This window comes from Gavia stellata, chromosome 5 (assembly GCF_030936135.1).
Source record: "Gavia stellata isolate bGavSte3 chromosome 5, bGavSte3.hap2, whole genome shotgun sequence".
Classification (NCBI taxonomy): Eukaryota; Metazoa; Chordata; class Aves; order Gaviiformes; family Gaviidae; genus Gavia; species Gavia stellata.
The window spans coordinates 18,602,152-19,089,738 of NC_082598.1; the positions used below are offsets into that span (position 1 = coordinate 18,602,152).

Below are 487,587 nucleotides of genomic sequence, written 5' to 3' on the forward strand. Positions count from 1 at the left end.
ATTGGCGATTGCCTTTAGATGGAAAACTGAATGGGAAAACTGGTCAAGCTAGCACCAATAAATCTACGTCTAGCCATCTAAGTCATGTGGTCAGAATCAAACTGATCACCAGTTCGAGCCACGTCCTTAACTATGTTTGTCAGGAATCCATAACGAGTATTTTTTTACCTTCTAGTGTAACAGGGATCACGATCCATTAAGTAGGATCATCCCAGAATAAGATGAATCAATTTCCAGGGGCAGCGGTAGCGACTGTCTCTATGCACACAACAACTTTATTCTACTAAAGACATGAATATTTTCTGCTTACTAGCGTTGCTGGGATTAGTATATTAGTAGCTGAGTGAATGGCCTGTGATTTAGACAACATTCAGATATTTTAGATGTCCCTCTGATCTTAAACATTGCGAAACTATTAATCCAGTTCCTGTCTATATTTTTAGAGATAGATATATTTTGGTTTTCAAGTCTAGGATAACTCTTTTGAATGTGTAAAAAGTATGAGATTTCAAAATTACCTGTTTTCAGAGATGTAAATCTTTCTTAGGCAATCTGCATTTACTTTTTTGTTTAGCACCCTGGGTCGTATTTGTTATTTAATCTGCCTAAAGTCAGAAGGAGGCACAGTTCTATAAAGCCATGTGGTGATGAGTAACACTCCTAATGGAGTTATAAATTGAGACTAATTGGTTTATGTGATTGTTATTAAGTCCCATTTCAGCTGGTTAATGGAATTTTGTTTGGCAGGGGAACAGAGCTAATGTTATCAGATAACTTTCTTCCGAAAATAGCTTAAATTTCCGTCTTCCAGATCCACAGGTTCTAAATAAGTCAGGGCCATTCCCTCTAAAAAAATCCTTACAATGTACCAACACAAGAAAATTACAAAGTTATCAATAAAGTGGCTTTAATATTTCAGTGCATTTTCACACCCTACCACCACATCTTATGTTGCCTCCAAAAGCGGCCAAAACATTCCAATCAGTGAAACATTTCAGCAGAGACTTTAATCCCATCTCACAATTGCTTGAATGGTTTCAAATGTCACATAATGAACAAATAAATTGACTTTCATGAAAACCAGATTTGGCAGGAATGCATGAGTGCCTAGTTAAATAAGCAAACTGGGACTTAGGGGTACTTCTACCCAATTTGTTGTTTTTCAAGTGTAATAGTTGCTAAATTAGTCTCAAAACATGGACTCATTTGAAACTTGAAATCAATATCCACATGTGATTTGGAAGTTGATGGCTTGCTTCATCATATTAAGGTTCTGAGGACTTTTTTTTTAATTATCAGTATAATCCAATGATGCAAAAACATGTTGCTAAGTAGAATATCCATACAGCAATTTGTCTGCATCAGTTACTGCTGCTTCCTTTGACCCTTGTTGGTAAGACTAAGAACACTATGTTTAGGATAATGTAGAGTGCAAAGTTCATGAAGATTAACAGCACTAAGATGGGTTTCCCTATTTAAAAGCCTTAACAAGTTTATACTTCAGCACATTATAATGCCAACACCGGTAGGGCATAGTTTAGCAATCACAGATATTTAAAAAAAGAAAAAAAAAGAAAAAAAGAAAAAAAAAAGAAAAAAAGATGAATTTATTCCTATGAGCAAAAGCAAGAATTAGAACTGGCACTAATAAAATTTGAAATTCTAGAAATAAAGCTTTCCTAAATCAGCTGGGTAGGTAGCATTTAGGGAACATATATGGTTGTACCTCTATAAAAGGAAAGTGTTCAAAGATTTGTGTGGTCCCTGCTAAAGGAGAGCTGCATGAAACTGTGTCCCCAAACGTAGGCAGCTATCCTTAACTGTGACGGCAGTGCAAAGGGAGCGTGAAGGTTCTCAGACACTACATACTCAAACCAAGAAGCTATTTATAGACCACAGCAACATCTTGAAAACAAATCTGGAGCAAATGAAGTTTAATATTCTCTGTATAGCTATCATCACCAAGCAACCTGGCCTCTGCATAGCACACCAGCTGTAGATTCTGAACGTCCTTCAAGTGTAATCCCACATTGAATGAATTATAGTAACAGAATCTGGAGGTTACAAAGACAAGGATAACTTTGGAATGGTGCACACCAGAGAGCTAATTATAACCATCACAACAAATGCAAATGTAGAGTGGTGATTTTACCCATGCCTGCAACTGGGGACACCAGCGTCAAGGAGGGATGGGGGGAAGAAGGGCATGAAGGGAAGTACTAGAATGGTGACAGGTACTGCCAAGCTGTTGACAAATGCCACTGACCTTGGAAGAAGCTACAATTTCTCCCACATTAATACGTTATGCAAATTTCAGCATCAACTCAAAATAACTCAGGGTTAAGCCTTAACCAACATATTACCAACACAACCAAACACTTGTTTCATTATATTTCTACCAGTTTCTTTTTAAAGCCCGTTTGTCAGTCAGTGGGCTTTTATCCATATCCCAGTATCATCTAGACCCTACAGATCAGATTCCCACAGCCTAAAGGCTCCAAAATCCTACTATTAGTATTTGAATGGTAGGTTTTAGGCCTTAAGAGGCTCCTAGCTTTAGAGAACACTACCCCCAGGGATTTATATGTAAGTTAGGGTGCCTGAGTTCAGGCCCCAGACAATCTTTTGATGAAGCTGGAGCTGTTAAGACGCACAAGTCTGAGAATCAGTATTTTAAACATACCTTCATGCACCTTGCTTCAGAATAACTTTACATGACAATTCATCCTGAAAACTAGGGAACCACCTGAGCAGTCATTTTCATACTGGACATAATAATTCCTAATTATTTTATTAGATTCTGCATATTTCTTTCTAAACTTCTCTGAATGTTCTTTGAGAAACACTTGTCAGACAGGTAGAAATTAAAATACAACCTAATACATTAGAAACTAGTTGCATTACCTGGTATTATTTTAGAAAGGAAACAATGCGCTCTCACACAAGAAGTGATTTCAGTTGCTTTCCCCATTCAAGACACAATAAAATACCAGTTTCAAAACACAGTAGTAAAAAAAAAATAAATCAAAGATATACTTTAGGTACATTGAAAAGTTGCCTTTTAATTTTTTGCTACTTTCAAAGGGGAATCATAGTAAATTTTGAGGTTTTTAAATGAAATAATCAAAATTTCTTGAAATTACAATTTTCAGAAATTATTTTTAAAGCAAATTGGATAAAAAGTAGGAATTATATAAAAAAGCTAATTTAATCAATAATGTGATTTCAAATGGGCACTTTTTTCAACAGAAACAGCTCTTTTTTGAGCAGGCTACAAAACTTTCACTTATGTAATACATGTGCTTTTCTCAGGCATTTATAAAATTAATTTTTAATTTGCATTTTATAGTCCTTTAGTTTAAATCTCTGAACATTAAGAATTAATAATTCAAGAAATCTCATCACATTACCATACTTTATCACAAAATTGGAAAGTAATCCATTTAAAAATTACTTGCATATTGTATGTTTTTACTCCATTTTCTCAATTTGAAATTGTAATTTTGATCCCTATTATTTGATCAGTTGGTATAGTTTAAAAAATAGACAGGTTTTTTTGGATTTAGTATACCTAATCAAAAAAACATAAGTCCAAGAGTTTATGTATACACCTGTTTGTCCCATAAAAGGTTATCTCTACATGCACTTGGTACTTTGCAATATTTTTAGACCACCACAGCTATGACCAATGTCCAAGAATGATCAATGCTAGAATTTTGATTCTTTTTAAAACAGATAGTTTCATGTAAGAAAGAAGAAAGAGATTTTTTTTTGCCAATTTCTATAGTAGTTTTTTCAGCCTACTACTTTTGAATGTCAGTAATTCCCAGTAAATGTAAAGGTTTGTTCAGTGTTTGACTAGCTCTTCCAAGTCAGAAGGCTGTGGTTCACAGAATAGGGATTCCTCTAGCCAGACTTCTGATTTTCCAAGGTATCAAGTGCCTTTTGTAACCCACTGAAGGGTCTAAATCATTGGCCTTTAGAAGCAGCGTCCATATGATCCCCAAATTCTTAGTTTGCTTGTTCTCCTTCCCCCAAAGTGACAATTCTACTACTAAAATTTTAGGCAAAAATATGTTGATTTTCATGTGGTCACTTTCCATCACCACTTAGTTTGACTATTTATTTTCTAATCCACATTGGAAAAGTTTATTCATTGTAATTATCCAGAAAACAGAACTTTCGGAACCAGTCTCAGTTAAGAATTGCAGTCAGAAAAGAAAGTTTCAAAGAAGTTTAATTCAAAAGCTCCATAGTTCAGTGAATAACCTTGGCTATCAAATACTTTGAAAAATAATCGTGATCCTTTCACCAGTATTTGTAGAAAAGGGAGATGAATTCATAGCACAATGTAGTCAAACTGAATATCCGTTATCCGTTCGATCCATTATAGATTGTGTTTTTGTTGCATAGAATGATCTAAATTGTTTAATCATCTCAAAACTCTTAGTGAAAGACTACATGTGACTTGGAATACTCTTATCACTCCTGACTTTTTTATGTCATTGCAAATGAAGATAAACATGTGAACTTAATATTTGAAACATTTTGTTTGAGATCAAGCATGGTAAGTATCATTTGACAGTCCATTGCCCTCTCACACTATACCTTGTATTGTGACTTTTCAGATAATAACGTGAGTTTATACAAATAAAGACACATTAGCAAGAAATAACAAACATTCATCTCCTGAGCTAATTTATTCTTAAAGACAGGCATCTTTTACAAAATACTGATTTCAAACAAATTCAGAGGAAACCAGTATCAAATCTTAATTAAAAAGTCTGTTCTGCTCTCTGCCTGGTTGTCACCTCCGCATCTGCCAGAGACCAAACAGCAAGGAGGCAGGCATAGTTTATAAAAGAAGGAATTGAAAAAATTATAACTAGAACTGGATTTTTTTCTCTGTATGTGTTATTGATTTGCACAACAAGCTGCAATGGGGGAGGAAGAAGAAGAGAGAGAGGTTCGTGTTGGTTTATGTTGAAACTAGACAGAAAGGTTATAGATTTTGGCAAAAAATATTTTTTGCAGTTACTCAACTTTTATGTTTAACCTTTTTTTTTCTTTTTTTTTTTTTTAGGTTTCTTTCACTTCTTTTATTTTAAGTAATTTCTGGATTTTGTTACAATATCTGCTGTAACTCAGATCATCCACATCCTTCATAACTGCCTTAGGACCCAGTACAACTTCACAGTCCTCAGGGTGGGATCAAAACTCATATTGGGAAAAACAACAAAGGATATGCATGAGGCAAAGAGAAAAAGAGATGAGTCAGAAAAGAAACACAGCTCACACAGGAAGGGAGATTATTAAAAAAGGTTGACCATTTGTTTGGAGGAGGGAGGAGACAGGAAAGGAAAGGAAAACCAGTAATTTCCACTGGATCTTTAGGAAGTCTTTTTCAGATTTTCTCCCTAAGGTCTCTTTTTAAAACAAATCGAACAAAAACAAGCAAAAAAACCAAACCCAAAACCTAAAGAGGGGTTAGAGAGCACTGTGACAGTTTTTATAGTATCTCTTGGCTTTCATGGATATACTTTTTACTAACAAGTCCCAGGTAACTTTAGGGTTCCTGTTAAGACCCAAATTGTTCCTGGAAGTTCAGCTACTGTAGCTCTTTCAGACAGAAGCTTGTTCATTTGTGTTGCGTGAGATGACTGCACCTCATTCTTTGAGATACAAACTACCCATGTCTTGGTCACCACGTAACTAGCTTGTTGTAATGTGTCTTACATGCAATTATCTCTTGCTGTCATTTGGAAGATGTAGGCTGTATTTTCCACCATGTCTATTTAACAAATTTACCTGCTCTGAACTCTAAGCCACTCATTTTTCTAGTTGCAGTTTAGAATGCTGTTTTTAAATTTCACAGACACAGTAATTCTGTAATCTGCTTATGTGGGAAACCATGTCTCTTTGTGTGTGATTCTGCACTCCTGTTGGAGGAGGACACAAGAGGAAATTCCATTTGGTGTCCTCAACTCTGGAACTTGCTTCTGGTCCAAATCTTTTGATTTGTTGAACCTGGCAAATGTGCTGCACAGTTCAGCTTTAATTTTTTGTGGGGACTTGTGTAATGGATAAGTTTGTAAAATGCAGGGATTTTTGTATTGCAGTAATGACTATCCTTGAGCACAACACAAGTCTTTGTTTAATGAGTCAATAGTAATTTAAAATTTGATTTTATTTTTAATATTTTGCACCTAATTTTTTGAAGCACTCTATGTAATTGTTGAATTGTTTTCATAAAATGAAATAAACAGAAAAAAAATTTCAAATATTATGTTTGTTTCTTCCTTTCATAATGAACAGAGACTTCTTATTTATTAGTATTTTTCCTCCATTTCTTGACTCCTGTGCTGAAGGATATTTTGTATTTCATCTTTGTGCTTCTGGATTTTTACTTTTTTTCTAGTAAGGATGTCATCACAAAATCATTTGCCATTTATCTACATTAAAACTATTATACTCAGATGAGAAAAAGCCGTGTTGGATTACTACATAAAAAATGGTTTATATGCCCTGCATGTTTTTCTGTTTATAAGCAGACACAGATCAAGACAAAAGCAAAGTAAGCATGCATTAGCAAAGCGGGAATGCATTGCTCTTAGGTTTTCTTTTCATTTCCATTTATTGTTCATAATGTTTTGGAAGGACAACCTCCCGTTGCTAGGAAATCAGCCACCATCCATTGCCATTTCCTCCTGCCTCAGTCACCTCTCAGCCAGCTCTGATTCCCTCCTGGCCTCCTCCCTCTGCTCCTCCCAGAGGTGAGTGCTCAGGTTTCAGCTGTGATGGGAGGAGGTTGGCGGTGGAAAAGCCAGACCTCTCCAAGAGCCTGCAAATCTCCAACTGCTCCCATTTGACCTGCCTTGCTCTGCTCCGTGGGGCAGCGCTGTGACTCTAGGAGACATCAAAACTTGCGTGTCCCACAAGTGGAAAGCAGAGGTTATTGAATTGTATCATACAACCTATAAAGGTTAAGTTCCGGAGGAGCGAACAACAGGTTCTCCTAAGCCTACATAAACTCACCCTCCTGCTGCTTCTCCCCCAGCTGCCTCCAGAATGGCTGGCTGACCCATGAAGCATGTCCTTCATATGTGCTCAGGGCGGCCACGTGGCTGCTGCGGGACTGGGGACACCTGTCAAGCGCATGCCAGCGCCAAGCCTGGGCTGCAGCGTGGCGGGGGCACCCAGGGCCCACGGCAGCCCCTGCTGTCCCCAGCACACACTTCTCCCCATGTGCGGGGCCACTGGCTGCCGGAGGGTTTCTCGGTGGATTCTCTGGTCATTAGGGAGGTGGCTGAACTGTCACCAAACAGCCAGCTATGAAGTTGCATCAATAGATTTCAGTTGTGGTGCAGAAATTCGAACAAACGGGCGAACGTGGAGCTTAGGGAGGAATGAAAGTCAATGCTACCCGGCCATGAAAATGTGCTTGGCTGAATCTGTGCTATCTATGCGGTTATTTCCAATAAGTGCATCACCACAGGACATGGGAGCTGTCTAAAACATTAGTTAAAGGCATAAATAACTCATAAACATTGCAGCACTGCTTGGATTGCCCTATTTTAATTGTTTATCCTACTGTTCCTTCAGAGAAATTTTATATTTAAATAAAATTAGTGAAACAGAATGTTTCACAATACTCATGTGTCTACTCTTCCTCTACATTTTTCTGCCAAATTACTGGGAGTGCCTGAGTTCTGGCTAGGAAGTGCTCTGATCTCCCTGGTAAGAAACCATGCTTCTACAGAAGATGTACGTAAATAGTTTACATCTTTCATCTGCCTTGCATGGACAGCTTGCTGTTACCAATGCTATTGTTAGTCATGCATCCCCACAAATGGAACCAACTAGTGACACTTTGACCCTAAGTAGATTGATATTACTGTCTCTTGCTAACATACCAGAATGGTATTTAATGCAGCAAGGAGTCAAACAGATTAGGACTGCATATTTAGGCAAAACTGGGCCAGGCTGACTCAGTACTGAAAAGTGCAGGATCAGTTTGGGTATTTAAGAATGTGTGGGAAATAGGGTGATTTTTGGAACAAGGCAGAAAACTTCATGGACTGACTGACATGTCAGCAGCAGCAACATTGCCAGTGATCCACACCCACTTCTCTTTTAAGGAATTTAAAATACACTGAAACTTCTCTTTTCTTTAACCCTCAAAAAGAGTAACCAAAAGAGGGTTTCCTGCAGTCTTCATAACCCTGAAGGGCAAGAATGTCCTCCAGCAAATTCACTGCACTGCACCAATGCCATTAGCCTCTAGAAAGTGAAAGGGTTGGGGGTAGTTAATGGATCAGACAGTCTATGATCCCAACTGACAAGTGCAACTTAAACTTTAAAATATGATGAACGAACAATCCCAGATTAAGCACAGTGGTGACTTGCCTGTTCCCACATTTCCCTGCTGTCGTGATTTTACATGTTACACCATGGCAGCCATGCAAATCAATTAAAACTGGAAACGACAACTCTTCCAGTAATGCATATCACCATTGTTTAAAAGATGCAAAAAGCATTCCACAAGTCACACAAAATCTCTTGCTTCATCACTGCAGTCTCCATAAAGAAAGTAAAAAAAGCATTTCTACTATACATACAATTAAACCCATGAGAACCAAACATGAGTACTCACGATACAGCATTTAAAAATCTTAACTATACTGTGTGAGTTACATGGTTGTTTACATGGTACATACAGAAATAATGTTGAAGAACAAAACAGCATGACACAAAACTAATATACTAATGTACTAATATAAGACAAGAAATACTCATTTTAATGTGGAATAGAATAATCTTCAGGTAACTGGGGAGGGAATAATAGCAGTTGCAAATATAAATCTCACTCTGATCATAAGTAAGGGTGCACACAAGCCTCAGATGTACAGTAATTTGAATGAGGGTCTTTGTAAAGAATCAACAGGTGATCACCTGCCTTGTTGGATTTTTAAATGTATAAAATGAAACACCAGGCATAGCCTACTTCTTGTACAGTGTACCAGACATGTTCTACTTCATGTCTGGTTTTCAGATCTCTTATACATGAAGTAATGAATAAAGCTGTATGATATTTTCTTTATGAAGTTTGTCTTGCAAAATGCACCATAAGATGTTCTATGATTTGCAAACTTTCTGAGTTTTATTACAATTTTATTACTATAGGATTAGGTAAATTGGCAAATTTTCAGTTGCCAAGATATTTTGCCCCCAAAACGGGAATTATTTTTACTCAAAATTCAATGCATTTTTATTTGAAAATGAATCTGCATTCTCAGGAAATTAGGGGGCTATTTTTGCTTCAAACTGTTACAACACTTAGGGAAAACATCAGGATAAAAAAAAGGGTGCACTTCCAAACCACACAAAAGGAAAAAAAATTCTCAAATTGAACAATTTTGTATTTAATTTCTATATTTTGTATACTCCCAGTAGTCAGTGCTCATACAAATTTGTCTGATAGGCAACCTTCCCGTGACATTACATAACATGACACACTGTCATCTTCAAAGGAGGCCTGGTCTGCGTTGTTTCCCTATTCTAAAGCCAGAGAGCTAAAAGAGTGTTACAATTTTACAGAGTGACAGGGTTAGAATATATAATTTACAATTTGCTTTTCCACTCCCACAGAAGAATCTCATGCCTGCAGTGAACCCCTGGCATATATAAATATTTTAAATAAATATACTTCTCTCCTTTTGGCATTTCTTCAAGCTATGGTTTCCAGCCCAGATATCCAATATAAGCCATGACGATTAAATAAATATATTGTGTCTCACCAGTGGTTTTCACCATGTGCTCTCAGAGGCACTTTCTGCTTATGATGACTGTTTATCAAACTCTCAGATCCAGAATCCAAAAGGTCAAGTAGTCAAAACTATACTCCTCCATCTGCACAATAAACAGAAGGATTTCATCTGCTGACACTTCAGGTGCCCCATAGCTCTGTTCCTTTTTTACCTAACCCAAAATAATAACTTTTGCTTTTTCTTGTGTAAAGTGTCTGTGCCTGAGAATAAACAAACAAAAGGCTTGCTCTGACTCTTCCCCAAAACATAGTTGCAAAAGGGTTGAGGGCCACAAATCTGAGTTCCTATGTTTCACAGGCTGTTACATTTCCCTTACTTACCTCTATTTGGAGTCAGATTTTGGGTAGAGAAAAGCTATTTTCAGTCCTTGAAAGATTAGGGAAGTGTATTTCTCAGGCAAAACCAGGGTAGACCAATGTGCCATTAATTGCCATGGCTGCTCTAGTGCTAGGGGATTGATGAGGTGAGAGATGCCTGCTAGGATCATCTGGGCAAGCTACTTTCAAGGCTGTAGAAGAAGGTAAAAAATTCCAGCCTTGGAAAAAACTTTTTGTGAAAGTCAGCTGCACAGAAACAATCTCGCAATCCTCAGTAAATAGGCAAATGTAGAATGCTCACTGCTGCTGCGTCTAAGGAAAGACCTGCCTTTAAGGCATTGCTTCTGCTATAGCGTCTTTGGTGTAGCTCCAACTTCTCTTTTTTCTGATGTCCTACATGTTATTTTATAATACCTCGTAATTAATTGTTTTCTGTGGTTGCTCTGCAATAAATAAAGACTAGATTTGAAAAGTGAACGGTCTAAAAGGTTTTTCCAAGCAAATATCTGTACAGAAGCTAGTTAGAATTACAGCTCACTTTTTCTCCTAAACAGAGGGTTGAAATTCCAGGTTGCATCTCTAAATACATATGGACAAACTGTAACCAGGGAGAGAAAAAAGGCTGAGCCTGCTGCAGTGCACAGGAGAGATTATATAACTGCAGAGGTAAGTTTAAATTACAAGTTGTCACAAAGACTGAAACATTGCCCAGAATCTTCCCCGTATTGCATCTTCTATCCCACACCAACATCTTGGTTATTCCATTCTTTCCAAGTTCTGCTGCAGAACAAACTCAGGGATTGTGCTTCATTTGGCAAAGAGCTTCCCCTCGTTTGGACAGATTGATTCAGAACCAATGAATCCTATTAGGGTTTACCTGGTGGTATCATTTTGCATACTTAGAAACCTTTATCTCCTTTTCTTGTTGTGGGTTAGAATCCAGAGCTGGGATTGGATAATGGCAAAATATATCAAAATAATTTGAAAATCCTCCTTGAGTTAATAACCTTTTTCCCTGCTACTCATTCTGCTCTTCTGGGGAAGTATGGTTTTCCCACCACCTCAAAACAAGCAGCGTATATTGCCTTGAATATATGAATACATTGTGGTACATGTGACTTGAACGATATCTGCAGACACATTCACAAACAAACAAGAAATCAATACTAGCTTAACTAGGAAGCTCCCTGATTTGAGGGTAAAAAGCTACAGACAGCATAAAACCTATCATAGTAGGTCACATCAAAGATCCATATAACCTAGTATCCTTTCTCTTATAGTGACCAGGAGCAAATGATTAGGGAAAATTTATTAGAAACAGGAAATAAAACCATTCCCCATGACTGTTGCTAGTCCTCCAGGTAATCACCCATTTAAGAACTTCCTGAGTTGGAGTCTGCATCCAGACCGTGGTATTTAATATCCCCACTATGCTTTTCTACCATTGTTTTCTCTACTGTCTTTTGAGTTAATTTGTATTTCGCCCTTCGTAGCATCTCAGAGCAACAGATTCCTCAATCTAATGACTGTTCCTTCCCAGTCCTTCATGATCCCCTACATCAGTTGTGCCCAGATTAGTTCCTGAAGAATGTACCGAATAAGGCACCGTGCTAGCTTTAAAAAATCTACCTTAGTTTCCAGAAGCAGTCTCTGTGGCAGCAAAAAGCTATAAGCTAGCTTTGCCACTCTCCTGTTCTTCCTATTTTTCATTCCTTCTGAGTTTTTCCTTGTTATTCATCTTCTAATAAAATAATTATTGAAAAAAAGTCCTGATTTTATAATAGTATTCCACACAACATGATTTCAGGTTGGAAATATGTCCCATTCACCCTGTTTTTACATAGTGGGAACAAAAAGCCCTTACATTTTTATTCAAAGTCTGTTTCTTGGGTTTAATGAGTAAAATCCCTTTATTCAACTGGTATTTTGTGAACAACCTAAATCTCAAAGCATGAGATTAGTGAATATTTCTTGTAAATCCATTAATATCCAGAGATCCTTTTTCTTTTCAAAATATTTATGAGAACTGAGTAATTTCCACAGCAAATTATGCAAATGTGCTGTACAAGCTCTCCAGCACAGCTCAGCCAGTGCAAATCCTGACCTTCCAACACTCCTGCTGTTCCTGCTCTGGGCTTCTCTTCGTCAGGCTGCCAATCATATATTGCAATGCCAAGTTTTGCAGTTTGGATAAGTGTCCAGTGGAAGCCAAGATAATATCAATGAGCTTATTTACACAAGAGGACTAAACCCAGATCCGAAGACTCATATGCAGAAAGAAAAAGCTTCTGGACTGAATTCATCCAAAAGTAGCTAAGCTTGATGCAAGGATTGCTAAATAAAATCTGCAGTCATGTTATGCAAATGTTAGACTGGGCAGATTGTTGGGTCAGAGGAGACCATTAGAATGATGAAACATATCAACTTCTTCAGCTCCTTACCACCTGCAAGGAAATACCCCAATTAAAATGAAATTTTAATTTCAGCTACCAATAAGGCATGTCTGGATAGGTTGTACTCCACATAAGGTTCATACTGTAGTACTTGAGATCAAGTTGGCCATTAAATGCCAAATATGCATCTTCAGAATTGTTGCATTTAAAAAAAAAAAATATATATATATATATTTTGCATGTATGGATGCATTTGTGCTCTCCTAGGTGGATACTCAGAGGTATTGTAATAGTCCAATGAAAATAATGACAGCTGCACAGAGAAAAATGCTACACTGTGATAGCCAGTATTAAGGTAATTTGCCCTGGAAATCTTGATCAGATCTACCATCCTGACTGGAAAAATGGGAATTTATGTTGATTTCATCTGGCTAGATAACAGGAAGACATCAACTTATTACAGTGCTGAGTTTAAATTTTCTAAAGAGCAATGTGTAAAAAGATCTACAAGGACCCGCAAAGTTTAGATTTTATGCTGTTGCTTTCTTTCCGTAAGAGGCCAAAGAGGTAATCAGTGAAAACTCTGACAAGGTGTTTTCCATTCTTTGTAAGGGAATTCTCTTCCCTTTTCAAGAGATTGTGCAGAGAAATGCTTTGTCTCTATTTACTTACTGCCTGCTTTGCTTTAATAGATCTTAATTTGATGATTTTCTTTTTCTGGCTTCACAGATATTTTAGGAGTAGGATTCTTTTGCAACGATGAAAAGTAAGTTCTGCTGTCAATATGTGTAGATCACTGAGGGTGATGGAATTCATGTTCTTCAACATCTTCTTAGTTACTTCATAGGAACCTGGACAAAGAAACCCCTGTACACCATAAAGCTGTTTTAATTTAGAATTCTGTAGCATATAAAGTAAAAGACATACTGAAAGGATATCTGGGCCTCAGGGCAGTAATAGAGTCTAGTGTAAGGTTCTCTCCACAGTGCATGTGGAAAGTTAATCAGTTCAGAAAAAGGATCTAAAATAGCAAGAAAGCAGGAGGGCAACCTGCTGTTAAGAAAGAGAGAAGTGCTGAGGAGTCAGGTGTGTCTTAAATCCACTGCTCTGTGGGATTTAGTTGATGTGCTCAGGCTTGTAGGGAAATACTTTTGTGCTTTAACCCCACATTCACTAATACTCCCTGCTCCACTGCACGGGTATGATATCCCTAATGAAGGTGTCCACCAAACGGGCTCAAACTGACTACAGAAGAGCAATGTAGCTGAGAAAGAGAGATTCACTGCCCCCTAAAATGTCCCTGATCTAGCTTTCCTACCTCTACTTGTTGTGGAAATTCCCAACTTCCACCCAACTTCCACCACACCACAGCTTAAAAATCTGTATAAATTCATTAGCATTCTGTTGCTGATACAATACTGGATGTTGCTGCAAAGCAATGAAGCTTAAATAAGTTACCATCCTTGGGATGGCACAATACTTTTTGCCTGCTTTCCAGAGCAGCTTGCTCTGGCTGACTCTCATTGCAATTTACTTCCCTTTCTTCTTGAAGGACTAAGATTAATCTCTGTTATGTCCTTGAAGGTATTGCTTTAGTCGCATCTATAGGTAAACATGAATGCAAAATACTTTCACGCTGCAGCTCTCCTGTTCTGATAAAACTTATACAAACCCATTGCACCAGAAACAACACAAGAACTAGCAGGACTCCTTCCAGGTAACCTAGTAGATGGAGAAAGACCCTGGAACTGAGGGAAGTCCATAGCTAGTCCTTCAGTAAAATTCCTTACTTCCATTCTAGCCACATACACTAAGCTGAAGGCTACATAAAGGAGTATTCTCATCCTTTCCTCTCAACCCACAAACTTTGAATTCCTTTCTGCACTGAACCCAAACTTAAAAAAAAAACCAACATGAGAACTGCATGTGTAGAATGGATCTTTGCATGATGAGTACCATTTTCCTCAGGAAAGTGTTGAACAGAGGTTTAAATCCCTTAAGACAACAAAAGGAGACGTGACCTGAAACTCCCACACCTGTATAAGTGCTGAATCTAACAGCAGGTGAAAGCTGTAGGCTCAGACTAAAACCAGAAAACAGTAGTTTAAGCAGCTTACCTGCTGCATGAACCTCTCAAAAGAAGCAGCTGGATGAGGGATCAGGATCAGAATCAGGGCAACTGGGGTATAAGATAAACACGGAGCTGCTTGCCTTTGACAGGACTGGGGTGCTTGGGAACCATAAAACTGTAAAAGAAAGGCATGTAAAGCTACACTTCAGACCATGGTTCTTGACTAAGATACTGAACTTCAGTGCAAGTCCAAATTTAGCAACCTGCCTTCTTTTTAGACCTTTAAAAGCCCTAGATCTCATCAGAAAATCTGTTGTAATGTGGTTTGATCATTACATGCTCCTTAGAAGCAAAGCATTTATGTTAATAGGAAGAAAATCGTCCATTTCATCACACCTTCTTTGCAGCTTTCAGCTGACATGTTACAACAAGCCAAGGACCCATTTCATTACTAAAAAAAACCCTGCAGATAATAATCTCATTCTTCTCTCACCCACGCTTGTGAACTGGCTACAGGAAGAGGCAGAATTCTGCAAAGCACAGCACAGTATTGAGAACAGCTATTGCCAGCTCAGTCTGTACCTTTGGCTGAATTATCAGCTATGTGTTGTGTTTGTCTGCTTTGTGGCAAAGTGCTTGCAAATGGGAAGCAGGTTGCCTTCACATCACTTTAGTAAACAGCAATTTCATATAAAGTGAATTAGTATTTTGCTTTTCAGTAGATTCTGTTCTGAGTAATTGTTAGCTTGAAGAGGAGGAAACTAAAAAACAAGTGCAAGAGGGTTCCATTACTGCTATGTAAAACAAATAAATGATTTTAATTGCAACATGGGAAGGATTTTTCTTCTGTTTAAGTAAAGGGAAAATACAGATGGTGATTACTTCTAGCGAGTTCACTTTCAGATTGTGCTTCCAAAATACTGCATTTAGCAACTAACTGGAAGAATACTTCTTATGATATGCTCCAGCTAGACAGATAAACACCTCCACAGTTCAAAACCATCAAGAATATTCACAAACCAGCACACTTTGTGACTGAGCAGCTGTTCTGTACTTTAATGCTGCTGAAATTTAAAAAGGCAATAGCTCTCCTTAAAAATGCCATGCAGTTTTCAAGAATGATAACTGTTCTGCTTGGGTTTTCTTTACTTATGTTTGACATTTTGAAACAGTTATAATTGACATTATAACTGACTACCTGTCAGAATCAAATTGCATTTAGCTGCTAAACATTATCCCTATTGATAGTGTTGTCCATCACTGACTAGCATTACCTTAAGTGTTTGTACTGCCTTACAAACTGTTGTAATTAACAATGGCCAAATCACCAGAGTTTGAAATTTGTTCAAATTTAGAAAAGAACCTAAAACGTCATCACTTGAGAAACTTTCCTAAGATGGTTACGCTTTTCAGTCATTCAAAAAAGTGTCAGGTGTTGCAGATAAGACCATCCATAGTACAATCCAGGATATCGGAAGAAGTATGGCTACAGCTATACTGCTCTGTGACTTTGTTTCTGAGACAACTTCCAGTACAGGAATCCCAGCTTGCATCCGTATCCACACTGCAGACCTTCAGCCTCTTTTGGCAGCACACAGTGCTCCCACTCCTTGGGGGATTCGTTGGGCCCTTCCAATTCAGCAACATTGTTCCTGGTCAGACAGAGAACCCAGGCTGTGACACAGGAAAGGCCCGTGACACATTCTCAAAATTAGCAGCCTGAGAGAGACCAAACTCAAACCTTTTGGTCATCAGCCTCTCCAACTACTCCTCAGGTGTCTCTGAGGATAGACAACAGGCAGGACATAATAAGAGAGTTCGTTCTTCCAGGAAAGTCCACAGCCACAATACACTCACGTAACACCCTGTACTCGTTTGTTGACCTCTCCTTACCATTCTTCCCAGGTCTCAGAGGCCTTTTCCATGTCCCAAAATTACCACAAGGATGGTGGAGAACAATCCTTCTTGCATCTGAGTATGATGGACAATGTTCCTTCCCCAGGGGATCAAATCAGGAGAAAAACATAAGCTACCTACTGCTTTATTTCTGGCAAGAGCATTCACAGTCATCAAGAAAGGGTGCTCCAGTAGGATCTATGCCTGCTGGTCCTGTAGAAGCAAATCCAGATGTTTGATAGAAAGGAAACCATCTCTTTCATTGCTCTGGAATATTTTATAAATGGCCTTCTGAAATGAAGTCAGGGATAGACCATCTGTGCCAATGAAAGATAGGCAATGTTAAGAGGAATTTCTGCACCAAATTAAGTCTTTTGAACTGCCAACAGCTTCTGACACTAACCAACAGAAATGTCAGAAAATCCACAAGCTTCTTCAATTGGCCATCTTAACTTTCAAATTACTATTGAGCATATATGTGCAGCAGTCCAGCAAACAGTCCTCAAGGAATACTGGCCTTGGCCTTTGCCCCCTTTCAATCTTCTTTTCCAGTCTCAAGCTCCTGAGTCATCCCAGCCCTATTCCCATACTTGCTGACAATATTTCAAAGCAGCTCTGGAAATGTTCATCCCGATCATTGCTAAATGGTTTAAGGAATTTCTTTGGGCTTTTTTCAGAGGCAAAGGAACTTTGCCCTTCTTTTGGGAAGAGCAAGACTGTAAGGTGTGACTGAATACCTCTCTCTCTCCTGCCTCTTCTTGTTCTCCAACAAGGCAGCTTGATTATGAGGCCCTGGGACAGAGAAACTGGGGAGAGAATAGGGGAGAAATCACTAGCTTGGAAGTGGCCTGATTATATCCATAAAAAGAACAGGAGAATCAGGAAAGAGAATAGGTTCTTTGGACAAAGAAATGGCACTGCCAGAATTTCTGCCTGCAGAGTAATTGTCACTGTTCTCTATGTGTTTAGCCCCTGAGGTCATCAGACTTAAAAATGTTAAATTTCAGAATGCTGAGAAAATAAGAACTATGTGAGTAGCTGTGATAACCTTTGAGTGAAATGTGCATGTCCACCCTTCCTTTAGAAGGAATAGATGTTTCTTGCACTCTGTTCTTCTCCAGAACTCACTCATTTTCTAGCTGCTAGTTTGCTATTGCTGCTCTCTTTGCAGATATCTTTTCAGAGTGAGAAACACTGGGTAGGCAGTAGACCTGGTGCCCCTATCAAGCTGTTAGGCGTATTTCTGAAAGAGCTGGAACCAAAGGTTCAGTTGCTCCTGCTATTGCAGCATAGAAAGTGAGATATACTTAGCACAAGACGTGTGCTGTGCCTCCTCTTCCTGCCTCAGAGCAGGTCAACATCACTGCTCCATCTCTTTCTTAAAAGTTTACTTTCAATAGGCTAATACACATGTAAAAGCTGGACCAGCCTATGAGTGGACATGTTCACGGTAGAGATCAAGGATGTAATGGCATCATGAAGTTAGCAAAGCATTCTTACAAGTAAGAAAGTATTGGGGGATTGTCCATAAGGTTGTCCATGTCTATCCTAAAACTATGCATTACTGGGACAACTCAGGCTGCACTGAGTTGTGTTTCTTCCGTGCAAGAACAAAGGCTGAACAGTGGTCCAGCTTGCAGGAGTTATCTTGCTTCTCTTGTACCTTGCTGAAACTAACCAAGGTCAGGAGTGTGTGCTCAATGTTAGAGAAGAACAGCCTGAGGTATGTTTTGTATTCAGGGGAGACATAATGGGAAGCTTGTGTAAGCTTTACAGACTTTTCCTTCTCTTTTTTTTTTTTGTTTGGTTTGGTTTGGTTTTTTGGTTTTCCCATTCATTCTTTTCTACTAGCATGTTCTTCTAACCCTAGTAGCTCGGAAGCATTGCTGCTGTCTGAAGCAGCCTGTTTTCACTGTGGCAAGAGAGGAAGGGCAGGAATTGCTTGGATGAGCAAGCACAGCCACATTGGGTAGTTTTCCAAGCGGTCTGATGGCGAAGGAGCATTCATGTGTGCGGAGCAGCCAGCTGGAGCACTGTGCCTGGCAGGACCATTCCAGGCTCTGCCTGTGGCTTATAGCTGGGAGATTTGGATCTGCTGGCAGCTTTCATCTTGAGGCTTTGCCAGTAGTGTCAGAGGAAAGTCTTCAAGTGAAAGAAGGAGCTATGACTGAAAAGCCAAAGGGCTACACTTTGTGAGAGGTGTAGCTGTGCTGTTCATCATTTGGGCAGTTCTCTAGTAATCCTTGTGAAGATGAGGCAGGCTCTGACTCTGGTCGTGGCTGAATATCTGAGAGTTTCATAGACAGTTTTGTGTAGGACTCCTCTGTGGTGGATGGACAAACGTCCTGTTGCTGTAAGGCAGTGTACTTAGCTCTACTGAGCCTGGGCTCTGCTGTGCCACCATGATTTCACAGGTAGCGTCACACAAGGTTTTGGGAGCCATGCACCATATTCCAGTTTATCAGGTAATAAAAGATATAGATTACAGTACTGTCTGCATGAGAACAAGGTAGAGTAAAATATACAATGTCTTGATACATTAAAACCTTTCCTATGAACTATCTCTAGGTTGTTATTTTTTTCTCTTCTGGGGCATAGAAATAACTGGCCAGGTCATTAAGTTCAGCTTGACTGAAGGTTATAAAATAATAGCAGAGGCAGATTTATTCCCTGAAGATGTAACATTTAAGGATTGCTAGACCATAGCAGAATTCATCCGTTCATAAAAAACATTTGCTAACAGTCCCAGCATGCTTCCAGTGTTTTAGAGAACATGTTGAGGGAAGCAAGAGCAAATCAGAGAAATGCTCAGATTGCCACTTCAGTCATATTCTAGCCAACCTATATACACATGGTGCAAAAACAGCAACACAAACAAATCTAGCCCAGGTTTTTGGAAAATATTTTCTTTATCTGTTTTCCTTAGCCGAGTTAAAGAATGTCATTCAACAGAATCTTTTAAAAGGTGGCTAACCTACTGAAATAATTGATCAATTTTTCTACATCTGGAGCAGAAGGAGTGACAGTAGACCCAGAAAGAGAGCAAAGGCTTACAGGCAAAAATAAATTAGTTAATGATACAGAAAGATCTATCTGAGGGAACCTAAGAAAAAGTCTAAGACAGAAGAAACAGAATTCTAAAACATTGTTTGCAATTTCTTTTTGGTGTCTTTCTTCTTTGAAAAGATTACCTCAAGATTACTTTGGTGATATCCCAGAAGTATGATTTCTCCTTCTGGATTCACTGGTGCAAACACTTAAATCCCTGACAGTGCAAATGGTTTGCCCAACTGTAAAGTTACTTGGAAACATAAATAAAGTGGTACATCTAGATAAGAGAATGCTAACCAAAGCGATGGATTAAGCTTTTTACTTCCTAACCTAATTTTCATGACATAGTTTTGTGGCAGTTCATCCAGAGGAAACACATTGGGGTGGGTAGGGCTAAACAATATCCCTAGAACTTGGTAGTTAGTGTCTTTAAGCTTCGAAGCACATATGAATGAATGGTCTCACGTATGTGTGTTGTCCCATCGCACTGACTTGAGTAAGACTTTGTGGCTTAAAGGACAGAATTTTCTCTTCTCCAATTGATCTTGGCAAGTATGTTTGGACATGAAGCGTGAAAGTCTTTTTAAATAATCTTCTAACTTGTGACTCCTGAAACTTTTATGCCACCTGAAATCTCATAAGACTTTCCGGCAGGAGGAATTTTGTACTGTTTTCTCATTAAGATGATCAGCAAGGGGTTAGTGAATCCATTGGAAGTTAATGAAGACTTGGAGGACAAAATAGATGAGTTTCTATATTTTAAAAAAATAAATTAATTTAGTCATTTACTCCTTCAAAGTTACAAAAATAAAATCCTCAATATGCCAGCCTTCGAGCTGTTTTCTTGGTTATTCAAAATGAAATTATTTGCTGCATGTATGATGGAAATTGCCTGGAAAATTCTCCAGTTTTTTCTCTGTCCAGAATATGCACTGATCCTGGAGTACCAATGAGATTTATCAACAGTTCAGAAACTATTACAAACACGTTCCCAGCTGCCCACACTGATTATCAGGACTTCACAGAAGTCCTGACTTCACTAGCAATATGACTGAACTTCCAGAGCTTCAGAGGAAGAATACTTCAGAAACAATACCCCTAAGCCTACAGGATGCAGCTAAATCATTCGAATTCATGAACTGCCTTTGAGAAACTTAAACCATTTTGAATTATAAAACTGAAAGTAGCAAAAAGTGTTTGAAATGCCAAAAGGGCAGCCCTCCAATGGAAAGTTTTGCTAGAGGGAGACGGATAAAGTCTCCAGAAGAAGCTGTCACTACATTATTAGTGTCATCAACTTACTTCTCCATGGACAAGAGTGACCCAATCACCGCAGAAACAATGAGGGGGAGGGAGAAACAAAGACTATAGTAGTTGGTGAAAAGATGTATGATATTCCCCTTTCTCCTTCCCACCCATTTGTTTTTCATCGTACTTCCCCATAAAACCTGTTTTGCAAAACTTTTTTAGTCTTCTTCCACTGTAGAGAGCCCAGAGTCTTTTATGGCGCCAGGGCTCAGCTCTCTCTTGGCCCAAATTCTCCCACATTCAGATTCTTCTTTTCCCAAGAGTTCTTTTCTCCTCAAACATTGACTTGTTGTAGCTATTAAAACTCTCCTCACCAGAGTATATCTTCCTGATTTATCATCCGCAGAAAAATACAGTTAAGATTATATTAAAAGCATGAATTAAATGCTACATTACTAGGCAGTTAGCATCCATGTAGATAATCTCACATGCTGTTACTATTCTCATTCCAGAACCTTTGTTATTTTCAGTATCTCTCCATCATAGTACAGTCTGCCAGCGTAGACATGCCCTGAGATTGATTAGAAACGGCTGCCTCCGTACTTAATTTTCACAGATGTTCCATTCTTTAGCTGCCTCTCTGCTTCTGCTGCAGCTGAGATATCTGGTTGTAGCTTGAAGACAAACCTGAGTTAGTTTTAAAAGTGCTTGAGTATCAATAGCAGTATAGAGAGCAACATCAGCTGAGTGTCCTAACAATTATGAATATTTGATACAACTCTTGAAGTCAACAGTTCAGACATATCTATAGGGGCTACAAACGCTACCCTGGCTTGGGTGATCATCAGGGTAGATATGCTCTTAGACAGAGTGAAATTCTTTTAGTCTGATTTGATTTTTAATCCAGGTGACTTTCTCACAGAATCCTGAAGATTTTCACTGTCTTCCCATTCCTCATTGCATTGTCTGTGGGAAGGAATAGGCTATCTGTCAGATCGTTATCCTCATGCCTTTCTTGGATTATCTCCTTTTTGCAATGGAAGCTTGTCCAATTAAATGTTGAAGAAAATAGTAAGGGCCTGTTGGTTTTTAATGTGTTGTTTTCTGAGCTCTTGCAGTGATGTAAGAGTGGCAGGGGATGCGTCTCAACGGTACTTGGTAAATCTGGCTGAGTGACTGAGAGGTTTGCACTAGAGTGGCAGGACATATTTTGTTTCTTTTTCTTAAGATTCTGTATCTGTTAGAATTAAAATCCAATTTACTTGAACTGTAGGGTTGTAGTGAAATCCGTTACACTAAGAATCAAGGCATTTAGCTGCTAAGAATAGGTCTTTATGAGGAAGATATTTATTCACAAAGGTATGCTTTGTGATAACATTGTACCAGACAGCAAATAAAATAATGTGCTATGGATAAACTTGTTTCAAAATATATTGCAAATTATTGATTTCTTTCAGGTACCAGCAAAGCAAATACGAAAAGAAAGATGGTAATCATATACAACATGGCGAGCATGTACTTTCACTGACAGTAAATATTTTATTTTAACATTTTCTATTAAAGGTGCACATTGTAGTGTGCAGGGTGAGATCCGTACTGATTTATGTCCTTAATAAGCTACTGGCTTTTCCTGACAAGGAAATGGATAGTTGCAAAAATGATTTACTTTATTGATCAGTGTTGATTAACAGATTTAGAGCACTTTACTTGGTGAAGGTATTCTTTTTTCTGCATAGTGAGTTTCATATGTGTTAATTAAAACTGTTTACTAAATCAGTTGTGTAAACATATTGCAGATATATTGTTGGCACCTGCTAGTTAAGTCACATAGGTAATGATTTAAATTAATTTTTTTTTAATGCTAGGTGGTTGATGTACAACCATTCTTTTTTTTCATTGCTGTTCTTTAACTGAGAAAACACTGAAACATGGTCTGAAATGTATGCATGTACCTTGGCTGCTACGTCTGTTGCAACTATTATCACCAGGTATCTTATGGGAGACCATTAGCAGAACCAGATTCCCCATCCTGTTAGGCAGTCTTAATGTACTTGTGCTTCAAGTGGACCAAGAACACACATTTAGCCTTTGAGTTCAAAGGAAAATGTCATTGTCCCGAGCTTAGAAATTCTTCCGTATACATTGATTATATTATCATAGGAGACACAAAGACAGTTGCTATTAGAGTTTCCTGGGCTTGTAGAGTAATCAGCTCAGCTAGACTGTTGTATCTGAATACCCTTCGTTTGTACAGATGTCAAGTAACTACCATAGAACGTCTTTGATCTGGGAAATCCTTAGCATCTTAAGGAAATAATTTCATGAGGAGTGACTCTTTGACTGCTTTATTTTCCACAAGAATATATCTAGAAGAGAAAACAATTAATCTTAGTGGCAGTCTGAAACTTTAGGCAGTGAGATACCATTGAAAATCTGGCCCTGAGTCATGAAAGCAGAGGCAGGCTGTGAGGCTGCTTTTATCTTCATAATGTAGGCAGAGAAAATAATCTCTAAAGTATTATGTTTTCCATGATACAAATTGGGTTTTTACTTTTTTTTATGACATTAATACTTAAATCAGCGACAGTATGAATCAGTCCTTTGCCCTGTCCCAAAGATATGAGATAACCCTTAAAAACACTTAGATATAAAACCTCAAGCCAAACCTTTGAATACCCTATGTTCTAATCAGTTGGTTATTAATTGTAATCATCCTGCCCAAGACAAATAGTATTCTGATTTAGCTAGTATCTGATTGGTTTTCAGTCAAGCTTTCTCAGTGCTCAAATTGTCATTTGAGACAAAATGAGCCTTCCCACTTCAGAGAAATTAAAAAACCAAAAAAAAACCCCAAACCTTATATATGAAACAGACAAATTCTTGGTTTATTTTGGAGTTTTCTTTCTTACTGTGTGTGTATGTTTGTTTGTTTGTTTGTCTTTGTTTTGAGCTAGACCTTCAGTTGGTATAAATCAGGATAGTTTTTCTGTTTTTAGTGAAGCTATGTACTTTTACCTGATTGCCACACATAAATCATCTCTTGGTTAGAAGAGTCATCATTCTGTGTAAGAATGTTGCTGAGGTTATTCTGACAATATTAAAGAAAGTTTCAGGTGACCAGGAAGAAGCATTAAAATATATTGCAGTTACCTACTATTTCAAGGGTTGTTTCTGTGTTATTGATAGAAAATCGCACAGAAATGACTCCACAAAATTGAGCCAAAATACAGTTTTGGTTAGTTATTACTAGCATGAGACCTTTTACACTGTTAAGCAACTATAATTCCGTACAACTGTGAATAGAAGTGCTAAGAATCATCATCAAAACAAAGTCAAGAGAGAAAGAGAATGCAACCAAAAAATTGGCTCACATATATGCTGCCTCCCCTAGAGCAGCAACCAAAATTCATGAATAAATTTCATGTATTTCTTTTTGTCAGATTACTTGTTAACACTAGCATCTAAGCCTTGCAGTTTTGATTCAAGATTCTCATTACAGTCTTGAGGCCAGGAAATCACACACAATTAATTTCATTCTTGTAAAAAGAACTGAAAAAAGAAGAATAAATGGTAAACATCAAATACACTCTCATGATAATTCTAACGCTATTCTGATTACTGTCATATGGTCTTTCTCAGGTGTCATACAGTTACGAAAAAAGAAGATGAATTGTTGATGGGATCCCTGATAAAATTCTTTTCACAGCATCAACATTAACCAACAATTTAAATGCATTACATCAAGAAAAAGTTAAAAGGTATCTATGAGATTATGTGCTACCTGGGATACAATGGTAATAATGGAAGATTATTTTCTGAACTCCTAATTTTCAACCATCTGCTGAAGGACAGGTTCCTGAACTTCATACTTGTTACATTTAGGACTTTTTTATGTATTTAAGACTTTTCACTTTCTGTCATAAGAAAGGGAGGAAGATCCTGAAATTTGACATCCATTGTGCAGCGAAAGAACACTAAAATGTTCGCTGGCTGCATGAAGCTCTGTCAGCACAAAAGGAAGGTTGAACTCCTGAGTTTTTCCAGTTGTGTTTAAAAACATTTCAACAAGTAATACAGAAAAAGTAAATTCTGAGTTGCCAAATACCAGTTAAGGAAAAATATATAATTAATATTTATTTAATGTATATATAAAATTCCTCCAGTAAAATTTCAGCATTTGCCACACTATCTGCCCAAATCTTGAAAATGCTAAAAAACTTCTAACACTATTTGTGTAGAGTGAAAAAATTACTCTTAGGTTTAGTTCAGCTGTGAAACTGTAAATCTACTCTTTTAGCTCAATAGTAGGCCATGTTTCATAAAATGTTAAAATCATGATTAGAAGTAGTGACCTTCACTGGATTCCATCCACTGATTTTTTTTTCCTCCCATTGGGAATTATGTCTCTATCTGTTTCATAGACCGAAAAGGCAGTTGTATACAGTGAAATACTGTAACAAATTTACATACCTGAACATATGAAGGTCTTTAAAAGGACTGTTTCATGTATTTGCTCTTCTGAAAACACAGGCATCACTAAGTAGCTATGTGAATAAGAGGAATGTCTCCAGCCTGCATTTTAAGGAACTTGTCCTAGAACTACTATTACACTTGGAACATAATCATGGTTCAGGCACTTGAGTGCTAGTGAAAAAGTGCTAGTGAGGAAGAATCACATTAAAGTTCTGTTTCATATGTCTAGCTGTCATTTTTCACTATGCTCATTTAAGTAAGTGGTGCTAAATAAGGTTGAATTTCACTTCATATCTTCAAAATCACCTATATATCCTTATAGCTGATCATTATAATTGACTGAAAACTCACTAGTTAATATACACAATAGAGACACAGGCAAATACAAAAGAGTTTTGTTAAGTAAATTGCCGCAGGTAGTAGAATGATCATAATGTACAGTGTAACACTACACTACGAATGCTGAGGCAGAAGGCCAGGGCAGAGAGAGATCTAAAGAACTGTAATTCATAAGTCCTTATCAGTAGACACACAATATGTGCTATAAGGCAATGTACCTGACTACTTGATGAAAATAATGGGCCTCAACTGAAATGTAAAGTTCTTAGTGTTATGAGAAAGCTGTAGCATTCAAAGGATCTCATGCAAAAAATGAATCTGTGGCGGCAGAAAATTATAGCTATCTCAGATCCCATTTCACAGTAGAGAGATGTGTGAAAAGTTATGGCATTTAGCACCGAGGTATGTGAGCTCTGAAAACAATTTTACTGGAAAATGAGTATGCATAAAGTTCCTCAGTTTTTTTGTAAGATCTTTTAACATTGAATGATAATTCCAACTTAACTCCTTCCAAAATAGAATAAATAAAAAATTAGACCCTCAGGCTACCAGTAAGTGAAACTTCAAAGGAATCTATCTGAATCTCCTGGGGAGCGTAACGTTTTTTTTACAGTCCTCTCTCCTACATGCACAGAACCTGACCTCTGAGTTTTCCGAGTTCAGCACCCATTTATTTTGCATACTACCATACATATGAAATATACTGAGATGTATTCTGTTAAAACATTTGTACTTGCAAACACACACACACACTTTTCCTTGTTAGGAAACCATCACTATATTTACTACAGTCCAAATTTGGCTGTGCAAATATGGAGCCTTGTTCGATCTGCACAAAGAACTCCCTGGCAATGACTAGGCAAATGTCAGCAACTTCCGTGGATGTTACAAAGGGCAGACAGCATCCTTTGTTGTACCTACGTGGCATGCTCAGCAATGCTAAGGGCAGAAGCTCCTAAGAACTATGCCAGCCCTTCTATGGCTGTCTTATACAGAACTGTGATAGCAAAAGACTTTTTTAGTAGGCTGTGTAGGAGATTAAGCTACACCTGATTGCCCTTGCTTCCCTTCAGGTGTTTGCACTGTAGATAAATGGACTAAAAGTAGAAAATAATAAAAACAACTGACTGTAAACATTTCCAAATCAAACTCATGTCAATGCATGGGGCCAAAAACAGTATTTGTGGCAGGATATATAGTATACCAAATCCTATGATGTCTTTCAGAATATGTATGTATTACCACATGGACTGAGCGGTACTTGAGAAGATAAGACCATTTCACTAGTCTGTATCTTAGTATGTAATCATGGATTGTAAATGAAAAAGGTTATCCTTTGGAAGCAATATTATTCATGAGGTAATAATGGCCATCTCATTTACTTTTAACCTCTTCTTTGTGCTCTTTGTCTTTTTACTGTTTTCAGTTACAAACAATCTCCTTGGTAATGCCAGTGGTGCTGTTTGCACTGACGTCATTGGACTTACACTGCTGTACATGACACCAGAATCAGGTCTGTGACAGACCAACAGCACTGCAGAGCCTTCCAGATGAATGATGATATGGTTTGCACTACGTATGCTTTTCCTACAATCATTTGATGTGGAAGACAGTTTCAAACTGTGGCTTTTGCTGATAATGTTATCAGCATTTTTTCCTTCCCAAAATACGGGATTTGGAAGAATGAATTCATTCCTATAACTTTTGATGCTATGAACTTTCGAGGAAGCATTTAGGTCAGCTATGTTTTTAAAGATGGAACTTCAAGGCAATAAAAATCATTATCTGAATAAATAGTACAGCTAATCACATTTTAACAAAAAAATTGCTAGCAAGCTTTTATAAAGAAAAAATCTTGAGTTTTAACAACATCTATCAAGCACACAACAGAATGCTGCGTATCCAGAATTTTTGCAATGAGACCACTCAGGGGCTTAAAATTAAGCAAGTGCTAAGAGCTTTACTGGACCATAGCCAAAATGCTCAGAAACCATGCAGTTTCTCTTAAGGCTTAAATAGTTTTGAGATATTTTCTATTATACTGTTCACCATCTTCCCCGATGACTGCTCAATATGACAAAAAACATTGTACTTAATACAGGAGCATGAGTTTTCCACTGTTGACCATTTTCCATGCTGGAAATTAATAATATATTCTTAGTCTGTGAACTTGATTCTCCTCTTCATTTATCAGTTTCATGCCAATGGAATTATACTGAATAGCTTTTTATTCCAAAAGATTTTGCAAAAGTCTTTCTGAAAATCAAAATAAATTACATTGACCTTAGCTTATACCCTCTGATTGCTACTTTTAAATATGGTTTTACTCCCTATAGCAAATATATTTTCAGTCTTTTACATGGTTGGTAAACAATTCTTGCCATAATCTCTGTAATACTGACATGCTCTATGAGACGTGAAAATTATCTAAATATAAGAAATAAAGTTAGAAAAAACCCACACCAAAACCCCAACTCCCAGCTCTCCCCGAAATCCATAGTTACAGAGGTAGCAGAGTAGGAACAGGTTAAAGCAAAATCAACATGTTTGTTCATTAAAACAATCTGAATAACTAGAAGTAACCATGGCATCAAATTAGTATTTTAATGCCAATTTGTCTTATCTTCAACAGAAAAACAAAAAAAAACACGCCTACAATTTTTCATTTCTAGTTTATAGTGGATCCATGTGCTAGTGCCATAGCAATTATTCAGGCACTGTCAAGAATAAAAAAAAAATAATTTTTTTCTTCCTTGGTAACCTTTAGCTTAGCACTTCAGAATAATATGCTCACTCTAGCACAATTAGACACAATAAATATGACAATGACTATTCTGATACTTTTTGCAAAATGAAAAAAGATATTTTCAGAAGGAAAATGCAATATGATGTGGAATTGTCATTTCTACCTCGCAGATGAAAAGAATTTCAAAAGCTTTGAGATGTAAACTATCATAGGAATATCACTCAGAATGCAGCCAGACTTAATGGATCTGCATATTTGAACATGAAATCTCATGAGGATGGGCTGTCTTGGGCAATTCCCTGCATAGTACTTGCCATAAAAAATTTGAGCTGCCCACAGTTACTATTCAGGAACATTGGGCATATTCTACATTTTGTTCCCATGTTTGGAAGCAGGAGGTTGTCACCACAAAAAATTCCATGACCAACACTTTGGTATAACCTATTCCAGGTGCAGAAGAATACTGTCAACTCTCTGATGTCTTAGTTACCTTGAGTTCAGGGAAACAATGTTAAAAGCAAGAGTAGAGAGGTTGGAAGAGATGTGGGAATGTGCATGGAAAGACTGCAATCCTTGACAAAAAGATTAATATTGCCCAAGCTTGGCTGGGTGCAACTTAGGGATAGTTGCTGACAATTTGCCTGGAGAAGTGGTGTTGATAAGGCCCCAAATGCATAGAAAATTAATTGATCTGAACATTTTAAATTAACTTAAAGGTATAAAAATTTGGCCAATCCTGTAGCCAAAGAGGAAATAATGGAAAAGAGTATGACTGGAGAGCAGAAAGATTGTTAACTGGGGATTGTCCAGCAAGAGAAAATAGCTGGGTAACAGTTTCAGTGCCTGATCTATAGCCCCTCGAAGTCAGTGTGAATGCTTTAAAGAGATTTAAGGTCTGGGAGAACAAATTAAAAGCACAAGCCTGGAGGCAGACATGTACTGCCAGTACGAGGGTCAAAGGGTGGCCCTTTGAGAGAGAATGGTGGACCTTCAAGTGGCCCCCAAAAGGAGTGGATGTAGAATATGCAGATACATTTTCTCCAAGTTCTCCCGTGCAGATTCATGCAAGGGGACACAGGACACCTCAGAAACCAGTGCCTCTGGTATTTCGTCAGAAGTGCTAGCCAGTCTGTGGAGATCTGCTGGTACTACACGCCGACTGTGACATCTGCTATCCCAGTTGTCATACGAGGGACTGGAACAGGAGCTCCAGCACTCAGAGCAAAACCTGCTGAAGCTTGTAATGAAGCTTTCTGGTACGGATTAGTACAATCACATCCTGTGGAGAGTAAGCACAGGCGGAGACCTGTAATACATGTTCACCAGTGAGTTACGCAGACATGGACAGGATATAGCTGACCTTATGCTCTTGAATTTGTCAAGAGCCACTAAAATTATCAGTGAGTTTGTGCATCTGACTTGTACCCTGAGAAAGAGAAAAGGTCTTCTCTTCAATCACTAATTCACCATCATAAAGCATATTCTTTAATCCCAGGAGAAATAATAGCCTGTGGGTTTAACTCTGTGCCTTACTTAGAAGTTTGTGGGAATTGAATATTCATAAATTTATCATCAGAGCAAAGTAACATGTTCTGGCAAAAAAAAATGCCATCCCAAGCCACTTAAACACACAAAAGCACGACCAAAATTCAGTGCAGATAGCAGGGCTTGTTTTTTACCATAGAAATGTCAACAAGCCTTATTGGTAGTAAAACTTGATTTCCTGAGTAGTAAGAGATATAAACTTACAGATAAAAGGTTGGAAAGAAGAGCTGGCAGATAGGTGGTACGCCTTCCATCAGAGGAAAACCTTGCACAAATTTGTTTTGTCTGAGAGAAGGAAGCTCTGTCTTGCTTGCTAATTTCCAGAGGAAGCATTTATTGTACTACAGTCTCTTTTCCTTCTGCTTAGTCTTTAAGTGGAAGTGTGTGGGAGGACAGTTTAATACAATGCTCTGCTATGTATATGTGTATATTTTTAATTGCAATATATTTCAATGGAATATATTTTCATATATTAAATATCAGTAAGGTAGTACTTATTTCATCCCAGAAATAAGGGTGCACTAAAAATCTAGCAATATTTTCATTCTGATGTGTTAATATGAATGAGAAGAAAGACAATATCTTGTTTTAAACTGGTGTCATACATACATAGGAAAATTGTTCAGCTGATTTATACAGAAATATCTAAACACACATAAAACCACCCAAACATTGATGTGAACAGGCTTGTAATTTTCCTGGGCAGTTCTGACTAGTGACATGGTTCAGTTTAATGTTGACCTCATGTATGCTGATGAGAGAAGAATTGGCCTCCTGGAAATAGATCACCATATATTTACACTGCAGCAAGGCAGAAGAGCAAGGGTGAGCAGGGAAGAATAACTTTTTGAATGGTTTTGTCTGTTTGTGGCATCTGAGATACTCCCGTGTATCCCACCTAGCATCCAGCTGCTGGTGCAGAGCTCACTCAGGTCTTGGGTAGGTGCTGTGTTGTACCTGCCAGCTCAAATGGCACTAGGTGCCCCTGTTTAAGCAACTGCATTGCCCTCTTTGCATTTCAAACACAGCTGGAGATCTAGATCTCACACCTTGGAGAGGTCACAGCTGGGTGTTGGCTCAAGGCTTATTTTCCTTCTGAGGATGGTGGAAGGCACCGGCCCCGGGGCTGTAGAGACTGCAGGTTTTCAGTCCAGTGGGAATAAGGTAACTTTCAGAAAAGTCTGCCCAGACTTTCCAAGTTAATGCTCACTGGACACAGATATATATCACTATTTTGTTTCCATTTTTTTCTTCTACATCTAAATCAAAACTTTTACGTAGTTTAAGTGCAGTTGTAGCAGTATATAATTTTTTTTTCATCCTTTCCTCTCCAAATTCAAAGAAATTTTCCTGTTAAGGGAATAATGACAGGACATTTCTTAGTGAGATATTACTTCAAAAATGCGGTGTATTTCCTCTTTTTGATGGTTCTGAAGGATAGGGTGTTGAGAGAAACTATGTCTATTTGACCAGATGGAGTTTTGCCTAACTGGTCACAGGGAAGAATTGCACGAGCTTATGTGTCCAGTACACAGGAAAACATAAATGTCTCAGCGTCCCAAAACTCTGCTAGAAATCATGAGACATTTTAAACTTTTAACTGATGGAGACATTTCTTACTTAAGACACACATTTTTAGTTCAGATTTATTAACAAAATTTGAACAGCTTAATCGTGTTCAAAGTAAAAATATTGCCTCTGGGAGTCAAATGCTTTCTGTTCTGAGCCAAACCTGACCTGTGTGTGTGTGTTCCAGATACCGTAGGCTCACTGCTTTCTGGTGGGAATTCTTTGCAACATGCAGCTTTTATTAAGGTTAGGAGTTATTGGATCAAATGTTGATGTAAATTCTCATCCTAAAAAAATAATTAAGAATGCCTATTTCTTAAAAAAACCCACATTTATTTTGGAAGTTCCATTTATTATGGAAACATTTGTTTCTCATTTTAGATGTTTTTTGGCTTCACATTATTCTGCCTTGTGAAGTTTGTTTTCTTAGTATTGATCATTGCAGCTTCCATTTTGAGTTTTGTCACTGGATTATGTTGAGAAAAACCTGTATGTCTTTGTTTTAACCAAAATCACAGAATGTGAGTGAACTTGTTAAAATCCCTCAACAGCAACCTGCATGGTTGTAGGACACTGCATATTAATATGCTAATCCCATCTGTGTTGAAAACCCTCAAAGTTTCTACCAGCATACCTTGGAAAGAAAATTGTCTCTCAGCCATGGATTTGCTTCTAAGTTTGATTCTGAGCAGAAAGCACAACTGTTATGGATCTCGCTTAAATTACATCAAAATACGTTTGGTGTTAATACTTATGTTCAGGAATCTTTGCGAATAATGGTGCTGACATGAAGAGAAAATAAGAATTCTGTCCCAAAGACATTTTACAAGGATGCTTTGCTGCATTATTTCATTTTTACACACTTCCTTCAAGTGATAGTAACAGAATTGGTGATGTAATCTGTGTAAGACTCATGCAGTTACCAGGATAGAGATATTGTAGTCTTGTTCAGTCTTTATGAAAACTGAATGGCTCTTGATCTAACTCTCATGCAGTCAGTGGAATTCTTCCAAATGGCAAGGGTGAGATATCTGTACTTACCCAGTCAAAGGAGGACTCTTTGTTTGAAGCTGACAAGACGCAAAGATCACAGAAAAATAGACGGCTGTAGCAGAGGCTTCCCTGGAGGCTTCGTACTCCAAGGAAACACCAGTCTCTTCCAAGGTCTCTGCTGCCAGCTAATTGGTGGAATAATGTTTTTTTATTTGCAATTGGAGAGATTTTATCTAATTTGCATCTCTACAGACAAAATGAAACATTATAGTGAAGGAAGTAGGTTTAGATTGTTTTATTTAAATAAATTGTCAGATAAATGTCATAAGCCTGACATTAAATTTTATATTGTGTATAATAATGGAGGAAAGATTAATTTTTTATTAGTTGGGTAACATCAATTATTTCAAAGTCTAAAAATTACCAGATATAGGAGTACATTCCAATAGGGTTAGGCACATGAAGTTCCCATTCCAGCACCATAAGTAGAAAGTCAGATGTTCTAGAGGGTTTATCTGTTTCTGACTACTATATGAAGTGGTCAAATTTAGTGCATAATACCACTGAGAATAATGAAACGGTTTCATTAGCATGCTCTCCTGAAAATGCAACTAATAAATTTTTTAAAAAAAGTATAGTAAGGAAGTGTGTCCTTTCTCCATGCATTTCTGCATACATTTATGGATGAGAGCATGGTATTCACATTGAATTAATCAAATATAATTTACACCGAGGATCTTGTGTCTTTCCTGTGTCACAGAATCTATTTATAAACTACTGAGGGAGTGTAAAACCAGTGGGATTACATAGCATAGAACTACTGTGGAGAAAGCTAGCGTCTGAACAGTAATCAGGCTTAATTTGTGTTTGCATTTGTTCAATAAAGATGCATCAAAGGACCAAAATTAGTAGACTGATATTCAGCTCTGATTCATATTCATCATATATAATATCATGAGTCTGTTGTATCGGTAACATGAATCACTAAAATACAGTTTGCTCAAAACATGGGGATACGATATAGTTACAGAGCTGGTTTGGCACAAGATGAACTATAATGTTTTCATTGTTGCTCAGTTTTTATTATAATAAACATTCCTTCTTTTGATTTAAATCCTATATATCATAAATTATAATTACCCTTTTCTTACATTAATTTGTCCATCCGCCCTTCATATCTCCTTTCATATAAGAACTTCACAGGTCACAAAAGCATCATGAAGCACAGCAGAGGTCATCTGAAATGTATTAGCGTTAACTGGTGGGTGGTTCCAACTAATGCGAAGAAATAGATATAAATACTTTGCCTGGTTTTGTCCCATTCCTCAGGGAGATAAGTGCTGATAAGATCAGTAGCAAAACACTACAATATGTGAATCTGAACATATGTTGTTTGTTTCTGATTAAGGCAGAAAGTACAGGAAAGAGAGCAAATATCATTCATCAATAGACTATATTTATTTGTATATGCAAAAACCTATCTCTGTATGGATGTATGTAAAATATATGTGAATCCTGTACTGTGATTAAGATGAAATCTGGGGAGTACCATATCTAAATATGACATTCCCTGCACACACAAAGTCATTGTGCAGGAAAATACTCACATGCATATAAGAAAGCATACTAAAGAAATAATATGCAACACCAGCTATGCTTCTTATGGTGCTTCTTAGCAAGCAACTCTGTCCAAACCACCTTTAAATTGAGTCTCTGATGTGCAAGGTGATTGAGTCCCAGGTGGATTTATAGTTCTAGAGCTTGACTGAACCAACCCCTCGTTTGTTCTGCACTATACAACAGCTTACAAAGTGCAGGTTTTTGGAGGCGCTTAGTAAAAGCCCATTATTATCTCTCACATATGAGCAATAAAAAATATAAGAAGGGAAAGGCCCCATTTTTTTGTTCAGTTCCTTGGCAACTAACTGGAATGCTGTCATCTATATCCAGTCTTGAGGCAAAATTTGCAGATGAATAATGGTAGTTTTGCCTGTTTGAGGACTTCAGGCCAGGTCTGACTTATCAAAAAGCACAGTGCAACTCACGCTGAGGAAGATAAACAAACAAGGTAAAGGGTAATTCCTACCGCATACTTCTGAATCTGAGCATTCAGATTAGAGTTGAACCTGGGGGGTAACTCTTCCTACAACAGAAGTAAAAATCAGACCTGAATTTGTTCAAAGCATTTGGCTCTGGTAATTTGGGTCAAACTCATCTCTATCTAATACTAAAATGCATTGGATTTCCTATGACCTTCTTTTTTTCTTTCAAGCCTGCCAAAGTCCATGGAATCAAAATCACTATAAATAAACGAACTGAAACTAAAGACTATGAAAATTAGTTACTCTGCAGATCCCACACAAGAAGTTTCCAAAAGGCCAGGTAGGTGAGGACTATTTCTCAAGAAGCAGAATATGGGGGTAGGTGAATTCCAGAAAAAATCAGTTATACCAAGATCATGAAAACTTCTAAAATAAACATAAATAGCACTGGAGTGACCACTGGAAACAACAGGCTGAAAGATAGTTTGGCAGAAGAAAATGCTCAGGCAGTTTATAAAAGTCATACAAAACCATTTCTTAATACTTTCTAGGTCCTCTGTCAAACTACAGGATCCCTGCTCTTATCAGCACAGATCTTGTAGTGTATCATGCAAAGAGCAAGAAGTGGAATGTGGTTCTTATCTCAACTTGTGATAGAAAACCCAATAAATCTCAGAGAAATGGCTACAAGTGAATTATGAGGGCATTACTGTCTTATTTATACAACATATTTTTCTTCTTGTAAGAATGATGGTGTTGATTTAAAAGTGTGGAGAGAAAGAGAAACGGAAAATAGGAAAAGGGAGGTGGAGGATTTTTAGCTTCTACCAAAAAAAGTATGCTTACCGTTTTCTTTTCACCTTTCAGGAAAAATTACAAAAGCACAATTTTATCATTTGTGGAAATGATGACTGTGGTACAGCAGGCAATGTTTTCAGTTTTTCATAGCCTTTAGCTATGTAACCATCAAGATATGCTATCCTATGAGTATGCTGGGAGCTTTCTGAGCTCCCTGTCCTTGTCACTGTCATAGACATGCTGTAGCTTAGGCACGAGAATCCCTAAACTCTAGTTGTCCACAAGTGACTGGATTACAAACCACTTTGATTCACATATCTTCCCAGTCTAGCCAGGCAGTTTAATTGTCCTGCAATGAGATACTACCCCCCTCAGAGAGTGGCTGAACTTGGGGTAAGGCAGTTTTTGAAATAAACCCAAAGTTTACTTACTGAATAATGGGTGAGCGTGTTCATGAGACAAAGCCTGAGCCTGCCTGTGTAGCTAAAATCTTGGACATCCAAAGGAAGCATGCCTCTCCAGGGAAGCATCTGAGTAACAGTTTTAAAACAAGCTACACATAATTGCTTTGCATTGTGGGGAAAATACAGTAGCCGTGCTGGGTTTACCTGGCTTCTCTTTCATAGACCATTGGAATGAAGGCCGTGAGAATTTCAGCTGCTTCAAAGCAGGTGCCTCCTCAGTTCAACATTTTATTCTCCACTAACTGGAATTATTAAGCATATACTTCAGCTTCGTGATGCTGAGGCCATAGAAACCCCAAGAACGCTTTTAGCCAAGACCAATAAAAAAAGATTAAGGAGAAAGAGGTAGGCAAACCTTCCTAAAAAAGGAAAGCTGTAAAGGTGTAATATTATTTTATAGACACTGTATTTTTATAATTGCTACATATAGACTTACTTTCCTTTAAAAAAAACCCAATGTATTAGCAATTAAAATATGGGGAATAATCACAGCTGATATAGTATAATATATTGCCACCTGCACCTACTAAAGTTCTGAGCAATGTAAGTACCTACTGAATTCCAGAGACACCTATGCAGTATTGGAGATACCTACAGCCTCACTGCCATAAAGTTGGGTCTCTGCACAGTTATATAATCTCCTCTGCCAAATTTCTTCCTTAACAAGTTACATTATTAATTTCTGAGCAAGCACAACTGCTCTGCTTGAATGCATAGGTGGACATTCAACATGTCTCATTTACAAAACTTTTACATTTAACATATATGCGAGACTGTGGCTAATTTTATTTTAAGAAAAAGCCTGACAAATATTTTTCTAAAGGATTCCACTCTCTTATCAACAAAAAAGTGCTCTAGAGATGTCCCACGAAAACTTGCTATGTTACTAAAATTGCATTCTGTAACTGGTTCATTTTAGCCTGTGGACTGCAGCTCTAGGATGGGTAAAAGGATTCTGAGATCCTATTTCCACTTTTCTCTGTCCAAGCTCTTGGGAAATATGCTTAGTTTGCAACTTTCAACCAACCTTTCATAGATGCCAGGAACCACAGCGGGATGTTTTCAGGGAGCATGTGAGGAAGGGCTGGTTGAATGTGAGGTCATGATATGAAATATGTAATCAACTCCTTTCCAACTAGAACTCTATCCATTTAAAACATAAAACCTGTGGTTCTTACTATTGCTTTATTTTTTCTTTTTCTTTAAATGCATCCTTTGCAGCAAAGCCAAGCTGGCTCTGTCTCCTACTAAAACTCTCCCCCAGAACAAATGAACATTTTTGTTAAAGCATGGGGATAGTGGAAGAATTATGATTCTGTTGGATAAAATCTTTTTGTTTTAAATAGTTACCGTTTTTCCATGGAGAAATCAGACACCTTATTGGTGTTTTCTTATAGTAAACATAAGGTCACTGAAAGGAAACAGGCTAGATGGAAGATCACCATGGTATTAAATTATTTCCATCTGCAAACACTGTAAATCGTGTAGACATAAAAAGAGAAGTTATGATAAGAACTCTGAAGTGTCATGTATCTGGACTTTAAAATGTTCTTCTGCTAAGGACTTTATTCTACTGCCAAGATTAAGAAACATGAAGTCATGACTCAGGAGCTGGGCCCTGTCAAAGGCATTCTGCTCTAGAAGTGTACTCCTTCCTCTTGAATTTTCTTTTTCATTCTCTATAGGAAAGATGATCTTGGAATATTGGCTGTCCATTGTGATTTCTTATATATGCATTTTCTTTGTCCCTGGCTTGACACTAGTTCTAAGAAAGACTGAAGCTGGAGAAATTTTTAGAAAAGTACAAGCTTATTTTCTTTTTCTATATGTTAATTGTCCCTAAATAGACACCACATTTTCTTATTTTTAGTTCAAATATATCTCAGGCTATGAATCCAAACAGGCTGTTTTCTATATACACAGTTCTGCAAGTGCTGAGTACTCATATGTGCAGCTTTAAGCACCTAAATTACTTTCCATTTATAGTACTTACATTAAAAACTTGGTTTTCCAATTTCATCATAGGTGTTTTGGTCACTCACTTCACAGGGCATTCTCTTGCTTGATGGTTATATGACTTCTAAAACTAGAAAAACTTTCAGAATTGCTCTGTAAAGACTTTTACTGTATCATCTCATGAAAATATGTGTTAATTATGCCTCTTTCAAAAAATGCATGACATACAAATGCAAGATGAAATGAATGCAGTTCAAAAATTTTGTAATTCCTTTAAGTATTTCTGGGAACAATGATGTACAGATCAATAAACACATTTTATCGCCTTTCTTTGAGCATTGAGTACTTTCACTGTTATAAAGAAAAATTCTTACCTCAGTTGTGGTTTTGTTTTTTTTTCTTTGCTTCCTTTAAGGGAATTTACTTACAATTCTTCAAAGGTGCATTTTTATACAAAAAGATGGATGTGTTCTGTGGATTTCTACCAGTTTAGGACAGCATGTTCGTTGCAGTTCATTGCATGCACTAAGAAAAGTCGACATGTGAATTGAAGTTTTTTCTCAAGGAGGTCCTGCATACTTGCCTAACAAAATACATTACAAATATAACAAAAACATATATGCACAGACCACAGATATAAACATTTTACAAGGGTAACTCCCATTCCTGTCTGTCTTCTCCTTGTGTATCAAAGAAATTACTGTAATGTAACAAAGGAAAGGCTGTTCCTTAAGTTGCTTTTTCAATTGGAGCCTTGTCTTTATCTATGCACAGAGAGAACAAAAATGTTTATTTATACATGTGGCTCTTTATAGTTGCTACTCAAAAAGTGCTGTGTACAAACATCCAGGATTTCTCCAGCAGAAGGAACACAAATGCACACATTGAAGATAATGACTATAGGTGAAAGTTCTATTTGGCAATTGTCCACACAGCCTGAAGATATTAACAAGGGGACTTTAGGAAGAGATGCCAGATTTCTCTTCATCATGACCCAAAGCATTGTTACAGAGATGTCTGGCTCCAGGTTCAAGAATTCCTTTCCAGCTAAAAAGAACTCCAGGAGTTTTCTTTGATTCTGCCTTTGATGGGCCTCCAGTAGCCCTCCCAAGAAGATGATGATGAAAGACAGTGATGAAGAAGGTTAGAATTTTTTTTAGGAAAATCACCCTCTCCAAAGACCTTCAGTCTTGTGGACCAAGCTAAGAAAAGAGGAAGAAAATCTGTAGACCTATGGGTCCCTGAAACTGATGCCTCTGACTGTGTTGGAAGAGTGTCAGAATTACACAGTAGGAAGAGAACCATTCTTTTTACTCAAACTGTTTTTCATTCAAATTCTGGCTTCTTCCTGGAATATTTTAGCAATATAGAAAATAACTTCTCTCTTCAGTTCGAATTGTTTGATTCTGGCAAACTTTTCCCTACTTCGGTCTTCTCCACAGTTGATCGGTTAATAACACTTGAAAAAAATTTATAGGGGAGGGTCATTGAATCTTCCATGTCATTTGAAATAGTTGGAAACAAAGAAATTTTCCTTCATTTATTTACCTGAAAGGCCCATCTACCTTCTCAGTCAATACAAGAGTGGTTTTTAGTCAGCTAAAACCGTGCAGTGAAAGCTGATGAAAGTTATTTCATTTAGTTGCTGGCAGAAAATAAGCTGTCTTTTAGCTCTTGCAGGAGACATATTTGAATATTTACATGCCAAAATAGCAGTTGAGATATTCATATAAAATATTGTAACTATTTTAAGTAGAGTGGCTCATGAAGGAGAAAGGTGAAGTATTTTAGAAGTGGCCAGTCAGTGATCTGTTCTTTTATTTATAACTTCTGAAATTTGTTCCAGCTATTGAACAGTTGAAATATTTATTGCAACTGTTAAACCAACTATTACAATATCTCTGTTTCTTTCCAACCTGTTGATTAAAACAGGTGAAAAAAAAAGGTTTTTCTTAGGATGGGAAGAGTCAGTAACCTACTGACAAATCCTGAATTTTCAGCTAAACATGTCTATGGAAAACTATGGGGAAAATAACTCACGAGAGAAATATGGCCAATGATCCTCCTGTAATTTTTTTACCTCTTTTAAATCAGTGGCAGATATATTTACCTTACCAAAATATAGATATCCATAGCACAAATATTTAACCTGACCTTGCAACCCTCAAACCCCTTTATGGTCATGGAAGAGGAACAGCAATTTTTTGTAAAATTAATCTCAGCCTACTGTTAATGCCAAAAAGAAGTGAGAAGGGTTTCACTCTTAATGGACTATTTCTCCTTTTATAATGTTCTATTTTGAGTCTATTTTCTAATGAAAAACTGTTGACACCACAAAATTATGAGCTTGTCCGGATTGTTGCACTTGTAGTGCTATGTTAATATAAATGTAAACTGAACGGAACTGGAAGGTAAGCTACAGTAAGTGTGTTATATCGCTTGTGTTTTCCTGTGTGTTTGTTGTACCCAGTGTTGTCATTTGCCTTCCAGTATGTTACAGCTCTAGATGACAGAGACTGACTCTTCTGAATTGTATATCTACCATAGAATGATACCTACGTCTAGCTGTGACTTGACAAAGTCAAAGTAATATGGCCCTATCTGTTGGTGGTAATGAATTGTTAGTCAACAGTTTGAAAAAGGCAATTGAAAGATATGTGTTTTCATACCTATTAATAGCTAAGTATTTACAGAAAACATTTTAAGGTAGACCTTAAAATGCAGAGCACTGGGAACAAGAACAAAATGTAGAGTAGGCATGAGAATGCATGTATTTAGAAAATTCAAGTAATGATTTTTGTGATAAGAAAAATATTGTAGATAGACTAAAACTGGTTTGAATTGGAAAAGATTATCAGTAATAGCAGATAGAAAATGAATATCTAAAGATAGGAGGTGGATTTTAGGAAAGACTATGTCAAAGCTAAGCAAAAACTTCATTTGTTTAAGGATGATTTCACTCCAAGAGGGCAAATAGTGACTGCTGTGGTTTTCATGTATATCTATATATGTACACATATGCTTATATATGCATATATATGTATACATATGTATGTATGTATGTATCTATTACTTGACACATTTTTGAAGGAAAAAGTGAGTCAATTTTCTGGTGTTTTTTCTTTTAGAATACGTATTATTTTTCTCAGTGATGAACCTTATTTCAACAGCATTCCTCTAAACCATAGTGCTTCCTCTAACTCAATATCTTAGGATCCAAAATTAGAAGATACAAAATCTCAAGTTCTCCTCTCTGCTTGCCATTCAGACTATAATGCCCTCTGCTCTGAGTTACTTCCCTGATTCCCTAGTCCCTTAATTCCCTGTAATTCCTTGTTCTCTGAGTTTCTTCCCTGCTTCTTCGTTCATGTCAACCCCCTCCCCAAATTTGACTTTTCCTTTAAAGCCCCTCAAAGCGTAATTCCATTAATTATAAGTATGAAGCTAATACTTTTATTATCAACTTTACACACATAATTAACAACTCTTAGAACAATGATCTTGGTCTTTCATCTTTATTTCCAGTATTTAATTAGTTAGTCCAGCTTTTAACATTATACAACTTCATATTTTCTCTCACACACACAGAAGATATGGAAAAGTATCCCACTCTCTTATACTTCCTTTCAAATATTTCCTAGACTTTTCCTTAAGACTAACCTAATTATTTATTGTTACTCAACAACTGGTAAGTATCAACTATTAATCTCCCTTTACTGAGTTGTTCTCCCTTACTCTTCTCACTCTCACAATTATTAACTCTCTTGAATCTTCTTCAAATTAAAGAGAAATTTATATAAACAATAACTAAAATGTACAAGCAAAATGCTAAATATACATAGAACTGTTCCTGGTTTTCCTCATTTCTGTTCTCCCTTACTGTCTTAGGCCTATGAATTCCATACAGAAGGCGTATATAGGCAATAAAAGTTTATTAATAATATACATGGGTTAAAGGAGATTAGAAAGAAAACGAATCAAAGACAAAGCAACTTTTGCTTCTTGGTATCAGAGAAATGTTGTAATAAAGAGGATTGTTATTATATTTCTCTCATTTTTTTCATAGATTCTTAGAAATTAACACTAGTAGGAATCAAAAGATCATCTTGTCTGACCTGTTTTATATCATAAGCTATTATTTTTCATACACTTACCATATTTTGAACCCTGCTACTTCTATTTAACTAAAGTTTAAGTGTGTTTTCATAAAGCATGTCATCCAGAAACACATCCTGCCTTGGTCTGAAGACAATAAAGAAGGTCAGTACAAAATCTACTGGTTTCTTTTGACAATTTGGTTTTTTTTCTAGATTTTACTCAAAAGTTTGGGTGGAAGTTTTATATTCCAATGTAAGACCTGTGCACATGTTAGTGTAAAAGTCCTAGGCTGGTTACTGCTCATTTTTCCTAATTCATTCTTCCCAGACTTCTATTATCCCTTATTGTCACAATCATCCCAAGACCTCCCAGCCTGCTGTGACTCCAAGTGTTTTCAAAATTAATACTCCTTATGTCTGCAGGTAGGTCTGCATTCCTCATTCTTAGCTAATTTTGTTTGTATAACCAAAGTTGTCCTTTTTCTTTATTATAACTTTTCATTCACCTAGTAAACTCATCTTGAAAAACTACTGCTTCTTCTCCATGCTTTGCTGTTTAGGTGTTCCTCTGTATCAGTTATATTCCTAATTTTCATCAGATGTGACAAACCTTTGAATCATGGCCTGTTTCTGTTATTTCTGCTGATTTTCTTTTATTTGCTGACATTGCATAGAAGTTATGATCACTAGGCAACCATCATTTTCTAGCCCAGTGATTATTACATTGTCTTTATCTCTTGTGATGAAATTCAAAATAGTGTGATCCATGCAAATACCTTACATTACAATACCTTTTATGTTGGAAAATTATCCTGTATGATTCCTTAAATACTTTAATGTTGTTTTACTACTGCCTGCCTAAAACCTTCAACATTTCTCCAAATGTGAGTCCTCCATTGTACAGTTTTTTAGTTTTTTCTTTCTGCGCAGTATGGACAGACAGTGAACACAACATGGTTTTGGTGTGAGTCTGTGGTCTATTGAAATCTTACAAATCTCCCTTTCTGGACAATGTTCATGAGCATGCTTATCTGCAGCTATTCCAGGATCCAGCCATCAAAACTATTAATAGTTTTACAATAGGTAATACCTGTCAAAGAATGCCACCTGTTATTCCCTCTGTCATCTGCTCCGTTTTTTCTATAAAACGTACAGCCCGTGATTTTAGGATAACAATCATATGAGTCACCCCCACTGGCTTCACTCATTCCATCCACATAACATTTTTCTCACCACCAATTTCCAGTTTGTCTCACTTGTTACCCAGATTCCTAGTATCTGGTGGCTGTAAAACACCTTTTTTTTTTTATGTTCTTCATTGTTCATGATGCTCCAAGTCTTAGTTTGTAGGTTGCTTGCCTTCTTCATTATTTTGTAGTGTGTAGTTAGGTCTTTGTAGAGATTAAAGGGAGTTTACAGCAAAATGCTGCTTGAATGTCACAGTAACCACAACAAAAGCTGTGAGATTAATGAGGATGTCCTGAAAATATTCTTTCTCTATGCTCTGGTAGCAATGCTGGACTTTAGGATATGAAGACTACCAGCTGGCCTCTGCTAGGCAGGAGAATGAGGCTCTTTTACTTAAGTCAAAAATCTTGCAGAGCATCTGAAATGAGTAAAGCCATTTGACAGCTCAAGACACAAGAAGAAAGAATTTACCTCAGACACAAAAAGAAAGAACTTTTAAAGTTCTCCTGATGTGGAGGGATAAAACTAGTACTCTGAAAACCAATCAGACATCAGGACTAACGTATACCGTTTTCCACCTTCAGCACTCTAATGAAGAACAAATGCTGCTGAGTGGGGTTCAGTGCCTGAGGGCCCCTACCAGATTGCTGTATGGTCTAGTGCATTACTATGTAAAGCATTACTTGCATTCTGCATTAGAAGATTTCTTGTTCTGCTATACACTTCGTGTGCTTTTGCCTGTTGCTTACAGGGGGCCAGGGTTGTGGGGAGGTCAAGAAGGTGGAAGTGAAAAGGGAGAGAGGATGTTTGCTCATGAACTGCTTACCAGAGAACTTGTCTTTCAGTAGCCACTGTCAGAACTTGGTAAAAACATGCCTTTGATTTTTCTTTTCTATCATGAAACATGAAATATTGCCAGCATATATTTTTCTCTGCCAAATATCCAACATATTTTGCCTTTTATGGAATGACTGAAACTGAAATCATCTCCCTGTAAGACTAGGGTGATGTTCCCTACATTTTCAAATCATATTTGGACTTCTTCCATAAAGATGTTATCTGATTTATGGCAGTACCTACTGTGATGCCTGTTAGGCACTGACTTCCCACCTGACCATTGCCAACAGCTGCAGAGGAGTAACAAAACTGGCAACCTAATTCCAGTGAGTGGGAGGTCAATGCAACATCTGTCTTTCTTATCTCCTGCTTACTTGCACATGACTGCACTTTTTTTTTCCTCGTTTGCTGGTCAAAGAGTCTCTCAAGCATTTCAGTAACGCTTGCTTCACTGCATGTTTTATTAGGTTGTCAGATTTCTGTAACTCATTTAGAACTTGACTTATTTCAAATGGAGTGGGTAAAGTGGATGCAGATTTTTCAGCTTATATATTTCTAGTATATCTCCTAGAGTTTAGACTATGATAATCAAATCAGAGGGAAGCAGGTTTATGCAATTTATGTGTATGAAAAAATAAGTAAATGTAGTTGCTACTTCTACAGAGATAAACAGTTGAAAGCATGTCTAATACAGCAATAGCAGCACTAAGAGAAGAGTACATCAGTGTTAGGCTTCATTGACACTTGTCTGGTATATCTTTTTCCCTAAAGCCTTATACTCTGTCAGTGCTATGAACTGATAAGTAACATTTTGGAAATAGCATTAAATCAGAAGAATGTGGGTATAATTGCTCACATCTCACCATTGAATACAAAGGGAAGCCTAAGTACTCAGCGTTAGAGCAAACAAATACCTTCAAAGACAATTTCTGAATTCTCCATGTTAATTCAAAAAAAATTTGAAATTACTGAAGCTTACATAGTAACAAGTTTAATTACCATTGTTGGTGCTTTAAGCTGTGAAAAAAGATCTACCATTCTCTGCCTCTATATCATCTACAAAGCACAACTGCAAGGATGTGGTAAGTGCCAGACTTACCTCGCTATCTGTGAAGCACTCAGTGTCACTGCTCCTAGGCTGCTCCTGAGAGCAGGCTGAGATGTGGGTACTTGGGTGCATCACTCATCACATTCACAAGGCAGCTCACAAGGCAGCAATGTGAGCAGAAGCATGGGGTGAGGACATGCCGAGGACCTGCTTCTTCCAGGGTAGACATTTCCATTGCAGTACGAAAGTACATGGTGATACTGATCATTCAATGAATTATTGTTACATCTTGATCTTAAACTCATGTGTTTGTGGGGGATAGGGAGTTGTGAGATAAAGTTGTAAAGAAAAGTTGGAATAACATGTTATTTATTTTTTTAAATGTCAACCTCATATGATATTTTGCATTACATTATCAAATCAACACCAATTAAATTTTTTAAAATAGTTATTATATTAAACTTAATGTTACATAACTAAAACATTTTACATATGCCAGTTTCTTCAGTGTGCTTCAATTGACAGACATTACCTAAAACAGGTGAAAGAAGACATACTAAGGCAAAGAATATAGGTGAAAGTAAATGGGATTGGAAATGAAAAGGATTGTAGAAAATACAAAGTTCTTAGAAAAAAATAAAGAAGTCTGAACAGAGCAATGAAACAGTAAGGAATGAATGGAATTTACCAAAACTAAAAGAGTATTTGAAATTATTTTGACTGAAAAGTAAAAAGAAAGAGAGGTATTCTACTGAGGCTGCTTAAAGAAAGAAACCAAAGCAGCTTTGAATTAAAAGCCAGAGTAGATAGCTGAATAAAGTTTAGTAGAGAAATTCCTATTTCTGCATGTAGTTTTGGAAAACAGGTCAATACTGGCAGTCAAGGGAATCCACGAGCTGCACAGTACAAGACATGTTAGAAATCTCTTCCTGGTGGTAGTTGATGGTGTCCAGAACCTATTTTTCCAATAAAAAAAAAGATGGCAAATGCAGAAACCAATAATTTATTCTCAATGCCTGGGAAATATACAAGTATGATATGTTTTATTAGTTGTGGAAAACAGTCCACCTAAGTAAGGATTTCAAAATTCAGTTGAAAATAAGAACAGAGTAGTTTTGAGCAAGCATAGATGAATACAAATAAAGAGGAATAAGGAAGAAAGAAAAGTGGAAAGTAATGACGCACCTATAGACGAGTGCAGAAAGTACATAGACCTATACAGGAAGCCGTAGCCTAACAAAGTCAAGCAGAAACAAGGCGAAGAGCATAGAATGAAGTAGGATAGGCATGTACTTAGATATGAATGAAATTTGTTTGTAATAACACAGGAATTGTTAAAACTAACAAAATTATAGCGTTGGTGAAATATTTGCTAAAATATGTAGTTTAATAAGGCTGGTTGAAGGATAGCAGAAAATTTTTGGAGAGCATATGGAAAGAAACCAAAAGATGGTACTACTCGAGATGAGAACTAATTTTGGCTGGCATGAGTTATTTATGATTAAAAAACTAAGATTGACCCATACCTGGCTGAAATAATCAGGAAGTTTTTGATTAATTCTAATGAGTTTTGGATATGTTTTAATAAGCAGGTAAAAATTTGCATGACACAAAACCAGAAAAGATATCCAACACAAAATAAGAAAGAGACTAAATCCAAAGAAACTTAGGGAGTACAGGAATAGAAAAATGTCTTGTGCAACTGTCTGCATGAGAGGGGAAATGAAGGAAGAAACAATTCTTTCAATAGTCATCTAAGCTGTAGAGCACAGACCAAGCACGCTTTAGTCATTGCACTTTTTTTTAAATTTGCAGATTTCCAAGGTTGTGTATAAGACTGATAGAAGTGAATGATGTGAATTTCTCTATAACCTGCTCCACAGAAACATCAATGTTAAATTTTGTTTAAACCACATCCAATAAAGACTTGTGGAAACTAATCGACTGTGAGGAGAAGGTTGTAAGATTTTACTGAGGTGCCAGGATATAGCTTTGATTAATAGGATATTAAATAACACTCAGTAATTTGACTGGTCATGAATTAATCTCTTCCTGTTGATAGATCTCATACCTCACTTATCATTATGTCAGATGTTTGATATAAGGTATTAAATCATTTTAAACATTTTTTAGATTACTCAATTATAAACCTTGTGACTGTTTTATCTCATATCATTTGTTTGATGACAGCCCATTACATTAAAAAGTCTAGAGGAATCTAATGACTCAGTTACGAAAGTTCTGCAGTTAGCAGTAATTAGCATGAACACCTGGCTGTAAGTAAGGGCATCTCTCTAAGAAACTGTTTTTCTCATTACAGAATAGAAGAAACACCAGGTTTTGCTGTTGGTAAAAAAAAAAAGTGCAAATCCAGAGAGACCACTGATAAAGGTGGAAAGACACATTGGAAGACAGATCATATTTTATCCTGTAGTGCTTTGTTATGACAAACCATCAACAGAAATAATAAAATGACAAAAATATGTGTCCATGGAAATGTCCAGAGTGTGCCAGAGTGGATACATTCCCATTCAAGGACAAGTCCGAAATAAAGATATTTAATGGAGGAGTAAAAAGTGCAGTGAATGTGTTATTTTTCAGATAAAGCATGCATTCATATTAGACAGGTTATGTAAGTGAGTGGATATACTAATTTTTCAAGTGAGTAGGAAATTTTCAGCTGTGTTAAGGTCCACAGAATTTGCTTCAGTTTGGGGATAGTTTTCTTAAGCATGGATTAAAAATGTAGCCTCAAATCTTGCATTTTAATTAATTTACACTGACTAGCTTTATCCTGATAGATCACCACTGAAAGCAGTTAGGCCTGCAAATATTTTTGTAGAATTAATTGAAGGACCATGGCTTTTCTACTCCCAGATGAAAGGCAGGTGAGGGGAAAGAGAGGAGAAGCATGATAGGTCCTCATTATTTATATTGCACTGCATTGTTTCTGCAAGGGGATCCACAAGGGATCTAGTACTGCTCCCAGAAAGAGAAATGAGAAACCAGAAGACCCACACTCATCTGTTTTCCCTGCACACTCATCTGCTTTCCCTGTAGGCCCAGGATCAAGATGTCATGGTAATAATTGCCAGTAAAGAGAACGAAAACATGTAAGAACATAATTAAATAGGAAAAGTAAAATACTATTAGAAGATCGGTAGTAATAATGACTAACACAATTGACATCTGGCACCACTTTACATTTGTATAGAGTAATTGAGCTGACTAATTGATCTTGTGTTTCTTAATTTTCATGACAAGGCTTAGTATCTAAAATTTAAGCAAAGGAGATTTTCTGAAAATACAAAATTACCCAGAATTTATAGTATTATTTCCAAGAAGTGCTGGAATAACTCATGACCTTGTGAGCTTAGTAGTCCCAAAACATATAATTCAACTATATAGACAGTAAAATTACAGGCCAAAATTGTCTTTGATTTTATCTCATTTCACCATGCAAACTCACAAACTTTATTTCCTTTTTTTTTTCTCCTTTTTGCTGACATGGGGCTGATTTTACTTTGTGCAAGTAAAGCCAAAGAGAGGATCTAGGCCTGAGGAAAAAAATTATCTTTGAGCATAGTGTCCAAATTTAATTTCCTTAGGTAATATCAACATAGAACTATGTTGTACTATTTTAGAGGAAGACTCTGGTCTTGAGCTTTCAATGTCCAGCTGTTTTCCATTTCCTGTAGAGAAAAGGTGGTAATCCACCTTGGTGTGTGTCATTTTGAAATAATTTGAGTCACACACCACTGTTATGATAAACAGAATCTGGAGTTAAATGGTTAAGATGTTAGGCTAGAAAAGGAGAAAGTAGTTTAATAGTGTATTACATAAATGATATTAAGCCAAGCTAAAAAGGAAATCTACTACAAACACCACCATTAAATTCCAGCAAATAGTGGCTGACCCCATTCTGATAAACGCATAACTAGTAAATACACAGATATCTTCCTGGAGTATCTTTCATATATACAGCTACCTCTCTGTTAAGATAACTAGGCCAGCCTAGTAACTTTTACGATAAAACATTTATCTCCATATAAATAATGCTAAAAATACTTCTACACAAGACCTCAGGCTCTTTAGCATACAGCCAGTGGTATAAAAAAACACCCAGTAGCACTTAAACAATGACTCCAAGAGAAACTCTGTTCACCAACCACCTGCAAACAGACAAATACAACTCACTGCCCCGCTCAGACTTAATGGAAAACTTACTCTCAACTATTTCCAAACTCCAAGACAACACCCATGTTTTGCACTATCCCCAGAAGAGCCCTTTAGTAGTATGTGGGAAAAATAAGAGCCCAAATATGTTGACCTTCAAGAGAGGTGATACAGCTTGATTTTTGGGGCTCTATACAGCTATAGTAGTACAGCAACAGGAGAAAGACTACCCCTTAGTCAGGGCATATGCTTTATGGGTCATAATGAAAACAGCAGTTGACAGAAAGATACCCAGCTTGGGTACCAAAATGTTGTGTTACACACTCACATAGGAACATTTAATTCAAGCTCAAGACACTGCATTGTGGAACAGCATAAAGGTGGGAATGCTTTAAAACTATATTTCCATGTTGATTTTTTCTAATCTTGCAATAACGAAGTCATAGATAACATGGCAAAGTGACCTGACAGACTATAATTTCCAGTTAGAAATTCCAAAAGCTAGTTAGGTGTATTGTAATATACCTTCACTGAAAGTAGCAAAGGCAAAGAGCTATCCTGAGGAATTCTTTAAACTGATAAAGAAGATGCATTTGGTAAAATGATTGATATTCTGCCTGTCATTCTCCATGTGCTTCCCCAAACCATCCTGATCACATCAGTCTTATAAAGGTCAAGCTGAACTCATTTTTCTCCCACCTCTTGAACCACCAATGAGATATTATATTGATCTTTATGCCAGCAATCCCTGATATGAGGACATGACAAGGTAAGCCAGTACAGCTTCGTGGAACAGTAAACAAAAGGCTACTACTGCCCCACGTTTTTCACCTAGTGTGCACTTACAGGGTGTAAAATTACAGAGACAAATTTCTTATGCATGATACCTATGGTAGTATTTAACACACAGAATGCGGCTGGAAATAAAAGAAGATAATGGACTGGCAGACCATATCCCAAAGAATACAAGGTCTTAACAAGGTCACAAGAAGGAATAGCTTTTGATGTAAGGTTGTGATATATACCCCTCATACCTATGTATAAATGAATGTAGCGTTGCTCTGTAGCAACACAATTTAATAAAGAATACAAGATCTCCCCTTTGAGGCTTGTGGCAAATCCTCAACTGAAGTTTATATAGTCTGTTTCAAATTAGTTATTCTATGTATTGATATATAACTCCATGCTTAAAAGACAATTTACATTAAAGTATCATTACATTAAGAAGAAAAGCAATTAATTTAAAAATAGTTGTACAGAATGCATAATTACCACTCCAGCTACTCAGGGATGGGATTCAACAGAATCAACATCAGCCTAGTGGAGTCCTCAAACCCCATTTAAACCCTCTCGGCTATAGTATCCACTGTGAAAGCACTTATGGGCTCCCTGTCCCTGCCCAGCCTCACCTGGGTCTTCCCCCACCCTGCCCATGGCTGAGGGCCCCATTTCAGCCCAGCTGGGGCCATCAGTCCCTGACCCAGTGATGCTAGAGGAGTGCTGGTATCTTGTTCTTGTCTTCTGCTCCTGCTGAACAGACCCTGGGCCTGGTTTCTCCCCTTGCTGTGTCTGCTGTGGGACCTTGTCACTGGCACCCTTCTCCACCCATCATGGTCAGTTGTTTCTTGGAGAGGGCACCACTTGTGCTGGTTGACCCTTGGCTCCTGGCTCATCTTCTCTCATGGAGCAGCCTGGCACTTATTGCTCCCTGGCACACTAGTCCAGGTCCTTTGAAGTTACCAGGAGCATAGAAGTTCATCCACTTGAATCCAAGTTGCCTTTGTGGGGACTTAGAAAAATATGTTGAGTCCAGGACTGGGTATACACTCATCAAATTTCAGACAGCATTTCAGTGTCCTGTAGGATTTTGATTTTCATTTTGATCATCTGGGGTCATTTTAACTCCCAATTCTTTGGTTAAAAAGGAAAGTAGGAAAATTTGGTACTTTGAATACTTTTCTTATGATTCATCAATGAATTTATGCTTTAGAAAACTGTTTTATTTACAATGTGCTCCCTCCTCTGCCCAAGGCGCATGTTCTCTGCACAACAATTCACAATAAAAACATTGTAAACTGCAAAAAAACCGATCTGACAAGGTAGCTTATTGCCATTGGTATGTGATTGTTGAAGTAACAGGAAATACTTGTCGCAAGTGTTTCTGCTATAGTTGTGAGAAGCCTTGTGGGACACTTTTCTTAAATGGGGTTAAACTACAACATGACTAAGATGAACTGTTACTTCATAAATAGTCTTAGATGTAAAAAGTGTTGCTTGATAAAAGGTCCAAATGCATGCCAGAGAAATGATGAGAGAAAAAGGAATGACATTCCTTCAAACAGCTTCCAGCAGCTGCTGAACAATGGCACCCTGAAGCCCCGTTCTTCAGCAAACCCACAGACTGCATATCTTTTAGGGTTAGAAAGAGGAGAGGCCTGGAAAAGAAGATGGAATGAGACTTCCCTTCACCCAAGAATAACACAGAGAATGTACGGCAGCATTGTTGGATTCTGGCTACTTAAGCACCAAGAGACTTCTTTCCACTGCGCTGAATGAATGGAAGAAAGAAGGAACTTCTGCTCACTTTGAAGTGCTAGAATGAGAGCTCACAAAAAAGAGCCAAATCATATCCTCACCTGCCCTCTATACCATTACACTCACTGAGGTGAACAGAAGACATTCCTACTTCAAGGACAGAACATTTCTTCACTCTTTTGTCACCTTTGGGTCAGCAGTAGGGCTCACTGAGAAAGGTAAAGGCAAGTGTCCAAGCACTGTTAGCGAGGATTCTGTGTTTCAGGGGTTGGTGCATCTTTTTACAAGGGCCAAAGAGCTTCCCACTCTTTCTCCCTATACCTTCTCTTCTTAATGACTAGAATATAGGACATGCAGATAAAAACTCACATATTTTAACAAAAAATATTTTACTTCAGCAATCCCATTTTTGTTTTGTGTTTGTCTAGCTGACTCCTTTTACTCCAAACTCTCTCCATTAGTTCTTGAAAAAATTCAGTTTAGCTGCAAATTTAACGTCAAATGGTTAAAATAGAGAGCAATAGAATGATGTGTTTGGCAGGGTGATAATAGTGGAGGGGAGATCATCCAAATGTCCCGTACATGTTTCCTTTCCTCTCTTAGTGCTAAGATTCAGGAACACAAACCTTGGCTTTATTAATCAGGAATGAGAACAAGTAAACACGATAAAAGGGGAAAAGGAAAGTGGAGAACTGTGAAAAAGCTTGTTGGCACTACAGTGAATGATACTACAGTTTTGTGACCCAGTCATGTTTGTTATTAATGAAGTATAGTTTTAAAGAAGTATTTTAGATATAAACACATCTGTTGCATTAACAATTGATACCAGCTTTGACTTCTAGTTCACTCCACAAGACACTTTCTTAAACTTAAAGGAAAATATATTATGCCTACTCTTTCCTATACAAAGATGAAGTATACAATAAGCAAATTAATGCCATCTGTTTATAGTCCATTGTACTTTGTATTGCTAGCAGTTGGTTTATACTCACAACAGAATATTAAATATTGATAGAACTGTGGACTTAACAGATGTGCCTATTAGTGGTTATACATTTTAATATACTTGGCTTTGCTATAGATTATTAGGAAGTGTTCTGTTGCCTGTAAGGCATGGAACATGAGATAGTTACTTTCTGAATCTTTGTGGTCTATTAATATAATACAATAGACTGAATGTGGCTACTATGAGATTGCCTCCAGCTGTGAAGGAACCAGGTTTGATATTCCTACATTCCCTTCCATTCTTATGTTCCTCTGTTCACTATTTTGGTACACTAATATAGATGAGACAGGTTTACTGAAGTGTAATGTCAAGAGAACAAAATAATTCATTTGTTGATGCATCTCAGAAGAAAAACACTATATTTCCTGTTCAAGCCAAAGTAGATTAAAAATTAATTCCATTCATAAGGTAACTAAATATTTGGGGGGGAGTATGATTGTGTAATTTGGTTGATATTAGTCTTTCTGCTTCCTTAGTGGGAACTGACAGAGAGATTTTAAAAGTTCCTCTGACAGAAATCAACTATGAATTTATTGTCAAGACCAAAATCAATCTCATTCTTTACCAGAGCCAAAATATCCACACAGTGGAGAGAACTTCTTCCTTCTGCATAACAGCTACAGCTACACCCAAGGTAATTTTTACTACTAAATTCACTAGGAGACACATTGATAGTCTTTTCTTAGTTCAGAGAGGGATTTTCATCATTAGAAAATGCAATAGCATAAATGACTGCCTTGTCCTACTCCCACTGAACTCTATGGTTACAATAAGAGTGGGAGCAGATTTATATTTGAAAATCATTCTACTGGTTATGGCTTTGACACTATTATCTTTTGATCTCTATCAGGTTGGGGCTTTTTTGTTGAACTGCTGTATTTATTTAAAAACAGTATTATTATTAATATTGCTACTCCCTAGTTGGGTAAAGTGGCTTCTTTCAGAACTGTACTGCTGAAGATACTAAAACTTAACAAACCTTTGGTTATTAGTTGTTCAGCTTAAGCAGGGACCCCAGATTCTTCCTGTACCCTGGAATTCAACTTTGAGGTTCTTGGTCTTCTTGATGTTATGATTTTACAACAACTCTATGATGAAAGAGTCTTCTGAGCCTAATGGCTTAGAAAAGAGGCAAGCTTTTTCTAAAGAGCAAAGAAAACATGCCTACTCAAAACAACAAAGAAATCATCAGGTTTATGTTTTTCTTTACTAATAAACTTGCATATATTTGAAGGGCTACATGTTGAATAAATAGGAATAGACATCATTCTAGACCTCCCAGAAACATGCCCAACCTTGGTAAAAATTATTAGGCTAGGTTCTGTTGACAATTATTATTTATTGTTAAAATAGTTATTACTTTATTTATTATTTTTAAGTTGCATGGATGTAAAAATTTAAAATCTGCATCTCTGAATTTATCAGATTATTTTTAAAGTAACTTGAAATACATTTTTTAAATGTTATAGATTTTGTCCTTCTTTGGTAACAATTTCAAGTGTTTGTTTTGGAAGTTAATGGTGTAACATATGCTTCTGTCAGTGATATATCAACAAACTGTATTTATACTGCATTGTATGTTCTCCTAGCCCACCACAGCCGAGGTCTGATTGAGACTATAGCCTCAAGTGACTGTAAACCAAACAATTATTTTTGAGACTAATGTGTATGCTTCCTAATGATTCACAACATTAAACTCTCACTTGGCAAGACAGCAAAAACTCTCTTTTTTTGCTCTAGGCATAAAAATTCTGTGGAACATTTTTTTAAATGGTCGTGGGTGACCAAAATGCAATTTAAAACTTCAATGGTATTTGCTCAGGGTTGCTTGCTTACTTGTAATTGTTTCCAGAATGTTTGTTTGGAAATTTGTTAGATTATGTATCACACGCAGTAACTCCATATGCCAAATTCACTGCTGTAATACTTGGCACTGCAATTGGTTATGCTTATTTCAGCACCACTTAAAATAGCTAGTTCTTTATGTAAGCCAGAATAAAGGTGATTTCAGCCCATGGTTCATTTTTCCACATGCAATAGCATTAAATGAGTTGCACCAGGAGTTAATTTTGACTATATGTTTTGCAATTTATTATGGTCACTTTTACTTCTTGATAACAAAAGTAAACCTCTTTCTTTTTTTTTTTCTGCCTTCCTGTCTTTCTTTTTTCTTTTTTTTTTTCTTCATTTTTATTTGAAGTAATTTTTATTTTCATATCTGGAATAGACTTCGGATTACTGTAACAGAGAAATCATTTACACATAGAATAGATCTCAAACCTAAAGCAAGTTTCCTAACACCTTAAGCTATTATACCTCAGACATGATTTTAGAGCACTTGATTTTAGAGAACAGCAGGAATAAGAGCAACATAAACATTAAATTTGAATATTAATTTATGAAAAACTATATTTTAATGTTCTCTATTGATGTTCTGAGCAATAATTACATGTCTATTGGAATGTATAGAATCAGAGAATCATTTAGATTGGTAGGTACCTTTGGAGATCGTCTAATCCAATCCCCCTGCTCAGGCAAGCTCAGCTAAAGCAGGCTGTCCAGGACTGTGTCCAGATGGATTATGAATATCTCCATGGATGGAGACTCCACAGTATCTCTGGGCAACTTGTGCCAGTGTTTGACAGCTCTCACAATAAAAAATTTCTTCCTTGTGTTCAGATGGAATTTCATCCATTTCAATTTGTACTTCTTGCTTCTTGTCCCATCAGTGGACACTACTGAAAAGAGTCCAGGCTGAACAGACCCAGTTCTCTCAACTTCTCATATGACAGATGCTACAGTTCCTTAAACTTAACCAGGGGCCCTGCCCTGGACTCCAGTAAGTTCAAATCTTTCTTGTACTGGGGAGCCCAGAAATGGGCACAGCACTCCAGATGTTTCTCAGCAACGCTGAGCAGAGAGGCAGGATCACCTCCCTCAACCTGGTGACAACTTTCTTCCTCATGCAGCCCAGGATACTGTTGGCCTTTTTTGCTATGACGGTGCACTGCTGGCTCATGACCAGCTTGTTGTCCACCTGGTCTTAGACAGGTAGATATCTATGGATGAGCTAGTTTTCCTTGGGAGAGATTTTTCATCTCAGCCTGAGACAGAGATCTAAAGAGGTATAGATGTATCATGTTTACGTGGTTTTATTTCTCTCTGAAGTCAGGTAAGTCAGGTTGTAAGGATGTTGTACTGGGTCTGGCTGGGATGGAGTTAATTTTTTTTCATAAAGGCCCATAGGGTGCTATGTTTTGGATACGTGACTAAAACAGTGTTAATGAAACATCAGTGTTTTGATTATTGCTGAGCATTACTTGTACAGCAACAAGGCTTTCCCTTTTTCCCACTCTGCCCCCCGAGCAAGTAGGCTGAGGGTGGACAAGAAGCTGGGAGGAGACACAACCTGGACACCTGACCTAAACTGGTCAAAATTTTCTATGCCATATAATGTCATGCTCAGCAATAAAAACTGAGGGGAGGGGGTTTTGGAGGATGTAGCCATTGCTTGGAAACTGGGCATCAGTCTGCTTGTGGGAGGGGATGAGTGACTACCTTTGCACCATTTTTTTTTCCCTTCCTCTTACCTTCACTTATTAAACTATCTTTATTTTGCCTCATGCTTTTGCTCTTCCTGTTCCCTCCCCTGTCCCACTGAGCAAGCAGCTGTGTGGGGCTTAGCTGCTGGCCTTAGTCAACACACACAGATGTCCACACTGTAAATCCACATTTCCCATCCCTGCTACCATTCTGATTTCCAGGTAACAGAAGGTTTACATAGTTTGGCTCGCTAATTTTCTGATACTCTGTTAACATACTGCTAAGAGCCTGGATTTTCTGACTGTATAAACATTTTATATGAACAATAGCTTTTAATAAGGAAAATCCAGATCTTTTAATTAAAAATAATCACAAAGGTTTACTGTGGGTAACTTGCATCTCACCTTTCTGTGGTGTCAGCTAAGACAGTTTACCTTCTCTGTCAAAACAACTAAAATTGTAGGCAATTTACTAATGTGATTTCCATAGCTTTTCAGATTATGCTAAATAAGTTAAAAATGTATTATTCATGATAATCTACTGCAGAAACATTATTGTCAAATAGACACTCTGTTGATCTGCCACTGTCATATTCACTCCCAGTCTAATATTTCTAATACAAACCTCAGAAATTGTTGGGTTCAGGAAGAATAGTTATAAAAGGAGCCAGAATGGGGTACCCGCCTTAAGAAATCTAGAACTTCAGTAACCTAGAGACAGAAAATTAATTAAATAGATAATGCATTAGGTGTTCACTACTCCCAAAGCTGTGTGATAAAAGTTATGAAGAACATAAATAAAATTCATGTGTTTGAATGCAACACAAACCTGAAATACATTTCATCACTTTATTGGTGCTATACTGTTGAAGAAGATTAAGTTTTTAGCTGAAGGAAAGTAAAGCCTATTAAATCCAGAATTCTGTATCTGTAGCCTATCAGGTTAGGAAATTTTACAAGCAAAGAAGGACAAAGCTTAAAGGGCTCTTCTTGCAAGGTTTAGTCAGGGCTCCTCACCTGAGAATGTCCCTCTCTGAATGATAGATAATCAAGACATGAATGCAGTTTTCTTTTTCTGTATTTTTAGATAATTTTAGACCTATCTACACCTTAAACTAAGGTAATTGAAGGTAAGCATTAACACTTTTTTCCATGAACACAGGTGAAACATAAAAAAATTAGAAGCCAAGCAAAAGTTAGTAACAAGTAGTACAAATTCCTAATTGTGAAATATGGTTTGATTTAAGAGGAGTCAGTCAAATGCGGAGTAGAAAAGATATTATTAAGTGTTCCTCTGAATGACAAAGGTGAAAGTAACAGTTCTTTTATCTATTTTATCTCATGAGGTATTCACTATAAACAAGTTCTCATCCTTTATTACAAGTTACATTTGTGCAAATGATTTGTTTTTCCAAAATGGTCTACAAATGAGGCTGCATTTATTCATATATTGTATTTATATATCAAATGGTACATTTCTGTGAGAACATTCATAGTAGAATGTACTCACTTCTATATCTTGTATAAAATCGAAAATGCAAAATATACAAATTGAATATAAATTCTTACTTTCTCTTCGCCTTAATCGAGAATGCAGCCAAATATTTTTAAATGTGATGCACGAATACAATTGTAATATATTTCTGCCTGAGCAAAGGAAGATAGGAACACATTTTAAATATTCTGATAGTTCCAGGTGCTGCTTATCACTTGCTATGTTGCGTTTTCTAATGAACTTACACTTGTATTTCTCTTTATAATGATTACATCCCTCTCTCAGTGAATATATGACCAAGCTTACAATTTTTGCTGCTGACCATAAGCTTTGAATTTGAATTCCAGGTACTCAAAGGTGAATTACCTATCAGGCAAAGAATATTTTTCTTAAGAATAATGAACAAATACATTTATATAATCCACCATTAGTCTATAGTTAACTGCATATTCTGCAGTTAGTTCAAACGCTCAGTTTCTAAGGGTGTTGACACAAATCACAGCCCTCTTCTTAGGGCTGTGCTTGCTGGAGAATTTACTCTGTGCAACTTGCGTGGCTGGGATTGAGTAAAATTCCTTCGTAGCAGGCTGTATGGTGCTGTACTTTTCATTTGTGGCTAAAGTAGTGCTGATAACACAAATATTCTGATATTTGCTTTCCCTATTAAATTGTCTATATCACAATCCACAAACCTTCTCCCCTGCCTTCTATTTTCTTCCAGTCCCTCAGGAGAGGTGCACAGTGAGGCTGCGTGGGTCTTGGCCAGGATCAAACTTCCAGAGTTACATGATTTTTAACTAATCTGTAAATATCCTGTCACTGGAGAAGAGCAATACCTCTATTCACAAATAGAAAAAAAAAAAAAAATAAAAAAATAAATGTGTTCCAAGCCACTATTAGTCTGTTAGCTTGACTTCAATACTATTTTAAGTTATACAATGAATTTTGAAGGAAAGAATAATTTAGAATATGATGGAAAATAGAGCATGACACATTTTCAGCATGATTTTATGAAGGCTATATTGTATCAAATAGTATCATTTTGTCTGGTAAGATTTGTTAGATGGCTTAATGCTGTGGAGTTAATCTATTTAAATTTAGGTACAGAAATTAGATAGTGCCCCACAGGAGGTTCTTATTTCAAGTAGAAATGTCAGCATTTATATGAGTGCTACAAAACAGAGAAGGTACCCAGAGAGGAAAATAAGTGGGAGTTTTTGTAATTTGTGGACTACACTAGTTGGGACTTTCCACTTCCAATACAGAAGATGACAGGATCATTGTGTAGGAGGAATTAAATGACAGTGTTGACCAGTGCAAAATAGAATGAAATTTTATAGTACCAAGTGAAAAGTCATGCATTTTCTCTATTTTGTGGAGAGATTTACAGGCTTCCATGGCTTTTCTTCTTAAAGAAGCTTCTTAAGAAAAGAGTATGATGGCATTTCAAACACTTTTGGAGTATAAACATCAAGATACTTAGGTTACAAAATGACACCAGCACAAGATCAAAAAAGTTATAAATTAGTCATGAATATATTTTGATGGCAAATTAGGAGACAGTTTCTAACCATGTGAAGAGTGATATTCTGGAAGTGTTCCAATTAGATAAAAGAAATCTGAAAGATTTCAAGATGGAGTTGATATGCTTATGAAAATGGTGAAAAGAGGTAAGAAATTAAGTGTGCAGTGTGAATCTTCAGATAGTAAATCTAAGTCAAAAGGTTTGATTTAGAGACCAGGACACTGGTGTTACAGTCAGGAAATATTGGAAGACGGTATTAATCTCATTTGAGTGTAGAGCGATGTCTACTTCCTCAGTTAGTCTGGCAGATTTGTTAGCAAATTCTTCACCTTTTTGGGGATCTAGGACATTAATGATAACTGTCATCTCCTCTGTCTTCCTATGATACATTAGAGCCATGACTTTGGTCTTTTACTGCAGATTTAAATTCATTATAGGATGTTGGGACGTGCTTCGTGGCCACTCTTGTGAGATGCTAAATAAAATAGATGTTTTGTGGTTCTTTCTAAACGACATATATTATATTGCATGGTTGCTGGCCTATGCCTGATAAGCTCGTTGATGCAGGTTCCCTCCTTCAGTCTTGCATTCTTTTACCACCAAAGTTCATCAACTCTATCAGTCTCTATCAAGTTCATCATCTGTCAAAAATAGTGTCATGTGATGGTATTGTTTCCCAGCTACAAGGAAATTACAAGTGAAAACAAAAATATCATCTCTTTATCCAAGATGAGATTTTATGAAATATTCATCAATGTAACACTTTATTGATATTATTTATTATTTGTACTATGGTACTAAGGAGATGAGAGCAAGGATCAGGAGTTCTTTTTACTACATATGGTCTAAGACCTTAATCTAAAACCAGTACCTTTTCAGAAGAATTTCCATTTTTGGAAATCTTTACCCAAGTGTTTCCTGAGGGACAAGTAGATTTTGGAGTCTAAGAATAACACATGAATTTACTCATAGTCTAAACAATTTTGAAAATGCTATAATCACTCAGAATTTTTACATATTAAAAGGTAAATAATCTCTGAGATACAGAAACTATTAATTTTTTTGAGCACTTCTTGCCAACATTTACATGCAGTTAAGGAAATACGTTTGTCTTACTTGAACTTAACATTGAAGTCAGAATCTCTGCTGAAGAGAGAGAACAAAAAGAAAATGTGCATCCTTATGGCTAGAGAGGCATTCACAAAAGTAAATATCTCCTGTAAGGCTATGCAGAAAAGGAAAAAAGCTTTACTTACCCTTTCTGGATTTCTTTGTTATTCCTAGTATTCCACTTTGCACAAGTACAAAGGGTAAATAAAATGTATACTCCTTTAAATGTTACCAGCCTCCAAAAAAACCCCAAACAAAAACAAAACAAAAAACACCAAAAAAACCCACAAAAAAATCTGTTATGAATTAAGCACATTTTTTAAATTTTTTCACAAAGATTTGCTGTTTATAAGCACAAAGATATGATGGAAAATATTTGGGGCTCACAGAAAAGCTGCCTCAGATATCTACTATCCAGCAGGAATACTTGAACAGCTACACAGTAATTACTAAATTTGTAAGCATATGCATCACTGCTCTCAGAACTGCTCGAGTGTATGTCTTAGACTTGTTAATAGTTTAAAATTCTCTGAGACCAGTGCTATAGATCTGTGCTTTAGAAGGCAGATTATCTGCCTTCTGGTCTAGCTTATGACATGAAATTCCCACCTTGCCTGGTGTCTGGCATGAGTAAGATCCATTTCTGTAGTAAAAGCTAGCAGAGCACAAAGTCAATGCAGGACAGAATTAGTACCCTATTTAGAGCTGGACAGCAAATGTTCAGCACTGTGTAATAGCTAATATAATAATTTAACTGGAATATTCTTAACATAATATGGGTTCATCAATGACCACAAATGTTGAAGGTCTCTGATCTCACAGCTTGGCTAATGTGAAAACACCTTCTTGGGACATTGGACTTACACTGGCTACATAGGGTGATGTAACCTACTGAGTCAACAGCACCAATCTTTTTAGGTTTCTCATGTTTCTTGGAGAACTTTGCACTGGATTTACATGGCAAGGTGTTGGCAGCAGGGGGGTTGCTGGTGCGGCCTCTGTGAGGAGAGACCAAGGGCTGCCCCGTGCTAGACACGGCTGGTTCTGGCTGACTCCAGTGGATCCACCGCAGGACACAGCTGAGCCCCTCAGCCAAGTGGGTGGCAGCTCTGGGAAAACTTATTTAAGAAAGGGCAAAACACTACACAGCAATGTGAAGAGCAAGGAAAAAAAATGTGTGAGAATTATAAGGGGAGCACGAAGGTCAGTGAAGAAGGAAGGGGAGGAGGTGCTCCAGGTGCCAGAGCAGTCACTCCCCTGCAGCCTGTGGAGATGGCCACACTGCAGCAGATATCCACTCTTTAGTCCATGCAGGACCCTACACCAGAGCAGATGGATGTTCCCTGCAGAAGGCTGCAGCTGGTGGAGAGCCCATGCAGGAGTAGGTTCTCCTGACAGGAACCGTGACACATGGAGGACCCATGCTAGAGCAGATTTTTTCCTGAAGGACTGTGGATCGTGAAGGACCGATGCTGCAGCAGGGGAAAGATGTGAGGAAGAACCAGCAGCAGAGAGGAACTGTTGTGGGCTGACTGCAACCCCTATTCCCCGTCCCCCTGCACTGCTCAGGGTGGGGGGAAGTAGGGGAGATAGGAATGACGGAGTGAAGTTGAGCCTGAGAAAAAGGCGAGGGATAGGGGAAGGTGTTTTAAGTTTTGTCTTTGTTTCTCACCATCCAGCTCTATCTTAATTGGCAATAAATTAAACTGATTTTCCCCAAGGCAAGTTTGTTTTGCCCATGACAATAATTGGTAAGTGATCTCCCTGTCTTTATCCTGACCAACAAGCTTTTCCATCTCATTTTGTCCCTGTGGTGGGTTGACCTTGGCTGGATGCCGGGTGCCCACCAAAGCTGCTCTATCACTCCCCTCCTCAGCTGGACAGGGGAGAGAAAACTATAATGAAAAGCTCGTGGGTCGAGATAAGGACAAGGAGAGAGCATTTACCAATTACTGTCATGGGCAAACCAGACTCGACTTGGGGAAAAAGAAAATTAAATTAATTTATTACCAATCAAATCAGAGTAGGATAATGAGAAATAAACCCAAATCTTAAAAACACCTTCCCCCCACCCCTCCCTTCTTCCCAGGCTCAACTTCACTCAAGAGTTTCTCTACCTCGTCCTCCCGTAGCAGTGCAGGGGGAGGGGAAATAGGGGCTGTGGTCAGTTCATCACACATTGTTTCTGCTACTCCTTCCTCCTCAGCGGGAGGACTCCTCACACTCTTCCCCTGCTCCAGCGTGGGGTGCCTCCCACAGGAGACACTCCTCCATGAACTTCACCAACGTGAGTCCTTCCCACGGGCTGCAGTTCTTCATGAACTGCTCCAGCATGGATCCCTTCCACAGGGTGCAGTCCTTCAAGAACAGACTGCTCCAGGGTGGGTTCCTCGCAGGGTCACAAGTCCTGCCAGCAAACCTGTCCAGCATGGGCTCCTCTCTCCACAGGTCCTGCCAGGAGCCTGCTCCAGCGTGGGCTTCCCATGGGGTCACAGCCTCCTTTGGGCATCCACCTGCTCTGGCGTGGGGTCCTCCACGGGCTGCAGGTGGATATCTGCTCCACCATGGACCTCCATGGGCTGCAGGGCACAGCCTGCCTCACCATGGTCTTCACCACGGGCTGCAGGGGAATCTCTGCTCCGGCGCCTGGAGCACCTCCTCCCCCTCCTTCTTTACTGACCTTGGGGTCTGCAGAGCTGTTTCTCTCACATATTCTCACTTCTCTCTCCCTCTGCAATTGTGCAGGGTTTTGGGGTTTTTTTTTTGCTTCTTAAATGTGTTATCCCAGAGGCCCTACCACTGTCACTGATGGGCTTGGCCTTGGCCAGTGGTGGGTCTGTCTTGGAGCCGGCTGGCATCGGCTCTGTTGGACATAGGGGAAGCTTCTAGCAGCTTCTCACAGAAGCCACCCCTGTAGCCCCCCCCGCCCCCCAACTACTAAAACCTTGCCATGCAAACCCAATACCCTCCCCTGGTCCTGTTGAGGAGGGGGAGTGACAGAGAGGCTAGGTGAGCATCTGGCAGCCAGCCAGGGTCAACCCACCACAAACTTAAACTCATATATTAATGATTTGTGAAACTCTTAAGTATTCTGGGTTTTTTTTTCCCGAAAGCTGGACAGATCAGATGTTGTAAAACTGTTACACACTATAGATCTAACAAACCTTACACAAGATTCACATGCCGGTGTTTACCAACAGTATTCAATAGCCTGTTGTTGTAATGTGGAACAGTAAACATGCTGATATTGATTGTCCTAACTATGCTTTTCCTAAAATAAGAAATTCATGCTCACAATATAGTAAAAAGAACCTGCAAATGCATACTTTTACTACAAAAAGCTCTGATTTAACCTAAAGCAACACAAATCTGTATTTAAATAGAAATATAGAAATTTTAAGTGCTCTTGGAAAAAAACTATGGCAATCAAAGATAACTTTTAGTAGCAGGCAGATCCTTTGCTTATTGAAGTAAATAGGAGAACTGTTATTTACTTAGGTGAATCACCACTTAGGCCCAAATCTGCAACAGTATATGATAGTAAGTTCAATATATTTTGTTTAGTACCCAGTAGACCCTGAAACATTGTGCTTGTCCATGAGACATAAAGTTAAAAATATACATATTTAATTAAAACGTAGACATCTCCATTAGAAAAGATGTCTTCACAGACCCACAGCTTATTACCTAAAAAAGATGATAACAACTCTCCTTAGCCATAATGTCACGATAGGTGTGGCAAGAGGCTAAGCGAAAAAGAAGGGGGGAGGTAAAAAGCAAAAACGCTCAGTCAGCAAAGCCTTTGTCTCTCTAAGAAAAACTTGAGAAATTCAAGTGTTACTTTAATACTTTTATTTCTTTAGATAAATTGATTTTTGTTTTCCACAGCTTTCAGTATAACAAAATACACTTTTCCAAAATATATAATTTCTTAGTTGTGTCATCATAGTAAGTCCAAAGGAAAAATTTTGAAAACATAGCGGTTTGGATATTCTTTACCTAGACACGCAGGAAACAGGTTTTGGTTGAATACAGTTTCCTCTGAAGTAACACCCTCAGTGACTCCCACGTGGTGGCTTGCCTCTCCTCATTTGAGCTTTTGTTTCCATGTCTCAATTTTCTTCTTTCCTAGCACAATATTAATAACTGGGAAGGGAGCCAGGAGGTATGTCCTTGGTTTAACGAAGTAAAGTAATTAGAATATTAAAAGCTGAACACTGGAATAACAAGATGATCTGTGAGAATTTTTCTAGTTCAATTACGGCTTGGTAGCAAAAGTAAGATATTGCAGTACATCACACCAATCTTTTTCTGATCAGAAGAAGAGCAAAAATCTGCAGAAAGTTTCTAATCTTTCTTCGTGATCACTTTCTTGTACGCTTCTTGTCTTAGGAAAACATTAGCACGAATCCTAGGAACTCTCTGTTATCCTTAGTTCAGGGAGCTCTGCAGTTCTGTTAATTTCTTTGCTACCTTTTTCTTCTTAATCTTTTTAGCCACCAAAAAAAATTCCATATCCTGGGCTAAATTCAAAAGTTCTGGTAAAGTTTACAATTCACTATATTCACCTGTATCTCATTGAAAAGTCTTACTTGTGTAATGCTCCCTAAAGCTACGCTGCAGGGCAGCGGGCGGAGTAAGATGGAAAAGAAAACCAGTAACCAAAGAAAGGAAGACAGGAAGGAGGTGGGAAAATAGTAATTTGAACAATAGAAAAAACACAGCTTTTCTTTTTATTTTTATTGAATGTTCTAATCCACAAGATAGTGATTGTCATGAGCACTCAGAACTGGGGAAAATTCAGATTCAAACTCAGCCTTGAAGTCTGAACCTCAAGCCCATCTCTATTCCAAAAGGAGACCAGTGGCCCTCCTGTGCTGAGTGCCACCCTTGATCCTCCCACTAGTCCTACATACGCACAAAGTGCAAAAGCAAATTTTCATTTTCAGTCCTGAAAAGCCTGCCAGAGCCAATACAACAAATTGCAGGGTAAACAGCTGTTGTGCTCCTAACCATGGCAAGCAGGAATGACATGCCTGCTGCCTTCCTCAAGGCATGCTGCCATTCTCTGATTGATAACTGATGGGAGCGGGGGGAGGAGGGCTGCTCCAGCATGTCAGCCGGCTTTGCCCACTCAGCCTAAACCCAATACAAGCCACATCAGTCGAGTGAGACGTCACTGGTCTGTAAAACACATCTGTGTCTTCAGTTACTAACTTGGAGAAAACAATAATGACCATATTAGTATGCTGGCTGCGGAGACATAAATGCTCATTATAAAATGTTCAAATGTAATAGAAAAAGGAAGAAATGGCTTGTGGTTAAAAGGCTTCCTCCAGGCAATTGAAAGCAAAACGTAATAATTTACCTTGGTGGAATTAATTACTTTGTTCTCTCTTTTTGACTGAAATGTTACTTATTAATTTATTAATTATTAAATTATTAATTTTAGAGTAAGAGATGTTTAATGTCTTTCCAAACAGTACAAATAGACCTATACAAGCGGATTTCTGTTTGTATTTGTGCATCTGTTTTTCTCTCCACCAAGATCCTGAAACACACTGTTGTAATTTTATTGTTATTATCATCATCATTATTACTATTGTTTGTGTAGTGTCTAATGACTCTACCCTATTTTAGGCAATGAACAGCTATAGCAAAAAATATGGACTTTGCATCCAGAAGCTGTGTGAATGAAAACAAAAATGGACAAGTCACGTTAGAGCACAGAAGTTAATTTTTGGGAGAACTGCTTAGAATGCTCCTCACACTGAAATAATTGCTCAATTTATATTTAAATAAAGTTGATGAACCCAAGTGGAAGGCTTTCCTAAGGTACAACTTGTGCGAATTTCTAACTGAAAGTGTAGCTAAAAATGGAACTTTTGGAATGAAAGATATATGTCCGCGCTAACGCTGGTATTTCAAGGGAAAAAGATAGCAGTACTGATGTTGAATCAATGCTGTTTAATTTTGTTTATAAATGTTACACCCCTCATTATCTTCCTTAAGTCATATAGTTCTACTGATTTCTTTCATTTCATTTTTCCCTGCTACGCCCTCATCTGTTCCTTTGAAATATCATCCTAAACTAGACCAAATAAAGAACGCAGCCAACATATATATGCAGCTTTTACAACCAAAAGTCCTCAACAGGATTAGAATACCCTAACTGTCACAGCTTTGCAATGCAGGATGTGGAATATTCCACTCTCCCGAGCTCCAATATATTCATAGCTTAGCTTTGACAGTATTCATAATAACATATTTAAAGTATTACTTATGTCACTCAGGAGGCCCACAGAATTAGGTGATTTCATAATAGATAGCTCTATCAGCCACAATATATATCATAAAAATGCCACATCAATAATATCTTGCTATATTGAAAGATAAGATAGTTTACATTACCGTGGCCACATAATAGCTATACTATATGGCTAGCAAGACAATGTATATGTACATATGTGTGTGCGCACAAGCACATGCATAGATATGTACGCATAAAAGCGCTTTTCACAACTCCTCAGAAAATTCATGATGATCATCTCTAGTCTCTAGATATCAATTTTGGATCCTTCTTCACTGTCAAGTCTGAATGATCCCTGCCTAAAATCATCATTGAACACCAGTATGAGACAAAGCCTCACTCAAACCATTTCATTATACTACGTAATTAGACAGCAGTATCTGAATCGTGTAATTTTGGTTATGGATATTGGTAGACCTTCAAAATAGGCATGTGAATGTTCTTAGGACAGCTAGCACCTTTTCCCTTGGCAAGTGTACAACTGTTTCCTAACTTTTTTTTAATAAGCACAATGCGCTTAGTCAGTATCCGAGAAAAGCCTATCTAATTTAGGAAGGAAATTACAAGGAAAAGATCATTAAAAATCAGCTGAGTGAAATAGTGATGTCTTATCAATATTACCTGAAAGATTCATTCAATGCAAGGATTTAGAGAAAAAATCAATCCAATTGCTTTATTTTTTAAAATTACTAAGGTACAGATAATTTAATTCAGTCTGGGCTTTATCTTGATCTGCAAATACAAAACTGAGGAAAGAATCTAGTTCATTAGGTGATCCAAGAAAGTCATATTGTTTTGTGTTTTAGCTGTGCAATTCAGTGCTTGACCATGAATCTGTGCTTCATTAAGATCAAGTTGTAGAGCATGTGATTTTTTCCAGTAATGGTGTATCATTTGCCAGCAACAAAGGAGACATTGTGCACAAAGCAGAAGAAAAAAAAAGACCAAATCTGAATCCTTGAGGTACTCTTTTTTTCTTCCTGTACTAAACTAGAAGTAATCCAGTGTAACAATCCAATCTGCTTCCTCTTCATGGATACTTTAGCAATGAATTATTGATGTTCTTTTGCTCATCATTTTAGGATTTTTAGGCAATTGAAGGGTATGATCTACCTTGTCGTATGCCATAGTCAGGTAAAATAGCAATATTGTAGTATATCCCACTGGGGGTGCTACTAGAGAGAAAATGAGAAATTAATATGTGGCTGTAATATATGCCAAGGTAGCATTTGCAGCAGTTAATAGACAGAAGATTAAAGTATAGAGAGTTGGAAAGATACCAGCTTTCACAGGTTCTGTTAATAATTCTTGCTTCATGTCACAAAATTATCACTCTGCAAAAATTCCAGGATATGACTGCACTAAGATCTTGTTCCTCTCCCTAAAGATGTGGATTATATAAAAAGACTGTTTCCAGCTCAGCTTGATGGACAAATTTCCACTCTATCTCTTTCTTTAACTTGTCCTAACTTGTACCGGCCTTATAAATATTGAAGGGACACTGTTAAGACTGGTAAGCCTAAAATTAAATCTACCAACTTCATCTGGTTTGCAAGCATGACAAACTGCCCCTCTGCTCTGTCTGCCCATTTTGCTTCTGTGAGCAAAAAATAGCAATGTGATTTGCAAGCACCCCTCTCTTGAAACCCAATAATCTGTCAGTGTGGGTGCCAATGTGATCTGCATATCTGAGGAACTTCAAAGGAATAAAGAGTCAGTAGAATGTCTTTTAGTCTGTCACATTTTCACCAGTCTGCTTTAGCTTCCCATCTTTGTCTGTTCTTTTGTTGTATTCCGGGTAGGACACATCCTATTCTTCCCCCTTTTCCCTAAAAGTAGCAGCATGAACATTGAAACATGCAAGGAAAACATCTCCTTTCTTTTACCCAGAACCAAAGCAGCCTCCAGAAAATAAGAAAAATCATTACAATGAAAGTCCCAACCAAACCCTTCATTTCTGGTACAGAGCACACTAAATTTCCCAGAAGAAAGAAAACATTTACAGTCTTATTGCCATATAGGATCAGTCACAATAGAGAATATGAAGTGTAAATACTCCACTGAGGAAAATTTAATCATCAGGGTTGAAGAAAACTCCACTTACTAAGTGTGACCTGAGATTCCTCAGGGGCTTGCATTTCAGCAAAATTTTGTTGCATTTTCTTGAAGGTGGTAACAACGCCAAAGGTGTTCTCTGACATCTAGTAAAAACAGTATCAAAGCCCTGTGCTGCGCATAATGGAATCAGGGAAACTAGAGGAGTCCTTAAACAAGGAAGTCTCAACTCAGACAAAAATATAAAAGTAGCATGCTGCCTGTAAATCACAAATTAAAACACAAACAAAAAGAGCTTGCATAGAAGATACTGTTCTCAAGTAGTAAAGCCAAGAAGCAAAAGTAGTTTTATGAGCAGTTGTATGCAATAAATTGAAAATAAATGAATTTAAACTTTTTTTTATGGGAATGACCCATTCCAGAAAGCAAAATATATTTGTGAACTTGGAAATTTCATTATATTTGATAATCCTCTTTTGTAAACCAGAGAATATCTTTAAAATTATTAACCGCCTTGACAAAGTTCTACATGAAGCATGAAGCAGAATTTCCCATAGATGTTTCTTCCTATAGATGTAGCTGCAAATTCTAACTAGAGGTTTTCTGAATAGTCAGAGCACTTCTAAGGAGTCTGTTCTGTGTAGATTCTCTAGTGTTTAATAATATCTGAGTTACGATGCTGATTTTGCATCAGTTTGGAAAGTTGTGTTGGAGATTTAGAGAGTATGCCTAAACACAGGCATCTAATGCTTTCCGAGATAACCTTGAATCTAATACAGTCAGAGAGCGCCCTTCTATTATGGTAGCTGGAGGCTAGGCAGGAAACTCTAGGGTAGCACAAATATTAGTACAGCCCATGCTCAGGCAAGTAAATCATGCCCAAAGGGTCTCCCTCCTTCATCTAACCTATTTTTTATGACACTTGGAGAAACCTAATACATCTGAAAATTTGTATGTCAAATTTTGTTTAAATCTGTCAAGAGTTTCAAACACACAGACATGATGGTGTCCCAAGACTCATTTTCTTACGAAATCATGCTCAAATGCCACATTGAAATAATGTGCAAACACTCCAACCCACAAATGTTAGGTTAGGAACAAGCATAAGGAAATAAGCTCCATTCAGCTTCAGCAGCTCCATGAACTGCAGATGCCCCTCTAACATCTGATTAGCTTTAGCAAACTGCAGATGCTCACAGAGAACTACAATAACAGCCCAAGAACTGGCTGGAGTCCCATGGGGCTTTGCTTGGATTTCTTTTTCCTTCGCTTTACACAACAGTGAACAGCTCATGTTCAGTATCTATCCTCACACCTCTCATTACTCAGACAGAACTGCCTGAGCTATTAGTGTAAAAAAATGAAATTTACACTTTAGGGGTATTTGCTTTTGAAAAGCTTCTGTCATGTATCTCTTGATATGTTGGTTATGCATGGAAAATAGACTTCACTTGTCTTAGGTGCCCAGGTCAACAGTACACCCTGCAAATAATGATGTTTATATCATCAGCAATGACTCTTTATTCTCAGAAGGCATCCATGCCTCCTGTTCACTAACACTTTGTAACGTAAATAACAACTGACATCAGCTGCCCACTCTCCACAGAACCCCAGCAAAACTCTGTGGTTTTGTTAACTCAGCTAAGATATGTTATCTGTTATTTTATTTTGAAGATTTGGTTGGGTTTCTTTTATGGAGCTACTATTAACCTACTTTGATATGTGACTGACTTGTCACCCTGACCTAAACAGTGTGACTGGGATTTGTATGTGTTGATGCTATCAGAGCATTAATACAGAAAGAGGCAATTCTGTCTGCACACTACCAATTAACTGAATAGCAAGATCCGCTGTAATAAAAAAACCCCAACCAAACAGTAATTTCGTCATGGTTCCACTTCTCTTCCTATGGTCTGGAAGGTGAAATTAAATAAGACATGAAAAACCTGACTGTTTCTGAAGCAAGAATCTGCAGGCTGTTTTATGGGAATCTTTAACCATAAACCACCTACTGAGCCCTGTAATTTACTTATACTGCTTACTGGGAAGATGGTGTCCCAGGGATTTTAACCTGGCATCCAAAGGGTTCCAAGGCCTCCTAATTATTTCCAGAATATTGTCAAAAATATATGGGGAAGCATATTGAACAGGAAGGTCAGAATGCCCAAACTAGTTACTTTAACAGAAGGAGAAAGTCTGACTGTTTTTTTGTATCACTGGTTTACAAAATGTGAATACAATTCATTTTCATCAGACTTTCTGAGGTTTTTGAACTAGAGCTTAGATTTGGATGATAAAGAAGTGGGAAAGAAAAATATTGTAATCTTATTGCCATATATGAGAGACTTAGATTTATTAGTCTATGGGTTTTCCTCACTGTAACAAGAAAAAAAATAGAAAGACAAGAAAGCCACAGATTTCTTCACTTGCTTGTGCCAGTGAGAGCAACTTCTGTTTTCTACAGCAGATGATTGTTCATTTCTTCCATTTTTCTTATGTTTTACTGTTAACAAATCCCCTTTATACTCCTTCCAGTCTAAAAGTTCCTATATTTTATTTTAAAACTTTCAGTCTCACTAATATTTGTTTAAAAAAAAATTCATAGCTCATTTCCTCTGAGAACTCTGGAAAGTCATCAATGCTCATTCTGTTTTTCCCAGGATGTGTCTTCGGACCAGTTCACAAGGAGGAGAGCTTGGTACCCAACTCTACAGAGAACAATTTGGATAATTTATATAAACAGACATAAATATCATGTAATGTTTAAAAACACTATAATAACAGTGGAACTATAGAGAGAGATCCTAAGTCAACTGAATTGCCCTCTGGAGATGCCTATCTCTTTCAAGGAACCTTGGATAACTGGAAGCAACTCCAGTTGCCTCAGTTAAGTGCCTAAGAGTTGTGGGATGAATCCTGTCCCTGTCCTAAGTTTCCTACTGAAACATGGATGTTTTTCAAATAGTCTTTAAATGAGCTATATAATAAAGCCTTTCTTCCTTGCTCTTTGTTGAAAAAAATACCATTACCAGGTTGGAAAATAGGTTAGGGCATCTGATTAATAGGGCACAACAAGGTCTCAAGACTTCAGTGAACAACTTGCATAGCTGAAGAGTGGCTTTTTTGCCATTAGATGTTCCTGGATTGATATTTCTCAAGAATAAATTACATTAGCAACTTTTTCCTATTATTTGTCAGATGATAATTTGTCCCATTTTTGGATGAGCAAAAGAAAAACCATTCTGAAAATGATAAGGTAATCGTCTCTGAAATTCTCTACAAATTAAAACCATATTGTGCTATGCCTCAGTTCACGTTCTGAAGAATAAGAGAATACTCATTTAAATTCTTCTGTCTCTAGCAATCCAATTTTTTTGCAACTGAATGTGGTACTTTGGTCAGTAATATGTAAGAAAATGCTTTCTGGAGAGATTTCTCATACACAGAAATTAAGCTACAGGCTTATTCTGCATTCTAGACAAGACTGCATGCATGAATCACCTTTTTTTCCTACTTCCTCTCTCTCTCTGTCTCTTCAAAAAGGTCTGTTTCTTTCACAGATCCAGAGCCTGGGGATTCACATCCTTTCCAGTAGTTCTGCTTTGTTATATATGAACTTTCATTACTTCTATTGCCATCGCATGAAAGTTTAGTGATACACAATTATTTTTAAGAACATACTGTATAACAAGACATTAGTACTAATGCTTCATTCAGAGCATTTGTTTCATTTTCACAAGGATGACTAGAAACTGCCATAGGCTAATCTAAATACACACGTGTTATACTTTGATAAACCCTTTGTGAGTTTCAAAGATGAGACATATCCCTCAGTTGCCCTACTGGTAATTCTAGAGTTAAATTTCAGACACAGATGACAAGATCGTGCAAGACAACTTTAGTTCCCGAAAGCTGTGACATGGTGAAAGATAATTCACTGCATTTCAGGTAGCTGCATTCCAGACCGGGGATTGCGGTTTTTTTGGAGGGAGGAGTTGTTTTAATTATTACCAGTAGGCAAAGGCAAACTGAAAACTCAAAGCCAAATTTCAAGTGAGACATACATTTCCTCAGTAGTGTTCCCATTTAAGCGGAGCTACAGTGAGTCACGCTGGACCTAAACACTACCTGAAAACCTATTCAAAACACAGGTTTTTTTAAAGCTATAACTAAATCCCAAGCCTATATTTGACACTGGTTTTGGACCTTAATTAAAACTGAACAAAACAAACAAACCAAAAAGAAAGGTTTAGCTTTTGGTTGAGAGCAACAGCTTAGTGATATGTTAATGTCCTCTAAAAGGACTTTGTTTACATCAGTGAGGATTTTCAGGGTGCCCCTTAGCAGAGGGACTTCGTCACTCCTCCCCCTCTGCACTCTGTGCTGGATGAGCCTTTACTTCTGCACTGGGGGACTTTCTGTGCAGCTCTGCCCGCCCCAGCAAGGACCTGCGTGGCACAAGGACTGAGGTCTGCCTAGAAGAAACTCTAGTTAAAATGATTCTAAGAAAAGGGTCTTACTAGACCCTGCATTATTAGAATGAATATTAAAATACATTATAATGTCAGAGTCTTATAATGTCATGATATTAGGCTGTATCATCATTCTAATTTGAAAAGAAACGCTTCCTCCTTGCTGTCCTCTTCTACTCCTTCTTGGTCTGCTTTGGATAGTCTGTCTGTGTGTAAGATCTCAAATGGCTCATCTGATATCATTTAAGGCTGGGTAAACATTTTTAAAAATCTACCGAGGGCGCGATAACTGTAAACATCCTATCAGGCAAGAAAAGAGTTAAATACTGTGTTGAACTCAAAGTATAAATGATTGCATCAACTGAAGTCTATGTCAAATATGATGTGATTTGCAGAGCTGCGCGTGAGAATGTCAACCTTCTTTGTTCCCCAATGTAGTTTAGTGACAGTGACTTTATACAGTCTAGCAGCACTGTCATGAATATTCTCAAGAGTAGGTGGGTGGCACATTCATTGAGAGATGTACACTGGATTGCATACAAAACCGACAATATTTTTTGAATAATGTTACTAAAACTGTAATAAATCTGCCATCACTTTACATATTTTAAGCTCATTTGTCTCTATTTGAATCTTAACTATGTTTATCGCAAGCTATGGTTTTAGCCAAGGCAGCATTATTTTCTTAGTCAGAATCACTGAATTTGTTGGAAGAAATATATTTTAAGCTAATTTTTAACCTGAAATAACCCTCTTACTATATAAGTAAGTGAAATAGCCACAATAAAGCATGATTGATCTTACATGTATTTTTGGTTAAAGTAAGTGTCCTTTGGGTCAATTATCAACCTTAAATGTAGCATCCACAGGAACTCTGTAAAAAGCAGGTTCCTTCTAAAGGAGACATGAATTGTCTGGCCAATCTGACAATCTATATAAAAACCATTTAGCAAAAGCAAAACGATCCTTTTCTGGCTTGCTCTGTAATTTAAGACATTATAACCAGAAATCACTACCATAGTGGTTTGGCAGATAAGCACAAGGAAGGGACTTGCGGTTGAAACATAGACCTAGAACATGAGAAAAGTGTTTTCTATTCTTGGTCTGGGAACTGACTTCTTCAGTAGCCATGGGTGACTTACAGCTCCTGGAAGGTGAGTGTCCAGGGATCCCAGTGACTTCATCTGGGATGTGGTCACTCACCATTTCTGACAAACAATCCCTTGCCCTCTCTATAATTTAGTTTTCCTGTTTATGAAATGATTTTCCTGTTCATGAAATGATGTCTAGAGATGGTCAGTTTAGGGGTGAGAGGAAGCAGTGCCCATTATTTTATCTCTTTTTAATAGTTCACCCAGGGCACAGGAGTGGAATAAGAAAGAGGGACATGCAACATTAGTAAATAAATTATTCACAGTTTATTTTCACTATTTATTAATTACACTACTAATACAGAATATGCTGTTGATTTCCTCCTAAAAACTTTGATGTTTTTTCAACTATTAGGCACAGCAGTGGGTTTATGTCCTTTCAGCAACCTTGTACTTCAGGCATCAAGCTCCTCTCCCAACTCCTCAGAACAGGAATTGACAAATGGTGGTTCATATAGGGTTACAACCCTCCTGTGAACATCTTTAATGTCTGCATTCTCTAGAGCAGCCCTTTCTTAGGCTAATACTTCTTATACCAATTCTCTGCTATTACAATTTTTTTTCAGTGTTCAGTTCATATGTATGCTTTACAATTAGCATCCCACATTCACACATATAACTCGCGCTCTCTATCACACACATGCGCACAGTGTAGATGCATTTGTAGCTATACACACATTTAAAAAGATCTAATTTCATCTAGTAATTAAAAGTGGGAGACCTCTGGAGTACCTACTCTGGCTTTCTTACCAATTTTACTATAGATACAAGATTATTTAATCAGCTAGAAATCCATTTACTTTGCCCTAGTAACACACTTCTTACACAGTAACCTATGACAAAAGATGAGTATCTTGTCAGTGCCTAGAAATCTTTCTGTCTCATATTCCTCTTTCAAGAATCTTCCCCGTATTTTCAGGTACCAACCGTAAGATTATAAATATAGAATATAGAATATTTTGTCAGTTTTGAGATTTTAAAACTTACTCATCGCCCTCTTAAAAGACTGTCACAGCTGTAGTTACTGTTATTAGCAAAGATCTTAAAATATGGAATGATATTTTTAAAATTGTGAAACATTTACTGCCTAAACATAGTCTAAATCACTTCAGTGGTTGATATAAGTCTCCGTAGACAAAAACATTATTAATAAATGTAATTAATTTGTTGAGGCAATGTATACAAAGATATGCAACAGTGAACTCATTAATTTCTGTTGAAATAATTATTTACAAATATTCATCTTGTTTCCCAAGACATGTTAATGAGTTGGAAAAATTTTTTATGTTGTCTGATTGGCTGAAAAATGGCTACTGGTTTCTACCTTCTAAAATAGTACTCCCTTTTTATGATTTCAAACAGAAATGCTAACTCAATTGCATCTGAGTTAATACAGTTTTTAAACAGATAATTTATTTCCTGAAAACAGCAGCTTTGAGTAAGATGAAATTAGTAATAGATTTATGTAAATATTGTCAAATAACTTAGGCTAAAAAAGAACATCTGTCAGAAAAATGTCATTTTGTCATTTCATTTTAAAGTAATATCTTCATTGGTAAGGTTGCCTACAGCTAATTTTCAAAAGGGTTAAAAACCAAATTAAATTTCAGTTTGTTATGCCTGAAATATGTTTGCATTTATTTCACCAAGGAAATTTTTGTTGACTCGATATAACTTTAAAAATGTATTTTTTTCTGTAAAGGTACAACATAAATCTTGTATTGTTTCCACGGTTTTGCAGCTTAGGCTATTTTCTGAGAATCTTTCTAGACTTTTCTCAAAGTAAAATGCTCCAACAGTAACATGCAATAGATGAGAAAGGGTTCCTTTGACTGATGCTTTCTTTCAGAGGGTATCAATTTGCTAACTCCACAGAGAATTTCTGCATAGATTGAAAATCTCAACACTCTCAAATGTTGAGACCAAAATTTGAAAAGCATATTTTAATTGTATCCTTTCCCCATCATTCTGCAAAAGATTCTTCAGACATAATTCTGCCTTTCCGTTCATTGACTACTGTGAGTTGACAGTGTGAAAGTTTCTTTTTTGCATTTTTGGCTTCCTGCTTCCTGTTGCCACTTTTCTGGCATTTGCTCAGATAATTTTGTTTGGGGAATGTTGACCCAAGATCAAATCATGTTAATGGGCTTCATCAAGGGTCAGATTCAGTTGCCTAAATGCAGGCATCTCACGCCATTTTTACCCTCTAGGGTATCCAGAATATCTGCAAGGAGCTGGCAGATAGGGTATGGGCCCCTCAGGATACCAGTGCCTTTCTGGAGTGCCTGATGGAGGTCTGACACACATCCTTAGAGGAAAATCCTAAACTAAGGAAGAAACAACATCCCCCATTGTTTTCTCGCCACATGTATTTTTGACTCCTCTGCTGAAAATGCACAACGCCATAATTTTGTCTGTTTTGCAACATGTAATTATATTTTTAAGGACCTTTGCTGATTCTTCAGATTTTAGCCTTATTTAAGGAAATACAATCCCTATGGAAGTACTCAGATCACATTTAATGCTGATGTCAGTGATGACATAGATACTAGTGTGAGTAATAAAATAGGGAATTGTACTAACATGGGGTTCACCATGTTAATACAATAAAACAGAACCTTCACGGTCTCTTTGCAGTCAATCTTCCTCCCTGAAATTTTTCAGCATTATGAGCTCATATAATCAGACAGTTCTGTAGGATTGTATTCACTAAAACAGAAAGCCACAGTTACAGAAAGGTTTATGTTAGTAAAAATAAAATAGGACACAAGAGAACTGTTTGCAGATAAAGTATCATTGTCATTTATCCATAAAGGCACTAAGTGACAGCAATAGAAGGTAGAAAACAAGAGGTCAGGGTGTAATAAAAGTAAGCCGCGCTATTTTTGTTGAGTTTCAACATATGTGTTGAAGTTTTATGAATTTTAAGCATGAATGGAATGCTGTGCTTGGTTAATTGGGGCTTCGGATTGGCTATGGGCCAGTCAGGACTATAGGGATTCAAAGGCTAATAACACTACAAACCCGTCTATGTTCTGCAGTGCTCACTATCCAGTTTTAGAAAATGATCAGAAAATCTGGGACAGCTATGGTGTGTTGAAGTTTTCTCTTGACATTTGAAGATAGATGCTATCTGTGTCTTGTGTTTGTGTCAATTATTTCAATTCCAAAGTCTTTATTCTTCACACCAGAAATTGTAGAGGCCATCAAAATTACAAAAGCTCCCCTAAAAAAGTCAGGGATTTTAAGTGTTAGACTGACAAAAACAAACCTGGATTAAAGATGTCAATAACTCTGAAAGTTGGTATAGACTTTGCCAGAAAATTTGGGGTTTGGATTTTAATGAAGGTGAAATACAAATCAAAATAAAGTAGCTTCTCAGAGGTGCATTTTGTTTATCCAAAGTAATAAGAATTGAAGTTGTACTAGAGGTATTAAATACTAAAAATGTTTTAATTGTTTTTTGTTAATGCTGCTATTTCTTAAACTCCATTTCAGAGCCTTACTTTTGTCTTAAATCTGGTTTTCAGTTGAATTAATGAAATCTAGTTTTCAGAAAACAGAAAATTCAGAATTAGCTGTCAAAAATACAGCTAGAAACAGTAAGCAAGATCATGAACTTTAACAATTACAAGTATTTCTGTGAGCAGCAAAACTAGCAAAGCCAAGTTTCCTGCAGCTTTACATCTTATGGATGGCTTCTCCTTTGTCTCACAAGGTTTGAATGTTCACAGGAGTTCTCTCCTGCACAAATTCTCTTGTGTCTGATAAACTACTTGAGTTCATGTAACACAGGATACTTTCATAGATTTAGTCCTATACACACATACACACACAAACGTGCAAACAGCACAAATCTCGTAACTGTCAATTCCTTAGCAACTTAGTTTCGTTACATATAATCAGACACATTTCTTCTCCAAATGTCTGACCCTAATTTTAATTCATTGTGTTGTTTTATAATTATACCTAAGTCTCTTTTGAGTTCTCCAAATCAGCCATAAAACTGTACCTTGATTAGTGTTCTTTAAACAGCTAAAATAATTCTGACTAATTGCAATACTTTGTTTAGAGTTAAGATCGTACCAAGGAACAGGAAGGAAAAGCAATATACAGGTTTTTTATTTTTTCACAGTGGTATATTCAAGTAAAAAGTAAAATCTGAAAAAGATAAAATGTTGGAAAGAACCCCGCTGAAGGAGCAGCCAAGGCAATCTCTGTGACTCTCAGATGTACAGCATTTGTCCTGAGACTGAAAGACTTAATCCCACAGATCAACAAACAGCTCTTCCTTTTTCTTGCTGTGACATATTTTGTCAAACATGCTAATTAAGCTGTATTTTTGTAGTGACTGTGGCTGTTTAGAAGAATATAACATGGGCTGCGCACTGTACATTGCAGTGGAGTTCAAATGGTAAAGCTAGGAGCAAAGAACACTCCTGAAGGTAGATCAAACAAGGAAACATGAATATTACTTTAGATATTAATGTCATTATACTGTGGATATTGTCTGTAAACCTCTACATCAAAGATATGGCTATGTACAGTAGGGGCAATGGCGATGAGTCAATTAGTATTACCACAGACTCACTGCTGAGGCATTCATTTGGCATTCAGATACTGCCGGGGCAGGCCGAACTATTATTTGGGAAATGATGCCTCAGTCAGCGTACAATGACATTGTCAACCTTTCTGCCCGCTCCCTCCTGCCCTGAACTTCTCATTACACCTCCCATTTAACTCATTCAGATTGTATTACTGGTAATGCTAGTATCTCCGTATTTCCTCCAAAGCACATTTTAAACCAATTATTATAAATTAGCTTCCTATTTCACTTCTCATATCAAAGTACAAAGTACATCATTTTAATATAATTAAAAAATCCATTGGCAGTCAAGGCGTGCCACAGATGGAACGCTAATCAGTTCATATTTTCCTGATGAGAGCTATGTTTCTGCTCAATTTTGACCCAAAGAAAGTAGGAAAATGGACAAAATAATTAACCCTCCCCTGCTTTCCATGAGGCTGGAAAGAGATGCAATGACATAGTATGAACAGGCGTCAAGACTTGAGACATGCAGACACACAATGACTACTCTGTGCATGGCAATGACACAGAACAAGATGACAGGATTAATTATATCCTCTCCACATGAACTTATTAATCTCCTCATTCTGTAAACCTCAAGAATTGTTAATTTGATATCCAAATATTCAGTGAATTTTGCTGGTTTAGTTTAGAAAGAAAGATAAGTCACAAATTCTTCAGCTATCACTTGCAAGGTAACACAGTGTTTTGGGGATTTTTTTAAAAAAAGTTTCACTATATCTGTCTTTCAAAATCACTGTTGTTTTCATGTGTGGGAAAATATGCAATCAGGGAATAAGCAGTTAAACACTGAGTAAACTGATACCAGCAATAAATCCTGTGTATACAGAATGAATCTTAAGCCTAGGGTAAAACAGTAATACATTACCTGATCAGTTACAGAAACAATCAAGTAGGATGAAACACAGGAAAGCAAATACTACATATACTAGATGAAAAAGGTTATAAACTGGGCTGTTTTCTTGAGTGTATTGGAACTCAGGATATCAGAGTCAGAGATGAAATGGATCAAGCTAAAGCATCTACCAGAATTTACATTCCTGGAGCTTCTGTGGACAGATCAGGAAACTCAAAAGAAGTGGGCCAAGCATCAAAAAAGGAATTATCTAATCAACATCATTAACAATCATGACTTTATCACTGGATTCCCGGTTTTAATAAGAAAGATAAAAGAAAAATAAGCAAACTTGAGTGAAAACTTTATTCCACTATTCACACAACTGTAAACTTTCCAATTCATTCTCTTAAAGCAAGATCCAAATGAAGAACAACTCATGAATTGCTTCCCAGGATGTAACTCACAAGTATGGTTTCCAGGAGAGGGCTCCAAAGCAACACTATTACTCCAGGGAAATTGCCCAAATGTGACTGTCCCACTCTGAGAAACAGTTGACTAGTGATTAATTAAAAGTCTTATGACCTTCTAAACCCTGTCTAAAAAATTTGAGTGTGTCCTACACTGGGATGGAAAAATGAAAGCTGTGAGCTAACATGGGGTGTTAATACTTTGACTTAGAACCATATGACTAAAACGGAAATACGAAAAAAATGGAGAAAATTATAACAAATGCTCGTTAGGTGTTTTTTTGAAAAAAATAGTATAATATACATAGGTAACTAATAGAAATATATCAACAATATAAATATATAAATAATATAAAAATTAGTTACGTACTACAGAATAAGAAAATAATTATCCCCTATATACTTTCCTAAGCCATACTTTTCTGTGCAAACAGAAGCTGTCTCGTTCTTCTAGGGGAGTAGCAAATAACTAGACTGTAGCCTATGCTCCTCAGCAACTGGAAAGAGGGAACACAGAGGAATTCAGGTACACATATGAGATATTTGAATATTTTTTAACTAATGACCAAACCAAAATAATGGTTGAGACAAGTCTTTAAATGAAATATATCTTTAAACATTTTAAATATTTAAATGAGATATAGCTTTAATTGAGATATACTTTTAAATCTTTTAAAGTATGCCAGCTTTTCCCACGAATTCTACTACTATTGAGTTTAAGATTTGTTTTGGGGGTAGGTAGTGAATGGCCTGAATTTACACTTAGGATAGACAGTCTCCGCCAGACAATTCAAATTTTCTTAAATGTTGAGTGTTTTGATTCTGTGTTTCATTTAGGCCCAGCATAGCATCAGATTCAAGTCGAACAAGGATTTAGGTTTGAAACCAGGATCTAGGGTTTGGCCCTGTCTCCAATTAATTGCGTAAAGCTGTCTCAGGGATTTTTAAAAGCCTCTGCTGAACATTGTGAAAGATGGATGAGGTGAAATTCCCAGGCACAAAAAAGAGAGAGGTGTAATATGTTACTGTATAATGTACTAAACTCAAAGACACAGCTTATTCCACTCAGACACATCCAAAAGAGCCACTGATGCCAAAAATCCTAAGGAAATATAAGGTTAGTTTTGAAATTTTTGGTTTACTTCCAAATATTTTCCATCTTCAGGCACACAGCTAGCCAGAGCCTATAAAAAGTGTGGAAACCTAAACATTAAGCCTGCCATGCTGACCTCCTGTTTTGTAACACCCTTCATGTGATGGGAAAGGTTTCCCCAAGCAGTCCCTCCAGCCTCTGGAGCTGCAGGGTCTGTCTGCTGGACCTCACATTGACTTCATTACGAGATTGTACATAGCAGCTTGTAGAAGCAGGCCACGGGACTTCCTATTAAAGCAAACTAGGGCAGAAAACATTCATGCTGTCATATGCTCGTCTGTGAGCAACCACTCAGAGGTGCAAATCTATGTCAGCTGATGCCTGAAACAAGAGGAGGATAGAGTCCCTGACCTGGGCTTGTGTCCTTCAGGAACATTATTTCTCTGCCTCTCTGAGGAGTGTTCTTGCCCATACACTTCTCTAATATTGAGCAAAGTGCTATTTATAGACTTTGGAGTCTTCATGACAGACTCATCCAGCTTTCAGGTGGCACATTTCAAGTTGGTTAATGTACTTTGGTGCTTTGAAAATCCCTTGTAGTAACAAGTATAACAGATGCCCTCCAAGACCTATTTGTGAAACATGTGCGTTTTATTAATGCTTATCTCATGATTTACAATTCAATACAAAAAGCTGTGTTACCGGATGGGTGATCTACTAGTCAAAACGATGAATTCCAAAGAAAAAACACAGATGTTACCATGACAAAATCTATGTCTTTTGAAACATACTTCCTCATTCTCATGAATCTCAAGCTTCACTAGTACAGTCTAAGAAACCTAAAGCACGTTTCTTGGCAAACAGCTATTTCTCATCAGATACTTCCAGACTTAAAACCTGACTCATTATAAAACGGCTTTGGATCATTTCAGTTCGTCTGGTGAACCGTCTATGAGGGCTGAGTTAATCCATCTGAACCCTTCTGCTCATTCCAACTGCTGTTTAACATTTTGATCTGACAGTTTAATGCTGTTCCATCACAAAATATATGTTCCCACTGAAAACAAACATTTTTCATATTAGCAATAGAGACAACTTCAAGGGATGAGGTTATCATGAGGCAATTACACCCCAGAGGGATTACAGGCACTTATATCATGATAACCTTATCTTCAGTGTGCCTTATTAAATAATTACAAGACTGCCACAGCCAAGTATAAATACCCATAAGTTTCTCAGCTATGGGCTTATCACTAAATAAAGGTAAATGTTTATGTGAGCCTGGCAACCTCTACTGCTAAAGCGCCTAAACAAACCTTAGCTTTCCATTTAAATGATGACAAACACTTAAAGTTGAACTGGTTTTTCTCTAACAGGATGTTTGCCATTAGAGTGGGACTTGCACTGAAGACTGAGCTCTTTCTCAAGATTCACAGAACCTTTTAGATTGGAAAAGATCCCTACAGGCTCACTCACTGCATTATGAATCCCTGCCGAAGTCCTCTGAAGTGCATAGGCCTATGCTGATAAAGTTTATATTAAGAATGGCTCTGACTCAGAAAATCATTGCTCATAATTTTGTTTCCAGTGCTGTTTTCAATATCTGCACTGTCAGTTACTCTATAACAAACCATGCCTCCTCATTCCACCATGTAGTCTGGCAGAACTGTGCAAGAGGTACTCCTGGAAAAGTAGAAATAAACATTTTCTATGCATACATATTCAAATTTCAAAACCATTGAATTTGTTCATGTTCACAGACATTTCCTCTTCACCTTCCATTAAAATGTTAGTGACTGAATTTACTGGCAAAAATAAATTTTAAGCTTCAGTGATCCAATACTCACCAAAAATAAATTAGCAATGATATGTGATAAATCCATCCTGCACTGGTTGATTTTATGACTGTAATTAAACAGGCAAATAAAATTCTAAATCATCCCCAACACTGATATTTTAAGGTGTCCAGCCATGTAATTGTATTTCTTTTGATTAAATATGCTTCTTTCTTTGTATTATGCTAACAATACCAATAATAGGTAATAGTAATAAACTACAGTAAGAACAATGCCACTAGGCTACTCCAGTTCAGTCGTGAAATTCAGATACAACATATTTCCAAACCACTTACAGAAAGAGATATATGTCATAAGCAAGTCACAAGAACTGGGAAGAGTAAATGAATCTGAGAATGGCTGGCACTGAAAGCAGACTGAGTAAAGAGCTGTATGTGGCAAAATTTCCTATGTTCTATGATGTACATAAACCAGCAGATTTTACAGACTGTACAATGAGAAGCAGATTAGGAGCAGAATTCCTTTAGCTATCCCACAGGCAGGAGTGGGGAGAAAACTATTCTCATAAATGAGGAACACGGACAGGGAAAAATAGCCCATGTTCTCTTACAGAGCATAAGAAGGGCAAAAGAGTCACAGAGTAGATATTTTGTTACATTGAGAAGGGCCTCAAAACTGTGTTTTTATGTCTTCAGTGTTTTATAATATATCAGTAGATGTTAACACAATTAACAATGTGACCCTAGGAAAAGAACCACAGTAAATGGTGGGAATTTGCTCCAATAAACAGTGAAAATTTAACCTGAATGAAATTTAAATCAAGGTAAAATGATTTGACCCCTTTTGGTTTCCTGTCAACAAATCACTGCCTTCTGGGCATGTGACATACATGAACTTTTCAAGTTATTCAACATGTTGATAGGTTTCCCACATCCAGTAGTCATTTGAGATAAAATATGACCATTTTATCAGCTTCAAGCATAGATCCTACTTGTTAAAATGGACACAAGTTTGAACTTACAACCTATTCTGTTCCTAAATGTTCCCTTTTTTAAGAAGATATACTTATTCCACTCTTAAAGACAGGTCTGTTTAGGAGAGGGATATTTATGTATTGTAATTATTTTTCATAAATCCACAGTGCCTAGAACTGATCAACATATCCTCTTCTAATTGCTTACAGACTGACAGCTACCCGTGTATTAACCACTCAGCTTGCTCAGTATGACAATGCAATTTACAGGTCTGTGGTCCCCTGTGTCCTCTTGTTTTTCTTTCTGACAATAACTCAGAATGTAACAGTAATAATTTTGTCCAGGGTTTTTTTTCCAGTTTCTTGACTAGACTTTACTGCAATAAAATCTCAGAAATAATTGACTCCTTTGACTATATGTTCAACATCACATAAGGAGTGTAAAAAAGCTTTCCTTGCCTGAAAACCAAAATATTTTCCTACTAATTCCTTTAAGGGATAATATTGTTAGGTTTAGACCAAGTTTCCTAAACCGGGGTCATAACCACAGGTCTTCATATCCTCTCCTTGCATACAGTAACCATGTTTCTCTATTTATACCATTCTGGAAAGCTAAATTAGATAGCTTAACTCCCTTGAGCAAGCAGGTGGTAACTTTGCACACCTATGATAGTCAAAATTCAATTTAAATTCAGAGGGGAAAAACAAAAATAAAAAGATTGGCAGAAAAAAAAGGACATGTATCACAGATAGAATGAAAAATGTGATTTCACTAGCCCTGACCTGTAAGTTACCAAAAGGGAGCATTTACTTTGTCCTATGCAGTAGAGATGTCTCTTTTCAGCAGATGGTTTTGTCCAGCCTTTTCTTCTCAAAGACTTTGCTTTTGGGAGCACCGCCCATGACAACCAGAGAGCATGAAATGGACGTCAGCAGCATCATCAGCCTGAGCCCTCCCCCTCTCCCAGTCTGTATCATGAAGCTTGTTCCCTCCCTGTTACTACTCCCCCAGTGTCCTCTTGCTGGACCATTTGCCTTTACAGTCTGCTGCCCAGGCTGACTCCCTGCGCAGCTGCACAGACAACAGCACTGGTGCAAGGGAGCAGTGGTGCATAGGTAAGAATAAGCAGCCAGGCCATGGGCTGGGGAAGAAAAGAAGAGCAAGTGGTCTAGCTGTAATGCGTCAAACCACAGCACAAAGATCCCCAGACAAAGCTGCGGAAACACCATCAGTATTTCCTGGGAAGGCAAAGACAGAGCACATGAGACAGAGTGTTTAAAAGAAGTGATATGCCATCCCATGTGGTCTCTAATGTGAACAATGCAGCTTTTCCTATCAATCTGCTTTCCTTCATACTGTAATGTACAGTGGAGATAAAGTTGCCTGAGCCACTGACTCATCTTTGAAAGAGAGGTCTGTCTATGGACTAGACTATGTCCATGATGGTTTTTATACATTTTTTGGTGGACGATACTTAACAAATGAGCATGGTGTTACCAATCTTATTACATTTATATTTGCATTGAAATAATGCTGAAATTGTGTTTCACAACTGAGTTAGAATTTAAAACAGTAAAGTGGAGTTGGTGGGAGTTAGGTGTGCACTATTGAATAATATATTCTATGCTGTGGTGAGAAAATGACAGAGGAATGATCTTCAAGCCTCAAGATATATTGTAGCACAGGCAGCTTTTGCTGCTTTGCTACACTATAGACTGTGACTGTGCCACAAGAGGATCAGGGTTTTAATTTACATGCCGAGGATTTTTTGTTCTCTGGACTATATAAATAGATGCACAAAAATAGAAAGAGAGCCATTTTTCAATATTGATGCTATCCTATATTGATCAATAAGGTGATTACACAGGAAAGTTAGGTAACAAGTTATAAAGCTGTTCTGTGTAATTTTACCAGTATTTCTTCACATGAACTGCTCCACAGGTCAAACTGATCTGAGCTCTCCCATTTTCCCCCAGTCCCATTAGATCTCAGCTCCTTCCTCCTTACTCTCAAGTACCATACATATTCAGTATAGTCTGTATGCCCAGCTCACACTGAGTAGCTCATTCATTCTCTGCACCTTTTTCCCTGAGAGTACGTTCAATAATAACATCAGTCATTCTACAAATAGCATGCCCAACTACTCTGTAACTCCCTTTTTTCATAGCAGGCCCTTGTCTTATTCTACTTTCCATCTGGGAGAAGGGAGGGAGACACCACCTCTTTTTTTATTCTTCAGAATTTTCACAGCTTGCACAAATAGTTAGTGTTCTTGAAGACTTACTTAGAAGACACCAGTGGCAAAATGAGAAGTAAGAGTTGCTCATTCCTCCTTGGAGTAAGTTCTGGCTAAAGAGGAAGAACCAGTGGGACCAAACCCACTTCTTTTATAGACCTCAGCTCATGCATATTGTATTTCAAGCAATTTTCCCTCTGAGAGACTGGCAAAAAATAATGACTGGTAAGGCAATTTTATGTTAACTAAACCGCATAAAGGGAAAAAAAATGTAAGGATGAGAAAGCCAACAAAGTAACTGATATTTTGAAGTATTAAGGATTTTGTATGATGAATCCTACCTTTATAATAGTAGTAAATGATTAATTTACTCAAATTCTTTCCTAATATCTAGCATACTTGCCCAGTTTCATCTATTAAAGCATATACAGTCATATACAGAATATACAGAAATTGACCTAGCATCAGAGGATTTTACTGTTGCTCCCAAATACAACAAGCTGAAAGCTTAACTATCTGAATCTCACCAATTTTGTGAAGAACTGTAGCGTAAGGCTTGTGAGTTACAATTGAAGTCCTGAAATGGAACAGTGCGGGTTAAGTACCTCAAATCACCATGCCTGAAAGAGTTTGTAGCAAAATTATTGCTTTGTTTCATTATTTGGTTACCGCAGCAGCGGTTTCTGCTGTCCAGTTGTCACTGATGTCAAGAAACTACTGAGGAGTAATGTTCAATCTGCTGGGCCATAACCTTTGTTGGCCCAACCCTTCTATGTCTGCAGTTGACCTGTGGCAAAGAACAATAGCTGCAAGTTTATGTGTCTTGGGTAAAACCTGCAGGATTTCGTATGTTATGGATTTGGCATCCTAGTCAAATTTGGCTGTTAGTTCATAGTCTGAATAAGCAGCACGTGCACAGGTGTGGCCCCATGAAGTTTTCTAAGTCAATGACAAACACTTTTCCTGGTCTCTATGAAAGGGAACAGACATTTTCTGATGGCTTTTAGCACTAATGAAAGATCACTTCTTATGTTGGCTCATTTAAGTCTGGCTAGTAAAGAAAGTCAAAGTTTTGACCAGCTATTTGACGGACGACTTGCCAGCTGCCTATCTAAGGGAAGAGTAGTGCCATCCACTTGCTTGGATGGATTCTATGACTAGTACTTGCAGACTCCTGAGGGTGGTAATGCAACTCAGATTATATTCTTACCCCATGTATACAACCATTTTCCTCACAGCAGCCTGCAGTAGTATTAGAAGGGCAATTAACCTGGCTGGGGCTTTCGTGTAGCAACTATAATGAAAAAACTAATAAACAGCAAAATGCAACTGAAACCACAAAAAAATGAGTAGCAAACTGCATAGCTACCTAGCTGACAATGTCCATTTAATCATTAAAACTCCTAATGTATATTTTAAGAAACCAGCATTAAAGTAGGACAATTTATTTTGGAAGATGCATGATAAACACATTAAAGTTTCAGCACGGTGCCTTTCACAATTCAGTCAAATATGGATTTTTTTCTGTGTTAGCTGCATATTTAGTTCTTTAAAGAACATCCATTTTCAATGTGTTTCTGTTTTTACATTCACGAGGGACCTGTGTGAGGGTCTGGAGTACATACATGAAACATTCAGGACCAAATGGACCAAAAAGATTACAACACTAAGGAGGACACCTAAATTAAACATTTATTCAGGAATGATGTAATCTAGTACTTGTCAAATAAACACACACAAAAAGTTGATTTAAAAATGGAAAAGATGACATCCAGTCTCACAGACTCTCTTTGAAAATGAGGGTTATAGAACAATTTGAGGATCGTATTAGCTAATAATGCGTGCAGAGGTTTCACAATATATTTTATGTATTTAGACATCTATTTTGATTTCTAATGCAGCTGCTTATGTTGGTAACTATTCATCAGTGTGAATAAAATGTTTTCAACCTGTCTCTTCAAATTTTGCTCATTACAGTCTAAAAGCTAACATATTCACTCAAAGGGAGCATTTTGTATAAATATTATGAAAAATTAGTGATTTTGCAAATATTACCAGATGCTTGCCTCCAGAGCATATATATGCTGGTTACCTGCAAGATAAACAATCACTCTCAATTTCAACAGTGTACAGTTTCAAAACAGTTCACTGTTCAGTATCACTAAAGGACAGATTTAAACATGTACAATACATACTTGAGGCCAAATATTTAGGAAGATTAATACCTAAAGTCATGAGCTCTTTTGACAGTCAGACTGCCTCGTTTGAGCTTGAGATGGGTACTGGGTCATCTGAAATTTGAGCTTTGAAAGGGCTTGCTAAGAATTTTTGAGAATCAGGGGATGAACCCAAAAAGTGTGGCTAATTTTGTACTTCCTCTCTAAGGTATGGTGGTTGCTGCAAGGTCCTGTGCTTGAGTTTAACCTCGCTTTAATTTTTAATACATTATGGATGTGACTTTTAATTTGTGTATTTAATTCATCAGGCTTCTTTAATCTAGGCCAGTAAAAGCTAGCTAAACTGGCAATCTTCTTCGACTGGAACCCACCCTCATGGAGCCGGTTTTGTTGCACCAAGTACTTATAGGCATCATTCACTTTGACAGAAAACCATGTTTAGTCAAGAGCAGCAGCTTTCAATATTCAGTTCTATGGGTCCAAATGATCTTAAACCACTTCACAGAGCTACAGTGATGCTTTTTGTCATCTGACAGATGGATCATAATCTAAAGTAAGTGGAAGATGTAAACCTGATTCCCTATTTTGGTATGTACCGAATGTACTAGTCTGGAGGTAATCCCTTTATGCAAGGAGGAGACTCTGTTCCATTATTTCCAGAAGACTGTCAGAGTCACTACTGGATTCAGTATCACAGCTTTTACTGGGGGGGTTCTTTGCTTTGAATTTTCCAGAAATTTTGCCACTCTGCCAGGTGGTTGAGAAATACCTTTACAAAACAAGACAGCATTTATTAGTGATTCAAAACATAGTATCTAATATTAGACCAGAGAAAGGTAACAAAGCTTTCATGCATCTCCTGGAGATGGAACAACCTGTCTCCCCAAGGCCAAAAGAGCCAGAATTTCATTCTGTCCACTGTGGGAAGCATTAGTGCTCTTGTTGCCACTTCTTTTGTTCTTTGTTTCATACCATGTTTCATAATACTTTGTTTCATATTCATATCATTCCCTTTGGCCAAAAATAGTTTTAGTATAATGTTCTATCATATCACCTTAAAATGTATATAGAAAGTGACTTGATTACTAAGTGATGATTCTCATTAGGGCAGTCATTGTTATTGGCGTCACACTCTCTCTTCAGAAAGAAAGTTTTTAATCTCAGTAGATTACCATATAAAAAAGGCACAGAAGGACACTAGTCGCATGTTTTCTTCACTAAAAAAAAGAAAAGAAGAAAAGCATTCTGTATATTGTCCATGACAGTCAGATCAAACCGTGCAATTGTTTTGAGTGCTGGATCTGTTAATGCAAGCACCGAACCTGTTAGTACAAGAACTAACACAGAAGACACCTAATTTATTTTCCTGTGTAAGCTAGATCAGTACTGTACATGTGCTCTCAAAAAGTAAACAGCAGATTAAAAACAGCTTTCATATTTTTCATATGTTTGCGGATCTTTTAAAAGTACATGTGAAAGCAATACTTCATAAACTCAGTTATAGCGAGAGGAATATGCCAATTGAATCCCCTTTCTCTCATTAAAAAAAATGTTGAAACAATTCCTTCATGTTCTACTGTTAGGTTAGCAACTTCACACTCATACAGTCTTGTTCAAGCCTTTTCATGCCTCACCTAGCAGTAGTAATTCAATTCAATGACTCTGTTGTGCTCCACATTGCAGAATGTCAGAATGTGTTTCATGCAATGTCAGTTATGTGCTAATTTGACAAATTATTTCAGATTCAAATAGTGAGAATTCCTCTGAGGATATTTAAACCCAAAGCACAAAATACACATTTGCTTCCCAAAACTCATGTTTTTTAACCCCATAACTAGAATGAGCAATGCCAATTTCACTACAGATGTCAATCAAGTTATGCAGGGATTCTTGACCTCCCTTCCAGGAGGAAAATATACCCACAGCATATATACTATATGCTAAAAGATCAGAGGACATTTCTGGTTTTAGGACACTGACAACTAACTTGAAGCTTTGAAGAAATGTTCTTCCTTCATACTAAAACATAAAGTGTCTGAAAACACAGCCCCTACATCCCTGTGAAAGTTATGTGAACTTAAGATTTTTATTTTTTTTCAATGATGTGATCCAAAACTCACTGAAGTGGAATATAGCATTTCTATTTCTGAATGGAATATGAATAATTTGATAACAGGAAAGCAGCTTTTTTCTGTTACTCAATGCTAACTTACTATGCTTGATTATGAAGGAAGCAACAACAGTTTTGCACACTGCATTGATCTCTGACTTATCTTTCGTCAGTTATTGCTAGCAAAGACCAACAGAAATGTTTAAGTAAATTCACAAAAAAGCCTCAGACTTGTAAAAAATGTTAAACATCTTAAGCCGTAGACGTTTTACCAAGGCAATTAAAACTTCCTATAATAACTTCCTTTCCTGAAGAAATAGATGTATCTGAAATAGAGACAAACTGGAGAAGAAAAGGAACGTACTTGCCAATGGACAAAACAAAGTTATAAAATTGGTGAATTTGTATTATATGAATGTTAAAAAATTCCCTGAGGAAGCAAGAGCAGGAGGGTATATTCTAGTAACATAGTACCTTTTATTCTTCCACAAGCCACATATTCCCCATGAGAGACCCTTGTTTTCCTTACATAGCTTCTCCAGAGCTGCCTCCCCCTTTTTGTTTTCTCCACTTCAGGTTTTGCACATCTTGGGATGAAACAGGAGGCTCACATTGGATGCACCCCATCTACTACTATAGTGTTATAAACCTTTATGAAGAAAAGTCTAGAGCCGAAAGGTTATAACTCTAATACCTATTTCAAGAATGTAATCATTTATAGGAACTGCAGGAAGGTAATTTTCATAATAATAAATACAGTTTAACATGCTTATAGCACCATGAATCACCTTTCAATCTTTGGCATTATGAGCAACAACTGTACAGCAAATATCATTACCTCTTTCAGAGCCATTGATTCCATATACAGCTTTTATATCATCCAACAGCCTGACCCTGAAACACGTGTCATGGGATTTATATCAGATGTTAACATGTAGGAAGTTTCACTGCATAATCAAAAATTGAGACCTGTAAAACTAACCTTAAACACCATTGACAGATCTGTTGTCCATTCAGTTCACTCTCACCTCATGAAGCTAAGTACAATCACACATATTTAAAAGATCTTGTAAAGATGGTAAACACCACATAAGTGTTAAAAAGCCCACTAGGGAGCCATCAATTTGAAGAAGGGAACTTAAGAAAGAGCATACATGTATATGTATAAAACAATGTCAGCTAGAGGGAGCATATGATATATATCTAGCATAATCTCCCCATATTTGTAAAAAAACCCCACACATCAGGCTGAAGAGAAGTTGGTTTTCTCTAGAAGGCAGCACAGCTGGACACGTACAGTCATAGAAGTTCTGTTATTTGTGGATGAATTATATTCCACGATGGGAAATATTTGCTTTTCCACTAATGATTTACATCTGATTAGATGTTAAAAAATACTCTGTGGGGGAAATCCTTGTCCCCTTTTTAAATTTTGTTTTCTAAAAATGACTCTTTTCAAGGTTAGTTTTAAAAATAATGATACAAAAAACTTTCCTTTGACAGAAGTTTTTGAAATGTCCTTTTCTGCCCATCACTATCTGTCATATTTTTTAGGGTCATGTTGTGTCACATCTGACATAACTCAATGTGACATTGTAGTTCATAACCCAATACACTCCACTGAGTGATACTGTCCGATGAGCTTGTGCTAGACCTGTAGAGAGCAGTGCACCAAATAAGCAAATTGGGTAATGAACAAAACCTTCAGAAGTCCTCAGATGGTTGCTGCAAGGTTCTCTGTGAGGACTTGATCTTCATTTCTTGCCTGAAGGAACAGGCAAGGAAAGTAGAAATTCAATGTATTTCGAATCATAAAAAGGTCAGATTGCCAACGCCCATTCAGTCAGCAGTAATGGTAAAACTTTCATAGCAGAACCCACAGCTTTTCTTACATTTCTTTATTATCTGTTGAAAACATCAATACAGTTTGTTCCTTTATGAAAAAACTTTGGTACTCTTAAGCCATGGATCCTCCAAGGCCTACCCCATGACTCTGCTGTCTTCTATGTGGTCAATTAACTGCAAAGATTCTACAAGACCTTTCCCAAGTTTTTCCATCTCCAGGACTTTCTGCAAAAGGAGGACAGATTTCCACATGCAGTCAACTTGCACTATGGCTTGTAGTTTATAACTGAGCAAAACGTCACTGAACCTCCCCCACAGTTTCCTCACATAGTCCCACTCTTTTACCTGGGATTCCAGATTTATACAGATTGCAGACAGGCAGCAGTGGGAAGCATGCAATGCTTTCTATGATTCACCAGACTAGACACAGAGACACTTATCCCTAAAATTAAAGTTAACATCTGGAACATCTCCAAAAGGAGCAAAAGAACAAGATGATGGGTCATTCCAGTTAAACCTCAGGGAACAAGGAAGATTTAAGTAAACATTTCAATAGCAAAGACTTTCTGGTTGCCCACCTTTATTCTTGAGAGCAATACCAAGCAACAGGTCCAAGTCATTAAGGAGCAGAGTTACAATCATGCAGTGTTCACAGCTAAAGATTTTTGAAGTAATGCAGATGCAGCATCCAACAGCTCCTACTGCATCACCTAAAGCTAAATTTCCCAAAGGTTATTTGAGTATCTGCTGAGGTAGACATTTCTGACCAAGTAACCACTAATCTCATTGTCTAATAGATAACAAGCTATTTCTTAGCTTGCTTTAAGTCATGCTAAGCCTGACCCATTGTAGTAGCCTCAGTCATGTATCATCCGTTCTGACTAAAAACACATCAGAAAGCATGTTAAAGAGTTAACAGTTTTCAGTTCCTCAAGGTTTTTATGTACATTTTGTTAAAAAAAAACCCACAAAAACAAATCTCATCAAAACACCGTTGTCTTCATCACCTAGATATTTCTTTGATTTACATTCCTCATCTTACTGAGGCATGCACAGTTCTGAGGACACCAACTTCAGAGTTTGATAAGGGAGGAAAAAAGGAAATTTTGGGTTTGAATACTACTTTGGTTCTGCAGATTCCCAGGAATCAAAAGATCCCAGTAAGAAAAGTTGCTAAGCTTGAGTTAGTTTCCCTGGATAAGGTCCCTATAATAAAAAAAGTGTTTCTAGATTTAGGTTCAGACACTGACAATGTAAACCAAAATGTATTTACATCAACTTCTATTTTTTAGAGTTAATGTTATGAGCAATTTGAAGAAGATATGAAAAGATATCAGGACGTCATCAAATATAAACAGATGTGTCTATCACTAGTTGTCAACAAATATAGTCATCAAAAATAATTTTAAACACATTGTGTAAGCAAATATTAATGCTGAGCAGGTAGCGATGTTCATACTAGTTTCACATAAAAACAATAGATTTTAAGAAACTGATGTTGAAAAAGTAATTTTGAGGTATGTGCTACAGTGCAAATTAAAATACAGTTCTAATAAATGTGCTTGGAAAAACATTAATTTATATATCTTTGGGTTTGGAGAAAGAAGTAGTATTCACACGGTCTCCTCAAGCACTGGAATTTATCCGTAAGAAGCTTGCCAGAATAACAGTACAAGGAGTTGCTGATTTTTTAATGCTGTTGTACAGCATGGCTAGTGAATTATTCAGTGCATCAAACTACCCATGGATAATTCAAAACGAACATCTTCTGGATACCAAATCCCTCATTCAAAACATACTTTCTGTTTTAATGGGTTATTTTTGTATTAATTTGAAAAATAGCCAGGGTGACTTTCTTACGAGGAAATATCTATATGTAGGTTCAAAGAAGAATATTGTAGCACAGACCCTATGGACTTTTTTTCCTGAATTCCTCTCCACTGTTAAAGCAGTCCAAAACTGCAATAACTGGAAAACCAGTGAGACAGTAAACAAACCAAGAAAAAACCAGATCCATTGCAGTCATACAAAAAATGCATAGACAGAAAAAGTAAATGTTTGCATGGTATCATAGAGCAAGGCTGTGTCCTGGCCTGTGTTTAGGCCTGTTTCTAAGCCTGAAGATTATCAGTTTAAGGAATAATTCTCTTACAATGACTGGAGTAACACTAATAGCTTACATGCAAGTCAAACCCTAGAAACAGACCTAAACTTGAAGTCCAAATCAAGATCGAACCACATGTCCTGAACAATGTTTGCTTGGATCTGATATGATGACTGTGATCCATTTCTTCCTGCAACCTAGACACTAAATTGCTTTATTTTAGACAAAGTGAGTGGAATTGAAGAGGAGAAATCTCTTCCTTCAGAAGTACTGTGTTGCTGTATGGCTGAGCTGTTAAATTTTCACATGGAATGCAAACAACTTTCTGCTCCAGTCATAGCCTGTATGGGAAAAAGCAAAAACACTGGATTCCTTTGCTAGTGTTAGTTCTTTTTGCACTATTGGATTAAAATCAGGAGACAGATAGGTGTCAGATTTTCCCCCATAAAATTCCTCAGACTGGGAGATTTTACAAGAAATACACTGTAAGAACGTTCTCCTCCTGCCACTGACTTAGGGACATGTCAGGATGCTCAAAAAAGAAATGGCTTTTGTCTGCATGGCCTTTTAAGCACAGACACCACTCTCTGACTGACCTCACTTAAAACAGCTGGTAAAGTCCCGTGGGCCCAATGGTCAGCATTGCCCGGTGAGATAATCAGAACGTTCCCTCTAGCTCCTCACGAACAAATTGGAACTTAGCTAAAATGACAGAGAGAGAACATTGGGAAATGAATGGCAACTGATGCGTTTCTGGACCTATTGTATTGAAATAAATGGGAATTCTGCCCCTGGATTCAGTGTCCACATTTTCAGCCAAAACACCTATGAAAACAACAAAAATAAAGTGCAATACATCATACTGCGAGTGAAGAAAGTAAACTTCAATTGCTAGGAGTTTTGCTCCTCATTCACGCTGAAGGTAACTGCCACAAATTCCACAAACAGCTCTGAAACCTCACGTTACTTGTGGAGAAAGAGGAAGAAACTTCCCTGTCTGACTACAATACCATTTCTTTGAAACCAAAATGTTCTGTAGCTGTTTCAGGGACAGTTACAAGCACCTTTGAAAATCCACCCTGTGAGGAAACTGTGAATGTCCACCCTGTGATAATAACACCGATGGGAGGAACAAGCAAGGTGCCGGCCTTTCGTCCTAGCTAATAGACATAAGCTAACAATGAGGTTTTCCACAACTAAGTCTTCCACCATAATGGTCCAACACAGAAAGATAATTGTGATAACCTTCACAACAAGTTTTTTTTCTATTGACATTGACAGCAGCAAGAGCTTCTTTGTAGTCTGACATGAGAGTAATGTCTCCTCCAGGTGAGAGTCTTAGTGTTGTCTTGCATCTTTGCCTTGAAAAGCTTAATAGTTGCCTCCTCTCCGAGGCCAGTAACCACTTTGTAATATGTTGCCAAAATTTCACCAGGGTAGGGAAACCACTCTGCGAGTCTCCTCAATTCTCATCAGTCCTGTGCTTTCCTCAAATTAATCTATCGAATGGGTGGTATTTAATATAAACAATTCCTACTCCAGAAAATATTCATCTACTGAATGGCTGAATTCCTGAAAGGATATCCCCTAAATTTATCTACTGATGTCCTAGTTCCTTCCTATTTAAAAATGTCCTGAAGTCAAAAGAAGTGAACAAAAATAAAGTCAAAATACAGACATAAACTTCAATTTAGGTTGCAGCCTCTGATCAGGCAATTTCTTACAGTTTCAGGTTTTATAAACCAAAAATATTTCTAGATTCTAAAGTTTGTATGAAGAACAGAATAACAGGCTACAACACTAACTCACAAAAGGGAGTAACTCATCCTATACTGTGGCAGTAACATATAACCAGTGCACCTTCCTGTTATGGACCATCTGCATTGTAACCTGGCTCCATATATTTGCATAAGAAGTTTGTTGTACTATGGTAATTTCCCATCCTGGGAAGGAAAGAGATTGAAACATTTCATTCCTTGGAAAGATGGCTGCTCTCTTGAATCTCATGATCATGGTGGAAATCTCATTTTAACAGACACATCATCAGTTCCATCCTGCCACTGGAAAACATGTGAAGTAAAATTTCTTTCTAAGTGTAGCTGTTTTGTCCAGACCTTATCAGGGCATTTTTTTTAGGGATAGGAGCAAAATTTTTCTTATTCTTTAGGAGAAATAATCAGTGGAAGTTATAATTAGATAAAAATTGAGTAATCATCATGTAACTAACACATTTGACGTCACTTCTGACCTGCAGTGTTTTTAATCAGATGGCTATTATTCAGAATACTGAAAAAAAATTAAGCTGATTTCTTTAAGCATCATCCATCATACCCTGACATTTTTCCCCTGTGCATTGCCACTGAATGAATGGGTATTTACAGTGCCATTTGACAGTGCGCTTGATAGAACTCCCACCTCATGCTTCTGCTATTATCAAGGGCCAGTTAAATTTAAAGCCAACCTATGTATCTGCATATGGAAGAACTATTGAAGACTCTTTTTAAAAATAAATGGAAGTTTTAAATATTAGGGTGACAAAATATCATTCTGCTAATGACCAAAGTTATGAGAAGTTAAAGATTGCTCATTGAGCTCAGAAATTCAGACATCAGCAAACAGAAACATAATCATGCTCTATCATTTCAGCTCTGTCTGGGAAAAAGAATCAAATATTTTTTTTAATTATTAAAAATAGATTTTGAATCCTTTTTCAATTAAAGCCATTTTATTAAAATTTTGTTGGACAGCACAATATCATTGGACAAAATTTTTTTTCTGTTTGCTGTCTGCAATTGCTAGAAGCCATAAAACTGAGATGTACAGAAAGTATAGAGCTCAAAGTTACAATGTAGTAAACCATTAGCATAGAACACATTTCCAAAAACTCTTTCCATTTCATATAAAAGAGTGACATCTATTTCCACCTTTCATTCAACTGAAATCTTTTTAAGAATAAGAAAAAATAATGCTTCAAATGAACTAAATTTTACTGTATGACATCCGCAGAAACTAAAAATTTAGATATATGACAACTGCAACATGAAGATAGTTTTCTAGAATTTATTAAAGAAGTAATTTGTGAGTATGAAGCTGAAATTGTGATCATAAAGGATGAATGTTTTCTGTTTGAGTTTGCTGGAACTGATCAACGGTGACAATGTCATTCCCTGTCATTCCCATGTCTCCAGAATGCCTTTTACTGTACCCATACAGTCTCTTTGCTACTGAGAAGCAAACATTGAAATGTCATTTAAGTTTTGCATTGAAAAATCATCAAAGTTGTACACTGGAGCTGAAAGTTACTCTTCTGAGCTTTGTATGAACCGCAGCCTTTTACAATCATTCATCACGCCCCCTTCACTGCAGACCTATTGATCAGGCAAAAGTGTAAGAGAATAAAGAGAAGCATAAGCCATTTCCAGTTACAGGTAAATTGATTCATTAAATCTGTCAAAGAACAAAATATTCAAAGGCATGATAAGGTTCTGCAGTCACCATTCAGCCCAGACAAGAATGTTATTTATATTATACATTGTACCAATTCAATTTGTTAAACTGTTTATTTGACATTAAAATATAATGTAAGGAAAATTAAAAAGTTGATATTCTGACATCCTCACTCAAAATGAATAAGGTTTTTTCTGGAAGCAGTGAGACAGTCTACAGCACAGAATTAATAAGCATAGGAAAGCTAAGCAATATATTAATGTGGAGCATGATAACAAACTGCAAATATTTTACATTTGTAATCACTGCAGAGTGAAAGAAATTAACTTTGATAAAATGTTGTGTGTGTGTATTCTATAATCGAAGAATGTATAATTAGAAGTAATGACAATAAATTAGAATATATCAGGAAGAAATTGCTGACAATCATATTCATTATCTTATAGGAAATTTCTCAAACTGAGTACTTATGACATAGCAATTTTAATCTAGATTGGATAACAAAAACATAACAGCAGTAAACCTAGAATTCTGATACTGGTAGTGAGTTGGAGTCAATAACTTAATATACCAGATATTTTCTACCACTCTTTCATTAAAGGACATTTGAGGAAGGAATGAGGTATCAAAAAAAGTTACCATATTGAATTGTCTTTTCATCATGTCACTCACTGAATAATTGATCATCTAAATGTATTTATGAAAAAAAAAAAACAAACCCAAACAACTGGGAAACTTCCTGTGCTGCTAAACCAGGCTGAATTCTTTAGCTATGTTTTTCATGTGATTTTTTGTCAATATAACTAACACTGTGAGAAGGACTTACAAATGAGACAGGATGGGAGAATTAAGCATAAGAGTGGAATAAATTACTTTTGGTTACTTTTTACTGGTCCTTACAGTGGAAAACAACTGAAAAACAATCTGAGTTATGAATATGGATGATATATGCACATCATAGGAGGTACAGGCTGCACTGCAGTAGAATCCCCTACTTGGCCACAGAACTACTATTACGTGTTGTGAGATCAGACAACCCATATAGGAAATACCTACTTAACAAAAAAGGTAGTGGGACAGCGTGGCTTCCTAGTTTTCCAGGCACAGCCTTAAAATTCAGTGTAGTAGAACTCTAAACCAACAGTATAAAAAACTTATTTTCTTAAATTTTATGGCCAAGAGAAGTGAGTAATACAGAGGATGCAGGGATATCTGTAGTCAAAATAGTCACTGGATCTTTTGCCCTCAAGCTCCCTCCCGCTGCTAGCAGGGTCACTTTAACTTCTCCACAGTGGAGTTACTCCTTTTAAGTACTTCAGAAGATGAAGAAAAGCTGCAGGTGGTAATTTTCTTCTCTTCTAATACTTTCCTTGTGTTCACAGGAAAATCTAAGAGATATTATGAAAAACATGAAAAGATTTGAATTTGGATTAATCTAACTTCATCAGCTCTGAGTGTTTTGTGAAAACACAGGCTTAAGCTCCATTGGTTTGGATCCCAAAACACAGGTTTATGGCTCACCAGGACCAAGCAGTAGGTGTAGTCATGACTGCAGCTAAAAACTACAGTTTAAGATGTGTAAACCAGTGAAGTGAAGACTGGTCCTTCTGGGGTTTGGATAGAAGTTTTGGATAACAGTAGACACATATGTTACATCTGTGCTGCTGACTGTGCTGCAGGGACACTGCCAAGCCATCTTCAAATTAGCTAGCTGAGATACCAGAAGCAGGCTTGCTAAGGCAACATGAACTTCAAAACCAGATGCCCAGCCCACATGAGAAGCAGAATAAATTAGCCCACACCGAGTTCTTTGCTGCTTTGGCTAAATCGTTTCTTGTCTCTTTAAGCTAGTTGCAGTCTGCAGAGCAGACATGCCCACAGGCAAAACATAAATGACTCAATATTAAACCTTGAAGGTTAGAGGCAGAAGTACATCTGAGAACATATGGATGGCGATATTATGGGTAAACACACTGATGATGTCTAACAGTCAATGTGCAGGTTGACATCAGGTGATTCTTTTCTCCAGGCCTGCAGCCTTAGCCTGGAGACCTTGGCCAAATATGTTCAGTTCTGCACTTTATTTTTGAAATGGGATGATTGCTTACCTATATATCCCGTAAATGTTTGAGAAAATTATTGCAACATTTTTATGTCACACCAAACCCGAAGCATGTCTGTAGCAGGCAACTGGTAAAGGATGCTTAGAGAAGAGCATACGAATGGGACAAGCTCCCAGAGCTTTCTCCCAGACTTTAGTGAATTGCAGACCCAAGAGATTCCAAAGAATGTTTCTTCCATAAATTTTTGGGTCACTTTTTGAACCCATACAAACTTCTTAACATGTCATGTCCTGCAGTGAAGTTAGTGTGAAAAAGTAATTTTTTTTAATTATTTGTCTTAAATAGTTGTTTACTGATTTCATTTGATGCCTCCCTAGCTCTTGTAGCGCAGGCCACAAGGAGCAGCCCTTCCCTACGCATTTTCTCCATGCCACTTTGGTTTTTATACTTCTATTAAATTCTTCACTGATCTTTTCTTTTTCCATCGGAAATAGGACATCCAGGCAACATAAATAGAACCCAAGTCCACTCAGCTGTTCCTTCTCATTGTTCATATTTTCCTTCTCCAGACTTTTTCAATTCTCACACCTACTTTTTTAAAATGTGGGAGTGAAAAATGCATAGTATGGAAGATACTGATCAATGTACTTAGTGAAATTGCAGTGTTTCCCCTTCTGTTTTTTATCATTCTTGTAATTATTACTGATTTTGCACTATGATCAGTATTTTTCATTGTGCTAATTTTTCATAGAACTGCCTATTATAAAGCCAAGATTTAATTCCTGAATGGTAACAATCAGTTCTGAGCTTATTATTGTGTATGTAAAATTGAGATTTTTTTTCCGTCACTTTACATTTATATGTATTCATCATTCTTTATTCCATTTTATGACTGCAATTTTTTGATGATACCTCAATTTATGACTCTGATAACTTGATCACGCTGACAAACGTTTTTATCTCATTATTCATTCACTTGTCCAGATGTTGAAGAGCACACACCCAGCACAGATTCCTGTGGAACTTAATTCTCTCCTCTGTGAAAACTGCCCTTTTATTTCTACCCTTTATTTCCTGCCTCTTAAACAACTATTTTTCCTTGTGACTACATTGTCTCTCATCCCATGGCAGACTAGTTTCTTCAAGAGCAAAAGGTCCTAAACATCCTCATCAAAAGGTAAGGGACATGGTCAAAGATGTTTAGTTTGTTTTTTTTTAAATTAAAGTATATTTATCAACCAAATGTATATCTGAAACATATTATTAATATTATAATGATGATGATGTAAGCAATCAGATAACAAGAATGTTCATAAGGCAGTCAGTTAGTCCATTGTAGTATTAAGGGGTGAAAGAAACCGTCAATAACAGAAAGGACATCACAAGGACAACACACAAACACCTTTAGCAATCTTAACCATTGAGGGGAGTGATAAGATACTTAACCAAAGTGACTTCCTTCAGGCAATAAAAAAGTCATGAATGGCTTTTGACTATGATCATGAAATGAAAGGTGCTTAGAATATATTAAACAATTTAAAGTTTAGAATATCACTATGATGAACACCACTGGAGTCATGTTATCCATTTGTGAGCTCCACAGAACAGAGTGGCAAGCTCCTGGGGACAACATATAGCTCTCCCACAGTCAGAGACAGTGTATGGTTCTCAGATAACAGCAAAAATTGAGAAACAGTCAGACTACAATTTCAAAAGTTTATTTAATATGTATATTCACAAAAAAAATGCAGATTTAATTACATGTTGTTACACGTTGTTTAGTTATACGTTGTTACATGGTTATATGTAAACTGACCACAGACTAATCGTATGGAGCTAGCAAACAAATTAATATACAGGCATCTTATGACTGTCTATCACTCAGTTTCTATTAGAGGGGTATTGCAACTTCTTAGTCTTTCATATTCTCATATAAAAGTTTATGGGAGATATAAACCATTCAGCTCTGATTCCAGATCATTCTCATCACAGTGTGGTTTTCAGATGTAAGGACTGACTTCAGTATATCTAGAGCTTGTTCAAATATCATTAAACAACAAGACAAAAGATGTAAAACTTCAATTTTATTTTCTGTGACTTAGAAAACCTGGACTTCTGCTATATGTTACACATTGGAGGGGAAATATATCTGTATAAATACATCTGCCACAGATTTCTTGTGCGCACTTGACCAAAACTCCTGCAGACTGATTATCAACCAACACACTCCAATCAAGTTCTTGCAAAATTGAACTTATGTATACATATACCTTTAGCACTTACCCAACAGGCAGATGTTCTGGCCCAAACAGAGAAAGTTGATTTCACCTTTCTAAACTGTATTACATTTGGCTGTATCTGAATTCACTTTGAATTGATGAGTGAATTTCAATTCACCAAAGTGAGAGCAAAAAGATAATATTCTTGCCTTGCCTTGCCTTGCCTTGCCTTGTCTTGCCTCTCTTACTCACACAGTTTTGAAAAGTCCTGTTTCATTACGAAAATTTGGACAGAAATGGATCCTTTGAAAAGAATGTTAAGAATAAATCTTACATTATCAAGGGCAGCTGTCTCTTGTTTGTCTGTGAAAGTAATCTTCCTTCATATCCTGATATCTCAGACATAAGGAAATGATTCACCTTTGACACAAGAGAAAAATGTGTTTAGTTCTAAGGCTGCATTTTTTGTAATACTGGGATATATGATTGAATTATAGGCACTGGTATTCACATAACCATATGGGTCAAATAATAAAAGCAATTTTGTAGATTAACATAACAAATATTTATATATCTCATTGCTTTTGAAAGTGTAAGTTTCATAAGCACATATTCTGTTTTATTTCAAATTCATGCAGTCCTCTTCCCATCTCTCTCAGGAGCTAAAATAAAGCAACAACCAAATATTCTAATAATAAAACTTGTCAGAAAAGTGGACTGATATGTATTTTCTGGAAAACAATACTGTTTAGAGACTAAATCAAAGCAAAGTTCTCTGTCAGTCCAAAGACAGTGTACTGTCTTTGATACTATCCACTCCCACAGTCATACTTCTATGACAGTGAACTGAATTTGATCTTTAGCAAGTCATTAAGCTTTTATGTTATATAAGAAAGCTAAAAAGTTATTAAAATATGTTATTAAATTGATCTGCACAATGGTTCAGTTTTCCAAATTCTTGCTATCAATTAATTTAGAGAGGCAGATTTAGATATGAATTTAATGCCATTTCAGGGAGCATCCAAGATAGATGTGAAAAAATCCAATAAACAATTAAGTTAAGGAAAATATTGAAAAAATATATTTAAGGATTGACTTGCAATAAAGACAAAGAAACACATCCTAAGCCCTTGGAGTAAAAAGGTTTGTAAACTGATTGTGCATTCCAAACCAATTTCAGAATGCTTGATAATTTAAAGGGGGCAACAAATCTAAATGTTAGAGTTGATTCAGTGCATGCTTTCTTTAGTCATCCTCCATTTCCTACAAAGAATGTCTCAGGACTACAATGTCCACTTTACCAAAATAACCCGCCATGAGATTACATGAAATTTTTGGCTAGAGAAAAAATTTATTTAACTGAATGTTAATGATATTTTACAGATGTGTCATAAGCATTACCCACAAGTCACCAACTAGAGCAGAGCAAAATGTAAATAACAAGATGGTTGGAAAAATATTAACCCCAGGGACATTTTCATGAGGAGTGTGAATTCAGAGTGTTATATAGCCAGTCATGGTACAGCAAGAAGCTCCTGGCAGCTGGGGATTTGCAGCGTCATTCTGGCTACCATCAAAATGGTAGATTTTTTCTCTCGCAAACAGGAAGAAGAAAGTAAACATTTCTCCAGCTTCTAAATATAGGGTAGTTGTGTATTTGCCCAGCTGATGCTCCTGAAACATTCACCCATAAAGAAGGATATTTCCACTCCCGTTTTTTTGCTCCCCATTTCCACTAAAACTCTTAAGACTTCTACATTCAAGGTGTGATTTGGTTTGTGTTGCTTCATATATCTAAATCTAGATTTTGAAAATTGTAATGTTGCCTTTTCCAAAAGAATTAGAGTTTGGGAAATCGTATTCTTTCCCCTTTCTTCAGTTATGTAAATGGTAGATTTGCATGAACAGAAATTCAGTACCTGTGGATTTAATTATTATGGTCCTAATTCACCACGATCCATCAGTGATTACACTGTTATCAGTTGCATTTATGCAGATACAATTCAGTATTTTACTGTTGATGGCAATGGCAATGGCAATGGCAGGCTAGGGGAGGGAGGCAAGGAAAAAGGGAGGGGAGGGGAGGGGAGGGGAGGGGAGGGGAGGGGAGGGGAGGGACCTCATTACAGAATCAATAGAATCAAAAATATGTTGGCTCCTAAAGCAATGTGAAAACTACTCCTTCCTAATCACTGTTATTTAATTCAGCTGATGGTCTTTTCACTAATCATGAAATATTTTGTAGAATTTGCTGTTTTAAAAGCTTTGCTTTTTTAAAAGCATAGTCATGCCATCATTCCTGATGATAATCTAATCATATATCTAAACACATGAAAAGCATTGTCCTTAATCAGAACACTGCCAAACCTTATATTTATTTTCATTAAGTAATTTTGGAATACAATATTCAGCATAGGGACAGGGCAGGGGTCCTTTGTTTTCTTTTTCCTAAAATTACATTTTATTTTGAGAAAGTCATTAATCTGGAGAAATGATTTAAAAAATAGACAAGGATGATAACATTTATTGAATGTAGTTGTGATAAAGCTTAGAGAATGGGACTGAAAAAGTTTGATTTAGCTTTTTATTGTTGCCATAGTACAGAGTAGTCTGGACAAAAGGAATGGTTTTCCATGCCAAATAAGTCTCTCCATACTAAACTGCTATTTAGTTTTTGGGAGACTTTTTCCCTCCAGTCACAGTATTATTTGAATGACTTCACCCTCTCCATAGACGATTAGAGACTGGAACAAATTAGGATCCAGCTTTATATCATCCCTTGTCAGAATACTCAGCCTCACTGACCATCTTTTAGGCAGAGAGCTCACCCAGTTCAAAACTATTCGATGATATAAGCATGTGTAAGATACTGCATCTTCCCTAGCATGGTAATAAGTAATGATCGCACTGCTCCCTTTTGATGCCCATGTGGAGGGTCTTCTGGAGTCATTTAGTGAGCAAGGCTTCCCAAAAGGCGTTCAACTTCAACTGTGCGTGCCCTAATTTATTGCAGAATCAAGGCAATCTATCTCAAAGTTTCCACTTTCCATATAATGCACAATTTCTTTGTTAACAAATAGTTTCCAACTAAGAGCACAAATTTCTTTGTTATTCTTCATGCCTTCACTTCATAAGATCATGACTTTTAGAAGCACAGGGGTGCTACAGCTCCTTGCTGCCCAGCCACCAGATCCTTCTGTTCTTCAGGGCAGCCCTCATTTGCCACTAGCTCGCATGTCAATTCATATCAATATGCCCAACTTCATTGTGCATTCCCTGAGCTTTTCAGCATCATCAGTCTAGATGTGGCGTACCACTAGCAAGGAAAAAAAACATATGAATACCATGAGACCAGAATTTTTATAATGAAAGAAAGTGCTATTCACACAAAGCATAATTAAAGTGAAGCTAATTGCTACAGGATTTTATGGATACAAGAAGAAAGAAAAGGATACCAAAACAATTACAGAAATCCATGGAGGAATGGCCTATCAAGGGCCTATCTAGGAAACACAAAGGTGCTAGTTCACTAACTCTGTTAGCCACAAACTGCCAGAACCTACACTGGAAGAAACACTGCATATTTCCACTGCATCACTGTATTTGCCCTTTTCTTAAACTGTTTCCCCAAGTATCCCCCACCAACCATTATCAGAGACAGGATATCACCCAGACAGATACGGGAAATTCTCTTCTGTGGCCACTGATGCCTCAAATAATGGAAATAAAAACATATTTTTGCTAGCTATTCATTACAGGACTATTGAATGGAGAATAATCTGTTGTCGGCTTGATTATCTTCGTGACAGCAATGCAATTGTGTTAGGGATATATCGAAGCATAAAAAGCACCTTAGAATGCATAATATAGGAGAATATGCTATAGCTGTATCATCATTTGATCTGAAGGCTGAGGAAAACAGTTTTCTTTTTGCTTCAAATGCGAAAGAAATTCCAGAATTATATTGCATTTTGTCAGGCTTGTATGGAAATGTTGAGGGATGTCTTCGTAACCTACAGATGAAAGAATCCTAAAATTTTTTCCAGCTATTAGAATTATTTTTTTGGATATAAGGTAAGGATTTTTCAGCTGCAGCTTTGGCTTCCTTATGTATGACAAAAATGGGGATGCTAGAGAAACATTTTCAGGATTTAGTATTTAATTCATAAGCTTGTTTATTAGAAATTTTAAAAAACAACAATCTAATATTGAATGCACTGAAATGTATGCCGTTATTTTTTCATAGAAGGAAAACATTACAAAAAAGTATTGATGACATACACATATGTTTTGTCATAGATACAACTAACTACTAAATTAAGGATATGTCATGTCAAAGGAGAAAGATATAAGGAATTTCCATTCAAAATTACATATTATCATCCAAATATCTGACTTCATGTTTTGATTTTAGCAAAAAAATTATTTTTATCTGGTTCAGACACTTCCTCTGCAAAAGTGTGATTTTTCAAGAAATCATAAATATTATAGAAGGGTTGAAACTTGTCAAAAAGTTGAATATGGAAAGTTTGAGGAATATTATGTCATGAAAGATTTAAGGAGGTATATGTGCATGCTTCAGCAGCTTAATGATAGAAATGTTCACTCAATACCTTAAAACTTGTGATATTTATTATACTCACTGCTGTCACAAATGCAGCAGTGGAATATATATAATAAATACACATACGTACATATGTTCCTTGTATAAATAGACTTGATGAGATTGCAGAAACCTACTAAATATTTATTCTGTTGAGGCTAAACTTTTAATTAAAATTATTTTCCTCCTATGTGAAAAATATTTTAATGGATCTTTCTACTACATGTTTAATTTTAGAAACAAAAATGTATTAGATATTTAAACTGACAATATAATGGTTTTAAATTCTGAATTGACTTTACAATAACAGAATTGTGAAACTGAGGTCAAAAGATGGCCATCCTAAAGCAATGAATTCTGTATAGTTAACAGACCACATTTTGGAACTTCTATCAGGTTTCTTCTTTCACAGGCATTAGCTTGCAACTTTCACAACAAGAATCACGTATTCAATGGCTCTGTTGACAGCCTGGCTATAGAAGCAAAAGCAAGTGAGAAGGATGTGTGTATTCCTACATGCATTGAATTGATTAGGGTCAGGCTCAGTGACCTGAGCCCAAAGGCAGACTTGTCTCCTTGAATGCTGGAGAAAGGTGAGCAGACTGGAGCAGAGACAAGCACACCAGCACTATCTCTTTGGAGTCATGCTGTAAATGGCCATAACACTGCTTGATATTCCCAGGCCACCCACTTGGGAATGAACAAGTGCTAGAATGAAAACAAGACCTGGCTTACTGCCTCAGTAGCCACCATTTTATCACTGAACCTGTTGCAACAAAGGCTTTTACCCCTGCAAGTCCAACCCCAGAGTGGCTGAGTGAGTTAAATAGATATAAAGATGATAAGGACATTAACACAGTCTAAAAGTCTGCTTAGTAATGCTGCTGTATGAATGCTTTATTGACATCCTCATTCAGAAATGGATGAATATTTGATTTGCTGGAGGCTGCCTATTCCAGCCAAGGTGTACTTCTCACAAGACCTCTGAGGAACCTGCTTCAAAGGCCAACTTGACACAAACTCTGTTCTGCAGCGGTGGCTACAGTCTGAGTGCCGGTCAGTTCCATGCTGACACAAATACAGAGCTTCCCTTCTCCTCTGTCATGGGCAGATCTCCAGAAAATACCTCTTGCAGGTAATTTAGACTGTCTGTCTGGATGTGCTGTTTTCATGAAAGGAGAAACATTGAAGTAGAGCCAAGGATCATGGGAACAGTTACTCGGTAGTTTAGAAGCAGTAATGGTTCACAGGAAGGTAGCAAGGGCAGGGTAAGATACAAACACAACTGTTTTGTTTTCTCTGTGTAGCCAGGATATACAACTGTTGTACCTGGAGTCAAGTAGCTCTCTGAAAGCAACAAAGGCCCACCATTTCACCTTACCTTTGCATGCTACAACTCCAAACCAGGATGAGAGTAAGCAAAAACGAGTGGCCATTCCAGACAGTAGAATTATTTAGCGACAGCTTGTTATGTTTTGTAAAAGACGGGTGTGCTGAGCAGCCATAAGAAAAGCTGACTGCTTATGTGACCTGGGCTGCTGCACTTTTTTTCAGGTCAGCCATTCTGGGAGGAAAGAAGATTGCTTCTACCTGAGAACAAATAATGGGCTTAGCTGAAAGATGCTGAATTTGAGAATGGGCCAGGCAGATTTGCTAAGCACGATGAATGAAAGGACACAGTTTAGAGTTCATTGGTAGTAGGCTTGCTTGCAATAAAGACACAGCTAAACCTCAGTGCAGGAAGAGAGAAGGACACGTTCTTAGACACCCCGAGCAGACTATTTAAGGTTTATACCTTCGGAAAGCCACATGCAGCTACTGGAAAGCCAGACTAGAAGAAAAGGGATTCTCTTCCAAGGATACAATGGACGAGATATAGGTCTGTTTACAGTGGTTCTTATTTTATATATTTGAACGAGAAGATTTGAGTTTCTTGCTGCTTAAGAGGTTTTTGTGCTCTACTTTAGTATTTTTTAGCATTTTAGGTAATAAAATATAGCTTTAGGAATTGGAAGCCTCTTGAGTCTGTTCATCCTTCTTTGCTAATAGGAGAAAGCTACAGTGATGCTATCTTTTGGAAGCTGAATGAAGACATATTGACAAAACAGTGTTAAGACTTAGAGGCTGTACTTTTAAGGCTTCTGGGAAAGGCATAGTCTGACTTTTGGCATTTCATATCCACACTTACTTTCACAGCTCTATGCTGCGAAGAGCAGAGTACCTTTCAGTATTCTCCCCACAGACTTACCAGTCCAGTCATCTTAGTGGCAACGCCACAGGCAATCTTGCAGGTAAGGAGCGATAGGTTGGCAGACCTGGCATCAAGGCTGCAGATCAAAGCAGTCTTGTGTAGATGTAGCTGATATGTTTCTTTAGGTGCCTGACTTTTTCTTTTCTTGAATTACTTTACTGGTTTCGCATTGCGTGTGCCTCAGTCAGCATGCCTCATTAGCATATAACAGGCCATGCATTTGATATGAAAGGTAAAATAATAAACAATTAGCAGCACTAGATTTAGTTGCCACCTTAAATGGACTTAAAGATGACACTGGTAAATAAGAAACTCCTTCGGGAACTGGTACACTAGCGCCAGAGGCTGTCTTCGCAGACTGCCTGTAGCAGGTCTATCTCTAGTGCCTGTGCTGTCAAAGCACTTGGAATGAGCTTTGGTACAAAATTAAATTAACAATTTGTAGAAAACATTTTCCTTTATGAAAAAGACAGAGGGACCCTGCTTTTGACACTTTCTGTCAGACCATTTAAGATCACAGTACTTGAAAAGAAAATCTTCTGTCCATTTTAGAGGAGCATCTTCCCTGGAGCTCACTTCTATCAGTATACACTAATCAACATGAGGTCAGATGGAAGAGGTCTCTGTCCCTTACCCAAACTGTTAATGCTGTAGTACACAAGGTTGAGTTAACACTATAGATTCTCAAATCACCCTCAGCTATAAGAACAAAAGGGTCTTATTATTTGCAATGTAAATTCTCAAGCAACATGTAATATGAATGACATAATGGAAATTTTTCACTGTGTAGGCTTGATGTAATCTTTTGGGCTACTTAGAGGAATTGGTGCAACTTTGTTGGTTTTTGTCTCAGTTTCCTTTGCTCAAATGCCTTCAAAATGAAATATTATCAATTGTAAGATTATTGTCATTGGCTTTTGCTATTCATTGTTCCAGTGTATTATCATTTTCTTACTGGTGAAAAATGACAAGCCAAAGAAATTGGGTTTAGATTAGATAAAAAAAGTCAGTCTTAATTCTAGGGTGAATATATGGTAGAAAGCTTGCAAAGGTATGCACAGGCTACAATTTTGGAGGGGATAAGGAACAGAAAGATAAGTGAAAAAGGAAAACTGTTTTTACCTGTGTGCAGGTGTGAGGCTGCTGTGCAGATTTCAAGCCAGAAACTGGGCTAGTGACTTCTATTCCAGACAAATGCATATTAAAATAATCTGAAACTATTGTAGTGTTCATAGGAAGGGAATAATTTGCAGGCACTTATGACAAAGGTATAAGTATCTTTTTAATGAACAGTGTTCTCGACTCTGAAGGTTTTATCATGGTTTAGTATTTACTTAATATTACCATTTATTTTTTTAAAAATTAAAATTAAAATAGCTGAGTTTTAAAGTTAAATTAATTCTTAACTTAGTTATTAAAATTACTAAAGAAACCAGTAATGCATTAAATGTTTGTCACCTTGTTTCAAGAATATATATCAAAATAATTAAGCGCAGTGATTCCAGACTATAGCCTTGTTTTTTTTCTTAACTTTTATATTGATATATGAACAACTGATTCACTGAGACATATGACTGAAGACCACATCACATTACTCTTCATCCATTTGAAGCACAAATTTCTTACTATAAATTCTGTAATGATACCTTGCCTATTAGTAGTCTGCCTTAGCCTTAAAGAAAAAACAGAAATTAATTTCATGGAAGTTAAACACTCACGGGTGTGGCTTTTTAAACAGCAGACTCATGTATAAGAAAAGGGATATAGCATATTTGGTATGGGCCTGTTTGGCATGTAACAGTACTACAGATAGGGGTGCTGTCATCATCATAAACTGTATTATGTTGTTTTATACAAACAATATCTGAACCCAGTCCATAAGACTGGTGTGTTATAACTGAAGGGAAGCTAGCAAATGAATCAATTGTTTTAGCATGTAAGTAGGTCTTAGTAACACAGATGGTACTTTTTTTTTTGTTGAAAACTTGTTAACTAACTATATCCATATGTTGATTTACCTAGTTTTATTGCTGCAGATTGTAACACAGCCCTTGACGAGAGATGGAGCAGATGTCAAACCTCAGGGGAAAGATGGAAAATCGTAGCTACTGGTACAAGCGGGAAAAAAAAAACCCCGCTTCTTGAATGTCCTGTGCAGATTGTGTAGGTAGTATTTATAATTTTGTGTTCAAAACCATTAGCATATAGAGCTTATTTCTTGGTATCAACATAGCTTCTAACTGGCCTTGTTACTGATCTTACAAATTCCCATGAACAATCTTGAATCACTGTCCTTTCGTGCTGCTTTGCAGAGTAGCCTTGTGCATCATTACAAGCTCAGGACTCTTCATCTAGAGGATGTTTCTAATTAATGCTGTCTTGAGGGTTTTTTCAAGTAGAGGGATAGTGGACAAGGTTCCCAGACACATTCTTCTGCTACCTTGCCTTCATTCTGGTTTGTGGGGGAAGACTCCCTCTTGGAACTGTCAATGACTTTGAGCTGCCAAAACTGTTCTATGGAATATGCAAACTCATGCAAAATCAGAGACATGAGTTTATAGCATTAAACCTGGAACGTTCAGTAGAGCTAACAGATCGACATGAGGCAGAAATAACTTTGAAACCCTGCTGAGCTGCATGAGATTTACTATACCCACTATACCAGGCTTGCAAAAAGAATCTGAAATCAAGTTCTTTTTCTTTTGAAAATCTTGCTTGCAAAATCATGTTTGGGAAACAGGAATTAGACATCAGTGGCACTTGTCCCAGTTTCCACATTCTAGAATGAAATGGTCTATTCTGTTTTTGAAGGGCTAGTGTTGGTTAACCAGTATTCAGGTGTTCAAACATCATCCACACTCACTTCTGAAACAGTATTTTACAATATGGAACAGGTACATTTATTTCTGGGTCCTTCCTAAGGTTCAGGTGACATTAGATGTTACTGGATCTCATTATGAAGTGAAGAACCAAATAAATTTCCAAAAAGATTTTATTTGTTTAAAATGTAGAAGGAAAGACCACATATAAATCATTAGGATTTGTCACTTGCATATGATCTCAATGTAAATCAGCAGTAAAAGACTTCCATGACTTACGGTAGCAGACATATAAGTCTAAGTTTGCTCCAGCAGCAGTGAATCTAAGTATAGGTTTTTATCCTGATGAAGAAAAAGAATGTGAAGCACTATAGTCTCATCTATATATTTATATAGTCTCTTTCATACACAATTTGTTCTCAGAAGCCTTAAAAGTTTATTTCAAAATAGAAAATCAAGAGCAATTTCATAACAGAATTAAACTAAATATTATGGCGGAAGTTCAAACTTAGAGAGGGAAGGAAGGGGACAGTTCTGTTATCAAATAAAATTGCATGACAATTTCACATCAGTCTCAATTACACATAGCATTATATTATATTATATTATATTATATTATATTATATTATATTATATTATTAATTAGGTATATGATTGATCCCTGGGGGAATTTAATAGAGACAGAGCTTTTTAACATATAAATTGGAGTGGTTGATGTCTCTGAGAGTATTCAAAATTTTGTTAAAAATACATGCTCAGGCCATCAGATGTGCGATTCCACTAGGTCTGCTATTGTTCTCTTAGCACACAAAGCCTGTGGCAATTTGATCTCATGAGTAGTTGGAATAGTGACAGTTCTTGGAGCTAAGCAGAATCTTTTTGATTAAATATGTTTGTCATAAAGAGATCAATCAATTTAGAAAATTAAGAAGAACTATTTTTCTCAAAACTTTAAACATAAAAGGTTTGTGGGATCCATGATGGAGTCTCTCATCGAAGCCACATGCAAGCACACTAGTGGTTGGTTACTCCCAGTTTTCGTGTGGAATATAAGTAACCCCTAGTGCTATCATGTCCTTCCTCTAACAATCCAGTAATCTTATGTTCATGGAAAATCAAACAGATGCAAAAGGAGATACTGAAAGAATATTTCAGAATAGCTAAAAACAGAGTAGTTAGAATACATTCTTCCTCTGTTTCCCTTACCATAGACTTCCTCTGCCCTCCAGTATAAAGCCCTATTGTAGATTTTGTGAAGATAATTCAGACTGGCACAACTCCAACAAACAAATCTGTTAAAAACTCTCAGCCACACGGACACAAGTGAAATGTCATTAACGATAACACATTCAAGGAGCTCAAAGTTATTCTCCATGTTAAACCTTCCCTTGTGTCCCTCTTTTCTTCATCCCTTAGCCACATCTACAGTCCTACCATATAAAACTTCAAAGTGCGAAATCAGATTTTTACACACTCAGTCTGTTCTTCCGAAGAGCTCAGGCTGTGACATTACCATTTCTCCACCAGTATAGTATCTGTATGTATGTGCAATGTCTCATGTTTCAGTAAAATCTACCAACAGAGAGTTTAAAGAGAAAAAGCAGGATGTAGGACTTCTTAGCTCTCTAACTTTGATTTTTCCCAGTGGGGAAGTAGAAAAGGTCTTCTCTGCCCAGACTAAATCCTCTAATAAATGAGTCTCTGGGATAGACAGGAGTTCTGCATCATTCCTGCTGAAGCGTCTGTGTGAGTTGAGGGAAGTATGTCCATTCTAAACCACTCGATAAAAGGGGAGGAGGATATTACCAAGCAGCACGTGCTTAGAAAATCTATAACGGATAGTGGAAAACAAAACCTATAGGGGATGGAACATTTTACAGTACAGTCCCTGATTCGCTTATACATTTATTTAATAACAAACTTCTATTTTATGATAGTCAAGAGAGAGAGAAAAGTGAATTGTTCTGACAAAGAATGTAATACAACATGATGAATCCACCAAGCATTAGACTTACTGTTTGGGCTTTTTTTGTTTGTTTGTTTGTGTAATTCCCTACAAAACTAGGGGTCAATAGCAAGGTAGCTGACTGGAATAACACAGCACCACCAGCCAGGATAAGAACTGAGAAAAGGGGAGAAAGAGAAAAAAGATATTTACATGGAATGTGTGTACTATTAGGCAAGAATAAGCAGGGGATTCACATCACAAGGTGCAAGCAGCTAGACTGGAGCCATTGACACAGACATATATGATATAAGGACCAAAATCAATGATAATGAGCTAATTTACATATGACCATTTGTTTAAGGTAATGATCAATATTCCCTCTCCAGAAGGACCACAACATTAGCAATAGTTAAAGTACACGTTCAACAATGCAACGTCAGTGGCAAAGCCAGCAGCTTCAATCACATCGGTGAATTATGAGTGTAAGACTAGTGTAAGATTACTGAGGAGCAGGTTGACTCACTATGAGCAGGTGAGGACTTGGAAATATGTGGCAGAAATCTGCTAAAAGAGACTACTCTCATATATAGTATGAGACACCTGCTGAAAGGGAAATGACGTTACAGCAGCTTGGCTCACTTGCAAGCTATGCTTTTGTGCCTAGTGCCTGGGCCAGTTATCAGCATGGCGGAAGAAATGAAATATGAGGGGAGTACAGAAACCCTCATGTTGTGCTGCTTCTCCTGTCCCTTAAACCAGCCACAGCCATAACCTGGCTGTTCAAGTCTGCCATGAGCCGACAGGTAAGGCAGAAGGAAAGGGAGCCTGAGGATTTAGGTGTAATAGACAGCTGGTATAATAAGACAACTCGAATCGTAATATAAAAGGGAGGAACTTGTCCTGAAAAGAAAAAGGGAAAAAGGAGGGGGTAGGGAAATTAGGGAAATGGCAATATATATTCTCTCTTAAGACCATGTTGCCTCTTAAGTGCAGAGAAAATCATGGGCGATGGCAAAGGTGAAAGTACTGTATTGCTATAATGGAACCCACCCACTATATATCATCAGAGACAGAAGTGAATGAGAGGTTTTCTGAGCAACAACAGAAGTCATGCAAAACACTGGGCTTACAAATAAATATGAATTTTAATAGCCCATATATCTGTGAAAAGGAAAATAGCAAAGGTGGTGACTCTCAATTAACTCATATGCATTGGTAACAACTTTTAAATATAAGAATTGAAGACATCTGTCGAGAGAAAGGGCCTCAAAAGGCAGGAAATGGTTAAAAGCAGCTAAATAGAAAATATCTTGGGATAGAGTGAAATGATGGAGTTCATGATCCTTAGGAAAAGAATGAGGAACTATAACAAAACAAAAACAAGGCATTTATAAAAAGTAGGCGTCAGTAAATTCATAGAACTGGTAAACAAGGAGTCCTAGGAGAGAAAAAAGAAATTAAAGTGAACTGTCAGTTCTGTAAAGAAACAATATTAAGGTCATGAGTGCAAAATATACTATTACTGAGGAAAGATTAAAGGTGCGGTAAGAGATGAGCTTGATGAAATCACGGGCTTTTTGTGAATTTCAAACACAAAAAGAAAGTGGAAACTAGATCTAGTTACTAAGGTCAAATTTAAGAAGTAGAATGAGTGCATAGGAAGAGAGTTAGAAGATACAACACAAACCCAAAAGTCTTTAACTAGGAAGCTAAGTTATAACAAGAAATCCTTCCATAAGAGGAAAGAGTTGGTTGACTACTTATGGTAGTGGGAGGTTATTACAGACTGATCCAGGAAAGTGAGTTCAATACTTTTTTGCAAGTTATTACTGAAAATGTCATAGGAGTGTCATAATTAATATAAGACACAGAGGGTAAGACCTCCTTCTCTAATAAGGAAGGAACAGGTCAAACAATATCTAAATGTTAGATGTTCTCAAAACAGTTGAAACAGCTGGTCTTCACTGCAGTATAATTAAAAAGCTGGCTGATGAAATTGTAGTGTCATTAGTTGTTATCTCTGAGAAACCAGCAAGAATGGGGAGACAGGCAAACATACGGTTTGAAGAAATGGGTATAGGAAAAGGAGAAACCAGAAAATAACAGACTAACCAGCTTAACATCAGCTTCTAGAAAAAAAAATGGAAGAGTTATTCAAATTGTTTTTAAAAACCTAGAAACAGAAAAATGAGTAACAGCTGGCATGTTATCAACAAGAAATAATGCCAAATCAGTTTAATTTCTCTCTCCCACAGGATAGCGAACTACATGGTTAGAGGAGAAACAGCTGATACATAGCTTGACTTCAGCAAATTTTCAGCACTTACTAGATAATCTTCAAGAGCAAAGCATGGCCTCAATGAAAATATCAGAAGAAAGATACAAAGCTAGTCGTGTCATATTCTGAAGGCAGTTTTAAAGAGTCCTGTGTCAAAATAAAAGCATGTAATTAGTGAAATTCTGCTGGGTCTGTCCCAAGTCAGTGTTCTCATTAGTTATGTGGTATAGGTTTATTAAATGTGTAGACAGGACATGGTTGGGAAGACTGCCAGTATAGCTGAGGATACACCTAGAACTCAAAACAATCGAGACAAATTGGAGGTGCCATCTAAAAGAAAAACAAGGTATCTAATAATGACAAGTTGAAGGTATTAATGCAAGTGGGAAGCATCAGCTAGGCAGTAACAGTAAATAGCTGTTTGCAACTGTTTTCAAATATATCGAAGTTTTCTGTAGGGAGCAGCAGAGTTGATGGTATTCTGTGTTCACTGTAAGTAGAAAAGGAGTTAACGTAAAGGAGATTTAGACAGATACAAATAGTAAAGTATTGAAACTGAATTTGCCTTCACAACTTCATCAACGGTGTCTTCAACCTCAATAGATGTCTGTCATCACTGACCTATATAATTCTGCATTGGACAAATCAACGGGCTGAATGATGTATTGGGGTTACTTCCCTACAATTTCACGATTCGACATCTACCCAGAAGCTACTGCAGCTACCTTCAGCAGCTAAGAGGCAAATGCATACTGCTTTCCTATGTGAGAATCCAGCTGAGATGCAGGAATGCATGACAGGACCACCATATGCTCCACTCTCTCACAGTAGTATTGACAACAGTTCCTTCCTGCCAGCTCTAAAGTATACTTCATTCCTTCTGTATAAACCATATGCACAGGGAGAGTGCTGATAAGGAGACATCCTACAGCTAGCGCCAATAGGTTTCAGCAGGTGATGCCTGCAGTACTCGCTTGTAATTTGGCTTTATGTTTGGGATTCTGTAACATATCTGCAAGCACCAAATACAGCAGCTTGGCTAGGTAAGTTCACATAGATCCAAGGGTCCATACAAAAAATGAAGACAGAAGAATATAGTAATGAAAGCAAGTGCAAAACTGCAGCAAATGCAGAGCTTTGTTAATTAATGCAGGTATAGATAGAATGTTCCCATAGGCACTGCATGCATTTTCCTTGGCATCTCCACAATCTTCAAAACACCTTTTAAAGATATTAGAACATCTGTAGCTATTAGCATCTGCAGTAGTATGAGAAGACAAAAAATTATAGGAACATGTTTGCATTTCTTTTAAAAAACAGACTTGTATGCCAAATTTAACAGAAAAGACCCACTCATCTGTCACAATTAGGAGACATATATTCCTCAAGAAGCATTCAAATAATTAAAAATGTATTTTAAAGACTTTTTTTTTGATAGATATGTTACAGGCTACCATTTAGTGTGAGTACGCTTCTAAGATCTAGTAATTAACAAACCCAAGTATGTCTTTTTCTTACATCCCTCTGATATCTGAAAATTAATAACAGCCAGTCCTTATTTCCTGTGTGAAGAAAATAAACCCTTTGTCCAAAGGTATTCTGATTTTGAGCTTTAATCTATTGAAGAACATCTGAGCTCTTTTAAATGAAGAAAGCTGAACAACAACATTCAGCTTAGATAGCATCTTTATACACATGTGTTCTGATAATGGTAACATATCCAGTGGGAATATAAATTCACTGCTCGTGATTTTGTCACAGATATAAAGATCTTCTGGAGAAGGCAGTACATCAAGCATAAGAATATATGACATTTCTTCACCTCTGCAGGAATCAGTTCATCAGATAATCTGTTTAAGGAAATTCCAGCACTGTAATTTGCCTTTTTGCTTTTAAGAAACAATGTGATAATGCAGAAGCCACGTTCAATGATTCAGAATGATTTAGTTTGCAGGAAGCCCATTAATTTAACCATATTTTCCCATACTTTTCAGCACCATGTCCTGTCATCTGGAAATAATAGAAACCATAGTAGTAAATTCTGAAAGCTAAGAAAAAACATCCAAGTACAGTTCACGTGGTATTTACTGGTATGCTAATGTTAGCCCAGCCTAACCAAAATTAGAGTTTCTTGGTAAACCTGGATTAGCTTTCTAGTGAACAGGATACTGAAGTGACAATCAAAAGCAAATGTGTCATAGTTCTATATTTATTTATATGCCAGCATGAACATAAGCCGGATATATGGATCCTGAATCAAAAATATATGGTAAGTGAACATTTTCTTGTTGCAAAGATGTGTAATATTGACTCTGTGAGTGCAAAATGGGAATAAGAACGAGAAAGGGGATCATCATATTTCAAGTGTGACTAAGTTTTCTTTACCTCTCACTCTTAAAAGGTATTGCTCAGACAATGCTTTTTTAAAATATATGTAATTACTACACTTTTATTGTAAATTTATCTTTTCTGTATTCTGAAAGGAAAATTTTCCATAAAGTATTTGGATCTGTCACTTCACTGTCAGTAATCTAGTCTCTTCACAACATTTTTCAGTCAGAATATCAGCCTAAAATGAAACAAGACTTTCTAGTAAGACCCATAACAAAGCTCACATGTTGGATTCTGTAGCTCAGTTATAAACAGTAAACATATTTTTAGTTTTTGACCATGGGAATGTGTTTCAGATGGATTTAATGTTCTCTAAAGGCAGTTCTCTTTCTTCAGATTAGAAAATAGTTAAAGTGGAAAAAAAATCTCTTCACAAAAGAGGAGGGAAAAGAAAAGAAGAGGAAAAGGTTTGCAAACTTAGTGTGCTTCCACTGTGCTCATTAAGGCTTGTGATTTCTAGGAAATGGTGTGAATTAGAAAGTCTCTAAACACTGGGCCAGTTCTGATGCCCTTTAGTTAATTGAAAGTGGCTCCTTGCATCCCCCAATATCTGTCTTTACATGCATATATATGTATACATTCACACGCAAATATGTGTATATTTTTGTGTATTCATCTGAGTATAGAGAGAGATAGACAGACAGACAGTCAGATAGATAGATGATAGACAGACCGATTATGTGGATACCAGTGTCAGATGCTCCAATAGCTCTGTTTTGAATAGAATATGAAACAAAATGGAGGACAGGACATCTCAGAGGTGTCATAAAGACCTGCAGTGCCTTCCCTACTTACATTATATAAATCTCAATGGCCAATTTGGTCACAGATGCAAATCATTAATATGCACTGGTTATTAAATATATTAGATGAGTCACAAAGTAGCTGCATCACAAGCTTGATTGTTATTTTGCTTTGAAGTAAAAGACCTTTGGGTTCCTTATGAAATTTCTTGCCAAATCACTGCAAGATCTGTATTAAATAAAGAAAGAAAAAGACTAACAGAAAAAAATTCCCAGGATTACTTGGCTGTATAAGGTGTACTTAGTTCTTTCACACCTTCCTTTACTGTTTTCTTAATTGTTACGTACACCTGTGAATGTGATGTTGGTAGCAGAGTGGTCAGCGGAACTGACGCTAGTGTTTCTGGTCTCATAGAGAAGTGTGCAGCTACTCTGATCAAACTGCAATTCCTGTTTAAGGGAATTTGAAATTAACCTCTCTCTCCATTTCCATGCCTGATATCCCTAGATTGTTATAATTGAAGCCTGAAACCTTTTGTGCTGCGGAATTTTAGGCACCTCCTCTATTTGAGGAGACTATTCACAAGATTAAAGTGATTTCCTAGGTTTAGGTCCTACCCAAAACAATATAGAAAAATTGATAAAACTGAGAGGATGAAAAGAGGGATTTTCCCTCAAGACAGTAAGTACAGCATCTTAATCAATAAACACTCAAAAGCTGAAAAGTTAATAAAGCTGAGCAATAAAATATTTTACTTTCTTCTGTATTACTGCTTGAATAATATTCTCCGCTAAAGAAGTTTATGGCCCATAAATACATTTATACTGATCAGAACACCTAGCATGAAGGACAAGTTGACATATATCTTTATATAATTCAAGAAACTGAACTTAAATGAACTGAGATAGGAAAAACAGAACAGACTGGAAGCTCTTCCAAAGATGATATATCACGGAACTGAGAGACACTGTCAAATTAGAAACATGTAGTGATTTTCTTTTATATTTTTTATATTTGTTTTGCTCATCTAACCTATGAAAATGAGGCATATGCAAATGTTATGGGAATGTCTGCTATGAATTATTTTGGGGTTTAGAAAATAATTTTCTCAAATATTAACCTTTATTGTATTTTTCTAGAGGGAAAAAATAATTTATCATAATTATTAGTGATCACTGCATCTATCTACATTTCACTCTTTTGCTTTCTTCATGAATAATGAGAAACTGAACCGCTCCCTAAAATCCACAAAATATTTGATACCCAATTCAAAGATGTAAGACGACAATGAAAATACTCATATTAGATGCAGAATTGCAAACTGCTCTATGGTTCCTTTGACACTGTGTTTAGGGACATACTTTGTTTTTAAAAGGATAGTCTAAAAAGAATTCCAAGGAATGAAGTTTACTGAAACTGGAGACATCTGATAAAATCGAATTAAAAAATATTTTATTATAATTATTTATTTAGACTTATTAAATATAATTATTTATTTATCTTCCATTATTTTTAAGAATTTTGATACAAAATGAGAATTTGACTGCATATATTTCTCTAAAAATAAGAGGGGAAAATAGATTTTCCAAATGAATAGCAACTTATGCCATATAAAGAATGTCATATGTTAGTTTGAAAAAATCTGGTTTAGAAGGGAAAGAAAAGATTAAGGTCCTACTTTGCATGTACCAAATATTTAGATTTCGTTTATATCTTTGTTTCCTGTTCAGCAACAGGAACTTAGTTAAAGAATTCCTTTTAATCCTGCCAGTCATAGTGTGTCAACAGAAAGAACCAGTCTCTGAGATACTGGGATCATAGCATTATGTACAGCTTCAGAATTAATTATCAGGACTTTGAGCTGGAGGTACAGAAGCAGGGCTATATTGTGTTTGTTGGTCCATGTGATTACAAGATCAGCAGTTGTATTCCTGGGCAGCTTTTAGTAGCTACAGTTCTCTGTTTTTTTCTGAACAAGAACCCTAGCAACTCTAAACAGCCAAAAAATCTGAAAAGACACTTCTGTATACAGAATGCAAAAACATAGGCAAGTTCAGTAACTTACAGTAAAAATGAAAAACAAATACTCCCAACAGACTCTAAAGTCAGAATGCCACACACAAGCCCTTTATTGTATACAGACAAAAACTAAATTTCATCCAGAATTTTTCCTTATATGTGCATTAGTAGGCCTGGAAAATATCTCTGTCCTGCTGCACAAAGGTGTAGTGTCAGACAACCTTCTGATCAACTTCTGATCAAATCTTAGGAAACAGCAAAGATTCTGATAAAGAGTAGCTACTGAATTGATGAATAAAGAAATGATGAATTAATTTCATCCATTTTAAACAGTATCCATCTGCTAGCACATGTGATAATGTTATTGAAGACAATAGATAAAACGGTGACAGCCTGGCGTGTATGATTTCTATCCACAGTCCTGAAGAAATCTCCTTCAGTACAGTGCGTGTCCTACAGTGAGCACTGTTGTTACTTCTTACTGAGATCAATAGCTTAGATGGCTGAGGATAAGCAGACTGCAGGAAACAGATATTCCTGGATTTTACTGATACCATGTTCTCAAGAAAGTGAAGACATGATTACCTAAGTTCCAGATAAAATAGCAATTCCCTGCTGCATACATACTGTAATCTTAAATCCCTCTTCAAACATCGGTTCAGAATACTTGTCTGAGCGTAGGTCCTCCCACAGACCTTCTTCTATGAGATCTTTTTCTGGATTGTCCACGATGAGGTCAAACTGCATGTGGTAAGGCAAGCTGCTTTCCTCCAGCACTGTCACACTTTTCCTCCATAGGCAGGAAAGGAAAGGATGTCATTCACCTTTGTATTTGAGAGATTTAATAAATGACAAGGTGGAGCTAAAAGTTACAGCCAGATGTAAAGTAGGATACTGACTGCTTTTAGTGATGGAGTGACATTATACCCGTGCGTGTACCAGCGTGCTGGGACTTAAACCAAATGTCCATAGCTGTTCAAGCTGCTTACTGACCAGCTCAAACGCTGCCTGTACAATGGATCAGGTCATCTGTTTTTCAAGGCAAAGAAACTCCAACACATGGGTAGTAGCTCACAGTCTAGATCTGTCCATAAAGACAAGAAGCTTGAGTGTGCCTTGAGTACAGCCATCCAAAGGCAATAGAGACAGCCAAACTATTCCTTCCAATTGATCAGTGAATAGCTGCTTGGAAATGATGCTTTGGCTTGGAGGCAATAGAAGTCTTTGAGGAAATGCAAGACCAAAGATGGAGAGTTTGTTGCTCTCCTCAGGTTGAGTGTTTTAGAAGAGAGGGGGTTTCTGTGAAAACAGCACTGAGATTGGAGTGGTGGTAGGACATGTTTGTGTGTCTAGTTGTTAAAGAAAAAATATTTAGAAAGTAAATAAGCTATCTGTGGCTGGTGGCTGGCCATAGAGTTATGATATTAATATGGAAATCTTTAATTATTTTTTTGACAAAAAAACATATTACAGTGTGCTTAACATTATCTGATCACTACATTTTCCTAAGGGAAACATCACCAAGGGATTCAAGAATACCTTACATCACTGAGCGGTGATTTTCAGTGATCTTTGATCTGTGAACCCAAAAACATTTCCTAGGGCAGATGGAGGCCATTATTAGAAAGATAAGATTTATGGCATATAATTATGGGAAATATTCTCTGCAGTTAGGTTTTCTTATGGCCTTTAGTAGATGGAGTGTAGAAATTTGATCTATCACCAATCATACACATTCCCAGTGAATGAGAAACGGTGCATAAAATACCCTTGTAACAACGCATATTTGCTTTGCATATGTTAGTAAGAGTGTGAGGAAATCAAGCTAAAATAACTGGATTCCAAATACTGTTTTATTAACAAGATGGAGATATATAAGGTCTAACTCTTGATGTAGCTAGCAGCCCCACCAGTGTTTAGATGACTATAGTATTCTCAGGGGCCCCTACGTTGTAATTTGCAAATTGATGAATCTACAAATCTCCAGCATTGTTCTCAAGGGGCAGTCGTTATATTTTGCAGAGACCTGTATATTTTCTCTATCCCCTAATCCTTTACAATTTTGATCTTGAACTCTATACATTATGAAACCATGCCTGACATTCAGCTACACAGTCAGTGAGCGTTTTCCACAGTAAGCTTTCTGGTAAAAGCATAATGTTTCTCCTGTAGAGGCTTCATGACACTGTTGCAGCTCTCTGATATATTTAGTCAAAAGTAATTCTCTCATGCTTGCTTTAGGGTCAAATCAGTCTCAATCACCAACACCTATTTTTTTAATTGATGTATTTATAAACCAGATTTTACCATTTTTACCTGCACGATACTTTAAACTGTCATGGACTTGACTTCGTTGCTTTCTGCAATCGAATCCTTTAAAGTAATAGCTTTATTTTTCTCTGTGCTATCTGTAAAAATGATGAAGTTCTGCAGGCATTGGTAGCTTGGGACAGGTTGTTTCGCAGGATTCCTACAATCTGAAATTATTCTGCTTTCTTGGTTAACTGAGTCACAGAATCACAGTATCATTAAGGTTGGAAAAGACCTGTAAGATCATCAAGTCCAACCATAAAAGAAAGTCATTAAGATGTGCAGCTGATTATAGGTTTTAGCCCCTAACAGAATCTGCCTGCTTTTTATGTCATCAGTAATTTCATTAGCTATTATTGTTCAAACCTCTCATTATAAATGGCCAAGTCTTTCACTCAGCTGTCAATAATCCAGTGTTCCCCCAGCAAAGACATTTAAAGCTTTTCACTGAGTATTCAAATGTTAGATGACATAGTTTTTTTAATTCTAGCCCTACACTTCTGCATTTGTTTCTTTGCTGCCTTCCTAAAATAGATTCTCACCTTCTCTATCTGTGATGTAGACAACATATATAATGTAAGGAAGCCACATGATCACATTTAAATTTCAAATTACCATGCTTATTAATTATAAACAAAGATATAGATCTATATGGCATAAATAATAGCGGCTCTGCATGATTTAAGATTACAAATATAGTTATTTGGAGTAGAAAATTTAGGGGGAGCAAAGACAAAATCCATCCAGATGGCCTAGGGATTCAGAAAAAATATTTTCAGCAATATATACAGAATAATTTGGGGAAAAAGAAACTTCATTTTCTATTCCTCCAATTGCACAGCTAATGCCATCTTCATAGCTGGATAAGACTTTTCATATTGTGTGTCACTTGTTTACTTATTTATTACTTTCTCCAAACAGCAGAAATGTTGACTTAGGGTTACAAATGCCAGAGATACACAGTGAAAAGTACAGAGCATTTGATTTATATATGTTTTCCATACGAAATGTTAAGAATAACTCCTGTATTTGTACTGCAAGAATGAAAATAACAAAAATGAACTACAGGCCTTCTTATTACCTAAGAATTTCTGCATTGCCCATTAGAAAAAGACAACTTTCTGAGGTATTGAATCCAGCCTCCTCCTACTGTCACTGAGTACGGCCAATATTCTCATTCAGAAACCAATCAACTTCCTTTTTAATACTTGCTAGGTATTTTGTACACATAGATATTTTTATACACCTATTTGTAGACTTTCTTCCTACTGCCCTTAAATAAAGGTGCAACAAGACTATTTTTTCCAGTCACAGGAAACCATGGTGGCCATGACTTTTCCTAAAGGAATTCTATACATAGACATTCAACCATAATCTTGGTTAGTCTGCTTTTTTTACAATGACTCTGTGATCTAGTGAGTTACCTTTGTATTCTCCAATCTGCAAACATTTTATAGAAAGCTAATTTTGAAAAGATTTCCAAATTTTTAAAGGCACTAGATGTATGTAAATTTGTCAGAACACCGACAATGCTCTTTCATTTGTATTTTTGGTAATACCATATTTTTCATATGCTACAATCTTCCTTCAGACTAAATTTTATTTCTGATACGTTTTTTGTTGGTTTTTTTACTCTTATATTAGTTTTAATATCACATAGTAACCATATAAATGAACACGAAAACATTATCTTTCTTTCCCCACTTTATCTTCTCCCAAAACATCCTTGAATGAAAAGGAAGTGCCATTTCCCCTCTCTAGCTTCATATGCAGTTTTCCATTCTAAAGTGGAGTGTTCTGTTGAAGCAGAGCTCTGTAACAGTACAGTAGCAAGAGAAACTGGTACTCTGGAAAACTAGACTTTTCTCCCTCACAGGTTCACAGCACAAGACAGAACAGGTTTTATAGCTTGCTGGCAAAAGAATTTCTTACAGCGGTTGGTAGTATTTACCAAATTCAACCAGCCATCTTGAAACTCCATCAAATAAGATTACTTCTACATGGGCCCAGATCACAGGTTGATATAAAATAAATGAAGAAACTTCCTTGACACACAGGTGCCAATTCATTAATCTACATGAAGCATCAGGATATTAAAAAAATCTTTGTAAGTAAAAAGGATATCGCTTGTCTGTCTTGTGTATTTAAATTCCTAGCTCTTTAAATCAGTGTACAAACAAGCAAGAAGTTAATCTGTTTGCAGGGACCTCTGCCTAAGATGTATGCAACCAATTGTAATTGATAATTATCACTCCTGTAATTGATCATTATTACAGATTATCACTGAAATAACATCAGTTTATTTCATATTATCTCTTTAAAAGAGATACATGTATAAATTTATAAAGAATAGTTTCTTTTTCATTCTTCCTATGACCACAACAAAGAAAAAGGCTTTTAAAAGGGGATACCAGCCAGAGAACATATGACACTGCATATTATATTTTAAATTAATTAGCTTGGCTAATATGATAATGCCTTCACTCAGTGTGTCATACTGTCAAGGACAGGATTGTTTTCTGCTTACAATCAATCTAGTTTTCCTAGAGTCAAGAATGGTCACAATTCATGTCCGGGCAACTCAGCCCATCGCTCTTTCACCCGTCTTTTCTGAACTGTGATCGAGCTTTTATCTGGCAGCAACAAAGAGAAATCATTACAGGGATAATCACACGAAAAAATGCACAATCAGTAGTGAGAATACTGGCAAGTACACATGAATCTGAAACACACATAATACTTTCCTGCCATATTTTTAGTCAAAGATGTACAGAAATCTAAAATATAAAGGAAGACAGAAGATCTAACATGGTTAGCTTTAAGGGAATATCTTCGGCAGAAAATGAGGTAGGAAGTGATAATAAAATGAATATTTGATGCAGAAAATTTAATGAACACACTACAAAGGCTTCATAAGTGCCATGGCCTTGCAAATATAATTCCATTATTTTTTATATGTAGCAATAAAGATTTTGACAGCTAGACGGAGTCATTGCAAAATATTCTTTCAACCCTGAGGTAATTTATATTATTAAAGCATTGCCTCTGATAGACATTTAAGAGGTACAATAGTAGTCACACTTAGCATGGTAATATATTGCATCATCACTAGGATGTAATTGTAGAAAAACAACTTGGAGATGAAGAGCTTCAAATAAAGCAAGCTTTAAAGTGACTGTGATTACATGTACGTGTTATTAGCATGTTCAAAAAATGTTGTAATTGCTCTTCACCATTGCCATATGTCCCATTTCCCTCTCTGTATACCAAAAACTGTTGATGTGTCTAGTAAAACACTTAAAAACCTATTATTACAGACAGCTGTTCATCTGTTTTCTGCTTTCAATTTAATTTAACTTCAAATTTAGGGGAAAAAATGCACAGATTGTAGACTTCCTGGGGAAAGATGTGTTACCATTTTAATTAATGGAAGTAGCATAAATACATAAAAGAGTATACTTAATTCACCAATAATATCAGTGTAGTCTTTAAGAAGAGCATAGGTCTGTTTGGTTTTTTTTTTTACTTATCCTGGGACCTAACAGAAAGGGATCATGTAATTTGGGATCATTTAGTAGAAGGAATATAAAAGGCTCATTGAAGTTCAATGAAATGAGAAAAGTCAAGATTCAGTGAAAAAGAGAAAAGGCATGTATTGGAGTAGGGCCTCACAGGAGTAGAGGGTCAGAGCAGAAGTCTGAGGTCCTAAAGAATGGCTGCTCTTCTGCTTCCAGCCTGGAACAGAGAGAATGTCTGGACTCCCTGGGATTTTGCCTGCATGAGGTAAAGCTGGCAAAAGGTCCTAACACTGTGACCAGGGGATGAAGAGAAGCCCCAAAAGATAGGGCATTTACACTTCTTTTAAGCTACTTGGTTTTTTGTTGATTTTGGAAAAGGAAAACTTGCTTTGGCTAGCAAATCAAAATAATCTAGCCAGGCTAATTATCCCATCACCCCAACAGGACTGTGGACCACTGCAGGAACCCAGACATCATCTTCTTTTCAGTTTTTGCTCTGTGTAGGTTCTGCAATATGTAACACAAAATAACTTGAATTCAGTCTTCTCACAGTCAGAAGCAAATCCTTCTCAAAGCCTCCGTTCACACAGCTGTGCCTGGAGATAAGCAGTGTATCATGGTGCAGCATATGCCCTCACCAGAGACCTAGAAGGGTACCAACTTACTTAACAAATTCAGCTGCTCAGAGGTACAGATATTTAATGTCGACTGGCAGATTATAACTTTAATATCATTTTATAACAAGGAGGTGTCTTGCTACTCTAACAAGCTATATATATATAAAAAAATATAGGCATTATCCCATGGAGCTATTCCCCTCACACACACCCATCAGTAACATCATAAATTGTTAAAATAGTAAATACAGCGTAATTACCATGTTTCTTCAGAAAACGTACTCAACTGTCCTATGGGAAGAGAGTCTGAAGTACATCTTAGAATATATCGTTCCATTTCAGAAACAAGACTTAAGTTGAAACCTTACAATATTCAAATTCAAAGGGATCAGAATATACAAACCATCAAAGACTGGTCTATCACTAATATTTCCTAAATATATATAATTATTGCTTAGATCTTTAACAGTGGATAATTCAAATTTATAATCCCAGATTTTCATATAACAGTCCCTGAATTTATTTCATATTTAAGGTAGTATGTCTAAGCACCCAGATTTGAACAAGTTTTTTTTATTATACAATGATGTAGTCTCTCTGAAAAATACCCCTGAAAATCCTGCACTGATATTTGGAACTAAAACTTCATATATCAGTCTTTGATCCTGAGTGGAGAAAAAGTAAAACGTGGGGTTTGCCTCTGAACTGTCTATATTTAGAAGAATCAGCAATTGCTATACTAATAGAGGTTTGTTTCCATTGGGAACAATTCTTGTTTACCTGTATGGATATCATTAACTGTTTCAAGACTACAGTGCCTTAGTGGGCCCTAAGAACTCAAACCATGTAAGAAAGGTGCAAAAATGAGATCTGCTGAGCGATATTCAGTACACTTAAAAATATGTTACTTAGTAGAATGAAAGCTATATGCTCCTGACAAAGTCCTCTTGATGGGATGATGGAATAGTCATCAACGTGTGAAAACAATTTAAAAGGTATCTCTTGTTTCAAATTTAAATTTGAGCACTTACTGAAAGAAAATGAGGGAAAAACTACTCATCACATCATAATGTTGTAACTCTTCAAGTTGACTTCTATGAGGCCGTCTACCAGGTTTCCTTTAAAAAATAAAACACTTCTAACAATTAGGATGAAGAAAACCAGAAATTCATCATGGTATCAGTAAACTCAGACACAGTACCAGACTGAACAATACAGTTTGGAGTAACAGCTTTTGGGCATTAAATATTTATTTATTTATTTATTTAAATTTCTGTGTGGTGCTGATTCTGAGCATGGTGATAGAATTGTCAATATTTGCAATACCGAGGAACTGGGCATTGGCCTTTCAGAGCAATTTCTACAGTCATTCTTACTACTGTATATCTGGTGTTACCAAAGAGTCTCCCTTTTTGGAGGATTGACTCTATCTGTGTGGCACAGATTAGAAATCACTATGCTGGTACAGTGAGCACTATAAAAAATCACCTATCAGTCATTTCTGTATTGTTTCCAAGTGTTCATCTCAAATACCAGACTCCAAACAAATTGATCAAAAATATCCTGCAAATATGGACTCCATCTTCCTTTAAGGTCTAATGAGTAATATGGTGCATCTATTGAGCATAAACTGTTTGCCCATGGCAGACAGTTAGAAATGCTCTTACTTGTTTGGAAGGCACATGAATATATGTGGAATTGGCCGAAAGTTATATAGCAACACGTCTTCCTGAGTGTCTTCAGTAAAAGGAGTGCATTTCTGGTTTGGTTCAATTTACACTTAATACTCCTGTGTACCTGTGGAGGTTGTTTATAGTTAAAATTACATATAAAAGAATGCAAGAGACCAATTTAATGGCCTGTCTTTGCAAATTCAGTCTGGTGGTGCACATTTGCTTCTTGAAATATCTTATTAATACTCTTTGCATTTAGTTACAGGTTGACTCTGATTTTTTTTAAACATTAACAATGAAAAGCTGTGAGAATTATTGTATCACTTAAATTATAATTTTCTTATTAAAATAAGTGGTCCCATGAAGGTGACTAGATTAATCTGTCTCAGGCTTACAAAACTGTCATAGAGCACATATAATACAAAAGATTTTGATCATCACAAGGAAAAAAATGATACTATTTTTACTCAGAATATGGGACTGAATTTTATCGTGAATAATGCAATGCCTCCTACTGGCTGCTTGGCCTATAGCAGAGGAACACTTTTACTTTGGGTAAAAATGCAGCACATTTGGACTTCTTTGCAGTTTGCTTCTCCTTCTTTTCAAAAATACGTGTTCTGTTTTCCCAAATATATGCTCCTTCTCCACACAACAGCAGATATTTCTTTCCAATGTATAATAAATGTGGTATTGTCCCTGACCCTTGGGTGTTCCAGCTGGATGCACTTGACAAGCTCCGGGAGTAGAATCTATTTGCGTGACCTTAGAACTCGATATGTCGAGTGTCTTAACTTCCCCATGATGCCAACAATCAAGTTTTGATTGATGGGACTAATGAAATATAATTCTGTAGTTATGAAGCCCCCTTGTGCTAGTAGTTGGGTTAAATCTCTTTGAACCTGGTAGGCATAACAGCCGCTTGTTAGAATAAATGTAAAGAGGTATTGAACTCTTTAATGGAAACAAAGAGTTGAAACAATATGAGCCATGACCAAAACATGGCTACAGGGGAAGACTGCCGTGGAAGCTAAACCATCTGTCAAATGGCCAATAAATGGGAGAGATGGTTTGGCGGAAAGAAATATAAATTTGACCAAGGACACTATCACAGAAGAATCCTTGAAGCTATTGTGATTCTCAGGAAAAATCTATGGCAGCTTTGTAAGTTAAGCCTTAACTTTAAAGAAAAACTTAAATGCTAAAAAAAAGAGCATGGAATGGTGAACACATAAAAGTTTCCTGCTTTTTTGTTCCTGAAAAAAAATATACACAAACATAATAATCAAATTGCTCTATTTCTAACTAATAGTTTACCTTAAATAGAATAAATTACTAAACAAGGGTAAAATTCAAAAAACAAAGATGCTAATGTAAGTAGAAGATAAATGACAGGATAGTATTCTATACTTTTCACCTAGAAAATTTCTTCACTGATAGCTAAAAATAATCCCCAAAATCATTTTTGCAATATTGCCAGAATTAAATGAAAAATAACATTACAGATTTTCAGATATAAATAACATCAAATTAACTGATCAGCCTTATGATGCCAGCTAAGCTTAAAAGCTTGCTTCCAGAAAAAAAAAAAAAAAAAGAAAAAAAGAAATGAGAACAGCTAGTAAAGACAGCTACTTTACTTTAAATTCTCCCCTTAGTTATTTTTCAGCACCTTTCCAAGATTTCACCTTTTAAACAAGCACTAAGTCTAAAAAGATTCACTTTAGTATAGAGTTATTCCACTAACAATTTGCTAAGGCTTTTTTATTCTAATTTACCTAAACTGTTAACCTTTAATTATTGAGTTACTATTCTGAATAAAACTTATAGAGGCTGTTTCCTCTGCAATTGTTTTCAAAGTTCTTAAAAGATGAAATTAGTGAAGTCCATATTCATCTCTCTGTCACACAAGAATAGCTCAGGCAGAATAAGGCACCACCTACCTCAAGGTCAGATTATGTTTTAGGATTCTTTCTACAAGGGTGTGGAGGTAGATGTCTGAATAAATGAAGAAAAATAAATAAATAAAAAATATCATGATTACATGAAGAAAAATGAATATTTTTGAAGATTTCTCAGTATTTCAGTTACAGGGAGTAGCATTGACTGGCTATGGTTCTGCATTTTTGGGTTTCTTCTCTCTTGGCTGATAGAATATCCACCTGCAAAATATTCACCCTGTAATATTGCTGCTTTAACCTTTAGAGACCTGATTTTAAATGCAAAAATGCAGGATTTTTTGTTTTTTATTTTTATTATTATTCATTCCAAGTACTGAATAAAGTAGAAGCATAGGCTGAAGACTAGGCCATCAGCTCTGCTGAGGAAACTCAGACATACTTGTTTCATTAAAAGCAGAGAGTTGAATATGTCCCTAGCTTTGCCTGTAGTGATAAAACAAAAATGCCACAACTCATTTACTTCAGTTCTGCACTGGATTTGTCCACAATACTTTATTGTTGTCTTTTCCTTGAGAGGCTTGATTGAGAGGTGGAAGCTCTGATTCACAATGAATCATAATGATTTTTCAGTCTTGATTTTTTCAATGTAGTGAACATGTCCAAACACAGAAATGGAGTTAACGTTCTGATCCAACATTGATTCAAATACATGCATAGAGACCTTGTGAAAGATAGACTCGCTGATTTTAACAAAAGTTTAATCTAAATTAAAAACTAAAAGAATAAGGATCTTGGGATAAGTATCTCTGAACTTATTGCTGTTTCTATTGAACTAAGAGCTCATGTAGGACAGGGGCATATTTTGGATAGAGATGTGCTGCTTGGTCCACTAAACCCTGATCTAGTCTAGAGAGAATGGCCAGGAGGAGGTGGGGGTGTGTCATCATCCTGACTGATATGATACCCTGGCTAAGATGTGTCTATATATCACAAGCTGAGAAGGGCTTCTATGTCCTGCACTTTAGGTGCAAACTTATATTAATGCTAGACAAACTGATATGAAATGGAAGGGTCCATCACAGTTAAAAAATACAAGTGAGGAAGCATTTCGCTCTATGACAACGTGAAAAATTCTTACGTTCCTTTACCATAATCATGTAAAAGTTGAATGGGTCTCGTGAGATGGTGAATAAAAGAAACAAAAGGCATTTTTTCTTCTGCAAGAGAAGCTGAGGCACTGTGTTGAAATGGAGCAAAGGGAAAAAATTCGAAATATCCAATTGTACAACACTTCTGAGCTGCAGTTTGTGAAGCCTACAGTAATTTAACACATGTCATCGAGCACTTAGAAATGTAATAAAAATCCTGTTTATTACCAGTGCAGCTCTGGGCCAGAGCATTCATGTGAGACTCATCTGATCCTTATAGTTGATGACCTTAGAATCTATCTCCATCAGGAAGAACAAGAAGATTTATTGTTCTAGGGATTTTTACACCCTGCAATATTTTCACAGGCAGATTTTATATAAATATGATTGTTTACTAAAGCTTAGACTCCTCTGTGTGTCTCAAAATAGCTCTCTGCAGATCTAATATTCTTTTAGAAAAATAAGATTGCACTGCAAGCACAATTTCCCCCTCCTTTTTCCAGATGGTTACCCTCCTCCTGAGGAGCAGAGACAAAGAATGGATAGGGTTGGGTGCCCTCACTCATACATTTCAGCACAGAAAACTCACTGCAGAATTTGCCATCTCTCCAAATTCCTTCTATTGTAAGAGTTCCTACATGGAGCTGAGGCATTTAACTACATGAAGCTTCTCTTCTTCAGTATTCCAGCTTCCTTTAAACTTTTCCATACAGTATACCAGAACAAATATCTCAGCAGTGCAACAGCTGTTGCAAGAGGAACTTGGGGAAATTTTCTCACAAATTCTTTTACTTTTCCAAAGTGTTCTCTCAGCAAATATTTGTTTGTTAGAACTTGCCCTTTAGGTCGGGATGTAAAGCAGTGGACTCAGGATAATGACAACTGATCCTCAGGTGTCCTTGGATTTTCTCCTCAGCTGCTGTTAGGGGAGCTCTTCATCAGCTGGATGTTGTGGAGGCAGTCATGATCAGAAACCTGGTCTACCATGTTAGCTGATACAATGGAGGCTGAACATGATGGGCTTTTGCACAAGCCTGCTAGACAATAATGTTCCCATATCTTCCAGGGAAAGGACAAGAGTGGGTCCTGTGCAGCACAGAAGTGGGTTTTGACTGGACCAACTGATGAGCATACATTTAAACCTGAGACACACTCCAGAAAGCCTTGATCATCTATTAGGGATCAAAGAAGAGAGATGGAATTGGGACAGGAGGGAAGAACGGCAGAATATTTCAGTCTTTATGATCTAAATGGGTATAAAATAATCAGTGTTTAAAGTCACAAAAATGTGGAGCATTACTTCTCTAGTAAAATGCATTGTATTTACTAGAAGAGGAGCTAGTACCATCAGCTTTTATTGACAAACCTAAGCCAGTTTTCCGGTAAGAGTATAGGACAGTCTCAAGTGAGAGAAACCTATTGTTAAAATCAGAAAAGAATTAGCAGCATTTCACTTTGAAAGGTTATTATAATGGTCTACCTTTTCTAATACGGACTATTATATTCCTACATTGAACACTGACAAAAATGAGATGAGGCTGGCATTCCATAAATCTCCAGATAATACAATAAACAAAGCTTCATTGTTCTAATAAAAATTTACAACTCCAAATACTAAAAGTTTTGAAAAGAAACATCTAAGACTTTTAGCAGTCTTATATCACTTTTAATAATTAATCTTTCATTTTGCATTCACTCAATCTTAGGTTTATAAACACATATAAACAAAGGGTCAAAACAACACCTAGAAGATAAATTTCTTGAACAGAATATGGAAATGCAGTCACTTGTATACTGATGAATGTATCACTTGCAGTGACGAGACAATAAAAAGATGCTTGGATGATTACAAAAATATATTTGATCACCTCAGGCACTGTATTTGAGGTGTTTGTGCATGTACACTTTGACCTGTACCTTTCAGTCTGTCCTTGTACTTGCCAGCTGCAGCCTTTTTTTTAAATATGTGTTACCAGCAGACAGAAAAAAACTGTTAAAGTCTTTTGAGTGAGGCAGAGGAGACTGTTTTTCTGTAAATTCGTCACACGCATGTATTTCTATGGTGGTGCTGCAGGGTTAGAGAAAAACTTTTTCAAAACACCCAAAGAATTGCACACTTCCTTAAAACAGACTATTTTAGGAAAACAGCAACTTTCTTAAGAGATACCTACACACCTATTTAACCTATACTTGTTCGTTAACCTACATTTTTACTTTTTTTTTTCAAGAAAAACCAAGACTTGTCTCTCTGTCAGAATTCTAGTTACATTCTATATCCAGAGGGAAAAAAGTGCCCCTTCCTACACCTTTGCCATTCAACTGCTGAGGTTTTTTTTTCAAACTGTATGTTTAACATTTCTATATTAGGTCACTCCTCTTCCTAAACCTATATTTTTCAAACCTTAAGTATAGTACTTTTGCAAATGTCTATTTAACCCAGCAAGTTAATTGGTTTCTGTTGGGCTTTGCCTATTGTTTTCAGGGAAGCAGCTCAGTTTGGAATTTTTGAGTGTTTTTCTAAAGCTAACATTCAGTTCCTAATCTCTCTTGATTGTTAAATATTAATTTATTGACAGACCACACTCAGTGTGTCATAATATATCTGATATTTCCTGTGCCCAGAGGACCAACAAAAACTCAGGTCTAGGAACCAATGCATGCTTATCCCTGAAGCAATTCTTTTTTTTTTAATATGTATTTATATAATTGTTGTGCCTTGCCAGGTCAGGACCCAATTACATTAAGTGCTGTATAAATATTAGCATCCACTTCACCCTTCCCAAGGTTCTTGACCACAACAAAAGGTGTGAAAGATCGTAAAAAGCGGTAGATTAATTGAGGGCCTTGAAGAAATGTCACCATGGTGGTATGCGTAATTTACTGAGTAAAGGCAGCACAATATAGATGGTCTAAGATCTATTCTAAGAGTTAGTCAATTCTTTTTTTACCTCCTTTTTTTTAACCATCGCCCTTCATATTAAGACTTACATCCACATCAAGTGCTATAGCATCTTACCAGATCACTTATTTCTTCTTTGTGCTGTAAATATTTTAGTAGCTTCTACCATGAATTTGATTCACTTATTGCAATAAACTGTTTTTTCCACCATCCAATTAAAACCAGCTCTAGTTCGAAAATAACAATGCTCTTGCCAGGCAAGCATATCTAAGCCTTTGCTAAGTCTTCCAGCTTTACTGGAATTTATAAAGCTTAATTAAACTTGAGATGCAAACGTCAGTGGAAAAAAAAGTCTTGGAAGAAAACCAAAGTGCCACAATTGCTTTTTAGTCTAAAAATTAAGGTAAATGCAAAAAAATGTTTCATATGTGAATAAAATACTTTGGTGCACTGTTTATTCTTATTATCTCACATTCTAGCTAGCCTCTTACGTAGTAATTGAAAGGTCATGTAGTTTCACCGCAGCTTTGAAAGTATGTCTGCACCCTGTTGGAACTTCCTATAACAATACTCCTCAGTGAATGACTGTATCTTTCTCAGCTGCAGTAACCCAGGGAGAATACTTTCTTGCTTTTCTTCAGATAGCGGAACCAGTTTTTCGCAAACAGCTGACTGAAGAGCAAAGGTACACCTCACTGGCAATTGCTGTAATTAATTACCCCTTGAACAGTGCTTTGAACACCTCAGACTGTGCTAAGTTATCCAGAACAGGTAGGTCTCTTTAGTGAGATTTGGCAGCAAAAGAAAGTGAAGCTCTTTTTTTCTTCCTTTTTTTTTTTTTTAATTACAGAATGAAATAAGATTCTACTCCAAGGTTAATTAGTCTCTTGCACTGTAAATGACAGAATACATCAGTACATCTAAAATGCAGTATTTGAAGACAGTAAAATATATTTTATTCAGTGTCCAAAAGATTTCAGCCTGAGAAAGCAAAGGTTGGAAATTATAAAAGTACAAATTCAAGCATCTTATGAACTGTTCTAACCCTTAATCTTGAGTTTGATGAACTATTAATGCTCCCTCAATGAAGTGTTGCCAAAAGTTCCAAGTATAAAACCATCAATTTATTTGACCAGAGGGAATTTGCAGAATTTTTGCTAATTTGATATATTCACTGGATGTTCATTGTATATAATAATGGGGTTTCAGGTGAGGATGATTTTATTGTATGCTTTAAAAATGAGCTGTCTCCTACCTTAAATCAGACAGTATTTGAATTTTTAATGATGGAATCCCTTGAAAACCTTTAAAATGGATAGGCATTTTTGTTATTCTCCCAACTGATCTGCGAATGCAAGTTAGATAATAAGGCATACAAGCCTTGCCCCAGAGGAGTGACATTCATTTATGTTCGATCAACAGTATAAATGAACTACATAACTATTCTTGTAAATTTTAAAGCACAGTTTGGATTAAAATACAAGACAAAGCAATACTTGTTCTGTCGAGATAGTTGATTTCATTCCAAATCCTGGAAGTGTCTACCTGTCTTTTTCAGTACCATTAATCATTTTAGGAAAGACGAAAAGAAGTGATGATATCTACTAAAAAAATAATCAGAATTTTATTTTAACCATTCTGTAAGCATATGTAAATCATCATTCTAGTTTTACTTAACTTTTGATCCTGAATTTATAATGTACTTTACTGTTCTTGTCCTTTTTAAAGACTTGTGCTCTTGAAACACTTGCTTAAGGAAGAGATATACTGCAAGAATAATAACAAAGTAGCATATTTATCTTTACCTCCTTTTCTTCCAAAAATGTTCTTAAGATTTTTCTATTACTTTGACACATCAACATGCCCTTACAAGGCAGGAAAATCTGAAACTCACCGGTTCTTCTTACTCTGCCTTTGATGGAAAGTGTGAAATTAAAGTAACGTCTTCTCCAGGTGGGACAGGTAAGCTTCAACAGTCTGTGGAAAAGGTATGGAAATGTTTGTTGTTGCCAAGCCATGTGAAGTAACTATTAATGATCACTTCCTAGTGCTCCTGTTTCTGCTAGGCTCCTGCAATACCAACTGGAAGTTACCAAACAAGAGGAGCCCTGCTAGGCTACTCTTTTCCAGCCGTATGGCCTTTCCAAAAGCTCTTTGCTACTACAAGCTGGCCAATTCCTAGCACAAAAACACTCTCTCTTATGTCATTAGGATCCAAACTACATAGAGCACCACTGAAAGAACTTTTCATCTGCATCTGCCTGTAGACCATGGAGAAGTGTTGGTAGGGTTATTGATATCACTGCCCTTCTTGATAATACGCCTCATTCATGAGAAGTAATATTTATAAGCCTAGTAATGGAAGATGGGAATGGTTGCTATGAAGCACTCTTCACTAGATCATGTATGGAGAGGAGTTGGTGTTGCTTTCTGAGGGAGCTACTTATTCTGCTTGCTTGACTGGTTGCTATGGTTCAGAGAAAACAGCAGCTGCTCAAGGGAACGGGGCGGGGGAATCTCTAACAAAAGGACACAAAAACCATTAGTCAAAAATTGATTAACTGTTAAGGTAGTGATATCCTGGGTATATTCCTCTGGCAAAGTTGAGAGAGGATACAGAAAAGATGGGGGGAAATAAAGGACAGAAGCATTATTTCATTCCATTCTGATACTGAAACTTACATTATTGATGTTATAGCTCTCTGAAGCTTAAATGAATAATAAAAATGTGACAGTGGAGCAGTTTATCTTTCTATGTCCATATTGCTGATAGTAAACAAAGGTATTTCAGACAAAATTGTCATTTCCTATTCTGAACACTGAGGAAGACGTGTTGTATTTTAGATGCTGCTGTATGGCAACTGTAGGGAAATGCCATTTGTTTTACTGGAAAAAAGATTTCTCATAAATAAATTAATACCTTTAATAGTTTCTTACTTAAAATAGCATGGTTTCAATATAAAAAATACTGAAGAATGCTGTGAAAAACCACAGCAGAGCAACATTTTAGTTCGCATTTCCAACCATCAACAAGCAGAAAAGCAAATTCACAGTGTATAATTTTACCAAGTTCTACTTAGCCAGTTCTACTCCAAACCAAACATGAACTTGAATTAAGAAAAAAATCCAAAATATTTGAAGCTGGGAGAAGCAGATCATTTCTCCATAAAGAAAGTGGAGAAACTTAGCAAAACAATGGCTGTAAATGCTTTCTCATGTAGGAAGCAGTTAATTTTATTATAATAAGAAGCTCGTCAAAAATGAGACACAGGAAGAAAAAGCTGCCGAGAGGAACAGTTCATGATCTTACCTACAATCTTAGAAAGAGTGAATCTATTGCATGACTATTTTCACATTAAAATTGCAAAGAAAGGTGTGTAATAGTGTCTCAGGGATTTCAGAAAATGGGTTTCAAAGACAGGCGATGTGTTCCAAAATCTCTTGAAATTTTTCCCTGTAGGAACTATACACTTATGTTAGTCATTCAGCCAGTTAAAGGCCAGCTATATAGTATTTGATCTTGTAGTTTTGGGTGATATTACTGATGGCATTTCTACCACTTCTCTTGGGAAGATATTACAAACAAACAAATATGTGGAGCTATCTGGAGATCTATACCATTTAAATTCAAAGTAACTGAAAAGTAGGTAAATTCTATGACTATCATCTTTAGAATAAATGCACAGTGTTTGTATCATACTGAAATGAACATTAAAGATTTAATGGTACTTGCTACAGTTCTATTCATAGAACTGAAATAACAAACATTTTAAGAGCAACTTCTGAATTAATGGAACAAAACTTTCACTGAGTTTTTTAGTTGCATCATGAATATCAAGAAATATTGAGGGTGTACTAATAAGCTTGTAAGGGCATAAAAATTGACATAGAAAATGAAGCTGAGAATCACCAAAGCAAATCATGTCATATATGTTATTTCTTCTTTGATTCTGTCCCTAGAGCTTTTAAATGCTTAAAGTTTGTTTTTACTTGATAGTTATTTAACATAAAAGTAACAACAATTCTTTTTATTTGATTTGTAACCATTTTTAAAAAGCAGTGCAGATTTCTTTGTAACCAGTGTCCACTATTGCACCTGTCTCAGTGAAGTTTATATAAATACCTTTCCCTTACAGACATAAAAACTTCTGTAATTTTAGAGTACTTCCTTTCCCTTATGCCTTTTTTTGGTTGTTATTGTCTGCTAACCTGTTCCTATATAGTTTGCGCATTCTTAGGAGGTTTGCAGCTGGTTAAGTATCCTAGGATCTGGACCTACCCTTTCTTCACCTGTCCTGCAAGTAATCAGGGATTGACTTACGGGATCACCAAACCATGCAGTGGTTTTTAGATACTCAGTGATCTGAGATATTTCCCTTTCCCTTTCCCTCTCCCTTTCCCTTTCCCCTTCCCTTTCCTCTTCCCTTTCCCCTTCCCCTCCCCTCCTCTTCCCTCCTCTCCCCTCCCCTCCTCTCCATCTGTATTAAAGACACAGGGACTGGAAGATTCTTTATAGGGCATTCATACTTTTATCATAAAATAAGTTCATTTTTTTCTAAATAACACCTCTAATTTACCTGAATTTTATTCCAACTGAATGAAGTCAAATTTATAATAGTCAAACTATTGCTAAGATATTGGAAGTATAAACAATAATTGTGAGCTTCAGTACTTGTAAATTTGTTCCGCATATACTAGCTTTGCCCCTCCATTTTCCAAAATAATTAATGATCTTTGATGCTCAATTTAAGAATCTCAGTCACCTTGATTTTAAAAAATTTCTGAATATTCATATCCTATTTACTTTAGAAGTAACTTGAGTATGTTAGAAGTCAGATGTCTAAGTGTCTTCATCTTGGAAAGAAAAACTAACAAACTAAAAAATTACAGTTCTGAAAGTGTTAAGAAAAGTTAAGTTGGCATTTTTTCATAATAATTTTTCTTAACAACTGTTTTAAAAAATTATCTAGTTTTTAAAGCGAGGTACCCTGTTGTCACTGCCCAGCATAATGCTCAATACTTTACAAAGATTTTTTACAAACAAGTCTGTAATTCTATGATCCTGTGTATCATATTAATTCTGCCAAATAACATGTTGTAACAGAAGTCTAAGACGATTTGAAGCCTAGCATACTTGCAGCAAAATTAATCAGTTTAATAACAGCATTGTCTTCTGCAGAAAAGAAAAACAGCACAGAAAATTAAGATCTATAGTTGTGCTTCTTCCCCTTTTGTTTACCTACTCCTTTGGTTTTTTATGTTTTCTCTACTTTATACTTACTGTTGCTGCATTATCTAGTCAGTGGTTGTGTCTTCTTGCACACTTATATCAGCTGGTAGAAAAAGTGTGAGCACATTTGAGGAAGATGTTTACTAAAGTCTCTGTCGGAAAGGGAGTGGGGGGTTGAGGCTTGTTCCCTTCCGCATATAGATTGGAACAAATGGGTCCAGCTGCAGCCGTAACGTTTGCAAAGTATCATGAAAATTAGCAAATCTTTTGTCATTTTTCCAAGGACCCTCTCTGTGCTGTTCTTGTTTCAGTGAATATCAGCTTTCAGTAATAATTTTTCAGCATATATCACTGTACTAGCCAATTAAGCTATTTTATTAGATTATCATGACATCATCCATTCATTTAAAACCTATGAAAATTTAAAATTAAAATCTTTCTTTTTTAAAAGTTTTACTTTAGTTTAAGACCTCCATACTATGTGAAAAAAGATGGGATTCACATAACTTAATAGAGGAAGAAAAATATTCACCTGTCCTTGCCCAAAAATATTCGATAAGCCTTAGAATTGTCTTGGATTTTTTGTTTTATGTTGATCAGGTAAGCTAAAAATCTCTTGGTTTTAGTTCTCAAAGGTTCTGAACTCAACTTGTTCCCCTTGGGGTTGACAGTAAAAACACCATTGATTTTAATGATAATACAATTAGTTCTTAAAAATTCTTATGTCCTGAAAATGAGAAACAAGATTTTAAGGAGTCTGACCACACTGTGATGAAATCCTAGTTTTCATGGCTACTTCTTAGGTATCTCTTTTCATTCTTGTGAGGACAGTAGTCTAAAATGTCAAATCAATTGTAGGGAAGCTTTTGGTAATGAAAATTAGCATGCAGAAGGTGGGAAAAACTGAATGGGAAAGATGCAGAAGAGAAACACTTCTTTTACCGTCTAAATGAAATAATTTCTCAGGAAATACTTTTCTGAGCAAAGTAATGCTTCAAATGGTTTTGAAATTAACCCAAAGCACCTACTTTGAAGAGAAAACAATATTAAAATAGTTAGACATACTAGAAATGTTATACTAAAATAAATATCTTGAATCCTCTTCTCTCTCTGTAACAGTGCACAGTGCACCGTTACTGAGATATGCAAGCTACAATGGCTATCATGAAACTATGGAAATGGGTTGTGGAGGAACAGACCCTGGGAGGAAAAGAATCCAAAGGACAAGACTAAAATTTGGGTGGTTTAGCAAAAGTTGGTAATTCACAGGTTTGGAAATGCTGAAGTTACTCCTCAGCTACAACACAACGAAAACTCTGGAAGGACCAACAGAAAGGTCAGAAATATTGGTGGCAGCAGAAGAGTAAGGTTGAGCCTCTTGGAGAGAAACATATACAAATCACTCTCAAAACCAGAACCATAAAACTAACTTTGAAGAATGCCCTATTTTTACTCAAAGACAAGTTACTGAACACGTTTCTTTCTTTTTCTTTCTATTTCTTTACACCAGATGTAGTGAAAAGTGAGACTACAAGCATGACTGTTTACAATCATCCCTGGTTAAGAGATGAGAACCTTCTTTTTAACACCAGTAAAGACTGCCCAAATGACTTGGGAAATATAAAAGGAATCAAAGATTTCTAAAGTCAAGCGGAGTCTCTGACTTCAGTTCACTTGAAATTAGGCCCTGTTTTTGAAGTCTGAAGAAACTGTGTTTATAGAATTTAAGTGTTACAGAATGCTTGTGTTTGTTTTGTGATTCCACATCCTTAAACCATACAAGGAGTTTCTGCAAATCTTGCTGGGAGTTTATATGGAGCAAGGAAAGGACTAAAAGTTACTATAACCACACAATGATTGTATTATTAACAGCCAGCATTAAAAAAAGTGTAATTTTTTTGAGTCACTAATACATGTTTGATTCAGATAACCACTATTCTTAAAACAGAGAAAGTGGTGGAATGAGAGGTTATAGTTGATGAAATGTGAAAAAAATACTCAAAATGAAATACCATTTAATAGTTAAGGAAGACCACCCCTATCTTCTCTTATGGGTTGCCATCAGGAAATTACCACTGTCAAAGTAAACTTTGAGAGGAAACAAAATTGGTTATTAACTGCTATTTTATTCAAAGCCTACTACAACCACAGAAGTTCCTTAATCTCTTTAGAGTTTCTCCTGCACTTTTTATCACTCTTCAGCAAAAGTATTCCAGCAGACAAATTCATCATCACAGATAGTGATTTATCTTTACACGTAACTCAAATTCAAACTGCTATCTCATATACAGTAAAAGCAGAGATTTTCAACCACTATTAAATGAATACACATTTTAAAATATTTTGTACAAATGCCAAATCAGCCCTTAATCATCTTTGTATCTGCTTACCATATTTAATACTGTAGCTGCCAAAAGATGTACCAAAAGACATATAAAGCCTTAGAGAGATTGGCGCACTTGAGAGACACATAAATTTAAATAATCTCCTTATATCCCAAAATAAGTGGAAGTGGTATTCAGACCAGTCAAGTGCAACCTCACAGAGCAAAGAAATTGGAGTTAACTGTGAGGTAGTCCCAGTGCAGGAAGGATTATTTTCATTAATCTGGCTTAGAAAATTTTAAAATTCCGCAAAGACATTTTATTAAATTACTAATAATCTGGGAGAGGGAAAGGAAGGAAATTTTCTTGCCAGTCCAGTTTTAGGACATTTCTCAGTCTTCTAACAAATTAAAATAGGCAAGTTTAAACCTTGTGGCCTGAATCTAATCTGCATTTGATTAAACTGGAACAAATATTTTTAAAGTGTTAGAAAGCCTAAACAACTATGGTTTTAATTTTTCTCTCCTGTCAAAGGAATCCATGTAGACTTCCTGTGCTAAATAAACAGTCACTGGCTAAGGTGTTTAGGAATGAAAAACAAAAATAACAACAATAACAAAAACTCTTGCCAAGTTAATTGCAAACATCTGTAGTCTGATTTGTATTTCAACTCTTCAATAAACTTTGACAAGAAAAAATACCCAAAGAACTAACACTTTGGGGCATCCATTTGTTGCTGAGATTTGCATCTCTGAAACAGTCAAAACAATTTCAAATATGATTTTCACTTTTTTAGCAAAGGAAAGTATGGAGAAAAATTGCAGCAATGTCAAAGCAGTTCTTTTCAGAATGTTAAATGAAAGTTTCTGAAGAGCCAAGGGGATTCAGGCATTAGAAATTTTTTATTTTGTAAATACAAAACGGAGGAAAAACAAAGCAATGGGCAGCAGACGCCACTCACTGAAAGAGGCTGGAATCCAGCTGTCTTTCCATCCAGTTGAGTACTCTAACGATTACACTATGCAATGTCATTCTTATTCTTTTACTGAATTAATATTTAGTTACATGAAACAGAGACCCTTCAAAAGGACATTGATATTTACTCATTCCAGAGTATCCTACAAGCCATACTCTCTTGAGATGTGGAAGAGCCAAGTTCAAGTCTTTGCTCGAAATCAAGTGTAAAGAGAGTTTTGGTCCCAGCACTTCAGTACAGCAGATAAGCGCTCCAGCAACTTTACAGTCTGTGGGTGGAAGTAGCCACTGCCTTCTCCCAATTTTTTTGTGAATGATATTGAAATCTGCTGGTGAACCCAGCTGTCTTTTTCTGTATTTCTCTTGTTCTTGATGCAAAATTTCTTACAATGCACTATATTTTACTTCATTCTGCTAAGATCTTTATTCACTGGGAAAAAAATTGGAGATCACCCTAAAACAATTTTAAAACATATTGCCTCGGCTTGTTGCAGAATAAAATAATTACATAGAACCATGAATAAGTACCAACACTTTTAAGGAATTACATGGATTGACAGATGAGTGGTGCATGTGTGAGGGGTGGCTATTCCTGAATAAGACTGTAGCTCAAGATCACCATCACAAGGTTATTAAGTATAATACAGTGTTAAATAAGGTGACTTTCTAACTATAATCAAGCCAAGGTTTAGAGAAATTCAGTTAGCCTGCCTTTTCTTTTGAATGAATTAAGCATACTAAGTCCCTATTCTGACCAAGTCTGCAGACAGGAATGTGCTTTAGGTGATGGGAAACATAATGAAGTGTACTTTTCTATGTGAGCAGCTTGAGGGGAAAGAAGCATCTTAAAAAGACTAGACAGGGCCTAACCTGGACAGGCACAGGAATTAGAAGAGCCCTAGACACAGAACAGAAGAAAAAATTAAGAATTTACAAATAGATTGAACAATGTCTCAAAATTGCTATCACAGCTGGCTGGACCTAAGGGAGGAACTTGCAGCAGACAAGCCAAAGCCTAAACAGAGAACTGTAACTACAATTTTGAGATGCCAGTTAGGTGCTCCCATAGGCTAGCATCAGAAAACTTTGTTGCTGCCTCTCTTCTGCCTGCTTCCATTGCTGTTAGTCCAACATCTTTCAGGAGTACTTAAAGGGACAGGCATAAAGGAATTTTTTTTCATTAATCAAGTTGTTCTTTCTCTTCTGTCTTCTCTATGGGTGCTATTTTATAGGTGCAGAACTGTCCATGCCAAACATCTATCTAAATTTGCTTATAAACATGGTAAACACTTTACAAATTAGTTTCTTTTACAATTCTGTGAGATAATAAACAAGCTATCCTAGCAATGAAACATGCTTTCTCTTTTTTGACTGCTGTTCAGACTTGTTTCATAGTATGAGAACTGTTTAGTCTTTCATTTATCAAGATTGGGTTTCTTTTACTGCTAAGAGATTGTAAATAACTATATGGAAAAAGAAGTCCCACTGAAAAAGGAAGGTTAGATGAGGCTTTAAAATAAAATAAAAAAAAGCATTTAACAATGTTAACACAGATTATATAGCTTGAGATGTTGACTTTCTTGGTAACGGTTGCTATGTAAGGTAATCTGATTTGATGCCATCAACTGTAATGAGTGAATATTTCAGGATTATTGCACTACATTAACAAAAGAATAATGCAGAGACTCTAAACAAATAAGTACAATGAATTTCAACAGTCAAATGAAAAGAAATACAATGGCGAGTTAAAATTACAAAAAGAGAAGAAAAAGAAAAGAAAGATTGATGAAAAAGCAAAGATGTTAGGCAATGATTGCAGTTTGGAATTTATTTCAGTAAATTTTACATAGAAACCATTATCAAATGATAGATACCAAGCATAAGAAACAAAGCATAATTCTGTCTTCAAGCATTTTTCCATTAACAAGAAAAAATGATTTGGTGGAAATTCACTTATCCTTTACTCACAGATCTCTTCAACAACATTTCATTGTTCATTAGCCTGTGGATATTAGACTAACATTCTCTGCATGCAAGTTCATTAATAGTCTTTCAGTTCTCCCATGGCTGTTTATGAATGTTCAGCAGATACTGCCTTGACTTTTACAGTTTGTGTTCATTCACACTTACTTGTCTATCATTTGTATACAGAACTGAGAATTAGCTACATTTGATAAGGAGGTCATGACTCAGCTGTGATTTTTATAAACATCTTTCATTAAAGTCAGTTTTTGAAAATCTGTATACATAGTTTGGACATGATCGAAATGATTCTCAGAATTGGTTTTCAACCTTATTCAAAGTCAGTATCACAAAATTATAGATGCGAAATCTCTCATGAGTAAGCTTTCTTATAAGATGCGTGTGTCCTTACTTTGGCTGTAATATAAAAAAGATACTCCTTAAAACTGTAATTTGATTCTACAGCTGGTGAATCTGGTATTCTGGTCATGCAAAGATGTGAAACTAAAATATTGACTAAAAGAAAAAAAAAGATAAGCAAAAGCTCTCAAATTTTTTTAGGCTTGGTTTAAAGTGTTGCCAATACTTCCTGTCAGCTTCCTTTTTTAACCACATCATTCACCTCTGTATATTTTCAAATTATAATCTTTTAAGCATTTTACAAATTCTCAACACTTCAAATATTTAGTTTTCTGCAGTAACCTTTTAGGGTTTCTTAAGTCTAATTTTTCATCACCATTGACTATTCACATACCAATAACTTATCTACATGGGTCCTTTCTTTGAAGTAAACAAATAAAGCTGTGGGTCTCTCTGGCTGTTCAAGCAGTACATATTACAGTGACTCTCAAATTAGCCCCTTTCATGAGCACTTCATGGTTTTCATATTTTGAAATGTCAGAGTAATGGAGATCCTTTATTATGGGCATTGTAGTGCTTATACTTTGTGGTTTAGATTGTCATTCAGACCTACAAAGTCTTCAAAAATTTCCTGTAATTATTTTCTTGGCATTTGTATCTTTCACTTCAGTCCAAATGGTTTATGTTGGTAGGAAATTTGCAAATGTCATTCCTTTCTTCTGATACTCTCCTTTTATATATATTATACCACATGCTCCAGTCCTCCTGAATCACCCTTTTTAATGGCCTTTATATCTTTATATTTTAGGTCTCTTTTCAGACTAAGCCAAAAGTAATTTCTATGTAATTCATCGTGTTTTGCTTAAAAAAGAGAAAAAAAAATGTTCACTTTATACCTACAGTTCAGCTACTGTGTTCTCATTATCCCTTCTTGTATCTGAAAAGAAACAATATTTCAAAATGCTTTGGCTCCTTTTCTTTAGGAAACCACCATGTTTTTCCTTCTACTTGTTACTTTTTCCCTCATTACACAGTTCTGCTTTAACAACACTTACCTGCCATCAATTTCCTTCTGTCTCTTACTTTCTCATTCAGATGCAGCTCCTGTTCAATAGCTCTCAGCTTCTACCTATGACTGGCAGGAAAGCTGAAAGTACAGCTCTGCACCTTCTTCCCCACAGTCTGAAGAAGAGATGTCTGAACCACGTTTTTCAAAAGCTCGAATCTCCACTCTTTGTCATTTATACCCACATATACATTAGCTGCCTTCCTTTGCCATCTAAATTATCTTATCACTGAGCTGTCTAGGTTTCTCTTTAGTGTAACAATTTCATTTCACAGCAAGTACTGCACTTTCCCTGTCAGCTCTTTAATTACAACGTCAGGAAAATTGGTGGAGGTTCAGGAGGATACGACTATTTTTCTTCTGCTTTGAGGGTGGAGGTTGTGTGTGTTGGGAGGGGGGAGAGGAAAATAAAGGCAGTGAAGAAAAAAAAACCTGCCTAAAAAAGAGGAGAAAACATTTCTTTTTCCTAACAGGACAATCTGAAAAAGAATTATTTGTGCTCTTTCCTGGACTTTGAGACTCTCAGACCCAGGAAAGAGTCTGCATATCTCTAATATCATCTATAGTATCATCCAGGTACTGCCTACAATTTTGTTTGCACTTTTTAACTTGTCCTTGGAAACAGGTTGTATAAAATTTCCTCTGAATACTTTCATCCAAATAAAAGCATCTCATTCTTCATCTAAGTAAACACATTAGAGATTCCATAATTCTCTTCTGTGAAGGGCTTTACTGTTTTTTTCCAACTGTACAGTCTCTGCTTATTGAAGTGGTTCTAAAATTGGTTAACTGCATCAGAAGATACTGCTGTTGTCCAGATCCATGATGAGTTCTAAGTATTGTAGCTCCCATTTCCAGTGTAAGCGATGGAGGGATGCTAGTTTGCATTGTTGAGGACTAAAGCAGCAGAGCTACAATCCCAGAAAGATCTGATGGCTTAGTTTTCTGTGTCACTAAGCACTGAATAAGATAATTTGAGAGTCAGATCTTTTGACCTTCCCTGGTACTTTTCTGATAATCATTCACGGAACATGACGCTGTGCAAGACCTTAATTGCAGATAAGAGATTTTATCATTTACTTTTGAAACGGGTTTTTTGCGCATATGAACCCTGCAGAAGTTACTGGAGAAGTGATGATGAAAGGATAGATCTGTGATTACAACCTGAAGCTTTTGCCATTATTGTTCCCTTGATAGATAAACAAACAAGCAAATGCATGCTTTACCTTGTCCTCTGTAAAACATTGCTTCCATTTTTTTCCTCATGAGTGGCACAGGGGAATGGGGAATGGGGGTTGTGGTCAGTTCATCACACACTGTCTCTGCCACTCCTTCCTCCTCACACTCCTCCCCAGCTCCAGCATGGGGTCTTTCACACGGGAGACAGTTCTCCAACGTAGGTCCTTCCCACAGGCTACAGTTCTTCACGAACTGCTCCAGCATGCCTCTTTTCCTCAGGGTGCAGTCCTTCAGGAGTGCACTGCTCCAGAGTGGGTCCCCCACAGGGTCAAAAGTCCTGCGAGCAAACCTGCTCCAGCGTGGGCTCCTCTCTCCACGGGTCCACAGGTCCTGCGAGGAGCCTGCTCCAGCACAGGCTTCCCATGGGGTCACAGCCTCCTTTGGGCATCCACCTACTCCAGCGTGGGGTCCTCCATGGGCTGCAGGTGGATGTCTGCTCTACCATGGACTCTCTCCATGGGCTGCAGGGGCACAGCCTGCCTCACCATGGTCTTCACCACGGGCTGCAGGGGAATCTCTGCTCTGGCGCCTGGAGCCTCTCCTCCCCCTCCTTCAGTGACCTTGGTGTCTGCAGAGTTGTTTCTCTCACATATTCTCACTCCTCTCTCTTCTGGCTGCTGCGGCACAGCAGTTTTTTCCCCCCTTAAATATGTTATCACAGTGGTGCTACCACCATCACTGATGGGCTCAGCTTTGGCCAGCGGCAGGTCTGTCTTGGAGCCGGCTGGCGTTGGCTCTATCGGACATAGGGGAAGCTTCTGGCATCTTTCACAGAAGCCACCCCTGCAGTGCCCCCCCTATCAAAACCTTGCCATGCGAACCCAATACACACACAGATCTCATGGCCACAATTAGCAGAACCTGCCTCAGTATATTCACACAGATGTAAGAAAGCACTAGGATATAGTTTCTGTTACAGGTATATATGCAGAGGTAGATATGAGGGCCATGATTAGTTGTCACTATACTATAATGCATTCCTCTACTTAACTGGGTGAAATGGACAATAGCAGGCACCTCCAAAATGTTATGCTTTTAAAATAAATAAAAAATTATACAAAAAAAAAAAATTACATTATGCTAAGACAAACATAGAATGGATGGTATATGATTTATGATATGTAAAGCATATCAACACAGCAGTGCAACCCAGACATGACAGATCACTGAAAAATAGAAACTTAATACTTAAAAGACCGGTTCTGAAGTCCATACTAGACTTCAAGTGGCATTTAGATTCCAAAGATCTGTTGTCACAAATAGTTTAAAATTATATTTTTCCTATCTAAGCACTTCTTCAAATTACAGTGATGTGGATGGAGATCATCCAAAAATGAGAAATTCAAAAGCCCACTATCAACCCAGCATTTTACTGTTTGTTTTAAAACCTTACAGACCTGTGTGACATGTGAACTTTGAACATTTGTTACTGAAACAAAACAGTTGCATGTTTTACCATCTTCAAAGGTATAGAGAGCTGGTTTTGAAAGACAAATTCTTTTAACTTCCTTTATTAATGATTTAAAATCTTTTCTGGTGATACTCTTCCTTGATTCCTTGATTCTGATTTCTTGCTATTCTATAATTTTACTTTAGATAAAATTTGCAGTTTTATTTTTAAGGTAATATGCAAGTTTAAAAAAAAGTGAGTCATCTTTAAAGTCACAACAGTACCACAACAATTTATCACAGTAATAAATTTAATATATTTTAAGGAGAAATTGGATAGGCTAAGAAGATGAATGAATAAAACAACATTTAAAACAAATAATACTTGACATTTTTAAGGATGTTTAATAACTTACATGTGTAATCTGAAATATGCAAGTTCGGAATCAGACCTGATATGGTTTATTCACATAATGCACATTCTGACAGACTTAAAAGCATATGCCAATTAGTGTGTATGGATGCCTTAGTGTATATTAATACATAAATTTTTTATGATTAGAGGAAGTTGGATTAAGTATTAGGACAACACGAGGGATCTTGGAGACCTGAATTCCTTCCCCTGTCCAAATAAAGGCTGAACTTGAGTAAACTATTTAATACCAGATCTTAAAAGGTGAACATTTACTGGCTCTCGGTAAATTAGTTGTTGTCATTTCTCTCTAGAAGTCCAGAAATCACCCTTTTGCTTATTTACTTATTGCTTTTTCTTTATTGTTCTTTTTTTCTTTCACTTTGAGCTACCTATATGCCTACAATTCTACCTTTGCATTGGGAAAGTTTAAGTGAGAAACTGTGTATTTTAAAAACTAGGTATTTCTCAGAGGTGGATCCAGCATGAAAAAATGTATCTATTTGGCTATAGACCATTTTGAGGAACTTCATGCTACTTGTTAAAACTGTGCCATGTTATAAAAGAGTACCCGAGGATCCCTGGTCAGAGCAAGCATTAGTCTAGCCTAGTGGTGAAGGTATTTTGGGTAGCACAGGAAGAGGAAAGAACAATTTTGGTTCTGATTCATACTGTAAGAATCACTTTGTGCTGGTTTTGGCTGCGATAGACTTAATTTTCTTCATAGTAGCTAGTATGGAGCCATGTTTTTGGTTTGTGCTGAAAACAGCATTGATACACAGGGATGTTTTAGTTACTGCTGAGCAGTGCTTACACAGAGTCAAGGCCTTTTTTGTTTCTCACACCACCCCACGAGCGAGTAGGCTGGGGGTGCACAAGAAGTTGTGAGGGGACACAGCCGGGACAGCTGACCCCAACTGACCAAAGGAATTTCCATACCATATGATGTCATGCTCGGTGTATAAACTAGGGGGAAAGCTGGTCAGGGGACCACTGTTTTGGCTGGGCATCGGTCGGAGGGTGGTGAGCAATTGTTTTCATTTGCATCACTTGCCTTTCTTGTTTGTTGTTGTTGCTGTTATTTTCCTTTTCATTACAATTTTTATTGTTATTATCATTATTATTATTATTTTATTTTATTTTATTTCACTTACTAAACTGTTCTTATCTCAGCCCACGAGCTTTCTCACTTTTACTTTTCCTATTCTCTCCCCCATCCCACTGGGGCAGGGGAGGAGTGAGCGAGCGGCTGTGTGGCGCTTAGTTGCCAGCTGGGCTTAAACCATGACACACTTCTACAATTCTTCCAGTGACTACTTTACATGAAATTCATACACAGACCTGGAACAGGGTCTGGATCCCACTACTTTCCCTTTTTATAGAGTAGAAACTGCTCATCCATCCATTATCCAGCTAATCTTTCACTATATTTTTTATACTTGTTTTTTTACAGCACTAAGAAAAACAGTTTAATATTCTTCTACAGGCAAAATAAACTCTAATCTGGTGATAAGGCATTTTCCAAAATGGTAGGATATATGGTTTCAAATACCATTGAAACCTTCAAGAGTTGAAACAGGTTGTCAGATATCAAAACCTGTGTCTATCACGAAAATAATTGAGCATATGCTTTTCCCTGTGCTTTCACAGCTACAAGGCACTTTTCCAGATGCCTAGTGTCTTAGTATGTTTAGTTTCCAGAAAATATTACTCATACAGATAAATTTTCCATGTAAAAAGCGACCATGTCACAAGTGCACTGGCACTTCAGTTGTGCTACAGTTTAGCTGCCCAGAACTGCAACAAATAACAAATTTTAAAGCTAGCAAACTTCAGTTAAAGTGTACGCATTGATTAAAAATACGTACTTGCATGTCTTGAAAAAGAGACTGGCTCGTGTAAGAGGGTTTTTAAGAGACTATCTAGAGAGGGACCAGAATTTCAGGCATGAATAGACAAGAAAATCTTCACTGTACTCTAGTCTAAAGATTTAAAATGTATTTTAAGGATTTACAGTTTGTTAGGTCTAGACCTAAGAAGGCTGCATTGGTTTGTGACCCATTTCCTTTCAATGAGCTGACTCTTTTGGATATCTTTCGGAGCATGCATCTCTTCTTAGAAAGCTTCTCAAAAGCTTCAGTCCTATTATATTCTATTATTTCCCTTTCCTGTTTCTGCAGTGTGTAGACTACACCAAATTCTACTCCTCCATGCACAGGTAACATTGCAAGGATAGGTCTCACAATCATAGTTAAAGGACACCAGTCTATACGAATTTCCTCATACTCCATGACTGTGGCCGTCAATGTATGATGATGATACAGTGATCAGTGACTGCCTTCCCAGAGATGTGTGACTACTCTCAGCTGATCTAAATGAGTCAGCCTTCTTGGAGTGTATAGCTCTGATTCTTCACTGTATAAGTCAAACTATGCTATCGACATATTGATGCATTTATTTCTATTTATTTCTATGCAGGCTTTTACTGCATTGTGACCAACGTTTTCAGCACGGTTAAGCCGAGACTAAAATATCTTCAAATTCTGTCTAACATTAAATAATTTGATGGATCTTTAGTAATGGCAACTTTGCCTTACTCACTCTGTCATTGTCAGGTTGGTGGGTAGGCTAATTAATCTAAAAAAAGTCTTCATTCTGGAATATTCTGGTAACCGGTGAGAGGTTTTGAAATGTGGCAACTTGGTAACAAATTCCTATTCTTGTCCATTGCTTTGCAGCTAAACATGGCATTAAGGTCAGTTGCACTTTTGAAAAGTAAGCCTAGAAGGACAGAGTGCCACATCAAAGATATAAGTGAATGGAAATTGGTCTTCTGTTTTGATTAGGTGTCCAATATTGACTTTGCTGTGTACCATTCATAAAAATAAGAGGGAAGTATTTTGGTACTGTGTAATTATGGAGCTGCATAACTATTGACTTTGGTCACTAGTGATAATATTTTAATTAAATTATGCAAATATGGAAGTTAATATTTTCTTGATTTGTATCTTAAAGTAGAATTTTAAAAGCTCCTAAGTATTTTCCTAATTTGATAGTATTTAAAAAACACTGTAAAAGAAAAAAAAAACCAAAACAACTTTTGGATAGTGTTAATAGCTTTTGGAAATCATTAGACATGGTTTTCCTTCTATCATACCTTTCGTAAAATATTTCTAGATATTAGTACTTCATTAGTGCTTATGCCTAGAGATACATTTAATCTTTCCTTTGTTTTGTTTTCTTCAGACTATAGAAGGAACATAATATAGACTATTTTGAAAGCCTGAGACAAGTAGTAAAGTAGTCCATAACTCCTTTGGTTTTTTGAGAAAATGAAGCATACATTTTTTTCATCCATGTTTCTTCCAAAGTTTTGTATAAGCAAAGAACAACAGTCTGATTTAGTAACAACCTAATATCAGATTGTGCCTGGGGATCTGTCGTAAATGCCTGTTAAATCTGTAGATCTTGATCCCAAGCCAATGGAAAGACTCCTGCAGACCTGAAAACAATTAAGATTGGTTCTGTTATCCTTAAAATTAGGGAGCAGGGAAATTTTTCTTTCAGGGTATCCTTAGATCCATATCCTACTCAAAGGCACAAAGTAGGGAAACAGCCGAAATAGCAGTTTTGTGCATGAGGAGCAGGGGGTGGGAAGTAAGCTGGGCCGTTCAGATAGTCTACGCTCTTACTGAGCAAAAGTGTTGTATTACACCACTCAGTTATTGACAAAGTGGTTTTTTGTACACCTAATTATATATCGACTAAGTATATTGAGTATAGAGTGTATTGGTATACGTTGACCTGGTATCCTGAGGTTTAACCAGTTGATAGTCAGCAGTTTGCCTTTGCAGTGAAGGTGGCCAGCAGCATACTGTACTGTATTGGCAAGAGTGCAGCCAGTATGCAGAGGGGAGTGATGCCTCCACTTGGGACTTGTGAGAGAGCACCTGGAGTCCTGTGTCCAGTTCTGGGCTCCCCAATACCAGCTGAGTCATGCCATACCGCAGTCAGTGCAGACAAGGGCCCCCAAGAGGGTGAAGGCACTGGCACGCAATGTACAAGGAGAGGCTGGGACAGCTTCAACCTCCTAACAGAGGGCGTAGGGAAGGCAGAGCCAGTCTCTCCTCAGAGATGCACAGTGATAGGACATCAGACAGCAGTCACAAGTTGCAAGATTGGAATTCTGGTTAAATATAAGGACATATTTTTTCACTGTGAGGGTAATCAAACTTTGGGAAGGGTTGTCCATAGAGGTTGTGGAAACTCTGGACATATTCAAAGCTTGACTGGGCTTGGCCTTTTTCAGGCACTAAGCAACTTGATCTATGTAGGTCCTGCTCGAGGTAGGAGGTTGGACTATATGTGCTCTAGAAAGTACTTTTAGTTATTCTATAACTGTGATGAAATCAGTGGAGTAAGGGCTGAATCTGAGAGAAGGAAGAGGTATTTCCTGACCTTAGTGAGCCCTTTGTTTCAAGAGAGGGGAAAATGGAATATTAATCTTGTTCAAACATTTATGTATTGTCTCAATAGCATGCTAGGAAGTGAGTCCATTAGCTGTGTTTCTTTGTCCGTAAAAGATCTAATATTTCCTATTTTACAGACGAGTGTCCCATTCTACTGGGGATAGATCCTCTAGATATATCAGCCACATACTAATGCTAATGAGTACAGAAGGAAAATATATTCTTGGCAGTTTGAGAAAAAATTTTTGAGCCCTACGTCAATTAGTCAAATCTGTTTAAGCATTATCTTAAACATTTATTGACTCTCCTAAATGTACCTTAGAGTTCTGGTTTAGAGTGTGCCCAACTCTGAAGTCCCCAGCAAATGGTACTAAATTGTGAACTTTTTTCAGTAGGACAATTTAACATCATGCTCCTGTAATATTGTGTCTAAACTACAATACTGCCTAAAGGGAGTGGCACTCAAAGGTGTTTTAATGCTCTTCCTCCCCTGCTGTCTTTTATCATTTTTCTAGAAAATAAAATATTGTGACACCTCTGGTCCGATGCCTCAAGAATTTTCTGCTAGAGAGCTAGAGAGTCTTACCCTTTCTAGTTGTAGGAAGTTCCTGCTTTTGTCCATGGGTGATTTTAAATACCGTACTGTATTATGCTGTTCATACTGTTTTCTCAAGTGTAGCATAGGGAAGGGAATATTGGTACTGAGTTTCATTTTATAAAGAAATCCTGTCAAATACACATGGTATTTAAAATCCTGAAAACTATCCTGCTGGTGATAGACCAAGATCGAATTGCATAGAAAAAGATTTCTCTGGTCAACCTCAGTACAATGTTTGGGGAAGAGGGAGATAAATATTAATAGGCCAGTTACCATTTTCATTACAATTTATATTATTGATTCCAGTAGCTTTTTTTAGCATAGTAATGAGCAATACAATCTAAATGAAGAAAATCTTTGAAAACAAAAGGCATAGCTAACGCATATCTAAGTAAGTATCTACCACAATAATTTTTTTCTTCCTACCCATTACATTCATAACATCTGATTGATTTATAATTCAGTCCTAATGGACTTTATGGGGTCTTTTCTCTCATTCCTCAGTTTTGGGAATCTCTGCTTGGAGTATGACTATAACTGACAGTAGCAGGCAAACTGGGTGCACTGATGTACTGAGTGTTATCATTTATATATAATAGAATATATGTTGTGTGAGTGTGTGTGGATGTATAATTAAAAACTTAAAACAATGTCACTGCATGCATGATACCTGATAGGTGGTGTTTTTTTGTCAAAAAAGGTTATTTAAGAACCAAAAATAAGCTAAACAGCAATGCCTAAATAATATCAGAAAACATATTACGTAGGAACAGCCCACTTTGTATTCCATGTATGTTCTAGACAGATGACATCCTAGAATGTTTTATAAGGTTTTTAAAATGCTAAAAGAAAGACAAGAATAACAGTCCTGTCTGTAAATCCCAATATTATAATCGTTAACATTAATCCAAATTGTACAAGGCACAAAGGGCACATAAAACTTCTTGAAATGATCTAAAATAGCCACTTTCTTTCTCAGCTTAAATTCAAAACTTAAAAACCTGATCAGACTGGAAGCTAGTTTCTGGAATCTCCTCTGTCTCACTGAATTAAGTTGCATTTTTAAACCCAGCATGGGCAACTGGTACGGGACTTTAAAATGATATAGCCACACTGTCCAAAAAAGCTCCCACTGGCCCAGATCTGTACCTAATGGAGCACCAAGGAGATGTGAGGCTCTGTGGCAGACTGATTATTTTTTAAAAGAAACTGCTTGAAGCTGTTGGGGATTTAGACAGTTAGAAATCATGTTCTGGTAAGGAAATTGATATTCACAGAGCAGATGAAGCAGAGAAAGTCCATATAGGTGAATAGTACAGTAATGCAGTAAGTTGAACTGTATAGACACTCTCTCCACCTGTGAATTATAAGACACTTATTAATTTAATGGATATGCACAATATTTGCAGACAGCATGAACATGACCAGCTTATTAATACTTAAATGCCACAGAGCATGAATAAATGCTTATAATCCTCCCTCTGACTCAATAAGGAATATGGTTTCATTTGGTAATTTGTCAAGGCCTGTTGCTTTTCTTAGGAAGGGTTTTCAGGTGCAGGATAGGGAGACGTCAGAATAACCAAAACGCTGATGATTCAGAAGTTTGCACTGAGTAACAGGGACACCAGTTTAAGCTCATAATGATTTGCAACAGAGATATAAAACATAGTATGCCATATTCCACACAAATACATGAGACATACTGACATGTATTCATACCTTTTTTCTGAATGACACGAGAATGTCCTGGTTTTTAATCCAGATACAAATGCAAAGAAAATGTAAAAATAATAAAGTTTACTAAAATTACCCTTGCACTACTTCTGACCATTGTTTTTGTACACACCTTCCCACCAAAGCTTGCCATCAAATCTTTGCTCCAGAAATGGTCTGTAAATAAATGAATCTTTAACTGAACAGGAGGCTGTACAATGAATGCCAAGCAAGTCTTAGGTTATTTCATGGATATTCAGTCCCAGCTTGACTGAGGATGAGGAAAACACTAGTTTAGAGTCAACTTTCTTCCCTACATCATTCAATCTGCCCCAAAGAAAGAATTTCATGCACCAGGAAAATGTACACTATACAGGCAGAGGATGTGACAGAGGTGGACAATGGAAACTGTGGTTGCCTTAAGGCTCCACTTTTCTCATCCCCCAAAGTGAATGAATGGGGTTTAGACAGCTGTGCTAACAAATAGACAACTTCCACTTGCAATAGTTATTCAATATCATCCTGAAGAATGTGCTACACTACTCAGAGTGGTATCTGTGAGTAAACTTGCTGTGGGCATTACCACTACCTGTGAGATAGCTGAGCTGTGAGCTGTAAAGAGACCCGCTGTACTCTGCGGTACCATCCAGATAAAAAATCCCCTCTCTGTGCATATGTCATTTTCTTCACTTAGTGCTGAATTTGTTTTGTCTCTTGTGGACTGAAATGAGAAGATTGCATGACATGCTTCTCTGACATATGTATGCATCACTAACTTCCTGAAATAACAAGTACACGGCATGTCTGCACAGGGGCAATGGATGGTTCTTAAAATGCACATGCATATTTTATAGCCTCATTATAGCAGACTGGCTTTATATTTCTCTTTTAAAGTCTTGTGTTTTTAGTAAGGTATTTTCCCATTGTGACAGTCAATCTAACAAAATTATGATAATTGGATTTATCAACATATCATTTGTTGCCCTCTGGGTGAAATTCACATGCTCTCTAATGAACTGATGAGATTTGAATGAATCACATATTTCTTATATTTGAGAGAATTAGATATTTTCCAGCGGCATAACTATATACAGTTATAAATATTATACTTGATTATATCTGAAATGTGGGAAGCGTTTATGTAGAGACAGAAAATAACTTCACATACCATTGCATTTTAAAATGTATAATTGCGGGTATAAGAAAATCAGACTTATTAAGTTCTAGCAACCTGAAGAGTGGGGTATATGAATCCAAGCACATGATTGAAAAGGTTTTCCTGGAACATTTGTATCTGAATGTGCTGTCATAAGATTGGCACTGCCTTGGGTGCTTTAAATCATGTGCTAAAGGTAGAGCTCACAAGAATTAGCTTGCTGTTGGGAAATTTACCTTCTAAATCACATTTTCCCAAATGCAGCATAGCAGCAATGCCTCTCCTTGGAGGAGGACCCAATTCATCAGGCACAGAGAGTCACTGTATTTGCAGACTTGCTATCAGTTTTATTTCAAAGGTGAGATCCTATAACAAAGAAGACATAGTAGCTCTGCACTGCACCTGCCTGTGATGGAATTAAAACATCAGGTGAGCCAAAGCAGAGAGTTTCATCCACAATCTGAGAGCTAGCAATTTTGCTAAACAAAGTGAAAAGTAAATGAAAACAAGCCTGTTATGATGGAAGCCTACCACAATATTGGCTCTCTAACCAATGTAGTAAATATTTGTGTATTGACAGCACAAAATTGAAAACTGTGAGCGAGGCGTCAAAAACCATTGCGTCGACAGATCACAGATTTTAATAATCGAGACTATTATCAATTGGTCTGTTTTCTCATTTCTCAGGGGACTTCCTCTTCATATTTTCTAATACAACATATATATGTGAATCATGCCAGTTCTTACTCATCTATATCTTGTACATTGTACAGAGTACATTGTGTCTCTCTGATTCAGGATTTCATTCTTTGATGATCAGACTAAAATAGCTGACTCACTAGGTTTTTTCTGTTAATAAATTTTCACAGACACATTACACAAACACCTTTTAGAGTAATAAGAAATTATAAAGCACCAGTGCTCCAGTTTGAGTTTGTTACTCTACTACTCAAGGGCAGCCTTGGCTGCAGTGGCCATAAAATGGTGGAATTCAAGATCCTTAGGGCAGTGAGGAGGGCGCACAGCAAGCTTACTACCCTGGGCTTCAGGAGAGCAGACTTCGGCCTCTTCAGGGATCTGCTTAGTGGAATACCATGAAATAAAGCCCTGGAGGGAAGAGGGACCCAAGAAAGCTGGTTAATATTCAAGGATCACCTCCTCCAAGCTCAGGAGTGATGCATCCCAACAAAGAAGAAGTCAGGCAAAAACACCAGGAGGCCTGCATGGATGAACAATGAGCTCATGGACAAACTCAAATGCAAAAAGGAAGCCTAAGGAGAGTGGAAGCAAGGACAGGTAGACTGGGAGGAATATAGAGAAACTGTCTGTGCAGCCAGGGATCAGGTTAGGAAAGCTAAAGCCCTGATAGAATTGAATCCGGCCAGGGATGTCAAGGGCAACAAGAAAAGCTTCTATAGGTACGTCGGCAATAAAAGGAAGACTAGGGAAAATGTGGGCTTTCTCCAGAAGGAAACAGGAGACCTGGTTACCCAGGGTGTGAGGAAGGTTGAGGTACTCAATGACTTTTTTGCCTCAGTCTTCACTAGCAAGTGCTCAAGCCACACCACCTAAGTCACAGAAGGCAAAGGCAGGGACTGGGAGAATGAAGAACCGCCCACTGTAGGAGTAGATAAGGTTCGAGACCATCTAAGGAACCTGAAGCTGCATGAGTCCATGGGATCTGATGAGATATATCTACAGGTCCTGAGGGAACTGGTGGATGAAGTTGCTAAGCCACTATCCATCATATTTGAGAAGTCATGGCAGTCCAGTGAAGTTCCCACTGACTGGAAAAAGGGAAACACAACGCCCATTTTTAAAAAGGGAAAAAAGGAAGACCCAGGGAACTACAGGCCAGTCAGTCTCACCTCTGTGCCTGGCAAGATCATGGAGCAGATCCTCCTGGAAACTATGCTAGGGCACATGGAAAACAAGGAGGTGACATGGTGACAACCAACATGGCTTCACTAAGGGCATATCAAGCCTGAGAAATTTGGTGGCCTTCTGCAACAGGTTTACAGCTTTGGTGGATATGGAAAGAGCAACTGACGTCATCTACCTGGACTTGTGCAAAGCATTTGACACTATCCCACACAACATCCTTGTCTCCAAATTGGAGAGACATGGATTTGGCAGATGGACCACTTGGTGGATAAGGAATTGGCTGGATGGTTGCACTCAAAGAGTTGCAGTCAGCAGCTCGATGTCCAAATGGTGATCGTCCATGTGATGAGTTGTGTTCCTCAGGGATCGGTATTGGGTCTGGCGCTGTTTGACATCTTTGTCGGCAACATAGACAGTGGGATTGAGTGCACCCTCAGCAAGTTTGTCAACAACACCAAGCTGTGTGGTGCGGTTGACATGCTGGAGGGAAGGGATGCCATCCAGAGGGACCTTGACAGGCTCAAGAGGTGGGCCCATGTGAACCTCATGAAGTTCAATAAGGCCAAGTGCAAGGTCCTGCACATAGGTCGGGGCAATCCCTAGCACAGATACAGGCTGGGGGATGAAGGGATTGAGAGCAGCCCTGAGGAGAAGGACTTGGGGGGGTTGGTTGACCACAAGCTCAACATGAGCCAGCAGCCCAGAAAGCCAAGCGTATCCTGTGTTGCATTAAAAGAAGTGTGAACAGCAGGTCGAGGGAGGTGATTCTCCCTCTCTACTCCGCTCTGGTGAGACCCCACCGGGAGTACTGCATCCAATTCTGGGGCCCCCAACATAAGAAGGACATGGACCTGTTGGAGCGAGTCCAGAGGAGGGCCACGAAGATGATCAGAGGGCTGGAGCACCCCTCCTATGAAGACAGGCTGAGTGAGTTGGGCTTGTTCAGCCTGGAGAAGAGAAGGCTCTGGGGAGACCTTCTAGTAGCCTTCCAGCACCTGAAGGCAGCCTACAAGAAAGCTGGAGAGGGACATTTTACAAGGCCATGTAGTGACAGGACAAGGGTTAATGGCTTTAAACTGAAAGAGGATAAATTTAGATTAGATATAAGGAAGAAATTCTTCACCATGAGGGTGGTGAGGTACTGGTAACAGGTTGCCCAGAGAAGCTGTGGATGCCCCAACCCTGGAAGTGTTCAAGGCCAGGTGGGACAGGGCTTTGAGCAACCTGGTCTAGTGGAAGGTGTCCCTGCCCATGGCAGGGGAGTTGGAACTAGATGGTCTTTAAGGTCCCTTCCAACCTAAACCATTCTATGATTCTGATACTAGCAAAAAGACTATATATGTTTATATGCATATATGTTGCACCCTCAACAGCAGGACTAGTGAAGCCTTATTTCCAATATACCTCTGTCCTTTTTCCCCTAAAATACATCTCTTTGCCTATTACAGTAAGTACATCTTGCCACCCCATCACCTATAAAGCTTTCACAGAGCAAGGATTGTTCTGGAACAATGCAATATTGTTCTGGAACAATGTGCGTGTAACTGGCTGGCCACTATGAAGATGCAGGCTAATTTGGGCATGTTTCCTTTACCCAGCTGAGGATAAATATCCCATAGAATGATCGAGTAACCACATAATCTGGTATGCTTCCTAAGTAAAACATGTTGCATGTGGCAAAGCAACTGAAATATTATTCTGATATATTAGTGGACTGACTTCTCAGTTTTAACTCAGATAACTTCATCCAAGCTGTATGTGTCATAACTGATGAACAATGATGAACGAAGAGGGATAAAAACTGATGTCTAGGTTGGTGATTTACAGCACCTCTTCTAATTCATAAGGCAGTGAAAATGATGTAGGCCTCTAATAGGCTTTCTAAGTATAGATTTTCCAAGTATAACTTCAGACTTCTATTACAAGGCAAGCCAGAAGAGATCAGGGAAACAGAAGCAAGAGAAATGCTGATATGAAAAACGGCATAGAAGTGGTAAACCCTTTGTCCATGTCAGATCTTCTTTAATCACCAGGAACTAACTGAGACTAACTGCACCCAGTTTTAACCATGAAGTAAGTAATGAGACTGGTACAACTACCCAATATATTAGTAGTGATGTAGTTTAATGACAAAAAGATAAAACAGTGTGTCTGTCTTGAAACTGTGTTTCTCTGGCACTGACAGCCTTTGCTTGCAGATGTTCCCACCTGCAGGTATCATGAAATGCTTCATTTTTTAGGACTTTGAAGTTTGTCTTTTCTTAGTAGGTTGACCATCTGAACTAGGACTTAGGTATTTTAGATTTTAAGGTTTGCTTCTCTGTGTTAAGTTCATGATTATTGTACTGCATGTATTCTTTCAACATTATTTGTATTTAATTGCTCCTTGTTCAAGGTTTTAGCAAATTTCTTTAAGCTAACTAATTTTGAATAGATTGGTTTCTTTGGGCAGGTTCTTTAAGCTTCCCTTGTCGACCCCAGGGTCAATAAAATTAGATTTCCATCTCACAATTCTCCAAAATTCTGTCAGGGCTTCATTTCTGTAACTCAGGCATCTGACCGTAATGGTCAAAAATGCCCTCCATGAAAAAGCTGATAGCAGGGCTGATTACTAGAGGCAAGATAGCTGTGTAGCTTCAGGTAACCACATAGGGACTTAAGGACATCTGAAACAATAAATCGCAGCTATTGCCCCAGAGCTGCCATTCTAACTGCATAACAGGAGCAGACAAGCACCTACTGTTCTGCCTGCTAGAGCTGAGCTGACACAAGGCAGGTCTTATAATGTGCCCCCCGTAAATGACTATGGTACCTGACATACCCTCACACTTGCTTTTAAAGAGAATAACACAGAGCCCTTCTTGAGAGGCTACTTCCCATTGCTGTTCTAACATTGCAAAACTCAAAAAGGGGCCCTCAATGTAGCTGTCTGGGACAAATTCTGCCCCTGGATATGTGTCTCTGATTCAGACTAAAGTCAGCATTTTTTGAGTCTTAAAAGTAGATGGTGAAGGAATTGAATCATCTCATAAAAAATAAATGAATAAAATCATCATCCAGCAACATTAAAACCTGTTCTTGAGGAGTACTGGGACAAGCAGAAGTGCAGCTTGCCAGCAAGTAGTTGATCAGGAAAGCTTTTTTGTTGTTTTGGGTTTTTTTCATTTGGTATTAGCATATAACTAGCGGATTAACATTTTCCAAATGTAAGTGCCAATTCATGGGACTAAAAAACATTGCATAAAACACATTCTTTTGTATTTTAATAAATAGGTGGGACACACAATGCAGTGCTGCTCAGTCTTAAATACTCCAAGAATTAAAAATTAGTCTAAAATCTGAAATCCTTATTCACTCCTCAGAAAAAAAAAAAAAAAATCCTGCTCCTGTAAAAACTTTACTGCTTCACAGGAAGAATAATGTGATTTTTTTTTCTCTAGAAAATCCATACAGGACAGACAGAAATTTGGCTTTAAAACCATATTTGTGGTAATAAAAAGATTTTTCTTTAAAGAAAATAGGCAGCACAAGTCATTAGGCACTTTTCTTACACCTAAGTCTCACACACGGATAAAGCTGTATGTGCATGGGTTAATAAATTCTAACATTTTGAACTTTTAACTTAGTGCTTTGTATAAGTCAAGAGATGTATATGGCAGGGAGGTATTCTTATCTCTCTGGTTCTTCACATATTGCAGGGTGTTTGTCATATATCCAAATGAAAGTCTTTTATTAAATGAAGCATTCCTTTTTTCTTTATAGATGTGGCAAGTGTTTTCATATCTAGGTAAGTTTATTTGTTTAAATAGCTCCCATATACAGATGAATGATTTGAAAGGAAGTAGGAATTCCTGCATGATGGGATATGGTTGCCGAGTGATGTCTGTGGGGACTGCTTAGTATTGATAAATAACTAAGGAATTTGTCTATCAACATTTTACACAAATGTCAGTCATAGAACTTGTGGTTGGGTTGAGGCAGCCCTGAATGACAATGTATTTCTCATTTACGTACAAGCTTTAAAGGGGAAGAATAGGGAAACAGAGAAGTTATCTCAGAGCAGCATACATTTTTTGAATGTGAGTGTCCTCCAGCAGAGTCTTCTCCAATTTCTTCCTGTGAGACTTTGCAGAATCCAAACAAAACCCAGACCAACTCATGGCAGGTTAGCAAAGTAATATGAATATGTTCCATGCCTAAAATACTACATTTCAAGAGTTCTTTACATTAAGTTCAGTAGCAGATTTGTCAAGTCTATAGACTCTTAAAAATGAGATTGTCATTTCAGATGTGAGAGGAAGCTAGACAGAAAATGCACTAATAGCCTTTTTTAAGTTTTACACTTATTCAGTCAATTAACAAATTATATGTAAGAATCTGAAATTCCCAGATAACTCCACAGAGTTGGAACAGTAACAAGAAACAAATACTATACGGATGGAACAGATATTTGACAGACTATGTTTCTCCTTGTATTTGTATAAAAAAAAGGTGTTTTCATATTAGAGGAATCTGAATCAGCTCAGCCAAAAAACAGATAGTGTAGCTCTGTTATCCTCCCAGTACACTGAGCCCACCCTGGCTTAGTTCTGCCTCCAAAGCAGTTAGGAACATCCATATAATGTTCACAAACAGGCCCCAGTGAGTTGATAAAGCACAGACTGATATTATTTCAGATTAGGAGGGCCTAGAGAATTTCTTTAGTATTCAACTTTCCTTAATTAGTCAACTTAAAATAGCCTGAGATTGGTATGCATAATAGCTATCACAATAGCTTCATAGCACCAAACAATCTCTTTGCTTTTAAGATCCCTGGTAAGTGATATATACAGGCTTATCTCTTCTCTCTTTGAAAATGCTGTAAAGCAGGGATAACTTGAGGTCGCTCTTGGTTTACACAAATACAAATGAGAGCAGAACCAGGACCAAAGGTCTTACAAGTATTGTCTACCAGACTGCAAAGCTACAAAATACAACATCATAGAAGCTGGCCACTGCTGGGCCTGAGAAGTTTCAGGAAGCTGGGCTAGAATTCCTTCTTTCATAATTTCCCATTATGAAAATAATTTTAAACTCTAAATGCCCCAAGACTCATCTTTTCTAGGTGAGCCCCAGCATTTGCAAACACGTAGAAAATCAGCTATCTGTGACAGTTTGAATCTAATACTCTTGCTACTATATGAAACTGCAAAAACTGCAAAAATAGATGATGATAACTTTTGTTAGCTTAGATGTTACTTTGGTTACATTTATATATCCTAAAATCCCATCATAAATAAAGTGAATTAAAGCTATCTTATGTGTTAAATAGGGATGGAGGATAATAGCAGAGAAGGTGACTACAGGAAAACTAAATACTGCAAGAAATTATAGCGATCTTCTATCACAAGGCATCTTCCCTGTTGAGACGACTACTTAGTGCCCTACTCAATGTGGAGTAGGTTGAGCTTTGCTTTATCAACTTCAGTAGAATTTCAAGGAACTCTGACACTGACCAAGTTACGATAATTATGGGGAAGGATTCCTGAAAAATCACGATTAAAGAATTTCATATATTAATTTATTGTGGACATCTTAAAAAATACTCTTCTTCTTTTATGCAAACTTCAAACTGGAATGAATCCTTCAGAACCATCTTTTTTATTAAATGTAGAGCTACGGTGGGATTGATGGAGACAATAGTACTCACAATACAGACTCAGATACACTAACTCAACATAGAGAACAAAATGATGCTTGGTTGCTTTTCCGTGAACTTCTACAAGTGTTTTATTTTTATTTTTTATCCCAACTTCAGTAATTGTCAGAATCTCTAAACCACTGTTGTTTCATCGATTGTGATAGAACTATTGAATTTAATAGACTGATGATACCTACTGAAAGCTTTACTTTCATATACATTAACTGAGGAAAGGCCTTGGATAAGATAAACAGTGTTCAGTAACAGTAATGACTCCTTGTACTCTCATCAATTCTTACCCCAAAGTCAAACACGTTAAAAAGGTCAACATGTGCACAAACATGTACACTTCGGTTTGGTGTGCACATTTTAGTCTGGGGAAACAGTTTGTGGAGTAATCTGAAACTTTAGGGAACAAAGCAAAAATATAGAATTAGTCAATTACAATGGGAGGGAGAATAGTTTCTTAGGGTCAGATGCAAAAAAAAAAAAAAATTCATCTGCCTTCAATACCATGGAAAATAAGACAATAGCTTTAGGAAGTGTGCATAGGATTAAGCATTTACTGAGACTGAGGAGTTTACAGATGTACCTTTTAAGAATAAGTGACAATGCACTTCTTACTGTATCTTTTAATATGTCTAGGAATTTTAGTTGATTCAGATAAGCCTTGAGCCTGAAAATACTGAAAACACTTCACTTACTCTGTTCTCTACTTGACACTGTTAACATACTCAGTACTTTTCTATATTCCTGTCTCTCCTGAAACTCAAACAAACATCAAAGATGAAACAGGAAACCTGCGGAAAAGAGACTTACACCTCTTTTTAATGAAGTTTATTCTCAGGTTGTTTACTTTTTAAAATACTGGGTCCTTCAGCTGCAACCAAAAAAACCTCCTAAAGAAATTACAAATCAGATCTCTATGGAATATAATTTCTGATATTAGAATAGTTCAACTTAAAAGCAACTCCATGATATCTGTGTCAGACTAATTTTATGTATGTATATAAAATATACTATTTCGTGTCATACACACTTTCTTTCCCATTCTCTATGTATATGTCACTATAAGTTTGATTCTAAATGCACTCTCCACTCTTATCTGATTAAGAATTCACATCATCTCTGTGGAAAATTGGTGAGGGAAGGAATCATAATTTTCTTAAAACATTCCACCAATGATTAAACATGTCAGCTAGGTTACTTAATTATAAATAGACTACTATTTTAATTTTATTTACTTACCTTCAGTTATTAAAAAAAAAACCAGTCATTTTTTCTTTTTTTAATATACCTCCCTAGACACTGTGCATTATACAAATTTGTATTACCTCTAGTTTGTATCCACTTTAGTTGTTTGGAAAAAAGCCATTCTAAACTAAGAAAAAAATTATGTTCTTATCTGAAACTACAAAATGTTGTTATTCCAGTTGGCATATTCAATACCAAGAATCAAAAACCCAATGGAATGTAACTGGTAACAGCTAGTTAACAAATACAACTTCTCTGAATTATTACATTTAGAGAGCTCTTATTGTATTACTTAACCTTGCAGTGAACTAGAAAATTAATGTGGTCATTCTAAACTGGTTAAACCAGAAAATATGTTTTATACAGATGTGTCTAATGTAGTTTTCTGACAGAAGAGTTAGGTAAAAATCTTAACAATTATACAAACGTAGCTTTAAATTAGAGTATTACTTTTAAATCTGTTCTTTCTTTCTGCCTTTTGTTTTTCATTTTTAGGTTATATTTATCATCTTTTATTCATCATTTTAAAAGCTTTTATTTAAATGTTTCCTTTTTTCTCTCCAAAGTCATATCTTATTGTAGTATTAAAAAAAGAATTTTATTCAGAATTGGAAAATTTTTTTTTAATCTTCTCTGTACTGATTCATTCTGAACACTTTTTTTTTCATAAAGCCCTGAGTGTTAACTAAGGATTTTCTCTTTTTCCCATTGAAATCAGCCAGAAAATGCCTTTGATTTCCACATGACAATACCCAGCACTCACTCTGTGTCTACCTGCTCCCTCAGAAGTTGTTCCTGTGAAGTGTCCCAGGCTGAATTACCTCAGCTGTGTCCCCACTTCAAAACCTCAGAGCACCACTGGAGCCCTTCAGTTGCATTTGTCGTTCAGCAGAAATGAGGTTTCTCTGTGAAGACAGCTCTCCCATAAATTTCACATAAATTTTCACCTGATATAGCCTTTAACACCGGCACTATGTGGGGCTCGTCTGCACCACACACTACTTGTGACCCTGCGTAAGGACCAGTGAGGAGAGGATGTTTCGTGAGGTGCAGCTGGGCTCCCCTGCGGGCCTACACAGCACTGCTACAGCAGCAGTAATTATTAATATTACTGTACCGAGTAAAAATGTGTGGATGCTCATTTAAATTACTATTATTTAAAAATGTCAATTAAGCTAAATTATCATCCTCAAACATTCCTTCACCTGATCCTCTACGTCTGTCAATCCAGCAGCGCATTCCCGATCTACATCTGTCACGTGCTGTCCTCCAGGAGAGGGTGAACGGGGTGTCGCTGGTGAGGTGTTGGCTGCGGGTGGGCTGCAGGGTGGCCTCTGTGAGGAGAGACCAGGGGCTGCCCCGTACCGGACACAGTCAGCTCTGCAATGGACCTGCTACAGCCAAAATATTTAAGAAAGGGCAAAAAACACCAGACGGAGAGAGGAGGAAGGAAAAAAGAGTGAGAAACAACAGCACGAACCCCCAAGATGAGAGGAGGGGAGGAGGGACTCCAGGCACTGGAGCAGATACTCCTTTGCAAGCCCATGGAGAGGACCACTCCAGAGTAGATATCCACACTGTGGCCCGTGGAGGACCCCACACCAGAGCAGGTGGATGTTTCCTAAAGGAACTGCAGTCCGTGGAGAGCCCACACTGGAGCAGGTTAAAAGTGCAAGGAAGAAGGAGGTGCAGAGAGGAACTGATATATAGTGACCATAGCCCCCCGCTCTCCCTGCACCACTCGGGGCTGAGTAGAGAAACCTGGAGTGAAGCTGCGGCTGGGAGAGAGGGCAGGAAAGTTCTTGTTTTAATGTTTGCCTTCATTTCTCACTACCCAAAGCTATTTTAAGTGGCAATAAATGGAATTAATTTTCCCGAAGCTAAGTCTCTTTTCCCCACAATAGTAACTGGTAAGCAATCTTCCTGTCTTTATCTCAACCCATGAGCTTTCTCACCCTATTTTGTGCCCCTCCCCACCCAAAAGGAAGAGTGAGTGAGTGAGTGGCTGGGTGGCAATCTGGTTGTTTGCCAAGGCTAACCCACCACACAGTCACAGGTTTAAATTAGCTGTCCAGACTACCTGGGAACCTGGAATTGCGGCAATCCACATTTGTGGGGGTTTTTTATTTGAAAGTTTTATTTGTTTCAGTTTATTTTTTGATTAGACTTTTGATGACTTTCTGAGAAGGATCCTAATAATGTCAGCATGTGAGGCTGGTTGACAACCTTCATTCTACCCAGACCCAGGATGTCTATAAAGGCAATGCTAGTGACTGCAGGTGAGTATAGGAGTTTGCTCAAGATTCAGCAGCATAGACAGACTGCCAGAGCTGGCCTTGGAGATGGATCAAAGCAGACATGGAGAGATGATAATGCCAAGAAAGGAGTCTAGGGATCGTAGAGACCAAAAGCAAAGCAGCTCCCACAGTATCCTCTGAAGTTTTCTGAAAGCTGGCTGAAGCAATGTTTTCCTCATTTCATTTTAGGTGCCAAGAACAAACTCACGATTTTTTTGGCTCTCCTATATTAAGGACTATCTGACCATGATGACTGGACAAATGTGGTAAGGTAAAGGACATTCAGGAGAGATAACTGCTGGCTTGTAGTCAGCAATATTCAATACGTATTTTTGCCAATAGCTCAAATTGTACAGGACAAGAGGATGGGAGAAAGAAATAAAAGAGAAGAACTCAGTTGTGGACAGATTAAACCTGGAACTAACCTCAGCAAGCTCCTGAGGAATAAGCCAGTACTTTATATAATGCTATTTCTGAGGGATTTTTTGACCCATTTGGCTTGGAGATGTGTTACTGAGGCAATGTGCTAATTTGAAAGCTGTCTAAGCTGAAACATGACCTAGCTCACCATAAGGGTGACACAGCGACAAATACATTTGTGAAGCTTCTGCTAGAGATGCTTTCCCTTCTATCTGGCTAATCTGTGAAGGTATGACAAAGAGAGCCTGTGGCAGAGCTGAACATCTGGGTAGGCTTACCTGCTACTTGGGGATATTATTAATAAACCAATCCAGAGGTAAATAAAGTTTGTTTCATTAGACTTATTAAACACCCTTTTGACAGAGATACCAAATGTTGTCATACAACACTGACTATGAGTAGAAAGATGGATTCTCAATGTAAAGGCAGTACCAAGCTTATCAAACTGCATCTTGGCCAGCTTCCCAGAAGATTTCTAACAGCTCAGACTGAGTCACTGAGAAGTCCACTTTCTTAGGATCAGGAATGGAATATGAGTGGACTGACAAAAATGGCTAAAATCAGGCTGGACCTGTAGAGAAACCAGGAATCAGAGAGATGTGACTCAGTCAGAAGCTTGTTGAGCCAGAAAGATATTAAGGTCCTGGGCAACCTGCTCTAGGTGACCCTGCCTGAGCAAGGGGGTTGAACAAGATGACCTCCAGAGGTGCTTTCCAACCCCAGCCAGTCTGATTCAGTGATTTTGTGAGACTACAAATGTTTTATCTCACCTGGAAAAATGACCTTACCAGGTTAGTATGACTGAGATTGCTTTGAGCTATGTTTCTAATATAAGTCATAGACCAGGCCAGTTGGTAACTGGGAAGCTCTCTAAACTGCATGGGAATATGAACACCATCTTGCTTCTTTCCAGGCCACCTCATTTAAAACTGGATGAAAAAGTTTGAAGAATTAAAGCGTGATAAAACCTGGTAGGACAGACTGAAATGGTGAGGCAACAGAGGGACCAACTAAATCAATGTCAGTGTTTTGGGGGGTTTTTTTGTCTTCTGCCTTATCAGTGTTCCTCTATGCTTTTGCATGCTGGATAAGGTAAAGGTGGTACCTTTTTCAAAGTGATGCCAGTGTCTGGACTCATCTGTGTCAATAAGTGGGAAAGGGGAGCAAGCCGGGGTAGGTAACAACTGTTACCATTTATGGAAGAGGCTAGGGTCAAAGGCAACAAAAGCTAGTAGTAATATTGGACAGAAAGACTTACTGTGATTGACAGATGTCATCTTATGTTCACATGCAAGTAGTTGCTAAGTATATTTTGGGCACCTGACAGCTCTGCTGGAGCTTTTTGTGATTTTGGAGCAGGGGCCTCAACAGCTCAGCATGCTGTCAGATATGGGTTAAGAGGAGGGCAGATGCTGTGGCTGTGCTCATCCTTCTAGGTGATTCTACACTTGTCATTGCAGTGGTAAATTTGGACATGGCTACTGTCAGGGATGTAGCCCCTTGACTGTGCAGCACAGGGCATTCCTTTGAGGTATGGTGGTAAGGTGTCCCCACCTGGGGGGGTTGCCAGCCAAGAATTAGTGTATTGATGGTATGACAGAGTTTTTGAAGAGGTTCCCTGGGTATGAAGGTAAGCTGGTGGCAGGGTATAGAGGTGCAGGCTGTGCTGGAAGCCTCTGGGATAAGTGGTGGCAGATTCCAGACACATCAAACAGGAGGTATTGTGAAATGGAGTGTTTGTGTCACTCATTTGTGCCACCAAGGGCTTGTCAAGGATTGGGTCCCTTCAGGGTTTCCTTCCATCCCAACTAAAATCAGCCAGGTCTTTTTCCTGGTGCCCTGGAAGAATGATACTATTGTACGTGGCCCCATTGACAATGGGGATGGGGTAACGATGAAAAAGAGTGCCAAGAGTGATCTTACAGCACGTCCCTTGCAGTCCAGGCCAGATTCTCTTGTAATCAGATGGAGCACTTCCAAGTATTTCAAATGTAAAGCATCAAGCACTAATTTAGTTTTTGTTACTCAAGACAGCTAGGAAGTATTAAATCAGAATAGTTCAAATATACATTATGCTGTCCTGACAGTTTAGATGTCGCTGACAGAGGACTACCTATTAGTAAACATGGGGATTTTGGGATCCTGCTTCTTGAAAAGGAACGAGTAATAGGCCCAATGGTTGCATTTAAATGACTTCAAGAGTGGGAGTGTTCGTTCGCTCAGCCATAGACCTGATACTTGTCTACCTACAGACTGCTGCCAAATTACATAATTTATGAACATGAAGTGGAAAGAAGGACTTTATGACTTCCTTTTTCTGTTTACTCTCCTGGCACCTTGGAATCCCATCTGCCCTAGTTCTGCCTTGCAGGCAATTTTCCCATGCATTTATTACATTAATTTCTTTAAATATATTAAATACCTTTAGGTTTTCCTTTTTGAAAAACGGATTGAATTTTCTGATGCATTTCTGTTGATGTTACCTAGAATATTCAGCCCTTGAATTAATACTGAACTCATATCAATCCCCAAGACTCTCAGAGTGATAATGAATGCACTTATAACTTTTGAGTTATCTTTTAGCTGTATCAATTATCTTTTGGTGCCTTTTCACTACTTTTCAGGTGTTATAGCGTCAGTCCACCTATTTACACGTGAGGAATATTCTATACTGGCTGATAACAACGTGCCCTTAGGATATATTTGGATATATATCAGATACCAGAGGCATGCTCACTTGCTTTTGGAGAGCACTGATTTTTAAATATGACATTATTTAATTTAATTACACTAATAGATGAGATTGTCCTATGATCAATACAGGGATGCTTTGATCTTAATCATTGATCTTTTTTTAATAAATATGTAGATTTTTCAGCTGTCTAGTAGCAATGATCATGGGAAAGTGCAGGTTTTTTTTTTTTCTATGGCAAAAGGGGATAAAATAATTTCACATGCCTTAAAGGCATGATAAAACTGGCAGAGGGGTTATAGTTACATCACAAAAATGTATTAATGCATTCTTGAAAAAAGTGATAATATGGTTATAGCTACTATTTGCAATGAAGATATCTTATAGTGCCCAAAATCCTACAGCAATAAATTAATCAGGAATTAGTTTGTTTCCATAACTAAGAAATCACATCAAAGGCTCTGATGACACTGTAAAGGAGATAAGCTCCATTAGAGGTAATACAGTTACAGTGAAATATTTAGGCCCAACTGAATGTTTTAGATCGAAGGAATCAGCCTACAGGTACAAAACAAGCAACTGAAGTTAGTCAAAAAACAAATTGGTATGAGGCCTTATGTTGGAGATGACTGGAGGAGACAGATACTTACTAGCATATGCATGTACTTGGATGGAATTACCTGCAGCGAGGGGACAGGAGGAGAGTCTTGGTGGTAAAATGCCAGAGGAAATAACAAGGAACAGGCCTTGGGTTTTACAGACAGATGCTGTGTTCAGCCAGGCTATGAAGTTAACAGAAAGGCTTACTCCAATGCTGATTAATACTTGAACTGAAATACTTTCATATGGCTTTAAAAGGGGTGGTATAACAGGTAACCAGGTGGAAGAAATTTTTGCTGAAGGAAAACTGAGGCAGTATCAAATTCTGAAAATGGACCAAGGGTGAAACTGCAGAAGTGTAATTGTGAAACTTTCAGGCATGGAAACTACCAGTTCTTGCTTAATAACTGTGGCCACTATCTTGACGTCCTGCCTCCATAGAGAGCAAAGCAGGAGCCAAGAAGCACCTGTAATCTCTTAAACTCATTAGCAGAATCCAGCTTTGCGATTTTTTCCCAACCACTTGACTTTTTTTTCCAACTCTGTTTCCACTGGTGACTAGCCCTCTGTTATCATCAGAGGCCTTCCTCTCTGTATTGGGTTTGTGTGGCAAGGTTTCGGGGTGGCTGCTGTGAGAAGCTGCTAGAAGCTTCCCCTATGTCCAATAGAGCCAAAGCCAGCCAGCTCCAAGACGGACCTGCCGCTGGCCAAGGCTGCACCCATCAGTGACAGTGGTAGCAGCTGTATGATAACATATTTAAGAAAGGGGAAAAACTGCAGTGGCAGCTGGAGAAGAGAGGAGTGAGAATGCACAAGAGAAACAACTCTGCAGGGGAGGAGGTGCTCCAGGTGCCAGAGCAGAGATTCCCCTGCAGCCCGTGGTGAAGACCATGGTGAGGCAGGCTGTCCCCCTGCAGCCCATGGAGAGAGTCCATGGTAGAGCAGACATCCACCTGCAGCCCATGGAGGACCCCACGCTGGAGCAGGTGGATGCCCAAAGGAGGCTGTGTCCCTGTGGGAAGCCCACGCTGGAGCAGGCTCCTGGCAGGACCCATGGAGAGAGGAGCCCACGCTGGAGCAGGTTTGCTGGCAGGACTTGTGACCCCGTGGGGGACCCATACTGGAGCAGTGTGTTCCTGAAGGACTGCACCCCATGGAAAGGACCCATGCTGGAGCAGTTCATGAAGAACTGTAACGCGTGGGAAGGACCCATGTTGGAGAAGTTTATGGAGGACTGTCTCCATGGGAGGGACCCCATGCTGGAGCAGGGGAGGAGTGTGAGGAGGAAGGAGCGGCAGAAACAAAATGTGATGAACTGACCACAACCCCCATTCCCCATCCCCCTGTGCTGCTCAGGTGGAGGATGTAGAGAAAATCGTGAGTGAAGTTGAGCCAGGGAAGAAGGGAGGGGTAGGCAGAAGGTGTTTTTAAGATTTGGTTTTATTTCTCATTATCCTACTCTGATTTTGATTAGTAATAAGTTAAACTTTCCCCAAGTTGAGTCTGTTTTTCCCGTGACTGTAAGGGTGAGTGATCTCCCTGTCCTTATCCCGACCCACGAGCCTTTTGTTATATTTTCTCTCCCCTGTCCAGCTGAGAAGGGGAGTGATAGAGCGGCTTTGGTGGGCAGCTGGCATCCAGCCAAGGTCAACCCAGCACACTCTCCCTCTTCTTTTCTCAGTTTCTTCTGCCTTTCCCAAATCCCTCCTCATTCTCTTAATCCTTCCCCCTCTCACTTCAATTCTGATCCCTTCTTTAACAGTCATCTTCTTTTCCCTCCCTGAAAGCTATAATCAAAACATTCAATTTATAGAAAGAGTTTTACACTATCAGTGCCATTGGCTTGCCATAATCCCAGTCATTTTGTTCTTTTTACCCATTTTTTTCAGTTTTATCCCTTGTTCTGGTCTCATTCTTTGCACATATTTTCTTTTTTTCCACTATAATTTTTTTTTTTTTAGGAACGTGAAAATATATCTTCCAGACTATTTAGATCAAATACTTGATAATAAATTTAAATCTTTCTAAATTTTGTGATTGGGAAAGAGAGTAGTAGAGAAGGGTTTGTACAAAGGAAAACGGGTTCAAATTTTGTCACAGATTCCAAGGCTTGAAAAAAACTTTATCATCCAGTCTGACATCACCTTTTATTGCTTGACAAGAGTGCAAAGATTTTTTTTAATTAATTGATGTTTTAACTCTATGCTTTTTAGAAGGAAAAGCTTCAATCTGTTTTTTAAAATGTGTGGCAGAGATGCACATATATAAGCTGTTCCAATTCTTAATTACTCTCAGTGCTATAAAAAATACGGTGTTTTTTTCTGGTCTAAAACTGTCTATTTTAAACTACTAGGCATAGGAATTTTGTATACATTTATCTGATAAAGAACACTCTAATCAAATTCTCTTCCCCATTAAATACATTTACATCGATATCAGCCCACCTTATAAACTTCTCTTAGATAAACTTCAGCTCCTTTACTATTCTTTTGTAAAGAAAGGATTCTCCAGTCTCCTTTTCTCCTAATTTTTTCCTTGCAAACCTCCTCATTTTTCCCTTAGCACTTTAGCCATCCATATTAATATTTATGCTCTTAAATAAATTACTTGATTTTTCAATATCTTTCAGAGGTCAGTAGCAGGTATGGAGACTTAGCTCCTTTGCAGATCAGGCCAAGCATTGTCACTAAATTTGGGCTTATGAATTTAACCTGATTCACCCATTTTGGAGAGAGAAGTTTTAGCTATGTGTTACACCTGCAGAGAGCCATGTTCTCTTGTGATTTCACCTGATTTGCATGGGGGTAATTAAGATTATTTTTAAAAAAAAAAGCAAACTCTTGCCATTGATCTAATCTCATTATAATGTTAATATTTAATTCACACAGACTCTTATCTCCTCTGTTTCACTGGTCTTGTTGCATTACTTTCAGTGTTTCTAATGAGCACATAACAGATCCTAAATTACTTCTACAAAGTAGAAGGGAAATAGATATGAAATGCTTTTTTCCCCCAAGGTTGATATTTCACATCTAACTCGCACAAAATGCAACATTCTAGTTCTAACGCCAGCGGTGTCCTCTGAGTTACCTTTGTTGATTCTGTTACTTCATTGACCAAAGATAAATCCATAACTCTCAAGCACTATGCATAGGATTAGGCCAAGTTTATTTTCTTTCAGTCATTTTGTATTTAGAAGCCAATCTTTGTGTCATCAGGTTAATCCTGAAAAACAGAAAAAAACAACAAAAATTTCATAGCTCTTCTCAGTTAGCCTGGACAGCTCCTAAACTTTGTGATGAAGATGATAAATATTAATTCTTTCTATTTGGTTCTATAATGGTAGATATTATCTAATTTATCTATTATATATGCAGTTCTTAAAAATCTTATACTAAATATCAGCAAAATTGTTGGTATAAGTAAAGCTAGAAAGAGAGAGAAAAAAATGAGATACAGACATAGCAACACAGTCAAGAACTAATTAGAGTGCAATTGCAACAGATCACTAATAGATTATGGAGGAATGAATGTTAATGATCTCTTATACATCATTACAATTGTTTTTATGGAGCACTTCTCATTGAGTAGGCTATTAATGTATTCAGGGCAAATGGCCCAAATACAATTTCTCTCTACATATACATATCCAAAGGAGGAATGGCTGGATATAAGATACTGTGGTTGGATTGCTTTGTTACATTGACCCAAGATGACAAAATAGTGCCTCAGAGACTATTAAAAGTCAACATAACTTAAAGTAGTTTCCAGGTTGCTTTGGTTTAAACTGTGGATATTAAATGGTTCCAGAGCCTTTGGAATCAGGAAGGCAGAAGTAACTTACAGCCTTTTCTACCCCTGATCGTCAAGTTCTGCATCTGGGAGAGACTGATCTCACTTGGAGATGGTAACCTTGCCCTGAAAGCTCCAAGCTCATGGGATGGCTATTCATATATGCATACAGCTGGAGATCTCAGACACTGAATGCTCTGTAGGACAACCACCAGTTCAGAAATACCTTTGTATCTTTTCTTCCTTGCGTGAGCTCTCCTCTCACACTGATATTCATAGATATCTTCCTTTCTTTCAGTGATCTTAGTTATAAAATCCTTTTTAAAAATGTCTTCCACATAAAAGGAGAAAGAAAAACTTTCTGGAATGAAAGATGTCTTCACTCACTTATTAGCACCTCATGTAGCTTTTGTTGTTGTTTGCTTTTAAGGCCACTGGCTCAGTTCTGCTGTTAATGTTCTTTTATCGAATACTTAGAAGAATAATCTGTAGACAGATATAAAGTTTCTCTGACACATTATAGTGGCAACATAAGGTCACTTTAGTAATGAACAGCATAAGCAATTTCTGATTATTTTGGGGGTTGAAGTGTGGCAAACATTTCTTTCTTCTGTATATTGTACATAATTAACGACTGACATGTCTTTATTTTTGTATATTTTGGTGAAAGTTTTTAGAAATAAGAGAGCTGATGAGAAATATGCACTCATATTTTCTAGTATTCCCAAATTTGATTAGCCCAATTGAATCACAGGAAAGGATCCTTGTTGTCTTTGAACTGACTCTTTAAATCTTAAGCAAATTAAGTCATTACTGAACATCATTTCTACTAAATTATTTCTACTAAAACCAGCATGATTTCACAATAGCTGGTCAAAACCCTCAGAAAATTAGAAGGAGTACAGGGGGCAAAATTTGCTTCACCATTTCTATTTATCCCAAAGCAAAGTTTTTAAATACCAACTCTCTGTTCTTAAACCAAAATAAGCTGCAAGAAATCACGTATCATTTTACAAAATTAAGTGCAACATACCATAAATGTGAAAACTCAGATAAAGCTAGGCAATGTTTGCCATGTCCAACATTGTCTGGAGGAGACTGCTTAATTCCACACAGCAAATTCATACTATACATCCTACATATATTTGAAACCAGAATATACTTCATCTCAGGAATCAAGAAGGGATTCTTGGAGAAATACTGTGTCTCTGAGGAAGGTATTCTTAGAAGCTGGTCATGGTAATGTAAGACATGTTGAGATATTTCTAATTCAGAAGGGTGATTAAGACCAAAAATGTAATAAGGATAAGAAATGAAACAAAGATTCCTAAATGTGTACCTCCCATTCATGTATCTCATATGAAATGCTATAGATAACAGAAATAATTATTTCTGTGTCAACAAATGCTAGACCGCTTTCAGGGTAGGGCTACTTCCTATCATAGGAATGCTGCCATATCATAACTTTCTGACACAGTTCACTCAGTCTACCAACTCTTGGTTTAGGCTTAAGCTGGTCAGTGAAGTGACTGTCTAGATGATACAATTATTGCATTCCTTGTACCATGGAACCATAGCTGTAGCAGACTGTCTATACAAATAAGTACTAATAAATTATGAATCAGAGAAGTAGTTCATGGATTATCTCCAAAGTGAGGAAAACATCATGACAATATCTGATAAAATTGTTAAGAGTATGAGATTATTTTTTATTGCTCTCTTACAAACATTTCTTTAAGTTTTTCTTTGTATTCAAACAGAGTTGAATCAGCTGGTTTTCTAACAATGTATATATAACATAACTCTTTCTGGACTTTCTTTAAATATTCATCCAGTATCTTTCTGATGAACTTAACATGGACTTGCCATTTTCTTTGCTTTATCCATGCTGTTAAAACTGTAAGGAAATTGCTGAGAGAAAGGAGGTAGGACAAAGAAAATTACATCTCTTGAAATACACAAATGTATTATACCAGAATAATCACAGATGCATTATTCTTTCCTAAGCTTTATTTTCAAATATAATCATGCATTTAAATAGTGAAACACAGATTAAATTCCCTTTTTATTCTTTCTACTTTTTATTTTCTTCTGTCTTTAATAGCAAAAATGTCAAAATTATTCTTTTAACAGATCAGAATCTCATTATAATAGATTGCTGAGATAATGGCATTTATCAATAACATATTTTGGGGGCACAAAGGTCATTGGTCTTATAATATCAGTGAAATATATTGTTATATCATGTGTGCTATACTATCTATACACCAAAAAGACTTTGAGAAACCAATTCTATGATTTAGGATTCTGAAGGGATTACTATTAGAAGTGGTTGTGATAATTGAATTGGCAATCTGGCCAGCACTGACCATATTCATTGCATGTTCTGCAGCCTTCTCCCTGTGTGCCAGAGTTCCCAGTTTCCCTTTTACTAAACTCTCAACTCTTTTGCCTACTCTTGCTAGGAGCTTGTTTCCCTCTGTTTCCCTCTGCCAGTTTCCATCTGTCACGTTCTCCCTCGCATCCCTGTTTCATCAATGCATCATACAAATGCCTATGCCACTGTACTTTACTTATCTACATATACCGTGCACATATTCATATCTTATAGTTACCCACATCTGGATTTCCTGCACTCCTCCCTTTTTATCTGTATCTCCATTCCTTGCTCTCCTTTGACGTCTTCCTCTCACTGTTTTCTCCTGGAAATAAATAATTCAGAGACTGAAGATCTGTAAAGTGTTTGGGATAATGAATTTCAATAGCAGCTACAATGCTGTTAAGCAACTGGACATTTACAATTAACAATTGATTAGCTGACAATTATGCAGGTAAGTGAAACAGATGGCTGTGCTAATCACAGGCAAGAGCTGCATACATTCCTCTTTTATTTTCCATTTCTGTTGACACAAAAATTGACTAGGTTTTCCCCCCATGGTCTAGAACATCTCCTGCAGCTTTAAAATTGATTGAATAGTTTACAAAATGCACCACCCTACTTCAAGACAAAAAAGAGAAATAATACGAAGCCAAGCCGAGCCTCACTTTTCTCTGTCAGACTGTACAGGTAATAAAACTGAGGGTGAAAAACCATGTGCAAATATTTTGATAACATTCTGACCTACAACTTGAGAAGAGTTAGGCAGCTGCTTCATCTCAAATCAATGATCATTGCATATGCCCTTATGAAAGATTAAATTAATGTATGTAGCTACCCTAGCATCTGTCCCTGCTTCTGCTGAAGTCAGGGAAGAAACTTCTGCCAAGTTCTGGGGAAGCAGGCTCAAGCCGTTAATATTATCCATTATAGTTATTGTTATTCATGGTTCTGTATTGATTAACCTGTCTCTTAAAAAAAGGAAGGAGAGAACAAAGCACAGAAAGAATTGTTTTAAATGGAACGTTCCTGATTCTAGATTCTGAAATGCGCTGTTGACCAAATCCTGCAATAGTTTATGCTAAGTAGTTGCAATGAAGTAAAACTACTACACTCGGTGCCTCGGTGTCAGCCTGACCTCGGTGCTGGGGAAGATTATGGAGAGGTTCAACTTGAGGGCACTCACGGCAAATGCAGAATAACCAAGGGATCAAGCCCAGCCAGCACAGGTTCGTGAAAGGCAGGTCCTGCTTGACCAACCTGATCTCCTTCTATGACCAGGTGACCTGACAGGGAAAAGCTGTGGATGTTGTCTACTGGGACTTTGGTAAAGCCTTCGACACTGTGTCCCACAGTATTCTCCCAGAGAAACTGGTGGCTCGAGGCTCAGACAGGTGCACTATTCGCTGGGTAAAAAAACTGTCTGGACGGCTGAGCCCAGAGAGTCGCGGTGAATGGAGTGGTGAAAATCCAGTTGGTGGCTGGTCACAAGCAGAGTTCCCCAGGGCTCAGATTTGGGGCTGGTCTTGTTTAATATCTTTATCGATGATCTGGATGAGGGGATTGAGTGCTCCCTCAGCAAGTTTGCAGATGACACCAAGTTGGGAGGGAGTGTTGATCTGCTCGAGGGTAGGAAGGCTCTGCAGAGGGATCTGGACAGGCTGGATCGATGGGCCCAGGCCAATTGGATGAGGTTCAATAAGGCCAAGTGCCGGGTCCTGCACTTGGGTCACAACAACCCCATGCAACGCTACAGGCTTGGGGATGAGTGGCTGGAAAGCTGCCCCGCAGAAAAGTACCTGGGGGTGCTGGTTGACAGCCGGCTGAAGATGAGCCAGCAGTGTGCCCAGGTGGCCAAGAAGGCCAATGTCATCCTGGCCTGTAACAGAAATGGTGTGGCCAGCAGGAGTAGGGGAGCGATCATGCCCCTGTACTCGGCTCCGGTGAGGCTGCACCTCGAATACTGTGTTCAGTTTTGGGCCCCTCACTACAAGAAGGACATTGAGGTGCTGGAGCATGTCCAGAGAAGGGTGATGAAGCTGGTGAGGGGTCTGGAGCACAAGTCTTATGAGGAGCGGCTGAGGGAACTGGGGTTGTTTAGTCTGGAGAAGAGGAGGCTGAGGGGAGACCTCATCACTCTCTACAATTATCTGAAAGGGGATTGCAGAGAGGTGGGTGTTGGTCTCTTCTCCCAAGTGACTAGCGACAGGACAAGAGGAAATGGCCTCAAGTTGCGCCAGGGGAGGTTCAGGCTGGATGTTAGGAAAAATTTCTTTACTGAGAGAGTGGTGAGACACCGGAATGGGCTGCCCAGGGAAGTGGTGGAGTCACCCTCACTGGAGGTGTTCAAGGAACGTGTGGACGTGGAATTGTGGGACATGGTTTAGTGGGCATGGTGGTGTTGGTTGATGGTTGGACTTGATGATCTTACAGGTCTTTTCCAACCATAGTGATTTTGTGATTTTCTTAAGAACACATAGTTAATTTAATTACATTTAAACCTTACAGTCACAACACTTGAAAAAATAGCTAGTTAACCGCTGTTGCTATATTAGCATTAATCAAACACTTGTTAATCTAAAAAAAGCAGTTTAATAATGTATGCTTTTGTAACAATGTTGCTGTGCTGGTTGACTGAGTCTTTCAAGGAAACCTTTTCCCACTGAGCCAAGCAAGTAACTTTGTCATACTGTGTGATAAGTCAGATTGGCTTCTTTAGCTCTTTTCTATTGTGCAACCAGCAAGGGAGGCAGGTGATGAAAAAATTCCTTTGAAGAATAATAGCAGAAGGAAATAACTATGTTAGATTACTCAATTCTAGGTTGTCTCTTTTCCAAATAATTTCTTGTAACAAAGGGTCCTAGTCCTGACAGTGAAACAGCAGCATGCAACATCCACTTTTCCTTTTAATTCAGCTTTTATAGAAAAAAATGCAATAAAGCAAATGTTCCTTATGTCTGTTTAGTGACCTGTAACTCAAAAAGCTGTTGAAACTATCATGCTGAAAACTTTTTTCAGGAAGATTTCCTTCCAGACTTGCAAAACTACATTTTAGATTTTAATTTCTTCAGTACCTTAAAAACCTCAGTTTTGAATGGAAGTGATTGCATAACTCTATTTTTCTAGTGAATGTAATAGGAAGATGTCTCTCTGGAATGAAGAAAACAACAACAGCACAGAAGCTACTTCAATAATGCCCTAACACTTAAATGTTGCAATTTATAAGAATCATTCCATTCAGATATTAGCCAAAAGTTAAAAGCTTTTTTTCCTCCAATAAATATTAGTTTTTCATGAGCTTCTTAAAATTCCTCTATAATGTTTATATCTGTGATTTCTGTGCTTTAGAGAGGAAAATCTTGGGTCAAATAACTAGGTACCTTATCTAGAAAGCCTGTGTTCTAATATTCTCTTGCTCAGGCTATATCCTCAGGTAAGCGACCTGCACCTCCATACATGCCCTCTTCAAATAAATATAAACTTTCTTCTTGAATTCCATTTGCTGACAGTTCAGATATTGGGAGTCCAGTTGAAATTCATGGATCTAAGCAAGTTTATGCCAGCTGAGCAACTGACCCTAATCCCCTGTTCCCCAGTTTATCTGAAAGTAAAAAACTTCTTTTCACATACCAGTTAGGTCTGCTAAGTGACAACAATGTATTTATCCAGCACATCATTTACAAAACCCAAGTGCTTAAAATTGAGGAAATGAAATGTTAAGGATGTCATAAATCTTAGTGTTCACAAGGGGTCTGAACCAGCTCTTACCAAAGTCCACATGAGCCTTTCCACTTACTTTAGTCAGAGCTGGACTGGGTCCATAATAAACAAGTTTTTTGTCATATGTATGGCCAGATATGCCACTAAGGGATGCTGATCCGTGCATATCAATGACCTAATATGACAGGGGCAGTAGCAAGAGGGTGTTGTGTTCTAGACATTTGGTGCAAATACAAACTCTGTGGAGAGCTCAGGAAAAATTGGTGTAGTCAAAAAGCACCATTTCCCAAGTGTGGGTGTATCAGCTATCTTTTTCTTCTCTGATTTATAGTTTTGCACCACTTACTCAGATCAAAGAACCTGAAACACAAGGGCAAAAGGCAAAAGACTGGCACTTGTTTCTTCTCACTCACCTTACAGTCCTTATAAAAGATAAGAATGGTCTATCACTTTTCACTACCTGTGCAATCTATGTACTTCATACCCCTTCAAGGAAATAAGGCTCTTTTTCAAACATTTGAATAAATGCATAACTACGTCGTAAAAAATTGTAGCATAGTACGTACAGAAGCGGTTCATCTTTCTCATTTATTGAGTACTCCATTCACATACTAAACCCACAGAACCACAGCATTCTTGTAATAGCTTTATGTGAGGCATTCTTATTCAAAATTAGCAATAATGAAGCATATGTACTCTCTACACAGCTTGCTAGCACACACTAACTTTGAGCAACTTACTGTAACTAACCTTAACACTGTAAATGTTGGCAGAAGCCTTTCATCCTTATTCATTCTGTTGCATGGCAAACTCCTATTAACAACGTGATTAAGGGAACAGGATCTGAAGGACTCTGAGCTTATCTCTTCCAAGGGAGAATAATTACTTCACATATATTTTTTAAGGATTGTTTTTTAAGATGTCATTAACCTTTCTAAATTCAAATAATAAAGATGTGATTAAAACAGAGTACAAAGATGCAACCAGAACTCAATTTCATAGTTAAAAGTTTGCTCTGTACACATAGACTGGATTGCTAATGGCACAAAGCTCTTGAATAAAAAGAAGCAATGGGAGAAGCACCCATAGAAACATCATTAAAATGCAGCTGGTCCAAACCTGTGGACCTGTCAAAAAGTAGATCAAAGAAACTTTTATCAGACATCGACAAAATTAGTTCACCATAACTCAAATTACACAGACCTAAAGGCTCTATTTTTCTACTGTAATCTTGCAAAATATGATGGTCTGTATCAAACTCATGTTGCCAAAATATATTTTTTTCTTCTTCTTCTAGGTAAGTTGCTAAGTGATTCAGTAGACTTTCAGTTTTCATGATTTCTCTTGGAGGAAAAACTAATATTTAGGAAGGAAAATTATGGAATAAGACATTCTCCAGAAGTGTTTGCATAATAGTATCATCAAATGATAATAGAACTGATATTTTGCAGTAGCACTCCAACTGGTTATATTTATCCAGACAACAGCGGTGGCTTAAGGCTATGAGCTTCAACACTGAAACGGGTATATCCAGGAGAATAACAGATACTATCACAATATGCTGAATATTTTTCTCACGCAAAGGCTAAAGATGTCAGATACAGCTTATAACACAGGAAATCCAGTCATTTCCTTAAGAAATAAAATAAATTCAGTCACTGGAACTACTTATAAACTGATTATAGCTTTGATACAATTAGTGGGACGAGAAGGTGATGCAACATACATGTTCATTATATTCACAATCTATTTACCTCCTACCCAATTCCTGGTTTTATATATTCAACATATTAGGTCTGGCTCAGTACTAGACCTGTCAGACTACAGCTAGCTCCTTAAATCCATACATAATGTATACGATATTGTACATTAACCCTGATTCAGAGCATACTATGTTTTTACCTATTTGAACCCAAACAATAATCCTGAAGCACTCATTGGACATGGAGCCAGTCCTTGGTGCATTGGGTTGGCTTTCTGTTATCATGAATATTAATGGTGAGAAAATTGCATTTTTCCTAACTGCCTTTCAGCTTTTAGTTGCTGCTGCATAGCTGATACCAGAAACAGATGGCGAAGAGGAGAGTTCCTCTTCCTGTAATCAGGTACTGAACTCAGCTGGGACATGAGTGTGTGGAATTAATGGCAATGCTTCAGTATGCTTGATTTCAATCCCAAACTCACCATCCAGTGAAGAGTATCTGAGATGGCTCTGGTTGTTTGCACAGTGCTGTACTTGAGCTAATAAGCCTCAGTGGAGATGGCACGGTTTTGCATGGAGTTAGTCCTTTTGTAGAAATTTCTGTACATACGGAGCAATTAATCTGCAATCCAGATAAACTACCCATACAGACTTGTGCATGTACATACATGTGAGGGTCTAGATACACTCATTTGCTTGAGTACCTATGTACAATAGCATTATTTATATTTAGATTTTCTGAATTTTTACCAGCTCTGATTTAATTTTTCAGATATTGTGATGGATGATACTCATTCTGCTTGCAAAGTCTGTTATGTTAAAAGAGACCACCTGGGAAGCAGAGAGGAAAGTTGTCTGTTGAATTTTTTGGACGTTGTACTCTATAAGACTCTGGAGAATAGAACCCCCTGAAAGGAAGAGAGGGATTAGTCCTCTGCTGAGAGCAAATGAGCATAGAAAATTACTTTGGGTAAAGAGATTTCCAAAGCTTGCTGTCATGCAAGCTGGCAAAATAAAATATTTGGGATTATATATTCACAACCTGAATATAATAACTTTTTCTGGGAGCCTAGAGAGGACTCTGGAATTTTTTATAACTTAGAAACCAATGAAAGGGTTTCTGGAGTGATAGTATATCTTCTGGAAAGGTCACAGTAAGTAAAAGGGAGAGTTGGGTATGAATTCTTTTGTTTCTATTTTGTCTTGCTCAAAATTCTCTCTATTCTAAGTTCATTGTGCAAGCTATGCCAGTATTAAGCCTAGCTTTACAGTTTTTTATGGGTTTTTTGTAAGAGAAAAGTTTAGGTATCCTCTTCTGAAAGCACTGCTTGATTTGAACACCTGCACAGCTGTGTCAGACAGGGGGAGTGTGTACTTGTAAGCAGCCCTAAGCCTGAGATCAGAACCTAGTTTTACTACAGGCAAGTATATTTCCACTACTCTGAAAACTAGGGCTGAAACAAAAAAGAAAGATTTCATCAGAAAAGAACTTGAAACTTCTTGAATAAATAGAATAGATCTAAGTCTTCCAGTTAAGTAGCTACAGGATGGGAAGAACTAGGTTCTCAGTTTCAAAGTAACCTCTGGAAGATCTCTCTAGGAGAAAGCTTTTGCCATAACTGTTAAATATATTTAAGTGATGTCTCAAAACACTAAATGATAGCTTGAAGAAAAGATTAGTTTCAGGTATATTTTTCTTTGGTAACCCTTGCCCATTTTCAAATCTAGAATTTAGCTCCATTACTTTTCTTGTGCTGTACTACCCTTCTAAAGAAAAATTTTTCCTAATATCTGATCTGAATTTCCAAGGTTCAATAAGTGAGTTTTGCCCATTGTTATATCAAAATTTTGTTACACATTAATATAAAGAACTTGACTCCCTCATGTTAGTAACAGCGCTTTAAGTAGTTCTAGGCAGCCACTAGGTCACCCTTACTCCTCTTCAAGCAAGCCCAGCTTCCACAACCTCTCCTTTTAGCCCATGTGGTTTAAGACCCTAACTATCTTCACAGGCATCTGCTGGACCCTCTCCAGTTTCCAGAAACCCTCCGGAGCAGTGGACTGGTGGGAAACTAAGCACATTTTTCCAGATGGAGCTTCACCCCTGTCAAGTCAATGTGAGCATAACTTTCCTCAATCTGCTGGCCCCGTTCCTCCTAACATAGCCCAGTGCATGATTTGCCTCACTTGCAATGAAAGTGCATCCTTGTCTTATGATACTCAACCTGGAGGCCACCTTATCCTCCAGGCTCTTTTCAGCAAGCTCCTTTTCAGCCAGTCACTTCTGAAACATGCACAGATGCATGGGATTTGTCCTGTGGTAGATGCAAGACTTTGAAAATCTTGTTAAACGTCAGGAGGTTTCCATAGCTGCAGACCTCAAATTTCTCAGGGTAACTCTGGACTGAGGCTCTCATAATTGTCATGTTAGCTGCTGCCTTAAATTAAAATTATTCACAGGATGCATTCTGTGTGATCATCCAAGTTATTGATGAAAATGTTGGGAAAAAATGGAGCCCAGTATCAATACTAAAGTACTCTGCTGATAGTCCATCTGTGTTCATAGTTTTTACTTGTCATAGGCATTACATTTGATAACATTAGTGGTTTGCCTTTGAGGATTTCAATTACATTTTTGTAGGCATGGATTTGGGTTGGGTTTTTTTTGTTTTGTTGTTAGGTTTTTTTAAATTAACTTATTTCTTATCTAGGCAAAGATGTTTTATTGCCAAACATATTTTATTGTCTTCTCTTTCAGCTGGAAAGTAATTTCCTCTACCATCACAACCTCTCCTTTGTACAAGCTTTCCTCACTCCCTGACTTGAGCATTGTCTTTAATTGTCTCTGCAGTCTTTAGGGCTCAGACAGCCTTGGGACGAATATCTTCAGCTTCTGTGTTACTCACTGTTGCTCTGTTCTGCCTAAACTTAAACTTTGAGAATAATGGTTAGCCATTTGGTCCAAGGGTCCTTTTCACAGGAGGACTTAAAGGTGTGTCATGAACTTAAAAATGGTATTTTGTACTTTAGTATTTATTGGAGCTTGCTGCTTCCTTGTAACATAACTTAAACTTTCATGAAAAACAAGAAATTCTCCTAATTGGTACCTCAGGGCAAATCAAGGCAGTCTGGAAAAGTCAGACTGGATTCTTTGCTTTTCATCCATCACTATTACCTGTGAAGGCTTAGACACTTAGACAAGACCTCCTTCAGCATGCTTGCTCATTTGTAACTCAATGGGCTTAACAATTACACTATTAAGCCATTTATCCATTTCCTAGTAGTATTGGCTCTCCTGCCCTAAAAAGTGCTTAAGCTAAAGTTTGAACAATGTATGTACATATTGGGAATTATAAACCAATTTCTTAAAATCTCTTTCCAAAGTACAATAACATTTTAATATATGCCTGAATTTGTCCTGTGGCCTATGCCTAAAAATAAAACTTTGTGTTAACACTTCCTCTCCTCCAAATGGTGTGCTGTATCGGCCTTTGTTCAAAGGGTTTGTATTTGAGTGGTATGTTAAGTAAGCGATTATAAAGTACTTTGGGAATTTTTAGGTGGGAATTACTGTTTACTGCTCTACTTTTGGATAATTGGTCATGTTATCCATTACTGGCCTTTGCTGCAAGTTCACAATATAACATGTTCTGGTACATTTCCCTGATTGTTTTATACAAACTTTTTTAAGACTTAGAATAACAGTTTGTCTAGACATTGAATAGATTTTGGTGGCTTCAACTGTATCACATTTATATATGCGTTATTTATACACACTATGAAAGCATTGCAATTCCCTCAGAGTTCCAACTTCTATGCTGGTTCATTCCATGCAGCAGGGCTCACATTTGGTTTGGGTAAACTAATGTTACCTAGACCATAAGTGATTTTCCCCATTTTGTGCAGTGATTTATGCATAAATTTTGTGTAAAATGAGGAAGGTAGTACTTAATCTACAGTATGGCTCTTAGATATAGTGAAACATAAAATACTTTTCTGTGGGATTACTGAGTTAACCCCTTGACCTGTGGAAAACTATTTTTTAATTATTTTGATTTGATTTCCTACTTCTTTATATTTTCAATTTTGAGCTAAATTTTTATTTCAAGTCTTCAGAGGTTTGCAGGAGCAAACACTCTTTTACTGTCTTACTTGGGAAATTTTTCCCTTTGTGACAGAATTATTATATGCTCTTTGGATGGTACACCATCTGTTCACCTAACCCAAATTCCTTTTCTTTTACCTGACACCTGTTTACCGTGTGGCAAATTCTTTCTTTGGTAATAAGTTCAAATTTGCAATGAAGTACCCCTTCTGTATAAAAGCACATGAGACTGTATACAGTCCAAAGTATACTTTTTTTTTAAGACTGTCATGGGTGTGCAGTTGTACTGAAGAAACACAATGAAATGTTCTACTTCTGTCTTTATTTCTGTCTGGTGATCACAACAAGAAAATCTGTTGTTTCACAAAGATCTTCCACTTTTGCCTATGGCCATGGATAATATTCATCACCAAGGAAGAATTTCAAATAAGGAACGACAATGGATTTATACTGATTCTTGTTTTATGTGTCCCCATAGTAGAAACCTTTGTTTTGATACGCAGTGTGGTGTGAGATTAGCAGAAAGAGACTCGAGGTTCTCCTACTTGAGGTAAGCTTTGAAAATAAGAATTCCTGAAAAATTAATATGGCTGCCTTCTATTTGCACTACAGAAAAAACCGATGTATTTCCAATAAATCTCATAGAATATGGCATTAACCTTTGAAGGAATGTTTACATCGGGGGGGACATGGCTTCTTTCTTGAGTGTACAATAGGATTGTTTGATTAAAATGTAGATATGTGATTTTATGCTTAACTGAAAAGTAGTTCTTGTGAAGATACTTGCAGCACTTTCAGATCCTTTAACTCCTATGCCTTTGAGAAACTAAAAGAAGAAAAACAAAAACAAACCAAAAACCTTACATGCTATAACTGAGTGAGATTATGTGCTTTAGGCTTTTAGAATACAGAAGAAAATGAGGACTGTGGATCAAACAATAGCTCACTATCAATGCATTGCAACACATTGTAATTTCAAGGTCCTCCAAGGAATGGTAGGAGGATGTCAGAAGAGAGTGGTAAAAAGTGTCAAAATAAAACTACTCAATATAATGTTTATGTGCTGTGCTTGAATATACATAGCTTCTGATTACATATTTTAAAAAAAGGAATTTTAAATAGTTTGGATATTATCTAGGTTTTTCCCTTACTATTCACCTTTTTATGGCTTGGGAGGGGCTAAAAATATGCAATGGTGATAGAACTGCAGCACTGTTTAGAATTATAATGTGTTTTGGAAAGAGAAGATACTTGTTACTAAGAACCTAATTTACATTTTTGGTTCCACATATGCAATCTCCCACTCATTTGCTTCAGTCTTCAAATCATGAAATGAATATAGTCTTACAGCAGTGGTGTTAGAGCAGCACATCACTTTGATAGAGTTGAGAATCAATTGCACAGATAACAGAAGTTGTGCCTACTTCTTCCAGTTTGAGTTCTAGCCTGTAAGTTTATGCGGGGGGATGTTGGTGGCTGGTTATTGTTAATTAGCCTGGCTGTTTGATTGACTGGATCTTCTCTGAGATTCCTGCTCCACCTGCAGATCTGTAACTACATAATAGGTCAGTGTCCTGGTAGCAGATGAGGGGCTCAGAGCTGTGTCCCACAAAGCCTCCGAGCCAGCTGCCCCTGAGCCATGCAGCAGTGCCAGGAGGAAGTGGTGGGGGATTGCAGTGGGAGACTCACTGCTGTGGGGGATGGAGGTCTCTGCCTGCTGATCTGACCCATCGTCTAGGGATGTTTGCTGCTTGCTGGTGGCTCATATCTGGGATGTGGGGACATGCTGTCAAGGCTGGTTTGGCCCATGGACTTTTACCCTCTGCAGTTCTTCCACTTGGGCACCATCAACACTGCTAAGGGAGATCTGCAGCATATAAAGTGTGACTGCATGGCTCTGGGAGTGAGGGCCAAAGATAAGAGGGCTCAGGTGGTCTTCACCTCATTCCCACCAGTGAAGTGGAATGGCTTTAGTTGGAGTGGATGGATCTTGTGGGTCAATAACTGGTTGTTGGTGTGCAACTCATGTCAACAGCAGGGATTTAGTTTTCACATCTCTGAGGATCAAGGACTGCTAAGAAAAGAAGGGAACTATCTGACCAAGTGAGGTGAAAGCATCTTTACCAATAGGCTGGCCCACCTCATGAGGAGAGCTTTAAACTAGGAATGGAGGGAGAAAGAGATGATGATGCCCAGACCAATAAGGAAGTGGTGGACAGGGCTGGCAAGCAAAGGTGGACAAGAGAAACCTCATAATCAAGAAAACAGCACTGAAAAGCAGGCCATCCTGAGTGTTGCACACAAATAAGTAAATGCAGGCAGGACAGCATGATGGAGAATGTGCTTGCCCTTTTCCCAGGAAATCAGCATGAGTGGAGCCCATCTGAAGTGCCTGTACACTAATGCACACATCACGGACAACGAACCGGAGGAATCAGAGGTCTGTGTGCAGTTGCAGGGCTATGATCTCATTGGGATCACAGAGACATGGTGGCATAGCTCACGTGTGCTGCCATAGGTGGATATAGTCTTCTTAGGAAGGGCAGGCCAGGATGGCATGAAGGAGGACTCGCCCTTCATGTAAGTGAGCAGCAGGGATGCAGGGAGCTCTGCCTGGGGAAGGGTGATGAGCCAGCTGAGAGCTTATGGGTCAGGATTAGCAAGCAGAACAGTGTGAGTGGAGATGTCTGCTACCAACTGCTTGATCAGGAAGAAGTAGGTGAGGCCTTCTTCAGACAACTGGAAGAAGCCTCATTCACAGGCCCTGGTCCTCATGGCAGCCTTTAACCACCCTGAGACCTGCTAGAGCAGCAACACAACAGAGCACAAGCAATCCAGGAGTTCTGCACCAGTACATGCTGGGGACCAACTGGCCAAAAGCAGCTTTGCAGAAAAGGATCTGGGGGTACTAGAGATCAAGAAGTTGATCATGAGCGAGCAATGTGTCCTTATGCTAAAGAAGGCTAACAGCATCCTGGGGTCTATGAGGAAGAGCGTTGCCAGCAGTGTGAGGGAGATGATCCTTCCCCTCTACTCACATCTGGAGTGCTGTGCCCAGTGCTGGGCTCCCCATGACAGGAGAGACATGGACATACTAGAGCGAGTCCGGGGAAGAGCTATGGACATGATTAAGGGCTTGGAGATTGGAGTATCTGCCATACAAGGAGAGACTGAGAGGGCTAGGACTCCACAGCCTGGAGAATAACAAGCTCAGGGGAATCTTATCAGTGTGTACAAACACCTCATTGATGAAAAAAATAATATGGAGCCAGATGCTTCTCAGTGGTGGCCAGTGAATAGACAAGAGGCAATGGGCACAAACTGAGGCACAAGAAATTCCATTTAAATGGAAGAAAATGGTTTTTTTACTGTAAGGATGATTAAACACTGGAGCAGGTTGCCCAGAGAGGTTGTGGAGTTTCCATCCTTGGAGGTATTCAAAACCTGACTGGGCACATTCCCAGGCTAACTGCTCTAGGTGACCCTGCTTGAGCAGAGGGACTAGACAATGCCCAGAAATATCTTTCACCATCCGCCATTTGGTGACTTTGTGAAACTGAACCTTTGCAGAAAATGGGAAAATATATCTTGGAATTCAGTTTATTTTGCAAGCCCATGATCTGAGATAAATTTGCTAAAAATTATATTTGGTTTCCCCAAAAAAACCCTACTTGAAATGAAAAGAATTAAATGGAATATAAAATCTTTATTGAAAAAGTTGTGAAACCATAAACTAAACTACAATGTGTCAATTGCAGCTGTACAGTAAATATTAGCAGGCTTTAGTGTATTTTCACCAAAGCATTATGTGGGTTACCGTGAATGACTTGAGGCTGTGTCTCAAGATATAAATAAAGCAAGGGTATAGCTTTGTTTCACAACCAAAATATTTCTCATTCCTAGGAGACTATGTGCAGAAGTTAAGCAACTGCATAATTTAAAGGAGCAGAAGTAGTTCCATTGGCTCACATTGGTCTACTTGATTAATGTCACATCTAGGCATGTTTATAAACTGAAACGTTTTCAAAATCACAACTATATCATGTTCCACTTTATTGTCTTGCTGTATGCAATTACTATTTCTTTTTCTCCTATCAAAACAATACCTTGTTGCTAATAATTCAAAAATTTAATTTTAGATTTTTTACTAAATCACTCCAAACAGCTTTTCTTCAAATATACATGCCAATTTTAAATACAATAGATCTGATTTCAAAAATGTAGGCTTTTAATAAAAATTCTGTCACAGTTATTTAAGGTTTTGTTGTTGCAGCTGATTCTCTTGCCTCCTTGTTCTCCATATGTAATGTGCTCTAAAATCAAATACTGTGTAGAGCTTCTAGCTCTATAGAATGATAGAGCTCAAAATTACAGTGAGGAGCCTTAGTCTTTATGTGTAAAAGCAAATCACAGGCTACTGGTACAATCTTACACAATTTTAATATGCTCCATTGACAACAAAATATTTTTGCCCAATAAGCTAATTTAAATTTCTACAAGCACCTTATATAGTTTTAGATCCTTTTTCAGTCAGGTCTAGCAGCTAATTTTAACTGAAGTACTAGATTGTAAACTATTAATAACACCCTAAATAGTATAACCAAAACAGATAAAGTATAGAAAAATAAGAATAAAATATAGATAATCTTAGCCCTCTTGGATTGGATAAATAAAAACTAAAGAAGAAATAAAATGAATGGAAAATATTATGGGTGACAAATTTCTGTACTGACTTTTGTCACTAAACCAGTTGACTGTGAGCTACTTATACATATATGTATTTATATGTGTACGTATTTGCTTTAAATCAGTCAAAACGACTTTGCCTGAAGAAAGGAGAATGTTTCTTTCCATGTTTCTCTTGCACTGAAGTCACATTTATGCAGAATTTCTTTCCTGAAAACTACCCAAGATCAGCTTTGAAACTAAATCTCTGACCTAAACTAAATAACACTACGTTTCTTCTCAAGTAAACTGGCCACCTGTTAGTAGCCTTCAAGATAAAATTTAGCCATTCTGAATGCATGTACTTAGATAATAAGTGGACACAGATCTCACAGCATTGCCATGTATGAACTTTGTCATACCTGTATTTCACTGTTCTTTGGTTCAAATCTTTAAAAAATGTATATTAAGTGAGTAAAGTTTGTTTTGTTTACTGCTGGCTTTCCTTGGAGCTAGCAGTTGTGAAACCCTGCTTTGCTCTTTACGGTGACCCTTGCCAAAAATGTTACTCTGCGATAGTGCCAGGAGAGTGGGCTTTCATAACGGATGAACTGAAAATCTGTTTTTCTATTAAAAGAGAAATAATCACAAATGCTGAATTCTGAGGTTTTAAAACTGATATCATGAGATCGTTACAAGGATTCTATGATCAAAGCAGCACTGCTTTTGTAAAGATGATTAAGTTGCGTTTCACAGGAAATGTTTGTAAATAAAATATTTTTCAAGAAGAAAAATATGGGTGGAACACTCATTTTAAGTCACCCATCTCTTTTCTTCCAACTCCTTGTGCAGGAGGCTATTGGGATAAAGAGAAGGAAATGGGGTTCCCAACCGTTTAAGCCCACTGCCCAATGAAGATTCTTGGGTTGCCCAACAGGAAAGGTATAAGGATAGTTTGCTTTGCGCCAGCTAAGTGTTGAACCAACAAACATTGAACCCCATGTGCTTCTAGCATCCTTACTGAGTTAGATGAGATTCCTAGAAACCTTATGTCTAGCAGTAGGTGTTACCATATGGCTCAGAGTGAGGTGCAAGAATTCAGTAATGCAGTGATCAAATAATCTGCTCGTATGAGAAGCTTCCTCTGAGCATTTTCAAGAAGATGTTCTTGGTACTGGTTCCTATGAATTCTGTTAAATAATTTATTTTAGTGACATCATCTGTGAAAGGCTTCACAAATTACATGAAGTAGAAAAAAACGTAAGACCAGAAATCCTTTGCAGAAAGGTATTGCATCAGTCAATGACTGTACCTAGAAACAAATGAGGCTTCCCGAAGGGAGAAATGATGCTTTTATATGTAACAGAGGAAATGAAAAAAGAGATGTTGTGTAAAAGCAATAAACAATAAAGTAAGGAAGTATTCTTTTGTCTCTTGTAGGTCTGAAAGAGGAAAAATTCTTAGACAAGCATACTATAGTGACCTTGTCATTATTCTATGTGTGACTATTAAATCATCTGTATAACCTACAATTAGATATGAGCATATTTTTAAAGACAGAAATGCATTTTGACTTGGAGCATCTGAATAAAGCTGAAGAGTTAGTTTGTTCTAATAAACTTTCATGTAGGAAGACTGCAAAAGACCTTAAGAAGACAATTACTTGATGGTTTAACTCATTGCTCTCTTAAATGCCTCCTACTTGATTTGTCTGTTCTGATACAGTTCTCTGAATTTTATCAGGCTTGTTATTTTTAAAATTCTGGAAACTGAAGATGAAAACATTTTTGAGTAATTAAATTTTCTGCATGGAATTTTAAAATAGCCTTTCACAAGAAACCTTTTTAATTCATCTGTGCTCCAGCTCTTCAATTAGCAAATTACTATAACCATGGGGACAATAGAAAAAAAAATCATCTAATTTTCTGGATCAACAAGATAATTTGGAAATGGCTTGCTTCGCTATTGCACCCTGAGATACTGTTACATTGTTTGTGATTTTTAGCTACCCAACCCCAATTCAAATGGAAAGTAGTAGGATTAATTTGTTCAGTTATATACCTTGGAAAACTTAGACTAATGGGGAAAATTAAACAGGAGAAATTAATTCTGTCATATACTTTTATTTTCTTTGTGAGCAAAAAGTCAGAAAGGGTCGCAATGTGGAAGATACTGTAGCCTGGAGGAGAAAGAGGTACTCCAGCAAAGTACTCAGGATGCTGTCAAATGTCACATAAACCTTAATTAATCTCACATAACCTAAGCATTTAAATGAAATACCTGAGGTAAGAGATGATTCCAGCGTAGGAGTACTCCTACACTTCCTCTGTAGTCAATGAAGAGAGAAAGGCACTGCTGAAGCATGACTCAGGTTTCAGATAGGATGACTCACTCTGAAGAGTGTCTTTCACTTTTTTATTAACTATTTAGAAACACCAAGCTTGTAAATTGGCTGTCTAAATTTAGATGAGAGAAATCCCTTACTTAAGTATCTAGTCAGCCAGTGAAAAGAGCTTAGCATCTCCACAGGGTGATTCCTTCTACCCTAAGAGAGATCGCTAAGACAGGTTGGATGTTTCACGTTCTAGAGATGCTTATCTCTCTGCGGTACTGCAGTGAAAGCCTAGATGACTAGTTCAGGCTCTAGTAATACTATACTTTAAATAGGTAAAGTTAGGTGAGACTAATCTTTTCCTTAGACTAGTTCCTTACCTAAGTACTTCATTGACAAAGCTAAAGCTAAGAGAGATAAACCTCGAATACAATACGAGTGCTAGAGTGCAATTATTTTGTTGGAATAGGTTTGCCTTAGTCTAAGATGCTCGTCCACAACAACTGTTGAGTTTCTGGGGGTCCTGCATATTCTTGCATTTTTCCGAATACTCAAATATGTCCATAATACTCACCAGAAAACTGAAAGGCTAAAAGCTAGACTGTTTAAAGTGTTTAGGCCTCTAAAAATGTAGATACTTTTAAAAGATATCCTTAGTCACCTCTCTGCTGCCTTGAAAGCTTAATTACCTTTTCAAATCTGGTTCCATGTGGCCAGTTAATGCCCTTATAGTTTTTCCCCACTAACTTCCTTAACTTTATAACCTTTGAATCAAAATTGAGCTATAGCTGAGTCACACTGACACGAATAAAACAGACAGTTGAGAAAGAAAATCTCTCCTGTACAAAATTATAAAATAACTTTTAATTGTTTCTTCTCTAAAGGCAATCTTCTCTCCTCTCCCCTTCTCAGCAAAACAGCGTACATATCCTCCTAACACAGCACTGTGACAGGTGTAGGGCTTCGATGTTGTCAGTTATAATCCTTTATATGTCACACCTTCAATCATGCAATGGGCCATGCATTTTAAACAGAAGTCTGTTTTCTAGTCTGTGGCAACAGAGTGCCAGGACATACACTGTACAACCATATGGGTGTCTCTTTGCAGGACATATGTTGTACATCCTTACGCACTAAAGCAATTAGCAAGCAAGTGTAAAGTAAATGTGGTCTCCTCTGAAAAGCTCCAGAGCAGCTTTCAGGTTTTAAAATTATATTGCTAATTTATGCCATGAAGAGATTCAGAATGTCAGAGGCAGGTACAGTGATCATAAATAAAAGCAACATTAAGAGGTAAATACAGGTTTCTTTTCAGAAACAATTACAGTATTTTTCATGTTGGTAGAGCATTATGAAACTAAAGATGTTATAAAAAGTAGTGACATCAAAGGCTAATTCAGCATAAGAATATGAAGATACAGTAGCCAAAAAAGAGAAAAAGCAGAATGCAATCATTACAATGAACAGCATGTTTTACTTTTTGGTCAGTGTTTATTATTTTGTCCAGAACACCATGGGATAAAACTATTTTTATTTTGGATTTTCTACTGCCTTTGTGAAATCTACTGTTGAACCTGCTAATGGTCACTGAATCCCACAGCTCATCAGGGGCAAGGCTGCCACCGCTCGGCATGCCCAGCTCCAGTCAGTAGTGGTCTGCTTCACAGTTGCCTCACAAGCATTCAGATGCAAATGGATCTTCCTGGTAGCTGTTCTGACCTAAGACCTCACTGGTAGCTGACCCCAACCCAGTCTCTCCAGTAACTGGCTTGGACCTCCTAGTCCCTCCAGTAGACAACTCTCAGACCCTCTTGTCTCTCCAGTATCCAGCTTGGACTTGTGGCCACTCCAGTACTAGGCTCCCAAGCCTCTTACCCTATCCACTGCCAAGTCTGGCTTGATATTCGCTAGCAATCACACACTGAGATACATGCAAGGTGCATGCACTCCAGCCTCTCCAGTTGTGCAGGGACACTGTCCCCTGTGGTCCCCAGTCTGGGTGCTGGCACTTAGATGTCACCACACACACGTGTACATGGGATAAGCAGCTCCTCACCCAGGAAAACAGAGTTTAACGAGAAGATAGGACAGACTGCAGTGATCAGGCACAGGGCATGGCCACACAAGTGTGCCGACCAGCAACCTGTTTGTGCATACCTTTTATCCCCTTTGCCCTCTCTTTTTCCATGTTTTTTCCTCCCCAAACCACCATGATCCCTCCCTTTTCCCACCTTTGATCCTTCCCCTAAACATCTCATTGTACATTGTCTTGCACAAGCCCCAAATGCCCCTCCCTGTATCCCATAATGAGTCCCATAGGCAGTAACCCCCCTCAGACCAAAAGATGCTCTGGAGAGCCTTTCCACCAGCTCATTCTGATGAGTGTCACCCCCCCTCAGACGCTCTCCTGGGACAGCCCTGGTGGGGCTGGGGCTTGCTTCTCTGGTTAGGTTATTGGGGTTCCCTCCAACCCTGCTGTCGTGCCTCTGCTCTCCTTCAGCTTTCTATCACATAACCTACCGTGCTGGTACCATATCTGTTGGCAGCTGGTGGCACAAAAAGGAAGAGCTGTGCTGGATTAGACCAGCAGAGAGTTTAGAGCACTATTTTGTCTTCATCACTGCCCCGTTTTATTTACTGACAAAGATGGTCAGCAAAATTCTGCTGAAGGCAAATGTAAGCGAACTTTCCTTATGAAATAGATGTGATCTACACTTAGAGATATTAAGCCAGTAATTTGAAATGTCTTCCAAAATTATGATGTCAAATTTTATTCTGGACAATTTTGAAATATATATAAATAAGTGAAGGGGTTTCAATCTTGCATGTCCTTGGAACTTTCTGTGACTAACTGGTGAATAATTATGTACTATACAAAAATACTTCTCATTGATTTTTAATCCAACAACTTTAATGTCAGTTGAATGTGCTGTTTTCTTATACCAGAAAAGAAGCTTCCAGTATGCCTTTCTTCATACTACTCATTATTTTTTCTACTTTATTATAGCCTTTTTATGCACTATTTTCTATGTAGGCAATCCTTTCAACCATTCCTCATGTACATTTTTTCATACTCTTAATCACTACTGTTAGCTTTCTCTGAACCTTTTCTGGCACATAGTTGGGAAACTTGTGACCAAACATTCTTATCACATAAAACAACATAGCACCCCACATGCAACTAAGCAGAGAAAAACTTATAAAATTAGAAGCGCATCATTTTGCCTCTAGGAAAAGCATGGTATAGAAATCAGATGATTTGAAAGATGAAAAATAAGATTCAGCAATTGATATTGCTGCTTGGCGATAAAATTGATGCTATTGATTGATTTGCTCTACTTGTTGCATGGATAGAAAATGCCAGTTTTCAGGGCTGTGAGAAGACAGAGAGATGCCTTTCATACCCACGATGAGCAGAATACAAAAGGTAAATGACAGGAAGGATGTGTGAAACAGGTGCTGTTCTTTTATGTGTTTGAAGCTAAAAAGATGAGAAGAGACTATTACTGACTAGCTGTTCCTTGTTCTGATGCTGTTTTTCATTTCTGGAAACTAACTTTGGCCTTTGGGACTTCTAATTTGTCCTCTTCAACCACAGAGTATACAAAAAGTACTGAAAGCCAATCCCAATGTTTGCTAAACCTGCAGCGGGGAGATATAGATTAGGAACAGCTTATAACTTTCAATTAAGAAAACTGTGCTTCTAAAGATACTTCTGTAGTTTGAGAGAGATCTCCTTTGCTGTGCTCTGAGGCTTTGCTCCCAGTGACATCCCTGATGACACAGAACACTGATAAGGCTCCACATTTTATTGTCTGTACGTTTGTAATCATGGAATCTGAAGGCCCGCAGTCAGTAGGTTCACATCTCCAGGTGCCCAAACATTCAATGATCAGATGGATGGTACTTGGAAAACTAAACCCCCTACATTAAGAGATTTCCGAGACCTCACTTTATAAGCTTCACTTTCTGAGATGTTTATTTTTCTAAACTTTTCAAATGTAGCATAGAAATAATTTTGATTTTAGCTATATATAATTCATTTTTAATTGCACACCAAAATGCCTAACTTCCTCCCTATTTTGGGCTGTCTTATACTATTTAAAGAAAAGACTTCTGTGTATGAGGAAAAAATATTTACTCCGAAATTAAAAACATGTTTCCACATGGGTGTTCCCGGGTTTTTGTGGGCTGCCAGTTTTAGAAATATTTTGGCTGAAAATTGTGCTGTGGCCTTCATGAGGTTTTGAAATTATGAAAATGTTTTAGCATTTTTCATGTTTTAGTATTACTTTTGAGGCATAATTTTTCATTTAATTTTATTATACTTCATGGAATTAATGTAGTTTCTTATAAAGTTTCCATTTAAAATAAAGATTGAGAGTGTGAAAAATTTACTACTACAGAATTGTTTTACAGGCAATTTCTATACTAGTGAAATGTCTCAAATGCACATGAATTTAAACAACAGCTAGAAATTAAGCTGGCTGATGAAGTACTCTCATGAAATCTTTTTCCCATGAAAGACAACAAGAGTTTTACTACTGGCTTCAGTGAGGCCAAGAACTGACTCTATGATTAGTTTATATCCTTCTGCATTACAACCCTGAAACACTCCTGTTAAGCCAAGCAGATAAGAACTACATTTAAGTATGAGAAGTATGTTGCATAATATTTATTCAATGTTGTGTAATCTTTATTAAATGAAGAATAAAAATTAATTTAAGCACTTGCTTACGTGGTTTGCTGACTTTGGTTTGTTTGAAATAGGCAGTATGAAGTGTAACTGGAACAGGCCAAAAGAGAGCTAGTGGACGAGAGCAGTCTGTTCCCTGGGCTTCTTACAACTGTGTAACACATGGCTTAGCTCTTTTCTTCCTTCATGCTACTCAGTTCCTCAGCTGGGCATTCAGTTCTTTTTTTTTCTGCTGAAAAGCCTGAGTCCAAAAAAAATTGCACATCTTCTCTTCCAGCTACCTCTTTGGTCTCTCTTCCTTACCTTCCTCCAGGTATTTAGTTCCTATTTTTGTTCTTCTGTCCTTCTAATGTCACTCCTTGCTTATCCTTATGACAGCTGGGGTCCTTTATTCAAGAGACTTAATGTCATCATCATTGTTTTTGAAGCTACAGGGAAAAGGGATAATTTATATTTATGTTTATGTTTATGTTTATATGCAAAAGCAATAATCTGTCTTACACTATATACCCTCTTTCACCTGAATTTTAATTATGTACCTCTGTTCAGTAATTTGATGCCCTTTTGCCCTCCCAGTTGTATCCACACACCTCTGCTGGGACAGCTTGCAAAGGGAAACCAAAGGAGTGGATGAAGAGACAATGAGGTAGGTCACTTCTCCATAGGAATACGATTTAGATGGGTACCATGATTAGCTGAGGAATAGCATGTTGAAGTTTCTGGAAAAGGAAAAGACCTGCCTGTATAAGGAGAAATGAACACTGATTATACTTTTTATATTACAGGCAGGGATGGTGGTACCATCCGTCATTACAAGGTCTTCTTCACACTGCCTTATAAACTTTGCCAGACTCCAGCCACCAAACAGAAACTCTATGGGACTATTTCACATTTGATTTTCAGGAGCAGTTTCAAAATGGTTCAGGATTTTGAGGTTATGGCTTTTTTCTTTCCTATTTTTTCCCCCTGTTTTTTTGATGGGGTGGGGCAGTAAAACTTGATCTTTTTTTAAAAACTTTGTGATCCATGATTTGAAGAGTCATCTTGAATTTCAGTCTTGGTGGGAGTAGTCCTTGTCAGAGGCAAACCAAGAATATATATCTTCTTCTGTCTGAATCTGAATGGGAATCAGACATGATAAATCATTGAAAAATTGCTTTTTTATCCCTCAGACAGCACTGGCTTGCTGCAAACCTTGTCCACTGAGATTCTGAAACTCTAAATGGAAAAAGGGGCTGTTGTCTTGTGTAGGACTGCAACCAAGTACAGACAGTATAGAGCAGAAGCTATCTAATACTAATGAACAAAACTTTGGGTCATAGGCATCTCAAGTTGGGTACCTAAGATTTAGTGAAAACTTCAGACCTTAATTTCTCTGTGCATATAGAATGGTGATTAAATAACAGCTTCTCATATAGTTGTTGTAAATATTTATGAAGTGCATCAGATGCCAGAGCAACAAACAAAGTGCAAAAACTCAGGATGAAATTCACCGTATTGTTTTAAGCGTAGGATATGATTAGTGCACGTAGAAAAACAACACAGGGGCTGAGAAATACCGCTGACCACACAACGAACAATATGGGAAAAGCAAAATACTGTTTATCAACTAAATACCACTTATTTTGTGTACTGAAAGAAGTGGAGCCCTGTGGAGAATGTCTTTGCTTTTATTATCACAATACATATACCCCAAGGACTGAAGTAACAGAGGCACTGGAGATTTGCCTATGCTTCGAACAAAAATAATGTATGTGATGATTCAGATACTACTTATTGCAAGTATGTATTTTTTTTTCCAGCTGTTAACCTCTGTACCCGTGATCTATAATTCATGGGTCCCACTGAGGTTTTCTGGGCTAGGTAGAATATCAGAGTATTGCATTCAAATTGACTACAAAGAGTCGAGTATTTTGTTCTGCCTTCTGCTGGCTACTGACAGTGAATTTGTGTGTTCAGAAAGGCTTCTCTTTAAATCAACACTCCTGTACAATAATACTGCCCCAATGAGAGGCTTTAATAATACAAGAAACCAGCATGTTTAAATACATAAAACCCACAGTAGGACAGAGAAATCACAACAACCCAGCAGGCCCTTGCAAGAGCAGCAGCAGTTAAAGTATTGAGAGGAGGATCAAGGTGAAGACTGCCATATAAATTCAGCATTTATTAGCTTGAGGAAATTATTTAGTATGGCTGAGGTTGCAAAATGAGAGTAAGAGAGGTGGTAAAATGGAGTTTCCAGGCTGAAATAATCCAAGACTCTTAGCAGTTTGAAAATAATGTTTCGAGTCCGTCTCACTCTTGTTCTAATAAGCTAAGTCCTGATTAAAGGCATTATTTGTTTTGTAGATGTTGAAAGGCTGGTTCTGGGGAAGACAGCATTCACAGAAATTATTAAAAATGGTATTATGGGGGCAATACTTTGCAGTGTTTAATTTGCTGTTTATACATAGTAAAAAAAGTCTTGTATTACATACAACCTTCTTCCTGTTTCAAATGTAGGTGTGAAGTTCTTCTCATTCCTCATCACTGTGTTAATAGAGAGCTAAACATTTCTCTGATGTGGCAAAGAAGTATGCTGCACTGATGCCATCGACAACATGAATTTCTTTGCAAACAAACTGTATGGTTAAGCTGTACTTGCTTTCGATTGTACAATCTTTATACACTTACCAACAGAAAACTGAAGTATTTCTTTCCAAGTTGTTAAACTCCTCTTTTGTACTTCACATGAGTTATGTTCATATTTGTTGGAAAGACAATTGCAGAATATTTATGATTGTGTGGATGTTAGCAGGAGAGGCAGAAGAGGAACCTCTTACTCAGAATTGAGTTAATATTCTGCCTTAGTATCAGGCCCACCAGGCTGGTGGAAGTGATATATTTCAGACTAGACACATTGTTTTGCATAACCGAATTCTGGTGAATAGTACCCATGTTATCAGGACACTGGTACTTCAAATGATGAGTGAAATTATTCCATGAACTCTAAACCTACATGAGAGGAATCAGATTTGTCTATATTTTTAGCAAAAAAGATAGAATCTCTGTAGATATCAACAAAAGTATTCCTGTGTTTAGAGCTATACGAGTATCTTAGTCTTTGAAACACTGAAGAAAGTCTGTTTAAACCCTCCGTTCTCAGCTAAAAAATATAAATAAAAAGTTGCAATTTCAAGGTTTGGATCTGAAACCACTGTCCTCGCTCATTCTTACATCATTGGAATACAGATCAAAATTAAGCTGTTCACTTAAAGCAATTTCAAGCCTTCTTCTCTTTAAGGAATCAGAGTTCTCAGATCAACCGGCTTCATAAACTAGTTTCCTAAATATAATAAATGATTTTATGTAGTTGGTTTTGTTTCTCCTCATCTAAGTTTAAAAGAATCAATCATTCAATCTGGTGTTATTTTCTATGACCATTTTTGCTATAAATATTTCATAAAATAGCAAACAAATCTAAACTAGTAGAATCACCGCTTGGTGGTTCAGGAATTGTTTGACGATGAAATCTGCTGCCTATTGCATTCTGGAATATCCAGTTCTTCCCATCCCAATACTAGTGGAAATCTATACTAGAATTACGCAATTCTCAGTAGTAATCTTTCTTGTAATACTGAAGATCTTAATCCATTTCTGACTTCCCCCCTAGGTGACTGTAACAAGCTCCCACCATTAACATTGTAAAAACTTCCTTCTTTACATACTTATCCCAGGTATTATCCAAAGGTTCTGCTTATAGATGCCTCAGGAAACTGGAGACTGGATTTATGTTACTAATTAATTTTAAGTTCAGTGACTATATCAAAACTGAGGAAGATCTTTCACATGAAAATTTGGGTCAGTGTGAGGATTTTGCTTTCTGATCTTTTTATGTAAAAAAAAAAAAAAATCAGGCAATCAATTATGATTTCAAATGAAAAATCAAAATATTTAGGCTTGAGCATGTGAAAATCAAATTTTCAACTAAAATAAAGTATCACTTATTATTTCAGTCAACACTGCTTATAAAATCATCTTGAATTCCCAAATACCATTTGTTGATCAGAAACTGCATTTTTCAGTGAGAGAACTGTTCATCTGAAAAAAATTCCTTGTCTCTTTTCATCTTCACACTACTCTGTTTTCTTAAGAGTTAGCCTCACGATTCTTCCTACAGCTGTGGAAAAATGTTAATATGCAATATGGACAGACTAAATATCTTTCACTATGTATTATTCTAAAGGTCTACAGTGAAACTCGTACTCCATACCCTTAACATATGCTGTTAGCAATGGAGATTTGGGTAGTGAAAAACTGTACAATTCAGAAATATGAATCACAATTTCTACCCTTTCCATTGGGAAATGAAGGTGTATATTTCTGCCTTTCTTCTCCCCTGTAGTCTTTGTTTTCTAGTGTCTTCAATTCAGTCCAGCAGGTATAATGGAGAGGGAACAGCAGAAAAAAAAAAGGCCTTGATCCTTTCTCTTACACTCACAATTTTTTCAGAAGAGCTGAATGCCGGACTGGCAGTTCTTCTTCTTGAGCATCTTAGTGTACTTTGCAGGACATTCAAGTCTGCTTTATTCCTCTTGAATATAAGCTGTTCAATAATCCAAGATGCAAGTGTTAAAGGGCATGCATCCTTAACATTGCTTATTTTAAAATAAATATTTGCAGATCACGCTCTTGCTCTGTTTAGAGAATCTTCTCCTCTCCAGAACCCTTTTCTAGTGGAACTGCTTCAACAATAAAGTCTTCCCTGTCACTTCTCTGTTCTGTTTTCAGACAATAGAGCGAAGTGCCAGGTACACAGAAACAATGGGTGGGTAAGAGGCAAAAATATTTTGGTGAAAACACTGAGTCACCAACATGACTAGGAGGAATATATTTCATGTTCCTATTAAACCATTGTTCTTCAAAGGTTGTGGCTAATGAGTCAAAATTTGTTTATGAATAGAATATGCCCAGATGAAAATACCTACCAGCTTTTATAGCTAAATATTATTTCTCTAGAAATTATTTCTCTAGATATTATTTCTCTCTACAGAGAGAAACCATTTCCTTTCAGGAAAAATATGTGATCACGTACTCATTTTTAAGCAATAAGTGGAAAACAAAGATTCAGCAATGTTCTCTCTAAGACCGATATAGTTTGAATCCTAATCAGATACAATTGAAATACATTATCCCATCCTATGTGGTGATAAAGAAACAAAAATAAAGAACACATACATAATAAAAATAATATGTGCTAGAAGGTTTTTGTATGCTTAAACAAAAGAACGTTATAATAATTTTTTCTTCCAGGAAAACTGCCAGAAAAGTTTGAGACATCTCAGTGCTCAAAGTATCCTGATCAACTCAGACATTTTACAAGCAGCCTCTCCTTCCTTTCTCCAAAAAACCCCTTCCCCAAACCCAACTTTCTTCTCTCCTCTAACAAGATATATACTCTACAAACCCCAAACAAATACAGAAATGTCCAGTGCATGCTAGGTTATGGCAAGACCAGTGGGTAGAGTTATTTCAACTGAAATATGTACTGGAAGATTTCAAACCAGATTTTTTTTTTTTTCGGTAGAATAGAGGAGAGAGGACAGAAAGCACTGCGTCTCTGGTTTCCTTGGTACAGCCAACAGAAGAGTTAACAGTGAACTGACTCCATTTTCCCTCACAGAAAGTCAAAGGGGAATGACACAAGACTGCCCATGCTTGTTCACAATATTTTCCACTTTTTTTTTTTTAAGAGAACCAGCCATCTCAATTTAATATTGTGGAAAAAGTACCCTTTGTACTATCATCAAATTCATCCATTTGATATGGACCTTGAAAGGGAAGGAAAAACTATATAAAATCTAAAATCTATTGTTTTCTAAGTCTTCAGTGATATTAACAACCATGAGGTGAACCTGGAGAAATCCTTTCCAATTATGTTGGGACAGATATGTTTCTACAAAAGTCTGAAAAGATGCTGAGAAAGACTTGGAAAGGTCATTATGATAAGATTTAAAAAATCAGTTGTAGCTTATTCCCTTGTGCCAGGAACGAGTGTTCTACCTCTGCTGCTAGATGACAGTGAAAGCAAGTCGAGAGTTGCATTGATGGAATAGGTAACAGTGAATCTCAATAAGTAATGCCATTTTTTCCTCAGATACAGTTACAACAGAGGAAGCCTGACAGAATGAAAATTGCAAGAAAAGATATGTTGTCTGTTTATAACCACATCAGGGTGGCAATCCCCAGGGAAGGAAAATAAGAATTTAACTTAAAGGCCAGACATTAACGCTGAAACAAATGAGTATGAAGTAGCACGACTAGGCTTGCTGTGAAAATTAGGTTTCTGTTTGCAAATAGCCAAAATGAAGCCAAAAACAGATTGTTTAAGGATTGAGTTTTCCTGGTTACTTTTGATGGCAAGAGACTAGATCCTCCACCCTGCAAGGATATGATTAGCTTAGCACAAATTGTCAGCCTTCATGCAGAAATATCAGCTTCACTGGTCTGTCTCATGAAAAATGTCAGACTCGATAATTTGAACAATCCCTTTTACACTAAAGTGTAATGAATTCCTAAGAATACACACACACTAAATTGGGAGTTAGCATTCTCAAATACAAATTCCTCATAAACAAAAAAGCGGTTTTTTGGTTGAAATGATACAGTTCTTAAACTGCATGAGGTGGATGATGTCCCTTGTGCCATCCCATGCAAGATAAGTGATATAGTGTGTTCATTAATCTATGTCATAGGAGTACTGAATGTACAACAGCTATCAGCTTTTCTACATTTGATAGCACCTGAGAGGTCACTGGCAAGAATTAAAGGCTTTGCTAGCATAAGTTATGAGATTTTACCGGTAGGTGAAGATACACCATAATAAATACTGACTATAAAACACTTAAATCTGAGTTTCAGGTAAATAATGAAATGAATTGATGTATCTTTTGCATAAGAACTTGGGGAAAAGATTGGCAATGTTAGACCAGTTTATTTTCTGTTGGTTTTCTCTGCTGAAGTACTTCTTGCATTCTCCCTTTAAGTTCCAGTATCCCAACCGTTTATTCTTTGGAAATTCATCTTCTTAATACAGATTAGGTAGATTTATCAACGCATGTAGTGTCACATGACTATTGCTGGCTGGGCAGCCTTTCATATAGCTCCTTAATTGACTAGGAAGCGTAAACAAAATTTAGCCTAGCTATCTTGAAATAATCCCATGTTGCCATGTGAAATCTAAGCATAAGTGAAGCAAATAGAACCCAAATAAAGTAGTGTGCATAGTCTGGGTCATGAGGTAGGACTGTGTTCACTCACCTCCCACACTCCCATTTCCTCCCTCCCCAGATTTTTCTACACCTAGCCATGAGGTATTGTAAATATTTTTCTTAAAGGGGAAAATTCGAATGAGAATCTTGCTATACAACAGATCTGCACAGAGTACTTGAAGTTCTACTGATTTGAGAAACTGGACTAAATCCACTCTATTCCATTGGAATGACAATGGAGTGATTCAAGGTTTTCATTTTCAGCTCCTAAAAACCAGGAAATTTTTCAAATAAATTTCCAGTCATACTTTACGGTAAAGCATTGTGAGACTCTAGATAGCTCCACGGGAGCCTAAAGGTTTTACATGTGTGAAATCCGTGACCTTAAAAATTTGATAGTGTCCCTTTGATACCGGATAAACCTCAGGTCACTCAGCTTTAGATTAAGGATACATTTCTGAAATATTTACTACCAGTTGTAATGTTTATTATGGGTGTTGTTTCAGAGAAGTCAAGAAGTTTGATCCTTAGCTCCCTTGGAGAAGTTGTACAAACACAGACATGGTCCTACACCCCCTTCCTGCCAGCTAGAGTTTGCTTTAATCTTGTATTTAATTTGGAGGCATTTCAGACCTGTTCAAAACTTGGCTAGCTAACAACCAGAGAAGATAGCTAGCAACTGAATAAAATCCTCTTTGAGGTAAAATGTTGTGTGGATATACTTATGATTTCCAAGTTGCTCTTTAGGCTGTAGCCCACTGTGAAATATCACAACAGTTAAAGTTCAGAAAGTACTGGCTAAGATTACTCCAAAGAGACTGTCACTAATAGTAAATGTTCAGAAGGATTAAAAGCAGAATACTATTTAAATAATATTTAACCATATTTTCCAGTGGGTTGCACCTATCCCTTTGTGTCTGTGTTGTAACAGATTCTTACAGAAAAGTCCTTTTCTTTCACATTTATTCAGCAATGCAATACATGGTTTCCCTATTCTCCTCGCGCAAGTTCATGCATTTTGTTCTCACTGTATATCCCTATTTTTCTCCAGCTTCCTTTTTTCTTTCTAACATTATTTTTTTTTATTTCCCTATCGCTCTTTTATCACGTATGTGATGTTAGTTTGTTGCTCAGGTTCTCCTCATGACTTCTTTCGCACTGATCATGGCACAATCCACCTCCTCTGCTCTGATCTGAATGCTAGCATCACCTCTGCATTGCTTGTTCCACAAGATCTATGCTTGCTTACAGGTAAATAGCCAATAAACTTCTCATTAGCTTGATAGACAAAAGGACTTAGTTGCCAGTTTTTAAAAAGTTGTATTACTTTCCCTCTACCTTTCATACGTCATGCCTACTTAAAAAGGAAAAGCCAGGGGGTTGTGATCATATTTTTGCTGTACTACTCCACTTCCTAGCACAATTCTGACTGGAAGTGCTGGATGATCCTGAATTATAAATACGTGATAACAAATAATAAGCAACTAATACACACAGGCAGATGTCCTCTTTGACAATGAATATTACTGCTAGAAGGCTACTTATTTATCAGCCCATGGAAGATCATAGCTAAAAAGAACCTGAAAGGCCCATTAGCTAATATCCCTACTCAGACACTGTATGTAGTACATCTGGATAATGCCTATCTATCTAGTTTGTGTTTAATCTATTTTAAAATTTCCAGTAAAAATTTCGCCTGGGGGGGATGAAGCAAAGACCAATATCGCCTTTTGGGTTTCACAGCCTTCTTTACTACCAGCTTTTCTGATTCATAAACCTTCCTTCTTGAAAGTGAAGCCCTTTACTGGTTGTGACTTTGAACTGGCCACTGTGTTGTTTACAAACACGTTTTAATCTGGGGAAGTATTATGATGTCTCTTCTTTTTCTGGGTTGTTTTTTGGGGGTGGGGGTTTTTGTTTGTTTGTTTGTTTGTTTTTAAACCAGGTAAATGCACTTTTTTCAAACTTTTTTCATAGTTCATGTTTGTTAAAACTTTTTTTCTTAGTTTTGTCCTCTGGAGTCTCCCTGTTTTATTTACAGCATATTTTAGGAATGGTGTCTAAAACTGAACACTTTATCCTACCCATAAAAGCTGACAAAAGCCTTTATGAAGCATTTAAGAATGCTTACCTCCCTTATGTAACATATACCTCATCAGAATGATGTTTACTTTTTGTAATGGAATCTCCTTTATCATAAACTTAAGATGACACATTTTCATCTCCATATCCTTCTCTGGAGTGCTGCTGCTCAGCTAATCATTTTGTATTTATGCATTTGAATTCCTCTTTTGAATGCAGTGTTATGTTCATGTCTTAAGATTCACTGATTTCAGGTGTTTACTCCAGTTTATCAACATAATTTTGAATTGTGGTTCTGCCTTGCAAACTCCTTACATCCCTTTCCATTCTGGTATCATCTCTTAATAGTTATACATCATTTTCAATCACTAATGGAATCATTCAGTGGCATAATAGTTTTAACAGCTTTTTAAAAGAGTCTACTTTCTATACATTCCCAGATTGACCATCAACCATACTCTGAATATAGAGTTTGGGGTTTTTTACTCAGTTAAGTGTCCATGTTCCAGCAATTAGATTTTGACTATATTTAACTAGATTGCTTAGAAGAATGTCAATGTGCATGGTGGCACATAACCTGCTAATATTACCATCTATCATGCTTTCCCCTTACCCACACAGCTAGTTACCTTGCCAAAGAAGGAGACTAGATTAGTTTATACTGCTTATTCTTGATATACCCCTATTGGCCATTTTTCTATCACCTTATTGACCTTCAGTTATTTACAAACTGATGAGTCATTTGGTTCAGCATCTTTCAGGCATACTGTCCTTCTAAAACTATAGTGATGCTCATACAGCTGATACTCACCAAGCTCACTCAGATGTACCTACACAGCACATAGCTTTTTGCTCAGCCGTAGTCACTGTTACCAACCTCAACTGCAAGTAGCAGCTTTTTCTATTTTGATGTTCTGGATCCTCTTCTGAAGATGTTACCTATTATTACTGACTTTGATCTCCTTATGCTAATAGTTCTGATCTTATCTTTTTGAGTATCCCCTTAGATTATCCTCCAAAGCGTGGAATGTTGTACAATGAAATCTGGAGAACAGAAAACTGCTTCTAGCTGCTGCCAGTATTTTCTGAAACGGCGGTAGCAAAATTTTTGTTCTTCCAGTGATGAATGTTTCTAATTGCTTTTCTTTTGACATATCTTGTTGTTATAATTTTACTCCAGCTTCTTCCTCTGTGGGAATATTTCCCTTGTAACTTTGAAAGTGGCTTAGAATCCATTTTGCAGCCAACTTAGGCAGCTACAGGGCACTCTGCGAGGCACAGTTCATACTCCAGCAGTGATATTATACCATGTCTGACAGAAGGCCTCGTTCTCAGACAATTTCAGACATTGGGAGTTCTCCCACTAAAGAGTTTGGATCACAAAGAGAGAGTTTCAATGTGCTCACAGGCAAGACACTCAGGAAAATCAATCTGAATGAATGAAAGGTATGCTTCAAAGGTGGGCATGTAAAAAATCAATGAACCCCCCAAATAGGAATAAAAATTGATCTTGCTTGTACTTAGTATACTTCTCTTTGAAAACAAAGTAGATTAAATTAAGACCAGTTTAGATTTTGAATCAGCTCTGCATAGAGTAGTTTAGCAACATTTAACGCTTTAAGAATTGACTCAGATTTTCTGAGAATTACTATATAAAAAAGATTTATTATTTCTTCTCTTTATGTCTTCTGCAGCACTAGGCACATTGCTGGTACTCTAAACAAATAATGAAAAATATTGAATGGTTAACATTTGTATTTTTTGGTTTTTCTCTGTCTGGAGTTATAAAGGATTTTAGTAGAGGTATGAAAGCAATATGTTAGATTAAGTTCTTTTTTTTTCTTTTCTGTTGCTTGCTAGAAAGTTGCAAAATCCTTTCTAAATCCTTTGTAAACACCTAAAACAATCAAACAGGAGAAAAGAGTGAAAAGCATTTATACATAGAAGCTGATGTGTTCCTCTTACAGTCACGGAATTCTCCTTCTTGCATCAATCTAAACTTGGAGTATCTCTACATCTCTGTGAGACCTAAGGTGCCATTACCAGCATTGGAAAACAGTGCGACAATCATATTTACTGGATGCTGCCTAAACAAATGGATCAAAAAATAAAACATTTTTTGTAGCTACGCACATTTCTAGCACTTTTCATTTTGGCTCACATTCTATGGTAAGAGAAGTCCAGAGTAACTTTGCTGGCTTCCACTTCAGCAGACCAACTCAGATCTAGAATAGCATTTCTGGGAACAGAATTTGTCCTCTTGGTAACAGGCAAAAAGAGACAGTAAGCCTCTTGCGGGGATTGTGCAGCGGAGACCCCAGGGATGAAGAGACTCAGCTGGACCCAGCCATATGAAAGAAACTATGGACTCCCTTGAGCGTTTCCAAACTACACCTTGCTGAAGGCTTAGTCATCCCTGCTGGGGGTTGCCATCTATGAAAGACAAATCACTTTCACCTATTACTGGGGTCTCAAGAGCTATTATAAATCGCGTGGAACTGAATTCAGAAGCAAAGAAAACTAAAACCAGTGAAAATTTAGTTAAGAGCCCAATGCATTTTGTATTTTCCAAAGAATGCTGAAGACGCACTGACAATAAACAATACTCCAGGAAATTTATCAGGAACATTGTGTGCAATAGAATACATTTTTTCTAAATGGAAGGTGTTTTTTAAACGAGTGCAGCAGTGTTAATGTTGCTACTCGACGCATTTTAACGTATGGAATAACACTTGCCCATTTTATTTTCTTTTCGAAAATAATTTATGAGAGATTCTGGTGTGTTTCACACTACGACTGCGACTGAGGAAAACGCCAGGAAAATCCTCTTTCTCCCTCCGTAGCCACTGCTGCACAAAACAGAAAACAAGAGCCTCGGTGAGACGCCCGAGGGATTTACAAGTGCAGCGGGCGACGTTTCAGCCCCCCTCCCTCTCCAGGCAACACACACAGAAGCATCGCGGCGGACCCCGGCCCCGCTCCCTCCTCCCCTTTCTCCCTCGCGAGGCGCTTGACGCCCGCAGGCCACGGCTGCCCGAGAAAGTCCGCGCGACAACTCCACGCTCCCTGCGGCGGGGGCATGGAGAGGGGAGCTCCGCCGCGCTCCCCGGGGGGGGGAAGCTGCCTCCCCCGGCGCCGCCGCCGCGCTCCCCCAACTTTCATTCATTGTTGGCGTCGCCGCGCGGCCCCCCCCGCCCCCCGCGCTCGCCGGGCCGGGGCCGGGCCGGGCCGGCCGGGGCGGGCGGCGGCGCAGCCAGTGAGCGCGGCGCGGGGCGCTGCGGGCGGGGCCGGGGAGGCGCGGCCCCGCCGCCCCTATATAGGGCGGCGCGTGGGGCGCTCCCGGCTCCGTGGGAGCGGGGCGAGGGGCGCCGCGCCGGGCGAAGCGAGCGGCGGGGTCGCCGCGCGGCCGCGTGGGGAGCTCTCGGCGAGGTGCCGGCGGCGGTTCGGCTGGCGGCCGCTCTCGGCGAGCACTTTCCGCGGGCGGCGGCAGGCACCTTGCAGCGGCGAGGAGAGCCGGCCTGCGTGCGGCGGTGCCATCCTATTGTTCAAGCGGAGGGACTTGGGGTGCGAGGGAAGGAGCCGGCGTGTCGCCTCCCTTCTCCCGCTTCTTCGCGCCCCCCCCCCCCCCGCCCCGCTCTCTGCGCCGGAGGAGCGCCGCCGCCGGGGAGCCGAGGGCCGGGCCGGGCGGTTCGGCACCAGCACCGACAGCTCAGGTGCACGGGCGGGACCGGGGGAAGGGGCACAAACCCTGCCCGTGGCGCTGTGCCTCGGCGTTCTCCGGGAGAGGAGGAAAGTTGCTCCCTTTCCTGCAGCAACCCCAGGAGCTGCTGAACTGGCCTCACCTGGAAGGACTGAGCAGTTCCTACCTTCCCCATCAGGTGCCTTTGCCGCAGCATAGCCACGGTATCCGGGAGACCACGGGGAGCGGAGTAACGCACCCCCCCACCCCTCCCGCTCTCGCCGCACATCGCTTGTTATCTGGTCTGTCTCGCCGTGCTCCCGGGATCACAGGAGGATCTATAGCTGTGATCTGTCACCGAGGAGAAGGAGGTCGTGGATGAACTCCCTTCCAGCAGGGCAACGAATCACTTCTCGAGCTGCTTATTATTATCGTGCTCTAGGACCAGCCCTTTCCTGCTAAACTTGGCTTGGGAGCTTACAGCAGGAGGGGGCGCGGGGGGTGGAAAGCCAAGCCCAACATCATCTCGTGTGTTTGACTTTTTTTTTTCCTCCCTCCTCCTTCCGTGAGACAGTTTGATGAATGCCTGCGAGAGGGGTATGATTTGCTGAGGCGCCTCCGGCAGGGCGGTGTGTGCGCGGTGTCAGCCCCGCCGCCGCCCCCCGTGGGGCTGAGAGCGGCCCGCGGCGGGGGACGCGCGTGGGAGCGGCTGCTGCACTGCGCGGGCCGCCGCGCAGGAAGCGCGCGGCTTGGGCGGACGAGGCTCCGCGGCCTCTAGCCGGGGGCTCCGAGCGGAGTCACGGCTTTGAAAGGGGCGAGGAAGAAGAGAAGGAGCCAGCCCAACTCCGCCGTACCCTCAGCCCGTGGGCTTGCTTCGCCTTCGCAGGGAGCGTGTGAAGACGAGACCCAAGTGCCGCCTCTCCCCGCCACCCGACGGGCTAGCGAGGGAGGGCCCGGGCCCGGCCCCCCTCCGAGCGAGGTGGCCTTCAGCCGCGGATCGGTGCCACCCACCTCACTTTGCCGGGGCTGTTTTCTTGGCTCAGCTTTGGATAGAAAGGACTTCGCTTTCTCCGCACCCTGAAAGTTGCCCGAGCGCTCCCCGCGGCGAGGAGGAGGGCGGCGCGCCCCGCGCCTCCCCGGGGCCGAGGCCGGCGGGCCCCGGCCGGGCGGCAGCGGGCGGTGATGATGTGCGGCTGGGGGAAGCTCACCCTGTCCCTGGGGCTGCTGCTGGCGATGGCGGGCGAGGTGGCGCCGCAGCCGTGCCCGGCGCAGTGCTCCTGCTCGGGGAGCACCGTGGACTGTCACGGGCTGGCGCTGCGCGGCGTCCCGAGGAACATCCCCCGCAACACCGAGAGGCTGTAAGTAACCCGGCCGGGGCGGCGGCGAGCTCCTCTCGGCCCCCGGCGCCCGTCAGGGCTCCCGCCGGTCGGCGGGGCAGAGGTGGTCCCCGGAGCCGGCCCGGTTTGGGGTCCCGACGCCCTTTGGGGGATTTCCCTTCCCTTCCCCTGCTGCTGGCGGTGCCCGTTCAACGGCGATGCGCGGAGACACGGGAGAGGTGGACGGTGCTCCCAGGCGCTGCCTTTCACACCGGGAAGCCGCGGTGATGAGCGCGGTTCCCGCCGCCGCGGGGAGCGGGGACGGCGGGGCGGGCACCACCGGGCCCGGGGGGCGCCCCGAGGCGGCGGCGCAGCGGCCTCTCCCCCCGCCGGCGCCCATTTCCCGGCAAACTTCGCTATTGCGGCTTTCTTTCCCCGAGGCGCTGGGGAAGAGCCGGGCCGCGGCGCCCCGCCGCGCTCCGCGGGCGTAGGCAGGCCCCGGGGCGGGCGGCGGACCTCCGCGGGCGCGCAGCGCTGACTCCCGCCGCGGCGGCTCCGAGCGGGGAGGCGGGCGGGGGCGCGCTGCCGCCCGCTGCCCCGGCGTGAAGCTGGAGCCCGGCGGGGCTCTGCCCCGGTGCAAGCACGCAGCTGCCTGCGGGCGAGGGCACGCTGTGGGGTTTTAGCCTCTTTCCCACTCACGCTGCGCTAAGTTGTGCCTTAACGGTGACCCCTCCTCCCTCGTCCGCTTTTTGAGACTATTCGTGTACCCTCCGGCTAGGGCATTTTCTAGTCCTGAGAGAGAGCAAGCATGTGGTCGGTTATCTGTCGTATCAGGCTGCCTTTCAGGAGGGTCTAAGGAGTGGAAGAGGTGAGCACGTTATTTCTCACTCTCAATCAAGTCATTTTAGTATTGGCGTATGAACATAACGTCTCGAGTGATGGATTTCACTCAGGAAGAGTATCAGGGACACGTTTCTGCTGAGACTCATGCGGTTTCTTTACAGTGGTGTTTTGGCCACATGTGGTATCAACACCAAAAATATACATGTATTTTTTCTTTCTTTCCTAACTATGTTGGGAACGAGCTGTAATTGTTAGGGTAGTTTCCATGTAATACCACTTCCTAAAGGCTTACCTCAGGAATTGCGAGGTCTGGCTTTATTTGTAGCGATTGGAATTGAGGGAAGTTTATATCTTGACCCCAGAATGTTATGAAAAAGGGGCATATAACTCCAGAAGAGAAAGTAGTGCTGAAGTATGAACAGAAATGCTAGGGCCTAAATACAGTTTTCTGTTGCTTCTCAACACGCTTTGCGTTCTGCAGTCAGTATAGCTTCCTGTGCAGCAAGCGAAGAGTTTAGTTTTCATAAAATCACGTTTCCCATCCCATACCCTCCAACAACCTTGTGCTTGTTTGAAAGCTAATGTTTGCTATAGGAAGTTAAGCCTTATTCTGCCTTTGTAGCAATACTATGAAAGCTGAAAGTTGATTAGAAATGGTGAGTGAAAATTGTGTCGATTTCAGTTATGTCACTTAGTTTTTGTAACAGTCAAATAAATACTGTAGCATATACTTAACATATAGTAGCTTTAGTGGTTTTCCAAATGCAGTTACAACCACGTGGAGACAGGTTTTGACTCTTCTATATTGTTAAAGATAAATGTGAGCTTTATAATGGCAGGCAGAACTGACTTTGTAAGGTTCTCTTATTACAAAGTTTGAAACTACTTTCAAGACAAACCTTCATTCAGTCACTTGGAAATCAGGAACTCACACAGTGTTGTAGGAATGGTTTGTTGGGTTCATTTATATCTCCTAATTTCTGAAAATGCTCTGCCTGTGAAAAACAACAAAACAATTTAAAAGTAACTTTTGAATGTTTTAATTTTGCTACTTACAAATTATTCTTCTTAGGGATCTTAATGGAAATAACATCACAAGAATCACCAAGACCGACTTTGCTGGTCTAAGGCACCTTCGAGTTCTGTAAGTTTTCTCTTTCTATCACAGACACCTTTTAGGACTAATGCTACCGTTTGTTTAAAAAAAAACACTGAACTAGTTATCTTTCAGTTTATAAGCTGGATGGGTTATCATTTTTTAACTATTGTGCTACTGCATCTGAACTTACAGCCCCTCCCCCATGTGTTACACACTGATATGAACAAGTTAGCAATTGCCTTAAATACAATTTGTTTAAAAACTTTTAATCTCTCCTTAAGGTTATGAGAACTTGAGGATTTAGTTTAGCATGTAGCTTACAAGTAAAAGTTGCTAAAATTGGTTGAATAACTGTTGGAGTGAATTCAGTTCAAGGTTAGGAAATGTATAGTTCACACTGAAAATGGGTACTCTCAACCTGAAGTATAAGGGAATTCATTAAGGAAAAAAGTTATTCCTTTACCAAATTTAAAAGCAAGTCCCGGGTGATGATTATTGCTTTTCTACAGTTTCTGAGCAAAAAGAAAACACTTTAACAGTGAATTTGAGGAAGGAATGATTTGGTTTGGGGTTTTTTGTAAATGCTTTTGTTTCAAGCATTATGAAGCTTTTAAAGTTCTATGGGATTTTGTTTTCGTGGTGGAAAAATCTAAATAATACCAAGTTTAAAATACAGCAGAATTTACTGGGCTTATTTGTTAAGGCTATTTAAGTTGAGCAAGTAGTTGTATAAAACCCTTTTCCATTTCTTTCTGAAACAGAATATCATTTTGTAGTAATTTTTAAATTTTTTACAAAACAAAACTACTGTTACAGTTACAATCTCTGTGCAGTCTTTCACTGATGGTTTTTCCCAACACCACAGTTCAGTGTTTTTGTTACTCTCATGTGAGACACATACCACCTTCACACTATTTAACTGGAGTCTTATAACTTGCCGAAGAGCAATGATGTATGTACATGTGTGCACACAGCATGTACGCATACATGTAACTTTTTAACCTGGGACTCTTAAAGTGAATGAGCAAATGTAGTACCTGTTCCTGTTTCTTTTACCGAGGATTATTTTTCCCCTTTTGGGTATATGAGCCTATGCAAAGTGTTGATGACAGGGGTCTGGAAGGTTAAAGTGGATGTCACTCTACAATAACTGTTGTACTGATTTAATGAATATGTGGTTGCCTTTAAATGACTACTGTTAATGCAACAAGTTATCTTGGAGCTATTAAAACTTATACAAAAATTTCCATATTTCAGTCAGCTCATGGAGAACAAGATTAGTACCATCGAGAGAGGAGCATTCCAGGATTTAAAAGAACTGGAGAGACTGTAAGTATTGTTAATTCTAAATGTATGAGAATTTCTTTTTATCAAATCAGTTGTGTGTTAAGGTACTCAGGCCTCTTTTTTAATTATTTTTTTAAATTTGGGACATCTCTCCTTATTGAGACACAAGAGATATAAGAAATTCTCAAGCAGTAGGTATGGGACTGGGGGGGCGGGCAGGCGGGGAGCTTTCATGAGCAGTCCAGATTTGAAGTGTAAACTGCAATTGTCTTGTAGGAAATAGCTCGAATACTATCAAATATTTTCCCTTGAATACACAAGGACTTTTTCAAACATGAATACACCTAAAAACGCCTGTTCTCTGAGGTACAGTGTTAGATGCTAGTCTTGGAGATGTTGGATGTTTTATACAATGTCTTATTGGAAGAAACTGCTAGTTATAAAGTGTTGTCTTGTTACATAGCATGAAAGCAGTAATTGAATTCTACTCCAGTTTTTATATGATTAAAGCTTTTACAAAGGCTTAGAAAAAACATGAACTGTTGGCTTTCAAAAATTAATTGTATTTGGACTTCTAAAAAAAAGATTGAGTACTGGGGGATGAGAGGATCTTGTCTGGTGAAGTTGAAGTGCAAACACCCGCTTGGTTGCAGTAGGACATAGAAAATGAGCAATTTCCAAACAGGTTTATCTTTTTGTAATAGCACATACTGAAAATTAAGCAGCTTTTTTATTTTGCTGCATTTCTTCAAATGAAATTTCTTTTTTTAAAATGTATTGTTCAATTTAGGACAACCGACTCGTTAAAGGCAAGATGCTGATTGTTGGATATAGTTTCAGTTTGGAGCTAGGAAAGGCTATGAATGCTACTGTATTAATGTATGTTCATATAGAACTTTAGAGTAATGTCTTTGTTATCAGGCATCTTAGTTGCTGCATTTTCATTGTATTACCTTTTCTTTAAGCATGCCTCTGTGGTCTTGTTTAGTTTTTTCATCTGCTGTTGCTTTAACTTCATAAATGTATTCCTACTTTACTCCTTTGAAAAGCAGCATTGCCCTAAACATTCTGTTTGTCTTGTTATAGTTGTGCTCTGTATCCACAGCTGCTGTGTGTTTAAAACAAAAAAAAAAACACCCACAAACCATTATGTTTTGGTTGGTCATATAGACAAAGCTACTGGAGACACTTAGTAACCACCAGTGTAATTATGATATTTCTGCAATAGTTGAAATATGTACTTGAGAGAATTACCTTATTTTTTCAAATTTTTTTTAACTTAAAAATTGAAAGTGTCATTATATAGTGCAAGCTTTTTTGAATAATTTTTGATGAGATTGATTGCTCTTAGAAATGCATAGTCAGAGATTTTTTCAAAGTCTTATTAAAACAGACTTAATGCAATGCTTTTTTACAATGTGTTTTAAACTTTGTACAAAATATAGGGGTTTAGTATAGCTTCTCCTGCTGAGGGGTATATTGGAATAATATATACACATTCCTAAATTTGGTTTATAGGTCGAGCTAAAAAATTAAATGGCAATGTAGTTCATATTGCAAAAGTAAGTACACATACACGAACATTAATAAACATTAAAAGATCCATATTTTCACTGTGAATGTAGTTTGATGCTGAGATACCAAATACTTGCTAATTTTTAAAACAGTATATAGTCAACTTTATTTCTTGATTATCTTGAAGAAAAATCCTGCTATGTGATTTGTTAACAGTGTTTCAAAAATATTTTAACTATGTCATAATTTTGAGCTATTTAATTGCAGGATATCTGAAGTACAGAATTGTAATAAAAAAAAAATGTATTTCACTAGTTAAAACTTGCTTGTCTATAGTGTTCACATTTTGCTATTTCATTTTTGGGGTTTTTTGTTTCTCACTTGATAAATCTGTAAAATTGTAGTAGATATTTTCCAGTTACAGAAGATAATAGTTCTGAAGAGACATTCTGATAATTGTGGCTACTTTTGTGGGTTATTTTTGTTGCCTCTTCAGCAGGCAAACTATGACATTTGAACGTTTAGTCATTTAGACCTACAAAGTTCGATTCTGTTTTGTCTTCAGAATTATTTTGCATCTGCTCCAGTACTTGTCAGAGTTTCTTTAATTTGCTGGAATTCAATCAGTGTTAGGTGTGTGGGTGACTTGTAATTTGAATATATATGCAGGATGTCTTTAAACCGCCCCAGCTGTTGGCAAAGAGCAAATATTTCATATTTGTGAGGAAAAGCTGAGAAAATTCCTCTTGTTTACAACTGCCAAGTCCATCTGATGAAGGCACATTGTTATTTGACAGCCAATTCATCTCCTTGGGATTCTGAAATTCAAAACGATTTCTCAGGAAACTTGTGGATACTTCCTTTAAGTGTTTTCTTTTATATAAGAAATAGCAAGCACTTTAAAGCTTTTTAGTTTTTTTCAATGTGTAAGTGTAGGATGTCAAATTTCCACTGTAAGTGTAATGTGCCAAGGTACTGTCAAAGAATACCTGATGTGGTCCTTTTAGCATGCCAATGGAAGGTATAAGTGAACCTTACTGCAACTTAAGTGAACTCAGTTTGGTTTATAAGATTTTTTACATTAATATTTCTTATGTTGGAATATCTTGTGCTAGCACATACAGGCTGAATTTTAAAATGTGTTTCCTCTAGTTCAGTATTCTCTTTAATGTCAAGAACAGGCTTTCACAGTAGTTTCCCTTTGCGGGGGGGTGGGGAGGGGAAAAGACCCATCTCTCTAGGTTAAGTGGTGCTTTTGGGTTTTTTTTAAACTGAGAATTTCAGTTGCAAAATAATTTCTTTAGATCAGTTTCCCTGATTTCCAATGAACTGTGTGGTTGATCAGTGTTTTACTCGTCATGAATACTCATTTGTAGATCTGATCGTGCAAAACGCTGAATATCCTCAACTCCCTCTAAGGGAAGTGGGAACTGAAGACCTGAAGCACGTTCTCTTCAGAAGAAAACTACTTAAGATATGATTTGATTAAATCTATGTATACCTCTCTCAGGTAGATAGAAATGTTTCTCCTACAGCTTAGTTAAGCAGCGACAAATCTCTAGTACACTAGATAAATGTAGTAGTATGTACCCAAAGTTATTTAGGCCTAGTATGCTCCATAACAGGCATTTGTATTACACCAGTGTAATTGTAGAAGTGCTATGGAAACCAAAACCACAATAAATACTGCTGTAACAAGTGATTGTTACTATAGCAGCCCTGCTGTAATTTTAAAGTAAAAATGTTCAGTTAGCAGTAAGTGATCATATAGTCGTGCCTACTGCGTAAGGACTGGGAGGGAAAAGAAGATGGAAACTAGCAACTTAATCAGCTAGATTTTAGGTTTGTGGAACCTTTAGTTGCTGGAGAAACCCTGGTGAAGCTGAAGGTGATTTTACTATAAGCCTTTTAGTTGGATACTTATCTGAGAAGTCTATGGCCAAATAAATGGGTATACATCGCAGTGTTCGCTTAGTTATAATCTCCGGCAGACTTGTCTGAAGGCTCAGCTCTTAAGGGGGTACTAGCTCCTGTCCGAACCAATTTGGTACAACACTGCCTGAACTAGTAAGTCTGCCATGAATATGGCTTTCTTTACAGCCTGTATCTTGAATGACTGAATCCCATTGTCTGTTGTGTTGTATAGATGCTCTGCCTGCTGAAACAACCCTCTTTGAACTTCAGTATGTACAGTCTGTTTTTCAGTCAATGGGACAGCTTGTACCTTTGTGTACGTCCTGAAGAAGTGTCAAAAACTCTTGGATTAATTATGATCTTGTATTTAACATCTACAAGACTTTCTATATCAACTAGTAACCTGTATTATGAGCCCGCGTTCCTCCGAGTAGGGCCTCTAAAGAGTATATGGCCGTTCAGTACATGACGGGGTTCCATAAAGAAAGGATTGTGATGTGACCTATTACATTGTCTGAAACTCTCTTACATAGACCATGGTAATCTGTCAGTGATGGGTTTCATTATGCCTCATGGCAGGAAGGCACAAAGGGTCAAGGTATGGAGAATTTTCACAACATCTAAGAATTTCCAGAGACCACTGCTTATTATGGGAGACAAAACATTTTGAAACGATTCCTTATGAGAATGTGAAACTAAACACTTGTTTCTTATTTCTTTATAAAGCTGTCATCTTGTGTGTGATGTTTATAATAGTTTGAAATAGTCTTTTAAGAAAACAAGGTGAAGATAAACTGAAAATCTTCACTTTCTGAAAACTAACACTATTATTAGATGCAGCTTAAAATGATTTTTAAAAACTGTAGTCGATTGTTATCCCCAAGACCACCTTATTCTGTGGTGTTGCAGCTACTGCTCAAAGTATCCCAGTGTTTTTACAAGCTATTGTCATCTGGAGGGAAGTATAAAATTTGGTTGAAGACAGCTGCTGTAGACTGTTGAACGAGTTCTATTATAAGCTACTTAAGTCTAAAATTTCCTTACAGTTCTTTGTACTCCAGAAATACAATGTAGTCAGGTTTTGAGGGCTAACTACACTCTTCACTTGTTTACGTAGCAGAGCAGTTACCTTTTCATTTAGGAAAAAATGTTTTTTGGGTGACAGGAACATTGTTTTTAATCAGTTTTTCCTTATAATTTTTCTATGTCTAGTAGTTGAGATGCCAGCCATGATCGTTCCAAGACTATGCTAAACATCCAAAAGATGTCAGGATAGGAAGAGTTTACATCAATCTTTGAAAACTACCCACATTTTTCTTCCTGTATTTGTGAATAATCCATTGAGGCAGCATTATGCCCCTAAAATGCTAATTTGGAGTCTGATTCTGCAGACATTTACCACGTGAATAACTTGGTTTGCATGAGTAGTCCCACTGATTACTGTTGTGAGAAAGGTTACTTGTGTGGCCTAAAATGTTTCCAGGCCAAGCCCCTACACTTTTGGTACTTGATTTAATAGAATTTATTTCTGAAATGTCCATTATCCTAATAGTTCTAAAGAGCTATCTGTGTAGACTTAAAAAACCAAACTAACAAAAAAACCCACAAAGAAAAAAAACCCCAAACCGCACAAAACCTATTTCTGCTAAAAACTAGTGTGGAGGTAAAACGTTATTCTTACAGGCTCTAGAACAACTGCAACTTCTGACTTAGTATGAGCTAAATATTTACCCCCTCATATCTCCCCAAAACCCAGCCCCCCTGAGCTACGTGGTGCAAGTAAGATGAAATCCTGAGTTCAAAAAAAGAATGCTGTAAGGGTTGAACTTCAAGTTAGTACTTGAAATAGCTTTTAAACTGAAAGCTATCTGTATTGTATTTTCATGCTTCTTACAATGTATTACTGAATGATGGAGAAAGAAATATTTCAAGAATTAAATGTTCTGTTACAGTTCATGCATTTTTCTAAATTTTTACAAAAAAAAAAAAAACAAACGGAGGGGTTGTCTGTACTTGCTATTTATTGGGGCTCCATCTCCACAAGTACATTAAAACAAATTATTAAAACTTAAGATGAAGAGAGCATTTACTTAGGAGTGTACTTATGAGTGACTGAATAGTACTGAAAATGATTAAAGTGTTTTCATGCTGTGGATGAACAATTTGAAATTCATAGATGTGTCACAACACAGAAGGAAAAGTATATTTCAACTACATACTTTCCAGGAAAAGTTTTTTCTACTTAGTAAACAAACTGAAGTACTACTTGGATTTCTTTTCTGGATGTAAATCTGTATGTGAAACTGCTATGTTTGCAGCTTCTGCAGCAAGGGCTTAATTATAACCTCATACATAGGAGTTAATCTGTCAAAGATATTAAATGGGATTCAGTACAATAAAGTGTTTTTAGCTGTATTTGACATATTACATGGTTAGAGTTATCTGTTTGGGCTCTAACCTAGTCTGATAAATGTGGTAAACTATTAAGCTGTATTAGCAGGTTTTGAAATTATAAAACCAAAACTCACTTATGAGTTACCATGTTCTCTGAATGTATGGTGTTTTACAGAGCATCTCATCTTACAAAGGCTTGTATAGCAGGATGGACTAAGAAATAAAATGTTCAATCTAGGATAAAAACAAATACAGCTTGTCTTGTGCAATAGCGCCCACCAAGCCTGGGCAATTATCGAGGGAATGAGCAGCTGTTTCAAAATAGATTAGATAAACTAGTACTGCTCTTTTTGTCTAGTCTAGGAAAAGGCCACACTATATTACGTGTAGTTCTTTCTTAGGGTGCAGACTTACTGTATCACTGATGGGGATAAAACATGCTTTCCAGAGATTAAAATAAACCTGTGTGCTGGCTTTTTACTATGTATTGATTTGTGGCATGACATTGCAGTTTTATTCCAATTATTTGACTAGCTCTATCAATAAAATGTAAATTCCAAGTAGGAAAATAGTAACTTTTAGAAGAGGAATAGCAGCATTTTCCAATAATTCTTTAAATGTGAGCTGTGTCAATAAGTTAATCCCAGAATAATTAGTTTTGGTCTGAACTCGTTCTTTCGGGGTTTTGAATCTCTAATAGAATTCTGCCCTTTTAGTTGCAGAAAAAAAGTGGTAAAACCCTCAGATTTCACTTCCGCAGAGCTACATGATCAAAGTTCAGGAGCAGGGACTTCTGGAAAAAATGCCAAATGTTATCTATTTTTATGATTCAGTTTTGCAGTCCTAACTGAAGCAAGATCTGATTATTTTTTTTTTCCGATTTATAGAGGCTTAGATGTGAAGTTTAAAGGCTAATGTGGAATTCTGGGACCCCTGGTGAAAAATGCTGTGTTAGCAGTGGAGTCACTGTGACTGTTCCAGGAATCATTTTTATTGCTATTATAGCTATAAGAGCAGCCAGTAATATTTTGTCTTGTTGTGCTTGACTGTACGTAGTCTCAATGAAAGCAGCTTTTTTGGTGGTAAGACCTTATATTATGTAGTATAGAAGTTGTACTGAGCTCTTAGAATGAGTTCTTAGCTCTGTAGCTTGAAGTTAGTCTCCTTTTCTCACGGAATCCTGGTCTTCATTTTGGTGTTCAAGTTCATTACTGAAGCCTGAGAATTAATTTTTCAGTTGGGGTACATTCTGAACAGTTTCTGACCACTGCAGCTAGGAATGTCTAAGTTGGACTGCCTATAACCTGAGGTGCTGATGCATGTGCTTGTTTTCTGAGGCTGCTTGATGTTTTGATTTTCTCCCCTTAAAGCATTGATACTTAATCACCTGTCTGGCTTCAGTCTGAATATATGAGCATTTAAAGGGTTAATACCTTCACGCATCTGTGATAGGTAGTGGAAGAATAATGAGTTCAGGTAGAGAATACGTTTTTGAACAGCCCTGAAGGGCGTGAACAGTTATTCCTTGTTAATCACGGATGTGAAAAATCCTTCTCTTTGCTAATCCTACATAGTTTAAGGGCAATGCATAGCGCATTCCTCATCTTAGAACAAGGAGGAGACCATGAAGCCTGCGGTGCTAATCACTTACCAAAGGAATGTGAGACCATCTTACACGAATTGTACTAGGGCATCTGTATTTATAGTTTTAAAAAAAATAATTAAAAATACTACAGTAGTTATTCTGTATTAGCAGACTTTTGTCAAAGCAACTTCAAGTATCTTCTCTAAAAATGTCTGTTAAATCGGAAATAGACTAAGTCCGTCTTTGAAGACAGTATTTAAAAAGATGCAGTACTCTAATGGAATTGTAAAAATCAGATTATAGCTACATTTTGATTGGAGAATACTACAAAATGTTTGATAAAACTTTAAGTCCAAGAGCGAAGTTCTTCTTTTTAAAGCCTTGTAAATGTCTGCTATTATTTTTAGTATATTTTATTAATCTGAGTGTCTTTTCTCATGGGACTCCTTTTATAGGTCTAGAAGTCAAATTGCAGTGAGAAGTCCTGTTTGCTCTTTGCAGACCTTTTTACAAATTCCAGGGCAGGAAGGCTGTTTATTTTTCCCACATCTGTTTTGTGCTCATCCTTTGTGACATTATTTGCTGGATGCTCTTCTTTCTTGCTTCCTCTGAAATGGGTAATTTGCACTGTTGCAAAATGCTGAAACCAAATCTGATTCTACAGAACTGTTGTGTCAATGTTTTTGTTTCAAATAGTGTTTTGTGTTTGGAAGCTATTTTAAATTGATGCTATAGGGCACTGATACTAAACTTAAAGCTATACATTTTAGTTTTACTTGGTAAAACTCATATTTATCTGTTGCAGAGACAGTTCAGTATTTTTTTGAAAAAACAGATTTAATGTTAGATGGCCACAGGTGAAAACTGAGCTGCCACTACATTTTAATATAGCATATTTCAAAGAGCATCTAAGATGCTCCTTATTTTAACTGCAAAAGCCACAGTTCTATGTAGAATTTTACAGCTAAACTTCAAAATGTATGAGGGATCTGGCTGCATGTCTGCCACTTCAGTGACTCATGCTGTTATATTACCTCATTTACTCTGAAGAGTCTGGTTGAAACTTCATCAGAAGAAATGTTTTATTTTCCTTCATAGTATGTAGTGCATTGTGCTGGCTTGTCTTTAATAATAGTCTAGACTGATAATCAAATACAATGTGGCAAAGTCTCCCTTAATTTTTTTAAGACACACCAGCCTTTCTGACTTTAGTTTGGCAGGATGCCTGTGCAGGTGCTACAGAAAAATACTTGAGCAAAGACTTACTGTGGTAACTCAGTGCCAGAAAGACAGTTACAAACCTATCTAGACTATCTGCAGGCCCTTCTAAACAATCTGTCCAAACTCTAGCTAAATTCCATCTAATAGATCAACTTCCCCTCCCCTCTTTCTTTGCTTTTTTTTTCTTGGAGGTAATCCCAGGTGTTGTCAAAGATCATCCTTGCTTCATCTGATACTTGATCCTATATTACTTCATGGAGGTTTTATAACTTCTGTTTCCTTCTTTGTGGTATACTTTATAAAATGAATTTGCCTCACAGGATTGTGGAGGTTTGAAGGAGCTTCTGTAGATTGTCTAGTCCCACGCCACTGATTAACGCAAGGTCAATCAGAGCAGATGGCGGATGGCTGTTTCGAGTTGAGTTTTGAATGTCTCCAACAATGGAGAATCTACAGCCTCTCTGGGCAACCTGTTCCTGTGTTTGACCACCCTCACAGTCAAAGACTCTTCTTACGTTTAAATGTAATTTCTTGTATTTTGGTCTGTGCCCGTTGCCTCTTGTCCTTTCACTGTGCACCCCTGAGAAGAGTCTGGCTCAGTCTTCCTTACTTGGTAAGGAAGTGCATCACTCACTTATACTCATGATGTATTTATACACACTGAGATTCCTCTGAGCTTTCTCCTCCCCAGGCTAAACAGTCCCAGCTCTCTCAACCTCTCCTGTTGTGACAGGTGCTTAAATCTGTCTGCTTAATCATCTTCATGGCCCTTCTCTGGGCTTGCTTCAGTATGCCCATGTCTCACTTGTAGTGGGGAGTCCAGCACTGGGCACAGCTCTCAGATGTCTCTCTAGTGCTGAGTAGAGGGGAAGAATCACCCGCCTTGTCCTGCTGGCAACACTCTTCCTAATACAGCCCAGGATTCTGTTGGCCTTTGCTGCAAGGGCACATCGCTGGCTCCAGTTTAATTTCTTGTTCACCAGGACACCAGGCCTTTCTCTTTAAAGCTGATTTCCAGCTGGTTGTTCTCCAATGTTCTGGTGCATGGGGTTATTCCTCCCCAGGTGCAGGACTTTGCATTTCCCTTTCGTTGAGCTTCATGATGTTCCTTTTTGACCAATTCTTCAGCCTGTCCAGGTTCCTCTGACCAGCGGCACACACACGTGGTGCATCAGTAATTCCTTCCAGTTTCGTATCATCAGCAAACATGCTGAGGGTGCGCTCCGTCCCATCTTCCAGGTTGTGGATGAAGATGTTGAACAGTACTGGTTCCAGTACTGACTCCTGGGGTACACCACTAGTGACTGTTCTCCAGCTGGACTTTGTGCCACTGGTCACAACCCTTTGAACCTGGCACTTCAGACCATTTTCAGTCTGCCTCACCATCTGCTTTTGTAGCCTGTACTTCATCAGTTTGTCTATGAGGACAACTGTTATGAGAGACCGTGTCAGAAGCTTTACTGAAGTCAAGATAAACAACATCCACTGCCTTCCCCTCATCTGACAAGTTCCTTATTCATTGTAGGAGGCTATCAGGTTGGTCAGGCATGATTTTCCCAGTTGTAAATCCGTGCTGACTACTCCCAGTAATCATCTTGTCCTTACTGTGTCTAGGAATAGCTTCTGTTTTGCCCTATCACCTTCCCAGGCATCGAGGTGCAGCTGCCCAGCCTGTAGTTTCCTGGCTTTTGCTTTGTTTTTCACACTTTTTTGAATGCCATAGGTAGAATTAGTAAGAGTAATGACCAGCTATTTATAGAAATAGCCTTTCTGTTGAAACGGTAAGGAACATGGAAGCTTCCAGGAAACAACAGCCTTGGTTTCTCTTTTTTCTTCTTAACAAAAAAAAAGCCAAGTAAACAAAGAGCTTGTCCTATCTCTGCTTATATTGGAAAACCTCTTAAAAGAAGCAAAGTGAGTATAGACTCCTGATTCTCCATGCAGAATACTGTTCTGCATAATGTATGAAGAATTGATTGGGGTAGGGGAGGAATGTGGTAATTTTGGACTTGACATCAACCCTGTGTGAGAAGAAAATGAAGGATAGAAAATATGTTAGGGTTCAAGTAGTGTACACTAGTACAATGTAGTACTATATTTTGCAAAGTAACTTTTACCATTTCCTACACAAGTGAGAACCTGAGTTTGCAGTAGTGTCTATGTTCTTTTTCCTTTCAGAACGTTTTTTTACTAAAACAAATAACTAATTGGTATTTGATGTTAAATTGAAACTAACTGAGGTATCTTTCTTAGCTAGTCACTATTTAGCCTGGAAAGTGTAGCCCTGATTAAGTGGTTCTTGACCTGGGGAAAATTTTGACTTAAGCATCTGAATGCTGTAAGATCAGCCCCAAACTTCTCAGATTCCAATTTTTATTCATGTGATCAGTAAACTTGATATTGCTAGGTTTAATGAGATTATGAGTAGTTTGACTAGAGATCTTTGCAGAGAATTCTTAATGGAAAAACTGGCACAATCTTTTGCTTAGCTCTTAGTTATTAGACCGCCTTCTCACTTGATGACATATTCATGCAAGTCACATTCACAGTCAGCAGTTGCCAGATGTGTTGAAGTTCAGTAGATTGTGGCTTTGGACACGTATGCATAGATGTTCTCTGCCTCTGGCAGATAGCAACACATTTTTTGTAGGAAAGTAGTAAGGCTTGCCTTCCTTGCAGATCTAAGTCTAAGTCAAGCTCTCTATAAAGTTCTCTGGTGAGGAAATAGGCATCACTTATTTTGATGTCTATTATTCTGACCCTATATATCTAGGGTTAGGTTTTTAGGGCTTAAACCAGTCCATGGAGATAATTTGGGTGCTGTGTACTAGCTCTCTGTTTTAAGATAGTTGGATAATTTTGTAGGTTGATTCTGTATTTCCTGAGCTCATAAAGCCTGAACTGATATTAGACCTTCCCAGCAGATGCATAACCCTGTAACCTGTTGAAACTACTTGAGGAGCCTGGTGGGCTCAGTCACTGTGGATAGAAAGTGCTGTTGCATGAGCAGTCAGTGGTTTGTTTACTGACATGTCCTTTCATTTAAAATTGAACTTTAATGAAAAAATGTTTGTGTGCTTTTGAAGTTTATGCATATTTTGCAAATGAGCTTCAGTGAAAAGATGTTACATGGTATTTTTAAATAGGTGTGATAGTAATGTTTTCTGCTGACAAACAGTAGGTGTGGATGTGCTCCTTTGAAGAGTACAATTTCTAAGCTATACAGCATTGTGTGTTACTATGCGCAGATGGTGTATTTACTTCCCTCACTCACTTCAAAGGAGGAATGGAAAATAATGACTTCTGCTATCATTAACTTTGTGTGAGTTGAAAGCCTTCTATCCTTCTTCCTGACTCAATGGTGGTAGAATAAAATGCATCTGTGCCTTGTATTTAGAGTTTCAGAACACTCTTGGTCTCTGTGCACCCAATAGGATAGGCTGTGGCAGACGACTGGCAGACAACTTGTGGGGGACAAAATAGCAGCCTTCCAGTGCCGGTGAGGTGGTTATCAAAAAGCTCAAGCCAGGCTCATCGCTGTGGTGAGACAACAAGCATAAATTGAAATGAGAGGTTATGACTGGATATAAGGGCAAAATTTCTTCACCGTGAGGACAGTCAAGCACTAAACAACCCAGTTGCCCAGAGAGGCTGTGCAGTCTCATACAGCATCTCTGGCTGTATGTAGTTGATTACAATGGGATCAGAAGCAAGTTGCGGTGAAGGTTGTAACAAGTCTGGGAAACAAATAGAGACCTGCTCGTGAATCATAGCAATTGCAGATGATTACATTGAAGACAGTGTAATTAAGATTCATTTTTTTCTCCCTTCTTCCCTATGCATGATTGACACTGGATCACAGTTATTGTGGCATGAAAACTTGAGAGAGACATCAGAACGGATTGGTGGCATGGCCAGACTTCCATAGGTTAAGATATGTGTCACTGAGAGCGTAATGTGCTCTTGCCACAGTTCACTCTACCTCTAACTCTGTCATCCTCTACATATCCTCTGGCTTCATGCAGAAGACAAGTAAAACCCAGATATGCACCCATTTCTGCAAAGCTAGCCTGTTCTCTAGAACCAGTAACTCAAATCAAGCCAATTTTTTTGCTTACCTTACTGTTGTCTGCTTCACAGTGCAACCTATTGCTTGTCTGTACCTACTTTTTATCTGCCTATTGGTATCGAGCTTCCTTTAAAGAGTATTTTCACCTGCCCACCTATCAAAGATTTTCCTTCTTTGTCCTTAAATCAATCCTTCTGTATACTTCTTCCATCACTTTGCTTTGAAGTTGCTTTTCTAGTCTTTGCGGTGTTTGGAAGACTGGTCTCTGGGAGTTTTAAGCTGAAGTATTTAAAATACTTTACTTCACTTTAGGTAGTATGTGGACTTTACTTGAATTCATCAGGAAGAGCTCGAAAATTTACCTGTGCCAGTCTGTCAGTTTGCCCAATCTATTCCTAAAGGTACATTCAGTAACAGAAGAAAAAGAAGCTATATCTATTTTAATTGCAACTGTGCCTCAGTTTTGATAAATTGAAAGAATTATATGATGTTGGACCCTCATCGATTTATTTCTGGTCCCTATCAGGGGACTTTACGGTCCAAGGTATTGCAATGTTAGAAGACATTCTCCAGTACGCTTTCTGTTGCTTACACCTTTAACAATTCATCTCTTCTGAGCGCTCTGCCTTTGCGTGAGAAACGCAAATTTTTCTAGCTCAGTCAAGAAACTGAACAGTAGCAGTATGGAATAACTCGTTGCTGTTTCTTCAGTGCTTCACCTTGAACTTCATGCCAGTTCTGGGAGAGCGGTTTAGTTGATGCAACTGAAATTTCTCTTCTCACATCCTGGGGGATACGCTGCCTGCTAGCTAGCTGTGGTAAGGTCTCTGCCAACAAACACTGAAAGAAAGTGGTGGAGTTTTTCTGGTTGTTTTTACTCTTCAGTAGCTGTAATTCTTTGCAATCTATAGTTATGGATTCTGTGATCCATCTGTGCTTACCTCAAGTTTCAGCTCCAGAGAGAAAGGGGATCGTGCCTGTCTCACTCCTGTTCCATTATGTCTGTGTGTTCTGGATAGGTATTGCTATTTCAAAATTAAGCATGAGGTCACCTCAAAAAGTGGAAATATTGGATAACCATGTATATTAGTGAACCATTTTAAAATAAGAATGTGTTTTCTGGTCTCCTTGTGGCTCGGTCTCAAAGATTGAAAACTCTTCATAGTGATGGTTTAACTGGAAGCTGTTGTGTACTGGGATACTAGGCTGTGTATTCCAGATTTGCCCTGCATCCTTTTTCACTTTCACTTACATGTGAATTCATAGCATTTTTTAAACAGAACTATCTATTATAGTCTTGAAAAATTCATTTCAGTGAAGTCCAGTTCATAAAATCTCCTTGTAGGAAACTTGAGAACAGTAAATTGACCCCTTTGAAAGCTTCTGTTATAACTTCTTAGTTGTAAAGAGTAGCTGAAGCCTCTTTCTGAAGTATGATAAAGGGCATATTTTTCATTATTGCCTTCATGAAAATTAGTAATGTTTGATATTCTTAGGCACAGGCGATAAGGAATGATCAGATTTTTGGTAGAGAAATCTTAGTACTAAAAGAAACTCCAATGAGTGGGATGAAATTATTCAAAGCAGGAGCTATGAAATACAGGATTCATTAAAGATCAGTAATTTATTTAACTTGTGTATTCCCTCAATTCACTTAGTGCTCAAAGAACAAATGTTTTAATTTTCTGAAAGGCAAAGTAAAAATGTAGGTTGAAACACTAATTCTAAGTGCCAAGCACACTTGTTAGAAACTGTTGAATCATGAGGGTAGTGCTATTTATTGTTAGGTTAATTCATGAACCTGATTTATTGTCTATAATTTAGATTTTAAAGTCTGTACAGCAGCCCATGCATCAGTATGTTAACAGTATACTCAGCTGTGTGGGCCATGTGAACTACAGGTAATACCAGAAACTCCTGATCTGAGGTATTAACTGCTTGTATAGAAAGTTAGGTGCTAGCACAAGTATTTCGCCTGTGAAGTATCCTTCTAAAGTGATCCTAAGTGTGTTCTTGTAAGACTGTTGTTGCATTTAGTGAAAGGCAGCCTGCCTGAAGAACTTTATCATCAATTAATATTATGTCATTGTACTATAGTGTCTTTTTTGTGTTATATGGAACTTCTACAAAAATACAGATACTGATTGATTTCATTGCCCCTTCAGTTACAGCTTGCCATTATTGTGTAGCATCTGAACCTAATGTTCCTTAAAAAATATCAACAGAAATTTTTGTCCTGAAAAGCTTCTGATTAGAGACTAACTTCCCAAAGTCCTTACTCTGCATGTTTTCCGATATACTTTTTGATCTGTAATCATGGACTTAGAGGTTTAAGTCTGAACTATCTATTTAGCAAAGAGAATGCATGAATGAATTTTATTTCTCTTCTTATTTAATCATTTGTTCAGCTTCAGTGTCTACGAATTCCATTTTCACATTCTTTTCTGATCACAAATGTAACTGTTACTTTGAAATTACTTTCTTCCTACTACTTCAGTTTTGTTGTCTTAGTATATACTTTTATATATAAAAATTTACTAAAGGTAAGAAAATAACTAGTTTTAAATGACCTTATTTTGAAAATGCAGTAGATCCACGAACACTAAAATACATTACTTTCTTGTTTTTATGTAGGTAAGGTTTTCTTTTTAAGCAATGTTCAAATCAGAAGTCTTCTGCTAGTCATTAACTTCTTTATAGCTCTATCCTTCTTTTATATTGAAAACTTTCCTTCTACTGGTTTGGAAATATGACTTACAAGATCACAATTCAGATTTTTTCTTGTTGCTGGCTTAAGCATTTTTTTTCTATTTCTTACTAAACTGCATCTTCACTCATCTCACTTATCCCAGTACTGTAGTCCTTCCTTTTCAGGATCTCTTTCTTTCACTCTAAATTCTCTTTTAATCTTCTAAATGTGTGATTTAAATTTCTTCTGCTTAATGAAATTAGGATTTCTGGTGTTTGACTAACAAAAAGGAACATGACATTAAAACTGGTGAATTATGGATATCTAGATGTTAAAAAGCTGACTGCTTGCTTATGGTTTGAAAAGTGGGAGCAAACCTGTGGGTATGTAAGAATATTTCTCAGATTATTTTGCTCTCATCAGTAGTCACACTGAACTTTAAGGGAGCAATAACTAAGTAAACTAAACCATGAAGCTATGTAAAACTGGATCTTGAGTGTGCAAGTGTGTGTATCTATATGGGAATTTATGGAAAAACCTTTACATTAAAGACCTTTAGATGGAACAGTGTTTATCAAAAATGAGCCCTGAGAGGCTAAACAGGCTTAATTGTTTGAATTCAGCCCTAAGACTAACAAGAAATTCTGAGGCTTTATGAAATTCTAAAACTTAATTTTGCAGAACTGCCATCCAATATATTTTTTCACCTTGTGGAATATCTTGGTAGCAGTCTATTGGCATTTGTAATGTAACCACTGTAAGGATAAAATAAATATCAGATAATACCATGCAGTCTGGTGTCCAGGAATGCCTTAAATTATTGTGTTGAGAAGCACCATGCATTGCAAACTGGGACTTGTGATGAGGTTGATGGGACAAAGCAGTGTTTTCAGTATGTTGAATGGCAGGTGGCATGCGGCATTGCTTAAAAACAACCAAAAACCTGGTTTGAGCTTGAATTCTTGACTGGTATGGCTTTATGCTCCCAGGCTGTCACTTATACACATTAGAAAGAATAATCTGCATCTCAATTTTAAAAAAAGATCATGAAGATGGAATATATTTGTCTCGGCTAGCGGTTATTCTGTTGCCTATGGCTATAATACTGCGGGCTTTGAACTTGTCACCTCAAACTAAGCACTTTTGACCCTGGACAGCATGGTCAATGGGAAACTTCATAGACAAATGGGTACCTTCCAGATTCCAGTTGCAGTTTTTCTTTTTACTGTCTTACGTACAACTGATTGTGTTTTATTTTTTTAATTTAACTTCCTTTTGGTGTATCTTCACAGCTATAGGAAAAAAAAAGTATGCAAAAAAACCCCTGTAATGCCAAATACAAGCTGGGACTTTTTGATTTTTCTGACTTTTATTTGATCAGGGTTTCTGTAAGAGCTTCCTTTGCTTTTTTATTTAAATAGGTTATACAGATCTTTAGATACATTATCTCATCACTTAACTAAGTATATGCATTTAATACATGTTCCGTTAGACATTTTGTGACCATGAAAATGTTCATCTGCTTCATTATGCGAAGAGGAGCACAGAGTTGGTGGGCAATTGAAGTTACACTGCTGATTTTGTATTTTTGGTTTTCTGGTTGTTTATGCAGGATAGAGTCTTGACTTAGTGATTGATTCACACTACAGAGATTCAAAATCTTTCATAAAATAGGTAATATGGTCTGTTGGGGAAACCAGAAAATGTAATTAGTCCATGGTAAATTTACTGCTGGACCATGTCTCCGCTAATGGACCAGCATTGCATAGCCTTTCTGGTCTTTAAAATCAGCTTATTACAGCACTGGGATGCCTGCTCAAAGTGGTTGCATAGCACTTGTAATTTAACACAACTTTTTCTTTTTCTTTTTCTTTCTAAAGGCGCCTAAACAGAAATAACCTCCAGTTGCTTTCTGAACTGCTCTTTCTGGGGACGCCGAAGTTATACAGACTGTAAGTACGCACAACCAAATAACGATAATTCTGGAAAATTTGGAATTACTCTGTCTTCCATTAGGTTTTTTGCCTCAAACACGGCTAAAATGCATCTAGGAACATTGATGTTTTGTTTAAGCTGAGTACTTTCTTTGACTGCTTTGCAAGATTATTTTTTTTACTGATAGTTTTATGGGACAAAATATTGTTTCATCCATTCCCACTTCACTAGAGAAGTTTTGCTCTAAAAATACTTTGGCTTTCCTTTTCTCCTGTTTGTTTTTTGGTTTCTGTGTTAAAAAAAAAATAAAAAATGCCTGTGGAGGTTCTGACCCAGAGATATAGCACTGTATAAGCATTTTGGTTTTGGGATGTTCTGTTTTTGTGGCTGTACACACTTGACCAGAAAAATCATAGCGCTGGCAAATTGTAGGTCTGTGGAGAAGTTGCTCCTGTGTCCCCTCACAAAGAAAATAAAGGTAGTAACTTAAACTCTGGGAAGAAAAAAACTATGAAATGTTTTACCTTAAATAAAAACTGTATCAAATTCGGTAATGAGCTTTTGTTTTGATTGTATTCTTTGGTTTGATAATATTTTACCCTTGGCAATATTTTTACATCAATGTTTTGACTCATTGGCCCTTTTAACAATCCACTTATTTCTGTTGCAGTAAAAATGTGGAATAAAGTTTAGATACTGATTTCTGTATTTATTTATCTACATGATCAGTTATTGTAACAAAATAAATTTTAAGGTACCTTTAAGTTACAGTATGTGGTATGGAAGAGATACAACATGACATGCTTAAGTAGGCTTTGAAAAGGTTGTACAAATTCAGCCCTGTTTTAATTAGATATGTATTTGACAAGTTTCTTTAGACTTCAGGTGAGATTTCTGCTGTTGAAATTGCTGATTTTGAGTTTCACCCCTTGTGTGCTTGGAATAAAAAAGAGTGAAGGTGGAGGAAGGTGGAGTTCCTCCAATTTGTTTCTGCTTTAGGATATGGAAACATTCTTGAGAACAAATGGTATAATGAAGCTTTTATTTTTAGGAGTTGATTTCTGGTTTAATACTGTGAAATAATAGTTATTTTTTCCTTTCCCATAGTAATATGAAACGGTAAACTGAAAATGACTCTATTATTAGTGTAAACATTTAGTTCTGTGTATTTTGTTTCTTTCCTTTGCTTTAGATGTGTATTTTGTTTCCAGAACTTCCCTGCAATGAGTTGTTAAATTACTAGGCCAGAAAGCTCCTGAAGGCTTTTGTTCTGACAACAAAAATATTTTACTTTGCTATAATATTATAATATATTCATATGTGGGTTTATATATTAACAATTGAGTCTCTTTTTTAAAATTTCCATCAGACATTACTTCCACCAGGAAGGAAAATGAAAGGGACTTATGATCATTTTATTATTCCACCTATAGTGTAATGGTTGTTACCTAAATTTGTATAAAATATAAATGAGCTGTAATTTGCAGAAATGGATGCACACTTCAGGCAAAACCATACTTGAATATATTTAATTCAGAATTGTATATTTGATAGACATAAAGCACACAACTGCTCATAGCATATATGGTGGAAAGTAAGAGATCACTGGCTTCACAGTATTAAATTTCCTCTGCCTAAGGGTTATTGTTGATCAGACCATGAAAGTGAATGTCTGGTTATAATGTATTCATGTTTAAAAGAAAATATGAGTGATATTGAAAATCTACAGTTGCTTAACACTAAATTTGCAATTAAAAAAATGTCAGGCCAACAAAGGGATTGATACTGCTTAAATGTTCTTCGTCAGTTTTCAGATTATATGTAGCTTGATCACTATGAAGAGTATAAAATGATTTGGTTTTTTACATGTATCATTGTATATGCTTATGTATATTTACATCCAAATAAATATATTTCTAAGGAGAGTTAAAGTTCTCTAAACATGATCAATAGTGTATAATATGCTTTGGTTTTAGTATTTATTTTTGGCATTTAACAGCTAATCAAACAGTGTGTGTACTGCGAGTTTTCAACATACTGTTGAGCTTCTGTGAATAATAATTACCATTTGACCCTTGGCTGTAAATGAGATGCCAGGTGAAGAAGCACATATGCTTGTTGTGTAGCCTAAATGCAATATAAAAGAAAGAGGGTACACTGTATATGAATTATGATTAGACACAGTTGGTTGCCGCCAGCGGCCAGCTATGCTTTCCCTTTGCTGTCTGCTCCAATTTCTCTTTGGACGGGTTGAGAGAGCACTGCGTGTTCAGGTCAAGATGTTTGCCTAGAAATAGTAGTACAGTTGCAGCTGTGTTTGCTGGAGCAGGAGACTAGTTTAAATAGCATTACCATTTATCCAGTCCATTAACAGAACTCTGTAAAATAATACCAACTCTGCATAAACTACAGGACAGTGTAATAAAATTACAAGCACTTGTTGACAGATGGGAAGTGTAAGTAAAGGAAGGCTACAGGTTGAGAGTTTAAAAGAGACAGTGCATTATTTTCTGTGTCTAAAGACACTTGATTTTCAAAGGTAATTAAACAAATTATTTTTCAGGTTACTTTCTTTCAGATCTAGCGACAGTCCCAGAAATCTCCTAGAACTAGTTAAAATGGATAATTTTAGTCAAAGCAGAAACTGATTTTCCCATTAAGAGTTATCTGCAAAGGTGTTTTAACATAAATATTTCAATAGGAAGTGGTTAATGCTAAAAATAGTATGAGTAGCGCTGTAGGGTATATTAATCTTACCTTGCAAGGTATCTTTCAAACCAAAATGTACATGAACCTCTGTTAAAGTAAAGGTGCTGTTGTAAATCCCCTGGGGTAATATAAGTCCTTGTTCAGCAAGTATTTTTCCTGGGAGAAGGGGATGCGTTGTTTTCAGTGACCTGAATGCCCACTCATACTAACTTGCCTAGCATTGGCGATGGTACCTTAGTATGGAGAACTCCCACAGCCTAGTGAGTGCTTGTCTGAGGCAAATAGATTTTGACTGCTGACTTTGGCTGGTTAGATCACAGTTCATTGATTGCTGTTTGCTGCAGGATAACAAGTGCTGGACCCAAAGCTGTTTGAAAATTCAGTTTTAAGATACCTTTATTAATCAGTGGCATGTAAAGGTTATTGAATTCCATGCACAAAGCTTTTCCCTCTTGATTTATGTTTCTTGTGCTTGGAATGAGGTTAAGTTTCCTTACTGACCGATATTTGCTGTATAAGTTAGGTGACATTGCCTTTGAAAAAACAATCTTTCTAGTGGATGTGGTCCGATATCAGATACATTTTCCTTCTAATATATGTACTTGAGAAGACAGACATCGTGAATAAGATGCTTCTCCTCTAAAGGAAAAAAATGATCTTAATATAGTCTGATTAATAAACAGTTTTGAGATGTCTGTTAGTCACTGTAAAAAAAATTCTGAACAGCTAATAATTAAAGGAAAAAATACTAACATTAAAAAAAACCCTTCAAAAAATACCTTAGGCCAGAACAGCAGCAGCAACAACAACAACAAAACATGCTGCATGGGGGGCCCTTGCAAAAATTCCTCCTGAATTAATTTCTGCCAGCTATGATTAAAGTGTGTGGTACTAGATGTGTCAGACACCATAGTTCTCTGCTTCATTTTACTCTTGGCCTCTCTGGCCCCTGCCACAATAAATCCCACAATGGTTAGGCAGGAATTGCAGGTTACAGTTGCCAGGGTTACCGTTGTCCAGTCGGACCAACATCATTACTCATCTAGCCCGCTACCCCAGCGCTGCTGCCCGCTCTCGGTGCGGGGAAGGCTGCGGGCAGCTGACGCAAAGAGGAGGAAAGTTCTCCAGGCGGCTCTCGGGTCTGGTTTTTGAGCTGCTGCAGGAGGACTTGTGACTTGCATCATTTGCGTTTATACCTTTTTTGTGAATGTTGTTTTGTTTTTGCCTTTGCCAAGAAAAAAAAATCATCAGATAGGAATGAAAAGAAAAAAGACGGTGTATGTAAGATGCTGAAACAGCGCCTTTTAAAATATCTTTTAAGTGCTGGTCAGCTTATTGCTAAAGTAGCTGCATTTGAGGCTTAATTTATGGTTTTGTCATACCCCTTTTAACAGTAGTCATGGCAAGTGAGACTATAGTCATAATTTTGTAGAGAAGATATTTATCTTCAGTCTGAATCTGTTTTAACAATTCTGGAGAAACCACAAATTTTCCCAAAGCCTCTGAAATCTTACTCCAACTGCAGACAGGTGGCTGTGGATGTTAAAAATCCAATGAGGAGCAAGAATGAGTTTCCCCTTTTAAAAAGGCAATATTGGTGAATCTCTCTCCTTTAGCTGTTGGAGAGCTAGATCTGCTGTTGGATAAGAGTAATGGGTAGGTTTCTGCTGTTGTATGTGCTGCAATAACATTGCAGTGTGTTCCACCTTGTTGCAGGAACATGCTGGATGTGCAGCAATTAAAGGTTTATTGGAACATTAATTGTGAAGCCACCTTGTTGCTAGATCCTTCCTGAGAAAGTGTGTTGATTTTTAGTCATTCGTTTCAGTTTTTGATTTGTTATGGGACATTCTAGCAGCCTGTGTACAAGGAAACTGTATTTTTTTTTTGTATGATTGATTTGAGTCTTACCCTTTTAGAGGTAAATAGAAACAAATAAGCCTTCCACAAATTGTCCATCCTGCCAGTGTTACGACTTCTTGTGGTTTTTTCTACCACAGTGGTTTAGTTCAAATACAATATTTAAATTGTTTTATCTAAACAAATAATAGGCTCATGAACAGAAAAGTTGGTAAAAACATACCAATTCTAATACTAGTTAGTTTCTGATTACCAGTATTATTTTATTAGCATCACTTTTGAACAGTGACTATAGTTTTTAATAATAATTTTGAAAGATACTTATTTTTTATTAATGAAGAGCTACTGCATACAGTATGTGTATAAAATGAGTATACAGTTTTGGCTTTGTGGTATTGTAACCCAGTCACTAAAAAGAAATCCCTAATTTAATACGGAAGGGTAGTTACTACTTTCTTGCAGTGTGGAAGCATCATTATCATAGCTTTGCTATGTCAGTGCATTGCTAATACAAGGTCTTACTGCCTCAGCCTAGGGTGTTTTCACAGTGAATTTGGTCCAGTACGCTGCAGGTCCCCTGTCACTTAGTTCTGTGAGTTTTATTTTTGCTATGATTGCAATCCATAGATAAAGATAGAACTATCTAAAAACAGGAATTAAAAATGTTTGAGGTTCATTACCGGTAAGAAACTAAAGTAACTAAAACATGTTGCCTCTGTGCTAGGTTTGTAATACCTCATCTCTGGCATTCCATTTCTTGTATGGAAGACCTAGGAGAAACTTTTGTAAGACATTATAAAGACTGGTTGTTGCTTCTTTGTCACCTGCTCGCTTTTTAACCTAGAGAGAAAAGTGAATTAGGAGCTTGAATACTTTATGCAACTTGGCTTGCATGTGCATCTTTTCTCTTGTCCTGCCATCACTTCTACCTTCAATTCTCATTCCCTGCTATAATGTTTCAATATTGAAAACTCCATCATCCTTTACAACATAGTGAGCAAAACAAAAATACCTCTGCAGCTTTGCTTCAGACACAAGCCCTACTTATATGGGGTTAGAGATGGCAAGATGACTTTTTAGAGATTTTTGAAGTGCTGCAAAAACTTGTACAATTCATCAGATGATTTTTTTTTTTGAGCACAGAAACAAGAATTATATATATGCATTTAGTGTACCACTTGCAGTAGTTCTATCCTAGCAACAGCAAACATTCAGCCTTAGATTTAGCTGAGTGGAAGTGTTGATGGAACCAGAATGAACTTTTGAAGTGTAGTCAGAAAAAAAGTAAAATGTATTATCACTGTGTGCAATTATTGGACTTCAAATTCATTACATGACGCTTCCTGCCCTTTGCTTTAGAATCTCTTAATCTGTAGGCTTTTCCTGAGCTATGCTTTCTTTTGAATTTTCACAGCACCTGCCATGATGCTGTGCAGGAAAAAAATGGTGTACCAAATATATAGAAATCAGACTAAATGTTGTTACTTGAAGTAATAGTATGTGATTTTTAAAATTGGAAACAAACTTTTTTCTTGTGAAATGGCTCTCTTAAGATGGATGTTTGTATTTTTAATTTTGAGATAATTGGGAGGCGTCTTTAAATTGCAGTTAAACTTGTCTTTATTTCTTTAATTATAAAAACATTATTTCGTGTCTTTTTTCACAAGCAATATTTCCCTTGCTATGGGATAAAATGGCAAATTGGACGGACTTCTGGGGCTGTAAGCTAATTCTGGTACTGGGCAGATCACTAAATCTTTATGTAATCTGCATTACCAAGTGATATAGTTGACTAATTTCAGCAAAAGGCATCTGTAGGGATTCTTATAACTATTGATTTTTTTCATTAGAACAAACACTCTAAAACTGTTTATAGTTGCTATTAACCTTAATTTGAAAATCATGTTAAACACCAGGCAAACAAAAATATGGCTTAAGGTGTTTCTTCTGGACCAACATAAATATCTGTGACACTCAAAATATTTTATGCTATTAGGTGTTGATATTTAAATATGTCTAATACAAAACCATGAATCATATTAATAATTACTTAACTTACTCAAGCCATAGCACTTTTAAAATAATGTGCTGGTATTCAGAGTAACTGAGAGATCTACTTTAGCTATTATGGCTTTGTTACCTTTACCTGTTTGGCCCAAGCATAAATAATTATCCTATTTTTGTTGACATGATAGCGATCAGAGCAGAGAACTGAGATAATTGCTTTTTAATATGAAAATGAAAGTAACTGGTTTTGGGTCACCTGTAACTATATTCATGTCCAGGCTGAATCAGTCCCTGGGTTGTACCTGGAGGGTTAACCTTGAAAGCTTTGGTAAATTGTGATATAGGAAACCTTTTCGGCAGGAGTTAAGTAGGAAACTGAATCTCAGTGAAGGAAGTAATGAAAAGTAAAAAGGCATGTCGGAGGAAATGCCATTATTATGTGATGCAGAAACATGGTGTGAAATGTTATAAAGAGGACATCTGTAAGTCTGGGCTTGCACAGAGTGGACACTTAAGTGCAGCCGTGTCATCTTGATTAAAAAAAAATAGAAAAGAGGAATAAATCAGGCCAAGGGAAAATGTGAAAGTATAGAGGCTTGTCCTTATGATGGTAGGTTTCTTCTGCGAGTGGAAGATTAAAGCCTAAAGTAACTGAATAGCTGAGAAAAGTCCAAAGAAAGGTTGATTGCTTCCCCTCCAACAGTTCCAATTGATTGAAAAAAGCCTAATTTAAAGTTCTGTTTGTTCTGTGTCTTAAACCATCAGAATTTTCTTTTAGAACTGGGGGAATGCTCTGGAAGAGAAAGAATCCAAGGATAAAAAGTCATTGCAGGCCAACAATTGTTCCTAATCCTCACAAAATGCTGGAGAAATTAAATTTATTCTTTATTGCTCAAAGTGTTACCTAGGTCACTGGGCGATGGGAAAATTGAACTGGAAGTCGAGTAGGCACAATCTTTGTTTTGTGTCTAGATGCTTAACCTTAGACACGACAAGGCATCTTAGTGTGTTGTGGGAACTTGGTTCAGAGTATTAACACCAGGACGTTTATTACCCTGGATTTATAATAGGCTATGCTGTCAGTAGATGAAAATGTTGTGTTTACATTTCAGTGTTAAATGATCATTTAATTAACACCTAAGGAAAAAAAAAAACCTTGTGAAATTCTTAGCAGCTTTTATTGTTGGTTTCCTTGGAGGTTTTAATATCCAAGTTACACTGCAGTTGCTTCTGTAAGTACAGCTAGAAAAGACATTTATGAATGTAGTCAAGAAGGACAGACAGTTTAACCCCTGTTGACCCTTCATCCTGAATGTTGATTTATATAGCATTTTAAATGCATTGAATTTGTTTTAAAGCTTCTCTAAAGTTACCTACACAGCATTCAAACAACACATGTATTTTTCCTTTTAAAAATATTCCCTAAGTGTACATTCTTAAAGAGCATATTTTTTTCCTAGAAAATTACTAACATATATAGAATGTATCAACAACTATTTTACAGTAGTAAAAAATTAAAGATTATTGTGTTGCTAGATTTGTCTGTATGTTCTCGATAAGAATATACGAGTTTTTATAAGAAAAAAAGGTTTGAAACAGAGAACATATCGTGCACTGGTTGTAGTAGCCACTGTCTAAATTCTTCAAAAGGAGTAGGAAATTGGCAAGGGAAACAACATTACTACAAAAATGCATATCCACTTTAGTCAGCACAGATCTACATTCATATGTTCCACTGTATCAAGCAAAGTCAAGGCTATCTAAAAGCTTTAATTTGCTCTTGGTCCTTAATAATGCTTTTTGTTGTAATGTTGATCTACAAACGCTTTTTGCAATAATGTTGTTCTACACAGCATGTTTGTATAGTTTTTTGCATCCTAGAGCTAAAGCCAGATGAAATGCTCTTTGTTAAAGAGCAGCTGCTCTTCAACTGATGTGTTTTTATAAACACGCTGTGGTAAAAACTGAAATTACAGCTAGGTTTAGAGATTGGTTTTTTGGGTTTTGTTTTTTTTAGGGGTGTGTTTTTAATCAGTCTCTGCTTAGGGGATAAACCCCCCAACTTTAAAGCATGTTAATAGACTAATAATAAAAAACTCAGCATAGCTTAACTCAATTATTGACGACTCACAAGTTTTTGGTATACTTTTTGGTTTTGCTGATGATCATATCCTTTGCACATGTCAATAACTGAGCTGGAAAACTCAGGAATCTGCTGATACAGTAAATGTTCCTTTTCTCCACACAAATGACACAAACCATCCAACACTTGATGAAATATTACAGCTGCAGTGTGAGTTCTATCTGCCAGTGGGATCTCAATGTTTTTCAAACTTCTCTGAATATATTTATTAAGTTGAAATTCAATATTCAGATAGAGACTTGTCAGAGGTACTTGCATTTGCTTTTGTTTGAAATATTTGACCATTTGTAATTAAAGCAGTGTATCACCATTTGAGTACATTTTTCAGTGTTTTTAATAGAAAAATTTCTGCAATATCTATTTCTTGAATTGACATGTCAGGTGAAGGACTACTTAGGATAGATGAGAGGCTTACTCTGTACCACGCTTAGATTACTCTCTTCACTTTGTAGTTCTGGTAGAGATTTTAGGTTGGCTGAACTGGTGAGTGGTTGAGTAGCGCGTGCAGGAAGGCATAGGCTAAACTTTCCACATGCAGACTGATAGACTTCAGCTGAAACTATGTTGAACTGTGTGGGACTGAGTCCTGGTGGGCAGGTCACATTGATTAACTAAGTACCAATTAAAGGGACTCTCATTACGGTAGCGAAGAGTGCCAATATACAAAGTGCAGTATTTGGTCTCAGAGGAGAGCTGAAGCAAGGGCTGCAGCGATGAACAGCTCAGGCTGTTGTCCTGATCCTTGTAGCTGTTGTAAGGATAGTGGAGCCAGGGCTGGTGGTTTTATTTGGGAGAGGCTGCTTATGAATGCTGAGCGGAGTTTATTCTCTCCCTCAGACACTTGAGGGGCCTGCTCCACTAATGGCTGTTCAGACCCACCTCATGGGGAATAAAGCTGGGACTTGCTGAACGCTTTTCATCTTTACAGCCAAGCCCAGGTGCAGGCCCTCCCTGGCTCAAGGGTGTTTAAAGGACCACGCTCTGAAGGCTTCTTTCCATGGCCCTTAATCTTTAGGGGGAAGAAAAAAGGGCCTGAAATGGGGGGGTAAATCTTTTGGTTAAGTAGTCCTTGAGGATTTGCAGGGTAATGTGTACAAGAGACAAAATCTTGCCTCATTCTTTTCATTTCCCCTTCTGTCCAGACAGTTCAATAACATTTTTATTTTAACTGTGAATGTGTAATCCATACAGTTGTAAGGAAGGGTGGCTTGTACTTTACAAGGTAGCATGTGTGAGGGGAGGTTTGATGGTGGCTGTTCAGTGCTTTTAGTACTTTAATATAGGGCAGATAGAAGAAACATCAACTCGTTTTTTCTCCTGTGGATTTTGGTAGGAGTGGTGGATAGCTGGAAGGGATTTAGATAGTTGATTGACCTCGAAACTGAAAAGGTTGCATCTCAAGTTTGATAAGGCCCACAGGGAAGGGTTGCAAAGATAGGATAACAGCTGATGTAATGAAAGGGTATTTGTAGTAGCTGCTTCTCAGAGTATAAAGATATGAAAGGCTAAATGGAGAGAAAAGATTGTAAATGTGCATTTTAAAGTGGGAGGAAAAAAAATCTGAAAGGCTTAACAGAACTGAAGAAAGTTATTTACGTGAACTAAAAAAATTAGACATTCAAACACATATGTATGTTGCAGGAAAGCAGTGATCATTTCTGAGATCGGAGAAAATTACTGTCTGAACCTTACTACTTATACATTAGTGCTAAATCTAGTCCATGGTTCTGTCATATTCTGGTTTTTTATTAATTGTGCATTCTTTGTAAAAGAGAAGAGACTGACTTCCCTCCTTGATTTTAGTCATGTGTCTGTAAATACAGTAGAGCAAATACTTTTGTGTACCTCTCCTGTGCTATAACTTGTTATAGCAATGGTACTCCCCTCATCATTTATGCCCCTGCAACACAAGAACCAAATAAAAATACCACTCAAATCTCTTTTTTTTTTAGGTCAGAGTGATTTTTAAAAATGAAGAATCAGAACTCTTATGAAGTAGAGAGCCTACCAAATCTAGGTAGGAGTGCTTTGCTGCTTGATCTCCAGTCCAGTGTTCATGTCAGAGGTGCAGAAGCCAAAACCTCTCATCAGACACAGAGTGCGGAGATTCTGTCTCACAGCTAAATTTTAGTTCTGTATGTAGATGCCAAATTTAAATTTAATCTAGAAAAAAATCTTAACCATAGTGTTGCTCTTCCTTTGGCTCACCAATGAGGTAGCCAGACACATTCAGGTTTGAGGGTCTAACTGCCAAAGTAGGTCATCTTCACCATTCTGGCTGATATCTGTGGCTTTATCTGTGCAAAAGAAGAGAATCTTTCACCATGTTACAAGACTTCTTGGGCAAGGAAATAATCAGAAAATTGTACAACTGTTTTAGGATCTAAAATAAAGATCACTGTTAGTTAAACTCGTTCAGCTAGCATGCCTTATTAAGGTGAATTTTACAACATGCAGTGTACTGTCACATTTACTTTGAAATCTCGCATACAATATTAGGTTCAAAGCTGCTGGGGTGTGGCCACTTGTGCCACATACTGTTAAAGTTTTAGGTAAGGCACTGGGGTGAAGTATTTATTATTGGATCCGTTGTTTTGTAGCCTGTTGATTACTGATCTAAACTGTGTAAACAGCACACCAACAAAATTTTATTAGAGGCAGTAATGCTAAGGGATTTAAATAATAAAATAAGCCAGAATTGTTTGTCTTGTGGATATGGACTGGAGAATGTGGGAAATGTGAAATATTTATGGCAAAATGAAGAGTGTGATCACTGGGGAGAAAACTATTGTAAAAGACTTAATGATAATAATAGCTGTAAATGTACGGTGCAGCATGGAACAATAAGGTTATGCAATTCCATGCACATGTGTCAAAGACACTGCAGGAAATGGAAAAGAAAATATTTCTAACTACGGTATGTAGTTTTGTAAAACCAATGGCAAGGTGGGTTGCTTTTATAGCGAGTGTTGTGGGATGCTCACTTCAAATGCACTTTTTCCATTTTGTTGTGACATTAAAAACATTTCAGTAGGATTCTGGCTAAACTGAGTTTTTGTCTGTTCTTGTAATCAGGTTGCAAAACCTATTGTGTTTGTTTGGTTCCCCCCCAGCCCCTCAGCCAAATTAAATAAAACTGAACGGGATTTGAGTTATGGGGGAAGGCTTTAAAATGAGTATGTGCTGTTAGCTTAGTTATGTAAGAGGGGAATAGCGGAAGAATGGCAGTATTGTGTCTGCACGTATATGGGGGGAACAAAGAGCAAAACTGGGAGAAATGTAATTGAATTGGGAGGTTGATTGGTCAAGAAGAGATTTCTGCAGCAAGTTGCAAGTCCTTGAGATGGGTGACCCAGGAATGATCATTTGGCACATATTCAGTACGCTAGTTAAAATACTAGTAATGCTTCCAGATATATGAATTCTTATCAAAGAAATGGAACTTGGCAGTCTGCTGGAATTATAAATTCACAAGATTTAACATTTAGGAATAACAGTGGACGTTGGGTTTTCACTGTAGTAGCAGAAAATTGAAGCTCTTTCTGCCACTAATTTTATTTACTGCTGGTCTCCTAACCACTCTGTTACAAGCTGTCTTAATAGTGATTTTATCCACAAAGGTGCCAAGTGGGGCGAGCGGCCTAATTCTGTTTTGCAGTATGACAACTTGCACTATTGTGTTTCGTGTAATGCATTTTACTAGGATGGTGAAATAGAGTCAGATGGAGCAAGCATTGCTGACAAGCAGCAATTCTCATACCTAGATAGACCCTGGACAGTGAGTTGGTAATAGGGACAAAATTCTGAAACATGAAAAGCTAACATTTTCCTGAAAGTGGCAAATACTGTATTAGGAATGTGCCGATTGCTGGTTTGTCTTTTCATCCAGGGAAAACTATTTGTCTTACAAGAGCTGTAGATCACCGTGATAATTTGTTATGTAGGATTCAGCCTAGAGAGCTTTTCAGCACTGGCAGAAAAGTGTTGAAGTGTTATCAGAGTATTATTTCACAGGTTTGCTCTAAAGAAATTTAGATTAAGGTACACAAGAATTGTTGCAGATTTTAATAAACAAGAGTAGAAAGCATTTTGTATTTTAAAAAATTCATACGGTTATGTTACTGTTGCTGTAAAAGACTTCAAAGTTCGTTTCCTGAAGTAAAGCACTATTGGCATAACCACTCAGTCTTGTGTATTCCCTGGAATAGGAATTTGAGCGTTCATAACTCTGCCTTTCATGCGTACAGCAAGGCCTTAGTGTGTGATGTGTGGGTATGCAAATGCATTAGCACTGGTAATTCTTTGGGCCTTCATTATTGAGGTTTAAGATGTTAACATACTAAAACAAACAAAAATGAACAAAAAAACAATCCCCCCAAAAGAAACCCCAGTCTTTGAGAAGTAGTCAAAGGGAAAATGCAAAAAAGCTGGAGATGCCTGTCTTGAAAAGATTTCTTTGAGTTTGTCCAAAAGAAAGTAGTTAAGAAAAATATTATCTGTATCCATTAAATGTTGCATTATTATTTGATGAATTAGAGGTATGCATTTGGAACTTAATATCTTCACATAGAGAGTAAGAATGTGATACTATATTTCCAGTTTATGGTTCCATAGAAATGTAAAACAATTTGACTACGTACTTTGTTGAAAATGGAACTTTAAACTAGATTCCTGTAACAGTATTCAGTGCCTCTTTTTTTTCTTTTCATGATCTAGCTGTGGGTGGGATTGTTTTGTAAGAAAGTCTGCTGTTCTTAATCTGTCTTTTTTTGTTCAGTTTACTTGCATTTTTGAATTATGGTTGTATGACTGTATTTGTCCATTGTGTTTCATTTTGGCTTCTGAACTCAGGATGACTTTCCAATTAGTTTGCGAAATGTGAATGTTGCGGAAAACTCTTTTTAATGGTGTAACATCTCATTCTGCATAGTAATAGTGCAGGTCCCATGCGTATTTGGCAAGTATTTAAACAAAAAGGGAGAGTAGTTTTGGTATGCCTGAAGGAAGATACAGACAGAACATAATCAATGTATCTGTAGTGCTCAAGTGTTTGCTCATCATCATTTTGGTGTGCCATGGTTAATGAATTTGCCTGGATCTTCTAGGAATCTCTTTCCTTCTAAATCAAGATACGGAAAACCCTGGGTCTATTTTCTGTGAATATAGGTAGGAGAAGAAACAGTGTACACAGAAAGCTATGACCAGTAACAAAAAAAAAGAGCAAACTAGGAAAATGTTTCAGTTTAAGTTGGATGGTCCAGAAAAAGATTGAAAGGGTGTTCTGAATTTGGTTTCAGTTCCTTACCAGAAGAAAATATTGTATAACCAGAAATCACATTTTAATTGATGCTTTGTTTTGCTTTATCCTTAATTACAATATCCTGCTGGGTGTAGTTTTATCAGCAGTGCTTTTGAGATTGTGTAATGTTTAGAGAGGATTACACTAAGTAAAACTTTGCAAATATGAGACTTTTTTAAAAAAAGGAAATGTGGTATGAATTAACTGTAGTTTTGAAAAGGAACATGGTAAGCTTTTTTGGGGGGGTTAAAGCATGTATTGTAAATACGGTTTTTGGTCTGTTTTATGCTTTTTTGTTTTGTTCCTGGGTGTTGGGTTGCAGATGTGAATCTGTAGAAACTGCTTCAGAAGGTAAAACGGAAAGTAAGGAAATATCTATTTGTGCTGAAGTTTTATATAGAATTGGTACTCTGAAATAAGCCCAGGTAGTGTTTGAACACATGGGAATTTCTTAAAATAAACACAGCCATGAAGGGAAAATGTGATAATGACTTGATGATGACGAGTGTCTGCTGTTAGGGGTCCAGTGAGATGCAAATGCCAACGCCCCTGCCTCTACACCCTGATCCAAATTGTAATGAAGGAATTTGGCAGCTGTGATGCCTTTATGTGAACGTATTACCATGGCTATGAAGATAAATAGTTCCAAAGTGGAAATACTAACAAATATTTAGTCATTTCCAAGCAGATTAGAAGTGAAAATAGGCATACTGTAGGAACCAAGATAAATAGGAAATCTATCTTCTGAGTATGTGTGTTCCATTACTGTTTCCCTGGGCTGGTTCTTCCTTTCAAAAAATCTGTGTATTTGGACAGATTATATGTATTCCCTTTGTAAAGGTCACATCCCAATTTCTTAATTTCTTCCAACTTCCTTCCTGCCCTTCCTCTCCTCTGACTCTCCTCTTATGCAAACATCAGCCCTGATTAAAGCCTAAAGCTTGCTGAAAATTTTCTGTACTGAACGGTAGACTGGTGGGCTGTCTGATAACCATAAACTGTCTAATGAAGTGCAAGAGTTCAGATTTATTCTCACGGGCAGGCTCCCCCTTGTGGGTGCTAAGCCGGTTACTTCCCAGCCTTCCATGAGCTGCCTAGCACTGCATTAACTTAACCTACAACTCCACCGTATTTTTTTCTTAGTTAATATCTGAATATAATTCTGAAGTAGGTTTTTTTTGTATCGTCAAGTAGCTTTCAAGCCAGACTGACCTGAAAACTCTTAACTCAGAAAGCAGGTTTGTAGAGTGGGGAAAAAATACTGCCAGGACACAGAGATCTTAACTTTTTTGCTGTTCCTGTTTTTGATGCAACCCTGTCTACTGTTTCTGGATATAAACAATTCCCATATAAACTCGGTAAAAAAAGCTAGTAAAATGTGCCACTTAGCTTCTCTGCTAAATAGGTTCATGTCCTGTAATGGATACCTACCATCTGGTACTGATACCTGTGGTGAGTATCAGCTCTGGCGGCTGGCAGATTATTTTCCATCAGGTTCTCCAGGTTCCTCTGCCAAAGATTAGGGAGAACTGTATTGGCTGGGTGGAATGAGGCGTCTTTTGTTTTGAATGATGATGCAGGATTTTGCAATGGAATCTGGGCTGTGGCAGAATTTAGAATTTCAGAATTTAAAATTCAGAATTTCAAGGTTAGAATTTCAGACTGTGGTGAAGACAATTTTTCTGCTCTCTCCACTTGGCTGACTGTTTCTTGCAAGGTGTTTAATGCAGCTCACTGAGTTGACTTATTTACACGGGCTTAAGAGGCTTTTCTCCTTGCTCGCTAGCCCAAGCTGAATGACTCATCTGAGATCAAGCTGTTGACAGAGGAGATGCTTTTGGAGCTGCAGATGGCACTGCCAGCATCTTAATGAAATCTGGTGCCAAGGGAAGCATATGAAGAATGTAGGAAACAATACTGTAAATTGCACGTGAATCTTAAAAAATAGTGATGTGTCTGTGGATGAAAGATGTGCATTTTTCATAACGACAAGGAAATTAATCTTTTCCCCTTTTCCACTTCCATCAGTGCCAGCTCTAGCCCTGAAGTTTTCTTTTTGGCCTACAATTAATTGGGCTGATGAATCGATCAATGCAATGTCCTAGTATTTGGACATTGTCTCTGAAGTGAATGACAGTCTGGTGGTAATATGCTTACCTTTTTAAATTCAGAAACCTCCAGCTCCTTCCAGATTCCTTTTTTTCCTATCACAGTACTAGCCAGTACTGTTATAATGTACATATATGGGATCCTGGCTGAGGCAGCTAAACTCTGTAATTGTCCCTTGTCCTCAGATTGTTCTCATTACTTAAGTTGTTTGCTGTTTTCACAGATTTTTCAGTGTGTAATATGCAAGATGGCTCTCCAAGAAGGAAGTGGCAGATAACACCAAACAGTGCAGCCTGCATAGCAAACAAGAACCAAGAAATTTGGCAAATTACATAATTTACTTTGTAGATGGTCCCTTGAAAATGCAAATTATAATTCCCAGGAATATTGTTTAGGTATAAAATGTTTGTAAAACTTTCCAGAGATGAACAATTCACCTTGCATGCCTGAATTATGACAGGTCTTACAAAGTCATCGTCAGATCTATATTTGGAGAAGGATGCTACAACTTCTCCTGTTTTCGTGGACAGATATTTTGTTTGGTCAGCTGTTAGAGTTGCAGGAGTTTTTGTTTCTTCAGGAAATGCAAGCTTGCCAAACCTGAACCCCAGAGTCACAGGACAGGGAATATTTCAGTACAGAAACTTGTATTTCCTCACCGATGCAAACTCTGACTGCGTGTTGTAGTCAAACCCATAATTTGACAGAGTTTCAGATTAAGTTTCCTGGGCAGTCAGGAGGAGCTTTATGCTAGTCAAATCCACTTTTTAAACATCATGGATCAATGAAAGAAAAAGTTGTGTGCAAAGAAATAGAGGATCATTTAATGGATAAGGTATCGGCAATAACTTCTGATGACACTTGTTCTTGTATAACTTGTCAGAGCTCAGGGAATATCATATTTAGCCATGCTTCTTCCGTTCTTCAGTTATCAACTTCATCAAATTCTTGGGCACAGTGAAAGCTTTTTGTCTTCTCAGTTTCTTCAGCATAATATTTCTCATCACTGTCCTGAACCTTAGTGTGACCTTACTTGTTGGTGACTTGCACTGTGATCTCAGCTGTCTTTTCTGGAGAAGGCGACTTTTTCTCGTGAACAATTTTCTCTTCTGCGTTCTTAATGGAAAATCTGGTTAGTTTAGCTTTCTTTACCATAAATGATTCCAAGATGCTTTGTGTAAAAGAAAGTATTTTCTTATTTTTTTTCTATGGGAAGCATGCAGTGGAGGAGAAAAACATAAATTACGTGCTGACTTTGAAGACACGCACACGCTTATTAACATGTCTTTTTTTTTAAACAAATGGAAATAATACCTGAAAAACAAACATGTATTTTAAATAACTGTAGGAGTATAGTTACATGTAACTTTCCTAATTGCAGAACGGTAACCATGACATTACTTTTTGTTCCTTCTGCATGTTAGTGCCTTTAATTTAGTAGATTCGCTAAATGTGTCTATCATAGTGTTAAAAAATTTTAATTACCGAGGTTTGTGAAACTACTCCTAAATACAAGGGGTATTTGTAGAAAGCTGGATAGATTGACAAGTGATTGACAGGGTAAACAGTCCCAGTGTGTTCTGATATCCCATGCTGTGGTGCAATGCTACAGATACCACATAAGCCTCAGGAAGTAGCTGCAATCCAATTTTTATTAAACTCTTAGTGCCAATGTATCTCGACGTTATTGTTAATTAGGAAACTAAATCATCTTTTTCTTCCTTTCTTTAGAAAGCTTCACTGTTAAGTTGCATTCCTATAAAGCCTTAGTATGATATAACCTAATAGTGATATATTTGTCTGTATTAATGGAAACAGCGTTGGCAAGGGGAAGTCCAGACATTGCATTTTCCCATATTTGTTTCTGATAACTTCATTTTCCTATTCTTGTCATGTGAAAAATCATTAAATGACACAAGCCTTGTTTAGTACAGCAACTGTAGAGTAGCACCTCTTGTCCTAATCTGCCACCAAAATAAGACCCACCTACAAAATAACTATCAAGTCTATGTAGCTCTTAACGTTCCCTAACAGAACCAGACACAGTTTCACCTTCCTCTAACCCTCTCCTTCCCCAGCCTCCCTCTCTGCCACGCACAGGAGGAAAAAAAACCGCAAAAACTGACAAAAAACCTCTGGAAAGACAGATAACTTGATTGGTTCACCCTGAAGATCTTTGCTTTGTAGCATGAAGACAAGATTGCTAAGTCCCAGGATCTGAGGATCATCATGACAAACACTGTGTTTTGGAGCTGAAGATGATTATTGCAAGTTAAGTATCTTTGCTCAAGTGTCATATATTGAAGGCTTTGCAATTTTAACTTAATACCTGTATTTCTTCTAGGGAGCCAGAAGGCAGTTTGTGTAAATTTTGGGACAATGCTGCAATTTAATCTTGAGGTGTCACATGTGGATCACATAAACGCACATCTGCCACATCGTTCACATCTCAGGTTAAGGTGATGTTATCTTGCTAACTGGGTCTTTTGCTGTGAATCAGGCTCCATATCTGATTTTAGACTAGGCTCTCATTTCAAACAAGTAGCCCTCTTTTCCATGCTGCCTGGAGATTGCATCCAGTTTGTCAACTTACTTTTCTTTTCCTACTGAATCTGAACTGAATGGGCCATGGCCAGCTGTATTAAACTGTACTAAGACTATGATAAAGTATTGCAGTTGGGGTGAAAACTTCTCTTCACCTTTTTTTAGTGCAGAGAAGTCCAAAATGTCAAGTGAATAAAGCCTTCTCAGGTGCTACTGTTTTTTTTTTTTTTTTAAAAAAAGCAATAGGCTTAGTTTTTTACTGTTAAGCATCTCTTACATATAATGAGTATTTTCACTTTGCTTTTTCATAAAATGTCAGTGTCGTGCTGTAACCTTGCCATATAACTTAAGATATTTCAATTGTGGATGACTAGATAGTGACCTGCATAGCAGACTTTGCCCTAAAAGTATAGCTTTTGTGGTTGTAAGTGTTAAATGAGCCAGCATAGACACTGGGGAACTCTGAGCATAGTACAAAACTTATAGCTGCAAATGTAGTTATGGCTGAGTTAAAGGGAAAATGGATTTTGGGAATGAAATCAAAACTTTCTTTACACAGTATATGCTACTACCTTCCGTTGGACCTGTCCGTTACCTTCCCCAACTGCTTTGTCAGGTAGCAGCAAAACCTACATAATTGGGTCAGGCTCATTCTGCTGCCTCTTAGGAAACTGCTGAGCAACAGCAGAGATGTCTGGAGCTCTCAGGAGGATGGGGGACCCAAGTAGAAGGTGAAGGAGGGGCACACTAGCATTCAGGCCCTTTCCACTCCTGAAGAAGCAAGGATGCTTCTGGCAACTGGGAAGAGGAAGGCAAACACTTCTTTTTTAATTACTTCTCTGCTGCAAGTAGTTTACTAGCTCTTAAAGAGTTTTTAGAGAAGACCTTTCTAGAGAGAGCTGAGGAGAAATACTAGCTCTCTTCCTGAAGGTCATTGTTGGGAAAAACTAGCTTTTTCATTTATATTGCCTTTTGGACATGTTGGGCCTTGTCTTTGAATGTTTTTGATCCACTGTTCCTGCTTCCTCAAATACAAGGCTGTAGTAGTTGCAAACACCAAGAAAGAAGAGGGTGACTACATAAGTTAATTGATAATAGGATAAGGGGCTTTTCACAGGAGATATAAAATAGAAGAGACTGATAAAACTTCATCTAGAAATTACTAAATAGAGAGTTGACTTACGTGTGGCATTTAGGTTACAGGTGTGGTTTTTTATGCTTTGGCAAGAGTCTCAGCATTTTGAATACTTTTTCCTTTGGCAGTAGATAATAGGAGAATTTTAATTCAAGCATTGTTCACTTGAATCTTTCATAACAGAACCCACGTATTTTAATGACAAAATTACTATGTTTTCTCTAATAACCTGACTTGCAAAGGTAAATGTTCCTTTTCCACAATCTAAAAATTCCTCATGAAGAAAATTCCAAAATAAGAGAACTCCAGAAGCATTTTTTATAAGGTTTTCCAGTTTTATGTGCATTAATCCCTCTACCATCCAAACATACAACTTAATATGAAAATAACTGAATTTTCAAAAGGTTTTAGCCCAAGTACTCAGTTATCTGTAACCTGCAATAAAGAAACTTAGAAACTAGCAACATTTAAAAAAAATTTATGTGAATGCAGAAGGTAGAATTAGTATGGGTAATTTCTTGCACTTCAGAATGATGCTGAAAATACTACTAATACCTGACACTATTTGATTCTGATTGCATTGGTTAAGTTGGGCATCTAATTGGTAAATGAATTCAGAACTCACAAACTAGGTGACATTTAAAAATACTTTCAGAAACTTTTATTTGAGTTAATAGAATCATGTTGCCTGATATATTGTCACCACAAGCTGTTTTCTGAATGAAATAATTTGCTTTATTTCTTTCAGATTACGAAATATTTAAATTCCAGAATTTGTAAGCTAAAAAGTATTCCTCAGGACTGTGTTCCTCATTCAGTGCTATTTTTGTAGTCTGTATTTTGCCTGTGGAAAAGGTCTAACAGGTAGTAACTGGTGTTCTGTCCCACTACTTTATCACCAGTCCTGTTAATTGCATGCATTAATGTAAAACTATGTTGTCTCTTAACGTTCAGGTAGATACCTGCTAATGAAAGTATTTTTGCTGTGCAATAGTTATTTTAGGTGTTTTGTGGGAAGGTAGCTGTAATTACAATAGTATTTAATCGTCTGATGACTTGCATTAATCTGCTGTTAGTTTATTCTTTATGCTGTTAAAATACATTTAATAAAACATGACTTTAAAACTGCATTTTTTCCTCCCAGTGGAGCATTCTAAGATTAATATGTAGGTCACAGGTTTTTGGGGAAAAATGTCCTGAATTCTAAAGAGAGATGGATAATAAAGCAGATTCTTGTAATTGCCGATGAAGGAATAGCTTGGGTTGAAGGAAAAAAAAGTCATTGCATTTCCTTCTCCTTTCAGGGTTCCTCATTTCCTCTTGCCTATTCCAGAGGCTAATACACCTGCCACCTTTCTGGAAGTCTAAGGGTTTCCTGGCAGCAGAATATCTCTTAGCAGACCTTGCTCTAAATTTAGCTTTCCTCACCCCTTCTCCTGATCCACTACTGTTATCTTACTTTTGCCAGTCTGTGCTTTGAGTTAGCTAACTAAGTTAAACTATTTTCTATATGTATTTGTGAAATCTGGCCCTATCTGGGAGCTATCTGTTCTCAGAGATCCAGATGAAAAGGGCAAGGCTGGAAGGGTCATGTCATAAAAGCTTCTTTCTGACTCCTTAAATGGATTTAAGGAGATGGAAGGAGAGACAAATGGGCTATCCCCTACAGTACATTACTTTGATCAAGCTGTATTTGTCACCATTTATCTAAATGATGGTGACATATTTTTAAAATAAATTGTGGAACTCCAATACTTACTTCAAGTGAGTTTGGTAGCTCTAGTCTGCTAATGTTTATATGTAAGTGTGCATTTCTTCTTGAAGCTCAGTAGTGCAGTCAAGGTGAGGGTATGGCTGCTGAGAACCTATGTTGCTCCTGTTTTTCTCTCCAGTGAGATGCAGCATAATGTTTTTCACATGTTTATGTCTTAACAGTCCAAGGCCATGTTGCTCTTCAGTAAACTGATGTACAGTCATTGGCATCAGTAGTTTATGCCCTACTTTTTAAGTCTGTGTTGTGTGGGAATGGGACAGGAAAACTGACTTTCTGATAGAACAATGGATGTGACCTGTGTAACATTTGTTGTTTGTTCTGTTTGCCATTGCATTCTCATAAATGACACAAGCAGATAGGACTAGATAAACCATTATCAGCTATCCTTCTGGTTGAAACTTCTCTCTTGGGAACACTTATCAACCATTCATTGTTAGGCTGAGAAGGTGTCTCGAAGTGCAGCCCTAGATCCACTTACGTTTTAAATACCTGGGTAATGGAGTTAGCCCACCTCTGTAACATACAAGGATGAGGCCATGTAGGTGGTGCGTGGGTGCTGCAAACAGCCTGGTTGAAATTGGAGTTCATGACGTCTGATCTATTGGATAGATGGTCTGAATTCAACTCATAAAATACAGTGAGGACTAGCGTTGAGAAGGAGAAATGAAATGCAGAAAGCATAGACAGGTAGCATGGCAAAATACAACTAGTGAGTGGTTTGGGGGTCACAGGATAAATCGTGAGTCATAGTTCTGTTGCAAAAAAGGCATGTACTGTCTACAACCTACTGAAGGTCCTGCTGTACCTGAGACACTGAATGTGATTTATCCTCTTCCGTGTGGTGTTCATCTGTGTCTACTTTGGGGATCTGTCTTTAAGATTGTAGAAAAATGAGTCTAAAAAGACTAAAAATGAGTACTACAGAGTTTAGGAAAAGTAGCTTGTGAGGAAAGTCTTGCAACAGTTGGGTTTGCTTATCCTAGAGGGGAGAAGACTGGACAGTAAGAGAAGGATGTTACAAAGTTCTTAGCAGCTAATTGTTTTTTCTGTTTCTCACCAGCAACTTTATTTGGAATGATGAATTTAGGTTGAAAACTAGGAAACGCTTTCTAATATCTGAAGTAGTGAAAGGCTACCAGGGATCTTGGAAAATGTACTTCAGTGGATATTAAAGAATGGGTTGATAAGCATCTGGTAGTGGATGGTTTACCTATAAACTGATTCTGAGGCAGAGTGATGCTTTCCTGAGATAAGCATTAGGAGAGCTCTTTTCAACATCTTTTTCTGTAAGAAAACTGTAGTAATTCTAGTAATTATTGATGTTACCATATTTAATATGAAAACATATTTAATCATATTTAATAGGAAATACTTTCTTATACTAACTGGTTAATTCACAGATAAGATCTTTTTAGATGATAAACTGGTTTTCTTTCTTTTTAGTTTAATCTTGCTAAGCCACAAACTAGGTTATAGAAAAAATAAATTATTTACACTATTGTGACTTCATTCCTAATGCTCTTGTTAATAATGTAACAAAAGAACACAAATTTATTTCTTTAGCTGTTAAAGAAAGGGTGTTAACTAACCTTTTTTCCCCTCGATGGACTATTCTTCTTTTGATCTGCATATAAGTTACAGCATCACTGTAATTAGGTGCTCTGATCTGTCATATTTTAAGTCTGTTGTTGAATACATGACCCACTACCCTCCTGAAGGGTAATTGGTTTAGTAGGTAGAACATTTCTTTCATTGATTATAACTATGAAAAGCTATAGAACGGCTTTTGACAAAAGGTAAAGGTAGTGTTCCAGCAGCAACAGTGAAGTTAGGTGGCCTTTCAACCCATTCATCAAGCTCCTGCTTTTGACAGAGAAAACATCATTAACAAGGAAAAATGCATTTGCATTCAGAGTAGTGCAGAAATGCAAACCTTCTGAAATACTTCAATAGTGAAAAAGAGTGTGAAGGTGGAAAGGCTTTATTAAAAAAGGCTTAGAATTTTTTCATTAAATTCCTCAGCTATTCCTTATTTAAAAAATTCTACTAAAGTTTATGTTATTCTACTATTGCCTTTTACATTTTATTATGACTGGAAAACACATAATTTAAATTGGCATTAGAACTAAAAAAAAGTATTCAGTTGTTTTCATATCTACTGGCCTCTTATTTTTAAAATCTCTCTCCCAAATAATGCAGTGTGTCACTGAAGATTTTCAGATAGTTTTCGGGCTGCTGTTAGTTAGCTCAAGTATCTGGCAGTTTCTGTAATTGGGAAAAAAAAAACCCAAAAAACACCACAAAAATCCACCATTCATTTATGTCTAGAGTATTCTATTTCCATCCTTCAGTATATTTCATTGTGAGACATGCAAATGTATTATGTTCTTCCCCAAGTGGTTTTGAAGTGTGATATATTTCATATCGCTGGTTATCTGTTTCAGATTATTTATGGATCAACATGTAGGACTATTTTCAGTAGAGCAGAGAACTCAATGTTCCCCCATTAATTTCTTCTGTTTTTCTTAAGTGCATTAATTTTTTCTTTCTTTAGCACTTTTACAACTTTTTTCCTCTCTTCTGATTTGTTTCATTGAACTTTGATTTTAAATTTTTTAGGATGCTGAAACAGAGGTGTACCATACCTGTCTCGTGGTCTTCAAGTAACACCTTTTTTGCAGCAACCATGGCAAAACTTAAAGCTTTAGTTGTGCTGTCTTTCTTGCATTGTGATTCTGTTTTCTTCTGTATTAGTATAAAATAATCTTGTTTCCAATTCTTATTAATTATTTGGGGTTATGATCTCATCTTTGCATTTAGTCAACAGAATACCTGGAAAGATAAGAAAGTAATCTCCTTGGCACCTTGTTTTAGCAATAATTCTTTTACTTTACTGTGAGAGAGTGTTATTATGATGGGAGGGATTGTTTGTGTTTTAGTCAAGTAGTTGGCTATTGCTAGAACATAGAATTTGTGGTCATCTGTGATATGGGTAAAGAGACCAGAGTTGATTTAGCAGAACTGAAACAGAATGCACTGATCTAGGATCATGTGTTTCTAGTCTAAAATGGCAAAAGAAGAGGTCACTATTTACATGCAACGCCGTAGGATTTTCATAGTAGAGTATCTTCAGGTCTTTCCTAAGGCAAGGAGAATAAATGTTTCTGGTAAGAGGTCTGGAGCGCAAGCCTTATGAGGAGTGGTTGAGAGAACTGGGGTTGTTTAGCCTGGAGAAGAGGAGGCTCAGGGGAGACCTTATGACTCTTGACAACTACCTGAAAGGAGGTTGTAGAGACATGCATGCTGGTCTTTTCTCCCAAGTGAGAAGTGATAGAACAAGAGGAAACTGCCTCAAGTTGCACCAGGGGAGGTTTAGATTGGATATTAGGCAAAACTTCTTCACTGAAAGGGTTGTCAGACACTGGAACAGTCTGCCCAGGGAGGTGGTTGAGTCACCATCCCTGGAGGTTTTTAAAAGATGTGTGGATGTGGCACTTAGGGACATGGTTTAGTGGTGGACTTGGCAGTGTTAGGTTTATGGTTGGACTTGATGATAAAGGTCTTTTCTAACCTAAACGATTCTATGACTCTATGATTCTTAACTTCTTGCAGGCTGTCTATAACGGTCAAGATGCAGGGTTTTCTGAGGTGTTTCACTAAAAGAATCTAAAGCAAATTGAGTCAAAGACTGTAACACAATGTTTCAGTGTGTAGTCTACAAGATTGGGTCCATGCTCCTCAGCTTTTTCAAGACTGGGGTGATTCTTGGCATGACTAAAGGCAGGAGTGTGGCTGCATGATAGATTACAGGTAGTGGGGTGCCTACAAAGTTGAAGTGCCAGCTGAGAATGATTTAGGTTTTCAGTTTGCACCTACATGCCTAAATTTTTCTTGAAATCCTGTATTTTTATGGATTTAACTTCTTGGAAGTCTTGAGTTGGTGCCTAGGTCCTCATGTTTCTTAGGAACTTGCAAGCTGGCAGGGAGTGATTTAAGAAAAACAGTAGGAAATGCTGAGGGCGGCAGTATAGCTTAAGCCTTCTCACTGCAAACTGATTGGGTGGCTCTCTTTCCTTTGCTTTCTTACTGGTGTACTTTGTCTTGATGTTGGGATAGCCAGGCTTTTCTCACAAGAAACAAGAGAAAGCTAAACAAAAGTTATTTTAACAGGAGAGATGGCTGCTTAGACCTACTCACTAGACAAATAGGATATTCCCATTGAAGGCTTGTTTTCAGATGCCCCCATACCTTAGAGCCACACCAAGTGTGCCAGGACATGGTTCTACACACGTACTCGGTGGTTTGGAACTAAGTTCTCTTAACGTTTGGCTTTGAAAAAGTTCCACTTCACAGTAAAAATGTAGCTATGGCTGCAGCATGGTTTTAATCCTGCTTTCTGACATTGCGATACCACTGTAACTCCCCTGTCCTTCTTTTCTCCATTCCTTCTACTGAGTATCTGGTTGTTCTTGCAGAGTAAAGTATTTTGTAAAAGAGGACTGAAATTTAGCTCAGAAGCAGCCTGGTGGTTAGGGCAACCTCCTGGGATGAACAACATCTAAGTTTAAATAACTTTTTTTAAATGGTGATGTGAGAACAACTTCATGGCCTCTCCAGATACTAAAATCAGCCTGGATACTGATCCGTTCCTTGAAACAGAGTGGTCTTATGCGTACCTATATTTTGCAGAAAGTTGGTAGTTTGGGGAGGGAGTTGCTTCATTTTGTCAGGCAGTAGTATGGGTGCAAGTCTCTGAATGTTAGATCTTAGGTGGTCTTGTACATAAATGCCCCTATCGTAGAGGTTTTAGTTGTGTAAGGGGTTAGGTTGCAGTTGAGCAGGAAATTTGAGGATATCAGTGACATCTGAATATTGGTACCTGGAACTAATTTTGTGGGTTTAGCTCTTGGTGTTTCTTACTGATTGACATTATTCTTTAAAGCTCAGCAGCTGGAGTCCTTTTGTACCAGTTTGTCTGGTTAGAAGCTTTAAATGGCTAACCTGAAAGATGGTGCCGTCTTAATGTATCATAGCTTTAAGTTACCTAGATTACCATCATACTCATGTTCATTTATTGAGATGGAATGGCATTGGTATCTGTGGAGTTCATGGCTTATTAAAATGTTGTTATATGTTCATCAGCTCATGGAAGAATATATTTAAAAAGAAAATTCTCATGGTCTAATATTTTAGAGTTAGATTTGTTGAACAGGAATAAGGTTTTTTCCATATTTAATAAGAACATTTCTCAAAGAAAACATATAGAACTTATTTATAATAACAGTTCACTCTGTGTTTTTATACTACTAATAAAATGCTGGTATTTGACAGAGAGCTTTCAGGTGCTAGATTTATTAAGAGCTTTTTTCTTCTTTTTTTTTTTGAAGGCTAGTTTTGGAAGAAGGCCATTTTGAATTTTATGAGGAGAAATTTGTTACAGTCAAGCCAAGACGTAATATCTGTGATGTAGTGTTAGAAACAGAACCACTAGCAAAAGTGTCTTAGAGTATTTTTTAGGCATTGAAAGGTTTTTTTAAAACATATATTAGAAATAACTTTAAGTATCTGAGATTTTTGTATGAAATTAAGCGTCTGAAGTTTTTTATAATGTCTGAGGACTTACAGCAAAGGCAGAGTTTCCCTCCCTCCTTCCCCCCTCACAACTTTTTAGTGCTTTTTAAATAGCATCACTAAAAAAGACATCAGAAAAACAGGGACCAATCCTCACACTTGATTTGTGCATTTCACAGGTAGCCTAATCTACCTGTGGGAGGGACTTCAGAAGTAGGCAGCAGCTCCCATCCTCATTCAGCACCAACTGTTCTCTCAGTGTAGCTCTCCATTAAGTTTTGTGTTTAAATTGCAGTTCCTTCTGCTGATGTGAGTTGGTCCATATGTGTCCACCTTCATACATAATAACTCTGTATTAATGCAAGCAGTCCTATTCAATGTTGTATCAATTTAATTTTTCCTCCCAAAATTGGAAATACCCTTCTCTTGACAAAGGATAATGTTTCTGAATGTAAGCACTGTATCACGTCTGGAATTTTTATGGTGGTGTGGGATAACTGTGCAGAGCCAGTTAATCCAGAAATGGGTTGATATTCACACGTTTCAAAGCAAAAGATAGCTTTTTCAAAGCCCAAGATAGCTTTTACACTGAACAGTTAATTATGCTACTACTACCTTGGACTTATGTTGCGCCTTTCATCCCAGGATTTTCAAGCGTAGAAGAAACATTAGCCTCACAGCATCCATGTCATTGATGTAGGTAACAGTTATAAATCACTTTGAGGCTTGGTTTACTTTTATTTTAAAGTAGGTAAATGGGCTTGTCCAAAGTATAAAGACTTAAGCATCTGATCAAGAACTGCATACAGTCCTGATTCTCAGCTTCCATCTGTATAACTTAACAAAATACATGTTGTCAAAGAAAGATTTTGGCATGTTCAGAGGTTGTCTGAGTTGATCTCCTTTTGTGTTCCCAAACAAACTTCGGGGTATCTCTGCTTCTCAGGTATTGAAAGTGCAGCTTCTGGTACTTCAGCTTCCAGCAGTGGGAAAACTGTATTAGACTACACACAAATGCATTGATTTTGTCTGCTTTTTTGTTAGTGGAAGCACTTGTTAAAAAACAGCAACCAATGTAAGAAGTAAGCCAGTTGACATGTTGCCTGCTTAGACCACCAGAGTTGCCATGTTTAACAAGCAGTCCCAATGGGTTCATGGCTGGAAAATGGATACATCTCTTAGCAGGACTTGACAAATAGTAGCTTGTCATAATATTGATTTTTCTGGATTGGTCCCACTGAGAAAGAGCTTTCCTGTGAATAGATGGTGGTTAGGGCCTCACCTGAAAATTCAGAATTAATTTAGTTCAGTGATTTATTCAGCTTTCTAGGTTAAATTGTAGTGTTTTGCAATAGATATTTCTGGACATGTTGCATTGACTTGAGCTGAACGTATTTTGGTATCTTTAGAGGAATTTTTTAGGTGTTATATAAATAATATGGGTGTTCATTCTGGTACTATTTGGATAGCCCTATGCCAGCAGAGATGTGATGTAAATGTCACTCTTACTGACATCCACCTTTCAGTGCCATTAGAATGTAGATTAGTTGCACATTTTAAGAGATTTGAGTTGATAAGAAGGTTGAGGATGGTGCCTTTTCAGCATTTTGCTCGTTCCAGGTAAGTATCTTAAGGTATAATCTGATTACATTTTCTTGTGAAGTTGTGGTCATTTGGCTTAAATAATGTGCTTGTCCTCATTGGAATTGCATTGTACATTCACCCTTTGCCAAAAGAAAAGGCAAAAAAAAGGAGCCCTTTTTTCAGTAGGAACAAACTGAAATTATAATTTGTTAGGATACTGTTGTTTTGGCTGATTCTGCTTCTTTCTCCGGAGCATAAGATTAAAAAAAGGTGTCCTCTCCAAGTCTCTCCCTCAAAAATATAACACAACACCCAGAGCATTTTGCGGTAAAATGAGTGGTTTAAGTGTAGAAGTACAGTAGGTGGAAAAGATGCTCCTCAAATCCAGTATCGTGTACAGAGACAACCATATGAGAAAATACCTGTCTCTGGTTCTAGTCAAAGATGAGGTGGTTTTGGTCTGAGAGCTCGTCTTTCTTTCTCTTCCTATGAAACAATTAACTCAGAGTTTTTAATTTATACTATTTACTTAATTCAAAAATGCTATCAGAATTATTTTCAGATATTTGTAACTTTTCAGCATGATGGAGCCTAGCTTAAATGAATTATTGTAAGAGTGCATTTACTTTTTGGAGATCACTTTCACCTGTATTTACCAATGAAAAAATGTACGTACTGGAGTCTTTGCTATAAAGTTTTGGTTTAGATTAAGAAAAATACATGGAAGTCTGAGAAATGATAGAAATACTAACTTGCATAATACTTAGTATTCTTAATATAACTACTTTCTTATAGCTAAACCTGTGTCCCCCTGTCAGATAATTTCAGATTGTTCAATTAGTAGGAAGTTGTGCAAGTAGTTGAATATTTGTAGATCTCAGTAAATACTTGCCATTTCTTTGCCACGTGAATCTTTGATCTGGATCTATTTCAGGATGAGCAAGATGAGTAATACAAAAGTCTAGAAGTTTTCTGAGAGCCGGTTATACGTCTGGTCTGGCTTCCAGCCTTCTGCTCTGCTATATGCTAGAGATTCAATACCTCTCTGCAGAAATTTGCATGCTTTTTGCATTTTTAATTCAAAATTTTTTAAAAGTGCTGCCTTCAAATTATTTTGATTCAAAATCCTCACTTCTGTAGTGTCAGGAGCACAATACAAATAAGGACATACATAAAGAGTACTACGAATTTTAAAAAGGTTTTAAAGGAATGGAAAAAGGAATTGTCTGTCAGTCTGTCATTCTTAAATTTTACTTTTTTCCTATGTTTTACATGGGAATGCATTTTTTCTGTGTGTCTGAACACAGCTGTGGATGTTTTATCACTTCATGTGTTGAAACTTGTAAATGGATATGTGTCTTTGTGCCATGCAGTGTTGTGTGTTAAATCAATAAGACTTTTGAAGTTCTTTAAAAAAAAAAAAAAGTAAAAACTGTCTAGATAAACATTATGTGATTCATGTTGTGTTTTATTCCAGTCTTTTTCTTCAACAGATTATTCCTGTGATTCCAGTTATTTATAGTGGTTTTGATTGTACAGTTATAAATATTGAAGATCTTTCTGGACACTAGGTACCCCAAACCAGAAGGATGCCTTTCTCTGTATTCATAACTAACAAATCCAGTTTATCAAGTGGAATTCTTGTGGAGTTGTAATACAGAAATTTCCTTTTGAACATTTGTAGGCTGCACTAATTTTCACGCATGGAACATGAACACAATTTGTTATTGGTGTATTAAGGGCCAGGTTCTTGCTGGATGTATGTGGCTTGAATCTTTCCTTTTGGCTCTGGCTGTTGTAGAATCATAGAATAGTTTGGGTTGGAAGGCACCTTTAAAGGTCATCTAGTCCAACCCCCCTGCAATGAGCAGGGACATCTTCAACTAGATCAGGTTGCTCAGAGCCCCATCCAACCTGACCTTGAATGTTTCCAGGAATGGGGCATCTACCACCTCTCTGGGCAACCTGTTCCAGTGTCTCATCACCCTCATCAAAAATTTCTTCCTTCTATCTAGTCAGAATCTACCCTCTTAGTTTAAAACCATTACCCCCTGTCCTATTGCAACAGGCCCTACTAAAAAGTCTGTCCCCATCTTTCTTATAAGCCCCCTTTAAGTACTGAAAGGCTGCCATAAGGTGTCCCCAAAGCTTTCTTATCTCCAGGCTAAACAACTGCAACTCTCTCAGCCTGTCCTCCTAGGAGAGGTGTTCCATCCCTCTGATCTTTTTTGTGGCCCTCCTCTGGACCCATTCCAACAGGTCCATGTCTTTTCTATACTGAGGACTCCAGAGCTGGATGCAGTACTCCTTTTGATGCAGCCCAGGATACGGTTGGCTTTCTGGGCTGTGAGCGCACATTGCTGACTTATGTCCAGCTTTTCATCCACCAGTACCCCCTTCATCCCCCAGCCTGTATTGATACTGGGGGTTGCCCTGACCCAGGTGCAGGACCTTGCACTCTGTGCAGACCTGTACGCTCTCTATATATGTAGGTGCACTGGAAGATTGAGAGATGTGTAGTAATTACTGTAACTTTCGGTTAAGAATCTTTTTCTTGGCCTGTGAGGCCAGCAGCCAGGTAGTGCATTGACCCAGTTGTAGTGCATAACTACTTGGAAGAATCAGATAATTTTTCTTACTAGGTTGAGAACTTAAAAGGTAATTGTAGTGTTCATTGCATGACTAAAATCACTATTATAATCAAAATAATACTTTCACAATTGTATGCATATATGTGTGTATCCACACAGAGTGTTTGTTTTATTCCAGGAAACACAGCATCTCTTAACAGCAAGTGTGTTTTTATGTGCCTTTTTCACATTAGAGTCAGTTGACGTGTGACCAAAATTTTCAGGAGTGCTAGTGACTTGGATATATTGCCAAAAGTCAATTTATATTCAGTCACTGTAGTGTAAAACTGAAGAGAACACACAAATGGGAAGCAGGGAGGTTATGAGAACACATTTCAAGTTCAGAGGCTAAGCAGCTCGAAAGCAATTGGGGGGAAAAAGAAAAGGATGAGAAGAAAAGAAAAAAATTGGTTAATTCTACTAATATGAAAAAATTCACATTTTCAATGTGACATGTGAGTATTTTCACTAAAACAATCTAAGGAGTGTTCTAGAAACACTAATATGTGAAAGTGGTTTGGTCTTTTAAACACTATCAGATTTTTTGGCAGATGCCTCCATTTGAAGTTCAGAGATTCTTTTATATTAAATAGTAGGTGCCTAATTAGAATGGTTTAGAATTGGAGGAGTTGCAGTATAAACCAAGAGGAAACTTTAAAATGTTAGGGTATCCATTTTACTTTGTGTAATGTCTTAAAGTAGTAAATGTTGAAGATGGAACAATTTCAGTTTTTTTATTGAATCAGTCCTAGTGCACAAACATTAAAATGAAATCACTGAGAATAAAACATGTGTGAATTTATGCACATTTATATATATATAAGTGTGTATTATACATATTTATATATCATAGAATAATTTAGGTTGGAAAAGACCTTTAAAGGTCTTTTAAGTCCAACCATAAACCTAACACTGCCAAGTCCACCACTAAACCATGTCCGTAAGTGCCTCATCCACATGTCTTTTAAATGCCTCCAGGGATGGTGACTCCACAACCTCCCTGGGCAGCCTGTTCCAATGTCTGACAACCATTTCAGTGAAGAAGTTTTTCATAATATCCAGTCTAAACCTCCCCTGGCGCAACTTGAGGCCATTTCCTCTAGTCCTGTCACTAGTCACTTGGGAGAAGAGACCAACACCCACCTCTCTGCAACCTCCTTTCAGGTAGTTGTAGAGAGCGATGAGGTCTCCCCTCAACCTCCTCTTCTCCAGGCTGAACAACCCCAGCTCCCTCAGCCGCTCCTCATAAGACTTGTGCTCCAGACCCCTCACCAGCTTCGTCGCCCTTCTCTGGACACGCTCCAGCACCTCAATGTCCTTCTTGTAGTGAGGGGCCCAAAACTGAACACAGGATTTGAGGTGGGGCCTCACCAGCGCCCAGTACAGGGGGACAGTAACTTCCCTGCTCCTGCTGGCCACACTATTTCTGATACAGGCCAGGATGCCATTGGCCTTCTTGGCCACCTGGGCACACTGCTGGCTCAGTAAATATATATATTTACTTTCCCTTAATAATAAGCAATCTCGTTTTGTGATTAGCTCATTATCTATTTTAATTAAATGTTTACATTTTTATCAAGCTAAACCACACTTCATTTATGGCTTATACAATGGCATTGAAAGTATGTTTGTAATAAGGACTTGCTTTATGAAGGCAGAGTAACTGTTTCTTTCTTCACCTTCACTGTGGAGTGCTCCAAGTACTGTTAGTTATTCAGACAAGAACCATATTTCAGGAGTAATACTTTGCGTTACTTTAGAGGAAAATGTTTTCCATAAGTATTTTATCATTGAATGAAAGGAAATACAATCTTATTTTGATATTATACCAATTTAGGAAGGAAGTGAACAGCATAATTAGGATAAAGATAGCATTATAGTGAAGTAAATTGGAATTTACTCATTTCTGTTGGAATCAAGTACATTTTTTCTTTTTAATCTGTTTGTGCGTAATCTCTGTAGTATGCATTTTGCTGCTCTTCAAAAAGAAGTTTGAAGTAATATTTAAGGCTAATAGCTGAATATAAAATGAAACCAAAGCAAGTGAGTTTAGGCTTATTAACTGCTATGTGAATCCTGCCCTCAAGTGATAAAACAATCACAGATTTTATAGGAGAAATCAGGTGGGCCTTTAGCGCAAAGCAGAGCAAACATTGGATTTGGAGCAGGTTGCTCAGGGCTTTTTCCAGGCAGGTGCTGAGGCCCTTCACAACTGGCCGTGCCGCAGCCTCCTGGGGCAGCCTGGGCCAGTGCTTCACCAGCCTCCTCCCCAGAAGCTTTGCCTACACAGATTTTAAAGAACCTACTTATTCATTGAAAGTCATAGTGCATGAGTGACATACCCCGCTTAAGATTTGCCCTAATTTCATCTGCCTGGCTATTAATGTCTGTGTTTCATTTCACTTTATAATAATTCAGTAAAATGAATTACTACACCATGATCAGGGAACCTGCTTCTTCCCCTGCAGGAGCAGTATGTCTCTATTAATGAATTTTTTATTTATTAATGAATATATCACTCAATTTAAAATACTGTAGAGTTTAATAAACTGAACTGAGGAGGATGAAACTCATTCAGAAATTTTTCTCCTGCTATTTTTCTATTCCTTTGTATGGAACTGCATGACTTGAGTCTCTTGTTCATTTAACACTTTGGACTGCTACTTGAGTTCTGATACCAAGTTCAAAGTTGTTATGAACTGAGAAGACTTTGTTACCTTTACCTTCACATTTTTCTTTGCTTTAAACTGCATAATGAAATAAAACCACTCAAATTTACCAGACATGGTCAGGTTCCTTATTAGTGATTAAATGTGCTAGCATTGCTTTTATTTTCTTCATTACTTGCTTATCAATTGCATTTATTGCATCATTTGCTATGGTGCATGTAAATCTTCGTTTTGATACATGAGTGCACTATGAACCAAAATCCTAAACTTAAGCATGTGTAGGCTGAATTTGACATGAGGCAGTAAGGAAAGCCTCTACTTTATGAATACGGTCTTTAGGTTTTTGGCTAGGACACACCAGCCAGGGTGGGGCTGGGGTCTTCATTTCACAAAATTCTGAGCTTAGAGTGGAGAAGATATCCTTTGTTGCCTTGGTGATGGTTTCCTGATTCTCCTTCATCCAAGAGGACCGTGCATGTTCCAGCTTGTACTTGTAGTCAGGTGCCAGTTGGTATCAACAGGTCCAACTCCTTAGACTTTGGTGTACTGTGGTTATTTCCATCCTATTCTTTCTCCTACCAGCTTGTCACTCTGCTCCACGGGTACCGGGAAGAGTCATGGAGTAGTTGTTTCCGTTCAGTATCTTTATTGAGCTAGTCTGGTGGCTTGTGCCAAGGGATATATCAGTGCTACAAGGATTTTTTGCATTTCTGCCCTGCGATGTGTCTTGATTGATTTGTGCCTGTATTGTTTACTCTCTTCACTACCTAGTTTTTAATTTCAAAGATAGTTTTCTCATGTAAAACTCCTTGTGTTTCTCTATGCCAGTGCCTATGGAAGAGCTTGTTGCTCTTTCTCCTCTTTTCAGGAATAAATTATTGTGCTGAGCATTTAAAAAATCCCAGTAGGTTCCTTTTCACACTATTGCCAGTTCAGTGGACAGAACTTTCTCTAGCTCAAAGAATTAATATCAGGTATTTGATAGATATCTAAAATAACAGGCAGTTATGTTATATGCATTTTCCAACAGAAGCATTTTACCTATATCCCTTTCTAGTGTGTAAGTTCAGTGTATTCTCCCTCACCTCCTTCAGAGATCAGCATACTAAAATGAGGTCACACTTCCCTAAATGCCAACATGAATTGGCCAGTTTAATTTTGCTTCCTCTCGCTATTGTTGAAGATGTTTTAATTTTGGCCTTTCTTCTCGCCCTTGTAAGCAATTAGTGATTCTATTGAGGTGCAAAACTGGGGTCTGTACTACCGCTGCATCTCAGTTTTATTTCTGTTTGAAAGAATTTGAGAAAGAGAAGTACACTTATTCACACAACTATTGAAGAAAATATTTTAAAAGGACCGTAGGAACACTTGGAGGAAAAAATGCAGCTTATTACAATTCTGTTTTAAAGTCAGATGAGTGACAATTGCTCTAGTATAGAATTCCCTTTTTAATATTTACTTTTATTTTTAGACAACTTGGCTTTTTTCATGTTAACAAATAACTAAAAGTTTAGTGAATACAATTGAATTGAGGCAAGAAGGTGAAGAGTTATAAATCTAAAGATAATTACAGAAATTTCCTAGAAAGACTTTTACCAGTTCCTTTATTTTAGCCCTTTTTCTTGTTACTTTGAGAAATTTAATATGCTGCTTAAAGACAAAAGAACAGGACTCCTTAGGTATATTGAAGAGTAACAGTGTAAAAGGGAGTATCAATGAGGCAGGCAGTACCTCTTTACAGAGCGTTTCCCTGTCTCTTACCATCAGTCTTGGCTCATTCTGTTGGTGGGGACACTGCAGCAAAAGCCCAGGGATGGCTGAAGATCTCTGAGTGTCAGCTTGTAAGCCTCATAAGTTACCTGTGAAGAATTGTTTTTGTTGTTGCAGTAATTGTTTATTAATATGTTAACTCTAAAAATTACAAAAGAATTGTGTTATCTCTTATCTGTGATGCATAACTGTATCTAAAAAGTGTCCTTGAAAACCAAGTTTAGGAATTCATTTAGAGCAATATTGCGTTTCTGCTTCTTAGCTCCTAGTAACTGGAATACAGTTTCCTTGTTACTCTTCTGAGTTGCTTGCCCGCAAAAACTGCTGTGTAGCTCCACAACGGAGAGTGGGTCTGTAATCAGAAAAATGAGGGTATTAGGTCAGTGCCAGTGACATATCTTGGCCTATTTATGTGTGTACTGGATATGAGATGTCAAAGTGGTCCACAGGGCAAAGAATTGATTACATGTCAGGAAAAATGCTTTTGGCTAACTGCAACCAGTTTGTTCAATTCCGAGCAGCTTTTTAGAAGATGTAGCAAGAATAAAGGGAAAAGAACACAGTGTAGATGAAGTTTTTCATATTGTTTGTCAAAAACTTTTTGGCTCTTAAGAAATGGCAGTTTTTCTCTTTTTTTAAAAAAAAAAAAATTTTAATTTGTCTTCCATGTTGTTTAATTTATACTTGAAGTGCTAGCAAAAGACTGTGTTCTGAGCCATGAAATTTAAGCCACTGAGATGAAGCCAAATCAAAGAGGTAATATTTTGACTTTCCCATTTTCTTAAGAAGATTTTTCTCACAGTCAATATTTATCTCATCAGTAGATGATATGGTAGCTAAACATGTAATTTATGTGGATGCAATTTTAAAGAAATTTAATTACATATGATCTTTCTGCATAACTTTTTTGACTGCTCTGTAAATACACTTTAAAAATTAGGGAAGAGCTAACATTTTAAGAAAATACTGGAACACCCTTAATGAGAAAAACTTAGGCTTATAAATGGAATTGCATCCCTTCCCCTCCCTTAAGGAAGAAAAAAACCTCAGGCAGAAGAAGTAGAAACCTTGCTGTATATCTTAAAATATCAAGTGCATTTCAGCTGCTTTTGGACTGAGTGTGAAAGAAAATGAGGCCATACTACCTTGTCAGAGATGGGAGGAGGAAAAACCTTTAGAAACTTGAATCTGTTCTGATTTGCTAGAATATGATTAGGGGGACGGTGTGGAAGGAGTTAACCTGTTCTGCCTTCTCCTATCCATCCTTCAGAAGATCCAAAGTCTGAGATGCAAAATGTTATGGGAGATACTAAGATTCTAATTTTAAAAGTTTGGGAATTAAAGTTGGTATAAAGATCTTCTACCCCTGTTTAAACTAATTGCCCAATTTGCAAAACTGCTGTAAGTTCTCAGTACTCAGTCTGTGTCTTGCAAAACCAACCTCTAAAAACTAACAAAATTCACTGAATTCATTTTTCTGTGCTAGGAAAATTACTGTTCCATGTGTCAACTTCATTACTTGTGCAGTCATAAAAGCATCATTTAAATAATGATGCTCTTTTTAAAGTAAACATAAAGACAAATGTCTTAAAGCCTGTTCCTGTTAACAGTTTAAAAACACTTCAGAAAAACAGAACCTGTCTGCAGTAGTCCGCTTCAGCTATGATTAATGTTAACTCTTAGACTTGCATAACTTCTCAGTAGCTGATCCAATTTCAATTCATCAAGACAGAATTAAAACAAAAGCAAGTTATATTCAGAAACCTAAAGTGTAGAAACGTTGAATGATGCTTTCCTGTCTAGTTGTGTCTTGGAGAAGCTTAGCATGGTGCTTAAAATAAGCTCGTTTGTGCCATTAATATAAAATAATCTTCACTGCTGAAGAACACTATTTTTGATGAAAGTTAGGATGTTTTCTGTAATTTAGCTAGCGTGTGCAATGATTTACTCATGAGTTGGTACTAGATTGAATTTATATTAATTTACTTTCATAACATCAGAATTTTCCACTGTGCCAAGTACTTTGTCAGAAAACTTGAACTTTTATATTTGCAACTGGCAATAGTAATAAGCATCTTCATCCATAGAAGAGTGTTTGGAACAAGGTATTTACAAACAATCGCAGTAGCATTCCAAATCACAAAGCATGCTCAGCCTGGGGTTTGTTATTTTTTTTGTTTGTTGGTTTTTAATTTTGTACAACAAGACAAATTTTAGTAATGGATTGAGGGAGCATTAGAAGAAGTGTTGAAGCTATCCCAAAGGATTCTGTTCATATTTTCAAACTTGCATTAATAAAGTTTGAGTTCTTACTGGCCAGATAAATGGATATGTGTTGAGAAGCCTCAGATTCCACTGACTTTAATAGAAATTTGCAGCATTTAGCGCCTTTGAACATCAGTCACTTCACTGAGGATGTAAAACCACAGCTTTTTACAAGCATGTTTGATTCTTCCAGTCTTCATTCCTAAATTTAAGATAGTTAAATTGGTTGTGTCTAGAATAAGAGAAGACAAGACCTCCTTTATACCATTTGATCACTTACAGTTATCTGTTTTGTCCTTTTCTCCAAGTTTGCTGATCTCGTCAGGAGTTCATGATGAGCTTTTTGGGGAGGCTATTTGTCCATTTTCATGTATTCTGTATGGCTCTGAAAATGTGAGTCTGTATGAAAAGCATGTAGTGTTTGCCTTGTTTCTACATCAGAAGAATTTTTTCTTTTGTCCGTTTTATGCTTGTTTCCAAAGGCTTAAAATGCAAGCTTTGTTTCTGCAATAATGGCTTAGTGTAGGCTTACATTGTTGATCCCCTCAGTAGATGCAATGTAATCCACTTTGGTAATGTGAATTTTTAAACAATCATCAGCCTTTGCTATTAACCCTTCTATACTAATGGTAATACCCTAGAGAAACTACAAAGGAATTTGGTGCTCAAGCTTAACGTAAGACTTGAAGGACACTTAGCGGCATTTACATTCCTTAGTCTAGTCACAATGAATTGCAGAACTGATGTTGAACTTGATTGGTACTGTATTCAATATAAAATAGTTGATTGTGAAGTTGATGCTGAAATACAACTTTGCAGGGCATTTCTTTGGGAAAATATGAAAAATTCCTTTAAAGGTCCTTTGCAATTAAATACTTCTTGAAGACTCTTCTGTCCCTTGCTTTTGTTTGCTATTTAACTAGGTCAGTAGTGTACTTTTCTCAGAATGCTTGTTTTTTCTTTAAACTAGATACAAATACGTGCTGAAAAAGGATATGCAAGAAGTATTCCGTCATGTTTTTATTTGCCAAGCTATTTGAGAATTATTTTTGTATAAAAATAAGAAAAATACTTATGGCATTCTTCTTGCTTTTAATTAGTCCTGTTACATTTTAGTAGCAGATCAAAAAAATTTTCTCTGCCTCACAATGCAATTTTTTTTTAATGCCATTTCTCTCATTTTTTTTATTCTTACCTATTGACTGTTCTCCCTACCTATCTCTGTTCTTGTTTGAGAAAGCTGATCAGCCAAATAAAAACTGGCTTGGTTACGGTGCATATGACCTTTGTTACGAAAAGAACATGGATGGTTGGATTTTGTGTTTCAGCAATCAGAATTACTGCCCTGGGTATCAGTAGTCCCACTGCAAAGACCTATCAAAGTTAATATGTGCTTTCTGTCTCCCCTTGGATTATTTTGGGTATCTCTTGTGATGCAGTAAAGTGAAGAGCTCTCTTCTGTTTCAGTGCACTGCGGGAAAACTATTCCATGTTTATTGAGACCCACGTTTTATGAGGAATCACTGAAGGACTATTAGCAGTGTCAGTAACTTAGCTAACATCCTCACTGCAAAATTATTAGCTCAGTTTTGTGGGCTGAGCTATCTCACAATCAAAAAAAGCCACCTGGCTTTGTTGAACATCTCAGTTAATAGTATGTTTTTTGTGTTTTGGAAGGTAAGAGCTAGAGGTTAGGACCAGTGCAAGAGGGAAGACTAATTCATCAAGAAACATAAACTCATGCAGTGCAGATTTTCACTATGGTCTTACAGCGTAGAGAGTAACTCAAAACAACATGCGCCTTCAAAAACTTGTAAGACAAAGCATTATCATAGTGTTTTTAGAAATGAGCATAGATCCTTACCAAGGACAGTGCCAGCCCAAGCAGCTCCAGTCTTATAGTACCTAAAACCAGCTAGATAATTGAGAAACACAAGACATGGTAGAAATTAAACTTCTTTTTTTTTTTTTTCCCTCCAGACTGCACCAAAAAGGACAGTCATGATGGGATAATCAAATAATCAAGGAGTCTGCGATAGAGTTAACTAATAGGCTTTATTTTACAGCCTATGTGAGTGGAATAGCTGAAGGTAGAAAGAGGGAGGTCTGTAAAACTGTACTCCATAATACAGGAGTATTCACCAGTTGAAGAAGCCTGGGACACAAGCAGTTTTTTGTCCTGCCATAGCTATGTGTACATGAAGCAAGTTGATTATTTACTACTTTTGGTTATAGAAAACTCAAGTTCCCTTACAGTTTAGCCTTCATTTAAAAAAAAAAAAAGGCTATAAGGAGAATATGCTGGGTGGGAATTAGTTGGTTATAAGTTCTGGTCTTGTTAGGTGGTCTACAGATGAGTTTGAGGACCAGTGTAAAATGTTCATTCTGAAAGGAAATATTTTCTACCTAAGTATATTGAATGGTTTGATAATGTTTGGATTTTTTTGGGTCTTGCTTAAATGTTTTGAAATTTTTGTTTTATAGTGAGAAATTAAACATTGCAAAAGCATTTTGCCTCATAAATCCAAAGGTATCACATTGTTTAGGTCTTAGATCCTGTGAAAATGTTGTACATAAAATTTATTAATGTTCTGTTACTCAATTTCACGGAATTCTCAAAATAAAAAATAAAATTAAGTGTAGGTACCAAAGCACAGAGTATTTTGAAAAGTTGTTCCCTACTCTTCCATTATTGCATGAGTAATACTTAAATTTTCTTCTAAGCTTAAGAAGAAAAATGAATTCTTTAAAAGGTACAAATCAAAATACAAGAAATTCCATTTAGAGATTAAAAAGCTCTTTACAATAAGGGGGATAAGCACTGGAACAGGTTACCCAGGGAAGTACTGGAGTCTCCATCCTTGGGGATATTACCTGACTGGACCCAGTCCTAGGCAACCTGCTCTAGTTGACCCTATTTTGAGGCTCAAGAGATCCCTTCTAACTTCAACCTCAATTCTGTGATGATAAACACAAATATTTAACTTTATAACTAAGCCAAGCAAGTAGGGTTCTATTTCAGCTCTAAGAAAGGTCACAATTCCATGTGCCAATTGCAGGCTGTTATGTGTGCATTGGTTTGAGGCAATCATTGAACTGTGGAATAAACATTATTACAGTAACTGCCTTTTTCTTTCTTTTTCTGAAATGTGTTCATTTTGTCTGTTATAGTAGCAAACACTTAGGTTTTTATTAATATAATAAAAATAACTTCTGAAAAAAAAAGCAAAGATTTTAGATTAAGTTACTAGAAGATCTGGATTTACTAAGGTAGACTGTATAGGATTAGTATAGATGGGGGATCTCAGAGGAAATGTGCAATAATCAGCAAAGCACACAATTAGCAATTATTGTATGCTAACACATCCAAATGTTGGCTTCTGACTTCAGTGAGTAGGTTTTGGAAGGTATTGGAAGAATAGAGAATTATTTTGCAAAAAGAAACAACAGTGGCCTATTGCTTTGGAGCAGCATCTACAGAATCCATCTCAGAAAGAAAAAACTGTCTGATAAACATACGCATTACATTTAAAGAGCTTTTAAAACTAGTTCAACAACATACTAAAACTTAAAACATGTCAAGATAGAATTCATTTCACAGATACCTGGGCAAGATAATTTTACAGCTACTGTCTCATGTTGTAGATGCTTTTTCGTAAAAGTCTTATTTCTGAAAGAATTTGAATGCCAGTTAAGGTAAAGGTGCCAAACATATTCTACAATGCAACCTGAAAGGACATAGGTTATGGAAACCTGGTCAGTAGTTGGAAGTACTAAAGAACTTCTGATCTGGGTGGCACTGGTCCAGAACAGCTTCAGTATGAGAAAGATTGAAACTTGGAATTTGTGGATCTGTGTGAATATGTATGATAGTATTTCTGATTTTACTGTCTCCCTAAATGTGGGTATTGTGTATGTTTTGTCTCTTGATGCTCCATCCTGTGTCTGATGTCTGTATGAATTCTGCATAAAGATTTATGGAATGCCTCTCCAAACGGCTTTTAGTCCCATAAAGTCTCACAAGCAGTTACTACCTTTGGTGAAGGTTGGAGATGATAGGGATGTGTCTGAAAATTATAGCCAAGGGGTGATGAGTTGTGAATCGTTTCTGATTTTGTATCCGTTTGTTAGAAACTCTGTGTGCAAGGGAGACTACAAATGAATATGGTACTTTTCTGCTTTTTTTAACGTCCATTCTATATTGTAATTCCTAAGAGCACTTATCCAGAGCTAATAATAGGAATATTTAAATTAATTAGTTACAGGGATTCAGCCTTGTATGATTTGCTAGTTATTGCCTAGACAGATTACTCTGCTTAGTTGTCATCCCACACAAGCAAAGGATTACCCATTGAGAAAATCTGATTACCTGAAAGTGATGATCTGGGGTTGCATAATTATTATTGGAGATTTTAAAAGAAAGGGATAATCACTGGCTGTTTCAGGAGAAAAAGCCAGCAAGGGAATCTAGCTGCAGGAGATTCTAAGTTTTGAGTTGAATCCAAGTATAGGAGGGGTAAAATAAGAAACAAAATGCTGGACTTTGGGAAATTTGTCTGAAAGCATTAAGAAAAGAGTGAGGTTTGATATGAGTCAGAGAACCACAAAATTGCTATGTTGCTTGATAAAGACCTCTGTTTCTTCCGCTGCCTAAAATTCTTCAGGAGACAACACTTATGTACAAAATGATCTCATTAAACCGAAACTATCAATAATGTTTATAAATGGGGGAAAAATACTATTAAGAAATGCATTCAATGAAAAATACTATGTTTAAGAGGGAAATATCAAATACACTTAAATTAAGAGATAAAATAAGTATCCAGGATATTAGTGTGTTGCTGGATATTTGCTCAGTATTCAGCCACGGTGTTTTTCAGAAGTGCAATCTTTTTTCTATAAATTGCATTTTAAGGCTGTAGTGTACAGTATGTGCATTTCAGACAGAGTAGATACAGTAGGCTATTTATTCTGGTCACATTGATATTGGGGGGATGCCAGTCAGAGTGCTGTAGCCAGTTCCAGTGCATCTCTCTTGCAGAAAGATGTGGACAAATTAAAAGAGGGGTCTGGTGGAGAACAAAATAAGTTGGAGGTTTAGTAAAAGCAGTGAATGAGATAAATTTGAAAGAAGTAGTTTTGTTTAGTTTAGAAAAGAGAAGATTCAATGGTAACATAGCAGCTTTCAAACATGAAAGCTTGAGGGAAGGCTGGTACTTTGATCAGGAGAGGAAGTAGGAAGGATATTTGAGTTAAATATAAGAGCAAATACAGTTGATTGCTGAGATAAGCTGCTTGTGAGGAGTGCCTACTCAAGACTACTGAAGGTGGACCCCCCTCAGTAGAGCTGAGCTTAGAAGAGAAGTTAGGAAAACAGGAATTCTCTAGAATGGGTAAGATATACTGGGATGCTCTTGAATTCCTTCCAAACCCTTTATTTGCATAACTTTTCGTATTGTATTAAAACTTAAGAGTCATACAGCAGGATTCTTTTACAGTAATGATTTCAGATTATGAATTTTAATTATATGAATATCTATTATGCAGGAAAGAATGAATTTTAAAGATACTACCCAGGAAAAATATGATAGTTTTTAGAGAAAATTGGAAAGAGGCCCTCTTAGCTACCACTGAAGAAGAATTATGGCATTAGAAACATTTTCAAAGCTCTCTGCTACAGAACATATGGATTCAACACGCCTAGTGTTTGTCCAGCTGGGAGCTTGGCATACTTATTGTGAACTCTTCCTACCTGCATGATCCAGAGGTCCACAGACTGGTTGGAAGTGACTGCTGATCCACAGTGCCCTTTCTTTTTTGCTGAACAAAGCACTAGGAAGAAGCAGCAGAGGAATACTGTCACCTTGAAGAATAGATGGAGTTTAAAAGATTGTGAACCTATGTAATGATTTTGAATCTATTTGAGGGAATAGGAATCATCAGGACAAGAAATGTGGTAGATGTGTCAGCCTTAGATTTTAGAACTTTCTCATTCATTTTCCTCTCAAACTGCTTTTGTTCTCTTCAGTTTTTTTAACCTTTCTCCTCTTGCTGTTGTTGCTTCTGTCTGTTTGGCTACCATGAGATCCTATCTACTATCGCTCTGCTTCTTTTCAAGTTTTATTTTGGAGTACAGATGCAGTAAATTTAGTTAAATACTGTGTATTCTGTGGTGCTATTCCGTTCATTAGCTGAGTATAGTTTTCTTTTCTTCACATGCTGTAGAGATCAATATTCCAGTAGAAAGGATAGAGAACTGTAGCAGTTGAAAATAGGTGCCCATCGTAGTATGCCATTGATAGGAATTCAGCTTGGTTTGAAGTATTGATGTGCCACTAGTATTGCATACTATATCCACCATCTTCATAGAAAGTTAAATAACAAATGGACCAGATAAGATTGCATTAATTAAAATATATATATATATAAAAAAATAACCTACATAGCTTACTCAGCACTATATGTTCTGTGTCAACAGCTGGCAAGTTACTGTTTTGTTTTCATTTGCCATTCTTTATCTTGGGGTAGGTATGAGTGGCATGGAAGGGAGGATGTGGGGCAAGTTGTTGATTTTTGGTAAGGTGTTATAGTGAGAACTCTTGCTTATGGTCGTCGGTAGCTTAAGTTGGATAAAGTGTCAATACATTGAAAAGTCCTGTCTTTTTTTGTGCACTTGATTTTATTACACAGGGTACAGATTGTCAAAGCTTAAAAAAAATATACTTTTCTCTATATTTCCTGTGCTAAAGTACTGTGTGTTAGAGATATTAACACATTGAAACACGATAAATGTAATTAAATTGATAAAATGGACTTGCCATACCTGTAAACCAGAAGCCCATTAGGAAGGATGATCATCACTTCAATTCATATTTTCTGAATGAAAAGTATCACAGCAAACTTCTAGTAAAGTTGAAAAGGTCTTTTTTATGATAGCGTGGTAGAGTAGTTCCTTCAGGTGGCATAAACTCAATGGAGGAATATGGCATCTCACTGGTTTATACTTTAAAACATTAAATTAATTACTACCCTTTCTTCTGGATCAGTGTGATTGTTTCCATTAATGTCATATGCCTACTCAACACTTCTTGTTTATTGGAAATTGAACAATTTTGGACAAGTCCCAAATTGCTTGGTATTCATTTTTCATCCGGCAGGATCTGTTTTTGATCACTTCTCTAATCTTTGTCCAAACCAAACCAGCTAATTTTAGACAAAGGATCAGTGCAGCTGATGAAGCAGTGATCTAATATAGCAGAAACATACAGTAGGATGAATGACCATATCAGTACTTGGTGTTCAGTTGATGAATACATAAGAGAGTTAAGTCTTCACTAAGAAGTACAATACTATGAAAAATTCAATGTCAGATGGTGTACGTTATGTTTTTCTTAAAGAATAAATACTAGTAAACTACAGAATAGCAACATGTTAACTACAGTTTCTCCTAGCATTCCCCATTAATTAATAATTTTCATGTCAGAAGTGTCAAGCAGCTTTTCTGGGCACACAAATGAGGAAAAGCCTTATCAGATGTGTGGCATACGTACCTGATACATAGTGAGGAGACAGGCATAAGCATCAAAGGCTTGCCAAAGCTGACTTCCATGTTAATGTTTTTAAACAGAAATTTAACTCTGTCTACCAAAGATGTTTCACAAAAATAGAAGAGAGAATGAATCTCTTAAATATGCACAAGTTCTTGTATCTTCCAGGGGTGAGAGTTCATTTACAGGGGTAATTGCATATGTGGGCCTGAAAAAGAATCATTATTAATCTAGGACATTTTCCTTATTTATAAATCTTAAAAAACACTGAAGCTACATTGTGACTGTTTATTAGAAAGTGTAGACCTGTAAGACAATAACCTATTTAGTGTGCTATATTCCTCTGATCCAGTTCTACATTTGGCAGTAAACATAAATATGAGGAGAAAAAAGTGCTAAATACAAAATTTTCATAATACATTTTCCGAACAATGTTGTGATGTTCTTGTGATAATATAGGTCAGTTTGCTAGGAAGTTATTGCATATTTATATGAAATGCAGAAGAATTGCAACTATGAATTACTGGACAGAGTGTATAATCTTCACTTCTAGATTCTACTGTCTCAAAAAGTAGGAGTGAAACTGTAAAGCTGGTGACTTCGCGCTAGCCGGCAGACTTTCCAAAGAAAGAAATTCAACTGTGACACCACCATAACTGTAATAGCTGGATGATTTGGACACAACCCAAAAATGTTTCTGTCTTAGTGGCATACCAGAAGAGACTATATGTCGGTGACTTGTATTTGCATGAGTACTGCTTTGTCTGATGTAATTTATCTGGAGATACTGTGAATAACTCTCCCTTGCATTGCAAGAATGCAACCCAGTTTTTTCCCCCCTTTTAAGCACAAGTCACTACTATATTATTTGTATTATGCTAGAGACACCAGCAGGTTTTCAGAGAAATCCACTTTTCTGAGCACTTGGCAACCATACAGCGAGACAGTCCACAATCTCAAGAGCATGCATAGATAATATGGGAAGTAAGAGCCCAGGGAGACATGTTGATTTGTTCAGTGTTATGCCACTCATTCATGCTGGTCAGAAGTACTCGTGTTCTTCAGAGTTTACTACCTTGACAATCTACTGTGTTGTCAGGTTTTCGGGCATTATTTGAACTTAAATAATGCAGCTCTGCTGATACCATGGAACTTAAGGGTCTAAAAAAAAATGTGCAAATGGAAACAATAAAGCTGTATAGTTTATTTGTGTACATTTTGGAAAGTTGTAGGACTATATTCTCGTCAAGGAGAAGGTGCTTTGAAGGTGGGAATTCATAATTTTTCAAGGCACCTGGATGGTCTTAATTCCACTAGTTGAAAAGGTATTTCTTCTCAGTTCTTGTTGCTTACTGTCCATAGAGACTAAGATGTTTTCTAAGATTTTTTTGTTTGGTTGTTTTTTTGTTGTTGCTGTAGTCATCATTTTAATCTTTCTTTGGAAATGCAGCTTGGAATATGGCTGTGTTCTGAGATTTTAATCTCTGTCCTTCTGCCTGCTTTGTGTTTTGACATGTTTTGTGAACCAGTAGTGACAGCAGCATCTGTTGGAGGTGGTCTTTATTGCAACTTGAAGAAAAACCATTGACTTGCAGTAGATTGGTCAAGTTGGTCTGACGTTTGTCAAAAATATATTTAGGACCATGTCTTGAACTAACAGTAATAAAAATCTGGATGTATCAAGTACATAGGTTAAGGAAAAACAAGTAAGTAAAAGCAACCAACCAAACCCACCCAGCTCAGTGGGATTTCCTAGGTGTTTGGCATGTTTGAGATCACTGCGTTGTAATCGCATAATTTTACAGAGGCCTGATTTTAGGCTCCCACAACTGATAAAATCCCAATGACTGAGTTTGTGGAATGCGGATATTGTTAACACTAAGTACCCTTAATGCATTTACTTTTCTTAACTTTCCTTTATGGTCACAGTTTTTTTATCCCAGCTCTACAGATTAGGGACATAGTTCTCAATCCTCAACTCCATTATTATTTTAAATCTTTTTATTCTGAACCACTGATCTCTTTTTTTCATCATCTTTTCTTTTGTGATACATATTGGCCATCTACTCTTTCTTCTCTCTCTGTGTTAGTGCTTCTTTTCTTGTATGGAGGAAGGAAACTCTTTCCGATTTTCTGTTGTCTTCCTGATTATGTTCTTGGATCTAGCTCCTAGCAAATTTATTCAGGAAATAATTTAACCTAACCTAATCTCCCACTGTGCTCACATTCAGGACAAAATGCAGGGTCTTCTGAGGAACTCAGGAACAGACCTGGTTATACCAATGGTCTCATCAGTGCAAGATGGAAAAAGCTAATATAAAACATTACTGATTATTAAAACTACTGTAATTTAATGTGTCACTGAAACAGCCATATTTTTCTGTCTGTCACTTAAAGCATGTTAGCCTTTAATAACCAATTAAGGCTAATGTTCACATTGGCTATTACAACAATCCAAGGAACTTTCCATTTGCTTAGGTGAAATTGGCTTTTAAGTGCCATGGGTGGCCTGTATTATTGCCTTAGATTTGTTTTTACAGGTCTTGGTTGTGACAGATATGTCAAAATTCCCTCAATTTAAAATCAGTGAAGCAACAAGGTCAAGAAAAAAGCTAGCCTATGGAAAACTATGCTTTGGTTCTTAGAGCAGTAAACATTTAATCTGGTACAAATAAGAATTGTTTTGAACAAATATTTAGTAATTTATTAATTCTGAAAGTGAAGACATTTCCTGAGTATGTTTCTTTCCTTTTTGAAAGAAAAATACATGAAACTTTCAATGTATTGCTCAGATATACCCTGATGGTTCCAACTGAGGTTTGCGATCCTAATCTTGAAATTTCAACTGAAGTGTTTTTTGTATTTAGGTAATTTTTTTTCTAGCATATCCTTTTTCCTGAGAAAAATATACTTGAACAGTGTACCTCTTTGGCAAGACTTTTATTTGATATGTTTGCTGTGAAGTTTCATGAACAAACTGGTTGTAATCAGTGTTTATTACAAGAAGACAAAAATAAATGCTGGAAAAAAGTTGTGGGTTTTTTCCCAGTAAAGGAGTGCTAAATAAGCAGGCTTCCATTGAAAGGTACTATATGGCAGAATTTACCCCCTTTTAAAATACCAGATTAAAGGAAATTTATAATTGCTTTTTGAGTGGTTTTGTATTCATATCTGCAATTAGCAATGCTGTACTTAACAGATAGCTTTGCCATTCTTAATGGATCTAAATGTTTGCATTTCTTGAAGGATGTAAAATGGTTAGGAGGTGGAAGTAATAGTGAGTGTGCCTTAGGATCTGAATTATTTTTCTGGTACCCTCTTGAAGTTGATGTCCAGAGACAGACAAAAAACTTACCACTGCTGTTTGAATTAAATAAGTGCTAATAGTGGCATTACTGCTTTCTGATTGCTCTTATTTAGGGAGCAACAAATCAAACTATATTTTGTCTGGTCAATTGACAATAATTGGTCAGAATGACCCCACCAATGCTGTCTTCCTGCAGACCTTAAGGGATTTGGAGACTGCCAGTAGTAGGTGTTAAGTTTATAACTTTCCCGGTTGCCTTCTTACTCTTAGCCAAACCGTGTCAATTTTGTACCCAGCTGTTTTCACCTGTTTTCTTTTAACAACCTTCATTTGCACTCTTACTTTATAAAATCACCTAACTTTGAAAGAAGGGTGAGGTTCTCCTGGTGAGGTTAATATTTCTCTTGGTTTGGTTTGAACTACCTTAGTTTTTTCTCTTTGATCAAATGTTCCTTATTGCTTCATAGGGTAGAACAACTTCTGGCAACAAAACATTTAACGATAGCCTTTTTCAATAAATCAATGGTTTTTTGGGTTTTTTTAGCAAAGTAAGTGTCTTCTGGTAAATTGGTTTAGAGCCTTTGTATGACCGATCACAGAGGTGGTGCACAAGTATCCTTGGTGTTGGCCGTGGGGCAAGGAATTAAATGGGGCTTTCGGTCTGTCTGAATGCTGGTGCCTACTCTCACATTCCCCATCATCATAGCCTATTGCTTGGAAAAGGCGATGTGGAAAATGAGCAAAATTATTAGCTCATTCGGCTGAGCCAACAGTCTCTTTTCTTGTATTGATCATACACTCATGCTTTCAAGCATTCATCAGCTTCTGGCATGACTGCCTAGCAGCCCAATTTAGAGGACAGCAGAGCTATTTCTACAAGATGAGCTCCTTGGGAATTGCGTGGGGTAGTAATTCCTTCTGGGGTTCTTGGGTCCAACACATTTTCACCTTGTAAAGCAGATATGTGCCTTTAAAATACAATTAAATCATAAAAGTATAAAACCATAATAAATAAACAATACAAATAAATCTTAAACAACTGCATGTAGTGATTTGGCGGTGTACCTGGGATAAGAATAGCTGATTTTAGCATCTACGCCTACCCCACTAATTCTGAATGTTCTTGATTGATTGCTTTCAAAAGTTTCCATTTCCAAATGTTTGTTTAAACATTGTATGGATACCTTCTGAAAGGCTACCGTCCAACTTATTCTCTCTGCTTCCCAGGGAAACTGTTGACTTTTATAACTTAATACTGCTGTGTTTTGATTTCTTTTGCATAGATGGACCTCAATGCTGTATTTCATAGAACATTTGAAAAAATGCATTCAGTGAAGGTTTTCTCTGTCAGTCATTTGTACTCACACAGCAGGTTCTAGCATTACGGGTCTCGGAACTGTTGTACTTTGATAGTAACTCTGGTAGAGAAGTAGGTACATACTATCCATCTAGTTTGCCAGGTGTAAATAATATAAATATTATAAATATAAATTTATATAGCTATAAATAAAGGGTAAGGACATATCCATCTCAACCCTTCTTACCATCTCCCTACAAATAACATTATATTTAAATTAATTTTAATTTTAATATCATATTCATAAAGCAACGCATTCAAAATCTGGCTAATAGATGTCTCTTTATGGTTCATGATCTTGAAGCTTTTTTCCTACTTCTAAGTATTTAACTCGCCCCTGCCTCCATCAATATATTACCAGTTAAAATTCATTATTTGCCTTCATATTTAACGTTGTGAACTTTTGTCCAATTATTACCTTCCCTTGTTTGGATTTCTTTGTACTTTAATATACTACTTTGCATGAGTTTGGAAAATAACAAGTGGTCTCAGTATTTGTCATTCTTTATTTAGACAGGAATTAACTTCAGCAGAATAGCAAGTGGGTAAAATGAGCTGTTTTCATCCAGCTGAAAGTTTAATCTAGCGGAACACTAACGATTGTATTCACTTGACAGGCTTAGTAGTTATATTTAAGGAAGGCATATTGTTTCTTTCTGCCATGCTGCCATAAAATAAAGGTTTGTTGATTGTTGTTGCAAAAATTGGGCCCTCTTTGTATTGTAATATTCTAAAAATAAAACTGAAGTTCCTAGTGGAATCTAATACTCTCTGGGCAACCATTATGGTTTATAGCAACTGATGTCACATAGGTTTCTGAAATTATGCCCGTGTGTTGAACACCCAGAATTTTCAGGCTTTTTTCCATTTTAATCAAAACCAACTGTGTCATTATTCTGTTCCCTCTCCCTTTTCCAACCCATATTTGGTTTCTGTTGCATGATTTATGAGTACCTGTTGTAGTCTTTTGTGTTGATAGTGTTTACCCATCTGGGCTGTCTTAATTTTAGCCTAGCATAATGTGTCTTTTGGCCGGTTCACTCTGTGCTGTCGGTCTCTGTTTCCTGAAATCAAAATGCGCAAGGAATTTAGCACCTGTGAAGTGATTCCAGAAGGAGGTAACATCAGTGAATCCATTACATACTCTTGTTGTTGTTGCAATAAAGTAAGCTTAAGATGAAGAAAAAAAAGCCCAAACCCAACGATTTAACAGTCAGTAGGAGTAATTTAAAAGAATCAGGATTCCCTTCTTGTGTAACGTACCTAAAGAAACAAAGCTTCTTTCTGCTCATGAAGTTAAAACCATTTCCTCTGTACATTTTTGTATTTTCCTTTTTGTAGTCTGTGAGGAAGGATATTTTCATTGAAGGGTGTTCTTCTGTTCTCTGAAAGTTCTGACAATTTTACTAGAAAATAGAAGAAATTTGTACAAAGATGGAATGCACTCTAGATTACAAAAGAAGCTTTTCACACTGAGATGTGAATTCAGTGAGCCAAATTGTGTTTAGAAGAAAGGAGCTTTATATATATCCCTTAATTCACAAACTTATCGCAGGCTCAAAAATCCTAAGATAAAGCACCCCTTCTTGTGTTTGAATGTCATTGTGCGTCAGAAGTAATTGCTGATGATCTGGTTAACTGGTGATGGATCAATATCATCTGGAATTCTTTGTCGGATGGCAATTTTGCCTGTCTTTCCTAGACATAAGTTTTTTCTTCCTCACATTTGAAAGCTTTGATAAATGAAAGATGTACATATGAGTAACGTGAATTAGATTATACTAAAAAGTTATATAAGCACTTCCTTTATTGTTCACCTATCATTCAGTTCAAATAGGTAGAGCTGACTGACAACACAGGCTAATATTTAGTGGAGAGCAGATGACTCTTTCTGGGAGAAACTCAGGAGGGAATGAGTTTTTTCTCCAGAGTGCCCCCGAGTGACATCTTTCCAGTGGCTGAGCAGGGAGCCTTGAATCTCTTTGCCTGGTGTTCTTGCCCAGTGTTTTTTAAAAAAAAACAACCTCTTTTTGTAAGCATTTTAACGCTTCTTTAAAAAAAAAATCCCGGTATAGGTTTTACATAATCTACATATTTATTATACATATAAATGGAATGGAAATAGGCAATATCTACAGAACTTATTGTGAGAGGACTCTTCAATACCTTTTGATTTTATCAGGGAAACCGTGAGTCTGTGCTAGCAACTTTTTTTTTCACTGTAGTGTGGAAAAGATTAAGAATTTTTGAATCTTAAATTGTTTTCTTGGAGGAGTTGGTTATAGTACATAGTACTTGGTGTATTAGTATATTTGCCCACTAGATGTGTTTTGTTTCTGCGTTCATATAGATTATAAGTATGCTTATCCTTATTTGCCTTAATTATTTAATTTTTTACGTCTTTGCTGTCTTCTAATAGACATCTGTAGAAATATCTTCACACTGATGTATTGTTTGTTTTTTATTTAAAATGCCTTCTATTTATATAAGGTTAGACAGCTGGAAGGAAGCACTGTGTATTACTGGGGCTAATATGATTGAGGTTTTTATTGTACACCTGCAGAAGCAGATAGGCTGTATGATGAATCCAGTAACTAAACAGACTTAAAAATATTCATGCTGTAATGATCTGATCCTGATAGTTGATCTGTGCCTTTTCAAGAGATTTATAAAAAATTCTAATTATACTATTTGTATGAAAATGTTACATTTAAGACTCATCTTCATTTATATAGGATGCGCATTATCAAAAGATAAACATCTGGGATTACTTCTTTTTCAAAGCCAACAGGATGCATTAGCAAAATGTTTGAACATTTCTGACACTATTTTTAAAAAATACAGTTCAATATTATGCATTAATTATCTTAAATATTAAGATGTGTGTGCACTGTTTTGTGCTTTTATTATCAGCTTTCAGTGTATGAGGCAGTAATAGCTTAATCATATCATAATTACAGTTTAGGCTCTAGAAATTAAGCCAATATGTCATTCAAAAACAACTGTTGAAGTTGAGAAGTTCAAGAATTTTACAGTAAAAACGTGTTCGTTTACCTAGGATATGTAAGTAAATGCAGTCCCTGGAATAGATTTCAAAAGTCAAATTATATTAGCATGAAGTACAGTAGGAACAGTGCATGCCTCCCAGTCAACTGTTCAAGGAAATATTATAAAGCTTCCTAAATTGTACCTAGTAATGGAGGTTGTGAGCAGTGATCCTCTCTACTGCTGTTGGTACATGTTTGGGGAATGCACATTCTTTCTACATGCTACATTCATAAAGAACCTTCATTAGTGTAGGCCCTAAACATGACATGTGCTCTTCATCCTCTAAAGCATCCTATCACTTCATTAATTATCACTGGTTATTTTCACATGGAGACCTGTTGAAAAGCATACTCTTTTAATCTTACTGGGTTGTATTAGTAGCTCCCTGGCAGTGTGCTTTCTGACTTCTACAGAAAAGGTCAGTCTGTGTTTCATCTGCCCCATGCCTCTGTCTTAAAATTTTAAATTTACTTTAAGGCAGAACACAATGTCATCTATCCTGTGAAAAATAACCATAATATTTGTTGCTTGTAATTTGCTTTTTAGTGAGTGCAAACACAACCTTATCCTTCAGCATGACCCTTCTGCCAAGCATCTAAGTTGGTATTGAAGCGTCAGTACTTGGACGTGGTGTAGGACGGGATCTTTGTTTCCTAATTACCCATTTGTGGGCTCCATGCATAACTGAATGACTAGAAGTCTGGGAGGTGAGGCTTCACAGTTACCTGTACTCTGTCACACGGAGGTAGTCCAAAGCCTTACCTTGTTCTGGTAAAGCACCAATGAAACAGATACTGACTTTGCTTAAACTGAGATCACCGTAATCAATGTTTGTATTGTGCAAAGTGCCCTACTACAAAAATAACTTTTGACGTAATTTCTGTCTATACTGTTTGGATTACAGCACATCTTAATAGTGATATTGCTGTCAATGGGCTTTGGGGAAAAGATGATGAACTTTGTGTGTTGATATATCCACTCGAGAAGTTTCTGAACCTTCTTCATTACTGCCTCTTTGAGACCATGACAGTGTAATATCTGTCATTATGTTGGGCTATGGCTTTTGTATTGCTTGTATCTTTTAATTTTTATACAAAATCCAAAGGACGTAACATCTGCTCTTATTTGTTGAATGGTCTCCCAGTTGCTGCTGGCACAACATAGGCATATAGGAATGATATCTGTGTGAGATTTTGTTTGCTTGTTCTCTATCAATTTCCTTCCAGCTTTTGGTGCTTGACTGAACCAGTGTGTCATAGTGATTGGCACTTAGTGTCAGTTCACAGATCTGAAAAATACATTGCTGTAGCTTATTTTGCTTTTGCTCTGCTGAACCTGTCCAGTTCCTGCTCAGAATGTAGTGGAAAGTTTTTTAGATTGCTTTTACTTTTTCAGTGGATTAAGGGGTTTTTAGTACATATTTCTTCTCTGATGACATTTTTTTACTTTTTCTGTAGATAGTCACGATTTTGATAGATAAAAGTTTAAAGAGGTTGTGTGATTTTATTTATATGCAGAATGAGTTGTAGCTATTGTGCCTAAAGATTATGATTACACAAATGTGCCAAGTAAGAAAAAGAAAATTTATTATTCTTAAAATAAATTATTCCCATGAATGATAAGCTTAGACCTCTTCCGTGTTTTAATACTGTTTAAAAGCTAGCTGATAACATCTAATATCTTTACTGAATTCTGAGAACTATGGCATCTTGTCGCAGTACTTATTCAATTTTAGAAAGTAAATTTGTTTGACAATAGAGATGAGCAAGTATCAATTAGTTCTCATTACTTGACTGACTTCTGTCTGCATTCACATACCCTCTGCCAACCCACATCACATGTAGGTGCAAGAAGCACGGTAGCAGGAGAGTCATCACAAGAAAAACTGTTTTCTCTTTTATAAACAGTTAACAGAAAATACATTTTGTGCCTTTGTAGAGCTTTAGGTTTTGGAATGATTTTGATGACCTAGCATGTCTTACTCCTCAGGTTGAGTTGGCTGCCTAACATTTGGTAGGCAGATATAAGGCAAGGGAGTGAAGATTGCACTTCTTTCCTGGGGAAAGAATAAGGAATATAAATAAAACTGACTTTTGCAAACACGATTCAAAACTCAAAGTAAACCTCTAGTTTATTTATTTTGAAGAATCTGAGGATAGAATTGTCGTCTTCCCATTTTCAGTTCAAAGAAAAGCATTGGAAACATTAGCCTGGTTTTTCTTGTGTTTTGAATTCAGCTCACATTTTTGTATTTCTTACAGCAAAACATTTTTTGGCTTTAATGATTAATTCAAATTCAGTTCTGAAGGTGGTACTTCCTTATGAGTAAATATCATGTAGATATCATGTATCTGTGAGGAAAGAAATAGTGCATTCTGCCCTACACAGCACATAAGGAGTGTTCATCATGAAGTATCAGAAATTAATTTCAAGTAGTGTCTACAGCTTGTGAAGCAAAAGCAGATGCAGAATTGGTAAGACTTAGTTGTCATTATTTCTGAAATGAGAGTTATTTTTCCTCTAACTTTCACTGCAGTACCTAGAAGCTCATGAATGTAAATACTGGAGATCAAGGATTCCACTTAAGAGGATAAAAGCTTCGATGACTAAATGAATATATTGCAAATAAGTATACAATTTGGCTGAAATTTTACTAAATAGATATATTAATGGGAAACAAGGGCTCTCCATTGCAATTATAAGTAAACCAGTGACACCTTGAGTAATCAACCCTAATGTTTAGTGGGTCAGTTCTGGAGTTGAAACAATACTGTTGCTTCTAAATGAGCAATCATGAAAGTGAGCTTACAGAAAATGAATGGTCAAAGATGTTGTTGACATACACTTTGCAAGCAATAAAGCATTTACTTCTTAAAGTGTTTGTTGTTTTTTGGGGTTTTTTTAAAGTAACTTATTAGGCTGAAAAGGCAAAATTTGGACAGTGACTTGTTAACTGGAAAAAAGATCTTCCAGTTCTGATGATGACCATTGGAAGCTCCCCACTTCTGTTATGTGTTTTCACACTTCCCTAACTTTTAAACCATGAAATATTGTGCAGAGAAGAAGCAGGAAGTAATGACAGGAATGCCAGACAAGTATAGCAAAAGCGGAGCAAAAGTGCCTACAATACCTATTTATTTCCTTATTTTTCTTAATTTTTAAAATGGAACCTTAGCACTTACATAGGTAAGCACTTCTAGGTGCTGCATAGAAAGTAAGTACAGCTGCAGATGCAGTTATTTAAAGAATGGGATGCAGCTGGCTTCCCAGTCTTGCCTATGCCAGATAAGGAAGTGGCTTTCCTTGGAGAAGAGGATTAGGAATGTATCTCCTAAAAGAGAAAGGAAAACTAGATCCAGATTTCTTTCTTATAGACAGGAAGAGCTTGCATTGGGTGTACAAAAAACCCCCAACACCTCACTGCTCTGAAGTAAAAGCTATGAGCAAAGCTATAATGCCATATATTTTTATTCTTTGCCAGATTTCCACTTTCTAATAAAAGCTGTGGTAGAGCTGCGATTATATTATTGTATGTGATGAAGACAATATGAACTCCCTGTTACTTAACATGTATTTTATGTCATCTTAAGTTTGTTATAGTAATTTTATGAGTATCTCTGAGTTACAAAGGAATAAAAGGTCTGGAGTAAAGGATCTATAATTTTATCCAAACATGGAATGTATCTTTAGAGAGTTTGACAAAGAACACAATATAATAGCTCTCTAGTCCAAACAGGATATTTATATATTGTAAAAATAATTACAAACACTTAGGATGAGTTTTCATTGAAGTATTCTCATTATGCTTTTATCTGCTCTTATGGGCCTGTGATAACAAATATGACCTTACCCATGGCCTTCTAATACATTTTAGTAGTTCTAGTGAAGTTGTTGTTGATTTTGTTCAAGATATCAAAAGTAGTTCTGTGGGTGTGTTTTGGTGTGTTTGAGGGGGAGGGGAGAAAATATTTAGAATTAGTTTTGCTTTGTATTGTCTTTTTTTTCTCCTTACAAATAATTTGTGGTCAGTGGAAACCAGCAAGGAGTCTCCTTTCCTCCAGATGGTTGTGACATTTGAGTAAACCTTGGAGGATTAAAGGCACTCTAGTGAGCACTCACTGCAAACTCCTGATGCAACATGACAGTCCTAATCTGGGTTATGGGCTGATTAGATGGCTAAGAGCTCAAAGGGGAAAAAAACCCCTCCAACTGTGCAATAACCATTTACGCTGATGAAAGACACTAAAAAAAGCCTGGTATCCTAAGTTTAGACTAAAGATTCGATGTATGTACAAACTTATGCAAGTTAAGTTTTCAAGTATAATAATTAATGACTCTCTGTACAATAACTTCAGTTTGTGTAAAGCCTTTCTGTGTGTGCCTGAATGAGCACAGCTTGATGCAAATGTCTTTTCCGTATATTAAAGACGGTTTGCAAACAATCTAAATGGTTAAATGATGGTAGAAAATACAGAAACTGATCTGAGACTCTTAAATCTGATTATGCATCAATACCATCTGCTGTAATATGATAATAGAAATATAGAGAAAGATATGTTCTACCTTTATTTAGAATAATGCAAAAAAAAAAAAATCACGGTTTTACATTTGATATGCAAGGAGAACTTCTTTGCACAACAGCAAATTCATTGGAAATTATGCTTTTTACTGCTCAATATGTTTCTAAAGATCTGAGACAAATATTTGATAAATTATTATTTTGATTTGGTAAAAATAAGAAAATAGAGGTTAAAATTACTTGATTTTTTCCCTCCCGAAATTTAAAAGAAGTGTATAGAACTTTCAAGCAACAGGTGTAATTATTCAGCATTACACATGTGTTAATTTGTTTTGGCTGAATGAATGTTCAATTGTACTGCTCAACACCTCTCCTGGTACAAGAACAATGCTTCAATCATGGCTTGTAAATTGGCCTCACTTATCTATAGATTGTTTTTATTGCACAGCAACTGAGTAATTTGTTCCTTTATGTGTTTTTTTTCTAAGTCTATCAGAGCATGACAGACAGTCCAGTATTTTATTTTTGAAGGAGAACCTGTGATATTTTAGTTTTACAATGTCTACCTTTCTCCACCTTTTTTCTTCCAAGATATTTTAGCACTCTGGTAAGGTGCACCACAAAAATATTTGCTGAAAATAGGAAATATACTGGATGATTTATTCTTGCAAATGTAATTCCATTGACATTGTAGGAAATAAACTACACTGTTTAGTGCCAAATACAAAACCAATGCTAGTACCAAACATATTTCAAAATTTCAGTTATTTGTTTGGTATTACAAGATTCTGTGTTTCTGCAAAGCTCCAAAAATCCCTAATTATGTTTGGGTATTTGGTGAAAAGCAAACCAGTTGCATAGATGCTGTGAGAGTTCAAAGGAAGTCCGGTTGGTTTAAGTTATTCAATGAAATCTTCAAAATTGTTTCTCTACATACTGAATTTCCTTTACAAACATTCCAATTAAAACATCAGGCTTCTTTTTAAAAAGAAAGAGACAAGCTTTAAGGCTTATGTAAACTGATCATAAATGCTAATGGTAGAAAATTCTATGATTTCATATCAGGTTGCCTTACATAACAGAAATAATTTGAATGCAGTGTTTAAAAGGAAATGCTTTTTAGTAGTTTCATTAAAAAGATGGCTGTAAGAAATAATAATTAAAAAAATATTCTCCATATTCTTAATTTTTCTAGCTATCTTGCAATTTGCAGTGTAAAACCACTGAGTAGCTGTCTGGCATCCAAGTTGTATCTCTTCAGAACCACCACCAATTCACTCAGATGTGTGAGCTGGATTTCTTAGATTTTGAGAAATCCTCTGTAAGCATGAGATAAGAATGTGAAAAAGACCAAGCCTGACCTACCTTAGTATGTCCCAGCAAGGTTCTAAAATCTAGCTTTAAGGGGTTGAAGCGGTAATGCTTTGTGAGACTGACTGGCAGTTTCACAACACTTAGTTATCTGTGCTGTATATCAGGACTGTGCTTAGACCAAAACTCCAAATGTATTAGAAATATTACAGTACAAAGTTTTGTGCTTTAAGAAATGTTTTTTTTTTTAATCCTTTTACAATATTCTGCAAGAACTGGAGTTAAAACAATGCCAAAAATTAGTCAGTCTGCACAGCCCCATTCCCAGGTTTGTTTTTCTTTTATTTCTTATCCTATTTAACGTAGCCCGTATTTATAGCCGCTGGTGGTGGGAATACAATGGTGTTGCTGCAGGCTTCCCTTTAATGGATCCTTGCCAAAGATAGCCATTGTTCCCATTGCTTGAGCCTGCTCAACTGTGCAAGGTTGCTTGGAAACCCTCTACTGAGTAAAACCTTCCAGTCACTTTCCTTTACCTCCCAAGTCATACCAGTCGAGTGCTTAGGGATTCAGAGGAGGATCACAGTCAACTTGGTTGCTTTTTGTGACCTTTTTGATGCTAAACCAATGACCTTTTAAATGCAGCAGTGTAGCCGCATATTGTAGCATGCATGACTATCTAGCTAAAAAACAAACACCGCACCAGCCAGGAGGGGACGTCATCGGATGCCCACAAAGGCAGTTAGCTGATGATTTTAAAAATGCTGGAATAGGGAAAAAGCCTAACTAGTAAGTTCTGCTTTAGGTTATACCATTGACAAAAGCATTACCTTTAAGTTGTGCTGAGGTCGTTTGTCTTACATGCTATGTAATTAATGCTAAACCAACATAGTCTGGCCCCGATGTTCAATAGACCTAGGTTTTCCCTAACATGCACTTCTTTTTATCATGCTGTTTCCTTTTCTCACATTGCAGAAATCAATTGTATTTGATAGAGCATTTCAGAGTGAATTGGTCATTATTATATTGAACAAGCTGGTCAACAGGACAAATCAACTCCCACCTTTCTATATAACCGATCTAAATAATCTCACTTGTTCTTTGTCTGTTATGTTAAACCAATGACTGTTTTGAGCAGCCAGTACACTAAATCTTTTCAATGGGTTTATAAGCATGTTATTTATATATATGATAAATGCTGAGGCACGCCATCTGAGCATGGACGGCTTCTTGGTAGTGGATATCTCCTTAATGCGAAGAATTCAAACAGCCTGTTGTAATATTATTAGGTGAAACATTGGCTGTTATTGTATTTTCTTGCTGGGGAATTGAATATTGCCATCGCTGTTCTCCAAGTCACACAAGCTAAAGATCTGTGGAAAAAAAAGATTGCTATTCCTACATGATAATTTAATCTGTTTTCTATTCTGATGGTTTTCAGTTCTCTCTCTGCCACTATTTTGAGTTAGTGATTTAAATATTAGATTATAAATATACAGTGTCTTGTGTATCAGGATGTCACTGCTGACTTGGCTCCTTGAGTTTTCAGGAATAATTTTGTGCTGGCACAGACCTCAGGACGTTTCGGTTTCTTTGGAATGTGTTTGCCCGGTGCCTTTCTCTTCTTCCTAACACCCAACCTTCTCCTTTCCTCTTAAGGCTAAACCTTTACTGATCTAACTAGCAAATACGTATTTGTTATGCAGCCCTAATCTTAGTATTTTAGGAACACTGCATGATGCTGTGCATTGAGTTCTGAAATTACAAAAAGATGAGTGAATAATGCTTGAAGGGGTGGAACTAAAGGATACATTACATATATTGCCTCTTTGCACCTGCACACAAACATTTTAATTAGCTCACAGGACCAAAAGGAGTGGGTCTTTTCCCAAAAGACTTTAAGTCCAGTTGTAAACATAACATAGCAAGTTGGACTGAAACAGTAAGACTTTTCCAGGATATGAAAGAAGAGAGAGCCCAGTGACTCTGAGACTTCCTAGCCTGGTTATAAGCATTGCGTGAAATGAAAGAGGTAACTGGACTTACAGTGTGCTTGTTTCTTTCCATCATCCCTAATAGAATAATGGTTGTGACTTGGGATTACTAACCCTCAAGTTTACATAGTCACATGTAAAGTCTAGTCATACATAAGCCAATAACTATATAACAGAGAAACAAAAGATTTTAAAGAATTTCAGGTTAAAAAAAATTAGTTACCTGTCCCACTGCTAGTGTGCTGGAAACTTCGTCCTGTGGATCCTCATTGATGCAATTAAATAAGATATATGGGGGTCCGTAAGCAGAGCAGAATCAGTCTTGCTACAGAATGAGATTCACAGCTGTTGTATCAAAAACTTCTAACTTCTCAAATCAAAAGGCTGTCTGCTAAGAACATCTTTTGTGTCAGTAAGAATCCCAAAGTGATTTTGTTATCTACTGCCTGGGAGATTGCCTGGAGCATAGCTCCAGGTTACTGGGATAGCAAGCAATTTCTGTAAATGTGTATGGATAAAATGCTATTCTCTGTTTTGGGGTTTTTTTTTTTGGTTGGTTTGTTTGTTTGTTTTTTAGGGGGTGGGTTTTTTGTTTTTTTTTTTTTTTTTTAATTCTACTAACTTTGAGTATAGATTGTTAGTTTATAACTGCAGTAGCAGCCTAGCATTTTGATTTGCTATAGATAAAGCCATACTTACAAAATCTTTACTCAAGTCCTTAAACTCTTCTTTTAGCACTGTGAAAATAATAACCTATCAGTCTAGTGTAGTAGACAACTTTGCGAATAGAGCAGGTTGTGCTCAGCTGGAAAGAGCAACTGTGACGTTATAAAACTTGGGGCCTCTTTGTTCTTAAGAAGTGCCTGTTAGAGTCCTAAAAGGTCACCTAATTCTCTGCTTATTTTGTATACTTATAGGATGTAACCATGTTTACTTAAGTATCTAAATTAACCTCTTAATATTTTTTTTTCCTGAATTAGTTGGATAATACTTTAAGCACAGGAAAATAGAAACAACGTGAGCAAACTCAGAGGGATTCAGTCACTCAAGCTGCATGAACCCAGAGGTGCTAAATGCAGTTTAATATAGAAAATGTTAAACTAGTAGTCCTAGGACCCAGAAACCGTCATGGAGAAGTTGGGCTAAAGGGGGGAAAATCTACTCCATTACTGGCAGTCAGGGACTTACTCTTGAGGGGAAAAAAGAAAATCACGCATGAAATGTAGACACGGCAGGGTTTATTGGGAGTGGGAAATACGAGCTGCAGGCACCTCATGGAAGCTCCATCTGCTGTATTTCTATTTCTGCTTTGGAGGCTGTGCAGAGAAGAACTGTAGTGACTGTAGTATAGTACAAAGACTGTAGTATAACCCTTTTAGTCTAATAGGATTAGTTGTTCAATGAAGTTATGGAGGTTGGACCATTATTTGCCTTGAAAATAGGAAATTTAGTGGAGAATGGGCAAGGAATTTTGAAAGATCGTCAAGGAACAGTGAAGATAATATATATGTATATATGTACTGTTCACACTAGTCAAGAGAATTAATACTGTAACATAAATCTACTCAGAAGACATGAAACTAGGGGATACAGAGGTTTATGTGATTCAACAAGGAAGCTGTTGAAGAATTCTTGATCTCAAAACATACCTAAAGATGCCTCTAAATTTGAGAGAATTGGGAGATATTTATGGAAAATCAGAAATAGAAAAAAAATTTCAGTTTCTTGCAGTAGATACTTACGGTGGTATAGATGGTTGATTTGCAAACGAAGGGTTTTTTCCTCAAAAAAGTATTCTTGTATTAAATCCACTTCTGTTAAAATGAAATTTTTTTTTCACAACTATTTATTGCCTTAATGGCATTTTATTTAAAAGTCTTTGGAAAGCTAAATAATAAGAATATAGTTTCAATTTTTTGCAGCATCTTTTTCTCTCTTAGTGTTCATTTGGCTTTTTAGCTTTTCTTAGTGTGTTTTATGTTGAATTTTTTTTCTCCAAAAAAGTACTCTGTGAGAAGAGTTGAGCTGTACACCTGATTTTTCACAACAAACTAACTTTCAGAATAAATATGGTACAGGAAACTAGCTATATTTAGACTTTTGTATGAACGCAGCAATTGTGATATACCTTATCAAAATGGCATATCTTCCCTCCAGAGTCACTCAAAACGTTACAGGATACATGCATACATAAAATATTCACTCTTAGAGACAAGCAAGAACTGAAAGAGGGGGAGAAGATTCCCCAGACCTTTAATCAACCCAAGGCATTATATATTCTGTCATTCTTGAACTAATTTTCAGGGTTCAGGATCTATCTTTATTATTATTAATTACTTAAAGAATATCTGGGAGGACTTTATAGTATAAGCAGCTCAGAGTAATACGTTCTGTATTGAAGACTTCACCCTAGAGTTTAGTGATGCCCCAGTCAAGAAGAGGAGAACATTCCTTGTACACCTACAAGAGAGGCCGGCTGGTGCACTGAGACCAAGGTACAACGGAGAGAGAAATGATGCAAGAGGAAAGCTGACAAGGGCATTTATGCATGAGAGTACAAGACAACACAATGGAAGTAATCTGAGTCTCGCAAAGAATGACCATATATATAAGAGGAAGGGTATTAATGAACTAGGGATTAGAAAAAGGAGGCAATATAGCCACCTCCTGTGAGTGCTGGGGGGAGAAGTACCATTTTACGTTGGGAGTTGAGTCGCTCGTGACTTCTCAAAAAGGAAACTATAGTTTCCAGTGCCCAGACTCACACTTTGAACATTGAACATTATTTCTCTTTATTCCTTTGTATGTATACGCGTAAACACATAGGAACAAAACTAGCACATCTGTGTAAAAGTGCAGGAAAAGATCTCTTTTCGCCCCACTGTGTGGCATAGGAATAAAGTCCTGTTTACAAGATAAAACAGTATTTTAAGGTGGTCTTTTTCAGTCATAACTTAGTCATTACCCTAAAAATATCTTGGCATTGGGTGATTGTTTTCAGCTATGATCTAATACACCTTAGGTCTTTTATTTTAAAAACTTGCTTCTATAATTCTCACGGTAATGTGTAATATATTATATGATCATATACATATGTGTTCCTGAGTTTCCTTAAGAATTTCCTGTCATAAAGGTTCTTTAGTTCTCTGGAATTAGGTCTTAAATGACATATAGTCTCTAGATGAATTTACATTTATTGTCAAATACAACCTTTGAGCAGTACTGTATATATTTATACAAGCCAACTTTGTTTCTGACCATCTATCAAGACATAGTAGGAAAGTTTTAACAATGTGCAAGGAGGCTTCAATCACACTTTATTAACAATTGTGAAATTCTCACGTGGTATGGGCTTCATGGCATCCACAGAGTCCAACAGGAATAGGTATGTAATGCTCTACAGTTAAAGTACAAGTAGACATGAGCAGATTTCAGTCCTCAACTTCAGCAGATTGGAACAAGCATCAGGGTCATTGCCCTGAACACAGAGAGTTCTGTCAATAGGAGTCTAATGTTTCAGTAAATGTCCTGTTGCACTGATGTTGCACAAGGTCTTACTCCATTGATTTCAAAAGGATTACCTGAGCATGTCAAGGTATCACCCAGAACAAAAAAAAAAGTAAAATCTGGCAAGAATAAATACAGCAATACTTTGAACAAAACATTTAATAATTTTCTTATGGAGAGGAAACAATCTGCTCAAAACAAACCCAATATAGTTTTGAAAATGGAATTGAAATCACTGATAGCTCATGTAAAAAATTTTGCTCATTTTTTGTCAGTTAAGAAGGAAAGGCTGGAATATTTTAGCATTGAAAACAGACAACTTCAGTTAGTACATTTTTTTCTTCACATACACACATACCCTTGGAAATACTTAGTGCTGGCAAGGGAAGGAGAGTCTACCTCTGGTTTTGCTTGCTGTTGAATTTACTGGTGAGCTTGACCTGCATTACTAGTTCGAATTCTAAATGGATAAATCTCATATCCTTGCAAGACAGAATCGGATTAGTATGAACGCTATGGGGGAAAAAATGACACACAAGAGTATCAAACTATCATGAAAAAAAATCAAATAGAATAATGTATGGATTTCATTTCAGAAATAAAATCTTCTAAACCATAGGTTATTCATTATAAATTTGAAATCTTTGTGCAAGAAAAATTAGTTGCTCTGCACCGAAAAAACAAAGAGTTTCTGAACTGCTATGAGAGAAGAGGAGTTTAAAGGAAGGCAATAACAACTCTGTATAGTTATGAATGAAGTTACATTAAAGCTCTGTTTTTGAAATACAACTGCCGTTAGTTTCATTTTATGCCAAATTAAAAGGTTCATTTTTAACTGGAGTAATAGATATCGAAGGCCAGACCAAAGAATTACCATTAAGTATAACTGTATTCAGAGACCAGAATTTTATGAAGTGATTCCTGCGTTAACCTGTATTTTGTACTTAACTGAGACAAAGCGGTAGAAATGGGCCAAGATAAGAGTTTTCAATTAGCCTCCTTGTCTTTTTGTCCAAATGAAGAGAAAAGCCAGTGTGTGCTTTTAGGTCTGGGAAGTAGTACTTAAATGTGCACCGTCCCTTGAAACTGTTTCTGCTCCCTAAGCCTCCATTGTCTGAAACAGTGGGAAGCAAGATTCTCAGCAATCGAAACATGTAAAGAAAAAAAAAATCTACATTCATATAGATTCCAGATAGCGGTGAATAAAAACTGAGCCATGGATTTTGCTCTTGGATTTAGCTTCCATTAGCTGGAGCCTATTTGATTTTTTTTTTTAATCTCACACTTCTGTTTTTATTGTCAGCTTTGGTATGGTAGGGAAGCTTTATAATGGAGATTAATAGAAGAAGTGCAGATTTGTTGGAAAAAATGTCTTTAAATGTATGTGAATGTAAAACAACTAGAAAATGGATATTATGAACACTGAAATGAAGTGAAACTTCGTGGATAGCTATTGCTCTGATGTCTCATATGAGTATGAAATGTTCTGCTTAAAAATAAAAGGAAATCTTTAGGATTAAGTTTTTTATTAAGTGAGAGAGAAATACTAGAGAACTATTAGCCATACAGACTAAACAATCACGATACTATAAAACAGAATCCAATATGTGTGGTAATTTTTTTATAATGTAAAACACTTGCATAATGTATATCATACTCTGTAGGTTTAAAAAAAAATGGAAAAAATATGTAATCTGCCAGTCTGTACAAAGAAAATGAGGAAAGAATTGGGGTCATATCTGTATCATCATTGCTTTAGATTTTATGCTAGCAAAGAAAATAAACTTAGAAGAATTTGTATCTGCTTTTCTTAATTTTGTTTTGTTTTTTTCTTGAGTTTTAGTTGTGTCCCAGACTGATGAGTAAAATTGGGGCCACCTGTTTTCCACTGGGCCCTTTTTAGTTTCTGTAAGTTCATAATACAACATGCAAGTATTCCTATCAGAATTATTTGGGAAATCTGTTGTGAGTTAATAAAAATTAAATAAATGAAATAACAGACCACTCTTCTTTCTCGTGGCAAGGAAAAACCCTACAAAAACAGCTGCTTTGTGGTGAAAACCCGTGATGTTTCAGGAAGAAACTTGTTCAGTGGCATATGAAAGATTCAGGGTGTTTAAAATATCATATCAAAGTATGTTGTTTTACTAACCTGAATTCTTTCACTCTTATGTTGCCAAGGGCGTAATGTGAAGTGCTTAGCCTCCGTAACTTGCCAAAGTGGCAAGATTTGAGAATCAGAGTATTGTTTGGGGGGGAGGTTTAGAATCCCCCATCCAAAATCTCACATTGAGTATTTGAGTTGCTGAAGACAATGGAGTATATTTTGGGGTGATGTTGGGAAGAAATAGTTGGCTGTTTGTGAATCCTGTTGGCTGGGCAAATAACATTCAAAGAATTCCTGGTGTGTTGTGTGGCAGTTTGTGTTTGCAGCTCAGAGCTGCAGGTAGGTTCAGGAAAAGGCTTTCTTTGGCACTCTGTGGGATGGGTTGTAGGCTCCCCTTGTCCAACCCAGTGAAGAAACAACTTTCTGGTCTCCTGAAGTCTCCATAAAAAAGGCAGTCTACTACAAAATCACTCATGGAAAGGAAGAACTTGATCTGCTTCCAGGAAGTTTAAATGGCCTATGTAAGAATTCATATAGGACCGTAACTTTATTGAAAAATTTAACGTATGTAAATCAAAATTGTTTAAAAAAGATTTTGGTAGTCTGAAACACAATAAAAAGAAGGAAGAATCGTGCATGTTATGTTTATGTGAGAAACGATGTATACACCAAGTCAACTGCATGCATGTCTCTTGCTCTACTTTTTGGCAGGGTAGTTCTTTACCCTGGGCATCATTTTCAAATGAAAGAAAGAAGCTCAAGGAGTCAGGTAGCTCTTCTCGGTCACAAATGTGGGGGGTGGGGATGAGGGGAAGAACAGTTAAAGGTAGAAAAAAGATAAATGAATGTGAGTTGACAGAGAATATTTTTATGTTTTTCCTAGAGTTAGGAATAATGTGATTTTCAAAGTGTTGTTATTACTGTGCTTGAAAAGAGAAGGATTGATCATCATATCACATGGGAAACAGAACTTTGAAGTGCGTCAGTGGTATGATGTGAAACTTCCCTGAAACTTCTCTGAAAATCTGAGTTACCCATCAAAACCACTAAAATATTATTTTAAATAAAACTGGTTTTATTTTACAATGATACTTTTGAAAATTATTTGTAAATTAAAACTTTTACCTTACGGGGTTTTTTTGCAGTTTTTGTTCCCATTCTCTCCCACAATTGTAATTCCCTGGAGGATCACAGTTTCTGTAATACTATAGAATCATAGAATGGTTTGGGTTGGAAGGGACCTTTAAAGATCATCTAGTCCAACCCTCCTGCCATGGGCAGGGACAGCTTCCACTAGATCAGGTTGCTCAAAGCCCCGTCCAACCTGACTTTGAACACTTCCAATGACGAGGCATCCACAAATTCTCTGGGCAACCTGTTCCAGTGCCTCACCATCCTCATCATAAAAAAATTCATTCCTTATGTCCAATCTAAATCTACCCTCTTGCAGTTTAAAACTGTTACCCCTTGCCCTGTCACCATAGGCCTTGGTAAAAAGTGACTCTCCATCTTTCTTATAAGCCCCGTTTTGATTAGTCTTTGCATCAGATGACATGCAGGACATTGCAGCAGCTGCAGCCCGCCTAACTGGCTGAGGTACCAGCTTCAGCCAGTTGATGTATTTTACTCCTATCTGTTTATAACAGCATTTTGTGTCCATGCGAGTAGACGGTTGAAGGAAAGGATCTTAGACGCAGAACTGGTTATTGCAATTAGCATTCCTGAAAAAATCACAAATTAGGAAGAAATGAAGTTCTGCATGTTGAAATAAAGGACTCGGTAAATGTTCAATAACTGGGAACATTAGAATACTAGTGAATGGTATTCAGATTTTCTTCAATTCTGAAGTTCTACCCAAACATGAATGTGAAGATGTAAAACGCTGAAGTGTCAAAATTTTCTGTAACATGGAAAACTTTCATTTTTATCTGTTTTGTACATCACTATTCAATTTGCTTTTCTTTCAGATGTATATTCGTATATGCAAATGATAGTGAAACATTTCACAAAAGCCAACAGTCATCTTTAAAATTAATACTAATTCTCATTTGGGTGATATACTTAAATGGCATTTAAAAAATAGCAGCTTCAGTTAATGTTAAAATTTAAAAATCTGTTTTCATTGATACTTATGATCACACTATTGTGCTGAAGTTTTCGTTTCAGTTTTACTCAAGTTTTAATTAGGCATACAGGATTTTGTTTCCTTTTTTTTTTGTGATGGGGAGAAGAATTGGTTGACTGATGTTTTATTTGATGGATTAATCTGTGGATTGCAAGAAATAGGAATAGCATTGGTAAAGAGTGATTTTTAGTTTCACTAATCCTTACAGATGTGTCTATGTATGGCCGGTGACTAGAAATTCTTTAGTTTCTCAGTGAAATACTGTCACTTCCCACAATTTTCCTCCGATCTCTTCTGGTGAATTTACAGAGGGGTTTTACAGAACGAGCTGAGGTAACAGTTACAGGGTGAGATCCAGTTGCCTGTGCCACACTGTATTTAGACAATAAGACACCTTTATCTGCTTTTAGGCAATAATTATTTGTACTGAACGTTGTGCATGACAGGGGATATTGTACCTCCTGTGAAGATAATGAGGGAAGTATCAGTTATACTAGTACTTATTTATATGATCTGGAGTTGACTCTAAGCAAGAAATTATGTAGGACTGTCTCTCACTACTCTTGAAATCTTCCAAGGTTTTATATTGTTAAAGTATTTGTCGTTTATTTTTTCATATAGGAGATAATAGCAAACATCTCTTGAGAGGGTTTTAGGGCATGTTTTTAATTCTCTGGCTTCTCCTCAGATCCGGCTGCTGCTAAAACAGCTCTGAGAATTTGTTGCATTAAGACCTAACTTTCTTTACTGATTTTAAAATGATAGCAATAAATATCCATGAGCTTAAATGTGTTAAACTTATTTGTTAAACTCAGTAGGATTAGTGCATCAGAACTCAAATATTTAAGGAATTTCTGTATCTGCAGGTTATAAACAAGAACCTTTGGTCATTAATGCACTCTAGAGATATCCTTTCATCTGCTCTTAAAAGTAGATGTAAAACTTCTGTTTAGTCCAGATGGGCAGGAGGTAGCACCTGATATTAACAGGTTTGGTTTTTATTTTTTTTCCTTCTTACCACTTTTCTCTAGTTGAATAGTACTGTCTTTGTTTCTGTATGTGCAGGGCCCTGAACAGATCCGGGAGCTGATAAAGTTAGTGGTCTTAAAGTGTGGTTGCACTAAGAACCATAGATGTCAAAGTCCTATTGAAATAAAATAAAAGTTCCATAACTAAGTGTTTTTGTACTTTGCAACAGAATTTAATTGCTGGATTGGAAAGGCAAGCTCCCATGAATTCTAAGGAACAGGGTTGTTCTCTGCAATGAACACTTCTGATTGAGAGCTATTCATCTAAACTCTCTTTAAGTCAATTGGGAGAAAAAGGAATCAAAGGTATATGTGAATAATGGGTATAATTTGTCTGATGCTGAGAAAATCTGAAATTGTTTTGATCATTCGCATCCTGTAAATTTCTATTGCTGTCTGATTATAATAGAAACATGGATTAGTTACCCTCTAGAAAACCACATTACATACACTGGAAGCTCAGTGAGATACCTTTGCCTGCTCCCTTCTTTTCATAACTAAACATCCTAGTGAACTTAGATGTCGTATTTCCCTCTACAAATATTTGGGGAGGGGGGTTCTGATCTGACATGCAATTCTTCAGTTTTTTGAGTTTCTCTATAAACTTGCATTTTTTGTTCGTTTTAAACTTTTCTCTTTGGAATGTATAAAATGTGCACACTCTTAATAGTTCCTTGTTTTGCTTCCTGAAGAGAATAAAAACTATTTTAGGAAAAGAAGGTTTACAGATTAGTCTGTACTGAGTGCAGAAAATTAGAGTCCACCTAGGAAGAGAAAAAGAGGGATGTTATATAGTTGTTGATGTCATGGTAAAAATACCATCTAGTATAGCACACACAAAGAGCTCACTGGAGCATTCAGGTATAAAGAGCTAGTCTGAATGCCTGTTAGAGGACTAAGTACTGCTGCCTCTGGGTTATTTAATACATGCCTTGCATTTTCTCATTTCAGCAGTTCGTATGAGCTATATCTAACCCCCAGGGTTTAAAGAGGGGAGGTTCGTTCTAACTATCAAGTTTGAAGATTAACAGTCTTTTGATTTAGTGGATATCCCGAATGCCTTTGCCTTTATATGAGGTGTTTTTATTGCTCCATAGTTAAAGTTCCACTTGGTTGCATAAGTGATTAATTTACTTAATCAGCTCTTAGTTCTGTGCTCTATACATTGTGCCAACAAAATCCAGTTTTCTTTAACCCTAATGTTGTTTCTGTTCTATTTCATAGCTATTGTGTGTTAATCTTTCTTATTTATATTTTCGAAAACATTTGTTTAGTTAGGAGATTCGTACCTTTTATCTAGGAAACACCTTTGCCAACAATTCTGGGGAGGGAGGAAGGTTTGGGAGTGATGATTGACTTTTTGTTACATCTTCACCTAGTCGTCATCGACCTGCTCAACAGTGAGTAGGTCGATGCTGTTGATAAAGAGCTTACACAGGGTAGACACATTCATTTCATCCTTTTGCACTTCTCAACGCTGTAATGGGGCCAGGAGCCTATTTCATGGGAGCTTGCTGTGCAAGAGTTTTTGGCTGCTTCTGCTTTTGAAGACTGGTTTGGGGAGAAACAAAAAGAGAAGATGACTGCTTTCCTCACGTTCCAACCCTGTTGTAAGTGATCTTTCTGTCCTGGCAAAACTTAACGCTCATGGTTCACAGAGACAGAACAGAGTCAGCAAAAGAGACAGCAAATGGCTTTCTAAATTTAAACTGACATTGCATGTTCACAAGTCACTGTTCAGGAACAAATGATCTCAAGAGTGTAAGAATCTGTGCTTTAAACAGTTATAGGTAATATTAGACAGTGGTCAATGGTTTCTACTACCTACCAAATCCCAACTGAGAATGTCTTACCTTATTCATTAAACAGCAAAAAATCAGTGATTATCACAACCTGGTTTTCATTTCATTGATAACTGAGGATGGTGGTCACCTACAGCTGCTAAAAATAGGCATTTTAAATCTGCAAGTACAGATTACTTGGATCTAAACTTCTTAGTACTTTGCTGAGGAGCTCTGTTGCTTTTGGATACATCATGAAACACTAGGCAGTTGCAGTAAGCAACTTAATTTTAAGTTTACAAGTGCCATTTCTCCTTAGGATTACGCAGTTTTCACGTAAATCCTGAGGATGGTGATGGAAGGGAGTGAGAGATGAGAACAGTGGTCCTTTTGGCTTTATACTATGTGAGGCTGTGTTTCAGGATCCCAGCAAGAACATGGAAGACCTGGGTTTTTAATAAAGGTACTTAAACTAATTATTAACTTCTTTCATTCTGATGAAGAGTGAACAGCAGAATTAGAAAGGGTCTGATACCTGAAACTATCCTGCTAATAATTTGTGGATCTCTGTCCTATAGTTATCTCAAAGTCAATTTAAGTTAATTTATTTAATGGTATTTCAAAGAATGCTTAATTGTCTGAGGGTTGTCTGATCTTCATCTCTGTGTGGATCTGGCAGCCTTACAAAACATTATAACAATGTGATGAAAAGTTTGGCAGAAATGATAAGCTCTACCCCAAAAATATAATTTGGGGTTAAAAGCAATTTTGTATCTGAAAACTCTTTCACCACAGGAAAAAAATAAAGGCAATGAAAACCCCCCCGATCATTAGATTTTATGAATTGACATAGCTCCAGCAAAGTCTACGAGATGAAGATAAGTCTTCCTATAGGACTTGAGCTTCTTGCCTGACCTGAGGAAAAAACCCAACGCATTTTCAGCAGTGAAAATTTCGTTATTTGCAATACTCCTGAGAGCAGCGTCAGTTAAATTGTTTAAAACATAATACAAGTCCTTTCACCAAGCATCTACTGCCTTTATGTTATCAGCAAACTGTATTGACAAAACATCCTCAAATTTAATAATGTGCAGAATGCCTCAAATAGCCAAGAGGCCTCTTCAGTATCACAGTAACATGAGATGCAATTTATTTTTTTCCTGCTTCATGCTTTGTTTTAGCTCTTCTCAGATTATCTGCTCAGATCTTACATACATCATTTATGTATTCATGAATGCTGTGGAGCATTGTGAGACACCCATAAACTCCTTTATAAGTGTGCAAGGGAGATCTTACAAAGAAATGAAGAAAAAACTTATCATAATTTTTTCAACAATATTGCTCCATTACATAAGTCACTTTGACTTCTATGACAATTTTTGAACCCATGACATCATAATTTCAGGAAAGAGGACAGAAGGAAAATAGAAATGCTTAATCAAAAGACCTTGCATATATATAATTTGAGATGGGTTTTTTATCTTTTCTCCTGAAGGCATTTGCATGTGCTGTAGAAACAGATATACCTCTCCTTGCTAGAGGTTCTTAAAACTTGTACTAACTTCTCTGCTCTATGATAATGATACTTTTTTCTTCAAGAAAGCAATCTCCTTTTGGTTTCTAAAGAGGTCCCTTTAGGTAGAGACATTCACGAGTCCGTCAGTAGGGTTCCCAGGCCCATAGTAGGCAGCTCACATTTTACTCATGGTCTATCTATATCTTTTACTAGGAGAAGATTGCAGAGGGGAAGCATTTCAGTTAGCAAATAGAAAACTTTATTCAAATGCATGCTTCTAAATAGAATAATGCAACTTCTTCAATATGAAAGTGATTTCCAAACTCAAATTTAGGTTTCTTTTAGTTATTTATTTTTTAAGCACTGAATTCTTGCTGCTGACAGAGGAATTTGTTGGTGCTATGGGAAAAAAAACCCCTCAAGCTGCTTATATTTAGGCACCTATAAATATGCTGATGGACATGCATAAAAAATCTTTCACCGCTATAAGCTAAATTTACATATTAACAAAGGTAAAAGGTTAAGATACTAAAACAGGGTTTTGTGTAGCTTTTGGATTTGAATCAGAGACGGTCAATATAATAATGGCTAAGACAAGGCAAAGCATTTCTAATTTATGGTAACACATACAAACAAAAGCTAGATTGTAATTATTAGGCACTTTTGAATATTTACAGGAAGATAATTTTTTTTTGGCATTTTATGCCAAGAAAGTTATTTCACTACTTGCGTCTTATTTCTCATGTCATGTCTTCTACAACTGCATTCATTGCACACATGTACACAACACAACTCAAAGATGCAGCAATTTAAGTTTGCTGATATGCTCATTCTGGCTGTCTGTAAGTGTACTACTACTATGGTTGCTTAATAACCCACCCCTGGGTATTTCATATAAAAATGTCTCAGATTGCCAACTTTATATGTTCTTTCTAGGGATCTTGCGTTTTCAAGGTATCAGCTTGTGGAGAAAACACTTACTCTTTTGGGGTTTTGGGGGCTTTTTTTTGCTTAAAAAAGCAGTCAGGCAGAGCTTCTGCACATGCTGATGTGTCTTCAGGTCTACAAAAGTATGTAGAAGGCAGAATCCTGTGCTTCTGCTGCAAGCTGCTAGTCTCCAACATAATAACGTTTAAGTACAAATTGGTCCTAAGTTGCTGTTGACAATGATGAAACTGTTGTGTGCTAGTACAGCAACGATCCCTTAATTTGGGTGGAGATCTCAGAACTATCTTTTGATTTATATTTAAAAAAAATCAGAAAACTGAAAGGTTAGGAAAGCCATTGGGCATATCTACCTTTTTTTGCTACAGCTTTCAAGTGGAGGTTTGAAAAGACCATTTCCACTTGGATTAAATAGAGAAAGGAATAAAAATTATTTGTAGTGTATGCTATATTCCTATTCCCTATAGACTGAGCATTTGAACTCAGCTACCATTGTTATGATAGCTGTGTCCCTCATCTGATTTCTAAAGGTTAGTTTGTGTTATCTTTATCTCTGCAGAGATTTCCTAGGAAGGATCATGACATGGTTCAGTGATCACAGTGGGGTTTTTCCTTCTACAATTTGTAATATTAAAAAATACCAGAAGATTACTGTATAGACTTTATCTATGTCCTTTAGTACGTACAAAGAATAGCGCAATTGTGGTTGTGCATTGGTGTGCAGTGATATGAAACATGAGCAGGATTTGAAAAGGTAGCACTGCCACAAGGAATCTATGAAAAAGATGATGCATATGCATCAGATATAGTATTCTGGTAATGTCCTGTGGCACTAGTTTTCATCTCTGAATACAATGATTAATTAACAAATAACTGTGAAAAACTCCGTTAATAATTTCATTTTGTTTGTTCATTGTACTGGGACCTCAAATCATTGAAATACAGTTTGTTAAATCCTTACTTGAATGATGATTACGTTTCAGTACTGGGTATTTCCTTTGTACCTCCTCAGGAGTTTAGATTTTTAGATGATGAAAATTGGTAATGATTGTTTAGACATATGGCCAAAATCAGAGAAGTGAGTATTGTGGGTTTTTTTCTGATTCACCCATCTTGTGTAGGTGTTGCATGCGTTGAAAGCTTAACTCTGGAGAAATTACGTTAAACTATACATGGACTGCAATGTCTTGTTATTGTGTTTATTTTTAGAATTGGATTCTCCTTGAATGATTTATGATGTGTGTTTAAATCCTGCAGAATATTTTTCAATATGTAAGACTTTAATGTTTTAAAAAAGGCATAGGAAGATTATCATTGTATGTATACAGAAAGTTTAATGATCTTTTTAAAGACTTGGGAGTATAGCTTGAATAGTATATTTACACAGAAAATGTCCCTGAAAAATTCATTACTGTGGGGAGGAAGGCTTCTGGGATTAGTGAACACCAGCTTTTTGCTTCAAGCAGAGCAACTGAGTTCTGATTTGGGTCAATGATGACAGAAACTCTTACTGGGATCCCACCCTGAATCCATTAAAATCGATGTTGCTGTGTCACAATTTAATTGGAGTAAGGATGAGGCCTCCGATGCAGCACTCCCGTGCCTGTGTGCTGTTAGGTTCTGACAGCTCATCGTGGCTTTCCCTTTTTCAACTCTGCAAGTGCAAACCAGAATAAGCTTGCTACAGTATCTGTTAACAAGCCTAACGTTTTTGAAGTTGTTTCACTGCAGTGTGATCCTCTCTATATTTAGAAGTCGTTAATGACTATTACCATCCTTGTGTATTTCTGTAATCAGAATAATTTGATAAGATTTTGTGTCACTTCTCAGATTCTTTTAGTGTGCACGTTACAGAGGTAGTTTCATGACCTTTCTGGTTTTGAGAGGTAGGGCAGTAGCGGTAATGTAACTGTGTTCTTGTGTACACTTTGTCTTGGTTGTGGGCAGGGGTTAGAGCTGGGAGCAGCTCCATTAAGAGTAACATGATGTGCAAGAGAGAAACCTTAAGAATTCCTGTGCAATTTGTTAAGAGGGGGGGAAAAGTCATTCTGCTCTCAGGGGCGAACCTGCCTAGGTCGGGAATAAGACATGCTGATTACTCCTTCAGCAGGAGAGGCTGGTAGCCGATCGTATTGCAGGTCAGTGGATACTTGGTTACTATTCACTTGGTCTATCTTGGATTATTTTGAACAACTAGGTTTGTTCTGTAGCTAGCTGATGGGGAGTGCTGAGCACTTAGAGCGAGCTTGTTACTGCATCTCAGCTGGATACCAAAAATTAGGCTTTGTGGATTTGTCTTCTACTCTGCTGGGAGCTCTGTTCAGAGGATGTGTTTTGGGTTTCCTTTTCGACTTTAGTTTTTCCTTTCTTGTTATTGGCATGGTTTTTAAATTGCTGTGTGCCTTCTGTTTTCTCCTCTGGAGGGGATGCTGTGCTGTCTTTTACTCCTTTATTGATTATTCCATAAAGTCTTTCCCATGAGTATACCGGCTTAAATCCAGACACTCAGGGGTCAAAGATAATGTGGTATTTTGTTCTAGCTTATTGATATTAACAGTTCACAACATACGTTGTAGGTATTCATGCAAAAGAACTAAAACCTGTTAGAGGTTCTGACAGTAAGGCATAAGCAGGGTAAAAGCTGGATCAAGTTAGGCACTCACTGGAGAATTAAGTCTGCTAGTATTACCTGAATAATGTGGTTTACAGTTGATTTCAGAAAAAAACGGATGTAAGTCTGTGTGGGCCTGAAGCACAGTGGATAACGTTGTTCTAATGTGTATTTTTATGAATAGCATTTCAGTGGATAACGTTATGAGTACAGTGTGCATTAGCACATCATTGTAGTTGATCCTCTGTTCATGTGATTTACTACCACATATTCTTGTGGCCAGATTTGGTTTGCTGTTTGGTTCAGTTTTGCTGGGGATGCAATATTCCGTGGTGGTGGATCCGAAAGAAAGGCATGTTGCTTCTGAAAGGTGCTGTTCCTCTCGCTTCCCGAGCCTGTGGCTGTGCTGCTCGTGCACAGAAAGTGGCACAGAATGAGCTGGATCCGCAGACAATCCAAAAGAAAACATGATTCATTTTTCTCTGGATCCACAGTCGGATAGGACTGGCCACACGTTTGCTAGATCTGATGCAGGGGACATGCCTTGTACGTACATGGGTGGACACTGCAGGGAGCAGTCCACAGTAAGACTGGATTACACATAGCATGAAACTTTGCTCTCTGTTTGTTATTAAACAAAAGCTGCAAATAATTAGATCCCAGTGTAACAACGACTATCTTTATTAGTATTCTGTAAACATGCAGATGAGCTACTTCTGTGCATCCATGTGTCTGTTTCTGCAGTTTTGTATTACTGATGTAAAACCTGAACTGATGGTGGTTGTGGATATCTACACAGCTGTACATATATGCTGTATACATCTATATATATTTCCAATGATTTAGGTAAGAAAAGGGTTTCAAGATTGATATTTGAAAAAATTGCATAGCTGTGAAATTCATCCAATGCAGAGAGCTCAAATATGCATGAGGTTTTCTTGGTTTTTTTTTTTAATATTCTGCTATATAAATAAGGCTGAAATGGATCTTAGGGTCTTTTGCACTCTCTGAACAGAGGTTAATAGAATTCTGTCAGTATTAATTTGCATACTCCTGTTTTTAGTATAGATGTATGAGTATTTCTACAGTCTATTGTGGCATAATAGTGAAACATAAATATTGAAAGATTGTTTTTCAACAACTTGCTTTTTATACTGAGAATTTTCAATGTGCCTGTTTCATTCTTCAGACTGCCTAAAGAGCAGGGCAAAGGATACATTTGGAAGGAGATGGTCCTGAGCCACTTCTAAATGGCTCTGAATTGTACGTTAATTGATGTTACTTATTTATAAGTATTCTGTTGATATATTAGTAAAAAAGGGAAAGTGGGATACATAATTTTCCACCTCTAGTTTTAGAACATGTGTTTAAAGTATGAACATGTGTGCTGCCTTTTGTGTTTGGGTTTTTTTTAATTTTTGTGGGTTGGTTTCAGAGCATATATTACACAGCATGCTGTAATATTTTAATTAAACGATTCCTGTGGAAGTGCCCATCAGGATTGGTGTGAAGCTAAGGGGAGCTGTAAGGTGGACAAGCTGCTAAAAAATAAAAAAATCATCCTGCTTCTGTCCTGTTATAAATTGAAATTAATCACTACAATTTCTAACTTAATCCTATTTGAGCTTTTTTTGCTAAACTAACATACTTTTATTGTCCAAAAGGTCTTGCACACAGCTTTCAATTTTGTATTTCTGCTTACACTTCCCCATAAGCCTTCAGAGTACTTTCTGCTAACCATAATTAGCTTTTTCTTTATTAAGAATTGTATTAGCTATGGTTTGCATTAGATTTTTCTTTTTTTCTGTTCCATGCTGTTTTGTAAGTCACAATGACTGTACACAGATAAGAGCACCGGAAGGAGGCTTAAAGGTGGTTGGTTTTTTGGATCTCATTACTCAGTCTGGCTCTGGAGCACACCCTCATGTACCTGAAATTATTATTCTTACACTGCGTATGGCCTCCAAACTGCCTTCTGACTTTGCAGCTCTTAAACGCTGGCTCCAGGCAAAAAATGTTGATAGTGGAAAGCAGATTCCTTTACGTGCTAGATGTGGAGATTCCTCCATGTCAGCCACGTATACCTACTCCAACCTTCAGCCAGTTTTCATGAAATCTTTGTCATTAGTCTGAAATGACAATGTATCTTACAGTGGTGGAAGAAAATACTTGGAGACAATTAGTGACAATTTGGCAAGAGGTAGAACTCGTACTGGCAATTGCGAGAAACGACAGAAGGCACGGTTGGCAGGTGAATGGGACTGAGCAGCATTATTTGCAGTTATAGGTGGAGGCTTTACTCTCTAGTGTTTGGTTTCTGTCTGTCTGTCTCCCTTGAAACTACTTGATAGTGGTAGTAGTAGTTCAAACCTGTTGATTTGAAATTTAGTACTGAATTTAATCTTTGCAGTTTTACACATTTTGCCAAAAATGATACATTAACTCTGCAGACATTAAATATTACGTATACCTGAATGTAATACATTTGATAAAATTTTACTTGTATTACAATGCTGAAAACTAGCCTTTTAAAATTGTATTTATTAGTAGAAATTTTTGTATTAGCTCTACAAAAAAAAAAACCCAACCCATTAAAAAAAGGTGTTTTCATCATAGTGGTTTGGATAGTGAATACTCTGTCCTGTCAGCTTTTAGAGCTAGTAAGTGCTGTCCTCTAGCATCTCAAATTTATGCAGCTTTGGAAGTGAAGAATCATTTTCTAGTTGTCCAGCTTTAGATGAGCTGGTCATTGAACTAAATTACTTGAATAAATTAAAATGAAGGATCTTTATATCAACTGATGAAACAGCAAAGACACAGTTGGCATATAGGAATACAATGGTGCTGCAGTAAATTTTGATCCCAGATGCTTAGCCATAGTTTTCAACAGTTAACACTTCAAGTGCAAACACACAGGTATTATAGTGTAGCTTCACTGAGAGCTGTTTTCTAAGAAATTCGAGGAGCTGAGTTTACCTTTGCCAGAGAAAGACTTTCCAGAAAGCTGCCTGGTCTAGTTGCTGCTGCTTGTAGAGGTGCTGTATTCTGTACCACAGGTTGCAGTATTACAGAATTTACCCAGTTTTTCAGTTTCTTGAATGTGTGGAGAGCAAGCAACGAGAAAAGAAACTTTACAACCTGCCCTGCCCTTGATGTGGCATCATGGAGCTCTCCCCCATCCCCATTCCTATTCAAATTGAAGGGAGTTAGATATTTGTTCTATAAGATTTGATTGTTGGCTGTAACTAGATACTACAACCTATTACAAGTAAGTTGTAATAATTACTTTCTGTAACGTGATCAGTATCCAGCGATAGAGCATACAGACAAAGGTTTCCTTTAATGTTTAGTGTCTTTAATGTCTGTAAATACATTTATTGGAAGCTCAGGTAACTACATGAACTCAAGAATAAAATACTAGACTACTTCATGTTTTTCTTTTAATAATTTAAATAAGGATACACTTAAGCCTTAGTTAATAGTAACATATTCACTCTTAATGTATGTTGTAACCTGTTTTAGAGTAAATATAAATTTTGCTGATAAGTCTATTCAGTTTTGGATTTGGCTCAAATTTCTATTTGGGGATTCCCACTAAGGACAGGTTAGCCCTGTTCTTCCTTACATCTCAGGGCATCATCTCACATGGAGCTCTGGTTTGGCTCTCTTACTGCCCTTCTGTGATTATGCATAACAACCACCTGATTCAAATGAGTAATAGGATTTCTTCTTTTAAAGGAAGAGCACTGATTTGCCATTTGCTACAAAGACTACTTTCAACACAGAGAAAGAAAAGATCAAACTTTTTTCTGTTTAAGAAACTAAAACTAGACAGCAGAGATAATCTTCCTGCCACTTCCCATAATGGAAGAAAAGCAGTTTAGGATTTTTTCTCTCTTCCTTTTCCATTTCTTGTTAGAAAGAAAAGCCAGACAGAGTTAGAGAATCTCCTGTAATTTCTGTACACAAATACTCATGTCTGCTGGCACTTTTCTCAATATATTACATACGTGAAGTAAATAAATACTTAACTTAGTCAAACCTCCCATGGTGTGGAAGTAGAAACCTGAGGAAATTATTCTGTTGAACTACATGAACTGATTGTTTTAGTGTTAAACCAAACTTTACATCTCTTTTGGAATAAGCATTATTATTAGACCAGTAGAAACTGAAAAGCCTGCTTTTCAAACCATTCTGATGAATTGAGTTAATGTTTTTCCTTGAAAAGCTTCAGCTGGTGAGACACTGCTATCTGCATAAACATAGTAAAATGCTACGCCATTTCATTTGCAGTGCCACAAGATTTGGACCATGAATATGAAAATGCATATACATATGCACGCAAATATAGAAACAGACTGATTGCACAGTAACAATATTAGGATGCATGCCACGCATTCTTTGATAACTGCTGGCACACGGCTTCAGCACATGAATTTGAGTTCCTAAAACCACCTGGTAGGTTGAGTTGAAAAACCTTTTGAAAAATACATCAAAAAGTTGCTATGGCACTGCAGGGGATACTTATGCATAGAATAAAAGAACTAGTGTAGTGTTCTGTTCAGCAGTTCTTCACCCACAAACATTTTTGAATTCTAAAAGTATTTTGACACTTCTGTGTTAAAACACTACTTAGAATTAGTGCTTAGCATTTTGATCTAACTCTTGTAAAGTAAAATCAAAGTCAAACACTTAGTATTAGATTTATTTCCCTTTTCTTCTGCATCTTTAAAAATATCTTGTAAAAAGTTTTGGATAAATTCTCTGGTTCCTTTCCTGAAAGGCAGTGTGGGTGCCTCTGAAAAGTAGTAATCTTCTGCATTCTTTTAATAGAATTCTGATTATATTGTAGGGAAAAGGAAAATATAAGTACGTACATGAAAACCAAGAAGGGAGGTTTTACCAATTCCATACAGGAGAGCTATCTGAAGATTGCAAGGAACAGAATTACACAGCTGTGTGTTTCTGTCATTGGCTGCAGGTAGACTGCGTAGATTCAGTTTGAGATGGGTGTGAGGAAGACCCATGGGATTTGCCTGTGGCATATCCAGTGGCCTAGATTATTTGCATTGAAATCATAAAAAAGACATCAATTGTTACTCTGCTTCATTGATAGCTACAGAAAATGTAGATGATATTGAGGTTTTGCATTGTTTTATACATCTATGCAAATTGCTTTTTCTGCTTCTACACTGACACACCTAATTTTTTGGAGATACTTTTGGCTCAAAATTGAAAATACCAAAATAAATTAAAAGAATAAGATCTGTAATTCTGGCTCCTTTGTTGAAATTTCTTTTGCAAAAGTAAGTAGCATGATAATCAGGTAACTTGTAACTAACTAGTAATAAAGGCAGATATTTTCTGTATTATATTATGAAATCATACCTGTATTCCAAGCTGTCATTTATGTCACTGTTTCAGTCCTTTCTTAAAGTAAATCAGTATAATGTACTGACTCATCCAAAAACCATCACAATGTTCTTGATGCATGAAATTACTTGCATGAACAATAGGAACACTGTGTGATATGAACATGTAGCAGACAGGAAAAAGCAGAAGAGCTGAGACCACCAAGTGACATCACACTATCCTTATTGCTCCAAAAATTAATAAACATGACAAATAATACATTTTGGCATAATGCTTACCTTTTTTTTTTAAGAAGTTGATTGCATTTTTCATTATATGTCCACTGCTGGTTGTTTATACAAGGCAATTTTACTGGATATTTTAGACAAGAAGCATAAATCTCAGAATCAGCTAGTAGTGTTCTTAAGTACCTAAGTGGTTCTCAGCATGTTTTCAAAAGGGACGTTAAAAAGAAAATTTTATAAAAAGAGAAGCTTTGTTCATGTAAAGACTTCATGGAAAGCTGCTTTTTCCCCAGTAGGCTTTTCCAATTTTTATTTATTGTTTACTGTTAAAAATGTAACCTATGGGTTATGTCTCTTCAGATTCTCAGTATAGGATCATCTTTTAAATTTTTCATAGTGTCAATGTTCAATTAACCTTCAAAACGTCTGCTGAGTATGCAGTTTGAACATCTAAAGGATTGTCATTACAGAGCCTGCTTTCTAGATCTCATTTCATTTAGTTTTCTCTTTTTGATTTTTTCAACACAGTATTTAGAAATCTTGGAACCAGAAATAATGTATTTCCAGAAGAGTCTTTTTTATGCTCCAGGCCTGTGCTACACAGAGTTTACAGAATTCTCTTGTATTAATGCTGTTATCTTTGTCAACTGATCTAATGAGTCCATCAGACAGGATGTTTTGACAAGAACTGTTTTTCAGAGAAGTCCATTGATGGGGCGCATTCATCATGTTTGCATTCTTTATATACAATTTCTCTGTATGTTAGACTGAATTTGAAGTCCATGATCAGGTGAAATTGTGGTCATTGTTAAACAATAGAGAATCTAGGACCTAAAGCATTTTGTAATTAAGTAGCCAACATCACGTGATTGTCTCGTTATTTAGAGCAACTATCCACTTGTGCGGTTTAACTGTCATTTAAAATGATGCTAAATGCAATTGAATGATGGTCTGAAATTTATGAGAGATGCTTTCAAACCATTGTTTAAGTGGTTCTCAGACCAAGCTTTTGAGTGTGGAATCTATTGTAGATAGAAATAAAGCCATCATCTGAAGTTCCGTGAGCTAATAATTGTTAATAGGCACACAAATGTGAAGACTATGGGGCAATAATTAGTGCCCCTGACAGCTGTCATGTGGAAGCATCATCAGTTGTAAAGGATACTTGCATGTCCTTACAATAAGGGCATCAGCCTTTTTATAGGTTTTGGAATCTCCCCTCCTCCTTCTAGGAAAATTTAAGAGAATTAGTAGAGAAGAGAACTTGCGGTTTTGTGTACTGAATTTTTTTTAGGTGAAGAGAAGAACTGGTTCTATCAGGATGAATGTAATCAACCTAAGGTTACAACTCCACTTTCCATCCTTTCTATTGCAGTGTATGAAAAAAGATCAGATATCAATATTCAGGTGTGTAAACTAAACCCTCATCTGATATGAATTATTGGTATAACCTGCTATTAGCAAGATGTTTCACACAAGTTTCTGTGGCATTATTTCTGCTTCTTTGCTGGTATCTGGAAAACTTTAGGACTGTGATTTTGAAGTTTATATTATATTTACATACTACCCGTTGATCCACGTGAGGCACTCCTGGCAGTCCCACCTGACACAGTCTCTTACAGTTGATAGCAGAGCATGGTACCTAGGAATGTAAAAGAAATTGTTACAGCATGTAAGTTTAGGAGCTAACCTTGTAGTCTAGCTCAGGTTTACCTTCCACTCATCATCTTGCTTGCACTGTCACACGGGTCCTCCTGCCGGGGCGTCCTACAAAGCGACTGAAGTCAGCATTGTTTCCTCTTTGAAAGGTAAGAGTTGTTCTAAACAACAAATGTCATCTCAGAGACCAGGTTTTCATGGAACGTGATCATTAGCGCTTGCTTCCGTTAGGTTATCCTCTTGTCTGTTTTCAGTTTTTGTACCAGAACAGCTGTGTAATTGATCAAATCTCTGTGGTGATATTCTTGTTGTGTTTGGATCGAAAAGCACATTTCCAGAGTAAAATGTGACTATCGCATCCGAAGGTGCTGCTTTGATATCTTCTGTGTGACAATCTTAGCGGCAACAGCATTTCCATTAATACTCTCACTGCTAGTGCTGATGCATCATCTTCTGTGACTTTGTTTAAACAGCCATATATATTTGCTCTGTAGAAATGCTCAAATTATTTCAAGACGCTGCAAGTAAATAATGGCTTTTTAAATTACAATAAGCTAATTAAATAACACAGAAATTCTAAAACCTCTACAGGACTGATAAACAATTAAAGTGTTGTTTCTAAACAGACAACAGAAATGGCCTTCACTTAAACATTTCAATGCATGCTTTTAAATTAAAATTAAATTAAATCTATTCTTAATGCCATAATAATCTACAGTTACTTTTCTGCAACTAGAAATTGTAGCTTTAATTATTCTTTCAAAGAAATGCATTCTGTCATAAATAGGCTGTATTATTGTTCCGTCCTATTTCAACCCACATGGCCAGAGAGAAAGAGAGTGCATGATCAGAGTTTCATAAAAAGGTAAAGCTTAAATTTTCTTCCCTCTCTCTCTTTTTAATGCTCTTTGGGATTGAATCCATTAGGAGCCAAACAAAGCACATCTGTGTTGTTGTCCCTACTGACTGTCAGCATACAGTACGTTCAAATATTGCAGCCAGAAGGCGTTTTACAAAAACAGCTTTCAAGATGTGCTCTTGAAATGCATTTGTGTACTCATTATGCAGCGCTATCTTTTGTCAGTGGGGAGTTCTGTAAATAAAGCACCAAGGTCTAATATTGCAGTAACTGATAGCAATAAAGTAAACTAGAACCAAATAATCCGCTTTTCTTCATGCGACTTCCTTCTTTACAACTGTGACCAGTGTATAGGAAAAAAGTATTAAAGTAATTTTTTTGTTATTTGTGCAAAACCTTGGAATATCTCAAGTGGCTTTGCAGGAGGAAACACAGTAGTAGTTTATAAACATCACAGGACTGACAACGATCTGCTACTTTAACTACCTTATGTTTGACCTGTTTGAGTAAAACAACTATTTTGCATCAATATATGCAGAAAGAGTACAGCTGCCTGGAATTTATAGTCCTTTCTGTTCCCAAACTCAGAAGAATTGTTAATCCCAGAGTCCTGCTGTGAGGTTAGTAAAATGAGTTCTGTAATTCAGATTCTGTAGGTTAAGAAAACAAAATGGGTGCTTGAATATTTTGGTGATATTCACAGGGCTATAGGTGAAAATCTGGAATTTAAACAGTCCATTTAGACCATCTTTTCTTTTGAGACTTACCCTTCTGGCATCAAAACCAGCGCTTGCTGTTTATAAAATTAGCATTGAGGTATCAAGTTCCTATTCAAAGCCTAAAGGAAAAAAACTTAGCACAGGTGCATATATTTGTTCTAAGTGCTGTTTTAAAAAGAAACTTAAATGCTGTCTATTACATTAGAATATTATTGAATGGCATTGTAAGAAAAAAGTACTGTTAATTATTTTTGTCACATATTTGTAAAACAATACTATGCAATAAGCACAGACCATGAACTAATAGAAGGGTTTCAGAATATTGAAACGCTTTAAAAGAACAAACCAACAGGTGCAGCACTGCACTTTGACTTTTGAGAGAAATGCTTGCTTAAAGGTACTTACCTCTTCGGTAACTAATTTAAGAAGGAAACATTTTGATGAGATGAACTTCTTTTGTCCAAGGAGCGTTCATTAGCGATCTTAAAAAGGTGGACTGCTTCTGCTGCATTCACATGAATGAATCTAGCAGTACGGGAATATCCCTCTGGCTTTTCAGTACTGTTGCCCTACTTTTATACTCAGTAAATGCTTTTGCTGAACCTAACAATAATATCTACTGGTGACTGCCTTACAACTGGGCATTGAACTTCACTTTTTCAAACCTTTGTTGGTGGGACACTGGTTTCTGGATTGCTATTCTGTTAGCATGATGAACTAATTGACCTAGCAGGACTCCCTGGGGAATTGCAGCTTCTGCTTAGATCATCAGGAGTACAATTTGTTGTTTCATTTCCTCTTCGAGTCCCATCAGGGAAATTGAATTGTGAAAAGACTACCTACTGGGAGCATTCAGCCCTCATGACTGAATAAGTAACTTTATTTTTTTGGTACTGTCTTAATTAACAACAAAAAAGAGACTTTGTTATGAGGGAGTCTGCTGTGATTCTGATACAGATGACTAACCCCAGTTACAGGAGCACTTGATCCCCATGGCCTCCTGGAGGCCGGGGGCCCTGCGCAGGTGCAAAGTTAACACAAAGCTTCAACAAGCTCTAAGTGCTGTATTCAGGATAACTTGTCAAGTGTTACTAGACCATCAGCCACACTGAAGTCTGCAGGTATTAACTGGTTGGCAAAAACATGCCAGGGCGAGAGGTCTGGCTTGTCTAGACTTTTAATTAGTAACATTAATTAACGTTAATTGCTCGGAGCAGTTGGTACTAATCTGTGAAAAGATAGGGCCCTTAGAGTTTTCTGTGCTCTGACATCGGAAGACAGTGATGTGATCTTATTATTAAAGAGGCTGCCTCGTGCTTTTTATTAACAGGACACACACATTTGCACATCTCTTACTTTTCCTGGCCCTGACCTATGTTCTGTTAAAATATGCTGCAAATAAATCTATTTAAAATTTTATCTTTGCACCATTAGACTTACTTTTCCCCAGTCTTTTCAAGTTCACTTCTGCGTACAGGTGAAAAAAAGTGATTTTGAAGCTGTTCACTAAAAGGAAAAATTCCTAGGTTTTTCTTAAGGAAACAAGTGAATAAATTCTCCTTTTTGAAAGTTTAAGGCTGTCAAGCCTTTTCAGGGTACCAAGTTCCAAAGCAAAAAGCGTAGGGAAAGTAATAATGCAGAAAGCTATCTTGGTGTGGAGGCAATTTCTGCAGCATAAATGTTCTCTGTATTCTCAGTTGTGAAATTTAGCATTTTGAAGTAGTAATAACTTTGAAATAGTAAGAGCTGTAGATTTACTGTAGGAACCTGAAGGACGAGGAAGAATGGCATTAGAGAGATCATATCCGTGATATACAAATCTGTCTTCATAATAAAATGAAATGTGCAGGGAGGAAGGAAATTTTATATTTGTTTGACACAAGTTCACGTTACTAAGCATATGAAGTAAAAATAATCTACGATGCTGTGTGATTTTTACTTCTGTGCTGATTTTTAGAGGTTCTGGGACTGAGACCGGTATGAAGAGCAAGGTATTCCCTGAAGCTCATTGAGGGAAGGCTTTGCCGTCGTGCAAGAGGCAGATCCTACCTCCACCAATAGAAAGACTGTAGCAGCCATCAATTTTGTTTGCTCCTGTGCCTGAATTTGGTTTTCACTAATGTGATGTTGAGTTCAGAAGTGAAATGATGCTTTCATTTTTCTCAGAAAAGTAAAAAACAGACAGCATCGCTAAATTCTCCTTTCTTCTCCTGTTTATTCTCACTATGCTTTTTTAGAATCTTCCAACATGGTTTCTGTGGGAAAATATACAGAAAATACTGAAATGTCTCCAGAGGCCACTTAGCTGACTTGTCCATCACCGTAAAGGTGATGTGCAGAGTGCCAGCCACTGTGCTGGGGGAAGAGGCAGGACACTGGGTCTGGGAGGTAGGAAATGGGGCAGTGCAGGAGTGTGAGCAAAAGGGAAGGAAGGCGTAGGATGGTGAGCAAAAGGGAAGGAAGGCGTAGGATGGTGAGCAAGACCAGCCTCATCTTTGTGTCTGAAAGGATCATATTTTTTTAATATTCCCGGAGAAGACAGAATACAACTTCCTTCAACGGCAAAGAATAAAGATATGGGTTAGCTTCTGGAACATAGCATTATTTTGCCATGCTTATTGGTCATGGCTCAAAATCAGATGTGCTTATTTGGATGTTACAGCTTAAGGAATACCGTTTCTAGAAACCCATTCTATGGGTTTCATGTTCATTCTCTTTCCCTTGGATTCCTGGGTTTCATCCATAAAATATACAGATACTTCAAAGCTAGGGGTATAGCAGAAAAATTTCTTTGGTTGAAAAGGCTGGAAAACTGTCTGAAGTGCAGAAGACAGGATTAGAATTTTTGTTGAGTGTAATTTAGTGATGGCTGTGGTGTGGGTTTTTTCTTGTTTATTATTCCAAATGGGCATGTCTGTGCTGCTGAGTTTCAATGCCTGTCAAAAGACCCTCCAACAATGTAGTGGACAGCTTTTTGTTAGTGTTAAGCCAGTTCCTCTATATTTGGACCTTTTGGCTAGGTAGATTTTCATTCTGATTTGTGGTATATACAAAGATCCACGAATACAACACACAGGCAAATATTCTTTTCAAAGGAGATGAACACCTGAAGAAGGTAATCTTTGGCCACGATGAAAGAGTTCTTTCCTGTCTCAGCTACACAGAATTATATGTGGACCACTAATCATGTTCTTAGAAAAATTTTCCTATAATTTTCTTTAGGTTTGAATGGTAATTACATAAAATATGACATTTCTTTGGCTTCCATGCGAGGAATAGGTGTTGCAGAAATTATGCATGTAGAAAATTACATTGATAAGTGCAATCTTACTGAAACCAGTGGATTTCTTGTATGAGGAAATTAACTTCAAGTCTGTAAATATTAGCAGGGGTTTTCACTCTTATAAATTGGTACCTAGTTATCATCCCCTTCTCACGCAGCTTCAAAACTGAGCAAGTCCCCTGTTTGACCAACTCACTGAATGTCTTTTAAGATTTTAATTTCAGGAAAGTTGAGCAAACATGTCTAGAAACTTATTAAACAGGTCTGTCCTAGACTGAGAATGCATTTATATCAGAGAATTTCCTTTTTTCGTTTTAGGAAGGTTGGTAAACTAGACTGTTTGCAGAGAAGGACAATATATGTGTGTGTCTGTGTGTGTATGTATACACATATATATAAAAATATGTATATATAAATGCACATATATATGCACAACATTTTTAACATGTGAAGCAAGACTTTTTGCCGATGTCAAGTTATTTATCAGTTTCATAAAAAAACTTCATTATCTCTAGGTTTTGTGTTGCCAAATAAATGATCCCAGTTCCCAGGCACATAGATTAGCAATCCAAAATAACCCTTTGAGATCTGCAGATCCTCAGGCTCAGTCTGTTGGAGAACTGTTATCCATTTGAATGAGGAATTATGTCTTTATAACCTTGATGGTGGATACTCAGAGGCATGACTAGTCTTGGTGAAGGTTAGGGAAGCCATCATGTTTCTTAGCATTATGTTGGCTGTGCTTCTGTCCCAAGTAGTTTTATTCCTAATATCTCTGTCTCTGTGTGCTGGAAAATCTTCAATGAGATTTGAGAATCTGGCTAGTAGTACTGCACTGGTTCTAATTAAAATCTTGTACGTTACCTCAATACCCTGATTGAGCCACAGAGACATTTTCCTTTTTGATAATTAGTTCAGTCTATATGCTGCATTCAGCATGACTGGTTTGTAGAGGTGCCAAATAAACATATACTAAACTACAAGAAACCTCTATGTAGGGAGTTTTGAAAAGTATTGTTTGCACGTATGATGGAATTTTCCAAATAGTCTCTTTTTGCTGCTGTTGTTGCTTTTCTTTTTCCCTGGCTCGGAAGAAATCTGCAGTTGAAATTCTGATGTAATTGTGTTTTAATGTATACCAGTAATTTTTAGGCGCCAGGATAAGAGGTGCTTAAAAAATTACAAAGGAAAAGTAAAGGCAAATACTTGCTATTGTATAAGAGCAGACATTGAGGTAAAAAATGCTGTTGTGGTTTAACCCCAGCCAGCAACTAAGCTCCACACAGCTGCTCACTCGCTCTCCTGCAGTGGGATGGGGGAGAGAATGAGAAGAGTAAAAGTGGGAAAACAGTTTAATAGGTAAAGCAAAGGCCATGCACACAAGCAAAGCAAAACAAGGAATTCATTCGCTACTTCCCATCAGCAGGCAGGTGTTCAGCCATCCCCAGGAAAGCAGGGCTCCATCACGCATAACGGTTACTTGGGAAGACAAACACCATCACTCTGAACGTCCTCCCTTCCTTCTTCTTCCCCCAGCTTTATATACCGAGCATGACATCATACGGTATGGAATATCCCTGTGGTCAGTTGGGGTCAGCTGTCCCGGCTGTGTCCCCTCCCAACTTCTTGTGCACCCCCAGCCTACTCGCTGGTGGGGTGGTGTGGAGAGTAGAAAAGGCCTTGACTCTGTGTGAGCACTGCTCAGCAGTAACTAAAACATCCCTGTGTTATCAATGTTGTTTCCAGCACAAATCCAAAACACAGCCCCGTACTAGCTACCGTGAAGAAAATTTACTCTATCCCAGCCAAAACCAGCACATGCTATTAAGAAGTCCAGTATGTTTATGCACACAGGAGGTTTTGTTGCCAAAGAATTTCATATTCAATTTTATTTTCTTTTTCTCTTAAATCAGATACTTTGATCAAAGCAGGCAGCTTGCCAAATAGCTTTTTACCTTGTAGCAGAAAAATAATGTAAAATATAAAGTAATTAAATTTGAAGTACCTCATAATGAGATGAAGAACTGTATTCAAGAGGTGCTGTGAAATGAATCAATTATTAATGTTCATGGGATACTTGCATTGCCCTGTGGCAGGTATTTGTGTTCCTGTAAGGTCAATGTCAGTAGTAGTAAAAGTTGCCAACTTTTTTTTGTTTCAGATGTTTAGTGTTTTCTTTTTCTATTTTTAGAACAGTATTGTTGAGGATTGGTATGCTGCTGGTTGGAAAAAGAGAAGCCAAATGGGAGAGGATCCTTTTTACTGCATATAAAAATGTACTAAAATTGCGACTTCCTTTTTTACAAAGTCTTTTTAATGTAATTTTACATTCCGCACCAACTCATCTGTAAAACAGGATTGCATTACTGCTAAAAGAAAGCTATGATATAATTTAAAAAAAAAAAATAAAATTGTGTGAGTGTTAGTGTGGCTGAGAGGACTTTTAAGACACTATGTAACCATCTGTACAATGCAGCTTGTCATTACTGGGCTCTGTTTTTTACAGCTTTCTGCCTCAGGAAATTTTTAAATATTTGCATAGAGAGCATTAATAGTAATTCACATCCTAATGCTGTGGTTGTGTGATTCTGAAGTGAGTCATCTGTATGCAGAGCTAGCAGAGTGTTCCTATAATTGTTTCTTGCTGTATTTGATACAGGAGATAAACGAATCTTTCAAGCCAGGGGAATTCCCAAATAATTGCCCTTCCCTTATTAATTACAAGTTAATTACAATTTCTCAGTTCAGAATTTCCTTCCTGTCTTCCACCTCAGTCTTGTTTGGTTTTGTTTCCTTGAACCTTTCCTCCTGCCTTGCTGGCCAAAGAAGTTTAGCAACATTGTGGTTAGTTTATATATAATAAAACAACTGTGTTGTGAAGTTACAATACTCATGAGAGTTGTGAAGTCTTTTGAGACTGGTCAGAATAACTCCACCACAGTCGTGTTGTCTCCATTCAGATACAGTCCTTCTGTAGTGTGACAGATTTTTTCCCTTGAGATGTTATCACTGGCTCTGCTTGGAAGGCTTTGGACCCACAGAAGCAGCTCCACACCAGAGGGGACAATCTTAATATCTATGTTTCGTATAGGTGCTTCTTTAAGATTATTTCATTGTCAAATTGAGTGGACATCTTTGAACCTTTCGGATGTAATTATCTGCTAATTTTTATTCACTTCTATGAACTTCCTAAGTATTTAGTCAAACCTTATATACCAAACCCCAAAGGTATTTTATTGTTTTGTATTAGCGCTTAGATGCTTAATGTATAGACATTTTGGCTAACCTTTCATAAACAAATAAAAACAAAAATCTAAATGGTGTTATTGATGTAAAGATTATGAGAAAAGAGTTTCTTAGAGTACTTATTCTTACATATTTATTTATTTATTTTAAGTCAGTTTCTATTGATTTTTGGCAGGGTTGAAAAAGAATAGGTTTAGAAGTGGAGGAGAGCGATACAAAGGCAAAAGAAGCTTAAATCTGTGTTTCACTAAATTAGTAGCAGCTGTTGGTTTAAATTGCATTGTTGTTAGTACAGATAGATATTACTGCTGTCATTACTTAGAGTTTGGGGTGTGTAAGACGGCATAGTGCTTAAGCAGGAGATATTCATGAGTTCATGCAAAGTAGCATGGGCAGGCAAAACTGCTCACATATTTTTAAATTGTAGGAAAGAAATTTGTGATTCAGGGTGTGTGTGTTCTTTTGTTTGAGACTCTCTTTGTTGTGATTTTCTGCATGTTTTGGCTTGAACTGAACATGTTTCTTTGCCGTCTCTTCCTTCAGCCTCCCTTAAACAACTCCTGCTTTCCTTCTCTTCTGTCTCACAGCTATTCAGTACCGAGAAGATCCTCCTTAGTTGATCTGCAGGAATATATTACATGTCATGTGCAGTATCCCCTGTAGCGAGATCAAGTTCCTGCAGATATATGCATTGTTCATACTGAAATAGGTAGTGCCCACAGACTGTTCTGTCTTGTACTTTCTGTACTTTTGGTAGGTTGTTCTGTACTCCTAGAACAGTGCTATCACTATTTCATTGATTAATTGATGTTTCAAGCTGATCGCGTAAGTCACTCAGATAAGCATTTTAACAAGATTTAATTTAAATTCCAAATTACATTTTCACACACCATTAAGTGCCAGTTGCTATGTGAAATAATTCTATGTTTGAGATTAATTTGTTTTAAGAATCTGTTTCAGGGAAGTATTACAAGTGTAATGAAGTGAAGTATATTTAATCTTAGACATAGTAATCCCTGCTACCTCCTTCTATGCCAATAGAATTCTGTTGGCTCCTTTGCATCTTTACATGGATTTGCATTTTTTCAGTTGTTGATAAATTTGTTCTCACTGCCTGATTTTTGTCAAACATATGTTAAACTGCACATACGCTTTGGGCCAGCACTAGAGAGTTATCCAGGCACAGCTTTGACATAGACAACTGCATTTTGAACTTTTGCATGCTACCCTATGGAGAGGGTCATCCTAGGTTGAAAGGAAAATGTGGTACCTGGGCCTTCAGGGGAGAGGCATGCATGCCAGTTGAGGGGCAAAGCTGTCGATTAAGCAATGGTGACAGCAATAAAAGGTAGGGTTGAATTCCTGACCATCTTTGAGACTTCAATTTTCTTTGCTCCTGCTTTCTCTTTGCCTTTTTTCTCTCGTCTACCTGAATCCCTCTCTTGCTGCGCATTTGTTAAGCGCTGCCAGGCAGTTCTGCCTTCCTTTTGGTTGTGGCCTCCAGATACTACTGGATACATGTGAAAACACAACAACATTATTCATAAATAGGAATATTGATCTTAGCAGAAGTGAGCTACCTCAGAGTTACCTTTGAAATATACAGTATAGGTATAGCTACATTAGGAATCAAGACCACCCAGTGCAGCAATTTTCAAACGCCAGTGATTGTCACTGGACCTCATTCAACTAAGGAGGGAGGAGCTTTACAGCAAGGCCAATGACTAGCAGAATACTAATTTGGCCTGAAATGCATAATTGTAAAGCTGTAATTCAGTAGCCAAACTAGTATTTCTATCCATCTACCAACTCACCTAACAGCAAAGGACTATAAACCATTAACTCATATTTGTACTAATCCAATTCCAGGTGCATACTGCATATTTTTGTAGTAATAAATATTAAATAGTATATATTTTAAAGAGCAGTGTGTGTCTTAGCATTCTTGGTAGGAAAAAGGAACTCATAAATTTTAGTCTTGGCACTGACGTTGATTCACAGCATTGCTATGGGCAAGTCACTTAACTTCTGTCTGTGTTTCTTTAGCCATAAAATAGAAATAACAGTGCTTATTTTCTTGCTTCCCACAGGAATTGAAAGAAATTTTAACATTTGTGTAACTCTTCAGAGAATGTTAATTTAATGTCCATTTAAGCTTTTAGCTATATCCAAGGTAAACATATCCAACGTTATTTTTACAGAAATTATTTACAACACATTTACAAATCTATGCTGTTTGATATTTTACCCAAGTAATAATCTTTTCATGGTAATAAAACATGGTGTTTCCTTGTAAATAAAAAAGCTAATTAACTTGAGGGAAAAAATGAACATATTAATATTCTATTTTTAAAAAATGAAAAATTCAAATTTTTTACGTTTCAATATTTATATGTCTATTCCTGTAAATGATAGTACTGTGATTTCAGAAGAGTATGACCATATAGGTCATTGTGTATGCAAGAAAGAGGTATACTTCCAATGCATCTTAGAAATTTCTTTTCAGTTATTCAACTGAAAATGAATGAAAATAACGTTCCTATTATTCATGCATATTTTCAAAGGATTGCTTACTGCTCACTTCTTTCCTGAAATATATATTAGTAGTGAAGAGATTAATTTAACCTGCAGCTGGAGATGGAGACAGGATCAGGAGGAAGATTCTGGAAAGTTCATGTGGGTTTTGGCACATATGGGTAGAGTATCGGTTTGAGGTCTACATACATACATGGAGGGTGAAGGAAAGTATCAGTAAGATGTCACAGATGGTTGTATTAGTACAGGGAAAAATTTGGCCCTGGAAATGATATTGGATAGAATGAGAGCTGCAAACACTTGAGGGAACATGAAAGAATATGTTGAACAATCAAAATTACATCTTGAGTGGGAAGCCCTCAAGATGACACCAAATGAGATTACCACAAATGTTGGCCCAATAATAGCCCACCTGTGTCAAAATTAATAGCTTTACAATTGAAATAATACTTAGAGTATGTATTCTGCAAGTCAAAAAAGTTCAGTAGTGTTACCCACTGACAGGTTGATTTAAGCATAAACTTGGTGAGATGATCTACAGCAACTTAAAGTTAGTTTTTAGTTCTGAATACTACTAAAACTTGAGAATGTGAGAATAGGAAAACGTGGATCTAGTAGCTGAAAATCGGCATTCCGATGAATTGGCTGGGAGAATGCTAACATCATAAGCTTATTAGATTTCAGGAAATAAAATTTTTGCAAATCTTAAAATATGCACTTAACAGCAGTCACTGGAAAGACTGAAAATCACCTTTGTAAAAGAAATACTTGCATTTTAAGATTTACTAAGCTGAAGCACATCAGCAAATATAGTTCTACAGGACAGTAACATTGTTCTGGGACAAAAAAGGAAAGAGGTAGTCATCATGACTTGATGAAAAAAGCTCAGTTGACTGCAAAGGCTTATGTTTTTTTTTTAGACCAGTTTCCAAAGTCATGAGGATTAGAAAATTTAAATTAGGTTTCAAAAGAGATGTTGTAAATTTTCTTCTCTCATCCTCTCCTGTAATAGAGGTTTGGCAAGTCATGTCCTGTTACAACTGCACAAATCCAGTCACACAAGTATTGCTGAAAACAATTTATTTCTGTGACTGAAATGAAAACAGCAACAGAATGAGGAAGCAAGAGAGTGAATGCTTTTTTTCCTCATTCTGTTGCTGTTTAAAGAAGAAAATGTTTGAAGAATTTTCTGGGAAAACTTATAAATAATGCTAATAATAAATAAATAATAATAATAATAAATGCTAATGAGTATATTGTTCTTGCAGAGTTCTGTGTAGGTGCCTAAGATTAGCTACTGTGCTTAATCCAGTGTAGCTGCTGTGAATCAGAGGATGAAATCTTGGTTCTATTGAATTCAGTAATACAAGTCCTGCTGAATGCATACAATTAAATGCTTCCATGATTAGGACACTCAGAAAATATTTAGAAAGTTTGAACATCTATCTGTAAGGCTTCATTTGATGACACACTTGCGGAATGTCAAAATTAGCATGTATTTGAATGTTTTACTGTACCATGGTCTCCTTCATCTGCTGTAGCTTATATTCAGCATAGTACTGTAAGGAAGTTAACAATTTTCTATAGCTCTGAGAGCTGCATATTGAAATCCCTGGTTTACTGGGGAAGGGCATAAGATGATGGGTGTGGGGGAGAGCAAAAAAAAATAGTACTGTGTCATGGTTTAACCCCAGCCAGCAACTAAGCCCCACACAGCTGCTCGCTCACTCCAGAACTCCCCCCCGGTGAGATGGGGGAGAGAATGAGAAGAGTAAAAGTGGGAAAACTCGTGGGTTGAGACAAAGACAATTTAATAGGGAAAGCAAAGGCCATGCACACAAGCAAAGCAAAACAAGGAATTCGTTCTCTACTTCCCATCGGCAGGCAGGTGTTCAGCCATCCCCAGGAGAGCAGGGCTCCATCATATGTAACGGTTACTTGGGAAGACAAACACCATCACTCTGAACGTCCTCCCTTCCTTCTTCTTCCCCCAGCTTTATATACCGAGCATGACATCATACGGTATGGAATATCCCTGTGGTCAGTTGGGGTCAGCTGTCCCGGCTGTGTCCCCTCCCAACTTCTCGTGCACCCCCAGCCTACTCGCTGGTGGGGTGGTGTGAGGAGCAGAAAGGCCTGGACTCTGTGTAAGCGCTGCTCAGCAGTAACTAAAACATCCCTGTGTATCAACACTGTTTCCAGCCCAAATCCAAAACACAGCCCCATACTAGCTGCTATGAAGCAAATTAACTCTATCCCAGCCAAAAACCAGCACATACTGCTAAAAAAAAAGGGCGTGGTTGGGCAGAAGATGCTGTAAATCCAGTCATATGTATCTTTCATCTAGCAAACATTTTTAAAGCTATAAAACAATAAGGAGAAAAACCTGACCTGATTTTCAGAGCTCTGAACACTCGCAGTTCCTATTGACTTCGGAGAAAGCTGCACGTCTCAGACACTCGGTGAGTGATTGACTGCTGTAACTGGGCAGCTGTATGTCCAGCCTTCTCTAGAGTAAACATTTGTAAAGAAGTAATCCAGTTAACAAAATCTAAATACAAGTTAAAGTTTCTTTTTCCACAACACTTTTTTTTTTCCCCAAAAAAGGACAAAATCCTTTTAAACTACTGAAGATACTAGAGTTAAAAGAAACACTCCACTTTCATGAACAAACGGTCATTTTCTATAGGATTTCTACAGTACTTCATTGAAATCTTAAATGATGTCTGGACATTAGTGTTAAAATAATTCTGTTAAGAGCAGGAGAAGCAAAGATTTTCCTATTTACCAAACTTAAATGCAAATGAATTTAAGTATCACATGGAAAATTTGTCAATTTTCAGACAAGCCTGGCAGTAAGCAAGAGGATCTGGCCTCTTCACCAGTCTCTTTACCAGAATCACTGGAAATGCCTAGTTCTTCTCTTCTGCTTTTAGAAAAGTGGTGTACTTCATACTGCCACAAACAGGAAACATTTTAATCCACTGCCAATCGCCACTGAAGGTGGAAGGAGCTAAATGTTTTTAATTTATCCTTATCTGGCCTAACTGAAGTTGTGTAAAACTTTAATGATCTTGCAAGTTAAATCCTGGTCAAGTTCCAGTTGTGTGGGAGAAATGCATCATTTGGGGTGAAAGACATCTGAAAATCTGCAAAATTTGACAATTCTTGCTGAAAGTTCATGGTGTAAATTCTTATAAAGTAATGTCAAAATCAGTCTTGATTTTCTTCGGGGGGGGGGGGGGGGTGGGGGGTGGGGCTAAAGAAAAATGAAAATGTACTGAAAGGCCTCGCAAGTCCCACATGCTTTCAGTTTTTCCGTCTCGTTTCATGAGTAGATGTGGTTCTGAGAAGATGCTACCATTCAAGTTGACCCTTGATGAGCAATAGTTAGAAGAAACAGTTTAAAACAAATCCCAAAATGTACAAATGATGAGGCTTGAGCATTATACTTTGTTCTTCTTTTAATGAGATGATAGTAATTTGTAATTGGTAATAAGTAATCTTTAATTAAATAAGTTTAATTTATTTTCTGTTAATATGTAAGCTGACTTCCAAGGAAGAGACAGCTGAGATGTGTTGCTTTCACTATTCTCTTTAAAGGCAATTCATCACAGTCATGAAACTGGATATAGCAAGTAAAAAAAAATGCAGAGAAATTCAAAATAGACCTGCTTCTGCAATTTTTCTTCATAGACAAAATAATAATTGCATCAAGGGAAGTTTTGTATGTACCAGGATTAAAGATCATGTCCTAAGTCTGAGGTGAGATAAAAGTGCATAGAAACGCTCTGTCAGTCCTTTTCAGCTAACCTTTAATGTCTATCAGTGTTAATATTGTAAAATCAAAATCTATTTAAAGAGCATGTTTTTTCACTCATAAAAAATGGAAAACAATTGCTCATAGATCTGTAACGGAATTTGGTTGTTCATGGTAACAGTACCACATATAAAAGACCCATGCAGAACATAATTTAAACTCGATTTTATGGATGCAGGGAACTGGCCTTTGAAGTGATCTCCATAGAGATTCTATTTGGCATTCATAATATCTTGTGGAATGGTCATCTTAATGTCTTACTTATCTAGTGTGTAAAAGATGTATAATTGAGATTTATTTAAATTCTACTGGAATGTTACCATCCATAGCATCTTTTGGAACTGTTCTTTATGACCATACATAATAGTTTATTCAAAAATTCTAATCAGTATTTTATTTTTCTTTAGATTAATTTTAAATCTTAAAAATACTTAATTATGAAAATACAACCTGAAAGATGATATATTTTCAAAAGTTTTGTAGGATACTAATGCTATGTTCCTTTTAGGGTGATGATATATTTTCAAAAGTTTTGTAGGATACTAATGCTATGTTCCTTTTAGGGTATGTTTTAAAAGCTGTACTTCAATCAGCAGTCTTTTCAAATGTGTATTCTCAAATAATCCGAAAACTGTGTCCAGTTTTGAGCTCCTCATTAGAAAAAGGTTGCACGGCAGTGGTTGGAAGCTGGAATACATGAGGCAGAGGGAACTGGGTCTGTTTAGCCTAGAGAAGAACAGGTGAAGGCAGACTTCATTGCTGTCTGCAACAACCTAATCGGAGGATGCAGAGAAGATGGAGCCATGCTCTTCTCAGAGGTGCACAGCGACAGAACAAGAGGCAATAGAGAAGTTGAATAAATGCAACTCTGATTAGATATTAGGGTGCGAAAATTCACTGTGAAGGATAGTTGAACACTGGAGCAGGTGCCCAGATTGGTTGTAGGATCTCTTTCCTTGGAGGTGTTCCAGACCCAGCTGGGTGTGGATCTGAGCAACCTGATCTGATTAGACCTGTTTTGAGCAGGGAGTTGGACCAGAGACCTTTGAACATCCCTTCCTGCCCAGATTAGTCTATATTTCTATAAACTAAAATAATAGAAAACAGCAGTGGAGAACATGTGTTAAGTCATCTAACTCATTTCACTGCCAGGTGAGGACTTCTCTTTGTTGAAACTAATTTAAAATAACAAATCCTAGGGTGAAATATATTTATGTTATGCCAGAACTATTTTCTGTGTATGTCTCACAAGACACTTAGGTCATTAGTATTTCCAAAACTCCTCTCTTTCTGTAGATGATTGCCAGAAACCCATATGGTCACATCTTTGCCCTTGTTCTTTTTTAAAGGGATATTTTTCAGTATCTTCAGAATATACAGATTCTGCATTTGTTATGACTTCCGTTGGTAAATCTTCTCCAGGATAACATTGACAAGCTATACAAGCTATATAATGAAGAAAACATTATGTATGTATTGCTTGAAGCCTCAAATATTTAAGCATCTCAGTTGCTTAAGGTACAAAGTTATGTAGATTAAATAACTTTCTAAAGATCACAAATGCTGTCAAAATAGTTTCTGTATACAAAAAAATTCTGGCTTCAGAGCCTCTGCTTTAACTCTTTGAGAGGATTCTTCAACTCTTCTTCCACAGAAATTGATTTTGTAGACAGTTTTCCTTTATTCCTACTGAATTTAATTTGTGGGCTGTTGCAGAGGCTTTACTAAACCCCTTCCGTGCAACTGTGTTTATAGGTAAGCAGTTTTATAGATTACACAAATTATTTATTATGATTTATTATAATATTTCTATAATAATTATTTATTATATTGAAATTATTATTTATTATTATAAACCTGAAGCCATGAACAAGCTTGAAGAAAGTTGGTACAAATGGACTCATGGCTGAAGACTGACTTAGCAAGGACTGTAAAATATTCATTTGAGTAAATAATTTTTTAAGTACAATTCTTTCTGGGCAGACTTGAAAAAGAAAGCAAAAGAATAAGAATTGTAAATTTTCAAGTGTGTTCTCCTGAGGTTTTAGAGCAAGATATCTTAGAGCTGTTGCAAGCATATCACAGAATCACTAAAGTTGGAAAAGACCTGTCAGATCATCAAGTCCAACCATCAACCCAACACCACCATGCCCACTAAACCATGTCCTACAATGCCACGTCCACACATTCCTTGAACACCTCCAGTGATGGTGACTCCACCACTTCCCTGGGCAGCTTATTCCAGTGTCTCACCGCTCTCTCAGTAAAGAAATTTTTCCTAATATCCAGTCTAAACCTCCCCTGGTGCAACTTGAGGCCATTTCCTCTTGTCCTGTCACTTGTCACTTGGGAGAAGAGACCAACACCCACCTCTCTGCAACCCCCTTTCAGGTAATTGTAGAGAGCGATAAGGTCTCCCCTCAGCCTCTTCTCCAGACTGAACAACCCCAGTTCCCTCAGCCGCTCCTCATAAGACTTGTGTTCCAGACCCCTCACCAGCTTTGTCGTCCTTCTCTGGATATGCTCCAGCACCTCAGTGTCCTTCTTGTAGTGAGGGGCCCAAAACTGAACACAGTATTCGAGGTGCGGCCTCACCAGCGCCGAGTACAGGGGCACGATCACCTCCCTACTCCTGCTGGCCACACTGTTTCTGATACAGGCCAGGATGCCATTGGCCTTCTTGGCCACCTGAGCACACAGCCGTCTGTCGACCAACACCCCCAGGTCCTTTTCTGTGGGGCAGCTTTCCAGCCACTCGTCCCCAAGCCTGTAGCGTTGCATGGGGTTGTTGTGACCCAAGTGCAGGACCCGGCACTTGGCCTTGTTGAACCTCATACAATTGGCCTGGGCCCATCGATCCAGCCTGTCTATCCACATGCTATGTCATGCTGAATACAAACGTACTAATGCATCTGCATATATAGCAAAATATTGTATGTGATTAAGTGATGTAGTTTGTCATGGGTTTACTTCTGTGGTCAACGTGGAGCACTTCAGTCTTTTTCCTTCCGCATTAACTGAAAAAGCCTGTGTGCTTCTTTGTGGAAAAATATACTATAATGATTCACAGTCTGTGAACTGTTGTCAGTATAGGCTATTAGATATCTTATATAAAGTATATAGAACTTTAAAACTGTATTTTACAGTGCAGAATCATTATTCTTAAATAATGAGTTTCTGGGTTGTTTGTTGTTTTGTTTTTTTCCCCCCCAAAGTCTCTTCCTTTTCTCCTGATACCGCTTGGTCTATTTATGACAATACAAGTGTTGCCTCCTCCAAGCTTGCAGCAATGCTGTTCCCTACATTAGCTGTATTCAGTGCCTCAGCAAGGAAGGGTCTTTGGAATCTCGTTGAATGACCATGGTTTGAGAAGAGCAATGCCTCAGTTTGTATCTTAGAAACTGATGAAGCTTATAGCGAAAGGAAAACAATCTGGTTAAAATCTGTTAAAATATGTACTACTGGAATTGATATAGTGAGGCTATGGAGTAGGAAATGAGAAAGAAATTATGAAACCAAAAGTGCAGGCTTCTTTCATTCAATGCAGTAGTTGATAAGGAAGCAGAAAGACAACACACAGCCCAGGCAGTAGGAAGTATTAAGAATTTTCTTTTTAGAAGTTGTTTACCTAATCTTTAACTAATAAGATGGATATGTTATTTCTTACTTCCATTAAATGCTCATGTGCCCACTTGCAAATCCAAATAACATAATGAGCACTACTCCAGTTAATTCACATATGTGTATAAGTGATACACGTTTGCTGAGCCAGAGAAATAACGCTGCTGTAGCTTCCAGGGATTGGCAATGAAATGTTCACTTTAAATACTTGGCATAATACTGTTTCCTGTTCTTTGAAGGCATAGCAATACTCATGGTAACTGTGGTAATGCAAACCTATTATAATCTGAGGATTCTCCGCCTTCTAGTTTCTGGCATCTGGATTCAGACGATGAACGCTCTGATTCTGGAAGTGAAGGATGAAGGCTTATGTTACAAAGTCTGACCAGAGCTGCTGCTCAACCAAAGCCTTCCAAGCGCTGCTTGACATCATTTATGTCCAGTTTCCAAGAAGTGCACTGAAAGACAGATGTAAAATAACTTCCTAGAGATTGATATTTTGGGGGGGGGGTGATAAGATAGCTGTTTATCTTCTTTTGGCGTATGCATTGGTAGAGATAAAGATGGGAACATGTATAAAACAGCTTCCAATACAAAATGAAATCAAATTGCATGTGACCTTTTTTCTCAGGTAGCTGAAGGACTGAGGTCTTTACAGCTATTTGGAAATCTGTTGTTGTAAGTAATACATGAAATACTTCACTAGGATTGTCTAGTGAGATGAAATATTATTCTGTGTTCACAGTTCCAGCTTTTCCACTGTCTTCTGCCTGTGTAGATATCCTATGAGGAATAATGTAAATTTTAAATATACTAATAATTTATAGAAAAGCCTTCTTTATACACTGGGAAACTGTCATGCTTTTAATATTTAAACCCCTTTTCTAGTCTATATAATGCTCATATAAATAGGCCATATATAATTAAACAATTTAGGTAATCCCAAAGCATGTATTTTTCTGTCAAAAAGTGGGATTTATTATCGTCTTCAAGGTCCCCTTTGTAAGTCAACCATTTGGACCAAGTTAAGTGGCTTTCACACATAACTGATCTTTGTAAGAGGGACAGAAGAGAACTTGCCAGTGTTTTAATAGCTTTAGTTATAAATACCACTAACCCACAGCATTACAATCACATTGTTTTGTCTTCCTTCTCTTGCCTACTCTTCTTGCTTCAAATTCAACTGTAATTTCTCTGAAATACTGGCCATATTCTTTTGCACGGAGGTTTTTGTGTGGTATGTAACACAGTAGAAGCGGCTCTGGTTTAGGGTTATAAAGGGATAGAAGTAGATAGAAATAGGAATATGATATGGTTTTATAATAGCTGTGGCATATAAGTAATTTCTGGGTGCGTACACAGTGCCCAATTTCAGTGTTCCAGGGTGACTTATTAATTACTGTGAATTTGCTAATGATGGTTTCTCCATGGTATTGATAGGCACTGTCGAGACAGATACAATGCAGTAGTGTGTGCCCGGAAAGCTCACATGAGGGAAATAAAATCAACAGGAAAATATTTCCAACATAGTAGAGCTTCTGTGAGGATAAAGTCATTAATGTTTTAAACACATTTGAGGATTATCAGATAAGGGGCACGATGTAAGTGTGAAGTAATAACATATGTGTGTGTATTCATAATGTTAAATACATCAGTGCAGTTCTGTTTCCATTAACTATCTTTTATATGTTAAATATTTTCCATGGGGAAGTTAATCCTCATTTCCATTCTGCACTGGCATGAATTTTTTTAATTTTATTTAAGTTAAAGTGGGATCTGATGAGTATTCTCTTCCTGAATTAAAAACTTTGCTTTTAAATAGTAAAATAAATCCATGTGGAATATTATTTTTGGAGAATAACTGTAAAGATTGTTAATAACAGCCAGGAAAGGACTTCAAAAGTCTTACAGTCATTTTTAGGGACAACTCTTTGTAATAGGGAAAATAATACTAAAAATGTTTTGTAATTTAGTATGGAAATTTATAGTTTGACTCAGTAGGAATTTTTTACAGATTTCCTTGCTACCTGCTTTCATTCCCACTTTGATGTATGAGGAGGCATTCTGACAGCTCAGAGAGCCATTCTGACAGTTACACTTAAGTGATTTCCATGGAAAGTTTTGCAAGGGGACGTATATGCTTTTCCCCATTTTTCCTTCCTCATTCACCCTCAGGAAAGGGAGAAGGGAAATTTCAATAGCATGGTGAAATCTGAAATTGTGGCTTGTAGGGAACAGTGTGAATTTTGCAAGACTTTCTTCACTTGTAAGATCTTCAGCCTTTTGAAGATAGTGCCAAGGGCTTGGAAGCACCCTCCAAAGAGCTGTTACTTTTGAGGACCTGGTATCCATGGTCTTGGTGTTTTCCATCTCTTGCCTGAGAAGTTCCCTATTAGCTTAAAAACCACAGCCCTTCTCAGAGACTCCTTTTCTTCCATGTTTCGCAGTCCCCAGCAGCCTCTTGGCAGCTCTTCCAGGATAAGTCTATGCCTCTCTCCCTTTGACACATTTTGTTTGTGAATTTATTTCCCATGCTTCCCTTTTAGGTTTCTTTAAACAAATACAGGAAACCTGGATTTACTTTCAGTCAATTACTTTCAGTCAGGCACTTCCAGTAGATGTAATCTAGGCTTCAAGGAGAAAATACTGAAATGTGGGATTCTTGCCTCTTCCTAGCAATCTTTGGGCTCTTGGGGAAAATGTCAGCGGAGCCCTAATGCTCTGCTGAAATGGCATTTTGATGAATGACCTTGATTACATCCTCATAAAAATACTGGATTTGGATTGTTTCCCAAAGGTTTATTGGGACAATGGCAGTCATCTGATGTCTTGATGCTTTGAGTAACTTCTACAGGTTGCTAGTAATACATCAGCATCTTATAAGAGCTCAAGTTTGGACAGGTCTCTGTTTTATAGTTGATGCAAATAAGATATGTATAGTCCCTGTTGATTACATGTGTAGGCAGTTTAACTACAGTCATGTGTTGACACATAATCATACTTTGTTCAATGTTTTTCTCAGACTCTCCAAGCTGGTCAGTAATTGTCTAATCTCTTTGCCATTTTGGGTGCCAGATTCAGGCATGGCTTGGTTTCAATTCAACACTGAGAGCCCATATGATTCTGATTTAGATACTCAGTGCTTTCAAGAGTTATGTGTTGGCTGGCAGTTCAGATGTTTTCCATTCAAGATCATTTCCCAGGTAAAGAGCCTTTTAACCACTAGAACTGGTAGACTCAAAGGTTGTGGGGCAGATCTGTTTCTAAATTTTGCATCATACGCACAGGCTTTCATTGACAATACATGCCAAAAAGGTAGTTCTCCTGAGTCTTCTGGTTTTCCTTCCAAGGTCTTTCCTCAGCCCTTTTTATAGCCTATGAGAGGGAGGGGATCACCCCTATTTGAGGCTTTATACAAGTTACTAAAATAATAAAAACTTCTGAAAACACTATTCAATTCTGTTTTCTTCTGCATCATCTTAATTGTTAGAGCTGGTGGACTATCTCATATTGATTTGAAATATGTATTTTACAGTCTAACTTTGTATTTTCTGTCTCTGAACCAGTTTTTATGAAATTGAGGAAAACAGTTCAGTTACTATTAAGTAAATTGATATACTGGCATAAGCCATAATTATAATTCAACCAAATAAGGGTGTTACATAAGCAATTAGGCTAATTATCAATGGCTTTACATGCAGTAGAGATTTGGGTTGGTTTTTTTTAAGTTACTGTTCAGTGAAATAGTACTTCACGTTTAGAAATCAAGCACAGAATTGTATGATGAAAAATTCCCATGTGACTCATACTCCCACCATGTTACACTTCAGAGACTCAATTAAATTCTTGAATGGAAATTCTCTTTTCAGAGAAGCAGATACATACGATTCCTTCTTCTCCCCCACCCTCAACTACAACTTCAAAACCTCCGTGTTTTTTGGTGTTTCAGTGCTTTTTAAAATAGACTAGAATTACAGAGTGAATTTTAATATTTCCTAAATTTGTGAACTAGAGGAGTGTGTCGCAATGATCTAGAATATATTTGCATGAAAGTTTTTAATAATATGTCATCTCATAATAATCTTTAAACTGACTTTAAATAAATGAGAATAAAGCTGAGAGATCAGTTGCTGAAGCATTCTGCAATTTGCTAGATTGCATATATTATAAAGTTTCATATTGAAGTTTGGAAACTACTTTTATTTAATATTTCAAAAACTTCTCTACATATGCTTACATGCTGTCCTTGGAATCACTATCAAACCTCAAACCTAAATTAGTTTTAACTTTTTTTCTTACTGTCTAGCAGTTTAAACTGTATTTAACTTACTACAAATTGAATCCCTTAGGTCAGTGCTTGTTAGGCTGGCTGCTGCTGCTCAACTCTGGACTAAAATTAATTTGAAAATGTTTTAGCAGCAATACTCTCGGGTTGAAGTATGTGGGAAACAGGGTTGTAACTGAGTAGACAGAAAAGTGAGATCAGAAACCTTGCTACTGATTGCAGTTTGTCTCTAGGTCCCTGCATGTGAAAAGGTTATAATTACATCAATCTAAAGGAATGTTTGTGACTGTTCTCTGTATTGGAAAGAGAGATGCTAAATAAATAAGAAATATTTATTTCTTAAGAAATAAGAAATATTCATTTTCAATTTATCATTTAGCTTTCCATTTGTTTCCAGTTGTGTAATTTTTTCCAAAGATTTCAAAAGTAAAAATGAGAAATAGATTTTTTTTTTTTTTTATTGTGGACAGGAAAGAGAAAAACTGATTTAAGCTGATAAGCATCTTGTGATTCAGTAATGCAATATATCAAATCTGCCACAGACAAAATATCACATTGATATGAAGTGATCTGAAATTCCCCTTGGCATAGTTTCCTTTTTATTTTGCTGCTTTTGTAGAACTTGCACATGCCCTGATGGCATGTATGACACACATTTGCTCTCATTTCAGGACTCATGATTGCTTTGCTTTTCAGATGCAGGACAAATCACTCGTATCAGAATCCAGCAGAAATCGTTTTTAGTGTTTTGCTGTTAGTATCCCATCAATGTTTCTGGCTGCCAAAGGAACATGTTAAAGGATAAAGTCAGAATTTGGAGATTCATTATTTTCATTTGTGCATATTTGTCATTGGTATTTCTCTGATGACTTCAGAATAATGACTTCTCTGAAAATTCTATTGTTTTTCTCTAGAAAAAACTCTGTGGACCTATGTGTCGAAGTTAGGCTTGTTTTATTATGAAGTAGAATATCCCTGACAGTTGTTGAGGGTGTTAGCATGACGCTGGTTGTGGCTTTCTTTTTTCTTCCCTCTCATAAATAGTCAACCAGCAAGCTTCAGTATGGAGCTATGAAAGCAAGTTTCAAGGAATAAGACGAATGCATACTCTTGCCAACCTCTTGGGATAGAGCTCTGGTCACAAGGCAGAGCTCAGTTTAAACCATCACATGGCTTCTGATATTGCATTTGAAATGTGAGGGCAATTAGTTTAACATTGTGCAGATACAAGGGATAATTATGCCTTGCAGTACTGCTGAAATCTCCAAAGAGCTTTCATGCCAGGATCCCTGAAAAGTTGATTGCTAACATGTAATAAGTAACAAAAGAATTATACATAGGAAAACAATAATTATTGAAAAAAACCCTCCTAAATTTTTTTAATGATATTTACTCATCACCTCTCTATGAAATAACTTCCTATTGCCTGTTGGAACAGGCAATTGGGCTGCATTTACTCTAAAAAGCTGTTGGTTACCCATAAAGTATATTTGCACGATTATTTCATAATAACTGTGGCATGAAACATAATACTTGTGCAAGTGACCATGAAGACATGACTGTTGAATAGTGGATTTTCAATCTTTGCTTAGTCAGTTGTGTGACACTCTATGATGCTATTGACATTCAGATAAATAGGCTAAGCCTGCATGGTGGTTAGCAGCGTGAGATGGAATTAGCATCCCCTGGTAATGGAGGCGCCTGCTGTAATAGTTGCCCTGATTTAAATCTAAACCCAGGAAACAACACAGAGGAATAATCCATTAAAGAATGCCTGTTCCTTAAAGAACTATATTTTCTCCTCATTCAGAATTGGTCATATTGGCAAATTTGTACTAATGTTAAATCATGCAGGAATTAAAGAATGAAAGCATTTTTCATACGCTCATGAGAAATGGTGCTAGTATTTTGAAACCTGAATGGAAAGGTAGAAGTTTAAACAAATTGGGATATGTTGACAATCCTGTTGGTCTGAGGATATTTTGTTCATTATCTTTTTATTCAGCCTAATCAAGAACTCTGTTGCTTTCCAGGAGCTGGTGAATTGGGCCCCTCAACCAGATTACGAGAGTTAGTAGATACAGCCAAAATAACTTCATAAAATATAACATGCATGCTTTTGTAGAGAATACCATATTTTAAGGGCATGGAATGGGTTCGTTAAATTCATTAATTTTACAGTAACTGAACTTCAACTTACTGTGGCTTTCAGTGATGAAAACAGAGCTGTATCTAGGCCATGGTGTCTTTATTAACTTCAGATAAAGCAAATGTTCCTCCTAAATCACAAGTTTCTCCTATATTTAGCTCTCTTACTGTTCAGATATACATTTTATCGTTATATATAGGAAATATGTCATATTTCGCATTGCAATAAAAAGGGTCTGTTCTCTAAAGAAGCCAACTATTTGCTTATTGCATCTTATATTTGATGTACAATGTAATTATTAAATGCTCTTTCCTGCCTGCAAGTATGTTTAATACCTAGAATACTTTTATCATTGAAACTTCTATTATAGAGTTAAAACCTACATTTAGTTAAAATATAAAAATATTATGAAATTAGTGAAGATGCTGTTTTGCCCTTCTGTGGCTCATTACCAGTGCCAAAATGCTTTGAATTTTAAGTTGTGGCCTATTTTTACCAAGATTAATTAAAATCCTTGGGTTACTTATACTGAAGATATTGTAAAGGACTTACTGTAAATACCGACAACTTTTTAGACTAGAATAATTGTGAGTCACTCAATAGCGTTACATAGAGAAAGAAATGAAGACAGTAGTATAGAAAGAATATTTTTTTTTTGGCTTTTGTTAAAACAAAGGTCCCTATTGCAAAAGCACAAACTTCCAATACCAATGAAGTGTTTACAAAAAGTTAAGGGAGATAATTTACTCCATGTACTACTGGTAAATACTCATAGTATATGGGGAGGAATGCCAACCAGAATATCCATCCTATTTTTACTGATAATGTAGCTTGCATACGTCAGTATGGGAGGGTAGATAAATTTTAATTGGATGCTTTAGTTGGCTGATCCTGCTTTTGGAAAAGACATGAGATTTATTGAAAGGTTTGAAAAGTATCTCTGTTCTTTTCTGTTAGAGTCGCCTATGCATGTTTGAAATGCTTTTGATATTTTAAATAAAAATGCATCTTTTTCTTTCTTGATCATGTGTTTTTAATTTTTAAATGGGCTGATGTGCGTAGAACCAAAATAAGGGGAAAAGTGTGTTAGAAATAGCCTATTATCTAGTGAATATTGTGAAAATTCCAGTAAGTGAAAGTTCACTTCGGGACTTTTATGCTAGTGGATCTTCTTGTATCTTGTATTTTGAAATATTTTACTTTTTTTTTTTCTCAAAGAGAAAACATAACCTAGAGGTTTTTAAATTACTCCTAGAAGGTCCACCCTGAATATTTTTCCAAATGGAAAAAATTCAAACTTTTGTGTTTGACTTTTTTGCAGGAGAGCGGAGGCTCCCACAGCTGACCCACTCTCAGCAGGTTTCCTGGGCTGCGCCGGTGTGGCTGGGGTAGCTGGAGGCAGGGAGGGCTCCGACGGAGCATCCCTAGAGCTCCCCTGGGCCGAGGCTTTCAGGCTCCTGGCTGTGTGCCAGGGAATATTGCATTCGCACTTCGATGAACCTCTTGAGTTATGTCTTTGTGCAGTTAGTAGAGAATGGGGATCCCTCCCTTCGGGGGTACCTGTGTGGTAAAGCTGGGTAATCCTGGAAGATATGGGCTGTCTAGGAATTTGTCTAAAAGCCAGATTAAAAAAAGCCCCACAACTAAACAAGCACACAAAAGCAACCAAATGCACACATCCCCCCCCATATTTTAGTGCAATATCATCAGAAGGGAATGTTTCCATAAGTTGACAAATGCTGCAATATAATACAAATAACAGATAACAGGTTCTCTTTATTAAGAGGTCCTTTTGGCCAGCTTCAGGTGAAAGTTTACATGGACATTCAATAGCATTGTATTTTCTAAGTCTTAGCAATTTCTCATCATGTTATTATATGGGTAGAGAATTCATTTGCAGAAAAGCAATGTTTTTGAGCCTGAAGTGATAAGCCGATTTGCAAGTTCAAGTGCTAACTGTTGATCCAGCTATTAATTTAAATGAAAAATTTGGCTGTATTGATGACTAAAGAGCAGGTCTGAGTGGTAAATAGTATCAAACGCTACAGGATGCTAATCCCAGCCACCTCTTGGGAAATGGGTAGATCATGTTGCTTGTATTTAACATAAAGATATATAGAGCTAGTTGTCATTTAAAAGTTCTCAGTTAAATGTCTTAGAGGAAGGAGGGGTAAGACTTTGTGGTAGTTGACAAGGCCTCTAGCTTTGAGCAGTTGTGGGTTTTCTAATACAGGCTGTCCTGTCATATTTTAGAGCGGTTTGTGGAGTTCAGGAGACATCCATAGTTTGGTTAGAGGAGGGCAAGGTGCTGGTTTGTTTCCACTACTTAGAAAAAACCTGGATCAACCAACATCATTAGAGAATGCCATATCATAATGTCCAAATGCTTAGGGAACTATCCTGGTATTTGGGAGACATCAGTTTGGTACATGACCGACATGGGCTGCTTTTGTGACCTTGGCTAGGCGGTGTGCCAGGGTCAGTCTGCATGGATTTCTAGCCTGACCTCCCTGAAACTGAAGTGCTGAGTCCAAGCTCACTTTCAAAACTTCTTGTATTCTCAAATGTGGAGATAGAGGCAAAGCTACCCTTTTAAAGGTGCCTTCACCTTTCTGTAGACTGTAGACTACATTTCTGATTTTCAGCTGGCTAAAGACAGATGAGATTACTCCCACTACTAGTCCCTTGGCACTGATTCCTTTTTTCCCATCTTAAAATGAAATTATTATACTGTATTTATGTACTTTGCAGGATGATTGTTTATTTTATTATTTTATTATTATAAAAGTATTAAATATGTATAGTATTTAGGCAACTTGATAATGGGCTTCTGCAGGTACTGAAGATAGACAGCAAATTATCCTTTAGTGCCTGCGTTTCTTCTAGAACTACAGTTTGCTTGGGTTGGACAGAAATGCCGTATTTCTGCCCATTTATCTATATATAATTCTTGGTAGCTTTAATAGTATTCCTAATGCAAATTCTGTTATCTGAGAAATAACTTACCTGACACATGGAATATCCCTGGATTTTGGAAAAAGTGTCCTGGGTTTAAATACATGAAGGTAAAGCTCATTATGGTAGAAGAGAAATTAAGTTTCCTGGGTTTTTCTTGTCATCCGCTAGAATAGTAGCTTGGATTCGTAAATATATTTCTGGTTTATTGTTGATTACTGCTTAGAATATTTGGCTACAGCGTGAATGGGAAAACTCTCTTGCATAAGGTGATTGATTGCATGGTAATGTTTTTTTCCTCTACCAGTCCAGATAGGCATTTTAACTCACTGATAACTTCAACTTACAAACTAAACTTCTGTTGATGTTCAGTGGTATTTCTCCAGTAACTAAGGAGATCTGTACAGTAGCTGTAGAATCTGAAATCTTTGAGCTCAGCTCTGATGTATGCTGAATGGAGACTCACTAAGATCTTCACTAAACACTGTTAAGGTATTTTTAGAGAATCACATGGGAATCTGTAGAACAGAGACTTAAAAGAGTTCAGCAAATGACTGGTTTTTTTTCATTTCAACAAGGTTAAAAATATTGAATACCCATTTTGGGCTATGTATGGTACAAGGACTGGTACAAGTACTTCGGTGAGTGAGAAAGGTTCTGTGGAAATTATTACTCGCATAATGAGGCTGTGCTTGTCCAGAGAGGTAATACCTTTCAGTAAACCAGCTGATCTATCAGGAAAAAAGGGACAGGGAGTTGGCAATACAGATCTTCCTTCAGATCTGAGCTGGATAACATAATTGAAAACTAATGTAATGTATATACACATAAGGCCAAAGTAAAGGTGTGATAAGCAGTGCTAGCTTTAGCTTTCGTTAAGGAGAGAATGCTTTTCTGTGCAATAGAAACATTCTCATGACACAGATTTTTATTGTTATTTAATGCCGATTTTAAGAGTATGGTGGTTTTTAATTTGTGTCCAGTAATAAAGCCTGTTGAGATCTCCATACCTATAACCAGTTGTTCCTTTCATTGAAATCAGCTCCTGCCTTTGGAACACTACAGTACCACTGTAAAAATGAAATATATATTTCATAACTGTAAGGCAGTATAAGGTAGAAAGAAGTGTTGGTTTATGTGTAAACTGATTTGTATTTTTAAAGGAGTGAAAAGGGGTTTTGCTTCTTTTTTTTTTTTTGAGCCTTTATATTGTAGGTTAAAAAAGCTGAAAGCATATGGTAGCAATTTTTTAACCTCTCTACATGAGGTGCTTGTCAACGGAGGTCCATACGTCCAAAGCTAGTTAATAACAGCTGCAGGCCAAAGTTCCTTTAAGAGCTATTGCCGTGTTCCAGGATTCTCAAAGACTTTGAACAAGTGAAGTTGGCCACAAGGGAAAGCAGCAGGTCTGCATTCTGCTTGTTAAGTGAACCCTGTTTGAACAGAAAAAAATGTGGCAGAAAGTCAGAATTTTCGTACTATAAAACTTGACCATAAAAAATCAGATAGGATTGGCTAGTAGGCTGCTGCAGTTGAGCCTAAACGAACCATTTGCTTCAATCTAAAACTTTATTTTGCTGATTGCTTCAATGAACATATTAAAGGGTTTTTTGAGGAAAATTTGGAAGACTAATTATACCAAGTAATTGTTTTTTACAGAATTCAGAGAATCCCAAAGCATAGGAATACAGTTCTGTTTGTGTTTACATTTTGTATGTATAAAATACGAAGTAGAAAGGGAAGAATGTATGTGAAGAAGAAAAAATTGCAGTTCTCTTGACCTTGTGCTACTTTCTCAGTTTTATATTCATTTCCATTTTTGTCATGTTCTTTTCAAAGCCGTAGTGAATTATAATTAAGAGAATTCCCTCCAGACAGCTTTCCATGCAGTTTGTAGTTGCTTTGCAGTTTGGAAGAAGTCCAGACTTAAAATGTGAAATCACTTTCTCAAAAGATATGATCTGTATATTTTTGCCTATTGGTTGAAAATCTTCATGGTATATTAAAGCCTTTATCAGAAAAAGCTCGTTAGAAGCCTTTAGAGGGAACAAGGCTGTCTGGTTGGTTATCTGCCAGTAGTAAAGTATCAATAAACAATACTCATCATTGTTGTTCAAGTAGGATATAAGGCAGGATGCTTGACAGAGAATATGTTTTGTGCTCTACACCAGAATGGTGCTGGATCAAAATCTGAGATTTGCGATACATTTCTAGGACGCTGAGTGCCCCTAGGTGGTCACAACTAAAAGTACAGCAGGAACAGTTTTCCCTGCTCATCTCATTCCTGCTGATGGACAGCTAACCTCTGCTGGGCACTGGGCGCTGATCTCAGCCTCAGTGGCACATTTTTGGGAGGTGTTACTATTCAAGAAGCGCTTCTCTGCCTTTGATGAGTCTCTGCATTACAGAAGAGCGTTTGTGTGGTATTAATTTTAATCTGGAAATTGCTGACATAATGAAGTGGCAGTCTATCATTACTCCCACTTACGGCTCCAATTTAGCCCTTGTCATTGCAGTTGTCAGTATCAATTGGGGATTAGATGGGGTTATGGCATGCAGAGCGGATGGTCAGTGGATCAGTACCACTTTTCATTCCTTTTTAACACAATTGTTTTATTATCAAGCCCATTGGTACAATTTTGTTACTGCTTTTCAATTTTTTATGTACATAAAATGTTTTGGGGATAAATTGCTTCCGGAGCTGGTTTTGGGTTCTTTGCATTCTGTTTCTTTACCGTATTTGAAATATGTAAGTAATGAAACGACACGGAAGTGGTACCACTTCTAAAATACGCATTTCTAAAGTCACAGTCAGTTGTTTTGAAAATGCTCATTTATAATGCATTGATCCTTAGAGAAGATATGCGTTGTAAGACTTATCCTTCCAACTTCTACACAAATGTGTCATTGATTTGCCATTGTGAGGGAAGCAAGCATTGTACAAATAATGGAAATAAAATTTCCAAAGATTGTAGAGCCAATTCCAAATGTTAAGGTTTTTAAGCCGAATAATGGAATGCTATGTAATAATACAATTTATTGTAAACTTCATAAGATAAATGGTGTCTCAAATCCCTAAGTACAGGATGTGAGAAAACAGACTTTGTGTTTTATCCTAAGAGTTAGGTTTTCATTGACATAGACATTTCTGCAGGGAAGGAGGGGAAAAAAAAGGTAAATCTTTCTCTTGCTCTCTGAGAATTCTGGTGAATTTGCTTCTATGGTAACCAATTAGCCAGAGCTTATTACTCATGTAAAACAGGAACTGTTTGCATTTTTAAAACCTTCATTTGCAAAACAGCATGTCTAAATGATAAAGTTAAATTTCTTTCCCAAGACCACAAGTCGTCTTTGTAGGTGGAAACAACTAAGTTTACAGTTTAAAAAGCAAGGGAAAAGGCGCTCCTAGGCAGCAGCATCCATCCACGCTAAAAGCAAATATTTGTTTTTGGAGGAGTGAATGGCTGTCCCCGGAGCAGCCAGCCTAGCAAAAGCAGGAATGGAAGGGCAGAGCTCATCTTTTATGGAAGTCAGATAAATTTCATGGTCTTTAACATCGCCTGTGACTGCAGGCTTTTCACTGAAGCCTGGCTCCTTCCCCAGTGTGAACAAAATAGGAGAAGTGATTAAAGTTCACTCAGTACTGGACAGCAGGAGGCAACCGCTCCGGTATCTTCAGCTGAGGGAGAGGGCGAGAGGGCTCTTTAATAAGCCTTGCGAGGCCTCTTTGAAGAAAAGAAATAGGACTCGTAGGGCCTATAGATGTCTACGCTAACATTCATTCATTTCCTGTACTTCATATGGCTTCTTTGACACATTGTAATATTGTCATCCCCTTCATTAAAATGTTCATTATGAAGGGGGAAAGAGAGAAAATGCAACTGTTAACCGGAGTCAAGGGTCAGCAAGTTCTGCTGTGAGCAAAGGGCTCAGAGCTGCCTCAGATAATAGCAGCGGCTCTGGGGCAGATGCGACAGACAGACGGAAAATGGAAAAACGGACCTTACAAATTGTCCCCTTTAGTGTCCCGCCTTGTGACAGACGGGAGTCTTGAGCGTCCTGACAAGTCTCGAAAGGCTGAAGGGGCTAGCAGATCCTCCTGGATCCTGCCTTTTGGCTTTTTCCCTCTCTCTCTGTCTCTTTCTGTTTCTCCCTTTTTTAAGTTGTGCAATCAGTATTCACACATTCTTATAACTAATAGGATTAGAGGCGTTGCAAAGGGATTTGAACAAGATAATTAGTTTACTGCTTAGCCCACAATATAACAGGCAAAACCCCTCTGAGAAAAGGCAGACAAAATGGGTCAGAAAATGTGTGGGAAATGAGGTAAGGCCTCTCAAACAGGGCCTCAATCGGCTATACCATTATGAAAGGGTCCTGGAGTATTCATTCATTACTGCAGACTGTTGACTTTTCTGGCTTGGCCACCGGAGGTGTTGAGGAAAGAGACTGAGCCGAGCAGTGGGACGTGTTGCTGGACACCAAGGAGTCCGTTTCAAGTGCTTAAATGCAGTTTCACGTTCTTTGCCACCACGCCACATAGAGCTATGCTGGAAAATCGAAATGTGCAGCCTCAAGCGCTTTACAAAGTGAGGCTCTAAAAGCAAAGCTTCTTGTAAACCTTGGGCTGGATCGCATAGTCAGAAAGAGACAGGCAGCTGCCGTATCGAATGAGGAAACTTACTTTATGTTTAAAATTATGTGTGAACCTCTATCTAGCAGAGTTATTGAAAACATAAATTTTCTAGCAGTGGGTCGAAGCATTCCATTTTAAAAGATCTTTTCTTGTTTTAAGATGTGCCATACAGAAAAAGCCCCCAAATCCAGTCCCCCACTGTCCTCCCTCAGTGATACTAGTATGATGCGTGAATTACTAAGTGACAGTACTTCGTTTCCAAAGGAGCAGCAGGAAATACTTCAAAGTTCCTGCCCATATATTTCTTTTTTCTTTTTTTGCCTGTGAAACTTGTATGAGCCACCAGCCCGATCAAAGCTGCCAGAAGTTGTTAGGAGACATGTCAGCCTGGGCTTGCCTGTGTATGGTAACCTAGAGGTGCCTCCTCTTCGGTGGAAGAAACAGCAGGAGCTGCCCTAATGAACTGTCCAGCAGCTCCATCTTGCAGTGTGTATACAACCAGAGGTGAGAAGAGGTTAATCCATAGGGGAACTAGTTAGGAAAGCAAAGCGAAAAATACCAGGGAGTTGTATGACCAAAACTGAACTTGAAGTCAAAGATCGTTTCTGAGATTTTCTGTTTTCTTTTAATGAAACTCTCCTTTCAATCTGTTGCTTTTTGTGTCAGCTTGTAAGTTTTAAACACTTCAGCTGCAGTGCAGGAGTATGCATTATGTACAATACAGAATGTAAAGTTGTCTATAGTAAATTGACCTCCCATTCTTTTTAAATACCTATATCTTATTTCTGATGGAGATTAGATTGCTAATCTTAAGATTAGACACACTTTTATTTCAGCATAGGGATTTATTACTGTAATCTTTATCTGCTCATAAATGTAAAGAAGACAAAGATGTTCACTGTTAGATGTGTACATACCTGGTAGCAATATGAAATCCTTATATTGTAATCATACCTGTTGCGATTTTCATCATTAAGTACATTTACCTCAGACTTTTATCCCTGTTTTTATTTTTAAAAAATCTGGCAGTTCCCCGTTGTTATTTAAATGCTCTTTCTGCAATTCCCTGTTTAGCTGCAAGCTAAGATGTCATCTCTGCCTCAGCTGGGAATCTCTTTTTTGTGTTGCTTATTATTATATGTATGGAAAAAGGAATCATGAATATTGAAAATACTGTGGAAAACAGACCCTGTGAAATATTTGCTGGTTCTTCAGGTCAGGCATTGTACCATATATAGGTTTGCATATATGGACGGTAATTTCCCAGTGGAAGTGAAACATGTCCCTAATTAAAAAAACAAAATAAAAAACCCCACAGGCAGAAATTGATATAGGTATGCAGGAGAAATCTATATAAGACTCTTCTTCCTGTTCTACATAAAAAGAGGTGTTAATCAGTAATATGTATCTATAATGAAATTTCAGCTAGGTTAAAGAAAAAGGAAAGTTAAAGCAGAAATTCAGGAGAATAAAATAATATCTTGAAGTTCATCAGAGCATTTATTTTTAAGCGTAGACTTAACATCTGAATAAAATCTATATGACTGACACACAAACTTACAGTTTCTTTTGTGTGCCCATGCTGTTTTGAATTCTGGCTTTGAATCTGGTAAGTCCTTTTCCTTGGGATACTGGGATTTTAAGTTCTATTTAGGACAGGGTTATCTAATAACTCTTTTCAAGTGTATATTTCTATATGATTGTTTATGTTTGGTTAAACTGTTCAATTAGTACAGCTCATCAAAACATTTCTGGACATATTTTCCTTTCAGATATTTATGTAATACATGACATCAGTGAGGAAAATCTGGCTTATTTTCATTATTTATAGACGTGGATGGGAAGGTGGTTAACAGAGGGCAAAAGGAGATACAGAAGAAGAACCTGCAGAAAAATTTTTATTCTGCAGATCCAGGGCTTAATTAGATATTCTGTATCCCTACTGAATGCTGAAGTTGATCTTTTCTTTTTTCACAGATTGCAGACCTTTCATTCTCACCCACTGTCTAGTTAAAATTGGTGCTAAGGGAAACTATTTGACTATTTTTTTATCTCTGTTTGGAGCAAACACTTGTAGACATATCCTCATGACTCCTTGGTTCCTTTGGCTTTTTTATTATATTTTTATTTCTTTGCATATCTGAAGCACTCAATACCACTGCAGTCCAACTCTGTTGTAAGTCAGAGATGAATCCTTAGCTGCGTTTACTGTAGCTTTTCCAGTGTATATTTTAACTACTTTTGATTCTTCCCAGAAGACCTACCACCTACCATGCTGTCTTCAGTAGCACACTTCCTGTGTTATTCTGCAGGGATGCAGACCTGACACAAAATTTTGAAGTATAGTATTATCTTAAGTGGTCAGTCCTGAAATACTCTCCTTCTGTACCAAAGCTTTCCTCTGCCTAGCCAGGAACTGGAGGAGATTTATGTCTCTGAGATTGAGAAAAATCCTTTAAACATTGTCATAAGGAATGCTAGGGAGAAGTGTCTGAGAACTTTCCAATTTCAAAATGAAAATCTGCATTTTTTTACAGGGGATTCTGAGGACTTGGCAAGATCCACACCCCACCCCGCCCCCCAAAGAAAACCCAAAAAGCAGCACCAAAACCCTGAGTTTTGTTAAATACAAAAGATAATTTTGTTAGGGACACATACATGGTCCAGTTGCCTTAGATATTATTTGTGGTGTCACAATGTGTTATATGATAGTTCGTCATGGGGTAAGAAGAGAATTGGTTATGGAAAGGGAAACTATTTTCTTATTTGTTCTGAGCATGATTTTGTCTTTGTTCATATATCCTTAAATTAGAGAAACCTATAATTAAAATGTGTTCATTGCTGTTTTTCAGCAAGTACTTTGTGATTCAGAAAAATATTTGATCACATGTTTAACACTAAGCATGTGAGTAGTTACAATAAATTCAATGGGATTTAAGCACATACTTTAAATTGTACATGCTTCAGTGCTTTCTGATTTGGGATGAGATTATTTGTATGTTTGCAGTTTTATAAGAGCCATGTTTGGCTGAGTTAATGTAATTTTCCATCCTACATCTCTGAAGGTGCTGTACCATAACCTATACACTTCATGTTGTCAAAGTCCATCTTACAAGAGTGTAATAGATTTTCATTTAGTTGATAACTGAGAGCTTTGAAGAGTAAGGCCTTTGTTTTCAGAATTGGTGGGGATGAGGAGGAGCATTCCCTTAAATATACTTCATTCCTAACCTATCAAAATTAGAGTTATTGATTAGTTAAAAAAACCAAAACAAAATGAAAACCAAAACCAAACACCCTAGAAATTGTCATTAGGGGTTTTTTGGAGGGTTGGGTTTCTCGGGTTTCTTTTAAGGTCAAAAAATAGTAGCACTGTTTAAGTACTCCCTGTTTTTGTGAGTAAGGGATGAGAGGTAAAGGACTGGCTCAGACATGTGTGAGGGGGAAGATGTGCAATAAGTGGTTTTGCTCACTATTGGAACGTGTTCATTGAAAGCAGTTCTTCACTCTGTAAGAGGTGAAACAGAAGCTGAACTCACTTTTCTGTCTGGTTTTCAGACAGACACTTTCTGTGTTGAAAAAGTTTCTTCAAAGTAGGTGTAAATACTGGTAAATAGTACGCGTATATAGAAACTACTTACCATGGCCATCTCTCTTCCAGATCATGTTGAACACGTAGAATATATAACTCAGAAACAAAGTTGTGACTGACCTGATTTTACTATAAACGTCTTTGTTTTAAACTAGGGAAATCAAGTTGTGTATTTCTTGTGCACTGGTTAAGAATTAAAGCAGGAAATCATGCTGACAAATGAAGTGAATGGGAATGGGAAACAGAGTTACTCTGTGATTTAATACATTATCCTAAATATGTTAGAAGTATAACTCCATAGAAATTTTAGCTCTTCACTGCCATAAAGCCGTGACTTTCTTATATGAGATATCTTTAATAATTCTACAGTATTTTGATTCATAAAAGTTGAGTAGATTGGAAGGGGCTTAAAAAATGCATTTTAGTGGGCCTTTTGACAGATGTGATTTAAAAGCTTAGAGAAAGCAATGCACCTGTCACTTCTAATTGCTGAAAGCTTTCCATCTATTAACTTTATTTTGCCAGAGCCTTCTAATGAAAAAGTTTCAGTATCTAATTTAATTTGATTTTCTTTGGGTTTGCCAGAAGAGCAATTAATTTTTAAAACTTCCAACTATTAAGTAGTGCTTCAGAAAGCAGTCTCTCTATCTTATATACCAGTGAGTTTCATCATATGCTTGTCATACCTTAGGAACATCTTGATATCCTTGAAGAAATGTGCCAGTGAAATGTAGACATATTGTCTGTAGCACTAGGTAGGGTTTACAAATACAAATGTTCTTATGATTGGGTTATTCCTATCCATCATTAGATTGCATCTCTCTGGAGCTATAAGTACATCTGTGCCTGGCAGGCTTGTGTTATCACCAGTGCATATGGGGACCATGTGTCAGTCTTCCAACAAAGATATATAGCCTTGTGTAGAAGCAGGATTGGATATGCTTGTATTTCAGCCTCTAAATCAATTTCTGGGACGTTTGCTACAGATGTTCGAAGCTGCAGGTCTGTAAAACAGTATACTGTAATATGAACTGCAACAGAAGAATAAGCATGAGAGGGAATTAGCCATATGGCAATAGATAGCAAGTGCAGTTGAGCCTGTGTAGAAGCAAATCCTCACACCTTCTCAGCTATCTATGTAAATATCATTTAAATTCAATCACCTCAGAGCTCTGAGCTGGTCCCATTCTCAGAGGAGATCTGTTCTTACTCAGCTAAGAGAGTGAGTACAGATACGTGTGCTTGCCATTGTGCTGGCGAAACTCTTACTGAACTCCTTAGAAGTACGAATGGTTTTACACAGGCTGTTTTAGCAGAAAGCCTGGCCATGTAGTGCAGAGATGTTGTTGTTCCCTTTAACGGCTATTACTGATATGAGTGCAATGTCATGTGTTATTACATTTAGGCTTATTTCTTAAATCTTGATTTTTTTAAATTTATGCTTTAAATAAAATGCAATCAATTTAAGTCTTTAAATGATTCATGGTATATTTCAGAATTAGTCCCCAAGCAATAGGGAATCGTATGCATTGTTTGTTGGGGTTTTTTTAAGCACATTTAATAGCTCTTTCTTCCCATTACCATAACTGTCCTCAGTCTCTGTCTGTATGGTTACCTAGACCTCCCTGTCCTAAAGTCATCTGTTTACTCGCCACAAGAGTGTATAATAGCTTGTGAATGGAGACATCAGTGTCACCCTTATTCATCCTAGGTATGCTGAGGTCTCATTTGATTGCAATTATTTAACTGATATCCATCCCATCCAACTGTCTTTGTGCCCCCAAATAGCAAAACAAAACAATCCCCCATCTAAATTAAAAAAACCCTCATACAACAAAAAGACCCTACCACACCACACACACAATCACTTTTTATCCTAGTTATTAGGGCTTCTCAGTAGGATTTTCTGGACGTTTACTTGAGCAGAAGCTCCATCAGCTACTTAGAAGAGTCTGGAAAATGGTTGAAGGGAAAGAATTTTGCATGGAAGCAATTTGGAAAAAAGACTTGAAAACCTACAGATAGAGAAAAAAAGTCTGAAGGAGGGAGGAGACATGAGTTTTTAAAGTGCAATTAAGAGCAGCCACTCTTTGATGGTGTCAGTGGAAAAATGCAGTCCTGGAACAGAAAATCTGAGCTTTGAGGACTTTAAGCTTAAAAAAATGTCTGAATGAGAACTATTACTACTGCAAGCAGCTGAACTTTTTTATAACTTTGAGGGGAAAAAAAGGGATAAATATGGCAGAAGTAGCAATACAATTTAAGCTTTTCTTTAAATATTAAATTCAGCTTTGCATGGATTATTTTATAGATGACTTTTCCTAGAACATTTAAATGTGATTTAGGTACTGGTATTGTGGCAATTGCGTACAGCCAGGGCTGTAACATGCAATGGGATTTTGCACGTTCTTACACGTGAGAGCACTCTGATGCAGGTTTTTGACCTGGGTTGTTCTTTTTAGATTGCTATTGATTAAGAAATCAGTTGTGATCAGTGCCTTCTGGAATTACCAGTTTCTTTTTCGTTGCTTATGTATTTTTTTACCACTTTTACAAGGGTTTTCAATTCTAAATGGCCTCTGTGTTCAGCTAGGGTACACTGTTATTGATTTACAGACCGATTGTACTGCCTCTGCCATATTCTCAGCTCCTTTTACAACAGGAAACCATCTCTTGAAATTCTGATTCTTTGCATGGCATTGAAAGGAAAGAGATTGTGGTGAAAGGAGTTTGGGGGAAGTGGCTGGAACTGCCATAGAAAGAGGAGGCAGGCTCAAGAAGGAGAAGCCTGGAGCCTTTCAACAGAAACTAGAATGCTGGGAGACTTGAGACTTTGGAGATGCTCAGTTCTAGAGTATTAAATTAATTTAATCCTGATCAATGAGAAGTTTTAGTTCCAGAATACTTGAGTATTCGTATTAGTAATTGCCCTGAAGTTTCCCAACAATTTCTTTTCCCTTTTCTCCTAAGAACTTGTAATTGACTTTTATTAACCAGCACATACACAACACACAAGAAAGAATAAACAAAAAATCCAGTCCAAAGAAGCTATCCAGTTACTCAACCTAAATAATTGAGCTTGCTCTTACTAGTTTGTATTTCATTATCAGAGAAGTGGAGGATGGTATGAATACACATGTTTCTGTCACCCTTTCCATTATTAGTTTACAGCTTAAAGTCCTAGTTCTTTGGGTCAGAAACCCAATGGTGGTAGGCACTACACAAACACAGAGTAAAAAAATTAAAAAAGACACAACACCCTGTAAAACAAAGTGTTTCTGTGAAAAATATTACAGTATAAGAAATGACAGATGGTTATAAACAGATGGGTGAAGCCCAGGAAAACAATGATATAATACTGGTCATCTTGATAAGCAGTAATTATGATGGTAGCTTAGCTGTTGTCAATTTTTTTAGTCATCCATGGTAATCCTTTTATAATGTGCTTTGGTTTCTTTTGCTGTTCTTAGCGCATTTTTTGGCACTGACAGACAACAGCCTCAAAGCCTGAAATATCAGTACTTCACATATATTATATGACTACACACATATTGTATGTACAGCTAAGACTGTACAATAAATCTGTCTTGTTAAGCAATCAGCCCGTCTCAAGAGAATCCCCAAATTGCATCATTCGATTCAAGCGAAGGAAGAGTGAGCACAGTGCCATTCAACATTAATGATCTGCAAGATCATTTCTAGTTTACTCTCCAAATTTTGGCTGTCCCTTGACAAACTGTTCAAGGTTAGTTTTACTGTTAGGAAAGACTTGGAGTACTCACCTTATTATTAGACTAACAGTTTGGGCCCATACTTGATGAAAAATGTCTGTGTCCAGGGATGTAATTACTACTTACCTGTATTGGAATAGCAGCTATGCATAATGGGGCTGGATCAGGAACCGGCTCTGCTCCGTTTTGAACAAAGAGAGAAATTGCCATGGTTCGCTGAGTGGTATTTCAGAAGAGAATATACAGGGTTATAGACCGTGTAGTGAAATGAGACAACATACCAGACAACCTTTCAATCAGTTCCTAAAAGTGCTTACGGTTTCAATTCCAAAGCAGGTGAAACAATATTAAATATTAAAGACTTGTTGACAGCTGCAAACTCCTGCTAAAAAATAAGTTTTGTTACAGAGAAAAGTAGTGATAGATTTTTCAGATACTGTTGAAGAGGTCTTTGGGAAAGTTAAATATGCCATCTCATCTATTCTTAATGTGAGCGGATACCCAAACCAAGCCAAATGGATGTTTCAGCCATGCATATGCTGAGTGTGTAACGTACCAGAAGAAGTGAAAGTTACCTGGCAGCATCTTGCTTCATCCTTTTTAAGTCATTAACTTGTAGTGCATTTTCAAGTCTATCAAGTGTAATAGTTGATTAAAAATTAATCACCAAATCACCTATCAGAGGCTGGTGGAATTAAAATAGCAGAATCTTCACTCTTTCCTTAGAAAGAAATGGTCTTTTGTGGCCTTGTATGAAATAATAAGACATAAAGGTTAAAGTTATTTTCTCTTTTGCCTTCAGTTCCAACCTGGTTAAATAAAAAGGAGGGAAAAATGCATGAACAAAAACTATATATGCTTTACAAGTATTGCCTGAACTAAATTATTATTTTTGAAACCTTAAATGCGAGATATACATCCATATGGCTAAAAGTCATCTCCCACTCTGCAAACTCCATGTAGGGTTGTAGGTCAATGGTACCCTTACACTTCACAGCTGTGCTGCTGTCTCGGGCACTGTTAGGGGAACGGTACTGCCGTTAGAAATGTATGACAAGCAGCCGTCAGTAAATGTTGCTCAGTACCTTCCTTCAGCTTGGCCAATTTGAGACTCTATGGGGGATAAAGAATCAGTGAGTTTTAATTTGGGGGGGCGGGGGTGTTCTTAAGAGCTTCAAGTTTTTCTTTCAAGGGTCTTTTTCTATCAAAAGGATTACAACGAAGCCAAAATTGAAGTAGTATTGCAGTTCTCTCTCTTTGAAATTGTGGGTGGTCCTTTTCCTCTTTAGGAGCTACAACGTGTAATTATTTCTTCTTTTTTTTTTTTTTTTTGTAGTCCTAAACAAAAGAGAATTACATATTAATTTAGTGGAACAGACTAATAAAGACTGATTTCCTTTTCAAAAATAATTTCTAAGACTCCAGTAAAATACACGTGTGGTCCTAATACTCCTATTTTATTTCACAATTAGCATTTGCCACACTAGGCCACTCTAGCACAATAAAGAATAAGTGGTGAAACTCTTTAAGCAATTATTTTCAAATGGTACCAGAGTATACAAATTGATTTAAGTGCACTTTTGGATACACTGTAGAGTAGAATTGATTTTGCTGCCCACAGATTAACTTTCATGCCAAGACTGAGATTGGATGTTTTGGCTTATTCCAAACCCAAAATGTGATCCTATTAAAAAGTAAGACAGGCCTGGTACTTTCACTCTGTGCTATTTTCATTGTGCAGAAATTACCAATTGCTAGTATTCAAAATTATAAACAAGCCAATGTCATATGATATTGGATAGGTATGAAGAGTCAGGCTGTTTCTCAAACAGAAAAAGATTAGCACTAATTGTCATCATTTAAATTTTTGATGACTTATCCTAAATGTTAAGGTTGAAGATTATCAGGCTGCTAATACTCCTATTGTTTAGTTCATTAGTTTTTCTCTTTTGTTGTATATATCTATACTATATGCATAAATGATATGCACCTCTGCTTTAATAGATAAATAGATAAAAATATCTTCTGCTTAAATAATACAAATAATAATATACCGATAGCTATAATAAGTACATTTCCATTCAATTATAGATTTTTAAATGGATAATGTTTAAAAATCTGAAGCATTAAGAATGAAGGAAACTTCAGTGATATCATTAAAAGTGGTACCATTAAAAACAGAGATGAAAATTAGCAGGCAAATTTAGTCTGAATATTTTTAGAAAAGTGCAAGATTCGTTCCTTACCATAGAAGTTGCTGTGACTCACATCATTCTGTCCATATTGCAGTGGTGATTGCCCTATGTTGTGAAATATGAAATATTCACTTGTGCAATGTAGCACACCGTGGCATAGGGAGGGATCCTGCTTCAGTGTGGGAATAGATTATGTGTCTACTGTGTACAGCATCTGAATATCTAAGGAGTCAACAGAGCAAATGGAAATTAGTGATGCAGAGCGAACCTGCAATTCTGTGATCTAAATTTTTCTCATCTGCTTTGTGCTCCCCAGCATGGTACTGATACATATTATCACTGATATATACTACCATGGTTTCTCCATCTGCAAAAGGAGGTTAACAGTACCTTTCTCAGACGTGAAATTTTGTTCGTCTTATGGAAAGCAAGTTGGAATGATGGTGTGACCAGCAATAATGATTTACAGAACTAATGGTGGAATTTATAATTCAGGGGTTTGATCTTCACAAGGAGACAAATATGTGCCTAGAGACATATCGGCCACTGCTGATAGTATTGGGCTCCTTTTGTATCTTCATTGTGAAGAGGAATAGCTGCATTGGATGTTTTACTGAAAAATAAAAAATAAAAAAATCACTGAAATTAATAGGAGACTAAATTGTTTATTTCATAGTCAAAGAATAATGGTACAGCAGAATTGTGGATTTGGTTTATTTTTTTCAGAACAGGAATTTAGACTGAATTGCTAAGCGTATATTTTTTTAAACATTTCGTTATTCTGTCTGTCTTAATTGATCTGTAGACTGGCCAAAAAGCTATGCCTTGCTAAAAGAACATGAGAAGCCATTTGGGTATAAGATTATCTTCATAAATAAGTGATGCAGTACAGTAACTTGTTATACAGTAACTCTATAAAGCCAAACATATGTCAGTATTGCAATAACTAACTGGATAAGCCTCATTTGACTGATGGGAAAGGTACTTACTTGTTTGTATATATTAATATATTTGCTGAACATGGAATAAAAACCTGTTGTGTCATAGATTAAAACATTCATGTTTGTTTAGTAAGATCATGCGACAATGTGATGTATTTCTACCATGATGGAATTCCAAATATGCTTCAATAGGTTTAGTTCACCTGAGGTATTAGTTTTAGAGGAACTGTCTCTCCAGGATACTTTCCCTGCATTTACACCATAATGTAATAATTCAGTAGCATCTGTATTCTTGAAGGCTTTGTACTTTGGTTTGATTCCCATTACACACTTCTGAGAAAGATTTTCATGCTTACATATCTTATCCTAATACAATAAAACTAGTGGTTGCCAAAGCATGCCTCTGGAGCACACTGGAGCAAAAATTGGAACTTTGCAATTTAGGAGTATGGTTGTGTGATGATAAATGAAGGTTCATGAGCAGTACAAAAAATCTGATCAAAAGTTTTCCATGATAACGCAAACCACCTAATACAGAGTAGAAATACATATTTATTATTCAAATTTAGAAAGTGGAAAACTGTCTGGCATTTTAGGAGTGAAATCCAAATCAGAGCTCCAGCGAAACACAAAAAAACTACTTTGCCATTTCATTCTGTCCTCTTTGCATTGGAAAGGCCACTGCTACAGCAGCTTTTGCAAATAGAGGCAGCTGCCAGTGTTAACGATAATATGAAAAAATCTTTTTCCATCCTTCTCTTGAGACATACAAAGACACAGCTGAAACTTGGGGCCATGGCTCACTGCTCTTACACTGTCACATCGCAGCATGTTCTCGCCTTCTGGGAGCTCAGGTTTTACTGCTTGTGTCTTCACTGCCTCCCAGTGAGGCGGAGCACTTCGTTTTCTGTAACATCAAAACCAGGGGAATACATAACAGCTCTTGCAAACCTCAGTCTTGCTCTGGAAAAGGTTCAAGGTTTTAGATGGCATGCCTCGTTAAGGTGACTGTGGCTGGAGAAGTGTCTTGGGCCATGCAAGACCTCACAGACATCTTAATGAAGTCCACAATCCAGCAAGTAGCCTGTGCCAGAGCAGGTTTCCCAGACTTTCTCTGCAAAGAGCTCCTTAATGAACAGGTAGTGTCTGTCTTCTCCCTGCCTCCTAAATTTCTGTACTTTTTAAGGTGTACTCAGATATGGGTATGTTGTAGGAACACTGAATAGTACTGAGGAAAAAGCAAATGATAGTGAAAACAGCTGAAAAAGAGAGGACCATTTGATATTCATAAATTAATTGTTTAGTTAGTTTTATTATTTTGGGATAAACATCTAATTGATACTTATGTTCATAGCAAGAAGCTGTTACTTGTTCCACCAAAATCATCTGGTTGGACTAGATGGTCATTGTAGGTTCGGTCCAACTGAACTATCCTATCCTATTCTATAATACATATTTTTTTTCCACCACCTTTGTATTCCAGGTGAAAATCCCCACGTCCAAATTAATGTATTTGATTTTCAGTCAAATAATTTAAAGAAATTCTCATTCAGTTCATTTCTTTGAATGCCCTGTAGTCTCATTATCTATAATAGTTTGCTACCCTGTATGGGCATGGGGGATTTCATACAGAATATAGTTAGCTGATGTTAAAACTATTATTTTCCAGTAAGAAAGAAGTACTAAGCAAGGCTTACTTTATTTGTGCCAGGTATATTTAAATAATTATTAAGGATGCTGATCATGGAATAGCCACCTTCTGAGCTGTTTTTATGAACTGGCGTAAATAAATTGATAAGTATTCAATACTTAGTTTGACTCAGTATTTCTGCCTTTTCCTTTAAAAATCAGGACAAATTACTCATTCCCAGTATTCAGTATTTTACAAAGTAGAGAATGGCAGTATAGATTTATGATATCACTGGTCATACACAGACGGAGGTTAAACCATAGAGGAAAATAAAATTACAAGTAATTAAATTTACAAGCAGGTTTGCCATCTTCAAAAGATTTATTGTTTCAGAACAAACAATGGTTTTAGCCACACAAGAAAACTGTGATACAGCCTTAACAGCGTATGATATGGGTATTATATGTGGTGTTTCAATTTATATAATTAAAAATTTAGCACTCCTTTTAAGGGTAAATGGAATATTCAACTGGGAACCATACATGGTGAGTAATAAAATAGCTGCAATGCAGTACTGTCTGCATTCTTTAAGAGCTGAAGCACTCTATCAGGCTCATTAATATCAGGTTATCTGAGGGCTTTATCCTCAGATAAAAAAGCAACAGCACATGTAATTTTTTGAGGTTTTCTGTGAGAATAGGTTATTACATTCAATGGGTAATGAATTTCAAATGTTAGCAGGATTCTAGGTAGGGGTTTTTTTCTCTGATATACTTCTATCTACTAACCAGTAAATATGATAAATAGAAATGTGCCATTTCCATCCTGTTCTTAGGAAGGATTCAGTAGTAGCAAGGTTTTGACAAGATCTTTCTGCAATTTCCACAAAGCATAATGCATTATGATTGCTAATGTATTCCGGAGGAAAAAAAAAATAATTAACTGAATACATAAAATGAAGCTGATATTTTTGGGGAGGGTGGGTGTGAGAGTTTTGATTTATGTTTTTGTTATTAATTTTTTTCCTATTTCATCAGTTTGTGAAATACAGAAATCTACATTCTTTCAGGCATAATTTCAAATTAGACAAGTTCTACTGTAATGTCACTGAAAATATCAGAATTCGATCCTTAACCTTTGGAAATTGGTTTAAAAGCTGAGGCATATGTGATTATCAGTATACATTGCATGTAAATTGCCTTGGCCCAGTTTGTTTAAAAAGAAACTATATTTTATGTAAGCACAGTAATTCCAGGACTCACTGGATCACGGATCTTAGAGAGGCTATAGTATTTCTCTGTTTTTATTGCTGAGTTCAATACTTGGGTAGACTATGCTAATTACAAAAAAAAAAAGTTATTTAGGTGCAACATATTTAGTCTCTGATTTAGAAACACACATCTGACCTTCTGTGGGGGAAAAAAAAAGTATGCAAGTTCTTCAAAGGATCACTATAGTTGGGCAGAAATCTTTGTGCATTCTCCTCTGCGTATCTTCAGCTTGTTTTGGTATATGGATTTGGTTTTCTTGTTTTGCCTTTGAGAACATGGGGTTGCAGCCAGAATATTACAACTCAGAAAAATGCTGAATACTCGGCTTAAACATCTCTGAAACAAAGGACTAGAAACAGGATGGTGCAGTCGCATCTAGAGCAACACAGGTGCTTATCTGTGCCTCCTCTGAAGAGCCTCTTTCAGCTGCTGCCAGCCTTACCTGCCCAGATGGCTTTTTGTGTGAAAATCTATTTAACCCCAATATTATTGTGCCATCTTAAAACTAAAAGAGACTGAAGTTATTTACGGCAGTTCTGGCGCTGAGCACTGGTTTGGTAATGTCTGAGCGGGGAGGTGCGTTGAAGGCCGGGTGGCTGGAGGTGCTCTGCCAGCCAGCGAATGCAATGAATGAAGCTCACAAAGTAGCACTAAGGATTTTTCTTGAAAGGTCAATGTCTAAGGTACTCCACTTCAGACTTAATAATTTGGAATATATCTCTCTAGGAATGATATTATAGAGTCAAGTACAGTTTAGCTGAAAGAAGCCTGTAAGACAACTAGAATCTGCATAAAGACGACTCAATCAAAACATCTTACTAGACCATTGTGCCTTATTTAAAAAAAAGGTCTGTAGAATAACCTTGGCTTTTTCACTCTAGCTGTGTACAAAATATATTTTAATCAGTTCTGCTGTTCCAGAGGTATGCTGGATTTTGATGTAAGGTCTTGGGCTGTAATAATAATAATGGAGAATAATTTATTCCAATGGAAGTATCTTGGTCAGATTGCTGGTTTCAAATGTGAAGACAGGTTCATGCCTTTTCTTTCAAAAATACAGATTTGTTTTTGTAAAAGTAGGATGTTCTGTTGTTTAGTGGCTTAAATCTTATTGAAATGCTTAGAGCCTCTTTCATTTTAGGGATAGCAAGCGCCACCATAAATTATACTCAGTATTCAAATGCTGCCTCTTTTTGAAGTGGGAGGTGAAGTTCACACAGTTATTAGTGCAGGAAAACAATGACCATCAGGCTGAAAATGAGGTTTGCACCTTTCTTCACTGCAGAATATAAGCTGCAAAGTGAAACCAATGTAACATCACGGCCTGCAAAATTGTCTGGTTTTATCTACAAAATAGATTTTTGCCCCATTTCCCCAGAAAGCCACAGTGCAATCCTGTGCTGCTTGTGACCTTCTTTTTTGTGAGCAATCTAAGAATTGCAGTGGAATGAGTTAAAACATCATAAAAAAAGACCACACGGGAACTTCTTACTGAGTCCTAGGTCTGCAGTGTGAAATGTAGGTGTAATTTATGCAAGAAAAAAAAAAAAAAGTTGAATGTTTGTTTAAGCCCTTCAAGGTTTTTATAAGGAAACCTTTTTAGACTGAGCAGATGAAAAGTTGAAACACTCAATAAATAATTACTAAAAACTTTCCTGCGATAAATAGACATAAATTGTGTGTCGAAAATCATAATTTTTATGAGAGAGGTAGAATTTTGCAATGAAGGAATGAATGAGTAACTTACACTTTTGTTACATAACCAATTCCAAGAAAGTTTTGGAAACCAGCAGATGCATTGCAAAAAAATTTCTCTTGGAAAACAACATTTGCCAACCTTACTTACATCTCCAGAGGGATGCTTTAAACAGTGCCTTGCACAGGAAGGTTGGGAGCCTTTAGAATCAAGTAGTTCATAGTTCAGATGTGCTAAAATTAGCAGGGAACAGTGCACTTTAGTCTACATGAGCCTGTGCTTCATGGAAATGGTGTTGACTGTGCGGACCCAGCGGTAAATCTAGCATGCTATTAGTTTCCTCTCTTTCACATGTGCATACACACACAGACATACATATGCACATGTACAATCCCAGTGTATTGTTTATTGAGCAAGCCGGCTCAATAGCTGTTACTTGTAAGTCCTTGCATTCATGCTAAGCTTTGCATTTAGTCAAGGAAAGAAAGATTTTGACCATTGATAGTTTTTATTAGATTTTTAAAAATAATTTACATATTGTCTCAATCTTGTTCATCTTCCACTTGTTTTAATTATAGAAAATGGTGAATGCTGATAGTCTATTAACTGTCATAAAAAGCATAATACACCATTAGCCATTACCTCCTGCAGTAGATATTTATGAGTATGGCAGTGGTTTACATAGATATATACATATATCAGTATTATAAACTAATCATTGGTCATGATACAAATCACTACTGCTAACTTAACCACTTTCTGCACAATTTTTATATAACTGAAATGTATTAGTCAATTAAACAGAAGTGTAAATATAGATATTTACTGTTTGTACTTATAATGGAATTTTTTTAAAGGAAGTAGGCTGTTAAATCATGTTACCGTAACAAATGCTGAAGGCTGCTTTTTCATTCATTGTCATTGAATTTATTGTCAGAGCAACGCAGTCATATCCCATTTCAAGATTACTTAGGTGGCTTGAAAATTAAATCACAGTTCACAGACTCTCTTTTTTCACACACTGTTAATAATAGTAAAATTGGGTCTAGTTTTAAATATACTTTGCAAGATATTGTAGTGCAGTTAGATTCACGAACTATGAAAGATTTAGTAAATAGAATGTGATTTTCCATAAATTAACAATGAATTGGATAAAACAAAGTTGTTGTCAATGTATGTAGAATTATTTTCAAAAGGATTATATTGATATAAGTTTTGTTAGACTCAGGCAGCGTGGGGCTTTATAAAGTTTTAAATTTTATTTTTTTTTAAGTTCATATATCTGAAAGAGATGTCCAGGAATGATTACTAATAACTGGAAACATGAGCTCATGCTAGATTACATTTTAGGGAAAGAATATGTCAAAAGCATGACTGTTTATGTCTGGTCAACTGAATGATTCTTGCTTATTCACTTCATCTGAGCTATATCTCTTACCTCCATGCACCATTTTTCAATGTTTCTCCTTAAAGCTGTCTCTGAACAGGTCATCTAAAAGATGTCTCTAAAAAGCAAGACATTGCACAACTTTACTTCTCCTGTTTGGGATTGGAGTGCATTTGATGTGCTTTTGGAGTGAAGCTCCTGATTTGGTTTTAGCCAAATGAAATCTAGTTCTGCTCTGCAGACTGACTGAAAATCCTAGTGTAGACACAGCCTGCATGCATCTGATTTGTTTCTAAATCTTATTCGGATGCTCAAGCAAGCCTTGTCATATAATTTCTTGTGTTCTTGTGTATATGTTGTCCATAGATACATGCATCTCTGAAGGCCTCCAAAAGAAGATCTAGCTTCATAATTTTAAGACTACAGGGTAGATAGGTCCCTTTGAAGGCCTTCAGATGTTTGTGAGCCACGTGTGTGGTAGGTATGTTTGGTCCAGGGTACCAAACTATAGTTTGAAGTGAAACCTTCAAACTGCATCCAGTGTAGGTATAGCAGTAATGACTTTAATCTATTGATCATCTCCTGTTACACTGAATTACTTGTTAATGGGGTATAGCATATGTGAAAAGCCCTGGATTCCACTTTTGTGGGTTTGGGAGGTTTTTTTGTTGTCTCTTCTGCTACTGTCTTCATTTCAGGTCTCTAGATTTTATTGCCAATATGGCACTTTGAAGGCCAAAAATACTTCTAAATCTCAGAAAAAGGGTTGGTTATTTATCCTGATAGCAAAAAAAAATTAATTATTATTTCTCTTTTGGAAAAAATACTAGTTTCATATAGCCTGGTACAGCTGGTAATGCAGGGAAATAGGAGGGGAGCATTAGGTATCTGCTGCAGGGTGGTTTTTAATGCCTTTTTTTCAAATACATGGTGCTTGCCACTCTGAAACAAAAATCAGAAATATATTGATCTCAGATGTTACACAGCTTGATAGTTGCTGTTTCTCAACAGCTCACTGCTCATTCTTTTTGCTTATTTTTAATTTTCCCTGGAATGGGTTGAAAAGTAAATCAGCTAAAAATTAAAGCAGTTTGGCCTTCATTGTTAAATTATGTAATGCTTCTGCTTTTTGTTTGGCATATATATTGTTGTTCTGTAAAGGAGCTTCTTAGTGCAACACAGATAAACTAAGTTGAGTGTTATTGCTGCTTCTTTTTCTTCAATTACAAATCAGTTAAGGTAATAAAATAAGCTTCATTGGAAACATTGACTAAACTGTAATGGCTGAAATTATTTTCTTGCATGTTCTTTTTGTTATACACAGAAATAAATATATATAGCAGATTTTAAGTTTAATTTAATTCTTTTTTTTCTTAGTGATCTTAGTGAAAATCAGATTCAAGCGATACCAAGGAAGGCATTCCGAGGAGCAGTAGACATAAAAAATCTGTAAGTCTTTTCCTTCTTCTCGAATATATTCTAATGGTAATGCTTTGCCAATACAGTGTCCTTTTGTTGTATCAGATCTCTTTTTCCTAAGCACGTTCATATCTGCTTAAGGAATCTCTGCATAAAAACAACACTTACCATTTGTTTTGGCAAAATACTTTAATGTCTATTAAGCATCCTAAAATTGCCCTATAGGAAATCTGAAACATTGAAATGGAGTCACAACTAGGCGTTATAACTATTTGCTTATGGTAACCTGAGTTTAATATTTGAATGTCAGGCTATTTTAAACATTTCATTGTTCAGGTGGAAAAATTCATTTTGCCTTGGGTCTGGGAGTTTGCCTTTTGTTTGTTTGTATAAAAGAAAGAAAGAAAAATCATGCTGTTATCTGGTTTTGCTAGCATATATTTTTGTACTGTGTAACTACTTTTCTTACGCGGTTTTCTTCTGTGCTAAAATAAGTCTTTTCTAAAAGACAGATACTTACTTTCCTGGAGATAGTGACCCTGAAGTTCATGGGCAGGTTTTGAATTCTGATGGCTTCTAAATGTGGAAATATGTGAATTTCAAGACAAAGCAAAGCAGTGACTTTTCGACTTTCTGTTTAGAGCAGTAGATCAGTTTAGTGGACTGAAAGAGCTGAATGACCTGAAGACTGTGATGAACTTGTATAGTAGGAAATGTAAGGTCATGCACTCAAAAGCTATAACCCCTGCTTTAAGCTGAAGACTCATCACTTATAAACAACCAACAAAGACAGAGGGCATACACTAGTGGGTTCCAGAAAGACTATGGAGCTGCCAGTGTGATGCAGCTGTGAAAAAATATAATTGCTATCTTATGTGGCATCAATAAAAATAGGGAACTATTAGGCCATCATATGAGGCTTTCATGCAATTTCTATTGAAATACTTTTTATTAATGGAATTTGCCAGTGTTAAAAGAAAGATGAAACTTCGAGTTGTACTACTTTGAAAACAGAGTGCTCTGTGATTGCGAAGAGGATGACCATGATGTTTTATCCCCAGTAAGAGGGGACTGGACAGAAAGGCCTTTGCATTACTGTCTTCCTGTGATGGACTCTGCTTCATTCTGCTGCCCGCAGCACTGCACACAAATCCGTTAGGAGGATGTTTTTTCAAAGATTTAGCAGAATGCCCAAGAGTTTGGCCTACGTGCTAAGATATTTAGAGATTTGCCTTTTTCTTTTTTATTCAACCATGCTTGTGATATGGTTCTTCCCCACAATGAAATCCTACTACATCTCAGTGGAAAAACTATTATGTTCAAATCTATTATGTTCAAAAACTTGCAAGTGCTTCTCAAAATAGCTTTGTTACTTTGTTTAATTGATGTTTTATGAGTTTCTATTCAGAATTGGTCCCGTCATTATTCATGGTCTAAAAGAGGCTTGTCTACAAGGAGAAGCCTGCATTCTTCTGCATGATCTTTTATATTTGAAAATTGATACAGCTACAGAAAGGAACTTTGCTGGTAAAAATAACAGCATCATTGAGAATTTTCTAGTGGCAGGGAAGTATTTTAGAAGGTAATAAGTATACTTACATATTGTGAGATAGCTCCAGTCAGAAACTGAATTAGGATGCTAATCTTTACCTAAGATAATATTTATATCTTGGTGTGTATTTTCAAGGCAAGCATCCTGAGTTATGCCTAAAACTTGCGTAAAACAGTAGATCCGCCCTTTAAAGCCTTTCTCTTTTGGGAGATAATTAAGAAAAAACATTCATAAAAGCCATAGCATTGCCACAAAGTCCAAATAGTATCTGTGGCATATAGTTTATTGTAATAGCATAAATACTACAGATATCTCTTTTATTGGTGGTCTCAGGGAAAAAAAAGGGGAAAAAACCCACCAAACCCTTAATCTGAAATCTTTATGATCCCACTACAATTGAAAGTACTAAGAAATAAATCTCTCTGCCTTGCGAAAGCTACCTACATTCCTGTAAGAACATGTGTGTGAGGTATAGATGTGAGTATCAGAATGATGAGTGAGTTTGTGGGGTGACTTGGGTGGGTTCTAGCACAGCATTTATGTAACTAGATCAAGCCGTTGTGCCTTTCCAGAAGCTTAGGCAAGGAGATCTGAAACTTAGCCTTCCATCTAGCCTTGGACATTACACTTAGAGAAGGGTGATGGCAAGAATTTGACTATTTTTTTTTTCATTGTTCAAGAAAATTAGGGAGCTATTTGATAAGCGATAGGTATAGAAAGCATCACTTGACAAACAAAGGAAACTGTGAAGTGAACTACCTGAAAGGAGGTTGTAGCGAGGTGGGTGTTGTCCTCTTTTCCCAAGTAACAAGTGATATAGGACAAGAGGAAACAGCCTTAAGTTGCACCAGGGGAGGTTTAGACTGGATATTGGGAAAAATTTCTTCACTGAAAGGGTTGTCAAGCATTGGAACAGGCTGCCCAGGGAAGCTGTTGAGTCACCATCCCTGCAGGTATTTAAAAGACGTGTGGATGTGGCACTTAGTGACATGGTTTAGTGGCGGACTTAGCAGTGTTAGGTTTACAGTTAGACTCAATGATCTTAAAGGTTTTTTCCAAACTGAATGATTCTATGAAGGAATTTAGCATCTATTGGGTGACTAACCTAAGGTCCAGGAACCAAATATTTATATATACTTAGGGAGAACTGTCATAAACAGAATTCAATATCTGTTCTAATTTTGGCATTTCTTCTTTAATTACCCAGTAGTTGAGCATAATGTTCAAGATGTTAACCAAACTTATGGTAGGTGAAGGTAGAAAGAGTAAAGAAACCGGTATTAAAACATGTTGTAAATTCAAGATTTGCTTTGTGTAACAACATTAATTACATCAATTTCAATATAAATCACAGAGAGGTTTTTTTTTTTTAAACTCAAGGATTGATAACCATCCTGTACAGTAGCTCTATTAAGCTGTTTCAAAGGCAGTTGACAAATCTTACAGAACTTGACCTGATAACATATTTCGTGTTCCTGAATGGAGATTCACCATTCTTTCACTCCCCCTAAGTACTTCCCCATCCAAATCAGGAGTTGGAATATTTTGGAAAATATCTTACTGTACTTCTAGTCTTTGTAGAGCAAAGGGAATTAGATGTTAACTCAGATTATCTGAAGGAAATTGCTTCCTTTAAGGTTGATGATACCACTATGATCTTTTGATTTCCTGCTAATATGTTAGCTCTAGAGTCCTCTTGATGTTTCTTGGAAGAAGCTGTCTAGTTTCCGTAAAATGTGGCCATGATCCTTCCTTTCTGGACGTCTTCTTAATAACATTCACAGTATAGATTCTGTAGAAGATAAAAGCAAAATGGGCAAGGTATTATGAGAATTGACAGGCTGGGCAACCTGCCACACCCTTACAGTAAAAAGAACAAAAAACCCCAAAAAGCTATCAGCTCCAACAAACCTGCTCTATATCTAATTGGAGTTTTCCATTTTCCACTTTGTTTCTTGACTCTTGTCTTATAACTGAGAAGAGTCTGGCTCTGTCTATACCCTCCCTTTAGGCAGTTATAGGCAGCAGTAAGATCCCCCCTTCATCCTCTCTTCTTAAGGCTGAACAAACACAGTTCTTGCAGACTCTTCCCAAATGTCCCCTACTCCAGCCCTCCCATCTTGGTGGCCCTCGTTGGACTCAGCCCAGCATGTCAGCGCCTGTCTTCTTGGGGAGACTGGTTGAGGGATCAGGAGCACAGGTGGTGTTTTCCTCAATCCCTTCAGTGGCGGGGAGGAACGCTGATAGGAATAGGAAAGTGAACCTGGTCAATGCGTGGCTCAGAGACTGGTGCCATCGGAGGAATTTTGGATTCTTTGACCATGGGGCGGTCTACACAGCACCGGGTCTGCTGAGTGCAGACGGTGTTCAGCTATCCTCAAGGGGGAAAAGGATCCTTGCTCGTAAATTGGCAAGCCTCATCAAGAGGGCTCTAAACTAGATTTGAAGGGGGAAGGGGATGAAGCCAGGGTACCTAGAGATGAGCCTAGGGGTGGCGTGCCTTTGTCGGGGGCAAGATCGATAGCCCAGCTCAAGTGCATCTATTCCAATGCACACAGCATGGGCAGCAAACAGGAGGAGCTGGAAGCCATCGTGCAGCGGGACAGCTATGACGTGGTCGCCATCACAGAAACATGGTGGGACGACTTGCATGGCTGGAGTGCTGCGATGGGTGGCTATAAACTCTTCAGGAGGGATAGGCAAGGAAGGAGAGGCAGTGGGGTGGCTCTGTACGTCAAGGAGTGCTTTGATTGTATAGAGCTCAATGTGACGACAGGGTTGAATGCTTATGGGTAAGGATGAGGGGGAAGGCCAACAAGGCGGATATCCTGCTGGGGGTCTGTTATAGACCACCCGACCACGGCGTAGAAGCCGATGAAGCGTTCTACAAGCGACTGGCAGAAGTCTCACAGTCGCAAGCCCTTGTTCTTGTGGGGGACTTCAACTTAGAGGACATCTGCTGGAAGTATAACACAGCTGAGAAGAAACAGTCCCGGAGGTTCCTGGAGTGTGTGGAAGATAACTTCCTGACGCAGCTGGTAAGGGAGCCTACCAGGGAAGGTGCCCTGCTTGACCTACTGTTTACGAACAGTGAGGGTCTGGTGGGAGAAGTGAAGGTCGGAGGCCGTCGTGGGCTTAGCGACCATGAAATGATAGAGTTTTCAATTTTTAGCCAAGTAAGGAGGGGGGTCAGCAAAACTGCTACCATGGACTTCCGGAGGGCAGACTTTGGCCTGTTCAGGACACTGGTCGGGAGGGTCCCTTGGGAGACGGTCCTGAAGGGCAAAGGGGCCCAGGAAGGCTGGACATTCTTCAAGAAGGAAATCTTGAAGGCGCAGGAGCAGGCAGTCCCCATGTGCTGTAAGAAGAGCCGTCGGGGAAGACAACCGGCCTGGCTGAACAAGGAGCTTTTGCTGAGACTCGGGGAAAAGAAGAGAATTTGTCACCTCTGGAAGAAGGGGCAGGCAAGTGAAGAAGAATACAAGGACCTCGTTAGGTCATGCAGAGAGGGAATTAGGAAGGCAAAAGCCCAGCTAGAGCTCAACCTGGCCACGGTCGTGAGGGACAACAAAAAATACTATAAATACATTAACAACAAAAAGAGAGCCAAGGAGAATCTCCATCCTTTACTGGATGTGGTGGGGAACATTGTCACAAAGGATGAGGAAAAGGCTGAGGTACTTAATGTCTTCTTTGCCTCAGTCTTCAATAGCCAGACCAGGTATCCTCAGGGTATCCATCTCCCTGAGCTGGAAGACAGGGATGGAGAGCAAAATAGGCTCCCCATGATCCCGGAGGAAGCAGTTAATGACCTGCTATGCCACCTGGACACTCACAAGTCTATGGGGCCTGATGGCATCCACCCAAGGGTGCTGAGGGAGCTGGCGGAGGAGCTTGCCAAGCTGCTCTCCATCATTTATCAACAGTCCTGGTTAACGGGGGAGGTCCCGGACGACTGGAGGCTTGCCAACGTGACGCCCATCTACAAGAAGGGCCGGAAGGAGGATCCAGGGAACTACAGGCCTGTCAGCCTGACCTCGGTGCCGGGGAAGATTATGGAGAGGTTCGTCTTAAGGCTGCTCATGGGACACGTGCAGGACAACCAAGGGATCAGGCCCAGCCAGCACGGGTTCAGGAAAGGCAGGTCCTGCTTGACCAACCTGATCTCCTTCTATGACCAGGTGACCTGCCTGGTGGGTGAGGGGAAGGCTGTGGGTGTTGTCTACCTGGACTTCAGCAAAGCCTTCGACAGTGTCCCCCACAGTATTCTCCTGGAGAAGCTGGCGACTCGTGGCTTAGACAGGTGTACTCTTCGCTGGGTAAAAAACTGGCTGGATGGCCGAGCCCAGAGAGTTGTGGTAAATGGGGTGAAATCCAGCTGGTGGCCGGTCACAAGCGGAGTCCCCCAGGGCTCAGTTTTGGGGCCGGTCTTGTTTAATATCTTTATTGATGATCTGGATGAGGGGATTGAGTGCTCCCTCAGCAAGTTTGCAGATGACACCAAGTTGGGAGGGAGTGTTTATCTGCTTGAGGGTAGGAAGGCTCTGCAGAGGGATCTGGACAGGCTGGATAGATGGGCCCAGGCCAATTGGATGAAATTCAACATGGCCAAGTGCCGGGTTCTACACTTTGGCCACAACAACCCCAGGCAACGCTACAGGCTTGGGAATGAGTGGCTGGAAAGCTCCCCTGCAGAAAAGGACCTGGGGGTGTTGACTGACATCCAGCTGAAGATGAGCCAGCAGTGTGCCCAGGTGGCCAAGAAGGCCAACGGCATCCTGGCCTGTATCAGAAACAGTGTGGCCAGCAGGAGCAGGGAAGTGATCGTGCCCCTGTACTCGGCGCTGGTGAGGCCGCACCTCGAATGCTGTGTTCAGTTTTGGGCCCCTCACTACGAGAAGGACGTTGAGGTGCTGGAGCGTGTCCAGAGAAGGGCGACGAAGCTGGTGAGGGGTCTGGAGCACAAGTCTTATGAGGAGCGGCTGAGGGAGCTGGGGTTGTTTAGCCTGGAGAAGAGGAGGCTGAGGGGAGACCTTATCGCTCTCTACAACTACCTGAAAGGAGGTTGCAGAGAGGTGGGTGTTGGTCTCTTCTCCCAAGTGACTAGTGACAGGACAAGAGGAAATGGCCTCAAGTTGCGCCAGGGGAGGTTTAGGCTGGATATTAGGAAAAAGTTCTTTACTGAGAGAGTGGTGAAACACTGGAACAGGCTGCCCAGGGAGGTGGTGGAGTCACCCTCCCTGGAGGTATTCAAGGAGCGTGTGGATGTGGCATTGTGGGATGTGGCTTGATGGGCATGGTGCTGTGTGGTGTTGGGTGGGTTGTTTTGGTGTGGGTTGTGGTGTGTTTTTTTTGGTTTGTGGGTGGGGGTTTTTTGGGGGTTTTTTGTGGTTTTTTTGGGTTTTTTTTTTTTTTTTTTTTTTTTTTAATGGTTGGACTTGATGATCTTACAGATCTTTTCCAACCTTAGTGATTCTGTGATTCTGTAATTCTGTGATTCTACTGGGGAGGCTGAGACTGGATGCACAACTCAGATGTTATCTCACAAATGCTAGACAGAGTGTCCTGGCTTCACTCTCACCAATATAGCCCAATTGTTGGTAATGAATCACGTTCTTCAGAAGTGACAAAAAATGAGGGAAGCTTATTTTGTACAGGTTCCCCAGACTGGAAACCCAGTATCCAGTACTTTGGCAGTTCAAATGTAGGAAAAAACCTAGCTGCTCTGTCTCAAAGTCTTGATTTTCCTGTTCAAGGGCAATGACTTGAAGAATAATCCACTTTTAGTGTAGCTGCTGATCTGGGACTTCACAGAAATTAGGGTGCAAGTTCTGGAAATATAATTCTGAAAGTTACTCCTAACTTGCTACTTTTTCAAGGAGAAAAATATGGACCAAGAATTTAGGTTCTTCAGAGGACACAGTGGCAGACACTGTTTTTAAAAAACAAATAGAAATTATCACATAGATGGGAAATGAAACACAGATTTTTTAATATACATGTTAATGACGGTTTCGTAGCCCTCCCTGGTGATACAGTACTGACACTGGATGTGAAAGATGTTTAAAATCTCCCCAACCTCAGGAATTTTGTTTGTATTTAAGATGGTAAGAAAATGCTTTAGCTGCCCAGATTATAAGTTTGGATGGGTTGTTTCTTGAATCTGGTTACTAGGAAGAAAAATAACTGGGCTTAAAAAGCAAACAAATCTGAAACACAACTGAACAATAGTACTATGCTCAGTTTTTGAGAATTAGATTTTGACCCCTGCTCTTATGATTTTGATGAAATTATATTATGACATTTCCATTTGAAGTATGTAAAATTTTCTAAGATTCCAACTTTCTCTTCTGCTGTGTAATTGATATGTGGCAGAGGATGGAAAGGAATACACCAACATCATGGCTGACTTGTGATGCTAAATATGTGCAACATCAAATGATACTAAAAATACTAAGGAACATTTCCATCATATCTCTTGCAGATATCTTGTGCCCTGTTTTTCTTATCATGGTCTGGCCTTACTTTGGGCTACCCTCTTCTTTGGTGGCTTTGTGCTCATTTGGTTCCATTTTTTCCCCAGCAAGTGGGGAGCACTGTAGCCGTCACGCCAAGGATAAAGGCTGCAGGGCAATGTAGTAGCTTCACAGATTAAATTGGCTGGGAAAATGGAGAATTAGTGGAGAGAAAGACAGACACCAGCATCCACTCAAAGTCCTTTCCATTACGCTAACCTTTGTCCGAAACCTTGATTAATATTACTTGGTGTTGCCCTGATACCTCTTTTATGCCTATTGTGAAAGATTTAAAACTGTCATTGTCACTAAAGGCATAACGGAATTTTGTATTAATCTTTGTTGGCAATGATTGGACATTTTTCTGAAGTTCAATTTTATTAGCAGTCGAAAACCACAGAGTCCTGCTGAAGATGTTCTAGTTACTGATTTCTTCTCAGATCATGCACAAAACTCCACTGCAACTGGAAGAATATTTGTCTACTCAAACTGTACAAGGGCTAATCCAAGGCATTGCTTGTCTAAGGCATGCTTTAATAATTTAGAATTGGCATATTTCACATACTTGTTCTTACTGGGAATCTTAATTCAGCTACTAGTCTGTTCAGCCACCTATGTTTCAGGTATACATCAAGAAGGATTTTCACAGGATGCTAGTGAAATACATTCAGTGTATATTTAAGATTTTTATTAAAGAAAAAAATAGCTCTGAAGGAATGAAGAAAACAACAGGTGCACTTTTCTAGTGCCTTCTAAAACTCTTGTTGCCAAACTGGTCAGTGACCTTATGGCCTTTAGGAAAAAAAAGCTTTTCTTTCTGACTGTTTCAATAAATACCATTTCAGTACTATTTTTAAAGTTGTTATTTTCATTTCAGACTACTTTCTTAAAAATTGGCCTGCTGAAAACAGTTTTGTTTTTTTGTCAACCAAATCATTTACAAAATGTTAAAGTCAATTATGTTTTTAAATCAAGCAAAGCATTTGGCTTTGAAGATGAGTTTCAAATCAGAAATCTCTGAATGTGAACCGAGACCTTCCTTGCAAGGTATTTATTTGAGTGACAATAAATAGTAGGTGAATAACATCTAGGCAGCTGAATTAGGTGTGGTTTCACCTGCTAAGTCAAGTGTCAATACTGATGCAAAATTTTACACGGTATCTGAATTTACCCTATTGAAAAATGTAGCCTATGCTTTTACTAGGAAAAGTAGCAAATGTCACTGTGGTTTATGCAGTTTCCTGTAGATTTTTCCCATGATAATACAAAGCAGATTGACATAGAAGGTTCTTTCAGACTGGGTTGATAAACTCTGTTGTAGGAAGACATGGATTCAATTTTATCTTTAAGTTTTATTTGGCTATGACAAGTACTGAGAATAATGCAAATCCTCTTCGAGGATTTGAATTTTAAAGAAAATTAGTTTATGCTTCCGTTGAATGTTAAAGTGTCATGCAAAAGGTAGTTGGACTCTCAAGAGCCTTTAGGCCCTTTTGCATCAACGCTACTTTGGAAAGTGAGGGTGCCTCTGCTTTACTAAACAGGATGTCGTAATCGTGTTGAGGGGACTTGCAAGGATGATTGTAGATATATAGAGTAACTAAGTAGAAATGGTTCTACAGATAAAGATTTTCTAATTAATATTTAAATAAACCACTCTAACAGAACTTTCATGGGATATGGCTTAATATGGCTCCCATGCTAGAACAGGAATATATTTGCTCGCCATGCTATAATAGTCTTGATACTGTTTGTCATCTAATTGCTAAATTGCATTATTCCTGGGAAGTCAAACTGATGTGATAGTATCACTGCATCATATAACTTACAGGTTGTTCATTCTGCGTTCATCATCCTTTTCATGGCATTCTCCTGTTTCATTTTGACTTTTTTTTTAATTTTGCTTCTGGAAAATAATTGTGGGTTTAGCTGTGTAGAGTGCTAGATAATTTTGAGGGGATGGAGCCATTGAACTATAGATCTGTTCCCCCTTTCTTTCTAGTTTATTCAGTAAGTACGCCTTACTTGGAAGTATTTGTAAGTCTTGCTTTTTAATTTTGGGATAAAAGAAAAAGGTTAATAATTTGCTACATTATGTATATTTAAAAAAATGTATTAATTCAAAATGTTTTACAGGGAAAATTTAGCAAAGAGCAAAATGAACTACATTAGCAAAATAAATGGCAAGTAGAAGAAAAGCACTTGACTTCCAAATGAAAGAATAATCACAAAAAATAGTAATAGTCACAGGAAACAAGCAGTTTTCTGAAGTTTGATAAAAAATTAGAATAAATTTTTACATTATTTTGTTACATCTTTCTCAACTAATGCCTCTGAAATTATTGATTCCTCTTGAAATTGAAATTGAGAAGGGAATTGAGAAATAGGAAACATAAGTCAGTTCTATTGTAAAAAATACAGGGACACATTAAGAACAGTGACTGTTTCCAAAAATGGTGTTGCAGTCATCAATATTGTGCACTCTGTTCCTTTCCCAAGGAAAAATTTTAATGATATGAAATCCAGCGTACAATGTGCTAAAACTAGAAACTTTTTTCCTAAATGTTTTAATGGGGAGGAAGCTACTGTAAGGATCTAGAAAGGCTTCTGACTTTTTCTGATGACTTCGTAAACAATGTTTACCATTTAGTTGGCACATGAGGCGAATGTAATCATTTCTGAACAAAGGAGAAGAAGGTAAAGCCGCACTGTGCCTCTCCTGCATGGGACACAAAGTGTCCTTAAGCTATGAAGAAGAGGAGAGTAAAGCAGATTGACTGAAATTGTCCCAACTCTTAACGCAGCCTCTATGAATGAGTAAAGAAGGTTTTTCTGTCAGATACCAGTTCTTTTCTGTATGAGGGTGGTAGTTTTCAGATGTATGCAACATCTTCTGTTAGTCATTAAATGCTCTTCTTGTGGGATAACAAAGTTTATTTTTAGATATTTATTTATCATTATCTGGTAGACAACATATGCTAAAAGGGAAGAAAATACAAGTTAGCAACATGTTTCTACAGTGGAAGATGTATCAGCAAAAGCAATAAATAAAAACATTTTAAAGCAGACATTTTCTTATTAGATGAAAGCTTTTTATTTAGTTCTTACTAGTTCTTATAGCAGAACTCATATAAACATTAACATTTCAAATAGCAGAAGATTAGTAAGTATGTGAAATACCCAGGTAATGCTGCAGATATGGGTGCAAAACATATTTAATTCACTGTGACAACTGAAAGGTTTTGAGTATGACAGCTGTTGTTTGGTGTTTCATGAGCTTCACAGGAAGGGCACTGCCAAAGGTTATCTGCTGCTTTGTGGAAGGAAGGGCAGAAAGGAATAGTGACTTTCCAAAGGGATGGAGAGATCCCACATAGAAAAGACCCAACATGGAGATGGGGCGGGGCTGATGATGAGGAAGAGAGACTGGGGAGAGGGGAAGGATGAGGATGGGCCAGAGTTGCTGGTCCGTGTCTGATCAGCTTCTGTTCTCAGGCTGTTTTAATAATTTGAAAAGAAGAAAAGAAACTCTCAGGGGGAAAAAAAGCTTTCTAAAATGTAGTTAGGATTATTGGTATGCTCAATAATTTAGGGGGAGAAAAGTTTCATTATAGTCTTTTAGTTCTTATGCATGGTTTTGAAAGTCATTATGCTAAAACCAAATTATAAAACATAACTTAAAATTAGAGAAGTTATGTGCTTTTTTTCTCCGGTATTCTTGTTTATGTCTTGAGTTACTGCACTCATACAACTTGCTATCAGGAACCGGTCTTATCCAAAAAAATTCAGACTGCTTCAGTATATCCATTGGAGAGACATCGTAAGTTAATGATATATACTGGTTGTGAAATATTGTCTAACTTTCTGTTAGGATTATATATGCAGTGGATATCTTTACCTTAACACAAACACCATAAATCGCTATTCAAGCCAGGCACACAAAGTCATGTACCTTTCATAGCTTAAAAAACATATATCATGCCAATTGTTCTTCATGGTGTGTGTCTGATCGGTTTATATCATGGTCGTAACTGATGGAAGATCATCTAAAACATAAAGACGGTAATATCTTTCAAAGACAGTAATCTATAAAACTAGGAAATATTTCTTCTCTTCCACCTCCAAAATTCCCTTCCCCCAAACTGAAATCAACTAATTAGTTCAGTGCAAACAAAGTAATCTTTCTGGTAAGAAGATTTAACTGAAAACAACTCACCCTTCACTAAGATAGTGGTCATGGTGACTCATTAAAGGAAGAAGTCCAAAAGTTTTCATGTGCACCGCAGCTGCTGCCAGTCTAGTGGAAGAAATCTGCCTTTCAGTTTGCGTAGGACACGATTTGCTCAAGTGCTTTCTCTACTGTTAAAAGATTTTCCTTTGTGTATAATATGGATGATTTAGAAGAAGCTGTGTCAGCACTGATTTATACATTGACAGCTAAGGATAATAAGATATGGGCAAACATACAGCTCACCCTTTTACAGATTAACCTGCAGACTGCATTAGGCAAATTTGATGGCATTAAAAGATTTTTCCAATCTGTCTGGAAACAATTTCTCTTTTGTATTGTGTCAAGGGTAACATTTCATGCCATTGTGCTAATTTAAATAGCTTTGATAAATTGTTCAAGAGGTTAGAGAATTGTACTGTGTATATATTTTACCTCTTTAAAATAAAAAGGCTATTAACTTAATTGTTAAATGAAATTCATTAGTAAAAATTGAAGGAGCCTGAGAAAGTAGGCTTAAATATTCCAACACTGCAGCGCTGGTGCCGTAACATTGCACCAAAATGATTAAAGATCATATTCAGGAAATGATAGTTTGCATTTAGCTTTCAGTACACAGAAACACAGACACTGTTACAGTTATGACAATATTTTATTCCTGTGTAGTAGTAATTCAGATGAAAAATGTGGATGAAACTAGAAGAACTTTGTAGAAGTTGGTACATTACACTCAACGGTGGGTGTGATGATTTATTAATAAAGTAAAACATTATCATAGATTTAGAAGAATCACAGAAAATGCTTTAGTAAAAGCCTCATTAGCCCTGCTAGCTAATATATAATTGAAGACAGAAGGGCAGAGTTCATTTGTGTTTTGTTCATTTTCTTAGTATTGTTCACACACGTTTACTCATGTATATTATCTGACACTGATAAGTTACCGGCTTGGAGAATATCTTCTGGTTGTTTAAAGTGAGGTTGTATCATCTTTGCTTTGCAACTCGTGCCCTGGAATGCGCAAGACGTGTGGCAGTGTTTATAGGAAAAGCTTTTATCAGCAGAGAAACTGAGATTTTGTATTTGCATGGTTGTTAATTTCAGCAGATTTTTTTAATTGGGCAGTATGTACTGTAGCAATGTTTTGAATTGAGAAGGTAATAATATTCTTCAGAGAAATAAATATAAATTTTTCATAACTTAATACTTAATGATGAATAATGTATGGGATGGATTGCTAGTTTTATATCCAGAATTCAAGTGCTCCGTTACAACATCCTATCTGCATATAATTGCAGAGAGCACAAAGTACGTAGGAAACCACATACCGAAGGTAACAGCAGAAATGCTAGTTTCATTTGGAGCGGAATTAAAGGAGATAAGTAACCAAGTATATAAATACCTCGGACACTATTATTTGTACGTATAGAAATATTCTAGAAGGTAATGATTCTGAATCCCCCCCCACGCCCCGGCACCTCCCACCCGCTCCAGGCATGCACGCACGCAGAGAGACCCCTAAAAAGTGGTGTCTCTCGCCGGTCCCCGCCGCGGCGGGTGGAATTAACATGCAGCTGGGCTGCTCTGATAAATGGATTCTGTTAGGTCACCGAGGGGATGCGTGTGACATTAAGTGATTTACCGTCCTTTACCTTAATGAAATTGTTTCAGCAAGATGACGCTGAGAGCTTTTAATGGATAGCTTTTCTTGATGTAATGAAATTGCATTCCTTTGGCATTTAATATAAGGTGCAGTTATTATTTACTGGAGCTTTCCCAGCGCTGCTGTTTTGCGCAGACAGTTGAGAACAAAAAGGGATTTCTGTGGCAGCACCCAGGCCAGCATGCTGTGTGACAGTCGCAAGCGTACAAGCGTATTTGCGAGAGCGTTCCGGTTAGCGTGGCCTAGCTCTGCCGGCCCTTCAGGAAGCTTTCCGTGCACCTAGCACTGCCAACGCTCGTCTCCCTTACAAATACCTTCCTAATCTGTTTAACAGGCAACTGGATTACAACCAGATCAGCTGTATTGAAGATGGGGCATTTAGGGCTCTGCGCGACCTGGAAGTGCTGTAAGTATTCCTGTATCTCTTACTTGTAGCAAGAGCTCAGTATCTGGGGAGTACTAATGTAAAAGCTTATCTACGAGCTGCAGCCTGGTGTCAGCATGGACTAGTGAAAAGGTGTCTTAAAATAATCCTCTGCCATGTGCTAGAAAATGGCAAAACGATGTGGAGAGGCAGAGAGATTCCTTTCCTGTGCAAGACAGCCATTAAACACAACTTAAAAAATAAAAAAGAAAAAAAAGCAGATGGCAGATACTGTAAGAAGAGGATATATTTCCTTTTAAAATGGGGAGGCAGTATTAATGAATCCAATTAATTTTGTAAATTATCCATCACTGTTGAAGCGCTGAACATTTTCAGGATTGCCTTTGTTGTATACTCTGACATGAATTTGGGCTTTCACACTCTGTTTAAGGAACCATATACTATATATATTTGACAATCTGGGTGTTTTCAAAGAGGCACTTCTCTATCAAACACTACTGTTACGTGTTAAGATGTTTAGCATGTCCACGTAAACTGCCTTTTTTTAACATTTTAAATTTTACGTCTATAAATTTCTATATGTGTAGAAAAATATCTTTTTTATGTCACTGAAGGTTAGTGTTGCAGTACTCTTTCTCACACTTTTTCTCACTGTCTCAAAGTGGCCATCAGAGAGGTTAAAGGTAACAAAATTATCATCGGTGACCTCTGACCTGAAAATAGTTACTGTAATGAGCAAAGTGCCGCAGTTCCCAAAGAATCTGAGGCACAGGACACATTCCTGAATTATTTGCTCTGTCAGTCAAAATGTCACCATTTTTCTGGGCTTTCTACATTAAGAGAAGTGAAAGACTTTCTGTATCAGTAAGTTACTTCACGGTAGTTTGACTCACACTTGGTAAATCACACCACCTTGAGGGGGGTGAGGGAGGGGTGCTTTGCTAAGTTTTGGGTTTTGGGGTTTTTTTAAGATTCTGAAGTAAAGAAGGTTCTTTGGCAATAGATAGTGTCTATATGTCCAAGAAACTAAAGACTAAGCTGCTGGTGGTAAAGTTTTTTTATTATTGAGCAATCGTTGGTCTTTCTTATGAGCGAATGGATCTGACAGCTAATTTTGATTATTTTTTCTGTATGTTGTAATTACAGAATAACATGCCTATTGTTAACTTGCTGGTATAAAGCCATGTAAAATGCACTGTAGGTTCAATATTACATCTAATTGTGAAGCTACTGAATTGTTGGTTGTCTGTCAGTAAACCTGATGTTCTGTGAGATTTTTATCTTTGGAACTCATATAATATGACAATAACTTTTCCAGTGATGGCTTAATCTGGTTATCCTGTTTTTTAATACAACCCTTTCTTTACAAGTGAAAGTGTTAAATGTATATTTAAAAAAACAAAACAAAACAAATGTTTTCTGCGTTTTTTAATGCTTGCAATTTTTAGCATTCTAAAAAGGTCATCCTTGCCAGTTGAAGTCAGTGGTAACATTTTCACATCCACTTCAATGAATGCGAAAAAGGAAAAAAAACTCTGTTAAAATAATAGTCTGCTGAAAATGTAGGTAGTTAGAATTTTGTGAATGAATGTACATAGAATATTAGCATTGTTCAAATATACAACTAAACGTTCACTATCTAGATTATGTTATGTGATAAGCAATGATATAGAGATTAAGTTTTTAAAAAATTGAGAGAGATATTTCAGACAATACTGAAGGGTTTGTATCTAATTCAGCTTCCTTTCCGATACAGCTTAAAGAATGAAAGCTACGTAGATCAGACCATACTGTATATTCACTGGGTAGCATATAAGACTGCATATATTGTTTTCTTTTGGAGTTAATTATTCTATCTAAGCACAGAATGTGTATATTACTTCAAACTATAAGTATATGATAAAGTTTTTAAATAATCTTTAAAGTTACCTAGGTTGTAGTCCTGTTCAGTGACAAGTTTGAAATGTTTACCAAAGTAACAGGTCTTATAGATTGGTTAAATAATTGCAGAATCTTAGAAGCTGTTAGTGTTAAACATACAAAATCAGCCTGAAAGCTGGACAATTCTGAAAGACAAAAACAATTATAGGCATAATCCTCCCTGTGATTTTCTGCAAAACTTTATTTTTCCTTTTTCTCTTTTTTTTTTTTTTTAAGGGAAAACCTGCTGTACTGGGGAAACAGTGACTATGGGAAAATATATAGTGCTGTCATATTAAAAAAATTGAAGTATCTAAGAAATAAAAAAATGTCTTTCAGTCATCAAACTCTTTGTAATAGTATGTAAAGCTTAGGTAAAAGTATTGAGCCAACTTTTTTTTAATTATATCTCTGAAATGAAATCAAGCATTTTCATCATTAGATAGAAATAGTTATGAAAATTATTTAATTCCTTATGTATCCCTTACATCTACTCCTGATACTTTCCTGTACCCTTGCAAAAATAAACTAATATCTCATGTATATGAAATAGGAAGGCAAACATCAAACATCTGAAACTGAAAATTATACCTTTGTAGATTTACTTTCTTTAAACAGCTAACAGCTATGGAAATATGTACTGATTTCCATTCCCTTCATTGAAAAGATATGACTTCAAAACCTTGTAAGAAGTCATGCAGGAAGAACTATGGGAGCTGTCATTTACTATGTGGACATTGTAAGAAAATCCTGCCAAGATTTACTGATTGTCATTTATTCATTAAGGCACTTAATAATGGCCATTTTTTGTTGTTTCATTTTTGTTCTGTTTTGAAAAAGGGCATGATTCTCCCTTTTTTTCTTCTTTTGATTATTCTTCTCTTTGTTTATGTAGCCCTAAGGGCACACAGGGGAGATCCCTTATGCACAGTGAAGAAAACATTTAGGACATGGAATGAGTAAGCACACAAAGGTAAAATGCAGCACATTGCACCAGTAATTAATTGCTTGGTTAATGTGGAGGTGTATAGCCTGATCCTGTTCGGGGTGCTGTGAATTTACCTTTCTGTGTTTCAGGATCAGAAAGTACTTAAAAATTTATTTAAAATGAGCACAAATTATACTTTGTGGTTTTAAAAAAAAAAAGAAAAAAGAAAAAAGTAAAACACTTTTTGTTTCAAAAGGGAAAAAAGGGGTGGTCAGTGGGAATTATTTATTAGTGGCATAGTTATGTGTTTAAAATCCCAGAGCACATTCTCCTTTCTTCTCAAATGAGTAATCTCTAAGTCAAATCTGTAAATTCTACAGCTTGTTTCCTTGTTCTGGAGTCGAGCTTATTTGCATTTTATTTGCAGCCTAAAGACAATATTTAATGCAGGATCATTCATAAAGTTTCATTATCTTTACAAACTACACTTACTGAGTATAACAGGTCTGTTCTAGCCAACAATTGGCTAAGATTTGTTCCTAGTTCCTAACTCAAGTTCCAGGCAACTTTTCTAAATTTTTAGTTATTAATTTGCTGAAGTATTAAGATTCCCGACTCTTTCCATTGTATAGCAGAAGCTCCCCTATTCTTCATGCAGCTCTGGATCATCTATAGCAACTCTGTTCCACATAAAACCTAATTGCAGCCCAGAGTTAATCTTTTCCTAAAATTCATGAAAAAACAGGCAGATCTTGTACTTGTATCCTCTGTCAAAAAAATACGGACTCTCAGAAGCTACAAAGAGAAACCAGAGTCCCAGAATAAAGGCATTTTCTCCAAGAACTGTCTTTTTTACATGAGGATGACAAGCTTAGCTTGAATGCCATAGATGTTCTCAACATAGGTGGAAGTTCCGTTGGAGTGAATCATAGGGTACTGGGACCTCAAATTAGTTAGGATTATTAATGGAATGGTCAAACCATAGTGTTTTACCACAGATTGAACAGGGAGGAAAAGTATATCTAAAAGCATGGGTTTTTTCCTGATACCCATCCCTAAAAACAGTACACCATGATCTTTATTAGCTATGCCTTCTTTAAAAGTGTGGTAAATGTAACATAACTGTAACATGTTAATATGCTTCTTCTTGGCTTCGCAGCACTCTCAACAATAACAATATCACTCGACTGTCCGTGGCAAGTTTCAACCATATGCCCAAACTCAGAACATTGTAAGTAGTCCCGCTGAAACTGGCTGCCATTTTTATCAGTCCAGTATATCATTTTTACCTCTATCAAGTTTTGTCAGTGGTCTAAAAATAAGTATACAGGCAAAGAAAGCATAAGCTCAATTAAAAAATATTGAAGTATCATGAGGTTTATGAGTGTGAAGTCTGTGTGTGCATGTATGGCAGCTAATTCTGAAAGATAAAGCTAACAAGCGACCCCAAAGCTGATACTTGGGGCTCAGCAGATAAAGAAGCAGTTGCATCATTTTCCATCAGCTTTTTTAGGATGTGGGATGAATAAGTCTATGAAAATAGTTTAATGGCCTTTTCCCAGCTGGGTTTTCCATAGTGCTGTATTCAGTCACAGAAAAGCTTCACCTTCTAAAAAAGATGAGGGCAGGGGGGATTCTCTTTTATATGTTACAGCTGTATAGAGAAAGAAATTGATGTTTTTTGAAAGTCAAAAATTTGTTTTACTTTGAGCTATTGAATGGGTCACATTTCATTTAGGAACATGGAAGAATCTTTGATTGGCTGTCAGATATGATAAATGAGAAATCTTTATGCTTTTATTACTGTACTGCTAGCAGACCTAATTAAACTAAACTGGCTCTCCAACATTCTTTGTAACATAAAATTATAGCATCATCTGGTAGTGCTATTATAATTAAAGTTGTGTCAGCATTTACAATAAGGTCCCCATTTTTGGAGGTTATGACTTTCACAGAAGAACACTTCAGGCTTCTAAAACAAAACACAGTGAAAAAAGTGTGTATGCAAGTGATACATTTGGGGTTATTTCCTTTGTATGTTTATACTGAACTAAGAATAAATGTATGTTGTGTGGAGTGGCAAAACCAGAATATATCAAGGTTTAGTCCTGAGACTCTTTTTCAAACAGATTTTCCAGTGAAGTGGGAATCAAAAATGAATGGGATGTTTCTATCAGAGTTCAAGAGTAGCTCTTACTGCTAAAGAACTACTTTTACAAAGAGCCTGTCCATTTTCTTTGACGCATGTTGGGTTGCACAACTGTTGTGAAATGAGTAGGGCTATTCACTCGAGTTAACATACCATTCGTAACTGAAGAAACTTCATGCAGGTGAGTGGTTCTGTTGATTTCATAACATAATTGTAACTATTCTTGCTTGGACAAAAACAAGAGTACTTAAATAGTGCTGACCATGGACTTTTAGTGGCTTCGGTTATATTTTGAGAATAGAATTTCATTCCATTCTTTCGGGTCTGAGACTTGAAAACATGAATGTCTGTACCTCTTTCAAACCTTCGAATACTGTTTATATCCTGAACCACAAATTACAGTGAAACATATTAGCAACATTTACACTTTTTTGGTGGGTTATTTCATCTTTTGAAAATTTATTTTAGAAACAAAAGAAAATGGACACACAGAGTCCTAGATTATAGCTGTAACATCCCATTTGCAGTCAGAATATGCTTGTATAACCGTATTGATTTCAGCGGCATTAGTTCTGATTTGCAATGGTGTTCTTGCCTACAGCTGGCCACAGATTGTACTGAATGAGTGTGCTGTATTGTGAGCTGTATTTGCAAAGCACCCACCCAAGAATTACTATAGGAAAATACATTGCCTTTAATTTCTAGTCATTTATGGGGGGAAAAAAATGTGAGTTAGTTAAAATATTTTGTTTATGTTGATTAGACATTTCATGTTGCTTTACAGATTTTTTTTTTTTTTTGATGGATTAATTAGACCCCTTGTCTAAATTCTGATTTTCTTGCACTTCCTTTCCAGTTATTTAGTTAGGATTGAGCACATCAGCTAAAAAGGACCAAAATGACATTACTCTGTTATGGATGATTCTGAGTAAGGATTTGATTTATAGCTGTGGACACCCTCTTCTGTAGTTTGAGAAAATGTAAAAGCCAGAGAAAAGTAATTTACCTAATTTAGTGAACACATTTGTCTGATATTTTATCAATGGCAAAGTGCTTTTTGCCACTTGGCAAGGAGCCATGGTCTTGTGTCGGACCCTGCCAACAGAGAGACAACTTACTTAATTCCATCGCTTGCTGCCATTTGGTCTTTTAATTTCAGGCATTGCTTAGAACGAAGGTCCCTAGGAGCCAAAAGCACCTAATTCCTCTTTCTATGATTAAACAAAAAAAAAAAAGTGGTTTATATTGAGTTATTACTCTGACTTGTTCAGCAGAAAATGAGTATGACCTGTTAAAGTATGCAGGCTGTTTCTATAGAGACTAATAATGGCCAGACTTGCAGATGTATCTAATTGGAAACCAAATCTTTTATTAACTCTTTTTTCTGACAGTATATTATCACTGCAGGGCAATTTATTTGAGACATTTTTGTCTTATTCACTATTTGTACAGATCTGGACTAAAGACTCCCACAGCAGCTTTCAAGCTCTTGTATATTTACTTCTTTCTCTTAGACAAGAGAGAAGAAACTATAGATAGGTTACTTTATTAGGAAGCCTTCTTTTTTCTTCCAATTAATGAGACCACAAATAAAAAGTAATTTTGCTGCTTGTATAGTTTTATTTATTAGCATTTAACTCCAAGACTTTCAATGAAAGATGTGAAAAATTAATTCTGCATAAACAATTTTTATTAATAAATTGGCATAGTTGCTCACTGAAGGGGGGGCTGGGAAAGCCAGTTGCTTTTCTGTTTGTTCTTCCTAATTTGAAAGTATTGATGTGTCTCTTTCCATGCAGTCGTCTTCACTCCAACAACCTCTACTGTGATTGCCACCTGGCCTGGCTGTCTGACTGGCTGCGGCAGCGGCCGCGGGTCGGCCTCTACACCCAGTGCATGGGGCCGTCCCACCTCCGGGGACACAACGTAGCCGAGGTCCAAAAACGGGAGTTTGTCTGCAGCGGTAAGGGAAACAGATTCGCTCACCAAGTCCCATTTTAAAACACACCTACCGACAGCTCAGGAGTTATTGCTACTGTTGCATGGTGCCTTTTGCTAGCTCTTGCATAATCCAAGCATTGATGTTTATTAAAAAAGAAACTAATCATTTTTATAGCTATTTATATCTTGCGTGGGGGTGCTTCTGTCCTTACAAATTTTGTGTAAATGCTGCATTCACATAGATTATATAGCCTTCTAAAAGTATAATTATGGGGGAGAGATGCGGAAAATGAAATAAAAGGTGCACTGACTGAGAACATAAGGCCTTTAGTAACAAGGAATTATCCTTTTTTAACTCTACAGGTTGTTGCTTTTTCTTGTTGTTATTTTCTGCAGTTTAAATAATATTTTGAAAATCTAAGTAACTTTCTGAATGTTATTGGTATACTTTAGTGCATCAGGTTATTTTCTGATATGAAATAATGAAATGACTAACAGTTCGTTACTAATCACATTTTTCTCTATTCGATTTTTTTCCTTTATTCATGTCTTCTAGATGAGGAAGAAGGCAAGTTTCTCTTTCTTATTTAAATATTTTTAGACTCAGATTGAAAATTTTCTGTAAACTTTGTCTACTGTTTCAAGTTTCCTCAAAAACATTAAAAAACAGCTGGAATACAGCTATCTGTCTTTTCAGTCATTCAGCAGGGTTGTTTCTACTGGTTGATTTTCTGCAGACCCCCAGAAGCCTATTGCCAAATATGCCAAAATTTACACAGATATATGCTTTTAAAAGAGTTTTATGGAGAGCACAATGTTTTGTCCTTATTAAACAGCCACTGACATCGAAGTGTAAGGCACTGCCATCTTTGCATGGTAAATGCTAACAGTATTCTTACCATTAATTCTGCCTTTATGTACACTTAAAAGAGCTCCTAACAAGATCACTTCATGTATCTTATTTGTAAATCATATGGCTGCAGAGCCCGAGTGTCAAGAACAGTTTTATAACTTGGTCTTTATAATGCTGATTTTGAGGAAGGGGAATAATCATGTTTTCTCCCTGGATCACTGTGGTTTTGTTTAATAAAGGCAGGTGAAATATTTCCTGCCGGTTAGTATAAAGAGTAATATGTGTTATTAGTTTTGGCAGCTGTTTGTACTTTTGTAACACATATATAAATATGAAATAAAATTATTATATTGTGAACTACTATCTCAAAAGACTAACCTTTTCAGTAATTTAGAACTTGAGCAGTTGTTATTTGAAGTTGTAAGTAGGAACAGCACTGGCTGCAACTTACATTATCAATGTACCGTTCCTATGTTAATATATGATATTAAATATAGCGAGAGAGATCTTAGATTGATTTGTAGTTTCATAGTCAAAAAGTTTTTCTCCCTGAGAATTTCAAAACAGTTTCTAGCTTTTTTTACCTTAGCAGAAAAAGAAGAGGGCTTCATGCCTTTCTCATCCCTTTGTGCCTTTCTGTATCATTAAATTGATACAAGAGTGAGGGCATTAATACATTATAAAATGTGCAATCTATCTATTTGCAGGAAAACGTAATAAGATGCTTACTTTCTAAAACATACCTAAATATGAAGTTATTATGTTTAAATGTAATTATAAACACCGAGTTTAACATATAGCACAAGAACTTGCAGGAAAAAAAAGTCATGTAAATTAGCCATGTGAGTTAGTAAGAATGGTAGATTGTGGGAGGAAGAAGTCTGCTGAGCTAACACAAAGGGTGAGAGTATGAGCTGTGAAGTCAAAGCTTTTATTTATTTTTGTGTGACTGAATGAAAACGTCATAACTCCAAAATTGTCTGTAAGTGATCTATAACTGAAGGACAATACTCAGTTAAGTATTTGCAGAACAGAACATAACTAGCAGGACAACTAGTTTTTGTAGCAAAGTTCATTCACTTCTGTCAACATGCATTTTTAATACTACACAAAATTCTGAAAACTAAATAAACCAGTAATTAGTTTTTAAAATCACAGAATAAATAAAATATGCCTGAGAAATGGATCACACTTAGTCTTCTTTAACAAGATGGTTTGGAATGTGAGTTGCTAAAGAAGTCAAAAAATTGATGTAACGCTAGCACAGTAGTTGAGCATTTGTCTTTCATCTCTCAGTGTTGTATCAACATGTTGCTGTTAACTGGGTATTTAAATTAATGCAATTTGAATGTATTGATAGGTTACAATGTTTATTTTAGAAGTTCTGCCTTAAATCTTTCAAGGAAGTGTAAAATGTGATGCTTTACTGTTGAGGTAAACTGGATTACAGTTTGACAGTATTGTGCGATTTTAGGAGAAATTCTTTTTCTTTGCAGGTCACCAATCCTTCATGGCTCCGTCCTGCAGTGTCTTACATTGCCCTACTGCATGCACGTGTAGTAACAACATTGTGGACTGTCGTGGGAAAGGCCTTACTGATATCCCAACGAACCTTCCAGAAACCATTACGGAAATGTGCGTAATCTGACTTTTTTTGGATGAACTTGCAGAAAACAGCTTTTTCCTACGTATTCATTTTTGTTATTTGTATAAATTCATGCATTATACAGGGTAGGAATTTTGGAGTACATACTCAAATTCAGATATAAAAGGAATAGGCGGGTGTAAGAAAACATTTAAGACCTTTATGTTCTCTTTTGAGTTAGTTTTGTATGTACTACTCACAATTCATAGTTAAAACTGCATTCTGAGTTGGTTTTAGAAGAGTTCAGGAATACTTGCTTTTCTGCAGGTGAGTGGCTTTTCACTGCAGGCTATAAACCCCATTTGCTTCAAGGTTGCTCACTGTGCTGGTTTTGGCTGGGATAGAGTAAATTTGCTTCATAGTAGCTGGTATGGGGCTGTGTTTGGGATTTATGCTGGAAACTGTTGATAAAGCAGGGATGTTTTAGTTACTGCTGAGCAGTGCTTACACAGACTTAAGGCCTTTTCTACTTCTCACACCACCCCACCAGCGAGTAGGCTGGGGGTGCACGAGAAGTTTGGAGGGGACACAGCCGGGACAGCTGACCCCAACTGACCAAAGGGATATTCCATACTATATGACGTTATGCTCAGTATATAAAGCTGGGGGAAGAAGAAGGAAGTGGGGGACATTCGGAGTGACGACACTTGTCTTACCAAGTAACTGTTACGTGTGATGGAGCCCTGCTTTCCTGGGGATGGCTGAACACCTGCCTGCCGATGGGAAGTAGTGAATGAATTCCTTGTTTTGCTTTGCTTGTGCACGCAGCTTTTGCTTTACCCATTAAACTGTCTCTATCTCAACCCATGAGTTTTCCCACTTTTACCCTTCTGATTCTCTCCCCCATCCCACTGTGGGGAGGAGTGAGTGAGCGGCTGTGTGGGGCTGAGCTGCCTATTGGGTTAAACCATGACACTCGCCTTCAGTCACTATTCATCAGACTCCCTATTAGAGAAGCATATCTTTGCATGAAAGATCAGCGACCTATACCACCCATAATAAGCATTCTGCTAAAGCGGTATCCTCGGGAGGTAATCTGAGAAGGCAAAAGTAAAGTGGTTGAATGGGATCTGTGGTATAGCCGATGTGTTAATACCATGTACCTGTGGATAGAAGAGCATGCATGCCGATAATGTTGTGTGACATGTTGTACACAGCAGAAACATTTACCAAAGTACAACCATGTTCTGACAATAGAGCAGAGTCATAGCAAAGGTGCTATAGGGCCTGCAGGCTTCAAGAGCAATGTGGCTGAGAGGTTGCGTGGGTACAGAAGGAAAGTTACTGCTGCGTTGTCTTCTGTGCAGGGGAGGAACAAAAGCAAAAGGTTAGCTTGCTGACAAGATGGGCAGGGACTCAGCAACATGAGCATCTTTCTATGCTGGGGATGGCAGAGAGAGTGTTTTGGAATGGAAGCTGGGACCTCCCTTTAGGGAAATATTGGGAAAGTAGCTGTGCCTTCAGCTTGGTAAGGAGGGTCTGTCTGGAATTAAATGAGTTAGAGAGAGTATTCAGAATAAAAACCTTGTGAGCACCTTGATGATATAAGATGATGTTAAGAATTTCGGATAAGGGAGGCAAGGGGAACAGATGCCTGAAGTGAAAGGGAAGAGGTCTCCTGAACATACATCTATCTATCTGTTGTACATAAGATCTTCTTGATAGTTTAAAAACAGGCGTGCACAATGAGATTTTAAAAGATAAAGTAGAGTTTTACAATTTTATGTCAATCTCATGGCTTGTTGATATCTGACCTGTGTTTTTGAACTTCACAGAATTGGAAGTACTGTGGTTTCATCTCAGGATGCGAATAACAATCATGTCTGTCAGTTCGTTATTCATTATTAACAGTCTGCTGTTAAGACTGACCTGGCTGAGCCTTCATGACCCAGTTCAGTCATTTGGCTATATAATACAAACACTTCTACCTTTCATCCCTCTCAGAAAAAAAACCTCTGCTTGCAAATAAAGGGACTACTTCAAAAAATCCATGCACAGTGCCTGGGAAGGCTGCACAGACCGTTTTTGTTGATTTTACTTGCATATGTACATCTGTGTGCATAGAGAAGGGGGAAGAATATTACAAGAAAGAAATAGGGAGTATGTCTCAAACATTCCCCACTATCTTTCTGCTGCTAGCCAGTGCTAACCACTGGAGCTAACCACTGAATGGCGATTACAGACACTGGAAGACTGACTTTTGCATCACTATCTTCTAGACCTACATAGTTTAGTGGAGGTACATGCTGTTAACATCTGTACTCCCTGGAGAACTTCAGTACTAGAGATTGCAAGGGTGTTCCTGAATCTTTATTTTAAGAGTCATTGCTCCCAAATCAATGATAGGATGTGGAAGTTACTAGTTGACTCTGAATTCACTGTTAAAAGAAGTTAGTATGAGGTAAAAGCAAATGGGAATTTACAGAATGGGAAAGGTGTTTTCCACTAATCTGGTCACTATACTTCCTATGTAAGAAATGCTGTTGTGTTTTAAGCACGGACTGGTATGATCTTCAGTAGTTTATTGGCCTGGAGAGTAAAAGCAACCATATAACAATACCTCCAGCATTTGGCTAGGCATTTAACTGATTGCAAACTGAGGCTGAATGTTTCCTGCTGGACTGGGCAGAGTGACAGATCAAATCCCAGAGTGACACCTTTGCACATTCTGAGATCCATAATCCATTATTATAGATAAATATATGTGTGTGTGCTCATACAAATAAATATAGTATATATACTGTGCTGCAGTGTATATAGTTTATGTAAACTATCTGATATATATCTGTGTTGTATCTAGTTTGTAGGTGCTGGCTAAAGAAAAAGCAGATCACAGTATTTTGCACAGTTAAATAACATCATTTATGCCATAAGACATATGAACATACGTTTATTCAAAATCTGGTACAAGCAGAAATAGAACATTAGAAAGCCAAACTTCAGTAATTATTTTATGTTAAACAGATACATACCAGTGAATGCCATTGTGATGAGAATACTGGACTTCAATGATTGACTTAGTTTCTGAGTAAAGTAGACAGAAGAATTGAGATGTGATTTGAGCTAGTGGTAGGCTGCGCTTACCATACAGTGAGAACAAAAATTCCCAGTTGAGTGGAAGGTAAGGAGAGAAATGTACAGGGAAAGAAAGAAATAAAATAAAGCACATGAAAGGCTCTGAAACTGAGGGATAAACTGAGTGGAAGAATTAAGGTAGAGGTTCTTGTGAGTATTTGATGAGAATCAAATGATCTTTGCTGCTTCCTTGTCAATAGGTTGAAGAGGAGTTGAAATTTTGACAAATAAGTATATTTTAACGGTTGTATGGGGTAAGCTTTACACTATACTGGTTGCTTTAATGTGAGGAAAATAATTAGTGATAGTTCTTTTATGATTGTCATGGGTGGCAGGTGTATTTACCATGTTAGCATTGAACAGAATAAGAGAGAAGAGGTTGGAAAATGAGTAGTTTATGGAGTAATGGATAATGAAGTGAGGGAAGTCTACGAGACTGGATCAAACCAGCACTCCCTGGCCAGTGGCCCACACCAGTTGTCCCTGAAGAATGTTTTGGAAACAGCAATATAGGACTTCAGAAGTTAAACACCAATACGACAAATATTTTCCTTGCTCCCAATGTGTTTTGAGGTTCTTTTTCTGAAACTTGAAAATTTGCATAGCATTCAGGAAGAAAAGGTTTTCTTTGAAACGTGCAATCTGCTTTAGACCCTACAATGTTCTTAATCTTCATGTTATTTTAAGCTAAGAAATTCTGGGGGAGGGAGGCTCAAAATCTTCCAGTCTTTTAAAATTTCTTTGGTTTTCCTTTGTCTTTGTAGAGGGAGGGAAAATGCATTCAGGTTCATAATTTGTCCTGCCACCTTCTGGTTTGCTTGCCACCCTCATTCATCTCTTCCCCAAACTAACTGTTCCAAATCCGTTCTATCTTTTTGGGTGCCAAAACCTTCCATATCTTAATTAATCTCCTCCTTTGTCTCTGAACTCTTTGTTTTCTAAGTTTTTTTACTTGCAATGACAGAGTTGAATGCAATATTCCAGATGATAGTGAATCATCACTTTATATTAATGGAATTTTATTTTTCTTTTATTTGCCTTTTGGAACCTAATACTCACTTGCTTTCTTTAACTGCAAGTACACATTGCAACATGTTTTCCATTGAACTATCCATGAAGAGTCCTAGGCCTTTTTTCTTAGCTCTTACAGTTTTGTCAGGAACCAGAAGTTCATAGATGTAATCCTATTATTCCATCCACAGACACTTCTGAACATTGAATCCGGATGTATGTTACTTTTTAAAGCTGCTGTGTGAGAGACTTCAGTCCTCTCTGCTTTTAACTAACTTCAACATGCAGAAAGACTGTGACATTCCTATATTGTTATCATACAATAAAAAGTGTTTTAAAGTTTCATTTTTAAAGAAGTACTTAGCAACTGTTGCTTATAGCAACCCCTTGAGATTAGATTAGAAAGGACGATTGTATCCCATAAAATAATCTGTTTTTTCACTTATTCCTTATGTGATAATGTTGTCAGTATGCCAAAATGGTAGTTGACAGTAAACGTTTGAAGAGATGAGACCACGCTGTCACGGTAGCATTGAGAATGCTGATGAGCAGCTGAACGCAAGGCAGAAGGGTATAGTGAGGACTGTATTTCCACCACCGTTATACAGTTCCCACACACATGGCTTTATTATCTTAATCACCATTTTAAGCACATGCTTTGGCACGAGCTCCCCAGTTCTCAGGGAGAGAGGGAAAGAAAAATGCGCTGGTTCCCTGTTGTTTTCTGAAGGACGTACAGGCTTTAACAGCCAAATTATTATTTATTCGCTCATCTTTATAATACTACCATCACGGGATTCTTGTGCACACCGCAAGAAAATTGGCACTATACTTCTATTTTACATGTGCCAGATGTTGTCCAAACTTTTCAGTACTTTTCCATATTTCTCAATCTTTTTCTGCATTTTCAACTGAACATAGTCATCTGATTTTCCATACTTCATTGACAGGAACATTTGAAAAATCCGTAATACTTTTAAATTCCTTTACTCTGGACAAGTTTCTCTGCCCTACAATGTTGTCACCTGTTTATAGGCTGTATTTGCAGAATCCAGTGCTGAGTACTACCAGCCTGTCATGTTATGCTTCAGCCAACTTCATGGTCCACAAACACCTCTGGTGCTTACATCTTTCCTGCCTTTTGTCTTTGCTTTATTATGTCTCATGTGAATAAACTTGTCTCGTGAGACTGACATTAAACTTTATTGTCAGCCCTCCTTTATGGAGTTGCTTAAAATTTCACAATTTATTTTTGTGAGGTTTCATTTTTCCATCCATTTCTGCCTCTTATTTCTTTGTTCTTCTGTGGATAGCAGGTTACTCTTAAGAAGAATATAATCAATATTTAGTTTTTGAAGGTCCATAATCCTATTACTTTTTTCTTGAGGTTCTTGTGAAGCTTGGCTTCAACACATGCCAGTGGTTTTGTAATGTTTTGCCATTTTCTCCATCCATTTCTGGAAAGCCAGACCTCATTCAACTCCTCAGTACCCTATGAAGCTTTGATTTCTTTCTCTTTGCCCAACACAAACTTCCTTTGAATAAAATGTTGTCTGATCTGTTTCTGCACGAAAATACTTTGTATTTGTTACATTGTCAGTGCATCTGGGACAATGCTGCATAAAATCTAAGTGGTATTAATAATGTTGTTATTCCCTGTCCTTCTGGTATATATAATTAAACCGGAGGTTTAAAGTGTACATTCCATGTTGACAATTTTATGCTCTTTTTTTTTCCCCAGGGGGTTGATAAATTAACCTGTATCTAAATAAAGTGGAATATTGAATTTCTTAAGTATTAAACATTGGCAGTTTCAGTTGAGTAAAATCTTTCATGTTGAAGCTCTGAGTTAGCTCTTTGGGGAAAAGTAAAAGAAAAGGCTTTCTGTTTAGAGTCTAATACTGATGTCGTGACTTTGCATTGCCTTGATAGTTCTTCTGGACAACTGTTTTGGGATGACATTTTAAGACAGTAAGAGCTGTCTTCTCTGCTGATGGCTACTGCTTCCATAGTAGAGCTGGCAAGGAGACTGTGTGCTTGCACTGCACTGCAGCCTTCTTGTCTCCGAGTTTGGTGTGATAGCCTAAACTGCTGAATTTGCACTGGAAGCTGAAGTGTTTGAGGAATGAGCAGGCATTCTGTGATGGTGGGAGCAGAAGGAGGCAGAGCCTGTTGACAAAATGCTGTTTAATTCCAGTGCAGTTGGATTTACCGGTGACTGTCAGGGCGTTGCTGAGAGGGTTTTGTCGTACTGCTCTGTCTGACTTCTCAATTGGTATAGAAGACAGTTGGCTAAAACTAGCAATTCCTCTTGCGTGAAGTCAATTAGCAGGCAATGCGTTGTCTGCCAAGTGCCTCTTGGGAAGATGCCTTCAGTAAGAGGACTGCTTATCTCCAACTAGCTGCCAGTGAAAATGGAAGGAGAATAAACGCTGTGGTGTCCTCTCTTTTTCCCTTCTGGTGTGAAAAAGCTCAGAGCAAAATTAAGTATTCAGCACCTCAGTAAATGTAATTCTTAGTCTTTATTGACTTAGGACAATTGTATCTGTACCAGTTACACCCTTTCTGCAAAATTAATTCTCCTCTTTATTATCTAAATAAACTCACACACAGCTAAATAAGAATACCTAAGCTTTTCTTTTCAGGGTCTGTCCTATCAGTGTGATATTATTTGAGAAAGAAATATTTCATATTCCAGATATATTTTAAAACCCAAAATAATTGGTTGAGCACCAAGACTCCCTCAGTTTTAGTGCACCCAGCAATTCTGCAGGAAGCACAGAATGAAAAAGGTGCACAGACGCACCTTTGCCTCTGAGCCAAATGCAAAGGTTTCAAACCATGAGCGACCTGCAGGAAACATTCTGGGAACTTCAAAAAATTCCCAATAGCCCTATTATTTTAATGTCTGTAATGTAAACATTGTGAGGCAAAATACATTGCCCATAAATGTTACATATTAACAGTCTTCAAACTTTTGTTATTTATTATGCCTTACTTTAGCCTTTTTCCATTGACTTAAGCAAAGCATGAGACATTATTCATTCATTAGAAACATCATAATTTGAGCTGATTTAGATTTGTTGTTTAAATCTCTCCCCTTTTCCAAAAATTTTTATGGGATGCTCTTTCATTGGCATGTTTAGTCTATTGAGCTTAACCAACTGCAGTGGTCTAATGCACCTAGTGCTTTCCCCCTTTGTCATACAGCTCATATATTAAAGGTCATTCTTAAGGTTCAAAACTATTACTTTAATTGGTTTTAGAAAGTATAGCCTTCCTAACAGTGATAGCATTTATCAGCCTCTATGCAGGCATTCCTTCCACATTTTAGTTTTTCAGCACCGTTAATCTCTTCACTTGGTTGCATTTTAGAATTCACCTTCTGCGTGAAAATTCTTTGAATGATTAGCAGAAATAACTCTGGTTCCCTTCGAATAGAGACTTTTTGGCACGTGTTCAAACAGACTATCAGAAACCTTACCAGTAGCGACCCAGCAGCAATTCTATTAATTGTACTGGTACTTTCTCTCAGAATGGTGTAAGTGACAGGCTCTTATTTCAAAAGAAGAGGCCAAAAAGCCATTAATGAGCTAGGCTACCTTGTGAAAATGCTGCTTTTACAGTCTTCTGATTTTTTCTCTTCTCTTCTGTGGCTTGAAATACCAGTCAAAGTGGTTCTACAACCTCTTTCCTTACTGTAGCATTATGAATAAAAGAAAATAAATACAATTGCAATAAGTGTTTCTGAAGTTGGGGAGGGGGCAGGAATTACCTGCTCTGATGACCACATCTTTCTATAAATGATTATTTAAGCAAACAAGCATGGAATTAAATTGATTTTTTCTTCATCTTTGTTTATATTAAAACCATTTAAGTAATCAAAGGAAGAACTTAATTAAATTTGCTTCTTTTTCAGAAGGATAGCAGTCACTGTGCTGGTGTTTTGGGAGGAGGAAGGTTTGCTGGAGGGGAGGGTGACTGGAGGGTTGCCACTGTTAACTAAGCAACAGTTGTATAAATAATTTTAGTCTTTGTGAGGGGCAGAAATGACCCTAAACCACATAATACATGAAATGAAAAAACCATACAGGAGTCAGGAATTTTAACAGTTCACCTTCATAATCTAGCGTAGTGAAAAGTCACTGACTTCTTCATTACTATGGCCTTCAAGATAAAGTTGTTCATTCTTGTGAATGGAGCTTTCCAATGTTTGAATGCCAAAACTAGAAGCTGTATGGTTGTTTCATGATAACTTTATTTACATTTCCCATGATAGTTTCCTAATTTGTCCCCTCAGCCTTGTCTCATCTTACCTTCCTGATTTGTACTGTTTTTCTTCATGTTTTCATCTTTCTCCATCTCATTCTCCATTCTACTTTGTTTTCGTAAGTCTGTTGATTAATGATTGTGTATTATGCCAAGTACTCAACTACATCTTTGTGAGCCGTGTAAATTAAGCAGGATTAAAAGCTCCCGAGACTGGTTCTCACAGTACCACTCAAATGATATTAAAGGAAAAGGGGAAAAAAGAAAGGAGAGAAAGGGGAAAAAGAAGAAGGAAAAGAGGGGAAAGGAAATGAGATCTGACAGAATGGAACTTGACAGATAGAGTTTAACTAAGATAAAATGACGAGTGACCTGATCACACTGCAGACACAGGGGAAGTGCTTTGCGTAAATGCGGAATTTTATTTGAGAACTGGGAGCTCTATGTATGTATCTTTCACAAGCTAAGCTTGGCTTGTGTACAGTTTCACCATTTCTGTTGTCTTTTGAAATTCATCCTTAGCTAAAAGTCCAAAGTACAGCCTTAAATAGCTATTGAACAGAGACTCTTACACTGAGATGCAAAGGTGCTACTAAGGATGACCTTTTACAGAGAAAAGTCACTTGGGAAGGGTTTAGGCACATTTATTGAAGACAGTTCAAAGACTCACATAGCAGGAAAACTCTGAAACGTCAGAGATAAGGCAGCCTTCTCTATTTTTAGCAGCTCCAAGTGTGATTTGGCTGTCTACAGTAGCCTGACAGAAATGAGAGCAAACCCTGCATCTTCGCAGCTTGAAAGGAATGAGTCCGAACGCTGAGGGGAGGATGCAATAAGTTACGAGACATTAAACTGATAAGTGCTTTCCAGTGTCTGAATTTGTTTCTGCTTTCTAGTTTAAATAAAAACATTGGTCTTTTTAGGACTTACGCAGAATGTTAGCTCATAAATATCACTTACCTCTTAAACAGGTAAGCTGTCAGCCAGAAGTCTTGCACATCCAGTGAAGTTCTGGAACGGTTTTGCCAAGTTGGTTTCTATAAGTCATTGGTCTTGTTTCACTGTGTATTGTGAAGATTTTTAGTTGGTTGCAAGAATCCTTTATAACCGTATCTATCTTTTTCCAGAAAATATGTGTTAACCTTCCAGTGCTACCCTAAATAGATCTCTTTGGTCTCACTATAAAATGTTTCACAGCCATTTAATTATTCTTAAGGCTATTTTTGAAACTTTTCTGATTTATCAAAATATTTTCTCATTTCCTGACGTAACAAATGCATGCAATACTGCTAGTGTATGCAGGTGTCAAGTGAAAAGTTAATGTCTGCTTATGGATAAAAAAATTAAAACAATTATTATAGTATTCAGTTACTTATGAATACTGATACATACTTTGGTCAGTAGCAAGCCAGAAAAATGTGCCAGTTTTTGAATTTTCAGAAATTGCTGGATTGAAATAAAGTGCATTAAAAGATACATAACTAAGTACCCTGTGGAGATGTTACTATTTGCTAAATGCCCCTTTGACAAATTCACATGATCTGACTAATATTTTCTCAGCTCTTAATCTAACATTCCAAACTTTTGAGCAACTTCATACAGCTGCCATGTTTTTAAAATTAACTTTTCTCATATATGTTTCTCTTCACCTGTACTTCATGTGTACTTTTCTTCAAATTTTCTCTTATCTTCTTCCCTCCCTTCCTGTTTTTAAGACCAATGTTTTTAAGACCAATCCTGACTAATGCATTGGACTTGATATTCACATTTTTTACCAGTGGATGGGGGAGGCATTCTGATTTTTCAGTGAAATATAGAGCTTTTTCTTTTGTTTTGCTTAAAAGTTACTGCATTTTTATGTCCCGAAGCTTATATCAAGTAAGAGTACATGATTTTTAGATGCATTATTATTAGTTATAATGTAATAGTTATACACTTACCTTTTCCCTCGAAGTTTGTTCGACAGACTTAACAGGAGTATGGCTTTACATATGGAGGAGGACCAAAAAAGGATGCCTATGAAATAGAAATATCTGGTACAAAATAGCTGACATGAAACTAAAATTTTAGTATCAACACTGTGACTGAACTTTTCCACATTCTGTAGCACCTAAATTTAAAGGCCATCCCTGGCCCTGTTTAGTCTGTTAATGCAAATACAGCCATTAACTTTGAAAATCTTTTCATAAAAATAAACCTAATACTACTTCATAATTTTACTAGAAAGGTTTGATGACTTGCCACTCCCTGTCATAAGTGACACTCGGTTTAGACTGTTGATCTGTGGCATCAATGATGTGAATACAGTTCTCTATACAAACTTTTCTTTGACCGTGGGAAGGTCATTATTTCTTAGCAAAACCAGTAATTATGGCCATTGCAGTATAAAACAAAATTGTTTGCTTTACCAAAAATGTAGAAATTTGCTAAAAACTTAACATCTTTCACATGATATATGCATATAAACACACAATAATGACATGTGAATAATGAAAAATGCATTGTCCGTGAGGCAATGTATTCAATAAATGTGAAACAAATTAAACTTGGGTAGACGAATCTACTGAGGTATTAAATTCTTTACCTTACTATGTTTTATTTGCCAATAGAGATTTCACTGAATTACATTTAAATTATCTTTTGGATTCCTACCTTAATATTTCTGAGGCAAAACTTACTTAAAATATATTCCATTTAACTGCCTCAAAAATACATGGTTTTGCTAATTTGATAGCTAATCCTGTCTGCTTAACACACACAAGAGAAATGATTTATTATGCTCTTACTTAAATATCTTCCTAATCTGAAAATTACTGGTAAATTGTGTGGCTTTATGCACCTTTTTTTTTTAAACTTTCTTATTTTAGTTGTCAGACATTTTTGTAGGTAGAATATTTATTCTGTTCTTTATTAGCATGTGTTCTATGCTACCGTTGTTCACATCTCTGGCTTTCTTCATACCCTTGTGTCCTACCTTAAAAACTAACTAAATTCAGAGAACAGAGGATAACAGTCAAGAGGACATAGAGACACAGAACACAACTGGACAAGAAACATGTGAAACCAGTGCTGGTTTCTAGAGACACTGGAAATAGGTACTGGCCAGAATGGACACCATTCCATCTCTGGAGGGTTTGTGCAAGTTTCTGATGGATATTGAAGAGGCACCTTGAGGGACCTCTTGATACTCTGCCAAGGGAAAGAAAATAACTGAAGCATAGAATAAATGAATATTTTATACAGCATGAAGGGAAGCTGGAGAAGGCCCATCTAGCTCTTCCAGAAAAACCCTCATAGATCTCTGACAGCTGTGCCACACTCTAAAGATGTTACTCTTAGATTTTATTTTCGCATATGGCTTTTCACTACTGATAACTTTTCCTCAGCAATAATGTGAGTGAAGTTACTCTAAAAGAAACTATGGCTACTGACTTTTCACTATTTTGTGTTTCATCATCAATGAAATGCTTTCTTCATTATTTACATGTTGCTAAATACATGGTCCAGTAAGCAGCAAACACTTGTGAGAAGTGTTCTCAGTTAAAAATCTTCATTTAGATTTTTGTGGCAAATTTATGGTGTAAATCCATGTATTGTTTAACAGGTAGTAAGGACTCCTGCCACACTGTCGGTCTTGCACAACGACGGGATTCTCAAGCTAGTGGTGTTTCTGCTCAATGAGAACAGGTTGACAAGTCACTGCTTGTGATGAGCCAGGAGTATAGCAGGATTACATCTATTTTTTGTTAACTCTTTTTTTGTGAACAGTTACTCTGAACAGCTCAAGTAGTTTTTGTAATATAACAACTCTCATCAAAAATAGGCTAATTAGAGAGGCTTTAACTTGACTGTAGGTGACTCAGGCTAATTGCACTGGAGCCGCACTCTGACAGATGCCAAAGTACTGAGCAAATAATTCTTTAAGAAGTGGTGCATTTTGCCTACAACCTGAATCTGTAACAATTAAGGAATGTAAAGCCTATCATTAATGGTGCTTTAAGGTTCAGGGCATGAGATGACCTTTTCTGTGATGAAAAATTAAACAAATGCAGGTTTGGGACTTGCTTTTGAGTAAATGCGATGAATTGTTTAATAGCTTTAGAATGACAATTCTTGTTACTTTTTTGATGTAATGCAGACTAAGGAGTCATCTGTCATTTACAATCAATCCCCTGAGGAAATATTTGATAGAACAATTAGACTGGATGTTAACAGTTTGGCAAGCTTTAGGGCAACATTGACAGTGATTCTTTATATTCAAATATTTAGGAAAATGTCAACCAGATTTATTGAAACACAGTATTAGAGCCTGAAATTCTAAAGTGCAAGTAATATAGTCGTTCAAAATACATACTTTGTTTTGTTAGACATGGATGAAATCACAGATTTCAACAGAATTCTTTTGCTGCTTAAGTTAGAAGCGACATGTAGTGGATATAAGCGCTCTGGAGGTGCAGTTGTTGAGAAAGAGAAAAAGGTACTTTGTTTAATAGCCTCAAGGATTCCTGTAGCAAAGGGAGACCATTACTGTTTCCTTATTTTAAAAACAAACAAACAAAAAACCAACCAAACACCTGGCAGATGTTGCATTTGATGAGAGATGTGTTGGCTGTGTATTGCAGTTCTTCAGATTCAGGAGCTGCACTGAATCCCATCACTGAAATCTATTTTCTGTTTTCTGACAGCTGTTTTTGCCATTTACTTCAAAAGCAGATGGGGAAAATGCAAAGAAGAGCTGTCAATTTTATTACCATGTATAATCAGCATCTGTGCAATACATCAGACTCATTGCACAGCTTACACTTTCTTCTCTGTAGTAAAAATTCTTTTGGGATTTCTTGACAAGCTTCTTGCAGACTTCTTGTAAATGGAATTAAAAGCATAGATTAGTTAACTGCTAAAGCCACTATTGCATTGACCAAATTTGCTTCATTGAGATGTTATGTTCTGATTGTTTAATTATAAAATATATGGCTGATTTGATGCTCCATATTCAAATTTGTGTTTTCTTAAGGAAGATGTTTTATTGTTACAAAATACTTCTTTTTAGATATACCTCTGACCCCTTAACATGCATTTAGGTGCAGCACATCTCTGTGCAGTATTTTTTACCTTTCTCTACTGAGCAGGCTTAGTATGTTGTACCCCATCTGCATGATTTAAAATAAAAATGATTCATGTAGAGAACAGGGTGTTCTTCATGCCCAGTCTGCCCTCTTTCCTGGTGCAGAAGTCTTTCATAGAAGTGGCTTTTTATAGTGGGAAAATAAGCTCATTTAAAAGTGTCAGTATAAATAAGCATGTTGTCTGTCTTTGTAAGTGCGGAAGTAGTAATCAGTAATGGTGTGCTGCAGGCTTATAGTAGGGAACAGCATCCTCCTGGAAAGCGTCAAGTGATTTACATGCCACAGAGCTCTCTGGGGACCAGGTGGGAAGAATCTGTCTACTGGCTGGGGACCTACTTTGATTAGATTTGATTAGGTTGGAAGTCACAACTGCAGAAGCACCTTTGTTTTTTAGAATAGTAGGTGGTTGTACGTTACGGTGTCTGCAGTGATAAGCAGAGGGGAAAGATTTGGAAAAAGAAATGTTCACAGTACGTTTCGTAGATAGGAGAGATTAGGGAATAGTCTTCAAAAATGTTTCAACCAGTTTGGCAGTGTTAAAAGACAGTAAAACACTTATGTATTGATGCAGGACTTCTTTGAAGTGAAACACTAAGAGGAGCAGGAGACTTAATACTAAGAGCATTAATTAGTGTTTGTGTGGTGATGGCCAGAGTACTTATACATGAGGCAGTGCAAGCTTTGATGAAGCATGTACTTAACTGTCTTCCTCCATTATCTTATCTTACTAAATATGCTACTAAAATTGACTGTAGCTCTTGAAAAAGAAACCACCAAGGCGCTGTTTGTGCCTTGCCACACTGTTTGTGTCATTTATAAAAAAGAATGACTCCTTTGAAAGGAGATGTTATGCACAAAATTTAATACAAGTTCCATGGAAAAATACTGATACTAGCTTTTTGTTCTTCCGTAATATAATGGTGCTTCTGGCCATGTCATTTGTGAGCACTTAGTAGCTGATTTTTTCACTAATAGATAACTACAACCCATCCTATTGCAGAATTAAAAATGTTTCATTTAATATGAGGAATTAATATAAAGGAGTTTTTAATTACTATGGGTTTTATCAGTAGAATGCAAATTTCCTATCTGCAGTCTATCTGTGCTTTGTGACCCTGGAATATATGTAATTAGATTTTCTCTGGAATAGTGGATGCAAATTTGCACTCTGTGAAATTCAGATTCTAGAAAGATAAAGCAGAAGATCAGAGGATAACAAAGCTTGAAAATGTGAATTTGATTTACTTTCTTTACAGACAAAGTGGGGTATAAAAGGTTTTTCTCCTGTATTTATATAATCTTATTTTTCCTTTCTTTAACTAATCTCATTTTCTAAAATGTGATGTGTTTTAGTGCGTACACTTTGGCGTGAGTTAAGAAAAAACATACTTAGATGACCCTACTATAACAAATCCTTTATCCAGAAGAGCTTGTAAATTTATCCCAGCACTGCACAGTCTCTTTATTAGACTATAAATTTCTCACTAAAAGGAAATGTTAGGTAAAGTTGACATGGAGTTCATTTTACATAACCACCAGTGAATTGGTAGTTCACTCTATTAGAACTGCTAGAAAATTAGCTTTCAGAAAAATACTGTAGTAGGACTTCTTCAGGTTTCGGACCCATATAATTTGTGGACAAATTGGACAGAAGTAAATTAAATCTGGTATTCCATCTTCTCATAAAAAATGGCATACGTGAATCCTGTAAGGTGCTTCAGTTTATAGAACTAATATATTTTTAAATTAAAAGAGTAAACTGGAAAATACTTTGTGTCTTAATTTAATGCTAGACCTTGTCTTTCTCGAGTTACATGCCATATTGTGTCTATTTAAGAGCATCATATGTTTAAAGACAGGTGAACGTAGACTGGACCCCCTCCAGCCCCTCCAGGGTTACAAATCTCTACATCATGGGCTAATAAGCAGCATTTATAAATGAGGCTTGTGTCAGCCTCTTGTGGGAGCATTGCCACTGCAGTATCTGTCTTTCCCGTATAAACAGAGGCATTTTTCCCCAGTGTCTCTCCCTCCAGCAATTCAAGTCCTCCTCTGTATTATGGCCTAATCCTTCCCCGTCCTTTTTAACCCCTCTCCCCTTTCCAGTCCTCTGCGTATGCCCTACGTGTTTTCCTGTGCAAGATACTCTTTGGCTGGTTTTCAAAGCTACACATCTGATAAACGTCTGGTCAGGCTATCCCTGGTGGTTAGGCAGTTGGTTGCTGCCAAATAGAGTGTGTAACAGGAATGAATGGATGGCTGCCATTCCCTTCATGGCTGGGTTAATTTGGTTTCTCAACTCCTTCCCATTGCTAAAATAAGGAAATTTTTAGAAATTTATTATCTGAAGGCTTTAACTCTCTTTGACCTAGCCAGCTGAGTAGAAAACTATCCAGATGATAAGCATGCATAGTCTTTCTTTTCTGGGGAAACTAAGCTAAAAATGTAGTGTAAGAACAGAAAATACTTGGATTTGGTCTAACTTGGTGTTGACCTTTAACTTAAACAAGTTTTTACTTATTCAGATGTTTGCCTTCTGCATCTACGCAAGTGTACTGGAGAAGAGTGACCTTGTTCCTTTATAGCCTAGTCAGTTCTTCTGGTCTGATGCAAAATGTGTTTCATGGGTTCAAAAGTCTCAGCCAAGGTGAAGAAAGTGTATGAAAGAATATCGTGTTTATGGAAAAAGTCTTGTGCCATGGGATTCTCTGCAGTGTTTAAAATATACCTGAAAACTGTAGCAAGGTGGCAACATTTTCCTAGTTAAGGAATTTTAAAATATGAATGCTGTCTAAAACAGCTCTGATGAAGTGAGATTTTCTGTGTGTCAGGAAGATTTTTTGAGGCTTTTTTTTTTTTTTTCTTGGCTTCTTTATAAGCCATTCAAGAACAAATTCTGCTAAGGTAAAGTATGGACAGACTTAAGAGATTTTGAGCACTAAATGTATGAATATCTCCATCTGAACAAAACTTCATGAAAGCAGTAAAAAAATCTTTCTTTACGTCAGCTATACTGTGATCTCTGGAGAAACTTTACAAAAAAAATAATAGTTGTAAGAATAGTTTCTTGGAAAGACTTACTCAAAGTGAGTATATGAGCTTATTAGTTACACTGCATACACAGAGACTCATATGTCTCTTCATCAGAGCAAAAGTGAAACGGAAGAGAGTTAATAGGACAAGGGTAATAGGAAAAAAATAGGCTAATATTCCTGCATCTAGATTTAAAAAGGCTTTTTGACTTCAGATTCTGAGTCTGAGTTCTGATGTCTGAGGGATTTAAAATAATGCAGTAAATTCTACAGAATTTTGATTCATTGTATGAAATAGATTTTTGGCATTGTCTTTATGTACTTAGATCACAGTAAGAGTTGATACCTGTGCACGAAAGAGGGAAATAGAAAGCTCACTAGATCAGCATGGTGTGTATGTTTGAATAATACTGCCTTTTCCTGTTGTACCTTTGGGTATAAATAGTGTCATTTCTTATGTCTACATAATAGAAATTTCTGCACTGCCATAACCATGAAATACTGTGATGTGTGAAGAAGTAGCTTCTATTTTAAATGTGCTTATTGCTGAATCTGTTTTGACTTGTTGGCAAGTGGGCCATAGGTCTGTATCAGCATAGATTTGCCATACGCAAAGCTCTCGAGGTTCAAAAAATTCTTGGAAAACTGTTTCCATCAGCAAATTCACACTTTGCAGTATGGCAAGTTTCAGTCACAGTCACTATACATACAAAGCAAACGTGGCCAGTAACATAAACTACAATTTTAGATAAAAATACTTGTTTAAAGAAGTTAGAAGTGTGGCTGTGCAATCCTAGTATTATATCTTAAAGAAAATGTGTTACGTTCTGTATCTGAAGAAATCATGTGTGCATGTTTAAAAATATGGCATTTGCCTTACTGCAGGTAGCAACATATGTTATTTGTTCTATAGGAACATTCCTTTCCCATTTCTTATGGTTTGCATATTTGAATGATTAACTCACAGAAGTCTTTAGACATTTCTAAATAGAACTGACTATAAAAACTGCTCTATGAGAATAATACATTGGGACTCAATTAACACAAACTCATATTTGAATTTTTTAATGACAATTCTAGCTTAAATTTTACAAAAATCTTCTGTGCTCTGAAAATAAGTTTTCTTTAGATACAAAATCAAGATTGAGTTTTAATTTACAACATTACATGGTACAAGTTAAAAGGTTTGATTTTACAAACTAAACCTGATTTTTTGTAATAAAAACTGAAATGAAATTACCTTGTTTCTCAAGACAAAAATTACACTGAAAAAGAAAGCAAAAGAAGCCTTCTTTGTTAAAGTCTATCCCTTCTAGTTTGTTATGGCTTTAGATTGCTGTTTGGCTTAGGTTTTGTATTTTTATGGTGTTGCTATTCTTTTGCAGACGATTGGAACAGAATTCAATCAAGGTCATACCTCCTGGAGCTTTCTCACCATATAAAAAGCTTCGAAGAATGTACGTACGCAATAATTTAGATTTATTTTTTATTTTCAAATATATATATACATGCACATATATATATCTCTATATATGAAAATAAAAACCAAGTCAAGGTTATACAGAGGAACTGCAGTCAATGTGTGAGAAAGTTTGACTGCTGGAAGATTAACTGATATGGTAGACTGAGTATTAAGACCATATAGCATTTTTGTCACATTAATAATAATTGGGTTTTACCAAGTATTGAAATTATTAAATATGATTCTCCATAGAAGCAATACATTACTATAGTGAACATTCTATAAAAAAAATAAATATATGGGGATAAGCCACTGTTATTTCAGAATGTCTTTGAGGCTGTATAGTCCTGTGGCCATAGCAAACAGAGACTTCTTTATAACATGTACTTAAACAATGAGAAAAAGTAAATCTTTGTGTCATTTTTTTTCAAGCATTTGAAAGATCTATTTTTAACCATGCATTTTGTTTCAGTGTACTGGCAATTACAGTGGTTTTATATTAAAGTTCTTTGGCAGTGTCTCACATAAATATTTTAATTTCTCCCTCCCTTCCGTGCCTAATTCTAATCACATATTATTTTAACGTTTGCTATTTTGAAAGTAGCTTGAATTAATTTAATCAAATTTCATTTATTTCAGTGACCTGAGCAATAACCAGATCTCTGAAGCAGCTCCAGATGCTTTCCAGGGCTTACGTTCACTCAATTCACTGTAGGTATCTGTTTGATGTGTAAAAACAGAAGGAAATTTCTCATATTCTTATAGTGAAATTATTTTTGATTTTTGGCTCCCTGCAGAATTTTCATATAAATTTGATCAATTCTGAAAGCTGTAAAAATAATTTCAGAATGTTAGAGTGATAGTTGAATATGGTATCTCAGCTGGACATGAAAAAGCTATGGGTTTTTTTTATAAATACGTTCATGGCAAAGAGTTGAACAAAATCAAGCATTTCCTTTATTCTCCAGTTAGTTGTTCTTACAAACAGCAAATCCACTTGCCAAGGTCCCTTGGTAAGACTGTAAACAGTGAGGTGCTGATTCTGCTGAGAGCTCTTTGGGCAACAGACCTTTTGGGAAAATGTGTGATCCTGCTGCCTCACAGGACCACAAAGATCTTGCAAGTATCAAGTTGTTGCTGTGAAATGCCCTTCAGGAAAATGGAATTGTCTTTATTTTTAAAGTCAAAATCACATAGTATATGCCTTTCATAATGGCAGCTTTGTTTGCTTTATTATTTCCTGGTACAGTGTCCTCTATGGCAATAAAATTACAGAACTTCCAAAGGGCCTGTTTGAAGGACTCTTTTCTCTGCAATTGCTGTGAGTATTTTTTTAATATTTATTCTATTTTGGGATAACTCAGAAAGGTAAACATGATGAGAGATTTATGCCTGGAGAAGAGCTGGCAGGAAATCCCGTATGTAAGATCAGAGTATAATAAAAACAAATTATGTTAAAGCCAAAGGAGTCAAGACTGTTGTAAGCCAGCTTGCCATTCATCTACAAATTTGACCACATCTCAGTTAATGTCTCAGCCTAAAATCGTTAAAGTGAAACTCTTCTCTTGTGTGGAATTTATAATGATAAAACACATAAGATAAGATACTGTCTTGCCCTGTAAACAGCAAATAGTATGTATAAAGTTGTGTGGGAACCATAGAAGGAATATTTGTATGTTTTATACAGAGAAAATATGTAGTGAAATTGCTATGTAATTGTATTTCTAGTTGTACCCATGGAAGAACAGAGTTGCAGTACAGTTTCATTGATGACTTTTAATGTTTTGTGACACTCTTTGTGCAATTCTTTGACTCCGTGAACTCCAGCTGCTATTTCGTTTAACACTTTGGAAATTTCCATGTGTAATCTTATAAACCGTTTCTATTTAATACTGGGAATAAAGAAGAATGTCATGGTGATACGTTTATCAGATATTGTCAATATTTAACAGAAGAGGCTGTGCACTAGTTGTACAGTATAAAAGAAATTTGTGAAATAGGCCATAAAACAATGGTGGTGGTTTTGGAAGAAATTGTCCCAGAATAACCGACTTGTTGATTTAAAGCTTCTTCTTAAAGAATTTAAAACTTCTTCCCACTTGATTAGAAGTATTAAATGTCCAGACTTCATAGTATAGTGATTGGCAAAATGTCTATTATTAGCAACTCATTGAAGATGGTGGAACAGTAAGTAAATACAAAGAAAATGCAAGTTCTAGCACCACCTAGAGGTTTACATTTTGATTTATTTTAGTCACAAACTAGTCTAATAGTGTGTGTGGGGGGGGGCATGCATTCCTGCTTTCCTTTAAAGAGATTTTAGTTATGAAAACATATTTCAGATTTTGTAAAAAAAAAAAGAAAAGAAAGAGACATCTCTGAACTTCTGTTTATTCTGTATTAAAAAAAATTCCATAGGTTGATATACTTTGCATAGACAATACATTTCACTCTAAGTAAATTTCTGCTGGTCTGGTGAAACTTTTTATCAGAGCATTAGTTTTCAAATCCACCCTTCCATTCCAATTCTGGCTGGAAATCGGAAACAATCAAAAATATTTGGTTATAAAAATTCATCTAGTTGAATGACTTCCCCCCCCCCCCCCCTTCAAAAGCATGAAGGGATTGGTTTAGATTGGCTTGTTTGTTTTAACTTTAGAAGTCCGGGAGGTACAGGGAAGAAAGGTTCCCTTTGAAGATGGAGAGGAAAAGGATCCAAGACAGATTTGGATGTATTCCATGCCACCAGTTTTTACTACAACTCTGTTAATGCGGCAGCATGCTGATTAGTAACATATAATTAAAAGTGCCACTGCACATCTCTTCCAGCTAATGAACACAGTGTTCAGTTCCTCTTTTGTTTATTTATTTGGCAAAAAGAACTAGTTTTCCTTGCATATACTTGATTTTTTAAGCTTGTTTCTTTGCAGAGACAAATACCACACACACATGTTCTACCAGCACATACAAGGAATGTGATTTTAGCTGAATAAACCCACACATTTCATCTCCAGGGTGCAAATATTTAGGAATAATTTCAGATCACCTAAATAAGATATTTCAATCCACTGAAATATCTTATGTCACTGTCAATTGGTATTTGTTACTACAACTCTTGTTCTGGTTATAAATGCGTGCAAAGAACTATCTGTGAAAAACGCTGAAGCTGCAGTGACACTGAGCAAATTCTTTCAATTGTATAATTATCTTCCATTAAACAGATTATTGAATGCCAACAAGATCAACTGCCTGCGAGTGGATGCTTTTCAAGATCTGCACAACTTGAATCTTCTTTCTTTGTATGACAACAAGCTTCAGACCATTGCAAAAGGCACCTTCTCACCCCTACGTGCAATTCAGACTTTGTACGTATGCACTTGTTTATGGTTGTCTTTAGTATGAATTCATATTCTACAATGTACTAAAAATATCGGGAACTGCTGAGACCAAAGGGAAATAACGTGTGAAATTATAATTTTTTTCTTCATGAAAGGCATTTGGCTCAGAACCCATTTATCTGTGACTGCCATCTGAAGTGGCTGGCGGATTATCTTCATACAAACCCCATTGAGACCAGTGGTGCCCGTTGCACCAGCCCCCGCCGTCTGGCAAACAAAAGGATCGGCCAGATCAAAAGCAAGAAATTCCGCTGCTCAGGTAATTTTCTTCGTTCAGCTGCTATTTTTCTTTTACTGGCAAAAACAGTGGTTATAGAAGTTCTAATGAAGGCAGCTGGCTCTCTACAGAATTATTAAACATTGCAGAATCTTTTTTAGTTCTTTGACTGAAGGGGGGGAAGTCATGGAAGTCATAGACTATTGGATCACGGAACATTACTATAGTTAACACATTTGGCACTATTTCTGAGCAGCATTAAATCTAACAAAAGAAATGCAATATATAGTACTTCAGAATGAAATGCTAAAGTTATTCACCACAAGTATCACCAACATAAATCATTTTGTAAAATTTCCACAAGGCTCTGGAGTATGTGAAAGATCTAAAAATTTCTAGCTAAATATGGAAACATGACATATTCATTTTATACAGGGAGCTTACCTCATACTGAAATTTACTGTTTTCTTTTTCTAATCTTATTCCATTTCCTACTTACATTTCTCTAAATCCTTACTTTTGTCATATGGTATCCAGCTGTTCCAGGTGCATTTCACATTCTACAATTTATTCAGTCTCAAGTGCAAATACCAGATGAGAACTGTTTGTTATCCATGTTCCGGAATACACTTATGACTATTCACGCTTTGTTGTTTATCAGCTCTCATTGTGAATACACATTTTTTCACTTAATTATCTGTAGTTAACTGTAGTCCATACTTAATCTAATAAAACTCATTCTTTGCTTGCTGACATTCAGGTGCATCTTCTATTTTTTTTCTCTTTATTTAGCTAAAGAACAGTATTTCATTCCAGGTAGGTTTGGCTCTGCAGTAAGATTGACTAACTGCAGATACTCTCTCCCTTTCCCCCAAAAAGCAAAGTTTGTTATAGCTTTTAGGAAACTGATGCATGTGTATTAACATTAGTCAATACCTGTAGCTAGACATAGTTTTCCTTTGTAGATTACTAGTAGTTCTGTTTTCTGAATATAAGAGCTTAGCATGGAGCTCCATTTACTTTTTGTTGTCTCACAAATTTGCACACAACCTACCAAAATTATACCTCTACTTAAATTATTTAGAAGGTTGCACCTGCTAGTTCATATTTCAACTGACACCTTTACTTATCTTGTACCTTGCTTTTCTGCCACTACTGTTTTTAAAATGTAGCTCCTGAGCTGCTTTTAAACACAGGAAACCATACTACCATCAAAGAGCTAGTACAACTTTAAGAAAATACATGTTTTACAAATGAACATTTTCTTGTCTTGCTTTCATGCTCTACACTGGCTGCAGCTACTGCTTGCTCACCCTCCTTGCGTTTGCGAAATCACAGTGGAATGCTTGGAAAAGAAAGCTGATATTCTTCATTAATGGCATTCTGTGGTCACACGCATACAATGAATCAGAAATGCTTTCCATTAAGGAAAATACGACTTCAGAGTTGGGGTGAAACAGCAATTTACACACCGCTTTAAGCTTCAATAAGTCTATGATATTTTCACAAAAGATTTACTGATGTTGGCCCTAGCTCTTTGAAATATGTTTCTTTCTTTATTTTACCTTGCTTGTCAGGTGTGTGCACTGATTTCTTAATGGAAAAAATACAATGATGCACTTGCATTATGTTCCTAACAGATTATAAATGATTGATTGGCAAAATAAACAAGGGAATAATGAATCTATTGATGAATTACAGTATGTGATTTGCAAGCAGGGTTTTCTACCATAGTTTAATATCAAGAAATATATCTGCAAGAATTGATTATGACACCAGTGCACTTGTTCTTTCAAGTACTACAGGTATATTGTCATTCTGCAGTGTTTGAAGTACTGATTTATTGGTTGGTCTTAGTCTTTGTCTTTCAAGCTGGTATGTTTAACAGCTCTTCTCTTAATGCTGTGTGATGTATCACTTAAATTTGCAGCAATCATGTGAAGTTCTTCATGCCCTCATACTAATATGTTGGTTTGAATATGAAGAAAAGACAAAATGAAATACAAAATAAGGCGGCAATTTGTCAGCATTGACAGCCGCGAAAATGTGTTTTAAAGAAGCATAAAACAGAGGGGGATTCAATTTCTCAAACCTGTAGTACCACTCAATTCCTTAATGAGTAGAACAGCTGTATTCTTGCCACAGAGTGACTTCTACTCAACCTTGCCAGCATAACTTTTGTCTCTGAGTTAGAATTGTTTTCTTGCCAGCAAATGTCTTCACAGCCTGTTTATAATATGGCCACACATGCAGTTCAGTTTTGTTTACGTACCCTTTAAAAAATGCTATTCTGGAAAAAAAAAAGAAGAAAAAGAATTAAATTAATCAAAAAGTGCTACAGACTTGCTTCTTTAAATACAGCTTCTGTGCTTTCTCTTTCTATCAGGTTATCAGGGAGATGCTACATAAAATTATTTTAGTTGTTGAAGACCTTGTCCCTAAATATTTTAGTTGTTTACTTTAAACTGCTAACAGTGATTTACTCTGGATGCAGGAGGAAAAAAAAACCTATTTGTAGCCTTGCTTATTGGGTATTAAAAAGTGCTAAGACTACTTCTTTACACTTCAGTAAATACTGTAAAAATGTTAGCATTTCTTTAAAAACATAAATATTTTTTATATTTGTTTTAAATATGTTATTGGGAGATCTTGCTCTGCAGACAGTAGGAATTTTTAGTAGAATTTCATCATAGTCATTTGGAAGACTAAAGGTTATACAAGTATTAAATCATTAATTTGAAAAAATAGCATTTTTCTGCTAGCTCATAGAAATATTCCATGTAGTTATATCATATGTGTTACTTAGACATTTACAAATGCTAGATATCATAACATATGACGACTGCTGGGTTTTTTTTTTCCTTCCCTGATGAATCTGTTTCTCCTATGTTTCTTTGGTTTATTAAGGATTTTAAGTGGCATAGCATGTATATATGTTCAAAGGAGCAGCTTTTATCAAAATAGTGAAGGATAATGCATGGGAGGCATTATCATCCTATGTAAAATCTGTAATTAACCCCAATCTTTTCTTCATTTTTTAATGCCACTTAAAATGAATCATTTTTTCTCTCCGCTGAAGACGGTACCCATTAGCAAGATCTTCTAATCAAACTAAAGTTGAGTAGAGAACATGAGAGCTTAGTTCATGTTTTTGTCTTAATTGGGATTACTCTGTCTTTCTTTCCTTCTTGGCTATCTTTACTTTTGCAGGAGTTCACCATTTTGGCTGTAAGTAAAGTTCAGTGTCTGAGCTTAATCACAATGTACCTCCCAGCCCTGATGCACCTTCTACTAGTCTCAGTCTTTTCACCTTTGTCCAAGAAGAACCCACAGGTCCTTTCAGCTTCTCTTTGTTTTCTTTGTCACCCACCCTCAATTCCTTACTGGATGTTTTCTCCTGATATGTTTAGGATGTTTTCTTTGACTGACTCTGGGAAATGGTGGAGGAAACTTTCAATGTGGTTCATTTTTTTTGTACTTTTTATTTAATCCATGACAGTAATACTGTTAATGTGGCACTGGACATTCAGTAATAAGAATGCCATGTCATGCAAGCAAGTATTAAACTTCAAATGCTTCCGTAACTTATACCTACTCCTTCCTCTTTTCCCTTGCTCTTATCCTTGGCCTAATGGATGCAGTTTTGATAATGTAGCGAGATTTTCTGTTGTGCTTGATCTAACCATGTGGTTGTGAGGTATGAGTAAAACATGGTTCTGTCAAGCACCATGGAACGTCACGCAGCTTTCTACAGCATGGCAAGCTGCTGAGGCTTAAGTCAGGATCACACATTTTTTAAATTAAAGCTGAAAACAGGGCTTTCAATCTTATGTGTTTGAGATGATGTGGAGTATCGGGACTATAAAAAAAAAAAAATAAAAATCACACAGGTTAATGAAGTCCAGTCAAGAATACAAATTTGTAACAAGAGAAAGAGAAAAGGTGGCATTCAGGTTCTATTTATTCTTGATAGAGAGAAAGAAAATAAATTCTAAAAGAATCAGTGGAATTTGTGTGATTAGCTATAAACAAGGCTAGATTGGCTGACAACACAATCAGCAGAAAGTACAGCTGTGAAAAGCTCAAGTTAATGTTATCCTGTTATGTGGAGTTGGTCACAGTTTCTTTTTCCAGCATATCTTAAGCCCCTATATTTAACCCTCTCTTGAAGCCCTTGTGTCTGTTCAGTATCACAAAGTTTATCATGCATTTCCCAAGTTGCCCACCCGTTATCTGCATTGCAGACATCTTTTCAACCTTCTCACAAGAAGCAAATCTTATTCTTTATTGACTCAGTATCTGTATTTTGGCTTGACTCTTCCACAGGCACTGAAGATTACAGATCCAAATTAAGTGGAGACTGCTTTGCAGATTTGGCTTGCCCTGAGAAATGTCGCTGTGAAGGAACCACAGTGGACTGCTCCAATCAGAAACTCAGCAAAATTCCTGATCACATCCCCCAGTACACAGCAGAGCTGTAAGTTGAACCCATAATAAAGCATTACTTGCTTATGGAAAAACTAAATAAAATTTTCAGATATAAAACCACAACTTTACTTTTTTGAATGACAAAAGTTAAATGTAACCTTTGTGGTGCACTTCAAAGGACTAGATATTAATAAAAATTATTTATGCATCATTTCAGTACCATGTCGCCTTAAAAACTTATGATAAATAAATAATGTTTCTAGTTCTCCAGTGCATGAGCTACCCACTTGGATTTTATTGAAAGATAGTGGGGTTTATTTTGCTTTTTATTTTAACTACAAGAGCAAGTAGGACATCCAGTAACCAGGGGTCTGTCTTAAAGAGTGCTACCTAGGTGTTTAATAAAACGGAGCTGATTCTTCTTAGGCAAAGCACACATTATATGTGTCAGGCAGGAGAGCAGAGGAAGATAAAGCAGACAAACAAGACAGAGTTGGGTTAAGATGAGATAATAATATAATGAACAGAGATGAGCAGAAAAGAAGTCACAGATTATTACTTGCTCAATAAGTCCCATACGGAATGATTTGTAGGCATTACAACTGAAGTGATCTTCAAGGAGGGATTGGAAGATAAAATTAAGACAGCTTTACAAGGTTTTCCCATGTGTGAAGCATAGTATGAAAGGGAATGCAGACATGCTTGAAGGATCAGCAGAAAGGCAGGAGGTAAAAGTGGCCATCATTGGCAGAGCAAAGGCAGGAGGAAATAGCTGGTTTTCCTAGGAGATTCAGTGTAAAGAACAAGGATGAACATTGAGGGGCAAAAGAGAGGGACGTTGATTTGATGTAGTGAAGTGGGGACAGAGATGTGCAGACAGGAGTACTGTGATCAAGTTGTGACCTACAGGGCTGAGATGAGCAACAGCATGGCACATGTCTTAAAAGTTAATCAGTCTGCAGCTGGTATAAAAGCAACAGTACAGCAGTGAAGGTATGAAATAATGAAACCACAGTTAAAGATTTTGAATATCTGGATAGGAAGAGGAGTTTGAAACTGAAATACTGTGTAAATAGAGATGGAGATTTTTGTCTGTCTTTCAGCTGGGAGGGGGAGTTGAACTTAGTGATGTTCTAATTACAAATCTGAGTGGTAATTCTAGTTGTGCCCAGAATGATGGCAAATTCAATTGAAAAAGTGGCATATATGGGAAAAGGAAAACTCAGCTTTTGGCCATGTTCACGCTATTGATTTACTGTTCATAAAGTAGTGCCAGAGAAGAAAAAATTGATACACAGTCTTGGGTAAAGGGAGACAGATTTCAGTGGGGAAACACGTGGGGTTTTTTGTTTTTTTTTCATGTAGCATTTGCTAGGGATACAATATAAAGGGTGAAGAACCAAAGAAGAGGAAAAAAGAAAGATTTTAGTGTGGAGGAAGGTCCACAATAAGATAGAAAATACTCATCAAATGTGTATAATGTTATGCTATAATATTTTGAGATAAAATTACTTGAATTGCAGAATAAAAAAAGATGGAATGGGTAACACATTAAAGTGTAGGAGGAGATCATAAAGTAATGGTTGTAAAAATCAGAGTTAGTGAACCAAGAGATGAGAAATGGAGTTGTTGAAGTGACAAGCATGCGTTGTCTTGATTCTTAGCAGGATACATGTTTAATTCTCTCTGCTCTGAAGAAATAATAATCTTAATTTAGTATTTTAATTGTTGTTTTTCACATTCATTTATTTACATGTGGAAGATAAACTGTCAAGTGTTTTCTTTCTATAATTGTGATTCATACATATTAAATTCAGAAGAAACAATTAAATCATCAAGCCTCATCTGCTGTGTATCCTAAACTCTCAAATTTCAGTCAACAAAAAAATTGTGTTTGAGTAAAACATAATTCATGTTTGGTTACAGCACTTCCTTCAGAAAACATCCAGTCTTGTTTGAAAGTATCAGTGGATTAAAAGTCCACCATTTCCCTCATAGTGTTACAGAAGTTAATAATTTCCCTTCACTTCTGTTAAAATCTTTTAAAATGGGAACTTTTACTTCCAGATGGAATCTGCCTCTCTTCAGTTGACATCATTGCTTCTTTTATATTGTTTGCCGTTAAAGAGCCCTTTTCTATCCAGCACTTTATCCAAGTAAGATGGTCTTAAACTGTAACAAAGTCACTATTCAACCTGCTTCTTGATAAGCTGTACACATTGTTCTTCAAGTCTTTTGATGTAATAAAAATTTCAACAGCCTTGCAAGTATTCTAGAGGGGATAAAGGAATTATTTCTGCATTTTTTTACTTCCTCTAAAAGTCCAATTGCTCTAGCTAAATACACTCTTCTGGTATTTGCCTCACCGATGTAAAAATTACAGCTGTCTCTTGTTTCCTCCTGTTATTCCTGGTCTTTGATGCACTGCCTTTGTTGCTCCTCTTGGGACTTCCCAGTCTAGTTCTAGGGCCACCCTGTGATTTCCAGTTCACAGCATTTACTGGCATGTATGAGAAGAACAGTTAGTTAGGCTTTCTTTCCTTTTACCCACCAAATTTGAGACAAAGGTACTTCTTAGAGTCAAATGACATTGATGCTTCTATACCAGTGATGAGGAAGGCTAGATTATTTTCTGCAGGGTGTTGTTTGGAGCTGAGACACAGCTTGGAAATGAAGATCAAAAGTGAGGAAAAGAGTATTGATCGTGTAGATTGCAAGAGTAATAATACCACGTCAAAAAAACTATCTCTTCAGAGTAGTTGTTTTTTAAAAAAGCTGAAAATAATAATACAGTTCAAGACAGATAACTTAATTGTAAAAGGTAAAAAATTTATGAGTCAAGTGCTGTCCTAGCTGTTTCTATTTTGTCACTTGCTCACAGTCTTCCAGAAAAACAGTGGAAGATCTGTCTAATCTGCCATTGAAGTATGTGAGATAAAGTACAAGCCTGTAAATGCACCCCAGAAATAAAATATTTTTCAGGTAGCATTCTAATATATAGGAAAATTCAGGAAGCATTTGATAAATCACTCAAACCAGAGTCCCCAGGAGGAACCCTAAGTAAAAACAATTTCAGTCCTACATGTTCAATTTTTGTAATGATTTTACAATAACTAATATAACGCCAGATCCTAACAAGATAGTTTTCAAAAGCCTTAATATCACTGCAGTATCTAGCCTTCCAGGAAGGTTCAGCTGTTGTACCAAACCATGCAAATATCTTACCCATTGTGTTAATAAAACAAGAAAAAGCATCAAATAAAACAGAGAAACAGAATATTTAGGCATCATCATCAAATGCTTCTTTGTTTACTTTTTTGTTTTGAGAATGACATTTCAGTACTTTTCTTTGAATAAACCAGATAGAAGTATTTTTAAGATCCTTTTCATGATCCAGTAATTGACAGGTAACAACTATCATTATTGTCTTTACCAGTAAAGAGCACTGGACTCAAGAAATGGTGATATTAAGATCCAGAAGGAAGATACCACCACATCTGTTAATTTTCCAGTCATCTGTAATTTTCATTCCTCTGTGTGTGGTATCACTTACCATGATAATAGAATGAAAACTTCTTGCATAAATGTTTAACAATTCCAGATCTAAAGCCAGCAATCTCTAGCCATAGAAATGCCATTTTATGATCCATGTGGTCATTCCTCTGACCACAAAACCGTAATTTGCAACTCTTGATGTCCCCTCAGTGATGATGCATGATTTGTGATATCACCGTATACACAAAGTTGGAAGATACAATTTGTGCTACAATTTTAACCAAACACAATACAGTGATTAAACCCATGCTTCTTTTCCATCATAGAGAAGTATGGAGAAACTTCTCATACACTGAAAATCTTCCAAACACATGGAAAATTCTTAAAATTGTTCTGTAATATTGAGAGTAGACTAAGACTAGTTGAAATAAAATAAAAATTCAAATTCTACATATGACATTAGGTAGGACTAATTAGCACCACAAAGACAAGACTGAGGAATAACCAGCATGTAGTTCAAGAGGAAAGGCGATGGTGGTATTATCACACATATTAAAGATGAAGGAGTGCCATTGGGCACTGCTACAAATTCATTTTGGGATGTATGTACAGGAGTGTAGTATGTAAGTTATATGAAATAATTGTTTCACTATACATTACAATAGTAAAATATCAGCTGGACTACCATGTCAAGGACTTCACTTTTAAAGACGGATATGGATCACTTGGAAAAAATTTCAAGGAGAGTAAGAATCATCTAGAAAAGACTTCTGAGGAAAAACTGAAAAGATTGAATGCATTTGTGTGAAGGAAACTTGAGAGAAAGGGAAAGTAAATTATTTTTAATCAGTGAAAGGTTGTTGCAAAGCAGAAAGGATCAAATTGTTTGTCTTTTTCAATGGGGTTAGAAATGTTTACAGTAGACCAGCACAGCAAGGAAGAATTATTAGAATCAATAAATGTTTTCACAAACAATTCACTCTACTAGATGATATAGCACTTGAAAAGTATTTGAAAGTGGCAGCATTTAGAGAATGCTGGTGCTTCTGTTGTTAATTGACAGGGAAAAAAAGGCTGTTTCAATGATGATGTAACTTTGTTAATTGACAGTGTGGAAAAACTTTGTTTGGTATGGTCCCACTAAAAATCACACTAAGTCATCCAGCTGATTTTCAGAGGTGGTAGCATCTTTTGGAATTTGTGTTCCTTGCACTTCAGTGTGATATACAAATGTTCCATGTATATCCAAAAAATTCTTCCTCCCTTCTCTCAGTTTGGTTCCATGCTGAAACTATTGTACAGCCATACCTTCAGATTTACAACCTTAATTTCCCTTCTGGCTATCATGGAGAACGAGCAGGAAGGAAGGATGAACGAGCAGCTTTCTTTTATTTTCTAGGATTTTTTTAATCTTGTCTTGCAATAACCCAATTCTGGGTTTAGAATTATGCTGAATTTCGTTTCACGGTGATCTTGTCAGTCATCTCTTTTCCTTCCTATTTAAGATCTCTAAATAAAAGCTGGACAGACTCCCTTCCTTAATATGATGACTCCATTAAAACATATATAGAATCTAAGACTCATAATTTCCGTTTTCTTTTCAAGAGAGGAATAGGGAATACTGGATCAGTGCAATTATTTTTTGAAATATAGATGGTCCCCTAACCTAGCAGCTGCTAAAGGTATGCTATGCTGGAACAGCCTTGATTCCTGGGCAGGAATTTGTTGCTCCTTGTATACCTTCTTGTGGTGTTACAAAGCAGCATTTAATGCTTCCTTATGCAATTTTTGGGTGCTAGGTGTAGTGGTCTGAAGATAAACCATGGTCAGAGAAGTGTTTTTAAATTCTTGGGAAGACCTATGCAGTGTGTTTCAGTCTGTATTCAAAAGAAGCACTGAGTATAAAGTAATTATTTCATTCTTGTAAATAGTGTTCTGTGAGCACCTCCAGATGTCTGGCAGACCCCACCTGATATCCTTTAAAGAACAGTAAACTAATCTTCAGTGGTTTATGTGTACTTCTTAAAGATTTTTATTTATAAGTTGCCATGGAATCCTTCCTTAGTTACATTATTGTTTTTCCTCCCTTAGAAGAAAAATTAAGAAAGTCTTATTATATTTCTCTGCAGTTTTAGTTGTATGATATTTTGTGATCTGGTTTTGATTCTGTATGTTTTATGTATGCCTAAATTTAACTAATGAGAATGTTCATGCACAGGAATTGCCAGAATTAGAAATGTCAGTATATATGGAATTGTTCTTCAGCTACCAGTTGAATATCAGCTATTCAGTTAAACTAGTCTGAAAAGCTTACTTAGTGTGCAAAAGTACGTACCAATGCCTGAATATTTTTTTCTGAAATTGATGCCGTTTCTTGTAGGCGCCTAAATAACAACGAATTTTCAGTCTTGGAAGCTACTGGAATCTTTAAGAAACTTCCTCAGCTGCGTAAAATGTAAGTGCAACTTCAGTGACCTTGTCTATTCAGACAGCACGTGAGATCCTTGCTGTGTTTCTCCTCCTTTCTTACTTCTTATCTATAAAATGTTCAGTGTATTCTAATCAAAAGTCAAGAATGGGTTTAAATTAATCACTGAGGTAGATCAGAGTTGGCAGCTCTTCTCTATGGGACTAGGCACTGCCAGTAACAACTTCTCATGGTGTATAGCTCCAGCACCTTCACTGCAGTGTCCAGCCAGCTGGTCTGTTATGCAGCCACAGCAGGGAGCTTGCAGTATAAGCTGCTCAAAAAAGGTTCCAGTAATCTTTTGTAACTTCCTGTACTACTCCTTAACCAGGCAGTTTTGCCTCTTTCAGCATATTCAAGACATGCCTTTGATTCTGTGCTTCATCAAACTGTCTTTACATTAGGGGAATATCAACATTAAATGACTGAGAAAAAAATGGTTTGATAGCTCATCCATGTAAGTCCATGTTCACAGTTCATGTTCTAAGAGGAGTTTATAATCTTACCAGTTGCAGATACTAAAAATAAATCTATGAAAAGCATGTCTTTCTCATAAGCAAAAGAAAAATTTGAGGGTAAATCATTTAGTTAGACTTAATGACTCTGTGCTCAATCTTTTCAGGATTAATTCCAAACATAAGTAGTAAGAAAAATGCAAGTAAAAATAGGTCAGATTAATGAAAATGATGCACTGCTTTTTAAATGTAGTCTCCAAGTTACTACCATTTGTAAAAGGTCAGTCTGGGTTACTAGTGACCAAAATCTCAAGGGGAGCAATAGTATTACTTAAACTATTGTTAGCCTTATGCAGATCCTTGCTGGCAGCTGTCGTGATCACAATTAGTTAAATACTTATTACTGATTTTTTTTTTAGTAGACAAAGATTAAAAAAAACCCCAAACAACAAAAAACAACTTTGCTTTTGATCTATCCACTTGAGTACACCTTGCCACTTTGGATTGGGCTGAGATACTTAAAAAAAGAATGTAAGAATGTCTGGCACAGCAGTGTTCTGGTGCTATATGGTAGATACCCAGTTTTCTTCATTCCTCAAGGATCTCAGATCAGCACTTTTTACAGCTACGGAATGCCTTTAAAATAAATAAAATACTTGATGTGGCATACATACACAAGCACACACACACATGGAAACATATATCAGTTCTTCATATTTAAGAAAAACAGGGAAAAGGGAATATACTGTCAGTAATTACATATTTTCAGGCTATACAGGTAGCTTAGTAAACATTTCATGTCATCCGAAGCTAGTTTGCTGCTTTTTAGTTGAGGAGGCGTTCGAGACGAAAGCAAGAAAAGGAAGAATATTAATCAGTCTTAGTGTAGCTGTCTGCTGGAACTCCCAAGAGCTTTGCAATCTGGATAATTGAGGATGAACAAAATTGAGAAAGTGTTAATGGAACGTTAACATTTATAATAATAGTGCTCCGTAACTTCCTAATATAGTTATCAGTTGTTACAACATTCTTCAATTTAGAGAATAATAGTGACTGGTTAAGCATGACTGGAAAGCAGTGAGGTAGTGATGTTACAGAGACACCAATACGAGTGAATTCTGTACTTTTCTGGAGCTCATATTTCTTCTCGAGGTCCAAATAGGTGCAAAGGTCTTTCTGCACAGATGACATTGAAAAATTGGGGCCTAAATATTTAATTGATTTGATGGTTCATCAGTAATAAAGCATGTGTATGCACTGCATCATTGATTAGCTATGCAACATTAATCTTTAAAATATCCCTGTGAAGTGGGTGAAGTAGTATCCATGTTAAACGAGAAACAAATAAGATTTTAGGAAGCTAAGGGCTTGACATGGATAAGCCAGCTGAGATGAGAAATAATGAGTTTCTTGCTTCCAGTCTTGTGCAGCACCTTTCAGGAGACTGAACAGCTTCACTGTGAAACTAAATGAAAGCAATGATTGTATCCTTCGTCACAGGCAAGGTGTATGTTAAATTACAGCTAGGCTAGAGATGAGTAGTCAGCACTCAAGATTAAGCCACAACTCCTTGTTTCCTGTGTCTCAGATAATGGCACCTGTTCATTCTGGCAACCGTATGAATTTTTGTTTATAGTATCTTTCATTTTTCTGTACTATTTTTGTAATAGTATCTTTTTTGATTTGAACAATTAAAATGCTGTTCTGGAAGTTGCATCACATAATGTTTGATTTTCTTCCCAACACCATTAATTCCATCAAATAAAAAGCTTTTAGCTTCACTTCATTTTACGTTGTCTCAGAGCATTTTTAAGACCTTTTTAAAAATCACTAGTGTATTATAACTACAGTTTAGTGTGTAGATATGTTCATCTGTAATATGCATATATAGTTATATGAAACAAACAAAACAAAAGGAGGCAAGAATAACATGATAAATCTTTAAGAAAATGTGTGTTGTTGAGTATGTATGCTTTTGTATATATAGTACAGATACTACCCATTTGGGATGTAATTTCCATATTTCAACTAAAAACCATAAACACTAAATTTTTTGGCAGTATTTTTGGTAATTTTCCCACATTTTGATCTGCTTTGCATGCAAATTGCGGATAAATGAACTATCGTGCTTATAAAACCTCCTTTTTAACTAATGTCATAAATGATTAACATTTCATTTACTGTTTACATTCACATATTCCATTTACATATGTTGCTGTTTATACTGTTTTCTTGTATTTGTGTCTACTGAGATGAACTAAAGAAATCAGAGTGGTTAGTTGTGCTGGTACTCATACAGTATCATTTTGTTATTAACTTGTCTAATAATGCTACAAGGACTAGAGACATGAAAAAAATACACAGTCACTGACAACATTCAAAATTATGAAAAGATGTTCTTGTGTGGCAGCAGCATGAACTGGGTAATTGCCATTATTTAAAAACATCTTCCAAAAATTGCTTTAAAAATCTTTACTTCTTCAGTTAGCAGGGCATTGAATTTTGCTTTTATTGGTTCAAAGTTAAATAATATATTTGTTGCTTCTACGCAATAACTCAGTATCTTGAAATCTATGCAGTCTGCAGCATTTAAGAGTTCATTTAGAGTATTTAAATAAGAAAACATGTTTTTTCTCTGTTTCTGTTAATGTGTAATAGAAACCTGAGCAATAACAAGATTACCGATATTGAAGAAGGAGCATTTGATGGAGCCTCTGGTGTGAATGAGCTATTGCTCACTAGCAACCGCTTGGAAAGTGTTCGACACAAAATGTTCAAAGGACTAGAAAGTCTCAAAACACTGTAAGTGTAATTATTTGGGTGGTTTTATTCTTCCTTTCTGCCATGTATTTTTAAAAGTAATATTCTATCTGTCCTAAAAACTTTTTGGAGGATTTGCTATGGATTATTCAAGCTTATCTTAGGTTTTGTTCCTATTTTACGAAAAGTTATCATACATTATATTAATTCATTAATTATTAATTATGGATATGGAAATTCTTCATTGTGGTTACTTGACTACAGAAATTATGAGTTCTTTAAAATGATGAAGTGGTTGAGAATGGCTAAACATCCAACTGCAGAAATGGAAATGGGAATAATCATCTGCTTCAAAGTAACAGAATTTTGCATGGGAATTACACATTTTACGTAATGGAGTCTGATTCAATTCAGCTCAAGCACTACTGGGAATTTTGCTAGAGGGAAAAATGATTCCGGTGGATATTGAAATGTGGGAGGTGATTCTCTCCTAAGTAATTTTAATGTCATTTCAACAGTGAAGGGAGGAGTAAAAGCACTGTAGCTTGAACTCATTTCATTCTTTCCATGAAGGCAGTTTAGCTCTTTCCACTCAAAAAAAGATGTTTATACAATCCACAGCTTCTTGGCCTTCTTCAGAGAGCCTGGCCTTCTGATCAGCAGAGCAGAGCCAAGATTAAATGGCCTTTGGGGCTTCAGCTGTCCGTAGACATTAGGTATTTTTAATAAATCAGGACTATCATTTAAAGCTGCTAAAGTTGTTAGAAGCAGCTATCTTAGACAAGAATGTGGGGAAAAAATACTCATTTATTGATGGACAGGTAGGAAAACAGCAAATTTCAAAGCTCGTATGATTTACAGAAATATGAGAGATTTTAGAATACGTGTTTCTTGCTTAGTATTCTGAAAGTTTTACTAAATCTTAGAGTCATGCTGAGGACGAGTCAGGGTAGCCTGATTTCATTTAATTGAAACGCTTGAGAATGTAGTAGAAGTGGTTTCTAGAATTTATCCTAAGAAAATTCAGGTTGAAGGGGCCTCAGGAGGAGGCCAGCTGGCACAATCTTCTGCTCCATGTGAGTAGCAGTTCTGGAGCCATTAGGCTTGTAAACGTGAAGAGGGGACTGCTGTGTATCTCTGATTTGGGGTATTTCAATCAATTTAATATATTGTCAATTAACAAACTCATAATTACTGATTCTGGTATTGAAAGAAAAAAAAAAAAAACACAAATGCTTAGGGGAAACACCCTTGCCTCTGTGAAACCTACCCTCCCACCCTTCTGTTTTCCAGTCCCCTCCACGCACGCTGCACTCAGTCCCCTCAATGAGGTGACAGATGGCACAGGGGTCACTGCACTTGTGGTTCCACCACCGGTAGCAGTGCTTTCGGAGTCATACCCCTTGGCCCCTGCTCAGGACACCACTTCAGCTCCAGCCCCTGCTCAGGCTAAGCTAAGAAATGCTGATCCTTCCTTTCTCAGGATGCTGAGGAGCAACCGCGTGAGCTGTGTGGGAAATGACAGCTTCACGGGCCTGAGCTCAGTCCGCCTGCTCTCGCTGTATGACAACCAGATCACCACCGTGGCACCCGGCTCCTTCGACACCCTCCATTCGCTCTCTACGTTGTAAGTAACCTTCGTGTTTTACCTTACCCAAGTTTAAACCTCTAACATTTTAGGGACGTTTCTGTTAATGCTTTACTATATAATTTCACAGAATGAGGTAAAGTTAAGGGAAAAAAGATTTCATAGAGGGATTTTTGAGAAAGTTTATTTTCTGGACGATCTTGGACACATGAAGAGTATGTTTTCATGGTGCCCTTTGATGCAACATTAGACTGGTTCCCAGAAGTGCCTGAGAAGGCAGGAGGAACCTCCTGGTTGCCCCCCTCGCAGAAGCCCACTGATCTGAGCCAGGGTAGAATCCCACATTTTGGGTAGGCATCACACAATCACAGCTGGTCGAACCACCGTGTTGTCTGTCTTTCTCCACTGTGCCATCCGATTATTACCTTAAATTTCCTCTGCCTACTGTGAATCTTAATTCATACATGTTTTATAATGAAGCTTCAGTCTCATTTTCTATAAAAAGAAGCATCCCTTTTTTATTTAAATATGATGTAGTTTAAGGGAAGGGAAAACAGTGAGCAAAGCTGCCACTCAGTTTACTGAAGAAATGCTTTTTGTAGGTAGCATCATTCAAGAAAATTACTTAATCCCCTTTTTACATAAAAAGTGACACTTTGCACCAAGTGACTAATTTGTGCATATTAAGGATGGCATGTTTATAAATAATGGAACTGTCGATAGGTTTGTGCTGAAGTAAGGAGGTGCCAAAAGTACTGAGACTTCTAGAAGTAAATTCATTTTTATAACTGGCATGTAATCAACTTAGCTGTCACTTCAGATAGGAAACTTATTCTCTGGAGCAAATGAAAGATGGAAATCTTAAGATGACAAATTAATGGAATAGCTGTTGTCAGGTTAAAGCTAATAATGTAAAGTAATCAGCTTTCATCTCTATATGAAATTATTGCATTATCAGTACAGAGTGGCTTGACAACAAGTCAGGTCTTTGACAGTTTTAAATTATTTCTAAATGAGTTATATCAAGATTCACCGCACAGAGCCTAAATTACAGCTTTCACCTATGGTTTGTACATAGTATTGTTTGAAGAATGGTATTTAAGCTTAGCTTTTTGAAAATAGAACTAGAATACTTAGGATGAAAAAATGGTGTCATCCAAAGTAAACTTTCCTGTGGTTCTCAGAAACCTCTTGGCCAATCCCTTCAACTGCAACTGCCATCTCGCGTGGCTTGGAGACTGGCTGAGGAAGAAACGCATTGTGACAGGGAACCCTCGCTGCCAAAAACCCTACTTCCTCAAAGAGATTCCCATCCAGGATGTGGCAATTCAGGATTTTACATGCGATGACGGTAAGAAAATTAATATTTGAACTTTTTATAATTTCAGCTTTCATATGTACAGCCGCATGATTCCCATAGATCCCAAAGTGTTATGCTTTAAGTAACTTCATCTGCGCTTCATGCTCCATTTCTACATCAGTTTAAAAATTTTCCACCCATTTTTGGATTATCAGCAAGCACACGGCTATTGTATATACGTTTTCGAAAGTTTTTCTTGCCTATGTTCAGTACTACAAATCATAATTAAGAGATAATATAAAAATCAAATAAATTGATCAGATGTTGTAGTTCAGATGAGAATATTTTCAAATGCTGATGCTTGAATCGAGTGCTCTTTCAGGTTACTTGATCAAATAACATGCCATTTGGCTTAGTTTGTGACTTCCTGAATGTTAGAATTCCCCTCAAGGCTTAAAAAAAAAGATGGCTGCTATCTTGCATCTCTCTCATACGTGTTTCCATTTATTGCATTATTAGTTTGTCAATTTCCAAGGCTGTAACTTTTCTTTAAAGGCACTCTTTAATAATTTGTTAATTTTGAAAATCATCATATGTTTTGCTCTATTAACTTTCATTTTAAGTTTTGTTCATTATTTAATGATCTTTTTTTCCACATAATAGCATCTTTCCTAGTAAAACAACATTGTACTACATAAAGCACCACCTGAAATGTAAATTCTTGAAGTGATGGTTTACAGAGATGACTTAAAGTTTTCCCTACTAGAGATATCATAATGGAGAAAAACCATGTTTGCTTATGGGAATTCCAGGTGGGATAGTATTGCCAATACTGAATTGAAATTTGTATAGCAAACTTAGCATCTGTTTATTTTTATTAACCAGGAAATGATGACAATAGCTGCTCTCCACTGTCCCGCTGTCCTGCAGAATGTACTTGTCTTGACACGGTAGTTCGCTGCAGCAACAAAGGCCTAAAAGCTTTGCCTAAAGGCATCCCAAAAGATGTAACTGAACTGTAAGTGGCACACTTTTTTCCCTTTTATGAAAATCAATGTCAGATTTATATTGTCAGGTTCAAGAATGAGGGGAGAAGAAAATGAACAATTGGATTCAATAGATCAGTTGAAATGTATTAATATACCACTTTATAGATATAAAGACTTGCACAGTATCTTGAGAAATTTGAGGTTAAGTTTGAATTAGTAATGCTCTGTAAGTCCCAAAACACTCCAAGAACTATCTGTTACTGAAAAGCTTTAAAAATATACATGTATAAAATTGTAATAACTCAGAATTTATATCCCCAACACTGAACCATCATATAACTGAATGTGGATATCATACGACAGTGGGTTAAATTATGGGCAACAGTGAATCTGATTAATCTATGGTCACTGTTTAGGAAGAAATGAAGAAGTTTAATTACATGAAAAAGCAAAAAGAAAACAATCTATTAATGTGTTTGCATAGTTTCATAATAAACATGGGTTTGTGATATTTCAGACTGGTTTTAATAGGAAGTCTTACTTTTCATATAGGCAGTCTTATACAATCTGGGATATTTTATTAATCTCTTGATACATTTTTATATGAGAAAAATGGTTAAGATTGCATTTTATGAAAAGATATAATTTGAATATGCAGATGGACAGTAACGTTGATTAAAAAAAGAGCTTGCTACCTCACATTGTTTGAAGGTAATAACTGAATAATCTACTCATAAGACTAGATGAGTCAATTTTTATGCATTATGAAGGGGAAAATATAAATCTAAAAATTGGGTTACTTATGTGTTTTGAATCTTCATCAGATAGGTCACAAGATCTGAAAGAAATAGAAATTATTGACAAGAAAAAAATTGGGTTTGTGTTACAGATGGCAAATATTTAATAGTAAATTATTAATGCTTCATAATGACTGATTAATGTAGTGCTTTTTCAGAAGACATCATCGCTGTGTATCTTAAGTCACTAAGACAGTTTTCTTGTTTTACCATTTGGTATTATATAGAAGATTCTGAAATGTCCACCACCAGTTTGGTGCTTAATAGCATCCAAAAGCTGTAGTCATTAATGAAGAGAAATTATTAAGAACTCAAATTAGCACACAGCTTTATAAACCTATAGGTTTTAGGTGTTGTTTTGGTTTTTTTTCTCGAATAGAAGATAACTTAAATATAGTCTGGCATAATAAATACAATTCAACAATGTAAGGGCATCAATGCAACGTAAAATTAAGCAGCTAAAGAGAGATACTTTTGGAAGTGCAAGTGGAACCCTGACTGTGACTGAAAACTCATTTGTGTACAATTTTGTATGCTTTAATTAGTGTCTAAGCATTCAATTTAGCATCATTTCAAAAGGATAATGGAGGTGGTTCCTGTTAGCAGTTGCATACTGATTGATTCTTCTTGCTCATTAGCATGCATAAGCCTTCCAAGATGTACTCTTAATGTATTTTATAAAATATCTTAATAGTTGCTTCATTTGAACACGGAGGAATTTTTTCAACCAAGTGGATACTCGTAGTACTTCAGTTCCAATGAAGCTAAAGCATTATATCCTAATCTATCTGTCAATAAAAGAATTTTCTCAGAATACTTACTCCTTCAAAAAGTTTAAACGTTGTTAGTTTCTTTTTTAATTATTAAGTATATGAGCCCATGCTCCATTCACCACCATTTATGTAACGCCATTAACAGAGCGTAAGCAAAATACTTGTTGAGACACTTATTTTGCATTTGGCAAGCAGCTCTAAAGAAGGCATGGTCCAAGAGAAAAAAAAAAAAAAGAAAAAAAAAGAAAGAAAAAGCTTTTTAATTAGATGTAAATAGTTATTTCACTAAGTTTAACTGTGTTTCAGCCCATCCATTTATTCAAGACAAAAGTTTCCAAAGATGCTGCAGTGTGCTTAAAGACATTAAGCTCAAAATTGATCTAAGAATGTCTCTATCAGAGGCTGCTCTTAACTCAAGTGTGTTCCAAGTATTTGGATGGCTAAAATATCTTCTTTGTATAGGAATAATGAGGGTGTAGTTTTTACTTGGGTTCCAGGAGACACAAGTAATACCACCATAATACCATCATCAGCAAGTCATTTGCCCCAGTTGAGAAACAAAAGACCTTTAATCTTCCTGCCACTGTCTGCTCCATTTCAGAGAATCAGGTAAATTCAGCACTTCTTACCATCTCTAAACTACTTGCCCGGGTTACATGAAGAGCCCCTCCACTTGCACTATGTACTGACTGGCTGCACACTGGAAGTTTTTTGTCTGGCTTGTTAGCTTCCTTTGCCTCGAACTTGCTTGCTGATACAGTTTGATGGCTCTGCACCCATTAACTTTAAGGATAAACAAATCTGTTATTGAGAATTACAAGCATGGAAGAAGAGCAAGCAATATAATGCAGGAGCTGTAAACCTACAAAGAGAAGAAAAAGAAATCTAACTTTTCTAGTGAAGGGTAACTGATTAGTGTCTTTAGTCCCTAGCATACTCTATAGGAACAGACTTGTAGTATGTCATGCCTGATATATCATGAGAGATACAGGGAAAAATCAGGGAAGGTGACCAGAACTGCAGGCATGACAAATGCTGTTAGAGCTGAGACCAGCCCTTGCTGTTTCGACTGTAAATTACTACCTCTGCAATGTCAGGGTGTGTTTCTATTTACGATAGCTCAAAATCCACACTTAATGTGACTTGCAGAAGTCAGATTTACTTTTCACCTGTAGGTGTGTGTGAAATGGAGATGATAAAGACCTCATTTTGCAAAGCCTTTATGAAGCAATAGAAAGTACTATGTAAGAGTTGGTTGTTATTACTGTTACTTCATAATATTCATAATATCTGATACAATAGCATTTGGATCTTAGGCTACAGGTCCTCAGCTGTGTCTCTGAAAACCAAAATTTGTAAGCAAAGTTTCTTATAAAATGGAAATACTATGTATTCGTTTGTTATTAACTTTACTGTTGGATTCTAAGATTAGTGGATGAAGATGCTACTGTTCTAATGAAAAAAATAATGCTCTATGTTTTATTTTTCTGTTTTAGTTATTTGGATGGAAATCAGTTTACCCTTGTTCCAAAAGAGCTTTCCAACTACAAGCATTTAACACTCATGTAAGTAGTTTTAGAACAACATTCTCTACTGGAATGAAAACAAACCAAAACAACCTACTTCATTATACCTGAAGAAAAAACCCCATAAAATGTATCACATCTTTTAGCAAATATAATACCCAACCACATTTTATAATGGAGGATATTTTATTCTACTTCTCACGTCCTACACATAATACACTCAGTCACATTTTATAAACAGGGGTATTTTATTCCAGTGATTACATCACAAAGTAAATAAGCAGAAATTGTAGTTAACCTGAAAAGAGATGTAAGATCTTACAAAATGTGTTAGGGTAATACAGCAGTTTGTTACGCAGCTCCATAAAGACACTAGAGTTACTTCATTTACATAAGAAACGTTTTGTGATGTGCTTCAGTCCGTGGTGTGCTTCACATAGGAATAGCACATACAGCTGTTGTAACACTTGAATGTAACCCCTTCTGTTTCTCCCACAATATCTGGTTTAATGACTCAAGAAGAGAGCCTGTCTAGAATGCCTGACTCCCAACTCTATTGCTGACTCACTCTGTGATTTGAGGCAAATCACCAGCTGCTCTAAAATTTATTACCTCGACTTCATGAATGATTTGAATATGATTTCTGTACCTTGTAAGAGTACAGTGAGAGACAGGAAGACTGTCGATGTAAATAGCTGTAATTCCATGGCCTTTGTTAGGACTATAAAAATTTATACCAGCTGAGGTTGAACTGTGTAACATTCTGAAAGCAGTTTGTGGTTTCATTATAATCAGAATAAAAAGTAGCAGGGAGTAACAAAATCCCTTAAATTTTTTTTTGACTGGGTTTAGAGCTTTCCTGCAAAAATTGAAAATGGTTTGGCATTCAGAACCAAGAACTTGATTTCCTTTATTTACCTCATGCTAGACAAAAGTGGTCACGGTCACAAATTTAGAAAAAATGTGTTTCCAAAACTTTTTGTATATTGCAAATAACATCAGGAAAAAAACCTTGCAATATTCTCAGATGTATACAGCATAGAACCTATAGGAAATCTTTGTGGATTGTTTAGGGAAGATATACAAGATCTAACTTGCAGCACACAGAAAATATAAACTTTGGAAACTCAGTACAAGAAGCAAGCGTATAAATTGGACTGTGTGCAGTATCAGTATCAGTGGAGACTGGATATGTGTCTAAAGAGGATGTTAATTAGAGTCATAGTGACAAGGCTTCCATCACAGAGCTTAAGTATTCGTGGTCTATTTTTGACAAATGCAACCAGAAATCTTACAACTTTACCTCCTCCCAATCAGAAAATACACACAAACGATTTAGCAGACAAATGTAATACAATAAATTATAGATGAACAGTAAATAAAATTCACGTAAGATGAGTTATTAACAGTCTCTGTTTATCAGAGCTGAGGGGCACATTATTGTAATCTCTTCTGAATGTATCCTCATACTGCTGTTATGAAGTTGAGAATGTTCCTCGGCTGTGTTTGGAAAACCAGAGCACTACACATAGTTCTTCTGTGGCCAAACAAGGAATTACATATGAGTCTCCTGAGTTCCATATTAACAAGGAAAATTATTTCTAAATTTTTCTTTCTCTTTGGAATAGATTGCTCTGTTATACTTGCCTAATACGTTTATTATTATGAGTCAATTGTCTTACACGCTTTCATGAAATTTCAAGGGAAATATGTACATTGCATAGCTATTCAACAGTACTCCTAAGTTAAAATATCAATGTCCCCTCAGAAATAAATGCTGTATTTCACCACAAAATACAGTAAACAATAGTGAAATAGGCAACATAAAACGAAAACTAAAGCACAATATGAGAATAATGAACAAGCAGTATTCACATTTAATACGGCTTCTTCAAAGCTTCTTTGAAGCTACCAGCATACTACTCGAGCTTCCATCATACTTATGCTTAAGATTTTATTCATTAGAATACTGAACAACAAGAAAGATGTTAAGGCTTTCTCTGTAAATCTTAGATATTGTTCTTTATAATAATAGCTCTGGGCTTTGATGTCTTCAGCATATAAGTGTTAAGTAGAGTATTAGATGATATTTACTCAGGTGTCATTAGGGACATGACTAGAATGATTTCCACTTTAAAACATCACTTTAATTTCTATACTTGGGTTCACGTAGGATTGCATTATTAACTCAGTAGCATGATGGACATTGCTGTTGTATAAGAATGCATTGCACTGCTTTTTCATCTGTGTTGAAATGAAAATGCTTTTCATTGATCAAGCTAAACACTTGCTGGGCTTGTATATGGCATGTGAAAATAAAAATATGTGCTGCTTTAAATATTGATACCAATGATGATACTACCTCTACTAATAAAAATAATGTGTCTGTCAGTTTAACTTACAGTGTTTCAGGACTGGGGCAGTCATTTTAAGGTCTGAATTTCTGAATTTATTTTTTATAGAGATTTAAGTAACAACAGAATCAGCACTCTTTCTAATCAGAGCTTCAGCAACATGACTCAGCTGCTCACCTTGTAAGTTTAAACATATAACAGTGACTCTTTGGAAGCATTGCAGTGGGGTTTTTTTGTCTTGGAAAGAAAGGGTGTTTAGTTGATATTAAAGCTTGCTTGTTGTGGAGGCTGTAAAATAACTTGTTTCCTAACTAGCTATGTGTGCAAAAGCTGATTTTGTCCGTGCTCTGCATTGTTTAGTGAATGGCTGATATACTTGCTGACAGTATTTTATGTATTTTCAGAATTCTTAGTTACAACCGCCTGAGATGTATCCCTGCAAGGACTTTTGATGGGTTAAAATCACTTAGGTTGTTGTAAGTATTATGTTTTTTTAACCATTGCTGTTTTCCAGAATTTTTATTTGTGTACAACAGATAACAAAGCTGTAGGAAGTTGCCAGATTTTAAAACCTATCAAATATTTGAGAAGTAATAATTATGTAGCCTTAAAAATCTAAGTGGCTTAATTCTGCGGAAGTATACCCTCAAAATGCTGCACAAGAAGTTATATGACCCTGGACAGCATTGTATATACAGATATACACTTTTTTATTTTCTGCTTTTTAATCTTGGCAGTATTTCTTTTTTGTGTTATGTTCTTCTTTGTTATAAGCATTAAAGTCTAACAAAAATGCCATATGCATAAATTCCTCAGTATATATGAGGGGCTTTTGCAGTCGAATTTTGAATATTTTTATTCCAACAATAAATTTCTTTCTTTGTAGTTTCATTTAATATGGGAGTATTTCCAAAACCTTTACGTCATGTTTTACTATTGAAAACCAATAAAATTACTTTTTGGTTCCAAGAAAACTTTCCATTTTACCACTAGGAAAAATATGGTTGAAAGGACACAAAGTGGGACAAAGGAAAATAAAGAACAGTCAGTCTAGTTTACAGCTTCAGTTTGCCATTAAGAAAAAAAACAATGACAAAACTGCAAAAATTCTTTCTCAATAGTCCCCAGCAGAACATGTCATTTTTGCCTCCATCTGGGTAGTTTGCAACCATTTAATATCTTAATTGGATTAAATGTCTCAAGCATTATCATGGCATTATTTAAGAGTGCTCACATAACATCAATTCTTTTATATAAATATGGATCATTTCAAGAACCATAATTCTATATGTGTTAGATATACATGTAACTGAATGAATTTGTAGAAAAGGAAAGATATTTTTATGCAGGTTTGCTACAGGAGAGGTAACACTAGTCCTGGTATTGATGCTTTGTAAGGTCTTTAGTTCTTTAACTTTACTATCAAATTAGGGCAACAACCTTAATACTTATATTAATGAACAGTGAATACCTGTTTTTTGCATGAAACCATGAAAGATTAAAAAAAAGTATGAAAATAATTACTGGGAATTTCAGGGAATTGCTGAAAAAGTCAGAAGTCATAACTCTTCTGCTGTCCCTAAATCCAATCAGTACTTTGCAGAAGTGTGCCTACTTTTACTGGCCTTTATTCTTTCAATTTAAAAAGAATAATATTATTAACACTTCTTATGAAAATTCAGGATGAAAAAAATCAAGTGACGAGTAGGCTGCCAGTTAGAGCTTAAAAAAACCCACACAGCTAGAAACGCTGAGGAACTGGAAGAAAAAAAAGGTGAAAGGCTGAAAACTGTTTACCAAAGATAAAATTTGCAAAGTTAACCTGCTGGTTTTTATGCATATCTATTATTCTGTTTATTTTCTTTTTAAGGTCTTTACATGGAAATGATATTTCTGTTGTTCCTGAAGGAGCTTTTAATGATCTTTCAGCATTATCACACCTGTGAGTATTCAGATGATAACTGTATTTTTTGTGGTAGTATGGTATGTCTAGCAAATTTCATATAGTTGAACAAAGACGAAATGCAAAGGCCAAGCTCATGCATCGGTACAGTCTAGGGACCGGCCAGAGAGCTAGCAGCTCAGCAGAAAAATCCTGGGCCTCCTGGTGGGCAGCAAATGGAACGTGTCTGCCACGTGCCCTTATGGCAATGAAGGCTAAAGACGCTTTGGGCTGAATTAGAAAGTGAGCAGCCAGGTGATTGAGGACAGCGGTCACTCCCTTCTGCTTGGCCCTCCTAAGGCTACATCTGGAATATGTGTTCAGTTTCTCCAGTACAAAGTAGCTGTGTATGAACCAGAGCAAATCCAGGACAGGGGCAAGCAAGGTGGGGAGGTGTGAGGAGAGGCTAAAGGAACTGGGCTTATTTAGCCTGGAGAAGGAGATGCCAAGGAGGGACCTAATAGTGTTTAAGCCTCTAAGGGGATTACAGCAATGATGGAGACAGTTTTTTCTCAGAGGTGCATGGTGAAGAATAAGAGTCAACAGTCACAAGCTCCAACAAGGGAAGTTTGATTGAACATAATGAAAAATTCTTCACTGTGAGGGTGGTTCAGCTTTAGAACAGGTTGCCCAAAGAAGCAGAAGAATCTCCATCCCTGGGGATTTTCAGAGCTCAGCTGGACACAGCCCTGAGCAACCCTGCTCTGACTTTGAAGTAAGCCCTGCTTCGTGCAGGAGGTGAGACTAGGTGATCTCTGGAGTGCCCCAAATTATTCTATGATTCTGTGTCAGTGTGTTGACATTAAATACATGGCATCTGATTTCAGAACATCATTTGAGGCAATACTTTTCCTGTTTTTAATTTTCAGTGGGAACCTAGATTAGAATAAGTTACCTATCTGTAAACCTTGTTGTGTTTATGTATAGTTATTAAATCTTCGCTTGCTTGAAATTGAGGAGTAAGCTGACTAGTGGCTTTAGATATATCTGGTTTTTACGTTTCTGAACAGCTTTAAGTCATTGATAATTCATTCAAATGCTACTATTAAGCTAGCTTATCTGCATGAAATATCAGTAAAATTTACGAAGATTTGATTGTTGTTGCTGTTGTTTTTTTCTTAATGGTTACCAGTTATCCTTGCTAACATTCTGATTTTAGCAGACCAATTGTATTATCTCAGTTCAGGCCGACATTCACTCCTGCAAATACAGAGTGGACAAATTCTAGGTATTTCTTCTTGCATGGGAAGTTCCCTATCACTAGGTCTGATTTTTGTTACTGCTCTGACTTAAGCCTGACTGAACAAGTATATATCATTTCTTGTGTTCAGCTGGAAGTATGTAGCAATAATTAAGAGAGGGCTTCCTGCTCAGTGTGCCAGAAAAGAGTGTTTTGGCAGTGGTAGCTTCTACCACCTTTGCTTGCCAAAGATTTTCTTGTATCTCTAGAAGACCCACTGATCCAAAGTTGTGGAACAATTAATGGAAAAAAGTGGTGAAACATCTCGAGAAGGAGGATGTTCTAATACTGCCATTTGACAGTGTGTGCACGTGTCAAGATTAGCTGTTGAAAGTTCTATGATTATTTTGGTTCTTAAAAGGAATACAAGTATATCTTTATAGAATAACACAATGCTTCTATCCTCCAAATTAACTACAGAACATATCATTGTTCTCAGAGTTTTAAGAGTATTTATAGTCTCTAGCAGAGAAAATAAACATGTAAAAAGCCTTTACAGAAATTAATTCTGAAAATCTCTAGCTAAATTTGTTTAATTAAAAAAAATCAGATTTTTTTAAAGAAATTGATTTGCTTTCATAACGGGGCAATTCTTATGTAACTACCACAAACCTAGGATAATGTAGTTTTATTTACTTATGCAGCAGAGACCTCTTACAGAATTCTGCACATAGCTGTGAGTTCAGTGGGAGAGCTCCAAAGAGGAAATAATTAAATCAAATTTAGAAGCTTAGAAACAGATGGTTTGTACCAGCCTGGGAGCCATAAACTGAAAAGGAAAAATATCAGGGTGGAACTCTGTGGGGTTGCCTTGGCTGCTTCGGAAGAAAAACTTCATTCTTGCTAACTTAATTTCCCAGTATCAATTTCATTCTGCTGATGCAGCTGATCTTGGCCATTACATACCAACGGTGAAACAGAGCTAGTTAGTATTAGCTCTCCAAAGTTCACACATAATGCATCTAAGAATAGCCAGGTTTCTGGACCAGGTTTACTGCTAAAACTGTCACTTCTTGATTTAGAACCAAAATCCAGACACTTCATGCTCTAAGGGTCAATTTGGTGGAGGAAGGGCAGGTTTGTGGTTTGAAGGGTTTTTTGCCAACCTGTTTTCTGGATTCTCTTTTTAAAAGCACTAATTTAAAATTTTATTCCCTTTTTGTTTGTCTGTTTTCCATAGGGCTATTGGAGCAAATCCTCTTTATTGTGATTGTAACATGCAGTGGCTATCTGACTGGGTAAAATCAGAATACAAAGAACCTGGTATTGCACGTTGTGCTGGTCCTGGAGAAATGGCAGATAAACTTCTTCTCACAACTCCTTCTAAAAAATTTACTTGCCAAGGTACTGTTGGTTTTTTCTCTTTGAAGTGTCAGGTTTGAATTTTTACAAATAGTTGAGCTCTGAAATAAGAGTCCTGTGTGCTCTAAATATATTTATTATAGCATCTTCACTCAGCCTTGTCATCATTCCTCCTCATTCTGAGGGACGTAGCCATTGGTTCCATTTGGGAACGGTATTTATTTTAAAGACTTCAATACCTATTTCTTTTCAAACAGTAGATGGAGAAAAAAAGTCTTTGGACTTGCAGTACAGTATTCCTCAGTACATGGATGTACATAGGTACTTGGTACTGTCTTAGTCGTGAACTACAATTTACACATCTACACTTCCCTTAGCCAAAGAATGTCCTTTTCCTTCAGACTGTTTACAGTAAAAACTGTAAATACATCCATAATCCTTGCAGTCTGCATTACCTCAGTGATACATAATTGCATCAATATGTCCAGAATGCTTTCTCTGATATTCCAGAAGAAAGGACACAAAAAAAAAAAAAAAAAAATTAAATAACGGGATGTGATTACCTCTATAGAGGTCTCATTCTAAAATGTTGTTATATCGGGAGGTTTCTTAGAGTTCGGACCAAGAGTATTTATCTCCATTTTGGTACCAATGTTGCTGGCATTTATATCACAACTTATATTATTGTCTGTTAATTCCTAGATTCTTTTTCTGAACCTTACTATTTTTTGGTTAGAAAAGTACCTTTTTTACTCATATGTGAGAGAGAACTTGGTTTGGCTTACTGTTTAATCTTCCTCTATTCCATCCATTTCTCCCTTCTTAAATATTTTGAAATCACAGAAAACTTCTGCTGTAGCTTCACTTTTCATGCTCCTGATTTAAAAACATTGAAATCCCCAATTGGGGAAAAAAAAAAACCCCACCAAATTTATGTGTGCTTATAATTGTAAGCCGTTCCTAAGCTTATAGTTATTTCTGAGGCATCAGATAAATATGATCTTAGGTCTTGTAGAATTAACTTACTCTCACAGTCTAGGTAATTATCAAGCTATTTTGACTTACTCATCTGTTACCGTGATCTTCAAAGATGAGCTTAATACCTTCGTAATTTCTTCCTTAAAAAAGCTATGTTCATCCTATTTAGTCTTCTCTCCACAGAGACTGTTTGTAAACAAAAACCACTGGAACCCGTTTTGTTGCATGTAATGCCAATGAATTGTCTCTCCCTCCAAACCTTTCTTGCAATTTTTCAACAGTACATCTCTGAGGTCATGCCAGTGTTCATTGCATATGACACTGATCTGTTGCAAAGTCCCTTAGTCTGATTTTAGATAGGACATTTGCTGGCCAATCTGATCGTTTTCTCTACAAGCATCCACTGAACATTATTGCAGATATGCTCTTATTACACACTGTTGTAGGAATATAAGTGAAAGAATATTTCCAGGGACATGAAAGACTTGTTTGGGTATTTTCCACCTCTGTCAGTTTTAAAAACTGTATCACCCCTGCCCACAATCATTGTTACGTTTCTGCTGTCAGACAATCCAGAAAGTATATCTAACTCCCTCTTGCCCATCAGAAAATATCCTTTATATTATTACGCAGGGTAAGAACTGTATTTGTTTCACTTCCAAGAGTGGAGATCTGGTATTATGGATACCTTTGAGAGAAAATAATTTTCCTGCCACTGTCCTATGAAGATGCTCATAATTACAGGTTGCAAATCAGCAGCTTTTCAATGACATGATAGCCCCGTAAGACATTATGTGTCTGTTACTCAAAGATAAGTAATTTTATCTTTTGCTTAAAAATGAACTGCTGAATAGAAATTAGGAAGATGCTATATTCCTATTAGAACCAAAATTTTAGGCTATGAGTGAGAGGACTGTTTTCGGATATATCCGCTGATGGTCTGCTATTCTGTATGTTTTTACAGAAAAAGAGTAGTGTGTAATTCCCTCTTATCAGTATCTCTGGATTCAACTGAAAGTGAAATGGATGCTTGAATTTGATTCACATAATGAATAGTTCCCAGTGAAAATGAGCACTTTAAAATCAAGTTTCATCTCAGTTGTAAAGCTCCATAAAATCACTGTACCTTACTCTAATTTTATGAATTCTTTTACGCCAGGAATCACCCCTTAGTATTTTCTTCCTTCAGTTTTTTTTCTAGGTTTATGGGTGGTTTTTTTTCATTTTTTATGTGGCCTCTAACAGATTCTCAATCTTTTACTTTTACCCCTTTACCATCCATGCCCTGCTTCTAGAGATACCAGGGCCTTGTGGTTTTCTGATACCAGGTAAGGTTATAAGCAGATCTGGAATGGGTGATCTGATTAAGAACGGACCTTCTGACCTTCCTTTTGTGTACCTCAAGCAGACTTCTTTCCTAAGACACGCATGTTTACTGTTTGTTTTCCCCTTTGGTGTATTCACAGCTGACTCTTCATGATATATCGTTTAAGATATTGTATGAAGAGTTTTGTTATTTTAAAAGCCAGGGTTTGAGGTCTGAAAATTATCTAACTGAAATGATTGTTTCCACTGCATTGTACTGAAATCAGTGATTTCATTAGCAGCTGTAATATAAAAGTGACTCAGTATAGATACTGATTTTGAGGCCATATGCAAGAGAGGATAGGAGTTTCTGAGTCATAACAAGTCAGAGCTTAAAGTTTTTCTTGCAACAGGTTTCTCTAGAAGCTGATTTTGAGAGGGTTTGTGTGTTTTTCTTCAAAAATATTAGATAGCTACATGTGTGTATATGTTTGTCAATAAAATATAGTTAGTTTTTCCACTGTTTACAAAAGAACACTGCTTATTTTTTCTTCTATTTTAAGGATTTTTTTCCAGTTCGGGCTTATTCAAGAATATATATGTCTACAATGTGAAAAACTAAACAATGGGTTATGAACCCAATTCTTTTTTATATACAAGTCTTTTAACACATGCAAGCAGAAAGAGGAAAGCAACTGTATAGTGCAAATGAAAATAGGTTCCAGAACTACCTTTCCATTAGACTTCAGTAAAAATATCTGAAACATTTCCTTTTTTTGATCTTAAAACTGAAGAATGATAAATCAAAATGTTAATTTTTATTGGATACTACCTATATAATAGTTTGAAATAAACACTTAGAGCACAAAATCAGATACAGTGTTGTTTACTATCTTGTTGAGATTTAGGTTCCCATTTTCTGGCTCTGTTTTGGAAGTGAAATTTAGATTGCTAATCCGTTTAGGAAAATAACCTTAGTTACTGAATGTTTTTTAATTCATGCCAAATAATTAGCATTTTATTGCATAAGAAGTAGAAAAGGGGATATGATGTTCAGAATAAACAGTTGAGGCAAGGAAGCATAGACTTCCAGGCTACAGCACAGTGTTAAAATTTTTTAATTTTTTTTCAGTATGTGCCTTTTTTTTACAGAACCTCTTACAGTACTCTAGCAATAATCGGCAATAGTTTAGAGTACACAGACAGGACTTTCTAGAAGTTAATTCTGTGGTGTTTGTTTCAACTCTTCCACCTCTGCTGTTTGCTGGTTTAAGAGAAACTTTAATGAGGTATAGATTTCTCTTTCAAAATAAGGTCATGAAGACAAGAATAGTCAATGATCCATATAGATTGTGGCTTTGGCAATGGGCATTTTATCACAGATTACCATGTTCATCTCTTTGGATTTACTTGCAAGCTGTGACACAGAAGGATACCAGCAACTGCAGATTTAAAGTACATTTTAAAAAAAAATATCAACCTCTCCCTGTCTAACACCCCCTACGGAATCCTTATAATCACATGGCTTTCTGCCATGCCAGCTCCTTTACAATGACTTATCTGAGATTAATGTTGCAAAGAAAAATAAGTAAAGAAAGTTAAGAAATCTAAGTTTAAAAAAAAAACCACAAACCCATATCTCAGTAAAAGTGCCCTGTTAGCTTGGAAGACTTTGCGATCTAGCTCATTTTGGGTAAAGCCTGTTATGAAGCAATCAGGCAGTTCCACCAGTAGGTCTCAGGAGTTTGGGGTTTGTGTCTAGTTAGAAGAAATCACTGGTTATTCCTTAAAATGTACAAATCACCTGTGGATAACTGAAGGGTTTTTTCATAGGTGAAATATGAAATCAAGCTGGAGGCAGTAATGTCATCAAGCAATAGAGCTGGAGATAGTAGATGATGCATGTGCATTCTCTTAATAGGCATTTGGCCAAGTCACCCTGTTTTCTCTTACAGTAATCAATCTTTTGTCTATCACAAAGTGTATGAAAAGGAATCATTATTTATACACAGGTGATTTCTAATTTTTAACAATAACCAGTGATTTCTTCGGTTGTTTGACTAAAAAAAAAATAAAACAATTGATGGTTCCTAACTTGAAAATTCACCATGAAAAGACTGTAAAACAATAGAAAAATAAGTAAATATCTAAACGATATTTATATAATAGAGATAAGATTTATGTAGGCCAAAGCTCTAAGTCTGGCTTCTGAAATTTAAGATTTGGTCAATATTCATTTCTGAATTCTGTCATTATAATCATTAATATAAGAAACTAGACTGCAAGCATGGATTGCAGCCCTCATTTGCACATAGATTCATGGTACAGTTTGCATTATTTGTGGGCTCGACTAATGCAGTAATGCAGAGAACTGTGGCTGACTCCATAAGGGAGCAAGGTGCAATATAGAGCTATTTATGTTGAGATAGCTTGGACAATGCAATTTACATCACAGTTCACAGGTGTTCCACCAATTTACAGGTAATTTTACTGGTTCATTTTATCATCTCTGTGATCCTGCAGATAAAAAATAAATTAAAACAAAAGTACATTAAAAATAGTGTTCTCAGTAACACTATCAAGGGTGGGATTGCAAAATGCGATAGCCCTTTTTCTCATAGGCAATTTTTACCCCCTAAAGAGACAAAAGCTGAAATTGTATTCTGCATTTTGTTGATACAAAGGGAAGGTAATTATCATGCATCAGAACTGTACAGATTTCAGAGAACAGGAATATAGGAATCACTTTGGGGTTGCTTCTTTTTAAAAAACAAAGTGATAATTAAACCAAAAATCCAACCCCAAATTTATTTGGTCATGTCAAAAGAATTAAGGACAGTCCAGCATTCCATTCATATAGAAACACCACAAAGTCTAAAATATAAATTTCATTTTAAAATTTAAAGCAATGTGGTAGATATATCCTGTCAAATATAAATTAATAGTGTTTGTTTCTGACTATCAAATTTGTATTTTTAAGGGCCCGTGGATGTTAATATTCTTGCTAAGTGTAACCCCTGTTTATCAAATCCATGTAAAAATGATGGAACCTGCAACAATGATCCAGTTGACTTCTATAGATGTACTTGCCCATATGGTTTCAAGGTACGTACTGAAAGAAGAGGAAAAAGCTTACTGCAATGTGAGCTTCTCCTTAACAACCTTTAAGTTTTATTTGGCTCCCTTCCACTAGTGTCTGTATTTTCTTCTTAAATTATAATTGTTGTTCCCCGCATAGGGTCAAGACTGTGACATTCCCATTCATGCTTGCATTAGTAACCCATGCCACCATGGCGGAACTTGTCATTTGAAAGAAGGAGAAAAAGATGGTTTCTGGTAGGTTGTTTTTAATTGTATTAACAGGATGGAAAACTACTGAGTTTTTATATGCTGAAATAATTTTGGTGTTAATCTTTCAGTTCTCTGTGTTTGCTGGTAAGTGCACCACAAAAGCAGATTTTCAGTGCTTGTGTAGTTTTCAGAGCATATTACCGTCCTTGGAAAGCTTCTAAAGCTTTGAAACTGTTAAAAACAGTAACAAATGATTGTGATTAGTTGAGGCATATCAGGTCAAGACAACATAGTATTGACTCCATTATGCTAATTAATAGCTAGCTAGATCCCTGCTGAAAAAATCTTACAATTCATCTGTTGTCATGTGTATTACTTCAACAGACAGCATGTAAATGATAAAATGTAAATCCCAGTGAAATAGAAAATTAATGATTCATTTGAAACCAACTATGCCAGAAGAGAAACATGCTGTGAGCATTTTTAATCTTGAGTTATTTAATCACACAGTACAATTACTCCAGATGTACTTCATGAATTATGAAATAAAGTTCTTTAGCTTTCTTATGTGAAATTATTAGTCATTTAATAATCTACACCTCAAGCTTGTTCGAAATGACACTTTAAAAAGATACAATTCATTATCCTGCAATTCATTATGACATTATTCTTATTTTTTAATCCGAATTCTGCCCAAAGATTAAATATTTTTCTATTAAAAATTAAGAGTATACATCTTAATACTATGCCTCTAGAATTTAAAGTGACATAGTCATGTCTCAGAATTTGACCTTTTTATTTATTTGTTTAAACACGACGCATTTTGAAAATCAAAGCAATCTTACAATCAAAGCTGCAGAAATTACAGATAGTGCATATTACATGGAAATGTATGTGTAGTCATGTTTGAGTGATCTTTTACACTTACTATCTATTTTGATGTATTTTGTTTGTATAAACATATGTAATTTCAAAAACATATGCATTTCGAAAGGAATGTTCAGTGATTTAAGAAGCTCCTTAAACCAAAGATTAAGGCACAAATTTAGAAGCCTTTTTCTGTAATTTAAAATATGAAAAATAAATGTTTATTATATGGTGTTTTACATTATATCAACCGTGTTCCTTTACAGGACAGTGGTTATGAATTATTGTACCTATTAATTACAGAACTTCTTGTCTGGTCTCCCAAGCCAAAATGTCCATGTGGTTAGTTTTGTTTTCTGTATTACAGGTGCACTTGTGCAGATGGATTTGAAGGTGAAAACTGTGAAGTAAATGTTGATGACTGTGAAGACAATGACTGTGAGAATAATTCTACTTGCGTGGATGGAATTAATAACTATACTTGCCTTTGTCCACCTGAATATACAGGTAGGAGTATAAGAGAAAGTACAGGTAATTCAAGAATTCCTAGCAGAACAGTAATATTTTTCAGTTTGTACATGAATTAGTAGTTACTCTACAATTGACTTAAAGCCAGATTTCCCTCCATATTTCTCACCTATGTGGTTTGTAGTCAAAAGTAGGCTTAATGCCCATTCATTAATTCCTTTGTTAGTTTTGAAATTACAGCATTTTGATATGTAAAAGAACATTCAAAATGTGTCCCTCCCTACTGTTTACCTAACCCAGACACCCCAATGAAGAACCTCTGTAGCTGTAGAAATCGGAAGAATATTCTGCTGTTATCCTGTACACCTGTTTACTAACAGGGTGGAAAAGGATCCGTCTGTGCCAGTGGGGAACTGAATTTGGCACCCTGGATGCTGTCCTGCCCTCTGTTAGAAACATTAATGCAGAGTGTGATGATTTCTGTTCTAGCACATTAAAAAAAGGAATCATTAGAGACTGTCTAATTATTTGTTTCTATCAGTTGGCAGCAAGGCCAAAGAATTCCCCTGTCTTTGAAACAGAGGGTCTCTTGCTTGCAGTCAAGCAACTGGGAAGAGAGGTGGACTCATGAATTAATTTAATTTATTGAAAACATAGCTAACTCCTTTTTAATCCAAGGTACTTCCATCATTAGTTCTACAACTTATTGGACTGCTCAGATATTTAGGGTATTCAAATTTAAAGACAATATTTAAATCTTGGAAACCCACAGTGACTGAAGATGATGGAACACGGGTATAAGGAATATAGCTTCGTAATCTAATACATGTATTCATCCAGTACTTATTCTGGGTAAATATTTGGTAGAAATTTACCCATATAGCATAAGCTACAATACCTACAGCAACACAGGTTAAAAGTATAAGTAGCCAGAATAAGGTACTTAATAATAAGTGGATGGTCCACATCTGGAAGAACAGACATAATCTTCGGTTTAGACAAAATACTTTTTTGCCCAGTACTGATACCTTAATACCTAAAAGCAATTGACAATTCAAGCCTTAGAAACAAATAATAGGTAACAGCATCACTAAGTAGAGACAGGTGTTTGCTATTTCTCCTATAACTATATTTCAGCTATATGTGAGTCAAGCTTCAGCTCCCCTGGGATCAATTGCTATCTCCTTTAAAAATGTGATCAGATACTCTACTGTGTAGGCTGGAAGAAAGCAAACCAAAGTCACATCAGTCCAGTATTCCTGTTCAGTGGCTTCATGCTAAGTGGTTTCATATATCTAGCAGTAGACAATTCATTTGCACGTGCATTCTCCTCTGCAGCTTTGCGGGTGTTATTACCTGTGTCATTCATTTCTTCATTTTCAACATTGTTCTAGATGCGTTTAACTGCTTGATTCATTAGCTTGCCGTATTCACAGTATGCCACTGGAAGGACTGTTTTGTATTAAGTATCCATGGAATGGATTCAAAGGCTTGTTTATACATGCTAGCCTAAAACTTTGATTAAGTGTGCCTGTTGCATTTCTGTAGTATTGTAATTGAAATGTACATTTTATATTTACAATTGAAACAGCAATTGTAGCATTTCTTTATACAACTATATGGGTAAAGCAAAGAGGAGAGCAAAAATATTGGTAACATTTTTGACGTTTGTATTGCAGTTGTGCTTCTTCAGTCAAAATACAAGAAAGTGTATTTTTAATTTGATTCATAATTGTGCATAATTCTAAAAGGAAAAAACTATGAGTTTACATGGCAAGTGTTTTTGTTTGCTAACTGTAATTCTTTCAGAAAAAGAGATTTGCTTTAACACATGCAATGCTTACTCATAATTGCCACTGAACTCAGTAGGTCATGTGAGTAGGTGAGAATCTTCTCACCAGCTCTAAAATAAATCAAAACAATCTACTTGTAATCACTAGGTTTAACTGTTCTGTTTTCAAAAAATGTTGAGAATTTACACTATCTCATCAGATTTTTTTCAACACCTTACCAAAACCAGACACATGTATTTTTTTAAACATACAACACCAGAGCCTCAAGTCATTTTATGGATAAGTTGGGCAAAAATTTTAGCAGAAGTTCAGATTTTTCATTCCACAGGATACAGTACAGATCTATTTTACAGAGTGTCTGCAGATAGGAAACAATGTGTGAGATCCTAAGTAATTTTTGAGATTAATTGTAAAGAGAAAATATAAACCATTGAGCTAGTCAAGGGGTCTTCACATCTGTCATCCTTGATCTTGTATAATAATTAAATAAACTTCAGTGTTAAGAATTAGACTGACAGTAGTCTGGACACATCAGGATCTCAAAATGATAGTGTTCAGAATATAAAGTAATCTTACAGTTTCCTCAAGTGTGTATGAAGTAGCAAATTGTTTGTAGGATTTTTTTTTTCCTCTGGCCTATAGCCTGATTTGAAAGATAAGTAACAGAATCCCTGTCCAGTATGGATATAGTGATTTTCACGAGGAACTTTGTAAACATTTGGATTTTGGTGTCTGTTCTAACAGGTTAAAATCAGATATGCATATTGGTAATGTGTTCTTTTATTATAGGTATTTTTCACTAAATGAACTCATGTACTAGCTGGGCAAAAGTAGCTTAACGATCAGGAAAACAGGCTATATATTCAGTAGGTAAAACAATTTTTAAATTCAAAGATACTTATCTCTAGCTTAGAAAGTCCCTGAGCTGTAAGTTGCTGGAGACTGGGACAGTATACATACCAGAAAAATACCACCACAGGGTTGTCCTGTTCACTTTTAGCTCTGTTGGCAATACTTGGAATTGTCTGTGTTCAAGATGTTGCAGCATACATGTACTGAATGCGGAAGTGCACCAACCCAGAATATTTTTTCTGGGTGAATGGTTATCTGCAAATATGCTTTATGTTTCAGTAGCATAGTATAAGGGAAGAAGTCAGCTGAACCCGGCTGGTATGAACTGTAAATCGTTCTTCTTTAAAGTTTTATTTTCATGTGGAGGGCTTGTTAGAATCTCAAATTAACTCTAAGAATACATACAAAAACAATGAAAAATGTTGTAATGAAAGTTGCAGTGCCAAACCGAACAGTCACTTTTTGATTTTTCTAACAATCCCTTGAAAACTGACATTTCTCAAGTACGCGGTGTTGATTTAAAAACAAACAATTAAAAAAGCTTATTATTTTGTTGCTTAAGAATCAGGAACCCATTTTTCTCCACCTCAGTTAAGTTTTACAATTGCCTCCGCAGTTACAGGTAGAAGGATAAAGAAATGGTATTTGCACTATACTACGAGCTTTCTTAAGATCACAGACTGTAACTCTGAAACCACAGTAAGAAAATGGAATCAGCAGACACTGAGAGTGTCTGATAAAACCTTGAGAAATAAAACATTTAAAATACCTCACTATGTCCTGCACTCTTTAACCTCGCTATTCTCTTAACGTTATCATCTCCTTTACTTTAACCTCAGTCTAGTAAACTTCAGGTCATTTTATGTACATTCTATAGATTACAGATGATCATTTCTCTTGCTCATTATCATCAGTCATGAAATCACAGATCTAACTGATCCAGAAGTAAAACCTTTCTTATGCCACCAGCGGCATGTACTTCTTACCTTTTCTGTTTGTTTTGCTCTGCTGTAGGTGAGACTCTGAAGCTTGCTTCATTTTGCTATATCAACCTCTCTGCTGCTATAGTTGTGCATTAGCTTAATGTGCTATGCTGTTGTATTACAATGTAAAAAGTCTCTTGTCTCTTCTGTCTTTGTCACTGCAAGCTGCTAATCTGAATGAAGTGGAAAAAGGTCAGTTGTCTTTTAAGCCTATTTTCACTTACTTTGGTTTCTCACTTTCCTTTCCTTAAAGGTGCATGGATTTCAGTTCTTACAAATGATCAAATAAATCGTATATAGGTATAATTTAGAAAGCTCGCTGCAAATCCTCAAATTAGGCACTTGGCTCTTGCTGTGAATACATGTCAGAAGAATGTTGTTGAAGATGCAGATCACTGTGCAGGAGTACTTTAATACTAGCGTCATTGTCTTTTTTTCAGATGTATTAAAAATTTGTGCAGCCATTGATAGGACTAACAAAAAAGTTTACATGGTGATCTTCTGAAATCTTTATTCTCCTCACCTTAAAGACATACCTTGGTTCTGTTCTAATGTAATCACTGTTTTATAGCACTGTTTTGCTTTAAGTTCTTTGATAGATTATGGTACTAGAAAATATGCTGGAGTATAAAATGGCAGTCTTCTTGCTTATCATTTCTGTGGCCTTTTTTTGCTTTAAATATCTATAGAATCTGAAATTACCACAGTAAGCTGAGGCTATGGTACAAGAAAGGTAATAGTGGAGGGATTTATGCCCCTGTGGGTACTCCTGATTTTTAATTTTTTTTTTAAGTTTCTGCCTAACACCTATCTCACTAATAGAGATTAAATCATCTTCTGTACAATCTGATCATCTATACAATCTGAGAACTAACATAATCATGGTGACGTATTTATGAAGTTACATATTTAGTTTTAAAAGCAAATGAATCATCTTGTAGTGTATTTGCCATTAATTTAATTTGATAAATACATTGTGCAGTCTATAAAGCAATATTTCACTAGTAATAAAAGTATTTTCATTATCCATGAAATAGCATGTTGAACAAGGCTGCAATTATACCATCTATGCTGATTAACTTAGACATCTGATGTGTAATTCTTACAACTTAAACTCAGAGCCTAAATTCTCTCTGTAACTGATGGAGAGAACAAGACATTTTCAGAAAGTGATTCCATTCACAGGTGTTCCATGCTTAAAGCTGTATTCCATTTAGGCACGTTGCCATATTTACATTTTGTTATTACTTATCCGGACAGCAAAGATAGCCTCCTGTTTTTCTTTTCCCTTTCCACTTCCCAAGTTATTTTTTCTACAATGTTCTGTTACTATCCCAGTATGAAACTGGTTGATTTTATAAGAGTACTTGTCCCTAGAAAAACTAGAAAAATAAAAGCTCAGTATAAATAAATATAAAAGTTGAGTTCTTTGTTACTCTAATCAAAAAAAAAAACCAAACAACCCCAAGCAGTTCACAATAAGTAGTTCGACATCTGTGATTCATAGATCAAATTTTGCTTTCCAGTAGCGTAAGTTACAGAATTTTAGGATTTACTTCCAGAAATTAAAAGAAAAACTTAATTTCTATGTTCATGAAAAATAGCTTTTCAAATGGAATGTAAAGGCAAGATGCTACTATGAAGAGACTCATCTCCATTTCAAATTGAAGCAGGTGTTACCTGTGTATAATTAGTCTTGCTGATAGCTTAAATGTCTTTAAATGTGATTAAAGGTAGAAAGGCAATGAATCCTCAACAAAACTATAGTCACTGTAAATGTATTACACAAGTGTGAACTATAACATATTAAAATTACTGGTTATATCAAGAACAAATTTCTCACAAACAAATCATCAAACACCCAGGGGATGTGAACTAAGTTCAGCACCAAAATTAAGCAGATGTGTATGTGAAACATACTTGTATTAGCTTGCCAGCTGAACGTGAAAGTTATTAATGGTCTGTAAGTTGCTTGGAGGATCAGTCAGTTTTATCATGCCAGACATCTTTTGAATTGTGACAGTAGTAGGAAAAAAAAAAGGGTATAATTTTAAGTAATCATCTCAGTTTAGGCAAGCCCTAGACACAGATAGATATATTTTTATATGTTTCAAAACTTCATTACATGGTCTTGCTATTACAATAAAGGAGTTGAGTTACTGCTTTCAATTCATTTGGTAATCAAATAAGTACCTGCCTAAAATTTAAGCATGCAATTAATCAAATGCAAATCATGTCATATCAAACTTGATAAAAAGTTTAATTATTTCATTAAATCAGGATCACAATCCTCATTCTTGTCAGAACTACACATAAGTGTCACAGCTTCTTGGAATAAAGAGATACATTTGCTACTCTTGCTTTTCATCACTCATTGTAAAATTTTCTGTTTCATCTAGCTTAATATACTTCAAATGACTATTCTATATTAAAAACTCAAGTATTAAAGTAATTTTACTGCATTTTCATAAAGGGGGAATATAAATTATATCCTTGGCAAGCTGAGCTACCTGCTACTGGTTTGATCCCTGCCATTACTGATTCTGGTCTATGATCCATCCTTTTATTTTCCTTCATTGTCTTAAAACTTACCTGCCTTAAAGCTACTATTCTTTGTTGCTGCAAAACAGCATACGTAAAACAACTATTAATGTTCAACTAAATAAGCCCCATCTTACACTGAGATCCACAAGCGTGGTGCATAGATGAACAGAGTTAAGCAATGGTGAAAGATAGGAACAGTCCAGCAATAGTCTGGATCTAGAATTTGCCTTTAAAATTAGATTCCAACAAAATGTTCAGATTTGTGGTTATAAACTGCATCCTACTGTGACTGTGAACTTTTTTTCATTGTAAGCAACTTTGTCCCTCATATAGTAGATATTTTTGTCTTTTCTGAATAATGAGCTCAAGACTTTAAATAATTTATGTTGCCTACTGTTCATCAAACTCAAGATTTCATAAAAATGCAGCACTCCTCTGTATATAGTTTGTTAAATGGCACTGAAATTTTCCAACCACTCCTAGAGTCTATTGGCTATTTGAGTCAGAAGTAATTAAACAGAGACCTCCACTCAGATAATAATACCTAATTGATAAAATGTAAATACTGCAGAAGTTGACTCACAATATATCGCAAGCAAGTTCAGAAGCTGGAATGAACATACATGTACACATATAAAATCCTGCTATTCTAGCAATTACCAGTAAGTCTGTAAATATATATTTGTTATTTTAGCTTTGGAACAGTGAATAAGTCTTCTAGCAAAAACCTCATTTTGATAACTAAACCTGACCATTCTTTCTTTTGCATTCTCTCTCTAGTTTTTATTCTAATATCATACTCAGCTTTGCTAATACGCTAGAGATTTTAAGCTTGTTTCTTCAGTAAGCTTGCCTGTAACCAGCAATGTGCTATTTTATTCAGAAGCCCATGTCCATTTGTGTTAGAGCTCTCCTCTTCATTCAGAAATATAGTGGCTGACATTGCTTTATTTGACTGTATTTTGAATTTATTGTCCAATTATTCAAAACAACGATGTAAATCCTTTTTCACCTCATTGCGTTGTTCCTCATTATTTGTTGTACTACATGTCTTTATATATTGGAAAATACAGAGTTAAGTTCTTTTGTGATTCATAATCTCATCACGTCATAAGAGTGAATTAACCTACACAGAGGAAACACAAACTGACCTGTGAATCTAGAAACTTACAACTTTGGTTAGTTAATCAAGGATTACACACAGTTCATCATCAGTATTTAATAGTGTTGTCTGGCTTTTAAGTCTGCACCATCCTCTATACATAGCTGCAAAATCTCAGTAAATATACCAGTCTTGACCTTGGAGGGTTGTGTTCATTTGGACTGTGCCGACCACGCAGAGTTCCACTGGTTGCAGTGCTACTCCATACCAGAATCCAGACTCCCTAGATTAATTAAGCAAGATGTCTTATGAAAAGAGTTATTGCTGGTTCTAATTAAACTTTGGAAGATTTTCATAGGATTTTTGACACTTTATCCTCTGCTTCTTTATAAACAAACTAGTCTGTTGCTTATTTTCCTACATACAGAAATGTTCCCGTCTTTCAAAAACATAATTACTGAGCCAAGCTCTTACAGAAGCCTTAGTTACAATATTATTAGATGAATAAAAGAATGTACACACACATTGGTGTCAAGCTTCCTTGAACTAAGACATTTGTTTCACAACTTTTTTTGTTATTTTGAAGTATGTTTTTTAAAACATTGTATTATGCTTTCCCAACTCAGGGAACTCTCTAACATTTCTTTCCAGAAAAGCCAAGGAGGCTAACTTGGTAAATCTGGTATTTCCTTCAATAAGTGTTTCACTTTTGTCACTATCTTTTCATTTCAACAAAATTACTTTCTCTCCTTCACCTTGTTTCAGTTAAACTCTGAATAACACATTGGTTATTCAGTATGCTAAAAGAGATGTTGCTTTACCAGGAAACTATTCTTCAGTGGTTCAGATTCCATGTCAGATTTTTTTACTTACCTTTTCTATTAACTATTTTTGCAAACAGTTATATTTTGGTTACGGGAATACTCCATTCAGAATCTAGATCTGTTAACAGTACAAATGAAGACCTCGCATTTGGGTTATTTTGGTTTGTTCTTCTGGTATTTATATTTTCATTCAGAAGTTCAGTATCTGATATACATATTTTGGATTCTATCTTGAATTTTTCTTGTTTTTCTTTTTACTGATCCTGTGTGCAAGTCTGTCATGAATTCTACTGCTTCATAATGAAAGTTTGTACTTTATGTAAAACTGACTTTTTTGTTCATAGGGTTTTTTACATTATTGTTTCACTACATGGACCACCATGTTTACCATGTCCTTTCCTTGATTCCTGTTTCCTTCCCTAGGCTAGTTGCTAATGGACTGTTTAACTGAAAGCTCCCTCCAGTGATATGATTCTGACTTACTTCACAGTGCATACAATTTGCAAATGCAAGGGGAAACTTTCCTTCCTTTTATGCTGTGACACCACAAAAGGTTCTGTCTTTTAAAGAAAAGTGGGTTTTTGAATCATTGGTTCTCTCCTTTTTCAGTCTGTACACTTTTCTACAGAGTACTCAGATCAAAGTCTGACCATAATCTCAAAAATACCTGATGATGTTTGCAAGCCATTCAGCTTCAGTCGACCTGGTAGTGTAACATTGATCTTATGATTTGAAGTGGACATTTTTCAAAACTCTAACCCTGTTTTAGACTTAAACTTCCAGTTTGACCCTCAGTCTCTATGCAGGATTCACAGCTATGACTTGGGAATTAAGACTTTTCAAAGTGCCCCTGAGCTTTTCAAGAGGCGATTCAGCTTTTGGTGTAGTTCAGAAGATATTAGGGCCATCAACCCATAACTACTAAAATGCAGTGTCATCTAAATAAGAAATCATGTATTTTATAAGAAACTGTCTGGGGACGGGGAAAGGATTAAAAAAGGTACAGGCTTAGACACTACTCAATAAAGCTGTTTGCCACACAAGAAATTTCAGAGGTCTGTGCCAATAATAATCTAAGCCATGGCCCAATTACTATCCTGTAGCAAAATCAATGCCAGTTCAGTAAAGTTGACAGCAATGTTGTGATTGTTTGCTGCTATTGTGCCAGTCCTAGTTTGCCTTTTTTCTAGGTATTTTGGGGGTTTTCCACTGAACTTTTACTGTGATTCTAACTAGAGACAGCAAACCTCCAGCCCTGCTTGAAAGATAGGCTCAATATGTCACTTTCAGAAAGTCTCTGATACACTGTTAGGATTAATAATCTTGGGAATGTTTAGAGGTGTTTTTGTCCAAGTCTTGTAAGTACTGAACAACCATGTTTTTATTATTTGTAAATGTCATAATAAGATATTTGTATGAGTGTGTGTGTATATATATATATGCATATATACACATATATGTAGGCACAGATATACGTTTCTAAGCCATAGGAATGTGTATAAACTAGGCTAAAAAACCAGTGATTTTTGCTTATTCCACTCCATGTTCCTGAAAATCTGAATTCTCTGTTCCCATATTTATATCTCACTCTTAAATGTTGCTGGCCTTTAAACGGATTTCAGCTATTACAACAAGCTCTGCAAATTGACTTAATGCTATTTGAAGAATTACTTCCTCTTCTGTATGTATTTTGAACAAAACCCTTTGAAAAGAGAAAGGGATTTGGGTTTTGTTTGATATATCGTGGGATGCGAAGAATCCCTGGTATTTCAGGATTCTTTGTGCACTGACCTAGTCATAACAGTTGCACATTTCCAGACTAATAAGTCCATTGAGAGTTTAAAGAGGCTTTGAGGATAGAATTAGTCACTGATAGACTTTGTATTAGTCATTCTCAGTGGCCTGCATTTGATCTTCATTCAGTTTCCTACGTATATTGACTAAGTCACATTGTTACTGACAGTTTTCCTGAGACTGGTAAGTAGCCTGTGCTTGAAGGCCATTTTCTTGTGTTAACTCAAAGCTGTATTTGGTTTTGTAGGGAAAATGCACTACTTGCAAATTGTTAATGTGCTATCATTTTTTAATTAAAAAAAAAATAATCTTTGTATAGAACCAGTCTGGATCTTTTGGATGTCTGTAGAGTACTTGTCTGGCTGGTTTGGGCTTCTCTCATTTTTGAAGATGTTAAGGTCCCATGTCTTATCACACTTAGCATACACATTTCAGATGTGTTTTTATCCAGCATAACCATCTTTGGATCTGGTTCAGTTTTGCCTCTTTCTCTGTCCTTGCTTTAATGTAGACTGTTCCTCAACTCTTCTAAGTTTTTGTTTATTTGTCCATCATTTGAAATAAGTTCTACATACCCTAAGAGATAAGTCCTGGAAATAATGTCTCAAGTCCTGGGTAGTCAGTATTCATATTCACAATATGCAGTTTTAAACACTAGTATGTAAGCTCACTTGCTGTGTAAAGGACATATTTCTCTGGAGAATCTGTTGAACCTGTCAAAAAAAAAAAAAAAGACAAATAGACCTTTAACCATCTACTGTTGCTTTCAGTTTATTATGCTGTGTACTTCTGTAATTCCAGAGAAGCCCACGTAAGCAAAAAGGCAGCTTCTGTGTGGTGCTAGGCATGTGACAAGGAGCAGTGTAAAATGTCAGAAACTTTATTGCTTAATGACAGTAGTAGCTGATGAGCTGATACATATACATACACATGCATTCTGGAAGATATCTTCATTCATATACTCTCTCCAATATCTCCATTCCAATGTTATTATCCAATGTTATACCTTTCTCCCTTTTTCCAATCTACCTGTACCTGATTCTACACAAATTCTGTCCCTAAATGGTCTGTCCTCCTTTCTCCATACCATATTCATGGCGGTGCTGTCCTTACTCTCTGTACTGTGTTAACAGTGACAGGAAAGAGGTGAAGCCATTAAATGCTATTTTAATCTCAGACTGCCCTCCAGCAGATACTGCTTCGTCAGCTAACCACACCGCAGGCCACTACCACACTCAGATAACTAAAACTGAGGGATACCAAATATTTTGCCTCTTTGAAGGAAAGTTCAGCTTAAGCAGTGAAAGTACCTGCTCATCCACCGCTATCTTCTGCTCTTTTCTTCCTCATTTTGGTTTATAGTTCTACTTCTCTTTGCTCACTAGCTCATCTTTTATTACTTGACAAATGGCAAGGGGCAACCCTACTCCTGTACTTTTAGGGCCTGACAGACCTGTGAGTCACTAAATTCAGCAGGCACAGGGTTTATACCTGTTGATTATACATATATTCTTCATATGGATGCTGGAATAAATGTATCTATCTTACAAACCTGTGATAAACTTTGTGGGTACGCTATTCATGGTATCTTCTGATTAGTGAGTCAGGGAACAAGACATTGTTGATCTGTTTGCACACTTGTAAGTGTTTCCTTGTCAAAAAGTTGCAAATTAAATAATATTTTAATCATATTAAAATATTTTATAGATTATACAGCCCATGTTTAAAATTAGATCCACTGTTAGGTTGCTAGCAGCAGGAAAGGGTAGACATTTAACATAGATATTTTTTTTCTTTTCTTTTCACAGAACAGATTATACATAATTATGGTACATTAACAAATGCAAAAATTGGAGTCATATTTAAGAAAAAGTAGAAAGCAAGTTTTCATTTTGAGATAATTGGAATTGTATTGACATGCAGTGATATTAACAGTTTTTTTTCAGGTAATAGATTACTTATAGTGCAAATCTGGGTATTTCTGTGTGTAATGAGCTTAGAAACAAACAAAAGAAAAGCATATTGATGGCCTGTTTGTCCTAGTGAGAAGAAATTCAATCACTCGTGTTTTGCTATACAGCAGAGCTCAATAAATACTGTAAACTAAAAATTTTTTTTTTTCACAAAATTATCATTTATATCCATGGATAGGTGATTGACATTGAACTATTTTTTTCTATAAAGGAGTTATCAGAAAGCTTAGTATTTATTGTTATTATTTATTTATTAGTATTTATTATAAAGGTAGTATTTATTATTATATCATGAAGTGTGCATTTTTCAGTTTAACAAAGTTGTAGCCGTTACTTTTAAAATAGAAATGGCTATTTTCAGGTCACTGCGATATTTTCACTGAACTGACAGCATACATTATATTTCAGGTGAGCTCTGTGAGGAGAAACTAGATTTCTGTGCTCAAAACCTGAATCCTTGCCAGCATGACTCAAAATGTATCTTGACACCCAAAGGATACAAGTAAGTAAAATATTGTCACAGTCCAACTGAGTCTAAATTTCTATTTTTTTTTATCCTGCTTAACTTCTTTTCATTTTGTTTTAGCGGAGGCAAGTTCTATTCTGAAAATACTAATTTCATTTATTATCAAGGATTACGGCAGAATGGGCCATTATTTTCATGTAGATCTACATTATCATTTTAAATAGGTTTTACTGAATTTTACTGATCCTTAACAGTTCTAATTCCAGTCAGCTTTTAAATACAAATGCAGAGTAGAACAGTTAGTCTATACGACAGTCTATACAAAACCCTTTTAGTAGCTTGGACAGTAGGAAAAGAATTGCATTTAATTGAAGTGGAATAATTATACTGCTTTCTGAGAAGTAATTGTGAAAAAGATTATTAGGAAGGTACACTGGAAGGTACCAACTAAAGAAGTCCATCCCCAGGAAAACTAATCTTTAATTACACCATATCCTTATCATAATTAATTAGTACGCACTATTTAAAGTGTTTGTAATAGGCTTTAGGTTAATAAATACAGGAAACCTGCAGCTTTCAATTGTTGCCATAAGCACCTGTTTTATGCACAGTATGTTCTTGTGCTAAAATCAGATTATTTCTTATCATGCCTACTACTTATGAAGTTACATCGTATTTAAAATATGGCAAAAAATAGTCAAATATATTAAATATTAAAATTACATGAAATGAAACTGATAGTTTTCAACTGGAAAATAGAAAACTTGCTGGATTTAAACTGTTGTGTGTTACGTTTATTTTCTTCATACCACTTGAGTAAACCTAGTTTGGCATCGTATACTTTACTGCCTAGTTCATTAATCTTCCATGTTACTTTCTGAGATTTTAAATCAGAAAATAGCACATGCAGTAACCTCAAGCATGTTTCTCACTTAGTCAGCTTTTTAATAGTGTGCTTTATGTTCTTTTTTCACTTTTCTTACTCGTATAATAAAAATTGAGACATCTGATTGAAGTACTTAACTTAAACTCATACCAGTGTTTAAAATCACTCTTGGCACTTTAGAGCAAATTTTAGATACTAAAACAAACCACAGCAAGAGGGAATCACAAGATCTAATAAAATCGATTACATATATCTTAATTAAAAAAAAAAAATCATGGGGACGCATGAATTTGTAATCTTTTCCATTCATTTTTCACAGAGTTCTGGGCATTCACTCAGTCTAATATATGAAAATTCCCTGCAGAAATGCCACTAGCATTAACAATGAGAGTTGCATGGGGTGGGGGGGAACAACAAACCTATTACATACTGTCTTGAGGATATGCTGTTTCTAGTTCAGCAGGGGCTTGGGGAAGGTAGATGATGTGTTTTGAGACTTCTGTTAGTTCACTAACCATGGAGCTATTTATAGTAAATCAGGCTGGTGGAACTTCAAGGGGAAAAATGAATGCATAACCTCTAAATTGTATAAATGGAGCAACAGTCCATTCATAGCTGTTCAGATGACAAAGAAAATATCCATCAGTATAATAAAAGCCTTGGATTATTTGTCTCGGTTTCAGCAGCTAAGCATATTGGTTATTTTTAGTGTTCGCAGCCACTTACAACATCCTGTAACATTCTGCATTACTCATAAATTCCAAGAACAACTGTCAAAATGATTCATGAGGGCTCTCTAGATTTAAACCACAATTCTTCAATATAATGGCAGATGAGTAACCATGTATAACTAGCAAACCTGTATTCATTACGTATGTAGATTCCCCGTATAATAACATGATTAAGCTACATAGTCTTTACACACGAAGTCACAGTAATGCATATTTTTTTTCAAGTGTTAAACAATTCAGCAGTTCCTTAACTTTGTCATAAGCACACTGTATTATTAAAAGGTACTGTGTTATCCCAGTTGCTTTCCTGTTCCACAGATGTGATTGCACACCTGGATATGTAGGTGAGCATTGTGATATTGACTTTGATGACTGCCAGGACAACAAATGTAAAAACGGAGCGCAGTGTACTGATGCAGTTAATGGATATACATGTATTTGCCCAGAAGGATACAGGTGAGAAAGATCTGAAGACAGTACAAACATGTGTGTCCTATGTCAAAGTTGCTTTTTTTTTTTGGAAATACTAAATTTTTCTGTTTGTATTTAGTGGCTTGTTTTGTGAATTTTCACCGCCAATGGTTCTACCTCGCACCAGCCCTTGTGATAACTACGAATGTCAAAACGGAGCACAGTGTATCATAAAAGAGAGTGAACCAATCTGTCAGTGTTTATCAGGCTACCAGGGTGAGAAATGTGAAAAGCTGATCAGTATAAACTTTGTCAACAAAGAATCCTATCTACAAATCCCTTCAGCTAAGATACGCCCCCAAACCAATATCACTCTACAGGTAAGATTGCTTATGTTGCAGGTTCTGATCTGGAAAAAGAGTGTAAATGACTTTTCATGGTGTGGAAAATTAGCCGAAGTTGTCACTGGCTCAGTTAAAGAGCTTTTCACAGGTTGAGCTAAAAATCTAGAAGAGTCACTGGAATAACTCTATATTCATATTGAAGTAGATGGGCTTTTCATAGGAAGAGAAAGAATTTTGTCAGGCTGTCCTTGAAGGAAAAATTTTACAGTGGAGTAATAGACTATGGCAGTAAATTCAGAGATTCACTTAATACAGTATTTTGATTTTAATATTTATTTTTAGTTCTTTCTAAGTGTTTCTTTCTTTTAACTAGATTGCCACAGATGAAGACAGTGGGATCCTGCTCTACAAAGGCGATAAAGATCATATAGCAGTAGAACTGTACCGGGGTAGAGTGAGGGTCAGTTATGACACAGGATCTTATCCAGCCTCTGCTATTTACAGGTGAATCCAGATGAAACAAATTTCTAACTGAAAGAAAACGTGTATTAATTCCTTATATAAAAGTCACATTTTTGAAGAGATGGTTAAAAGAAATATATGCAAATGAATGTGTTGTCAGACATTTAAAACCTATTGCCAAAAGACATGATTTGGCTTGGAAAATAACTCTAATGCAGATATGTCAGAAAGATAATATATTATTTGATCCATTAAAACTGATTAAAAGTTAGCTTTCAGCAGAATATACATTTGTGTAAAGCTCACATGTGGAAGTGGAGTTTTTTCCACAATGTTACTGCCAAATAATTTCCTAGTGTGCAGGGTAAAGTGCAGAACTATACTGCATAAGCAGAAATTAAATGGAAGTTTCTCTTCTCTACTGTGTTAGGCAGTCATATAATGTGGGACTTTCCCTGGCCAGTGAAGAGAAAGCTAAAAACTCAATTCTGAAAAAAGGCAATACCCTTGAAAAAGAAATGTTTTTTCCTTCCAAAGTCATCAAGAGACAGAATCCACATCTGCTTCTGGAGTGTAATTTTTCAGGGGTTTTTTTAAGTCATATTTCTCTGGTTCTCTGAAAAATTACCACCTGAATTTCTGGGGAGGTTTTATGTAACTTCTCAAGAATTTGCAGACAGACATTGCAAGAGTGAGCCAAAAGACAGCAGGCATCACTTCTTGGCCTTGATTGCCCTATTGTTGCTACAAATACATTCAGAAATAAAGAGGAAGTGTTAAATGAGTTTTCCTTTAATCTTCTTGGTGTTCAAGGAATGTGTAGGTGTTCAAGGAAGGTGTGGACGAGGCATTGTGGGACATGGTTTAATGGGCATGGTGGTGTTAGTTGATGGTTGGACTTGATGATCTTACAGGTCTTTTCCAACCGTAGTGATTCTGTGATTCTTTTTGCTGTATTTACACCTTTTGTATTGTAAAATTACATCTAGTGTATATTTACTTACTGGAGTTTGTAGCAGCTGATATTGTTCTGCATTCTATTAAGGACATTTCATTGAAAATAAATGATTTTTAGAAATGCTTGCACTCAAATGGCAATATAAAATCAAAAGCTTAAGTTTATATAGCAGGGAAACAGTGCTAACCTTTGTTAGGTAATAACACCAAGGGAACTGTGGTTTTAGTAGATTACTAAAAGCATTCCACAGAAAAAGAATAATTCCTATAAAATACAACATAAAGTTGTTTAGTAAAAACAGCCTTTTACAATAAGCATCTTTAGGTTGCTTTTATTTTCTGACGCAAAATGTCTTTCATAAGGTTTTTTTACAATTCCATGAAATGGTTTAACATGTGGAAATAGTATAAGTATTTTTAATTGTATAAATTTTCATATATTAAAAATAGGATTTGACTTTACAGGAGATTGAAGTATTTAACACAAATTTAAAATTGCATGAAACATTCACTTTTCTCAATGACTACAATTCAAAATAAGATTATTTTTCTTTTCTGTCTGGGATAGTGCTAAAGAAGAAGTTTAGATTGTTTTGTCAGGAGTTTAATTGGTTTTGTTAATTTTTATTTTGACAGGTACAGCTGTCTGAGAGTAGGAAGCAATAGGAATCAGGATCATATGCAATTTCAAGTTATTTTCGCTCCCATTTGTTTAATCTATCAAGGATACTTCTTCCCATTCAAAACATATATTTCCTTCTCATAGATTTAACACTTTCTCCAGTATTACTGGAATATAATACACACTGGTAATTAATGCTTGTCCATTTTAGTTTTCTAGAAAAAGATTGGAAAAACAATACTCATCCAGGTAATATTAAAAATCATAAATGTAAAAGGGATTAATAACAAAGTAATCAGTTAAAAAACAGTCCTAGTTAGGTTAGTGTTACAGAACAATTAGAAGCATCTGCCCTACATAGTTGATCAGCTGTTTTGAATTATGTGACAAGTGGAGAATGCAGGCACAGTAAAGAAAAGGATGGGAAATGTGAAGTGTTACAGGGTGACATGGTTCTTTAGTGAAGCAGATACACATTTGTAGGTGGTGGTGGTGGTTGTTGTTGTTATTATCATCATCATCATCAACCTCCCTGTCATTTCAAATAAGCATGAGATGGTGAGTTTCTAGGAGATATTTGAAAATTGTCATGTAATGGTACTGAGATCAACTGTAATGAAGTCTTTTGCCCTTGAGGGAAGTGCGTATGTTGGAAGCCATGTATACATTTCCACATTTGTAGATATGTTTGTGCACCTAGTGGTCACTGTACAAATCAGATATTATTTAAATTCTATTTCAGGTTCTAGAAAGGAGTATGTTGTAGCACAGGATCTTTTACACATCATACTGTAATACCTTCGTCCTTTCCAAGCTATTCCTGTTTTTCTAACTTTTGTTTCCAGTTCTTCCTGTTTTACCTTCCTAGGATCTTTATGACATTTCCTGCCCTTTTTCAGCTCTTTACCTTCTTTTCACCCATTCATTGCGTGTTGTCTTTCTGTACCTTTGTTACTTATTAAAGCTGTCTCCTGTCATGTTTCCTGTCCTTCTTTCAGTCCTTCCCTTTGGTGTCTTTCCTCCCTTCATTTTTTTCTAAGCCAGCTAGATCTGATCATCTTTGCTAAGAAACTGCTCACAGACATAATCTACATGAACCCACTGATTCACTTTTCCTCTTGTCTATTTTGTCCTTCTCAGTCTCCTCCTTGACTCAATTTCCGGTCCTGTTTTCCTTACAATCCACTACCATCCATTACTCTTGATTGTGGCTTTATTCCAACTATTTCTTGCCCAGTCCTACCTCTTTCTCTTCTTTCTCTGTAGGCCTAATTTTTGCTTCTTCTGAATGAGAACCTCACAGTTTCTTTCTCTATCCATGTAACCTCAATCTAGCTAAGGCAATACCTTCTCTTTCTTTGAATGGGCTGGCAGGCCCAGATCCAGCAAGTACTACTGCAGCCCAAAAGCACAGCTGGAGGGAAGGTGCTAATCATCTGTGTGTTGAAATATAGCCAGCATGGACAAAGAATTTGGGGATCTAGCCCTCCAGTTTCTGCAGACTTACATGTTTTCAAGATTTTAACACCTTGCCTCAGTGGATTTTCAGAAAGATGACAAATGGATAGATGTGGTGCCAGCCCACTGCCAAATGTTGACCTGCAAAGCAGGGTTAATAGACACATAAGAGATAGGATTGTGTTCCCTTCAGCTTGGGAAAATATCTGGTCTGATTAGAAAAATAAAAATCAGTTTCAGGAACCATTCAGTATGGAAAATTTTAGGAGAAACTGTTGAAGTTTACCAAAATTATATATAGCTAAAATAATACTGTGAAATAGTGTCGTGGTTAACACCAGTAGGCAGCTAAGCGCCATACGGCCGCTGACTCACTTTTCCTTCCACCCGCAGTGGGACAGGGGAAGAGAAAAGGAAGAGTACAAGTCAGAAAAAGCATGGGATGACATAAAAACAGTTTAATAACCAAAGGAAAAGTGGAGGAAGAAAGAAAGAAAGCAGAACAAGTGCTGCACTCGCCATCACCCAGGGGTAGACTGATGCTTAGCCAGTTCCCAAGCAGAAGATGTCTAACCTATCTAAACCCCCCCCCCCCTCCATTTTACTGCTGAGCATGACATTGTATGGCATGGAATACCTCTTTGGTTAGTTCAGGTCATCTGCCTGGTTGTATCCCCTCCTAACTTCATGTGCACCCCTAATCTATTCACTGGAGGGGCAGAGTGAGAAACAGTGAAGGCCTTGACACTGTGCAAGTATTATTCAGCAATAGCTAAAACATCAGTGCGTTATCAGCATTGTTTTGGTCACAAATCTAAAACACAGCACCATACCAGCTATTAATGAAGAATATTAACTCCGTCCCAGCCAGACCCAGTACAAATAGGTGATGAATTATAAAAGAAAACAAGTTTAACGTATTACATTTCCTCAGAGAGATATGAAGAAGACAAAAGAGCATTTTAACTCATAATGTTTAAGAGCAACGAGGTTTAAGAACGATTTGATAACAGGGTAGATAGTTTGCAAACGAAGATGGGAAGTTGCTTACAGTGAGAAGGGCAGAAAGGAAATTAAAAAACTGAGAATTTTATCAACAGATTTACAGATTTCATTAAGGAAGTGAAGATTCATGGATAGTATAGGAAAAAGAATAAGACAAGTCATACTCTACTGAACAATGGCGAGATGCCTGAAATAGACACCAAAATAAAAACCAGCCAATAGAAAGATTCAAACAGAAGTTTTGTAATATAAATGGCAGTCAAGAAACGGTGTGTTGAAAAGGAGTCAAATGGGAGATGTAAAGCCTACAGAGGTGCTTGCAGTAGCAACAAAACAAAGTTACAAAGAAATGATTTAATCATGATAAATCAACAATAACAGCAGTTTAGCTGTGTAGAGTGAATGAGAACTGCTTTACCAATGGGAATTGACTGCAGAAAGAACCATCATCCCAAAAGCACTCATCAGTCAATCTGAGTAACAAGATGAGATGATGGCAGTGCCAAGATCAATAAAGAAAATTAATTCCTTGGAGATGGTTCTTTGGGAAAAGTTGATCCACTTGGGTTTTGTTCTGTCTGGATGTCCATTTTTGAATGTTAAATGTTTTTAACACAAAAAAACCCAAAAATCTTTTCATTCTGTAAACTAGTTTTCATCATATATTTATTGGAAATATGGGAATATTTCTTCCCAAATCATTATTCTTCTACAGAGTTCCAGAAGCTTTAAATCAGTTTTTCTTACAGCTTTTCATTAGGATCTATCTATGCATTCAGCTCTCATTTCTCCAATGGGAAATGGGCTGGAAGTAATGTAAGTGCATTGGCAGGAAATATTGCACAGATATGCCTTGTGTTTATTTCCGCTTTAATTTAAACCACCCTTACCTAGGAGGGCTTCTCTTTCTGCAGTAAATTTTTACCAGTAAAACAGTTTAAACTAGAAGCTTTTAATAATCACTCTTAACAGAGACACATTCCCTTTACACATTATGTTTTATACATCCCTGGAATGGCCTCTTGCTATAAAAATGCATGTTCTGCGTTGCTCTCATCCTTTTAAATACTATTGTGTGAAAGGCTAATAAGTTGTAAAATAACATACATTTTCATGGAACAAGAACATTATATTAGGGTTTCTTGCTTATTTAAGCCAAGAAGTCATATGCATTTTTATTTCTTAACTCAGCTTTTTTCCCGGATTCACTGAAATGTGTTAAATAAATTAATCCTGGAACTTTTCTTATTGCTTGATCACAGCAAACAAACCTCTTAATGCCTTGAATAGACCTTACTCTTTAGGAATTATGAACCCTGACCTTTTTCTTCCCCCCATGGAACCTGGCAGTCCCCCTCCTGCCCTCTCCCAAAAAGTGTTTATTCTGCCAGTGTCTGCTCAGTTGTGTGTTTGCACTTTCACATAGAGCTGAGTTTATGTAAAGCTTGCATGCTTCCATGCAGATCTTTTATCCATATTGAGCTGAGCCTGTCCACATAGTTAGAGTTGGTAATAAATAGCTAAGAAGCTATTTAATGTGTCACGGCTGTAATGACCATGTGAGTGCTTCTGATCTGTTCCAGGACAAAGGCAGTTAGGTTAATTAAAACATTGCTAAGGACGTTATAAGGTAATTTGCTTGATTTTTGCCTTGAGATTTAAGAAGCTAATCCCTTTCAGCTATGCTGCTTTCCTAATGAGAAGAGCTAACTGCCTGTATGACTGTTCAGTCCATCTCAGGCTATCATACAATTGCTCCATTTAAGTAACTTTTTTCAAAGGCTTAAGCTCACTTATTTGATGGTGCCCTGAAGCAAATAAAGGCTCTCATGGGAATGGTTATAATGTCTGGTCTCTGGACTACAGCTCATTGTCATAACTTCCACGCAGCAATACATTAAGCTCTTAATTCTCCAGCAGAAAATGGGCTAAGAGTAATGTAATGATACATTCAGTCCCAGCGTTGAGTAATAATATTCTTCCTTTTCTGATGTACTTAAACTGAGTTCAAGTGCAGAGTAGTTACCCTGCTCTTAAACATTTGCCATGTAGTTATTGAGGCTGGTAAGCATAGGCAGCCAATTCTTGTACTTAGTAATATGTGTAGGCTTGTCCTTCCACAGCATAAGCACCATGCTTGAAACAAGCCTTTTCTGCATGACACCCTTCGGGCATCCTCCTACTAGTGGGTTCATATCTTTTTAGTAAGCAGAAGGAAATGGTATATGTAGGCAAGAAAAAAATTGAATACAGTATTCACTGTACTAGCCAGAAGCTGAACGCACAGAAATAACCATGCCTAATAAAGATAACAAATTACTTTGTTGCTAGCATCAGTGGAGCTGTCTGGACCAATGATGTGATTTTGTCTGGCAAGACTAAGGTTAGATGCAGTTCCACATTCCATGAAATAGTAGATTTATATATCACTAGAGTCAACTCAGGCCCTCAGACTTGCAAAATATGTAAACCCAATACTATGCAACATGTAGGATACACATGTGCAAATAGTATCTTGAAATAACATTAGAATCATAGAATGGTTTAGGTTGGAAGGGACCTTTAACGATCATCTAGTTCCAACCCCCTTGCCATGGGCACAGACATCTTCCACTAGATTAGGTTGCGCAATGCCACATCCAACCTGACCTTGAACATTTCCAATGATGGGGCATCCACAACTTCTCTGGCAACCTGTCCCAGTGTTTCAGCACCCTCATACTAAAGAATTTCTTCTTTACGTTGTCTTCTTTTACTTTATAGATTCTGTCTAATCTAAATCTACCTTCTTTTAGTTTAAAATGGTTACCTCTTGTCCTGTCACTACATGCCCCGGTAAAAAGTCTCTCTCCATCTTTTTTATAAGCCCTCTTTAAGTATTGAAAAGCCGCAATAAGGTCTCCCCTGAGCCTCCTCTTCTGCAGGCTGAACAACCCCAACTCTCAGCCTTTCTTCATAGAAGAGGTGTTCCAGCCCTCTGATCATTGTTGCAGAAGAACTCCAAACTTCTTTTGTGTTCGGCTTCATGCCTAGTATTTCATTTCAAAACATTTCATCTAAACATTTCAACTGATGTTTAGAATATCATCTATATTTACACAGTTCATTACTTGATGAGGACAGGAATAACTTCAAATGAAAATGGGCTATTAATTTACAATACATATTATTAATAGAGTGCTATTGATTGGGTATTATATTGTATTAGCTCTTAAGCATATATGTATGTCCTTACTTAAAATCTAACTTTCAGGAGACTGCACTCCTGGAAAGGTTCTGTTCTAAAGCTGTCTTAACTATTAAAGGTGAAGAAGACCAAAAGCTGTTTTAGCCAGACTATCGACTGTTTAAAATTAATATTAGTGTTTGTTTTGCAGTGTGGAAACTATTAATGATGGCAATTTCCACATTGTGGAGCTGCTAGCTATGGATCAGATTCTGTCTTTATCTATCGATGGAGGAAGCCCCAAGATAATTACCAATTTGTCCAAGCAATCCACTCTGAATTTTGATTCTCCGCTGTATGTAGGAGGTAAGAGGATCTTACTGCTTCTTACTAACAGTATTATAGCTACTTTACTCTGGTAACGTACATTAATAAACGCATGGTAAGAGACTCATTCATTGAGATAACACCTTAAGATGAAACTTCAGCAGTTAATCTCAATAGTTTCAATTGTAACAAATATTATGTCTTCAAACCGCACCTGTTGCTTTTTTATCAGTACGGATATTTGATGCCCACTGTAAAATTCTGTAATTTTCTACTATTATGCAGCTTTTTATTATACTGAAGAAGTGTGTTTAACATTGTTTAGCTACCTAAAGATGCAGTAATGCCTATTCAGAAAGTGTAGAGTGGTAGCATTCTGTTTTGATCATGTTTTACATTGCTATTTCATTGTACACATACCTGCAGGAAATGATAGCAAGGTATAAAGCCACAAAGTATAATTTCCGTCTGGAGATCTTATTGCTTAGAGCTGATAGGAGTTATGACATTAGGTAAGAAGGGAACCAACTGGACAGTTGCCTCACAGTATGTGGCAGGGTTTGGGGTTTTTTTATTTCGTTTAGAGAAGAAAGAATTGTTCAGTAAAACTGGTAGTAGGTGATTGTGGAGACAACTATTTGAAACAATCTTGATCATTTGCTGCAATTTACTCTGCAGAACTATGGATTCAAGCCCATTGTTTTAACCAGCCATTTCTGTTGAATTTCTGATGGGCCTGCATAACCTAGGTAAAAGAGTCAGAAACTTCAGCCACCACTCTGTGCCTTCTTACTGTCCTTGGTAGCAAGTCTAAGTTCTTAGTGATCAGAGATTCAGCATGGTTTTTAAATATTGCTGGTCTTCTACCAGTCTCCCTACCCAGGGAGGGCTTGGACTAGATGATCTCCAGAGGTCCCTTCCGAGCCCTATCATTCTGTGATTCTGTGATTCATCTTTTACTTAGTTTAACCTTACGCTCTTATAGGAGACGTGTAAGGAGTCTCCTTCTTATCTGTTCTTTCTGTAAAAAGAATACCTACTTTCTTTTTCATTTTGTCTAATTCTTAAGAACTGTTTTGTGTCTGAGAATAAGTTTTTAGACTTGAGCATCTTGCCTCCTTGCAAAAAAATATGCTACTAGTAGTACCTTCATGAGATGCCTATTCTAACAAAGGTGCTATTTATTCTCTTTCTAAATATACAGAAAAGCTCAGGTTAGCTGCTTAGGTTTATCTCTAATGGGAAAGAAAAGCAGGAAGCTGTTTTGATTCAGATCTAGAATAGTCTGTTTCTCCTATAAAACCAGTATACCAAGTTCCTCAGTTAGAAGTGATGAGGGGTAAGTTGAGTTTTGTCTCCAAAAATCCCCATTCTTCCCTTGAAACACTTCAGCTTTTTTGTCAAATCTTTTCAGATTTTGTCATTGCCTCCTTCCATCTAAGATGGGAAGTAGTACAAGATAGAATTCAGCATTAGTCATCACTCCCCGTACCAGCAGAGAAAAGAATTATCAAATGTATGAGCTGCCTTTAAAATTGTTTCGTATCATGAATCTTCAAAGGAGGATTGCCTTGTGGAAGAACATCTGCATTTTTTCATGTGTATCACTTCTGCAGTGTTGTTTACATAGTGTTCTATGCCACATTTTTTGGAAGGAGAGGTGGTCCTAGATTCTCATAAGACACTGTGTGCTTGCTTGCTTGTATTGTCAACATCAGTTCGTTATTCAATGACTGCTAAGGCCAATTTTACTACTTCTTGAAAACTGAGCTTAGTGCAGAATGATCCCCCTTGTCTGTTATGGGCACCTTTTAATGAAATGAGGCTAGACTGCCAACTATAAACATTTATTCTGTGCAGTGCTAACACTTACTTGTTGATATGTGACATGTGGTTCTCCTCCTTGCTTCTTCACCTTGCAGATCTGTGTCTCCATTAGAAGAATCATATTAATCTGCATCATCATTTTGAAGTATCAGAAGAAATAATTTTTGGAAATAACCTTTTCCTTCAGTGGTTTCATTCCTAAGAGCAGGAGTCTTTTTCATCCTAGTGCATATTCTTTAGAGAGGCCCTGTGTTCCTTCTATTTCTAGTCTTCGCATCCAGGCTCCAAGAAGACAATTATTTCTGCTGTCATAGAACATGTTGGTCCAAAACAGGATGAAAACCATTATTAGAAGCATGTTATTATAAAATAGAGCAAAAAAAACAGTAGGTTGATATTCAGCTCTTAAACCTTGTTGTTCTTTATCTGTGTTTATCTTTTTATGATCTTCAAAATTTTGAGACAGTTAACTTTTATTCTTGTATCTTTATATTACCCATCTTTTTGAGATTCATTCAATTTTTTCTTATCCAACTGTATCTAGAATTTTCAGAGAATTCAATCACACATTTCCATCAGTTAAGAACTCAAATTCTCACTAGGATTTTATGCAGTATTTTTATCTTTGCCAAAGTCTTAGTTTGACACCTATATCATCGTGTAGCTTACACTTACTCTTATCACCTTCCTGTTAAAATGGCATTTCTGGTAAGCATCACCTCAGCTGGCAGGATGAAATTCAGACTTGACAGCAAGCCCTTGTATGAGTTTCTCTCTCTCTCTCTCGTTCTCGCTCTCGCTCTCTCTCCCCACCCCCCCCCCCCCTTTTTTTTTTTTGACAAAGTTATTCTTGGGTCATAATATTTGGGTTGGTTCGGAAGAGGTAATTTAACTTTACTTTTACAGAAAGTGCGCTAATCGATTTATATGCCTTTTTTTTTTTTTTTACCTTTTTCCAACTGTATGGCTCTCTTGTGTGGTCAGAATACACATGCTAGATATTTTTCAGTCTTTCTATAACAGACTTCAGTAAATCATATTGATGGCTTTTTGTAAGAAGACTTAAGGGACAATCTGTTTCTTCTCAAAAACTCTTCAAAGGGGTCACAGACTTCACTGATACTTCATATTCTCTCAGAAATCAGAGCATATTTTACTGTTTGAGAGTGGCACCTTGTTTCATGGAAGTCCCTATTTCTGGGACAGGTAGGGCATCATCTGCTTTTCATTTGTGCCTGCTCTGTTCTAGCAGCTTCCGAATGAGAATTTTGACAGTGTTATTGTATGACTGTTATTTAATAGGCATCTTACCATTTGCCTCCTTGAGCAGAAATTTGGTAATGTACCTGTAGTCAGGTTTAGTGACCAAAAGCTTAAAGGGGGACAGGAACTACTTTCTCACCTTTCGGAAAACAGAGCTGAAATATTTGTCTGCATCATTTCTATGGCAGTTCTTTCCTAACTGATAAAGAACCTTTATCTAAAAATTATCTAGGAAATATTGCTAAAGAACATGAGCAGATTTTGCACACACTTTGGCCTTCTAACACTCGGTAACTTGCTAGAAGAAGCAAGAAGTGTATAAGCTAAAAGCTTGTGTATATGCTTGCATTGTTTACAAATGTCTTCCATATTTGAGATCATAGACAAAGAATTCTCTGAATCACATGTGATATACTTCATATTATCTGCTGTGATACATGCTTATATGGTTCCCAGAAATCATGCCTAAATTTCCTGGCACTTACAAGTATAACATCGAGTTTAGCATTGCATTGGTGTACTCAGTTTTATGCAGCTTTTATTTTTACAATGGATAAATTCAGTGCTTCCATTCTGCTATTAGATACCTCAGGCCATATGCCTAAATATTTGCTGAGTGTTGCGTTCAAGGGAGACATCAGGGTGAAGAGGTCTTGATGACTCTGCCTTGTCTCTGGATTTTGAGAATATGGCAAATAGTTTTTAGGAAATGGAAACTAATGATTGTTTGCAGGCTGAGTCCTTTAATATAATAGTCCCAAGTCTATTTTACTTAACTGGTAAGATCAAAGAAGATGAGGGTCTTCAGCAGTATGGATGCAATATTGTTCATTTCTGTAATCACTGAAGCTTAGCACAAATGAAATTACAATAACCTCTAAATGAAAGGCAGGTCTACTTCATTAGGTTGCATAGCACTTCTGCATTACTCTTAACTGTTCAGAGTAACTATATAAAACCATTAGAAGTATCAGTTTACATGGTTAAGGAGCAACTATGCAGAACATTGCCTCTTTCTGTGGTTGTTATCTTACTAAGTACCAGAATGAAAATTGTTAATTTTGTCTATGAATAAACCCGTACAGCTAATAAGCATATTTATTTTCAGGTAAACAGATGCTTTTCTAATGCTCAGTACACTTTGATTTCCTTTACTTATTAGTCTCAGGAGGTATTTAGGTGTTTGTGTATTAATTATTTGAATGTAATATCTTAAGGACTAACTAATATAGGCCAGTATGTTGGCAGTAAGTTAAAAAAAATTTAAAAAAAGAGCAGGGGGTAGGAGTAGAAGAAACTTCATTTTTACAAGGAAACAATGTTTAACAGTAATGTTGCTTCTGAATTAGTCTTAAATTATTAACTGATCACAACAGGATAACTGCATCACATATATCGCCTGCTCCAATTACACCTGTAACAATTATAGACTACAACAGAGGAATTATTCTGAAAATAATGCAAATGCCTCTGATGTTGACCATCTAGAAATATTTACACATAGGTACTTTGATGTTCAATTATTGTTATTATTGGCTATCTTTGTTTAAAACTGCAATGGCAAGCTATGAGTGGCTTTTTTATTAATCTGGTTTTGAGACATACTGAACAAAAATATTTTTGAAAGTAATGGAACCTCCTCCTGTTGAGCTTTTCTTTCCAAGAATTTTCACTAGCAAATTTTCACATTTGAAATGTGTATGCCAGCTCCAAATTGATGAGCTGGTCCTACTAAATTTTTCTGGATATGAGTACCTTAGCAGCTTAGAAGAAAACATGTATCAACTGCTAAATTTCAACAACTTTTGTTTTTCCAAGATTCGGAGACTATGTACTACCCTGGACTTAATTGCACTAGGTCAAAACCAGGCATGTATCTGAACCTTTTCACAGTTGTGAGCTTCCTGTATGAAGTCCTATATTCATCTCTTTAGTTGGACCTAGAGACTTACGGGTCTCGAGCTGGTTTACGTGCATGCCTGACAACCAGGACAATTTCCAAATACTAGATCATTGCTCATGGTTGTAGGCTGAATATCTAAGAACAATTAATTAGGAAGAAATATTTCTTTAAAAATGTTTAAAAAATAGGGAAAATGGTATAGAAAATTGTACCAAAGATTACATTGATTATTTGCTATTATTAATTTCCTAGGCATGCCTGTGAAAAATAACATAGCAGCTTTACGCCAGTCTCCAGGACAGAATGGCACCAGCTTCCATGGTTGCATCCGTAATCTGTATATCAACAGCGAACTCCAGGACTTCAGAAATGTGCCACTGCAAGTGGGAATTCTGCCAGGTTGCGAGCCTTGTCATAAGAAAGTTTGTGTGCATGGAACATGCCATGCTACCAGCCAGTCAGGCTTTTCCTGTGAGTGTGAAGGAGGATGGACTGGACCCCTCTGTGATCAACAAACTAATGACCCATGTCTTGGAAATAAGTATGTCCTTCCTCAAGACAGAACAGTAGTAAAATATGCATCTAAGTCTCCTGTTGTGTATATTTTTTTCATTAAAGTTCACACTTTTTTCAGCAAGAAACAAAATATCCTGGGCATGTAAAAGTGACAACAGCATCCAGGTTATAGTATGTTCTTTCCGTAAACTTAATGAGGAAAAGTCCCCAGTTTAGGGGAACAGTTACGCACATCTTGCTGAAATTCTGCCTAAAGCCTGGGATATGCTCTTGCATACTTCTGTATGGGCTACTTCTGTAATGAGTTACACCAATGCAAGTGTTGGTAAGACATTTGGTACAAAAATCATTTAGAAGGAGTTGCAAATGGAAAAAAAAATCTATTTGCTTATTTATAATGGTATATATAGAATGATGAAGAATTATTATTATTATTATTGTTGTTGTTATTATTATCATTATCATTATTATCCTCTAATGTGTTTTAAAAACTTGATACAATAGATATATCTAATATTTTTATATTTTCACAGTACCCCAGGTTTTAGCAGGAAAACAGATTTCTACCTTTATGGTAAACTTCTGTTTAAGTCCGTGTGTGCTAATTCTTTTTTCTGATTTGACTAGAACATTTTAGGATGGGCATTTTATGTATGTTTATAGAGAGGGTCACGTATATTTATGTGTAGAGAGAGAGCGAAAGGTATGTATATATGTGTAAATGAGAGTATTGGTGTCTACACATATTCATCTTTTAAATTTGCTATTGAGACAGATTAAGTTTTTTGGCTCATGGTCTCCCAGCACAAGAAGATCAGAAACTTCAGAAGTTCAAAGTTCTTCAGGATGGGTCATGGGCAACAAGACATCATTCTGTTCACCCTTACCGCCGTCCTTACTACAGTTTGGCAAACACCTCTTTTTTCTTTTCTTTTTCTTTTTTTTTTTTTTTTTTTTTTTTTTTGTAAAGTAAGCCTACTTGGATCTTTTGGCTGCTGCTTTTTTAGAGCTCTGGCCTATATAACTTCTGACTTTTGAGGACCAGTGGCCTGAGTTTGCTAAGAGATTTTAAGAAGATGATTTTCAAGTCCCATATAAAATGACGTTTAAGTGATCTTTTCACATAGTGTGTGTGGAGAGTCTGACCCGTTAAAGCTTTGTACACCAGTTAGCATGCTTTACAATGCAGTTAACATTGTTTACATTGGTTATGGACTCTTTCAGTACTACTAAGTTTTGAACTCTTCCCAAAGCCACAGCAGTGAATTTTTGAGGCATATCATTATAGCACTTCATTGTTTATGGGTCTTTTTCTTACCTCTTTTCTTGTCCTCTTTCACAGTAACTTAAGAGATAAAGAAAGGAAGTCACACAAGGTTAAAAAATACCAATGCGATGTCTATCACATCCATTTTATACTTTAGGAGTCAAAAATAATATGGAACTGTACCCATCAAGTTCTATAATAAGAAAACCCAAAGAATTTATTTGAAGAGTCCTTGAAAATTTAGGTTCTGTATAGGTTCTTATAACTATACACATCAGCACCCAAACTGAGATTTTTGCAGTAAATTACAAAAGTTGGCAACTATCAGATACAGGCAGTATCAAGGATACAATTAAGTGAGCACATGAGTATTTTGTTAGCTCTTGAAAGTATTGGTTTTGTTTCAGCTGTATACAGTGCTGTGAGCTTTTAGGAGAGAAAGCCGAACCAAAATTATTTATTTGGAGTGAGGGAGGGTTTTGTTGTTCTTTAGTTCCTGGGGAATTTGATTCTGTATTTCTTGATTCATCTCTAAATCCTGTCTATTGAATGGATGCATTTTGTCCGTCTAATACAGTGTAACATTCCACTTCATCTGAGAAACAGACTTGTCACTTCGATCTCTGTTTCAAAAACGTAGGGGATCTTTCAGAGATTCCTGCACACCATGAAAAGGCTTAAGGCTTAGATTTATTTTACCTAAATCTAGGTGCTTGACTTAGGAACATGGTGACCAAAGTTTGCTCTATAGTCAGTAAAGGAATAAACCCATTTCTAAAGAGCAAATTAGATCTCAAGTGGTCTAATCACCCTCTGGATAAGCTCGTTTCTCTCCATGACTGTGTGGGGAGCTTATGGCAATTATACATCTAACTTGGGTGCCTCACATAGGTACCTAAAATTAGATAAGATGAAACTGTGCCCGAGAGTTTGCACTTAGCTTGATGTTCCTTTCAGTACAGTCTGAAGATGAAATTCAGGGCTTCAAAGAACAGGGGGAAGCAAAAGTATGAGAATTGGCATTAGCTACGATTTAAACATCTTCTAAGTCACGCAGAACTTTACCAAAGATCCTGACACAGATTGCTTTGATATCTAAAACAGTCTGTATAGAATATGACATGATGTCAGTGTCACCTGAGTTACTTCATACATCAGATGTCCTAGAAGTGGTCGTTTTGTAAACGGTGAAGAGATCAAATGCTAAACATAATGAAAACTAAACAAAAGCTATCTGCCTTGTGATACTGTCTAAGCTTTCAGTTTTGAGTTGCTTAATCTAACAATCTTGGACTATCAGACTTCAACCACAGGAACGATTTGGAATTTTTTAGGGAACATAGTTGCTTCAAAAGTACAGACTCTTGCATAATAGGGAAGTTGGTGCTTAAACTATTAGTTAAGTTTTATATTTGCAGCTTTTAATCCCAAACTGGATATGTGAATGGAGGCTATGTGTTTCTATTTAAATGTTCTGTGATGAGAATGACTTCCCATATTCTTTTTCCTCCAAGTTACACCACGCCTAAAGCACATGCACAGAATTAAGGGTACAGATGGAGAATTGTAATGTAGATTTCACTGATGAGTGAAACTTGTTGATATTTATAAACTGAAACAGTTTTAATGCAAGTTTCTCAAAGCTAAAGTGTTGTGCATTCTTTTCAATTTTACCAAATTTCTTACTGTATTGAAGGAGTACAAAGCAAAAACTTTCCAGAAATACAGACTATATTATCTAAAAAATTTCAAAATAAGATGTTGTTCTTAACAGAACTCTTCTTTTACTATGAAATGCAATTTTGTGTGAATTTTTGCCATCTTCAAATTGAAACAAAGGATTTTATTTTAGATCAAATGTTTGGGGGTTTTTTTAATCAAAAGCTTTTTATTTATTTATTTATATATTTATTTAGGTGGCTGCTACAACCTCCTATGGAGGTTGTGGGCTCAGGGATCTTACAATACAGAAGGGAAAAACATTAGAGAGGAGAAACACTGTGACCTTGAACATCAGGACTGCATTCCTCCTTACAGAGGAATCTTCACTGTGGTCTCCCCAGGAAACAGTATGTAGATAGAAAACTTGTGTATCAAGGTAACAGTTAAAGAAAATAACATTATTTCTAGGAAGAAAGTTATTGACCCTGTGCCACCAAATGAACAAAGGGAAGTGATTTTATTCCAAGTCACTGGTGATGTTTTCAGAAAATGAATTCCCCTAATCTTCAAGCTTACACCTAGGAACAGGTAATTAAACATCCTCCTTTTGGAAAGCACCACCTCTCCCTCAAGAGAAGTAAGACCAGCTATGCATTCCCATAATGCACATCAGAACGTAGCAGATGCAGCAGATGAGTTAATCACAGCCTTTTTTGTGTAACAACAAGATTTGAGCCTGCTGCAAATGTTTATCAAAGCTCAACCGAGAGAGTAACTAGTTTAATCACTTGGGTGAGACTTGAGAATATGCAACCTCACCTAGCATGAGTTTCTGCATGAGTACTAGATGCGTGCTGTTGGCTTTCAGTGAAGACCTGCCTCATACACGATACGACCACGCTACTGGCAGATGGCAATGCAGACTAATGTATTTGATCGTGGAACATGTGTTCAGCTTTGAAACTGCCATTGCTGGGTCAGAAAAGTTTCAGTTAGGAAGTGCCTGACCTGTCTTTGTGCTGGGACCCCAAAAATCCATGAGTGACAGTATGTGTTTTTTTTAAATGATACCTGAACCGGAATTTCAGGTAAGTATCCTTTTCCTCTGCTTAATTCTAGTGGATTGTATTTGGGCTTGATTTTGCTGTGTTCTTCTCAAAAGCATGCTGAAAATTTTGGTAGACAGGAAATGTTGGTTTTAATAACTGTGTCCTGTAAAAGTCTTCCATAACACATCTACAGTGGCTGTTTTCTGGTGAGACTGAGTTCTGTACTGCAGCTTGTTTTGTGCAAACCTGCATACCGATTATAAAGCACTTCACTGCATCTCACTGAAAAAGTCCATTAGAAACAAAAGCAGTTTCTTCTGAGTACAGTCCAAAGTATTTGTAGTTAATGTTGCTTAGCCTGACCTTTGATGAATAATTTATTTTTATTCTCTTGGGCTTGTTTCCCCTGTAGATGTGTGCATGGTACCTGCTTGCCGATCAATGCGTTTTCATACAGTTGTAAATGCCTGCAGGGACATGGGGGAGTCCTCTGTGATGAAGAGGAAATGCTGTTTAACCCTTGCCAATCCATCAGGTGTAAACATGGCAAATGCAGGCTTTCAGGACTTGGGAAACCATATTGCGAATGCAGCAGCGGATACACGGGGGACAGCTGTGATAAAGGTAAAAAAAAATAAAAAATCATGTTCTTGTTTTGGTCTTAGAGAAGAGGCTTTTTTATTAAAACATGAACAGCCAAAAACATTACCAACTTTTTTTTCCCCACAATACACACATTTGTTGCTTTTTTTTTACCATAAGTATTTATCTCGGTGAGAGAAAAATCAAACTTTTCCCATGAATTTGTTCACATTTTGAGGATTTTTGCATCAAATGTTTTGCTGTGAAAACATTTCTCTTTTTTGCCTTTATTCAGAAACACATTTTTACTATATTTAACTATTACCTTTTACCTGCTGTATCTTTCTGTATTTATTGTTTCTCTGCCTTCTGCAACTGAGAAGCCAAATCCAATGATTCTGCTCCTAGTTTTATCACAAACTCTACTTTTGACCTCTCAGCTTCAACTGATTTATCACAGCGAATTATGCAGGTGAGATGGATGAAAACAGGATGACTTTTTCCCCTACCTTTTTCTTTTTCCTTTGTCTATCAAAGCTCTCCCTCTCCCTCTCTTTCCCTTCCCCCAGATGGCATTTATTTTGTATTGTACATAGATGTGAATAGAATAGAAGAATATGGTTGTACAACTTTTAACAGATGTCTCATTTTTAGCTGGTTTTATACCTCAGTAATTTATGAAGTTAGTGGAATGTAACTTGTATTAAATAACAGTTTGAATAATATTAAACTCCAGGTCTAATAAATTAAATTGCATGCTCTCTGAAACATTTCCCTATGGTAAATAGAACCAGCTGCAAGCAATGTAGGAACAGAAGATGTGTATTTTTATAAAAGAGGAAAAGATTTAAGCTTCCAATTTTCTTGTCATTGTAATAGCTTTGTATTTATGGTTTACATATACATAATATAAACTTTACTGAAAATGGGAAGTATAGGAAATAAAACTCAGCATTCATCAAATTACGTTTGGTAGAACCACTAGTTCCCAATATGCAGGCTGAGTCAAACTTTCAAGTATCAATCCCAACTGCAGTTAGAAACACAGCATCTTCCTTAGCAATGTCAACCATTCTTTGACCTGGGTCTCAAAAGTGTATCATCTCTTATTTTAAATGTTGTTTTCTACAGAAATCTCTTGTCGAGGGGAACGAATCCGAGATTACTACCAAAAGCAGCAAGGGTATGCTGCGTGCCAGACGACCAAGAAGGTATCGAGACTAGAATGTAAAGGAGGATGTTCAACCGGGCAGTGCTGTGGACCACTGAGGAGCAAGAGACGGAAATACTCTTTTGAATGCACTGACGGGTCGTCATTTGTGGATGAGGTTGAAAAAGTGGTGAAGTGTGGCTGTACAAATTGTCCCTCCTAAGTGTCCCTGTCACACTTGTCTTTTGAAAATGTTGTATACTTATTGACCATGTCGGACTAATTAATGCTTCATAGTGGAAATATTTGAAATATATTGTAAAATACAGAACAGACTTATTTTTATTATGAGAATAAAGACTTTTTCTTCATTTGAAAAAAGATTCAAGTGCTTGAACTGAGACTTCTCATAACCAAGAGGAGCTTTGAAGAAAAAAAAAAAGACCTGGTAACATTGCAACAGAGATGGGAAACTTTAACTGCTTTTAACATGGATTCTTCTTTATAACATGCTGAAGATACACTGACACTATACACATGTGGCTTTCAACTTAACAGCTCAGAGATGAAATACTGACCAGAACATGAGGCTTGTTTTTTCACTTTCGTATCAGTATATTTTATTGTCTTGACAGACCATACCAATCACTTACCTATGGATGAGGAAACATTATGAGTGAAAAGAATCAGATTATACAGAAATAACAATTGTATGAAATACATTTTATCTTTTGGAATTATTAAGCATCTTGAGAAGATGGAGTCCCATTTAATGGATGGGAAATAGGAGATATGAGAATATACTATAATCCTGAAATCTCCTGATGATGTATACTTTTATGTCAGCATGTTAGCAAAAGAAGCATAAAAAAGTGTTTATCTGCCCTTTTCCAGTATTAATTTTTTGTAATATAAATGTTTTGGGGATGATAAAAATAGATTATTGATGGATAAATTAGTAATAATATGGATTTCTGTTTCTATGAGTTCTATACTCAGTATTCGGTTTCATTGAGAAATATTTATTGTATCAAAGTACATTGTACTTAACCCTTTTAGGCCATCCCTTTTACTGTTTTTCAATGCTTTAATATATATTAATTTATATTTGTCCCAGTATTTTTGTAATTTTTTTTTATTTTTTTTTAAAAAGGACTTAAAAATCAGGATTTTTTGCAATAGAACTAACGTAGCATGTCGTCTTGGGGTAAATGTTTTCGGTCTGTTTTTTCCTCCCCTTCCCCTTTCCTTTTGCTTTTCCTTAGAATCTGACCACTTGGTGTCACTGAATCTGAAAGTGATGACAATCTGCAGTTTTCACATACAGCAGATATTCAGGACACCTTCCAAGAACCTGTAATGTGTGACAGAAAATGTCTTTACACTAGGTGGCAATTGTAGAGAAGATAATTTTCCCTATATACAGTACTTACAGAAAATAAGATGGCGTGTAGAAAATGACATTAGAAGGTAGATCTTTATAAATTAATATTCCCATGGAGCTCTTTACCTTTTTTATAAAAAAAAAAAGAAAAAAAGGCTGTGCTTTCAAGAACTGTGACTTTCCCCAAATAATAAAACTACTTTACTGCCCTAATGTTCCCCATGTTAACATGTTGCTGCTAAATTATAACGTAGAATTGGTAATCAATAGTGGGTTGTGTTCTTCTTTCAGTAAAACCCAGGGTACCCTGTAAAAATGCAGATGATTTTCAATTTTATTTTATTATTTTTTTTACAAAAAAAGTTAGATGTACATGTGTAATGCAGTGTGCTTTGTCTTATTTGGACTGATATCAGTAATGCTACTGATGTTTGTAAATTAAACAGATATTTACTTCATTAACAGCTTTTATTTGTATTCTTCTGAGAAGTTTAAATTGTCTAACAGCCTTTAATTGAACATCTGTAGTTGCAAAGAATATTTGGTAAAAGACAGAATAAAACCCAACCCCAGATCTAGCGGATTCATTGCTGAAAATCTGAAGAAGGAATAAACTTGGGATTATTACACCTACAGGCAGTGACATCTGAAAATGTCAGTTCATTATGAACAAAGCTGAACTCACACCAAAATTAACAAAAGACTTAGAAATAAAGTACACTGCATGAAAAGGCAAATTGAGTCTATCCTAATATTTTAATGGTTATACAAATGGCAATTTGACAGTTCTTTTAGCTAGTAATTTGATTCTTCAGAGGGATTCATTTTCACTAATCTTGGACTAAGTATTTTAAATTTAAGCAATTGGATGGAATGATACTTAACCAGGTTTCTCTTCTGTAATATAATTTTTACAGAGACTTCTGTATTTATTTTACTTAGTCTGCTTCAGAATTTGCCTAAATATCCAATGAAACAGCCTTTGGCATGAGGCTGCCTTGGCAGTTTCTGACTTCTAAATAATCTTCCGTAAATAAGGGTAGCTTTGAGGAAAAAGAAGAGATTTTTGCATAATAGTACTTACAGAGCATTCTTGGATAAACAGTATTAGTTTTCTGTGTATGATCAAAATCCCTGTACCAAGTATTTGAAGTTGGACTGCTTTCTGTCCTCATACTGACAGAGAAAAAGAAACTTTGCACTGGTATTCAATCAGTGCTAGTAGCTACTGGTGATCCTGAGGCCATCAAGACAGGGACTTTTTGTGGTCTCTAAGCAGAACCAAACAAAAACTTAAGAATTAAAAAAAAAAAAACCCAAAAAAAAACCCCAACAACCAACTTTGGCACCTACCCCTCTGGGGGAATATAAGGCATCTACGTCAAACAGTGACTCAGCTCACCTTAGAAACCTCAGCAGCCCTGTATTCTCACCACTGGAAGTTCTTAAGCATCGACAAGGTGTGCCACTGTGCATGACAAGAGATAACTTTTTGAGTGGGATGGGTCACCCTGACACCTTTCTCATGCCTAAATGGAGTTTCTTGTATTACTGCTGTAACAGGCTGCCTCGTACCTGTATTCCCCAAAAGGGAAATGGGGTTTTGAGAGAACTGTAACTATAGGCATAGCCAACACAGTGGAGAATTCAGTTCAGTGCAGAACACTCCAGACACGTAGGTTTTCATTCAACAACATAAGTTATGCATCTTTTAACACAGTGCTCAGGGATTAGGTTGCTCTCCTAGAGTCTGCTGCCTGCTATAGGAATCGCTCTCATATAGTCTGCTTTTAATGTATTGAATAAAATGCATAAACAGTATTGGGTCTGAAGGATATGACTCAGTACAGTGCCCAAGTTCCTCACTTGAGTTAACACTGCATACAATTCAAATTCTTTTTTCATTAGAAACCAAGAAAACTGAAACTTGCAGATTCCATTATTTTCTGCCAGTATTCTTAAAAGCTATAAAAGAGAAAGCACATGAATACTGCTTAATTTGTACTGGCTCGTGCACAGCTCCTACTGTCATCTCACAGATGACAGAAATGTGAAAGAGCATGGAAAAAAGACCATTCTTCTTGAATGAAACAGGAACAAAAGTCATTGCTTTTTTGTTTAACATTGAAAGTCAATTCAGAACAGGCACTATCACACATGGAACCAGATTCTGCAGCCTGTACTAAAGCTTCTGGGGAAGATGGATATGAGTGATAGAAATACTGTTTCAAGCAAACCAATACTGGGCTTTGAATAAGCTTTGAGAGATACAGTTTATTTTCTAAGCTCTGCTGAAATAGCAATTTTGTCTTGTATTCAGAATACTTTTTATTGCCATTTAGGGGTACCATGAAGCTTAGTATTACAAGAATCATTGTAATATGATGATGCTCTGTGTAGATGCCACGGTCAGTATGATACTCATGATGTTATGAAGGCATTTGCCTGGAAATACCAGAATGTTTTTGTAGATAACAAATCTGGCAGACCTGATGATCCACAGTGAACTTGCAAGGATAGTAGCAAGGCAATAGAGAAAGTGGATGTCACCATGTTAGTTTTGATGAGATGAGCGATGATTAAGAGATGAGGGGGAGAATGGTACATTTTGGAAAGCAGCTTGTTGTTGAGAAGAAAATGCCCAGAAGTTTTGGAAAAGTGTCAAGAATGTTGGAGGCTGTTTGCATTGAAGCTCTGGATTTTGGGAGCTTTATCTGTTATTGCTTGAAACTTATGTATTTAAAAGAAACCTCTTTACAGTTCTGAAAAACACACACTTGATCTTTCTATCTTGCGGTAACACTATTGTTTGAGGGAAAGTTTATCTTTTCGAAGCAATTCAAAATCCCATCTTTTGGTTCCTTTTCTTCTCCTTTAGAAGCAAGTGTTATTCTGGCGGTAGCTCATTAGGCATGCAAGTGTCTGTGCTTCAGCTATCCCACCTTACAGTGGAGAGCCTGGCACATAATTTCAGTTCCCATAAAGTGCAATTCCCCAGCTGAGCCATTCAGGATTCTTGGCTTTGAGAAGAAATATTTATACACTGAGCTGGTATCTCCAATCTATTTAAGATTCCTGGAGTGGAAATCAGAAAATCGTTGGTAGTTGTGACTATGTAGGGGCTGTCAGGAGTAAAGTAAAACTGAAGTGTTTGCCTGCATGCCTGGAGAGCCTGGCTCATCCTGGAGAGCCTACTGTTTTACTGTGTTCTTTATGTATTGTGCGCCTGG

General features: G+C 37.0%; 1 protein-coding gene across 3 annotated transcripts; it reads left to right on the forward strand.

The window, feature by feature from the left end:
• The first annotated feature begins 214,680 nt into the window (after positions 1-214,680).
• Positions 214,681-483,196, forward strand: SLIT2 (slit guidance ligand 2). Of its 3 annotated transcripts, none has more exons than XM_059818188.1 (37): positions 214,681-214,856; positions 216,730-216,801; positions 218,014-218,085; positions 235,311-235,382; positions 369,322-369,393; positions 383,653-383,724; positions 387,711-387,782; positions 390,500-390,663; positions 391,198-391,209; positions 392,991-393,129; positions 411,038-411,109; positions 411,754-411,825; positions 412,364-412,435; positions 414,336-414,479; positions 414,608-414,771; positions 419,056-419,206; positions 425,033-425,107; positions 428,233-428,376; positions 429,818-429,961; positions 431,107-431,273; positions 432,108-432,240; positions 435,278-435,346; positions 437,770-437,841; positions 438,066-438,137; positions 439,532-439,603; positions 442,024-442,187; positions 447,409-447,533; positions 447,667-447,764; positions 448,954-449,093; positions 461,328-461,421; positions 463,321-463,458; positions 463,553-463,793; positions 464,131-464,261; positions 471,639-471,793; positions 477,000-477,288; positions 481,654-481,865; positions 482,955-483,196. In XM_059818188.1, the coding sequence occupies exons 1-37, from the start codon at positions 214,681-214,683 to the stop codon at positions 483,194-483,196; spliced, it is 4,575 nt and encodes a 1,524-aa protein (XP_059674171.1). The 3 variants fall into 3 exon arrangements, with proteins under 3 accessions (XP_059674171.1, XP_059674168.1, XP_059674169.1); XM_059818185.1 differs by lacking the exon at positions 391,198-391,209 and adding an exon at positions 415,522-415,545; XM_059818186.1 differs by lacking the exon at positions 391,198-391,209.
• Positions 483,197-487,587: the final 4,391 nt, after the last annotated feature.

Bases quoted from the DNA above. Each gene is read 5' to 3' on its own strand.
- SLIT2 (XM_059818185.1), top strand. From the start codon at position 214,681: ATGATGTGCGGCTGGGGGAAGCTCACCCTGTCCCTGGGGCTGCTGCTG. The intron at 390,664-392,990 runs GTAAGGGAAACA...TTTTCTTTGCAG, and splicing joins ACGGGAGTTTGTCTGCAGCG to GTCACCAATCCTTCATGGCT. The intron at 477,289-481,653 runs GTATGTCCTTCC...TTTCCCCTGTAG, and splicing joins GACCCATGTCTTGGAAATAA to ATGTGTGCATGGTACCTGCT.